The following is a 553652-nucleotide window of genomic DNA, read 5'->3' as shown; positions in this document are numbered from 1 at the left end:
ATGTAATCAACAACAGTGGTTCTCCACCAGCATGTATTAGTCTGTGTTCTCCAGAGAAACAGAATGAACAGTGTGTGTGTGTGTGCAGAGAGGGAGGGAGAGAGAGAGGGTGATTGGTCATAGGGCATTGGCTCACCACAGATATGAGGCTGAGATGTCCCAAGATCTCTAGTAGGCAAGGTGGAGACCTGGGCCAGCTGATAGTGTAATTCCAGTCCAAAAGCCAGCAGCCTCAAGACCCACAAGGGGAGGCAATCTGCTTTATTCAGTCTACTGATTCAAATGTATCTCATCCAAAAACACCTTCACAGACACACCCAGAATAATGTTTGTCCAAATATCAGCTCCTGTGGCCAGTTGAAACTTAAAGTTAACCATACACAGGGTGATTCCCCTTACTATGGGGACATTTTGCAATGTAGAGATGTTTTCTGTTGTCACAACTGGGTGGGGTGGAGGGAATGTTGCTACTGGCATCCAGTGGGTAGAGGTCAGGGATGCTGCTAAACATCTCACAATGCAGGAGACAACCTCCCCCCACCCCAAGGAATTATCCAGCCCAAAATATCAGTAGTGCTAAAGTTGACTAATCCTGGCCGAAAAGCTTAAAATAAGTTTTGTGATGGCTGTCAGGAACTAAAGGAGTACTTACGGAATATGAGATATATTTGTTCAGCATTAAAACTCTATTTGTATTATCTTCTATCCCAATTCTTAAAAAATAAAAAATAGAATTAAAAATCAGCTGTATTAATAAGCAGCAAGGCAGTTTTAAATCTATTCACTTAATGTTTGAATCAAACAACTGTGCCTCTAACAGGGTCTCTTTGAAATTCAAATGTGATTGTAGATTGTAATTTGTGTAAATTTTTAATCTGGCCAAAAGGTGGCACCAATGTATCTTTTAAAAATCTATTTTACATTATGCTCAAATTTGGCATCACTATTCGTTTAATTCACTATTTATTTAGTACTTAGCTGCTCCTGGATCTTGTTTTATTAGTCATAACTAACAAGATTTTTCCTAGGATTCCATAATGTGTTGGGTACTTCTGTTTTGACATCCCTCTGTTTTTTGAAAAAAGGTTTTAAGGCCAGCTCAAGTGGATACTATAGGGTAAGTTGTAATTCAAAAAAAAAAAAAAAAAAGAAAAAAGGTTTTATTTGAGAGAGGGAGAGAGAGAGAGAGAGAGAGAGAGAGAGAGAGCTCGCACAGCCGGGAAGAGCGGCAGAGGGAGAAGGAGAAGCAAACTCCCCACTGAGCAGGGAGCCCTGACATGGGGCTGGATCCCAGGACCCCAAGACCATGACCTGAGTTGACATCCTTCTTTGATCAAGAAGCTTCCAATTACATGTAAATACTATTTTTAAAACATAGCATTTATTGTGGTCGTTACATCAAGCATTTCTGAGGATTCTTGCAAATCTCTAACAGTAAGTCTCTGGAATTTTATTCCCCATCACATTTGCTCTTTTAATCAGACATCAAACAGTTTTTGGTGTCCTCCCTGGTCAAGAGATAAATCCAGGGACATTTGAGTAAATATACCCTTATTTCTTGCCTCCCATTTTTTTTCCCTTCACATTCACATCCCATGAGGTTGACCTCTATATTATTTTCTGGAATTTCTTTTTCAACTGTAGTTCAAAAACTGACTTTCTAAGCTGATGGGTTATTTGTTTTAAGTAATCTCCACACCCAAGGCAGGGCTCAAACTTGTGACACGGAGATGCAGAGTCGCGTGCTCTCCGTCTGAGCAGCCAGGTGCCTCTAAGCTGGTTGTTGATGTTCTTTATACTTTTCTACCCTCACTTCCTTCCAAGTAGTTCCATTTTCTGAGTAAGCTGAGATTTATTTTTTTATTTTTTATTTTTTAATGATAGTCACAGAGAGAGAGAGGCAGAGGGAGAAGCAGGCTCCACGCACCGGGAGCGCGACCCGGTGGGATTCGATCCCGGGTCTCCAGGATCGCGCCCTGGGCCAACCAAAGGCAGGCGCCAAACCGCTGCACCACCCAGGGATCCAGTAAGCTGAGATTTAAATAGAGTTCTTTTGCCTGCAACTCTTCTTGCCTTTCAGTTCTAAGTGAATGTGGTGTGCCTTTCCCCGCCCATCATTTCTGCTTGCAATATTATTACTCTAGAACTTTGTAGCTAATCGCTAAATCTTCTCTTAAATTCATTTTATAGCTGAGTAGCCAATTTAGAGAATGATCCCACCTTCTCTCACATAAATTATCATCCATTGTTTATACAGTGTTAAAACTTTTTTCATTGAAACAACTTGGTGATATTGTATCAAGATAATAGAAATATCTTCCCTTAAACTATTAGAAGACTATGGTGTCCTTTAATGTCAAAATCTGAAGGAATAGTAGTACTCTGAGAAAGGTGATCTGCACAACTGAATTGGTCTTTGCTCTCCTGTGGACTGGGAAAGAGGCTTTGTGGGAAGGAAGCATGAGAAGGAGGCCCTCATCAGCTGTATTTGTTACTGCTTGTTTGGTCTAAATTTCTGGAAGGTCCATGTTAGACTTGTGTGGACTAAATAGGCCCTAGCAGAATGAGGTCTTGTGAATTCAGTTTTGCCACATTTTTCTGTAGTGGGAGCCATATGGTACTTAGTTCAAACCATATGTAGGGAAATATCTAATTAAATTTTTTTTTGGTAACTGGCATTTGTTCTAAGTGCCTTGTAGGGAGGAACATCTAAAGAACCTATGGTGGTTCTTTAGAAGGAGGATGTAACATTTGCAAAGGCAAGAGAAAAGGTTTTAAAATGCAGACCAGAGGGCAACCCCAGTGGCGCAGCAGTTTAGCGCCGCCTGCAGCCCAGGGTGTGATCCTGGAGACCCTGGATCGAGTCCCACGTCAGGCTCTCTGCATGGAGCCTGCTTCTCCCTCTGCCTGTGTCTCTGCCTCTCTTTGTGTCTATAAGTAAATAAAAAAATCTAAAAAAGAAAAATAAATAAAATGCAGACCAGAGGGGCACCTGGGTGGCTCAGTCAGTTGAGTGTCTGTCTGGCTCTTGATTTTGGCTCAGGTCATGACCTCAGCGCCCTGAGATCAAGCTCCATGGTGGCTCTCCGCATAGGGGGAAGTCTTGAGATTCTCTCTCCTTCTTTTTGCCCCTTCCCCCACCCCCAGGCACGTGAGTGCTCTAAAATAAATACATATTTAAGAAAAATAAGATGCAGACCAGAGATTTCAGCAGTCTCCAAGTTGTTTTCTTATTGTTGTTTTTTTTGTTGTTGTTTTTTTACCAGACCAGTTCTCATTTTGCGACATTGCCCTTCTTTCACATATGTGCAAAGTCTGGTGCTATAAAGCTTAGTGGTTCCTGTCTTCTCTTTCCATCACAGTCTTTTAAAGTGTGGGAGGAAAGGCATATAAATGGAAGCCTCCTTTTTTTTATTTTAAACATCTCCTGTTTCACTGTTAACACCACCACAGTTTTGAAGATCCCTCAAACTGGTGGCTATATTCAGAGCGGCCACGGATGGCCATGCAGATTATGCACAGGAAACACTAGGGGGCGCCACTCCCCACATGCTGGCTTCTCCTGCCGTCGGGCTGTGCACTTTGCGCAGATGTGCGAGGCACCCTTGAATATTCTTCCTGGTTTAAATGTTGGGTTTAAGAAGCCCTTATTTTGAATTTCTGCAGCAGGTAGCAGTTCTCACTGATACAGCCAGGAAATTAAAATACACATGTGGTGTAGAGAATTATGAAATCAGAATAAGAAAAAAAAAAATACTCCCTAGATGACACAGCTATATGTGTCTGTCAAAATCTGTAGACCTGTGCACATAACAGGGTGGATTTTACTGTATATAAATGATACCTTAATGAAAAAAAAAAGGTTAAGATCAGCTAGATATAAATACGTTTTAGAGTTTACCGAACCATAATGATTATCATTCACTATTAAACCTCCACAGGTCAGAAAAAACACATCAGCCAGACATTAAGGGTGTAGAAGAAACCCATAAAACTAAAAAGATAATTCTAAGCAGTTCACTGAACTGCTGATAAGGCTGTTTGTGGCACATCCGCATAAAAGATCAGAAAGTCAGCTGGACTTTTTTTCACTTGAATTGAGTGGTGACCAACTGTCTTGGCATTCCGTACATCTCAGCCTTACCCAGAGAACAAGGGCAGTTCTAACTAGTTCTGATCAAGAGGATGGAAATACTCTGGTTTTGGATGATGTATTTAAATGGGGGGCAATATCCCAGGTTTTTAATGCCACAAATAGCTGCTCTACATGGAACCTCTGCACTGTAATTTATGTATGAGGGTATTTGATGGATTGGAGTGTGCTTGTAGCTGCATTAGTGGTGACTTACTGATCATAGATGTGGTCCAGAGACCCACTTGTAGCCAGACTGACTCCACCTTCCTGTGCCCTGAAAGTAGATGTCACAGTAAGGATTTGGGAATAAAAGCTTCGAGTACAAGTATACAAATAATTTCATCTGCTTTTGTGTCACCCTGTGCTCCCCATTTCCAGGAGTGCAGAAGTGGAAGGTCTGGGTTTTATGGCCACCAGTATAGCTGTGAAAGGCTGAATTTCTACCCCATAATTGCACTGTAATAAAAATCGAGGCTGAAAGTCTTGAGTTTAGCTACAAAATGAGTCATAGGAAAAGTGCATCTTGTCTTGCTAATGTACAGAAACTGCTGAATGCTGCTACCACTGCTGTTATGAGTTGGAATTTACAGAGACAGTTTTCAGTTTGGGATTTTTCTAGGCCGGGGCCCACCACACCATCCTCCACTTACCCAGGTTTTCCCTAATTGTTTGTGGCACCTGTGCCCACCTTTGCTGAGGAATTTCTGCGGATGTGTAGTGTTGCCAGGTACAAACACATATAATCTTCCTCCATTTGTGATGGGGTTATGTCCTTATAGACCCATCGTAAATTGAAAATACAAGTTGAAAATGCATTTAATACACTTAACCCACCAAACATCACCACTTAGAGCACAGCTACTTTAAACATAGAACACTTACATTAGCCTATTTGGGGAAAGATCATCTAACACAAATCCTACTTTATGATAAAGTATTGACCATTTCATGTAATTTATTGACTACTGTACTTAAAGTGAAATACAGAACGGTTGTATGGGTTGTAAGTGTATCGGTTACTGACCCTCGTGATCACATGGTTGAGCGTGGGCTGCAGCTGCTGTTGTCCAGCACTATGACAGAGTATTGTGCCACATAGTGTTAGTCTGGGAAATATCAAAATCCAAAATCCCGGGTACAGTTTCTACTGAATGCATATTGCTTTCACATGATCATAAAGCCAAAAAATTATTAGTTGAACATCGTAAGTTGGGGACTGTCTGTTCTCATGCTTTCCAAAGCTCAGAAACTTAACCCCTGGTGTTTTCAAGCTTTTGGAGAAAAAGTAGGCATGCAAAAAGGGGTCAGGGACTCCAGACTTCAGCAGTAATGGTAGATCTAAAGGATTAGCAGAATTGCCTATGAGGACAAGTTTTGCAAAATGTAGTGTTATCTTTCTTCTATATTAGAAAGATGTGATTTAATAAGAACTTTAAAATTCTGCAAAATTTGAAATATTAAATAATCTTATGCACAGGGTTTGTACATTAGGAAGACATTTTGCTTTGGAAGAAGTTTTAGTTTTAGGACACTATCTACTTTATTTTCTTTTTTATCTCCACACCCAACATGGGGCACAAACTCACAACCCTGAGATCAAAAGCCACATGCTCTGCTGACTGAGCCAGCCAGGCACCCCAGACACTATGACACTATCAACTTTAAATTGGTCCCAAGATTTGGAAAGTACATTCTTTTGTATTGCCATTGTGCTGTGCTTAAGGAAAAACAAGGTTGTCAATGTTAGGGGAATAAAATCAGTGTCTTCATAAACATAGAACTTTTGAAACACTCAGCTTTAGCAGGCAACATCTGAATAGTTTTTTAAGATTTTATTTATTTATTCATGAGAGAGAGAGAGAGAGAGAGAAGCTCCATGTAGGGAGCCTGACATCGATCCTGGGTCTCCAAGATCAGGCCCTGGGCTGAAGGCAGCGCTAAACCCCTGAGCCACACGGGCTGCCCAACATCTGAATAATTTAAGCATTTTCACATCAAGATTGTTTAGTTATCTGGAGAGCCAAAAATATTGAAAATAATTCAGGGCCCCGGATTGGCTCTGTCAGTTAAGTATCTGCCTTTGGCTCAGGTCATGATCCAAGGGTCCTGGGATGGAGCCCCAAGTCAGGCTCTGCTCAGTGGGGACCTGCTCTCTCTCTCTGTGTCAAATAAATAAAATCTTAAAAAAAAATTACTAACAATTGATAGGTTAATATAATGTAGAAAAGACAACTAATGAGTATAGCAAGAGATGATGAAAACAAGTACACTTCTGTCAAATTTATAGATGGCATCAAAGTCAGAAATGCCCTGTAGGTGGATAGACATTTCACTGAAATTGAATTCAAGATATTTGTGTTTTTCTTTGCTGGAAGTGCGCTCTTCTAGGCATGTCATTGTAAAGTCTAACACCCAATCAGCAGAGCAGAAATCTTTGGTAGTGCTAACTCAACAGTTTCATCAGTGTGATCTTTATACTTTTAGGAAATATGCCACCTTTCTCTTAAAAGATTTACATAAATAAAATAAACATGAGCCACTACGATATTTATTCTATATTGAGTCATACATATATTAATTCAGTTGAAGCCTTTTTCTACAGAGTATTTCTTAAATATTAGCATCTGATCCAGTCATATAGTACTAACTTTAATGAGAAATTACAAAATGGAATTTTTACTTTCATAATAGCTCATCCACTTAACATTTTTACAGACAAAGAACTACTATAAATATGTAACATTATGCAGGCTTTTTTTCTGCACCTGTTCACAAATCATAATGAACATAACTGCTTAACTATTTAGAAACAATGCTTTCAAATTGCTCTGCATTTGGATGCTTTCAAACTGCCCACCTCCCCACAATGGACAAATTAACCACTCTCTCTTTATTCTCCCCTCTATGGCACTATGATCCTGCACTGCCTATGGCTCTTTGCCTTAATCACTGTCCCAGTTCCTCTGGTTGCTGTTCCCTAGCTTGAGCTCTTGGAGGGCTGGAAGCCTGTCTCCTTTACAAACATTGTTGGGCATATGTTATACTCAACACATGTTGAATCAAACTGAATTTAATCAGGACATCTAAATTTTATGTAGCTTCCTTCTGTTTGATTTTTGTAACTAAATAAGGATTACAAGAATTTTTTTTCAAAACTGTACCACAAAATGTACTATTAAAATTTTGAATTCTGTATAAGAAACCTTATGTTACATGATAAAACATCATAGGAATTTGAACCTAAAGAACCTGAAACCATAAACAACGACTTTTAAAAAATATAGAAATGGCAGGCAGAAAAATCAACCCCTGATGTATTGAGTATCAGATAAAATTAGAAGACTCTATAGATCTGCATCAAGTTGACATTAAAAGGATTTTTCCAAACAATGGGATTCTAAAGCCTAGCAATTATTTTAAAAATTCTGCTGCAAACCACCCCCCTCCCTGCAAATTAACTCTTTAACTATAAAAAATAAGGCAACTTGAAGTTAAACATTTATGAAGTTAACTCTGGATTGCATGCAGAAGCCAGATTTGACTGGTGCCCTCCCATACCCGGTATCTTTAACAACCTTAAGCAGTAAGGCTTTTTACAGACACTGGTGAAATAAGATGATCTCTCAGAAATAAATCAGTTTCTTTGATTCCACTAAATAGTGGACCATTAATTAAGACCATTACAAACTTCGTACTGTCAAATGCATTACCTTGAAAGAAAATTATGCAGGCAGCTTTTCTGAAGAATTCCATTTGTGCCACATGCTTATTATTCTTTGAGGTGGAGGAGGTGGCAGGGAACATGATTTCTGTTTGAAAGTTCTTTTGTTTTCTGCTACCTTTACTTAAATGTTACCCAGTACTATTTTTATATCCTATAAAGTACTTTGAGAAAATGTTAAGTGAATAGTGCTCCATAAAATAGAAGAGGGTTTTCATATTCACTGGGTTGTAAAGCAAAGTGAATAATACTTGACTCTTAAAAGGAAGAAGATAATATGCTGAAAAAATTAACAAGTATCCAATAAAGCAACCCACCTTGTAAATTGAGTTCAAAGGGCAGCATTTATCACAGCAAATTTAAATGAAAATTAATGTGGTATTACTAAATTACCTTTTAAATGATCATTTTAATTATGTCAAATGGGTAGGAACTGAATAGGGACCTATTTATATTCATTTAATGCCTTGCATATAAGGTCCAATTGCTTAAAATAAATATTATCGAAATGAAACGTATTTTATAAGAGGCTTCCAAGTTATCTGATTCCTGCTTATTTCTATAACAAAACAATTTAGATCACCTTAGAGTTCACTTTAATAGGATTTGGCCATGTGGCAGGTATACTCAGATTGAGACCAATTAATTTCTGGATTCCTTTTTGAGACTGGAATCCTATTTATTTAATCCACCAGATATTCTCAATAGAAAAGATTAAGAAGGAACCAGTTAGGAATGAATGCAAGTAGAGTACACATTTTATCACAAAAACAGTCAATTACAATACATTCTAACCAAAAATATATATCAAACCATAGTGGAAAAAAAAGTAGAAACCCAGGACTAGAGAGAGTTGTTTTCTTAACAAAAATAATTAATTACACATATTTATCTCATATCTGTTTTTAAAACTTCCAAATATGCCTAATCCTTCCAAAATATTTTAATCACTGATAAGTGCTATACTTTGTTTTCATTCATGAGAGATTACTAAAAAACTTACAATGCAAGTGTATTGGCTTGAGTCATTCTTGCAATAAATGAAGATAGGATTCCTTAAAACACTGTAAAATGCACCAACTTTGATCAGCTTTTAAAAAATTGTTCACTTTTATATATGATATGATATTTGCTGGTAGCCATCCAAGTCCATTAGCACCACATATAGTGAATTAAGAGTATTTTTAGGGAGAATGACTTAGCAGTCTTTTTTTAATGTTTAAATATTGTACAACTAAAATTCATTTCTTGGGTCATATGTTTTGAAAATCCACTTTTGTGTTGCTAAATTGAAGGATTTTTGTGGGTTTATCCTCCCAAGTTTATAGGCATGAAGGTAGAAAAGTCTGGGGGAATAATTTTGCACTTTAGCAAAGAATCTTGCTAATCATATCCATTATTTGGTTCGGTTCCAAAGTCAGATTAAGTTTTTCTGCCAAAGGTCTCAAGATGCACTTACTCACAGCAAGAAACAAAGAAGGTTCTATAGGACAAATTAGCATATACTTTCTATACATAATCCGTAAAAAATGTAAGAAGTCACCAGATCATTTACAGTCATCTAATGTACACTCTTTTCTCCAAGTATGTACAAATACTCTTTAATAAATATCTTGCAACTCAAGTGGAAAGCTCTATACTTCATATACTGTAAGAGCAGCATTGTCCCTCAGTTTAGACAGTGTGGACTATACGATTTGGATCTTTACCTGTGAGGTAGGGAAGTGTGTTGTAGTATTATGGCCATTTCACACAAGGAAATATTGAAATGGAATTACTTTTTTCAAAAAAAAGGTAACTATTGATGAGATTGATGATTTAAATGACCAGATAAAATGCAAATAAGCCCTTCTCATTGTTATATTAAGTTCATTTTTTTTTTTTTTGGTAAGGGATTAGCTGGATTGAAAATACTGATGAAAAAGTTAATTTTCAAAATACATGTAAAATGTTTGTTACTGGTGTCTCCTGACACATAGGCACAATGAGAGAATACTGACATTAAAATATAATGTGCTTTAGCAATAATGTTTCACTTTTTATGCAACTATGAACTTGGCTCATTCTTTTTAAAAAATGAGTAATATTTGCACTAAGTTATTATGATTTCCTAGGACTTTTACTGCTGGGCTGGCTGTGAATTCCCTCCTTGAGGAGAGGTGGAAAATTTTGGTCTCTAGAGAAGCAATCCTGCAAGATGAATCCTATGTTATCTGTGATAATTTGTTACTCGGGCAGTTTGCTTCTCCTGGATGAGAAACAGTATTTCACTCTTCTTGTTTTTGCTGTTGCTGTTGTTTAGTTTTTTCAGTTTTGTTTTTAACTTTTCAGCAGATGACCCCATGTAGAAATAGATTTAGACAGGTTTGAGGCAGAAGAAAGATGGAGAGAGAAAATGCACTGCCTATTTCCACACCTTTGCACTTGGTAATTATTTGAAATAAATTGTGAATGGCTTTTGTATGGTATTTAAGCAAGACTAGAAAAACTCATGTTTAATTCAAATATGCACATTCTGCTGAAATTAGGAAAAGGCAATTTTTTTTTTGAGGTAAGACTACTGCCTATGAGTGTAACAACTGTAAATCACACATTCACAAAAATAGCTCACCTTATTCACCATTTTAAACATAAAAGTGCACTGTAAAAAAAAAAAAAAAGCTTTGAAAATCGAATGTGATGTTAACCTATATACAGGATTGAACTATCAAAAGAAAACCGGGCTTTTGACATCAGATAATATTAAAGAGTTTCTGGTATATCATAAATGCTCAATAAATACAGCTTCCTTCCCCCAAGCACCCCAACTTCCACATGTCATTTTAGCAACTCCCTGTATGTCACTTCCATCGTAATCTGTATTGACTTCCTCTAATCCAGAAGTGACTGCATTTCAGTAGTAGGAGAGTTTTATAAACTTAATTCTTTAGCATTTTTGGGCTGGAACTGTACCTTTAAGTTCCACAGATGATAAACCTCTCATTTGTAACTGATTAAGAAATGCCACAAATATGTATAATAATTAGCATTAAGCCTTTTTTCTTTTCCTCTCATCATCTGGAAATTAAGTCACTGTAGAAGATTGTTCATTTTATTATCATCAGAGGCCATTTCATTAACCAGCTGTTCTATAGACAATTGGATGGCATTCTTAACAAGAGAAGAAGCTGTTTCTATTAAGAGTGTTTCATACTGTTCTGAAGTTCTACCCTCAAAACCACTATCATTAGCAAAAACCCCTACTTGCTCATTTTCAATAGAAATTAAGAATTGCTTAGGGACATTTTTAGATTTCTTAACATCAAATTCACTGATTTCAGTGTCTGTAATAATAATAGCAATTGGCTCCATTCTTTTGCTTTCTTCTGGTTTGGGTTTCTCTGCAGTGACCTCATTTTCTCTCAGCTCAGATTCCTGGCTCAGTTCAGTATCTTTAGGCTCACTCTCCTCGGCTACAACTTCTCTACTTTCGTGCTCTTCCCAATTTGGTTCACTTTCTAGGATATTGCTTCTAGCTTCTTCCACAATTTGCTGATCTGGGATTGTAGGTGAGGGAAGAACATCGGAAACCACTGGTGGCTGTTCTGTTTCTGAAGTTTCAAGTGCGCTTGCTTGTGGGGGTTGAACACTCTGTTTTTCCTCAATCGTTTCAGTATCTCCTTCAAGGATTAGAGTTCCTGGGTGAACAGCAGAATGCCTGGTATCTAACCCAAGTTCTACTGAAATCACTTTTTCTCCAGGTGTAGTTGTGCTGTTGCTCACCTTTGGTTCACAGATCTCATCACCTCCTTTCCGTGAGACGTCTTTACTTACATCCTGGGGCAACTTGGTCTTTGTTGCCTGGTCATCTGATTGGGCTGCAGCTTTTGTATCCAAATGTTCTGCCTCTCCCTGGACTCTGATGCTGCAGTCTGAGTCTTCTATAATTTTGGAATGATTACTTCTTTTCTCTCCTTTTGAGAATTTTATGCAAGGAATCTTAAGTCCGGATTTTGCCTTTTTCTTAGAAAGATCAGCATCCTCAGCACTGATTTCAGGTTGTACTTTAGCCTCAAAGAGCTTTTGCTGCTTTGAAGATTCTGACCTTTTCCTGCGTGTTACAAGACGTTTGATTGAGGCCCAGGCACCCCCTGGGGGCTGTGGCTGATCGGAAGCTTCTGCTTCTGGTGGACACTTCATTGTTGCCCCAGCAGCTTCAGAGCTAGCCTTGGGCTTCATTGCTTTGGTTGCTTTCTTTCTTCTCTTGAAGCAAAGCACTGATGCTCTTTCCTCTTGCCTCTCATCTTGAGGACTAACTTCTGTTGGTCTCTTCTCATCCTTGCTTTCAACTTGAATTTCAGAAACTGTGGTCTCCATTTTTACATTACACTCGTTCTTTCTCTAGAAAACTATATTCTCTCTTCCTTAGCAGTCTTTACGATGAAAAAATGGGCAGAAAATATCATAGTAAGTAAAAATTCTTTCAGATGTATTCACTCTTTGTGTCTTACTCCATACAGTTATTTTAGGTGGTGGTTTCTCCAGCGTATAATTCCTAGTTTTTCTCTTACTTGTAATTTCTCTCTTTAATTTCTTCATGAAAGCCCTTTACTGGATAGATTTTTTTTTTTTTTAAGGATCAACCTGATGAGAGAAAAGAGAGTGGTATTTTATTTTGCCATCAGCCAACTGTTTTCTATAGAAAGATTTCAGTTGAATATATATGATGCTATCAGGCACGCTTGCCATCTAATAACCTACTGACTACAGAATAAAAAATATCAAAAAGATCTCAATGTGAATCTATTTTGCTTTGTTCTCTTTGTTTAAACTTCAACTTGGATTATTTGCAAATCTGATTATCAGTTCTTTCACTGTGCTATCTTTATGGATGTTTATGACTCAGATTCAAGTTAACAAACGACCATAACAAAACAGAGCAAGGCGGTAAGCAAGCTAGGGTGATTTTTATTACATGCAATAAAGAATTCTGCAGCCACAAAGGATCTTAGAGATCATTCGAGTCCAGCCAGATGAAGCAGCTGAGCTCCAGAGTGGGTAGCTGGAGTGCCTAAAGCCATACAGTTAGATAAGGTCATAGCCAGAGTTAGAACTGAAGACTGACTCTCCAGTGTTCTTTCCATTATACCATAAGGTTTCTGTTCTAAAAATGTGTGTTCCATCAGAGAGGTGCTACTTTTCATACATACGCTGGGAAATTTAACATCACTGTCATTCTCCCCTCTTAAATTTAGTTGTATAATTTTGACATTTTTTTCCGTAAGCATAGACTGTTCAAATATTTTCCATAATGAGCACATAGTTGAAGGTCAGTAAGAGTGAATGATAATAATAGCTGATGTATATTGAGCAACTCCTATGCATTAAGAAATGCGAAGCACTTTTACATACATCTCTAATCTTCCCCACAACACTACAAAATGAGTAGGCGGTGGTATCACTATTTACAGAGGAAGAAACTGAGGCATAGAGATTAAGCAAATTGCCTGAGATTACACAGCTAGTAGGTAACAGAGATCGGATTCAATCAAATTGCCTGTTTCTGAAGCCCATGCTCTGAAAGTGGGCATCAGAGTTTTATCAGAAAAATGAATCGTTCAGAGATACTAATCTGCACTAGATTCACTAGTCAAAAATTTAATTATTAAATATTTAACCATAATGCAGCCCATCAACTCCTAATTGAACCAACATTAGACCGAATTCTTGCTATTTTAAAATCAAGCTTTTGAAATTCTTTATCTTTTGTTCTTGGCTTTGGAACTAATTTGAAAGCCAAATATAATGGATAAGCCAGCAACTGGCAAACTGATTAGATATATATAAACATAAAATTAATCCACAGAACAGTATGACAGCACCAATGAACACAGATGTGAGGCGGTGATCTAACAGAAGCTGTATTAATTTTTGTTGCTGGAGGTCCTACAATAAGCAAGGGGACTCTAACGTTTTTGTGTAAATCCTTCAGCCCTGAAGGTTTCTTTGGGTAGCTCTTGACTGTATGAACCACAGAAGCAACTGGAGCTCTGAAAATCAGTTTACAATCTAAGTAAATATTCCTTTGGGTTGGGAGTTACATACTCTGTGCCCCTGACAGAAGGACAAAGTCCTCCTAGAACAGCGGGGGAGCTCACATAGGAACATTGCACAGCGTCCCGCCTCGTGTAAGGCGTTCATAAGCTCTAGAACCAGAGCTATCACAGCTGGCTCTGGGTCTTCTCCCGCCTCGGAGTTCTCAGCACCTGAGTCCCTGCCAACCAGAGGCTGTACAGCAGAAATACTGAAATCAGATCACGTTTGGGCCGGCACCACCCGAAGTTAACCTGGATCGCCCAAAGACAACAGCCTGAGCAGCTCCCTTCTGAATGTCTATCACGGTAGAAATAAAACAAATAGCCGAACGAACACCTAGCACCCCCCCCCCCCCCCCGTAAAGGGGAAAATACAACCTGCGGACGTAAAGACTCTGCAGGGTGTTGGCGTGTAAAGGGTCCTCCTCACCCGCAGGTGCGGTCATCGCCGCGGTAACCGGGAGGCCCCGCTGTCATTGCGGCCGAAGCGCGGGGGCAGCTCCGGGTCTCCCCCGGCGGAGCGCGGGGCCGAGGACGCAGGGCGGGGAGCCCCGCTTCGGGCCGCGGCGAGCTGCACCACTCCAGCGCCGGGAGCCCCAACCACAGTCCTCAAGGCGGGGAGGAGGAGCCGTACCCGCCCGGTCCTCACCCCCGGCCGGGACTGCGGGCGCCCCGCGGGCATCCCCCGCCCCCCGCCGTCCTCCCTCGCTTACCCGCGGGCGCCGGGGGCCCCGGAGACCCTGCTGCCGAGGGCGGGGGGCGGGGGCCGCTCGCGAGGCCGGGCGCCCAGGGAGCCCGTCGCACCGCAGCGAGCAGCCCTCCGCGGCGGGACCGCAGCCCGCGGCGCCCCCTGCCCAGCGCGCGGGGAGCCACAGCCCGCGGCTCGGAGGCGCGCGGGGCGGGGCGGGGCGCGGGGGGCGGGGGGCGGGGGCGGGAGTGCCCGGGGCGGGGCGCTGCCTGCGAGCGGCCGGCCCCGCGGCGAGGGGGCGCCCCGGGCACTCCCGCCCCCCGCCCCGCCCCGCGCGCGGACCGCCCCACGGGAGCGCTGGCAGCCGGGGCGGGGGGTCCGCATACGGAGACGGAGAATAGCAAAACCTGGCTTTGAATTGTGGGCCCTCTTTCCCTCCAACACGCCCAATATTTAGACACGACACATGCATTTTAAAAGCATGGTTAAAACCTGTGCAGAGTGAAAGCTCGTTCGGGGAGAAAATTGCATATAGAAATGGAAACAGAAACTTTCCCAGGAGTGGCTCTGGATGTCCTTATGGTGCGGGGACAGATACTCTCACAGGGCGCTGCGGCCTGTGCGCGGAGGTCAGAGGGGGCAGGACCGCAGCCCCACCCACCTTCTGCACCTGACGCATTGCCAGTGTCTGCTTAGTCTTCTCCCTCTCCACTAAGCGGGGTGGGGTGGGGTTGGGGGTGGGAAACAGGAGGTGGGCTCTCCTCACAATTCCAGCCCCAACCAGAGCAAAGGGCACAGGCAACATCGATCCTCCGGCCTGCCTGGACGGCTAGGTTGTGTATTTTCATACATTTTCTGAGCTTTATCTAAACAAGCTGCTAGCCACAGTGAAAAGCACCGTAAGCATTTATTTCTACACATAACCCATCGGTTTCATTAACCAAAGTGTGGCTGAGGGCTCAGGTGGCATGCTTCCGGGTCAACATTACATACCAGGGCCTTCCTGGGAGTTCCCGCTCTGAGGTCCCCCGGAGGTTGAGGCTGAGGTTGCACAGTTGGCTCCTCCTTGAGCCCTCCCAGGCACACCATCCGGACGAACAACCTATTAAGGCGGAGCAAAGAATTACTGCAAAGCATTTGTACTTACCTCCTTTCTTTGGTAGGATCATGACCTTTGGGGAAGCAAATCTCAGTTATTTGCTTTTGGATGTTTTTCCAGGAATATATTTTACCTTTGTGAGATTCTGTAGCTCTGAGATTTAAGGAAGAACCATTAGGACACAATAGCAAAGCTGAATCTAAGCTGTCAGGGTCTTAAACATACAGGTAAAGTCAGAGACCAGAGCTGTAAAACGGAAATCCCTAAGCATCTGCCTAAGTTGTAATTAATTCAGTCTATCTTTGTGTGGTCAGCAAACACCACAGTCTGTGAAAATGTCATTTATATGCCCAGATGGTTTGCTCACCCTGCTTACTGACACTTGCGAACTTTAAGTAAGCCAAAAGAAACCCATGCCACTCATGACTAATTGAGATGCTATCACTCACTGAGATCCAGGTTTTTCCAAATCTACTAGATCTTGGAGTTTGCAATAATTTCAGGCAAAAATAAGATGAGCTTATCCAGATGAAGACAGGGGTAGAACAGCTCTCTTAGGCAGGAGTTGGAAATGAGAAAATGAACAGATTAAGATAATAGACTAGTAGATCTTATTCCGCCTTTTTTTTTTAAAAGGACTAATGAAAGGGAACAGAAGGGCGATGAAGAGCTAAAAGGTAAACTGATTTTGGGTTTGAAGGGAAGATTTCTTTAAGGTATATTTCAACTCATTGCCAACCTCCACCACACGCAGCGACACACACTCACTCACAAAGAATATAGTACTATAAATGAAATACTGCACTGTGATTTTTCCTTAGGGTATGACTAGAATTGGATGCCACATCTGAGTTTTAAGAAATGTATCCAGTACTTCATGCATGAAAGAAACCTGTCATCCCTGAACTCACTTAAATGACAGTAAGCTATTACCCATATTATTGTCTGCTACTCCATTAGTAGCTTTTGATTATATAATGAGAAACAGGCTATAAATATATTTCCCCAATCTGATGAGAAATTATCCTACCTACAGCTTATCTTGTTAATATCACCAGACACACTGTGCCAGTAGAATAACTTGCATGTTTAACTAATCTCAACTGATCATGGGATTTCTCCCATTCTGGTCTCATACACCCATGGCCTGGGCCTGTAGCTACCAAAAATGATTTATAACTCCTTAGTAATAATTCTTATATTTTAGAAACCTTCTGGGAATAAGCCCTCCATCCCCTTCTCTGGTACAGCATTAAATGAACTTGTGGCTCGTTTTCTGGTATTTTGATGTTCCTAGGCACCATCAGGATTGTACCAGTGAACACAAACAGTGGTTCTGTTGTAATCTGCTTTACTTGGCAGCACACAAATGCTGCCTCTTCTGAATTAAGAGTATATATATATATCTTCACCGCATGGCAACAGCCTCTGAAGTGCAGAATAGAGAGCTCAATCTGTTTATCAGTAACATTAAAAATAATGGGGAGGGAAAGCATTGGTGGCCCAGAGAAGGGTTAAGAATGGCAATAGGGAGGCCAGTGATCTCTAAGGGCTCCTACCCCCAAGGTAAAGGCACTGGACCTTGCTCGGCAATACATACTAATATGTACCCCAAGCACTACTGTTTCTGTAGGTCTTGAATTCATGTCTTCAGTTAGCCTGCAGTTATTTTTTTAATCCTTCATGCCATCTCTTCATCACACTTTTATTTTTTTTAAGTAATCTCTACTTCCACCATGGGGCTCAAACTCCTAACCCTGAGACCAAGAGTCACATGCTCCACCAACAGAGTCAGCCAGGTGCCTATCACACTTCTTAATCACAGATTGAAGAATCAGTTCCACAAAACCCATGGTATCAATAATCGCTCAGCAGCGTTCCTAACCTCTTTATTTTTTCCCTCTGCTCCTGTCACCTGTTATCATCCCTTCCTTCTGGAGGGAAGTGAAATGGGCAGAGCTTTCCACCTGTCATTAAGGGGAGGTCCATTTCTGTGCCACTTGGCAGGGGCTGGCTTCTAGGAACAGCTCTGACATGCAGAATGTTGGTAAACAGCAAAAGCTTTGGAGTCAAGAGGACTTTAACAAGCTCATCTGGTAGGCAACAGCAGTGCAATTCTGGAATTTGCCTTTCTGTAAAATGGAGATTGAAACCTAATTTACAAATTTGTTTCACTATGATTTATCTCTACCTATTTCTAGCCAAAGGCTACCTCTCATTTTGAAGCTAAAGGTCATTTTTAAGCAATTCCATTCCTAATTTTTTATCCAACAGATGCTTCTACACAAACTGCACTGATATATAAGAGAATATTCAGTGCTCTCTCATTTGTAATAGCAAAAACCATGAAACAATGTTAAGTGCCCATTGACAGAGGATGGTTTAAATACTACACAGCCATAAGAAACAAGGTGAATCTCAAACTGCTCATGTAGTAAGATCTCCAAGATATAATGCCCGATGGAAAAAGCAACTTGTACCATTTGAATTTTTACTGAAGACCTATTTTACTCCTACTTAGGGAAATTCTTGCATTAGTGATAGTCTATTCATTCCAAGCAGTATCTAGTAAAAACAATTTGCATCACTTATTATATGGTTTATAAAACTCCAGTCACCCTCTCCCACCAATTGTATTCACTATTCCTTATCAGTCTTAAAGATGTAAGCCCACATGGCTTTTGGGGATACTAGGAAGCCTGAATGCTTTAAGATGATCTTTAAGTCACCATGTCTGACCATAGACTGCTTTCTTCCCTTATTTATAAAATAAATTCCCTGTAAGTCCCATTCCAGATGAGGTCTTACAGGACATTTACAAAAACATGAGAAACAGTGAACTCTGTGTAGACTGGGCCCGCATGATGCTTTGGAACAGGAACTGACATCATTGTGTACAATGTGCCAGGCACAGCACAAAACATGGTGAAGCTGGGGCTCTGCACTTGGGACTCCTTTGCCATATGCCCCCACAGCACCGCCATCACTTCTTTGGATGGCAAACTGTATTGCAACACTGAGGTGAATCTAGGGAATTAAATATAATAGAACCAAGGACATGGGGAAAAATACTGCTCCACTGATACCAGTAGTGTTTACACTGGCATCAGTGGGGATGCAGCATCTTCTGGAAGGATCCAATGTAGGAAGACAAGGGGGAAGAGGAAACAAAGAATAGGAGAGAAAGAGAGACAGAAGCTAAAGAACAAGAAGAGAAGGGAAAACATTTCAGGGAAAAAAAAACATTCTGGAGGGAGGGGTGGAGCCCAGGCACAGCTCAATAAATATTTGCTGATCCAACAGAGCAGGTAAGGTTTACCTACAGTTAGTGCTTTATGACCATCCTTCCTGAGAACAAAAAATAAATGGAGCTAAAGCTATGACAGAAATGGAATTCCAAGGAAGTTCAGGATAAAAACTTGTATAAGCAATACTTTCTCCGGTTAAAAAAAAAAAAACAAAACAATATAGAAAGGTATATGATAAAAAGGCACATTCTCTATACCCTACTTCCCCCTTCAACCCCATCAGGAGATCCCCTGATGATGTGTCCTCCCAGAAATCTGCAAGCATGTGCCATTTACCCCTTTAAACACAACAGTGTCATAAAGTACATCTTGCAACTTGCTTCTTTGGTCCCGGGCTCTGCCGACAAATGGGCTCACACAGGATAGCAGAGATACTGCAGCAGTCTGTGAATGCTAGAATTTATATTTAAACATCCAGATCGCAAAATCATTTCCTTTTATTCTGTGGCACTTCAATAAAGTAAGTAGACTTGTGCATGATTTATGTTAATTTATACATGATGGTGGGGATTAAGACCAAAGAGAGGCTTCTGGGGGAATTCTTGCTCTTTACTTCCTAAGATCTTCAGGGCAGGGGTTGACTTCTCTCGACTTCCCCACACTTCCTAACCAACAGTCGGCCTGAATGCACATTGGCCAAATGTTTGGAGCAGCATCTTGAAGAGAGGCAATCTAGGAGGAAAAAGAAACGAGAGGTAAATACTCCTCTACGAGCTGAAACATGTATCCTCTCCCCTTCTACACTGCAGCATCCCCCTCTTGTATGGCCAAATCTGTTAACATTTCCAGCCTTTCCACATCAGTCTCTTACAGGGTTGACCCACAGACCTGAAAACAACACATGGCACTTCCATTATGGCTATGTGAATACTGTTCAAGGCCAGGCCAGGCATGAGCCAGAAGGATACTTCCAGCATCACATAAGCCTTCCTGAAGAACAGTGTTCCCGGGCAGCAAGCACACCATCTTTTCTCTGAAAGTGGTTACTTCTATAAGCAATCATCCTTATGGTTGCCTAGAAAAGGACTACAGTTTGATATCTACCTGGACCATTACTTTTTGAAACACTGTGAGAGCTTTAATTTTGCATTATTACCCTTTGATACTCTTGTCTTTTCTAGCACTTTCTAGTGTTTCTCAATTCCTCCCTCCTAGACTTTTAACTCTGGGTCCCTTGCAACTGTCAGGATTCCCCTTCATTACTGCCCAGATCAAGATTGGGTTTTCTGAAAACCATGTCTTCCTTTTTCTTGGTTTAGTCTCCATTTTGCCGGAGGACATTGCTAAATATCTTCCTAGGAAGAGAGGTGGGGTGGCAAACCTGCACGTGTCTGAAAATATCTGGATAGATCTGGTGGGGCGTAAGTGCAGGTGGAGAGTTAGCTTTCTCTGGAAACCTGGAGGGTATTCCTCCTGTGTCAAAAAGCCCCTTACTGCTGATAAGAAGTCAGCTGTTCACTCTAATTCCTATTTTCTCATAGGCCAGGATTTTTTTCTTTTCTGGAGAAGGCTTTTTTAGGCTTCTTAAATGTTTTTGAAGTTTCAGCTGGATGTGTCTAGGGAAGGCTCCTTCATTGTGATGAGTACTTAGGGACCTTTCACTTAAGACCCCAAGTACTCCTGGACTGGTCCTGTTTCTTCCTCTTTTCTACTTTCTGGGACATTTGCTCAACTCCTGCCTGCTGTCTACTCAAAGTAGAAGGACCTTTAGCCTAGCCTCTGTGGCAGTCCCTCCAAAGTTTACTAGACGGTGGCTTTCTTCTCTACACTGCTCCATGATAAGCCATGCTTTTCTACCAAAAATGTGGAATATTTCCTTCATTGGTCACAGCCAACTCTGCCTTCAGTGATGTTTGGAAAAGTTTTGAAAGCATTCAGATTTGCATTTTCAGAGCTTTTGCTGGAGTTCCATAATTCATAAACATACCTCATAAGGAAAAAAAAAAAAGCAAAATTCTTACCAGTAACAACTCACCTGTTTAGAACAACCCATTCACCTGTTCAGTTTCAGGGTCCAAATCAATATCATAGAAACAGGGCCGAGTGGGGAGTCCAGGCATTGTGCTCATCTAGGAGATGTGAAATAGCATAAAAAATAAAGTGATCTTTATTTCCACCTTCCCTTCAGGTAAAAAGCCCAAGGCACAAAGACAGAAAATTATTTCATAGTTGTCAGTAAAGTGGTACTCTTCTTGTTACTCACTGAAAACCAAGTCACTAATCCCGTCATGACCCCAAAGAGAAACCCTAATGTCCTTCCGCAAGCCAAATGCCAGGCTTCACTATCCTCTTCCACACTGACATTTGCAAGTGGCAGGAGGTACTTCCACCTTCAACCTCTAGGGAGGCGGTAGGGGTGGGGTGCTGAGGAGTCACCTCCTTCCCTCTCATAAGACCAAAAAGAGGTACAGGGCTTGTCTGCTTTTTAATTTTGTTTTAATGAGTCTTACGTTGATGCCTGTATTATTTTGCTTCAGCAACACATTAGGAATTAGTATCCTTTGACTTGGGCTAAGACATTTCTGTACAAAACCTAGATAGCTTCACAATCACTATTCTTACTGGTCCAGTTTGGCCTTCTAAAACTGAGCTCTTAATGCCTATGGATTATATTGGTACTTGCAGACTTGGCTTTGACAAATACCTACTTAGCTGCAAATCCATAAGGCTCATAAGTAAAAACTCAGGACACTTTGACCTGTAAAAATGTCTTATATAATGAATACATACAAGTTCCAAATCAGATCCAGATAGGAGAAGAATTTAAGCTGCACTTCTACAACTATAACTTACCAGAATATTCTATAGAGATCTGACACTGGTCTCTGTTCGTAAACTCTGTAAGCAACCGCTGGGTGTGGGAACAAAAAGGGGGAAGGAAGGGATTGTTCCTCAGACCTAGCAGAAAAGCCTGAAGATGATATTAAAGAAAATGGGCGTGTGCTCACTGATGCAGACATACATGAGCATGTTGCTAGAAAACTCTAAAGATGGCCCTCAATACAGTGATTAGGATTTTTAGTATTTTTACTCTTTCTCAAAGAGGATTTTCTCCCCATAAACACTGGTCATATTGATAGTAAAAAAAAAATTTTTTTTTCCTAAAGATTTAATTTATTTATTCATGAGAGACACAGAGAAAGAGAGAGAGACAGAGAGAGAAAGGCAGAGACACAGGCAGAAGGAGAAGCAGGCTCCATGCAGGGAGCCTGATGTGGGACTAGATCCCAGGTCTCCAGGACCACGCCCTGGGCTGAAGGCAGCGCCAAACCACTGAGCCACCCGGGCTGCCCCCCAATTTTTTTTTTAAAGTAGGCTCCACACCCAGAATGGAGCCCAAGTGGGGCTTGAACTCATGACCCTGAGATCAAGACCCGAGCCAAGATCAAGAGTCAGATGTGGGGACGCTCAGCAGTTGAGCATCTATCTGCCTTCCACTCAGGGCGTGATCTCAGTCCAGAGATTGAATCCTGTCCTGTGAGGAGCCTGCTTTTCTCTCTATCTCTACCTCTCTCTGTGTGTCTCTTATGAATAAATAAATAAAATCTTTAAAAAGAAAAAAAAAAAAGAGTCAGATGTTTAACTGACTGAACCACCCAGGCGCCATGGATGATCAAAAAATTTTTAAATGAAAAGCTTATATAGGGATCCCTGGGTGGCGCAGCGGTTTGGCGCCTGCCTTTGGCCCAGGGAACGATCCTGGAGACCCGGGATCGAATCCCACATTGGGCTCCCGGTGCATGGAGCCTGCTTCTCCCACTGCCTATGTCTCTGCCTCTCTCTCTCTCTCTCTCTCTCTCTCTGTGACTATCATAAATAAATAAAAATTAAAAAAAAAAAAAAGAAAAGCTTATATATACATACACATATGAACTTAGATATAAAAATCCTACATGAAGCCACCACTACCTTAAATTGACAAAATACTCAGGCAGCCCAGGTGGCTCAGTGGTTTAGCGCTGCCTTTGGCTCAGGGCCTGATCCTGGAGACCAGGGATCGAGTCCCACGTTGGGCTCCCTGCATGGAGCCTGCTTCTCCCTCTACCTATGTCTCTGGCTCTCTCTCTCTCTCTCTCTCGGTATCTCTCATGAATAAATAAATAAAACCTTAAAAAAAAAATTGACAAAATACTCAAATTCTGAGCCCTATTCAGGCCCCAACAACAGCAATTAGAAGGCATTAAGAATAGTGATTGTTAAGCCCAGAGAATGTGTAGAAATGTCTTCTCAGTTCACAGTGACTTCTAATGCAAGAACTTGTTTTCAGTGAGAAAATACTCAGCTGGGCAGGGTGTATTTGTCTCTGAGCTCCTGGCAACCTCAGGCCTGACTAGGGTCAGTTTGGCCTTCACTTCTATAGGCACTCCTCTGCATGCACATTAACAGGGACAAAGCAGACTGCAGCTCTAGTGGTTTCTTTTTCATTGTGAATTGGCTGTTTAATATGTCAGTCTTGTACTGAGGGTAAGTACAAGCTGCAGATGTTGGACACTGGGCAGATCAAAGGGGAGAAACCAAGGCACAGGCTCAATGTTAACCTGGATGGTCAGCCCAAACTGCCAATATGCCTTTGCACACCCCTTTCCCTCCCTGTTAACAAGGCTCATCTTTCAATATACATAAAGTTCGTAAGATAAAGAAGCATTTGATAACTAATTCATCTTAAAGTGGAAATAAGCAACCTCATTTTTCATATCTACAAGGTTCATTTGCCTTTTAAGGGAGAAATTCTTTACTCTGAAACAAGGAATTCCCTGAGTTTTAGGCATAAGCTCCAGGCCTGTCAAGAGCCCAGAGGTTCAGAGCCTCTGTCCCTACTTCAAAGGACGGTTGGCAGGAGTGAGTTAATCTGTGAAAGGCGCCCAGTGAATGTCAGTTGTGATTATACATTAGCACTATCACAGACTATCGATCAGGCCTGTCCTGGATTTCATCAAGGTCATACTGCCCCTGGGAAACAGAATTGTTATTCATTACAAGCAGTCATGGTTTCATACTTTAACTGACACCAGGATGGTCCAAAGCAAGAGGATTAATCCTAATAGGCCCGATTCCAGCTTGCTCCTCAGCAATGAACTCTGCTCAGCTGGCACTTGCTTGATGGCTTCAGTGACCAATTTCAGACAAGAAGCACAGATGAACAACCCACTCTCTGCCTGTACCACTCACTTACCGTCCCTACCAAGGGGTACAGAAAACCGGCCCCGACGCTGGCACGGATGTCACGAATGGGCAAGACAAAGCCTGTGGGCACACCCTTTTGCTCTGGGTTATGAGACAAGGACAAGTGTGTTTTGGCCATGCAGATAGGCAGGTTCCCAAAGCCCTGGGGAGAGAAGGGAATAAAGCAGGACAAATGAAAAGATGATAATGTAACACAGGACATCTGGGCATTGTGATGATACAGATTTGTCAGCTTGTTTAAAACATCTAATTCCCTTTATACCCACCTGTACTTCAGGGACCCTGGGCTTGGTTACTATAGATCAAAAAGAAGAAGAAGAAGAATCTCTGTTGCATGAGAAAGTAAGTACTCACAATCATATTCCAAAAGTGAGTATTTAATTTTCATCTATGTAGCCAATTAAAAATGAGTTTGGAACAGACATGAGAACACTACTGAAGACAGGTTCTCAATATTTGAGGAAAAAACCCTATTTCTTCTTGGTTTTTCCACACATTCATATACCACCTCTGGATAGATAAAGGACTAGACCACCTAATTCAAACTCAGTATTCAGAAGGAAGAGGGCTACCATCCAGGGAAGTGAGGTGGTGGGCACCTGGGATAACTGGGATAACTCGGGAGCTCTGACTCCCAGACTTCTCTGTAAAGAGTTGAAAGAACAAACCAACCAACCATCTACCTGTTTCGTGTAGACTTCAGCTTTGTGTTGAGCTTCAGGAAGCAATTCTATGTCGTCAGCCCCATAGATTTTCTGTGCGATGATCCTGATTTTATCCTCAACTGGGAGCTAGTAGACAAGAAAGAGAGGAGGATGCCATGACTGGATACACATGATGGCGCTGACCTCGAACAGGGCCTCACTCCAGGCTCAGAGTTCCCAGAAGGGTGAGAAGATGCTTTACATACAGATACGCAAATAGTTTGAGGTATATTTGAGTTAGAAACATTTTCTTTTAATACCAAGCTCCAAAAATATAAATGGAAAATGTCCCATAGAGGTAAAATTACTGTGTGTGTATGTGTGTGTGTGTGTGTGTATACACACACGTGCACGCATGCACATTTAGGATCACCTTAGGTACATCATAAACAATACTACTGACTATCAAAGAATAACTATTACTTCATAAATACAAAGAAATGTTCTAATGCTGGAGATCAGATTCATGTCAAAATAGACCTGGGATACTACTGATGAAACAAGGCAACCAATATCCATCTAATAACCCCCAGTTTGTATAGGAGAGGCAAAGGCTATTTTTAACACAACATATTGATTGTGGATTACTGTTGCTTAGAAATAGTCATAAAAACCAAATCATCTATGTATTAAAATTAGGCAATATATCTGATTCTATGTTCCCTAGCACGTAAGGCCAAGAAGACATATTGGGAAAATGTTGTTTCCTGAAAGGAGCAACAATCTATAGAGATAAAAAGTCCTTTTTAGGCTAAACAGTGATAATTTATGAAGAGGCTTTGGATAATGGATAAAAATAAAATGTCTATTTAATTAGGGTTTTATAAAGATGCGACCAGAGATTGCTTTCATATGTGTCTTATCCCTGGAGCTTCATCAATGCCAAGGCACATTCAGAACTTCTGAAGCACAAGTCCTTTCCCTGAGGTGTGACTGAAGACCAACAGATGCTAAACAAGACAAAAAGTGGCAGCCTCCTGTTTGTTGGAACAGAGAGAAGTTTTAAGTAGAAATGAGAAAAAAAAGTCTTCATCACTGCACTTCTTTGGGGCTTCCTGCTGGCTTTCCAGGACTGGGGTTCTGAACTCAGGCACTGTGGATGGGCCATAGACAGAGCATCTATAAATGCTTTTGTTGCATTTGTTTATGGCATTTCCTAAAAATATGACTTGTTGAACAGATATTCAAACCGGTCTACAAAACTAAAGCTCAATAAGAAAATGTCAGTGTCAATAGGACAATGTTAGGACATTTGTCAGTGTATCTTATCTGCAAAGGGCAAACAGAAACAAGACAATGTTAATTCAAGAATACCGGCGTTTCTTCCTTCTATCTTTTTATGGCTGTTTTTGAAAGTCTGTGATTATCTTTTAGGAACCAAGCCAAGAACTAGCCTGGAAAATACAAGGAGAATTAACTACTATACCCATCCCATGCTCCTAACAAAGTTTCCAGTTGTTGTGGGCATACTTACTTAATGTCCAACCACAGCCTGAAATACATTACATGGACAGAGAACCGAAAACAAAATATAACCCTATAGTAAGAACAACCTTTCTCTAAATGAACTTTTTTTTTTTTTTTTTTTTTAGGATTTTATTTATTTATTTGACAGAGAAAGCGAGCCTGCACACACACAAGCAGGGGGAGCAGCAGGCAGAGGGAAGGGGAGAAGCAGACTCCCTGATGAGCAGGGAGCCCTACGTGGGGCTCAATCTCAGGACCCTGGGGTCATGACCTAAGCTGAAGGCAGACGCTTAATTGGAGCGTCTTAATTGGCTCAACCACTGAGCCACCCAGGCACCCCTGAACTAACTTTATTATATCACAGAATAAGCAGTGCTTCTTATAGTTACTCAGTGATGGAAAGAATGCTGAACCTTGTGGGGGTGCTTTGGCTTTGCACTAAGAGTCTCTCCGAACTTGAGGCAGCCCCAAATCAGGAAGTGAGCTTAGGAACAATGCTTTCCCCTGTTACTGGGAAGTGGTCAGAAAACTCTTCTGAGCTTGATGTAGCCCCTGCCAATCTGCCACAACATAGCTGGTGCCTTGAGTTAAAAGGCTATAGTGAATTACACCATAGGTTCTACATTTAACCCTTTCCTCTGCCAGCAAAGGGAAAGTACTATGAGTCTTTTTAAAAGCTAGGCTGAGGGCGCTTGGGTGGCTCAGTGGTTGAGCGTCTGCCTTTGGCTCAGGTCATGAACCTGGGATCCTGGGATTGAGTCCCGTGTCAGGCTCCTTGTGGGGAGCCTGCTTCTCCCTCTACCTATGTCTCTGGCTCTCTCTCTCTCTCTCGGTGTCTCTCATGAATAAATAAATAAAATCTTAAAAAAAAAAATTTAGGTTGACAGCCAACCTCCCCCTGCAAGAGTGTTCTTGCAGAGACCGCTACTCTATAAGTAAGCAGCAACATGCACTGGTAAGAAAGCTGTCTGGGGTTGACAGCCCAGGCTATGGTGTTGTAACTCACCTACGTGGAAATCAAACCCACAGGGCTGAAGATGCTAAACACAGGCTCTAAAGAGAGGCAGCCACACAGAAACCTCATTGTGCTTTTTTTTTTCATACAGAAAGTAACTCACCTTGAGGTCATAAAGGAGCTGGAAGCTGCTGGGTGCCTGAGCTGCTCTCTGGACAGCCTGAGCTAGGGCTAAGGCACCCATACCCCCTTCTGCCCAGTGCGTGCATTTCACAGCATCAAAAGCCCCATGTTCTTTGGCAAGGCGGCTGACGAGGTCCAGCTCGGCCTCCGTATCTGTCCTGTAAAGGCAGCCACTGGTGTTAAAACACTGATGACAGTCGGCGAGGACAATCTCTGTCTTATGTTTGCCATTAAAATTCTTGTCAGTTAGTCACTGATAAATGGAAACTAATCAAGTAATACTGACTGGCTTTGAATCCTGGCTATACAGTCGACTATCTGGGTAAGTCTTGGCCAGTTGCTTAATCCTCAGGCTTTGGTTTCCACATGGTAAAATGAGAATAACCATAGCACTTATTTCACTGGGATGTCATGAGGTTTAGATGACAAATATAAGCAAAATACTTGAACATTCCAGGCACATCAGGAGTCAATAAATATTAGCTTTTTAAAAATTGTGCCTCCCATTCTGCTGTGGTTGGGCCATTATAAGCAGACCAAACTAGAACTACAATACCCAAACAGCCTACACAAGTTCTCCCTTGCATGAACATTTCTAGCTCAACGTGTTCAATTCTGTCAAGATAACATCCCACTAGACCCACAGAAATAACGGAACTCTGTAGGGTCACAACCTTCTAATAGCATAAAGGCCTCTAGAGAGCAAAAAGAACATTTGACTTCCAGTCTGTGTGTCATCTAGGGGAGAAGGGGACCCGTGGGAGCCAGATCTGACCCTGGACCCTTGATGGGAGAAGTGGCAAGTTTTCTGTGGCATCTGTGGTGCCTCTCACACCACAGGCTCTCACTGATGGCAGCCAGAGCAGAGGCTTAGCAACCAATACCAGTAATTGATGAAGAACAAAATAAAGCTAAAAGCAGTGCTATACAGTTAGCTCCAGGAGATGGTTTCTGACTATTTTTCATAGTCCCCGTTGACTCCTCCTCTTTGTACTCACTTGAATGCATTCACGGCCACGACCACAGGAACTCCAAACATTCTGGCATTTTCAATTTGTTTCTTTAAGTTACTGAAGCCTTTTTCAACCAGCTCCAGGTTCTGTAAAAACAAGAGGGAAAGTTCCACAAGGTCAGTGGCAGGTTCTTCTTACAAGGGAACCTGCCTCCTTGAGCAAGTAGCCACTCACTGTCAGAGAAAGCCAACAGCCCACAGCAGGTCTGCTGATGCATTTCTCACACCACAGTGAGGGGGCGCTATGGGGCCATAAACTGTGCCAGCCTGCAACACTGGAGTGGAACTATGCTTGTTTCCTGGCTGTCTTGAAAGCCTGAGAGCTGGTATAGCTGCTGTCATCGAACCACATCTTAATAGCATATTTGCTGTCTGTAGGGAATTAGTTTCTTAAGTAAATTATATTTACAACCTTGTGTTTATAGCTTTTATGTACCCATATGGTATAAATTGACTCTACTCAGAGTTGCACAGACCCTTCCATCAGAAGACAGCCCCTAGCAGAGTGCCTGGTGTTCATTATACAGCTGCCATAAGTGCTGGGGGAAAACATGAAGTGATCAGTGATGCTTTCAAAGGTTCTAATGAACTTGACCGTGAACCTTCAGTAGGAACAAAAAAAAAAGATAAACACCATCTTTAAGAACCAAATACTATGACATTTAAAGGAAAGTAATCAAGGAAACGTACCTTTAAATATGTTAAATGTTAATGGCAGCATTGCTTGCAGCATTGGAAAACTGCAAACACAAACCTCCTTCAGTGGGGATTGGGCCAGTGAATTATGACATATATACACTCAATAAACATGTATCATGCAGATGTTACAAAAAGTGAAGTAATCTGTATTAACATGGAACCTATCAAAGATGTACTAAAGTGTACCAAAGTTGCAAAACTATCGACAGCTTAATTAACTCCATTTTTGGGCAAATACAAAAAAAAAAAAGTATATATTCATGAAATTTTTTAAATGTTGAAAAATATGTACCAACCTATTCAGGGGGCTCAAATCATGTATTATATCCTTACGTTGTTTAATTTTTTTTTTTTTTTACAAAAAGGATGTTACTATTACAAGCTTAAAATACATTAAGTATTTTTAAGATAAAAACATAATAGTCTTATGTGAAAATAAATACCCTGGATCATGAGCAAACCCCAGCAGACTGGTTTGTGGATTCAATAAAACAGCAGAAAAAGGGGGTAAGATAAAGGTAGAAAACAACTGAGATTATAAACATGACTTAGGCTTTTTTCCCTTTAGTAGCTGAAAACTAAAATTAGGATTTGATATTCTAAAGAGCCCTGCTTTTACCCCTAGTCACATGAAAACCAATTAATATGTAAGGCTGATTGAGAACAGTTTCTAAAAAGTAGAATTTCTTAAATGAAGACACCAGCTGGGCCAGTTAGGGGCAGTCACTCTAATTAGACACAGGAAAGGCTGTGGGGTGGCAGGAAGGCCAGAACTGTGAATTCCCCTCCCACGCGTGAATCAGACAAATGACCATAAAAGGCAAATCATAACTCAGAAGACAGGCAGACTCAAGGCACCAACAATTCCTTTCTAGCTGCTTCTGAAATATTTCATTTAGGCTTGAACAGTGGTACTGTATTGCTTGACAATTTAAGTCTCCCAAAAAGGCAGAAAAATTGAATTAACGGTGGCGGCAGCTGACCTTGCCATTTCATGCAAGAGTGTCTCTCACATAACCAACCAAACAGGCTCTATAGATGTTTGAGAGCAAGTGATATAAATATGAAAAGATTCCAGCTCACAGTTCTGTGAGCTCCTCCCTGATTGCTCTATACCAAATCAGCTTAGAGAAACTTCACCTAGCAAAATAACTAGGATCCTGACCATATATTGGCCTTTTATTGTGGATTTAAATCTACAGAAGAAAGACGTTTCAAAAAAAGTCCCTACTTGCTTCACTCAGGTGGAATTTGGTAATTAAGCAGCCAATTCGAGGAACACAGTGAAATGAACAGTCATTAGTCTAGGGCAGGGTTTCTTAACCTCAGCACTCCTGACAGTTGGGGCCAAATGGTTCTTTGTCCTGGGGGCCATCTTGTGGGTTGTAGGGTGTGTAGCAGCATGCCTGGCCTTTACTCAGAGCCAGCAGTCTTCCCTACCTGAAGTCAAAGTAATCAAAAATGTCTCTAGACAGGGCCAAATGTCTCTTGGGAGCAAAACTGGTCCTGCTTAAGAACCAACTACTGATCTAGAGCAGTGGCTTCACCGGTAGCCTCCATGGGGCAGCTGTTCAATGGAGCATATCTTCCCAACTTTATTCACTGCAATTCTTTAGCACACACTGCAGGCCTTTTAGCACCCTTGCCCCTAGCAGCCATATGCCCACTCATTTCCAAACAGACTGGGTTGAGAAACACTGATTCAGGGTGTGGTGCTCTCTAGGACAAGTGATTAGAAATGAATGAAGTTACCTCCACTATGTAAGCCTCGGGAAGAGGCAGTCCAGCAGTAACCTGGAAGGAAAGGAAGCAAAGTCAGAGGCATTTTCTATTTACAATGCAGTTTTAGCTTAAAATGATGCCTTACCAAGTGTAAAAGCTGCATCCTAGCTGGGGAGGGGTGGTTTATCACAGAATAGGGTTGTTTCCTGCCCAAAGGATTTAGGGTCTTTGACCAACGCTACCGCACACAACAAAAAAATGACTGCTGTGAGCAGAGTGAGAGACCTCTGTGGTCTGAGTGAAGGAGGCAAGAACAGATGTGAAGGCAGTAGGACAAGGGATGTGTCTGTGACGAGCCCTGTGATGGGTTCCTGAGCTGGTCTGTAGAGTCAACCCATGTCTTTGTGGAGCTGAAGTAGGGAGCATGAGCAATGCAAACAAGAGGGATACAACACAGGATTTTCTCCCTCCACCAAAGTATATTTAAGGTGTCAGAACACTTAAGCAGCGAGTTCACTGTTATGGAGGTGCCTGGTGCCAATTCCAAGGACTCCACTGTGAGCAGTGTACAGTGCCTTAGAAGTTTTCAATTTCTCAGCTTGGTCTGTTCCCATTCTGTGGAGATTATGGTACTCCGACTCCAAAAGGGGCTACCGACAGGCAGGGCAGGAAGCAGGGAGCTGAGCCGCCATATTCTAGTCCTACATGTAGCTACAAGAGGGAGTGAGAGCAGCAGGTCTGGCTCCCTGACATAGCTTTATATGTGATGCTAACCTCTCAGTACTGCCCAGGTTAAGTGTCTGGCATTATTTTCCAGACCTTGAGATCAGGAGGAAACAAGGTGCAATGGTGTAAGAGGTATAAGAGGAAAACATGTTGGTTATAACTGGGAAGAAAAAGGGAGTCGATCCTGCTCTCCTAAGCTAGGTGCCTAGCTTTGGGTGCCTTGGGGACAACTGAGAGTAGAGACATGTGCTGGAGTTGTGTTATGGCAGTGGTTCCCACAGAGTGATCTGGGGATTTAATCCTTTCATGGAGTCCATAAGGTTAAGATTATTTCCATAATAATTCTAAGATATCATGGTTCTTTCCACTCTCATTCTCATTGAGGGTACAATGGACTTTCGAAAGAATATGTGACATGTGATCACATGCTGAAGATGAGAGTCCAGTGGTCTTCCACTAGGCCAGATACTGAAGAGGTGGGAACAATATACAATGCTTACATTTTGTTTGGGAAAATATAACAACTTTTCATACAAAACACACATACATAATTTTGGTGGCATCTGGGTGGCTTAGTCAGTTGAGTGTCTGAATTGGGCTCAGCTCATGATCTTGGGGTCCTGAGATTTGAGCCCCGTGTCTGGCTCCATGCTTAATGGGGAGTCAGCTTGTCCCTCTCCCTCTGTCCCTGCCCGGTTTGTGCTCTCACTCTCTCAAATAAAAAAATCTTGGGATGCCTGGGTGGCTCAGCCATTGAGCACCTGCCTTTGGCCCAGGGCGTGATCCTGGGGTTCTGGGACTGAGTCCCACATTGGGCTCCCTGCATGGAGCCTACTTCTTTCTCTGCCTGTGTCTCTGCCTCTGTGTCTCTCATGAATAAATAAATAAATAATTTTTTTAAAATCTTAAAAAATATATACAATTTTTGTTAATGTCAATTAACAAACTCTGGCAATTCTTAATAGAGTAAATATCATAGCTATAACCTATCCAGACAAAGGTTCTTTCAGGTCCTCAATAATTTTAAGAGTATAAAGAAGTTCTGAGACTAAAATGCTTGAGAACTATTGTTATGAAAATCTCTGATCACTACATTACGAAACACTGATTTTAAGTGGAGGAGGTCTTATTTCTCAAGTTGCACGACTGGCCTCTGGAATTTTTTTTTTCTTTTTAAGATTTTATTTATTCATGAGAGACACATACACAGAGAGAGAGGCAGAGACACAGGCAGAGGGAGAAGCAGGAAGCCCGATGTGGGACTTGATCCTGGGACTCCAGGATCACACCCTGGGCTGAAGGCGGCACTAAACCGCTGAGCCACCCAGGCTGCCCTGGCTTTTGGAATTTAATAAGGCTTGGAATTTAATACTTCTTCAAGAAATTTCTGAAAACTATCACCATGTCTTCATGTGCAGGTGCTGGAAAGGAATTAAACTAATAGGATAAAAAGTGCAATTTCTAACTAGTAGGAATTCAGGAAAACAGAAAATTCAGGTTGAAGTTGAAGATAAAAGAGTCATGACCTAGTTTCTATTACCCGGAGGCAGTCCTGGGCATCTCTACCTTCCTTCTCCCTCCCAGGCCAGGCTAGTCTCTCCAACATGTGCCTTTCAGGAAGGGGCTGACCCTCTGTCTCAGAAATGGCTTGGTTGATGGGCTGCCAGTGTCACTATTTAGAGGGAAAACGGGACTTCTTGAGAAAGAACAGTCTGAACATAAAGGAGTTTTTGGTGGGTATAGCCAATCACCCATCCTTGGTTTAGATATTATCAGATGGTTCCCTCAGAAACACTGGCCATGAAGCCAATTTCCATGAGTGGTAAGGTGGCCACCACAAGAGCTATCTAAACATCTCTTGCTTTTGGCACCCTATTAATCATGTGGGTAAGAACAGGTTAAAGAAGAAATAGGCACAAGGCATCCCAAGTTCCTTTTAGCCTTCAGACCATTCCTGAGAATCAGATTCTTCAAACTGTTGATCCTCACCATGGGGCCGCCTCCGTGCATTTTAAGAGCCCTGACAGTGGCAACAAGCACCACTACATGAGGGCGGAGACCAGAATACCGGCATTTGATGTTAAAAAACTTTTCCATTCCAATGTCTGCTCCAAATCCTGCTTCAGTCACTGTAAGTAAGGAGAAAAGCAATGGTAAAAAGGCCATCCCAACTCCCTTGATGTTAAAAGGAAAACACAGTTTATTCACAGATTTTGCAAAAATACTCACCCACGAACCCTTCAGGGCCAACAAGCTTGAGTGCAATCCGGTCTGCAATGATAGAGGAATTCCCATGTGCGATGTTGGCAAATGGTCCAGCATGAACGAAAACTGGAGTGCCCTATGGAAATCAAGACGTCATGAGAAAAGCTGCCAATCCTGCTTCCTTTTTTTTTTTTTTTGAAGATTTTATTTATTCATGAGAGATAGAGAGATAGAGAGAGAGAGGCAGAGACACAGGCAAGGGACTCCAGGATCACACCCTGGGCCAAAGGCAGGTGCTAAACTGCTGAGCCACCCAGGGATCCCAAGCAATCCTGCTTCCAAATGGGATCATGTGGTCAAGAGTATGAATGTTAGTTGGAATCCAAAAGAAAAAGATTTTTCAGAAGGAAAAATACAAAGCCACCTCTTTTATATTTTGGCAACATCCCAATCACAACAGTGAGAAAGAATGGGAAGAAAGAGAGGAGGGAGTAGAGAACTCTTTGACTCCCCCAGAGAAATGTGCTTTATAACCACTGTGGTCTGACACAGAAGACTGATTCAGGAAGGCAGGAGTCACTCTGCTCACCTCTAATGTCTGCATGAGATTAGGCTTGATTGCATCCTTCATAAGCACTGTCAATGCACCACTCACCCCCTACAAAACAAAGGCATGAAGCATTGTTTCCTAACAGCAAAAAACCCCAACCTTTTGAACTAAACTCAACATTCTTATATCTTCCTTTTGTAGCCATTGTGCACCGATCGGTACTTTCACTAGAACCAGACCATCCATTTACTTATTTTTTCTGTATATACTACGAGATTGTCACTTATTTTAAGTAGGAAGAACACACAGAATGAAAATGACATTCACATGTAATTTGTGGAAAAACATGTAACTCTGGAAACAAGCAGCTCAATCAAGCTTTGTTGCTGACTGATGAGGGAATCCATTTTAAACTAGTTTGTAAGCGCAGAAATGCTAGCTCTTACAGAACTGAATTATTTCTAACTTTGATGTTTGGGCAGAAATGGCTGAAAACTAAATTCAGTGTGTGTTTTCCAAAGCTGAAGTTGAAAATGTATCTAGGAGTTCAATACAAACTCTTAAATATCAGGCCCCTCTTTTAAGCCATCCAACCATAGTTGAATGATAAAGCTATGGATCCCACCTATATTCAACTTTGGTGATTTCTAACTTACTGGTTTGGGTGTAAAAATTTAGAACGATTTCCTTTCTTATATACATTGACTCTAAAAACAGGAAATTCATATTTTCTCCCTTTTCTGAATTCAGCTGACAGACTGCTAATCACAGGCCAAATATTTGGGTGTATGTCAACACAAATAGGCTTTCAAAAAATTGTAATATTAATTACAATTAATCTGTAATATTACCTCATTCTAAACCTCATATTACCACATAGATGGTATGGAAATAACTCTGAAGTGAACACCTAGCCTAGGAGGACCATCAGACAAACCAGCTAAAGAGTTGTCCCTAGTGTGGTTATTAGGCAGAGATGGAGTCAACAAGCTTCATGATAAAAGGCCTCTGTGCAGGGAGGCCTGTCATGGGGGGAGGCCAAGATGTGACTCCAACCTATCTGCCAAGGACCTCACTGGGACATTTGACATTCTCTACAAATTGAAGTCATACACCCACTTTTAGAAATACTTACAGGCTGAAGATGTTGCTCAGACCATCTGAAACCTGTGGCCTATTACTGGAGCATACTACCTATTACTCACTATGAGATACTTTTTAGAAATTTCATAATTCTCTTGTAAGTAGCAAAATCAGAGAGAATTGACCAGTAACTGCTGGGATAACCTAAGACAACAGACGCACAGGCATCACCACGCCCCTGTGTACCCACAAGCACCCTCTGAGCACCCAGGTACCCACCAGATCTTCGGTACTGATAGGCTCCCCTTTCTTGCTGGATGCCACCACCATTTTGCTCAGTCTCTCTCTCATGTCTTCTAGTGAACTGGTGAGAGCCAGCACAGCCATGATTTCACTGGCCACAGAGATATCAAACTGGGCCTGTTGGCAAGGAAAAGACACAATAGGCAACACTGCATTAAACCAGAAGCGTGAATTGCAGAAACAATCCTTGTTTGCATCTGAGGCTTATACAAATAGCTTAAAAGGATAGAACGACAGAAATGTACACAAAGAACTTAATGAAAATAATTCTCCAGCAGCAAAAATTTATAATCAATTATTCCAAGACCTTGAGCTGCCAACTTTTAAAAATAAATGTTCCAGCAGGACCAAGAAATCTCTACTGAAGGCAGCTTGTGATCATGCAGTGATGGTTTCCCTAACACACAAGGAAACAACACGGAAGCTCTTACATTGAAGAGACCTATTGTAAATGGCCACCAAAAAAAGAGGCGGTTTTAATCCATTTATGTGCAAGGATATTCACTGGGGGCTTTCCACCTCCAGGAAAAAATGCTGGGGGAAAAACACAGGTGACACATGGGATTTATTGCAGAAGCTGTCAGGAGTGCTCAATGCCACACACCTACTCACTTCCATTTTAAAAGGGAGAAAGCAGAACAACACCTGGCAGTATCAATCGTATGGGAGAGGACGGAGGAGGACAGAAGCAGCAAGGATCTGGCTCACATGAACGAAATTTGCTTAGAAAGGAACAAATAGCTACCGTCCGTGTGTGCCCTTTTTCTGTTGGAGCCTGTCCGATTGTGATCTTCCTTAGGAATCTATCGTTGGTATCCAATACTATGGTAGAAAGACAAGACACAGAACAACTTTCAGTAAAAGGACCATAGAGTTAAGCCAGAAGTCTTAAACAACAAGTCCAACTTAATGACTGTCTATTAATGTTTGATTTCAAAACTGATGGTGAAGCTAGAATACCGGTTCTATTCCATAAATGAATAGGAATTATTTTTAAAGAAGGATTAAGTTTATTTATGTTTATTTACTTAAAAAATAAAAGATTTTATTTTTAAGTAATCTCGACCCCCAATGTAGGGCTCAAACTCATGACCCACAGCCCAAGATCAAAAGTCATATGCTCTACTGACATCAGCCAGCCAGGTGCCTCTAAAGAAGGATATTTTTAAGAAATGCGGGGTGGCTTGGCTTTATTCTGTCTAGAGAATTCAAATTAACTGGAAATCTGGAGTTTATTTTAAAGCCCATTGCATGTGAAAAGAAAAACAAAGCAGGCTAGTTTTTTAAAAGGCCAAAGTTATTGTTCTGTGGGATGACTCACTGGCCTTACACCATCCTGAGATATAAAAGAGCCATCAATGAAGGGCAAGGCAAATGCTTTTGGAAGCATGTGAGGTAACAGATACGTTCCTTCGGCACACTTAGAAGAAATCATTTCCATTCTGATGGCAGAGTACCCAATTATATGCCCTTGGAAAACATGGTAAAGATCAACCAAATAACTAATCTTAATTCCACTTTTCAAGGTCAGCTACTGTTAACATTTTAGTGTATTCCCAATTTTGTTTTTTGTGTGACATGCCAAGCAATAAAAAACACAAAATGAACAACAAAACACCAGTTCACACTCTAAATGGGTCAAAGGGGAGAGCATTTTTAAGGCACTTGATAATATGTGAAATTATTTTCCATAAAGACTGTAATAACTTAAATCCCAAAAGCAGTATCTTGTATAGTGCGTGGGCACTGCATGCTCACACACACACACACACACACACACACACACACACACCCCCCATTTGATAAATGAAGGATATAATGTACTGTTGGAGCCTATTCTTATTTTCAAAACTAGGTCAAGTTCTTTGTATTTAATTTCTCTATATAAAATAGCTAGTCAATAGGTATAATCCATTTTTTCCTTGTCTACTTCAACTTTCCTAGAAAGCATGAATTAGACATAAAGCAAAGGAAAAGTGAACAAGATACTAAATTTTCAAAATGGATCTTTAGCTTATTCCTCATAAAATATACCGTCTGTCTAAAGCTATTGAAGCAAAGGAAGAGAAATATCAATGTGGCTTTAGATATTAAGGGAGTCATCTTTAAAACGCCATTAGTTAGCAATAGTTACTGAGGCAATGAAAATCACAAAAACAGTCAATAAATTTGGCATTAGCTGCATTCTGCATGACTGGATAAAAATTCCTCCTCAGCAGTGACATAGGATAGATAGATGTACTGTTGGTACCAAATAAAATTCTAAGCCATGACAGCTGTACTTAGAGAAGCAACATATGGCAGTGAAGCCAGGCAACTCACTCACTAAACTGCCAACTGTTTAAACCTTGAAGGCTACCTACTTTCTACAAGAGTTTAATAAAGTGAGGTAAAAATGAGCAGGCAAGCTAGAGAGTGACAAGAAAAAGCAAGTCACTTTATGCCAGACAAGAGTTCTGAGGGTAAAGAGCAACATGATTCAAGAAGTGATAAAACGTAATTTCTCTACTTCATGACACCAAAACTTTTTGCATGAAACTTGCAAAATGTTATTTCTGGTGTAGGCATGAACCTCCTTGAAACCACCCTCACTCCAATCAACACTGAAAAGCCAGCAAAATGTCCAAAGAATCTGACAAAAAGACGTTTGATTACAACTCATATGGAGAGAGATTGACAGAGGTGGCTAGAAAAACAAGTAAGTCACCATCTTGGTCACACCTTAACCATGAAAACACCAACACACAAGCTTCTGGACCTCACACTTTAATAATGCACAAGGACAGTGAGGGGTATGCAGTATAACTGAAGCAACTGGGGGATGTAGACTGCACTGGTACCTCTTTGCCAAGTTATGGTTTCTGGATCAATGTCCAATCTTGCAAATCTGTTTATCTCGTCATCAGTCAGTGTGGTAGGGTCAGTTTTTTCAATACCCAGTCTCTAAAGAGGTAGGAAAATTAAAACATATAATAAGGCAAAACAAAAGCATGACAATTTTTAAAAAAGATTTATTTGTTTATTGGAGAGGGAAGGGGGCGGGGAGAGAGTGACGTAGGGGGAGAGGCAGAGGAAGAAGGAGGGAGAGAAACCCAAGCAGACTCTGCACTGAGCACAGAACCTGATGTGGGGCTGGATCTCATGACCCCAAGATCACTACCTGAGCCAAAACCAAGAGTGGGACGCTTAACCAACTGTGCCACCCAGGTGCCCCAAGCATGATAAATTTTTAAAAAATGTATTCTCTATCTCCAGGTGGAGTGCCCTCTAGGAAATATAAACTGTGTTATATTTAGAAGGCAAAACTATAATCCCTCAGGCTAAAGCTTTATTTTCTACTTATACATATACAGAGACATTAACATTTTATCCCTATAACTGAGCTCCAGAGGCACTTCCTTAAACCTAGCCGTAAATAAGCCTAATGACCAGCAAGTGTTGTACCTAATTGACCAAGTCCAAACATATTGAAAGGAAAAGCAAAGTGCAAAGTTTTCTCAATCAGACAATTGAGAAGCCCAATTCAAATGATATATTAGACAGGGCAAAAGTAAGTACCAATTGCTAAAAAATCAATGCAAATCACTTTTCCTTGCTTTTTATATAGTGCTGCATTTTCACTGCCTTCTTACTGTTCCAAAAAGCACAAAAGAGGTTTGTCTCTTCTTCCTCACAGAATTTGGAAATTTTATTTGTTGACAGTGTATATGCAGGTCACATCCTGAAATGGAAAGTGTCTATAAAATGTGTTCTCCATTTTTTCTAAAGTGTGGTAGATCTGAGTAGGCTCCAGCAAGTCCTGTTTCTTCCCACAGTTCTCTTTTTATGCCGTGAGGGCTTTGTCTTAAAATTTCAGATGTTTTCAGAGTTGGCCCTCACTGGCTCATCAAATTGGTCTCACAAGCTTAGTATATGACGTTGTTTACGGAAGTCAGCAAAACTCTCTGTCACTAGGCTGAGAATCTGCCATTGACAGCCCACTCAGAGTGAGCCCATGGGGACAGACTGGGAGAGCACCGTGACCCAGGGGATGCTTGGGGACCCAGGAGAGGTTCTAATTCCAACCTGGTGTGAGGTACTGTGGCCTCAGGCAAGTTCCTAGATTTCAAATCCTAAAGCTTTTAAAAAGATCAGACGGGTTTAAAATCAGATTTAGTACACATCTGACAGAAAGTTCCATCATCAAAGGTAAGATCAGAAGTTGCCTGGAACGCCTGGGTGGCACGGTTGGTTGAGCGTCTGCCTTTGGCCCAGGTAGTGGTCCCGGTGTCCTGAGATAGAGCCCCGTGTCAGGCTTCCGGCTTGGTGGAGAGGCTGCTTCTCCTCCCCCTCCTTGCTTGTTTGTGCTCTCTCTTACTATATCTCTCTCTCAAATAAATAAAATCTTAAAAAAATAAAAGATCAGAAGTTGCCTGCTCTTTCCATGGCACTCTGCTGCCTCTCCAAACATGACTCTTTTATAAAGTAGGATAATAACTAACTTACCTTATGCCCAGCATTTTTGGGGGTGTGAAAACAAAATAAGCTAAGACATAATCATACTGTGTAAAAGTCACTTTTTCGCATGTCAAGAATAAAAAGGCATATAAATAAATGAAACATAACTGTAAAGCAAGTAGAGCAAAATATAAACAATGCATCTCAGTAAAGGGGAGTTTCATGTACTATTCTTACGGCATCAAAATTTAAAGTTGCAAAAAATTAAAAATAAAGTAAGTTTAACTATTGTTGATAATAAGTAGCACAAGCTATTCATTGAATGCTTACATGTCTCAGGCTGTCTAAATAATATATGTCTATATAATTACCAATAATCGCGCCTCGTATAAACCTCACTGGCTACAATACTGCCACTGCGCAAAGCTAAATAATGTATATGTCTATATAATTTCTTTCATATGTAAAAATAACAAATTACTTTTTATTCATTTATTATTATTTATTATTATTTATTTTCAAATTTTATTTATTTTTTTTTTCAAATTTTATTTTAAAAACTCTTCCTGTGCTATCCCTTTCTAGTCACACTCTCCCCAGATCTACAACCTCTGGCACCCACTGATCTATTCTCTATCACTCTAGTTTTGCCTTTTTGAGAATGCCCTATATATGGCGGCATACGGTATGCAGCCTTTGGAGACTGGCTTCTTTCACTCAACATAATGTCTCTGAGATTCATTCAAATCATCGTATCAATAGTTCATCCCTTTTTATTGTATAAATGCAACAGTTTATTTATCCATTCATCCACTGAAGGACATTTGGGTTGTTTTTAAGTTTTAGAGATTATTAACTAGCTGCTAAAAACATTCATGTTTTTGTATGAACACAAGTTCACATTTCTCTTGGATAAATACCTAGGAGTAGGATTTCTGGATCATATGGTACAATGTATATTTGTTTGATGACTATATATTCGTAATGTAAATTCAAATAAAATATGGAAGTAACCACTCTTTCTCAAGATCCCAGTGCTGGGAAGAGCAGGTATTCAAATTCCAGGAGCTGCTATGCTGTCATGCTGGCACCCTGACTCCTACCCATGCTCTAAAGGACATATCGGTCGTCTTCCTAACTGAGAGGCAGGTTGTGGGTACTCTCCTTATTCCAGGACTAAGGACTTATAATTTGTAGATGAATGAGAACCTCTACCACCTATCATTGCTATGCATATAATGACCTTAAGACTATGGTTAAAGGGATCCCTGGGTGGCGCAGCGGTTTGGCGCCTGCCTTTGGCCCAGGGCGCAATCCTGGAGACCCGGGATCGAATCCCACATCGGGCTCCCGGTGCATGGAGCCTGCTTCTCCCTCTGCCTGTGTCTCTGCCTCTCTCTCTCTCTCTGCAACTATCATAAATAAATTAAAAAAAAAAATTAAAAAAAAAAATTAAAAAAAAAAAAAAGACTATGGTTAAGGATGTAACTTGATCCTAAATAGGTTACTCTAAGGAGATTATTTCCTTGTGTCTTTATCAATCACCTAATTTCATACAATACCAAAAATGAAGAAGGAAAAATCTTACCTGTAATCTTCGGATTTGGATATCAGAGAACTTTCTCACTCCATTTACTGATGGTACCAAACGATTAAAGAGAGCCTTAAAGAAAAGGAGCAAAAGGGCTTTTTTTCAATGAGAGGAACTGCCTCGCTACCTACAACATCAGCACTCGAGGAACCAGCATTAATTTGGGTGCTTTAATCCTTTCGAAAGTGTCCATGAGGCCCCAGCAACCTACCTTGTCTGTCTGCGTCAGTTCGTGGAACATCCGGGCATCGATGGCCGCGGCGACAAGGTTATTCGCTGCAGTGATGGCATGGATGTCACCAGTGAGGTGGAGATTAAACTATAACACAGCAGAGGCCACATCAGGCTTTCAACTTCTCTGCATCTTTCCAACCATCAGTATATTGCAACCAAATCAATCCCTATGTTCAAGCTAACAGAAGACTGACAGCAGTACAGTTAGCAAACAAACACCAAGGACAAATAGCTCTTGAAAACATAAATTAGAGAGACTCTCTCCTCAAAAGAAATTGGTGTTTTCCTTAAGTGACATGTCCGGGAACCACAAACAACACACCACCCACTTCAACAGCAATTCTGGACTGCTGAGGACATGCTCATGTCCGTTAAATTGTGAGCAAGGAGGAGTACACGAGAGCAACTCTATGCCTATACAGTGTCCCCATTTCTGCAGTTACCACCCTGACTTCGCCTTGTGTTCGTTCTTCCCACTGTCACACTTCATTTGATCTCTCACTTAAAATTATTATTCCCACCAAAAGCTCAGACCTTGAAGTCTTAGTCATATCAAAAAACTAAGCCATCTCACAAGTCTGCATCTTAAGATGTTTTCCCCTTAAGTGTTATTTCTGATGAGAAACAAATCCACTAAGAGTTCTACAGGAAAAGGTTAATCTCTGGAAGGAAAAGCTATAATAAAGGGTCTGATTCAAACCAAACTGCAGGCACTTTACCTCTTCCATGGGAATGACCTGTGAGTAGCCACCTCCTGCAGCGCCACCTACAGGACAGGTCAAGGGTGAGACTCATGTTAAGTATGCTTTCTCCACCACTTGGAAATCAAATAAAAGCAAATTGATTTTTGTCACTGCTATGCTTATTAACTACTTACTTCTTTCAACCATTTGGATAGCTTTGATCAAGTGTTTTTTAAATTTTCTTTTACCAGGCTAAAACACTTTATCCTGTTCATGTGAAATAGTCTTTAGTTGAAATCTGGGTCTAAATGACAAAACCACGAACACATACATACCCACTCATCTTTAGAAACAGGTTCCCCATGATTCCTAACATCGGTTCAAAGACCCAGCCTACAGTTACATAAAAGCAATCCTGTTCAATTTCCTACTCTCATAAATGCTACTCTGGCATTTTAAAAAAGCAATGTTTAAAATACACATGCCAAACACAAACACAGAGACTGCAATTCTTCCTAATTAGGAGACATATGTTAGAAAGCAGCTTAGCTGTTAGCTTTTGCTGGACCATTTGGATTATTAACAAAAGACCAGATAAAAATGTTCTGGTTATGGGGTTATCAGTGAGATGAATGTCAATTTGAGGCTCAGATTTTGTGCGTTTTTTTGTGAGGCAGAGACCAGGCAACAAACATGAGCAGAATACTGGGTTCAATAAGCAGAACAAGAGAACGGTTCATTCTGAAGCTGAAAGAGGACTGTTATAAGCTCAAAAGGAGAACTAAGTCAGTACATTTATAAAAGATATTAATATACGCAGAAGGAGAAAGGTGTACCCTGCGCAGTAATCACTACAACAAACAGAACATGTGATACTCTCACCAAGCAAATGAGAGAGCTATCTCTAAGAACTTAAAAAATAATTTTAATTAAAAGAGCATACTGACAGTACTACAGCTATGAAAAACTAAAAGTGAAGAATGATTAGTGATGGCGTGTCTTCATGCAATCAGAAGAAACACTGTGCTGACAGTGCTGTTAAAGCTCTTGAAATGGACATGGTGCCCACCTCTGCTACTTAGTAAAAGTGCCTTTAACTAAGTTATCTCATAAGTCCCAGTTGCTGTTACTGGGAAAACAGTGATAACAGTAACTATTTAATATTAAAAATAATATAAAATGCATAAACATGGCACAAAGCATATACTCGGTAAGGGTAGGCTTTTCTTATTCTCAACAGGGTAAAAAACTGTAGGGCTTGTCTTTGTTTCTAGAAAGTCAGTGTGATGATTAGTAGCTATGATCACCTTTATTGTTACTGTGACAGTTGACCATTAGTCACATAAAGTATCCCTAGCCACATATTACCCATCCCAGGGAAGCCCTATGTTGTGTCAAATACTGACAGCAAGAGCAGGGATAATCTGAGAAAAGCCTTCACCAAAAGCACAGTGATGGGGGGTGGAGGGGCCGGCCAGGAGGACATTCTTGGCGCCTAAATGAGGTGAAGGCCCCATAAGCACTCATAGGCAAAGTGGGCCAGGGAGGACTGATGCAGAAGCAGTGCCTTTTGACCACCCAAAGTCTGGTCCTATTAATACCTTTTATTCCAAAGGTCGGGCCCTGAGAAGGCTGTCGTACACATGCAAAGACGTTCTGATGAAGATGGGCGCCAAGGGCCTGCACCAGCCCAATGGTGGTTGTGCTTTTCCCTTCTCCCAGGGGCGTTGGGGTGATTCTTCAAGGTGAAAGCAAAAAAGGGAAAATTAAGTCTATACAAATTAAAGTTATGTGAATCACAAATCAGACCTAACAGATCCTAGAGGATGACTCTTACTCTGAACAGTATAAAGAGCAAAGATTTGAAGAGTCTTTTCAAGAGTCTTAGTTGAAGTTTCTGAAAAACGGTACATTTAAAAAGACTGCTGTACTTGGGCTCTTCTCACTGCTAGGAGAAAATACACTTTATCTTGTAGAGACACTGCTATCACTTTAATATCTCAATTTAATCTCAAAAACTAGCTTTTGTAGCTCAGCCAAACAATAAAAATGAATACTCAAAATGTCTACTGAATTCATAAATTTGGGGTTAAAATGAAAAGGCCAGCTTTTAAAGCACATCTCTTTTACCTACAAGATGGATAACCTTGACAATTTTCTCCTTCCCAAAGGGTTATAATCTACTCTTAATTACCTCACAGGGGTTACTGTAAGGATCAAAGGAGACTAAACATGTGAAAATGCTAAAACCAAATTAAAGAAACCTTCGCATATATATGCTGAGAGCAAATGCAACCTTTGGTAATAATAATCAGGGCTGCAGTTGGATTAGCAAAAGAGTCACAACCCTACCCAGTCACCACCACGTATTTTCCATCAGGCTGGTGCTTCAGGCGTTCCAGTGCTGACAGCAGAACCTTGGCCTTTGTATCACCATATAATTCCACCTCTTCAGAGAGCAGACCAATTTCCCGCGCCAGGCTGCCAATGGGCTTTGGCTTACAAGACCGTGATATATCAATGTCACTTAAAAAAACATACAAAAAAATACAGAAAATATGTATCAATCCTTACTCACTGAGTTTAATTAACCCCATCCTAGGAAAGACTCTCCACGACCCCTGATGGCGCTTCTGGGGATGGGGGCGAGGGTGGGGGGGGCACATATATGTAGTTGCCATGGTATCCGCCAGCTAAAAATAGACAACCCACAAAGTTTAAAACCAGTAAAATTTTATTTTTACCTTGGAACAGGAGTCTTGAGGTTAAGGTTGTTATATTGAATCATCCACTTTCCTGGCTTAAATTTCTCCAGGAAACGCTTCGCACTCTCCACTGTGCTCTAAACACAATGTCACAAATGGAACTTAGAAGAAGTGATTATTTTAACCTCCACCTCAATTCCAAGTCCCAGGTCACTCCAGTTTGACCATAAAATGAACAGCTTTATGATCCTACCTATAATCATGCTTTGATACTAAGCAAGAATCTGAAACAGCTAAGGTGTCCTAGGCCACCTGCCTCACCCCACTGCAGCTGATGTATTACAAAGAGCAAGAAGACAAAGCGCACCTAGCAAAGTTGTGTGTTTGCACGTCCCTTCTTCTGAGCTTCTCATGCTCCAAAGTAAATTCGGATTGTGCCATCCCTACATTCCCCGATTAATATGACTAATTCTTGATGTCTTGTAACAGTCCCTTTTTTTTTTCCCCCTTCAACAGATTCACATCCTTATTTAACTTCTGAGTAAGTTTCTACTTGGGGGAAAAAGCAGTAACTTGAATTCTGTTGGCTTTTTACAATTATTACAGAAACTTTTTTTTTTCCCCAGAAACTTTTTTTTTAATTGAGGTAAAACTGACGTACAATGTTAGTTTCAGGTATACAGCACAATTCCATATCTGTATGTACTGTGAAATGATCACCACAGTGAGTCCAGTTAACCTCCAGGACAGAAACTTTTATTCACACGCACCTGCATTAGCATTGCCACCGTCATGGGCCCCACGCCGCCAGGAACAGGAGTGATGAAGCCCGCCCTCTCCTTGGCCTCATTGTATGCCACATCACCCACCACTTTTCTCCCATTTGGTTTTGTATCATCTGGTCAAGGGGGAGAAAAATTAAAGCAAGTTTTCAGAATTATAATTCTGGTGTTTCTTTCTTTCCTTTTTTTTTTTTAAGATTTTTATTTATTTATTCATGAGAGACACAGAGAGAGAGGCAGAGACACTGGCAGAGGGAGAAGCAGGCTCCATGCAGGGAGCCCAGTGTGGGACTCGATCCCAGGTCTCCAGGATCTCACCCCGGGCTGAAGGCAGACGCTTAACTGCTGAACCACCCAGGGATCCCCAATTCTGGTGTTTATTTCCAAGTTAAGTGGGCAATTATCATAGCTTGTACCAAAACCTAAGTAGAATTCAGGGTGTGCAGTCCCATAAGGCTCAAGCACCTATTTTACGCCAAAGCTATAAGATGACAGGAGTTTTTTATTTTCTAGGTAGAAACTTATTTTACCTGCAGAAATTCCCAAGATGCTTAAGTTGTTTTTCAGAATCGGGAGAATCCTCTTGCAGTCAGGTGGCAAATAAAATATCAAGTGTTTTTTATTCTTAAAACCAACTACCCAGCATATAATGAGCGCCTTTTAAAATGTTAATTAGCCAAGGCCTACAAAGGAATTTTTTGGGCGCACAAAGCTCCAACTATGTCACAGCTGCCAGATACCGTTTCTACAGCAACTGTCAGCATTTTGTAAGCTCCATGCGTGCGCGCTGGAGGAACAATTCAACATCCAATTCCAAAGACAAGCAGCTACTTAAATGTATGCAAAAGGCAAAGAATATAATTACACTTCCCTTAAAAGGATACAAGAACAACTACAAATCTTACCAGCGAAGAATAGCTATTCAAGAGAACAAAACCCAGTGATGCATCACTGCTCACTCACACAAAGTACATCCTACACTTGGCTTCAGTGCACTTCCGGGAGGGGCTGGGGGACAGAGCCAGACCTTGCAGCTCTAAGGCTCCCAAGGCAGGATTGTAGCCATTCCACCACTTCCCTCTAATTAGATTACAACCAAGAGAGCAAACTTTAGGGCGTAGCCAGAATCAGACTTGAGAGCCCCAAGTTCTAGGATCAGCTCTTCTACTTACTGCCAATCCCTAGCCTCTGTGGGCTCCTTACTGATCAGAAGTCCAAAGAGGACACGAAGGATTGACACTACCTATTTCACAAGTTTGCTGAGAATCAAGTGAGAAATTGTGCACATCTGTGAAATTGAAAAATCATTCTCTAAACATAAAAGTTTCTCATCCCATCCTAGATACAGAAGAGATTTTCTATATGTACTATAAGGAGCTGATGAATACAACTCCCTGGGATACTGTCAGGTTTCTAGATTATAAAGCAGCAAGCTATAGCAGAACATTTACTCTCAGAACACCAAGTAGCCATGGTTAAGGGTTTGCACTTTGTACAGGTCTCAACAGTCTAATGCTGACATTAGCTTAAAATACCCTGTACACCTCCTTCTAGTTATTCATGGTGGTGATTTTAGTTTCTCCACAAACAGGGAGACATAGCAGTTACTGCACAACTAACTGCCATACAACATGAGCTCAGTTTTGCTCCTTAAGCAAACACTTATCCATGGTTGACTTGAGTGCCCCCTGGTACAGGTCCAGTGTTTCATGGAACATACGATGTGGTTGATAGAAAAAGCAACCACTCAATCGAAGTGTATGGGTTAGATACACTTCAATAGATAACCAATAAACATTTTGGTTATCTATCCCAGCCCTAGAATTTCTCTTTCACTGGGAATTATAAGTATAAAATCCAATCACTGAGTTAAGGACCAGTGAGTGGACTGGAGGAACTAAAGACTATTCTTTGCAAATGTTCATTTTCAAGGCATCATGTTCCATAACTGGACCACATCTTGACTCATATTTTGATGATTTAAATCATCTGCATGGTCCACTCAGGGATACCATCCTAAGTCATTTGCCAAATTAAGAATGAATTAAGGTATGTACTTTTTTTTTTCCCCAAAGGAAAAAAAAGGAATACTTTTAAGATTCAACTACAGAGCAGAAAGTACTAACTAGAGACACATGAACATGTTCTTCCTATTTGGCTTACTAAAGATAATGTGAGAAGGAAATGATAAAATCCAGCCTTATCAAAACTTATTTTCCTATATATCTCAGATCAATAAAAATACAGCTGACCAGATATTGGTCTTATTCGTATTTCACCATCTATGTGAAGAATAAATGTGAACAGGATGATGAGTTTCCTGTTTAAGTGAACATTTTAAACTTATCCGTAGGGCAGCCCTGGTGGCTCAGCAGGTCAGCACCGCCTTCGGCCCAGGGGCTGATCCTGGAGACCCAGGATCGCGTCCCATGTCGGACTCCCTGAATGGAGCCTGCTTCTCCCTCTGCCTGTGTCTCTGCCTCTCTCTCTCTCTGTGTCTCTCATGAATAAATAAAATCTTTAAAAATAAAAAAACAAAAAATAAACGTACCTGAAGACTCAAAGATTCCCACCCAGGCTTCCATCTCTCTCTCTCTCAAAAAAAAAAAAGCCAAAAGCAGAAATATGATACAGAAGATGCAAGGTTTTAAACAGAATGAGCCTGAATGTCATATCACAAGTACTCAAAGTGAGGAGTTGTAGGAGAGCAATTTCTTTATCACCCATTAGATAATTACACTACAAGAAAATGAGTGATCAATTATGAGCTACTGTCTTAAAAGCATGGTAGGGAGAGTGGGAGGGAGGTTAAAACTGGTGAAGGCTTGACAGTGACTAATGTCCCTGGCAGCTTAGTGTCTATGTTCCTTATTTGAGATGGGAAGGGAGAAAAAACAATCTTCTTGCTCTAACTCCTTTGGCAATTCAACAGGTGTGAGTGCCAGCAGTTAGAAGGTAGAAAGCCTGACATTGCAATGCAGAAACCACCACCCCAAGGTGGCGGACAGCACAGAACACCGTGTACAATAAAAGGGATACCCATGTCTCCAGGAGGGGAAAGTGGGAGAGGATTTTCAAAAAGAGAGATTATCCCATATTGAAGGGAAATCAGACAAGGTTTAGAAAGAAGAATGAGCATTCCAGGAAGAGAGAAGGTGGAGAAGTGGCTAAAACTGAAGATCAAAGTTGAGCTTTATCTGATCATGTAGCCCAAGGCCTGCAGCAGTGCTTAATGCACAGAAACGGTTGTCTGAATAAAGATTGTTATTTTCTTGAATATACAAGGCATGTATACAAGTATTCACTGTATCATGCTGTGAAATTTTATGCTAAACACTTCACAATGAAAGAACAACCTACTGCCCTGAGGATTTGGGTGTAGAAGCTGCCAAGGACAAATAAGGCATGAGCAGAGAAGGGCACGAGGTCTACTTTCCAACCATTTAAGATGGGTATTCACAACATGGCATGAGAAAAAAGGCCACAAAGGCGGCTGAAACTAGTGTGGGGCTCAGCAGTTGGACAAGTAATGTGGGAGGAAGACGCTCCACACCAAGACCCACGAATGCGGCAAGAACATGCAGATGGATGTGAGTAGGAGTCAGCTGGTGGTTGGAGACTAGTAAGCAATTAGCAGCAGTGCATCCTACCTGAGACGGTAGCACTCATAGGTGACACCGAAAACAGAAGAAAGGAAAAGCTTTCTGAGACTTAAAAACGGATCCAGGGGCACCTGGGTGGCTCAGTCATAAGTGTCTGCCTTTGGCTCAGGTCATGGTCCCAGAGTCCTGGGATTAAGCCCTGAATCAGGCTCCCTGCCACACAGGGACCTGCTTTCTCCCTCTCCTCCCTGCTCATGCTCTCTCTCTATATGTATCTCTGTTGCTGTTTTTCTCTCAAATTAAAAAAAAAAAAAAATTAAAAACAGAAATGGATCCGATACAGGAAATAATTGGGAGGCAATGACAAGGGGCTGGCTTTATCCTCACTGCCTAGAAGAGGCTAGGTCAAATGTCTTCTTTGAAAAGCCTTCCTATAAGACTCTTGGCAAAGTGAGCCCCTCTCCTGGAATTACACAGTACTCTGTCAAGATCACACTGTATTTTAAATCCATCCATCCTTTGTTAAAAATAAAGGATGATCTATACGTGAAGGTAGAATGAGATCCCCCTCTCACCCTCTCCTTGGACAAAGTCATTCCAGGAAATGCACAGCACAGTGGCTAAAATCACAGGCTCTGCTCTCCTGCTGGCCATGATGCCACCTACCAACTACATGCACCATAGGCAGGACACTTGCTCTGAATCTTAGCTCTTCAAGCCTGAAATGGGACAAGGAGTTCTCATGTCATTGAATGACACCCTTCTCTGCCCACCCCACTATCAGAAACTACCTTCATTCTCCAGCAGCACTCACCTGGAATATAATTGATCCCGCAGTCGATGACTATTGCCCCAGGTTTGATCCACTCCCCTTTTACCATTTCTGGCTGACCAGTTGCAACCACCAGGATGTCACCTTTATTTACCTAGGGAAAGAAAGAGGGTTTTGACCTCAGAAATTACACAGGAAACATTAAACATTAAACACATATATATGTTTTTATACTATTATAAATATTACTTTAATTATATTATATATTATATATACATATATATGTATGTATAGAAGTGGAACAGACTAAGCTTTTTATGAAACTGTTCATTGACATCAACTATTTCATGCAGGCCACACACCAACTCTGACAGCTCTTTGTATGCTGTGCTCGTTCCTACACATGCCAAAATGCTCCCTATTACTAGACATCTTCCTAAATGGGGAACGTGATGATAACATGCTGAGCAGGGAGGAGCATGGGCTTGGAGCTTCAGGCCTGGCTCTAAATTACATGATATTGGGAGATTATTCCTTCTCCAATGGAGTATGGGGAGCAGCACCTTTCATAGAACACTTCTTGAGGAGGATTAAGAGAGACGGTGTACTACCAATAGGGATAGGTACATGTGAGATTTCTTGGACTCAGGAATCTAATACAGGGTCAAGAAAAAGATGCGACAGATGTCATGGGACCATGGTCCACATGCCCCTCCGGAGCACCTCTATCTCTGAGGCCACCACTGAGTTACACAATCTGGCTGCTGGGGTCCATCCTTGTTTCTATGTTGCTAATCCCTATCCACCATGAGGCAGACCAGTACAGAAAGAATACGATCAGAACAAAAGCTACATAACTTGCACAAGTTTTTAATTGGAATTTGTGTCTTTATCATGTAAAATGAAACAAGAATGAAGAGAATTGCAATAAGGGTTCAATGAAATATTGAATGAGGTAAAGTACATGGCGGTTTCTGGCACTTAAATGTTAGGTGTTCCCACTATGTGAGAACACACACATACACACACACACGCTCAAACTCTTCCACTGCACTCTGGATCCCTTACCTCCTCGCTTAGATTGGCAGTCTTGGAGTGGCAGGTGGTCACTGTGGCATGGTTCCACAGAAGCAGGTCATGCATCGGGGCACCAACTATCTTACTGCGCCCAACTACTACAGCGTGCCTTCCAGCGATCTGTACCCCTGAAAGAACAGCTGGCATGAGTGAGAGTATTAGGAGAAGCTGCCCTCTTCACATGCCACCGAAATGGGAAAATTCAGAACAAGTGCACAAAAACAGGTTCCTAGCATGGAAATCTTCCTCAAAAGATCCCTTCCTTGGCAATAATATTCTCAACTCTAGGATTTCAGCTGCAAGTTGAGCTGAAATCCTAGAGTTGTACTGTGGGAACTTGCAATGGGTTGTACTGTGTACTGTGTCCTTCTTGCAGTGGGTTTTTGGGAGCAGCCAAAGCCAAGATCCATTCATTGAGTCATAGGAGAGTGGGAAGAAAACCTACACTCAAAGAAAAAAGAAGTCCTGACATACAGCTAAACAGCCATATGGAAGAAGACAGTAGATTTGCTTACATGGGAAAAATAGTTATAACAAATAGGGTACATGTGATGGGCTGGAGGGAAGCAAAGGGAATTAGATGATTATCAGTAAGCCTTTCTAACTCTGGTAAGTTTATTTATGTAGTTCCTCATCCACATTTCTCTTTTGGCATAGGGCCTGAGCCATAGGGTTGTTGCAGGGAAGTGATAAAGAACTCTAAATGTAGCAGAAAACTTTCTTTTTGTTTACTCAGCATCCATTCTTCTGGCACTATCCCAATGTCCTTTTCAGGACAGACAGACTCTATTCAATAGAGACGGTTTGGGTGTTCATTTCTGCCCCTGACCAATGAGATCTGTCAGGCACAAGGCTGGAGCTGCTCTGGGCCACCACGTAGAGCCCAAGAAGAAGCTACCACACAGAGGAGAGCAGGGATAAGATCCTGAAGACTCCACCTGAGCCAATCTACCCAGCCCAGCTGAAGTGAACTCTTGCTTAAGGCGGGTTGTGTTTATTTTTATTTTTTCAAAGATTTATATATTCATGTTAGGGAGAGAGTGAAAGAGAGTACACGAGCAGGGGGAGAGGCAGAAGGAGAACATCCCAAGCAGACTCTACGCTGAGCATGGGGCCTGACAGAGGGCTTTGATCCCATGGCCCTGAGATCATGACTCAAGCCAAAACCAAGAGTTGGCTGCTCAACCGACTGAGCTACCCAGATGCCCCAAGGAGGGTTGTGTTTAAATTGTGCTTCTTGTATAACATTAATTTTTCTCAAAAAAGCTAAGCTTCTATATGTTAACAAGATGAACAACTAGAAGTAAAACCCTCAAAGTGTGAAGTGTTTAAAAGGTACTTTACTCTATACTTTTTAGGATTCAGCAAAGGACTTAAAGCTGCATTAGGACAAATAGTTTCACTATTAATAAACAGCTGCTGTGGCTCATGGGATTTGTTTCTAACAAGTTGTAATACAGTTTGCTAAATATGCTGTGGAGTATAAATTAGTTGTAGAACTGAACAGTAATAGCTGTCCCAAGGCTTACAGCTTGACCTTTTCTTCCAACCACAGAAAACTTCCATTTACGTTGGCCAACACTTCCACTTAAAACTTCTGATCCACTTCCTTTAAATAGGACATATTTCCTTGTAAAAAATAACCTCTGCAAAGTGTTCATGATGAAGTTAAAATACCAAGATGTTGACTAGGTAATGGGGTAGGATGGCCAACTGTTCAAGAGATCTGTTTCCAGCCATCTGTCGAGTCTTCAAATTATTATGGAGACTTGACATTTTGGGGGTTGGGACTTCTCCCTTTGTCTGAATTCTTATTATTCTATAAGTTATTTTTTTCATAAAAAATAAATTTCTTTGAACTCAAATAACCCTGAGTTCAAATCCTGACTCTGCTACCTCTTGGACAAGTTATGCACCATTCTGAGACTGTTTTCTCAAGCTGTTGAGGAATAATAGTACTGAGTTCATAAAGATGTTGAAAAAATTGAGAAGTTAGGTAAACCCCCAGCTGACAGGTCCTTGTGCCAATAAAGTCCATTTATTTAGGGCTAATAGGGTACCCTTCTCCTTGCCTCCGTGGGTTGAGACTAGGCCCAAGAAATGGTGCTTTGTTTTCATTCCTTTATTTTTACCTGTCTCTTTGATTAGTTCCAAGCATCCTTTAGGTGTACAAGGGATGAAACAGTCTTTCAGATCACCTCTAGCAAGTTTTCCAGCACTGATGCTAGTCAACCTAAAACAATGACAGCAATGAAGGGGGAAATGAAAGTAATTAGATGCCTTTACTCTTTAGAAGCACATACGGTTTGTTCCCAAAACAAATATAATGGGAATTGTGCAATATGACATAGAGAGTCAAGGCCCACTCACCCATCCACATCCTTTTCGGGTACAATAGCATTGATCACTGCTTCAGTGTTAATGGGGTTCTCTGAATCTAAAGGCAGCTGCACTATGAAACCATGGACAGTGAGGTCTTCATTCAATGATGTAACATACTTTAACACCTACAAGTAATACCGTACACAATTTATATAATACACAGAAACCAAAAAGGCAGTGAAACACTTTTCAGTTGCTCCATTTCCCCCCAGGAATTTAATTGCAGTCCTCCTAGAATGTACCTCCTCTTGAACCCAAGAGCAACTCTAACACCAAATGTAATATTCAGTGCCTGTGAAGAAATTCATCAAAAAGCTAAGAACTTCAATGGTAATACCTATGTTACTTATCCAAATCAAGATTTCTGTGATGACAGAAATGTTCTATAATGTGCACTTTCCCGTATAGTAGTGGCTACTGAATACTTGAAATGTGGCTAGTGCAACCAAGGAACTAAATTTTATATTTCATTTCATTTTAATTAAATGGCCACATGGTGCTAGTAGCTACCCCCCATTGGACAGTGTAGACACAGAACATTATCTACAACCTCAGAAAGTTCTTTTCCTCTCCCACTCCTTCACAGTTACTCCCTCTTCCTTCAGGTGGCTACAGTTCCCGACTTTAACCACTGATCATTTGGCCTACTCTTGAACATCATATAAATGGAATACATATTTGGTTTTTAAAAAGGCAAATAGCTACAGGCCCAGGATCAGTTTTTAATGAACACTGCAGAGGATTTGAAGCACGTGAGGCAGCAATCACACACTGAGTATGAAATGCCCATACCACTGGACAGCACCATTTATTCTGTGGGTGTTTTCTAAGATTTTTATGGAGGCAGAGTTTGTGAAGAAAGAATTTCCTAGAGGTCTTTCACATGGTGAATGTACCAATCCCTAAAATTCCACTAAACCAAAAGCCAGAGAAGAAAGCACATTAGCTGTCCTCTTAACAATCAGTTCATCAGATTCTGTGGCTCACCTCAGATTCTGTGGCTGTTTTTGGTAACTTAATGTGCGTGGCTCTGATCCCAATCTGCAAAAATGAACATTTGAAATAGGTAAAAGGCAAGAGAACATGAGACATGGGCCCATTTCTTTTAACCAATATGACTCAATCAAATGAAGTGGCCTTAGTCACCATTTCACCCTCATTATGTTCTGAAAAATGAGTCTCTCATTTTGACCCATTTGTCCTTTACTCGTTCACCACTGCACTTAAGCAATTTCACATCCATTGCTACTGCTCTTTGGGAAGTCAGCACATCATTCATTAATTAGAAAACATTCAAGTGCAAACCAGAGACTACAGCTTAAGTCCTGCATTTCCGACTTGCAAAACTGATAAATTCAAGCCTGTTGTGGGCAATGTAAGTTTTTACAAAGGGCAAGGGGTAACCGACAAGACCTGGGGTGGAGGTGGGGGTGGGGGATGATGGCATGGCTGTTTCAGGAGTTACCTCTTCAGCAGCCTTCAGCTTCACATTTATATAAAGATTAGAATCATCTCTGTCGCCAACCTAGAATAATAAATACATGCAAATCAGACGATCAAGAAAGGCAAAGTGTACAGAAAAGCTTCTAAAATTTTAGTTTTGATCAAAGGAATGTTTAATCATGAGACTCCTGTTGCAGAGAACTTTAGAGGAGAATAGGAGAATGTTGGGGCAGAATGGAGAGATGAACACAGGGGTATTACCAATCCCTCCCCAAATAAGGCTGACCTGATTCCCACTAAAAAAGCCACAAGAAAAAAAAAAAAAGTAGGGGATATCTGTATCTGCCTTGGAAACTAAGCAAAGGGGCCACAGGCCTGCATGAAACATGTGGAATTTGCCTTTGAGCTGACACACCAGAACAGAGCACGGAGGGCTGAGTTGTCATCAAGCAAGAAAAACACCATAGCTGTGGGAGACCGGAACACCCAAAAAGGCATCTTCTGTACCCTCTCTCCAACCCATAGTGGCAGTGGAAAGTTCTCTCGCCCAACTCCACAGAGAAGAGAAACCAGCTGGGGTGGAACTAAGTCTAGCTTAAACAGAGACACCTATGCAAGGCAAAAGGCAAGGCAAGGGGCAGTCTGCGGCCCTCCAGGCAGAGGAAAGCATGGTGCAGAAGCAAATCCTCTGAACTACCACGCTAGGTCTCACTATGTTCCCTCCATTACTTTAATCATGAACATATAGATATAATTTTTCACCATAGCCACCTATCTGTAAAATATTATTCTACAAATTTATTTTTTCCACATTCCAGGGATTGACATTAAGTTCAGTTTCTCCTAAGACTGCAGAGGGGAAAGACAATAGGCCACTAATACCACAGACAACAGGTGCATGGCTCCTTTAACGGGACAACCACAGAGAAAGAAGTTGGCCTCAGGAGCAGAGTTGGTCATGCTGATGCTGTCACTGGAAGCTGTCCTCAGGGTCACAGAACCTGGCCTTACTCTTAGTTTAACTGTCCTTCATACAGATAGCTCTCAGTTTTGCTTGGGTTCATCTGAATTTCAGGAGTCAGATGAATCCTTTGAGAGCAATTTTCTTTTCTTTTTAAAGATTTTATTTATGAGAGACACAGAGACACAGGCAGAGGGAGAAGCAGGCTCCATGCAGGGAGCCCGACGTGGGACTCCCAGGTCTCCAGGATTAGGCCCTGGGCCGAAGGTGGCGCTAAACCGCTGAGTCACTGGGCTGCGATGGAATTTGCTTTTCTATGGGTTACCTGCATCTCAGTGCCTTCGCTGCTTCCTGTGGGGGAATTGCTAGAGTTTCAGAGCCTCTCTTGTTTCTTCCTAGGTCATTTCTTATATGTGCTCCTTGCTGTTACCACCCAGCCCTCAGGTTATCATATTTAACACATTCTGGGATTCTTAGATCTAAGTAGGAAAGGAGGTGGTTCCAAATACAACAGTATTGTTCTTCACATATTCATTACTATTTCTAACTATGATGTTTTTAAAATTTAACGCGGATATTAAATGGCTTGACTGCTCACGGCCAGTCCTTTTTAAGCCACAACTTCTCTGTTCTATAGTTTATCTTCATACATTCCCCTAGGTAGTTGAAATGTAACTTGAAGTCACTTTCCCAGAAAAAGTATGCGGGCATTTTTCTGAGTCTACGTGCATCTGAAAATATTTTTCTGCTTTTTTTGCACTTGACAGGATTCACTTGGCTGAACTTGGAGTCATGACATTTTCCTTCAGAGATGCTACTTACCTTCAGCATCTAGTGTTACAGAAGAGAAGTTTTAAGTCTTTTGTTGTGGTTCTTTTACAGGCAACTGTTTTCTATCTGCATTTTTCTGAAAGAATTTTTCTAAAACTCCAAAACCAGGGGCACCTGGCTGGCTTGGTTGATGGAGTATGCAACTCGTGATCTTGGGGTTGTAAGTTTGAGCCCCACATTGGGTGTAGAGATTACTTAAAAATAAAATCTTAAAAGAAAACCAAAAACCATAAACTCCAAAACTGCCACCAATTTCAAAAAGAAAGTGTAATAGTTATAAGCATATATCAAAGTTTTATTATAATCCTAATGCAAAGGAAAAGACCTCTTAAAAACCAATCCAAAGACTCTCAGTATATACATTTTATTTTTTCTTATTTCTTTTATTTTTTAAATTTATTTACTTGAGAGAGAGACAGAGAGACCACAGAGACAGAGGGAGAAGTAGGCTCCCCATTGAGCGGAGAACCTGATGTGGATGTGGGGCTCAATCCCAGGACCCCGAGATCATGACCTGAGCCAAAGGCAGATGCTTAACCAACTGAGCCACCCAGGCGCCCCAGTATGGACATTTTACAGAGGAAGATGATTACACAATCATTGATAGACTAGAGACTAGATGCAGAAAGAATGTTTAGCTGAGGAACAGTAGATTCTTGACTGACAGTGAAGTGAGTAGGTGGAAGGCTGGTTTCTGAGAACAAATCTTAATCCCATCAATTTATCAAGAAAAATCACTGAAACATTTTATCAGTAATGCTAATTTCTTCCTTGAAAAAGGTGAATTACATTATTCTAAAAACGTCCTATCCATGAACAAGTTAGGGACTTTTTTTTTTTTTTTAAGATAGTGGGGGAGGGATAGCGAGAGGGAGAGAGAAAATCTCAAGCAGCTCCATGCTCAGGGTGATGCTGGGCTCCATCCCATAACCCTAAGGTCATGATCTGAACCAAAATCAAGAGTTAGACACTTGACTAAGCCACCCAGGCTCCTTTTTTTTTTTTTTTAATACAAGAGTCTGCAAACTATTTCTGTACAGGGTCAAACAGTATATATTTTAGCTTTTTGGGGCCACGTACTCTGTGGCTTCATTCTTAACCCTTTCCAACCTAGGCAGCATTTGGGTATGGACCACAGTTCACTGATCCCTGGATTTTTGTTGTTTTAAGATTTCATTTATTTTATTTTAAGAAAGAGAGAAAGCATGATAGGGAAGAGGGGCATAGAGAGAGGGAGAGAATTTCCAGCTGACTCTGACAAGCACAGAGCCCAACATGGGCTCAATCTTAGAAGCCTGAGATCATGACCTGAGCCAAAACCAAGAGTTGGATCCCAACTGACTGAGCCACCCAGGTGCCCCACTGATCCCTGTTTTATACCATAAAATATCTTGAGTATTGGTTTACTCATCAATTTTTCTTTCTGCTTTAGTAACCTTCTATAGATATTCAGACCAGTTGAATTTATTGATTTCATTATTTTACCGTATGTATTTTGTGAGGACTGAGTGAATTACTATATGTCTAGCATTCTGAATAATTCCTGGTAAGAAGCAAGTGTTAGTTGTTTTATTTCTAATAATGAAAGTATTCTATGTGCTAAATGGATAGAAATAGAACCTCAATTTTAAGTCTTATAGTGAAAAGTCTCAATTTCCTTTAAGTATTTAGTTAGTTGGGAAGTAACCAGTCCATCATTTAAAAAGGAATTCCAACTTTGAGGTGCATACCTGAATCAGATCATGAATATCCTTGAATGCAATGCTAAGTAATTAAGAAAACAAAAAGGGAAAGTAAATAGGTCTTAGAGATAGACAGATCTGGGTTCACATCCCAGACCCAGGTCCTTCCTGACTGGTTTTGGGCAAGCTACCCAAGATCTCTGAGCATTGGTTACTACAGCTATACGGAGACAGCTTGTAGGACTAATACTCAACTCAGAACAACTAGAAATACATACAAATCATTTGGACTATAGCAGACACTGTACAAGCAGTACTGTCATTCCTTCTATTAAGGACAGGGTGGGTGTGGTTGGATGGATTATGACCAGTTCTACAGTTGTAGCTAAAAAAACAGACAGGAAGTGTCCAGATTAGAAGCCTAAAACCTGTAAGTAGGTGACTGAGTAGTGGCCTCAGAGGGTGGGAGCAACAGAAACCGAAAGGAGGAAACAGATCCCAAGAGCTTAGGAGAGGCACAATCAATAACATGATATTCACTAAGGGGATTTATGGGACTGAGGGAGAGAAATCCTAAAGAGAAGAGCTTGGGTTTCTGGTTGAGTGTGTGGGAAGTTGGTGTCAGTCACCAGGAGGGAAAAAAAACAAGAGGTCTGAGGCAGCAGGGATGTGATTACAACACAACGTGTAGGCCTTGCATCATGGAAAGATGTTGACTCTGCTGCTAAAGTGCAAGATTAAAATATTCTACCAGTTTTATTGGCAAGGGCACAGGAGACAAGCTGCAGAACAGTGTTTATACAATGAAAACACTTGCGATCAATAAATTTAAAATATGGGCTTAAAAAAAAAAATAAAATAAAATATGGGTTTAGAAGTCAATCTTAAAAACAGGAAAAAAAAAATCACAATATTGCTAATATTAGAATTTTTTTGAATCCCTTCCGGAACCTTCTGAAAGGTTTACAGAAATAAAGTTCTTGCCTACCACATTTACTCTTTCTGCAACAAGTAATTCACAAGAATAAGTCAGGAAATAACTGGTCTCCCAAATGTACCAAGTGAACACCCACAATATATACCTCATTAATTTGCAAAAAAAAGGAAAAACCACCACAGCAGAGAACACACCAGGCGGAACCATAGGCCTTCTGCGCTTTTCCGCTCAGTGAAAGCCTCTTAGATAATGAACAGCAATGGGGGGGGGAATATTTAAGAACTATTCACTTTGAAATTCTTGATGAACACAGTATAGAAACTTAGCAAGGGATTAAGTGATAACACATAGAGACATACATATATAGAGAGAACTGTCAAATAAGGAAGCAGGCGTCTTGAAGGGCATTTCAAATGAAAGTTATCAGTCTACTGTCACCCAGATCAACCCTTCAAATATGCATCTATTTGTCCATACAACAGACATTTATTGATGCCTCCTACCAATTTACTGACGGTGTCCTACTGGATGAATCAGGGGCTCAGGAACCCTGGAGAGGGGACTAAATCAGGAAAGATTCTCTCAGGCAGCTATACAACTAGGAGAGCTCACTTAAGGAAAGAACGGGTGGAAAAGAATCTTAATGGGCTGGGCCCTGGGGCATTTGAATGGTTTAGGTATCAGGAAAATGAGGAACAGTTAAGCAGAGGAAGGGAAATGAGAGGTGTTCTAGAAACCAAGAATCTGGGATCCCTGGGTGGTGCAGCGGTTTGGCGCCTGCCTTTGGCCCAGGGCGCGATCCTGGAGACCGGTGATCGAGTCCCATATCGGGCTCCTGGTGCATGGAGCCTGCTTCTCCCTCTGCCTATGTCTCTGCGCCTCTCTCTTTCTCTCTCTCTCTCTGTGTGACTATCATAAATAAATAAAAATTAAAAAAAAAAAAAAAGAAACCAAGAATCTAGAATTCAGAAGAAATTCAGATTAGAAGCTACTGACCTTGAACTGGTATTGAGAGCCAGATTAAATTGCCAGATTTGGGGCAATGGTTCCCAAAGCAAGGTTCACACACTCTTGGGGGAACCTTAAGACCCTTTCAGAAGCTCTGTGAGCACCAGACTACCTTATCATGATACTCATGATGTCATCTGCCTTTTTCAACTGTAGGACTGACATCTGTATTGACACTGCACAGGTAATGTTGGGTAAGACTGCTGGTGACTTAGCACAAAACAAGGCAGTAGTACCAAACTATACTAGTCATGGCCACACATGCTCCACAAAACAGATGCCAATTTCACTTAAGTGCTCTTGATGAAGCAGTAAAAACGATTAATTTTATTAATCCTGAGCCCTTGCATACATGTTTTTTAACATCCTGTGTTGAGAACTGGGAAGCATTCGTAAAGCACTTCCATCCCACATAGAGGTGGCTGTCATAAGGGAAAGCCCTTGTGCTTTTTGGCCTTGCAAGCAGAGCTGCCGCATTTTTAAATGGAACACTATCTTTACTTGAAAAAATAACTGACAAACAATGATTATTCACGCTTGAATATTTGGCAAATATTTTCTCAAAATTGAACAAAGTGAGCCTGCTACTTCAAGGAAAACAGCTAACAGTATTTGTTGCCAATGGTAAAATCTGAGCTTTCAAGTGAAAATCAGAATTTTTAAATCCACTCCAGTGAGCCTGACAAACTTCTCAATAATGAAAGACTTTGTCTCATGAATTTGTTGGCAATATAACACTTGTGATTTTCTTTATATTGTATAATGAAATGCATTAACATTTGGAGATCTGCATAATGCAATGAACCATTATTTTCCAAATGAGAAATGAAGAACAAAACAAATCCTGCATGGGTAAATATCCATTCAAACTGCAACATATTACAATGCATTTTCATGTAACCAAGTATGAAAGTTCACTGATACAGTTTCAGATCTCACACTGCAACTAAGCTGTAAAACTTTATAGAGTCTTGTTGTAGTAACAAAGAAAAACATCCACAATTATCTGGGAAGAAGACTGAAAAAACTCTTCCCTTTTACAACTATACATTTATAGGAGACCAGATTTTCTTCATCTATTTCACTCAAGCCAGCATGTCGCAAAAGGCTGAAGGCAAGAGCAGACGGGAATCCAGCTGTCTTCTATTAAGCCAGATAGTAAATAGTTTTTGCAAAATAGTAAAGCGTTATTGCAAAAATGTAAAATAATGTTTCTCCTTACTATATTTTGTTTCTTAAAAGTTATTTTTTCATAAGAATGTTACTTGTGCTAACAGAATAAACTTACTATTGGCATTCTTTATTAAATGCATACAATTTTAAAAATTATTTTAATTTCTTTTTTTTTCTTAAAGATTTTATTTATTTATTCATGAGAGACAGACAGAGAGAGAGAGAGAGAGAGACAGGCAGAGGGAGAAGCAGGCTCCATGCAGGGAGCCAGGTGTGGGACTCGATCCCAGGTCTCCAGGGTCATGCTCTGGGCCGAAGGCAGGTGCTAAACCGCTGAGCCACCCGGGGATCCCCTTAATTTAATTTCTAATGCAGTAAATATCAATGGGTAAATCCATATAAACAAAAGCTCTTTAAGGTCTTAAATTCTGACAAGTGTAAAGCGGTCCTAAGACCAAAGGTCAAAGAAACACTGGACTAGGGAAAAGGCGCCCCACAGAGAATAGCAGAGGGACAGGATACACAAACATTTCCAAGTTGAGCTGAAGACAGGTGGCCTGAAGACAGGTGGCCTCATACCCTGAAAAGGTATGAGGAGGCTTCACAAAAAATAAAGCAAAACAAAACAAAAGAAAACAAGAAAGGGGAGATGAAGCGCTTACTGTTGTAAGTGCTACTGGGAGGTTTGGAAAGGAAGCTATTAGTGGAAATATGTGATCATAATACCTGTAAAATTGCCAGGCCTGGTATAAAACCAGGAACTTGTTCCTTCATCTGAGTGACTTCATTCTTCAGTCTCTCCCTTATTTGCCTAGAGGAAAAAGAAAGGTTGGAATTAACATTGAAAGTTTCAGGCAGAAATAAGCCTTGTGGATGATTACATGTATTTGTCTTTTAAATTCAAAACACCAGGACGCCTGGGTGGCTCATGGTTGAGTGGCTGCCTTTGGCTCAGGGCGTGATTCTGGGGTCCTGGGATCGAGTCCTGCATCAGGCTTCCCACAGGGAGCCTGCTTCTCCCTCTGCCTAGGTCTCTGCCTCTCTCTTTCTCTCATGAATAAGTAAACAAAATCTTTAAAAATAAAAATTAAATAAATTCAAAATACCTTCACTGAATAGACATTAACTGGTATAATATGTACTACAAATTTCTCCCCCATTTCCCAAGACTCAAGTAGACGTGGATCTTTTCTAACTCCTAATGACACTGACTGTCATGCCATGAGGTATGGGGACAGTTTGTTTAAAACATTTTACTTGACAACATTCAAAATTATACAGTGAACAAATGAAAACCTGAACCAATGCTTCTGGAAAGCTACAAATCCTCATCTTTTTCAACATTTCCTCTCCAGATGCTATGTGAAAAAATTCTGCAGGAAAGAACTAGAGCTCACACCTGTTCAACTTTCCCAGGTAAGATGATCACAGGATAGCCACATAAGGCTGAATGATAATCAATGAATCCCACTCCAAAGTCAATATGAACTTATAAATTATATTCTAATTCACGAAAGAATTTTTCTTACAAAAGAATTTAACACAGGATCAAAAGTATAACCCCACATGAAACAACATCTTAATTTAAAAATTGATTGCATCAATTATCTTATACAATAATAAATTCAAAAGAATGAATAGACTTGGATTTTCTTTCACTGAAATTTGACCTGAACAGAGCCCATAGCTCTGTTTTGACACAAGAGAATAAGAAATACTGGAGCCGTCATGTTTTCACTGGCCTACCACTGAAATGCCCCAGCAGTTCTAACCTTGCCTGCTTTCCCTGCATGACTGGATGTAGTGCTGGGCTACTTAAATCTTTCCTGTCTCCTCCCTTCCCTCCAACCATTATATTAACACAAACTCCTAGACACAGGTTCCTGCTGGTTCTCCTTTAACTGTCCTGGCCTAAACAAAATTCAGTGGGGTGGGGGGAAGGGGGGAGCATCTCTAGGCACAGTGTAAGACAATAATAAGAACCAACAGCAATAATAGCTTGATACAGGTATTCCCTGCTTTCTAAAAGTTCAGGTTTCTCCACTTTGCTTTTCAGAAAGATCTATGTTAGTACCTGTTTCCACTAACCCAAAAGAATCCAGAGGATTTTCACTTTTATGGAAAAAGGCAAAAAACAAAAATAGCATTCAGTGTTTGTTTTGCAGCAAGCCCTTACAGAGACACTACCCACCTCCTTCCCAGGGAGCTCAGCATCTCAGTATCAACCCACTACAGCTCTGAACTATGTCTGTGAGCATCTGTGCTTTATCTCGATTTATTCTGTGCATCTATTAGCGAAATGTGTCTTAAGGTATCAGAAAAGTCTTAGCGAGGTTATTTTTTGGGTCTGGAAATGCTCAAAAAATTTTCCATATGAATTAACGGTAACTGCTTCTTCACTTTGTGCCACTTTGGCTTGTGAGCAGTTTCATAAGAACACTGTACTTTCAAATAGTGAGAGAAACCTTTATGAGATTCTCAATCATATGAGGTAACCAAGGGAGGAGAGGCTTTCCTCTTCCCAAAGATGTAGAAACAGGCTCTGAGCAGTTCTGTGGCTTTCTGAGAGCCAATTAGCTGAAAAAACAGCAAGTGCAAAGGCCCTAAGTGGGTAAAAGAGGTCCAAGAGAAGCAGTAACCAGATTAGGTACACTAAGGTAGCCTGTCTTTTATTGTGTATGTGATGGGAAGCCAAGAAAGGACTTGAAACAGGACTGACAGGATAGGACTTAACATTTCTAAAGGATTATTCCTGGTTGCTGACATGACAGGACTTAACACTTCTAAAGGATTACTTCTGGCTGCTGAATTGGGAACAGACTATGGGGGAAAGGTGAGAATCACAGACACAAGCAAGAAGCTATTCAAATTGCAAAAATCCAGGCCAGAGGTGATGGTGGCTTGGACTTGAATCTGTGGTATGCTGGCAAGAAGTGATTGGATTCTAGATGTATCATAATGAAGCACAGAGAAAATCCAGGGCTACAGATGACTCTGAGGTTTGGGGGGTTGTAAAATAGAGTTGGAAAGACTAACAACCACAAATATTTTAAGGCATAGAGCAGATTTCATACTGATACTGTGAATTTATTTACCAAATCTTATAAGGGTTCTAGAATAATGACCACATGAGATCCAAAGAAGGGAGTCTAGGAACAAGTAAAAAATAGTAAGTCTACCCAGTAGCAAGCTATGAGAACCCAGTACTACAAGGCAGTGTAGGTGGAAAGCATTTCAGGTCAATAGGTTAAGAGTAAAGAACAAAATGTTCCATGTTTTCTTTCTTTCTTTCTTTCTTTCTTTCTTTCTTTCTTTCTTTCTTTCTTTCTTTCTCTTTCTTTCTTTCTTTCTTTCTTTCATTTTTTAAAAGATTTATTATTCATTTGAGAGACAGTGTGTGTCTATGAGCAGGGGAGGGGAGGAGGGAGAGGGAGAATTTCCAGCAGACTCCATGCATGGGGCTAGATCCCAAGGCCCTGGGATCATGACCTGTGCCGAAACCAAGAGGAAAACGCTTAATCAACTGAGCCACCCAGGTGCCCCAAAATGTTCAGGTTTCTATGCTATAATTTAAGTGGATCTAAGTATGCAAATTTATTTTCTAAAAAAAGATCATAGATTGAGATCAGTTACACTGATCTCAGAAATCAGAAAGATTTGTTTTAAAAGCTAACATTTAGGCCTCTTTATGAGACATGGTCAGAATAGCAATGAGACATTTAAAAATGCACATAAACCACAATCAGCAAGAATTAGACAGCTCAGAACACTAAAGTAATAGGCAGAAAGTTTCTGCTCTGGCCAAGGAAAAACAAAATCAAGATAGTTGAATTACATCTCCATGGTCCCTTAAAATTTTTTCTCTGCTTGGTTTTCTAATTTGGCTAACTAACTGAAGAACTCTGAAATGAAAAGTTAAAATAACAAAAGCCAAGTGTTAAGCATGCCTGAAGCTAAGAGACTATAAAAGACATACATAGAGACAAAAATTAACACTTCCTCCCTCATCCACCTTTATTTTAGGGTTAGAGAGCTATGATGAGTTAAATGGTAGGAAACTTTAGTTTTTATAGTTCCTTATTTCAAGAAAGTTAAAATGCTAGAATAATTTCTGAAACACTGAAACCTACAAAATCAATAGAAACTTCCTTGAGTTACAGATGCCTTGATTTCTAGCCATGGCCCATGAGTCACACTATCTTGGTAAAGATTCTGGGGCAAAGTGAGGCAGAAATAGGCACTTGGAGAGATGCCCTAGATCCCTGAATAGTAGATCTTCGTAAGCCAGAGTCTCACCATCCTGCATCAACATTTTCTCAAACCTAAGGGAAGATATATCTCAATGTCAATGTAGGAGAAATCAGTACTAGAGTCAGTGAATGTGGTAACGCAAGTAGCAGTAAACCATTAAAGTCTCTGGTCCTGTTGGGACTGATACTAGTAAAATAATCATAGCCAACTAGATAAACAGACACAGATGCAGTTTTAACTAAGTTGCTACTGGCACCTAGTGGATAGAGGCCAGGGACGCAACCAAATAACCTACAATGCACAGGACAGCAATTATCTAGCCCAAATATTAACAGAATGCAAGGCTAAAAAGCACTGCTATTGGCGCCTGGGTGGCCCGGTGGTTGAGCGCCTGCCTCTGGCTCAGGTCGTTATCCCCGGGATCCTGGGATTCGAGTCCCTGCTTCTCCCTCTACCTATGTCTCTGCCTCTTTCTGTGTCTCTCATGAATAAAGTCTTAAAAAAGAAAAAAAAGGAGAAGCACTGCTATTGGCCAATAAAATGCAATGCTTGGGTTTATCTTTTTTTTTCCCCTAAGGAAGAAAATCAAGGTAGAAATCATTTATATTTCAACTTGTCAAAATGTGTTTGAATCTCTACAGACAAGAGTCATGTGCATTATTATTGGTTTTCTCCAAGTCAAATTTTGCCTCATACAGTTGTAAAAGAGCCTAATCAATAAAAGTCAAAGGTCCACATCCCCATAGAATTGTATTAACTCCAGAGTCCTGATAAACCAAAATAGTCACTCAGATCTCTTTTGCCCAAAATCTTGTAAAATTATTCCTGAAAAAGTCCACTACAAATTACAACTCATTCTTTAATATGATGGCTCATTTTCAAATTTTGGACATTTTACAACTGAGAAAAAAAAGCACTGCTAAAATTTAACCCAACAGGAACAATTCAACAGAAGCTATAGGCAGAAAAAGGAGGCAGTAAAGGGTATTTAACCACCTAAATGAACAAAACCCTGTCTCAGTTAACAAAACCCTGAATTGGAGCACAAGCTTAGAGTAATTCTCAAATGATTCTCAAAGGTACACAGAATATGCCGTTAGGAACTGATCAGAGAAAAAGGCAGGGCATTCATTTTCAGTATGTAGGGCTTTTTTAAAGGACACAAATTTGTTTCTCCTTGCAAAGAGTATATTATTGTTGGAAGATTTTAACAGTGTGTGTATAACATAAATGTTTTATTTGCTTTATTTTCATGTTGTTCTTTGTTTCATTTGTCCATAACAACTTTTATACTGCTTAAAAATATTTCAAATAAAAAAAAAAAAAGGCCATGTGGTTCCTTGTAAAAACACTTGTGATTGTGAGGCCACCTAGCGTTCCAAGAAATACATATATTTCAAATTCCTAGTTAAGTCAAATTAAAAGACTAAATTGCCTACTTTTTTTTTTTTTTAAGATTTATTTATTTATTCATGATAGACAGAGAGAAAGAGAGAGAGGCAGAGACACAGGAGGAGGGAGTAGCAGGCACCATGCCCGGAGCCCGACAGGGGACTCGATCCCGGGACCCCAGGATTGCGCCCTGGGCCAAAGGCAGGCGCTAAACTGCTGAGCCACCCAGGGATCCCCAATTGCCTTCTTTCAAAAACTGATTGTCTTCAGGGATACATGACATAATAGTAACAACTACATTATATCAGTATACAGAACAGTCAACTAATATCAGTACTTTGCTTCATTATGGTGAAGAATAAAATATTTAAAATAAGAATTATTATAATTAATCCAAATACACACTAAATTTGACAGGTATCTCAAATATATATTTGAAAGCTCAATATGAATCTCTTTTATGCTCCAATAAAAAGTTCATAATGTAAAATTCTTCATCCAATGCTCTCAAACTCTCTCAAAGAACTAAGGGAAGGTAAATTGCCTGATATTCATGACATGAAAATGGCTAAATGGTATAAGATTTTAATGAATCTTCTAATTCCCAGAGAGTGTACAGGTCATCCATAGACACAATGATAAAACCACCACTTACCTTAAGTTTCTAGATCAGGGTTTACCAATCTCAGCACTATAAACATTTGGGCCAGATATTCTTTGTTGTGCAGGGGCTCTTCTGTGCATTGGAGGATGCTTAGTAGAAGCATCTTCCTGATGCCACAAGCACATAGCCACTCCCCATATGACAACCAAAAATATTTCCAGACACATCCAAATGTGCCCTGGCCCAATGTGCCCTGGGGTGGAGAAAAGGGATAAACTGGCCCCATTTGAGAACCACTGATCTAAAAGGAACAAATGGAGATGGGAAACTGGGTTGAACTGGTCAAGGAAGTCTTCATAAAAGGAAGGAATTTAAAAGTGGATAAAAAACGCATTAGAGAAAGGTCACAAAGTGAAAAGGACTGTCAGAGTCCAAGTGAACAAATTCAGGTGCGGTAGGATTACTCAACAATGCGGTCCCACCTCCCTCCCCCCTCACATGGGTGAAGGGACAGCCTCTACTTTGATCCAAGAAATTGGTGACATGAAGAATAGAGAGCATAGCATTGCTAAACTTTCCATTTCCGTTCAAAAAGTCAGGCATCCAGATTTGGGGGTATAAGTACGCAAATAAATGTGTTGGGAATTAATCCAATTTTTAAAAATAACTCTGTAAGCCCAACAAAACATATAACTGTATTTGGCCTCGAGGCCACCATTTTGTAAGCATTAGTTGGTATCAAGAGTCATAGGACATTATGGGATGGCCCCAAGTCTGAGGATCTATGAGAGCCTTACACCCAGAATTAGTCTATTAACCACAGATCCGGCCATCAGAGATAATTAAGGCCCCATGTCCCAAGGAGACCTCTGGATCATCATCCAAGGGGAATGTGGAAAGAAGGTGGAAGACGGGGATACTCCAGTAGGAGGGAAAGAGCCGGCTAAGAGCTCTTATCTGGAAAAGCCTCTCAATGACCTGAGCCTTCTGCTTTTAGAGAAGGCTAAAGGAAAATCTTGGGTAAAAAGGGCTTACTTAGGTCTAAAAGGGTGCTTACTAAATAAACAGGGACTAGTACTTGGGTACCAAAATGAAAGACCGTTTATCATGTTCAGTCAGTGAAGATAAATTTCTTACAGGCTCTGGCAAAACCTTTTACAGAAATACTCCATATTTCCTGGTCCTCCTCAAGCACCAGCAACTCAAAGCTGCACCTCTCCTGCCCGGGCTCCAGGGAAAGAACTTTTTGTTAAGGGAGAAAAGAAAAGCTTAGCTAACAAAGCAAGAAGGTTTAACTTGTCTTCAACCTTGAAAACAACTTTCTGAAGAGAAGCAGTTTGGAACTCTTCCAAACAGACGAATTAGAATTAGCCCATTTATCTCCTAACAGGAAGAGCCAAATCCAGTAGATACAAGCTTGCAATTCCTTTTATTTATTTTTAAAAATATTTTATTATTTATTTATTCACACAGACACAGAGAGAGGCAGAGACATAGGCAGAAGGAGAAGCAGGCTCCCCGCACGGGTCCCAATGTGGGACTTGATCCCAGGACCCCAGGATCATGCCCTGAGCCAAAGGCAGATGCTCAACCACTGAGCCACCCAGGTGCCCCTTGCAATTCTTTTAGCAAGCACGTGACAAGCCCTTGGTAGGGAAAGAGAATACGCTGTGGAGTCCCTGGCATCAGCCTTGTAACTCTTGGTCAACCAGGAGATGCTTTATGAGAAAGTGTCAAGGGGAGCAAATTGCATGGTGCAGGGGTGCATGGGGGCTTTCTGTACTAGGGATAAGATGTCAGAGAATATAGTCATAACTACAGTAGCACACAGCCTTGTTCCAAGAGCCTTGCATTACACACCCTTTTAATCCTTTCCACAACCTCAGGATATAAAGCATGGCTATCGTCACCCCCACAGTATAGAAGAGGAAAGTGAGGCTGGATAAATGCCCTGGTCACATAAGGCCTGCATTTCTACCCTGCCCAGCCCCTACCAGGGTCAATGGAAGGAGGGGAGCCTTTTCTCTCTGCTCCAGGGAGCCTCCTCCATGTTAGCCCAGCCTGATAATCCTTTTTCCATAAGATTCTTTATGCAAATGGAGAAACATAGGGGACCACACCCCCCTATTCAATGCCCCACTGTCCAAACATCAAGCTGCCTGATGCCAACTTTCCTGACAGATGAGGACAGACACTTATTCTTGGACCACATCCTCAGGATTTTTGCTGGTGCCATGGCCACAGGAGTTAGCTCCAGGCTCTGCCAGGGATAACTATACTCCATAGCTCAGCTGGGTGGACTATTTACAACCTTGCAGAAGGTCCCACCTGCTTTCCTGAAAGGCTCTGAGTCAAGCGAGCTTAGGCATTCAAGGTTCCAGATAACTTCTGAAAGGTCTGCACTTAGGATCTCATTATAGGCAATTTTTTTTAGGCACAAAAGGATCTACAGGACAAAATAAAAACCTTATCAACATTTAGTAGCTCTTCCCTGTGGTGAGCAAATTCTGTTTACAGAAATAGTTCTTCTGGCTCTGGGGCTTAATGTGTAGCCATGGTTCCATTTTTATCTTTGATCCGTAGGACAAATTCTAATTTGAAGGTTCAAGGTTATAAGCCAGCTGCCAAAAATAAAAACATGACTTGTTTATTCAACAGGTACTTCCTAAGCACCAATTCATTAAAACTTACTATGTGCCAGAGACTGCTCTAAATGCTTTATTGGAAAATAAATAAATAAATGCTGTATCGGGAACGATTCATTTAATTTCAACAACCTTATGAATTAGGTGCCATTACTACCCCAACATACAGATGAGGAAACTAAGGCACAAAGCAGTAAACCAAGTTACCCAGGGACCCTGCCCCCCAGAAGGAGCAGTGCTCTATCTAGCTCTGGGGATACCACCCACAGGGAGCTTACAGACTTATTACCCAACTTGCTCTGCTCAATCTACAAAACCTAAGAGTACCTTCTTTCAGTGGCCTGACAAGCAGCAGGCCCCCTGTCTCTTCGTGACTAGTCTTTCTAGAAAGAAGACTTGACATAGAAAAATGCCACCAATGGAGGGAGTGGGCTCCAGTATAGCAAACAAAGAGAAGGGAAGGGCAAACAAATCACACAACATTCAGTAGACCCCACTTTGAAAAAAACACATCGATAAGAAATGTAACTGCTAGCTTAAAAATCAAATCAGGGTAGTTCTTCCAGCTAATTTCCACTGCTCTGAATAATCTCTTAAAGGACACCTCCTTTAAGCCGGAGGGGCTCTCACCACCAATGACACTGTACTCCATTCAGCTCTCTGCTCAGTCCGCTTCTCTGGGGCCATCACTATTGACTCCAAGGCAGTCATTTAATAACCAGTGAAGTCAAAAGTCCATGGTACAGGCTGTGTTTTTAGTCAGGAATTCCCTTCCCCATAACATTGGTAGGCCCAGGACACCACCGCCTTCAAATATTTGCCCCAAAGTCACCTTTACATTAACTATGAGCTTAATTCCCATATTTAAAATTACAATCCCCCCACACTTCAGAAATCTGTTCCTCTTCCTTGCTCTGGTTTTCCCTTGGACACTTCTCACATTTTTGTGCCGATTTTATTGTCTCTCCATATCCATCAGGATACAAATTCCAGAAACAGAGATTTGGGCTATTCTGCTCAATGTCATAGTCTATAGGCTCTGAAGAGTCTTTGCATACAGGAGTCACATAGAAATTTGCTGAAAAAGTGAATAAATACCCCAAAATGACACAAACTTGCCTCTAACCCTCAGGTCTCTCCCAATTGTCAAACTCAGGCTGCAGTCTTAGAACTCCCCTTAAGGGAAAAATGGGTGTTCCTTCTAAAGGGAGATAATTTGGCAAGTATATTTCCCACAGGGTAGAAGAGGCAGAGATGGAATCTGTAATGATGAACTTTGTCTAGTCCTGGTTCTGAGGAAGATATAAAGGAAGAATAATAAAAGTAGACCAAAGTCAAGGATGGTCTTTCTCAGCAGAGTGGGAAGCATGGCAGTGAAAGGAAGGCTGCTGTAAAATAAAGGATGAGTTTATGAAATTCCTTTCAGCAAAGCATTAAGTGCCTGATAGAGCAGAGAACACGATGCACTGGGTGAAGACTTGGTCCCAGGTGAATCCCTGCCATTAAGCAGCCCACTGACCTTTGGCCAAATCACACCACTGTCAGCTACAGAATGGCTGGATTGAGTGGACTGGGTGTTGGAGAAATTCTGACCATGGAACTCATGACCTATCCCTCCAAGTAAGAGATTTTACAGTTCAAACACTACTCTAGGGAAGAGACTGCTCAGGGCTCTTGAAGGCTTGCCATTTTATCCTTAGAGAGAACCAACAGTTGCTGGCAACCAAGAAAGCTGACCTGCAAACTGGGAAAACAAGAGACTACAGGATCCCTAGTTGCCATGTAAGAAGTTCACTTACCTTTCCTCTCAAGAGTGTCCTTGACCTAGTAAAAGAGGACAGGTGGGGACACCCTGCCCAGAGCCTGCAATCAGAGTCCAACCTACTTAAGCTGTAAGAACTACCTTCTTGTTCAGATTCCCCCAGAGCCATATAACCCAAGAGTCGGAAGCCTGTTGCAACCTCAGCAGAGTTGCTGGGGGACTGCGTGACCCCATGAGCTAGGAAGGCTGTCCCCCCTTCCAAAAACTCCATCTCTCTGAGGAACTGTGACTAGTACCAGCTCCTAGAGTTATGCTCTCCATGACAGTCAAGGTGCCAAGGTATGGCAGTCTCTGAGCCATTTTATCAACACATGAAAGATCTTCTGTTAGTACAAAGAGACCTCAGACTTAATGGGTCCTTTTCAGATTGTGTTAGTAGGAACTGATTGCTTTACCACAGGGCAATGTAAAAAGTAAGCCAAGTCAACTCTGAGCAGGCTGGGTAGAGGGACCCTTCCAGTACCTGGAACAGTCTTTTCCAGAAAATGCTTTGAATCTTTATAACCAAATCACTGTCATACTTCAATGATGAGAACTAGATTTATATCTAAGGCTTTAAATAAGTGGTTCTCAACTTTCAAGATACATTAGAATCACAGAAATGAGCTTTTAAAAGATCTAGAGAATATTTGAATCCAGTGGCTTATTGCTAGCAATTCCGGTTAAATCAGTCTGATGTGGGCACCCAACACTGATATGTTTCACAAGTACCCTATGAGACTAAATCGGCAAAACTATCTTGGAAAAAACTGGCAATTTCTACTAAAACTGATCATACATGTTTATCCTACTACTCTACAATTCTACTTTTAGATGTGTAACCAACAGAAATGTGTGTATGTTCCACAAAAGACATGTAAAAGAATGCTCATGGAACTCCTGGGTGGCTTAGTCGGTTAAGCACCTGACTTCAGCCCAGGTTGTGATCTTGGGGTCCTGGGATTGGGCCCCATGACAGGCTCCTGGCTCAGCCAAGGAGTCTGCTTCTCCTTCTCCCTCTGCCCTGATCATGCTCTCTCTCATATAAAGAAAATCTTTTTTAAAAAATGCTCATATTAGTTATAACTCATATCACCAAAAACTAGAAACTAAATGTCTATAGATGAGCGAATAGTGGCAAATTCTTATAGTAGAATACAGCAATGAGAGTAAATGAACTACAACTACATGCAATATGAAATAATCTCAGCAACACAATGTTAATTGAAAGAAGCCAGACACAAAAGTCTTTATACTGTACAATGCCATTTATATAAAGTTCAAAGACAGGCATTATTAATCTACAGTGTTAGAAGTCAGGATAATGATGATTACCTTTGTGAGGGGTGATGACTGGAGGGTATAGCAGGGTATAGGAAGAAGGGCTTCTGGGGTACCAATGCCACTTCTTGATCTGGATGCTAGTTACTCAGGTAAGTTCAGTTGCAAAAAATTCATTGAGTTGTATAATTGTGATAGGCACACTCATTTTATGCATTCATATTTAAATAAAAAGAAATAAAAACAAAAAGCTCCCTAAGTGACATTAATGTGAGTTGAGAACCATTGAAACAGATCTCCAGGCAGCTATCTCTGTTAAAAAGATAACGAATTTGGGACGCCTGGGTAGCTGAGCAGTTGAGCGGCTGCCTCCAGCTCAGGGCGTGATCCTGGGATCCTGGGATAGTCTCTGCATCAGGCTCCCCTCGAGGAGCCTGCTTCTCCCTCTGCCTGTGTTTCTGCCTCTCTCTCTGTGTGTCTCTCATGAATAAGTAAATAAAATCTTAAAAAAAAAAAAAAGATAATGAATCATCCATGTATATGTTAACTAATGACGCTCAACTGCTCAGCCACCCAAGCATCCCACATTAACTAATTTCTAATCGTTGACACAGATAACATGTATTGAGCACTTAATATGTGCCAGAACAATTCTAAATGCTCTTCGGCTAAAAATTAATTCAATTCTCCTAACAACTCAATGCCTAAATATTATTTTATTTTACATCTGAGCAAGTTTTGGTGTAGATAGGTTAACTAATTTGCTTAAAGCCACATAACTACTAAAGAGTGAAAGAAGGGTTCTAGGTGTTTTGGATACAGACATAAACAAGACAATGCATGTATTTGCCTTGTATGGAGCAAACAAACATATTTAACTTGCTCTCCACTCAACAAAAACCATCCATTGAGCACCTATTCTCAGTGGCCTGCCAGGAAGCAAGCCTAAATTCTCTTCTACCAGTCTTCTTAAAAGGAGACTTTATCAGAAAAAGCCACTGGTAAGGAGAGTAGGTTTGACCATAAGCAAACAAAAAGCAAAGTCAGTCAGAAACAATGCAGTTTAGCACAGCACAAGTTGAAAAGCAGTCAGAAGTGTTGTGATCTCTAGTCTAAATGTCTGGAGTTCCTCTTTACCAATATGAAAAACTCACCACTACCATTTACTGTACATCTCACCTTCTTTGTCCACCTTCTCTACCAGGAAAATCATTTTGCCCGAGGGTGGGTTTCACCACCAAGGACTCCCTAACACTCAAAAACCTTTACTCACAGAGCTGGCAAATCCACAGGGCAATTATGATTGCCAACTATAGCAATTACTAAAAACTGGTGAGGTTGAAGGTCTCAAGATCCACCTCCAAGATATATCCGCCCCTCTTCTACTCTACTATTTCTCCACTAGTCACCACCCAGACAAGAAGCAACAGGGTGTACTTCCTGGGAGTAAGCTTGGCAATCATACCCACTAGTTAAGCATTTAGATTTCCTGTTAGAGGTAGCGCAGGCCGAGGTCAGATGCAACAGGGAAAAACCGCAACTCTAGGACCTGGACGGAGACAAGGTTATTAGAAGAGCCCGAAATTGAAAGAAAAGGAAAAGTTTATTGGGTTCCACTTAGCAAATGACTTAGGCGTAGGTAAAAAAGCGATGTCTGGAAGGTGTATCTCTCTCACTAATCAGCCTTATGACCTTATCAAGTTTTGTCATCTCATTAATCTCGGACTCCTCACCTCTGAATTATAGGGCAAAGAGGTAATTTGCATTAATAAGTTCTGACTACGGCACTGCACAGTCCCAACCAAACTCTTCTGGCAGGAAGCCGTCAGCAGCGGCATTTGGGGGGAGCACAGTCGCGCCGGTTAAGAGAACTGGTCCAAAACACAAGAGCCGACGGGCCTAGGCACCAGGCAGCCCTTCTAGAAACTCGGACAGTGCCCAAGGCCCCATTCTTTGCAGGGAACCGATCTTTGGGTGTGACATGTTCAATACTACGTCCTCCCTCCCCACGCGGCCAGCCTCACTCTTGCGCTCCATGAAGCCCTCCAGCAAAAACACGGGAACGTGGGGGCCCTGCACACTCTGCTCAGAGCCCCCGCCTGCAGCCCAACAAGCCCTAACAACGACAGGTGCTTACGCGGAGACCACCTTCCCGTTCAGGATTTCCGCCGGTGCCATGGCCTTTATTAGTCCGCTGCCCACGATGGACACCACCAAAACTGATGATCGACTTAGCTCCACCTGCGCGCGCGACAGCCCAACCCACGTGTTCAGCGAATAGCGCCCCCCACCCGGGCCACCAGAGGTGGTGCGTCTGCGCCTGCGCCCCCTGCCCAGCCCCGCCTCCCGCCTCCCGCCCGCCGCGGTGCGCGTGCGCAGCCCGGAAGGACGTAAGGCCCTCAAGAGGCGATGAGCGGGGGTTTGGGTGGAGGTCGGATGCCCGGGAAAGGACGAACTCGGTGATGAGTGGCTGGCGGAAATGATTGAATGGTGGAAGAAGCCGTTTCAGATTGCGCCTTCGTGTGGGGGCGGGGAGCTCGCCGGAGAGGGGTCGGGTCTCGATCCCAGCCCCTCGTGGGCGGGGCCTGAGGGGCGATCTCGCGGGAATCAGTTGCGCGCGCGCGGGAGGGAGGCGCGTCTCCCGGCTCGCCTGGGCGCTGGCAAAGGTGGCGCCGCGGGCGCCGAGGGCGCGGGTCCTCAGGGGGCTCCTGGCCGGGCCCGGGGAGAGGTGAAGCCCGCCGAGCAGGAGGCGGCCTCCCTTCCGGCGTTCTCGTCCCCCGCGCTGTCCGACTGCGGTCGGAGGGTCCGGGTGGTGCCCGCAGCCGTTTGTTTTTTGTTTTTGAGACTTTTAAGTTCATTCATTCTTGATAGAGAGGCAGGCTCCAGGCCGGGAGCCCGACGTGGGACTCGATCCCGGGACTCCAGGATCGCGCCCTGAGCCACCCCGGGATCCCCCCGCAGCGGTTTTAAACCCTCCGGTGACGCCTGCTCGGCCGGGGTCGGAGCCGGGGCGCTGTTTTCGGCCCCTCCGGGCCGGAGCGCTGCGTGGCTCCCCGTGCCCGGGGTGACCTCGGGTCGGTCCGTGCGGGACGGTGATCAACTCTGCAAGCCTAGATTTTTGTCGCCTCCCTGGGTGCAGATCTGGGTTGGAGAGGCCGCAGCAAGGGCGGACACTCCCTCCCTCCTGCAGGCGTGCGCTCCGGGAAACCAGCTCCTTCCTGTGTTCAGGTCACAATCCTCCCAGGATGGCTCTGAAGTTAAGTTGTGCAGGGCACTTTATTATCTTCCCCGGTGTGATTAAGAGATGATTAACATAAGGTATGCAAGTTTAAGATGTACAGTGTGATGATGTGGAGCGCATATTATGAAATAATTACAGTAAGGTTAGTTCACATCTCCGTTCTCGCACATAATTGCCATAGCTTCGTGTGTGGCGATGACATTTAAGATCTACTCTCTGGGGATCCCTGGTGGCGCAGCGGTTTGGCGCCTGCCTTTGGCCCAGGGCGCGATCCTGGAGACCCGGGATCGAATCCCACGTCGGGCTCCCGGTGCATGGAGCCTGCTTCTCCAACTCTGCCTGTGTCTCTGCCTCTTTCTCTCTCGGTGACTATCATAAATTTAAAAAAGTTAAAAAAAAAAAAAAAGATCTACTCTCTTGTTACTTACAGTCACCATGCTGAATATTAATTAGATCCCCCACAATGTATTCATCTTACAGCTGGAAGTTTATACCCTATAACCAACATCTCCCCTACATACACTGGCAATCGCCACACTATTTTTATGAAGTCACCTTTTTTAGATTCCACATATAAATACAGCATTTATCTTTCTCTTCCTTCACTTAGGGTATGCCCTCAAAGTCTATGTTATCCTAAAAGGCAAGATTTCCTTTTTTTTTTTTTTTTTTTTTTTTAAGATTTTATTTATTCGTGAGAGACAGGCAGAGACACAAGTAGAGGGAGAAGCAGGCTCCCGACGTGGGACTCCACGGGTCTCCAGGATCACACCCTGGGCGGAAGGCGGCGCTAAACCGCTGAGCCACCCTGGGATCCTCAAGATTTCCTTTTTTATAGTTGAATAATCTTTTGGGTGGGTGGGTAGGTGGGTAAGATTGTGTCCATTCTAACTTCCATAGCCCCGGGTTGTTTCCATAAATTGCCTACTGTAAATAATGGTGCAATGATCGTTAGGGTGGAGATGTATCTTTAAGATAGGGATTTTGTTTAGATTGATGAAGTTTTGGAATGTAGGTGAGGCCCGGAGCTGACGACCAAGAAAGAATTCTTGAGATGTCTGTGGTATAAAATGGGGATTTTATTAAAGCCACGGAGACAAGGGCAGCCCTGGTGGCGCAGCGGTTTAGCGCCGCCTGCAGCTGGGGGTGTGATCCTGGAGACCCAGGATCGAGTCCCGCATCGGGCTCCCTGCATGGAGCCTGCTTCTCCCTCTGCCTGTGTCTCTGCCTCTCTCTCGCTCTGACTGAATAAATAAATAAATCTTAAAAAAAAAAAAAAAAAAAAGCCACGGAGACAAGACCTGTGGGCAGGTAGAGCTGCTGCTTCGGCTTGTGAGGAGTGGCTGATGATATACTGGGAGTTGGGAGGGGTTTGGGGATAGTTTAGTCTCTGAGGAATTTTAGAAGCAAGGTTTCCAGGACCTGGAGGCTAGCAATTGTCAGGAAAAGGTCACTTATTACTGTGGGACCCAGGAAATGTAACAAAAATTCCCTACCCCTGGACAAGCAGAGCAGGACTAACTCCATTCTGTGCTACACCCGCCATCTCATGTAAAACCCCCCACACGACCTGCCTATTGTTTAAGGCACTCCCTCACCCTAGTTTAGCTCTTAAGCACACCCTTATCAGAAACCAGCATACTTAGGAATGCGGGACCTCTGACCTTTAACCAGCCAAGGAATGAAAAACACTCTTTTGCCCGCCAAACCTGAGCGCCAATTCTAACCAGAATAATAGGCTAGTTCAAATGGTCACTATAGGGTGAATCGTGATTCAATTGGCCGCCTGCGTGTGGACCAACATGACTGTGCAACTTTCTGCGTATGTTACAATCTCATTGGCCACTGGCCCCTATAACACTGCTGTGCTTCTTAGTCTTGGGGTCCAAGCCCCTACTCTGCTGTATGGAGTATACTTGGACCCAAACTCGAGCTTGCTAATAAACCTTCATGCACTTGCATCAGTGTCAGCTCCTTGGTGGTTTCTCAGATTCGCAATCTTGGGCACAATTACCTTCTAATAAAACCTTAGTCATGAAACCCTTCAGATATATATCGGTGGGCCATATTCTTGGGGGATGATTGCCAACACATATCTTGGTGAGGGGTGGTGGATAGAGACAAAGGAAATTTCTAAAGGAATTTTTGTATGTTAAAGTAGACTTACAGGCGCCTGGGGGTCGGACTAAGTTGCTTTTTACCCTTAGCAAAGTATAAACATCGAGGCAGTTGAGTCCATAGAGGAATGTCCCTCTGCCTGTTTGAAGGACTTGTCAATGTGCTGCCCTGGGCTTGTGCTTTGTCCTCAGCTAGCCCTGTGTTCCCCCATCAAGAGCACCTTTGGGGGGCAGCCCAGGTGGCTCAGCGGTTTAGCGCCACCTTCAGCCCAGGGTGTGATCCTGGAGACCCGGGATCGAGTCCCACGTCCGGCTCCCTGTGTGGAGGCCAAGAAAAATCTAGGCCATTTCACCTCAAGTTTAGCATTAGCACAAGTACAGCCATCTTAGACCCCTGTGAATAAGAGCTGAACTTTATAGGAAAAACTGCAGAATGTCCTCAATGTCCTCGCAGGGAATCCCGTATCAGAAAGACAACAGAGCCCACACTCGTGGTAGAAAGTCCCACATTAGAATGAGAACAGAGCTCAATGCCCTTGAAAGCCCCATATCAAAATGTAAACAGAACTTGAGAAATTCCTCCACCCCTTCTGGAGGTCCCCTAGACCAGCCCCTAAAAACCCAGCTGGAACCCCCCTCAGGATCCAAGTCCCTGCTCCACTGTGTCAGGTATACTTGGACCCAAGCTCGAGCTTGCTAATAAACCCTCGTGCGCTTGCATCAGTGTTGGCTCCTTGGTGGTTTCTCGGATTCGCAATCTTGGGCACAACATTTGGGGGCTCGTCCGGGATCCGAGAGACCTCCAGGACCCTATCTGGAGGGTCCCACGCATGGTGAGTGCACTCAACTTTTTCCACCTTTTGTGCACATATTCTCTGAGAGCTTTAAACTGTTCCAATCTGTATTGGGTCGGCATTGGCTTAGGCGGATGCGCTGGCGGGCCATCGACCGGGGGGTCTTGAGGAGACGTCCTTTGCCCCTGCCTGGAGGACAGAAGTCCTCATCTGTAAGGAGGATGGGGGTCCTCATCTGTAAGGAGGGCCGGCTGCCAGCCCTTCGGATTACTTTCTGTTTTGTCTCTGCAGCCGCTCGGGAATGTTTGTCTGTGTTACTGTGTCCTTGTTAACTGTGCATTTGTGTTACTATGTCCTTGTTAACTGTTTGTGCATTTGTCTGTATTACTGTGTCTTTGTTAACTGTCATAACTGTTTACATAAGGAGAAGGAAATTTCAAACTTACTGCATGTCAGAATGGCCAACCTTTAGCGTGGGATGGCCCCGAGAAGGAACTTTCCACCTACCTACTATCTTACAGGTTAAGGCCGTGATCTTCAGGGACAAACCGGACGGCCACCCTGACCAGGTGCCCAACATCCTGGTCTGGCAGGACATGAGCGAGAATTCCCCTCCTTGGCTAAAACCATTTTTACTCCCCAAAGCGCACAACTTGGCTGAAGGTAAGGAGAGACTCCGGGTCCACCACCAGACTCTAATGGCAGGTCTCCAGGCTGCCGCGTGCAAGCCGACCAATCTGGCCGAGGTATGGTTATGTAAGACAGGGTAAGGACGAGAGTCCAGCAGCCTTCTTAGAGAGAATACTAGGAGAGAAGACTTGCAAGACTTATAGTAGCAGAAAGAGTCTATAATAATAAAGAAAGTCCGGAAGAGCAACAAACCAAACTAAGTGACCGGCAGACCTGAAACCTAGCCAAAATCCTGCTGGCCACAACCATGGACGACCCACAGGAAAGACGGAGGCACCTCAAGAAGCTGGCTTCAGGCACAGGTAAGGAGGATGGCCCTGGTCCCTGGAAGGAGCGCCCTAAGCTGAACAAAAACCAATGTGCTTATTGCAAAGAAGAGGGCCACTGGGTGGTGAAAGACTGCCTTAACAAAAGACCTAAGGCCCCTGCCAGGATCTTGGAGATGGAGGACCTGGACGACTAGGGGAGTCAGTTGGGGTTCGGCACCCCTCCCCGAGCCCAGGGTAACTCTCAGAGTGGAGGGGCAACCTGTTGAATTCCTAGTGGACACTGGGGCACAACATTCGGTTTTATTACAACCCCAAGGGAAATTGGCAAACAAGACTTCATGGGTGCAAGGGGCCACGGGCACCAAACAGTACTCATGGACTACCCGAAGAACTGGGAATCTCAGCATGGGCCAGGTATCCCACTCCTTCATGGTCATCGCTGAGTGTCCCTACCCATTGTTAGGTCAGGATTTGCTCACCAAGATGGGGGCACAAATTCGCTTCCACCCCAAAGGGGTAAAAATCCTAAACAAGGAGGGGCACCCTATTCAGGTGCTTGTCCTGAGTTTAGAAGACGAATATCATCTCCACCAAATGCCCTCAGCCCCAATGACTGACATTGACCATTGGCTGTGGGAATTTCCCCAAGCGTGGGCAGAAACTGGGGAAATTGGGCTGGCCTGGCACTGACCCGCCATATACATAGAACTAAGGCCGGGGGCAGACCCTGTCAGGGTCCGCCAATACCCCATGCCTCTTGTAGCATGAAAGGGAATCACACCCCACATACGGCAACTACTGGACTCGGGCATATTGATGCCTTGCCAATCGGCATGGAACACTCCCTTACTGCCGGTTCGGAAACCGCACTCTAACGATTACAGGCCAGTCCAGGACTCGTCAACCGGCGAGTAGAGGATATGCACCCTACGGTCCCAAACCCATACACCCTCCTCTATTTAAAAGATGCCTTTTTCAGCCTGCCTTTAGCACCCAAGAGACAAGACCTCTTTGCCTTTGAATGGACGGACCCCGAGAAAGGCATCAATGACCAGCTCACCTGGACTCGACTACCACAAGGATTCAAAAATTCACTGACCATCTTCGATGAGGCCTTACATGAAGACTTGGGTGAGTTCTGTTCCGAGCATGCTCATTTGATATTCTGTTGGTGGCGGAGGACCAGGACACATGCCTGCAAAGCACCAGGGACTTGCTTCAAACAATAGCGGCTCTAGGATACCGGGCCTCAGCTAAAAAAACCCAGATCTGCAGAGCAGAGGATTCCACAACTGCAAACTGTCCACCAGGATGGACAGAGGCTTTTCCCACCAAACATGAGACAGCACAGACCATGACCAAGAAACTGCTGGAAGACATCTTACCGAGGTATGGTTTTCTTGTTAAGATTGAATCAGACAATGGCCCAGGATTCATCTCTAGAGTAACACGGGGAGTGGCACTAGTACTTGGGGCAGATTGGAAATTACATTGTGCACATAGGCCCCAAAGCTCAGGACAGGTAGAGGGGATGAACAGAACATTAAAGGAGACCTTAACTAAATTAGCCCTGGAGACCGGCGGGGACTGGGCGACTCTCCTCCCCTTCGCCCTATATAGGGTGAGGAACTCCCCATATAAGATGGGATTGACTCCCTATGAGATCATGTACAGTTTTCCTCCATCTATTATCCCCAATTTAAAACCTGAGGTGCAAAAAATAAAATAAAATAAAATAAAAATAAAAATAAATAAATAAAACCCGAGGTGCTTCCTGAATTTGATCACCAACTCCTTTTCTCCCTCCAAATGCTAAAATGAACCCATGAGCAGATGTGGCCTAAGCTGAGGGCCCTCTATGAGACTGGGCCACCCCCAGGTCCCCATCAATACCAGCCAGGTGACTGGGTGTACATGCAGAGATACCGACACCAGACACTTCAACCTCGCTGGAAGGGACCCTACATCATGATCCTGACCACCACTCTCAAGGTCGACGGGATTACTCCCTGGGTCCACTACACCCACGTCCAGCCAACTGATCCACAAGGACTGTTCTCAAGGACTTTGTTCCAGAATGGAAAGGCCAACCAGACAAGGACAATCCCCTAAAGCTAAGACTGCACCGTTCTCACTTACCCCACTAATGTTGCTTCCCCGTTAGCCATTTAAAAATGTGCACCCAATTCAGCCTTGCTTTTAAAGTCTTTTAAGGGTTAAAAAGATGGGAGCATCTTAACTGTAGAGAGGCTTTTGCAAGCAAGGGGGGCGTTATGTGTTGCCCCAAATGAGGAGTGTTACTTCTTTACTGACCACTCAGGAATAGTCCAGGAATCTATGGCAAAAGTCAGAAAAGGTTTAGCTAGATGTAAACGGGAACGAGAACAGCAACAAGGTTGGTTTGAATCATGATTTAATCATCCCCACTGGTTCACTCTGAGACCAACCTGGACCCATGATTGGGTCCTTCCTTAGGTTCCTCTGAGAGGGGGAAATGTGGAGGCTGAGAAAAATCAAGGCCATTCCACCTCAAATTTTAGCATTAGCAAAGTATAGCCATCTTAGGACCCTGTGAATAAGAGCTGAACTTTATAGGAAAAACTGCAGAATGTCCTCAATGTCATCGCAGGGAATCCCATATCAGAAAGACAACAGAGCCCACACTTGTGGTAGAAAGTCCCACATTAGAATGAGAACAGAGCTCAATGCCCTTGAAAGCCCCATATCAAAATGTAAACAGAACTTGAGAAATTCCTCCATCCCTTCTGAAAATCCCCTAGACCAGCCTATAAAAAACCCAGCTGTAACCCACTTCGGGGTCCAAGTCCCTGCTCCACTGTGTCAGGTATACTTGGACCCAAGCTCGAGCTTGCTAATAAACCCTCATGCACTTGCATCGGTGTTGGCTCCTTGGTTTCTCGGATTCACAATCTTGGGCACAACACCTGCATGGATGGAGCCTGCTTCTCTCTCTGTCTGTGTCTCTGCCCCCCTCTCTCTCTCTCTCTGTGTCTCTCATGAATAAATAAATAAAATCTGTAAAAAACAAAACAAAAAACAAAAACAAAAAACACCCTGGATTTGACCCAATATCTGAGTTTCTTTTATAAACCATTTTTTAGGGTGGCATGTTTCAACTAATGGCAGAGCTCATCTTTTCAACTTTATTCATTGGGGGAGGGGATCTTTTGGTAGATGGCTTTTGCCTTATTCCTAAATCCTGAGAATATTTTACGTAGCTTCATATATGGAGTTAGAAAATCTCTTTCTTGCTTTATTAACAGTCTTATTGAGGTATAATTTGTGTGCCATAAAATTCACCTAATTTAAGTGTACAACTGAATGATTTTTAATATATTTACCAATTTGTACAACCACCAACATAGTAGAATTAAAGAATTTTTGGTAAATTTTTTCCTAATTGCTTTTACTTTATCATTCTTAAAGTTTGCACATGTGGACATATTAGAAACACAACTAAATAATACATTAATACAGTGATATAATAACTTAATATGAGGACCTTTGAACACATACCCTTATATTGTGTTTGACCAGAACAAGTAAAATTAAGAAAATAGAATCAAATATTCCTGGTAAATTACAGGCAATGAAACTTTTGTGGCTTAGAGTACCAAATAGATATTGACTGTTTCAGCTGTCTTGTTTGCTGAGGAAGATGACAAAACCCAGTTTACAGATGGAAAAATAGACCGAAGGATAACTTGCCCAAGCTATATAGCTGTGCCTGGGCTAGGCCACAAACCTTGCTTCATCCCTAAATATATTGCCTTTGCCAGCTCAAGACCAGGTTTTCAATAATAATAATAATATTTGGGATCCCTGGGTGGCGCAGCGGTTTAGCGCCTGCCTTTGGCCCAGGGCGCGATCCTGGAGATCCGGGATCGAATCCCACGTCAGGCTCCCGGTGCATGGAGCCTGCTTCTCCCTCTGCCTATGTCTCTGCCTCTCTCTCTCTCTCTGTGTGACTATCATAAATAAATGAAAAATAAAAAAAAAAATATTTTGTATAATCTGTATCATTCATTCATTGAGCAAATAGTTACTGGCTACTGTGCTAACAACAAAAAATACTGCTCAAGGTGGTAGAGATACTGTAGTGAACCAACAAAGTTCCTGTTGGCAGGTAATATTCTGGTAAGTGAAACAATGATCGATTAAATAAATATATAATTTTAGATATTGAGACATGTCATTTAAAAAAATAGGCAAGCTAAGAGGATGGGTAATGGTGGTAAGAGGCAGGAGAGTACTGTTTTAGAAATGTAAAGATTTCTCTGAGGAATCTGACTTGAGCAGATACCTAAATGAAAAGAATTTGGGATATAAGAGAATGAAAGAAAGGATTTGGTTTGAGCAACTGGAAAAGTAGAGTTGTCATTTATTGAGTTGAAATAATACTGTAGCAGGAGCAGGTTTTGAGTTTTAATTCAGTTTTAGATATTTTCAGATGCCTCTTAGGCATCCAAATGGAAATAGATATTTAAGTATATGAGATTAGGTAAAAGCCTATGAAAGGAATGGATACAGGTAGAGAGAGGACCAAAGACTGATCCCTAGGATACTTAAGTGTTTAAATTTAAGAAAATGAGGAACCAGGAGGGCAGGTAGAAAAGTAGAGTCCAGTGTATTATGATGAAAACCACAAAGGCATACAGCTTTATTTATTTATTTATTTTTAGGCATACAGCTTTAAAAGACAGGTAAAGAAAGTGTTTTATGAGAAAAGGAGTAATTCAGATATATTGTGGATTGGTCAAATCAGGTAAAGATTGAGAATTGATCATTTTACAGAGAATAGAGAAACAAAATACTTTTATTCAAATGATCTTATTGGCACTTGCTTGAAAAAAAAAAGGTGTATCCTTTTTGCAGAAGTTCCATTTTTTACAAACTTTTTGAGGGTAATTTGATAATATCTATCAGAAACTTAAATGTGTGCTCTTTTCTTTTTCTTTTTTTTTTAAGTGGGCTCCACATCCAGCATGGAGCCCAGTGCAGGGCGTGAACTCATGACCCTGAAATCAAGACCTAAGCTGAGATCAAGAGACCTGTAACCAACTGAGCCACCCAGGTGCCTCAAATATATGCTTTCTTTGACCTTGTAATTCCATTTTTAGGAATTTATCCTAAAGTAATAATATTTATACATATACACAAAGATATATGTATCAAAGTGTTCCTCACAGTGTTGATTTCAGTAGTAAAAAAATCCATCAGTTTGGATACAGTTGTTAAAGGAGCAATAGATATGTAATAGATGTGTACAGATGTATAAGGTAGCTTTCACACATTGTTAAATGATAAAAGCAGGTTATCCAATAAAAGGTATAATATAATTTAATTTATGTTAATACACATAAAACAGGCCTTCTTTGACTACATTATCAAAAGGTGCCTGCTTATTTACCTCGTAAATGTCGTATTAGCCTATTTTATTCACAACACTTGTCCCTATGTAAAATTATTTTATTTATACACTTGTTCACTTTTTCCACCAGAATGTAAGCTTTGTTTTTTTTTTTTTTTTTTTTTTAATTTATGATAGTCACAGAGAGAAAGAGAGGCAGAGACACAGGCAGAGGGAGAAGCAGGCTCCATGCACCGGGAGCCTGACGTGGGATTCGATCCCGGGTCTCCAGGATTGCGCCCTGGGCCAAAGGCAGGCGCCAAACCGCTGCGCCACCCAGGGATCCCAGAATGTAAGCTTTGTAATACATCTCCTGTCCTGTTCACATCCATATTCCTACTGCTTAGGGTCGTAATTTTTAAAATCTTGTTTTAGGGGAAAAAAAGAATATTTTCCTAGTTTAATTATTAAGTATTACTCTCATTCCAATGAATATCCCTTCTCGTTTCTTCATTGTTATCATTTACAAATGAAGGCAGTCATTCTCAATCCTAAAGTCACATTAAAATTAAAGAAAAAAATTATGCATGGGCTCTCCAATGTAGACCAATCTCAAGTCAGAACTTGGGATGGAATCAGGGTATTAGTATTTTTTAAAGTTTTCTTTGAGGGATCCCTGGGTGGTGCAGCGGTTTGGCGCCTGCCTATGGCCCAGGGCGCGATCCTGGAGACCCGGGATCGAATCCCATGTTGGGCTCCTGGTGCATAGAGCCTGCTTCTCCCTCTGCCTATGTCTCTGCCTCTCTCTCTCTCTCTCTGTGACTATCATAAAAAAAATAAATAAAGTTTTCTTTGAGATTCTAACGTGAAAGCTGTTGAGAGCCACTAGATTAGATGATATTTAAAGTATAATCCTAAGGATTCTGGTATCAAGGATACGTAAGAGGGACACATTTCTCTAGAGTAAAGGTATTTTCCAAGAATTAGAGTATCAGTGTTTCAGACAAATCATCTTTTGCTTTAGGAATAAGATTGGGGGCAGCCCCGGTGGCTTAGCAGTTTAGTGCTGCCTTCAGTCTGGGGTGTGATCCTGGAGACCGAGGATGGAGTCCCACATGAGGCTCCCTGCATGGAGTCCCACGTCAGGCTCCCTGCATGGAGCCTGCTTCTCTCTCTGCCTCTCTCTCTCTCTCTCTCTCTCTCTCTCTCTGTGTGTGTGTCTGTCATGAATAAATAAAATCTTAAAAAAAAAAAAAAGGAATAACAGATTGAATCAGTCATTTTCTCCTCTCGAAGTACTTCTCCCTTGAAGAGGTGTAGGTATTGGGAGACAAAAATTTGACATATTTCAAGAATTTTACAAAAGAAAGACCTTAAGTTTCACATTTGTTGGAAAATTTACTTTCAGTAGGATCATTTTCTTAAGAGTTCTTAAGTTTACAAATGCTGGATGAAAACTTTCTATTTTCACTCCAGTAGTTAGGGAAATAAAGACCTTACTGCATCACTTCAGGAGGACTTTTTCCCTTCCTTGGACCTTTGTGATGCGTTTACCTAGAAACAGCTTCTTTGATGTGCAAACATTCTACTGGCAAATTATGCAGGGCAGCCACTCATATTGAACAATTCAGGTTTCTTCTGGGAATTGAACTTTGATCCGGAATTTTCTCTTGTGCCTGATATGGTAAAAATTTATGGTTTTTACATTCTAAAGCATAGTGAAATACAGCGTACTATGTCTTTCTAATTTGAGGTATTGATAAATCTTATGAGCATGTGGAAAAAAATAGAATAATCATGTACAAACCTACCATCACAGAATAATTGTGTCATATTGCTGTATTTTATTTACTTTAGTCTCCTCATACATTTTATTATATAAGGTTAATATGGGAAAACAGTACTATTATCCATATAAGTTAACTTTGTATTAAGGAATTTCTCTTCCTATTGGATTCTTTGGTTGTTTAATGTGTATTTTTTGTGCCTACTATGGGATGGTAGAAATAAACCAGAAATAAATTCTGCTGTTAGGTATCTTTAATGTAGTAGGAGAGATAAAATTTTTACCTAATACAATATTGAATGAGATAAGAGTTGGAAAAAAAAAAAAAAAAGAGATAACAGTTGGAAAAAAGTATAGATCATTAAAAGTTAGAGAGACTGCCCCTTACCTTGCCAGAATCAAGGAATGAGATGGTATTTGAACTGATATTGAAAGATTTGTGTTGCTAGAGGTATGGTTTGGTCCACATAGTACAGTAGCCTGTTTTTTAGAGGCAATATGTGTGAAACTCATTAAGTAACTTTGTTTTTTTTTTTTTTTTTTTTTATCTTTTTTTTTTTTAATTTATTTTTTATTGGTGTTCAATTTACTAACATACAGAATAACACCCAGTGCCCGTCACCCATTCACTCCCACCCCCCGCCCTCCTCCCCTTCTACCACCCCTAGTTCGTTTCCCAGAGTTAGCAGTCTTTACATTCTGTCTCCCTTTCTGATATTTCCCACACATTTCTTCTCCCTTCCCTTATATTGAATTGTATCTTTAAGTGTTAAAATGTCTTTATTTTACTTTGACATTTTTTTGCCATTTTGATGTCATTATAACATTCTAGCTTGAAAATCATTTTTTTCAGAATTCTGAAATCATGCACAAGTTGTCTTCTAGTTTCCAGATGTTAATACTGGGAATTTCTGTGCAATGATAATCTCCAGCCTTTTGTAGTTAACCCATTCTATGTGCTGTTGCTCTTGGCTTAGTTTTAGTTTTCTTCCTGAAAGATTTTGCCTTTTTTCCTTTATCCTTTGTGTATTAATATCTTGTGATGGTAGTACGTGGGCTCGGTGGGTCCATTAATGTAATATTTATGCCTCTACTTTCTGGCTAACATGGTATTTGTCTCTCTTAGTGGGTTTTTTTTTTTTTTTTTCCATTTGCACTCCTTTTTTTTTTTTATTTTTTTATTTTTTTATTTTTTATTATTTTTTTTTTATTGGTGTTCAATTTACTAACATACAGAATACCCAGTGCCCGTCACCCATTCACTTCCACCCCCCGCCCTCCTCCCCTTCTACCACCCCTAGTTCGTTTCCCAGAGTTAGCAGTCTTTACGTTCTGTCTCCCTTTCTGATATTTCCCACACATTTCTTCTCCCTTCCCTTATTTTCCCTTTCACTATTATTTATATTCCCCAAATGAATGAGAACATATAATGTTTGTCCTTCTCTGACTGACTTACTTCACTCAGCAGTAACTTTGTTTTTAATAGAGTATAAGATTCATAAAATGGTAAGGAAATAAAAGTAAAAAATAGAATTCTTAAGAAGTCTTTTGTCTCCATTATCACTATCATTCAGGACTGAGGAGCAGTTTATTGTCCCTTTTCATTCACCATAGCTTGTTTTTTGTTTCTCTTCTTCGGTTCTTAGAAAAGGAATTGATGAAAAAAAAAAAAAAGAAAGAAAAGGAATTGATGTAGTAATGATTTTAGGTATCAAATAATGGAAACGAGGAAAAGACTAAAGTCTCATTAGAGATATTTCCACTTCATCTATGTAGCTATCTATTTATTTATAAAGATTTTATTTTGTGGTAATCTCTTCACCCAGTGTGGGGCTCAAATTCACAACCCCGAGATCAAGAGTCACACACTACTAACTGAGCCAGCCAGGCACCTCAGATATTTGTTTTTTAATAATTGCTTTCAATATCAGTAAAATGAAATAATACAGAAATTTCAAAATGGATTTCAAGGTTATTGAGTAAAATCAGGCCTTCCTGCTTTCTGTTCCATGCTATTCAAATCACACCATCTTGGTTTTTCTCTATGAAAATTCCTGTATTCTGGGAAAGTACAATTTTATGGAAGATACCAACCAGCAAAGGAAACATACCCCACTTACATGCAACCCCTCTGGCCTGCAGTTTCTGTATGTGTTTTCTCCTCCTCCTCCCCCATACATCCCCTGATCTTTTTTTTTTTTTTAATTTTTATTTATTTATGATAGTCACACAGAGAGAGAGAGAAGCAGAGACATAGGCAGAGGGAGAAGCAGGCTCCATGCACCAGGAGCCCGACGTGGGATTCGATCCTGGGTCTCCAGGATCACGCCCCGGGCCAAAGGCAGGCGCTAAACCGCTGCGCCACCCAGGGATCCCACATCCCCTGATCTTAAAAAATAAATCTCCCTCTTATTGCCTGATAAACATATGGAAGATGGCTTTCCTCTATTTCTTTTACTTTAGAAAAGAAAGATAATTTATGAAATTGAACTGGGTAGGGAATATGGATTTAAGGCAGTATGGAAGTTCTTGGGAAATTGAATTTGTAAAAATTATAGTTACATTTTACATTCCTCTGGGGGCAGAAAGAACACTATGACCTATCACATGCTACATTATCAACTCATGTTAGACTTTTTATCTTTTGGCTGAATCTCAAGGGATATAGTTAGGGTTCCTGATAGAGAAATTGAAAATGAAGGATATTTGCAAGTAGGGTGTACATAAATATGATTAATAAGTAGCATTTAGGGCGGTGCCAGAAGGAGTTGCAGCGGTAGCTGCTGGAAAGAACCATGGCCAACAGTGAACGCACCTTCATTGCCATCAAGCCTGATGGAGTCCAGCGCAACCTCGTAGGAGAGATCATCAAGCGTTTGGAGCAAAAGGGATTCTGCCTCATTGCTATGAAATTAATCCAGGCTTCTGAAGACCTTCTCAAGGAGCACTATATTGACCTGAAGGACCGTCCATTCTTTGCCGGCCTGGTGAAGTACATGCAGTCAGGGCCTGTGGTTGCCACGGTGTGGGAAGGCCTGAATGCGGTGAAGACAGGCCGAGTGATGCTCGGGGAGACCAACCCGGGGGAATCCAAACCTGGGACCATCCGTGGGGACTTTTGCATCCAAGTTGGCAGGAACGTTATCCATGGCAGCGATTCTGTGGAGAGTGCAGAGAAGGAGATTGGCTTGTGGTTCCAGCCTGAAGAGCTGGTGGATTACAAGAGCTGTGCTCAGAACTGGATTTATGAGTGATGAGGAAGCAGACCTCAGTGCTTTGCCCGTTCCATTCCCTCTCCCTCCCATGAGCAAGGGGCCAGGCTCTTGCAAATCCAGTTATTTTTGAGAACTTCCTTATAACCTGGAGGGGACCTCTTGGAGCTGGGAGTGCTTCCTGTACAGTATTATGGGCCGCCATCAGATTAAAATGTTTCATCCCGGGATCCCTGGGTGGCGCAGCGGTTTGGCGCCTGCCTTTGGCCCAGGGCGCGATCCTGGAGACCCGGGATCGAGTCCCACGTCGGGCTCCCGGTGCATGGAGCCTGCTTCTCCCTCTGCCTGTGTCTCTGCCTCTCTCTCTCTTTCTCTCTCTCTCTGTGACTATTATAAAAAAAAAAAAAAAAAAAGTTAAAAAAAAGTTAAAAAAAATGTTTCATCCCATTGTAAAAAAAAAAAAAAAAGTACCAGCTGTTTCAACCAGTTACAATTTAAACAGTGGTTTGATACTATCTTTAGAATGCCTTGTCTCCAAGCAACAGGTTCAGTGGGCAGCTCCTTCTGAAGTCTGGCTAAGCTGTGAGGATCTGAAGTGGTGTCCTGAAGACATTGCTATTGATGCTGGGCATATCTCAGCATCAATTCCTTACTGCTCTATGCAGACTCTCCTTGGAAGCACCTTGGATCACCATTACTAGGTCTGTTTCATGCTTCTTTTATCTCTAGCATGTCAGGCCCTCTCCAGTTTTTAAAGCACTCAGATCCAGGAAGGCTTGCTACTGGCCAAAGTAAAGGGCTCCACAAGGCTAAGCCATCAAAAGTCGATCATCTATCAGCCCACAGATCTCAGAAAAATAGCCCAGTGGTGAGTTGTACACTGGCATTTATTTTTTATCCCATTCTCAGAAAGTAGAGGTAAAACAATTTCTACATAATTGAGAGCTAAAAGAAAGGACAGTCCAGTTCTGTTTGCCCACTTGCCTATGCTAGCACCCTTTCATGTCTTTGCTAGTGAACAATCCAAGACATGAGGTTAAATGATCTCTTATTTCTTTTGATCCCTGGCTTGACTCTAGAATAAGAAGCAAGGGCACCTGGGTGGCTCAGTTAGTTAAACAGCTGACTCTTGACTTCAGCTCAGGTCATGATCTTGGGGTCATGAGATTGAGCCCTGTGTTGGGCTCCAGGTTCAGCAGGGAATCTGCTTGAGGATTCTCTCTCTCCCTCTCACTCTGCCCCTACTCTCGCTTATGTATTCTCTCTCTCTCTCTCAAATAAATAAATAAATAAATAAATAAATAAATAAATAATTTAAAAAATAGAATAAGGACCAGTGAACCATCTATATCTAATGGAATCTCAAAGTAGATTTTATTTATATTTGCCTTTTTGATGGTTCTCACATTTCACTGAGGACCAACAATCCTAAAACAATGTATAAATAGACTCTGAAGGGCCTCTAAAGTTAATTTGATCCAAACTCATCATTTTCTAAATTAGGAAATAACACTAGACAGGCCACAGTGATTTGAGAGGCAGAGCTGAGTAGTCGGAGTCCCATTACCTACTAGTGCATCAAATTATCCCCTTGGTTTACAGCCTTGTTTTTTTTTTTTTAATTTTTATTTATTTATGATAGTCACACACAGAGAGAGAGGCAGAGACACAGGCAGAGGGAGAGCAGGCTCCATGCACCGGGAGCCCGACGCGGGATTCGATCCCGGGTCTCCAGGATCGCGCCCCGGGCCAAAGGCAGGCGCCAAACCGCTGCGCCACCCAGGGATCCCTACAGCCTTGTTTTATTAGGGCTAGACCCTAATGAGAATCTTTCTGAAAATTAAATGTCCTGTTGGATCAGTTGATGTCCCTTCCAGTAATATTTTTCAGACCATGATAAATATCCACCCAGGCTTTACCACGTAGCTCCTAGGGGATGAAGTCTGAGCTTGGAGTAAAGATGAGTGTTAGAGTAGTTTATTTCCTCCCTCTATTGGCTTTATATGACAATGACAAGCCTATTTTCTCCACTAGGAGAGGAAATGTTTTACAGTAAATCAACGGATGAGTAGATAAGGAAATGTTACATATATTTGTGTGTATATACACATATACCCACTGTACAGATTTCAATTTGACATTTTCCCCCAATTTTGCTTCACTTTTCTCAAAGAGATAAAACTTCTGGGTGCCTGTCTGGCTTAGTTGGTAGAACATGTGACTCTTGATCTCAGAGTTGTGAATTATAGCCCTATGTTGGATGTAGAGATTACTTTAAAATCTTAAGAAAGAGGTAAGACTTCACTGATAACAGTTGAAGACTGTTTTGTGACTTTTGATCTCATCCCCAGTTCTTGGGATGGATAATATAAAAACTTTAACAAGTAGGATCAGACATTAACTAATAAGAATCTTTGCCATTCCTAGCACTGGGGCAGGACCTGGAGTCTCTGCTGTTGAGCATTAGGCATCTTGGTTACTAGACAGAAGAAGGGTGAATGCACACAGGTTCTGGGGTGGTGAGAGATGGAGGTGTTAAGGCAGCTGCTATTACAAGTCTCTGTGAAGTGTTCTTTGATCATCTTGGACCTCTTTTTTTTTTTTTTAATTTATTTTTTATTGGTCTTTTTCCTTTTCATAAGTAACTATTCTGAACTAAGTATATAACCTTTATATTCTTATAAATTTGTGGGTACTTTTGTTTGGGGCATTTAAAAATTACATAAATGATACTCTAGACAGGAGTGCTTAGGTGGCTCAGTCAGGTAAGCGTCTGCCTTCAGCTCAGGTCATGATCCGAGGGTCCTGGGATTGAGTCCTGCACTGGGCTTCCTGCTCAGCAGGAAGTCTGCTTTTTCCCTCTGTCCTACCCTTGCTCGTGATCTCTCTCTCTCTCAAATAAATATTTTTTAGGGATCCCTGGGTGGCGCAGCGGTTTGGCGCCTGCCTTTGGCCCGGGGCGCGATCCTGGAGACCCAGGATCGAATCCCACATCGGGCTCCCGGTGCATGGAGCCTGCTTCTCCCTCTGCCTGTGTCTCTGCCTCTCTCTCTCTCTCTCTCTCTCTCTCTCTGTGACTATCATAAATAAAAAAATAAAAATTAAAAAAATTAAAAAAAATATTTTTTAAAAATGATATTCTAGATGGAACTTTCTGCCATGCTATTTACATTCAGTCTTATGTTTTTGAACGTTGTTCTTTTTGATTCACATAAATTTAGTCTGCACATTAACTGCTGCACAGAATTTCATTACAAAGTAATATATCACAATTTTTATATATAAACAAGCTGCAGTGAGTATTTTTTTTTTTTTTTTAGGTTTTATTTATTTATTCATGAGAGACACAGAGAGAGAGGCAGAGACACAGGCAGAGGGAGAAGCAGGTTCCATGCAGAGAGCCTGACAGGACTGGATCCTGGGTCTCCAGGATCACGTCCTGGGCTCAAGGTGGCACTAAACCGCTGCCTGGTTTAGTGCCACCTCTGGGCTGCCCTGCAGTGAGTATTCTTATCCAGCATGCCTCCTTGTCCATATCTTTTAAACTATGAAATAAAAATTTTTCAAGTTGTATTTGAAAGAGCTAACTACAAAAAATAAATTAGAGGTTGACTATTTCTTATTTTTATAAATTAGAAGCCTATTTGAGTACGATAGTTATTTTTATTTTTATTATTAATGTTTTAAATCATAGTGATATTGCAAAAAATAATGGATATTTTCTGTATATACCTTTCTTAAATACTGCTGAAAACTAGATATACACAAGAGTAAAAAGAAATATTCAGTGCTTAAAAAAATCAGTGAGGGATGCCTGGGTGGCTCAGCAGTTGAGCATCTGCCTTAGGCTCAGAGCACGTTCCTGGGTCCAGAATCGAGTCCTGCATCAGGCTCCCTGCAAGGAGCCTGCTTCTCCTTCTGTCTGTCTCTGCCTCTCATGAGTAAACAAATAAAATCTTTAAAAAAATCAATGATATTGTAATATTGCAATGAACTAAATAAGACACTTAGCATGTTTTAATCAATTTACTCTTGTTTTGGATCTCAGGTACACTATCAAGTTAGTCATGTTAGTTCATGGTACATTATCTGTCTGTGGAACATTGCTCTTGCTTTATTTTTTTTTCCATCATTTCCTTTTCTGTTTCCTCTCAATCTTACATGTTTGTCTTCAAGTATATTTGCATCTTTTAAAAGTATGTATTTTTGTGTATGGGTTTATTTTTTTAAATATGTAATTCTTAGAAAATTATAAAATGTATACACACAGATTAGATAATAAAACAAGTACCTATGAGCCTGATTCCTAGTTTCATAGAACATTGTCAGCACCTTAGATATTTCCTGTGTGCCCTTTCCTAACTGAATCCCTTTGTTTCTACCTAAAATTCAAGATAGTAGATATGTATTTAATTTTTTTTAATTAAAAAAAATTTTAAGTAGGTTCCATGCTGGGCCTGGAGCCCAATCTAGGACTTGAATCACAACTGTTAGATCAAGACCTGAGCTGAGAGCAAGAGTTAGATGCTTAACTGACTGAACCATTCATGTGCCCCCAAATAGTAGATGTTTTGAATTTTGTGTTAATCATTCCTTGTTTCTCTTCCTAGTCTAATCACCCACATATGTATCCTTAATTAATATTATTTTTATCCATTTTGAAAATGTATTTAAATGAAGTTATACTAGTTTTATTCTTTTGTTACTTCTTTTTCTTTTGTAAGATTGGTGTTGATGTAGTGCAGTTATCAATAATTTTTATCATTGTGTAGTATTTTATTGTATGAATATACCACAGGTTATTTATCTACTAAACTCTTATTTGACATATGGGTTTTCCATTTTTTGCTTTTTCAAATAATGTTGATAATCTTTGCTTTTAAATGGAAAGTTTAGTCCATTTACATTTAATTATACTACTATTTGGATATATTTCTATCATCACATTATGCATAATCCATTGTCCCATTATTTTTGCAGTTCCTTTTCCCTCCTCTTATTGTGCCAAAAACTGATTATGTTTTTGCTTTGTTGTTTGTATTTTTTTCATTCCATTTTTCCTTCTCTTCTAGTTTAAAAGTTATATGCTATATGAATACTGTTTTAGTGGTTATATTAACTATTTTATCATATGTAATTAACAAAGTTAAATAACATTTTCATGTTACTCCTGGGAAAGCTGAAGATTTTATAGTGCTTTAAACTATTTTTCAGGACACCTGGGCAGCTCAGAAGTTGAGTGTCTGCCTTTGGCTCAGGGCATGATCCCAGGTCCAGGGATTGAGTCCCACATGGGGCTCCCTGCGAAGGAGCCTGCTTCTCCCTCTGCCTATGTCTCTGCCTCTCTCTATGCGTCTCTTATGAATAAATAAATAAATCTTTAAAAACATACTTTTCTCCTCTCAATATATATACAATTTTTTGTCTTGCTTTTATTCTATTCTTTATTTTCAACCCTATAAATCAGATTTTAAAAATTAACTCTTATTTAAATATACCTACATATTTACAATTATTTTTTGTTCACTTTTCTTGCTCATATTTCAGACTTCATAAGTTAGTTTTCTATGTGAAATCTATCCTTTAGAATTTTCTTAAATGAGGGAATATTAGGAAATTCAGTTTTTCTTTGTCTAAAATCTCTTTATTCTATCCCATTTTATTTATTTTATTTATTTTTTATTTTTTATTTATGATAGGCACACAGTGAGAGAGAGAGAGGCAGAGACACAGGCAGAGGGAGAAGCAGGCTCCATGCACTGGGAGCCCGACATGGGATTCGATCCCGGGTCTCCAGGATCACACCCTGGGCCAAAGGCAGGCGCTAAACCGCTGCACCACCCAGGGATCCCTATCCCATTTTAAAACATAATTTCACTCAGTATAAAATTTCTAGCTGGCAGTTATAATATATCCTTCATTTGAAGAAATACTACCATTTTTTGCACTATTACAAAATTTTAAAATGTTACCAGCTAAACTATTCACAGTATGAAATGGCACCAACTTTAAGATGCACCCCAGTTAGGGTCACCCAGATGACTCAGTTTGTTAAGCATCCGACTCATGATTCAGCTCAGGTCATAATCTCAGGGTTGTGAGATTGAGCCCCATGTTGGGCTTTGTGCTCAGCAGGGAGTCTGGTTGGGATTCTCTCTCTCCCTCTGCCCTTCCCCCAACTCACATTTTCTCTCTCTCTCTCTCTCTCTTTCTCAAATAAATATGTCTTCAAAAAAAGATGCACCCCCATTGCAGAAATGTGAAAAGTTTGTCTCAGAATCAGTGAAGGATGATATATTTTTTTAGTGCATTATAGCTATCATTTTGCTTTTTCTAGCTTTTGAATTGTTGAAATGTCTCTCAGCAGTCCAACAGCTATTTTTTTGTCATTATCTGTCCTTTCTATTATCTGCTTTTTAGATATTTCCTTGATGGTCTGCAATTTCATTTTTTAAAGTCTTTTTTATTTATTCATTTGAGACAAAGATATATATATATATACATATACATATATAGATATAGATATAGATAGATAGATAGAGAGAGATAGAGAGAGAGAGAGAGCATGAGCAAGGGGAGAGGCAGAGGGAGAAGCAGGCTCCCCGCTGAACCAGAAGCCTGATAGGGGGCTCAATCTCAGGGCCTGGAGATCATGACCTGAGCTGAAGACAGATGCTCAACCATCTGAACCATGCAGGTGCCCCTGCAATTTCATTTTCAGTGTGTAGGTAAGGAATTCTTTTTCTTTACTCTTCTTGGGATTTGCTAGACCACTTTGATATCTTTCAACAATTCTGTAAAATTCTTAGACATTATGTCTTTAAATATTGCCTCTTCCCATTCTCTAATTTATAAACTTCTTGGACTCCAAATAGACATATGATAGACCAACTCATATTCTCTGTGTCTTTGAACTCTCTTTTATCTCTACCATTTATTTTTTCATTTATTTTTTCCTATATGCTGTCCTCTTGATAATTCCTTCATATAATTTCACTCATTCTTCACCTAGGTCTCTTGATAATTCCTTCATATAATTTCACTCATTCTTCACCTAGGCTCTTTAATGTGTCCATTCAGTTTTTTTTTTTTTTTTTCCATTCAGTTTTTGAATTAAAGTTATTATACTTTTCATTTTTAGAAAGCTTACCTGGTTGTTTTTCCCAACATGTTTATTCTTTTTTTTTTTTTTAATTTATTCTTGAGAGACAGAAAGAGAGAGAGGCAGAGACACAGGCAGAGGGAGAAGCAGGCTCCATGCAGGGAGACTGACATAGGACTCAATCCTGGCTGAAGGCAGCGCCAAACTGCTGTGCCACCGGGGCTGCCCCCAACATGTTTATTCTTTTTTTTTTTTTTTTTTTTTGTTTATTCTTTAAGGTTTTGTGACTTATATTTTCAAAATTCTCTTTTATTCTTGATTTTTTTATTACACATTTTTAAAATTTATTTTTTTGAGAGGAAGAGAGTGCACAAGCAGGGCAGGTAAAGGGCAGGGAGAAGAGAGAAAGAATCTTAAGTAGGCTTCATGCTCAGCACAGAGTCCAATGGAAGGCTTGATCTTATGACCCTAAGATCATGATCTGAGCTGAAATCAAAAGTTGGATGCTTAATCAACTGAGCCACCCAGGTGCCCCAAAGTTTTTATTTTTGAGTAATCTCTACACCCAATCTGGGACTTGAACTTATAGCACCAAGATCAATACTTGCACACTCCACCAACTGAGCCAGCCAGGTGCCCCTCTTAAAATTTTTTAAATAGTTTAATACAATTATTTTGTATCCTCTTGTGAAGTTCTGTTTCCTAGTATCTTTGTAAGCATAAAATTTTAAAACCTGATAACTTTAGAAAAATACATTTTGTTTCTTTAGTGCATTAAGCACCATGTGATATGTTTATGCACTTTTTAGAGATTTATGTTAATACATTTTTCTTGGTTTTATTTGAATCATATAAACTTTTTTTGTAACAAAATTATACTAATTATAGTTACACTTTGCACACCCCTTTAACTATAGGAAGAAATACTGTACTACGGATAAATATGCTCCAACTTTTACTCTCAATATAGGTGTGGAAGAAAGATGAAATTGATGTTGATTTACTGAAATCAGATTTTAAAAAATTAATTTGTATAATATAATGCATAGGAATTGATTTGTAACCAAAAAATAAAACAAATACTGATAAATCTCTCATCCGTGGCCTTCTAATATTTCAAGTCTCTATAAAGGTTTTTATTAGATGTGAATTAAAATGTCCACAGATACCTTATATGTGTTTTCTTGATTCCTGTACTCTTAGAAATTATATTTATTTAGATGTGGTACATTTAAGATGTTATAAATTGTCAGGTAGCAATTTTTAAAAAGATGTAAAGTCTTTTAGGTGTCAGCATGTTACTCATCATTTTCCTGAGACCTATTGCATTTGTTACCATAGTACCTCAAATGTTTTAAAGTTGTATTCTTCTTAAAGCTACTTATTTGAGTTTCTGTGGGTTAGAACATTGGTTTTGATCAATAGGAAACATGTTTAGCTAATTAATTTGCAATCTCTCTTTGTAGGCTTCTTTTGATCCCCGTGTTGTAGTTCCCACCAAGAACCCAACGATGTACAACAAAAGGGCAGCTGACCCAGTCCGTCCTGACCTTACTGGTTTGCTGGTGAAAAACAAAAATCTTCTAGCTGAGGTATATGGATTATCTGAAAATAAAAAATGCCAAGGGAAATTATATCCTCTGTAAAAGTAGGGAGAAAAACATTCTGATAAGGGGCTCAAAGTGTTATCTTAATTCAGTTTTGCTTTTTTTTCTCAATATTGAACTGTCTTGTCATTGAGGAGCACAAATTTAGACTCAAATTTGTCTTTTGCCAGGTAAATCCTTTTGAAGATCACATGTAGTTAAGTGCTTTTGAGTTGACTGGTAAATATCATAGTGTTAAAATAGTGCTTAGGGGCAGCCCCGGTGGCCCAGCGGTTTGGTGCCGCCTTCAGCCCAGGGCATGATCCTGGAGACCCAGGATCAAATCCCACGTCGGGTTCCCTGCATGGAGCCTGCTTCTCTCCCTCTGCCTGTGTCTCTGCCTCTCTCTCTCTGTCATGAATAAATAAATAAAATCTTAAAAAAAAAAAAATAGTGCTTCAGAACTGCCATGCTCAAAATTTATGTAAAAATAATAATCGATTATATGTTTTAAGCATTTTTTAATAGAAAGGTTGAGTTCCTATTTAAAACATAGCACCAAATATCAAATATCCATTAGTCTTATATAATACTTGATGAAACATCTGAATAACAACAGATGAAAAAGAAAGAAAGCACATTTGTAGGAAATGCCTTGACTTTTCCCTTAACACCTAGTGATGAACTAGAGAGTATTTTGGTTTGGTTTTTTTTAAGCTTATTAATTTGTTTATTTATTAATTGATGTAATCTCAACACCCAATGTGGGTGGCTCAAGCTCATGACTCCAAGATCTTTTTTTTTATATATATATATTTTAATTTTTATTTATTTATGATAGTCACAGAGAGAGAGAGGCAGAGACATAGGCAGAGGGAGAAGCAGGCTCCATGCACCGGGAGCCCGACGTGGGACTCAATCCCGGGTCTCCAGGATCGCGCCCTGGGCCAAAGGCAGGCGCCAAACCGCTGTGCCACCCAGGGATCCCTCATGACTCCAAGATCAAGAGCCACATACTACTCTTCCAACTGAGCCAGCCAGGTGTCCCCGTAGGAATTCTTTAGTTGAGCTCAAATGCCCTCAGGTCATGTGTTACAAGAGATAGTCTTATGGATAACCATGATTGAATCCCAAAGCCCACTATCACTATTAAAGGTATTATGATGTGGCTGTTTATGCCTGCATTGTCTCTATAGTTACTTGTGAGTAAAATGTTCTGAATGCTGATGTTGTGGAACACTAGCCTTTTGTGTAAGTAGCTATCTATGGTGTGTGTATGAGTTTGCTAGGGCTGCTATAACTAAGTACCACAGACTGTGGCTTAAATAATAGAAATTTGGGATCCCTGGGTGGCGCAGTGGTTTAGCGCCTGCCTTTGGCCCAGGGCGCGATCCTGGAGACCTGGGATCGAATCCCACGTCGGGCTCCTGGTGCATGGAGCCTGCTTCTCCCTCTGCCTATGTCTCTGCCTCTCTCTCTCTCTCTCTCTCTCTGTGTGTGTGAGTATCATAAATAAATAAACATTTAAAAAAAGATTAAAAAAAATAATAGAAATTTTTCTCATAGTTCTGCAGGCTAAAAGTCCAAGACAAGGTATCAGCAGGGTTAGTTTCTTCTACTACTGCTTCTCTTTCTCCTCTTCTTCTTTCTCCCAGATTTATTGGATATAATTGACATATAACATTATGTAAGTTTGAGGTGATTTTTTATATATATTTTTTGTTTTGATATATTTTGTAAAATAATGACCACAATAAGGTTAAATAATACTTCCATCACCTCACATGATGATTCTGTGTGTGTGTGTGTGTGTGTGTGTGTGTGTGTGTGTGTGTGTTGAGAAGGTTGGTTTCTTTTGAGGCCTCTTTTCTTGGCTTATAGATGGCCATCTATACTCTGTGTCTTTACATGGTCTTCCCTCTGTAACTATGTCCAAATTTCCTCCTATTATAAGAATATCAGTCATAGGATTATGGCCCACCCTAAAGATCTCATTTTAACTTAATTACCTCTTTAAAGACCCTGCCCTTGGGGTACCTGGGTGGCTCAGTCAGTCAAACAGCTGCCTCTTGATTTTAGCTCAGGTCATGATCTCAGGGTCCTGGGATTGAGCCCTGCATTAGGCTCTGTGCTCCGCAGGGAGTCTGCTTGAGGATTCTATCTCCCTCTCCATCTGCCCCTCCCTGGGCTCATCCACACACATGTTCTCTCTCTCTCTCTCAATAAATCTTCAAAAAAAAAAAAAGTCCTTGTCCTAAAATATAATATTCTGAGTTACTGGGTGTTAGCACTTAAACATGTGAATTTTGAGAGGACAAAACAGCCTACAACAGTGGCCTTATTCCTTGGGGCCTCTTTTCTGCTATCTCATCTATCAATAGCCTGACACCAGGTTTCATTTAAATATATAGATAGATATAGAGGAGTACCTGGCTTACTCAGTTGGTTAAGCATCTGACTCTTGATTTTGGCTCAGGTCATTTCATTATCTTAGGGTCCTGAGATGGAGCCCTGAGTCAGGCTCCACACTAGGCATGGAACCAGCTTAAGATTCTCTTTCTCTCTGTCAACCCACCCCCTCCTTCACATGTGCTTTTTCTCTCAAAATAGAAAAACATATATCTATAGATAAGTAGATAAATACATATTTCTTTTATGTATCTTTTATTTATCCTAATATTTTCCTCCTTTAGCATAGAGAGATGAATAGAGCTTAAATTTAAGTGGAGTTTGTAAAGTACAATCCATTTTCTAATACTGGAGAGATTCTTAATCTTTCCTCCCCTCCCCCCCAGAAAAATTTAATACCAATACCTGAAAACTGAAAGCATTAATTCTTCTTGTCCACAGTATAACTTACTACTAAATTTACTAAGTTTGAGATTTTTGATAATTCAGGTTTGGATTAGATTAAGGTTTATGTCTATGCCTGATTCATAAGCCTTTTAAGCCAAATTGTCAAAAAAGATCACAACCTTTAAACCTTGTCTAAAGAAAATATTTATTTTCAAGAATTTCAAAGTACTTTTTATTTTTTTAAACATTCTCTTTTTAAATATTATTTTTTATTTTTTAAAGATTTTATTTTATTTATTCATAGACACAGAGAGAGAGAGGCAGAGACACAGGCAGAGGGAGAAGCAGGCTCTACTCAGGGAGCCCGATGTGGGACTCAATCCCAGGTCTCCAGGTTCAGACCCTGGGCTGAAGGCAGGCACCAAACCACTGAGTCACCTGGGCTGCCCCAAAGTACTTTTTAAAAGCCATTCTCTGCATGTGCATAAATCATTTGGTAATTATAAATATTTTAATCTATTTATCAAAGCAGATATATGAAATGCTCTACAATGTCTCATTGGATTTGTTGTTATATGGAAAATATATTAATAAAAGAGTCTAGTGATTTCAACAGAATACCTTCAGCATGAGTCATCTTTCTCTTTTCCAGTAACTTTATTTCTTTGTGGGACATAGAAAAAGTGTTCAGTTGGTGATTGTGTTGTCTAGTTTAGGCACTATGATATTGAACTAAAGCTCTTGCATAGTGCTAGATAGGCTGCTGTCAGAATAAATAGGAGTTAAACAACTTGTAAAAAAAAATGTTACTGATATGTATAATAAGGCCTAGTATGTTAAAATAAATTTAAAGTGTTTTGCCAGTATTTTTACTTTGATTTTTTTATGAAATTTTTATTTGTGAGGGCAATAGAATGGCATTGTGAGGGCATGTGTTTATGCAGATAAGATATTTTTCTTCCCTTAGCGTAGTCCTGGCAAATAGTAGAAACCAGGTAGATGGGCAGCCCGGGTAGTTCAGCGGTTTAGCGCCGCCTTCGGCCCCGGTGTAATCCTGGAGTCTCGGGATTGAGTCCCACATAGGGCTCCCTGCGTGCCTGCTTCTCCCTCTGCCTGTGTGTGTCTCTCTCTGTATGTGTCTCTCATGAATAAAAAAATAAATAATTAAAAAAAAAAAAAAGAAAAAGAAAGAAACCGGGTAGATGCAGTCAACAATGGAGGGAGTGAATGGAGGCAATGTCACTTCTGCTGCTAAAGAAAAATTTATCAGAACCAATTATTCTTAATTTTAATTGAAATTTTTATTAAAATAATTGAAGAAGCACTTGGAGTTTTAAGAAATAATTTAGAAAGATCCTTTATAACTTTGCTGAGTTTCTCCCATTGTTCAATTTTGCAAAACTATAATATAATAACCTGAATATTGACATTGATGCAACAAAGTCTACCAATCCACCATTCTTACTCAGATTTCCCCAATGTTACTTGTACACATTTGTGTGTTTGTATAGAGTTCTAAACAGTCAAGATACTGAACAGTTTGAACACTACAAAGATCTTTCCTGTTGCCATTTTATACCCACACCCACTTCCTTCCTACCCTCAACCCCTGGTAACCACTAATCTTCCCTGCATTCTAAAATGTTGTCATTTCAAAAAGTTTTATATGCAAAAAGCTAAACATAGAGTTATCATATGACCTTTAAAAGAAGAGTGATAGTATAGTATCTGATGTTACAACTGAGGACAGAACACATATTCTTTGCTTATATTCTTAGAACATTCTATTCATACCAATATTATTGTACTTGTTAAGGTATACTTTAATTATTTGTTTTATAATTGATCTCCCTGAGCTGGGAAATTTTTTGAGAGTTCTTAATCTTCTGGCACATGCCTGGAACATAGAAGATACTGAAGTCTTGGTAGTTAAATAAAGAATGGCTCAGGGGGATCTCTGGGTGGTTCAGTGATTTAGCCCCAGGGCCTGATCCTGGAGACCTGGGATCGAGTCCCACATAGGGCTCACTGCATGGAGCCTGCTTCTCCCTCTGCCTGTGTCTCTGCCTCTCTCTCTGTGTGTCTCTCATGCATAAAAAAATCTTAAAAAAAAAAAAAGTATTTATTAAAAAAAGAAAAAAAAAAAAAAAAAGAATGGCTCAGAGAGGTGCTAGATGGGAAGTAGAAAGACCAAATAGGAGGTTTATAGCAAACAGTGCATGAGGTGGACAATGTGTCCCTAAAACAAGATAAAGGCAGCAAGCAGCAGGATGGGAAGAGAGGGATACATATGGGAAACATACTAGAGGTAAAATGAGCAGACCTAGTAACTTGAGGGGAGGATTTAAGAAGGAGTTAATAAAAAAAATGACTCTTATCTAATTAACATGTTTTTACAAAAATATAAATGAATTTTGAAATTTTCAATTTTAAACATTTGATCTTATTATTAAAAGGTATTTTCTCTATGGATCTTTCATAGAATACTTAACCCATTATTTTATTTTATTTATTTATTTTTTAGATTTTTTTTTTTTTTTTTTTTTTTTTTTATTTATGATAGGCACACAGTGAGAGAGAGAAAGAGAGGCAGAGACACAGGCAGAGGGAGAAGCAGGCTCCATGCACCGGGAGCCAACGTGGGATTCGATCCCGGGTCTCCAGGATCACGCCCTGGGCCAAAGGCAGGCGCTAAACCGCTGCGCCACCCAGGGATCCCTTAACCCATTATTTTAAATAAATAAATTTATAGTTAAATAAATAGGTCTTAAAAGAGACTCTGATCTGCAATACACAGACGTAGGGATGAGGCAAATCACATATTTTGGGCTTGATCTTTTTTTTTTAAAGATTTTACTTATTTGAGAGAGAGAGCAGGAGCAGGGGAGAGGGGTAGAGGGAGAGGGAGAAACAGATTCTCTGCTGAGCAGGGAGCCCTATTTGGGATTTGATCCCAGGACCCTGGGATCATGATCTGAGCCAAAGACAGGCACTTAACCGACTGAGCCACTCAGATGCCGGCAAATCACATATTTTGAAAACAAGTAGAAACTGACAAATGAACACCCGGGGGAAAGAGTGGACATGCTCAAAAAATACCATAGGGGTGGGCAGCCCTGGTGGCACAGCGGTTCAGCAGGGCCTGCAGCCCAGGGTGTGATCCTGGAGACCTTGGATTGAGTCCTGCTTTGGGCTCCCTGTGGGGAGCCTGCTTCTCCCTCTGCCTGTGTCTCTGCCTCTGTGTGTGTGTGTCTCTCATGAATAAATAAATAGAAATCTTTTAAAAAGTAAAATAAAATAAAATACTGCTCCATTCCCCCAAAATATGCATTATTAAAAGCTGCTCTATGGTCTTAACCTTTAAGCAATTCTCAAAGGATACGACAGCCTTCCTACCATAGAGGAGTATGGTTTATAATATGAAGTTGGGCTTTTGGGACATTCTGGCAAAATTCTGAATAGGAATCAGTTTTGCAGTCTGAAGTAGTGAGGACAGGAATTCCTAAAAAAAATTACAGCATCATTAAACTAAAATTTCTTAGAATAAAATGCAACCATTAGTGAAATAATAAATTTAACAAATTCTCCCTAGAAAAAGGGAGTGATTAGTTAAGAGAACTCACTATCACTGATAATTAAATTGGTTTAAATCTTTCTAACTTGTGCTAAATAAACACTAGAGTCAGATTTTTCCCCCTTCTTACTTTTCACACAAGTAAAACTTTTTGCTCCCATGTTAGCTATTACAAAGGAGCTATTCTTTTATAGCATTTTTTAAAACTAAGCTCCATGCCCAATGTGGGGCTTGAACTCAGGACTCTGAAGTGAAGAGCTGTATATTCTACTGACTGAACCAGCCACAGGCCCCTATGGTTTTTGTTTTGAGGGAGCCCGACCTGGGAGTCGATCCAGGGTCTCCAGGATCAGGCCCTGGACTGAAGGTGGTGCTAAACCGCTGGAGCCACCGGGGCTGCCCCTGGAGCAGTATTTTAAAAAGAAAATTGGTCTGTACTGAAAATGGAATTAAAAAGCAGTCTAAATGATGAAGTCAGTGCGATCCTGGAGATGGGGATGGCCCATCAAGTTTTCATTCAATTCCAGACTTTTCTTTACCCTGGGAAGCTTTACCTCGCCTCCAAAATGTAAGCTGCATTTTAAAAACTCACACACTCATTTACATCTATTGTGGTCATTTAAAGAAAAAACCCCTGCAATATAGGATTTGTTACATCCAGTTTAGCACAGTTTCTTAATGTCAGCACAAGGAATACCTCCATGCAAGAGAAAAAGAACCACCAAAAGAAAACTGGAGAGAAGTAATCAGGGAGGGAGAGAAAAAGAAATTTCATGAATGTCAAGGATCAGTCATGGATTCACTGCAGAAAGCAGAAACCACCCTAAGTATTTCAAGCTGAAAATGATTTAATGCAGAGAATTATGTATACAAAGTGATTGGAAGGTCTGGGTATGGGATTTGGGGCCAGAACTTGATGAATGAGTTTAAGGACACACCACCATGGATAAGATCCTGAGGTCAGGAAGTTGCTGCTACTTCACCTGAGCCTTTTATTTTATTTTATTTATTTATTTATTTATTTATTTATTTATTTATTTATTTATTTATTTATTTAATTCATTTGAGAAAGAGATAAGGACAGAGGATGAGCAGAGGGTGGGGCCAGAGGAGACGGGAACTCTCCACTGAGTGGGGAGCCTGATGCAGGGGGATCCCAGGACCCTGAAATCACAACCCCAGCCAAAGTCAGACACCTTAATCAACTGAGCCATCCAGGCATCACCCGCTGAGTGTTTATTGCACAGACACAGCTGCCTCAACCTCCATAAAGCTGGTAGTTAAGTAATGGGATGTTTTTCTCTGGCCTCTTCCTTGACCTTGCTTATCAGCAGAATTAGCAGTGGGAAAATGGCCTTCTCTCTATTCTAAGTTTCATGGGAATGCATCTCTTTAGTGCAGCTCAATGTACGTATAGCATGGCTCTCAAAGTGTAGTTCCACAGATCAACAACATTAACATCACCTGGGAACTTGGTATAAATACAAATTCTGAGGCCTCATGCCACACTAAAAACTCTGGATTTGGGCTATCAATCTGCTTTTTTTCCCAATCTGCTTTTTAATGACCCTGCAGATGATTCTAATGCACTGCTGAAGTTTGAGAACCATTAGCTTAGAGAATCCCAGACCCCACAAGGACTCTGGAAAAGTTTTATTTCTAGTTCTGCAGAGTAAGACATCATAGTGGTGGGAATGGATACCAAGTGCCAATGACCATATCCAGCAAAAGAGCATGGCCTGGCCAGTGGTGTCAAATGTTTCAGTGACATGTGGAATATGATGACAACTGAAAAATTCTTGAATCTGATAAGAGACCTTTGGTGACTTTCTGATATAAAAATAGAATTATAGTGGATAAAGAATGAGCACAGAGCATTCTTACCATCAGTATGGCTGGGCAATGAGGAAGAGAAATGGGCTTTAGCTTGAGCTCAAATCTTTTTTTTTTTTTTTTTTTAATTTATTCATGAGAGACACAGAAAGAAAGAGAGGCAGAGACACAGGCAGAGGGAGAAGCAGGCTCCATGCAGGGAGCCCAACATGGGACTTGATCCTAGGTCTCCAGGATCACACCCTGGACCCAAGGCGGCACTAAACCACTGAGCCACCTGGGCTGCTCGAGCTTAAATCCTTCACTTCATCTTCATGACCTTGTCTGTGTCCATATCTACCACCTTGTCTCCATTTCTGATAGCTGAGTTGCTTCTGCAGCTAATTAGGGAAGCTTTTCGCATGACATAATTTCAAGTTCCAAGGGAGCACAAACTCCAGTTTAGTGTATACCTGCAATTTAGTTGTATGTTTTCAATTTACTCTATTATATTTTTGTATGTGACAGACACTATTTTAGGTCCTTGGTATATGTTATTTTTATTCCTTACAACTGCAATGTGAGGTGGGTAAAAAAAACTTAACTGACTTCTCTACGGCCACAGTTTCTTGTTCCTCCAAATTTTGTGGTCTTTCTATTCTCCCATACTTACTTTCTCTGGAAACTCCATGACCTCACTGAGGTGTGTTTTTAGACTTGATGTAATGAAAAATACATATAAAGGTATATTTTGAGAACATGTAAGTTTCATTTTATTGTCTTAATTTCACAGAATTTTTAAGAATTAGAACACATTTTATACACATATTGGACTAAAATATTAGTTTGAAATGCTTGGTCTTCCCAATCCCTGTGCTATTAGGAATTATAGCATTTCTCATTAATGAAACTTTTTCAATAACTAATATTCCTGACCTTTTTCTGGTTATAAAGCTAATGATTTTTTATAATGTCAAATCAAATTTGCCCCCTCTCCCCCTCTTTTACAAGTTCATCAGGATCATACACAGCCTATTAGAAATTTGAACAAATTGGCTTAAATTAAAAATTAATTGACCCCTGAATGTTAGCAGTACCTCAATTTTCTTTATCTAGTAAACTTTCTTTGCTTATCAGATAGAAGATTAGAGATTTTAAAAATGCTTCCAAAAGCTAAATAAATCAGCCACCTAACAGCAACCATGCCCCCTGCCTTTCCAATCCTTCTTTGGTCTTTTTTTTTTTTTTTTTTTTTAAGTAGGCTCCACACCCAGCATGGAGCCCCACAAAGGGCTTGAAATCACAACATTGAGATCAAGACCTGAGCCAAGATCAAGAGTCAGATGCTTAACCAACTGAGCCCCCCTGGTGCCCCTGGTCTTTCTCAGTTAGCAGGTTATGGCTCTCTTCTGTTGCTTCTCCTCTCACAGACCATCACTCTTCTCTTCATAAATTTATGATCTTTTCTTTCCTTTATTTGCTTTAAAAATATAGTGAATTTAAGTGTCTTTCTTTCTCCTCAGACTCCTATTCACCCATTTCAAACACAAACAGAGCCAGGAAACAATGGTATAAACATAGGCCATTTAGGAGAGAGGCCTCTGAACACGGTTCCCTTCACAACCAGCAGAAAGCAACAAAGCATTAAGTATTTCTTTTCTGCTAGGGATTATTGAATTCATTATTGGTATAATTTACTCTTATAACATTTTAAACAACTTTAATATTGATGAGAATAAATTCACTTATTCCAAATGCGATGTGTCATTTTGATATGATTTTTAAAAAATTCCACTGCTTCAGTTTTTATTTTCTTAATAAGTTTAAGTAGTCTCTACAATCAAAATGGGGCTCAACCTCATGACCCCGAGATCAAGAGCTGCAAGCTCTCCCAACTGAGCCCCTTGATGCGATTTTTTAAATGTATATAACATTGGAATATATTGTTAGGAGATTTGAGACTCTTCATTTCATCATATAATAACGTATAACTTAGGGCGCCTGGGTGGCTTAGTCAATACGGTGGCCAACTGTTGATTCCAGCTCAGGTCATGATCTCGGGGTCCTGGGATGGAGCCCCATGTCGGCCTCTGCACTCAGTGGGGAATGTGCTTGAGGATTCTCTCTCTCTCTCTCTCTCTCTCTCTCCCTCTGCCCCAAACCCCACTCATTCTCCACTCTCTCTCTAAAATAAATGAATACATCTTTTAAAAAAAATAATGTATAATTTAAATACCCATAATGAATTGAAGTCATGAATTTTCTAAAAAAATTATGATTTTAAGTAACATGTCCCTTTCTTCTTAGCTAAGAAATCTTCAAAACAAGCTCTTCAGAAAAGAAACTTCATTGCAAGAGATGAAGAGTGAGCTAGAAAGTTACAAAGAAAATAATGTGCAACAATCTTTCGAGATTATGTCCCTGAAAGATAGTATCAAGGACCTAGAAGAACTTATTGCTTCTCTAACCAGAATTAAATCTTTGAAAAACACCAATATTCAGAATCTTGAAAGAGGCAACTGGGATCTGACTGAAAGAATTATAGAGCTAGAAAACCGTCTAAGGTAGGAATGGTTTTCCAGTTTGTTTTCAAACATGTCATTTGACATAAACTTACAAATAGTATATAAACTCCAGATACCTGGGCAGCCCGGGTGGCTCAGCAGTTAGCGCCGCCTTCAGCCCAGGGCATGATCCTGGAGACCCGGGATGGAGTCCCACGTCAGGCTCCCTACAATGGAGCCTGCTTCTCCCTCTGCCTGTGTCTCCGCCCCTCTCTCAATCTCTCTCTGTGTGTGTCTCTCATGAGTAAATAAATAAAATCTTAAAAAAAAAAAAAACTCCATATTCCTGATTAAGCACAGAATTTAAACTTAGTAGGATTTCATGTAATACCTAACTCAAAATTATTATGCTTAAAAAGACCTTTTTATTGAGAGATAATTCATGTACCATTAAAATTCACCCTTCTAAAACAATTCGCCTCTTTAAAATATATAATTCAGTAGTTTTTAGAATATTCACAAGGTTGTGCGATCATTCCCAATCATTACCATTCAATTCCAGAACATTTCATCACCCTCCAAAGATACCCTAGGTCCATTTGCAATTACTCCCCGTATCACTCTCTCTGGTCACTGACAACCACTAATCTACATTCTTTCTCTATGGACTTGTCTTTTCTGGATATTTCACATGAATGTAATCATACAAGATATGGTTTCTGTGTCTCACTTATTTCAGTTAGTACTGAAATTATTTTTAAGATTAATCCGTGTTGGAGCATGAATCAGTATACATACTTCACTCCTTTTTTGTGGCTAAATAAAATTCTATTGTATGAATATACCACAGTTTGCTTATCCATTCTTCAGTTCATGGACATTAGGTTGTTTCTCTTTTTTGGAGGAGCCTTATGAATTCTGCTATGATCATTCTTGTATGAGCAGAATTGCTTGGTCATAAAGTAACTCTATGTTTACTTTTGAGGACGTTCCAGACTATTTTCCAAGGCAGCTGCATCATTTTATGTTCCCACCTGCAAGTCTAAGGATTCCAATTACTCCACATCCTAACACTTGTTATTATTCATCTTTTTTATGATAGCTATTATAGTAGATATGAAATCACATCTCATTGTGATTTTAATTTGTATTTCCATAAGACTAAAGATGTTGAACGTCTTTTTGTGTGCTTTTTGGTCGTTTGTATATTCTTTTTGTACAAATACCTGTTCAAATCCTTTGTCCAATTTTAAATTAGGCTGTCTTTTTATTTTTGAGTTACGTTTTCTGTGTGTTCTGTATCCTAAAGCCATATCAGATAAATGTATTATCTCTCATCTGTGGGTTGTCTTTTCACTTTCTTTTTTTAAAACTTTTTAAAAAGTAATCTCTACACCCAATGTGGGGCTCAAACTCATGATCCCAAGATCAAGAATTGCATGCCTCTTGGAATGAGCCAGCCAAGTGCCCTGTCTTTTCACTCTTAAGAGCGTCTTTTGAAGCACAAAGTATTTTAATTTTGATGGAAGTTTTATTTTTTGTCACTTGAGTCTTTGGTGTCATATCTAAGATACCATTGCCTAATCCAGTGTCACAGATTTACACATGCATTTTCTTTTAAGATTCATAGTTTTAGGGACATCTGGGTGGCTCAGCAGTTAAGCATCTGCCTTCGTGTCAGGGCATGATCCCTGGGTCCAGGATTGAGTCCCACATCGGGCTCCTTGCATGGAGCCTGCTTCTCCCTCTTTCTCTATCTCTGCCTCTCTCTCTGTGTGTCTCTCATGAATGAATAAATAAAATCTGTAAAAAAGAAAAAAGATTCATAGTTTTAGTGCTCAAATTTATGTCTCTGGTACATCGTGACTAATTTTTTTGAACACATTTTATTTATTCATTCATGAGAGACGTAGAGAAAGAGGCAGAGACACAGGAAGAGGGAGAAGCAGGCCCCCTGTGGGGAGCCTGATGTGGGACTCCATCCCAGGACCCCGGGATCAAACTCTGAGCTGAAGGCAGATGCTCAACCACTGAGCCACCCAGGTGTCCCACTTGATTAATTTTTGTATATGATGCAAGTTAAGAGTCCACATTCATTCTTTTTTATGTGAAGATCCACTAGTTGTTCCAGCATCACCTGTTGAAAAGATGCTTCTTTCTTCTATTGAGTTGTCTTGGCAATCTTGCAAAAAAAAAATATATATATATATAGGAATTGATCATAAATGCATAGGTTTGTTCTGTACTCTGAATTCTATTTGTCTATATGTCTATCATTACACCAGTACCACATGTCTTGATTAGTGCAGCTTTGTGGTAAGTTTTGAAGTTTGAGTCCTCCAAGTTTATCTTCTTTTTCAAGATTATTTTGGCTATTCTGGGTCTCTTGCTTTTCCTTATAAATATTAAGATCAGCTTGTCAATTTCTGTAAAAAGACAACTGAGATTTTGAATAGGGATTATGTTGAATTTATAGATCAATTTGGGGAGTAATGTCATCTTTTTTAAAAAAAAAATTATTTGGGAATCCCTGGGGGGCTCAGCGATTTGGCACCTGCCTTTGGCCCAGGGCATGATCCTGGAGTCCTGGGATTGAGTCCCACATCGGGCTCCCTGCATGGAGCCTCCTTCTCCCTCTGCCTGTGTCTCTGTCTCTTTCTCTCTGTGTCTCTCACGAATAAATAAATCAAATCTTTAAAAAAATATATTTGGGGGGGGGGCATGGGGCAGGGGAGAGGGAGAGAGGGAATCTCAAGCAGACTCCTCACTGAGTGCAGAGCACAGTTTGGGGCTCAATCTCATGACCCTGAGATCATGACATGAGCTGAAATCAAGAGTTGGACACTCAGCCAACTGAGCCATCCAGGTACCCTGGGGAGTAATATTAAGTCTTCCAATCCATGAACATAGACATCTTTCCACTTAACTAGGCCTTTAATTTCCTTCAACAATATTTTATAGTTTTCAGTATATATGTCTTATATATTTTTGGTTAAATTTATTTCTAAGTATTTTTTTATGCATTGGAAATGGAATTTTTTCCTTAGTTTCATTTTCAGGTTCTTCATTTTTAAGCAGTAGAAATATAATAGATTTTTTTAAACAAGTCTTGCGTCTTACAACTTTGCTAGTGTTTCTTATTAGTTCAAAAAATTGATTTTCTTGTTTGTTTTATTTTGTGGATTCCTTAGGATTTTCTCTATCTAAGACCAGGTCATGAGATTTACTTCTTTCTAATCTGAATGCTTTTAATTTATTTTTCTTGCCTAATTGCCTTGGCTAAAACATCCAGCACAATGTTGAATGGACGCAGTGAGAAACAAATCCTTGTTTTGTTCTTGATTTTAGGTGGAAAGCTTTCAGTTTTCACCATTAAGTATGATGTTAGCTATGGGTTTTTAAAAAATATTTTATTTATCTACTATGAGAGACACACAGAGAGAGAGAGAGAGAGAGAGGCAGAGACACAGGCAGAGGGAGAAGCAGGCTCCATGCAGGGAGCCTGACGCGGGACTGGATCCCGGGTCTCCAGGATCATGCCCTGGACTGAAGGCAGCGCTAAACCGCTGAGCCACCTGGGCTGCCCTCTATGTGATTTTTTTTTTTTAATAGATGCCCTTTACCAGGTTGAGGAAATTTTTTTCTGTTTCTAGTTAAGTGCTTTTATCATGAAAGTCCATTGGGTTTTACTTTTTAAAAAATGGTTTTTCTGCATCCATTGGGATAACCATGTGTTTTTTTTTATATATACATTATTCTTAAACTTGTGGTTACTTAGTTGGTATGCAAAGAAAGGAGATATTTAATCATATGTACTTGGTGGGTAGCAGGAGAAATAAAGTCATTAATTTTCCCTCTTATAGCATTAACAACATATTTAAGGATATACAATATGGAAAGCTGTTGTATTCACTTATGAATCTTGGTGTAGCTGTTTCCATGTTGGTTATTATGTAATGGCTTAACTGATAGGTTGAAGTTTTTTCTGGGTCTTGCATTTCCTAAATACTTTTATTTTTTTTTAAAGATCTTATTTGTTTATTTGAGAGAGTGAACGAGTGAGAGAAAAAGACAAAGAGCACGCAAGCAGGTGAAGGGCAGAAGGAGAAGCATATTCCCTGCTAAGGAGGGAGCCTATTGGTGAGGCTCAAACCCAGGATTCAGGGATCATGACCTGAGAGCTGAAGGTAGACACGTAACCAACTGAGCCACCCAGGTCCCCCCCCAAAATCACTTTTAAAAAGAAAATATAGTGTCAGCTGGCTGGTTCAATTAGAAGAGCATGCAACTCTCAATCTCAGGATCATGAGTTGGAGACCCACACTAGGTGTAGAATTACTTAAAATGAAAAAATAAAAACTTCAAAGAAAAAAGAAATCCCTTAAGGAAATGAAAGGATATCTGAGCTTGAAACTAAGGAAATAAGTCTCTACTCAGATTAAGAAATTAGTTAAAATCAAAGGCCAGCAAGAAAAACTTTTTTCTAGTTTTGCAGTGTCTCAAAAAAAGATTGACAGAGTTCAAATGAAGAACTGATTAAAAGCAATTCATCACCCAAATAAATATTTTCTTAGTGATAAGCCATGACCTGAAATTGGTCTATAGTTTGACCCCTAAGAGCTGAGCAAGCATTGTAAACTCTTTAACAGAATTTTGAATAAGGCTGCCAAATGATTAACTATGGACTTTTTGCTTTGTCAAGTATAATTAACATATGCTGGTATATTAGTTTCAGTTGTACAATATAATGCTTCAACAGTTCTATACATTACTCAGTGCTCATCATAATAAATGTCCTCTTAGTTCTATTCTCTATATTTGAGTCTGTTTTTTTATTTGTCTCTTTTTTCCTTTGTTCATTTATTTTGTTTCTTAAATTCTACACAAGTGAAATCAGACAGTATTTCTCTTTCTCTGTATGATTTCTTTTTTTTTTTTTAAGATTTTATTTATTTATTCATGAGACACACAGAGAGAAAGAGGCAGAGACACAGGCAGAGGGAGAAGCAGGCTCCATGCAGGAAGCCTGACGCAGGACTCCATCCCGGGTTTCCAGGATCATGCCCTGGGCCAAAGGCAGGTGTCAAACAGCTGGCCGCCCAGGGATCCCCTGATTTCTTTTACTTAGCATTATACCCTCTAAATCCATCCATATTGTCACAAATGGAAAGATTTCATTCTTTTTATGGCTGAGTAATATTCCATTATCTATCTATATCTATATCTATATCTATATCTATATCTATATCTATATCTATCTATATCTATATCTATATCTATATCTATATCTATATCTATATCTATATCTATATCTATATCTATATATCTTCTTTATCCAATCTATTGATGGACACTTTGGTTGCTTCCGTATCTTTGCAATTGCAAATAATGCTGCAATAAACATAGGCATGCATTTACCTTTTTAAATTAGTGTTTTCATTTTCTTTGGGTAAATTTACCCAGTAAATTACTGGGTCATGTGATAATTCTATTTTTAATTTTTTGAGGAACTTCCACACTGCATCCCACAGTGGCTGCACCAGTTTGCATTCCCACCAATGGTGCACAAGGGTTCTTTTTTTCTTTACATCCTTGCCAACACTTGTTATTCTTGCCATTTTGATTTTAGCAATTCTGATAGGTGTGAGGTGATATCTCGTTGTTTTTATTTGCACTCCTTTGATGATTAGAGCATCTTTTCATATGTCTGTTGGCCATCTATATGTCTCCTTTGGAAGAATATCTATTCAGGACCTCTGCCTATTTTTAATAGGACTATTTGGAAGGAGTTATTGTTGAGTTGTGTTAAGTTCTTTTGGATATTAACCCCTTATCAGGTCTATTATTTGCAAATATCTTGTCCCATTCAGTAGGCTTTTTGTTTTGTTGATGGTTTTCTTCATTGTGCAAAAGCTTTTTACTTTGGTGGAGTCTCAATAATTTTTCTTTTGTTTTCCTTGTCTGAGAAGACACATCTAGAAAAATGTTCTATGGCCAATGTCAAAGATATTACTGCCTATGTTTTCTTCTTGGAATTTTATTTCAGGCCTCAGTTTTAGGTTTTTTAATCCATTTTGAGTTTAATTTTATGTATGGGATAAGAAAGTGGTCCAGTTTTATTCTTTTGCATTTAGCTGTCCAGTTTTTCTAATACCATTTGTTGAGGAGAGTGGTATTTCCCATTGTATATTCTGGTCTCCTTTGTCATAGATTAATTGGCCATAAAAACATGGGTTTATTTCTGGACTCTATTCTCTTCCACTAATTGTGGATCTATTTGTGTGCCAGTACCATACTGTTTTGATTACTGCAGCTTGTGTAGAATAGTTTGAAATCTCGGATTGTGAATATTTCCAGCTTTGTTCTTTCTCAAGATTGCTTTGTCCGTCTTTTGTGGTTCCATACAAACTTTAGTATTATTTGCTCTAGTTCTTTGAAAAATGCTGTTGATATTTTGATAGGGATTGCATTAAATGTGTACATTGCTTTGGGTATTATAGACATTTTAACACTATTAATTCTTCTAATCTCATGAGTATGGTATATCTTTCCATTTGTATCATCTTCAATTTCTTTTATCAATGTTTTATACGTTTCAGAGTATGGGTGTTTCATCTCCTTGGTTAAGTTTATTCCAAGATATTTTGTTCTTTTTGCTGTAATTATAAATGGATTGTTCTCTTAATTTCTTTATCTGCTACTTTTTGTATAGAAATGCAATCAATTTATATGTATTAATTTTGTAAGCTGCAATTTTACTGAATTCATTTTTTACTTATAATAGTTTTAGGTTTCCTGTATATGTCAGGAATACAAATGTCATCTACAAATAGTGACATTTTAACTTTTTCCTTACTGATTTGGATGCCTTTTTTTTTTTTTTAAGATTTAATTTATTTATTCATGAGAGACGCAGAGAGAGAGTCAGAGACATAGGCAGAGGGAGAAGTAGGCTCCCTGCATGAAGCCTGGTGTGGGACTTGATCCCGGAACCCTGTGATCACTCCCTGAGCCAAAGGCAGATGCTCAACCGCTGAGCCATCCAGGTGTGTCCCACCTTTCATTTCTTTTTCTTGTCTGATTAGTGTTGCTAGAACTTCTAGTACTATATTGAATAAAAATGGTGAGAATCAACGTACTTGTCTTGTTCCTGATCTTATAGGAAAAACTCTCAGTTTTTAAATATTGAGTATGATGTTAGCTGTGGGTTTTCCATATATGGCCCTTATTATGTTGAGGTGTGTTCTCTCTAAATCCACCTTATTGAGAGTTTTTATCATGAAGGAGTACTGAACTTTGTTACATGCTTTTTCTGCATCTATTGAGATGATCATATGATTTTAATCTTTCATTTTGCTAATGTGGTTTAACACATTGATTGATATTGATATGAATTGATGAATTTGAACCATCCTTACATCCCCAGAATAAATCCCACTTGATCATGGTTCATGATCCTTTGAATGTAATTAGCTCCTGTTTTCTTGGGGATTTTTGCATCTGTGTTTGTTAGAGATATTGACCTGTAGTTTTCTTTTTATGGAGTGTCTTTGTCTAATTTTGTTATTAGGGTAATGCTAGCCTTCTAGAATGTATTTGGAAGCTTTCCTTCCTCTTCTGATTTTTTAGAATAATTTGAGGAGAATAGGTATTAACTTTTTAAAAAATGTTTAGTAGGATTCACTTGTGAATCTGTCTAGTCCTGGATTTTGTTTGTTGAGAGGTTTTTAAAAATTATTATTACTGATTCAGTTTTATTACTAGTAATTGGTCTGTTCCGATTTTTTATTTCTTCCTGATTCAGTTTTGGAAGATATGTTTCTAGGAATTTATATATTTCTTCTAGTTTATCCAACTTGTTGGCATGCAATTTCTTGTAGTAGTCTCTTATAATCCTTATTTCCATCGTGTCCATTTTCTCCTCTTTCATTTCTGATTTATGTATTTGTCCTTATGTCCTTTTTTCCTGATGAATCTGGCTAAAGGTTTATCAATTTTGTTTATCTTTTCAAAGAACTGGCTTTGGTTTCATTGATATTTTATTTTATTTTTCTTTATTTCTGTCTTTCTTTCTTTTATTTATTGCATTTATTTCTACTCCAGGCTTTATTATTATTTCCTTCCTTCTTCTAAACTTGGATTTTGTTTGTTCTTCTTTTTCTAGGTCCTTTAGGTGTAGGGTTAGATTGTTTATTTGGGACTTTTGTTTGTTTCTTGACATAGACCTGTATTGCTAAAAATTTCCCTTTTAAAACTTCTTTCATTGTGTCCCCAAAATTCTGGTCCACTGTGTTTTCATTTTCATTTGTCTCCATGTATTTTTTATTTCCTCTTTGATTTTTTTTCACTGACATGTTGACTGTTTAGCAGCATATTTAGTCTCCATTTGTTTTTTGTGGGTTTTTTTCCAGTAATTAATTTTTAGTTTCACACCATTGTGGCCAGAAAAGATATATAATATTATTTCAATCTTCTTAAGTTTATTAAGATTTGTATCATGGCCTAAAGTGTGGTCTATCCTAGAGAATGTTCCATGAACACTTGAAAAGAATATGTATTCTGTTGTTTTGAATGAAATGTTCTCTCTATATCTGTTAAATCCATCTGGTCTAATAGATCATTCAAAGACACTTTTTTCTTATTGATTTTCTGCCTGGATTATCCATCCACTGATGTATGTGGGATGTTAAAGTCCCCTGCTGTTATTGTATTGTCAATTTCTTGCTTTATGTATAATGTTTGTTTTATGTATTTAGATGTTCCAATTTTGAGTGCATAGATATTTACAGTTGTTATATACTTTGTTGAACTGACTCTTTTATAATTATGTAATGCTCTTGTCTCTTGTTACAGTCTTAGTTTTAAAGTCTGTTTTGTCTGTTATAAGTATTGCTATTCTGTTTTTGTTGTTGTTGTTTCATTTTTATTTGCATGGTATCTCTTTATCCTTTCACTTTCAATCTGTATGTCTTTAGGTTTGAAGTGAGTCTCTTGTACGCAGTATATAGATGGCTCTTTTTTTTTTTCTTTTTTAATACATTCTGCCACCCTTTGTCTTTAGATTGGAGCATTTAGAATATTTACATTTAAAGTAATTATTGATAGGTATGTACTTATTTTCATTTTGTTAATTGTTTTCCAATTATTTTTGTAGTTATTGTATCTTCTCCTTACACTCTCTTTGTGATTGATGACTTTTTGCAGTGTTAGGCCTGAATTCTATTATTTGTGTATCTATCATAGCTTTTGGATTTGTGGTTATCTTGAGGTTCATATATAGGACTCTAAATATGTAGCAGTTTATAGTAAGTTGATTTGAGTTTGAACACATTCTAAAAGAACATTTTTTTACTCTCTCCTCTATATCTTATGTATATGCTGTCATATATTTTATATCTTTTGATTCATAATTTTCTTCTACTTATGGCCTAACCTTTTTCACTTATAGAAGTCCCTTTATCATTTCTTATAAGGTTAGTTTGGTGGTGATGAACTCCTTTATCTATTGTTTGTCTCAGAAAATCTTTATTTCTCCCTCAATTCTGATTGATTACCTTGTCAGGTAGACTATTTTGGGTTTTAGGTTTTTTCCTTTCAGCTCTTTGTCACACCTTTCTAGATTACAAAGTTTCTGCTGAAAAATCAGCTGATAGACTCATGAGGTTTCCACTGTATGTAACTGGTTGCTTCTCACAGTTTTAAAATTCTCTATCATTAACCTTTGACATTTAATTATTGCATGTTGGTAATATGGAGCTCCTTGAGTTCATCTTCTTTGGAGCTCTCCATGTTTCCTGAACCTAGATCTATTTCCTTCCCCAGATTAGGGAATATTTCAGATGTTATTTCTTCAAATAAGTTTTCTTCCCTTTTCTCTCTTCTCCTTCTGGGACCCCTATAATGCAAATGTTTGTTTGCCTGATTTTGTTCGAGAAGTCCCTTACCTATCCTCTTTTTATAAAAAAAAATTCTCTATTCTTTTTGCTGTTCAGCTAGGATTCTTTCCATTTCCTTGTCTTCCAGATTGCTACACCTTCTTCTGCATCCTCTAATCTGCTGTTGATTCCCTCTGGTGTATTTTTTATTTCACTTATTGTATTCTTCAATTATGATTGGTTATTTTCTGTACTTTCTCTTTGTTGAAGTTCTCACTGAGTCTAGTCTTCTTTCGAGTCTGATGAGTATCTTTATGATCATTACTTTAAACTCCTTGTCAGACATAGTTCTTATTCCCATTTCATTTAGTTCTTTTTCTGGGGTTTTGTCTTTTTTAAAAAAAGATTTTATTTATTTATTCACAAGAGACACATGGAGAGAGGCAGAGACATAGGCAGAGGGAGAAATAGGTTCCTCACAGGGAACCTAATGTGGGACACAATCCCCAGAACCCAAGATCACTCCCTGAGCCGAAGGCAGATGCTCAACTCCTGAGCCACCCAGGTGTCCCTGGGGTTTTGTCTTGTTCTTTCATTCAGAACATATTCCTCTGTCTCCCCATTTTGCTGGACTGTTTCTATGAGTTAGTCAGCACAGTAACTTCTCCTAAACTTGAAGGAATGGTCTTGTGTAGTGTCTTCTCCTGTGTAGACTGTGTGTGCCTGTTGACTTTGGATGGCTAGCTGGAGCTGTCTGGCATGGGCTGGGAGTCCTAGTGTCCTCCATGCTGAGGCTACACTGGTGGGATTGCTGGAGCTAAAGTGAGTGTGGACTTGGGTGGTCCCAGGACTCGGTGCAGACAGTGCACCAGCAGGACAACTGAGGCTGAAGTGAGTGTAAGCCAATGGGCCCTGGAGCTTTTCATGCAAATTGCCCTGGCAGGACACCTGAAGCTTAAGTGGGCACAAGTTGGGGTGGTCCCTGGGTTATCTGTGCAAAAGGCACCCTGGCAGGGTAGCTGAAATGAAAGTGGGTATACACCAGACATCTTGGGGGGGGGGGGGGTCTGTGCACAGGGTGACCTGAGAGGGTAATTAGAACCAAGGTGGGGCATGGGCCAGGGGGACAAGGGACACTTGATGCAGGAAGTGCCCCAGTGGGATGTCTGGAACTGAGATGAGGCATGTCAAGGGCTTCTGAGGTGCTACACAGGACCACCCTGGGATGACAGCTAAAGCAGAAGTGGGTGAAAGCGAGGGTGTCCTGAGGTATTCAGTACAGATGGTGCCCTGTTGGGGTGATTAGAATGGAGGCTGGCATGGACCAGGTTGTCCAGGATGCTCTGTACAGGAGGCACCATGGTGGGGTGGCTGGAGCTGAGGTGGGGTGTGGGGTTGTGGTTCCAGGGTGCTCCATGCAGGAGATATTCTGGCAGGACAGCTGGAGCTGAGAGGAGCATGGGCTAGGAATTCCCAGGGGATTCTGTGCAGGGGGCACTGTGGCAAGGTGGCTGGAGCCTCCATTAGGTAAGAGGCCCCAGAGTGTTCTGCATCAGGTGTACCCTAATAAGCTGTCTGGAGCTGAAGTGGTGTGAGCTTGGAATTTTCCAGGGTGCTTTGCACCTGTGTCACCTTGGCATGATGCTGGAGCTCTAGTGATTGCTGGACCAGGGGTGTCCCAGTGTGTGTCATGCTGGGGCTGTCTTTGTGAGACAGCTGGGGTTGGTATGGGCTAGAGACCTAGGGCTCACTGAGGTGCCTGGACCTTGTTCCTATCCACACTATCAAGGTGGATGGAGATGTAATTATGGTGCTCACCAGCCCCTTCAGCATGGAAAGAGTTCTAGCAGCTACCCCTGATGTTTTTCAGAGTTCTAGGGCTTGCTCTTTTACATACATTTAGTTCCTCTTTTAAACTGTGGCTTTTCTGTGCCTCAGGGTATCTGGGGCTGGTGTGGACCAGGGGCATGGGGCTTGCTGGTGTGACAGGCTGGCCATGGTGCCTGGACCTTGCTCTCTCTGCACTATCAAGATAGAAGGGGAATATAAATCCTGGTGCTCCCTAGCCCTTCTACCCAGAGAGAGCTCCATCTGTTCCCTCACTGCCCAGCAAGTTTCTAGACCTAGCTCCTTTACACTCTCTTAAACCTTGGTTTTTCCTCCATGCCCCAGAGTATCTGCGTCAGGGACACAGTGCTTGCTGAGGCAGCAGACCAACCACAGCATCTGGAACCCTGCTTCCATCTGCATCACCGAAGTGGAAGGGGAACACAAACTGTGCCACCTACTAGCCTCTCTGACCCAGAGAGAATTCCAGCAGCTCCCTCACCACTGGACAGGAGTCCAGGGCTAGTTCTTCCATGTTCCAGTTGTTTTTCTAACCTTCAGTTATCCCTCCAAGCCCTAGGGCATCTGGAGCTGGCATGCACCAGTGACCCAGAGTTTGTGGAGGTATCGGCTAAGGTGTCTCGGTCTCTCCTGCCTCTTCCTGTGGCTTCTCCACCCTCTGTTGTGCAAAAGCTGTCCAGTCAGCTCTCAACTCCCCCTCAGGCAGAATTGCTCTACAAATAGATGTAGACATGGTGTCTCCATGGAGGAGATGAGCCCAAGGCCTTCCCATGTCACCATCTTAGACTGGAGCCTCTTCTCATGTCTCCAAAATACATTTCTTCTGAGAGTTTTCCCATTTTTCTCTTCTGAAACTTTATTATTTCATTTTCATATTTTGAAGGGTTTTTTTTCTTGACTCTAGAATTCTGTGTTGCCAGTATTTTTTCTTATAACACTCTAAGATGTCACCCAGTTATCTTCTGACTTCTATAGTTTTTATTGAAAAGTCAATCATCAGTCTTACTATCATACCTTTGAAGGGAATAATGTGTGCTTTTTCTTGGTAGTAGTTTGACTATGATGTGTCTTGGTGTAGCTTTCTTTGTATCTATCCTGCTGAGGATTTACATAATTTATGGGATCTATCAATTATGTATTTCATCAGGTTTGGAACCTTGGGCATTATTTTTTCAAATATTATTTTTGTCCCATTGTGTCTCCATTCTCACTCTAGGGTTACAGTTACAGGTGTGTTAGATCTTGTAAGTGTGTCTTGCATGTCTCTAGCCTTTTGAGTTTAAATTTTCTGTTTAGATAATACAGATAATTTCTTTTGAACTGACTCAAAGTCATTAATTCTGTAAGCTGTAATTCTTAGAAGAGAAAAACAAAAATAAAAACAAAAAGATGGATTGAAACTTTAATCTAGATATGGGTACATGGATCCCTGGGTGGCGCAGCGGTTTGGCGCCTGCCTTTGGCCCAGGGCGCGATCCTGGAGATCCAGGATCGAATCCCACGTCGGGCTCCCGGTGCATGGAGCCTGCTTCTCCCTCTGCCTGTGTCTCTGCCTCATTCTCTCTCTCTCTCTGTGACTATCACAAATAAATAAAAATTTTAAAAAAATTAAAAAAAATTAGATATGGGTACAGGATAGAAATATTACAATACCTAGCAATTAATAATCAAAACAAGAACCAAATAATTATTTGTGTATTTGATAAAACAAGTTTTTAAATATGCTATTCTCTATTGCTGTATCATTATTCTAATTCCCTTTTCTCTCATCAAATCCCAGTGGAAGACCCATCAGGTGTTATTAAAATAGGAGTGCTTGTATCCCTGTGGAACTTCCTGATCATCACAATGTTACTAGTGGCAGGCAGATCACATTATTATTAATAGTGGCAGGCAGATATTCATGCTCAAACTTCCTCTTGAAAAGGATGGTTTAAATTGACCTTCCCCAGGGAAAATACTAGAGGACCTAGCACTGGATTATTTTTCTCTCCATTTCTCTGCCGTTTCTAGTCTCTCTCTAGAAATAGTTGGGTAATTACACTGCCCTTTTCATAGGAAGTACCCTTCTACTCGATACATGTATTTAATATATTTTAAATGGGGATTATTTCTTTTAATTATTTTTAATTGAAGTTTGAAAACTAAGTTGGTTTCATGATGTTGTTACCTACCGATATCTTACACAGAGTACATCTGTTTGAAAAAGAAAAGGCAGAACGAAAAGCAAGCCTTTTGAAGAAAAACTTAGCAGGTACTGATGGATGCACCCCTTATATGAATATGAAAGGGCAAGAAGATCCCTTGGATAGTTTCCTGATGAAGGTGAGAATAAATTTTGATTGATTTTTATTACCATAATAATACATCATTTATTTTAATAAAATAAAAAATTATTGTTTATTATATCTAATATATTGCTATATTTATTATAAAATTATTCATATATTTATTATATATCGTATATTTCATATAAATTATACATATAGTATATAATATGAATAATGTATTTATTATAATAAAACAAGATTTTTATTATCTTGTGTTACTCCAAGAGATAATTGGCAAATGTTGAGTAGTTTGTTGATCTGTTTTTTTTAAATATTTTATTTATTTATTCATGAGAGACACACACACACAGAGAGAGAGAGGCAGAGGGAGAAGCAGGCTCCATGCAGGGAGCCCGACGTGGGACTCGATCCCAGGTTTCCAAGATCAGGCCCTGGGCTGAAGGCGGCGCTAAACCGCTGAGCCACCCACGCTGCCCTGTTGATCTGCTTCTTATGGAAGGTCAGAGGAAGCAGTGCAGTATGGTTGCTGGAAAGCCTTTCTGAAGTACAGAGAAAAAGCACAAGGCAGCCCTAAGGTCTCTGTGATACTGAAGGACCATTAGAGGGAACAGAACTGAGAGAGAAGTGGGAGGAGGAGAGATGGTGGTTAAAGAACGAAATATTGGGGTTTTACATTTCTAGCGTGGGTTACTTCCTTCTGCTGACATCTGGGTTTTGGGCTCTGAATATAAGGGTTGAAGAGAGATGTAGGCAAAAGTATTGAAACCAAGGCACAGAAATCACAAAGCTAAATTCGTGGATCATCTACACTGGACCTTGAAATCTAGAATTATGGTGTGAGTTGGGTTTAGAAAGAAGAGATGAGCTTGGTCACTAGTAGATAGCAATTCACAGGATGAGTAGAGACTTCAGAGAAGAATGTTGGAGGAGGTTGGGAACCACTCTATTGCCAAGGAAGTGGCGAAAGTTTATTTTGAAATCCTTAGACTTTAACAGGTTATTATATAATCTGAATGTAAAACAAGGTCCACCAAAATCCAATTAATCTGAGGGTTTCCATTTAAAAAAATTCAGGAGCTACTTTCAAAGTAGTTTTAAGTAATTCCAATTTTGAATGTCCCTCTCAAGTAATTCACAGTAACACTTCCCAGTTTTTTTCACTTCTCTCAGGAATGTCACACTCCTGAAAAACTCTCCCAAACCAGCATCCATGGAACTCTGACCTTTTCTCCCATTGCCTTTTTTATTCTAGCTTCAGTAGTGATGCAAACCCATCATTACTTCAACAGTTCTAGTCTCTATTTCTGTTTAACATGACATAAAGCCCAGAAACTGAACCTATTTACTCAGCTTCCAGAGTTGAAAGTATCAAGAAGGTGGAAAGAAGACTAGAATTTATAAAGGTAGAATGTGTGGGAGTTCAGGGAAGAAGTATAAGCATCATCCTCCCCCTACCAGCTATTTACAAAATGGAAGCAGGATGATTATGGAAGCAAGGGAAAGATTGGGGGGGAAAATGAGACTTCTTTCATTTATACTTTTACTTTATCAAAATTGTTACTAGTAATGTTCTATAATCATAATGAAGTCTTTATGGAAATAACCATTTCCCTCCCAATTTTTCATTTAATTGTCTTAACATTCATTGATGGTCTTTGCCCGATTCAGTTATTTCATTAGGTGTAAAATGCTGATTTTTAAAATTCCTGTTATTCTTTCTACATTTATTAGCTCAAAATTTTCTGTAAAGAGTATAACTTCATAAACTGAGGCTCTTTGATTATCTGCTTTTCCAAGCTGAATTTCCTATGTTTTCAAAACATTTTCTCCATACTGTCATTTTAATATCTCTGATGTTTTAGTTTTCTCTTTTGAGTATGGCCTTGTCTCTCTTATGACTCCACAACTCTTTTATTTCTTTTAAGGGCTTTGCTCCTAAAGTTTTGTATTATGACTATATTTATATTTCAAAAAAAGGAAGTAAATGTCTCCGTATTAAATTCTAAATGGGAAGTTTAACCTGTGTGTTGGCATATTTAGGATAAAAGTGAAGCTATCCTGACCAAGAACTTTGAGAGAGACATTTTCTACTCTGAAGGACCAAAAGATGGGCAGAAAATTTGGGATAAGTGTCATCAAGATTCAACCCATAAGGAAAAACAAAAATATGAGTTGGACAGACCTCCATATTCATTCAGCTGGGAAACTAAAACTACACAATCCCACTACCAGAAATTCATCAGTCAGTTGGCTACTCTTCTGAGCAACAGTATTGTACCCATACCAGCCACGGAGGAAGCTGTGAAAGAGAGGATTCAGGAAATTGGTGCAAATGAGCGGTCTTGGAAGTCTGTAGGTGTATTGACAGAGAAGTCATTCTTTCAAATTTGTTTCTTTTAACATGTCGATTATTTTTAATGCATCGGTTTTGATACTAGCTGATGTAAATTCTGTGGCTCTGAATTTTAACTTTGATTTTATTTTTAATACTACAGTGATAAAAAGGAAAAGGATGTCAATTATTACAGCAGAGGTAGTGTATTATATTTGTTAAGAGCAGATAGCCCAAGTATGAATCCCAGCTCAGCCATGGCCAGCTGTGTGCTCTTGGGCAGATCACTTATCCTCTCTGGGCCTCAATTTCATTTGTAGAATTTGGTGATAGTGGAATGGGGTTGGGGGCTGGAATGGCATAGATAGTTCTTATCTCACAGAGTGGTAAGGATTAAATGGATTAATACATGATAAATGCTTAGTTCACTTCAGTGTAAGCTCTGTGAATCCTGGCTTAAAAATAGTGGTATGGTGAAGATAATATGTCTATCATGCCTAAATACTGGCCAGGTCAGTAAAATACATCATTAGATCAGTTATTTATTTGAATTTAAAAGATTGCACCAGGAAGTTTCAATGGATGTATCTCCTTGTTGTGTCCAAATCATTTTAGTAAAATGTCATGCCTCTTCACCCCCAAATTTAAATAAAGATAGGTATTGCTTAGATTCAATGTGTTAGTCAAATCTGCTACAGTCTATTTATTACAGAGTTCTAATTTTTCTTTCACTTTTTGCTTAAAATTCATTATACAATTTGATTTCTCAGTAATGACTAAATGTCTCATTTTGTATATCAAAACTTTCCATTTCTTTTTCTTTTTAAAAATATATTTTTATTTATTTGACAGAGAGAGAGAAGCAAGGGGATGGCAGGCAGAGTGAGAGGGAGAAGCAGGCTCCCCAATGAGCAAGGTGCCAGATGCAGGGCTCAATCTCAGGACCCCAAGATGGTGACCTGAGTGGAAGGCAGACACTTAACCAACTGAGCTACTCAGATGCCCCTCCATATCTTTTTCTAAAATCAGCTGATACATGTCAAATCTTAAAAGTCTTCCCCCATTTACCTAGTTTTTAATGTAATGTTGCTACAGTGTCAGTGTCAGTAGAACTTGCACATAGCTTTGAAACAAAATAGGAATCATGGGCCATCAGGAGTTGTATCTATCCTTTCTCCCTACAGAGGATGGAAAGCCTGCAGCAGAAAATTCTGAGGCTCACAAAGTGCCTGGAGCAGCTGCAGCATCACTCTGAAGAAGCCGCCGAAGAATCATCCCAAATGCAAGAAAGGTATAGGGAACAAAAAAGACCCTTGAAACGCCTGGAAGGAAAAATTGCTCTTAATGACCTTTTTCAAGGGAGATTAGACTTGGACAGAAATAAAGTAAGAATTTCCCATATAAGACATTTCTTTGACAATGAAAATGATCATATTATCTAATGTTTAAAACTGTTAATACTATTTATAGTTAATATTAGAAAAGAGGAAAATTTGCCACAAACCCTTAAATCTGCCTTTATAAAAAAGCCTCTCCTTGTTCCATATCTCTCATTTCTCTAATACACAATGAATACATGTATTCATTGTAAGAGCATTTGTTAATGTATTTCTTAATGTACTTTAAAAAGTGGATTAGAAGGAAAGAGCTCAAAGGAGTGACTGTATAGCCAGGACATCAGGCACTGTATCAGTTAGATATGAGGAGTATCAGGAAGGGGCCAGTGATGCTATTCCTCAGTCATTACTATGTAGACCAGTACCTTCTCTACTTTCTGCTTCTCTGCATCTGTAAGGAAGAGATGAAACGGTCAATTCTAAGAGTGGTATGGAGACAGGGTACAATATAATTTTTTTTAGGAGATTTTAAAAATTCTATTTCATTATCTCAATAGAATTGCATGTCATATTATATCTATACTATTTCTGTAATTGTTGTGGCTTCAAGCATAATCTCACTCATTCATTCACCACTCACTCATTCAGTCTTCCATTACACTCATTCGTCATATCTGTATCCAGCACTGAGTATAGAAAACTTCCAGACCTTAGTGAAGTGGTATTAACTATGTACTCCACAGAGTCTAAGGATAAATGCAGCTTCTACCTCTGTTCCTGAATATATAATCAATGATTATTCATTTCCCTGAAAAAATTTTAAAACGCTATATTAAAATTTAAGAATATTCAAGTAACACATGCTTTCTACAACTCTTAAAATCAAGTTAAAAGGCTCAAAGAAAACAATAATTTTCCCCAAACTTCTTTCTGCCTATTTTACCTCAGGAACTAGCAGTGTATATATTTTCTACAAATATTGCCATGGTTATGGAAATATACAAATACATATATGTGGGTGGTGGTATTTTTATAAAACTGAGACTATGCTAGTCAAATACTCTTCTTACATAGTAAAAAGTAAGTACTTCATGGTTTTTCCTTAAGTTAAAAGATATAGATTTTCTGGGACGCCTGGGTGGCTCAACGGTTGAACGTCTGCCTTTGGCTCAGGGGTTGATCCTGAGTCCGAGGATCAAGTCCCACATCGGGCTTCCTTGCATGGAGCCTGCTTCTCCCTCTGCTATGTTCTGCCTCTCTCTCTCTCTCTCTCTCTCTCTCTCTGTCTCATGAATAAATAAATTAAATCTTTAAAAAAAATTAAGGTATTCCTTTAAGAGCTGCATTGTATTCCAGAGTGTATAGAAGTTATTTATTTAATCACTTCCCAATTGATGGACTGTCAAATTATTTCCACCTTTTATGCCACTACAAATAATGCAGCAATAAGTAGACTTATACATCTATCTTTTCACATTGGTACTTTTCTTCCCCTATGGGATTGAGTTCTAAATGTGAAATTGTAGAATCACAATGAATATTTAAAATTTTAATAGCCACTGCCAAAATACTACTTCCAAAAGGTAGAAGGAATTCACTTTCTAAATAGAAATATATGAGTGCCTATTTCTTCTTTACAGCCTAGCCAACATTGGATGATGTCTTTAAGGTTGGTTTCTTAGATTCCTTTACCTTTCTACTCCTTGCAGAAGGTTGAGTTAACCAAACTCTGTGGTTCATAACACATTATCTTGAGCCGTAGAAGGGCTTTCTCTTATTTATTCCATTTAAGTCCATTTTTCCGTTCCCTCTTCCAAAGGAGATCAATCTCGAGGGGCTGGGGTGGCTCAACTGGTGAAGTATCCAACTCTTAAATCTCAGCTCAGGCCTTGATCTCAGGGTCATGAGTTCAAGCCCCACACAGTGTGGAGCCTACTTACTGCAACATGTGTGCTTCTGATGATCCTTCCTATCTTATTCTTTTAAGCACTATGAAACATTCTTTTCTTTGTGCTTTATAAAATATTGCCTTAAATTCTCCATTTTCAGAAATTATTGTTCCGAATGCAATGTTTTGTTTCATGTTTATCTGATATATCTTATCCTTTTATTTTTTGCATTTATCTTTGTGATTAAAGACAATATATGGTTGTATTTTAAAAAATCAGATTAGAAGGTATCCAATTGGTAAATTTAACATACTTATCTTTATTACAATTATTATTATATTAGTTTGTGTTTTTGCTAACTTTTTTCAAAATTTCCATACATTTTACTTTCCTTTTGATGGGTAGGAGGTGTTTATTTTCCTGGTTTCTATGAAGATAGATACATTTTTTCCCTCTTTTTTAAAGTTATATGTTCTATTTTTATTCTTATGTTGGTGTTCCTTAATTAAGAACCATATTCTTGGGCGCCTGGGAGGCTCGGTGGTTGAGCGTCTGCCTTCAGCTCAGGGCCTGATCCCAGGGTCCGGATCAAGTCCCATGTCGGGCTCCCCACAGGGAGCCTACTTCTCCCTCTGCCTGTGTCTCTGCCTCTCTCTGTGTGTCTCTCATGAATAAATAAATAAAACCTTAAAAAAAAATACTCTAAATATTTATCAGAATATCGTGCCCCTTTGGTTGTTGACCTCCATCCCCAAATGTGTTGGTATTCTCTAAATTTTTAATTTTTGCAGTGTTTTAACATACTTTCTATGTTTTCTTTTACTTGGTCCTAATTATTTTTAGACAACCACTAAACTTGACCAAGGCATTTGGTACTTTGTAAGATCCTGTTGTGTTATGTAAGGTGTATAGTATTGCATTAGTCATGATGAAAAAATATACAAGAACTGTAAGAGATCAGTTCTTATCACAATATGGAATTTATTGGAGATACCAACTGCTCACACAGATTAGTGTCACAGATAGTCCCAACACTTGAACTCACTGCAATAGCAACAGGAGGTGGCCACAAAATTATTACAGTAGTATAGGATGTAGTATAGTTAATTTTATGCAGTTATGATTTAACATTGCATCTTCATGTTTGTTTATATTTCTCTTGAATGATAATGGTTTCATGAATGATATGTTTGGGTAATTTTTAATACATTTTAACTTTTTACAATAGATTTGTGATATTTTATGATAACAAATGATAAAGCAGACTAGTTTCTATAGATATTTTATGTATTTGTGACATATCTAACTTTTTCTTAACTTTTCTGATATCTCTAGGCTATTTGGTTCATCTGAGGATTTTTTCAAATTCTTGCAAATCTTCACAAGTTTTCCCAATATATTTATTGAAAAAAATATCTGTGTTTAAGTGGACTCCTGCAGTTTCAATCTGTGTTGTTCAAGGTCAACTGTATACACACATACACAAACACACATCCTTGATGGGTACTGTCTTTCTGGAGAACCCTAATACACTTTGCCTTTTTAAATTTTTCGTTTTAATTTTTTAAAAAAAATTTAAGATTTTATTTTTAAGTAATCTCTATACCCAGCATGGGGCTCAAACTTACAACCCCGAGATCAGGAATCACACGCTCTACTGACTGAGCCAACTACATGTCCTTGCTTTTTTCTTTTTCTTTTTTTTAAAGTTTATATCCTGTTGTCCTTTTATCTGCCTTCTTGGAGAGTTTTCAATCTAATCTTTCAACTCAGTTTGTTCCTCAAATCAAGAATTTATTCATCTTATTTATCTCACCTATGATGTTGTTCATGTCAACTCTTACATTTGCCGGATCTGCTATTTCTACTTCGTTGTTTTAGTTTATAATTTCTTCATCAGTTAATGTCATCTCTCCTGAGTACCTACAACTTTTAGTAAAGGTAAAGTTATAATTTTTACATGAAACTGGAAGTGATCAGAGAAAACAAGGCCTTGCCCTAAATTTCATTTAGTGGCAGGTGAAGAATTAGTCCAACAGAATCCATTTTTTTAAAAAAAGATTTTATTTACTTGAGAGGAGAGAGCACGAGCAGAGGGAGGGGTATAGAGAAGGAGGGGCAGAAGGAGAAGCAGACACCCCGCTGAACAGGAGCCTGAAGCTGGTTTGATCCTAGGACCCTGAGATCATGAGACAAAAGCAGATGCTTAACTGACTTAGCCACCCAGGCACCCCCCAACAGAATACATTTAAAGAAACAACAATGGACAAAAATAAAGTAGGTTAATGTTAACACTTTGTTGAGTGTAATTGTTTAATGTAAATTTTATACCTGTCAAAGTGGCAATTTGTACATATAGTTTTAATTTACTCAGTCAGCTTTGTAATATAATTCTTGATAAAAATTCTTTTTAATATCAATATTTCAAAATGTATTTAAAATAAGATTAATATCCTTATATCCTGCTATTTCATATATCTGTAATTTAAACATTTATAATTTAGTAATTTTAGTAATTTATAATTTTAGTAATTGGTAATTTTTGATTATTTGGTTCATATTCTCTTTCACTTTGCAGATTTTATTTTATATACTCTAGTAGGATTTTATACTTTTCTTCATTTAAGTCCTATAAGTCCTTTGTATCAGTCTTTCTTGTAAAATGTATTTCTAGGTCTTTTTTTTTTTTAAAGATTTTATTTATTTATTCCTGAGAGACACACAGAGAGAGAGAGAGGCAGAGACACAGGCAGAGAGAGAAGCAGGCTCCATGCAGGAGCCCGATGCGGGACTCAATCCCAGGACTCCAGGACCATGCCCTGGGCTGAAGGCAGGCACTAAACCACTGAGCCATCCAGTGATCCCCTATTTCTAGGTCTTTTATAGATTTTGTCTATTGTTAATAGCATATTTTCCCCATTTCTATTTGAAGTGGTTATTACAACTATAAATAAATGCATTTTTATGTTTTATTTTTAAAAAAGATTTATTTATCTTGCATATATGTGCAAACTGGAGGGGTGGGGCAGAGGAAGAGGGAGAAAGAGAATCTCAAGCAGACTCCCCGCTGAGCATGTAGCTCAGTGTAGGGCCCTGAGATCATGACCTGAACTGAAATGGAGTCTGAGGCTTAACCAAATGAGCCACCCAGGTGCCCTGCATTTGATATGTTTATATTTTTATGAACTTTCTACCATCTTACTGAATTCACTTATTAAATCCAATAGTTTTCCTTACTATGGTTTTTTGAGCCACCCAGGTGCCCCTCGTTTTCCTCTTTTTTTTTTTTTCGTTTTCCTCTTTAACCAGGCTTTCTTGGAGCATCTATTTTATTTTTCCAAAGAATCAGTGGTTCTTTTTTAATATAAATTTTACTAGCTTTTGATTTATATATAATGAAAATATATGGTATTTTTATTAAATTTGTATACTTTTTTTGCTGGTAAAAACTTCATAAAGTACAGATTATTAGAAAGAATATAATTCAAACCACTAGTAATCCTACCACTGTGAGATAACCAATGTTAACATAGAGGCATAGTTTTTCTTTCTTTTTTAGAGATTTTTTATTTACTCATGAAAGACACACACAGAGAGAAGCAGAGGCATAGGCAGAGGGAGAAGCAGGCCCCATGCAGGGAGCCTAACAGGGAGGGACTCCATCGCGACCTCCAGGATCACGCCCTGGGCTGAACGCAGCGCTAAACCACGGAGACACTGGGGCTGCCTTAGGCATAGTCTTTCTTAATCTGCTTCCTTCTTTTAGCTATATCAGTAGTATTTTCTCTTAGTAATATATTTGAAACTTGACTTTTAGGGAATGTATAATCAATCATATGTCATTTATTTAATTTTTATTTTTTGACATTTGCATTGTTTCTATTTTTCCATGTTGTAAATTATGTAAAGAATATCTCTGTATATTAATCTTTATCTAAATATTTATTTCCTTTTAATACATTGCCAGAAAAGTTGATATAATCTGTTACCATCTGATATTCATAAAACTGTTGGCACTGAGCCATCAATTTTATTTTCAAGATTATTTTAATAATGCATATTTATGGTAGAAAATATTTTACGTATGCAGAAGTATTACTGTCTGCAGTTTATTAGCCTAGAATAGATCTGGTATGCTAGTGTGGACCACCACCTTAAAGCACAACTTCTTTATTTCAATACTTGATCTCTACAAAGGAAAATTCTGGGACTAAGAATTTATGGATAGACGAGCATGGCAAGATATCCAGACAGCTAGAGAAAGACAATGAGCAGCAAACATTATTGGATATTCAGCAGAATTTACAGATTGCTACAACTCAAAGACTAGAGGATAAAATTCAGAAACTTCAGAAACAGCTCAGTGATTTGAAATTGTCAAATAAAAGTATGAAAACTCAACTTACAAGAGTAAATGTCCTTAAGGTAAGCGAAGGAAGTGAGGCTTTCGAAAACTTCTTAAGCTTTAGTCTATTATTTTAGCTGCATGTTTCTCATTGAATTTTTTAAAAAATTAATATTAAAATTATTTTATATAAACACGAGTTTGTATAATATTAAAGGATATTGGATAATAAAATTAGATGCATTGACATCTACCACTTATTTTAAAAACCAGAATATTATCAACCCCACTGAAGCCCTCATATAATCTCTTCCCTACTTGTCAAAGGTAACTGCTTTCTAAATGTTAGGATTCTAGAGTCCTTGCATTTTTTATTTTATTTTGGTCTTTCTTATTGGTGTAATAGTTAAAAATTTTATTTTGGAGGCTCCTCTTTGGATTTTCTTCATATCAAACTTCACTCGTAGTATTTCAAACATACATTTTATGACTTACAGGTGCCCTACTTACAGATCGATGTTATTTTGCCATTTTATCAGCAATATTTATATTTCTGCAAAGTCAGTTATTTTCTCTATTTCTGAATTTAGTTAGCAGAGACTGTAAGACTTTGAGGACATGAATACTCGTTAAACCCCTTTAAATCTCAAGTGCCTGTTTATAAAAGTACGCAGTGATTTATTGATGAGTATGATGGTTGAGAAATGTCTTTTTTTTTTTTTTTTAAAGATTTTATTCATTTATTCATGAGAGAACAGAGAGAGGCAGAGGCAGAAGCAGGCTCCTTGTAGGGAGCCCAATGCAGGACTCTATCCTGAACACTGGGATCATGCTCTGAGTTAAAGGCAGATGCTCAACTTCTGAGCCACCCAGGTGTCCCAAGAAATGTCCTCTTATTTCATATATTGTGAAATTTTCTTTGTTTTCCATATCTAAAGAGAGAGAGAGAGAGAGAGAGAGAGAGAGAAAGAAGAGGAAATGAAACATGAGTTATATCATGGATCTTGTCTGTCTTTTATTTAGAAGAGATCTAATTAGTCACCTCCCTTCCCCCAACCTCATACCCTCACAGGACAAAACAATTGAGAAGCTCAGGCAATCTTTAACACAAGTTGAAGCAATGGAAGGGAAGGCAGTTATGAAAGCAGAGAACTTGAAAACTACATTAGACTCTGCCAAGCAAGAGGCAAGAGGAGACAAAGAGAAAGTCCACCAGATGTTAAATGCTGTCACTCCTGAGCTCTGCACAGCAAAGAACATGCTTGATAAAGTACCAGGACAACAAGAGGTTTGTTTTGTTCGTTATTATATAAAGGGTCTTTAAGTTGAAGTGATCAACACTCATCTCAACTTAGACTCTATCTGAGCCAGACAAAAAGGAGTTTGTTTATGGAGTCAAAGGTGAGTTAAACAACCAGACCTCTGGGGGCGCAGAGCTGCACTTGGGCTGCCGGATCGGCACCTGGAGCCTTCTAAAGTTTTCTCAGCGTCTCTTCTTAGCATCTCTCTGTGTGTGTCAGGTTGTTTTATGTTTAGAGATTCTGTAACAGGAGAGAGAATCCCAGGAAAGGATCTTATAAGCCCAGTTAAGGTCAAATGTCTATTCCTGGTGAATCTACAGCAGCAAGGGATGGCATACATGATTATCTTAGCTTTGGTTTGCATATACATCCACTGATTAACCAATGACAAGAGGAAAAAATGTCAGAGAATGGAAGTTCAAAGGAAACCATGTGTCTGCGGCTAAGTCACTTTCTAGGAAAAGAGGATAGTGCTTCTAAATTTGCCTAGATTTTCACTACATTTATAAGGCAGATGTTTTAAGAGACTTTTAAAAAATATTTGAGACAGAAAGAATGAGTGGGAGGGGCAGGAAGAAGGAGAGAGAAACCCATGCAGACTCCACACTAAGCTCAGAGCCACATATGGAGCTCAATCTCACAACCTGATCACAACCTGAGCCAAACCAGGAGTCAGACACTTTAACCTACTGTGCTACTCAGGTGCCTCTGAGGAGAATTCCTAAAAGGCTGATAATTTGGGGGTACTGTGGAATTATATGCCACATCTCTATTACCGGTTGCTTAAGAAATATGTAACTTTAGCCAATTACCTTAAAAGATTCTTGAGGCAAAGTCATGATATTTTTTCTCGTTAAACTTCCCCATATTTATATTCTTGTTTTTTATTCTTCTCAATATCCCTTACTATATTTTCAGTCAGCTCTCTTCTCCTTTGGGTACTCTGTAGTTGACTCTTTACTTGAGAGGACTTTGTCTTGTTCTTGCCTGAGTTCAACCATCACATCTTCCTTATCTATGAGGCATATTGGATATCTTTTGTTGTCCATTTTTATCTTTTTATTTTTTATTTTTAAAAAGATTTTATTTATTTATTCATAGAGACACACGGGGGTGGGGGGTGGGCAGAGGCACAGGCAGAGGGAGAAGCAGGCTCCATGCAGGGAGCCCGATGTGGGACTTGATCCAGGGTCCCCAGGATCAAACCCCGGGCTGCAGGAGGTGCTAAACCGCTGCGCGCCACCGGGGCTGCCCTTTATCTTCTTTTTAAAAAGATTATTTATTTGAGAAACAAAGATAATGACAGAGAGAGAGCGTGAATGGGGAGGAGACAGAGAAGCTTGCTACTACTGAGTAAGGAGCCTGAGGCAGGACTCAATCCCAGGACCCCCGGGATCATGATGTGAGCCAAAGGCTTAATCAACCGAGCCACCCAGGCACTCCTGTCCATTTGTATTATGAATTACTATATTTCTGATTCAAAGTAAAGGTGTTCCTGCCCTCTACAATGTCTGCAAATCCTTGTTTGAAAATGTTTTTTAAAAAAATTTATTTAGTTGAGAGAGAGTGCGCATATGTGTAAGCAAGGGAGGAGCAGAGGGAGAGGTACAAGCAGACTGTGCTGAGTGTGGAGCCCATGGAGGGGCTCAATCCCATGACCCCAAGACCATGACTTGAGCCAGAAATCAAAAGTCAGATGCTTAACCGACTGAGCCACCCAGGTGCTAAATTTAATCTATATCAGGTATTGTGTCAAACATGTTTCTTTTGCTCTGTGGCAGTTTTGGGGGGAGGGGAAGTATTTTCATCACTTAACTAGCTATTTTCTTCTTTTTTTAAAAAAAATGTTTTATTTATTTATTCGTAAGCCACACACACACACACACACACACACAGAGGCAGAGACACAGAGAGAGAAGCAGGCTCCGGTGCAGGGCACCTGATGTGGTACTTGATCCCGAGACTCCAGGATCATGCCCTGGGGCGAAGGCAGGCGCTAAACTGTTCTGCCACCCAGGAATCCCCTAGCTGTTTTCTTCTTAAAGAAATTTGGAAGGATAGTCTTTGACTTTAAAATCCTTTTAATTGCCCTCCCCTCTCAATTTCAGGTGTTTTCACTTTAGGGTAGTTACAGGGCAGGGTTTACTTACTTGGTTTCTTAACTCAATACTACCCTCTTGTGTTGGCACAGTGAGTGCAGTTTCTGAAGTCTATCGTGTCAAGCCTTTTGTGATGGGGTGGGGGGTTATGTGATGCCTGATTCTGCAATGTTCTTGTTTATAGAAGTACCTCCTTTTCCACAGTTTGCTTTTTTCTTTTCCTTTATCTCCAAACCTCCAAGGAATACCTCACCTTTCTAAGTATCTCCCTCTCTCCTCAGAAACCCTGTCCTTCAGAACTGCCATTTTTGGGAGTGCCTGGGTAGCTAGTTGGTTAAGTGTCTGACTCTTGGTTTCTGCTCAGGTCATGATCTTGGAATCATGGGATGGAGCCCCAAGTTGGGCTCTGCACTGGGCATGGAATCCACTTCAGATTCTCTCTCCCTCTCCCTCCCCTCTCTGCTCATTCTCCAGCTCACTTGTGGGCACTAGCTCTCTAAAAATTATTGGTCTCATTGCTTCAAAGCCCCTTTCTTTTCCTTTGCACTTGCCAGTTTTCTTATCCACCAGGTCTTAGACTTCTTAGTATTTCCCCATTTATGCTTTGTCCTATTTCTGGGATACCACTGGAAACCAGCTGCATCCTCCAGTGTGGGCTCAGGAGATGCCTCTACTGGTTTAGGATATTTATTTTCCCCAAACTGAAGTCTGTGATATTCTCTACTTATGCTTTAGATATGATTTGTGGGTGGTTATAACTGCTTTCCTTAGAAGATCACTACGGTTTTTGGAGGAGAAATGGAAAGAGATGTTTAGGGGACTACTATTACCATACAGCAAATCCAAACTCCAAAAAGGAATTTCCTTAGGGATGAAAAACAAGCAGCAATAAAATTAGGTTTATTCTATAAAGTGTAAAAATAAAATCTTAAAATGAAAAGGACATTTTAAATAAAGAATTCTTGTTATAAAGAGACCATATTTCTAGCTTAAAAATAAAACTTGAATGTAGAATGTTACATTTCATAAAGAAATGTTTAATAAGACTACATTTCGGTTACCAATTTCATTGTACACAATAAATAGGTGACCAAAACGAATGATATATCTTGTGTTTTGGGTGGTTCTTTGCAGCTTTCTGATTTTCGAGAAACTATTATGAAGATGTTGGGATTTAATGTGAGAACAGCTGACAAGAAAATCATCAATCACCTAAGGCTTGTTATACAAGATTATGAAGCATCTAAGAAATCAAAGATTGCTTCTGATTGTAAGACTAGACAGGATAATGAATAAAAAAGTTTGGTCTACATTGCTGCCAGCAAGAACACAGAAGATATAGACATGTCTTCCAACATCTTGAATTGGCTACATTATGAATAAAATGCATTGGGAATTTTTCACTTGAAAAATTCTCTCCTTTGATATTTGGCATTTAACTTTTCTTTGTCATTATCTTATTCTATACATTTATTTATGGTCTAGTCTTGATTGTTACTTATAATATATACAATATCTTTATTACTACTACTTTAAGTAGGATATTAACCAGAACTTGTGTTCTTAGTTGGACAGACTATTTCTAAAATGAACAATTTTGGGATATACATCCTTACAAATCCAGGTAAAGTTGTGTTCTATAATATGAATCTGTCTCACCTATTTGATTAACTGAGAGTGTGAAAGTCAGATATGAAATGTTGAATGGTAGGAAAGTAAGAATTCTTATAAATGTGCAACAGACTGTTTTGTGTTTTTTTACTTTCTTAGTACTTAGTGTTTGACAGTGTATTTCTAACTTAATCTCTAAGTTTAACGAGTTACTTTTTAAATAGTATAATTCTTATTTATTTCATTTAATATTGGATACTGCTCCTCTTCCAAGGTAGTGTTAGACTTATCCAAGATGTCCTCTGTAGGAACAAATCAGAATCTGGAAAGGCCTATTGACACTAAATGCCTGCTGTGGTTATTTGAAAAGATCTCCTGTGGGACTTAGTTTTAGAAGCTGCAAGGTGGGAGGTATCAGGTTTTCCTGGAGCTGACAGAAGTTGCACTTTAGAGAAAATGAATATCCTAAATACTCAGTAAAGGACAAGATGAGAATTGTTCAGTTTCAATGGTCACAACTGTCTTCTCAAGCAGTGTGATAAGTCACTCTGGTGTACTGCAGGGATCCCAGCATGCCACAGAGTATTTCAAATTTTAAGGGAAAACAGGGATACTTGACATTTGTCAGGAAAATAATTGAACTGTCACCAATAGTTTCCATATTGGATCACTCTTCATTCTTTCTGATAACATCCTCTTTGAAGGAAATTGCCCAGGGCTTCTCAGGATTTATAAATCTGTTGCCAAGCAGGAGTCCGTATTTGGTATCAATACCTGAGAAGTTGACTCCAGGCTCCCTGGTTGCAACGTATGCAGCTCACTTACCTTTGCTCTCAAGAGCATCCTCATCCCTGACAAAAGGAGAAAGGTAGGGCAGCCCTGGCCAGAGCTTCCACTTGCTGTGTAACCTGCTGAAGCAGTAAGAAGCACCTTCTGTGTTCAGGATTCCCCTAGGGCCATGGCCCAAGGTCGGTTGCTGCTGCAGCCTCACAGAGCACACACAGCTGGAGGGACAGACTGTACTACATCAGGAACCAGGCAAGCTGTCCTCTGCTTTCTAGAGCTCTTCTTTGAGGAAGTGCAAATACTACCTGTTCCTGGAGTCAAGCTTTCCACAAATATAAAAGTGCCAAGGTGTGGCAGTTTCTGAAAGAGCCACTTTATAAACACATTAAAGAAAAAAATCTGTAAATACCAAGAGGACTTAGTCTTAATAATCCTTCATAAATTGTGTTAATAGGAACTGATTGTCCAACCATGGAGCAGTGTAAAAGGTGAGCTATATTATTTTTTCTTTTCAAACTTACACATACCTTACTTGATTGAAAGCCTTATGGTACATACGATGTTTAAAGTAGTTGAGCTCAGCTTTGTTCACACTAACCTCAGCGAGCTGTATTTGGGCGTTCTATGCTTGAGATGGCTCAACTGCTGCTGTTATCATTGGTTTGTTTTCTTTCAGGATCAAGGTGGGTACTTTCATGTAAAATCTTATTTTTAATTTCTTCTCTGGCAATTCTTTCCTGGATTCTTAGCTTTACATAATTATATACAATAGGATCAGCATCCTAAAGTCATGAAGTTCAATCCTCCTACTCCAACATCACATGATCTTCTAATTCTACTAGTTCACCAAAAATGTCCAAGGCCAGCTACAACATATCCTAATGAACCAGATGATTCCAATCCCATGCACAGGGAATGTTTTTGACATCTAAAATTCTTAGGACCTCAAAGGGCATCCCCTTGGAAGATTCAGTGGGCTCCAGTGCAATAGCCATGGGCTCTAGTGGGCTCTTGTGGCCCCTAGCTATGCTAATTCTTGAGCAGACAAGGAAGAAGGACTCTTCCAGTATGTGGAACAGTCTTTACTAGAACTGCTTTCAATCCTGTCGCCAAATTACTGACACTGTTCTTCAATGATGAAAACTGGGTTTAGATTTAAAACTTTAGAAGAGCAGTTGTCAATTTTCAGATGTATCAGAATCACCTAATGAACTTAATTTTTTTTTTTCTGGGACTATCCTGAGATTCCAATTCAGTTAGCGTGGTGTAGGGATGAGGTATGGATATTTTTTTTCAAAGCATCTTAAGTCTATGAATTGATAAGACTACTTTGGAAAGCAGTTTTGGCAGTGTATTTCCTTTTTTTTTTTTTTTAAAGACTTTATTCATGAGAGACAGAGAAAGAGGCAGAGACACAGAGGGAGAAGCAGGCTCCATGCAGGGAGCCTGACGTGGGATTCAATCCCGGGATTCCAGGATCATGCCCTGGGCCAAAGGCAGGTGCCAAACCGCTGAGCCACCCAGGGGTCCCCAGGCAGTGTATTTCCTGTTGCTGCTGTAACAAATTATCACAAACTTTGTGGCTGGAACAATATTATCCTACATTTCTGGAAGTGTCACCAGGCATTGGCAGGGCTCTATGTTACTTCTGGAGAGGAAAAAATCCATTCCCTTGCCTTTCCCAAACTCTAGAAGATGCCCACACTCTAGGCTCATTGACACCTTCCACCTTCCAAACCAGGGACATCAGGCCCTTCTGGTCTTCCATACATTGCCATTTCTCCAACTCCCTTCCTCCTGCTTCCCTATCCCTGTTTTAAGTACTCTTGTGATTACACTGGGCACAGCTGGACAATCCAGAATAATTATTTTAAAGTCAGTTGATTAGCAACCTTAATTCCCTTTTGCCATGTAGCCTAAAATACAAGTTCCAAGGATCAAGATATAGACTTTTTTGGGAAGTATTATTCTGCTGACCATAATTCACAGCTACGCAAATTGAATACATACATGCCTTATAAACAAGAAATTTTATTCCTATACATATACCCACCTAATAGAAACGTACATATATGGGGCACCTGGGTAGCTCAGTCTGTTAAGTCTCTGACTCTTGGTTTCAGCTCAGGTCAGGATCTCAGGGTCATAGAATTGAACCTCCTGTTGGGCTCCTCACTCGGCAGGGAGTCTGCTTCTCTCCCTATGCCCTCCTTTGTACTCTCTCAAGTCTTTAAAATAAAATAAATGGAAAAAAAGAAATGATATATATATATATTTATATCTATATTTGTATATGTATATGTATATTTATACTAGTGTGTGTGTATATATATATCACAAAAAGACATAAAATTATTCATAACAGCATTGTGCATAATTGCCCCAAACTGGAAACTGCCCAAATGACCAAAGCAAAGTTAATACCGCAATAAGATCTGCTAGTTACGCGGTAAGATCTCCTTCACTTGTGGGACAGGGAGAGGTCAACTGGAATGAATTTTCTTACGGGCCCAACTAGAAAGTGACTCTAGGCCTAAGACTAAGGATTTGGCAAATAGAGAAATGGTAAATTTTAGGGGCTCCATTGAGCATGCAGGAAGGCTGTGAGAACTAAGAACTACTTGTTGCACATCTGCTGTTAACCAACCAGCCTTATAACCCTTGGTCGAGTCCTGGGTTGAACTCAAATATTAAAATAAGCCTCAAAATTAGGAAATGTGTTCTGGATTTCTGACCTGTGACTCTGGGGTTTCAGAAAGCCCCAACTGCCCTAGCACAAACATTTTTCAGGTCAGATTAATGGAGCTTGTTGCCCCAGGCCAGGAGCCATCAGGCACAGCCAGACACTTTCGGTCTGGGGGCCGTTTCCTCAACTGCAAGGTGCCATTTTCAGGCCTGAAAGGCTGAGAGCCACTGCCTCTGTCTTCGCCTGTCTGGTGTGTCCCAGATAGGGAGCATTTCCCTGCTTCCGCAAAAGAGGGGCCATTAGGACCCGTACAAACCTACTCTGAGGCCTCGCCTGCGGCCCAGCACACCCTAGCGACGAGTGCGGCTGCTTTGCCAAGACCACGTGCCTGGGCAGGATTCCTGGTCAAGAGCCTACAACCGACGCCGCCAAACCGCAGGTGCGACCCCGGGCCGCGCGCCACCGCCCACACCGGCCTAAGGGACCCGTCGGCGGGCGAGCGCGCGCCACTGCGCCTGCTACTGCGCCTGCTACTGCGCCTGCGCCCCGTCGAGCCCGCCGCGCTCGGGCGGCTCCGAGGGGCGGGGACGGAAGAGGCTCAGAATTGCGGCGGTTGACGAGCGTCGCTGAACACGGAAGGGGGCGAAAAAGACGCAGGGTACCTTGGTGGTGACTCGCTGGCAGACGTGATTGGCTGGTGGAAGGCCCGTTTCAGATCGCGCCTCCGTGGGGGGCGGGAAGCCGCCGACGAGGGGTGGAACCCAGCGATTCCAGCCCAGCCGAGGGGCGGTCTCGCGGGAAAACAAGTTGCGCGCGCGCGGGAGCGGGAGCGGGAGCGGGGCGCGGCTCCCGGGCTGGGCGGACGCGGGCGGCGTGGGCGTTCTCGCGAGACGCGCAGTGCTGGCCCGGGAGAGTTCTAGCCTGGCCTCCGCCGGGTCAAGCTCTCGGTGGCGCCCGCATCCCGGAGTTGGAGGGCCCAGGTGGCGTCAGGAACCGTCATAAAATCTCGGGTGACGCCCGCTCGGCCACAGTCGGAGCCAGCGCGCTGTTTTTGGCCCTTCTGATCCGGAGCGCCTCGTGGCTCCAAGTACCCGGGGTGACCTCGGCGGGTCCATCAGTGTGGGGAATCAGCTCTGCGAGCCTAGATTTTATCAGCTCCCTGGCGCAGATCAGGGTTTGGAGAGGAGGACAGCAGGCCTTGCGGAAACTGGATGCTAAGTGACCAGCATGGGCGGACACCCCTTCCTGCAGGCGTCCAACTCTGCATAGTGAAACGGGGCTTTTGCTTGGGGAGCAGGACAGGAGGAGGGGTGCAGGTGCGGTGCTTGTGAGGACTGGCACTGCAGGCTTCGGAGTTTGCTGCTTTCTTTCCTGGAGGAGCCTGGCTGGGTTCTTACTGCACTGTTATCCTAATAGAGGACTTTTTTTTTTTTTTTTTTTTTAAGATTTTATTCATTCATTCATGAGAGACACACACAGAGAGGCAGAGACATAGGCAGAGGGAGAAGCAGGCTCCTTGCGGCGCTCTATCTCATCCCGGGACCAAGACCTGAGCCAAAGGCTCAACCACTGAACCACGCACGTGCCCCCAGTAGAGTTCGGAAGCTAGGTTGTTCAGATCACTTTGGACTCGACCAAATACTGGTGTTTCTTTCATAAACCATGTTTTAGGATGACCTAATCCGTTGCAGAGCTTACTTACTGAATTTCATTCATTCTCTACTTAAAGGTTTTTATTAAGTTCTATTGAGATGTAGTTTACAAGGCTTACAATTCACCTGTTTTACGTATAGAATTAATGATTGTTAGCATATTTACCCAGTTGTACAATAATCACCATAATGCAATTAGAGACGCGGTTTTTTTTTTCCTGGTAATTGCCTTTACTATTCTCAAAGTTTGCTCAAGTGGACATTTAAAGATACAGTGTAACAGAAGAGACTCTGAAGATGTACACTCAAATTGTTGTACCTGAGTAGGTGAAATTAAGAATTCAAGCATATTTTTTCCTAGATGTTGCAGGTAGTGGAACTTGTGTATTGCAATCCAAAGAGATACTGTATCAACTATCTCATTTTCTGAGGAATATGGCATAAATACCGTTTTACAGATGAGGAAATTGAAGGATAAATTGCCTAAAGCATCATAGCTATGCCTAGGCTAAGCCCCTATCCTGGATGCTTTATCTCTAAATTTATTGGCTTTGCCACTTCATCAGCCTGATTTTCAGTTATACTTATGTATGACCTATAAAATTCATTCATTTATTAAGCAAATAATTATTGAGTGATCAGTATGTCAACAACTACATAAAACTGCTCTAGGTGCTAGAGATACTGTAGTGAACCAGCTAAATTCCTACCTCAGCTCATATTCTTGTGGAGGACACGATCAATTAAAGAAACACTAATTTCATATATTGAGACATGGCATTTTTTAAAAAGAGGCAAACTAAGAATATAGAGAATGGTGGTGGGAGGCAGGATCTGTCTTGAGCAGAAATCTGAAAGAACAGAGAAAGTTGGGACATAAAGGATTTGGTTTGAGCAACTGTAAAGATGAAGTTGCAATTTACTGGGTTGAATTAAGATTAACACTGTGGAAGAATGAGGTTTTTAGGTTAAGATCATGAATGTAGCTTTAGATGTTTTTAGATGCCTTTTAGACATCCAGTTGGAGATATGGTATTTAAATCCAAAAGATAGCATGTGATTTGACCAAGAGAATGGTCAAATTCAGGAAGATGAGGAGGAACCAAGAGGAAAGATTGACAAAGGGGAGTCCAGTGTGTTATGAGGAAAAGCAAGAGAGGATATAGCGTTGGAAGACAAGTAAAGAAAGTGCTTTGTGGAAGAAGTGATAATTGACAATGTGAAAAGTTAGATTGATCAGGTAAAATGAAGACTGAGAATGGCCATCTGTTAAGAGGATAGAAATACAGTTAAATAACAGGCTTGAACTGCTTGGGTGCATGCAGATTTTTTTAAAAAATCACCTTACAAAATACAATAAAAAATACAATATAGCACTATAAATATATTTTCTCTTTCTTGTGATTTCCTTAATAACATTTTCTTCTCTCTAGCTTACTTTATTGTAAGAATACAGTATATAATACTACTAAATATGTTAAATCAACAACAAATACACATGACTGGGTCGTACCCTGAGTTCTGATTATGTTATCAGTAAGACTTCTGGTCAAAGTAGGCTATTAGTAGTCAGAGTTTTGGGGAGTCAAAAGTTATATGTGGATTTTCAACTATGCAGGAGATTGTTCCCCTTCATCGGCTTCAATGTTCAACTGTACCTGAAGTCTTTTGATACAGATGTTTAGAGTGGCAGTTACTACAGAAACAGTGTTTCTTCCTTTTTGAGGAGGTATACATTTTTACAACCTTTCTGAAGTGTGGTTTGATGTTATCTAAAATTTAAGTGTATGCTTTCTTTGGCCAAGTAATTTCACTTGTAGGAGCTTATCCTACAGAAATATTTATAATATACATAAAGATACATATACATATATAAAGGTATTTATCACAGCATTATTGGCAATTGGAAAAAAAACAAATTTTTATCGAAATGATGTAGTTTTAAAGGAAAGATATTAGCATATAGATATGAAAAATAACTGCTACAGCCTGAAATTTGTCCCCTCAAAATTCAAAGATTGAAGCCCTAACCCTTAATGTAGTGGTATTTGGAAGTGAGACTGTTGAGATGTATTACATTGAGATGGGGTCTCAAGAATGGGACCCCTATGGTGGGATTAGTATTCTTAAGAGAAAGAGAGACCTGAGCTCTCTTTGCCATGTGAGGACACTACAAGCCATGAAGTAGATGCTCATCAGGAACTGAATTGACAGGCACCATGATGATGGACTTCCCAGCCTCCAGATGTGTGAAGAATGTTTGTTGTTTAAGCTATGGTTAAGCTAAGTTAGTCTTGAAGCAGACTCCTTGCTGAGTAGGGAGTCCACATAGGCCAATCCCTTGACCCATGAGATCATAACCTGAGCTGAAACCAAGAGTTGGATGCTCGGCTTATTGAGCCACCCAGGTGCCCCAACCACTAATTCTTTCCTGCTGTTTCCTTCAAAGAGTGGTGGCAAATTTCCCTGCTCTTGGGTGTGGGCTGGATTTAATCACTAGCTTTTAATAAGTAGAATATTGCAGAAGTGGAGGGATGTCAATAGATCGTGACAGCTTCATGACTTCCTCCTTGTTCCCTCTCCTGCATCATTCATTTGGGTAAACCAGCTGCTCTTTCATGAGGACATAGCAAGCAGAGTTTGGGAAAGTCCTCTGTGGCAAGAAACTGAGGCCTGCTCTCAACTTAGGCCTTCTGTGTTTTTTGTTGTTGTTGTTGTTCAGTCCCAGTTAAGCCTTCAGATGATTGCATCTCCAGGTGATTGCTTGACAGCAATGCCACAGGAGATACTGAACAGGATCACTCAAAGAACTCTCAAAATCCTGTTGGATAATACATGTTTGTTGTTTTAAGTCACTATGTTTTGGGGGTAATGTAAGCATCAATAAATAATTCTTTGTAAATGTTACATTCTCTTGCTAATACTTACTAGCTGCATTCCTGAGAAAATCACCTTTTCTTTGCCTCGGTTTTATCATATATAAAAGAAAATATTTGGACAGTCCTTCTCAACTTTGTCTTCACATTAGAATTTTCTTCTAAAATATATACTAGTTCTCACCCTTAAACCAGTTAAGAGAAATCAGAACTCAGGGTTCGACCCAGTCATGTGTATTTCTTAAAGTTCTCTTTGAGATTCTAATATGCAGGCTGGTTTGAAAACTTCTAGACGATCTTTGGGCTTTCTCCTATTCTGTTATGACTAATATGTAATTGGGACACACTTTCAACTTCTATGAAAGCATTTCCCTGGAATTCTTGAGATACATGATCTGCCTTAGGATAGACAATGGGATTCTTATTTATGTTTTCCTGATGAGATAGATACATAAGGATGAAACAAATTTGACCTATTTTAAGAATATCACAGAAGAATTACCCAAAATATGATTTTCACATTTGCTGAAGTCTTTGCTTTTGATGGGATCATTTTCTTAGTGCTTTTCTAGTGTTTGATGAAATCCACATTGTGTTTTCACCTTATTAATCAAGAAAGTAAAGAGCTGTGTCTTATTGGATCATTTTTAAAGCCCCCATGCTCTTCTTTTTGGGACTTTTATGAAATGTTCACCTAGTGAACTGCTCCTGTTCTTTTTTTTTTTTTTTTTTTTTTGCAATAGCTTCTTTAAAGTACAAGCATTCTGCCACTAGTGCAAACATTCATTTTGGAGACATCAAATCTTCTGGGATTTACATTGGATTTGGGTTTTTCTCTTTTACCGGACCTGGTAAAAATTTGTGGATTTTAATTTTCTATGTAGATCAAGCAGTATTATATTCTTCTAATGTGAAGTTTTGATAATCCCTATGAGTGTGTAAACATTAGGAGTAGGAGTGACATACTACCCCAAAATCATAGTAGAATAATTGAGTTACACTACTGTTTTCCCATTTTTATTACAAGGTGCCAAATAACTTTCATTTTTTTAAAAGAAATACCTTATTTTTTTTAAAGATTTTATTTTTCATGAGAGACAAGAGAGAGAGAGGCAGAGACACAGGCAGAGGGAGAAGGAGGCCCCAGCAGGGAGCCGGACGTGGGACTCGATCCCAGGACTCCAGGATCACGCCCTGGGCTGAAGGTGGCGCTAAACCACTGAGCCACCCAGGCTGCCCTCATTTTATTTTTGTAAAGTTTGTTTGAGAGAAAAGTACTATCATCTCTATAAATAACAAGCTGATTGTAAAATTTATATACAAATGTAAAGGACCTAGAATAGCCAAAACATCTTTGAGAAAGAGTAGCAAAGATGAAAGATTAACACTACATGATTTCAAGATTTATTTAAAGTTACAGTAAGATATGCTTTGAAAAAAGTTCCAAGTCTGTCTGGCTCATTTAGTCCCATCTCTAGGAAGCACGCAGGGGATTAAGAGAAACATATGCTCAGGCAGAAATTTTAACTGACATTGTATTCATTGTATGTATCACATAAAGGAAAAAAAATATGTAGTTGAATATTAGATTTGCTGGCTTAGGGACGCCTGGGTGGCTCTGGCGTTGATTGTCTGTGTGTCTCTCATGAATAAGTAAATAAAATCTTAAAAAAAAAATTTGCTGGCTTAACTATGTGTTGAATGTTGTATAAAAGTCACAGACATCTTTATAAATGCCTATTGATGTAATGTAAAAATCATTTATTAAGTAAAAAGAATGTTTCCATTATCTTGATAAAATTTTATGATTCATAAAAAATAAAGCTACAGTAACATAATGTGGTATTGACATAAAAATAAATTAAAAATCAACAGAATATAATAGAAAGTCCAGAAATACACACACACACACACACACACACACAAATATCTGTTTTTGTTTTTTTAATTTGGTTTTTGTTTTTGTTTGTTTTGTAAAGGTAGAAGGGCAATTCAGTGGAGAAAGGGTAGTCTTTTCGACAAATGATCTTGGAACAATTGGACCCATTTGCCTAAAAAAGTGCACTTTGATCTGTATCTTGTACCACACGCAAAATGAACTAAAAATGAATCATAAACCTAGATATAAGAGCTAAAACTATAAAACTTCTAGAAGATATAGGAGAAAAAATTTTTAACCTCGAGTTAAAGATTTAGATATGATACTAAAAGCATGGCCCTTGAAAGAAAAATTTTGATAAATTGAACTTTATCAGATTAAAAACACTTTTTCTTTGAAAGACAATGTTAAGATAATGAAAAGACAAGTCACAGATTGAGAGAAAATATTTGTAAGTCACATCCAATAAAGGACTGATATATAAAACTTGTGAAGGATTAATAGCATGGAAACAACCCAATTAAAAAGTGGACAAAAGATTTGAATTGACATCTTACTTAAGAAGTTACACAAAGAGAAAAAAAAAAGTTACACAAAGAGCAAATAAGCACGTGAAAAGATGCACAACATCATTAGCCATTAGGGAAATATAAATCCAAACCACAATGAGATACCATTACACACTTAGAAGAGTGGCTAAAATTAAAAAGATAGCTTAATAGAGATAGAATTAAAGTCTTGAGTAGGCTTGTTAAGGGCCAGTTACAGCTTTCTATGGTGATAGAGAATTTGTCAGCTTCTCTGTTAGGACTTCATGATCTGAGATGCATCTGAGGCAGCATAATTAATCGAAGGACAAAGAATTAGACAAAATGCATATCCTAGCCCTATTTCTTAAGGAAAAGTCCTGGAAGCTGCCAAATAACATTCCCACCTATATCCCCTTTGCCAGAGATTGGTGGCTGTGTCGCAACAGCAATGCATAATTTTTTTTTCTCAATATTTCATCATTTTAACAGTGTTGGAAAAGGGAGAGGACTGGAAACTGGTCCTGTGGAGGGGACTCTGTACAAAGGATTCTTCTTAGACCATGTCAGGTTTCCAGAAATTTCAGTTGTCCTCTCCTTGCAATGAGGGCTAAGTTGATTGAGATTTTGGGGCTCAGGACTTCCTGCTTATTCTGTAAGTTACTGAGAAAAGTGTGTGTTAAAATCTACACTTGTGGTGATAGATTTTTCTATAAGTTCTGTCAGCATTAACTTTCTAATTGTGAAACAATTGGCACACAAATTTAAGATTTTTATTTTCCTATTGAATCCCAGAGAATTTCATCACTCGTAATTTGCCAGAAGAATATGAGTTGAAATCTACCAAGAAGGGCTGTAAATGATTACTGGACCAAAACTATTGAAAAGAAGTTGGCTAATCTGATAAATGCTGAAGAACGGAGAGATGTATCATTGAAGGACTGTATGAGGCGATTATTTTATAACTTTGATAAAAATTACAAGGACTGGCAGTCTGCTGTTGAGTGCATCGCAGTATCAGATGTCTTACTGTGCCTGGCTAACTATAGTCAAGGGAGTGATGGCCCTATGTGTCATCCAGTAATTTTGTTGCCAGAAGATGGCACTCCTCCCTTCTTAGACCTTAGAGGATCACGTCATCCCTGCATTACGAAGATTTTTTTTGGAGATGACTTTATACCCAATGACATTCTAATAGGCTGTGAGGAAGAGGAGGAGGAAAATGGCAAAGCTTATTGTGTGTTACGGGACCTAACATGGGGGGCAAGTCTACACTCAGGAGACAGGCTGGCCTATTAGCTGTAATGGCCCAGACGGGTTGTTACGTACCTGCTGAAGTGTGCAGGCTCACACCAATTGATAGAGTATTTACTAGACTTGGTGCCTCAGACAGAATAATGTCAGGTGACATCATGTCAGGTGAAAGTACATTTTTTGTTGAAAAATAAAATACTTGCATACAAATACAGCATACTTGCGCATGCAACCGCACATTCTCTGGTGCTTGTGGATGAATTAGGGAGAGGTACTGCAACATTTGATGGAACAGCAATAGCAAATGCAGTTGTTAAAGAACTTGCTGAGAACATAAAGTGTCGTACATAGTTTTCTACCATTTGTTAGTAGAAGATTATTCTCAAAAAGTTGCAGTGCACCTGGGCCACATGGCATGCATGGTAGAAAATGAATGTGAGGATCCTAGCCAGGAGACTATTACCTTCCTCTATAAATTCATTAAGGGAGCTTGTCCTAAAAGCTATGGCTTTAATGCAGCAAGGCTTGCTAATCTTCCAGAGGAGGTTATTCAAAAGGGACATAGAAAAGCAAGAGAATTTGAGAAGATGACTTAATCACTACGATTATTTCGGGAGGTTTGCCTGGCTAGTGAAAGGTCGACTGTAGATGCTGAAGCTGTCCCTAAGTTGCTGACTTTGATTAAGGAATTATAGACTACATTGGAAGCTTTGAGTTGACTTTTGACAAAGGTGGTAAATTCAGATAACATTATGATCTAATAAACTTTATTTTTTAAAAATGAAAAAAAATTTCACTATGAAATTTAATTCTTTATTTCATATAATACTTATCTCATGGTCTACTTTGATATCAACATAGCTAAAATCACATTTCCTTCAGCTGGTGTTTGCATTGCAATTTTTCTCCCTTTTTTTCTTCAACCATTTTGTGTTGTTATATTTAAAGCATATCTATTGTAGGGATGCTTGGGTGGCTCAGGGGTTAAGTGACTGCCTTTGGCTCAGGGTGTGAATCCCGGAGTCCTGGGATCGAGTCCCACATCAGGCTCCCTGCCTTTCTGCCTATATGGGGCCTGCTTCTCCCTCTGCCTATGTCTCTGCCTCTCTCTCTCTCTCAGGAATAAATAAATAAAATTTTTTAAAAAGCATATCTATTATAAACAGTATATAGTTGAGCTTTGTGTTTTTAAACACAAAACTTTGTGTTTTTAAATTCAATCTCATAATCTTTGTTTTTAAATTGGAATGTTTAGGCTATTGATATTTAAAGTAAATTCTGATACAGTTGGATCTAAGTCTACCATATTGCTGTTTATTGTCTATTTTCCCCACCTAATTCTTTCTTCCTATGATGGTTAAATTTTATGGGCCAACTTGATTGGCCCACAATGCCCACATATTTGGTCAGATATTTAGATGTTTCTATAAGGGTAATTTTGAGTGAAATTAACATTTAAAATTGTGGACGTTGAGTGAAGCAAATTGCTTCACTCAACATTGCATCACAACATCAGCTTTTCCATGGGTCTCCAGGCTGCTGCTCCTACCCTGTAGATTTTAGACTTGCCAGGCTCCATAATTACATGAACCAGTTTCTTAAAATCTTTTCCTACATATACACACACATCCTATTTATTCTGTTCTCTGGAGACTCCTAACTAATATGGTTTCTTAATTTCTCCTTTATTACTTATTTTGAATTAAGTATTTTTATTTTATTATTATCTTTTTCTTTTGTATTTTAATAATATACTTTGGTTATCTTAAGTGATTACCCCAGACCTAGAGACTAAACAGTGAGCGTGTGTCACATGTCTTGAATGCAAAATTTTAAAAATTAATTTTTTTCTTTCTGTGCTTCAATTGGGGTATTTTGACTTGACTTTAAGTTCATCAATCCTGGTGGCTGTGCTCCTAAGACAAAAGAGGACAGAAAACATGGAAATAGAACTGAAACTGTAAACTAGCTTTAGAACAAGGAGATATTGCCATTCCCTAGCAATTAGTATTCAAGGCAGCATAGGAGTATAATTAGCTATTTATATATATGATGACAAAGCAAGTTTTTACATATGCCACTTTTTATTGCAAAATATCTATTTTCACTTTTCTCAAATCCAATTAACGAATCTCCTTTGGGAATTGTTGTGGTAGAAGTATCCTAGTCCTTATGCAATGCCCTGACCATCACAATATTATCCTAGTATTTAAGCAGACACTTCTACTCAAAGTTCTCTTGAAAGGATGGTTTCTGAAATGACATTCCTCATGAGAATATTTGTATGACTGAATAACTATTTTCATTAAAAATCCATTGTCTGGGATCCCTGGGTGGTGCAGCGGTTTGGCGCCTGCCTTTGGCCCAGGGCGCGATCCTGGAGACCCGGGATCGAATCCCACATCGGGCTCCCGGTGCATGGAGCCTGCTTCTCCCTCTGCCTGTGTCTCTGCCTCTCTCTCTCTCTCTCTGTAACTATCATAAATAAATAAATAAATAAAAATAAAAAAATAAAATAAAATAAAATAAAAAAATAAAAAAAAATCCATTGTCTCATTCTATGTATATATATATGTGTGATGTATTTCTTTTTATTATTTTAAATGACATTTCAAAGTTATCTGCATTCTTTTAGCCTATTGATACAGGGCACATCTGAAAGAGAAAAGGCAAAGTAAAAAGAAACCATTCTAAATCTGTTGGCAGATGTAAACAGATTCATCCCTGATATGAATATGGAAAGAGAAGAAGATACCATTGCAGCCCGTAGTAGCTGGAAAAGGCAAGAAAATAAATTCTCCTCTAAAACCTCTGGAAGGAATTCATCTCTGTCCACACCTTGATTTTAGTTTGGTAGATTTGTGTAGAACTTCTAACCTACATTACTGTAAGATAACAAATTTATATTGCTTTAAGCCACTGAGTTTGTGGTAATTTGTTACAGCAGTGATAGGAAACCAATACACCAGCCTTCCTCCATTTATCCCTGCAACCACGCATATTTTTAGATTATAAGGACATGTATTTGGATACAATTTCCTGCTGGAAATGTTGACTCAAACCCTCCTGCATGATGTTGCCTGGCTGTTTGATTTATCTTTTTGATAAAAGTAATAATAATAATAATAATAATAATAATAATATAATAGATTTCTTCCTTTCCTTTCCTTTCCTTTCCTTTCCTTTCCTTTCCTTTCCTTTCCTTTCCTTTCCTTTCCTTTCCTTTCCTTTCCTTTCCTTTCCTTTCCTTTCCTTTCCTTTCCTTTCCTTTCCTTTCCTTTCCTTTCCTTTCCTTTCCTTTCCTTTCCTTTCCTTTCCTTTCCTTTCCTTTCCTTTCCTTTCCTTTCCTTTCCTTTTCTTTTCTTTCTTTCTTTCTTTCTTTCTTTCTTTCTTTCTTTCAAGAGAAGAGGTGCACTTGGCTGGTCTCAGTAGAGGAGGTGACTCTTCATCTCCAGGTTGTGAGTTCAAGCCCCACACTGGTCATTAATTAAAAAATTAAAAATAAAAAAATAAGTTACCATGAACATTTTGTGATGAAGGTAAGAACAAGTTTTGATTGCTTTTTGAAAAAATGGGATTTTTATTACCCTATGTTACTCCAGGAGATAATTGATAAATGTTGAGTAGTTTGTTAGTCCTTCTCTTAACAGATGATCAAAGGAAACAGTTCAGTATGTTCAGCTGGAATCCTTTCTACATACATCCTTTGTGATGTATGGAGAGAATATGTGAATAGGGCCTGAAGGTCTGTGTTTTATTGAAGAGAAGGTATAGGGGAATAGGGCTTTGAAAGCTGAGAGTTGAGGGGGTGGTTAGAGAATGAACAATTGAAGTTTTTTATTTCTGGTGTGGGACAGTTCCTGCTGATGACCAAACCCTAGGTTGTGTCTAGATCTGTCTGTGAGAGGTTCAAGCGGGATAGAGACAGTCATTGCTGTTAAACCGGTCCTCAAAAATAAAAAAGTTTCCCTGATTTGTAGCATTTGTTGATTTTTGTTGTGTAAATCCTGCCACCATGGCTAATTTCAAGTTACCAACATGTTACTGAGTGAGGACCTAGAAAGATGCGAACAATCACCTCTTAGGAGCTGGAATGAACTGGCTTCAACACATTGCTGAAAATAGGTGAAGGTCACTGAATTAGATAGGCAAACCAGTCACAAAGCCATGTTAGATGGGCCATGTATTGTGGCTATAGAAATCTAGGATTATGTCTTACATTTGGTATAAAAGAGGAGTGTGAATAAGGTTTCCTAAATCTTCACTGAATGAGTAAGAGTTGGAGAGTGGTCAGTTGGTAAGAATTATAAGAAGAGTAGGTTTTAGGGGGTTTGAGGGGGTGGGGAGGGATATTGTCAAGGAAGCAGTGGAAATGTTATTTAAATGCCTTCAGTTAACTCTAATAGCTGATTTATATAATCTGTATATAAAGCTCTACATGATCCAATTTATATGTGGGGTTCCAGTTATAAAGGAATAATTCAGGAATCAAAAGTAGTTGATAGTAATTCCAACCAAGCAACAAGGAAATCCAATATTCATAATTCACAATAACACCTTCCATATTTTTTTCTCTGTTTATCTGTCACATTGTAAAACTTCTTTCCCTCCTGTTAAAAGAAAAATTTCCACCATTTAATGATCTAGTAGGCTTTTATTCACCAATTCATGAATTGGGCAGCATTCAATCTACCAGAAAGGCTGGCCAAGGAACTGTACAAAATGAAATACATAAGTACAAGGAAGCAGACACAGAGAAATTCTCAGTCAAAGCAGATTAGTTACTGTAAGGTTACTTACTGTCCTCATATGGAGCAAAGGGATGGTTCAGAGCCAGGTCAGGTAACTTGTGTCAAACAAGGAACTGCTGATTAGTTGCCTAGGCCTTCCTTTTCTGGGAGAACCAAGCATAGAAATTTAGTTAAGGGACACCTGGGTGGCTCAGCCCGGTAAGCGTCTGACTCCTGATCCCAGGACCAATGTGCAGGGCTCAATACAAGGATCAATGTGGAGCCTGAACTCACAACCCTGAGACCAAGACCTGAGCTGAGATTAAGAGTCGGACGCTTAACTGACTAAACCACCCAGGCGCCCTATCACAAACTCATTTATTGAAAAGATCTAAATAAAAAAAAGATTATTTTAAACTTCTAAGAAGAAACTTTTACTGTATTATCTAAGAGTTGACAAAGGAGTAATGAATAGATTCAAAATGAAAGGAAAATCTGGGCAGGCATTCTAGGGGAAAGCCATTTTCTAAATTTATTTATTTATTTGATAGAGCAGAGTAGAGCCAGTGAGAGAGAAAGAATATGAGTTGGGGGGAGGCAGGGGGAGAAGGAGATCCCAGCTGAGCAGAGAGCCTGATGCAAGGCTTTATCCCAGAGCCCTGGGATCATGATCCCAGACAACGGCAGACACCCAACGGACTGAGCCACCCAGGCACCCTGGGGAAAGCCATTTTTGTGAGGACATTTGCTTAGCCTAGACAAAAAGACCTTTGATTGCCCTATGGGATAAAGAAATGAGGACCAACAGAAATGAGGACCCAAACTCTTTAAAAGATGGAGTTTTTAAGGATGCCTGGGTAGCTTAGTGGTTGAGCGTCTGCCTTTGGCTCAGGACTTGATCCTGGGGTCCTGGGATCAAGTCCCGCTTTGAGGTCTCTGCAGGGAGCCTGCTTCTCCCTCTGTGTCTCTGCCTCTCTCACGAATAAAAAAAAAAGGGATGGAGTTTTTGCCAACATATCCTCCCCAAATGCAGCTTATCTAGGGATGCAATGGCAGCCTAGCTTTTAATGAAGTGCTAGGGAATCCAGCAGGGTCTCGCAAGGATAGGAGACAGTGGGAGCAAAAGGGGGTGATAGAAGAGTAGACTTTTTGAGATGTTTGCCTTGAGTAGGGTAGGTTTGATCAACATGCTCTCTTTTGGGAAGATTTCTTTCCTGGTCTTGTAGCTACAGAAAGTAGGCTTTTCTTTGAGCCATTTGGTCTCTGCCCATTGGTGTTTTTGGATTGGGACTCCTGGGCCCAGGCCTGGATATACTGACAGCAAACAAAATCCCAGGGAATTCAGTGCTCAAGGTCGCTAGCCAGTTTGTATTTTCTTCAGTTTTCCATCTTCTGTCAGTTGCTTTATGGGTTTTGTCCAGGTTTGTTTGTTTCATAATTAGCAGGAAGAATAGGGTAGCATGTGCTTATCTCATCTTGTCAGGACTGGAAATGATTCAGTAAGCTTTATATTGACTCCATATTCTATATTCCAATTTTGTCAGTTGTCCCAGTAATGTTTTTTTTTTGTAGCATTATTTTGTTTCTCATATAAGATCCAGTCCAGTATCATGAATTAGATTTAGTTTCCATGTCTAGTTACCATTTATAATAATTTCTCAGCCTTCCGTTTGCCTTTATTTTTTTTTTTAAAGATTTCGTTTATTTATTCATGAGAGACACACAGAGAGAGGCAGAGACCTAGGCAGAAGGAGAAGCAGGATCCCTGTGGGGAGCCAACGCAGGACTCGAGCCCAGGACCCAGGGACATGACCTGAGGCAAAGGCAGACACTCAACTGCTGAGCTACCCAGGAGTCCCTCATTTATCTTTAAAGATACTAAAACTTCTGGGGGCGTCTAGGTGGCTCAGTTGGTCAAGCATCTGACTTTGGGTCAGTCATGATCTTGGGGTCCTGAGATTGAGCCTGGTGTCAGGCTCCATGCTCAGCGAGGAGTCTGCTTCTGCCTTTTCCTCTGTCCCTCCCCCTGCTTGTGCTCTCTTGCTCTCTCAAACAAATAAAATCCTTGAAATAAATATAAAGATACTAAACTTCTGAAAAATAAAGGCCAGTTGTTTAGAATGTCTCTGATTTAGGTTTATTTGATATTGTTTCCTCATGATTAGATTCAGGTTATAAATGTTTTGAGTGGAATACAACAGGAATGATGTTTTGTCCTTCTCAGGTTATCCTATTCAGAGGCACATGATATCTGTTTGCCTTATTGATTGATTGATTGATTGTAGGCTCGACACCCATTATGGGGCTTGAACTCACAACCTCAAGACCAAGAGTCACATGCTCTTCCAACTGAGCAACTGAACCAGTCAGGTGCCCATTTGCCCCTTATTTTGATCACTTGCTTAAGGTGTTCTTATTTCCTCCAGTGTATAGTCACTGTTTTTCCTTTTGCAGCTAATGAGTATACTGTGGGGATGCCTGGCTGGCTCATTCAGAAGAGCATGTGACTCTTGATCTTGGGGTCATGAGTTTGAGCTCCATTTTGTGGATAGAAATTACTTAAAATAAATAAACATTTTTAAAAAGTATATTATGAAGAGAACCTTTGATGCTGAGTAAATATTCTGTTTTGTATCAAACTTGGCCCCTACCTCATGCATCCATAGATGATTCTTGCCTGAATCAAATTTTATTATGATGGTTGTAAAAAGAGGATTTCCTAACTCCATCATTACTTCTGGCCATCTACCATTACTGGCCATCTACCACAAGGAAGAGTTTTCCCTTTTTGAAATAAACTTCAGAAATTATCTTTTGACTTTCACCTATGGCAGAAGATTTAGGTTAACTCACATTAGTCCTTCATCTACTTTCCTCCGTCTTCCAAATAAAGTTATATTATTCTTAGTTATATTATTCATTATATTATATTATTAATTTATAGTTATATTCCTATTATATAAAATATTAATACATTATATTATTAGCATATATATTAGTTATGTTATTCTTATTATTGTGACTTAAATTAATATACTGATACTTTTCTTTTTCTCTCAACCATCTATGGTATCTCTTGATTCTTGGGTTAGCAAATGAGAGTCTTGTTGTCCTTGATTTGTCCTTTAGTTCTGAACCTTCCCCTATTCTATTTCCTGACTTCTGTCATGTACACTTTCACATTACTGAGGCTATTATTTACATGCTGTTTTATAACTACTGCTAACTTACTATGAGCTTATCCAGTTTCCAATCAACTTTCCACTTCATGGCTCTCATTCATTGATGATCCTTACCTGAATTAATTATTTCACTAGAAGAGGCAAAATACTGATATTTAAAATTATAGTATTTTTTTTTTGCATTTCCTAGCTGCTAGATTGTTTTTCTAACCATTCGTATTGTTGTAAAGCACAGCTTCAGTGTTTTCACTCAGGCTTCTCATGGCTCCCCCATTGACTCACAAATTAAGTTCTAATGCTTCAGTGGTATATCCAGGCCTTTCTTATTATGTTTCTTATTCACATTTACTTCCCTTGTTCTTCTAGATACTCTATGATCCTGAAAAGAGTGTGTTTCTCAAATTTCCCCCTTACTCCTGCTTTTCCATCTTTGTTCTTGCCCTTCCTTCTATCTAGATTGTTCTCAGTTCTGTGAAAATTTTATCCAAAGTCCTTATGGTGGCCTCACAGTGGCCTACAAGATCTTACACACTAGAGTTCCTATTGCCTGGGACCTCATCTCCAACTACTTTCTCTCATTCTAGTCATGCTATTCTTCAAAGGCACCATTCACACTTCCATTTGCTGTTCCCCCTTCCTATGGCACTTCCTCCAGATAACTGCAAAGTTATCAGCTCTTTCAAGTATTTACTCAAATGACACTTTCTTGGTGAGGCCTTTTGACCACTCTCTTTGAAATTACAGCACCTCCCTCACTCTTCCCTTCCCTTTGTCTCTTCCATTGTCTCCCTTCCCTGTTTTATTTGTCAAATGTAAATTATGTGATTTATTGATTTCACTTATTTTCCATCCCATCCTTACCCATGTGCTAATTCCATAAGGACAGAGATTTTATCTATTTTGTTCACTGCTGAATCCTTACGGCTAGAATGATGTTTGAGATTTAGCAGATGTTCAATAAATATGTTTAAAAAACTGAAATAAATTTGTGGAATGAATGAGTGAATGGTCAAACCTGCACTGTGGTGGATTTATTGGTTGTTGAATGAATGAATCCTCTTTTCAAGAACCATCTCAAATACATACATTTTTACTTTTTGGAAATTTTGGGGGCACAAAGTTTTATGTCTTCCTTTCCAACCTGTATTCATTTTGTTGTCTTGCCTTGCCTTCTTGCACTGGCTTAATCTTTCAGCACTGTGTTGAATAAGAAAACCACAGACATCCTTTTCCCAATTTAGAGGGAAAGCATTCAGTGTTTAATTAACTACTAAATATAACGTTAGATGTAGATATTTGATTTTTTAAATCAAATTGAAGAAATTCCCTTGTATTCCTATTTTTCTAAATTTTCACATGAGTGGATGTTGAATTTTGTCAAGAGTATTTTCTGTGTCTATTGATATGATCATGTGACTCTTCTTTTCTAGCCTGTTTTGTTGTTGTTGTTTGTTTTTTGTTTTTGGTGGAGAACATTTATTTATTTATTTATTTATTCCACGAAACACTCAAAGTTGGGATGCCTGGGTGGCTCAGCAGTTAAGCATCTGCCTTCAGCTTGGGGTGTGATCCTAGAGTCCTAGGATCGAGTCCCACTCGGGCTCCCTGCATGGAGCCTGCTTCTCTCTCTGCCTATGTCTATGCCTCTTTCTCTATCTCTGTGTCTCTCATGAATAAATAAATAAAGTCTTAAAAAAAAACACTCAAAGTTTAGGTCAGTGGGAAATAATTTTAATCAAAGAATTGTACATTTTCTTCCCACATATCTTGCTTTGTATTAGGGAATGACATTGTGATCCATTTTACTAAAATATTACAAAATATTTACAAGAAAATATTAAAATAACTCAAACACAAAAAGCAAGATGGGGTAAAATAAGCTATTTTTTCAGAAATCTCTACTCCAGTGCCCACTGCACACAAGAAGAGAATCAAAACAAATAAGTAACAAAGATTCCCTTGATCACAAGTTTCCAAAGAATTGGAGAAGGGGAACAAATGGGATGAAAACGGTGGTATGAAAGGGAATGGATGTTAGCAGCACTGCTTCAATAACCAATCTATTCTGATGAAACAATCCTCTCCTACATACAAATAAATTCTGAACAAGGCTAAACTTTAGGATATTCCTTGAACTGAAATTGAAAAATACCCTGACAGTGAAAGTTGCTCTTTCACTAAGTTTAGTAAGAGCCTCTTTCCCCACGAACCTCTGCTGTGAAGAGAAACGCTCCGGCATTACGAGCTGTCACAGTAGCCCTTCCATCTCTTTCATGAAAGCTTCATAAACGTCATCCTTGGTCTGAACGGAGACAGGAACAGACAGACCAGATTTGGGAGCTGCTTTGGCAAGAGGCACAGCAGAATCATCCTCTGACTTTCTTTGGGGAGCAGCAGCAGCCCCTTTATTCTTCCAACATACCCTTAATGCTGTGGGCACGAATCCAGTAAGCCCTGCCTTGGGATTAGTGTTCTGTGGCTTGGCACTGATGGTTGCTGTGATTTTCTTCTCAATGGTGGCTGTGCTTGTATCATCCACCTTGGGGCCTGAATCAAGTTGGGTGGAGCACTTAAAACCCCTGGGTTGAGCTGGTGGGAAAAGCCCAGGTGGGGCAGGTCCAAGTGGAGGCACCAAAGGTGGGCACATCAGGCCAGGAGGTGGAGGGATGCTTGGAGGTGCAGCGGGAGGTAGCCTTGGTGGGGGAGTTCCTGAGGGGGAGGGCCAGGAGGCAGACCTGGAGGTGGACCTGGGGGAGGGCCAGTGGGTTGGCCTGGTGGTGGGCCTGGAGGCAAAAGTCGGGGTAAAGGCCTTTGGAGTCCTGGCATTCCAGGGGGCCCTCGGGAATGGAGGAGCTCCTGGAAGTGGTCCAGGAGGAAGGCCAGTAGGTGGTCGTAAAGGTGACAACAATGGTGGTCGTAAAGGTGGAGCAGGTGGTGGTCCAAGAGGAGGTGGTCCTGGCATGGGAGGTGCTTATATCTGAGAAGGAGGAACAGACTGTGGGGGAGCTTGTTGCTGTGAAGAAGCAGTAGATATGCCATCAGAAAGAGATTCCTCTTTATGCTGTTTCTGTGATTGCTCTTCTGCTTCAGAATCATCAGAATCATCTTCGTCATCATCCTCTGAAAATTCTTCTACTTCTCGTCACCTCCTCAGGGATATCCTGACCTGCCATTTGAAGCATTATGGCTTGAAGAGGAGTCAGCTCCTTCATGTTCTTCTTTTTCTTCCTTGATTTTCCAGGCATATCTGCAAATCTTACACTCAGAACTGACTGACTTCTTTTCTTCATTGTTGTCTCTCTCTTTATCATCACGGTGCACAAATTCATCCCCTTCACTTTCTCCATCTGACCTGTCAGTGTCTCTGTCATCAGTACTGTCATCATGCTTATCTTGATCCATGTCCTCAGGATATCCATCATCTTCACTGGTGCTGGAAACATCATCATCATGACCCCGTTGAGCAAGTTCTGAGCTGTATAACATGTCTTTATCCCACCTGCGAGGGGGAAGATCTAGGGCAAAGCCCACTTTACGGCCATACATTTGCAAGACTTGAGGAGGTGGTGGGCCAGGGCGAGGACCAGGAGGTTTTCTACCAGGGGGCAAACGTGGTACACCATGTCCAAGAAGAGGAAGTATATAAACTGCCTGTGTTGGAGGTCCATAGGCTGAGGTCTTTTTAAGGATGGAGGGTGGCTGGGCACCAGGAAGTGGAATGTCCTGGATCAAGATGTTGGAAGGAGCATGTGGCATATCTGGCAAGGGAATACTCTCCACTTCCACATGGTGAGCATTCTTGACAGCATCAAAATATTGGCTAAGTTGAACCCTCTTCTGTTCGTATTCCATTTCTCAATTCTTTGTAAATATCCGGATTCTCTTTTTCATAGAGTCGTAGAATACGTTCAAAGGTTTCACGCAGCTTTTTACCCTTGTCTTTCAGCATCCTCTCATTTAACTGTGGTTGCTGCACTGAGTTAAACTCCATTTCAAAAAACAAAACAAAAACAAAACAAAACAAAACAACCGGACTCCATTTCAGGGCAACCTGGGTGGCTCAGCAGTTTAGCTCTGCCTTTGGCCCAGGGCGTTATCCTGGAGACCTATCCCAGGACAGGCTCCCTCTGCCTGTGTCTCTGCCTCTCTCTCTCTGTCTCTTATGAGTAAATAAATAAAATCTTAAAAAATAAAATAAAATAAAATAAAGTAAACTCCATTTCATACAATTTCTCCATGTCCCAGATAATCTGTTTGGGATTCAAAACTGCAGCTCATACCATCATGCGCTGTTTTTTGTTCTTCTTTAATTCTCTCTTCTGGGCTTCTTTTTGGGCTTGCTCTGTGGGATTAATAAATTTTCCACTCTTGGTGGATGATGTAGATCTCCGTCCCATGTTGACAACTTATATGGTTTACTTGGCTCATTAAAAAAACAAAAAATCACTTCTGCTGGGTTCCTGGGACTGCAAGAAGCGAGAGGAACGATTCTTGGCCTCTTCTACATCGCAAGGGCCTTCACCTCTGCCTGCCGGTCAGCCACGCAGCCACTGACATCTTGAAACCTCACGCCCCTCCCTCTAGCCTGTTAATATGGTAGGTAACACTGATTTTTCAACCTTGCAATCCACTTAGTCATGTATACAATTCTTTTATATATTGCTAAGTTTGATTTGCTAATATTTTGTCAAGGCTTTTTTTTTTTTTTTTAAAGATTTTATTTATTTATTTGACAGAGAGAGAGAGAGCACACAAGCAGGGGGAACAGCAGAGGGAGAGGGAGAAGCAGGCTCTCCACTGAGCAGGGAGCCTGATGTGGGGCTCTATCTCAGAATTTGGGATCATGAGTTGAGCCACAGACAGACACTAACCAACTGAGCCACCCAGACGCCCCTGTCTAGGCTTTTTGCATATATTCATGAGGTAGGTATATTGGTTGTAGTTTGGTTTGGTTTGGCTTTTTGTATTGTCTTTGTCTGTTTTTGATATCTGGGTAATACTAGCTTCATAAAATGAACTGAGTCAGGTCATTATGTTGTGAATCTAAAACAATGGTGTATGTCCACTGTATCTCAAATTTAAGAAAAAAAGATAAAAAATTACTAACAAAAATGAATTGAGAAGTGTTCTCTCATTTTGTTTTTTGAAAGATATTGTGTAGAATTGTTAACTCTTCTTTAAATGTTTGGTAGAATTCTCTGTAAAGTCATCTGGATCTATGGATTTGGGAGGGGGGTTAATTTTAAATTTAATTTCCTTAACAATCATAGGGATATTAAGATTGTCTATTTAACATTAGATAAGTTTTGGTAGTTTCTGTTTTTCAAGGAATTGGAATTGGTCCATTTGTTTTGTTTTTTTTTTTTAATTGGTCCATTTGATCTAAGTTGTCAAGTTTATATGTGTGGAGTTATTTGTAATTACTATTGCTATGGTCTGAATGTTTGCATTCCCCTCAAAGTCATATGTTGAAACCCTAATGTCCAGTGTGATGATATTGAGAGGTGGGGTTTTTGGGAGGTGATCAGATTTTGAGGGAAGAGACTTCATGAATGAGGTTAGTAACCTGGTTAGTAACCTTCTAGAAGAAGCTCTAGAGGTATCCATTGCCCTCTTCCACCATGTGAGGACACAGCCAGGACTTTCCAACCTCCACACCGTACGAAATAAATTTATGTTGTTACCCAGTCTGTGGTATTTTGTAATAGCAACTCAAATGAAGTAAGACAATAATAGTCCCTTAGGATTTTTTTAGATGTTGCATTTCTGGCCAGCTGACTTCTTCTATTTCAAATCTGGGATATTTGAGACATCAAAGAAAACCTAGGCAGCTGACCACCATATTGTTGCTTGGATCCTTGGCTGGTCTTCTTTCTTTTCTCCACCTTTCAGAGTCATCTTATTTTTATTTTTAAGATTTTTATTTATTTATTTGACAGAGAGAGGGAGAGCACAAGTAGGCAGAATGGCAGGCAGAGGGAGAGGGATAAGCAGATTCCCCACTGATCAGGGAGCCTGATACAGGGCTTGATCCCAGAACCCTGAGATCCTGACCTGAACTGAAGGCAGAGACCTAACCGACTGAGCCATCCAGGTGCCCCTTATGTTTGTTTTATATACAGTGTCCAGTGTTTTTAGTTGTACTTAAGTAGGAAGAGGAATAGGGAAAAGTATATCTACTCTATGTTGCCAGAGTACAAGTCTCCATCTTCAGTTTCTGATGTGAATGTACGGCTTATGTCTTTCTAAGGTATTGTAGCTGAATCATTTTTTTTGACAAGATTAAGTCTTCCTATTACTGTAAGATCATTGTTGTCCATTTGGCAAATCTTTTTTTTTAAAGATTTATTTATTTATGATAGACATAGAGAGAGAGAGAGAGAGAGAGAGGCAGAGACACAGGAGGAGGGAGAAGCAGGCTCCATGCCGGGAGCCCGACGTGGGACTCGATCCCGGGACTCCAGGATTGTGCCCTGGGCCAAAGGCAGGCGCTAAACCGCTGAGCCACCCAGGGATCCCCAATTTGGCAAATCTTAATAACATTTAGTGGCCTGAGATGCTTGGTGAATACAACCTCTGAATATGTGAAATATGCTTAAGGATTTTTTAAAAAGATTTTATTTATTTATTCATGAGAGACACACAGAGAGAGGCAGAGACATAGACAGGAGAAATGGCTCCCTGTGGGGAGCCCGATGTGGAACTCGATCCTGGGACCCCGGGATCACGCCCTGAGCCAAAGGCAAGATGCTCAACCACTGAGCCACCCAGGAGTCCCAATATTTTAAATTTTCACTTAGAGCAGACTGCTTTTATTAGAGCTACAGATTTACCCTAATTTCATTCGTCAGTAGATATTTGTACTTAAAAGTTTATTTGATAAACAAAATATGGTAGTTTAATTCTTCGAAGGCAGTTTACAGACAGATCTGCTTTGGGATAATTAGAGATGTTTCAAACCAGCATTTGATTTCACGGACAAATGAATAAGTAGAAGAGAAACACTACTAGCCGGGAGTGTAAATGTACATTCAAATAACTTTAATAATTAAATTATGCCTTCAACCCTTTCTGACAAGAATGTCAAATTCATTTCTCATAGTTAAATTGATTGGCTCAGTAATCTGAAATAGTGTGAGTTTACATTTTAAAATCCTTTCAATTGGGATCCTGGCTTAGCGGTTTAGCGCCTGCCTTCGGCCCAGGGCTTGATCCTGGAGTCCCGGGATGGAGCCCCACATTGGGGTCCCTGCATGGAGCCTGCTTCTCCCTCTGCCTGTGTGTCTGCCTCTGTCTCTGTGTCTCTCATGAATAAATAAATAAAATCTTTAAAAAATAAAAGTAAAAAAAAAATCCTTTCAATGGCTTTTACACATCCTTCTATGGAAAAAAATATGGCTATTCTGCCTAAGAAAAAAAAATCTATGTTCTAATTTTGTTAATAAATTTCCCTCTGTTGTACACATAGCTTTATAGCATAAACAATGCATTGTCCTGCACTAAGGATTAGTATGTTTCACAGCACAGGTGTGAGACTTCTTCACATTTTCAATGTTAATCATTGATTGTATCATCATGCAATGGTGAGTATAGAGAATGTAAGGTTAGGGGAAAAAATGTAGGCTTTTAAATTGTGAAGCAAAATCATTCTGGGATTTTACTGGGAATTACACATTAGGTTTTGAAATGTAAAGGAGGCCAAAGATGAATTTAAGTTAGAGTTTTATAAAGTAATAATGTAAGTTCTCCTCGTAACACATTTTAATATAATTTTCTTTAGTTATCCCTCAACACCCTCTAAGCCAGTAGAGCTTCACAATTATTTAAAAATCAATCCCTAAGTCAATATCCTTTCTCTGTAATTTTAGTATCCTCCAATCTCCTAAGCACAGCTGCAAGTTGAAATGATTTTGGAGAACTGTGAGCAAAAATCTAATAAAAAAATGGCTTCATTTTGCAGGGAAGTGTGTATTAGGTAATTGACGGAGAATGACCAGGAACGTGGCTGTAGTAGTAGGTCAGTCAGATTGAATTGCTTAGTATTTTGAATGCACCGTAAATGAGATTTTGAAATCAATATGCCATTTTTGTTGCATCTAATAAGAACTTCTAAGGATAAAAGCAAGATGGAAAGATGTAGTACTGCTTTGTTTAGCCGCTAAAGCAAACGGAAGTGCTATATGTAAAAATTCCCTAGGGTCTGTAGAAAAAGGCAAACTGCACCCTTATATGATCTGGCTTAAGAAAACATGTTTATAACTGTATATGAAATAGTTGTATGTTATATATTATTGCAATACACATGATGGTATTTTTCATCTTGGAACATCTTCTTGACTTTACTGTTGTTGTTTTAGGGTTGCAGAGGGTTTTCTGTAACAGCTCTTTTTTGTTTTTAAAGTTTATTTTTTAGAGGTAAATGGGTGGCTCAGTTGGTTAGGCCTCTGACTCTTGATTTCCACTTGGGTCATGATCTCAAGGGGATCTCTTGGGGATTGAGCCCCATTGAGGGCTCTGTGTGCTCAGTGTGGAGTCTGCTTCAGATTCTCTCTCCTTCTCCCTCTGCCCCTTCCCACCATCCTCTTGCATGCAATGTGCTCTCTCTCAAGTAAATAAATAAAATCTCTTTAAAATATGTATTTTAATTTCTAGTAATGTCTAAACCCAACATGTGGTTTGAACCTCATAACCCCAAGACTGAGAGTCACATGCTATTCCAACTGAGCCAGCCAACTGTCCCCTGCAACAGGTTTTGGCTGGACTCAAACCTACAGAGTTTTCTCCATCTTTTATTATGCTGAATTTAAATACAGGAATTTGAAGCAGCCCTGACTAGATCTCAAGGAACTGGTATCCTAAGTATAGCAGGTACATTTGATTCCTTACCTAACAGCTACCATCCCCCTTTTTTTCTTGCTGCTAGAGCCCCATGTTTGTTTGGGTTCTGCTCTTTCTTTACAGTCCTATGCTTAGAGAAGAGATAATCCTGGTAGGTACTAGCTAGACAAGGTCCTTTCCCTTAGCCAGTGATTGGTCTAGAGGTGTGACTGTCAACCAGTCTGGCCAAGGACACATGAGAAATATACTGGAGGAACTTCTGGGAAGCTTTTCCTTGCTTTCGAAAAAGACACAGGAAGGAGGTAACCCTCTTTTCTTCCATGAAATAAACTGATTGGTTCTTGTGGCTGAAGGTGACCCTAGACAGCTGTTACAGCTGTCTAGGCTCTAGAAGAAAGTGGGTCACACAAAAGACAGCAGAGCAGAAGATGAAAAGGACCGACTTGATGACAGTATTGAGCTTCTGAAATTGGAATGAAATCTGGAGCTGCCCTATACCCAGACTTGTTGATGAGATGTTATGTGTCCCTCTGTTTAGGCCCCTTGAGTCAAGATTCTTTATTACTTGTAACTGAAAAGGTCCTGTTAAAATAGTATTACATCACAGCACCCTTGGCTTGCATGATATCTTCCACTTAGATAACACTCTTTTAAGCAGCAATGCATATTAATCTTTGCATTCTGTAGGGAGTTTAGAAATGCCAGAGAATTCTACTTTTTTTTTTTACCCATTGTGGTCAAAGAAAAAAAATTGGCAATAATATTATGCTACCATTTACTGAATATCTATTGCATATGAGGCACTGTGCCAAATGCTTTAGGTGTATTATCTCTTAAGTCTCACAAAATATTTAGGTATTATTGCTACCATTTTTTTTTTACAAGTAAAGAAACTGAAGTTCAGGAATATTAAACCACTTGTGCAATATGAACCACTAGAAAGAGGTAGAAAAGAGATTGAACAGAAGTCTCTTTTTGAAAAAACTTATGCTCCTAACTTGGCTGATTCCCTTTTATTAGGCATTATATACTAGTCACTAAGGATTAAAAAAAAGATAAAGTCAAAATTGCTTTGTAGCTTTGGAAAATTATCAGGACTTTCTACCCAGGAGAAAAAAAAGTTAATTCCAAAGGACTATTGAAAGCAGGCTTCTAAGGGTACAGTTGCTGTTGCTTCCAAATGATGTGTGATGGTGAGAGGGAGAGGTGATAGTGATGGAATCACAGAGGGTAATGGCTAAGGACCCCAGACTCTGAACCAGCCTGCCTGGGCTGCATCCCTAAGTGTTTCCACAATGATGGGCTATCAGGTTGGAAAACAGAGGTTCTGCGGAATCATGCTGTTACTGCAAGTGAGCTTTTTAAAAATAAAAAGTGAAAAAAAATAAAAATAAAAAGTGAGAATGGGGCACCTGGCTGGCTCAGTTGGTGGAGCATGTGACTCTTGATCTTGGGGTTGTAGGTTCAAGCCCCACATGGGGTGTAGAGATTACTTTAAAAAAATCTTAAAAGAAAAAAAAAAGTGAGAGGGGAGAATCTTGTAGAGGGAGGGTTCTAAACTGAATTTTCTCCTCAAAATAAAACAAAGGGAATTACAGTTTGGTGGGGGTGGGAGGGGTAAGGGAGACGTTTTTAATTTAACATAGTATTCTGGTTTGGGATGAAACTGAGCCCATAGCACTCTTTATGGCAGCATAGTATAGGCCCCAGAGACAATCTAGCCAAAATTGCCATTCAGAATTATTATTATTTTTTTAAGATTTTATTTATTTATTTGACAGAGAGAGAGAGAGAGAGTGGCAGAGGTTGAGGGAGAAGCAGGCTCCCCACTGAGCAGGGAGCCTGACACAGGGCTCCATCCCAGGACCCTGGGATCATGACCTGAGGGGAAGGCAGGTGCTTAGCCAACTGAGCCACCCAGGTGCCCCTCCATTCAGAATTCTAAGAGAGGAATAAATTCTCTCAGCCCATGAATTCCATGAAATAAACTGATTGATTCTCTCATCAGTGTCTTTCAGGATGGCAATGTCAAACACCCTAGATCCAGTCAAGTTTCTGTTCAAAGTTCTGAAACAAATACTGGACCATGATATTCCAGAAATAGCTCAATATTGATGTATGTTTCTTAATGTGGCCCGTTTCCATCTTTATCTCCACAAAATATACAAGGAATGAAGGTAGACTTGCAGATCCTAGCAATAGTGCCAAAAGGCCAGAAGGATCTGAAATCTCAGAAAGGAGCTAGAAGTAAATGAAGTAAACTGGTCAGAGAGAGAAGTGGGCAAAGCCCCCTATGGTCTTCCCCAGGTAGAGAGGTCAGATGTAGCTTGTTCCCAGAAGATGAAATTCTTCCTATGTATGAGAGTTCCAGTGCTCTTCCTAACTACCTGTCTTGTGGATTTCAGGCTTGCCCAAGCCAATGCTTTGTGATGAATCTCCTTTTTGTTCTGATCCTCTGCTCAAACTCTGATTGATACAGTGATGGAGAGAAACAAGGGAAGCTAGAAAAGAAAAAAATGTTGTGCCCAGAGGAAAAAAGATAAGGATGACCACAGTTTTCTCATTAAAATACACAATTGATTAATAGTTGTATAACATCCTGATAGTAACAGCAACAAAAAATTGTTAACCTAGAAATTACGAATATTATAAAATACAAATATCTGTCAAAAATGAAGGTAAAAACAAATATGTTTCAGACATAAAAAGCTGAAAGAAGTAATCACCAGCAGATCTGCACTATAAAAAAAATCAAGTACGTTTTAAAAATAGGCTTCAATTTTTAGAGTAGTTTTAAGTTTACAGAAAAATTGCACAGGAAATACAGTGTTACCTTATACCTCTTCCCCCTCCACACACACAGTTTCTCCTTATTGACATTTTGCCTCACTGTGGTCCATTCATTATTAGTGATCAACTCTATATTGACACATTTTTTACTAATGTCCATAGTTAGGGTTTACCCTTTGTGTTGTACTATTCTATGGATTTTAACAAATGCATATTCATGTATCTCTGATTACAATATAACACAGAATGGTTTCACTGCCCTAAAAATGCTCTGTGCTCCCACTCCCCTCCCTGAACTCCTGACAAACACTAATCTTTATACTGTCTCCATAGTTTTGCCTTTTCCAGAATGTTGTATGTTTGTAAACACACAGTATATAGACTTTTCAGACTGGTTTCTTTCACTTAGAAATATACATTTAAGATGCTTCCATATCTTTTTTTGTGTGGCTTCATAGCTCATTTCTTTATTTTTTTCTTTTAAATGGTAAGTTTTTAAAAATATTTTATTTTTAAGTAAACTCTACACCCAATATGAGGCTCAAACTCAGAACCCTGAGATCAAGAGTCACATGCTCTACCAACTGAGCTAGCCAGGTACCCTTCATTTCTTTGAAATGTAGGTTTTTTAGGCAGAAGGAAAATGATACCAGATGGAAATCTACATATATGCTAGAACCCATATCTACACCAGAAATGCCAACTACATGAGTAAATATACAGGATGTTTAAATTTAAATCTCTTCAAAAGATAATTGGGCTTTTAAACAAATAAACAAAATGTAGCATGGAGTTTTAACATAAAATTATAAATCCCAAAGAACACAAAAGAAAAGGAAAAAACTCCCAAAGAAGTCACGCAACAAATAGAAAACAAATAGCAACTCATTCTAGGTTGAGAGCATTACTTTGATATTAAAACCTGACAAAGATATTCCAAGAAAAGAAAACCACAGATCAGTTGCCAAGAAAAGTTTAGCAAATTAAATCTATGGTATGTACGGGTATGTGGGTGGCACAGTTGGTTGAGCATTTGACTCCTGGTTTTGGCTCAGGTTGTGATCAAGCGCTGTAGGGCTCCATGCTCAGTGTGGAGTCTGCTTGGGTTTCTCTCTCCTCCCCCCACCTCAAATAAATAAATCTTTTTTTTTTTTTTAGGATTTTATTTATTTATTCATGAGAGACACAGAAAGAGAGAGAGGCACAGACACAGGCAGAGAGAGAAGCAGGCTCCACTCAGGCAGCCCGACGTGGGACTCGATCCCAGGTCTCCAGGATCAGGCCCTGGGCTGAAGGTGACACTAAACCGCTGAGCCACCTGGGCTGCCCTCAAATAAATAAATCTTAAAAAAAAAAAAATCTAACTGTATGTAAAATGGATTAATACATAATGACCAACTGGGCTTTATCCTAGGAATTTAAGAATTCATTTAAAAAAAAAATCAACAAACTCCTGAAACCAATATTGTTCTGTATGTTAACTTAAATTTAAATAAAAATTAAAAACCCTCATGTTCACCATATTAACAAATAAGAAATTAGAACCATTACCTCAACAGATGCTGTTTTAGTCCTTCCTGGCTGTTATAATAAAATTCTATAGACTGGGTACCTTACAAACAACAGACATTTATTTCTCACCATTCTGGAGGCTCGAAGCGCAAGCTCAAATGTTAGTAGATTTGATGTGTTGTCTGGTGAGAACCAACTTTCTGATTCAGAGCTGGTACCTTTTCTCTGTGTCTTCATATGGTGGAAGGGGCAAGGAATATCCCTGGAGCCTCTTTTATAAGGGCACTTATCCCATTCATGATGATTCCCCTCCCTTGTGACTGACCACCTCCCAAAGGTCCCACCTACTAATACCATAATTTTGGGGGGTTAAGATTTCAACATATGATTTATGAAGGAAGCACACAAACATTCAGATCACAGTTGACACAAAAAAGCATTTGACAGAATCCAGTGTCCACTCTTGGTAGAAATTCTAAACAAACGGGGAATAGAATGGTCTTTATTTTTCTTTTGCTAGGTCCTGTGTCCTTGAAATAAAATCTCACTGTGTCAGAATGCCATGAAGTTTTGTGTTGATGCTGGTGGCAGAGATGGACATTACTTTGAAGGCAGGATGGAGTTGAACAGAAGCACTTGGGTAAGAAGAAAAACTAGTTTGGCTAATTCTCCTCAGAGAGCCAAAATGTAATCATCTCTTGCTTAATTATCATTTTCCTGTCGTCCCATTTTCTTGCTTCTCTTCATGTTTTTTTTTTTTTTTTTTTTAAGATTTTATTTATTTTTTCATGAGAGACACAGAGAGAGGCAGAGACAGGCAGAGAGAGAAACAGGCTCCCTGCAAGGGACTCCAGGATCACACCCTAGGCCAAAGGCAGACGTTTAACCGCTGAGCCACCCAGGCATCCCCTCTTCATGTTTTATTTCATGGTTCCAGAGCTATTCAGGAATTTGCACAGTATCTGTAACATCTGTACATAACAGCTGAAGTACATTCTGCACCATTAAACCCTTCACATTAACCTTTAAATTTGTATACAGATAGGTCTAGACATAACATGCATGCTTCTCTCTCTTTTGCTTTTTTTTTTTTTAAGATTTTATTTATGTATTCATGAGAAAGAGAGAGAGAGAGAGAGAGAGGCAGAGACACAGGCAGAGGGAGAAGCAGGCTCCATGCAGGGAGCCCGACGTGGGACTCAATCCCTAGTCTCCAGGATCACACCCTGGGCTGCAGGTGGCGCTAAACCGCTGCACCACCCTGGCTGCCCTCTCACTTTTTAAGTAAACTCTCTGCCCAATGTAGGGTTTGAACTCAATCCCAAGAGCGAGGGTCACATGCTTTACCCCCCTAGACATACCATGCATGCTTCTTTACTTTATCAGCCAGATAGACATTAAATGCTAAAGTTGTGATTAGTTTTATGTTTTTAAAAATGTTTCATGTAATATATTCAATTTTTAAAAGTTAAGCTTTAAATAGTTTTGATTTAAAATCTCAATATTTTAAGACTATGACACATTTTGCCTGTTCATTTTCATAAGCAGTTTGTGACATTTTAGAAGAAAATAGCTCTTTTGAAAGCATTTAAGGGCAATTTTTAAAAGATATGTTATTTTGAGAGTGTGAGCAAGCATAAGCTGGGGGCAGGGGGGTGCAGAGGGAAAAGCATACTCCCTCCTGAGCAAGGAGAGTGACATGGGACTTGATCCCAAAACCCCAGGATCATGACCCAAACCAAAGGCAGATGCTTAACCCACTGAGGCACCCAGGTGCCCCATGTAATTTTAACTTTTCCATTTGAATACTATAAGTTACTTTTTAGGGTAAATATATATTCAGCCTTTGTTCACTTTGGAATTACAATTTGAAAAACAATTACTTTTTTTTACTCTTTAGATAATAGAACATAAATTATATAAAAGTTCAATTAAAATAATTGGTGAATTTCTGAAACAAAGGCAAGAGATGTAACTGCTATGGTCTCATTATTTGTGTGTCCTCAAAATTCATATATTGAAACCTAATGCCCAAGGTGACAGTATTAGGAAGTAGGGCCTTTGGGGGCTTTTGGGAGGAGATTAGGTCATGAGGGTGGAGCCTCATGGAGTTAGTGCCCTTATAATAAAGACCTCAGAGAGATCCCTCCTATCTTCCACTAGCAAGTAGACAGTTTGCAATACAGAAGAGGGCTTTCACCAGAACCAACCATTCTGGCACCCTGGTCTTGGATTCCCAGCTTCCAGAATTGTGAGAATAAATGTCTATCGTTTATAAGTCCACCTAGCCTGTGGTATTTTGTTACAGTGGTCCAAATAGACTAGAACAACAACATTTAGGGTGTAATTGTGAATTATGTATGTTTTCATGTTAGTATTCATTCAAATATTATTATTCATCCAAACAGTGTTGTCCTATCAACAAAAGCCAGACATGCATGATAATGATAAAATTCAGTCATCTTTGATATTTTGCCAACTTTCAGTCCTGGCAAACCACAGTTTTATACACATTTTTCAATTTTTGTCATCTCAAAGGTATATGTGCAAAATTATTTGTACAATAAAATACATTTTGTTTAACAATTTGTTGGCTTGTTGATTATGCTTAAAATTTAAATGTATAACATGGAAGCCTTAATTTATACCCTTTCCCACGGTCCCCAAAATGTTTTAGGGCCTAAAGAAAGGACTTTCTCAGGTCTTGCTCTGGTAGTCTGCTGTGGAAAGTCACCTGAATATGAGCCATCCCTGACTAATTTCCTTTCATCTCTCTTGTTTTTGTTGTGGAAAGCTGGGCACAAGGTGAGAAGAATCTCCTGGAGATCAGTTTACACATTTTCCCTCTCCAATAGAGAATCAAAACTGATAAGGAGTGCTTAGTGTGACAGAAGAAACATCCATGAAAACCATACTGTACCAACGACCTGCAAAAAGACTGGCTGCCTTTCTAGCCCCCACTCATCCTCAGTGCTGGGCGATGCCTAAAATTCCAGCCTTAGAGTTTTATTTTAAGATCTCAATCCTTCTCTGTCTTAATGTGATGATATTTCAGGAGATTTGATTTGGGGAAAGGAGAGAAAACCTACATCTCCAGTGCAACAGAGAAGAAGAACCACAAAGCACAGGGAAGCTGAGATAGGGCTGAGGGGAGTTGGGAAGGAGATGATGAGAGGTGAAAGGAGATTACCAGAGGTGGGAAGGAGATGAGGGGAGGGGAAGAGATGAGGGAGGTAGGAGGGAGATGAGGAGAGTGGAGAGGAGATGAAGGAAGGTGGGGAGGAGATGAGGGGAGATGAGATGGAGATGAGGGGAGAGGGGAGGTGGGAGGAAGATGAGGTGGTGCCAGATGTAGTTGGGAGAGGCAATGAGAAGGAGAAAATCTAACTGCTCTTTCTGCCATTTTGCCTAGGGCTGCTGGAAGGAAGGGGAACTTATTTATTTATTTATTTATTTATTTATTTATTTTTAATTTAAATTCTAGTTAGTTAACATACAGTGCAATATTGGTTCCAGGAGTAGAACTCAGTGATTGATCACTTATCTAAAACATCCTGTGTTCGTCACAGCACCCAATGCTTAATCCCCATTCACACATCTAGCCCATCCCCCACCTACTTCCCTCCATCAACCCTCAGTTCCTTCTCTATCATTAAGAGTCTCTTATGGTTTGCCTCCGTCTCTGTTTTCATCTTATTTTATTTTTTCTTCCCTTCCTCTATGTTCATTTGTTTCTTAAATTCCACATGAGTGAAATCATATGGTGTTTGTCTTTCTCTGACTGACTTATCTCACTTAACATATACACTCTAGTTCCATCCATATTGTTGCAAATAGCAAGACTTCATTCTTTTTCATGAATGAGTAATATTTCATTGTATATGTATATTATATATATACACCAATTCTTCTTGATTGATTCATCAGGTGATGGACATTCTTCTCTACAGAGCAAGAACAAGTAATCTGAATAGATTCCATAAGTTGTCTTTATGAAGTTTTTAAAACTTCAATTAATTAAAAAAATAAGTACAATTAATTAGCATATAATGTATTATTAGTTTCAGATGTAGAGGTCAGTGATTCTACTGATTCATCATTCTTAAATAACACCCAGTGCTCATTACATCATGTGTGCTCCTTAATGTCCATTACCTAGTTACCCTATCCACCACCCCCTCCCCTCCAGCAACCTTCAGTTTTTCTCCTATGATTAAGAGTCTCTTATGGTTTGTCTCCCTCTCTGATTTCATCTTGTTTTATTTTTTCCTCCCTTCCCCATGACCCTCTGTTTTGTTTCTTAAATTCTACATACGAATGATAGCATATGATGATTGTCTTTCTGATTGACTTATTTCACTTAGCATAATATCCTCTAGTTCTATTCATGGTGTTGCAAATGGCAAGATTTCATTTTTTTGATAGCTAAGTAGTATTCCTGTGTACACACACACACACACACACACACACACACACACACACACACACATATAATCACATCCTCTTTATCCATTCATCTTTTGATGGACATCTGGGCTCTTTCCATAATTTGGCTATTGTGGGTATTGCTGTTCCTGAGGACTGCTCATGTCCTCTGCCCGTTTCTTGATTGGATTATTTGTTATTTGGGTGTTGAGTTAGATAAGTTCTTTATACATTTTGGATACTAGCCCTTTATCTGATACGACATTTGCAAATATCTTCTCTCATTCTGTAGGTTATCTTTTGGTTTTGTTGACATTTTCCTTTGCTGTGCAAAAGCTTCTTGTCTTAATGAAGTCCCAGTAGTTCATTTTCCTTTGTTTCCCTTGCCTTTGGAGATGTGTCTAGCAAGAAGTTGATTTGGCCAAGGTCACAGAGCAATGTTGCTGCCTCGGTTCTCCTCTAGGATTTTGATGGATTCCTGCCTCACATTTAGGTCTTTCATCCATTTTGAGTCTGGTTTTGTGGGTGGTGTAAGGAAATGGCCCAGTTTCATTCTTCTGCACGTGACTGTCCCATTCTCCCAACACTATTTGTTGAAGAGGCTTTTTTTCCTCTGGGTATTCTTTCCTGCTTTGTCGAAGGTTAATTGACCGTAGAGTTAAGGGTCCATTTCTGGGTTCTCTATTCTGTTCCATTAATCTGTGTGTCTGTTTCTGTGCCAGTACCATAATGTCTTGATGATTACAGCTTTGTAATAGAGCTTGACGTCTGGAATTGTGGTGCCTGTTGTGCCCAAGATTGCGAATCCGAGAAGCCACCAAGGAGCCGACACCAATGCAAGGGCACGAGGGTTTATTAGCAAGCTCGAGCTTGGGTCCAAGTATACCCGACACAGTGGATCAGGGACTTGGACCCTGAAGTGGGTTACAGCTGGGTTTTTTATAGGCTCATCTAGGGGATTTTAAGAAGGGGTGGAGGAATTCCTCAAGTTCTGTTTACATTCTGATATGGGGCTTTCAAGGGCATTGAGCTCTGTTCTCATTCTAATATGGGACTTTCTACCATGGGCATGGGCTCTGTTGTCTTTCTGATACGGGATTCCCTGCCGAGGACATTGAGGACATTCTGCAGTTTTTCCCGTAAAGTTCAGCTCTTATTCACAGGGGCCTAAGATGGCTGTACTTGTGCTAATGCTAGGTGGGATGGCCTTAATTTTTCTCTGCCTCCACAGTGCCACCAGCTTTGGTTTTCCTTTTCAACATTCCTTTGGCTATTCAGGGTCTTTTCTGGTTCCATACATATTTTAGGATTATTTGTTCCAACTCTATGAAAAATGTTGATCATATTTTGATAAAGATTGAATCTACACTGAATATGTAGATTGCTCTGGGTAATATAGACATTTTCACAATGTTTGCTCTTCCAATCCATGAGCATGGAATGTTTTTCCATTTCTTTATGTCCTCTTCATTTTTTTTCATAAGAAATTCTATAGTTTTGTATCTGTATCTACAGGATACAGATCTTTTACCTTTTTGCTTGGGTTTATTCCTAGTTATCTCTCTTTTTTTTTTTTTTTTTTTACATATAGAGTATCATGTCATCTGCAAAGAGTGAGAGTTTGACTTCTTCTTTGCTGACTTTTATTTCTTTTTGTTGTATGATTGCTGAGGCTAGGACTTCTAGTACTATGTTGAACAGCAGTGGTCCATGTTCCTGATCTTAGGGGAAAAATTCTCAGTTTTTCCCCATTGAGAATGATATTTGCTGTGGGCTTTTCATATATGGCTTTTATGATATTGAGGTATGTTTCCTCTATCCCTACACTGTGAAGAGTTTTAATCAAGAAAAGATATTGTACTTTGTCAAATGCTTTTTGTGCATCTATTGAGCAGATCATATGGTTATTGTCCTTTCTTTTATTTATGTAGTGTATCACAATGACTGGTTTGCAGATGTTGAACCACCCTTGCAGCCCAGGAATAAATCCCATTTGGTCGTAATGAATAATCCTTTCAAATGTACTGTTGGATCCTATTGGCTAGTATCTTGGTGGGAATTTTGACATCTTTGTTCATCAGGGATATTGGTCTATAATTCTCCTTTTTGGTGGGTCTTTGGTTTGAGGACCGAGGTAATACTGGCCTCATAGAAAGAGTTTGGAAGTTTTCCTTCCATTTCTATTTTTTGAAACAGCTTCAGAAGAATAGGTATTAATTCTTCTTTAAATGTTTGGTAGAATTCCCCTGGAAAGCTGTCTGGCCCTGGACTCTTTGTTTGTTAGGAGATCTTTGATTATTGCTTCAATTTCCTTGTTGGTTATGGGTCTGTTCAGGTTTTCTATTTCTTTCTGTATCAGTTTTGGTAGTTTATACATCTCTAGGAATGCATCCATTTCTTCCAGGTTGCCTAATTTGTTGGCATATAGTTGCTCTTATATTGTGTTCTTATAATTGTATTTCTTCTGTGTTGGTTGTGATCTCTCCTCTTTCATTCATGATTTTATTTGGGTCCTTTCTCATTTCTTTTTGATAAGTCTGGCCAGGAGTTTATTAATCTTGTTAATTATTTCAAACAACCAGCTCCTAGTTTTGCTGATCTGTTCTACTGTTCTTTTGGTTTCTATTTCATTAATTCCTGCTCTAATCTTTATTAATCCCCTTACTCTGCTGGGTTTAGGCTTTCTTTGCTGTTCTTTCTACAGCTCCTTTAGGTGTAAGATTAGGTTGTGTATTTGAGGCCTTTCTTATTTCTTGAGAAAGGCTTGTGTTGCTATATACTTCCCTCTTAGTATCGTCTTTGCTGCTCCCAAAAGTTTGAACAGTTGTGTTTTCATTTTCATTTGTTTCTATGAATTTTAAAAAATTCTTCTTTAATTTCCTGGTTGAACTATTCATTCTTTAGTAGGATGCTCTTTAGCCTCCATAAATTTGAGTTCTTTCCAAATTTCCTCTTGTGACTGAGTTCCAGTTTCAAAGCATTGTGGTCTGAAAATATGTAGAGAATGATCCACCAATCTTTTGGTACCATTTGAGACCTGATTTGTAACCAGTATATGATCTATTCTGGAGAACGTTCCATGTGCACTCAAGAAGGATGTGTAGTCTGTTGCTTTAGAATGGCATGCTCTGACTATATCTGTGAAGTCCATGTGGTCCATTGTGTCATTCAAAGCCCTTGTTGCCCTCTTGATCTTCTGCTTAGATGATCTGTCATTGCAGTGAGTGGGGTGTTAAAGTCTCCTACTATTATTGTATTATTATCAATGTGTTTCTTTAATTTTGCTATTGACTTATATAATTGGCTGCTCCCATGTTAGGGGCATAAATATTTACAATTGTTAGATCTTCTTGTTGGATAGACCCTTTAATTATGATATAGTGTCCTTCCTCATTTTTTATTTATTTTTATTTTTATTTTTATTTTTTAATTTTATTTATTTATTTATTTATTTATTTATTTATTTATTTATTTATTTATTTATGATAGTCACACACACACACACACACAGAGAGAGAGAGAGAGGCAGAGACACAGGCAGAGGGAGAAGCAGGCTCCATGCACCGGGAGCCTGACGTGGGATTCGATCCCGGGTATCCAGGACTGCGCCCTGGGCCAAAGGCAGGCGCCAAACCGCTGCGCCACCCAGGGATCCCGGATCCCAATTATTCTAAGGGATTCTAATAATTATGGATTCAGGGATCCATAATTATTCTTTATGGTACCACTTATCTCTCATATTATCTCCTTGTGATCCAGTAACTGTTTATCTTTTTCTGTGACTTCTTTATTCTCTATCATTTAGTCTTCTATATCACTAAATTTCTCTTCTGCCTCATTTATCCTAGCAGTCAGTCTCCATTTTACTGTGTCTCATTAATAGCCTTTTTGATTTTGACTTGATTTAAGTTCTTCTAATTTCTCTAGAAAGGGATTCTCTAGTGTCTTCTATGCTTTTTCCAAGCCTAGCTAGTATCTTTATAATCATTATTCTGAACTCTGGTTCTGACATCTTACTTATGTCCGTACTGATTAGGTCTCTGGCCGTCAGTACTGCCTCTTGTTCTCTTTTTTGTGGTTTTTCTGTTTTGTCATTCTGTACAGAGAAGGATAGATGAATGAGTGAACAAAATACTAAAATGGCAACAATGACCCCAGAGAAACAAGAATATAATCAGACAGGTGAACAGAACAGAATACACTGGATTCTGTGTGTATTTTGGTCCATTTGTTAGAAAACTCGATCCCAAAATTATAAAGAAAAACATATATGTACAAAAAATAAAATTAAATACAATGAAAGGATAGAATGTAACTGTGAAACTGAAAATTAAAAGACTTAGAAAATGAGTTGAGGACACCTGGGTGGCTCAGCAGTTGAGCGTCTGCCTTTGGCTCAGGGCGTGATCCTGGAGACCCAGGATCGAGTCCCATATCGGGCTCCCTGCATGCAGCCTGCTTCTCCCTTTGCCTGTGTGTCTGCGTCTCCCTCTCTGTGTCTCTCATGAATAAATAAAATCTTAAAAAAATGAGTTGATAAAATAAATTGGTTGAAAAAGGAAAGAGAAAAAATTAAAATTGAAAGACTAAAGAATTGTGGGAGAAAAACCATGAATCCTATATGCCATATTCCCCTAGTGCTGGAGTTTTGCAGTTCTCAATAATGGGTAAACTTGGTCTTAGCCCATGTTCTTGTTGATCTTCTGGGGGAGGAGCCTGTTGCCTTGATTCTCCTGTGTCTTTGCCGGGGATGGGATGGAATCGCACTGCTCTTGCCTTGGGGCCGGGCTAACTAATCTGCTCCAGATTGTTCTTTGTGGCTTTTGTTCTCTGAAGGCTTTCTGCCTAGCTTTAGAGGATGAAGGTGAAAATGGCGGCCTCCCAATCTCCAGTCTCAGAGACAAAAGCTCGGGGCCTCACTCCTCAGTGCACCCTCAGGGAAAAGCAGTCAATCCTTCCTGTCTGCCTGGTCTCCCTCCACATTCTGTGCTCACCCAGCCTGGGACCAACCTTTCTGTCTCAGGCATGAGACCGGATTCGAGTCTCCAAATCCTGGAAACTCCTGTGACATGCTCGGGCACTCGCCCCATGGTGCTGCTATTCGTGGTTTATGGTAACTCCTGAGCTGAGACCCCACTCCTGGGCTCGCTGAATGCAGCTGGTTTCCCCGCTCTGATGCCTGGGAACTCTGCTGGACTCAGGCACCCCGGGTCTTCCTGCAACCCTGAGGATCCTGACACTACACTGGCACACCTAGGATTCCACTTCCCCATCATCACCTGAGCACCATTCAGGCAGGGAGTCCCTTACCAGAGTTGACTTCTAAAAGTTCAGATTTTGCGCTCCACCACTCTGTCACTTTCTGGTAGCCAGCTGACAGAGGCTCTCTCCCCCTGAGGTTTATCTTCCCATAGATCACCTTGCATTCACTTCTCCAAGTGGCTTTTCTATTTGTAGAGTTGCAGCTATTCTTTAATCTCCGGTTGAGTTCACAGGTGCTGAGAATGATTTGATAGCTATCTAGTTGAATTCCTGTGACCAGACAAAAGTAAGGTCTCCTACTCCTTCACCATTTTGGGCTCTCCTTTCAGGAATGATCCTTTAAAATGGAATCTACTTGTTCCTTTCCTGTTAAAGTCTTTGAGTGGCTTGTTGCCTACAGAATAAGATGAAAGCTCTTTAGCTTGGCATAGAAGGTCCTCCCTGACCTGACCTCCTAAGGAACTTTCCTGCCTCCAGGTCCTCTCCCCACCCAGTTAGATTAAGTGCTTCTTCCTGTGCTCACTAGCACTCTGCATGCTTCTATACACAGTTATTCTATGTGTATATAAATTTCCTCCCTAGTAACTGAACTCAGGCCCTGCCTCATTCACTTCTGCTTTACTAATTTCCAATGTTTATTTTTGATTAGGAAATACCTTCATATGTGATGTGGGAAACTAAGGCAGAGGAAAAATTATTAAATTTCCTTACTATCTACAGCCCATCGACAAGTCCTTGAAATAGACAGAATGACATTTCTCTAGGAACTCAGCTGCCTGGATGTGAATACTTTGCTAAGGGCAAAAGGCCATCTTGGCTGACCCCCAGGATTCTGTAAGTCTCCTTTAACCTATAAAAATTCCTTTAGGAATTCCTTTATCTCGAGATGCCTAGGTGGCTCAGCTGTTGAGCCCCTGCTTTCAGCCCAGGGCATGATCCAGGAGTCCTGGGATCGAGTCCCACATCAGGCTCCCTGCTTGGAGCCTGCTTCTCTCTCTGCCTATGTCTCTGCCTCTCTCTCTGTGTCTCTCATGAATGAATACATAAAATCTTTAAAAAAAAAGAAACTCCTTTATCTCTACCCCACATGATACATGTTGGGAATCATCCCCCAAGCATATGACCCACCCACTAATATACATCTGAAAGATCTCATGACCCAGGTTTTATTAGACAGTAATAAATAACACTTTCCTAACAATAGCTAGCCCCCTCAAGGTCCTGGAAACTTTGCTTCCAAAATTCCTTAGAGACTTGTGGTCTTCTCTGATCTCCTCTCAACTTGAAAGTATATAATGAGCCACTCCTGGGCAGGAAGTGCAGCTCCTTCTGCCCACAGATCTGTCTCTGTACTTTAATAAAACCTCCTTTTTGCACTAAGGTTATTTCAAGAATTCTTCCTTGGCTGTTGGCTTCGAACCCTAATGTCTTTCCTATATCAACATGGTTCACAATTAAAAATATAAAAAGAGGAGGGCACTTGCTGGGATGAGCACTGGGTATTATACTGTATGTTGGCAAATTGAATTTAAATTAAAAAATAAATTAAAAAATATAAAAGGATTATAGTGAAAACTTTCTCTTACCTCTCTGTTTTGCAGATATTCTTCTCTTTCTAGGAGGAAACCATTTAGCGTTAATAGTTTGTTGTTTTTTTTTTTATTTCTGGAGATATTTTATGTGACTTGTGTATGTGTATTCTTTATCCTTCCTTTTAAACAAATGATATTTTTTAGCATTTTATTTTTAAATTCTTTTATTATTTATTTATTTTTATTTTTAAATTATTTTATTATTTTTTATATTCTTTTAAAAAAGATATAGGGACGCCTGGGTGGCATTGAGCGGTTGAGCATCTGCCTTCGGCCCAGGGTATGACCCTGGAGTCCTGGGATTGAGTCCCATGTCGGGCTCCCTGCATGGAACCTGCTTCTCTCTCTGCCTGTATCTCTGCCTCTCTCTCTGTGTGTCTCTCATGAATAAATAAATAAAATTTTAAAAAATAATAAATAAATAAAGGTATTTATTTATTTGACACATACAGAGTGAGAGCCCAAGCAGGGAGAGTGGGAGGCAGAGAGAAGCAGGCTTCCCACTGAGCAAGGAGCCGGATGCAGAGCTTGATCCCAGGATGCTAGTATCATGACCTGAGCTAAAGGCAGATACTTAATCGACTGAGCCACCTAGGAGATCCTTATTTTATTTTTTTTTAAGACTTATTTATTCCAGAGAGTGATTGAGAGCATGTGGGGGGAGGAGCAGATACAGAAAGAGAGAATACTTGAGCAGACTCCCCACTGAGCTTGGAGCATGACGCAGGGCTCAATCCCAGGACCTTGGGATCATGACCTAAGCCAAAGGCAGACGCTTAACTTCCTGAGTCACCCAGAGACCTCTAACCAATACTATGTATCTCGGCAATCTTTCATATCATGAGTTTTCTCATTCATTTTTTGCCTTTGCATGGTATCCATTCATAGGCTTATACCTCAACATCTGACACATATTTAAGTAAATAATAAATATTGAAAGAATGAAATAGTGAGTAAATGAAAACAAAAGGACATTTTTGTGCTGCCCTTGGAAATTAGCTGAATAAATTACTACATATTGTTTCAACACATGTGACACATGTTATACACAATAGAGATTAATTATACAGTCTTCTGATTCAACAACAGAAATCTTACTTGTCTTACTCTTTACCATCCATTAGAGGGAGACATGACCCTGTTGTGTAAAGCCAATGCTTAGATCCTCTAATTGGAAAATCTGAACCAACCAAAGGTGGTCCTTTGTAGAATTTGAGCCCTTAATAAATCTATCTAGGACTGGAAGTTCTAGAGGTGATAACGGATGTTAATTGCAGGAGGAGAAAATGTCTGGACCCAAGTACCGAGACCAGTAGTAAGGACACAGGTAAACTTGGCTCAGTTACTAACAGCAAGACTTACTACTTTTGCTAGGTGGTATGCTAGTACACCTGTTCTTTAAAGAAAACAAACAAACAAACAAAAAAAACCAGTCCTGTTCTGCATGTAGTACTTACGGATTCCCTATAGAAAAGGACAATATAGTATTTAGAATGAGCCACGAACCAAAAATAGCTGAGAAGTGTTCACATCAATCAATGTCCTGTGCTCTGAAGGAAACAGCACCCTTAAGCTCCTCTCTGGCCAAGGCCAGAGAAATGTGTAGTGTAACTACTTACTGGGACAGATTTCAAGCTATGATTGGTTTAACAATGAATTGCAAATTCCTTGAGTATTTAACAATCAGCTCTCCTGAGCCCATGTGAACAGATTTTGGCACATTACTGAGTTTTGTGGGGTCCTAGTTACCTTTCCTATAACACAGGGGTGATAAATCACCGCTTACACAGATTCTATTATATAGTGGACATCTAAGCAGTTTGAACATTTCACAGCAATGTTTTCCTAATTGCCCTGATGATAAAATCACCCAATGGGTTGTGGAAAATGTGCATTTCAAGGACCTGCCCCAGAGCTCCTAGTTCAGAGTCTGCCTGGGAGGAGAGGCCTGGGAATCTATATTTTAAACAAGTGACTAAGGTGCCTCATGATCCAGGAATGTGGAATAAAACTGCTTTAAATCAGTCTTACAATTGGGTTGTATGTCAGTGGATCTTTTCTGACTCACTTCACAATTGGGCCTACCTGAAGAGATGTATGCAGAGCTCTATGGCTAAGATGAACTTCAGACAGGGCATTTAATTCTGTACTCCTTCCCCCATTCTAGGAGCCCAAACCTCTCTAACCACAAATCCCCCCCCCCCCCCCCCCAGGCCTCCTCCTTTGCCTCCTCCTAGGCCTTCTACACCTGTGAAGCCCATTGTTCCAAGGACTGCTGGATTTTTCTAAAGCCATCCTGTACCAAGAATCTGCCAGGTGTCAGGCAGGTTATATAGCTCATCTTCACAACCATCTCAGGCAGTACATTCTTATGCTCTTCTTATTTTACAGAAGTCCAAAGAGGCCAGAAGAGTGTTCAAGGGTGTACATCTGCTAGGTGGCTGGGTGCTGAAAACCCAGGTCAGACTCCAAGCCTAGGCTCCATCCTGCTGTGGGCTCTTCTGGCCTGACTGCTGTGGTGCAGCACTGCAGCTGCATTTTCTCTGTAGAAGTCCTGAGTAGCTTCTAGGAGCCAGAGGGGAAGAATGATGGATGCCGAGTGGCACACACAAGTATGGGCCTGGGTAACTGCAAAATTCAGAGAGGCCCGCCTGGGAGATGGGTACCTTCCATGTCTGAAATTTAGTCAGCTCAAGAAATGAGTCTGAGGGTTAATTTCTAAGAGGATCCCAAAAGTGCAAGAAATTCTCTGAATGTCCACAAAACTCTCCATCTCTCCCATTCACTTGTCTCTGATCCTTTGTAGCAGGTACTGTAGGTCATTTCTTAGGCATTGGCCTTCCCCCCAAGCTTTCGGGAGGGGGGTTTACAGAGAATGGGTATTGCTGTGAAACAGCTGGTAGGGACCCTCTGCTCGTACTTGTTGGGTGGTATGGGGCAAATTACTTCAGCTTTCTGAGCCTTAGTCTTCTCATGGCTAGGTGAGCACATAAATAGTGCCTCCCTTGTGAGATTGTTTTGAGGACTAAATGCAGATAAAGGATTAAGTGCAGATAAAGTGTTTACAAGCAGTTGCTCATTGAATGTCATCTCCTCCTCTCCTCCTCATCTGAGAAAACACCTTCATGTTCTCCTGTGTCTTAGGTAAGCACTTCAGGCATTACTGTTTTTCAGCATTGAGAGGACATTCTCACAAAGAGATAAATGCAGGAGGGCAAGAAGTAGTTCCAAAGAAGAGTGTTTTATGAAAGAATAAATGTAATATCGAGTGTCAGAATAACTTTAAAGCAAAAATAACTAAAGAAGTTGTCAATGAGGGACGCCTCGGTGGCTCAGTCGTGTAAGCATCTGACTGTTGATTTTGGCTCAGGTCATGATCTCAGGGTCATCAGATCGAGCCCCACACTGAGCATGGAGCCTACTTAGGGTTTTCTCCCCCACCCCTCACATGCACTCTCTCTCCCTCAAAAAAGTTGTCAATGACTTTCTCCCTTGAATTGTATTTCAGATTGAGATAAAATGGGAAGGGCAAGGGGAAGGGGTTGGGTCAAGTGACACAAGCCCAAAGATAGTAGCAGTAGCAACATGGCAGCTGCTCAGAGACCACCCCCCACACCCCCACCCCTCACCCCCAGTGCTAGGAATACAGGAAATGAATTCCTTCAGAGAGGCAGGTATGGATCTACAAAATGCATCAGATGACTAGGATTCCTCTAAGTGTAAATCTAGTGAACTCACTTAAGTTTCCTTATGTGCAAAATGGGGATCAAATCACTATCACAGAGTTGGTGTGAAAACAAAGTATGACATGGCCGTGTGCATGCTGTGTTAATTGTAAAAGCCAATGTCACCCTAGAATAAGAATTCTCTTTGTAACTTGTGGCTGTTGGATGGAAGAAGATGGTGGATGGGAGCAGGTGGAGGAAGCATCTGGCCTGAGGTGGGCAGAACCAGGAAGAAAAGATTAGTGAGCAAACTGCCTGGACAGACAGAAAAAAAAAAAGTAGAGACATAAAAAGAAGACAAAAGAGGGGAGACTGCGGGGATACTAGTACATTGGACAACATTGGCGACCTCTCAGGAGCTATATACACAGCTTGGAGAAGTTTATTTCCTGGCTGTAATTCCCAGCAACAGGGGAGATTGAATCATGGAAAAGACCATTCCTCTCTCTGGTCAGACTCATCAGATCAAGCAATGACATATGTGAAGGAACCACCCTCTCTCTGTTCACAAAAGATGGGGTCTATATTCTTATGAAAGCCATTAATGCAGTGTACATCAATAGAGTGTTATTTGGCAATATGAGGCATTTCTAGTAACTTTCCATGATACGAACAAAGAACTTGAAAATGTCAAATACATTTATGAGAAGTAGAAAAAACTTCAATTTTTTTGAATTTTCAACTCCATGGAAGCAGACAGTCTTATTAGAATCTGTGGCCTCGTAAGCCATTTCTGTCTATATACCCGATTTTCTTTCTGACCTCATATCTGGGACTATTATACTGTCTGACCTGTTATTAATATTATTTTATTCAGTGCCAGAAGAAGTAAAGAAGCTGCATTTCCAGAATTGCATTGGAGTCATTTGTGAAATTGTATATTACAATTTACCACCATTTCTAATAGTTCTTTAACATTTTCTTTCTCAACAGGGTGTTCACATTCCTGCCAGTGACCTCTGGGGGTGAGTTTCTTTGGTAGTCAAGAGAGAATTGCTTCAATCAGAGTTGGAGCTCAGGACAGGAACATATATTCTTTGTGTTGTTTGATTTCAAATGGATAGAAATTAGGAACAAATTATGCGAGAGATTTGTGTGGAATTTAAGTGCCTTCAAGGAGCAGTAGCTAGAACAAAAGCTTATTTACCTGTACGTTTGCAAATGTCAAAGACCAACACTGAGACAGTTGAGCGTGAGTTATAAGGAGTTGTCTATACATGCTAGTTGCCCAACTGGTTCATTTCAACTGCAGGTCAGAGTAACCTTGTTCTGTAGTCTGATACCAGGTTAGGTCTACCTTGCTGCTTATGTCCTTGGCCACCTTACCAAGCGTTCCAGTCAAACCCAGGTCAGTAAAGAATAAAGTTATATAGATGTGCACATGGATGGTCATGCCTGGACAAGAACTTGACAAGATTTCATTCAGCAATATCCAGGCTGTACAGGACAAATACGCCTCAGTTTACACAAGTAAGACAAACATCACAGTTATAACAGAGGAGAAAGGAGGGGATTCACAGATAGGTAGAAAACTGGGCTGGAGCTTTCACTCTGCCACATGCACATGGGTGACCTTGCAAAAGAAACTTCATCTCTCTAAGGCTCTGTTTCCCCATCCATAAAGTAGGGACAGCCAAAGGGAAGTTATGAGGATTACAGTAAATAAGAATGAGCCAGTCTTGGGAAGCCTGCCTCCTGTAATGCCTGTGTTGGAAAGGTACATAAATGTTATGTTCATTTTTATTTCCACAAAAGACATGATCCTAAAAAGCTCTACCCAAATTCAATTTTCAAATACCAAAATTTATCTTAGAAACCCTATTCATGGGCAGCTGAAATAGCCTGGCACATCTCATTAGTAATCCCACCTTCCAATTCATCACCTCCAAATAGAGGTACGGTGGCAGGTGCAACCGATCTTTCTCTTTTCTCTTATTAATTCCGTAAGTTTAGGGTTACATCTCTCAGATCCTCTTAAAACAGAACAATTTATACTTACACATCATGAAGAAAGAGCCTGATCCTATTATCCTCTGGAGCAGTTAAGAGCATCCCAGGACTTAAGTCCTCCCTCTTGGCCTCAGGCTCAGAAGAGAAAGAGCACCAATCCAAAGCCATCCTATCTCCCCTCCTCATCAGTTTTTGCTTTCTTGCCTTCAACAAAGTTTTGTTTTGCCTTTTAGTAGGTTCTTTACCACCAGAAATATTTCCCCTTTCCTTCTGATCTTTCCAAGTTGGAGCCTTCCACAGGTACTTGTTGAATGCCTGGGTGGAACTAGGTGGGTGCTATGGGTGCTATCCTTCAGTGAGGGAAGCTAGAGATACGAGATGTATACCATACACGGTGCAGGGGGTGTGGACAGGCAGGGTAAATGCTGTATGTGGGGTGCAGTGTGCACATGCCACTGGGCTATCTCAGTCTTCACCTAGGCTTTGGGATGGGTAAGACTTCACTAGACAGAAAAGGGGCGGACTGAAAAATTTTTTTTTAATTTTTATTTATTTATGATAGTCACACACACACAGAGAGAGAGAGAGAGAGAGAGAGAGAGGCAGAGACACAGGCAGAGGGAGAAGCGGGCTCCATGCACCGGGAGCCCGACGTGGGATTCGATCCCGGGTCTCCAGGATCGCGCTCTGGGCCAAAGGCAGGCGCCAAACCGCTGCGCCACCCAGGGATCCCCGGACTGAAAAATTGAGGATGGTGCACCCAGATAGAGAGCCTTTCTTTCCTCCTACAGCAGAATGGACCTGTCCTATGCCAACCTCCTTTGCTTTCTTTCCCAGGTGGCACTTAGCTCATCTTGCAAGCTCATTAGTGTAATCATAAATGCTAGTAAATTAATATTACTCATCATATGTAACATGATTGAACTTTAACAATCCAATGCTTCAATCCCAACTGATGACTGAATGGGGAGGACTTTAATCCCTGTTATAGAATATTTGGGAAGAGGAAGACCTTTTGATGTCATACCATGTAGGTGCTTCCTTAGGGAGGTCACGAGTGAGGTGGACATGAGATTGGGATCTTCTAACAGAGGCATGGTCCTTAACACTAGATTTCAGAATGCTTTTCAGTCTATTCATTGGTATTAACTGTCTCAAAAATCCCTTCTTGTTTTGGAATAATCACCTTCCCTACTCATTGCATTAAACCAGGCAAAGTAGGAATGTCTGGGTGAGTCTCACATCAGGCTCCTTGCGAGAAGCCTGCTTCTCCCTCTGCCTATGTCTCTGCCTCTCTCTCTATGTATCCTCTCATGAATAAATAAATAAAATCTTTAATAAAAAGAAACAGGCAAAGCTTCCATCCCTAAGGTCCCATTATCTTTCTCCATCCACAGGATGAGTCAGAAGGAAACGTACTCACTACCATTCATTCTCTTTGTTTAATATTTCCTGCAGTGAGGTTTCCTTGTGTAACAAACCACTTCTGTGGGTGTTTGAGGGTCTTTAAAAAGAGAACATGCTGTTCCCATGAGTGGAACGCCTTCTGAAGGAAGAGTCACAGCGAGCACAGAGCTCTAGTTCTGGGATTTTGAGGCAGGGCTCGTCCTTGGGAGATCTAGTGTCCTGATTCAAGCCATCTTCATTTCCAATTGATTGAAGTCCTGGTATGGAGGAGAACAGAGTCTTGGGCTTCTACCTGGTTTCAAGTCTTAGCCACAGACTGGCCATTTTTTCAATGGTAAAATGGGGATACTTAATAATAGAATTTCCCTCCTAGACCTATTGCATATAAAATGAGATAACATGCAGACAAGTAGGGCATGGCTAAATGCCTAATAAGTGGTAGCTGTCAAAGAAAGCCTTGCTGCTACTGGCTCCTTCCTTACTATGTGTGGCTCTAGGTAGTTGATATAAGCTCTGCGAGCCAGTTTCCTCATCTGAGGAGGGTTAACATTACCAGTTCACAGAGCTCCCATGTCGATTAAATGGGATGTGGTGCAAGCACTTCTTTGCACACTCCCTGGCACAATGTAGATACTTGACATTTGTCAGCTTTCTTCACCCTCACATTATCTTGGCCTGCCTAGTGGCTCAAGACTGAAGTTCCTTCATAATAATTTCTCGTCCAGATGTATCTTGTTAACAAGCAAGTACTTCCAAATAGAACTGATATTTTAAAACCATCGCTTAAAATTTTCTTCGGTACAAAGGAGGAAGGAGCCTGTGGGCACTGGGTACTATTCAGGGACACCCGAGAGAGGGAACAAGGAAAGCCGAGATTGGCAAAGCATCTTGTCTCTATAGTCTTACACAGGTGAAGCTGGTCAGCCGCACACCCTCCTGTTCAAACTAACTTCTCTGCCTCCAGGATCAGGAAACCCTGCCTTACAACCTGAGAGCATCCAGGAGTCCCTGCTTTAATGAAAATTGAGGGCGTGGGGCAGTAGAGATTGTATCTATCCACTGTTTATAAAGTGGGTGGCTCTCCACATTTGGAGCCTGCTTTCACTACCTGTGGACCTCACTCTCCTAAACCCAGAGCACACTAGAGTCGGCTTGGGCCATTTTTGGCTAAACCCCAACACTTGAGGCAGGCATTGTAAGTTTCCCTCCAGATGCCCTCTTGGTCTTCTTTTATCAGAGATCTGGAGTCACAACCAGATCAAGAACCACGTCCCTTATGCCACGTGTATGGATAGTTTGATGATTAATTAGACACAAATGTGGCACTGGGGTCTGAGAATGGCTTATGGGACATATGCAACTTACCATTGGATTTTCGCCACCAGTGGCTGCCCTAACGCCAGGTGCTGCTTAACGACTAGGGAAAGTCCTCAGGCTGTGGGCTGTGCTGCAGGGTGGGCGAGGAGAGCTTGGGGACTCCGCAGACCTGGGGGACTGGAGCTGCCACCAGGGGGCTCAGGCCTGCAGGGAGCTCCACGGAGGCCCTGCGGAGGGAAGAGGGGCGCCGCCAGCGGCAGAGGCAGATGTCCCCCCAGCTGCCTCTTTTGGCAGCGGTGAGTGAGGAGGTTCCTGGGCTCCTTGCTCTAAGGCGAAAGGCCTCCCCAGCCGGCCGCTCAGAACCCGCACCCGCCATCTACCTCCACGGCCTCGTGGCTTGGCCTCTCCAGGGGCACGAACCTGCCCTTGGGCCCCGGACTGAGAAAACCCAAAGCCTCTCTAGTTTCACCACTGGATTCTTAAGAGTCAGATTTCTGGGGGCACCTTCCGTGGTTGAGCCTCTGCCTTCCGCTCAGGGCGTGATCCTGGGGTCCCGGGATCGAGTCCCACGTTGGGTTCCCTGCACGGAGCCTGCTTCTCCCTCTGCCTGTGTCTCTGCCTCTCTCTCTGTGTGTCTCTCATGAGTAAATAAATTCTTAAAAAAAAAAAAAAAAGTCAGACTTCTGTATTTAAATGACCCCGAAGCATCCACTGACAGACCCACGTGGGGCACGGTCTAGGGACGTGAATCTTCAAAGTGTGGCCCCCCCACCGGGCAGCATCCGTTTGGGCTTGGTCCTGCACCGGGTTGGAAATGCGCATTCTCAGGCCCCGCCCCAGACCTCCCAAACCCAGGCCGGCGGGAAGGGCGCCTCGAGTGCTCGCTCCCCGGGGCTTCTCCCTCCGCCCAGGTGAGTGTGGATGGCGAGACACGGGGAGTCCGCGTCCTCCCGAGATTTCTGGGCAGCCGGCTCGGTGGTCACGTGGGCTCTTGGAGGCTTTCTCCGCCGCCCCCGGGTCTTTAAAAGGGAGGAGAGGCTCCTCGTTAAGTCGTTGGTGATCTTTGCAGCGTCTCCGGCTCCTGGACCTGTTGAAACCGGGTTCGCGCCCCTGCAGCCAGGCAGCCCGAAGCGCCGAGGGGGCGGGGACCGCCGGGGAAACTTGCGGTGGGTGGGAGGGGGCGGCGGGAGCGCGGAGGGGGACCGCGGCGGCGGCGGGCGGCGGGCGGCGATCCAGCTGCGCTCGGGCTCCGGCTCCGCTCCGGCTCCGCTCCGGCTCCGCGCCGCGCGGTGGGCGCGCTCTCCGGCCCCGGGACCGCGGGGCCCGCGGCGGGCGGCTGCTCCGGGAGAGGCCGGGCCCGCGTGACAGAGACCCCTGGGCGCCGTGCACCTGCAAGGTAAGGGCCCCCCGGCCGGCTCGAGGTGGGACTGTCTGCTCCTCTGTGTGAAAGCCAAGGATGCGAAAGCAGCAATATTGAGAACAATGACAGACCCCCGCCTCCGCCCGAAACCACTTGTCTTGAAAACTATAGGAAACAGAAATTTCACGCTCTAAGTATTTTCACTCAAGACGCTGGCAAGTTAATTTAATTAGTTTGTGCCTGTAAACTCCGGATTGATACGTGTCTTTTTGAAAGAAAAAAACTCTAGATTTTTTCTTTCTTTCTTTTCTTTCTTTTATTTTTCTTTCTTTCTTTTCCTCTTTTTTTTCTTTCTTTTCGTTCTTTCTTTCTTTCTTTCTTTCTCTCTTTCTTTCTCTCTTTCTTTCTCTCTTTCTCTCTTTCTCTCTTTCTTTCTTTCTTTCTTTCTTCTTTCCTCCTATGGATTTCCCGAAAAAGGGTGAAATGATGAGCGTGGGAAAGTTGAACGAGGACTTCATGCTTGAGTTTTGTGGGCCTGGGAAGGTGTACGTGGATCAAGCAGGTGACCGGTGTTTTAAATGTATTAAGTGCCACTGCTCAGTGATATAAAAAACAGATTTGCTTCTGTCCTGGGTGAACTGAGCAAGATCTAAGATCTGGTCTGTTTTATTTGCTGAAGAGGAAGCCAGCTGCTCTTCTCTTGTCCCTTTGTGTTACCATTCGTGCCTGATTCATTTCGGAAGCCTAAAATTAAGTCAAGGGAATAATATTTTTTTGTAAAAAAAATTTGGGTTTGAGTGAATTTCTATTTAGGAAAACCAGGTTGACTCAATTTTACTAGCTTTTTAAAAAAGCAGCTTTGTGCTTTGGTGTAGTACACAACCCTTTGGAGGTAAGATTTTTGCCTTACTAGACTTTTAGTATTTTCATGGACATGCCATTGGGAATTTTTACTTTTAAGTTTCTGAACTCACAGTGGCTATTATATGTGGAGAAAGGTATTCGTTACTTAAGTGAACATGTGGAAAGAAAGGTTTCTGCCGTTAAGTATTGTAAAAAAGTATGTGTTCTCTGACTATGACACTTCTTCTTTGCCTTTTATTTTTTCTGCAGAAAAATCTATATTTCTGCATATACTCAAGAAGAGGGAGAATGTAAGGTGTTAAAGCATAATCTTAGGATCCATTTTACATTCAATCTTCTTTTTTTCAGTTGAATTACTGAAACATTCTTATTTCAAAAACAGCCAGTCTCCTGTAACTCTTAAGACTTGAAAATCTCTGAAATCTATTAAAAACACAGAATACATTTCATAGTGGTTCTGAGGGACTCAAATGAATCTAATGACCTTTTCTATTCCTCAGTTTACTTATAATATGGAAAAGGTAAAATTTAGTAGTAAATTTAACCCTTCAAAACATAATTAACATCTAATAGATATTGAAATGTTCATTTTTAAGAGTAAAACACTACAGTTTTCTATATATCTATATTCAAGTAATGGTGCAAAATACATCTGATAATTTTAGTTTATGTTTTGAGCCACTTTATATAATACTTGTAAATATGTAATGATTATATAAAACACTGAAGGCTGAACTTGAATCATTTACTGGTAAGTTTTTTCCTAATTACATCTAGAACATTGAGAACTGTATACTTGAATGTTACACTTCATAATTTAGTGGAAATGGACATTATAGCCATTTTAAAAAGGCAGGTTCCTGGCAATATAATTTATATACAGTAAAACCTAGCCTCTTTAGGTTACCCTTTATGAATTCTGACAGTTGCAACATTTATATAATCACTTCTACAGTCAAGACCTAGAAGAGTGCCATCACTCCCAAAAGTCCCCTTTGTGTGTTTGTAATCAGCCCCCCCACCCATCCTCACCCCCTGAAAAATCACTGAACTGTTCCCTAATTTTACTGTTCTGTTCTTCAGTATGTTTTTACCCAGAAATAATTAATCTTCCTATGCTTTTTGCAAAAGAGAATCCCAGTCTCCCTCAACCCCCCTTTTTGTTGGGATGAGTCAGGTTGTGGTATTTTTGTTTTACTCCTTATATACTTTGGAATGAATTGAGGCAAAGAAAAGCTATTTTGCAAATGGGACTGTTAGGTTCCCATTGGGCTAATAGATTTCATTCTTAGCACATTCGGATTCCATTGTGGGCTAAGTCTTTTGTTCTGGTGTGCATCTGGATTATCACCAACTGAATACAGGGTTTTTAAAAAGAAACATTGGTCATTTATGTAATATTAATAGAATGTATTGTATTTATATAACTAGGCATTTAAAAAATACTTTTATTATATTTGAGAGTACAAAAGTTACCTGAAATTACGTACGATTAATTAGTGAGGAGCAGAAAAGTAATTAAAAATGGCAATCTGGAGACATTGAAAATCTAATATAGAGTGATTGTGACTTAAGTTAAAAAATACTGTCCTTATTAAGAGTTGAGGTCTGTGCCCAATTTATGTGTTGATGTCAGAGTTTTTCCATTTCTGTGCTCATGCTTTGAAATCTAGATTTTCTTGCAGGACATATTCTTTACTGTTTAATGCATTATTCAATTTAGAGAATAGCTAGGAGTCTGTTATTGTTAAGCACTCCTAATAAAGATATGTCAGATGATGTCTTTTTCCTTTCTCCTTTGTGCTATGAAAAGAGGAGGCCGTATTTTCTACATGCAGCTTACCTTTCAGAGAACTACAGAGGCAGTAACTAGGATAAGCAGAGTGGCATGCTGAGGAAGCACCAGCAAACTGAGTGGTTGGCATTCCTAGCTGGAGGTTTTATACCTCTTCATAAATTAAGGGCCTTCAGCGGGGATTCTGGGTATGGGTGTACTTAACAGAGAGCAGGAGAGTAAGGGTCACTGTCAAGGCAGCTTACTGGATTTGGTATGTTTCCTCAAAGCAAGACTGCAATGTTTGTGGGTAAATGTTCGTGTTCAACTGAAACCCAGGACCGGAAGAGGAGATGAGTGCATTCACTTTAACTTCTGCGTTGGTCATGACCTCTTCATTCACAACTGTCCCCTCCCTGTCCCAAATGGATATTTGAAAATGGTTCCATTTCCTAAGAGCAGTGCATTTTCTCTGATGATTGGAATTGGGAAGGGGCAGAGACTTGCTGAAGAGAGTAGACTGATGGGCTCTCCCTCCATACCCCGCCTTAGCATGTGAAGACCGTGCAGCTGAGGCTCTGGCGTCTTCACCATCAAGCTTCCAAGTTCTATTTCCTGTTCAGGTCCATAAGGTCCAGGGGGCCACAAGGGGAATTAGAGTTTTCTCATTTTGGAAGATACATGTACGTTTTCTTAAGAGTTGAATGTGAATTATTAGTGATCAGTTCTGTGGTGATTTTAGTGTTTTTTCTTTTTTTAAAAAAGATTTTATTTATTTATTCATGAGAGACATGGAGAGAGGCAGAGACACAGGGAGAGGGAGAAGCAGGTCCCTTTGGGAAGTCTGATGTGGGACTCGATCCCAGGACCTTGGGATCATGACCTGAGCCGAAGGCAGATGCTCAACCACTGAGTCACCCAGGTGTCCCAGAGTGTTTTTTCTTTTTAATGAATATTAAGTTGATCAAGAGCTGTGTTTTGCTGGGGAAGATTTAAGGCCAATGATTGATAGACAGCCACTGGCATACATCAAGGATGCTTGACACTTAAATATTTTTTATCTTTTCCACAAAATTTTTTGCAGTGTCTGCATTGTGAATGTGCATGTGTGACTTCTGTAGGGCACACAAGTGAGCGGTGTTTGAACTGAATGCTTGGGGAGGTGTGGTGGGCAGGCTCAAGAACACAGAGCAAGGAGAATGTGGCATTTTGTGCTACATATGATGCCAGCTGGCTACCAGCAGCCCAGCGATTTGGACTGGTGTAAGGAATTGTCAAGCAGAAGTTCAGAAAGTACAGTGAGGAGGCAAAAATCCAAAATGGTGGTCATAAGGGCATTTTAACCTTTCTAGAAGTTCTGTCCAACACTCTAGGCACATCCAGTAGCATGCTAATAGACAGACTTTGTCTTCCTGGATGTGTAATAATACCTCACAGGATGTTTCCACATACATCATTTTACTTTATCCTCCAAGTGCTGTGAAAAAATGCAGCCCATAAATGCAGCCCATATTAGGTTTTAATTTCTACTGAAGGAGCCATGGAAGCTCAGGAAGTTGATGTGATTTGTACAAGATCACCTGGCTTTTAGGCAGAGCCAAATCTAGGACCCCATGTACTGCTCTGTCCACTGGGCCAGAATATGTGTAATAGCAGGCCTGGTGGCAACTGCCTTTTTATTGTTTATCTAGATTTGATAGATACTTTGATAAAATCATTCTACTCTTCCTGGATTGTCTTTCTACCATTTCTTGGGCCTGTTTTTTCCTTCTCCCAAGGAATCACTGTAAATATTTGGAATTTTACAATCTTTTTTTCTGTTTAAGTTCCACAATATGTTCAGTACGTTAGAACACTATGTGTAGTCCCATGTGTACAAAAGGCTTTCCTGCTGAACACAGATGGGACTTGAAAGGGCTCACTACTGGTGTGTGTGGTGGAGGAGGGGGACAGAGAAGTCTTTGGACAGAAAACAGTTCTGTTCATCATGAAGGATATGGGCCAGCTATTTTAGGCTGTGATGACCAGTTAAAGAAAATTGACATGCAAAGAAATGCTTAATTCTTAGAATCAGGATGTCCGGGTTCATGTTCTTTTGTTGGCCACGTGAAGTCCCATGCCTGCCAGGCCCAACAATTAAGCTGTTAAGAGACTATTTTTCCTTTTGATACCAGATACTGTGCTCACTGAGTCAGTACTTGCTTGTTCAAAGGAATGTGTTGGGAAAATCCTGTCCTACAATGTTGAAGAAATTTGATTTGGGGGGATTCTTTCCTTCAACTGGTTTATCTCCTTGGTTTAGATCAAACTACTCACCATAACCAGCACAGGTTGTTTATTCACTTTCTTAGTCTTTGGGTGGAGACTTTTGCTACTTGTTTGCTCGTCTATAGGGTCTTCTGCTATGATTTCAGTTCCTTGCCCCTTGTGTCTTTGCTTCAGAAGAGGCCACCAACCCTTTGCGTTGGTGGCCAAGTTACTAATGATCCAAGTTTCCTTTGACAAATGGTTGTCACATGAATCTGGATACATCTGAAAGATTTCCAACCAAAAGGCAACGTGGCCTTTTCATCATGGTCTATCTAGCAACCAGTTCCCTCACATGAATTATTACTGTGCTAAGGATGTATGGAAATTCTAAAGAAATTGATTGGTGTGTGTATGTGAAATCCATCTTCCTAAGCAAAGTCCCCGTGGCACCTAATTGATTGCCTGGATGAATCTTGGCGTTTGCCATTTGGCGGTGTGTGTCTGACAGGTCATTTCAGCATTTCTGGGCTGAAAATGAACATTTCAGTTATAGGTGAAAATGAGTAATGGGATTGATTCTCTGCTCCTGAGAGAGATGTCATATTCATTTTAAATTGTATGTTCACTTTCTACCTAGATAATAGGGAGTGTTATTTCAAGTTCATGAATTTCCATGCTGCTATTCATCACTGCATATTGGTAGAAGCTTTCTGTTTTTTTAAGAGGCCTATTGAAAGTGAAAGATAGCAGTGGTTTTCTGATAGGTTGGTGTGTGGACTTTGTTGAGTTACTTATGCTAAAATGCTACATACATTTCCTTGGGGCAATGTAAAGTTGAGACATCATGAAATTCAGTAAAAACTTGAGTGACCAAAATCTTTAGAGAATATTTTCTTTAAACCATTCGACTGATTTTATCATTGAGTATTAACTTGAAGTCTTGTTCAAATTGTTACTCTAAAAATCACTGCTTTCCTGCTTCATAATTTCCTGAATGTAATGTACTCACCACAGTGACCACACTCCCTTTTGGATATACTTTTATTTATTAAATTGGGCAAGCCATCTTATTTCTTATACCATTTTTTCCCTTATTTTTAAGTTCAAGAAACACAAAATGATGACTTCCAAAGATTACATTTTACTATACATAAGTACAGCTTGTTAAGCATGTTACCTTGAGTATTTTCCTCTCAATTTTTACAATGTGTACTGCTTAAGTTGTATTGTTAAAGGGCTTTCAATGTCTTTTGATGAAATATCTGGCCACATAAGATATGTTTAGATCATATAGCAAAAACAATGCACTAAAATGCAATCATCAAAATATGCTATGAAAAACATAAGCACGATGAGCAAGCCTATGTGTAGGTGGATGGAAATAGGAGAGGTGTTTTCAGGACAGATTGAGGGATAGATGCCTCCTCATCATCCTGACGGGTATGGAGTTGCTATCTCAAGGTTACCAGTGACCTAATTACCAACGTCTGTTGTTTCTTCTATATTCAACCACTCACTCTAACCTAGGTCATTTCATGGATCTGCAAATGCTTTCAATCATTTGTGTTGAAAACCCTTTCTTGATTAACAAAATGTGGTACGTAGATACAATGGAATATCATTCAGCCTTAGAAAGGAAGGAAATTCTGACACATGAGACAAAATGGATGAACCTTGAAGACATTGTGCTAAGAAATAAGCTAGATACTGAAGGACAAATACTGCATGATTCCACTTCTATATGGTACTGAGTAGTCAAATCCATAAGAGACAGAAAGTAGAATGGTGGTTGCTGAGGGGCTCGGGGTTGGGGTAGGTTGGGGAGCTGTTGTTTAACGAGTGAGGAGTCTTAGTTTTGCAAGAGGGAAAGAGTTCTATAGATGAGCTGCACAATGATGTGAATGTATTTAACACTACTGAACTGGACATTTAGAAATGATTGGGGTTGCCTGGGTGGCTCAGCGATTGAGCATCTGTCTTTGGCTCAGGATGTGATCCTGGAGTCCGGGGTTGAGTCCTACATTGGGCTCCCTGCCCAGAGCCTGCTTCTTCCTCTGCCTATGTCTCTGCTTCTCTCTGTGTGTCTCTCATGAATAAATAAATAAAATCTTTAACCATTTATTTTTTATTTTTTTATTTTTAATGTCATAAGTTTGATGTGTATTTTACCACCATGTAAAAAAAGTTTGGAAACTGCTAGTTTTGACAATAGTTAGCATTATATGCTTTACTCTGCATATTTTCTATTAGGAATCAGGTATTGCATGTGTTGATTGGGAATCTAAGTAATGGAAATAGAAAATTCTGTTATGATTAATACATGCATATTGATATATCTGAGAAAGGTATAAGAATACATGTAAAAATGTAAAATATATTACATATAGAATACTTTTTTGATGCTGTATTCTTCTCTAGCTACCATTCCCTCTGCTGTCCTTCATGGTCAATCACTGTTGATTATAAGTGGTAGCGTGTTTGTATTCCTTAGCATTTTACCTGGTCTGTCCTGCCTCCTTTACCTGGTACAGTAGCTCTTTGAAGGCAGAGTGCATGCCTTGGGACTCCTTTAGATATCCTGTCTCCACATGGTACCATACCTACTGAACGTGCTGCTCCCATCTTCCACTAACACCCTGGACTGGGTGAAATCTTATAAACACGTTTCCTCATATTCTTTCATTATAACAAATATTTATTGAGTTGTAGTAGGTGAATAAAAATAATGTGTGCCTTCAAGGAGATTAAAATCTAATCCTACTTCTACCATTTACAAGAATGATTCAATGCAGTTCTATTCTAATAAGGAGGATTAAATTTTTAAGTAATTGTAGGAGTGCTAAGAGTAAAAAAAGCACATCACTTCATGATGCACTTTGCATACTCCTTATGGACATGGCAGTTCTGCAGGAAAATAGCAGATTAGAGTAGGATGATGAATTAGGGCAGCAGAATGGAATGCCTTGGATGTTAGAAGAATGTGACATTACACAAGCTGGTGGGAAGCAGAGGGGTATTGAGTTGGGTTTTAAGAATGTTAGTCAGGGAGCACCTGGGTAGTGCAGTTGTTTAAGCTTCTGCCTCTTGATTTTGGCTCAGGTCATGATTCAGGGTTTTGGGATCAAGTCCTGTATTGGGTTCTGTATCAGACTCCACGCACAGTGCAAAGTCAGCTTGGGATTCTCTCTCCCTCTGCCCCCTCACCCCACACTCTCTCCCTCTCTTGCTCTAATGACTAAATCTTAAAAAAAAAAAAAAAAAAGAAAGAAAGAAAGAAAGAGAAAGAAAGAAAGTCAGTCAGTCTGGCAGCTCTATGGAACCAGAGAAGGAGCTCACTGGAGACAAGGAGTGGTAAGTAGCCTACTCCAGATGCACACATAAGAAGTAATGAGAGCTTGCTCAGATGTTGGCAAAAGACCAAAAGGAAAAGGTACTGTGGAGAAAAAAAAGTGTGCCCTCATGATTAAAGATAATTGGTTGCAGTGGAGAAGTCAAAGGTAAGTGTATTGGGCTTTGTCATTAACAAATAGAAAATTAATAATGGTTTTGGGAGGAAAATGATTGATTTTACCTTGGATTTGTATTATCTAGTGCTGTGTAGCAAGTCATCCTAGAATTTAGCAGCTGAAATAACAAACATAATATCTCACACACATTTTCTAAGGGTCAGGAATCCGGGAGCAGTTTAGCTGGAAGGTTCCAGCTTAGCTCCTCTCATGAGGTTGCAGTCAAGATGTTGGCCAGACCTACAGTCATCTGAAGGCTTGACAGGGGGTGGAAGATCAGTTTCCGAAAGCTCTAACTTACAGAGGTGTTGGCTGGAGGCTGGAGTTTCTTGCTAGCTCTGACAGGAGGCCTCCACAAGGCTGCTTGAGTGTCTTCAGAATATGGCAGCTAATTTCCTCTGGAGTGAGTGATCCAAGGGAGCAAGCCTGGAAGAGACTGCAGTACCTTTTATGACTTAGTCATGGAAGCCACATAGCATCCCTTCTGCCATAATTTTTCACTAAAAATGAGTCCTAAATCTAGCACATACTCAAGGGGAGGTTAGACTCCACCTTTTGAAGGGAGGACTATTGAATAATTTGTAGACCTATTTTAAAACTCCCATAGGTATATTGTTTTGAAGACAAACGGAAATGATCATTCAAATGAAGATGTTAGGAGAAAGTAATTAGGAATATTTAGGGAGCCAAGTTACCTGCATGTGGAAGTAGGTGGCAGCTGGCATGAAGATATTGAAAATGGAGAACTTCTCAAGGCAAGCTTCTTTACCTGATGATCTTTCTCAACCAGTCTAGTTATTAATGGTCATTCTTCTCTTTCCCAGATTGTATTATCCAATTATTCTAACCTTTAAGTTTCCATTTGTAATTTCTTGTATTATTTTGTGTCTTTTCTCCAAAGCTTCTTATGAAAAATTTTAAACCCAAAGGAGAGTTGAAAGACTGGTATAATGAATGTCCATAAGTCCACTGTCTAGATTCAGTAATTGTTAATATTTTTACTTGCTCTAGATAAACTATCTAGTTTATCCATCCAAGTTTTTTTTTTTTTTTGAACTATTCATTGGGTGACATTCTTTCATAAAGAAGAGTTTGCCCTCAACGATTGCATAAACTACAGAGTCTCTAAAAAGGCAGGGTCCAGACTTAATTCTTTTTCCTTAATTACTAATTTTCAGAGTGAGGAAACTGATGTAACAGTCATTTGTAATGGGAGCTTTGGACTTAAATCCAAAGGTACCACATGCATAATCTGTATATAATGCCAGATATTCGTGGGGGTTGTGCCATTTTGCACTACTACCAACAGTGTCAAAGAAAGTCTCTGTTTTTCCACAGTCCCACCAAGGAAGTCTGTTGTCAAACATTTGAATTTTTGCCAAACGTGAGAAAATGGTATCTTGTAGTTTTAATTTTTCTGAATGATGTGGAGCATCTTTGTGTTCTAAGAGCCATTTGCTTTCCTTTCTCTGTGTTCTATGTCTTTTGCCTATTTATCTAAAGAGTTTTTGGTCTTGTTTTCGCTTGAGGAGTTTTAAATGCTAGGACATTTAGCCCCTTGTTTTCTTTTTTCTCTTCTCTTCTCTTCTCTTCTCTTCTCTTCTCTTCTCTTCTCTTCTCTTCTCTTCTCTTCTCTTCTCTTCTCTCTCTTCTCTTCTTTCTCTTTTCTAGATTTTATTTATTTATTCATGAGAGACACACAGAGAGGCAGAAACCTAGGCAGAGAGAGAAGCAGGCTCCCTGCAGGGAGCCTGATGTGGGACTCGATCCCAGGACCCTGGGACAACGACCTGAGCAGGCAACCCAATCCCCTTGTTTCTAATAGAAGTTGAGATGCTTTTTCACCAATTTGTCATTAGTCTTCTGACTTTGCTTATGGTGTTTTTATGATGTGCAGAGATTTACTTTTCTGTTCTGAATGTATTGGTCTTTTTATTGTATGTGGATTTTAAGCCATAGTGAGAAGGTTTTTCCCACACCCATGTTATAAAGAAGTTCATCTTTGCTTGCTTCTGGTACTTGTGCAGTCCCCTCTCCCTCCCACTGCTCCCTTTCCCCCTGAGTCTCCTTCAGAGTCCTTCCATTTTTCTTTTTAACATTTGGATCTCTGAACCCTTTGGAGTTTATTCTGGCATATGTTCTTTTTCCAATGGCAGTTCTGTCCAGTGTTTCCTCGGTGATTTGAGCTATCCCCTTTATCAGATGCCAAATTTCCAAAAACTTTTGCGTTCTTGAATTTTCTATTTTGGGATTTTCTGTTTTGTTCTGTAGTAGTCTGGGTCCAATCAGGAGTTAGAAACTACATAATCAGTTCAGGGGAGTTTTGATATAAAGAATAACCATGATGAGAGATTAAGTATAATAATTAAGTATAATAAATATTAAATATTAAGTAAACTATAAATGGAACCTCAGGGCCGAGGGAGAACACTCAAGAAAGGACAGATTTGGAAGGGGTTTGGACCTCCTTGGGAAAGGTGGGTGGGCCACTAATTAGCAGAGATTTTTGCCGGTTTAGCCAAGGCCAGAGCTGGTCTAAGGTGGCTGGGCAGGCAGGAGGACAGCTTCGGGGGTGCTGCCGGGGAGCGGGTGATCAGCAGCTGGCAGCGTGGTAGTGCACTGGGAGTCCAGGTGCTGTGGGTTGAAGGAGGTGGGGGCACAGAAGGCCTTCACAGTGTGCCCGTAGCACCAGGGGAGGAGGTTTGTGCAAGGAACAACTTTTTTATGACTTGTCAGGCCACAGTCTGGACAGGTGACTGTGGAAAGGTTATCGCCACGCCGTCTTTGCAAACTTGCAGAGGGACCTCGTTCTGGACCCGCAGCGATGCCAGACTCCACTGGCTGTTCTCACCCCCCCAAACCCCCACCTCTGCTGGCACCCGAGGTACTACCAGCAGCCTCTTGCTCCTGTGGTGTCCCTGCAGCGCCCTCTACTGAGAGCGCTTAGCAGTGCGCTCACCGGAACCCGGTAAAGCACCTCCAGGGCTTAGCGTAGGCTGTACCCCCAAGGGTGCATTGGAAGCTGAGAAAGCAATAAATGGATAACTGACGAGGGCACGTTGGCCTGTCTGTTCCTTGTGTTTTATTGCTGGCGACTCGTGTACCTGGATATCTGTTAATGCTGTCCGTGCTCACTGACCTGCTCTTTCAAGGTCTTCTTGGTTATGCTTGTTTATTTTTCCATAAGAACTTGAAAACAAACGTATCTAGTTCCAGAAAGGGGGGGGGGGGAGGGAGAGAACTTGGCGTTTTAATATAATCCTGTATTTTTTTGATTTTTTTTAAAAGTATAATAAATTCTTGTGGTTAAAAACAATTCTTGTAGCTAACCACAACAAAAGTAATAAAGGAGTGAATAAAGTAGCAAATGAGAGTTCCATGCCTCCCATTCACACCCCCTGAGGTTAATATTTTGGGGTCTGTCTTTCAGGATGTGTTTCTAAGCACGTGTGTAAGTAATAAATATGTTTGGACATTTTGAATAGTTAGGCCTGTAGCTGTAACTTAGAAATGTCTTTTGTTTTTCTCTACAGCCATCGTACCTGCCCATGAGTCTCTGAGAACATCATAATGTCCCTTTGTGCCTCTTCTCACAAAGAGTTTCCTCAGCTGTTGCCTCTTCAAGACATGGATATCAAAAACTCTCCATCTAGCCTTAACTCTCCTGCTTCCTACAACTGCAGTCAATCTGTCCTACCCCTGGAGCACGGCCCCATATATATACCCTCCTCCTACGTAGAGAGCCGCCATGAATATTCCGCCGTGACCTTCTATAGCCCTGCTGTGATGAATTACAGTATTCCCAGCAGTGCCAATAACTCAGAAGGTGGACCCAGTCGGCAGACCACGAGCCCAAATGTGTTGTGGCCAACTCCTGGACACCTCTCTCCCTTAGCCATCCATTGCCAGTCGTCACTTCTGTATGCAGAACCTCAAAAGAGTCCTTGGTGTGAAGCAAGATCACTAGAACCCACCTTACCTGTAAACAGGTAAATTCAGTCTTCATTCTGAATTGTACTTCGGGGCATTATTCGAATCACTTTATGATGCAGTGAGAAGAAAGATATGCATCATTCAAGGTCTTTATTCATCACATAGATTACTTAGAGCACCTAACACATATGATATTCTGAATTCTAGAATATCTATTCTGATTTTGAATCCTCATTAAAAAGTAAGCTTGTACATCTGGGTTGTGGGGAGAATTCACTCTCATGACTACCATTTTTAGACATTAAAGATTGAACTTAAATCACCTTTTTCTTGATGAAGTGACATGTTTGAAAAAGAAGTTTTTGCTTTACTTTCAAGTTAAATCCCTCTTTAGTGAAATCCAATTTAGTGTTCATGACACACTGTGTCCAGGATAAAGGCAACTGTGGCAGTATTACTACTTAAATGAAATACACTGGACACACAAAGCCTGAAAACAGACAATAATTGGTGTAAGCTTTTTAGCAGTGAACTAAAATAACATTTGATAAAGATTGGTAGGAAACTAAATGTAGACTTTAGTTGAAATTTCTTGAAGCTCAAAAGAGTATTTGTACTCTTCCAAAGCAAGGTAACGTGATGGTTATTTCCATTTAATTTGTAATGTGTTTAATGATAATTACAGCTAAGGAGGGAAGAGGTTGTGCTGGGAGAAAGATGAGGAGGAGATAAATTTCTAAAACAATCAAAGTATTAAGTCACTGCATATTAGATATTGAAATTTGTTACTTTCAAATGCTGTCGTAACACTTCGAGAAAGCCACATCACACAGTACTTTTATTTTTCTTCGTTTTTAAGAACTTTGTTGGTGAAAGAGAATATAAATGTTGTACATGACTTTTTTAAAGTACTGTTTTTCACTCAGCTTTCAAGGGGAGATACTTTGTTTCTGAGGACAAGATCTAATCAGAGTTCTGCTAATATTAGGGAAATCAACCCATAGTATAATTATCCTCATGTATGAATCAATCATATTTCTAACACTTTCTTTCCAAAAGAAACATGGCCTAGCAAAATTAGGAACTAACCACATGTGCTTTTGGTGTCTGCCGGTGCTGCCTTGACCAGCTGTCCTTTCCCATATGGGAGCTCCTGCCCCTCTTCCCAGCCCTGAGCACTTCCTTCCTTCAGAACCTTCTTTAAGGACAGGCACATGTCTACTTTCTTCCCCTCTCTTCTCTTTTCTCTTTCTTTTCTCTCTGGCCTTCCCTGCCCTTCCACGTTCATCTCTACCCTCCCCTACTCTTCCCTCCCCTTTCTCTCTCTTTCTCTAAACCAGAGTATAGTATCACTTCAGTATAACATAAAGTGCATTTGTTACTCCTCTTGAAGTTATTTTTATTCTAGACCTTCATCTTAAATTGCAGAATGAAAGGTTCTCCCCACCCCCCCCCCCATTTGAATGGGAACTCTGAAAGGTAACACTTGAAAATAACTGCTACTTGAAAATGGGTAGGTAAGTTTAGACCCATCTTTACAGCGTTGATGAATTCCAGCAATGGTACTTCCTGCTGTGGTTCAGACCTGTGGGTAACACTTGCTCTGGTCACTTGTTACACTCAGACATGTGCAACCTGATGGCTACAACTGACCATCTGTAGTTACTAGTGCTCATCGGTGCTGCATGGATGGGCATAGACTCCCGTAACCATTTTCAAACAGCAGTCATTCCCAACAGTGTGATTCTTCATAGATCTGATATCAACAACAAAGGTGCTTGATCAGATTTCTTGGAATATATTTATCATGAGCCCTACAGGGCAAAGAGGTAACTTAGGCAGTGTTCATGCTATTTTTTTCCCTAGAAAGTCCATCTTTTCTCTTAATGCTGTCTTACAATGAATGTTTTCTTTTCCCCCAGAGAGACACTGAAAAGGAAAGTTAGTGGAAGCAGTTGTGCCAGCCCCATTACTAGTCCAAGTTCAAAGAGGGATGCCCACTTCTGTGCGGTCTGCAGCGATTACGCATCTGGATATCACTATGGAGTCTGGTCGTGTGAAGGATGTAAGGCCTTTTTTAAAAGAAGCATTCAAGGTACAAGAGTATTGTTAGCTGCTTCTTTAGTTTTCTACTTTTGCTTTCAAATACTTTTGTAGATGACTTGGCAGAAATTTCACCACTGGCCTGTTTGGTATATAAAGTACTTGATGAATGAATGGTTCATAGGATCATGTGTGTTTGGGGATGGGGTGGATGGTGGAGTGGATTGTTTCAAGTGTAGAGCACCTTATCCTTTAATTGTGGATCTTTACTCCAGAGCTTCAGAACTTGAATGGATCTCTTCCCACAATCATCCATCACCACCTCTTACTGGTTTTTGATTTGTGGTTACCATTAGGTTTGTATATAACATCTTATGTGTATATTAATTTATATTAGGCTGGTGATCTCTTAAATTTGAACCCAATCTTTACTCTTCTCTGCTATCTTTCAGATATATGGTGTCATACTTTACAGTCTTTTATTTTGTGACTCCTTTGACTGATTTTTATAGATACATTTAATTTTACTCCTTTTGTGCTTACTCCTGCTTATGGTTTTTCCACTCAGAGTCCCCTTTAACAATTCTTGTAGGACTGGTTTAGTGGCCATGAATTCCTTTTGTTTGTGTGGGAAACTCTTTATCTCTCTTTCTATTCTGAGTGATAGCCTTACTGGATAGAGTATTTTTGGTTATTGTTTTTTTCTTTCAGTACGTTGAGTGTAACATGGCACTCTCTTCTGACCTGCAAAGTTTCTGGTGAAAGATTAGTTGACAGCCTTATGGGGGGGTCCTCTTATGTGTAACTCTTTTCTGCTGCTTTTAAAATTCTCTTTATCACTACTTTTTTTTTTTGCATTTTAACTACTATATGTCTTGGTGTGGACCTCCTTGGATTGATTTTGTTGAGGGCTCTCTGTGCCTCCTGGATCTACATTTCTATTTACTTCTCCACATTTGGGAAGTTTTCATCTATTATTTCTTCAAACAAATTTTCTGCCCCTTTCCCCACTTTTTCTCCTTCTGAGACCACTTTAATGCAAATGTTATTATTATGCTTGATGGTGTTACTGAGTCCCCTAAGTCTTTATTAATTTTTCATTTTTTTCCTCTCTCCTGTTCAGCTTGATTGCTCTCCATTACTCTGTCCTCCAGGTTGCTGATATGTTCTTCTGTTCGTTATAGTGTATTATTTTTATTTTTAGTTGTTGAGTTCTTAGATTTATTTATTTATTTATTTTTTAAAATTTTGTATTTATTTATGATAGTCACACACACAGAGAGAGAGAGAGAGAGAGAGAGAGAGAGAGAGGCAGAGACACAGGCAGAGGGAGAAGCAGGCTCCATGCACCGGGAGCCCGACATGGGACTCGATCCCGGGTCTCCAGGATCGCGCCCTGAGCCAAAGGCAGGTGCTAAAACGCTGCGCCACCCAGGGATCCCCAGTTGTTGAGTTCTTAATCTCTGATTGGTTCTTTATTGTGTTTTCTGTTTCTTTGTTAAGAGTTTCACTGAGGTCCTCCATTCTTTTCTCCAGTCCAGTGAGTTCCTTTATGAGTATTACTTTAAATTCTCTATCAGGCATGTTACTTTTCTCTGTTTATTTAGGTCTCTTGCTGTGATTTTTGTCCTGTTCTTTCATTTGGGTCATGTTCCTCTGTCTCTTCATTTTGTCTAACTCTCTGTGTCTGTTTCTATGTGTTAAGATATATATGTGTTAAGAAAGTCAGCTATGTCTCCTGCTCCTGAAAGTAGTGGTCTTATAAAGAAGAGATCCTGTAGTGCCCTGCAGTGTAATGTTCCCTGTTTATCAGACCTGGTGCTTAAGAGGTGTTGCCTATGTGTGTTGTATGTACCCTACTATAGTGGCCAAGATGCTTCTGCCTTTAGTCCAATTGTCTGCAATGACCCTCTTTGCCTGTTGTGGGCAGGATTTAGTCCCTGCATTGTTAGTTGGCCAGTCTGGAGCTGCCTTAGGCTTGAGTTGGATCAGACCAGGCATTTGCCAGAGATATAATAACACTGAACTGTAAGACACTTTCCCTGAGTTGTGCTCTGAGAAGCTTTTGTTGGTAAGTGAGGCCAGCAGACCAGCTGTCTGCACCCCAGCCCACTGCTGGGGCCACAGTTGGACTGGTGTGTGTGGTTATCTTTCCCTCTCCTTAGGGGAGGAGTCACTTTGGAGTTGGCCCCTGTTGTGGTTGCTTGCATACTGCCAGGCTTGTGGCACCACTTTGGATGGGCTCTGGCCAAGGCTGTATGGGGTGGGGGTGGCAGGCCTGCCTTTAGCAAATTATGTGGAAGATATTGGCACTGTGCTGGTTCTCACAGGTGTTTGTGTGTCTAGGCTGGGATCAGGGGGAGGGAAATGGTGCCCAGCAGCATCTTTGTTCCTATATGATCCGTGCCCCTCGAGCACATACTCTGAGATTATTAAACAAATTTCCCTCCCATATACCGCAGGCATTTTTCAATGCCTGCTGCTTCTGTTTTCTATCTTTATGGGGCTGTTTGTTGTACTATCTCTTTAAGGGCAGAGACTGTTTCCTCTTGCCTTCCCAGCTGTCTCAGAGCCAAGCCTGCTGAGTTTAAAGTTCCACCTACTAAATCCTGCTCATTGTAAGAACTCATAAAATATCCCCCTCTGCTTTTCAAAGCCAAATGTTATGGGAATTCATCTTACCTGTGTGCGTTCCCTGTACTTGGGGTACCTGGTGTGATAGTCTGTTCATCCCCACTCTCCAAGCCTGCAGGTCTCTCCCTCCCATGGACAATCCCATAGGTCTGTCCCCATAGGTATGTTTAGGCCCCAACTGCCTTTCCACCCTTCCTACCCTCTTTGATGTAGCCTCTTCTCTACATTTATCTGTGGAGAGTCTGTCCTGTCAGTCTTTGGATCATTTTCTGGGTTATTTACACTGATGTGGGTGTTATCTAGTTGTATCCATGGGGTGAAGTGAGCTTAGGATCATCCTATTCTGCCATCTTCCCCAGGAGTCCCTCTTTGCAACCCTTGTGAAGATAAAGCTGGAAGCAATGTGCTTGTTAGGAATTACAAAGATCGTTTCTTCCTTTGGCTTATGTTTAATATTTGGCATGTGTAAGAGTCATGGTGGGATGGCTCCTGATAGAATCTAGAAGGTGGTGAAGGGTAGAAAGTTAGTAGTATAGAGTTACATTCCCTTGAAATTCAACCTGTATAGATGACTACTTATTTGTCCTGGATCTTCTACTTAGTAGCTCTAAGACATTACCTCTTAGCCTGTTTCCTCCTCTGTGAAATGGAGATACTTACAGGTTTGTTATCAAATGAAATGGAGGTGCCTGGGTGGCTCAGTTGGTTAAGTGTCTGACTCTTGATTTCAGCTCAGGTCACAATCTCTGGTTTGTGGGATTGAGCCCTGTGTCAGGCTCCATGCTCAGTGGGGAGTCTGCTTGAGACTCTGTTTCTCTCTTTCCCTCTTCTCCCATCTCATGCACACACACACTCTCTCTAAGTAAATGGGTAAGTAAAATATTTTAAAAATATATAAAAATAAAAATGCAATGAAGTTGGTTATATGAAAACATTTGGTCATTTATAAACTTCATGCAAATTTAAGATATTCTAGTTTTCTAACTCTTCTGTATTGAGATATCAACATCTTTTCTTTATTTTTTGTGTTTTTCTTCTAATTCTAATCTTATTTAAACCCACCTTCTCTAAGATCTTCATAGCTGGGTGGATCAGGGCCCTCTGCCAATTAAAAACTTAATTTTATTGAAAGATAAAACATCACAGATAAAGGAAGAATGTGTCATCAAATATTATCAAAACATAAATTGTATCATTTGCTTATTTATAATTGCTTTTACACAACTTTTCATTCTGTATTTAACATATTTAGGTACTTTAATATTTTTACTTATGATAATTCTAGTAGTAAATTATAAGGCCAGGCCTACTTGCTTGCTATTATATAGTAAGAACAATTCAAATTTCTAAAATTCAGAACTGAACTCTTGATATGATATGATGACAATTCTCTATCTTGTTGAGATTCTACAATTTTATTCCTTAAGGAAATCTTGACCCAATACAATTAACTATATCCTTTGAGAAAGGTCCTTTTTATTTGCTGTTGGGAAGAAATCTCTACCTGAAATATATATATATGGAGAAAAGTGAATCCTTATGTACTGATGGTGGGAATTAAATTTGTGCAGTCATTGTGGAAAACAGTATTGGAGGTTCCTCAAAATATTAAAAACAGAATTACCATATGATCTAATAATTCCACTACTGGATATTTATCCAGAGAGAACAAAAACACCAATTTAAAAAGAGATGTGCACCCCTGTGTTTATTGCAGCATTATTTACAATAGCCAAGGTACAGTAACAGTCTAGGTGTATGTCAATAGATGAATGGATAAAGAAGCTACATACATGGTAAAATATTACTCAGCCATAAAGAGGATGAGATCTTGCCATTTGCAACAGCATGGTTGGACCTAGAAGGTATAGTGCTAAGTGAATTAAGTCAGACATAGAAAGACAAAACACCATATGATTTCACTTATATCTAGAATCTAAAAACAATTTCCCCCTAACTTCCCAAGACCTAGTAGCCATTGACCTAGTTTCTTTCCGTATAGTTTTACCTTTTGCTAGAATGTCATATAATTGAATCATTAGGTAACCATCTATGTATTGCTTCTTTCACTTATCATGATGCTTTTAAGTTTTATCCATGTACCTATGGTTCATTCCTTTTTGTTACTGGGCATTATTCCAATATATAGATCTACCACAGTTTATTCATTTGGGGTATTTCCAGTTTTGTGCTATTTTGAATAAAACTTCTATGAGTGTTCATGCTAATCCCTCTATGTAGACCTACATTTTTGTTGGGGAAATATCTAGGAGTGAAATTGCTGGTTGTATGATAAGCATATGTTTAATTTTATGGGCAACTAACAAACTGTTTCCAAGGGGGTTGAACCATGTTGTATTCTCAAAAGTAACATGAGACTTCCAGTTGCTCTACATCCTTATAAAAATCCTTGATATTATTAGCCTTTTTAATTTTAGATATTCTTTGGGTATATAATTGTGTTTCATTGTGGTTTTAATTTGCATTTCCCTGATTACTAATCATTTTGAACATCTTTTTATGTGTTCATTGATTTTTTTTTTGTCTCTCTCTATAAGTTCTTATGTATAGTTTTATCCTGTTCTGTTGACCTAGTTCTTCATTCTTGTAAGTACCACATTATTTTAATTATTATAGTTTTATTTTTTACTTTTACTATTATAATTTTATAATGCATTTAAATACATACCAATATAAATACCTCCTATTTTAAAAGTATTCTGGCTATTTTCTTTATTTATCCATAGGAACATTAGAATATTTTTATTAAGTGACCTCCCATCCTTAATGTTAAGAAAAGTGGAGATTTTGTTAAACCTAAGGATTATTTTGGAAGGAATCTTTGTAATATTCTTCACATTAAGAACATATTCTGTCTCCATTTATTTAGGTCTTTTGTATCTCTTATACAGTTTTGTTATTTTTTAAAAACTATGTATATCTGGTATCCTTCTCAGTGGTATTTCTGTAAATTTCATTCTTTTGGGCTATTTATTTTACATCCAAATGTAACAGTGGCACTATTTTATTCACTTTCATATTGGTGTTCATAACAAACTTTTATCATTGTCCTTTGAAAGTTGAAATCTATTTAAGTGCCACTCACAAATCTTTAAGGCTTTGCTTTTCACAGCTTTAGAGGCTGGGCTTTAAATGGGAAGCTCTGACAGCTGGTAGGTTATGTAGGAAATTCTTACCTTGGAGGCACATATTCCATTACTTGGGACTTATTTGGCCTTGAAGTCATGGAGGATGTCCTGAAGGAACAAATGCTAGGTTGTTGCCTGATGCTGAGGGACAAGCATGCCAGGGAGGGTGCGGGTGATAAATATTGCTCTGTGACAAGCAATATTGTGACAAGTGACAACACCGGGAGGCTGAAATGAGCTGAAACTCAGATATTCTGATCTGAAGTCCAGGGCTGTCTCTCCCCTCTATGAGGTTGGATATAAATGACAATAGGTAATCAGACTTAGTCTATAATTTTGTAGAGAGTACAGAGATAACCTGTTATGTTTAGATGATAAAAAGCACATTTTCCTATAAAGCTTTATATCTTCAAGAATTAGCTACATATTTTGCTTTTAATTTGGCTTTGAACTTTTCTCTGAATTCGGTTAGTATGTGTGCTTTACAGACTGTTGCATGAACAAGAAAACCATTTTATTTTATTTTTTTGGGGGGGTGGGCAGAGAGAGGGAGAGCGAGAGAGAGAGAGAGAGAGAGAATCTCTAAGCAGACTCTGCATTGAGTGCAGAACCTGACATGGGCTCCATCTCACAGCCCTGAGATCATGACATGAACTGAAATCAGGAGTCAGATGCTTAACTGACTGAGCCACCCAGGTGCTCTGAGAAAACCATTTTAATATGTGAGATAGTATACTTTCAAGAGGACTTTTTTCTTTTTTGTCAATTACCTTGACCTTCTTGCATAAGACATTTTCTAGGCCGTTTTTAGTGTGTTTATATTCTTGTGCTTTCTGATTTTTTTTAAGTAAAATTATCTTTTAAAATAAACTCTGAGGGGAAAATAATGAACCTCTAGTCCCTTAAATGCTTATTGTTATAAACCTCTTTATAAAACCAAAAAGGATGACATCATATGTATTGTTCTGTGAATTTTTAGAAGGTCCTTGAAAGATTGCTGCTACCATGGAAAGTACTGTGGGATTACATTTACCTTTTAGCCATAAAGCGTCTGTTCTAGAGGACAATCAAAAGTTTCTGATTGGAAATATATCTTGACTTTTAAAATATAATTTGTTTTTGAATATTATAAGTGAGGATAAAAGCAATAACAAGATAATTATCTGTTCCTTTTAAAAAATGTTGCGCCTTACCTTATATTACCCCATACTCTTGAGTGTGTGTGGAACCTGTAAATATGAGCCACTCCTTTGGTTAGGGTATCTAACATGGAAAGTGGTATTGGGGGAGTCTTGTGATTATGCTGTAATTGTGTAAGACTCCATCATGGCCGAGTGAAGACAGACTGAAAATCAGACAAGTGCCCCTCCTAGCCTGAAGGAAAGCAAGCATCATGCTGTGAACTGCTTTTGGGCAGGGAACTGGTTCCTCTATGAGTTGACAGCAGTGTCCAGCTGGTAACCATGGTAAAAATGGGAGCCTTGGTCCAACAACTGCAAGGAGCTGATTCTGCAAACATCCTATATGAGCTTGGAAGAGGACCCTGAGCTTCAGATGAAACCACAGCCCATCCAACACCTTGATTGCAGCCTTTTGAAACCCTGAGTAGAGTAAGCTGTGCCTGGATTCCTGACTTGTGGAAATCAGATAATAAATTTATTTGGTTTTAAGCTTATAAGTTTGTAGAAATTTATTATGCTGCATGGAAAAGGAAAACCATGACCTTAAGGAGATTACTGAATGTGTTTTCTCTTAAAAAAAAAATGGGGACCATGGCTTTTTATAGGGAAGTTATAGGGTTAAAGGAAATGATAAAGAATCTGGAAATCAGCAGGTAGTCAGAAATGTTGATGTGCCAGCTTTCCTATACGTGGCTGTTATGAGGGTCACTTGACAGTGGTTTTTGCCCCTCGGCTAAACTGTCTTACTATTCCTAGAACTATGCAGTCCATACCCTTGCTGCCACCCTGGCCGGCCCAGGGAATGGTGGTAAAGTACAAACAATTGATTTTCAATTTGTGTTTGATTGAACAAGTGTTATTGAATCTACCTAAAGTGGGAGAGAATTATAAAATTTGATTTTGATCCAATCATAAAACCATGTTTTTTGGTCCATGAGTCAGGTAGGGTGGCTCTACCTCTCGGTTCGGCTCTGAGTTCTGGGTCAAGTTCAGGTCTGCATTGCGTTTCCACAGATTAGTGGCTACCTGAGGCTTTTTTTTTCCTCTTGGGAGCTCAAGAGGCCAAGGCAAACTGTTGGAATATTCCTTCTACTAGCCTACCACTGGCTGATGCAAGTTTCATGGCCAAGCTCAGCATCAGTTGGTAGGCAAACACAACCTATCCACCTTAGTGCCCTGCGAGTCACAGGGCTGAGGGAGGCAGTGGGGACTTGGAACAATAATCACAGCCAGCCTCAAGTGGCAGTTCTTTTGGTTCTTTAGTTCGCTAATTTCTTTATCTTCTTGTTGATTAGTTTCCTTCTCTTATTTGACTATGAATTCCTATAAAAATGTCATGTTAAATTCCAAAGAGGTATATATATAAAAGAATATAAGTATTTGAATTTGGTGACTTGATACACAAGTGCTATTCTTGAGCAGTTCTGTGATTTGCAGCACCAATTTCAGGCAACTGTCTTACTTTCCATGTCCAAAGGAGAATATTTCTAATGAATCTCTTGAGGATTCTACGAACATGCAGAGGATAGCCTATTAGTCAAAGAAAGAATAAGATATGGAAATATTCCTAGGTTATCTTCACTCCCTAACAAGGCACTGATGAGGGCAAACTTCGCCCTTTGTTACCCATATCTGCATTAAGAAGATATCCCCTGGGCACCTGGGTGGTTCAGCAGTTGAGTGTCTGCCTTTGGCTCGGGTCGTGACCCTGGAGTCCTTGGTTTGAATCTCTCATCTGGCTCTCTGCAGGGAGCCTGCTTCTCCCTCTGCCTATGTCTCTGCCTCTCTGTGTCTCATGAATAAATAAAATCTTAAAAAAAAAAAAAAGAAGAAGATATCCCTTGCTTCTCAGCTGGGTAGCATTATCAGTGTTGACTAGAATATTGAATCAAAATACAGTGATAATAGCCTGACCCCCCCTTTTTTTTCTGCTGCAGGACATAATGATTACATATGCCCAGCTACAAATCAGTGTACAATAGATAAGAATCGACGCAAGAGCTGCCAGGCCTGCCGACTTCGGAAGTGCTATGAAGTGGGAATGGTGAAGTGTGGTAAGTTTTTGCTTCTTCTTTCTTTTCTTTCTTTTCTTTTCTTTCTTTCTTTTTTTAAATTTTTATTTATTTCTGATAATCACACACACACAGAGAGAGAGAGAGAGAGAGGCAGAGACATAGGCAGAGGAAGAAGCAGGCTCCATGCACTGGGAGCCCGACGTGGGATTCGAGCCCGGGTCTCCAGGATTGCGCCCTGGGCCAAAGGCAGGCGCTAAAACACTGCGCCACCCAGGGATCCCGCTTCCCCTTTCATCATATATTGGCCATGCTGACAGCATTGTCAGGATAGGTCGAGGGACTAGGGACAGGGCCTGAGGACTTGGTAATTACCTTCAAGTATGCATATGCTGTCACACTGGAGGGGGGCGTTAATTTATCTCCTGTAGCTGTAGAGAACAGAGCTGAGGTGAACAGGAACAAGCTATGGTAGGCACATTTGGGCCCAATATAAGGAAGATCTTTCTATGATTCAAGTGGTCTGACAACATAATAGGCTGCTGCATGAATTAGAGAATTCTAGCCACTGAGGTACTCAACTGGGTTGGATAAACATTTGCCTGAGGCCTTGAGAAGACTGAGGATGAAGTTCTGGTAAATGTTCAGTTAAAGCTGTGACAAGAAAGTAGAATATCTTATGAGTTACTTGGATAGCTGTGGGAAAGACTCATGCCTATCAAGAGAAGATACATATAAGAGTCCGAAATATGATAGAATTATGGAAAGCACGTAGAATATAGGTTCTGTGTTATGGTGGTAAGTATGCATATATATGTGTACATACATATGTGTGTGTATCCGCACGTAGATGCATACATACATGAAAAACAAAGACAAATGGGCACATAACAACTGACAATAATGCCTACATCCCGCTCTCTCTACCTGGCTAATTTTTGATTCATTTGTCTGTACACACATGCTGGGTTATGCACACTCACATCAGCTCTGCCTATACTTCTCCTGTTATTCTGCTAGATGGTATTTTGCCTGTGGTTAGTTGTAATTTCTCTCTTAGTAACTGTTTGAAAAATTTAAAACAAAAGTCTCTTTTCTCTCTGACGTTTCTTAGGAGCTCTGCCTTTTAAACATGCTCTTCCCTTTTTAAAAATGTATATTAGACGAGACATCTCATCCAGCTATATTATAGTGTAGCAGAAGTCTTCTTATTTGATCACACTTCTCTGGCTTCCTAGAATCACTGATGTTTTCTGTTTTCTTTATAAAATACCCTACCCATGCCCATGACCTCCCAGTGTGTATTGGTTACTCTCTAAAACATTCCAGCATTTCTGTCCTCCACTTCAGTTATACCCTTATCAGTAACCAGTGGGCTTCTTCCAAAACCTGTTTCTACTTATTGTAACTGTCAAATTATATCATTTAATTAGAATTTATGCAAGCATATGCAACATGAGTAGGAAAATACAATCGTTTCTGTGAAACTTTGGATAAAACTGTAAAGGAGGGGCACCAGGCTGGCTCAGTTGACTCTTGATCTCAGGGTTGTGAGTTCAAGCTCCATGTTGGATGTACTGCTTACATTAGAAAATACCCCCCAAACTGTAAAGGACTAGTAGCTATTGATTTAGGTATGAGTGAGATTGGGGGAGGGGTCATAAACCTAGAAAAATTCTGAATTTGGATTGCTTTATAAGTGTTTAAGTTCTTGCTGTGTTTTAACAAAGCTGGAATTGAAAATTCAGAGACAGTGTAACACAGATGTGGCTTATGTAGGAAAGTCACTTCTGATTTAATTGGCAGAGGTACTTAAAGAAAAAGCCTTGGCTCTTTGACGAAAGATTGCAAATAAATGTTTCATATTTTAAGTTAATATTTTAAAGTTGAGTATATTTTTTAAGAAGTGATTTATGATTTAGTCTTAGGGTTAGAATGCTTAGGTCTTTGTCTTAGGGTTATTGTACTTCCATCTGTTGGACAGCTCTAGCTGTAGCCCTGGTGGTTCGGGACCAAGGCAGGAGCACAGGCATAATCTGTCTGCAGGAGGTGGTGTATATGGTGGGAATAACAAGAGGACAGGATTCCCAAAAACTGAATCTCATTTTTTTCTCATTACTTCTTGCTGTGACTATGCTCAAACTTAACCTTTCTGACCTTCGGTTTTCTTATCTCTGAAAGGAAGATATCGGTTTCACTAAACTTTGTGAGGAATACCTGTGAAAAAAGGCATAAAGATCTAACACAGTGGTTGGCATTAAATTTTTGTCTTCCTTCCTTTCTCTCTCCCTCTTTGAAAAGCTCTTATAAGTTATGAGGAGTTTTAATGCAATACAGTGTTGCATAGAGTATAGAAATGTAGTTTAAGAAATCTTTCATGACACTCACTCAAAAAGGTATCTGTGCCCCCATGTTCATAGCAGCATTATTTATAATAGCCAAGCATGCGAACAAACCTCAGTGTCCATTGGCAGGTGAATGGATAAAGAAGTTGGGATGTGTGTGTGTGTGTGTGTGTATAAAAATGGAACATTTTCCAGCCATTAAAAAGAATACACAAAGAAATCCTGCCATCTGTGACAACATGGATGGACCTTGAGAGCATTATGCTAAGTGAAGTAGACAAAGACAGATACAGATACTGTATGATCTCACTTACATGTGAATCTAAAACAAACAACCCCAAGCTCATAGAAAAAGATATCAGGTTTGTGATTACCAGAGGCAGGATGTAGGGGGAGAGGGAATTGTAGAGAAGTGGTCAAGGGTACAAACTTCCAGTTACAAGGTATGTAAGTCGTAGCAATGTAACGTACAGCATGATGACTATGATCATCATGATGATATATGAAAGTTATTGAGAGTAAATCCTAAGAATTCTGAAAGAAAAAAAAATAATTTTTTTCTTTCTCTCTTTATGTATCTATACGAGACAGTGGATGCTAACTACACTTACTGTGGTAATCACTTCACAGTATATGTAACCCACACCATGATGCTCTACACCTTAAACTTACACAGCGATATATGCCAATTATTTCTCAGTAAAAATGGAAAAATCCTTTCATGGAAAAGAGAACAAGAGTATAGGTTATTGAATTTGGGCAAAAGAGAAATTGGGTAAGGCTGTCTAAGAAAAAATATTTTATTACCTGTGGAAACTGAAAGGAATGAGATGCATTGATATGCCAACAATTGGGTATTTAGCTCTTTACTGACCACAGAGAAGGACCAGTAGGAGTGAACTTTCTTTACGATACCTCCCTCCTTGCCCAGAATTCTTCTTGGCTGCCTTCTCAATAAACCCTCCATCCATATTCTTCCTTCTCTCCAGTCTTGGAAGAATAGGAACCTACCTGCCTCCTGGATTCTCCTGCACCATTTCACTTCCCCCCTTTGATTCATAAATTACGCCTCTTTGGTTATCACCATTTTCTTTTGCACCAATCTTATGTTTTCTAGGGAGATATTAATATGGTGGCTTAAATGGTGGGATAATACCTGCCCAGACTACCCTGAGGGATAAGGCTTTGTTCTAAGGATATGCTGAAATGTAAGTAGCCAGGAGAACTGTCTGAACAGCTACATGTTTGGTCCATATTCCTGTGTTGGGAGAATAAATTTGCATCTTTCAGGTGCCATCTCTTGATTCATCTGCCATATACACACATGAAAGGGATCTGGTGGGGAGGTAATATAAAGCAGGAAAAGCACCAGCTCTGGATTCAGATAACTGCTTGAGTCTCTATGCTGCTTTCACTATTTCCTAGCTTGCCCGCCCTGGGCAGGTTATTTGAGCTCTCTTGGGCCTGGTTCTTCTTTTGTGTCATGGACATGATAGTAGCATCTGTACTCCGGGGCACTTTTCAGAGTGAAATAACCCGAATATGATACACAGTGTCTGACATGTAGGAGCTTCCAGGAGATGCTAGCTCTCATCGTTATCATTTATGATTATTACCATTGTTGTTGTCATTGTCATCAGCATTATGACATCTTTTCTTGGGGCTGTTTACCACTATCTCATATGGAGCATTCCTGTTTGGTAGAATTCCTCATCAGGCTCACTCAGAAGCATACGAGGGACTCTTAGATTACGGTGGAAAAGCAATGACACTAGAAGTGTCCTTGGTAGCAAACAATGAGTTCCTTGCCAAGGGCTTTATTTTATTGATTCTAGAATCCCTAGGACTCAGTACAGAGCTCAGTATATAGGGCTTTGTCAGTGAAAGTTGGTCAAATGAATTTGAGTGCATGGATTCAAAACCTTTCTCTTTGTATGTAAACCTGTTTTGTAAACTCCTTTTCCTCATATATACTCTACAGATAGAAGATGTGTGGTCAGCAAGGTGCTTTCTTAAACCAAACATTTTGTTCCATTTTACCCCGGGAGGTATAAATGATCTTGACACCTATAGCTCTCTATCTGATTACTAATAAAATAAATTATACTGTAGGCTTTTAATTCTTTTAGTAAACAGTTTGATTCAATCATCCCTAGATAGAGCCCTTCTTTCTACTTTGATTAGCCAAGGATAAGAAGAAATTCAGATAAAATTTCTTGGAAGTAAGTAATTTAAATGTGCTCCTACTTCCTAATATTTCTTTTTAAAAAGGTGGACAACTAAATTTAATGAACAAACATAATGGTGGGAACACAAACTAGAAACTAGGCATTTTGCAGATAATAACTTTTACGTGTATTTTTTTTTTCTTTGTAGGGGGATGCATATAAAAGTTGTACCTGGGAGGCCTGGTGGCTCAGCGGTTGAGCATCTGCCTTCGGCTCAGGTCATGATCCCCGGGTCCTGGGATCAGGTCCCACATCGGGCTCCCTGAAGGGAGCCTGCTTCTCCCTCTGCCCATGTCTCTGCCTCTGTCTCTCATGAATAAATAAAAATTAAAAAAAAAAAAAAAGTTGTACCCATGCTAAAGTCATCCTGACTTATGCCTTTCTTAATTTTCATTTTGTATTTTTGTCTTTAACCAATGGATATTTAGAAATATTTTTGTGCTAAATGTTCTAAAGACTTGGAAGTTATATTTTTATCTTATTTTTTGCAATCAAAGAATATGATCCATATGATGCCAATTTTAGTTAAAATTTTATTCCTAAACTAGTAAGTGATAATTTTTGCACATTCCATGAGTTTTTGTTTTTTATTTTATTTTATTTAAAAAAATATTTTATTTATTTATTTATGAGAGACACAGAGAGAGAGGCAGAGACACAGGCAGAGGGAGAGGCAGGCTCCATGCAGGGAGCCTGACGTAGAACTCGATCCCTGGTCTCCAGGATCACACCCTGGGCTGAAGGTGGCGCTAAACTGCTGAGCCACCGGGCTGCCCCTCCATGAGTTTTTATAGCTCAAGCTTGTGAATTGTACAATTCAAATGTTCTTTATTCTGCCTTTCCCCCCAGTTGTTTGCTCTGTCAGTTGCTGAGAAAGATATATTAAAATATGCATTATGATAATGTATTTGTCAGTTTTTCTTTCAGTCACTTTTTGATGTTATGTTTGTAGGTTTTATTTTGTTTTAATATTTATGTGTAGAATTATTTATCTTCCTTTTATAATCTGATGAGGCCTTAATAATGATTCGTACCTTAAAGTTTATATTGTCTGATATTGATAGAGTAACTGATTTATTTGGTTAATTTTTGCCTGTTATCTGTTTCTAGCCCTTTATTTTCAGCTTTCTATATGTTATATGTATCTCTTATAACCACTATATGTCTAGATAAAAAACTCTTAATTGATAAATTTAATCTATTTATGTTTATTGTAATCCCTGATATTTGAATTCATTTTTGTCATCTTATTTTATGCTTTTAAAAATTTCATCATGGGGCACCTGGGTGGCTCAGTGAATTAAGCATCTGCCTTTGGCACAGGTCATGATATCAGGGTCTTGGGATCAAGCCCTGCGTCAGGCTCCCTGATCAGCCATGAGTCTGCTTCTCCCTTTTCTTCTGTGATCTCTCTTGTTCTTACTCTCTCTCAAAACATAAATAAATAAAATCTTTAAAAAAAAAAAAACCTTTAAACATTTTTTTCATCATGTATTTTCTTTTGTTCCTCTTGGGAATTGATCCCATTTTCTTGTGTTTGTTTGTTTGTTTTTCCCATTTTCTTTTTTCTCTTCTAGTTTGGAAATCATACCTTCTATTTCAATTCTTTAGCAACAATTCTATTTTTAGCATGATTAATTTGAGAGTTCAAGCCACCCTAAGAGAGATTTGTCTTCCCAAATAAAGAATCTTAGGAAGTTCTAACCAAAATTATTCCTCTCTCATCCTAGTTGTTATTATCCAGCATTCAGTTCTACCTTATTTCTATACCTTCAAAAATTATTTTATTCATTCTGTGTTTATTAGGTTTTCTCTCATATTTAATCAATTTATTTTCTTACTATTGCATCTTGAATTTCATTGCTTCTCTTGGGTTCATTTTTCTTCATCCCAAATAGCACAGTAGTTATTTCAAAAGGGCTGTGTGTGATACATCTTTTTAATCTTTGCTTAATTGAAATGTCTTTAGTTTATCCTCACTCTTGAATGATAGTTTAGCTGGGAATGTAACTCTAAAATGAAGATTTCTCCCTTCCCCTGCCCCCCTCCGTCTTAAAGACATTATCCCATTTTGTTTCTGACCCATAAACCTATAGTAACTGAAACCTTTTGATACCAGGACAGGAGTAAATCAAAGTCTTAAATGTGTATATGCCTTGGTTCAGTTACCTGACTTCTTTGAATTTATTTTAGGAAATGAATTGGATGCATGTAGAAAGATACATTTTCATTGTATTATGAATACTACCGAAGAAATTAGTACCAACCTAGATTTCCATCAACAGGAGACACTTTATTTTTTTACTTTGTATTTTTTTTAACAGGAGACACTTTAGATAAAGTGATACTATCTGCATAAAACAGAGTGCTGCATAGATTTTTAAATTGTACAATGATACAGTTTTAATAAAAAGATAAAAAATAGTATATATACTGTGATATAAGTGTTATATATAAAACATAAATAAAAAGCATTGAAAGAAAACTAAAAGAATTTATGCCAAAATTTGTGCTCTTCTATATTTTTCAGACTTAAAAAGATATATTACTTGAACATATTAGTTTGTGTAAATATGTAAAAAGAATACATATATGTACATGTAAGCACATGCACATGCATATAAACATTTTAAGAATGTATTATAAAATATATATTATTTGATAACTGTTTGGAAATATCAATATTCAGTTCCTAACTTTTCCCTATCTTTTGTCTGAAGAAAATTCCTAATTCTGTCGTTTGGAAACTGAGGTATGTCAGCACTCTTTAAAAGAGAAATGGGGGGGATCCCTGGGTGGCTCAGTGGTTTGGCACCTGCATTCGGCCCAGGGCATGATCCTGGAGTCCCAGGAATCAAGTCCTGCATCAGGCTCCCTGTGTGATGCCTGCTTCTCCCTCTTCCTGTGTCTCTTCCTCTCTCTCTCTCTCTCTCTCTCTCTCTGTGTGTGTCTCATGAATGAATAAATAAAATCTTTTTAAAAATAAATAAATAAAAGAGAAATAGGTTTAGTGTCATAGATGATCTTGAAATGGGAGACCTTAAGTTCATCTAAGCTATTGTTCCTAAAAATTCATGTTTTGATTTTGTTAAAATAGTCACAGATGTAATAATCTTTGGTACGTGCCCTGCAGGTTCCAAGAATAAGTCAGGCTTCTGTTCTGAGATACATTGTGAGGATAGACTCAGGTCTTACAGTGAAGTCATTACCTCACTCTTGCCCTCCCAATCCAGGGAACTTGAATATTGGGTTGGGGAAGCCACAGGAAAATACTGTTATCATCTTTCCGGTTTAGGCTCCCGGAGAGAAAGGTGTGGGTACCGTGTTATGCGAAGGCAGAAGAGTTCCGATGAGCAGCTGCACTGCCTGAGCAAAGCCAAGAAAAATGGTGGCCACGTGACCCGAGTGAAGGAGCTGCTGCTGAGCGCCCTGAGCCCGGAGCAGCTGGTGCTCACGCTCCTGGAGGCCGAGCCGCCCCACGTGCTTGTGAGCCGCCCCAGCACGCCCTTCACCGAGGCCTCCATGATGATGTCCCTGACCAAGCTGGCCGACAAGGAACTCGTGCATATGATTGGCTGGGCCAAGAAAATTCCAGGTAGGGCTTTCTGGATCATAGCTTTTCATTTATGGTAGAAAGGCCTGCTGCCCCTGACATCTATAGGGCAAGAGTACAAAATGGATATCCACAAATGATATCTGGGTGTGTAACAGCTTTACATCCTGATTTATAATCTTTAAATGAAATATATTCTTTCTTCCTATCTTGACTTGTATGCCTTCAACATGTACTGGAAGGTCACGCTCCAATTTAGAATTTTTGGACTCCTCTTTTTCCCACGCCAGAACTATCCCACAGTGCCTTGTTCACACCCCATCTTCCGTGTCCACATCTCCTATACACACTAGCCTGTTGGACACCTCTTATGCCGAGATGTGGTCTGAGAGGGTGGACCCAAGAAGAAGCCCACTCAGCTCTGGGAGTGGGCTTGGGACCATTTGGGCAAAAAAATTCTAGGGTCCTGGGACCCGGAACATGGTCTAAAATGATGGAGTCTGGACTCCACATTGAGCTGTCTCTTGGCTGTGGACTCTGCACCTTGAGAGGAGGGGTGTGTGCAGGTGAAGGTGGGGTAGGGTGTCATATGACCAGTATGCAAGTGAGAGATTTGCCACATGTGAAATAGAAATGTATAAAATATCATTTCAATAGAGAAAGAATCAGTATTATGGATATAAATGAATATACATGGGCAAATAGAGTGAGTCAGCAGCTGGGATAGCATGAATCATCCATAAACCCAGAATGCCATTGTGTTAAAAATGCATTTGGTTGTTCAACAACAGTTGTCATTTAGCACCTGCATTTTCCCTTCTATGTCCCTTCCACAGGCCAGTTTGTAATATATGCCTGAGATACTGCGTTGTGCTAAAATTACCATCTAGTTATCATTTGAATTGGTGTTTCTGTGAAAAGGAATCTAGAATTCTAACACAGAATGGCACCAACCCATCCTCCTGAAAGGGCTTCTCCAGGCACATATTTACAATCATCTAAGAAATTAGGTCTCTCTCCAGGTTCTAGGCCACTAGGGACAATCCCCATGGCCTTGGGGCAGCAGCTGCTTTAGACAGGGTATACAGCCTGGGAGCCGCTGGAAAGCTGGATGAGAGCTGTGGATAAAGAGCGGTGGGACCCCAGGCCTGGTAGAATAGTATCTCTTGGGTCATTTGGTGGCTTGAACCTGTTCCTTCTGAGCTTCCTGAGGATCTTCTGGTTTCTAGTTTTGTTTTGATAGTCTGGATCTTCACCTTAGCCAGAATCATGTTATTTTCTCTGCTCTTTTTGTAGGAGACAATACCGACACATTCCTTGAGCTGTTGCTCTAATGTATATGCCAAACACTGTTTTTCAGGACCCCACGTGGTGATGAAATTGATGACTTTGAAAGCCATGCAGCTTCTTTGTGCTATAACCAAACTGAATTCTTGAGCTGCATTAGTCCCTCTTCAAGCCTGGTGTTTTAACATTTTTTTCAGAAAATAGTCTAAAGGTGTGCTTTTTCCCCCCTCTCTCTTAGCGGGTATAATTTAATTTCCCAAATTAAAAAAATAATAAAGTACCACCTATCTTGATCTTGTTAAATATCTGCAAATATAAGAAACCTAATCTCCCATGGGCAGGCTTCTTGTCTGGAACTGCAGGCAAGGTTGGAACGTGTACACATATGAGGCCAAGGGGCAGCTTTGGAAAAGGACTGAGCCATCTTCCCATTCATTACTCCTTTCAGCTTTCCTTTGTACCCTCTGGCATTATATTGTTCTCAGGCTTGAACCACATGTGCTTCCTGTGTCCTGGTCTCCTCATCTGTAAAAATGAGGATCCTGAGAGATGCTACCTGCAGGACATTCCCAGAGGGTAGGCATTGTCACTCTCACTTTTTTTCTGTAAGGAAATCAACTTAAACAGGGATTGAATAATTGGCTAGGAGGCTGAGCCGGGATCCTAACCAGAGTCCAGTGCACTCCTGGGCCACGTGTTTGATTAGTTTTATATTACACTGCCTTCTGTTTTATCATGGTTTGTGGGTAAAGCTCCAGTGATCTCTGCCTTACTTTGCTTTTAAGGTGCTCACCTCCCTAGAGATGACCTGTTTCTTTCCAATTTTTGGACCAATCCATCCAGGCTATCAGACTACTGGGACCTGCTTCGATTGTTAGATTTGCTTTTCAGGATAGAATAGCCTAGAGATAGCGCTCCTATTCAGAAGAATGATTCTAACCCTGAAACTTTAAGCAATCAGAGGTATTTTTCATTTGAAACCTTGACTTTCTGCAGGGGCTGGTGCTGTTCTCTCTGCATGTTCCACCCTCTTCATCCCCCAGCCCATAACACCCTCCATTCCATTCCCCCCACTCCGAGCCCATCCCTCTCTGCCCCCCCCCGCCCCCCAGCCTCTATTGTGGGCCAAACAGGCAGCCTTAAGCTGGCAGCTGATTATTTTTCTCAGCAATTCATAGGAATTTTAAAAATATAACTAAAGATGATCTGTTCCAGCTTTCTGTTCTCCCATAGCATTTGTCTGGGGAGCTATAAGCCCAGGTAACAGTCCTTTATAAATCCTGAATGGAATGTATTAGTCTCTAGGAGGCATCCAAGGCTGGACATTGTGAATTGCATACTTTGAATTTAAAATTTCCATCCTTCATCAGCATTGAACCACATCTTTAAAATGTTGAGTGTTTTCCCTATATCGTTTGTGTTTTCATAGTTTGTTAAAACTTGCTCTTCTGTTTTCACAGAAACGGGGAGTTGAGGAGGAGAGTGGGTATGTCTCATGGCCTCTTGCTTTCCCCAGGCTTTGTGGAGCTCAGCCTCTATGACCAAGTGCGCCTCCTGGAGAGCTGCTGGATGGAGGTGCTAATGGTGGGCCTCATGTGGCGCTCCATTGACCACCCGGGCAAGCTCATCTTTGCTCCAGACCTCGTTCTGGACAGGTGAGAAAAAAATGCATTGTGTTTCTTCTCTGCCTTGTGTGAGTCCTGGCTGCCACAATTAAAATCTCACACCTAAAAGGGCAATTAAGAAGATGATAATGTCATGAGCTCCTTCCCCACATCAAGAACTGAAGGAGGAGAGCGAGAGTTCTTGGATTCAGTGTTGGGTGACTCATTCTTACCTGGGGTGGGGTGGCATTTATAGGCCAGATCATAACAGGGCCTATCTCCTGCAGAATATGTGGCTACTAAATGTGCAAGTCTGCTTAGGCTTTTCTATATTAAAAATTCCATTTTCAGTTTATAATTTTAAATTGTCCTGTTATTCAGTTATTCAAGTTTCCACTTGTAGGGACCATGTTTGTCTGTCTAGACAGGTGATAAAATTCTTAGAAATCTGTGAAGTTTATTTGAATGTGCTTTAACTCTAACTGCATGCACTCTAACATTTTTGACAATAGCAGTCAGTGGAAGGAATGGTTATTAAAACTGAATGAAAGGTAATGGAAATTGGGGAATGATAGTGACAATGCCATCACTCGACTACAATTTGCGTCTTTTAAAGATGGTACAGAAAAGGAGCCAGTTTCCAATGGACTCAGATGAACTCTTCATGGAGGAAAAGTTAGAATATACAACACTCAAAATTTTAGTATGGAAAGTAGAACACTTTCTTGTTCTACATTTGAGCAGTTGAAAATCTTAATGGAAATTGATTTCCACATTCCTTATTTTGAAAAAAGTTCTAAAGTAGAATGTTCAGTCACATTTGACTCTGCACAGAGTAGAAGGATGCCATTGTACGAATGGAGAACATCTGCCCCCAACTCTTGTTATTACCTCTTTGGATCATCAGAAGACCCCCTATGCACATATTACACAGCTAAAAAGTGATTCCCCCAAGGTTTTAGCACCCATTCTGCCTGTTGTCCTGGATGACAACGTTGACAAAGAGCACTGTTCTAAGTAATGGAGGTGTTTTAGTCAAGAATGGAACCTTTGAGAAGAGCTGGAACATGGGTGTGGTTCAAGCAGGAGCAAGCCCAGGTGTTGAACCATAGAAGAAGGTTCTGGAAGCCCAGACCCTTCAGTAGCAATCAAAATAGCCAACATATTGGCTTGTATATGCCAGGCACCATCTGAAGCACTTGATGTGTTAACTAATTTCATCTTCTTAGAGCCCTTTTCAAGTAAGTGCCATTATTATCTCTGTTTTGGAGATATGGGGGATGTTTAGGTAATTTGCCTGCAGTTAGAGTAGTAAGTGGTGGTGCTAGATGTGGGGGCTGGCTGTGAAATCCATGTTTTTAAATATAATGGTAGTTACCTGTATAATAAGACATGCCTCTCAGTGGGATAGAAAACTGGACGGGGAAAGAAGAGACTGAAAGGCTAAGTGACTTTCTACTTTATTCTTTTTTCTTAACGCAACTCTATTCTAGTCTCTTCAGGCTTCAGAAACCTACTCCTCTTGCTTTCCTCTAAGATACCATGTTGAGGGATCCTTGGGTGGCGCAGCGGTTTGGCGCCTGCCTTTGGCCCAGGGCGCGATCCTGGAGATCTGGGATCAAATCCCACGTCAGGCTCCCGGTGCATGGAGCCTGCTTCTCCCTCTGCCTGTGTCTCTGCCTCTCTCTCTCTCACTGTGTGCCTATCATGAATAAATAAAAATTAAAAAAAAAAAAAAAGATACCATGTTGTAAGGCAGGCTGAAAGGCCAAGCACCTGGCCAAGACATCACTGTCATTCATTCATTCATTCATTCATTATGTTCCACTTGGTGTTCAAATTAAGTACCCCCCCCCCCCCCCCCCCCCGCTATATACACCTATAATTTTGGAAGTTAGTGCTAGGAAGAAGTTTCATCCCTTGATGAGTCAATACATTTTGTAGACATTGGGATTAAGTTATTTTACTTCTTGTCTTGATTTCTAAATTGATGCCACATTTAATGTTTATGTTCAGTGACTATTTCATTCCTGGTTTTTGGTAGAATTAACTCTTCTTTTGGGTTCTTTAATTCCTCTAAGTGTAAGTTATTGTAAATGGACATACATCCTAGGCAGATTTTAGGCCTACCTTTTGGTTAAGTAATGGAAGGGGGAAAAACTAATTTTTCTTACAAATTATTTTAATAGACTCACTTTTAAAATATTTTATTTATTTTATTTCATTTTATATATTTATTTGATAGAGCAGGGGGAAGGGTAGAGGGAGAGGGATAAGGAGACTCCATGCTATGCGTGGAGCCTGATGTGGGGCCTGATCCCATGACTCTGAGATCATGACCTGAGCCAAAATCAAGAGTTAGATGCTTAACCGACTGAGCCACCCACGTGCCCATCACATTATTTTTTATATATATTTGAAAGTGTCATGTTGTATGGCATACAAACCTAGTATATCTGAGTATAGGAGAGCTGTCTCTGGAATTGTAAATGCCTTCACACAGAGTGGGCATTTTTTAAAAAAGATTTTATTTATTTATTTATTTATTTATTCATTCATTCATTCATTCATTCATTCATGAGAGACACAGAGAGAGAGGCAGAGACACAGGCAGAGAGAGAAGCAGGCTCCATGCAGGGAGCCTGATGTGGGACTCCATCCCGGGACTCCATCCCGGGACTCCAGGATCACGTCCTGAGTTGAAGGTAGGTGCTCAACCGCTGAGCCACCCAGGTGTCCCACAGGCATTTTTGGTAGTACCTATCATGGTTATTTTTTTGTTGCAATCCTGTATCATCAACACATAAACTTTGTGAAGTCTAGAATTTCAAGTCCAGGATAGTTCAGTTCCTTCATGTGTGTATGATACAGATAAATATTGTTTTATGTAATGAGTGTGTTTCTGGAGGAGTTACCTATTCAAAAATGCTCTAAATGTTCCTTATTCAAAAAGTCAGAGATTACACATCATAAAGAAGTTCTATTATGAGGTTTTGCTGCAACATGAATAAATAATTTGCATCGTGCTTAAAAATCACTGTCTTTTGGCAGATTGTCCTATCAGAGTTCCTTCCAATGGTAGTGTGATCGTAGATGCTGTGAATACAACTAAATTAGCTCACTTGTGCAGACTGAGACAATAATTGCTGTTGCCCTTTATTCTTGTTGAGGCTTCTGTAGTGAGAAAACTTGAACCTACTCGGGATGATAAACCCAGTTATCTCAGCTTATTTCTGACAAGATGGTTCTTCTCTCAGTAATCACTAGAGTCACACATTCATGTGGAGATCTGCCACAGAATCGGAGCTTCTGCTTGCTTAAAAAAATTGTGTATCCTATAATATGTTGTGTCTGTGACATCAACAGGAAACAGTCTAATGTTAAATAGTTGTAAAAAGTCGGAGGCAGTTTGGATTGGAGCTTATGCCCCATTGTGGACATTTACAGGGTTCCATGGAATCACATTGTACATGTACTGAGTTTGCATTCATGTTAGTTTTTTGTGCATTGAATTTCAAGATACCCAAAGAATTTTCACTTTAAAAATTTCATCTCCTTTTTGTATGCAGGTAATTTTCACGTTGGCGTAATATTTAAGTCCTCCCTGTGTGTTAAGCCTGGAGCCCCCACCCAAACGCGCCCCCCTTCCCCGCAACGGAAGTGAACTGGCAGCCATGTGTGTGCTGCCAGCAGATATAGATGTAGGTACAAAAATAGTGCATCCAAAGCAAGATCCACTCATTCAACATTTTGTCCTTGGTACCAACAGAATCTTTTTCTTTTATAAAGGAGTGGTTATCATATAATAAGATGTTCCACATGTACTTTTATTTTTGCTTAGTCCTAGTTTATGGCCCAATGCTTGCAAAAGTAACCTCCATGAGTGGACTGATTTGATTGATAGATTGTTTTGATATCTTAACAATCAAATCCTATGATCTCTCCCTTTAATTCAAATCTTTTTTTCTTTTTAAGATTTTATATATTTATTTGAGAGAGAGAGGGAGACAGAGATAGCAACAGAGAATGCAGGTGGGGAGGAGAGGGAGAAGCAGGCTCTCCATGGAGCAGGGAGCCCAACCCAGGACTTAATCCCAGGACCCCAGGATCATGAGCTGAGCCGAAGACAGATGCTTAGTTTCATTTTGTAGTTATTAAATAAGTATAATAGATGTCATTAATGTATTACTTAAAAACCTTTCCTCTGTATAACTCGTTTTAGGGCAGAACTTGATTAAGGTGTCATTTTTGAGATACTGTGTACCTTATTTCCTATATTTCTCATTTCTTTCCTAAAAAAATGTATTTGGTTTCCCCAGCCTGTGAAGTGAATAAAAGTATTCTAACTGTACCACCTCTTGAATAAAATGGTTGGCTGTTACACTTGGTAGTAAAAGCAGTCAGACTTAGTTCTTTAGAATTGGTTTAGAGATTCACTTTTTCTACGAGGTACACATGTTCTGATTACTGTGAGTTGTAGCATTTCTCAGGGTTTAGGATGCTCTAGAATGTAAACTCTCCCTCCGTTTTTGAAATATGAATTTGCATTTAAAATGGCATGCATTTCAATGAGGAAATGATGCAAACCTTAATATTCAGGGATGTGTTTTTAGGTACAAGTGGCAACCTCTGCAAAATAGAATTGATTTCAGATGAATTCTCTTATACTGTTTGGGGAGTGGCGTGTGTGTGCATGCATGTGTGTACATGTATACCTACATGTTCATGACCACACCTCTGACTGAGTCTCACAGAAAAGTAGAGAGCCAGTCTATTAAACAATCAGTACACGACTTGGTGGGTTTTTTATTTTTGTCCCCAGAGATATTTTATTTTATTCTAAGATTTTATTTTTAAGTGATCTCTATACCTAATGGGAGGCTCAAACTTAGAACCCCAAGATCAAGAGTCACATGCTCTACAGATTGAGCCAGCCAGTCACCCCTCCTACCCGGAGAAATTTTAGAACCAGCTTTTCTTGGTGTCAAATGTCCTCAAGCCCAACAATTAGAATTTTCAATAATTAATTGTTCCCAAGCACAGTGATTCAATTATGTTGGCATGAGGGGCATTCAGCAAACAGGTAGTTCTTGTGAATCTGCTACGTGCAGAGAATGCATTGTCTTTCCTGGGCACTTGCCGCAGGCTGCCTGGGAGAGTCCAGAGCAGAGGAGGTGGGGAAGATGGGACTTAGGGAGGTTTGGAGGTTTCCTACAGATTTTGGCACCCTTTGCTGAGGGCTGATTCTCCAAGGTAGCTTTTCTCTGTGACTTTGAGGAGGCATTAGTGCTTATCACTTAACCCGTGCGTTTTCAGGAAGCCTCAAGTGGTTGCAGAAGTTACCGTGTTTGTTTAGAACTCAGAGTTTGCTTGCTTATAGCTTTGTGTAGGTGAGTCTGGGGGTTTGAATGCTGTGGGATGCAGGATCTTGGCAAGCTGCTATCCTCACATAGAACCCAGCGGGAAAGGCTCCACCAACATTGTTGGTTCCCCTGGTGTCAGTTCATTTGAATTCTACAGAGACGCTTTCCTCAGCCAACACCAACCATCACTGGAAATGTCCTGGCTTGGGTTTGGGGGAAGGAAAAGAAGGAATAGCCAGTTCTCTGAAGATCTCAGATCCCTGTCAGGGTTTGCGGGGGAGACTTAACAAGAAACTCACAGACACCCACTGCTGCCAGGCTCCCCTTCACCATGTGCTGCAGGTGTTGAGAAGCAAATGAAAGTTTCATGGCAAAATCATCTAAGAGCTTGTCAAGGGCTTCCAGTGACTAGGACTGATGACAAAAGAAGTTTTTTTGGGGAGCAGTGAAGCAGAATAATTTATGTCTGGCTGGAGTGAATTGAAGCTGGTATTTTCTAAATACAGTTCAAGTAATTTCCTTCAAAGTATGCATAAAAATTCATTTCTATGAGTGTTCAAAAGAATTTTGATTATATGGTTCAAAGTTTGTCTAAAATTTTTTGCTTAAAAATAATCTTTGGCAAGTCAAAAACGTTCATGTCTCCATTCCTACCTTCCTTTCCTGGTTCTAATCTGTCTTCTCTAATTGTGCTTTCTTTGTGTGTCATACTAGCTTTTTTTTCAAGTTACATTAAACGTCTCTTAGTTGCCCCACCAGTTTCTAAATAACCACCACAGAGTGAAGTAAACCCTAAATGTGAAGGATTGTTTCTTCTTAGGGCATTTGCTTTGGTAACATTCTGTTTTCCTCATTAGCACTTCAGAGTCTTCTGATGGGAACATGGAATGTCTCAGTTTAGCAATATGTGTCATAACTAGGGCTGGCTGGCTGACATGATTTAGATAGAAAATAATCAACAGAAATGGTATTCCATTAAAGAAAACATTTGGTGAGCAGGTAAAAGGAGTGTATTTCCAATGCAGATTTTTTTCCTAAATAGTATTTATTCAAATGTTTGCTTCTGGAATTTATAGAAAGTCCCCTGTCCTCTTTATATGAAGATGATTTTAGTAATTTTGTATCACTGCAGGGACTTTCTTTTACCATTTTGTTAAAGGATGTACTGATGAAATTTGAAATTAACAAGAAAATATTCCTTATTTCTTTTGATCGTTGCCCAGTGCTGTATATTTCTTAAATTTCCCAATGAACTTTTGTAGGGATGAGGGGAAATGCGTAGAAGGAATTCTGGAAATCTTCGACATGCTCTTGGCAACAACTTCAAGGTTTCGTGAGTTAAAACTCCAACACAAAGAGTATCTCTGTGTCAAGGCCATGGTCCTCCTCAACTCCAGTAAGTAGCCACACAGCTGGGCTGTGTTTTAGTGGGGAGAGTTGCTGTTTCTAGAACTGGCATGGAGTGAAGAACAGTATTGAACTTATTTTATCCAAAGAGGGCAAAATGGCTTTCTTTTTTGACTTCTCTGTTTCATTTTATAGGGATTTAAACTTATAGGGTAGTTAACTTTTGGTAACTTGAATATAAAGCATTCACTGGCTGAATTACTGGCAGTAATTTAAAAAGCAGCTCAAGCCACTTTGCTGGAAAAAAAACCCTGAACTTTAAAATACTTACTTTGCAGCCTTTGTTCATTATACAGGCATCTTACATGATTGACCTGCATTTATATTTACTGTTTTGCTTTTACGGATTCATTCATTCATTGATTTCATTTATACATTTGGTGAAGATGTTGAAGATATAGTCCTGCCTTTCAGTAGCTCATAGCATAGGGAGGGAGAGAGAGAAGACAAATCATTAAAATGATCGGTGGTCTAATAGAGTATGTACAGAGTACTGTGGGAAACCAGGAGAGACACTTGTAGTGGTTGCAGAAAGAAAAAAATGTTTGAGTGTGTCTTCAGGGTTGGGCATATTAGCAGGACAGGGAAGGAGTAGGTGTGCAGGGATGAAAAAACCTGGTGGAGGGACGCCTGGGTGGCTCAGCGGTTGAGTGTCTGCCTTTAGCTTAGGGCATGATCCTGGAGTCCTGGGATCAAGTCCCACATTGGGCTCCCTGCATGGAGCCTGCTTCTCCCTCTGTGTCTCTGCCTCTCTCTCTTTCATGAATAAATAAATAAAATCTTAAAACAAACAAACAACCTGGTGGGGCCAGGAGCTGCAGGTTGTGAGGTAGAAGAGTAGAGGGAGATGTGCATAGTCATGAAGGGCAGCGCCAAGCCAGAGATTACACTGCACACCTTGGCCAAGGATTGCCCCTCGAGGTACTGAGCAGCCCTAGAAAAGGTTCAGACAGTGGAGTGGCCTGGACAAGTGTTCCATAAAGATCACTCTGGCTTCCATGTGGAGATTGACTGGAGAGGGGAGAGACAGGCAGGGACCCGAGGGCCCAAGCAGAGTCGTCAGGGACAATGGGAGCCTGAACTGAGTTGGTGTACAGGACCAGGCAGGAAGGGCCTGCATTGTTAACATAGGGGTTAGAGGTGGGAAGTGAGGGAGGTATCAAAGACTAGTGGGTGTTGTAGCATTGCTGCTCTGCTCTTATTATGTAAGCAATACCTGGTTATTGTCAACATTCAAAGAAGAGAAAAACATAAAAGGAAGAAAAAAATCACAGGAATCTCCCCCATGCCTGGGCAAGATAACCATTATAACACTGGCAACTGATCTTTAACAGCTCTCTGTAGATAGACAGATCTTGTTTGATGTAGGTAGATAGATAGAGATGGGTAAGTAGGTAGGTAGACAGATACACACACACATAGAGAGCTAGCCATTTATACACAGGCTTATATGTATAATTTTTCATCAGCATGGCATCTTATGTTAAAAATTTAAAGACTTTGAAAGAGGCTTGCTGTGATCTAATTATTTGCTTGACTCTTCCACCCCAACACCAAATAACTCATCTTGCTGGAAGATAGACTTCATACCTTCTTCTATTCTCTAATAATCTTTTAAAATAATACCTCACCTTCAATATCCACAAAGATGAACTCCCCCCTCCCCATTTAAAAAAAATTGGGACACATATATACGAATACTTTTCTGTGTCCTGCTTTTTTTACTTTTCAAAATGCTGTAAAATTCTTCCAGGTCAACTAGGAGAGATCTAACTCAGTCTTGAATGAGGACATTGTCTAAGGTGTTCAACTGTTTCTTTATTGATGGACCTTTACTTAATTACAGCTTTTTTAAATTAATTAATTAATTAATTAACTTATTTATTTATTTTTGCCATTATAAACATTGCTGCAGTAAAAATGATGGTGCTACTTCGCACACATTTCTAGGTTTCTATGTAGTGTTCATACTGTTCAGTTTACTGACCTGGTATTTGGCCCAGCTGCTATCCCCGGTGTCAATTGCTTTGCTTAGCTATTTACTCTTGTTGGTTTATCTCTTTCCGAAATTATATGTATATGCAAGTTTTAATCCTCAAATGATGACTTACAGCTCACTTCATTTGGGCATCATATGGGGCTTTACTCCCTGGATCTTATCTGACCTTAGAACTTCTATATTTGGAATGATAGGAATCTGTGGGATCGTATTATACTACTTTATTTTAAATCAGCCAAAGCAGCAGATCCTGAAGCCAAAACTCAGTGCAGAACCTGTGGCTATGTTCTGGGGCCAGCTGACCTCTTCTTCAGTAGCCTATGCTTTTCTGTATGTTGAACACCCCTATATACTCTTGGACATTGGCACTGGATTTGGTGAAGGGGAAAGGGAAACATACAGGGCAGTGCTTCTCAAGCTGTCTGTGGTGAGAGATCAGGTTCTTTTTCTTTTTTTAACTTCCATATTTTTACAGACAGTTACTTTTGTAAAATATAATAAAAATAAATTACTAGAAAAAATGGAGTAAAAGTGTAAAATATAGGTCCAATTTTCTTATTATTAGATAAAATTGATTTAAAATTATTGTCAATTGCTACAAGAGTTTCCCCATGCTTACCCTCAATTTCTGCTTATCTCTGTGGGCTGATAACAGACCATACTTTGAAAAGCCCTCATATAGAGCATGGAGATAGATGGGCTGGATCTGGGCTAAGTCTTGAGGGAGGCGGAAAAGGGGAACAAAGAAGGAATCTGAAGGTCATGTGAGGTACAGAGACCCTGTAGACACCCTTTGGGTACTGCCCAGTTGGGTTTTATTCTGGCTCTACCTGCCTGGCGGGATATTTTCTTTGCACCCAATGCACTCTCAGCTGCAGCTCGGGAAAACAATTTGTGACTAGAACAATGGTCAATTGTTGGACAAATGAAAATTGTAGGGAAAGCCAAAGAAGCCTCCTAAATGCTCCGGGGCTTCTGATACCTTCTTCACATTTGTTACCATTCACCTTTTACAACGCATCACGAGGGCCCAGCTTACATCAGCAATTGAGGTGATGTGCATATAGAAAATATCCTGCTGAGATGTCTGAAATTCATCACGGAAGAAAACCAACTTTTCCTGATCTCTTTGAACCTACCTATAGACCTTACCTCACAGGTGTGCTGCCGTTTCTGTCTTTTTAAAGGGAGGATTTGCATGAAAAGTACATTCCCATCTCGGCACAGGAGGATCATCAAACAAGAGATTACGGGGCTTCTCTTACTTCCAGAAATAATTTAGAACTCTTTTCTGTACAGCAAAGGGCTCCTTGGAAAGCCATTTGCTTCTTGTTACAACACTCTGCAGCATAAAGCCTTCTGTTTGGCAAGGCTCCTTACCGTCAGTTTAGCCTCCGAGACATCATATTGTGTTGTTGTGAAAGCTAGAAGCATCATCTGTGCAAATAGAAAACACTAGGCTACGGCATTCCTCCTGCAGCATCTGACAGGACTACCATGTGAGGAGAATTACAGAGGGTGAGTCAGGCATGTGATGTAATTACCACTTGTGGTGGTAATTGGAGTAGAATTTGTTTACAGTAAATCTACATTTAGGAAATCTTCTTTTAACAAAGTTCCTTTCTCACTCAGTAGTCATAACAGTTGTCAAATGGGTTTAGGAAAATGGGATTCTGTTTCTACTGGAAAATTTCCACTGTCAGGAGAGGGGCCTTATCTGTGCTGGATTTTAAGCATTTGAAAGTGTAGGCTTTGTTGTTTTTGTTCTGGATTATTTGTAGTGTTACATTAAAAATAAGGACAGAATCTATGTTCCCACCTTAAATTAAAGAAAAACCCTAGAGAATGTACAGAATAGACATTGGACAACAAACCACACATGACAGTGATCCCCAAGAGAAGGGACATGAACAGAATGAAGCCTTTGATCACCCAGTTTCCTATGTAGAGCCAACTTCCAGGTTCCATAGGGAGAGCAGATCCCGTTGGCCTCCTTGCACTAGGAAGACAGAGTTGTGAATTTGGGGAGGCCATCACAGCTGGGATTTGCAGGGGAGGAGACAGCTGGTGAGGGAAGAACTGGATGCAGAGGCTTGGTGGATCTGTAGCAGACGCCCTTCAAGTCCAGCTGAGCACTAATCTCATGCTTATGAGGATACTTACCCAAGGACAGAGAAAGAGCCATCAGAAAGGAGCAGGCAGGATAATCCCTAGCATTCACTCAGGGCCAAGAATAGTTCATGTTCTCACCAGCCAGAGGAAAAACCTTGTAATATACTGGACATTAGATATAGTGCCCAAAAAGGTATTGCATTAGTAGTGAGGCAAACTTAGCCCTAGACTAAAGGCTGCACTGGTCTTTATAAACATGACTTAAAAGCATGCCTGAAGGATCAAACTCATTGTAAAGTAACTTAACTGCATCGTGGAACAAAGTTCAAGAATATTTAAAAGAATACAAGAATATCCAGTACCCAACCAGGTAAAACTTGCAATGTCTGATAACCCATCAAAAGTTAGCAAGCATGCAGAGAAGCAGAAAACATGACCTTCTAATGAGGAGAAAAACCAATAAATCAGAAAAGACCCCCAAATGATACAGATGATAGAATTAGTAGACAAGGACATTAAAACAATAGTTTAGTAACAATAAGTACTATGACTATTTTCCAGAAGCCTAAGATGTAGAGGAAAGCATGAACAGATTTAGTGGAGACATGGAAAAAATGAAACATGTATAAAAACTTCTGAATGTGAAAATTATGTCTCCATGGGATTTACATCTGTGTTATAAGGTGGAAGAGGGACTGTAAAATATCCTCCAGACTGAGAAAGTACTTTGAGACCAACAAACAGTGCAAACCATACTGTTGTCACAGTTTTATCTAGGGTAATTTACTGATTGAAGAATTGGGCAGATGGACAATCTAGACAGTACACAGCTATTCTCTCCTATTATCCACTAAATCTGGACCTTACTCCCCAGTTTTTTTTTTTAGACTATATTTTTTTTTAATTTTTTTTTTTTAATTTTATGATAGTCACACACAGAGAGAGAGAGGCAGAGACACAGGCAGAGGGAGAAGCAGGCTCCATGCACCGGGAGCCCGACGTGGGATTCGATCCCGGGTCTCCAGGATCGCGCCCTGGGCCAAAGGCAGGCGTCAAACCGCTGCGCCACCCAGGGATTCCAACTCCCCAGTTTTTATAGAGAGATAGGGTGGTAAGGTCACAGGGAGTTTTCTCAAGTGGCACCATCTATGTGCCAGAGGGTGTCTCCTAATTTTCTAAAGTGGTGCCTTCTGTGCTCCACTTTAGGGGCAATCAGAGCCAGCCTTCCTGATACCAGTTAGGACATACATCAGCCTCCATGGGGCCTGGAAAATGTAGCCCCAGGGGGAGGTCATTGTGCAGGCGTGAACAAGATGAAGGGCCAAGGATGGAGTAAGTGTTGTCAAGCACTTGTAGAATCTAATTATACATAGCAGAAGAACAGATTGGTGGATGTGAAGTCATAGCAATAAAACCTATCAGAATGGAAAAAAAAAACTGTTTAAAAAGTGAACAGAGGGATCCCTGGTGGCGCAGCGGTTTAGCACCCGCCTTTGGCCCAGAGCACAATCCTGGAGACCCGGGATTGAATCCCACGTCGGGCTCCCGGTGCATGGAGCCTGCTTCTCCCTCTGCCTATGTCTCTGCCTCTCTCTCTCTCTCTGTGACTATCATAAATAAATAAAAAATTAAAAAAAAAAGTGAACAGAGCACTAGTGAGCAGGGGGACAACTATAGTTGTTAATATACATGAATTTGGAATCTCTAATGGGAGTGGGGTGTAGAAAAATACTTGAAGAAACGATGGTTGCAAATATTCCAAATTTTTTTTTAATTTTTTATTTATTTATGATAGTCACACACAGAGAGAGAGAGAGAGAGAGAGAGGCAGAGACATAGGCAGAAGGAGAAGCAGGCTCCATGCACCGGGAGCCCGACGTGGGATTCGATCCCGGGTCTCCAGGATCGCGCCCTGGGCCAAAGGCAGGCGCCAAACCGCTGCGCCACCCAGGGATCCCAAATATTCCAAATTTAATGAAAACTATAAACACACAGATCCAAGAAGCTTGATAAATCCCAAGCACAAGAAACATGAAGGAACCACATCAAAGCACATCACAATCAAGTTGCTTAAAGCCAATGATAAAGAGAAAAATCTTGGGCAGCCCCCGTGGTGCAGCAGTTTAGCACTGCCTGCAGCCCAGGGTGTGATCCTGGAGACCCTGGATCGAGTCCCACATCAAGCAGAAGATGCCTGCTTCTCCCTCTGCCTGTGTCTCTGCCTCTCTCTCTCTGTCTCTATGAATAAATAAATAAATAAAACGTTTTTTTTTTTATAAAAAAGAAAAATCTTAAAAGCAGCCAGAGAATAAAGATATTATATACAAGGAACAAAGACGAGGATGACAGCAAATTTCTGTTCTGATGGAAGTCAAGGAGACAAGGGAATGGAATCTTTAAAGTACTTTAAGAAAGAACCGTGAGGAATTCTTTACACAATGAAAATGTCTTTCAAAAATGAAGGCAAAATATAAATATTTTCAGATATACAAAAACTGAAAGAATTCACCACTAGCAGACCTATACTGTAAGAAACATTAATGGAAGTTTTTCAAGTAGGAGGAAAATGAGATTGGATGGAGACATGGATCTGCACAAAGGAATAAAGAGGACCTACAAATGGTAACAATGTGGGTAAATATGAATGAATAAAAATGAATTTTTTCTTATTTAAAACTAAAGGGTAATCTAATGTTTAAAGCAAAAATAATATATCGCGGTTTTATGTAGAAGTAAAACATATGACAAGACCACAAAGGCTGGGAGAGGACAAATGGAAGTATTTTATCCTCATTTTGTACCTGAAGTGCTATGTATTACTTGAAGATACACTGCAATAAGTTAAATATGTATATCATAAAGCCAAGTGCATCCAATAAAATAACAGAGTTAAAATACCAAGAAAGAAGATAAAATGGGATCATAAAAAATAATACAAAAGTTAACAAAGAAAAAAGGAAAAATAAAGCAAGGTATAGATAGGACAAATAGAAAATACATAACAAGATGGTACACTTAAACTCAATCCCATCAATAATTATATTAAATGTAAGTGTGGTGAATACCTCAATTAAAAGGAAAAGATTGAATGAACAGGATGCAATTATTTGCTGCTGTCAAGAAACCCAGTTAAATATAAAGATATAAATAAATTAATGGTAAAGGAATAGAAAAAAAGGTATCATGCTAAGACTAATCGAAATAAAGCCAGGGAGGCTATATTATTAGAAAATGTAAATTTAGGGATCCCTGGGTGGCGCAGTGGTTTGGCGCCTGCCTTTGGCCCAGGGCGTGATCTGGAATCCCACGTAGGGCTCCCGGTGCATGGAGCCTGCTTCTCCCTCTGCCTGTATCTCTGCCCCTCTCTCTCTCTCTCTCTCTCTCTCTCTCTGTGACTATCATAAATAAATAAAAATTAAAAAATAAATAAATGACCTTGTCTAAAAAAAAAAAAGTAAATTTAAAAGATATCTAAGTTATTTATTTAGGTAATCTCCACACCCAGTGTGAGGCTTGAACTCAAGACCATGAGATCTAAAGCCGCATGCCCTACCGACTGAGGCAGGTGCCCCAGAAAATGCAAATTTTAGAGCAAAGAGTATTTCTAGGGATTAAAGAAGTTTCTTTCATAAAAATAAGTGGGTAAATTTGTCAAGAAAGCATAAAAATCCTAAAACAAGTCTTAATACATTAAAAAGGATTAGTGTCATACAAAATATTTTCTTTGGGATGCCTGAGTGGCTCAGCAGTTGAGCTTCTGCCTTTGGCTCAGGGCATGATCCAGGATCGAGTCCCACATGGGGCTCCTTACAACGAGCCTGCTTCTCCTTCTGCCTATGTCTCTGCCTCTCTCTCTGTGTCTCTCATAAATAAATACAATCTTTAAAACAACAAAACAAAATATTTTCTTTGATACAGTGGAATTAAATTAGAAACCAATAACAAAAAGACCTTGGAAATTTCCCAAACATTTGGAAACCAGATAATGTACATCTTTATAACCGATGGATCACAGAGAAAAATCAAAAGCAATATTAAAAAAATTTTGAACTAACTTAAAATGGAAGCACATTATAGCAAAATTTGTGACTTATAACTAAAGCAGTAGTTTGAGGGAAATTTATAGTACTCAAGGCCCATATTAAAATAAAAGCAAGGTTTGAAATTAATGACCTTAGCTTACAACCTTAAAAAAAACTAGGAAAGGAAGAGCAAATGAAACTCCAAGTAAGCAGAAGAAGAAAAGAAATGGTGAAGATTCAAGTGGAAATCACTGGAACAGAAAAAAGGAAAACAATAAAAATCAAGGAAACCAAAAGCTGATTTTTTGAGAGCAATAACATTGATAAGCCTCTAGGCAGACTGGTCAGAATAAATGAAAGAAGGCACAAATTACCAATATCAGGAGTGAGGGAGGTTACATTACTATTCTGCATATATTAAAAAGAATAATGAGGTCATATTACGAATGACTATGCCAGTACATTTGAATACTTAGATGAAATGGAAAATTTCCTTAAAAGACACAAATTATTGAAGTTAACTCAAGAAATTTGAAGATCCTGAATAGCCATATATTTATTATGGAAATTGAGTTTGCAGTTAAAAACCTTACCATGAAGAAAACTCCAGGCTCAGAGAATTCCCAGATGGCTTTTCTGGGAGAATGCTACCATTTGATGGGATGGATCATGTTGATCGTTTTGTGAATATCGAACCACCTCGCATCCCGGGAATAAATCCCCTTTGATATTGTGAGTGAGTTTTTAAATATATTATTGGACTCAGTTTGCTGGTATTTTGTTGAGGATTTTTGCATTTATGTTCATCTGAGATATTGGCCTACAGTTCTGTTTTTTTGTAGAGTCTTTACGTGGTTTTGGTATCAGGGTAATGCTTATAGAATGAATTTGGAAGTTTTCTCCCTCTTCTATTTTCTTGGAATAGTTTGAGAAGCATAGATATCAAATCTTTTGGTATTAAATGTTTGGTAAAATTTGGCTGTGAAGCTGTCTGGTCCTCGACTTTTGGGTTTTGGGAGTTTCTGAATTATTCAATTTCATTGCTGATAGTCAGTCTTCAAATTTTCCATTTCTTCTTCAGTTTTGGTAGATCATATGTTTCTAGGAATTGATCCATTTCTTCCAGGTTATCTAATTTGTTGGCATGTAATTTTTCATAATATTCTCTTACAATGTTTGTATTTCTGTGATGTTAGTTATTCTCTTTCATTTGTGATTTTGGTTATTTAAGTCCTCTCTCTCTCTTTTTTTGATGAGTCTGCCTAGAGATTTATCAGTTTTGTTGTTTTTTCAAAGAATCAGCTCCTGGTTTCATTGATTTGATCTATTTGTTTTGTTCTTAGTTTCTATCATTTATTTCTGCTCTAATCTTGATTTCCATCCTGCTGATTTTGGGCTATGTTTGTTGTTTTTTTCCTAGTTCCTTTAGGTGTGAGGTTAGGTTGTTTCTTTGAGTTTTTTCTTGTTTCTTGAGGTATGCCTGTATTGCTATAAATTTTCCATTTAGAATTGTTTTTGCTGCATCCCAAAGATTTTTTTTTAATTTTTATTTATTTATGATAGTCACACACACAGAGAGAGAAGCAGAGACATAGGCAGAGGGAGAAGCAGGCTCCATGCACCGGGAGCCCGACGTGGGATTCGATCCTGGGTCTCCAGGATCACGCCCTGGGCCAAAGGCAGGCGCTAAACCACTGCACCACCCAGGGGTCCCTGCATCCCAAAGATTTTGGATCATTGTGGGTTCATTTTCATGTGTATCCATGTACATTTTTTAAAAAAGATTTTATTTATTTGACAGAGAGATTGAACACAAGCAAGGGGAGTGACAGGCAAAGGGAGAGGGAGAAGCAGGCTCCTCACTGAGCAGGAAGCCTGATGCAGGGCTCTATCCTAGGACCCTGGGAATGTGACCTGAGCTGAAGGCAGGCACTTCATTGACTGAACCACCCAGAGGTGCCTTCTTTGATTTTATGGTTGATGCATTCATTGCTTAGTAGCATATTATTTAACCTCCATGACATTTACATATACTTTTGCAAAAAATCGAGGAGCAGAGAATACCTTCTAATTCATTCTATGAGGCCAGCATTACCCTGATATGAAATCCAGATCAGTATATTGGAAGAAAAGAAGACAACAGACCAATATCTCTCATGCACAAAGATGCTAAATTTTGTAATAGATTTTTTGCATCTCTAAAAAAGTTAGCAAATATAATCCAAAGAATATATTATGAACAAGTGGAATTTTTCCAGGCATAGAAGATTTCTTTAGCATTTTAAAATCACTGCAAAGACACAAATGTAGTGATCTGAAGGGGCACTGCACCCCAATGTTTATGGTAGCAATATCCACATAGCCAAACTATGGAAAGAGCCCAGATGTACAATGATAGATGGGTGGATAAAGAAGATATGAGATATATATATATATTTTTTTTTTTCACATACACACAATGGGCACACACACACACAATGGAATACTACTCAGCCATCAAAAAGAGAGAAATCTTGCCATTTTCAATGACATGGTTGGAATTAGAGGATATTATGCTAAGCTAAATAAGTCAATCAGAGAAAGACAATTATTTGATCTCACTTGTATATGGAATTTAAGAAACAAAACAGAGGATCATAGGGGAAGGGAGGAAAAAAAAATAAGACAAAATCAGAGAGGGAGACAAACCACAAGAGACTCTTAATTATAAGAAATAAACTAAAGATTGCTGGAGGGGAGGAGAATCGGGGGATGGGGTAACTGGGTGATGAACGTTAAGGAGGTCGTGTGACGTAATTAGCACTGTGTGTTATATAAGACTGATGAACCTCTACCTCTGAAACCAATAATACATTATATGTTAATTAATTGAATTTAAATAAAATTGAAAATATATTAAAAAGATAACTCATTTGAAAATCAAGCAACATAATTCATATTAACAGAATAATAATGAAAAAAAAAAACATTTTACCTCAATACATGCCAAGAAAGCATTTGACAAAACCTTACACTCCTTCCTGCCAAGAACTCTAAACAAACTATAAATACAGGGAAACTCCTTCAGCCTAATAAAGGATATTTATTAAAAACCTACAGCAGGGATCCCTGGGTGGCGCAGCGGTTTAGCGCCTGCCTTTGGCCCAGGGCGCGATCCTGGAGACCCGGGATCGAATCCCACATCAGGCTCCTGGTGCATGGAGCCTGCTTCTCCCTCTGCCTATGTCTCTGCCTCTCTTTCTCTGTGTGTGACTATCATAAATAAATAAAAATTAAAAAAAAAATAAATAAAAACCTACAGCAAATACTATACTTAATAAGGAACAAGGCAAGTATATTCATTCTCATTAATTCTATTCAACATTTTACCAGAAGTTCTGCCCTATAAGTTCTGCCAATAAGGCAAGACAAGAGAGAACAGACATCTAGATTAAAAGGTAGAAGTAAAACTCTATTTTAAAACATGCTAATTGATGTAGATAATCCCAAGGAGTCTACAAAAAATGAGTTTAGTAAGGTTGTAGGATAAATGGTCAATGTGTAAAAGTCAATTGTATTCCTATATGGTAGCAATGAGCAAATGATAATTGAAATTAATATCAGTACTATTTACAATAACATTAAAACTTATAAAACTTAAAAAAACTTATAAAACTTAATGATAAATTTGACAAAAGGTGTGAGACTGAAAACTCAAAACATTGCTGAGAGAAATTAAAGAAATTCTAAATAAATGGAGAGATATGTTAATGAGCTAGAAGATTTGGTATTGTTAAGATGTAAGTCCTCCCTCAAAATGACATTCAGATTTAATTTGATCCCACTCATAAAAACTCTCAGGCTTTTTTGAGTAGAAATCGACAAACAGATCCTTAAATTCATAGGAAATATAATGAACCTAGAACAGTCAAAACAACTTTGAAAAAAAACGAAATTGGAGGACTTATACTACTGGACTTCAAGATTTAGTTGAAAACCATAGTAATAAAAAAAAACATGGATTGACATATAGATCACTGAAACAGGATAGAGTCCAGAAATATACAACAAGCAATTTTTAACAAAGTGTCAAGTTAGTGGGGAAAGAATGATCTTTTCAGTCAATGGTGCTTGAGCTAAAATGGCAAATGATTGAATGGATGTATGGACAAAGAAGATATAGGGATGGCAAGTAATTACATGAAATGATGCTAAAATTATTCATCAGAGAAATCTAAATTAAAACACAATGATAAACCACTCCAGTAGATTGGCTAAAATTAAAAAGACTGATCATATTAAGGGTTTAGGAGAATGTGGAATGAGAACACTCATACGCTACTGGGGTGGGGGGCAGAGATATAAAGTGGTACTACTTAATTTTTTTTTTTTTTTTTTGGTGCAACTACTTGGAAAACCTGATTAACATTTTCTTAAAGAGTTAAGCATATACCTACCAGGTGACCCATTAATTCTACTTTTTGGTATTTACTGAAGAGAGATGAAGGCATATGTTCATATAAAAACTTGTACAAAAAAATAAAAAAAATAAAAACTTGTACACAAATATTCATAGTAACTCTATTTGTAATAGCCCCAAACTGGTAACAACCCAAATGATCACCAACCGGTGAGAGGACAAACGAAGTGTGATATATCCATAGAGCAGAATACTGCTTAGCCATAAAAAGCATTGAACTACTGATAGATATGTGTAACATGAATCTTAAAATAATGGTACTGAATGAAAGAAAACAAAAAAGCATACATACTATAAGATCTAATTTATATAAAATTTTGGAAAAAGCAAACTTCTCTAGTAGTAACAGATTTGTAGTTGTCAGGGGATGGGATGGGTTCAGAAGAGATGGAGGGATAGATTACTAAGGGAAATGAGGGAACTTCGGGGTGATGAATGTGTTCATTATCTTGATTGCAGTTATGGTTTTACTGGTGTGTGTGTGTGTGTGTACAAAAATACAAATCAAAATGAATCAAATCATACACATTAAATATGTGCAGATTATTGTAAGTTATACATTGACAAATCTGCAGATAATATAATGAATACAAAATAGAAAAAGAAAGATGAAGAGAACAAGAATTGCAGCATGAGTGGAAAAGACATACTGCCCAGCAGGAACCATACCCAGCACAGGGCGGAGGCTTTAGAGCAGGTTTCTTAAAGTCAAAAGGCTGTGGATGTTCTCTGTCTCATATCATGAGAGTGGAGTCTCTGAGGCTGCTACTTGCTATTAGCTTCTCTAGCTCTGCTAGTCAAGTGTTGGGCTATCAGATGCAGTTCCCGCAGTAGGTTGGCTTCGTTTTCCTGTGTAAGTGATGAGCTCAGGTTGAGATTATGTCATCTTTTAGGTCTGCACTGGTATCAACATGTTAGGTGGCCAGGCCAGGCTTTGTTAGTAGTTATATGTATGTATGTGTGTAGAACTTTTTTTTTTTTTTTTTACAGCCATGACAGTGTTTTTAACAGAACTATGAGGCATAATTAATATACAATAAATTGTTCCTGTTTAAAGCATATAATTTTATGCCTTAGACATATATATTATAAATATATATATAATATATGTATATAAAAGATTTTGTTTTATTCATGAGAGACACAGAGAGAGAGGTAGAGACATAGGCAGAGGGAGAAGCAGGCTCCCTGTGGGGAGAGCCTGATGCAAGACTTGATCCCAGGACCCCGGGATCATGACCCGGAGCCAAAGGCAGACACTCAACCACTGAGCCACCCAGGTGCCCTGCCTTTGGACATTTATATATATTGCCCCTGAAAGCATCACCACAATCCAGATAGTGAACATATCTGTCACACTCAAAAGTTTCCTTGTGCCTCTTTGTAATTTCCACCTTCTTCACTTCCTCCTCGTCCAATCCCGTGCAACCTCCAATATAATTTCTGTCACTGTAAATTAGTTTGCATTTTATAAAATTTTACATAAATGTAATTTAGGGTGACCAACCATTTAGATTTGCTTGGAACTGAAGTGTTTTCTAGGATGCAGAATCCTCATCATTCTAACAGGTGTGTGATGGTATATTGTGGTTTATTGGTGTTTTCCTAATGACTAATGAGGTGCATTTTTTCATATGCTTGTTTGTGATCTGTATATCTTCTTTGGGGAAGTATTTGTTGAAATAGCCCACTTTTAATGGGATATTGTTTTTTTTTTATTGAGGTACAGTTGACCTACAATATTTCAGGTGTACGTAGTTATGTTTTATTTTTTTATTTTATTTTATTTTTTGAAAGATTTTATTTATTTATTCATGATAGACACAGAGAGAGAGAGAGAGGCAGAGACACAGGCAGAGGGAGAAGCAGGCTCCACGCAGGGAGCCCGATGCGGGACTTGATCCCAGGACTCCAGGATCGCGCCCTGGACCAAAGGCAGGCGCCAAACCGCTGAGCCACCCAGGGATCCCCTAGTTATGTTTTAAAGAGCTGCAAACTTCTGGGTTACTTATCTCTTCTAATAGTGCATATAATATGGAATGAATATTCACTTTATTATCCAATTAAATTTCAATTCAGTAAATATTTATTTAGTTTCTGGTACATGCTAGTGACTTCTAAATAGTAAAAGTGTCAAAGTGAACTAGATACATGCTTTTGGTCTAGAGTAGGGATATACACTGAAATAGCCAATCAGGTCTGGTCCTTGCTAGGCTTGAGTAACTGAAGAACATCATCCTTGCTATAGGGAGAGATAGGGAAAAGACATCACCATTTTAATTTCTCTCTCAGGACTTTCTCTCTTCCACCACACATATGGGGGGGTTTTTGGAATTACTTTATTATATTCAGCCTTCAAGGGGGCTCCTAAAACTCAGAGATGACAGAAAACATTGCATTTGACAACCTGTTACAGTGTTTGCTAACGTGTTTTAGAACCCAGAGGTGTTATACAAGCGTTGTAGTTAACAGCATATCCAAATTAAGAGTAGTGGAACCGGCCATCTTGTCACCCAGAAATCTGAAGAAACTGAGTAAGTCGTCCGTTGGATAGAATTAAAGGGTACCAAATCTAGGATATAGAGTGGGGTCAATCTGCAGATAGTCTTTAAAAAATATTTAAAATTAGGAATAGGTCTATTTATCAGAATAATTTTAAGGGTTAAAAAGGATCAAACTTTTCAATGAAACAAATAGAGATGTAGAACCAGGTGATCCTCTTTGATAGTAAGATGATTAACACATCAATTCAAGCCCTGGTTCACTCTGAGTTTTCGGGAGAGTTCTCGTGAAGTGGGTGGGTGGAAGGCAGAGGCACAGAAGGACACACAAGGATACCGAAGAGGCAAGACAGGTCCTTCTTTGTTGATTGAGAACGTGGACACAAAGCATTGTGAATGTCAGCCTGCTGGTTTCATATCATGGGCACTTCTCACACGCCAGCCTGTTCTCTTGGTGCTGGAATAGGTGGTGGTGATAAAGGATGGGTTATTGCTAGATGTCCCTTTCCTTAAAACAAATAAGCAGGGAAGCCTGGGTGGCTCAGTGGTTTAGCACCTGCCTTCAGCCCAGGGTGTGATCCAGGTGTCCTGGGATCGAGTTCCACATCGGGCTCCCTGCCTGGAGCCTGCTTCTCCCTCTGTCTGTGTCTCTGCCTCTCTGCATTTCTCATGAGTCAATAAATAAAATCTTAAAAAACAAATCAAATAAGTGACTACACATATGCCTCCTAAAGCCTGACGTTTTTCCTTTGGTTAGTTAGTATTCTGAGATTTTTGCTAAGCACTTCAGCTTTTCTGATTTACTTCTCTTCAGTATATCTTTATCCTTTGAGCATAGGATGTAGCAGATCTTTGGGGGTTGCCCCCCACCTTGGCCACCTGCTGCTCAGAATGTCATCAGGTGGGTTAGTGAGAGGAACACACAGCTGCTCCTAGGTGATAAAGAGGAGAGGAGAGTATGTCTTTGTTTTTGTTTTACTTTCTTGGTATGCGTGAGGCATGGTGCCAAGATCTTGCCTTTTATGCTCTATTTCTTTAGTGTCATGAAAAGCAATTTAATTTTGTTCTAAAATGAATCCTAACTGATGCTTTTACTTTTGGCCGGTAGAAGAGATTATTTTTTGTTTCCTGTGTGTCCGGGCAGTGAGCATCCTAGAGGCAGGAATTTGTGTCCTGTCGCCTGCCTCTGCCGGAGCCTGCCACTTAGCAATCACTCTGTAAACATGTGTTTGTTGACCTCAAGTGTGTGTGAATGCCCAAAGTGCAGGCATGGCACTGCTGACCAAAGAGGCAGCAAAATGGGTATTTTTCAGCCCGACCCCTTCCTGGGATGATTTTATAGAAGTTAATCTTCTTGCAAATAAAAGCATTTCCCATATCTAAAACTGATAGAGCCCATCTAAAACTTCAGTGATTCCTGTCCCCAAACTCCTTGTTAGTGATTAACAATGATGGTCCTGGGGCAGCCCCGGTGGCCCGGCGGTTTAGCGTCGCCTTCAGCCCAGGGCGTGATTCCGCAGACCTGGGATCGAGTCCCAAGTTGGGCTCCCTGCATGGAGCCTGCTTCTCCCTCTGCCTGTGTCTCTGCCTCTCTCTCTCTCTCTCTCTCTCTCTCTCTCTCTCTCTCTCTCTCTCTCTCCCCGTCTCTCATGAATAAATAAATAAAATCTTAAAAACAAACAAAACAACAATGATGGTCCTGTATGGAGTTGTGCTGTCCCCACAGCCCATATAAGACCCAGGGCTTCTCCGGGGCAATGACTACTCATTTATGAAGAGGAATTCACACACTATATGATTCACCCATTAAATTATACAATTCAGGGCAGCCCAAGTGGCTCAGTGGTTTGGCACCTGCCTTTGGCCCAGGGCGTGATCCTGGAGACTTGGGATCGAGTCCCACATCAGGCTCCATGCATGGAGCCTGCTTCTCCCTCTGCCTGTGTCTCTGCCTCTCTCTCTCTGTGTCTCTCTCATGAATGAATAAATAAAATCTTTAAAAAGAATAAAGTATACAATTCAGTGGATTTTTGTGTATTCATAAACTTATGTACCTATTATCACAACCAATTTTAGAACATTTTCATCATCTCAAAAGAAAGCCTGAACTCATTAGCCATCACTACCTAATTTTTGTCTCACCCTTACTCCTAGGCAGGACTAGTCTACTTTCTATCTCTGTAGATTTGCCTATCCTGGATGGGTGCAATAAATGAATTCATGAAAAATGTGGTCCTTTGTAACTAGCTTCTTTCACTTAGCATCAGGTTTTCAAGGCTCATCCATGTGGTATGAATCAGTATTTTGTTCTTTTTTATGGCGGAGTAATATTCCACTGTATGGCTATACCACATTTTGTTTATCCATTTATTAATGGACATGTGGTTTATTTTTTTATTTTTATTTTTTTGGACATGTGGTTTATTTCCACTTTTAGGCTATCTTGAGTAGTGTTGCTATGAGCATTTGTATATTAGCTGAGAACTTAGTTTTATATTTTCACTTTGTCACTTTGGACTGACACAAGTACTGGTACACAGTTTTAATCCCATTTAGACTCCAAAAACATATTTATGAAGTAGAAATCCATGGGGCACACATGACATAGCAGAATAGACTGAAGAATAGTTAAAGCACTTTTTAATGGAGCTGGGGTCAATTTTAGGGGACGTGCGGGACACCTCGGTGGCTCAGCGATTGAGCGTCTGCCTTTGGCTCAGGTCATGATCCTGGAGTCCCGGGATCGAGTCTCACATCAGGCTTCCTGCATGGAGCCTGCTTCTCCCTCTGCCTATGTCTCTACCTCTGTTTCTCATGAATAAATAATAAATGTCTCTGAGGGTGGGAGGATGGCCATGGGGTGTGTACGAGGAAATCCAGGATGTGGGACAACATGGTGCCATCTGCTGGGAGTGCCCTGGGCACCGTCAGAGCTCCAGAGGAGGACCCAAGGTAGACTTAGGGTGGTATGGTAAATGGTAGGGAAGTCAGGGAAGCTTCCAGAAGGAAGTTTACAACCAGGCTGGGATCTAAAGGAAAAGTGGATGTAGGGATCCCTGGGTGGCGCAGCGGTTTGGCGCCTGCCTTTGGCCCAGGGCGCGATCCTGGAGACCCGGGATCGAATCCCACGTCGGGCTCCCAGTGCATGGAGCCTGCTTCTCCCTCTGCCTATGTCTCTGCTTCTCTCTCTTTCTCTCTCTGTGACTATCATAGATAAATAAAAATTAAAAAAAAAAAAAAAGAAAAAAAAAGTGGATGTAGATAAGCAAGAGAAGAGAGGGTGGAGAGGAGGAAAAGGGGGAAAGAGAGTTCTTAAATGGAAAGTTCAGTATGTTCTGTGCGTCACCTGCTCTGGAGTTAAAAGTAGGGCTCAAGGTGAGGTGTGGTGGGAAATGAGGACGAAAAGAGCAGAGGGAGGCCTGGTACCTTTGAGAGCTGCACCAGATGGTTTGGACTCTGGCCCAAGAGCTGGGAAGGGAGCCATATGAGGAGGTCTGCTTTTCGGAGGGAGGCTAAGAGGGGCACCTTGGGCCAAGGGTGGGGCGTATTTCCCCTGCAGTGGGAGAGCAGGTTACCTGCTATGGGTTTCAGTGGGAGTTTTGAGGATGTAGGAAGACCCAGGAAGAGTCACTGTGGAGAACGAGGTGAGCAGGTGAGTTAGAGAAGCAGCTGTGGGCTATTGTGAGGTGAGTATTTTAAGTCTGCATCATCATTGTGGAAGGACATGCCCCCCAGGGATGTGGTAAAGCATTACACTTGCATAATTGTGGTTCAACATGTCCCTTGCCTCAGCGGAACTGTATTGAACTGAGTTACCTTCATTGAACTTCAGATGCCAATAAAAATAGAGAACAAAATTGCCCAAATTCAGTGGAAGATGGTGTGCTGGTCCTCATGATCATTATAGCCCACAGCTGGCTGCTCCCCTGATGATGTCACATAGGTGCCATTTATTCTTACTTTGAAAGGGAAAGCCTAGTAGAGAAGCTGATTATTTCCCTGCCTCCAGGAATGGAGGAGTCAGGGTTGGTGGTGGGGGCACGAAGATTTACCTGAGCTGTTATCATGCAAATATTGGGAGGCCACAGTATCTCAGATCCTGGAGTCAGAGGGGAATTAGACACAGGGCAGAATAAGGGAAGCAATCTACTTCATGAGATGGTTTGGGGAATCTGGGGAGACATGTGCCTGCAAGCTTTGCTCAATGAGGAGCTGGGCTGGAAGAGCTGGGAAACTGGTCTGGGCTCAGAGCTAGAGGTGGGCTTCCGGCCCTGGCAAGGTGCCGCCAGAGGAGTGATGCCACGGGCCTGGACCGTGGGCCCGCCCTGGCTGTCTGCATGTGGCACACAAGAGGGGTGGCGGGGGGCTGCCTGGCAGTGGTCACTAGTTTAGGGTTGTTAGACTCCCCTTAGATGAGGGGCCCTCCTGGGGGCGAAGAGTAGAATCAATCTCACTTTTCCACCGTGTCTGCCTCTGTATTGGTTGCTGCAGCTGAGAAACACTATGCAATGGTTTCAGGCCCTTAGACAGTCTTCCCGCTGGGAAGGGCCACGGCGGTGGGCCAGGTGGCGTCCTGAGACACCGTCAGCCCCACGTTCAGCCAGGCTGCGCAGGACCCCAGGGGCCGGTGACTGCAGCGCACAGGCGCATCGGGGCGCCCCGGCGAGCCCCGGCCTTCGCTCAGCGCCGCGGGGGGGCTGTCGCCCTGCCCAGGTATGTACCCTCTGGCTGCCGCGGCGCAGGAGGCGGAGAGCAGCCGGAAGCTGAGCCACTTGCTCAACGCGGTGACCGACGCGCTGGTCTGGGTGATCGCCAAGAGCGGGATTCCGTCCCAGCAGCAGCCCGTGCGCCTGGCCAACCTCCTGATGCTCCTCTCGCACGTGAGACACGCCAGGTACGTCCCCGCGGGCCGCTCGGCCGCCTGGGCGCGCGCCCTGCCAAGGCTGAGGAGCGCGGGGAGAGTGTGCGCGCTTGAGAGCGAGAAGGTAGAGCGTTGACCTCTAAGGAGAAGCAGCCCCTCCAGAGGGAGGGCCGCTGGGCCTGGCAGGGGACCTGGGCGTCCCGCACCTGGGTTTTAGTTGCTGGGGTTTGGGCTCGGCTATGGAATTCTAAAGTTTCTCCCCAAATGTGAAATGCCGCCCCTGCTTATACCACCACTCAGGTCATTTTTCATCTTTTCTCTTTTTTTTTTTTTTTGAGAGAGAGAGAGAGAGAGCGAGCGCACACACGTGTGCACACGTGCGTGAGCGGGAGGGCGAGGGAGAGGCAGACTCCCCACTGTGGGGCTCTCCATTCCGGGCCTGATCATGACCTGAGCGGAAGGCAGATGCTTAACCGCCGGAGGCCCCAGGCGCCCCTCTGAGGTCGTTGACTTGAGGAAGCCAAACCCGGCTCCTCGAGATCAACTCCTGAGGTTAGCGATCTGGGGAAGCACACAAAGCCTTCCCTGGGAGTGGTTCTTTTCTTGTCTTAGCATCAGGACATTAAGAATGAGACCTGGAGAACCGGCGAGGCCCGCAGGGTTGGGAGGACAGGACCGTGAGTAGAGTGTATTCAGGGAACATCCATCCTGTGTGCTGAGGAAAGGGGGCCAGTGCACCGTGATGGTTCTGTGTCGGCAGGTGTTTGATGGTTTCTAGGATGAGGGCGGCCCTGCCCTGGGGCTGGCAGAGGGGAGATGGGGATGGAAGGTAATTGCTACCTGAGGAGGAGGAAAGTCTAGAGGCTGTGGGGAAGGACAGTATTCACCTCAAGAATTATAACAAAGGAGGAAATGAAAACAGCCTCTGCCTTGGTTCCTCCTGAATAATTATTGACACATGACCATTTGCAGAACAGATACAGTCCACTCTCATTAGTCACAGATTCTGTATTTGCAAATTTGACCACCTTTAAAAAATTATTTGTAACCCCTGAAGCCACATTCAGTGGCATTTTTGTTGTCCTTCAAGGACATGCTCAGGGTGGCAAAAAATTGGGGTTGCCCACACTTATATTCCCAACTGAGGTCAAACAAGGTGTGTTCTTATTTGAGCTCTCATACTCTAATGCCCTTTGCATGGTCTAGTTAGTGCCATGTTTTTGCTCTTTTTCTTGGCGATTTCACTGTCTATAAATGGCCCCCAAGCATAGTGCTGAAGCACTGTCAGTGTTTCTGAGTGCAAGAAGGCTCTGATGTGCCTTATGGAGAAGATATGCATGTTACATCAGCTTGGTTCATGCATGAGCTGTAGTAGCACAAATGTTAGTTTAACTGTGAGTTAAATGTTAATGAAGCAGCAGTTTACGTTAAAAAAGGTGTCTTTAAACAAAAACACAGGTATGCCAAAGTCATGTATTAATTAGATGATGAAAATGTTGTGCCCAGAGCCTCTCAGGAACCAAACCCTGCATTTCCCCCAGAAGCAGAGTATTTGCTAATTCAGTGTTGGCAGCAACCATACAGAACGTAACTACTGTGCACAATGAGAATTAACTGCAGTTTGTGCCAGGTGCTGTCAGGCCACTATGGGTGGGTGGTGGGACACTAAGGTCCTTGCCCTTAAGTGTAGATGATTGAAAGACATAAGAACACTAGAACAAATGGTGGGGGGAACTTAGGGGGTAGAGGGTGGACTGGCTCTGTTGGGGAGAGTTGGGAAAAAGTTTTGATGGCTACCTCATGGGAAGGAACCTTGGCATCTTTTTGTCTCCACAGTAACAAGGGCATGGAACACCTGCTCAACATGAAGTGCAAAAACGTGGTCCCAGTCTACGACCTGCTGCTGGAGATGCTGAACGCGCACACACTCCGCGGGCACAAGTCCTCAGTCACTGGGTCCGAGTGCAGCCCAGCAGAGGAGAGTGAGAGCAAGGAGGGCTCCCAGAAGACCACATCTCAGTGATGCCCAGTCTGAAGCAAACAGGCCTTAGAGGAGGCCAAAGGCTGACGTGTGAACCACGGTGCGAACCATGAGCTCCGTCCGGAAGTGGGGAGCCTTCGTCATCTTTCCCATGCGTGCTGCCTCATGTGGTTATGGCAGGTGCAGTTGTGTCATGTCCTTCACCTGGCCTCCCCTCTTCTTAGGAGTCAGGGTGAGAAAGCCAGTGTTCTGTGGTAGCAGGGGGCATGTTTGAAGGCAGACTTTACATCTTGCTTGCCTCATAGGATCTCAGTGTGGTCCCTTTTTTACTTTCCATCTCCGTCCCACCGCTCTGGAAAACATCTGAAAGGTTTTGGAATGAATGGTGGAGATCTGATATGGAAGGTCTGTAATGTGGAGAAGGGAGAGGATGGGGCATTTATAGGAAGTGGACTAACCTTTACTGTGTCACCTAGCCTGCCCTTACGTAGACCTTTGTTTGCTCTCTTCACGGCCACTTGATTGTAGGATTGCAGACCATGACAACGAACTGGTTCCACACACCTACCTCACAGGCCTGTGAGGATTAAAGTCATGTATTGCTCTTACTGTTGAAGGCCAGAGGGACTGTGACCTGAGAGCCAGTGGACAGGCTGGGAAGTGAGCCATGTCCTTCCTCCAGACCTTGCTGCCATCTCCATAGAGGTTCATTCCTCTTGATTTGCGTTCATAGAACCTGCTATTTATTTGGGGTGCATTTAGGTTTATGATCACTTTTATGGAGGATTGTGGAGATTTAAATCTCTTTGCCCCTGGAATTGGCGTTCCTTACAACTCTCTTGTTCCAAAGGGCCCAGTGTGTGCTGGAGAAAGACCTAGCATGTGCAGGAATGGGTTTCTCCTGTGGGTTTGGGTCACGACCACATTGCTTCCTTTGGGGTAGCCACAACCACCATCATTAGCCATCCACAGACAGGGACGTGTCAGGCCGTGTGTGCAAAGTTCAGGACCAGACTATGTAGATTGGTGAGCATCTCACTTGAATAAGACCTGGCTTGTGAGCTCTACTTTTAAAAAAAAATATTTAGGGATAATTATTTATAGCAAGAAAGAATTCTTTTACACCCTAGGGCTCTTTTAAACTATTTTCTTAGCAGAACATTTATATGGCGAGCTGGGTGAAATAGAAACTTCACAGAAGACTATTAGTTCCTCTTCCAAGTGGAACATAAATAGGACAAGATGATAAAGCACCTCTGGAATTACAATTTTAACTCAGTTTTTAAAAATTGAAATCTTCAGGAACATAGTGAATGCATAAAATGAGTTACATCCCTACCTTGGCAGTGAGCAGTGAAATAATCATGTTTGATTTTTGTGATGCTGTTTTAAAAAATTACCTTGTGGTAGGAGATTAAACTCATTCTCTTTTTGAAAATGGGTTTACTTTGGGTAGCACATTCTGTATTTACTAAATCCTTAGGAAGATTAAATTCGATGTTATAAAGGTTGGTTTCTGCTAGGGAGTCCTTGAATAAATCTTAATTTGGATAATGGTGCAGTTTTACTAAAAGTTGAGCACAGCTGCTTCTGAAACACTTGGACCAGACCTAGAGAGCACACCATTGTCTGTATTCTGACATGGTTTGAAATTATTCCTTGTGGCTCAGTGCTGTCGTCTAGGTGAGATTCAGGGCGGAACATATGAGTTGTATTTTACAGGAGCCAGTGTCATCCAGAAGGTCAATTTTCTTTCTTTCTGGCCAGCCTAGAATTACCCCCCACTCCCCACTCCCCACCAAACAGAAGATACGAGGTAGGAGAATAGGAAATGGGAGGCAGAGGAGGCAGTCTTAAACAATTATTTGTCGAATTGTTAAGTTCTCTTAATTGTACTTACAAAAGAGACTACCACATTAAAACAAAAACCAAAACAAAACAAAAAACAGAATAAGGTCCAAGCCACTGCCACAGTAGCACATAGTGACATTTTTTTAGGTTGGATTTTGATGCTCAAGGTAGAAACCAGACTGATCTCAGGTGTCGAAGCACCTTTCCATGCCAAATTCTGTGCTTCTCCAGACTGGTGTGTGTGCTTTGAAGTCTCCTAGTGCCCACCGTGCATTTCCTAACTATTCCTGCATGCTTCTTGAGGCTGCTTGCTTCCCTGCATTTGGATCTGGCCCATGAGGGGGCTGTAATACTTTTGGTAATTTCTTCTTTGCTCAGAATACCATAGGGGTGTGCTGGGGATAGAGGTTAGACCAGCTTAGGGGGCCTCCTTGGTGCAAAGTTGTCTCTTAAAATTGGGCCATGTAGGCAGTTGAGATAATGTGGTCTACAGTTGAAAGTTATCCTTTGTATTGTTTTGAATATTCTAGGGCCCTTTCCCCCTTGCAGAAAGGAGTGTTCTTTAAATTGTTTTTAAAAATTTAAATTCAATTTGCCAACATATACTATAACACCCAGTGCTCGTTCCATCAAGTGTCCTCCTTAGTGCCCGTCACCCAGTTATCCCATCCCCCCACCCACCTCCTCCCCTTCTGCAACCCTTTTTGTTTCCCACAGTTAGGTGTCTCTCATGGTTTGTCGCAGATGATAGGAATGTTTTGAATCTCTGTGCCCATCTGTTCCAAACACGTCCACTAAAGCTGACACCAGTGTGTTGTCAGTCTGCTGTCTTTATATCAATATCCATTTTAAAGATGAATCATTTCTCCTTAACAGTGCTTTCTTTTAAATGTCTTTTTTGGGGGTATCCATACCCCATTCAAAATGATCTTTGGACAACCTAAAATTCTGCCCTAGTGAAGCAAGGATTTTGGTTTTTTCAAGATCAGTTTTTTTTAAAAGGAATTAACTAGGGGAAATAGGACTTGACAGCTGTAAACAGGAATTCATTTGAGTATTGGAGGGAAAAAAAAACCCACCCAACTACATTTTATGTATTATGGAAAAGTGATCCTTAGCTTTGCCTCAGACTCCTGTGGCAAGAGTCCTTTCCTTTATTTTGATCTGCAAGTTATTGTTTAATTTTTTTAATTTTTTTTTAAATTTTTTTAATTTATTTATGATAGTCACACAGAGAGAAAGAGAGAGAGGCAGAGACACAGGCAGAGGGAGAAGCAGGCTCCATGCACCGGGAGCCCGATATGGGATTCGATCCCGGGGCTCCAGGATCGCGCCCTGGGCCAAAGGCAGGCGCCAAACCGCTGCGCCACCCAGGATCCCTGCAAGTTATTGTTTAATGTGAGAAACTTATTTGTGAGAGATGCGTGAGATTTGGGCTTATGTCCAAAAACATGAGTGTCTCATATGAGGTCATGTGGACAAATCTTAATGAAATAATTAACGTGAAATATTCTTAACATAGAGAACATTAGAACAGGGTGTTCACTTAGATTCTTGGGAGGAAGCTGACAGTCCCTAAAGAGGACCTGCATGGGTGAGCAAGGGGCTGCAGTGAGTTTTCACACCTTGTCCTGACAGCCCCTCCTCCCCACAGTTCCTCTGTGTGGCCTTAGGCCTGTCACATGCATACTGTCCACTGGGACCAACTTAAGAAGATTCAACCCCAAAAGCATTTTGAAGAGATTTTTCTTAAAAAATTGAGGGGGAACAGAAGAGTAAGTCAGCCTAATAACAAGTCTGGAGGGTCTTAACTGTATTTAAAAAAAAAAAAAAAAGTGCAAAATCTACCCAGGCTCTGCAGTCAGATAGTCTTTACTTGGATTGTTTCATCTGCCAACTTGGTCAGAAGGGTAATTATTCTAGATTTTAGAAAAAAGAGATCAGTTACCAATTCTTGGCAGAGTAACTTATATATTCGTATATATATAAGCTAGGTGGAGCAACTCTAGAATTTTCCAGCATGTGGAAACAGCTTGGTTGTTATTTAAATCTGCTAAGGAGCTTGCCTGTGTAGAGACACCTTTTCAAATTCAAGGTGAAACTTCAGCGTCTAGGTCTATTTTGAAATGAAATTTTTTTATTAAATAAGATTTGACACAGTTCTTTAAGCTGCTAAAAACCTTTTAGAAAACATAATAAAGACTGAGTGAAGGAAATGATAAAAATACATCATTTAGCACCTTAAAATAATATCTGTGGAACACTTACTGTGTGCCAGACACAGTTCTCAATGCCTCATACTTTCACACTTAATAATAATTACCGTGATCCTAAGTTTCTGGTTGTGGAAACTAGAGAGTATAAGCAGATTTGCCCAGGGTCACACAGGGAAGCAAGTGACAGAGCTGAACACAGGCAGAGGTCCAATGCTGAATGTAATCATGCAGTTTAAAACAAAACACTAAGAAAGATATTCATGGGTTGCATTCATCAATTGCAATCTGACATGCATGGCCACTCTGGTTTAAGTGAGGCCCTCCCAATTTGCACAACACTCTGTAGGTAGATACAGGGACAGCTTGCAAACCTGACACAGAAGTTCAATCTCATCTTGTACACATGTGTAAATTACAGCCCAGAGGGCTTGACCTGCTTAAGGTCATAAAACTACTTATGGCCAAACTTGGACATGAATTTAAGTCTTCTGCTGCCTGGCCACCACTGTTCCCGCTGCAGGACTTGCCTCCCTAAGGAGGGGGTACTTAGGGAGGCAAGTCCTGCAGCTTGAGTTGAATCTCCATGCATAACAGATATTAAAGTTCTGGTTGCCTTCTACTGTTCCTGCAGATCTTACCTTTTCAGCTTAGATGGGGGTCTGCATGAAATGTTACAGACAGGTGGAAAAAACAATGAGTTCTTTCGTTCCTGTCCTCCCACCTGGGCTCATAAGCTAGTGAGTGGTACTCCTGTCACCTCCTTCTATCTGCTGTTGCTTTTCCTAAATGCACTGGAGTACGTTCTTTGGAAATTCACCCATGTAAAAGTCTCATGCCTTTTAGGTACTGATGCTTCCCTGTGGAGTTTGGTATACAATAGTGTGAAACACATGCCATTTATTCTTATATAGCTCTCAAAGTTGCTGGAATCTCAGCTCCAGTGGCAGCTCTCAGATGTGATTGTCTCTGCGATATGTAATCTTATAACTTTTCTGTTGTTTTGGAGTCAAGGATCCGCACCCCCCTCCTTGAGTTCTGAGGATCCTATTCACTTGTCAGGTCAGTGGTTGTCAGGTGCTGGAGGGTTTCCTTTATGGGAAGGGGAAAGGTTTGCTAACACTAGCCTGGAGCAGCTCCTAACTGCACAGTCTACACTGCGGTGTTTGCTCTTCTGTTGGGTGTCTAAATGCCACGACTCTTGGTTGTGTAACTTGATTATTGGGTGGTCCCGTGTACCTCAGAGCCTGCTAGTGGCTATACTTTGTTTTTTCAGGTGAATGCTTTGTACTATGAAGCAGGCTTTGACATTTCAGCCTTTTTACAAATAAATATTTGCTGTTGTGTGAAAGCAGATTTTGAGGTCTGCTTTCCATTCCTCCAGGTACTGCTTTTCCTCTGCTATGTCCCCTTAATATTTATGGAACTGTTGTGAAAAGTTTAATGTGACATAAGCTAAATAAAGTGTTTTTGCATAATTTTGGTTTTAAAAATGTATTTGTTGGGAATATAAGAATTTTCAATAATTAGGCTAAGTAGTCAGTGTTCCCATTATATTCTATTGTAGGTATGCAGCACCCTTTAAGAATTTGATGAAAACCATGAACACTCTTCCTGGAAAAAGGTACATAAACACAAATGCTTGCTTGCAAATCAAGAGGGTTAGGAATGTCTGTCTAAGCTATCAGACTTTTTTTACGATTTTATTAGAGAGTGCACAAGTGGCAGGGCGGGGGGAGGCAGAGGGAGAGAGAAAAATCTCAAGCAGACTCCACACTCAGTGTGGAGCTCGATGTGCGGCTTGATCCCAGGACCCCAAGATCATGACTTGAGCCAAAGGCAGATGCTTAACTGACTGAGCCACCCAGGTGACCCAAAGATTTTTTTAAACAGTAGCAATTTAATCTTTGGTCAGCTAATCTCACCCTTGTGATTTATGATCGCAGGTACTATGTGTTCAAACAAAAGGTGGCCCACCCATGTAAAAGTCAATTATTTGGGTAGATTTTCTGTAATTACCCCATCTAAGTCAATTAGTATGATACCCCCATTAGGGATGGGGAGAAAAGTCACTCATTCATACTGAAGTGAAATTAATCCTAATAGTTGTTTGAAAATTTCCAACGTGTGTGGGGAATGGAAGATGCAAAACTTCTTAAAGGTATAAAACACGATCTCATAACACACGTTTGGGAATATGCTGAGCTTTGAGTGAGGAGAGGCTTGCTGGGCAAGGAGGGTAGAGTCTAGAAGCCTGGAGTACAGACTCAAGACTCAAAGACCTTTATCTTGAGAATGGATGTAAACAATTAGGCAGATGCGTTCCTTTTCCTGCAACTCTGACTTGCCCAAGAGTCAAAGGTTTCCAGAACCATCATGTCCCTTAGACTGAAAGGAAGAGAAGGAAGTAGAGATTCAGCCTTTTGCCTCTGGCAGAACTGGAGCAAGGAGCATCTAACCAACTGAGTGGCTTAGAGAAAAAGTTTGGGTAACACTTCTCACTTAAATGTCCCTCTGGGATTTTTGTTCATCCATGAAAAGAAATTATTTTAAAGCATCAAAAGACTTTTTAATTTTATCTATTTATTCTTTTTAAATATTTTTTTAAAGATTTATTTATTTATGATAGACATAGAGAGAGAGAGAGAGGCAGAGACACAGGAGGAGGGAGAAGCAGGTTCCATGCTGGGAGCCCATGCCGGGAGTCCCATCTCGGGACTCCAGGATCACGCCCTGGGCCAAAGGCAGGCGCTAAACCACTGAGCCACCCAGGGATCCCCCAAAAGACTTTTTAATTTTTTTTTTTTTTTATGATAGTCACAGAGAGAGAGAGAGAGAGAGAGAGGCAGAGACACAGGCAGAGGGAGAAGCAGGCTCGATGCCGGGAGCCCGACGTGGGATTCGATCCCGGGTCTCCAGGATCGCGTCCTGGGCCAAAGGCAGGCGCCAAACCGCTGCGCCCCCCAGGGATCCCCCAAAAGACTTTTTAAACTGCAAAGTACCCTTTTCTCCCCATCACTTTCATCAATTTGGTAACGTCAAGACAGATTCTTTTCAACTGGTACCCATTACATGAAGCTGCTTGCAACGTCTGACTCACAGAAGCGGCCACTGGTGCTGGAAGTCTGGTCATCTTCCGCAAGCCTCCTTGGCTTCCCCCAAGGTGTGTACTTGGTAGATAGAGAAGGAGAACTGACTGAGGTGGTGGTTAGGACAGTGGTGTCTCTCAAGTGTCAAGAGATGCAGGTTAGGAGCAGTTAACCCAGGAACTGGTTCAGTTCTAATCACACTCTCTTTGTTTCAGTGGGAAATAGTGGTGATAGAATTCTTTGGAAGGCAGGTGGTTTTGCCTGTAACATTTGTTAAATGTTGTTTGCTTTGGAAAGAGCTGGGAATAGAAAAATCTAGGTGGGGGCACCTGGAGGCTCAGTCAGTTAAGAGTCTGCCTTTGGCTCAGGTCATGATCTCCGGGTTCTGAGATCAAGCCCCATGTTGGGCTCCTCACTCATTGGGGAGTTTGCTTGTCCTTTCTCCCCACTCATGTTCTCTCTCTTACATCTTAAAAAAAAATATCTGGGTGAAATAATCCTTTCTTTTCTACCTCCCTTCCCTGCCATGCTGCCTTCATCCTTCCCTACACACTTGGAGGGTCACACACTGGGTAATGTCCACATCTACAAGTTGTGGGATTTTAGATCTCCTCTAAGTTACTCTGTATAAAGCTAAATAAGCAGAATATAAAATTCAGCTTAGAATTAAAAACCAATAAATCCCAAATATTTTAAAAATAATTTTTGTTCTGTGGAAGATTATGTATAACATTTAATTTGTAATATAATCCAGCACAACAAAAGGATGGATATTTTTTTGTTTGTTTTAATGAGAAACATACATACCACAAATAGCTTCAAGTTTTGGTAACAACCCCCCACCCCATGGCCAAATAGCTAAACAAAACCTGAAGCATCACTTAAAAGGTGAAAAGTCTTATAAAATTAACTTACAAAAACATCCCTAATCAAGTAGTTTGGCATTTACTGTACATTAGTCAAAAGCTCAAGCTAAAATCTGATTTTTTTTAAAAAATCAAAGTTTACATTATTCATACAGATTCAGCATTGTTAAAAAATATGCACAAATAACCACATCCATGCAATATAATTTCTTTAAAAATTTAAAGCAATATAAAAGAGCAGACCTAAGTACAGAACAGAACATTTTGGTTTATAACCTGTAGCTCGAGATTGCTAGCTGATTGGAGTAACATTAATTCTAAATATTTTAAATATGATTGTTTCAATCAATCAGCTAAGGGTGCCTGTGAGTTTCTGAACCATTTCTAAGGTGGAATCCACTTGCTTGTTTCTGTAATATGTGATGAATGCTACTGTTCATGGAGCATATAAGCTACACTTATAGTGTTTTACAGATAAATCAGAATTTCACAGAGTGCTTGGCTCTTTGGGGAAACTGCAGTTTCCACAGATCCCGAGACCAATTGACTAGTTTTGCCAAACCGCCCGAGGTAACTGCTGCCCAGGCTCCCGGCCCCCAGGGAGGAAGAGCAGCTGAAAGCTGCCCTGGGTCCTGAGAGTGAGAGCCCTCTCCGCTGAGCCTGGAGGCCGGGTCCGCAGCAGGTCCCTGGGTCAGGCCAACGCTAAGGGCCCCTCACTGACCGGTCTGGGGCCACGAGTTGGGCACCCATGAGAACGAGCTGGTGGTGCGGTGCTGCAGGCCAGGCAGGGCCTCTAGGTGGGAGGGGGCCCGTTGGTGTACCTCAGCATGGGGTAAAAGGACCTGGCGAAGTTGTTGGCCTGGGTGCAGCTGTAGTCCTCTTCGGAGGAGGGCAGCAGGCAGGCCAGGAGCAGCAGCAGCAGGAGGAGAAGCTGTAGGGGCAGTGCGGCCCGGATCACCCGCGACACGAAGGAGCGCTGTGGCCGGGAGCTGCCGGGGCCAGCAGGGCCGGGCACCCTGCCAACGGACGAGGTGGAGAGCTGAGCAGGAGACTCCAGAGGCAACCCCCCCAACCCCCGCCACACCTCGGGTTACCCGACCCCTCGCTTGTGTCAAGTAAGACATCCAGGACCTGAGATTAAAGTGGTTCAGTCCTGGAAGAGCAGCCCAGCTCTTTCCAGACCAAATAAAAAAAAAAACCCAGTCTCTTTGTTAACAAAGACCTCAAGCGTGGCCTGGGGGAAGATGGGTATGGTGCCTGTGTGGAACAGGGGGACTCACTGCTGTGACTGCGGGGGCCCCCTTACCTGCTGTCCATCTTATTCTGGTCTTTTGTCATTCTCTCTGCTCCACACTGCTAGATAAAAAATAATCCAGTTAGTAATTGAAGACTTAGTCCTGGCCAGGATAAAACATGCCTGCCTTAGGTCGTCTTCCTGCCAAGCTTTTGAGACCAGAGTAATACATTTGAGATTGTACTCCATGAGGTAAGAGATAATTGGGTTTGTTAAACTAATGAGAGTTTCACGGTCCCGTTTGTTGATTGGTGGTTAATGGGGGATATTGGGAAGCCCCCTCCACAATACTAGAAGGGCTCCCGTCTTTCACAACCTTCTTCAGTTCCAGGGAAGAGCAGCTGATAAGACAGCCTTTCAGATGGGTTGGTTGTTAAAGGTGTATTTCAAAATTTTTTTTAATCTTTAGAGTCAGCCTCTCCACTGACCAGCAGGTGGAAGTGGATCTGTGCTACTGTGAAATGAGGGACAGGGCCTTGGGAGTCTCCAGTTCCTGTCACCTCGGTAACTTTGAAAAAACCACCAGCGCAATCCTCATGGCAGAAAGGGGCTCTCACCTGTGCTTGGGGAGCTGGCACGGATGTTCCTGGAGGCTGGTCTCCGGAGTCTACCTCGTCCAAGCTGGGCAGAGATGGATCCAGGTTCTGAAATCCACACCCCAAGGATTCAGTTCAGGGAAACAGAGGGTTCTGAATAGTCTCAAGAGCACAACAATGTGCTTCATGCAGATTCTTCACTGTTTTACTCACCCCCTCCCCCAGCTCAAATCTTTCTGGAAGAAGGAGCTCCTCTTCTCACTCCCCACTTTAACATTTCTTTTTGTCTAGAAAAGTCCCTCTCAGACAAGGCAAGGCCAACCACTAGCATTAAACACCAATAGCACCCACTGGGGGACACTGAGTTTAGCTGCAGCAAGAGGGACAGGATCACTGGACAGTGAGCTTCAGATGTGCTGATGTAATCACATGGCCACCAACACACCAAAGCCTCGGCTGCATGGGCAAAAATGTAACTCCAGAACGGAGAGGGCAGGCCTGCCCTAAGTCTGATGAGGCCATAGCTTGGGTTTGTTCAGACTTGGATCACATTTTAAAGAGAAGATAGAGAACTGGGTGGGGGGGGGGGGGGTCAGGGGACAGTGACCAAGACAGTGAAGAGGGCTCTGTTCAGCATGAAGGCAGGTCAGAGATGATAGAGGGATTAGACTTGTTTTTCATAGGCCAGCCATATGAATATGTAGATACTACATTCTTGTCTTCCCCTTCCAAATGATAGGACAACGTCAAAGAGCTAGTGTAACTTTTTAAGGCCCCACAGCTTTTAGTAAGGGACAGGACTGGAGACTGCTCAGCCCACGTGCTAACGGCCTCCCTCTTGCAGCAAGGCTGCCATACTGCTTTCCTGTTCATATCTAAGCAGACATCTTTCTATTTAAAAGCACAAGTTGGAGGCCTGGGGGACTCAGTTGAGCATCTGCCTTCGGCTCAGGTTATGACCTCAGGGTCCTGGGATCGTCCCCTTTCTCAGCAGGGAGCCTGCTTCTCCCTTTCCCCTCTGCCAGTTGCTCCCCCTGCTTGTGTTCGTTCTCTATCAAATAACAGCACTTAAAAAAAAAAAAAAAGCTGTAAGTGGACGCACCTGGCTTCCCTGCAAGGACATTAAATCTTGGGACACTTGCTCCAGTAACTGGTTGAGTTTCTTCTCAATAACATGTACCTTCTCTTCAGCCTCAATATAGTCTTCTCCATGCCCCTTAGAAAGAAGACTGTCTGAAATCTCTCGTAAAGTGTTTACTGGAGGTTGACGTTCCACGAGCTCCTTTTCCAGTTGCTATAAATAAAATGTATGAAACAGCTGCTTAGTGTGGCCAGAGGAGGGTTTCTTAGTGCTGGGAAAGCTCAGGATGAATGAGGGGCGGGGGTCAACTCCAGAATCTTCTGCTTATGTGTGCCTGTGGGTGTCTTCAAGCCCAGCATCATTTGGGCAGCAAGTATGTTATACTGTTTTCCACTCCTCCTTATTCTGAAGACAATTTAATGCTGGAGGAGTTAGAGGAAAGAAGTAAGTGGAAGATGGGACTTTGGTCCACTGCAGGAGGAAGTCAAGGAAACATCTAAATTGGACAAGTTGAGAAACAGCAGCTCAAGAAATAAAGGCATGTGTCAAATTAGCCTGAATTGTTGATCCCCTTGCTTGCTGTCCGATATGATAGCCACTAGACAACATGGGGCTATTTAAAATGAAAAATTCAGTTTGAGTTACAGTAGCCACATTTCAACTGCTCCACAGCCACCTCCACCTCCAGCTATCATACTGGAGAGCACAGACACAGAACATTTCCTTCATGCAGAAAGTTTGTTGAAGAGTGCTGCTCTTGAGAGTGGGACTTTACAAAGATTTTAGCATAAGAATGTTTATTAAATAATAACCAGTACTTTATAATTGAACCACATACAAATTTATGGATAAGAATGTCACCTGGTTAGTGAAATAAATATATGAAAACATAACTAATCACTGACCTCTACCCCTGAAACCAATAATACATTATATGTTAATTAAATTTAAATTACAACACAACACAACTACCCTTCAAGAAATAAGACTTTTCTATAGTGGATTTAGAAAACTTATACAGCTCATTTGTGTCTATCGAGTAATTGAGCATATTTTCCCCTGAATGAGTCATATTCACAATGGAGAAAAGACTTCTAATCAAATGGCCTTAAGTATCTCAGGATATTGCTAAACACCTATGTCCCCAAGTCCTGGGAGTCTAAGAGACTTCTTACTTTTGGCCATGGCTCGTCCTGCAAGTCATTCTGCTTCAGAACTACTTATAGGTACCAAGCCAGGCAGGAGTGCAGAACGCCACACTGGCATCATTCCCAGGAACACTAGGTGAGGCTACCTAAGGGCTCACCTGATGGAGGTCAGTGACAAGGGAGGTCCCCCTTAGAAGAAACTTACCATCAGTTCTCCCTGACACTCCAGGAGGACCTGTGGGTCGGCCTCTGGGTCAGTGACATGAGCCTTCTGCCTCCGGCTCTCAGCACTTGCTAACCATAGCAACAGATCTTGACTCAACTGATGGAAGTCCTTTAAAAAAAAAAAACAGCACAGACATACACACATCACGGCACTGCCTCTTCTGTAAAGGAAGGTGTGCTGAGAAGCAGCGTCTTGGGCCTTCATAGTATTTACTCTTCTTGTATTTGTGCAGTGAATAAAAGGGCCAGATTTATTTTTATTTTATTTTTTTAAAGATTTTATTTATTTATTCATGAGAGACACACAGAGAGAGGGAGGCAGAGACACAGGCAGAGGGACAAGCAGGCTCCATGCAGGGAGCCTGTGCGGGATTCGATCCCAGGACTCCAGGATCACGCCCTGGGCCGAAGGCAGGCGCTAAACCACTGAGCCACCCAGGGATCCCAAAGGGCCAGATTTAAATGAAATGCCAGGGCCCCAAAACAAGGAAAAGGGAAAGCAGAAGAGAGGATACAGTCCTGGGAGGCATGTGAAATTCTGTCAAGTGAAAAAGGCTAGTAGAAAGGCAGGGTTTCAGAATGCTCCCCACCGTGGCTATTACATAGACAACGCAAATTACTCAGCAAATCTGCTGGATTCAGTGGCAAAGGGAGACACTTCAATAGGGCAGGCTGTGGCCCAGGGACAGGGCTGCGCGGGGTTTTGCCGGTGGGCTTGTGTTCCTAAAGATGGGGTCAGAGCTAACACGGAGTGAGCATTTACCATGTGTTCAGTGTTGGGCTAAGATTATACGAATTTAGTCCTAAAAAGAAGCTCACGAGGTAAAGACTAACATTATTCTCATTTTTTAGATAAGGAAACAGAGGTCTAGCAGGCACAGTGATTTGCCCAGTCACACAGCTACTAAAGCTCTAGAGTTGGGTTGAACCACTCCTTCTCTGGGCCAGGTCTATATGGTCCTGGCAAAAGGACAGAGATGGGGCCATGTGGGGTGGCATTTCTGACCTACTGGAATGCTCTCTGGAACCCTTATGCAAGGAATGGGCCAGGGCAACAGAACAGGAGACACAGAGTAAGTGGCAGGTCTCAGGGACAGCAGCTGGGCCTCTTGGAAACAAATGGTAAAGCACATTTCCCTAACACAAGCCATATTTGTGCCAAAGCAGCCCCATGATAAAAATATCTGCTTCTCCCACCCACGTGGGCCTGGCTGTGCCCAGGACCGGGTCCTAGGTGCCGGCATACCTGGCACTGCATGAGGGACTGCCGTAAGCCCTCTCTCCAGCTCTCCACAGCTCCCTGTGCCGCGTCCCAGCGCAGCCCCAGCTGGCCAACTCTACTCTGGAGCTCGTTGGACTCCGCGCTCTCAGTCTGCAGAAATTCCTGGCTGCTCGTGTTGACGGAGACCACTAGAGCCTTGTAGGTGTCAAAGGCTTTTAAGATCTCCTACCGCAGAGGAAAAGGACTGGGTTAAGCATCCTGAAAATAGTGACGTCGGGTTCATGTGAACCTCAGTGGGGAATGGATCTGCCAAACACTTCTCTAAGCCGTGGCCACAGAAACAAGAGTGACCTTGCCTGTAACTGGCTGAGCAGCATCAGGTGAGGAGCTGTCTTACAAGGTCAGTGACCTTGGCTGGCCAGGCTGAAAGCAGAGGCCAGTCTGCTGGCTGGCCAACTCAACCAGAGGCGTGAAAAGACCCCCTGAGCCCTGGTGGGCTTATTTTTTGACTAGATTAAAAGTCTTCTAGATGAAGGACACATAGTTATCCTGCACATGCTCCTAGATATCAGAGAAGTGTTATTCCTTAGCATGAACAGTAATTCTAGATATTTTAGTGCATAAAATAATAGTACCAATGTGAAAACTGACTGGATACCCCGAACCCCTGCCCTGGGTTATCTTAGGAGCTCAGGCTCATGCTCAGGGGACCCTCCAAGTGCAGGGCTCTAATGGCCTCTTCTCCCGGGCTCCCTGGCCAGTTCTGGTGGGGTAATGGCAGAATATGTGGGTGACAAATCCTGTATAACAGAGTAACCACATCAGGCCACAGAATCCATCAGTAGGTGAGCTGGTCCTTCTCCTCATCCTCAACACTTTACCACCAGAGTGGACAGCACAGTTTGGAAGGGTGTTTTTAAGCTGCCTGGCAGTGGTCATTAGCACCTCCATGAGTCTAGGCGGGTCACAGGGGATCTGAGATGCACCTCCCCAGCGCCTCTTTGGCCTTTGGGATCATATGCAGACACTGTTCTGAATGAAAACAAAAACCTACATCCATGTCCTTGCCAGTTTCAGAAGTGGAATGGGCCAGAATGCTCCCATACCGGTCTGCAGTGTGCCACCTGCACCACTGACAGATGTGCCCTGCTGGCCCTGCCCAGCAAGTGTCCACATGCACGTTCTGAATCCCTCTTCCCTCCATGCCTGCCCCTCACCTTAAGCCGCTTCACTCGGAGCTGCATTTCCCAGATATCAGAGGGAGGCTCTGCCGCCTTTAATGTCTCTAGCTCTGCTTCAGTTTCTTTCAGCCAAGTGGTGATGTCACTGATCTCAGAGTTCAGCTGCTGCAAGTTCTGTTTTATTCGGAGTTGATTGTGAAGTTCTTGTGCTTGAATCAGCTCCCATCTGTCAAAGGCACCTGGAATAAAAAGTCACTGATGAAAAGAAGCAATAGTGCTGACAGATCTCTCTGCCTCCAACTTAGTCCAGGATCAGGGTGACAAAACCTGTAGGGGATGCTCCTTGCTGAGGGCTCAGGTTTAGGAGTCCTCACTTCCCCTGGAAGGATGCAATAGCATGCTTCCCTTGCTTTCTTTCAAGGCTTGTGCCACAACCTTCCCACAAAGGCTAGAATGAGCTGGGGAGCGGGGGGCAGGAGACCCAATGGTATTGCCAACGTGCACTGCGGGCCCACGTTCAGCATTTTAGTTGATGCTGTTTTTAGGGCACTTTGTCTTTTGGTTCATAAAACATCAAGTCAATGCTATTAGTTTGACTTTTGGCTTAGTTGAATAATTACTTTTAAAATCATTGAACCTGTCTTGTGAGGAGACACCTGGCAACCCTTTGGTCATCGTCTACATGTCTGATCTTTACTTATAATTGACATCATTAAAACATGCACTTCACCATAAGAGGCTCATTCTGTTAATATTTGAAGAATAGTTTTGAAAGTAAACAGCTTAGGAATTTGTTCATAAATACAAATCAGCTGGTTCTGTTTCTGCATTTTTAAAAAATTTCTTTTAAAGTAATCACTATGCCCAACATGGGGCTCGAACTTAAAACCCCAAGATCAAGAGCTGCACCCTCTACTGACTAAGCCAGCCAGGTGCCCCATAAGTCAGCTGATTCTAAAGTAACATTGACTGCTATAGGCTGTTTTGGTAGATTATAGTTGTTCTTTTTTTTTTTTTTAAAGGTGGGGAGAGGCAGAGGGAGAGAGAGAATATTAATAAGCAGGCTCTACATTGCATGCAATCCACACACACATGGCTGGATCTTATGACCCTGAGATCATGACCTGAGTTGAAACTAAGAGTTGAATGCTTCACTGAGCAATCCAGGTACTCCTAATTGTTCAATTCTTAATTAATGTTCTGTTGAACAATGACTTAAAGTAAAAGCTCAGCTAACTCAAAATACAGCCTTTGCCTGTCCTAAAAACTGCCTAATTTAACTGTACCTGACTGCTGCCTGGTGAGAGCGGCCAGTCCTTTGTCTTCCTGCCGTGAGCTGCCATTCAAGACTCTGGAGCCTTCTTTACCACCATCAGTGCCTGGGGATAGCAGCAGCTTTACCTAGAATAAGCCAGTTTTTACATTACCATTCATAAAATTTCAACAGCTGTGTGAAGATTAACTTGGTTCATAGTAACAGGTAGGAAATGAAGATACGGGATCTCTTTCCTTTGAAGGGTAACTTGCTATTAATATGGAAGTTTTTAGTGTATTGGGTGCATTTATAAGTAAGCAGAGCTAACAACAGAAATAAAGCCTTGGTAAAGGCCAAGACGGTGGGGAAGCAGGTGAGATGTCAGTGTTGGAAATAAAATGGCCTAATCTGGGGCTTCCTAACACTCCTCAAATGAACCATGCAAAAAAAGTTAAAAACTTTTTAAACTTTTGCCAGGCTGTTACTGTGTGCACTTTCACATTTGTACAGTGTTTTGCAAAATTCAGTACTCCCTCCCAGTTGCTCTCTAGAGCTGGTTGGCAGGTTATCACCAGGAATTGGAAACACATAGAGGACAAATCTGCCTCTTGGGGCCATTCATTACCAAGCATTTATCTTTCACTGCACATATTGACTCTTCTATTAGCACAGAGCTCATTGGGCTATTATTATCTCAGGCCTTTCCAAAAATAAATGTATCCTTTTTAGAAAAGCCAAGCTTTCTTTGGTTTGTGTCCATATGGCCAACTTGTGTGGAATGCAAAAAAAATAAACCTCTTCAGATTTCTGGTGACATGCCTAGTTTCAGACACACACACACACACACACACACACACACACACACAAAATCAGTGGAACTTTTAAAACTGGCCAGGTGAAGAACACAAGCATAATCACTGGGAGAGGCCAAACCAGGTGGCCCTGGATCCAAAGCAAAGGTGAGGTGCTGGGGTCCCTCTCCCTCAGACTGTCAGGTCTTATTCTGTATCCCAAAGGGACAGACTAAAACTGACAACTGCTTGCTAAGCAAGAGGAGGAGCTGCTGAATTGGGCATGGCAGCCCACTATCAAATGACTTGGGTCTGTCTGTATTGCTAGAATCTTCTCCAGTTATCCAGCAATATTCACTCTTAGACACAGAGGGAACTTTGAAGACTAATCCAGTGCTGCTCACACTGCTTCTGGTTTCTCTATAAGATGATTATTAAAAGTGCACACAGACATCCTAATTTCAACTCGCTTGTCACTAATTCCCTGTACTAGGGATGATCTGGAGCCAACATTAAATCCTAGGCTGGCTGCCCCCAACAGCTGCGTAGCCAGAGCATGCCAAAGACTCATGTTGCCTGAGGAAAACATAATGAAGAAGGAACAGTCACTCTTATAAACAACGACAAACCATATATGGTAGTAATAGTAATAATAGTAACAGTGACCACTTGGCAGGGTCTTCTTCATACTTTTGTACAAATCAGTTCCCACAACGATTAGGTACAGTAGGTTTAGCCTCAGGCAAGGAAGGCTTACAGAGGCAAGACAAAGTGCTATGGCCCCAGAGCAGTTTATTGGTAGGGTTAGGAATCAAACCCACGTCTACCATAAAACACGGTCAAATCTTTCTAAATATGAAGGCACAATGTTTTGAATAGGATGCATAGTTGAAAGGTAAACAGAACACAGTTTGGGAGCTCAAGAGCAGCTTGGGAAAGCCAGTGCTTTGCTTCCCCACTACTCACACGGATGACTGGCTCAACAGTAATAATCACTGCCCCATCATGTCAATACACACAAAAACTGTTCTTGGCCAGAAGCCAGTCTTTAATCTGTTCTGCCAGGGTTCTAATGATGTATGGACAGGTCAGCAGAGATACTATCACTATGGGAAAACCAGCTCAAAATCCATGTGGAAAGCAAGCACGTACAGCACACACCAATATCCCTCCCTCTCTTCAAAACTTTAACTATTAATCATGCACTTGAGTTATGTTCTCAGTGCAGCCCAGACTTACATAGGCCGGTTTATAAGGGGTGCTGGAATCTGAGGGGATGGTTTGTACATTCCTATCACCTCCCATTTGTTTGTAGTGATGCTTGGGGCAGGAAGGGCTGTCAGGAACATGCCATGAGTGGTCCTCAGAAATGGATTTACCTGAAACAAAATACAGCAAGTGACAGTCTGTTCTCTCTAAGCAAAGGATTCATATTAAGTTACACAAAAAAGGTCATGGGTAACATGGCATCAGGTTATAGTATAATATGAGTTCTGCAGCTTTCCTTGCAAAGCATGCATGTTTGCAAAAATGTCAGTATGTCCCAGAAGGGAATGAAATGAGAGTCATGCAACTGAGCAGCATTGTACCTTCACTAGATGGGTTCACAATGGAGCACAACAAACATATGATTTTTTGCAGGATGAGTGGCATTTTGGAGCCAGGACATCTAGTGGTGGGGACACTGGCAGCAAAGCTGGAGCTGGGGGCCAAGAGGACTGAAGGCCTCTCAGGAGAGGGGTAGAGTGAGCATCAGGATGGACTTGGGGACCAAAGGGCCACTTGTGGGTCTACCCCACTATTGCACATGGGATGGGACAGGGAACGAAGGTTAGAGCTGCAAGTCAAGGAAAGGAAAGTTTCTTCTCCTGTGGCAAATGCAACAGTACCTTTACCCCCACCCACCCATCTTCTTCCCAGGAAACACCATAAGCAAGGAAGGAAGTAGTTCCAAACCAAGCCACCATGAAGAAAGCTTGGCCTATGCCAAAGAACCTCAGTTAGATGGGGGGAAAATAAACATTTTAAAAGGCACCATGAAAGATTCCCTTCCGCACAGGCCTGAGGGGTAAGAGAGGGGTGGCATGGAGACTGCTTTTTTTTGGCCAGGGTTTTGTCAGGAGCACGCAGGTACGTGTGAGTATGGCAGTGTAAATACACCATGACACAAGGACCAAGGTGCATGGTGTCCACAGAAGGCAAAGGTCAGACATGACATGGGAGCGAGGTTTAGGATGCAGTGTGCGCCACAGGACGCTGCCATGTTGAGACACATGCACGGGCAGGGGCCTACCAGAAGATGCTTTCAAAGTTTTTGTGGTCATTTTAAGATATGCCTCAGGATTTTCAGGGATTTCTACATCTGAAAAAGAATAATGTCATTTTCCTCACTGCAGTCTGTAGATGAATGCCCAAGTATTAAGTTAAAACATAGAAACATTGTCAGCGGGAGAAGAAAAGTAACTACCCTTTATCTGTTTTATTAGAAAACTTGAAAAAACCAAAAGGATTTTTTTTTTCCAGCCAACTCTTGACTGAAGCAGTAGCGGGAGTGGGGAAAGTCCACAGAAAGAACAGACACGATCCACCGAACTCTGAGAAACTAAATTGAAAAGTTCACTGATGAGCCTCCCAAACAGCCAGAGCCATCAGGGAATAGCCTTCCTGTTCCAAGGTGAATTTCATTTCTTTTTCCCTTTCATTCTGCCTGTGATAGGGATGAGCCACTCTCAGGTAAGTCAAAGTGGGCAGGATAGAACACAAGAAGCCACAGAGGTCTGGTCAGCCATGAGCTGGACTCTGGGCCATCCAGAGGTGGCCGTCTTGCTAAGGTGCTAAAAACATAACCAGGTGGGTCACCCTCAAGGGCTCTGGAGACCTGAGGCCATTACCTGACAGCGCGCTGTAGTATGGGCCTTCCTCGTCATCTTCGTGAGAGGAGGAGCCCCCTACGTCCCCTGTGTGATCCCATTCCAGAGGGATGGAGTCCACGCTGACAGGGGTCTCGCAGCCAGACCGCTCAGGCCCCGGCGCCGGGGGCACCAGGTGACAAAGGGACTGGGGAGACGAGGGCTCCTCACTCTCTCTCCTTTTACGCCAGGAGTCGGCCTGGATTTCTCTGGGGTCCTCCATGTCCGTTTCATTCTCTGAGGCCTCTTTTTCTTCTTCCAATCCCTAAAAGCAGGGATGTCTGGTTTTCAGAATGAACCAGATTATAGGCTGCGGTGGGTGTGAGGAGCGCTGGGAGTCTGTCTGTCTGCTTAGCTGTGCCTGAAAATGGCTGCCATTGGCATTTCTGCGGCAGCTTTAGAAAAGAATCAGGTTCCCAGGGCCTATCTGTGTTTATTCTAATTTGGACTCTCTGGCGTGAGGCCTAGAATCTGTATTTTTCCTAGGAAAAATCTGAAGTTTGGTGATCTGAGGTAAGCAACGTTTATACAGAGAATAAGATATGGTGGCCAAAGTTTCATTGGCAGTTAATGGCAGGTTTACACCAACAAGCAGATCATTTAAATTAAAAAAAAAAAAAAAAAAAAAAAGAAAAAGTAAAGACCATTAAGAGGGTTCTTTCTTTCTTATCCTCAATCTTATTGTTCAGGATATAGAACCTTGGTCTCCCTATGCTGTAATGCCTCAGTCTAAGAAAAAGGACTATAAACTGCTATGTTTAGGAATGAGGGAATTATACCCTAATTTTTAAGGCTGGTCTGATGAAGAAATAACTATCAAGTTAGCCAGTTGGGGACCCAGAGGAGGAGAAAGCGGCCAGTTGTGTTGGTCAATAGGGTCATCATTAAAGCTTCTGGCGCACGAAGGCAACGAACGTTGAAGAATAGCCTGAACTCCACCTGAACTTCCTAAAAGGTCCCTCTGTCAAGGGAAACTTTGCAGCTGCCTTGGAAAACTGGTGCTTTTGACCCTTCAAAGGTGAGAACAGAGCACCAGAAAGGCACAAATGTTAAAAGCTTCCAGACACTAGCAGAAAAGTTACTACTATAAGCAAAACGAGAACACATACCACCGTATCCTAAGGATACAGACACGTCGGGAAAGCCCCGTACAGAGAACACATGGATAACAGGTAAGAGGATCAAGGACTTGCGGAAGTGCCATCATTCCACTGGGGGTGGGAGCCTCTAAGTAAGTAGGACTCCATGGGAATAGAGCCAAAATGAAACTAAAAATCCTCCCCTGCCCCCCTTTTAACCATAAAATACATCATAGCTGACTGTTCCATAGATCTCTCATTCTTTACAAATTTGGTCAAGTGTCAAGTCTCAGTAGCCCGGAGGCCCTCGGAGCGCGGGTGGCGCTCCACTTACCGGAGTGTGGGAGGTCAGCCTGCGGTGGAACCGGGAGACCCGGCCAAAGACCTCCTGGCAATACCGGTGCAGCTCCTCCAGCTCGTCCTCGATCAGCACGGCATCCAGGGGCTCGCTCTTCTGTATCAGCTGCTCCCCGAAAACGATGAGCTGATCAATCTTGTTGGTGTTTAATGTAATTTCTTGTTGGAAACCCTATTTAGAACATGAGAAAGAAAGGATTGCAAAGGAGGAAAGTTTCCCCGAGGATCCAGTGTTGGCCTCTTTTAACAGGGCCATAGAGCGAGCATCCAAACGTCACTGCTACCTCGCTCCTGAACCTAGCACTCTAGCTTTGTCAATTTTTAACAAAGTGACAATAAAGATTTCATAATTTAAAATGACTGCTTGTTATTTTTTCCCCTCTCCCTTCTGGGCATGGACTTCTTCAATCAAGATAATTCTAAAAGTGTGGCAGGGATAGGCATTTACTGTTATTGGGTGTGAGGGAGAAAACTTGTCTTATTGATGCTTGGTGGAAACAGAAAATTTCCCATAATAAGCCACCCACAGGCATTTGCTTTTGCTGACACAATAATCATCTCATTGGTGCCATTATATTAGGGAAGGCAAACTTCTATTTTTCAATTGCTTGTAAAAGCCAAGGAGGGAATTATGGTGAAATTAAAGTGAAATACAGATATTTGGGAGAGCAGAAGAGATCTGTTCTTAGCTCCATTTAAAAACATTATTTTTAAATAAATTTATTTATTTGAGAGAAAGAGTGTATGAATGAGAGAAAGAGAGAGGGCATAAGCAGGAAGAGAAGGAGAGGGAGAAGCAGGCTCCCTGGTGAGCAGGGAGCCTGATGAAGGGCTTGATTCCAGGACCCTGTGATTGTGACCTGAGCTGAAGCAGATGCTTAACTAACTGAGCACCCAGGTACCCCACTGGTCCCCCTCTTGATATAGATTTTCTTCCTGTCACATGCTACATGTTGCACTCAGACTCCAAGAGCTGGGGAAAGAGCATCTTATGAAATTGTTTCTGTTTGGAACCTAGAGAGCATTCTTCCCGTGGTTGATTATAAATGAAAAAGAATAAAGAGTCTTGTTCTAAATGACCACTTGACTAAGGAATAGTATCCTCGCTCATGATAACCCCGCAGGACACACGTGGGTAGAGCTGGCTGCTTTTAACAATTCTGGAATCTGCTCTTAGGGTATCAGGTAAAGTTTGTACTTGGCCAGCTCTCCTGGGCAAAGGTGCATTCTTCTGAGAGGAGCCAAAGAAAAAGGCCTTACATTCAGCTGGCGCATCTTGTCATCAGCATCACTCTCTGAGAAGTGCTCCACGTTGGTCAGCTGCAGGTCCATCTCTGTGAGCCACACAAGAATGCTCTCCCTGGTCCCCTCGAATTCTTCCCTTTGGTTGGTGAAATGCTGCGAAAGGGTGGAAAATATGTTTGTTTTGATGGCACAAGACAGTTCAAGTAGACAGCAATGTTATTTCTGAGAGGAAAGGGTACCCCAGGAGGCCCACAGGGCATTGGGCGGTCAGTGTGGGGTCAGGAGCCTGGCTCCTGGTCCTGGCTGTGTGATAACAAACAAGCCACCCCCCCAACTTCTCTGAGTCTTCGTGTCTTCACTGGCAAATCAGGGTGTGGGATGTTGACTATGATGTCACAGGTCCTTTCAGCATTTGAAATTCTATAATTCTCTAAGTCAGTGATTCCCCAACCTGCCCTTTGAGGAACCCCCTCAAAGTCCTGGCCAGGCACCTTGGGGTGTTTTTACCTTGTTAGCCTTCTGTGGAAGCTGTTGCTTGACCAAAATATTTAGTTTCAAGATGGAAAAGTACTGATCTCAGGGTGAAGCCTGGCCTAATGCCCCATTTGCCTTCTGTGAACTAATCCTGAATGTGCTCCCTCCAAGAAAGAAGACCTAGATTTATCGCCTCCAATTAAGGATGTCTCTTGGGTTACCACCTCACAGATGGGCAGCTGATTCTCAGACAAACAGTGTTCAGTGCCAAATGAAGGTCTACCCTGGTCATAGTCTAATCAGCAGGAGATCAAGAAATTAATGCAGCTGTCTTTTCAGTTGTCTGAAAAGTTAGCCCATTTTTTCCCTCAGGGGTAAATAAATAAATAAATAAATAAATAAATAAATTCAGATTCTCATCATCTTAGAAGGATTTCAAGAGTGTTCTGCCCCGAGGACAGAAGCAGGGATTGAAATTACTTCCTGCAGTCACAAACCACCCTGGCCCTGTCAGTTTACACCTAGACCTACAAAGGTTAACATATCATGTCTCCTGCATTACGGAAACCTTAGGTGAATGTCTATATTCAAAAATCAAACCAGCCTTTAAGGTTAAGTCAACGTGCTCTGAAATTTGGAGAATAATCATGCTCTCCAAGCTCCACAATGCAGAGGGCTCTGTCTACATCTCTTACGGCAAGAACCAGCGGAACACACAAAAACAGGCAGATGGGCAAGGTGGGCCTCGTTCCAGGCTCGGAGGCCCCTGTGCCTGACCTGGTGATGGCAGTGGGCTAGACTCTGGACAGTCTGTGAGCCAACGTGCAAACTTTTAGGGTTTACAGAAGTTGGAAAAAGATGTGCTCAGTACCACAGGCCCTGCCTAACAAGCCTATTCTTGGGCAAACGACCTCTTAAAAAACACAAAACAAAGCAAAACAAACCATGAACACTGGCAGCTTTGGCTTAGACCAAAGGGAAGGCCGGCTGGAAGAACGTTAAGATACCTTAGGCCTGAACTGAAATCTACCCATTGCTTCGCTACAAGCCTGGTATCGCCTATCGCTTCTCCCTGACGGCCTACGGGTAAGGCGGGTGACGGAGAGAAGGTTACTCTGAGTCTCCGCAGGACAGCCGTGACCCGCTTCTGGAGGTTGTCCCAGCGCTGGTTGCCCTCGTGCACCATGTGCTTCAGCTTGCTGGCCGTGTCGGTGCGGTTCTCCCGGGCCAGCCGCCGGTACTGCTTGTTGATGAGCTCCAGCTGCGTGAGCCTCTCGTGGATCTGCCGCTGGAAGGCCTGCGGCGCACAGGGGGGCACAGGGGAGCGTCAGGGCCAAGGCCGGCGTGCCCCCTCCCCGGCCGCGGGCGGCCTGCTTCGAGAGGTTGATCCCCGGGCCAAAATGGCAACAGAGCCCACCTCGCCTGCTCTGATGCTAAAGGACAGGCTCTCGAGTTCACTGCATGCCGCTGGGCATGACTCGGTCTTGTCTGGCAAAGCCGTCTGGGCAGCTGCTGGCAGGTGGCGGACTGCGCGTCCCCGGCCAGGGGTGGGGAAAGCCAGCCACCAAGAGGAAGCCATCTGAGCTGCCTTGGAGCCCACCTAGAGGCTTGGTTATCAGGAACACCGGGCTAGCGGGGGCTTTACCTCAAACCTCTTCAGCTCTTCTTTGGCATTTGTATACAACACCTCCGAGGAATTCGGGTAGGCTGCTGTCCTCTCCGCTGACTTGAGCCAGTCCTCAAAACGGGAGTAATCATCTAGAAATTTCTGCCACAGGCGCCACGTCTCCTCAATTCTGACAGGAGGTAAGCATCTCAATATAAGCCATCCATTTCAACTGTGAGCTTTCCTCTTTTTTTCCTCTCTTGACTGGTCCCACTCCCAACAACCCTTGCACTGGCACTGTTTGCTGGGGGTGGGGTGGGGGGGAGGGCCCTGATACCCCTCCTTCTATGAAATAACCAGAATATCCCCTTCTTGATCAGAATACCTTCCTCCTGAAACTGTCCCTCAAAGTTTCTGCTTCATATGGTTAACTGGTGGGAGACAGGGCTTTCCTCTACTGCTTTGTGACTAGGGACACAGAAGCACAGTGGCCGGCCATGGTTATATGTCAAGACACAGAACTGCTGGGGATAGCTGTTACTCCAATTATATTTTTCTTGAATAATTCATTTCATGAGCATGGTCACACCTACTGAGGCTTCTCTGCCCATAGCCTTAAGTGAAGTGAATAGAGCACACAGTTCCTGGTACAGAGATGTGGCTGACCGTGTGTACAACATCTAGGGGCCACTCAATTCTTACTTCATTCGTCGTTCCATTGACATGGCACAGATATTCCTCCAGCGTCGGTCCAAGCTTCTGGTGGTCTGCTGGATGGAGTCGCATTCAGTCTCATTGGCACAGGCATCGGAGTCATGCAGGAGGACATCACAGATGTTAAACACAGACTCCACTCCCGCACTGTGTTGTTCGATGTCTCGCTGCAGGTCCTAAAGTTGTAATAGAGTAAGGAGCACTTTGAGGTAGAGGTGGTGGTGGTGGTGGGGATGTGTGTGGGGGGAATGACTGGCACCGGAGGATCTATCTCCATGCCCCCCACCTTTCTTGTGGTCCAGGGGCATATCCACCTCAGGATCAGCAACAATGACTGTGTCTCTCTTACCTCTGTGCAACCTTGTGCTGTAGCACCTGACACAAAACCTAAACACTGGCAACAACTGGGACTTGTTTGTAGAACTGCCTAGAAGGGGTGGGAAGGCAGGAGCATCCTCTCCTGAGAGCCCACTGCCCCCATACTCTGGGGAGGTGTGGGACCCACTCCATACCACCTGAATGCAAGGGTCTCCCATTCAGACATGGCTTCTGGGAGATTTTCCTTGAGAGTCTCTTCAGCAGGACCTAAAACTTCAGGAAAACTCTTAACCTTTTAAGGGTCACAGAATTCTTAAAGCTACTGATACCTTTGTGCCATCTTCACCTCAAATCATGCATACAACAGCACACTGTCCACGGCCTCTCCATGAACCCATTCTAGGACTCCATGGGCCCAAGGGAAGAGTTTAGGAATAGAGACCCCACTTCCCCAACTGATGGAGTCCAACCAAGGGGGCATGGTCTCTCTGGAGTCTTGTCCTATGATGGTGAGTGACAGTAATGCTTCCAGATTCAGGAAAAAGAGCATTCATGAAGAGACAATGCATGGTTATGGGGAAAACTAAAAACTTGTTTAATAATAAACATGGCATTTTCAGGTATCACTTAGCGCATATTTCTTTTGCACACCACAGGAGGGTCAGAGGAGGGAGAGATGAGGAGCCTCTTTGTTTTGCCACTGTCTGTAGAAAGGCAACATGAAGTTCACTCCAGGTCACTTCAATATTTAATAATTTTGGAAATGACTATTATTAGATAAGACTAACATTTTCTTACTTTTCTTCTGATAAATGTACAATTATGATCATTCTTTGTCCAGGTGAATATGAAAGAATAAAACGTTAATACTCAAATGGCATTTTAAATCAAGCAGCTTTTTTTGGGATGCCTGGGTGGCTCAGTGGTTGAACGTCTGCCTTCCACTCAGGGCATGATCCCGGGGTCCTAGGATCGAGTCCTGCATTAGGCTCCCCACACGGAGACTGGTTCTCCCTCTGCCTATGTCTCTGACTCTTTGTGTCTCTCATGAATAAATTCTTAAAAAAACAAACAAACAAAAAAAAACTCAAGCAGTTTTTAATAGGATCCTAACTGATTACAAACAAGTACCACAAAGTTGTAGTAAGAAAATGTATTTTCTAGAGGTGGCTAGCTTGGAGGAGCATGTGACTATTGGTCTTCAGACTGTGAGTTCATATCCTGTGTTGGGTGTAGAAATTACTAAAAAATAAACTTTTTTTTTAAAAAAGGAAAAAAAAATGTATTTAGTTTGTCACCCTGTGTGTCCTGTGAAGATACATGAATGCGGTGACATTTTTTAAGCTCTGCAGGCCAGGAAAAATGGTAGAAGTCTTCCTGGGGTCTATGCAAACATCAGTTTTATAATTACTAAGGGTTTTTTTTTTTCTTTTTCTTAAAGATTTTACTTACTTACTTGAGAGAGAGTACGAGCAGGGAGAAGCAGACTCCCATGAACAGGGAGCCTGATGTGGGGTTTGATCCCAGGATAATGACCTGAGCTGAAGGCAAGATGCTTAACTGACTGAGCCACCCAGGTGCCCCTATAATTACTAGGTTCAAATGGAATTCAAGCTTTAAGAATTCTTGTTGGCTCATGGAATTGTCATGAACTTTGCTAAAATTTACTGGCATTGATAAATATCTCTTTTGACTTTATTAAAGTAAATAAGGAATCCTAACATTGGTGCTAAATTAATAACAGTGACAATTTTAACTGAAAAATGGTACCTGCTCCTGACCTCACTTGGTTGGGTTGGGTAGGATCTGGTTGAAAGTACTAAAAAGTCTAGTCTAAGGATAAATGTGAATGCTGCAGATTTTAATAGACTCATTACAGTTTCTCTACCTTATTTATTCAGCTTATATTGAACAAAATGGCTGTAGACAACTGATTAATACATAGAGTGAATGGGAACAAGAAATGAGCTCTGTGGGAGCCTGGGTGGCTCAGTCAGTTGAACGTCTGCCTTCAGCTCAGGTCATGATCCTGGAGTTCTGGGATCAAGTCTTGCTTTGGGCTCCCTGCTCAGCTGGAGTCTGCTTCTCCCTCTGCCCTCACCCCACTCATGTTCTCTCTCTCACACTCTGTCTCTCTCAAATAAATAAATAAAATATATTTTTAAAATGAGCTCTATGATAATTTATGAAAGATCATCAACATTTTGGTTCAAAAAAAATTAAAAATTTTCAAAATTTCTAAAACAAACTTTAAAAGTTCTGCAGAATGACCTACTGATTTTGAAGTATGCACTGGTTACTTTGCAAATTATAAAGTAGTGGCCCACATTTAAAAATGCAAACCAAAAAAAAAAAAAAACTAAAAAAAAAAAAAACCTAAAAAAAAATAAAATAAAATAAAAATGCAAACCATTTAAGTGCTAAATGAGTGACATTTTATGAACTGAAACCATCTCACCCCTAGTTCTCATTGAGGCAGGAACACACACAATAATTAGATTTCAAGAACTGTTCAAGTGCAATTTGAAGAATGGGACTTAATAAACAACATAAAACAATGTAAAAGACTTTTACCAATAGTTCTGGAAATGGGCTTCCGTTTGTTTTGTGTTTCTGTTCCTGAGCAGGTGACAAAGAGCTCTGAAGCTGGGAAAGAACTGTGTTCGGGTGTGAGGTGGGGGGGAATGATGATGAGGAGGATCTACAATGGGAGAAGCTGGGGAGAACTCAACCAGGAAAGAGGAGAATACAAAAGGAAGCAGAAAAATAAGATAAAGGGAGAAAAGAAGAAAGCTAGGTTGAGGGGGGCCGGAAATTACATGGGGTGGGCCCAGGGTGGGGAGGGGCAGAAGGTGGCTCCAGATCGGCTCTGGGGGACGGGCTTGGGCTGACCAGCCAGTGGAGCAGAGTGGTCTTGGTTTATGGAGACTGACCTGCTGGGAAGGGGGTTATTGGTAATTACAGGATGAGGGTAACTAAGAGCACTCTTGCCCCACATCACCATATGGCACCCACACAAAGATTGAATGCAAGTGGTTCATGGTTTAAAAGTGTTAAAAGGCTGTTACCATTTCCTTTGCATTTTGAAGATGATATATGCCACAAAAATAACAATATAACCCTTACTACATAAGGAGTTCTACATAAGAGAAACAAAAAGGACTCTGATAAGGTTTGAGTTCTTCCCTCAGGGGCTCCCAGGAACATAATGAGGATCACTTTTGGGGACTGGGGGCTTTTGCAGAAGGCGCTACTAGATGATCCTAGGCTTTTAGGCCTTATTTCTGTAAACAATCATGTAACTTATCATATTTAACTAGTGATAGAAACACAAGTAAGTTGGTTTTGTTTTGTTTTTTAAATGGCCCATACATATTTCTTTTGTGTGACACATTGGTTTTTTGTGGTTTTGATGGAGCCTTTAAGGTCTGGTCCTGGTATAAAAAAAATTTAATACAAAAATACTGAAAGTTTCCTCAGCACATCCGTGGTAGACAGAATATTGGCCACCCAAAGATGTCCATGTCCTTGTCCCCAGAACCTGTGAATACTATGGGGTACATCCCAATAGAGAATTAAAGTTGCCAATCAGCTGATGATTTTAACATCTTGGATTATCCTGGTGGGCCCAGTGTGATCCCAGGGGTCCTTAAAAGTGGTGGGGAGGCACCTGGGTGGCTCAGTCGGTTAAGTGTCTGACTCTTGGTTTTGGCTTAGGTCATGGTCTTGGGGTCCTAGGATCAAGCCCTGAGTTGGGCTCTGCTGAGTCTGCTTGAGATTTTCTCTTCCCCTCTTCCTTTGCCCCTTGCTCTGCTTGCACTCTCTCTCTCTAAAATAAAGTAAAATCTTGGGATGCTTGGGTGGCTTAATGGTTGAGCACCTGCCTTCGGCGCAGGGCGTGATCCCGGAGTGCCGGATCGAGTCCCACATCGGGCTCCCTGCAGGGAGCCTGCTTCTCCCTCTGCCTGTTTCTCTGCCTCTCTCTCCCTCTCTCTCTCTGTGTCTCTCATGAATAAATAAATAAAATCTTTAAAAAAATAAAAAAGTAAAAAAAAAGACTTTTACTTTATTTAAAAAAAATTTAATATTTTTTAAATCTTAAAAAAAAAAAAAAAAAGTGGCAGAGGGGCATAGATGAGTCAAAGGGAGAAGGGACCATGAAAGAAAAGCACAGACAGATGCAATGTTGCTGGCTCTGCTCATGGAGGAAATGGCCATGAGCCAAGCAATATGGGCAGCCTCCTGGCCAAATTTCTGACCTCCAGAACTCCAGTGAGATAATAAATTTGAGTTACATTGCTAAATTTGCAGTAATTTGTTAAAGCAATCATAGAAAACCTAACTTCTTTACAGAAATGATATTCCTGAACGCCAACTCCTTAATTTGCTTTGGATTATGACAAGAATTCCATGGCAGTGATTCTGAGTACTATGAAGAGGGAAGCTTCAAATCAACCAGAGTGAAATTATGGGCCACTTCAATACAGGACCAAAACAAGGCCAAGAGGATGGCAGCTACTCCAAACTGTACCCTTTGGGGAATACACATTCTGCAATTTAATGATGTTTTGGCACACCTCAGTTTTATAAAATGTTAACACACATTATTGGCCTCTACCAAATTTAGGCTAAGTGCCCAAGCCAGTATTTTTACTTCATAGCATCACTAAATCATATTAAGTTGAAAGTCAGAGAATAGGCATCCTTTACAAACTATAATAGTAATAGATTGAATAAAGATCAAAGTCAAGAGGAGTATCAAATACTTGGCCTTATTTTATGGTAGCATGAGATATCACTTACTACCATTAAAAGCATTAACTTGAACTCAGGGGAAGTTGTCATTAATTTATCATTACCTTTTGCCCTTGAATCTGTGAGAAAGTTTCAGCACCCAATTCTTTTTCTATGAGTAGCTGTTACATGTGGGTGAATCTTCTTGGTGTGCTGACAGACAGCAAACACCAAGGGTTTGGAAGTAACGTGAAAACAGAAACAAGTCTGAGAACCTGATGACAACAATACTGCTTATATGGTCAAAACAGAATCTGCTCATAGGTCTAAGAAAAAACCCATGAAGGTGAACAAAAACTACCGAAAGGCTACTATAAACTTAATTTTAAAAATAAAGACAAGTTTCAGGCACTGTATAGGAGAATGAACATGTGAATATAAGCTGATGGGAGGGCAGGAAAGTGGATTTGATTAGTCGGTGACATCAATGAGCACCCACCAGATTAATGTGATAATGACACTGGCAGGACTCCGTGGTTTCACACTGTATAGTTTCCAGGGTCGGCTCAGAAGGTGCCTAAACTGATGAGAGAAATGCACAGAATACTGCAAGAGGGGCTTCCTAAGCTACTGGCCTAAGCATCTTCCTTATTATATCTTGTTTTTTTGGGGGGGGCGGGGGGAGCTCTACCAGATGATCTGTTGTCCAATGAAAACTTTCCTTGGTTAGAAAATTTACTTTTCTTTCAATTCATTGCCTTCTAAAACCATATTAACAAAACAAAACAAAGATCCAAGTTAAAAAAAATAACTAAGCAAAACACCTTATCTACCACTAAGACTAAGAGCTATCTCTCAAACATTATTCAAAGTATTTCACAAAGAGGTGTGTGAATGTGGTGGAAGATGGGCAAACAAGAGATGGAGTCTCACACATACAAGAACACAGACAGGTGGTCAGTTTTCTCTGGAAAAAAAACCAATATAGTGAAATGTGAATATGCTAAAAGACAGAGCCAATGCGGGGAAGGTTTGAGTTCGAAGAGATCATAGGCACCTATAGTCTTATAAAAGCTTCTTTCCTCACCTGCTGCTCAGCAAGCCTCTTCTGGATCTCTTGATCGTCACAGACGTCATAGACGACAGGCTTAGAAAGCTCTGACTCAATTCGAGCCAACCAGGTACGAAGGTTGCTCATGTTTTTGTCTAACTGCTGAATAAAAGCAAAGGTCTCCTTCAGCTTCTTCACCCTAAACATATTTGCAGGAGAAAAAGAGGTAAAAAAAAAAAAAAAAAAGCCCAACGTTCAGTGGTGACAAGAATGTGCTAACAAAGGTGTCATAAAGGTAAAAAGCAACTTACGTTTGTTAATGATTTTATAGCAGGAACAGCTCTCACAACACAGATAGGGAGTTTTCACAGAATATGTGACACTTTACAAAATTGCTGGTCTGGTTGATTTTCAAATGGACTAAGAATTAATCCACTCATGCAAATATGAAGTCCTATCCTTCCCAGAGTGGGATACCCTCAGATCCAGTATATCTTTCTAAGGCTCCAGAGGAAAGAGATGCTATCTCATTCTCTCTAGGTTAAAATAAGCACCCTTGGGACACCTGGGTAGCTCAGTCAGTTAAGTGTCTGACTCTTGATTTTTGGCTCAGGTCATGATCTCAGGGTTGTGGAGCTCAGGGTTGGTCCCGAGCTCCATATTAGGATCTGAGCTGAGTGTGGAACCTGCTTAAGATTTTCTCCCTCTCCCACTTCTTCACCCTCTTGCACCTACACTTCCCTCTAAAAATAATATTAAGGGTGTCTGGGTGGCTCAGTTGATTGGGGGTCCAACTTTTGGTTTTGTCTGAGGTCTTGATCCTGGTTGTGGGACTGAACCTTCTGTCAGGCTCTGCCTTCACTGTGGAGTCTGCTTGAGATTCTCTGCCTCTGCTCCTCTCCCCTGGCTTGTGTGCACACTGTCTAAAATAAATAAAATCTTTAAAAAATATAAGGGGCTCCTGGGTGGCTCACTTGGTTAAGCATCTGCCTTTGGCTCAGGTCATGGTCCCAGGGTCCTGGGATTGAGCTCTGCATTGGGCTCCCTGCTCATGCTTCTCTCTCTCACTTTCTTTCAAGTAAATAAATCAAATCTTAATAAACAAAACAAAACAAAGCAAAACAAAAAAAACATAACCACACTTACTTAATAAACTAACTGGATTTCCGTCCAGTTTCTTTCTTGGCTATACTCGAGATTGCAGCAGCCAGGGACTTTCCCTGATGGTTTAAAGATGTTAACATGCCTGGCTCATTTGGTGTTATCTGGCTTATGCTGCTTCTCATGGGACCTTCCTCATGAGCAAGCACAAAACATGAGCTAAAGCCCACCATGGCCAGTCTAAGGGGTTGAAGGAACCTTACACATACACTCAGCCCATTACAGGGCTGCTGTATCAGCCAAAAGGGGAGCAGGGAGTGTGATGAGAAATAGGGCAAATATAACCTACAAACATAGTCCTAAATCATCTGCCTCCTACTCAGTATGGGGCAGACTTGAATGAACATACACTGCATCAGTATATTTGGTGAGCTCACTGGCGTATCAACATACTGTCAAGGGGAAATGACACAGCTGCTGGGAAAATAATTTTTACGTAGATCCTGAAAAAAAGATCCTTCTATAAACTGCTTTCATGGAAGTCTTAAAGCGAGTGAGGGCTTGTTCTGGTAATCTGTGTGTGTGTGTGTGTGTGTGTGTGTGTGTGTGTTTAAGATTTATTTATTTATTTTAGAGAGAGGGAGTGTGAGAAAATGAGAGAGCATGTGAGTGGGGGGAGGGGCAGAGGGAAAGAATCTTCAAGCAGACTCCCTGCTGAGCATGGAGCCCAACACAGGGCTCTATCTCACGACTCATGAGATCATGACCTGAGCTGAAACCAAGGGTTGGATGCTTAACTGACTGAGCCACCCAGGAGCACTTATCTGTGGGAATCTTTGTGAATCCCAGAGACTTGAAGAAATAGCTACAATGCAAAGTTCCCACCTATGGATACTCATGTTACAAGGTGCTGTCAGAACTCCATCCTGCAGCACTAGAAAGAGAAGGTGAGGCACTGGCTCCAACTTGCCAGAAACACGCTACATTCCCTGCTACCGTCCTCTCTTCCTGGACTGCCTGTGAACACCCCTCGTTGCCACCCCCGACCCAGCCAGCTGTGGTTCTGTGGCCAACATGCATATTCTAGATGTTAAGTCTGATACATTTATGCTCAAATGCTATCATAATTGTCATCCTACCCCAACATACCAGTTAAGCACCTTGACCTTTTCAGGTCATCAATGTTCAGTGGCCTCTCTGCCTCCATCCCGGCACTCTGCAAAGTGGCTCCCCTTCCCGACTCTTGGAGCTTCTACCACTGCTCACCAAAGACACTGGGGGGCCCCTTGTCCACATGCTTCTGCAGTACCTGGGGCCTCCTGCCCTGTGTTGTATCTCACTGCTCATTTGCCGTGCACCCATCATGACCATGTCCGCACTAGTCAGGGTGCACAGGGCTTGCTACCTCTGCGTGCACAGCATGGGCGGAGGTCTTGACAAACATTTTTTGTATGAATAAATGTGTACAAGCACTTCCACTACATGCTATTATTTAAGTAGACCACAGAATTGTGTGTGTTTTAGTTTTTAATCTTTACTTCTTTTTTATTTTTTCCATCCTACAATCAACCAAGTCAACCCCGGAGACTGACTTTTAGCTGCAGCTCTATCAGCAGCTAGTTTTATGATTTAGGGAAAAATCCTTTTACTTCAGCTGTTACTTCCTTTTACTTTACTTTATCCTCAGCTTTAGTTAGGCTTCTGAGATCCCTCAAGCTTCAGGGAGATGGTAATACCTGGGTGAAAATAAGGCTAGAGTTCTGGAGTGAACAGACCTGGCTCTAAGTCCCATTGCACCACTGATGAGCTCTGTACCCCTGCAAGGAGCCTAACTTTCCTGATTTCCAGTTTCCTTGTTACCTGCAAAATTGTCCATCTTACAGGTACTTTTGAGATGGAAACAAAAGGATGTATGTGAAGTCTTTGGTGTCGAGTAAGTACTCAGTATAATACTAGCTCTTATTACTGCCAACTGGAATTCTATGATGCTACAATAAAACCTCATTCATAAGGCATTGAACCTTACCAAAGTCTTTTCATAAATATTTATTCTCAGCTGTGCCATGAGGTGGGTAGGCTGAGGAGGAGGCCATGGAGTCTGGTAGTAAAGAGCACAGTCTTTGCAGTCAGGGCCTAGGTTTGAATTCTGACTTTATTTAAGCTCATTGGAAAAGCAGTAGTTATCCCTTCCTTCCTTGGGTGGCTGAGAGGGTTGAATGAGATATAAACACATGAAATGTATTTGGCATAGTGCCTAACAGAGATAAATGTCCAGAAACCATGATCGAGATGATTTTCACGGTGGTAAGTTTTTCCATATTACAATCTTACTGCAAATACCACAAGGAGTTCCCTTCAAAGCCACAAGATGATTTATCAAAAAGGAAGTAACAGAATCTGGAGCCAGGCCTAGATGCAGTTGAAACCTACATCCTGCCTTTGTTCCTGTGGTTTTACAGGTACACCTTCCTCACTCCAATATCTTGTCACCCTGACTGTCTAGGGACCAGAAAGAACACACTAGACAATGCCACAGGAGCTGGGAACCCCAGGCCCTATGGGACAAGGCATCTTCCATGGAGTTAGCAAGAGGCTGCCCTTCTGGAAGGCTCTGACAGGAGAAGTAGCCCAGCCCTGAGAGCTTCCTAGAAATGGGGAGAGGGGCTCGAGTTCAGTGGCCCCTACATAGCTCTCCACTTCCCCCTCTATCAGGTACCTGACCCTACTCCAACCTAAGAATCCCAGTCTATTTTAAAAAGAAAGGGCCAAAATGCCCCTTAAATTTTTTTAAATGACAGAAGCTAACAAGAGACAACAGAACCTGGGTGCAAACACAGAGATGCAGTGATCATGAATCCTGTTAATCCCAGGGTGTAGTGTACAATAAGCTGAGGGAAGAAGTATGGAGCAGGTGGAGGAATAATTTACTTGGCTTCCCCAGGACTATGCTATTCCGGGCCAGTGGTGTCCAAAATGGAGCGCTTACGACAATCCAGTGGAGTATGGGAATAAAATGTTAGACTTTCTACTGTTATGCCTTTCTTTTTAAATGTCCACATTGGATATGCTTTCTAATTCACAAACTTTATTACTATATGAAACAACTATAGAACATGCTGACATTTACCTGTGCCAGGCCCATGGTGCTTTATATGTTAGCCACTCATTTAATCCTCCCAGCAATGCTATGAGATCAGTACTGTTAGCATCTCCACTTGAGACATGAGGTTAACTGTAGCACAGGGATTAAATAACCTGCCCCAGTCACATGGTCATTAAATGGCAGAGGCAGGATTCCAACCTGGACACTCTGGTTCGGAGCTGCTGTTCTTAAGCCCTGTCTTCATGGCAACTCATCTAAACCTGCACACGCGAATGTGCACACATTAGCACGTTAGCTAATATCAGGAATATCAGGCACAGGACAGTTTTTGTTGCTGTTAGGGAACACGATCAGAAGTCTAGACTTGTGGCTCCAGGATACACTTGGAGGTAGAAGCCCATCCACCAAGTGCTATACTTTGGGGACCCACATTTGCCCCTCCATAATTTCTTTCAATATGCATTTAACATGTGCTTGGTCTTGGATCCTCTACAGATTCCCAAGATTCAAGAGATAACTAAAAAATAGGTCTTATTCCCACAGAGCTCATGATCTAATTTAGATCAAATTTTGACATTATAACGCAATTTAGAGGTGCTCAATAAGCATCTTTTGAATGAGCAAATGATGTTCACTTATATCTTCAAACTTGTCTTTTTTATAAAAGACATGGCTATGTTATATATTAGAGGAAAGAGGTAAAGCCAGAGCCATTTTGTCACAAAACAATCTGCTGCCACATTACAAGCCATATATGCTCCTATATACCTTGGGGTTCCATATAGAGCAAGTGAAATACTGACAAACAAGCACACAAATTACACATACACTTAGGGCAAATTAAAGAGGAAGGGAAGGTAGGAGGAAAAGAAAAGAAAAGGTTGCCAGAAGAAGCTACAGAAGATTCATCTAATTCATCTAATGAATCAGGATTAGATTAAATTAGGTTAAATCAGGATTTAACTAACCTCTAGGTCCCAAACTCTGACAGAAGGCATAATATCCAAAACTGCATGGTGATTTTAAAAATTTTTTTCAGACAACCACAACTTATTCTAGGAACCATCAGATATACTGTGCTGTTTGTATTGTTCTATTCTGTACAAATATTGTAATCTAATTATCACCTTTCCCAGGTCAGGAAGTGTGTGTCATTTGCCAACCCAGGCAACCAACCCCCATGTTAGGCCTTGTTAATATCGCTCCTGGAAAAATTTAAATCTTGAGTTAATGTTGGGAGACAAGGAAACCCATTCAGCATCCAGCCTGCTGGCACATGGAAGCAACCGCAATATTGCATTACATCAACCACCGAGGCAATTTGTTTATGTAGCTCCCCATCTCTGCACTTGCCCATATTTTACCCAGGTGCACTCAGCAACATTGCTCATACATATATTTCAGTAAGTCCTATTTCTCCAGGAAAAAAATAGGTGTGACTTCCTGAGTTGAATTCCAATTCTGAGGATTGGAAAAACAACATTCTTAGGTGCAAAGGGGAAGTTTTTCACCTGTGTGGATCAGTGGAAGACTTGGATAGAACTAAAACATTTTATAGGAAACCAAACAAAAATAAGAATTTTGGCTAAGAATAGCTACGAATTAGAGGATCTTTTGCAGGGATTATGGGTAGAAACACAGAAAATAAGGTGAATAAAGTTTTATTTTAATAGTGATAGATCAGAATCTATCTTATGAATCCCGCTCTACCTCCCAAACAAAATCAAGTCCAGTTAATATCAATCTATGTATCAGATCTAAGTCTTACAATGTGTGATGAATTTGGTATTAAAAGCCTCCATTTCTATGGAATAATTTACATTGCGCTCCTATTCTCTACATGCTAAAGGGTTGACAGTTAGAATATGAGGACCCTAGGTCCCATAAATTTTTAAAAAATCCCATGCCAACGTAGACAGCATAACTTAAAAAAAAAAATACTAGGGAAAACTGAGATGGTCGAAGTATCTGAATTCGTGCTGAAACAAACAGATACTGAAGCCTGTGGGGCAGCTGTCACTTGCTGAAAACATTGTACAGATTCTGTACAACTGCATCTTTCTTAAACGACTGAACAGCTTTATAGTAAGATCATTAATTACTCCAAAATCCTGAAGCCCTGATTTGGAGGCATGGACACTACAAGACATTTGAGCTGATCGCCTCTTTGAAGCACTTCTGTCACAGGAGGACTTCCATTTTCCCTGCACAGCGTCATCCCCCCTCTCCCCTGCTTGTCAAAGGCTGACTGCAGACACCACGGGGAGCTGACACTGGGAGAGAGCACCCATCCCCCGCCCCCATGGCTGAGCACACGCGCGCACACACACATGCACACACGCACACGCACACCCTCCACAGCCACATCTCCTGGGTCACTCCTATTGTAACCAAAACGAGGGAGGCGGAGAGCGAGACACACAGGGCCAGCAGCGGCCCCTCGGCCATATGCTGAGCTGCGGGCTGGAGGGGCACTTACTGTGGAGGAGCATAAACCATTCCTCGGGGTTAGCGGGGTTAGCGGCAGCTCCAGGTTCCGGGCGGCACCTCCACCTCCCGGGCCCGGGCAGCCCCTCCCGCGGCGGCGGGCCGCTCCCCCATCCCCATCCCCATCCCCATCCCCATCCCCATCCCCCGGCGCAGCATCCTCCTCGCGCCCCGCTCGGCCTCCGCTCGGGCACGGAGCAGCGCCCCCAGGAAGGAGCCGACCTGCTCCCCTGCTCCCCGCTCACTGCCTGCTTTAATCTCCGTTTTCTCTCTTCCAATAAACAAATATCTCCAGCTCCTTCCTCTCTCTCTCTCTCTTGCGCACACGCACGCACACACACGCGCGCGCACACACACACACACACACATACAGTCTTTGTTCTGACGCTACAGGATTGCAAAGCTGGGGGAAGAAAGTCACAGTGTTATCTTGGCGATGGTTTATTTATGAAGTGCTGTAAACCGAGGGAAGAAACAGATATGGGGCATAGAAAGGAGGATTTCTGTCCTCTTCAAATCAAATTTGTTTCAGGTTTGAAAAAAAAAAAAATGGTGAAATTGGAAGCAGCCCCCTCCCCTCCTGCGGCTCCCCCTCCAATAAGAATACCTTCCTCAGGTGGGGTTTCTGCCCTTTTTAGCCCCGTGCATCCCCATTTAGGTAAGGAGAGTTCTTCTGAGTCTGTTCCTCTGCTTTTTGCAAAAAAATTTGATCTTATAGTCCAAATGGAGTTCAAGACTTTGCAGAGGAAGAAATTTTGCAATTTTCCTTGTCAGCTCCTCCCAGGGCTTAACATCTCTGAAAATTCCTCCATCTCCCTAACCTCGGTTTCTCTAGGGGATCCCAAGTGGCTGATTACTAGAGCACCCTTGGTTTGAGTCCAGCCCCTTTTAGGCTCACTCTCAGCCTTATTTTAAGACTGGATGATATCAATCATTTCTCATGGGTCCCTAAAGCCCAACACTTAGTAATTATTACATCTTGAAGGACAGTGAGCACATTCTAGACCAGTGAAATCAGGACTGCAGATTTGGAAACCGTTCTCCCTAAATGCAACATCTAACTTGTGTTCACATGCTTAGCTGTCCCTGGAACCTGCTAAATATGATCCCCCAAAGCCCAGTACACTGGACCTGCTGGTGCTGCCGGAAGCCACCAACCCCCTGAACGCACTGATGACTGCAGTCTCCTTGAGGAAACCTCCTAACCCCCAGGAAAGCATTTCTGCAGGGCCTGGGAGCAGCAGCCCCATGCTCCAGAGGTGGAATGATCAAGCTGATGGGAAGGAAAACGGAAGCGGGGAGGCTGACCTTATATCTGGCTCTCCCTGCCCTAAAATCTCTAAATCCTCCTAGTCCTACTGGATCAGGCCACAGCAAGCCAACTCTATGACTAGCACCATTGTTTGGTCTTCCAAAATAACCTTGAGAAAATACAGATAAAAAGAGAGCAATGAAAAACTTTATCAATTTAAAGAGGCACACATCTCCCTGCCCATTCTGCAAGGGATGGAAAAACAATCCCAACACACAGTTGCCATGGTAATAACTGCTGAGTTTAAATGACAACATTTTAATTGCTACAATTATACAACCGATGGGATTTTCACATTGGTAGGTGCAATGTGAAAATTATGCTTAGTTAAAAAGTTTCTTTTCATGGACTCGATCCTTCTGTTAGTGGGAGAACTATCTAGTCTAAACAGAGAGGGATCATATGGGAGCATGTCTGAGCAAGTCCCTCCTTCAAACATGGGCTTAAGGGTGCCAAATCTGTTAATGACGCTACACCATCAAGAGAAATGAAGGAGAAAGGTAAAAACATTGATGACAACCATGTTCCTTTTCCTGTAATGAACACCAGAAAATACAGATAAGCAAAAAGAAAATTAAAATCACTGATGATGCCAACACCAACAGATAACTAATGTAAACGTTCTGGGGTATGTCTTTCCACTTAGCTGTCCCATCTGTTTTAGGCACTGACAGCTTTCACCAGATCATTCATACATACTGCTAGAAAGAATCTTCAAAAAGAGCTTCCTCTCCCTTGGCCCCGTGTCCCCATGTCTCTGAAGAGGCTCTACAACCAGCCAGAGTGACTTACCAAAAACACAGACTGACTTATGGCCACAGGGCTCCTGCTTCATAGGACAAAGCAGAGGCTTTAATGAAATGGGGAGGGAGTTCTGAGAAACAAAAGTAGGTGGATTTTTAAGGGAGTTCAATTATTGGGTTTCTGAAATCTAAGTAAGACAGGGTAAGAAGTGTCAGACTGAGTATTCCTCTGGCATGAGTCCCACCAAGAGCAAGATGCTGGGTGGGAGAGTACCGGGGGGGTGGGGCAGGTAGGTGGCAGGATTCTTTTTTCAGAGCTTTGGTCTGTGCTGGCTGAAGCAAGTCAATGTGCCATCTTTCATCTCTCATTTAACACCCTGTGCCCAAAGTGTTCCCAGTAATAGATAGCCTGGCTGCCTCCAAAATAGGATTGCACATGCTGGTAGTTCCAAAAACTTCTGTAATTTAGTCGTCTCTCCTACATTCACATTTTGCTGGGTCTATTTTCAGAGATATTATCTAAGAAAACATGAGGAAGGAGGAGCTAATAGCTATAATTATTTTAAGCAAAATTTTTTAAAAAAGATTTAAATAAAAGAGATTTTATTTATTTATTTATTTGAGAGAGAGAGAGAGTGTGTGCAGGTGAACACAAGTGAGGGAAGGAGCAGAAGGAGAGGGACAAGCAGAATCCATGATGAACATAGAGCTTGACTATGGGGGGCTCGATCCCACAACCCTGAGATCATGACCTAACTCAAAAACAAGAGTTGGCCACTCCATCAACTAAGCCACCCAGGCATCCCTTTAAAGTTTTTTTTTTTTTCTTAATATTTTATTTACTTATTCATGAGAGACACACACAGAAAGAGAGGCAGAGACACAGGCAGAGGGAGAAGCAGGCTCCATGCAGGGAGCCCGAGGTGGGACTTGATCCCAGGACTCCAGGATCATGCCCTGAGCTGAAGGCAGGCGCTAAACTGCTGAGCCACCCAGGCATCCCCCTTTAAAGATTTTTTAAAGTAATCTCTGCACCCAATGTGGGATGTGAACTTATAACCCCAATATCAAGAGCTACATGCTCTACTCATTGAGCCAGGCCTGATACCCCCAATAGCTACAATTTAAAAAAAAGTTAAATCTTTATTTAATATGTCAAATAAGTATAGTAGTATATAATTAATATTTCTTGTCATCAAATCAGATTGGGTTCTAGAGTAATCACACATTCATCAAAAAATATACAGTGCTTTAAATGGCCTTTCTGGGGGTGCCTGGGTAGCTCAGTCGGTTGGGCATCTGACTCTTGATTTTGGCTCAGGTCATGATCTCAGCGTCATCAGATCCAGCCCTGTGTCAAGCTCCGTGCTCAGCGCAAAGTCCACTTGTCCCTCTCCCTCTGCTCCTCCCTCCACTTGCACTCTTTTTCTTTCTCTACCTCTATCCCTAAAATAAATAAAATCTTAAAAACAAAACCAAAAAACCAAAAGGCCTTTCTGTTGAATGAAGTGAAAAGCATGTTGTATCAGAGTTTAGATGTCACAAATATAAGAAAAGCTGCCCAAGGGCCCACAAGGATTGCTCAAAGCTCTGCAGCCGCCTGAATGGAGAACCAGTTCTGTGAATTCTGAGGTCTACACCAGGGCCTATGCAACCTTATATGAGGAAATTAGCACTGAGACACTTAGGCCTCCCCTGCACCTTCCTCTGATGAGTTGGTTATTTCGGGAGATGTATCCTTCAGGTTCTCCACTTCAGTGATTTTATGGAAGCTGAAGAACACTTCACAAATAGAGAAACAACAGTGGCTTGGGTGTGAGCTTGCTTTCTCCTCCTCTGTGGTCATATGGCCACAGTAACTGTGCCAGCAGTTTGTGGTGCACGGGTATGTACGGACCCACAGCTGTCCTGCTGCTTTCTCATTCATAGTCTAATGCATAGTTTATAAACAAGGAGACTGAGGCTCACAGAGGTCACAGGGCTCTTTCTAGTAGGTGGCAGGTGAGGGTTCCCGACTCGGTGCAGCGTTGTGTCACCGCACCCTGTGCTCACTCTAGCTCTTCGTTCCCTAGACCAGCACCACTGACAATACCCAGGCACTTGTTGGAAATGCTCATTCTTGGCCCCACCCCAGATCTATGGAATCAGAAGCTCTGAGGGTAGGGTCCAGCAACCACATTTTCATGAGGCCTCTAGGAATTCTGATGCACATTTAGGTTTGAGAACCATTGCTCTAGACAGTAAATTCCACATGGGGTTCTACCATTTTAGAAAAATTCCAATAAGCTACCTTTAAAAGCCAGGTCTCAAAGAGGCCAAGTGCTCTTTTGATGCATAGTGCAGCATAGACAGACCCTGGTTTTTATCTCCACCCTTTGGGCCAATTATTAGCCCTCTCTGACCTGTATATGTGCCTCTCAGTAAAATGAAGGATACTGACCTTGCAGGACTGTTGCAAGAATGAAATGATTTACTCAAGGAACCTGGCACTTCCAAAACAAACAACACTCGTTTCCTTCCTCCCCTATCCATCCCATAAGGAAGCCTGCTACTTGAATGGTCAGAAATTTAATGTTTTTAGGTAACCTCATCTCAATGTTTTACCAAGTCTTTTGAAATTTACCTCCATTTTGCTGAGAACATACCCAAAACAACAGGCCTTAAAAAACCATTTGTTTTTTTCAGTGAATTAAACCTGACTTACCAAGGTCATAGACTTTTTTTTTTTTAAGATTTTATTTATTCATTTGTGAGAGACACAGAAAGAGAGGCAGAGATACAGACAGAGGGAGGAGAAGCAGGCTCTATGGAAGGAGCCTGATGTGGGACTCGATCCTGGGAATCTGCGATCAGGCCCTGAGCCAAAGGCAGACGCTCAATCGCTGAGCCACCCAGGAATCCCGAGGTCACTGACTTATAAACACCATTTTAAACTTTGAAGTTAACTGCATATATTTAAAATCTTGAAGTTGTGAGGCTGGGTACCTATGTAGGGTCCCTCTCCAAATCTTACTGATGAAATATTGCCCCTGCTATAGGGCTGAAGCACCAGAATACTGTGAGCAGTATGGAAAAGGTTAAATGGTGCCCAGAATTCTGAGCAAATGAGGCCATTAGTACGTCTTACAGGACTACAGGTTCTGCTTGGCGCTGCTCAAATCTAAATTCTGCAGCCTGTGCCCCCAACCCCCTTCCCCAATGATGCCTTTGTGTGAGACCCAGCACGAAATCAGTGTCAGAGATCAAACAAGGAACTAATTCTATACAAGGCTGATTTATGACAGGTCCCAGCTTGCTGCCTCAACCCACAAATTCACCTGAAGAGCAAACTCAACTTAGGCTCTCAGCCATTTGTCTCACCTGGTCTTTGCTTTAAGATAAGAGAAATTACTCCATTCCCAGTCCTTCAGTTTTGAAGGGATTAGGCTCTCATTATGTTCTACTCATTAAGGGAACACAATTGTGAGTGGAAATCTTGGTTGCCTCACGTGCTGGCTATGTAACTGTGGGCGAGTTACTTCAGTGTCTCAGTCTCCTTACCTATAAACTGAGGTAATGGTATCTACCTTTCAGAAATATAATCGAGATTAAGTAAAATGATACATAAAAACCACATGGTCAAGGAACAGCTGGAAGCCAATATATTTGCTATTATTTCAACTTACTTTGCCAATTGCTCCTTCTAAGAAGACTAATGAAATTTCACTTGCTGTTTTATCTCTTTCTCACCAAGGAATTGGAATGAAGACAGGCAGCCAGAGAGAAGGGAAGAAAGCAAACAGCCTATTAAACTCCAAAGTTATATAACCAAAGCGTGAACGATTAAGAATACTGTCACTCTAGTCTTCAGGAAGAGTAATGTAGACCTTGTTCCTGAATGATCCATAAACAGGTCTGATGTCATCATATCCTCCATTAGTGCCAGGTGCCCAAGAAGACTTAGGACATAAAGTCAATGTCAACAAAGATGTACTAGACACAATTTACCCAACAGAAATGATCACATTCTTAGGCACTGGAATGTTCATTTTCAACAAGTATCTGAGGCACTGTTTTTTTTTTTTTCTTCCCCTTAAGATTTTATTTATTTATTCATGAGAGAGCCAGAGAGAAAGGCACAGACATAAGCAGAGGGAGAAGCAGGCTCCCTGCAGAGAGACTGATGTGGGACTGGATCCCAGGACCCCGGGATCATAACCTGAGCCGAAGGCAGACGCTCAACCACTGAGCCACCCAGGTGCTCCTCTAAACACTGGAAATAAGATAGGAATAGATGCTACTCTCATGGAGGAAAGACTGCTCAGTATTAGACACAATCAAGGGAATCTTCTCCCATTCAGCAAACATGGAACTTTGTCTTAGAGTCTTAATAGGGGAAAACAGTGAGAACAGCCACTCAGTAAATGCTGGCTCCTACGTTCTGGTCCTGTGCTGCATGTGAGACACACACCATTCATCCTCACATCAGCTTCTAATGTAAGCAATGCTGTTAGGTGCTTTTAGCAGATTTGGAAACAAACTTAGAAAGGTTAGGTACTACTTAAGTTTCTACCATAAGTAGGTGGGAGAGTCAGGACATGCTCAAAACCTGCGCTCTTGATCCTTATTTGGCTTACTGTCATGGATTTCTATAGAGTTTTTTCAACTGGTATAAAGTTGAATTCAGCCTTGCTATGCTGCCAGCCAAATCACCCTAATATTTGTCTTTAGCAGGCCTTCAACTGCTAAAGAACCATGAATGATTCAGACTTTATTTATGAGGCCAGACTAAAGGTCTTCTAAGCCTCAGCCCCAACCTACCTCCCTAGCTTCATCTCCTGTATCTGAATCAATGGAGCTTCTTGTCCTTTCCTGAATGACTTCCATGCTGCTCTAGCTCTGTACCTATTTTTTAAAAAATTTTTTACTTATTTGAGAGAGAGAGAGAAAGAGAGAGAGAGAGAGAGCGTGAGTGAGCAGGGCAAGGGGCAGAGTGAGAAGCAGACTCTCCGTAGAGCAGAGAGATCTATCCCAGGACCCTGAGATCATGACCTGAGCCAAAGGCAGATGCTTAACCGACAGAGCCACCTAGGCACCCCATTTCTGTATCTTTTTGTTCACATAAACATACATCTATCTGCCACCAGTAACATTCAAGGATTGCAACCTCTTACTCAGGACCATCTGGTAACACCCCTCTTCCATAAGGCTCCTCCTAATCCCCACCCCAACTCCAGGAAGATGAGCTCTGAGCTCTCAAACCACTTGGCTTTACAGCTGCTCCCATTAACATAACTCACTCATCTTACTTCCTGTCTGTAATTTCTCATAACACTTAGCCTGGTGCCCCTGCTGATTGAATCAGGTTCACTTATGGTTTACAGTAACAAAGAGGTCAAGGAAATAAATGCCAAATTATTAAGACTATCTTATTTTCATTACTCACTAATTCTTCATTCTCCTGACAGGTTCTCTTTATATATTTTGCTTTGTATGTGTGTTCAAAACATCTAAGCACTGTTATGTGACTTCCTTAGCCAGTGTAAATATAAAGCTGCATGAGCGGTCCTGGACCTGAGTGACCATTTTTTTGTAAGACAGGTTGCACGTGAAAAACACTTTGGTCAGGGTCTGTCTTTGGAGAGAGAATCTCAAGACAAAAGACACTTAAAAGTTTGGGTGGCATCATCTTCATTAATTCATAAGGGGAGATAAAATTACCTGTCTTACTTCTGATAAGGTTGCACTAGAGAATTTAGCTTTGATTTGTGGCCACAGACATGCCTCCTAAGTTCACATCTTAGGACCAGATGTCCAGTGGGGCCTGACATGCTGAGCACACACTTGTGGAGGACCCCTGCCTTGAATGTGCCAAACCCCTGCAGTGGGGGCAGCCAGGGACCGGCAGACCAGCATCTAGAAATCAAGCCCGTGTTCCTGACCTACTTGGATTTGCCACATACAAGAAGGAACAGGCAGGCATGATTTTATCTGGGGGATATGCAAATCCTAAAGTAGAGTTAAAATTTCTAAATAATACCTCCTCGAGGATCTCTTCTCAAATTAAACGTCCAGCTCTCATTTTAAACCTAACTTTGTATGAAATTTTAAGCTAAAGAAAAAAAATACTAAAGTGGGATATACTAAAATATAATCTTCCTAAAATGTTAAAATAAGAATTTCTACTCATTTTTACCAAATTTTGCCTTTCTCTCCAAGCTAATAAAACTGCTGCACTGCCTTTGAGGAAGACTGATCTCATTGTCTAGACCTGTGAAGACCTGTCTAGACCTGATTGATTACCTGGGTAATCAGAATAACTAGTAAGCATTTCTCACCTTGATCCAATGACATCAAAAAGATGCTGCCAGCGGTCATTGACTTTGCTCAGCTTGTCCTCGATCTCAGCTGCTCTTGTTTTGTTGCTGGCCTTGATCAACTGGTCACCCATCTGTTTTAATTGTAACTTGTTTTCACTAAACAAGTTTATTTCTTCCATGCAGTCCTGGCAAAGGCACCAAAACATAAAGTCTCAGTTACTTCTGAAAATTCATTTCTTCACCAAGTCACAAGCATACAGCTGCCTCTTGAAATTAAAAAATATATATATCAAAAATTTCTTATACCTGTTAATGCAACTCTTCAGTGAGTAGCTAAAAAGTCAAACAATGCCCACTTGGCACATGTGTAATATGTAAGGCAGTAGTTACCTTTTTTTTTTTTTTTTTTTTAAGTAAGTCCCAATCCTGAGATCAACCAAGACCTGAGCTGAAATTGAGAGTTGGATTCTGGATGCCTGGGTGGCTCTGTGGTTGAGCACCTGCCTTTGGCTCAGGTCATGATCCTGGGGTCTTGGGATTGAGTCCTGCATTGGGCTCCCTGCAGGGAGCCTGCTTCTCCCTCTGCCTATGTATCTGCCTTTCTTATGAATAAATAAATAAAATCTTAAAAAAAAAAAAAAGAGTCGGATTCTTAACTGACTGAGCCACTCAGGTGCCCTTAATTCAGTAGCCCTGGTTTCTCCTCCCAGATTTGTTCTAATCTAACCTACTTGGTCAAGGAGAACAACAGAGTATAATTAAATTGGCCTAATATCACTAAGCACTTTCCCGAGGCAACTGAGTACCGTTTTGGATGACGGCACCAGGAATGAGCTTTCTGCCCTTCCCTGCCGTGCTTGGTAGACATCTCAGCACTATAAGCCTCTGTTGCTGTTGGCATCTCCCCCTTGGCGAGGAGAGCTCCAAACAACCAGTAGAAGCCAAAATTCACTGGGGTTGTGAAGTGATGCTTAAGCTGAGGAGAGTCTCTGTTCTGGCCAGACTTTCAGAGAGAAGGCACAGCAAGTGCCGTGCCCCCCTCGAATGGTCCCACACTTCGCATCACTCTGGAATCCTCACTTACCAGCTTTTCTTGGAGAAGGAATAAAGATAGTGAGAAAGTCCCTTCCTATTTCTGCAATGTTATTAGCAACACACCTATAATATTATGCCACCCTGGACCTGTGAGTGAGGGCGGAGAACTCCATGGTAGTCGTAACTGCAGCCATCAGGGTACTCCTACTTACCTTCTGCAACTTTTCGATCATTTCTTCAATACTAATATCTGCCGTCTGCAGAACTTTGTTTTCCATCTGCACCAGCCATGCGCACAACTCTTTATTTTTTTCATTGAACACAATCCATGAATTGAGTCTGTCTTCAATCTCCTGTTTGCGTATGGCCACCTGGAAATGCAAATACGTTTGGCAGCAGACTATAGGCAGGAAGGAAAGCATTTCCTTTCCCTTCCCCCCATTAAAAAGACTATGAATTTCTTTCATTTTCATCAGTAACCTTACAGACTTAAATTTACTGTTTACCTCACACCTAGAGTTCAACATCAATAGTTACACCTTTGATAGATGCCACAAAAAGCAATAAAGATTGTGTCTGAAGTGCAATTGACCAAAAGAATTCGGTTTTATATAGTGTGTATCTATTATTACCAGGTTATATTAAAAATTAGAAACAGGAAAGTTTCGATACATTCACTGAACACCATCCAAATTTCTTCTGATCCCTGTTCTTTCTACGTACATTTATTGATGGCTTGCTACATGCTCATTTACATTTTTATGACCGAAATCTTTTTACTAGTTTAAAAATGATCAAGTCCTTATTCCTATTTAAGACTAATGTCCTGCCTATTTAACTTAAAAACTACAAAACCTAGATCACAACATAAATCTAACCTTTGTAATGCAAATAGACTGCAAAATTGAAGTTATTTCAATATTTTAGTGGTAGATTTCAAAAATAAAGCAAAAGAAAATAAAAAGCAAATGCATATCACTTATCTAACCTTCCCATTATGCACTATGGCTTTGGATGGAAACTATGGAAATGGAACCAAATACTAGTTTGTAGTTAGCAGGCTGACACTAAACACTCCTACTCCATTATGTATCAGCAAATCGACTTCTACAAAGGCTCTTCCTTTCATAAAGGGTTCAAATGTACAACTTAAACAGAAACTTTAAGAATGCAAAACAGCCTTCCTAAATTACAAAAGTATTCTCAGCTCTTAAAAATCTTTAGAATCTTAGAGTAAAAAGAGTTTTAATAAAGTTTTAACACCCTACATTACAGATGGGAAAAGTAAGATGCAAACTCCCAAGACTTTCCTCCTATGTACAACAAAATCAGTGATCTTTTCAGAGGCAAAAACACCTAACGCTTGTACATCCATTCAGCCAAATGTGTTGAGAAGGCTCAAAGAACGATCCCTAAAAAAACAAGTTTTGTGTTTCCATTTCTGAGGGCATCTATTTATCTTAGCTTTTAAAAGCCTGGCATTTTGCACAGCGTCATTCTGATTGGTTTCCTAATGGTAATGATTAGGAACATCTGGGCCCCAGTCTCTGCTTCCACCTTCCTTTTAGGATACTTTGCACATACTCTAAGTTTTTTTATGTGAAATATGAATAAAAATTCTAAGAGGGCATTTAAAATTACAGTCCGTTATGAATATTAAATACTAAAACCAAGAAGGAAAAATTATTTTACTTAATTAAAATGCACTCAAAAATGTCTGGATTTCAACTTTTAAAAAATTTCAACTTTTAAATCCATTCTTAATTCACAAAAATGAGATTAAGGAGTTTATTTTTCTTAGAATGACACGTTCTTAAAACAAAGATCTATTTGAACCCTTTAGTTCCATCCGTCACAAACAGGTACTGCATCATTCTGTAATCAGGATCTAATTTTTAAAAAGTAGAAGTAATCCACTGAGATGCTAAGTGAAGCTGTTGATAATTTTGAGTTTTGAAAAGCAGCTACTGGAAAGACACCTTGGATGGCACGTGATCGTAGAGTTCTCAGATAAAATACCCCTGTCTGGGGCACTAAGTAAGACTCCGGCTGTTTGCTGGGGTTAGAGAGATACTGCAGAGATACTGCCCTAAGGCCGGGCGAGACCTCCATGCTGAAGTCCTCATTCTAATATCCCGATGAGTACTTGTCATCTACACAAGACAGAGCAGAGTGCTCACAGCTGTTCGGAATCGCCCCCCACCCACTGCTCCCGCCTCCCCCGATTTAAGGTAAGTTTTTAAAAAGCTTATTGAAAATGTACAAAGTACCAGCACTAAGCATGGGAGAAACAAAGGGGCCAATCTGTTAAAGCGTGTTGCTGCCTTCTAAAGGAACAGCAGCCGGCCTGGGCTCCAACTGAAAAGGGCCTCCGGTTCAATGAAATTAAGCCCCTTTCTACTTTGTCTGGCCTTAGGAGACATTTCAATAAACTCCAGAACAGCCGTGCCCTGCAGTTAACTGACTTACTCTTAAGCAGAGGTCCTCCCATTGTCTGTGCAAATGCTCTGTTTGCTCCTCCAAAACCAACACATCCTCCACAAGAATGTGCTGGGTTAAGTGGGTCTTCATAGTGTGAAGTTCTTTCAAGTTCTGAGTCCAGTTGCCCAAAGACTTCTCTAGTTCCTGCATTGAAACACAAGAAGGGAGGGGGGAAAATCATTTCCACTCTAGCTGCTGTTGTTTCCAAACCTGTAGGCTAATCCTTTGATTGGACTCTGGGGGAGGGGAGGCCAGCGAAGGGGGCGGGGCCTCCCAATGAGAAACAGCCTAAGGCAGAGGCTGCTCCTGCGGTTGGGGTTGGCCGGGTTTTCACCACCTTTTTCTCAAAAGAAAACTCTTTTCCACCTTTGTTTTTATTTCCTCAGGTAGTTCAGATTTTTCTAAAGTTAGTTCTGTTTTAAAATCATATAGGCCTTTATCTTTATGGAGAAGAAATTATTTTTGGAGTCTAGTGACAATCACACACACTTTTAACTCTGAAACTACGTTACAGAAATGTTGTCTAAAGTGTGATTTTCCATCTTAAAAAAAGAATTTAGGAAATGCATTGTTGCTACCGTGGCCATCAAAACGGCAGCTTCTGTTCAAAGGGGATTCTTTTGGTTAAGCTTCAAAAAGAATGAATTAAAAATTTAAAAGTAAATAAATTCTTCCCTAGAAACTGGCAGAACTTGGTTAGCAGGAAATCTCTGGTTGTGGAAACAATTATTTTAAAAAATGTGTCAAATTTAAACTTTTTGATTTCTAGGACTTAAGAAAACTGCTTTTACAACCGGGAAGGTAAAAGGAAACAGCCCAAACGAGTACTCAAGAGTCCTGCAGATTTTTTTTGTGCTCACAATTCTTCGTTCTTTGGCATGTTTTAAGGATCTCTGTTCGTACCTGTCTATTGCAACAGAAAGAAGAGAGACTTTCACTTACATCAGAAGTCTGAGGGGTGGCAACAATAAAAGCGTGTTACTTCTGATTGATTTTCAGAGTTCTAAAAGCTACGTTGGCATGATTACATAACTTGCTCACAAATTTACATTTAATAAAATGGCCCAGAGAATTCTTCTTTTAAGGTTACATGGAGATTCAGAAATACCTTTATCAGGATAAATATCATCACTTTAAACTCTTGTTACCTAGTTTCTACTCTCACGATTCTGGTAAAGTGGATGAGAGCGGATCCTGTGTGGAACACTTTCACTAGCTACAGAATAGAAAGGGGATGGCTCACAGGTGGAGGTGTGCCACTCACGGACTTAAAACTAGAGACCGTGGGACGCCTGGGTGGCTCAGTGGTTGAGTGTCTGCCTTTGGCTCAGGGCATGATCCTGGGGTCCTGGGATCAAGTCCTGCATCGGACTCCCCACAGGGAGCCTGCTTCCCCTTCTGCCCTCTGTGTCTCTCATGAATAAATAAATAAAATATTTTAAAACAAACAAACAAACAAACAAACAAACTAGAGATCCAAGGCCATTGAGCTTCATGCAGCACTCCCCAGTCTGGAGGACAGGAAGCTCAGCCTGTCCAAGGCCCTGCTCACAAGCTCAGGATCAGATGCCTGCACAGTAGGGAGGCCTGTTTTTGTTTTCCACAACCAGGTTTAAATTGATTTGGTTTGGATACTTGGTTTCCTCCTACAACTGAAAAGATAATTAACAGGTGGAGAACTTTTGAATATGGACATTTTTATATATTTTTTTAAAAACGATTTTAATTATTTATTTGACAGAAAGAGAGAGAGAGTACAAGCAGGGGGAGTGGCAGGCAGAGGCAGAGGGAAAGGGTTCTTGCTGAGCAAAGAACCCAATGCGGGGCTGGATCCCACAGTCCTGGTCCTGAGATTGTGACCTGAGCTAAAGGCAGATGCTTAACCGACTGAGCCACCCAGGCGCCCCTGGACATTTTTATGATTCTTAATAAATATCGCCAAATTGCATTCTAAGAGGAATAACTATCTTTCACCATAATCTTTTTGGTGTCAAGTTATATATATTTTTTCAGACAATTTTAATATATATATATAATGCTTAGTTATTATTTAAATCTGTATTTCTTTAATTATTTAGTTGAAAAGCTACCCACTCCTCCATCAAATGCTTCCACAAATGTATTTCATTAATTCATACTTACATGTTGAGATCTCAGACACAAAGATAATTCCTTCTCAGAGTTATCAGACAAGTTGGGACCCTTGTTTCATGCTCTCACAGCCCTCTGTCCATTTCCCATCTAACACTCATCATGCTTACAATTATTCACACACACACACATATGCAAAAGTGAGACTCTTTGGTTAATACATGTCTCTCCAGTAGTCTACACTGTTAGCTCCATTACTGGCCAGAGCCACTATAACATTGCTCACCAATGCATTGCTCAGCAGCTGCCATGATGCCTGGTGTACTTAAGTCCTCAGATACAGAAATGTAGGATTGAAAGGAAAGCCAGGTCTGGACATGTCTCAAGAGCTTTAAAATGTTCATAAAGTGAAAAAAGCAAGCAATCAAAGAATATACAGAGCAAGGTCTACTGTGGAAGTATATGAATGCTGATAACTATTTGTATAAACATTTAAAAAATCATGCTTTTGTCTTTAAATTAAAATATTCCAGATTTGCTACCAAATCATAATTACAAAAGAACATGCCAGTCAGATAAGTTACCTCTTCTTAATTTAACCAGATAAACTGTCAATATTGCCTATAAGATTCTCATTGTTCATATAACCCAGGATATAAAACTTAGTTGTTTTGACGACATGAAGTGAAGGTGCAGTCTTTGGACTTGGACACAGCATGGCAGCATTAAAGACTTTGCCTGTGGATTCAACTACCAGGGGGGTTGTCAAGTCCCATTTTTCTACCTTACAATTTGGGTGAAAACAGGGCCAAAAAATGACTGTGTGTGTGTATAAATATATTAAAATATTGGCCTGTATATGCATAGAATATCTTTGGAAGAATACACAATAAATTGGTAACATTGATTGCTTCTGTGGAGAGGAACCAATGGGAGGAAGGATTTGCATGCCTTTTGCACTTTCTGAATTTTGAACCCTGTGACAGTATTACTTACCAAAAATTATTTTAAAGATAAAACTGTCCCCCAACTCAATCATTTGACAAGTCTTATAAACACAGATGCCCCCTATATCAGTTTTCATAATAGTTAAAAGCTAGTATGTAATGAAGTGCTATTCAATATGTCAACTTAGATGTAATGAGAATGTAATCTTCTGAGGAGGAAAGTAAAACTCGGACTGGTCAAGTATTTGGTGTGTCTCTCCCAAGTGATCTGGGCATGATCAACACTCTCCTAAGACAGGCTTTAGGTTACTTGAGTTCTTTGTGGAATATGGTCATGGGATCAATGAACTCAATGCTCTTGGTCTCTCTTCATGATTTTTCCACTGAGAGAAGGCCAAGGCTATCGAGGTTGAAAGGATCCTAGTGGAAACTGAAGAGTGTGATACTTGGGAAATATTATGCCTTTGTAGGAGTTTACAGTTCACATTCTACGTTTGTTTCTAGACTCTTTGGGAGGAAACTCTATGTATCAACTGAGAATATGACTCCAAATTCTCTCATCTGTCCCTGAAATCTCGATCTACACCTAAAGCAATAGAGATCATTAATGTTGAAAATTAGGGATTAGTAGGAATTTTCTTAACCTCATAATTTCATCACAGCAAATACCATAATTAATGGTGAAATGTCAGAATTATTCTCTTTCAAATCAGGAATGACATGAAGGAGACAGCCATTAATTCTACTCGGGTACCTTGGTGGCTCAGTGGTTGAATGTTTGCCTTTGGCTTAGGTTGTGATCCCAGGGTCCTGGGATTGAGACCCGCATCAGGCTCCCCACATGGAGCCTGCTTCTTCCTTTGCCTATGTCTCTGCCTCTCTCTGTGTCTCTCATGAATAAATACATAAATCTTAAAAAAATTTTTTTCTACTCAAAAATGTTCTGGCAGTACTAACTAGTATAGAAAGAACAGAAAAAAAAGTATAGAATAAAAAAGGAAGAAAACAAAGAGTAATTTTTCACAGATGGTGACTTTCTACATAGACACCTAAAAGATTGTATAGAACAAAGTATTGGAATTAACAAGAGAGTTTAGCAAGATTATTGAATTTGAATATATCTACTGAAAATTATCATTTCTAGGCACCAATGATAAATAGAAAATATAATCAGAAAAAGTATTTTCAGTAGTGTCAAAAAGACATCCATACTAATGTGAGAGAACAAGTATGAGTACACATCACACCTGAAATGAAGATTTGTTATAAAAAAGCACAGTCATCAAGATAATTTGATATACAGGTTGAGATAAGCAAACCAACAAAATAAAGCTCCAAGACAAAAATCACATATATATGGAAACCTGATATTTGACACTGGACTATGAGCACTAGGACAATGATCATCCATATGATTAGCCATTATGAGTAAATTACAAATTGGATCTTTACCTTAAAACATATGAAAAATCAATTCTTAAATGAATAAAGATGTAAATGTACAAGGCAAAACTTGAAAACTACAAGAAGAAGAAAACGTAGGAATGTAAGTATGATTTTAGTATGTAATAATGGCACTGCTTATATGAAGTTGAAAAATAAAAGTAATATTGAGAGCTATAGACACACATAGGGCAGCTATAAAGAAATGCACGAGAATGATTAAACACCTTATTCAGGGTTGTGGGTACCTCTGAGGAAGGAAATTACATTGGAGACTATGCAGGGCACCTGAGCTGTATTTGCCATGTTTTATCTTTGCAGCTGGGTGATGGTTTCATGGCAACTTGTCATATTATTTGTTATGTTGGAAGTGTTTTTGCATGTCAGAATATTTTTACAATGAAGAAAAAAGATGCAGGCTGAAGGACACTAATTTCTAGCACAGCTTGAAGTATGAGAATACTCATTTCTTCCTAATTGTTTCAATTTGGTTCCTGAAGTCATTGGAAGAAAAGAGTAAAGATCATTCCATTAGGTTCTGGATGTTTTTTAAACATCAGACCTGTGGATAGGGAAGAGAGGTTGTTCCTGACCTGAGAATTCTACTGGTCCAAATTCCTACCCAATCTTCTGCAAAAATCTTCTGCAAAGTCCTAAATACCCAGGAAAACTTATTACTGTTGTATCAACAAGGCAGAATGTAGTTTGGGAGTTTTCATAAAAATGTTATATTTGAGCAAAAACTCTAACCTACTGGCTTCTAAAAAACGAATTCTATAGTAATACTTGGCTCTCATTTCAAACACAAGATCATTTGTTAAGGGAACAGATTTCAGTGAGATTACTCAAAGGGCACATCTTCTATCACAGAGGAGAGAACTAGAAAGAGGACCTGGAGGAGAACCCCCCCTCCCACTTTCTAAGAAGAATTTCTACAAGTCTTTCTCATATTCACACATGGATCTCAAAGAGCAACAATTCCATTGGCTTTGGGGACCGGCATGTTATTTCAGATAGAAGATAGGCAAAATGTTTTCTGACTGACCATGGCAACAGTTTCAACACAGAACAGAAAGGCAAACAAAACACTTCCATGTCCCTCCATAGCTGTAAGTGATTATCTTGAACACTGCTTCACAGCTTACAATACCTTAATCAGCTCTTTTTCTCTATGGAGGTCCTCATGAAGTTCTGGAAGAGGATCTCTACTTTGTGCCTTTATAACTTGCAGCCTGCTTTTCAACTCCTTGATTTTCTTTTCACACTGGCCCCAAGTCTATTTGAAAACAGTATTAAAATTGGTAAGTACTTTGCTTTTTAAGAATGAATTGTAGAAACAGAATAACTCATTTAATCCACTCCAATAAATGTGTTTTTTGTAGATCTCACTGAAACCCAGTTTCTTTTCCTGAGAGGACTTGTCTAAAACCAGAGTATCTCTGGTATGGCTTCATGTGTGGCTCATTTCAAATTTTTTTTTTTAAGCAAAAAAAGTAAAGTTTAATCCATAGGCAACTGAGCAATACTCAACAACAGTTCGACTCTAATGCCCACGAGCTACCCTTACTATTTTAGGGATGACTTTTTTAAAGCATATTCTAGATTTCATTAAAGGTATGGAAGAAAATGTATTTAACTTTGGGAGGCTTTACTTTCACAATAATGCATACCCTTGGCACTGTAAGACCCTAAAGTTCCATAAATAGCCTTAATAAGGTAAATATTCAGGTTGATTTTATAAGGCTTTCAGACATTAAGTTTGAGAAAGTTAGTGGTTTTCAGAATTTGCATACATGATGACAATGAAAACAGTAAAATAAATCAAATAGTAAGACTTTCTTAACACCTTTAACAATATAGTAAGCTGCAATTTCTAATCAAACATCTATTCCTAGGTTATATTCATTTTGATCTCTTATTTTCCATTTTAATGGAATATAAATGGTATTTTCTTCCGAATATAGGTTACAAATAATCTTTTGTATTAACTCCCAGTTTTAATGCCACAAAGTTACCTGTTTTACCTTGACTGTACTTTTATCATTTAGTGTAGGATACGCTTTTTAAATTAGTTATACTCCAATAACTTTGTGAATGAAAAAATGTTAAGAAAATAAAGAAAAAATAATGGAGTCATTCTTTCACTAATCCTCATCCAATTTCAGGAAAAATCACTTCCCCAAAGCAGCAATTCTGTCTGTAGATCTTTCCATGTCCAAAAAAGAAACTGAAACAAAAGTGAAATTATGGGACACATGATAGTTTACTAGATATTGTATGTTTTTATCTTTTTTATTTTTTTATTTTTTATATTGTATGTTTTTAATAGCTCAACACTGGTAATACTTGCTAATTGAGAGTAAATTAATAGGCTAACATTAAAAATGTATACTTTAATAGGGATCCCTGGGTGGCGCAGCGGTTTAGCGCCTGCCTTTGGCCCAGGGCGTGATCCTGGAGACCCGGGATCGAATCCCACGTCGGGCTCCCGGTGCATGGAGCCTGCTTCTCCCTCTGCCTGTGTCTCTGCCTCTCTCTCTCTCTGTGTGTGTGACTATCATAAATAAAATTAAAAAAAAAAAGATATAAAAAAATGTATACTTTAATAAATATATAAACAATTAGGTAAGCTTGTGAAGAAGCTGACAAAGATACATATATTAGGAGATACAAGTGTCCATCCATCTAAATTTTCTATATTTCTTTTTCTTTTCCTTTTTTTTTTTTTTAATTCAAACTGTTTACTGTATAATTTCTCATGTGCCATTTTGGAAGTCCTTAATTGTAAAGACTATTCTTTTGTCTGATGACAAACAGCAGCCATACTGTCAGTGATTATTCTGGACCTCTAAGTTGAATAAGTTCAATTTCTTCTTGAGACACAAGTTTCCTTCTATATTTCTGAGGTAATGTTTTTATTATTTCTGCAGTGTCTGGTAGACCCTGATGCATTAGCAAATCTGGTAATTTACTTTTCTCAGAATGCTGTGAAATTGAAGAAGAGTGAGATGGTAGTCTTTTGATCTCAAAACTTCTGATATGTTAGGTTTAGGATTGTCTCTTCTGTCAGGGAACCCTATAAATAGAGTATGTGGCCTGACTACCTGAACTACCCTGCTGGCGGACGCCATCTTGCTGCCCATCTGCTCATTTCAACTATTGAGTTGACTGGCTTTTGCTTCAAAATATTTCTTCTTCCCTCCCTATATCCTCAATCTATCTAATCTTACTTGTGTATCAGTTTTGGGAAAGTTCATATTTTTTGGGGAGGAGTTCACATTTAAAAGGTTCTTGTGAAGGATTAATTTTTAACATTTACAGTTGTGGGCACACACTATAATAGCATCACAAAGCAAAAGCACTCAAGCCTTTCGCTTGTCTTCTTTTATAATGTCATCCCTCTCTTCTTTCTTCCGAGACATAGCTTGGCCTTAGTGACCCCTTTCACTGTGAAACTTCACTCGACATTTCTCACCACTGCTCTGATTGCTACCTTCTGCTTAAAAGCCCTTTATAGTTAACAAAGCATTCTCAATTTTATTATCTCATTGTAATTATAATAATCTTAGGAGACACACAGGGTTTCACACTTTAAAATGTGAAAATTGGGGCCCAGAGAAAACTGACTGGCCAAGAACATGTGGTTGGAAGTGCATCAGTCAAGGTTGACCTAAAGGTGCAGTTCAGGCCCCGCTCCCCACCTCTGCAATACCATTCTTTCACACCATCTATCTTCCTTTAACCTTATATTACTGATAAAACAACTGCCTGCATTTTCAAGTTCAGAATGTTTATAATGGGTTCATCAGGATAAGTTTCTACTCCTGAGGTTACTTTTAGTAACCTCAACCTGAGTACAACTGATACCTAAACACACCTAGGGTGGCCCTATTCTACGGTAACACAGAATTCACATAAGGGGAGGTCACTTGTCTAGCAACATCAACTCTCTGGAGCACAAGAAGAAAGTGGAGAGAGAAACAAAATAGTCCTTGTTTCTCCTTCCAAACCATTAACTACATTTACCACATTTTACAAACAGGGCAAAGTGCTCAACCAGTATTTTCCTAGTTAATGAACTTCACAGAGCCCATATACCAAACAAAATTCAGATGCTTCATTCATAGGAGAAATGTTCAGGCCCTAACTCAGCACATATTTATTATGTACTCAAAAATTTTTTCTGTGATAAGCTCAGTTATCTGGTTTTGGTCCACGTACAACAAATTTTAGGAGGGAGAGTGGGCTATAGGAGTAGGTATGCTCAGAGAAACAAAAAATTAAACATAAAGCACTTTAAATAACATTTAAAGAAAATAAAAGAAAAACTGCAAAATTACTCTGAGAGCATAGTTGTGTAGGGCCTTTGGTTGAAAGCAGCTCAAAGTCACGAAGAAAGCATTGGTACATTTTCATATTAACTAAATGATAATTTTTCCCAATAATGACTCAAAATAAAGCATTTGGGTTCTTAAAAATATAATCATAAATTATCTGGGAAATTCCTACACGTGCTTACATGGAAAAGCACATTCTCTGATGACAGAAAAAAAAGGAAGTATGGCTGTGTTTATTTTCATACACTACAGCCATGGGCAGACCACATGTGGAACATTAGCTTTGTAAACAGAACACCATGAGGCTTCCTATGTCGTAAAAGTGAATATAAAAAAAAAAAAAGAAAAAAAAAAAAGTGAATATAAAATAGAACCAAGTATTTCTAGGCTTAACATTGAGCTTTTTCAATGCCCTATTATTCTTTTATATTAAGTAACTAGTGTGATTCATGGATTGGTAGGACTCAAGGTCCCTTGGTAAACTTACAAGACTGTGCTTTCCTAAAATCACTCCCATTTTTGCACTGCAAACTAAAATTCTATGTCCTGTATTTGAAGTCCTGAAGAGTACATAGTGAGTTTACCTCTACATTGCTCTGCAACTGTTGAATCATCTCGCCTACTTGGAGCTTTGTGTTCTCCCAGTCGTCCCGAATTTGACTTATTTTCTTTTCGATCAAGTCTTGAGTTTCCAGGTTAGCTGTGTTCAGTAACTTCTCCCCAGCTTCTAAAGTTAGTTCAAAGGTAGTCTGCTGTCTCTGGAAATGAATTTCTTTGCTCTAAAAAGAAAAAAAGTAAGTTCCTTAAGCCTCTGATATGATCAAAATTTGATTGTGTACATTTGTGAATATTTTCTTCAGAGCCCTTTCTACTAATAAATGTTAAATTAGATATACATTAGGCAAATCTGATTAGAATGTGTGCAACATCCACACGTACATTCACATCTAAGGCTAATGTTTTATACTACTATATGCTATACTAAATAATGTGTTCTTAAATAATTTCCAATGGTTGTTAAGGGATAACATTCTTAGTGTAATGATCAGAAGCATAGAGAAATAAAGAATATACTTCAAAGAATAAGAGCCTATAAGATTAATAGATCCAAGAGCATTAAGAAAATAATTAGAGTATTAGACCTGAAATTAAGAGCAGATACCCATTACTATGGTGTAAGAGTCAGCTTACTCCTAACCCACAAGAGTAGAATATGCACACTATGCTAAACAAATATAAAAGGAGAGAACAAATAAAAAAGGTAAAATACAAAAAATATACACTTAAACTTATTATGGGCCCTTAAACATATGCACCAATATTTGCATTAAAGGGACAGCTTTAAAATAGTCCATTTGACATCATGCAGGCTCTTCTTTAAAGGGACTGAAACTACCTATTTACACTACTTACCATAAGCCTCACTATTTCTGGATAAATAGATGTAAGATCGGGTTTCTGGCACCATGGGGCTGGGGACAAGGCTGGATACGGTCATGGTAACCCTGCCTAGCTGCTCTTCCCCTGCAGAGAGTACACCTGAACCACACCTTAAAACTTGAGGTGAATGAACGTCTTTCAAAGAGTGACCACCCTGCAAGTCCACGCACTACCATTGCGCATGCGCTACCTTCAGCTCCCGGATCAGCCTCCTAGTTTGGTGGAGGCCATAGCAGTCCTGGCTCTTCACGGCAGACAGCAGGTGGCAGGTGTTGGTGAGGAAGCGGAGCAGGTTGTCCACAGAGGTGGTGAAGTACTGCCACTGCCCCACCAGCCCATCGATGTCACTCTTCCTCTGCTGGATGCCCTGGGCAGCACTCTGCCACTGGTCCTTCAGCTTCGTGAACTTTGAAATAAATTCCGGTCTTGGGAAAAACAAATAGTTAGAGAATCCTAATATCTACATGTAGGAAAAAAGAAAAACTACCAACGCATAATAGAAACTCACATTTGCTGTTTATCTGCACAGTTTATGTGGGGAAAAAAACCTTCTTAAAATCTGAGTACATTCGATTTAAATATGTCGGGAAATATGTCAGGGCCGGAGCAGCATGTGGGTGGCAAAGGTGTTTAGCAGGAGATATTTGCACAAGACCTGGTATATTGTGTCAGCATGCACTATTGCATTCCTCAAACAAATTTAAGCTGTTTTAACTTACATTATGCCAAATGCTGTGTGGAAAACAGAATATTGGACCAATGGGAAGTGATGAGCCGATGCTGTATAACATTATCTATTACCTGAAGGTTGTACTTGACAACATTTCAGCAATAAAGAACATGCTTTCCACAACTACTCAACTAGTCTTTTCCAGATAAATAACCCACCACATGATAAATAATGCCTTTTATTTATTATAGGAAAAGTCATGCTTTGCTGCACTGATCAAATCAAAACTAGTTTTTGTCCTAGAACAAGGATCTGGCTTGAATTTGTAACTTCAAAGCTACTAAGAAATGCACTTCATATTTCTTAGTTATGTTCAAAGAAAATTCAGAGGTATGGTGTATTATTGATGGGGAAGAAAAGCAATAGCTATCAGGACACTAAGAGAAGCACTGAAGAGATCAGGCTGCCTGAGGGCTCTGTCTACCAGGTGTACCAGCTGTGCAAGCAGGTTCAGTTGTTGTCACCACGCTGGTGTAAGGGACTCTGGTTAGCCTCACTGGCATTGCCAGTGATGCCAACACTATCTATGTTGCACAGAGAGAGAGAAATCCTTTCTTTGACAAATACGTGACATAGCTATCTGCTAGGAAGAGTAGCACCTTAAGAATTATTTTTTATTTTTTTATTTAAAAAAAAATTTTTTTAAAAATTTATTTATGAGAGTCACACAGAGAGAGAGAGAAAGAGAGAGAGAGGCAGAGACATACGCAGAGGGAGAAGCAGGCTCCATGCACCGGGAGCCCGATGTGGGATTCGATCTTGGGTCTCCAGGATCGCGCCCTGGGCCAAAGACAGGTTCCAAACCGCTGCGCCACCCAGGGATCCCAAGAATTATTTTTTAAATAGCAAAATGTCATGAGGCTGAAGATAGAGAGGAAAAGACTACAGAGGAATCCTTTGGGGTAAAAACTTTCATTAACTATACTTGGTGAGTGGGTATTTGCAAAGCACTCATCTACTGTCCCCTAAGGCCACCCCTCTTACCAGCAAGTCCCCAATCCTAATAGTCAGGAGACTGGCCCCATGATGGTCTATCAACCAACATGGCTGCAAGTCACTGAAGTGGTCAAGATCCATGTGGTGGGAGGTCAGCTCTGGCTGTGTTGTCCTCCACACACATGCAACCATCATAAGCCCCAGACAGCTTACCTCTTCTCTATCTCTGTTGTGTCCAAGAGTTGTAAGCACTGGGTCACATAAGAATCAGCAATTGTCTGGTTTATAGAAACTTCAGCTTCTAACATCTGTATATGGGTAAAAAGAGAAAATAATCAGGTGGAAGATATCTTTTTACCAACCTGAAACTTGTATTTCCTATTAATATCTAAGCTCATAGAGGACAATGAGGGGATTAATTTTCAAATTATTGGGGCCTAATTGCAAAAGATGCTCAATCATTACATCAATATCACCTGTGAATATAATCTCAGAAGCAAAAAGGCCTAATAATAACTACATCTAATGCCCATTGATAGGGCATTTACCACTTGTTAGGCACTGTGTAAAACATGCATATCTCACTTATTCCTCAGCCTGCAGAACTACTATTATCATACCCATTTAAAGATGAGGAAACTAAGCTGTAAAGAGGTTTGGTAATTAAATTCAGGGTGTTTTGGTTCAGTGAACTTCATTTTCATTGGAGGGCATTAATGTAACAATGTAGGCTTAAATCAGTTACATTAAAAATCATAGTGACCTAATCATGCATACTTTCAAACTGCAGTATCTGCTTATAACCACCAAGAGTATTTCCAAATGTCCATCAGCACAAGCATGGGGAAATTCCTCTGTCCAGTCATTAATGCTGCAATGATAACTATATCAGGTACTTCAATATTATAGAGAATTATTCAGTAAAAGTGCAAAGATGAAGTATTTCAGTCTGCTCTTGGTATGTTTGCATTCTATGGAAGCAAAGTTGTGTGAGAAGTTTCCGCCTACTACAGAAAATCTTAGAGTTCTCTCATAAATAAAATAGAGCATTAAAACAAAATGTTGACATTTATGAAATGTGTGAGAATGTTACAAATAATCAATTGACAAATGAATCTGCCTAAAGACATATAATCAGTATTTAGGGATTGATAGATTTTTTGTTTCTTTTTTAACGATTTTATTTTTTTGAGAGAGAGCAAGAGAGTACAGGGAGGGAAAGTGGCAGAGGGAGGAGAAGCAGGCTCCCCACTGAGCAGGGAGCCTGACATGGGGTTAGATCCCAGGATTCTGAGATCACGACCTGAGCTGAAAGCAGATGCTTAACCGACTGATCCACCCAGGCACACCAGAATTGATTTAAATAAAATACAATGAGTATCTATCTTTCCCGGACTCCCACCCCAGGATGAGGGTACAAACTAGTAGAGAGCAAAGATTTACCCCATATGTTTTCTGCTGTTCCAGGAGAGCTGGGAGGCTGTTGCCAATATTCACCTTGAGGGTCTCTTCTATCTTCTCCAAAAGCTGGACCCATTTTTCACAGCAATAAAGAAACTTTTCATTCAGTCCAATTCCCTGAAGCTCACTACAAAGGTTTATAAACAAACAAGACACAGCCATAAAACAGTGATGTTACTGAGCTCAAGCTGATGATTTTAGCCTCACTGAAACAGAATGGTAGAGATGGGATGCTCTGACCTGCAGCGTTCCAGTGCTGTTGCTGTGGCCCGAATCCATTGTCGGTTCATATTTTGTAACGTCTTTACAGCTATGTCACTAAGTGGGAGCTTGAGGCTTACTGCATTCAAATGTTCAACATCAGGTGATTGGGCCGTCAGTGCCAGCACATGTTTCTATTAAAAAAATTACATTTCAGGTTTCTGGAGGTAAGATATCTAGAGGATGAAAAGGCCTCAGTGATGCTGCAGACCATTCTTATCCCAAAAATGAGGGAAAATTGGGGCCTAGGTAGGTATATGATTTGCCCACAGTCAAATAGCCAGTTAGTATGAGAGCCGGATCTGAACTCTGATCTCCCAGTCCTGTGGCTTGTCTAGGACAAGTGCACATGTGGGCAGCACCTGAATGGCCCAGGAAATAGAAAATGAAGTCAGATTTTGTCTTTAAGGCAGATAGAAATGAGTTGTTGTTATTGTTTTTTTTTAAGGACTCATTTAGAACCTTAAGAGTCCCATGCAGTCTGCCAATAACTTGACCTTCAATATATCGTGCAGTTTACCTACAGATCCAATGAAAATTTAATCCTTAATTAAAATAACCCCAGTAAAGCATGGTACTTAAAACATTCATATTTTGATAGAACATGAAATCATGAGAAAGCAAACTCAGCAAAATGTTATTTTTAAAATACTCCAGGGACAGCATCTAGGTCAATGATACGCTAAGCAAATGTCCTTCACAATATCCACATTATCACTACAGAACTTTGCCATAGTAATCTAGGTGAGGGTCAGCAAGTTTTTTCTATAAAGGGCTAGATCATAAATATTTTAGCTTTTATGGGCCATATGATCTTTGTTATAACTACTCAGCTTTGCCCCTGCAACATGAAAACTCCCATAGACAGTTAATAAATGGAAGGGCATGACTGTGTGCCAATAACATTTTATACAAACACGTGGAAGACAGGATTTGGACAGTGTGTCATAGTTAGCTGACTCTTGATCTAGGTTATGAATATTGGTCCTTCGGAGTTTGCAGAATCCAAATTTTGTTGTTACTTATACTAAACTTACTAACTTAATAAAGAAAGAAAAAGAAAAAGAATAGAATTAATTTAATAGGATTTTTACTTTTGATCTTCAGCCAACCAGAAAAATTCAATTAATCACAACAGCCAATTCTTAGATTATTCCAGTTCACTGAAGCTAATTAGTAAAGATGTCAAACATATATTTATTTATTTTTTGATGTCAAACATTTTTAAATCTACTAAATTTACTGTGGCATATTACTAAAATAGATCTCTCTGTTGTCATACTTTTCTAGGCCTTAGGGCAAATAAGGTCAAGAATGAATGGCATATAACTGACTGTGCTGAGTGAAGATACAAATAGACTCTATAACTTGACAGTCATTAGCTTATTTTTTATCCTATGGTTGAGTCTAAGCCCTAAGAAAACACAAACATTGGCAATACCAGGAATAAATCAGGGTTTTCTTCTTTTTCTTGATGGTAAAGTTTATCCAAATTCTCTTCTTCACGCATAATGAGACCTTTTAAAGATTCCAACTGGTCCCCAAAATCCTTGAATTGTGACAGAACAAACTAGAACAAGAGAAATTTTCATTAGAAATTTTCACATGCATATATAACAGAATTAAACATAGTTTTGGAAGCTGATAAAAGCTCAAGATGTTTTCAATGCCTAGCAGCTCATTATTATCTTGACTATCCAGAGATGAATATTCAGAAGACTGTTTGTTTTTACTCTATGCCTCTGGCAAAGCACTGAGCCTTCGGGGATGACTGGATCATCTCCTTGAAGGGGCACAGAGAGGAGGGTTGGTCTCTGCTCTTTCGGCTTGCTAGCTAAATGTTCTCTTCCTGTTGATATTGAGATGTGACATTGCAGTTCTATGGCCTTCTAAGCAGCTTTTTAACAGCTCATGCAGTAAAGGTTTTTCAAAAAGTGAATAAAGAATACAACAGATGTTTAAGCTTTAAGCAGCTACTTCTATGACTTGAGTACCCATTTGGAGATCCAAATAACTGAGATATGAACAGTGAAAGGAATACAATATCTTACTTCTTAAACTAACATGTTCAATGAAGAACAGATGTTTGCCTAAGATCTGCCCATTGCACATGGGATTGAACAGTCATGTCAGGGCATCTTTATGTTCAGGGCATCTTTATTCTGTAGTTTCCCTGAGGAGCAGTCCATAAAGCACTAAAAACTATTACTTCATAGGATATAAGGAATTGAGGGTAGCTTGCAAATGTTCAAGATTATAACTTGAATGGAAAATGAAATGAACCTCAAATTCATTAGCTTTCACAAGTAGCATCTTTTCCAAGTAAGAAGCCCTCTGCAGGGAGTGAAGTTGTGTAGAGAGGGGCACGTGGGTGCTAGACTCTGTGAGTTGTGTAAGTCGATCCAGGAGAGTGGAATTCTGGAGAAAGGCTTCTTTTGTCTTCTGTACATCCTGCTGCAGCTCCTGGAGAAGAAGCAGTGATCAGAAAACTCCTCCTCCTCCTATCATAACAAAAATTCTCATCCCTCCTACTCTATCAACATCCAGAAGAATTAATGCCCTAAAATTGTGGGCGTGGCTTTCTGTTATTGTTTAAAGAGCTGAAAAAGCTAAGCGTTCCTTATATGATGCATATCACTGGTGATCTTCTCAAATAGTTCAGAGCTAAAACTGACAAATGATCAACAGAGTTGGGGCTTCCAGTGTACAGAAACTAGAGATCACCTGGGTAGATTCCGATGTTTTGTGTCTCTAATCACCGAACATTTTAGGAATCTGCTTTAAGGCTAATTTTATGAATCAGTGCAACTCAGTTTTCGGTCTGAGATTTTGTGACATAAATGAATTCATTTGCAGAGACTGTAGAATATTATTAATCAAAATGATTTTAGGGCTACTCTATAAATACAATGTATGTGAAATTTGTTTGTTTCAACAACAAATTAGGTAGAAGTTGATTTGAAATACAGATCACATTTGTTGGATTGTCTAAGTCAATTAATACTTTTTGATTTGACCTATAGTATCAGAAGATACACAATGGATCTGGTGACCCAGTTTAAAACTAGAGAGCATTCACTTTCTGGGCACTCATTAATATAATAGGATAAAATTACAGAGGAAATCACACAACTCTTAAATATAGTCTAAAAATCATTATACCCACAGACAAGCCATATTAATGTGGCATGAGTCCATAATTATTTCTAAAGCAAGAGATTCAACATCTATTATTCTTAAAAGATCATACTCTGTTGAACTACTTTTGCCTTTATCTGAGACCTTGCATGAGACTTTTTTTTGCTTTAGAGATTTACCTGCTAGAATGAAAGGGGAAACTTAAAATGCGGTATTATCAGATGCCGTTGACCCAGCTACCTGCTGCCTAGACCTCGCCTCAGAGCTGCTACCTGGCCCTCCCAACCCTGCACATCCCAGGCTTGTTTATGTCCTACACGGCCTGCTCATGAGCCTCTCCTACCCACTTCTTTGTCCCTGTGGTCCCTCTAGTTCCTGGGTCATGGCCCTATCAATTGGGCTGCTTTGGCCTTGGTTTTCCCAATGGGCTTTGCAACCACCTTTACATCCTGCAGGGCTGAGGTCAGGATCTCTGCCAGGTTGTTTCCAGACATGTTGATGTTTTCAAGCTGTTGGTACTTTGCTTCCTGCTGCTCCAGCCTTGCGGCGGCTTCGGTGTGAGCACTGTTATAGGCCTTCCAGAGCTGTAGCAGACTCTGGGCCTTCTGCAACTGCTCCGCGATGTCTTGGTTTACCTGGGTCCACCTGTCAGAACAACATGAACAACAGGACCTCATATCATCCTTCCCCTCACAGTGAAAGCATAACATGCACACATTATATCAGTAAGTCAATAGCAAATGGGTTGTTAAGAAGACACAAATGCCTTTTAAAATTAATGTATCACCATTATATAAATAGAAGTCCAAATTAGGATATTTAGTTGGCTAAATATCAAACTAATATCAACAAAACCTACCAAATTTGTGATTTGCAAGATCTATTGTATTATGAACGTCTGTTAGGCAAAGACAAAGTACTGAATTGCATGCCTGATGAAACCTTCTCCACATGGGAGGGGTCATTGAATAGGCCTTATTTAAATTACATTTATGCCAAATTTATTATTTTCTAATTACAAAAGCAACGTGTTCCTTATATAACTGCAGGAATAGGGGAAATCACTTTTTACTCTACATATAGACTCTGGTACCTTTCTTTCCCATGTGACTTAAAAATTTCCATGTTATTAATAAAAAACAAATAAGTCTAATTTTAAATGGCTATACATAATAGTCCTTAATGGTCTGGTTTCTGTTTAATTACCAAATTCAATTTTTAGCATGGATACTGATGTACTTTTCAATTTTGCTTTCAAATTGTATGCTTAGATACAACTTTGTTCAAAAGACCTGTTCCTGCATTTCAAGACGTTGGCCTTAAACCAGATTTCTGAGAGAATTACTTAGTCAAAGAATAAAACTATGCAAACATTTTTAAGGTTATGAGTATATATGTGGCCAAACTAGCTTTCTGGAAACATTATAACATTTACACTTTCACCTGCAGCCTATGAAAATGCTTGTTTCAGGATATCCTTAACCCTGCTAAATGGATGGAAAAGGTGAAAAATGGCACAAATGCTTTATTTTTATGGATTTCAATAACCTATTCAGAACAGTGCTTTTTCTTAGCAATATTTTTCCTACTTACCAATATAATATACACTCAATTATAAAATAAAAAGAAAACAAAACCCCACAAAACATGTATGTTTAAATCTATCTATCCCTACATCTGTATCTAGCTTATTGACCTACCTTCCTACCTACCTACTTGCCTACCTAGCTATAAAGAGAAGGTAAAAAAACCTCCTGACATCTCATTAATTTATAGACAACTACCATTAGCATTTTGGTGCTATTTTCTCCAACCTTTTTAACCAGCCTTCTGATATATTCTTGTGCCAACAACTGAACGTGTTTGTGCAGTGGCAACTGAATCCGTTTAATTAGCAAACTGCGCCACCAAGTTTGAAGGGTGGCCCCAATGCTAGAAGTGGCATCAGATACATGTCTATGTTCCTCCTTATTCCCCTTCCTTCCCTTCTCCCAATAAGGACTGGATCAAGAGCTGATGATGCCACTGCAGGGCATATACACTTGATGTCCCTTGTTCAAAGTGGATTTACCAGAGATGCTGAATCTGTCTTTGTCCCTGGAGCAAATTATCTTTAGGCCGAATTTCATGTCCTACGCAACAGAATAAAAGCCTTGCAATTAACTAGGGCCACACTCCTTAGAAGGAGCTTCCTACCATAAGCAGTTCATCCAGGAATTCCTTCCAACCTCACAAATCATCTCCCCAAGAGGAATAATAACAGCTTTTTTCTTCCAGCTTATGTTTCCAGTAAATCAGATTGTTCTTCTGACTACTCTGTAGCCTGTCTCTGCCTGGGATTTTTGTGTCCCTGGGATTGCACTGAGCAGTTAGTCTATGCCCTCTGAAACTGGCTACTCTGGTTACAAGGCAAGAAATAGCCTTCACAAAATCAAATCTTACTTACACTAAATGCTTTGAAGCAGAAGAAACCAAAATAGCATAAAACCAGTTATCTCTGATGACTAAGATGACTTTACAAAGCCTATGTCACTTCATTCACCATATGTTGTTGAGATAAAGATATCTGCTGTTATTCAAACTGTATCTTAAAGCATACCTGGCATGAGTATCTTGGCATTTCTCTTCAATTATTTCAGCAACCGAGGGGCAGTGATCTTTGAGTTTTCCAATCACCTCCTGCAGTTTCTCCCAACTTCCTTCACTGCTCTCAGCTTCATCTTGAAGAGACTGAGAGAAAGAGCAGGTACATTCTTTCAGAATGGCCTGGCCACATCCAAAGGAGGCAGCCACTGATCAACACTTGCTGCTGTATCACAATTCTATGAACACTCAAACCTCAATAGGACTGGGAAAAATTACTAGAAATGTGAAGAAGAAAACTGAGATGACATTCTTTCATTTGAGACAGAACTTTAAAATGTATACTAACACACACATAACCCCCAAAACCCAAAACAGTGAAATAATATGGACATGAACAATGACGAAAAATCCAATGCATCCTGTTACAAAATTTCACTCATCTGGCTCATGTGATTCATTTTGGAATTCCATGTTATACTTTTGATGCTGCTATTTAAAATACTGTTTTGTGCTTCTCTGTGGACAGCACAAAGGCAATTGTGTCAATTTCTGCGCTTGATTCCACTGGAGATTTTCTGCCAACAGTGTACTGGGCCAAGATCTGGTTAATTTACCTGAAGGTTCTGAACCTGGCATCTTAAGGCCTCTAATGATAAAACCACAGGCTTGCTGTGGTCCATGCAGTACCAGAATCGGATTGTCATCATCGTCACTTCCTCATACAGTTTATCATAAACCTTCCACTCCTGTAAAACAGACTGCATGGAGGTCTTGAGTTCATTGACCTATATGAGAAGTGGAAACATATTTAGAAAATCATTAAGAAGAGCCTCTCTCAATCATTTTGTTCCCTTCTAAGGATTCCACTATGGTATCTGATTTAGGCATTTCAGTTTGAGACCACTGGGGGAGTTGCAAACATTTCAATGACAATCTGTGAGCTTTCGATCTTGGGCAAGTTATTTAACCCCTGAGTTGGTTTATTTTTTCTTTTATTGCTTGTGCTTTTGGTGTCATATCTAAGAAACTATTGCCTAATCCCGTCATGGAGATTCAGGCCTAGGTTTTCTTCTAAGAGTTTTGTAGTTGTAGCACTATTTTTGATCCATTTAATTTTTATATATGGTGCGAAGGTAGAGGTTCATCTTCATTCTTTTGAATGTGGATATACAGCTCTTCTAGTACCATTCTTTGGAAAGACTATCCCCCGACCTTGGAACTGTCTTGGCATCCTTATCTAAAATTAGTTGACTATAATGTGAGGGTTTATTTCTGGGCTCTTAATTCTATCCAATTTATCTACATGTCTATCTTCTATGGTAGTACCACCTGCATGTTTTTTTTTTTTTTTACTTTCATTAACTCAAGCTTTTTTACCTCAACATTTTAATTATAATTCATTGTGTTGTGACTATCTGTTCAAGTATATTTCCTCTAGTAGCCTGTGAGTTCTTTGAGGGTAGGGCCCACTTATTTTTTTGTTAATCTTTGTACTATGGGCAGTGAGCATAGTGCCTCATAGAAGATATGTTTAACAAACAACTTACACAAGATACGTGAAGCTCGTCTCTATTTTCCTGCCTAAGTTATGGGGCAGAAATGAGGCTGAGAGTCACCTATGCATTTCACTCATACAGGTTATTCCCAATTCCTTCTTGGAACAAATGGTCAAAAGCAGATTTTAGTAGATAACAAATATATCCATAATAAGGACCTCTACGAAGTATGGACACACCTCTATAATTGGCTATTTATAGTTTATAGTTTTCTATAGTATTTATAGTTTCCCCCTCCGTTTGTGGGGCACTGTCAAAGCTGTAACATCTAGAGATGCCTGTTTTTGGTTTTTTGGTGCTCTACTCCTGGAAGGGCTAAATGCAGACTTTAACGTGTCTTTCATAAAATGACCAGACGTCTTCTACACTCTTTCTCTTTACTTTCTCCTCACCACATGCTATGCTTCTTTACTGCCTCTGGAGTTCTTTATATGCTGACCATGCTTCTAGCTTAATAGAGGCTATAGGAGACAGGATCACTCTCTCCCTGAGTCACCTCCTTGGACGTGCTTTTCCTTAGCTGCTCCTGTGTATCTGGTTAGGAAATGGTACCAGATGCTCTGTTGGGTTGGAGGGTGGAGACATTTCTGTCTGTGAATACATTAGACAAAACAAAGATAACCAAATGGATTTCTAGCCTGCCAATGGTTTTAGAATTGCTGGCTCTACTGCTAATTATCCAGTGCAAACAAAACAAAACAAAATAAAACATGGGATTTGAAATGCTTTTCCTTACTTCAGTATTTCTCTGAGCAATTTCTCAGTTTTCAGCATGGCATGAGTTTCTGTGATTACACAACAACAGAGAAAGATGAAAGAATATATGAAGAGAAATAGTATACTTCAAATGAGTTCTATCTAGTACCTGGTTGATAACACTGCTCCTTTTTTGAAATAATCCATCAATTCTGGATGCTGTGTCTTCTAATAGTGGCATTGTCCCACTCTCCGAAGTCAAGTAACTTTGTCTCAACTCATCCAGGGCTTTGGATTTAATTGCAAGTTGATTTTCTATATCCTGGAAGGGCAAGAGGGAAAGGTTTTCATATGTACAATATTATAGAGCAATAAGATATAAGAGACAGGTTATTGACTTTTTCAAGTAAAAATGCCATTAGAGTACATAATTAAATAACATGACACCTAAAGACATTTTAATGGCAATATATTCAATTCAATTTTTGTAATTATTACAGTATGAGTTCTTACAATAATTTCAATTATTACTTGGATCATCTAGATTTTAGAAGAGTCTAGATATATATATATATTGTGGTATAGTGGAAAGAATCCAGGAGATCTGGTCTCCATTCCATGTCTGCCTGGTACTGGCTGTCTGACCAGACATTAAGTCATTAAACCTCCAAGCCTCCCATTTCCTCATCTGGAAATAGTGATGGCACCGTATGCTGTGGCTAGTTTAGAACTCAAGTGAAACCGGGGTGGTCTGTGGGGGATGGTGCAGCATGGACCCATGAAGTGTAGGCTTCCGGTCAGGAGGTATATTGATTCTGAGGTGGCTGTAAGAATTCTAAATGGAAACGGCTAGTGGGTACTTAGAAACAGGGCAGGATGGCTTGCAAAGATCTCTTATAATGAGTGCTGCTTACACACCATGCCCAGTACTCTTCTTTTTTTTTTTTTTTTTAAATTTTTATTTATTTATGATAGGCACACAGTGAGAGAGAGAGAGGCAGAGACACAGGCAGAGGGAGAAGCAGGCTCCATGCACCGGGAGCCCGACGTGGGTTTCGATCCTGGGTCTCCAGGATCATGCCCTGGGCCAAAGGCAGGCGCCAAACCGCTGCGCCACCCAGGGATCCCCCCAGTACTCTTCTGTAACCTTCTCAGTAGAACTGGGGTGTGAGCTGGCCTTACAGCCCCAATGGGGAGTGCAGCCATGCTCTCATGCAGTAGGTGCAGAAGCAGCCTAACCTGTGCCATGTAGCTATAGGGACAGCTGAAGTGTTTTCAATAGGGAGTGACACAATCAGGGTGGTACTCGAGGAGGATTAATCTACAGTTGGGTGAGGGTATCTCCAAGGCTAAGTGACCTGGCAAATGAAAACTGAACAAAACAAAGGGCATGGCCAATAGTTTTCAGCTCGAATGTGATTTAGGCAGTGGTTGCAAGGGACAAGTGGCCCTTTCAGAACACATCATGTAGTAGGTAACAGAAAATCATTTTCCTCTGAAGAAGCAGAATGAAATACTAATAATGGAAACCTTAGAATAATTTTGTAAATATTGGGTAAGTTCATAAAAAAACACAAAAATCAGAAAACATCAAATCAAAATTTCCTTTGAATGTTTTCTTTCAGGAGTAACAGTCAAGTCTTAAGAACAACAATAACTGAAAAGACCTTGTTCTTCTTGTCATAAAAAAAAGAGCACTTTGTAATTTTGTAGAATCCATGGATGATTATCTACTTTACATAACAAAGTAAGTAACTGGGGGTTTGGAAGAGACCCTCAGAAAGTACAGCTACTTGCCCTACTCCTTGGGGCAGAAGCAGCGACTAAACAACACGGCCATGTAACCAGCCTGACCCTGCGTGGGGACAGGAGCCATGTGCCTACTCACCTGACAATCCAGGAGCATCTTCTGCACTGAGATCACACTTCCAGGTTTTTGTAAAGTTTTCAGTCTTTCCTCCTGCGCCTCCATCCAGTTGTTCAAAATCTGTATTTTGTTTTCATTCTCACTGATACTTTCCAAAAGTTGTTCTAAATGTTGTATCTGTAAGTTATAAATAAGAAAATAAAACTTTATTTTATATATTTTTAAAGGTTTTATTTATTTATTTGACAGAGAGAGCACAAGTACAGAGAGTGGCAGGCAGAGGGAGAGGGAGAAGCAGGCTCCTCACTGAGCAGGGGGCCTGAGGAGGGGCTCCTTCCCAGGACTCTGGGACCATGACCTGAGCCGAAGGCAGACACTTAACCGACTGAGCCACCCAGGTGCCCTTAAACCTTTATTTTAAACCACATGCTTTAAAATGTAAATGTCATGACAGTTACTTTTAAGAAAATAATTTTGTTTCTTCTCAGATTCCTTAATATTTAGCATAAGATTTCCCAATAACTTTTGGAATCAAGATTCATAAATTAGGAAACAGAATTAAAATCCCCTTTAACATATGAAATGAAAGCTAACCTAAGAAAGCTGGCTGTTTTGGAGTTCCATAATACTTATCTGAAATAAAATCCTGTTGCTAACATTCAATATTTTTCCATTGCATTACCTATTGATATACCTATATAGCTCTTTTAAGAAAACTTTCTTTCCTGAGATATTTTCCATTAGAGTGGCTTAGAAATTAAGTCAATATAAAAAATATCACAAATAATCAATTTAATAAAATAATGACTGTTTTTAGTGTCTGTAATTCTTCTCATTTCTATGCTCATGATTTTTATTAGGTTACAATCAGAGTACCTGTAAAGTTTTATGTGCCTTTTCCAATATATCAGTCATAGGCACTTGCTCGGCTGGTTGACATAGGCCTCACATTAATTTAAAAGGCTGCCCAATATTTTATCAAATGGACACAGTATAATTTGATCAATTATTCCTCTATAGTTGGAAATGAAGGCATTTTGTGTTTTATCAGTATAAATAATGTTGAATTGAACACTTTGTGTGAATATTTTTTCATTTTTTGAAGGGCTATCGATTTAAGATAAATGTGTAAGAGGTGGCACGGCTAGGTTAAGAAATAAGGTGATTATTCTAGTTCTTGAAATTTTCTGAATTTTTCTTTCCAAAAAATATGTAAGCCATTATCTACATATGAATGGGATAGCTTTAGTTTTTATCTTTTCTCACTAAATTTTCTAATTTAGTATTTACTAATATTATAAATAATAGTATATTAGAAATATAGTGTTAATAATGTTTATTTTGAATGCCTGATAGTTAAAGTTGGAATCTTTCCATGCTGATTTGCTAATTATAAATTTTCTTTTATAAATTCTCTGTTCATGTTCTTTGTCCATTCATGCACTTGAATCTTAATTGTATAAACCCATTTGTATGCATTCTTTACACATAAAGAAATCAACCAATTGTTACTATTATATATAAGTACTGAATATTTCTCTACGAATAAGTTTTCTTAATATTTTCAGGGTCATGGAATGAAAATCTACCAAAAGGCCACATACATTTTTCTTCCTTTTCATAATCTTTTCAATGCTGTAATAGCTTTGCCACTTTTGAACATTTACTTTCATAGAAAATGTCAAAATCTCCGACCAGTTAGTAGTCTCACATACTTGACAACTTCTTAAATAAAGTTTCTCCTCTTCACTTGCCTAACTCAATTTCCTACTCAGAAATCTCAAAGAAATAAGAATTTCTTCATATTCTCTTATAGGTACCAGTGGAGAATGCCAGAACACATGCTTTATAAAAGGGCTACAAAGGAGAGGATTATTAGGCTAAACTGTAAATTAACCATGTGAATGTCTTCTCAAATTTTTCAGAAAGTGGTATTTTGCAAAGGCCAAATCACACAAAGTGTGACACATGAGCACACCTTTCTATTTAGTGTTCCATGTACCCGGTGCCATTGGCGGTTCATCTCTCCCAGGTGCTCTGCAAACTCTGTTCTCTCATAGCGCTTACTTTCTACATCACAGGTGCTTAACTGAAGTAATGACTGGTTCACAAAGTCAACGATCCATTGTTTATAGTCCATTTCCATTCTGAACTCCTAAAACAAACAAACAAAGTTAAACAACCAAAACCAAAGTGGGTTGACTCAGATTCCCCCTCTGGTTCCTGCTAGGGAACACCAAACTCCCATTCATTCATTAATCAAGGGGCACCTGTCTGGAGTTACTTTCTGCCCTTCCCCCAGCCCCTCTGAATGTCTGCTTTGAGTAGAGTCTCTTGGAGAATTCCACATGCTTAGGAACAGAGACTCGCTGCCTTCAAATAGACTGAAAAGTCAAAGGGGAGATATCATGTATGGTAGCTACATCATCTGAATCAAATTCAGGATGCAGGGATTGACAAAGGGTCCCTGCAAGTGGCTTCCTGAGAGCTACACTGGACTTCAGAGCCACCCTGCAGTCTTGTGGAAATGAGGATGGGGAGTCTCTAGTTAAGACGCTCCCAGAAAACCCAGGACATCAAGGGACTTTGCCTGTTTAGGTCACTTCACTGTTCCTCTAGGAACAATCTAGGCCTTCAGGTTTGGAGAACTTTAAGTTCTAGAGCAATCCTAAAAACACCCCAGGCCAGGCAACCATGTTTCTGTCAAGCCTTGTTGGGCTTATCCTGGGAAGTTCGAATACCTCTCTGGAGGCGTCAGGGAGAAAACCATTTGGTATGTGCTAGGTTACTAGAACTTATAAGAATACATATACTTGGACCCTCCAAAGATTCTACTACTCACTGAAGTGAGGATGTGCTAACATATAGAAATAAAATCCTTGCTAATATGCCTTGACCAAGGTATTCACCCTCTGTCTATCAAGAGGCTCGATCCATCAGAACTGTGAGGTCTTTGAAAACAATGACCAGAGTCTTCATTTATCTCCTGTGTTCCTAGTGGCAAACTTGCCTGGCACATGATAAATGCTTGTGTGTGGCTTGTTCAGTGTTAGTTAAATCTACATGAAATCAAATATCATGGGGAAAGCCACATTCATATCTATTTGTAGAAGGCTATCAACTTTTCCTTACGCATTCCCTTACACAAAGAACATTTACCAAATATCTACTGGATGTCAGGTATTGGGCTAGGTACACACTATTTCGGGCAGGTGAAGGATAGCCCCTGCTCTCAAGAAGCTAAGCCCAGGTGGGAAGATAGGCAAGTAAGCAAATAATTACAGCACCATGGAGATACCTAATCTCAGAGAATAAACTCATCTGGCAGGGAGAGTCGGGAGTAGATTTCTAAATCAGGAGATACTTGAGCAGACTCTTGGAAGATGACAAAGAGCATTTCTACAGCTAGGGGTGGGGCACTAGAATTCCAGACTGAAGGAGCAGTACGCACAAAAGCACGAGTGGTGAGAATACCAGACACAGTTGGTTCATGTGCTTTCGGCACAGTCTAGGGTCTTGGTGGAGATGAAAAGATGAGGCCAATGAGGGGCCAGAGCCACTAAAAGCTTGGATTCTGTCCTATGGTGATTGATGGAAACTACCAAAGGAAACCAGGCAGAAGAAGAACAAGTATACTAACTTCTGCCTAAAATCACCAAACACCCCACTCCTTGCTTCTGGAATTGTTTTTTCTAAATCACATCCTACATGTCTCTTTGTTCTGTATTTCCCTTCCGACCGACTTGTCTTCTTATTTAATGAAAAGGCTTCTGGCTCTATTTGATTACCTTGTACTTCTGAAGAAGACTTTTCACTTGAGATGCAGAACTCAGTGAGCACTCAGAGTCTTCATCTGAAGTTTGATGTTCCACATTGTTCATCCAGCTAATCATTTCCATGATTGCTTTACGAGATGGCAATTTCTCCATCTGAAGCTGCAAGGACAAAATGATTTCCATTTAATTACCTGCCGTTGACAAAATGAATCAGGGCATCCACTAGAGATGATACCTGGTTTGATAAAAGGTCTTGCTACATAATTATGCAGGTGACTCACAAAAACAAACCCAGCATTCAAGCTTAGAATAAGTGACCCCAAAACAATGACAATGACCTTCACATAAACTAACACAGTGATGCAGATAAACTGGGAAATAAAGTAATTAAGCCTGATTTCTCTGTTAAGAAAGATCCTACTAGAGGAGAGTCCAGTAATTAAGACCTATATTCAGTGGTGCCAGAGAAAAATAGGTAGTGTCAATGAAAATTATTGAGTCAGAGAAATAATTTTAAAGGAGTTGTGAGCTAACAAGTGAATGCTAATTCGAATGCTGCATCTTTAAATACCTACCTGGTGAAGTTTTTCTTGAATATCTGGAAGCTGAGTTATGAGCATTGTCCATTTTTGTTCAAACTGTGCTAAAGAAGCTCTCAGCGTGGCCGTATCGGCTTCTTTCAGATGAAGAAGCTGGCTCCCGGTACTTACAACTGCGGTCTTCAAGGAGGACTTGTCATCAAGTTCCTTTGAAAACTCCTAGAGGTAGCAGTTGGATCATTTAGAAATGTTAAAAACTTGAAAACAGCAAAGAATACCAAAGAGTCAGAATTAACTGGTTAGAGTCCAAAACTAAATCACTGAACTCAATGCAAGTCACAAATGTTTGTATGTGTATCTATGTGTGTATGTTCATAAGTACATGTGTGCACACACATGCTCCTGCATACACACACACACACACACACACACACACAGATACCTTTTTTTTACTAAGTGTCAGGCACTGTTCCAGGCAGTAGATAGATGGTGGGGAACAAAAGATAGGATTCCTGTCCCTTAAGTGGCTTAATATTTAAAAAAAAATAAACGAATCATTTCAACTTTAAGAGAAACAGCACACAAAGTTCATGCTAAATAAACTAAATGCAAGTAATTTTTAACTAAAATATTTGAAATCTTTCCTTTGTATTTATAGGTGTTTTCAAGTATATTTTAAAATATTTACATTTTAACACCAAAATGAGTGATCATTGGCATAGAATATGAAATTGTAGAGAAAAGAATATGGGAAGGAATAAATTTATATTACAAAAGTAATTCCTTTTTTTTAAAAGAAAAATCTCAAAACAATAGAACATTTTAGGAGAAATATCAGTTCTGTATGAAAATTTAAAACCATGTATTTATTAACTTTAACATTTATGAGTTAATAATTCTGTTAAGTTTTTTACTGGAGGGGGGGAACAGGGAGTTAATTTCCTGCATTTATAAAGCATACCCCGTGTTAGAGGAAGTTTTAAATTTATGTATATATTGTAGGGTCAATTAAAAACCTGCTTTATCATTATTCTAAATATATAAATGACCAGTATAAACAGATAGCTCTACTATTAGCCCAAGTCTTATCCCTTACCCACAAATGATTATGGGCACTATTACTATTGACCATGGTCATTTCCCCCTGGTATTTCTGACAATAATTATCTGAGTATATTCTATTATAACTCACAAAAAAGTTGTTTATGTTGCTTCTGATTGTATCCAAGTCCTGAGACACATTGAGGGATTGTTCCTTCCAGTAATTCAGAGTTTGCTGAGAAGATTCCAACCATTTGGTTAACTGATCCGAATCTCTGTTATAACTAACAGGAGCAAAGTGAGAGAGAAAGAAAATTAGAAATGTACTCTTTGGAGGATATTCATCATCGGCATATTTTCTTCTCATTTTACTATATGTTTTCCTGTGTTGATCAGCTCTATTATTCAGAAAATCACGATTTTTTTAGGATTATACTCTGTTTTATCCCACTCCAAATCTGATGCTCCTGGTGTCTTCTATGACTCACTTATAACTAATCTAGAACAAAATGGGCATTTTAAAAATCTAAAACATTTTCTCATTACAGTCATGCAAAAAACCCATTGGTAAGGACAGCAATTATTTTTATTCACTAAATATTCTCAACAGATTTGTTTATAGTAAAAATATAACCAGCATTTGTAAAAGTTATATACTAGTAAACTGTTGTTGACTAGATACTAACATATTTATTGGAGGTGAAGGAAAATATGTAAGCAATGCTACTCCTCTTATAACTTTTAAACTTCTTTAGGTTAGAGAGTTCCCTACGAGGTAGGGATGAAGAGATTCAAATGTTCCATGTTCTCTACCTTCCTCAAGGGGTTCAAAATTAGATCCAGTAAACAAAATTCTCTGAAGAGCTCTGAAGTCTTTTTCAAACTATTCTGTTAAAATTAATATTTTTTAATTTAAAAACTTCGAGAATAGAAAAAAGCGCTATCACAGGATACACGTTAACGTGTATAATTTTATAACATAATTCCTAGTTTTCATAGAACTGATTACATATTACCCTGAGTATAGCAAACTAATCTTAGAGACCCGAGATCCCATTTAGCCCAGAAAAGGGACCCAAGTGCTTTAGATTGCTGACGAAAAACCTTACAATAGGGACACCACATGTAAAAACTGGTTGATCACAGGATCCCTCTGAGGTCTTTCTCCACATGGAAATCTGAGCACAATCCATTCCCAAGAAAACATACCTGAGCAGATGCTTGAGAAGTGTTTGTAGTCTGTGTAGTTCATGGTCAATTTTTTTGTTTAGGGCCAGCCACTGCTCTTCTAGCTTTGTAATCTGGCCCTCTAGTTCGGGACAGCTCACAGATGCCACCAGCTGTTTGCCTTCATTCAGAGTTTGGTAAAGCCGGGCATGCTTTTCATCAATGTTTCTTTTTATTTGCTTAAAAAAAAAGTCACAGAATGAGTTATTTAAAATGAACCCCCTCAATGTATTCACAATATTTCATCAAAAGCCTACAGTAGAGGCTACTGAAGAAAGAGTAACACTCTCTTAACCCTCAAGGAGTCTTGGAGTATGGCTGAAGAAACATGATTTTTGTTTTATTGATTATTTTTCATAATGAGAGTGTCCGACTAATGCATTTCTACGGCACATTTCTCCCATTCTATAGACTTATAAACAGAAAACAAAAATTCATGGCTTTAGACTTGATAGTGAATTCATCTACCTGAAAGCAAAAAGTAAGCTGGCAGTCTACAGGGCACATTGAGCTGTGGATAAGTTTTGTGTGACCTGGTGATTATTTTGAAAATCAGGAAATTTTACATAGAAATCAGGATTTCCTGTGACTCTGAGAAAACTGGAAGATCAAGCAACCTGGGTCTGTACTCACATGGCAAGACAGGCTGGAATTGGGCAGCCACGCCTCCTTGAGAAGCGCTTATTCTCTTTGACACTCAGATGGCAGTCCCTACCAGCCCTTTGACTGTAGACCCAGTCAGCGTCCGTATTTCTGTTCTCCTGCCTGGCCCCTGTAAGCACTTTACATTGCAACTAGGTTTGAAGGGGACAAGAAGGGGCACCTAGGTGGCTCAGCGGTTGAGCATCTGCCTTTGGCTTAGGGCAAGATCCTGGAGACCTGGGATGGAGTCCCACGTCGGGCTCCCTGCATGGAGCCTGCTTCTCCCTTTGCCTGTGTCTCTCATGACTAAATAAATAAAATCTTTTAAAAAAATGAGGGGAAAAAGAAGACATTTCTTTATCATCCCTTAGGTCCAGAGTAGGGAAAAATTCATTTCTAGAGTCTTCTCAGTGGAAGGATTCATAAGGGAGAGAGGAAGAGGACTTTAGAAGAGTAAATTAAAACAGTACATCACTAATCTAGCTTCATGAGAAGAAAAGAAAATCTTTAAAACTGCAATACGATGACCCCCTGAAGAGAACTCTGTCTAAAAGGAATTACCCTCTACTGCTAGGTTCAACTAATGACACTTAACCTGACAGCTATTTAAATTTAAGCTGAAAAAATAAATTCTGATCAAAATACAACCTTTCCTATTTTCTAATTACTTAATCCTTTTAAAAAGTATTAAAGAATTTTACTTCTATTGCCCTTTCCACCATTCCTATCTGAACTATCTGAACTTCTCTTTCCACTTGATCTTGTAGGTGCAAATAAAATTTCCCTTTCCACCATTCCTATCTGAACTATCTGAACTTCTCTTTCCACCATTCCTATCTGAACTATCTGAACTTCTCTTTCCACTTGATCTTGTAGGTGCAAATAAAATTTCCCATATGCATTTAAAAAAAGTCCTGGGAACCTGGCTGGCTCAGTCAGAAGAGCACATGACTCCCGATCTTGGGGGCATAAGTTTGAGCCCCACATTGGGTGTAGAGATTACTCAAAAAATAAGATTTTTTTTTTGGTAAGATTTTATATATTTATTTGAGAGAGAGAGACAGATAGTGACAGAGATAGTGAGAGAGAGCACAAGCGGGGAGGAGAGGGAGAAACAGGCTCCCCACTCAGGGCTTGATCCTAGGACTCTGGCTGGGATCATGACCTGAACCGAAGGCACACGCCCAACCAACTGAGCACCCCAGGGATCCCCTCAAAAAATGAAATCTTAAGGGATCCCTGGGTGGCGCAGCGGTTTAGCACCTGCCTTTGGCCCAGGGCGTGATCCTGGAGACCCGGGATCGAATCCCACGTCGGGCTCCCGGTGCATGGAGCCTGCTTCTCCCTCTGCCTATGTCTCTGCCTCTCTCTCTCTCTCTCTCTGTGTGACTATCATAAATAAATAAAAATTAAAAAAAAAAAAACTTAAAAAATGAAATCTTAAAAAAAAAGAGTTCTAATTTTCTAAGCCTTCAGTGTAAGACACTTCATCTTTAGAGTATCTCTGAGAAGTTTTAGTTACACTATTTTATACACAGAAATCAGACTGCAATGGGTACTTAACCTATAATGTGCAGAACCAGCATTTAACAAGGTTTGATCAACCCCAGAGGCCACACAGACACTATGTTCCATGACCTACAGATGTCCACTGATCAAAATACACACAAATCTCTCCATGACACAGAGGACTGAGACTGATCAAATGCACTAAAGAAATCTGTAGGTGAGGTGGGCTTTACAAGATGTCTGCCTTTTAAAGTTGGCAAATTTATTTAAAAGACTTAGAACAATTATTTCATATTTTAAATGTCAAATTTACAGAGTCACAGTTGCACTTTAATGGACATGATCACTTTTGGGGAAATAATCAGGTTTCTAGGAGGTGGGCTAGTACAAACAGCTCCTTAACATAATGAGGTTTAAAATGCAATTTTCCATTGCATTCTCTTAGCTGTTCAGAGCGTACTTCTGCATCCGTAAGCTAACAAAGAATTAAGCAGCAGCTTCCTGCCCCCAGAAGATTCAGATTTATCTTAGAGCTATGCTCAATATAATAAGATGGCAAAGAGATCAATTGTACCGTTCCAGGCATCTAGACAGCATGACTATAGCATCATTGCCCCTGGAAAATGTTCCTTCTAGGAGCTTAAATGCTTCTGAGGAATGGCAGGGTCCTGCCAAGTTATTTCATGCTTTCATTTTCCATGCCAGAGCCTACTCAGGCAACAAATCTGCTTTTGAAGTTTTGAAGTTGACATTTGATAACCACCTCCAGCCGCAGAGCTCTGATGCTGACTACATATTTGAAAGTTGTAACTAAGTATTTTAAGCTTTTTGTTGAGAAGACTTAAAACTAATTTTTATCCTGCTGGTCATGATCTCAATGCCACTTGAAAGCCATTTTAAGGTTCTTTCTTTTCTATAGCATCAAACTTTGAGACTCTGATGATAATACTACCAAATGTTGCAAAGAAAAATTTTGTTTGAGGCCTTTGTATAATGCTGGTGACAGGTAACAGAGTATTACCTGTCTCACAGGCTACATCCAAACAGAGCCTCACTGAAATAAGAAAACCAAACATAGGTTTGGTGGCCCATGGTGTAAAAAAGTTCTTTCTGGGATGCTGAGGTGGCTCAGACGTTAAACACCTACCTTCAGCTCAGGTCATGATCCAGGGTCCTGGGATCGAGTCCCAATGGGGCCCCTTGCTCAGTGGGGAGCCTGCTTCTCTTCTGCCTGCCATTCCCCCTGCTTGTGCTCTCATTTCCATACCCACCAACATCCACCTCCTGAGACAGGGAAACTAGCCTGATTACCGACATTCTACAGGTAAAGAAACAGAGACTGAGAGACAGAAAGGTGACATAAATGACAGATGAGAGCCAGGACTCAAATCCAGGACCTTGACCGCAACATAAGACTTATGGCTACGCAGAGCAGCCCAAAATTCAAACCTGCAGGTTCCCTGAATACACCTAATAGTGAGTTGTGTGATGAACTTCAATTCAAACTATTTACCTTCAAAGATGGGCAATTTAGTCAAAGCAAAGAAAAACAAAGTGCTATGGATGGTGTGTGCCTCTGATGGATTCAACAGGAGCAAAATTACCTGGTAAAATGAAATCCTTTCCACTAATCTTTCCTCTGTCTCTTCCACCAAACTCACGGAGGGCAATGTTGATACCAGAATTTCCAGATCCTTTTCGAGAGATGTATAGTTTTCATCAAATTCTTCCCATTTCTAGAGAATCAAGAACATAAAATCAGTGGGAGCCCTCTTCCAGAATGACAAAATTAATCATAAGACTAAATGAACTCTGAGACCATAGAAAGTTAAAGCACCAATGGAAAGCAATTCCATTGTCATTGTGGAGAGTGTTTTGAACTATCTAGTTGGCAGTAGTGTTTTATGCTTGTCTCATCAAATCGAGTAGGGACTAATATGATTAAGTTAAAGGGATACTCAGCATACACACCTCTGTGGAGAGTTCAGAGCCGGAAGAGAACCATCCTCTTACTCAGAAAAGGGGCTAACTTTTAAAGCCTTTCTCAGTAGAGGCTCCTGTTAGGTTCCTTCTGCCCTCCCTGCTCCAACCCCCAGTCCACTGAACATTACCCAATTGTGCTATAAGTGCATAATTCCCCTGTTGGAGGAATGTGGGTTTTCACTTCATCAAGGAAGTACTATTTCCTTACTAGGAATTCTTTAGCCCGAGTCTTGCCTTGTTCCAGGTCTCTCTGTGTCTATAGAATCCCACCACTAGGGGCACCTGGCTGGCTCAGTGGTTGAGCTTCTGCCTTCAGCTCAGGTCATTATCCTGGGGTCCTGGGATCGAGTCCTGCCTACATCAGGCTCCCCAAGGGGAGCCTGCTTCTCCCTCTGCTTATATATGTCTCTGCCTCTGTGTATCTCATGAATAAACAAAATCTTAAAAAAGAAAATCCCACCACTAGGATCTCAGCACACTACAGAACTGACTTACAGACACTAACAATTATCTGTTGGAAAAATAACCCCCTTATTAATTCTCTTATCTACTGAAGTAGTGGCTATTAGGGGCACTCTTTGGGCTCAGAAGGGCTCTTCTCTTCTTTTAATACCATGAAATATTAATATAAATATCAATTTGACAAGCTAACCAGAAAATTAATTTCATTAAGCATAAAATAAGATCATCACATTATAAAGCTGCATATTTCCTTGCTTTTTGATTATTTCCTTTAAGTGCTAATATCCACTGTGTTTAAGTTAAAAGTGAAAACCTTAAAACTGAGAAGGAACTTTTTGCAAACTGAATTTTTTTTCTTTGAATTGGGATAAGACGATCAGGAGTCCACTTCAGCAACAGAATATCTGGGCCTGTCCTCTTCAGGGAAGTACCGTTTCTGAACCACTGACTATTTCCTGCAAATGACCTCATTGAGGATCTTAAAGTGCCCTCAAGTTTGTTTATTTGCACACAAACCTAGAAGGTGGAAAGATGCTGTGCTGTTCCCTAATTTACGGATGAGAAATCTCAGCAAATATTTCACTCGGGGAGTAGCAGTGAGAGCTAAAACATGCTTCCACATTCCTCAGTGTTGGCTCCCAATCAACAACTGCTAATGATAAAAAGATGCTTCTGGATACCTGGAAGGCAGTGGTCAAAAATCCGGAATTCCAGGCTTAAGTACAAAGTTTATGTAAACCAAATAAATACCTGTAGCAAACTCTGCAGCTTTATTCCACACTGGTGTGACCTTTCCTCCAGTGATTTAATCTCTTTTATTTGTTCTGCCCAGAATGTTTCTTTCTTTTGCAGTAAAGAAGGAAGCATTTTGTTGGAATATGTTTGGATCAACAGCATGTCAGCAACAAGTTTCTGGAAAAAAAGCTGTAAAATGGACAAGGTTTTGATATTTATTTATTTCCATACTGTGAAAACTTATAAACCAAGTTACTTCCACTTTTTATACAGTTATCTTTGCTTTTTAATCCCAACTCCCAGGACAGCCATGTAGTCAAACATAAGAGGAAAGAAAAAGAAAATTGACTGCATTCCTCTTAGTCTTTAACACTACAGGCATTTTAACAAATCATAAAGAAAAATCATCCTAAGAAAACATTTTCCACAGAACAGTCCATGTAAAACGGCAAATATTATCAATTTCAATTTCCAGTGAGATCTTTGTAGATCGGTGACTCTGAGTTTTAAGAAACTTTACAGAAACATAGATACATGGCTGATTTATTTCAAGACCATAAAATGAATGGATAGATGTGTGAGCCTGGAGAAGTCCACACATGGAACAGCTAGAGGTTCCCATAGCCTGGCCTGATTTTCTACTCAGTAAAATGGCTAAATAAAGGGAATTTGTTGACAGGGTCTATTGGGATCCTGGGACATAAAAGCTCTGAGAATAACACTTTTAGAACCTTTACACAGGAAGGCTTTCCTTCACATGTTCATCCTCCATTTATAGTCAGCTGCCCCTTCTAATTGTAGGAACTTGATATAGAAATCCCTTCTCCTATTTCCTTGAAAAGGATACATAGAAGATTTAGAATAACATCCAGCATAGGTCCCGACACACTATAGATATTCATAATATTCTCTCCTTTTCCCCAGGTCTACTCATCACAAGCCTAGACTTCTGCTTGTTATAGGTAGGAACTATCTTACACATTGTTTTACATCAGCACTTAAATTACTCTAGGTCTTTAGTTGGTGATCATGAGGTTTTTGTTTAATAAAATGAATGGAAAATGAAAGATTTATTGTAGCATTACACTAGTTATATATTCATGTATTGAGGTATAGATACTTCTTATGGTCTCAGTTCTCAGGAAAGCCTTTCCTAATCTCCTGAATTCAATTTCCCCTCTTAAATGCTCTGAAAGCATGTATTTCAATTTTAATTTTAAATGTTTGAAGGACTCCTTCATAAATGTGTCTTTTTCAACTGAAAGCTCCATGAATGTTAAGAAACTGTCTGTTTCACTCATAATCATATTCTTATTTTTTTTTTTTTTTAATTTTTATTTATTTATGATAGTCACAGAGAGAGAGAGAGAGAGGCAGAGACACAGGCAGAGGGAGAAGCAGGCTCCATGCACCGGGAGCCTGATGTGGGATTCGATCCTGGGTCTCCAGGATCGCGCCCTGGGCCAAAGGCAGGCGCCAAACCGCTGCGCCACCCAGGGATCCCATAATCATATTCTTAGAGGTTAGCAGGGTTCCTGGTATATTGTGAACCCTCTAATTGATGTTTGTTAAAACAATGAATGAATGAATGAACAATGTATATTTCACCAAGGAAGAAAATGGATATTCTCAGTTTAAGTCAGAAAGACTTAAAGTCTATGAAAACGTAAACTGACCCATGTGTCTTACCTTGTGATTTTGTATTTGAGCCTGTAAGGCAACTTTACTTTTGGCCTGTTGTAAGTGGTCATGAGCAAGCTTTTCCTTTCCAATATCCACTAGTTCCACCATGCCTCTCAACAGAGCATTTTCCTGCCTTTCAGTGATGCAAGGGCTGCTGAGTTCTGTGGACCTGGCTCTCAGGATTCCCCACATACTGTCAAGTACATCCTGAAAAGAAAAAGCATTTTTATCTAATCATGAAAATAATCCAAATAGAGAATGAATCTAAACTCTCTTCATGGAAGAAGAAAGTCTTACTCCTTATAATCAGAGTAATTCTCTGATAGAATGTTTTCTGCTCAAACATACCTCTAACTTGTAAACCTCTTGCAATAAAGCATATGGTAAATGAAGCCTCTCCCCTTCGTCTCTTAGTTTTGCCACTCGGCTCTCAGAGTTCTGCAGCTCCACTGTATATGCATCGGCTTTCTAAAGTAAGAGATGATGCAAAACAGTAAAATCCTTTAATAAATCAGAGAGGTGCGTAGATTCATTTTAAAAGAATTAAACAGTACAGAAAAACATGTAGGGAAAAGTGAAAGTCCCACTTCTCCTCTCTCACTTCCACCTTCTGCCAAAGAGCCGCATTGACAGTCTGGTCCCAACCTGTATGAAGCATGTCCCAGTAGAGGTACACCTGCACATCCTTACACTCACTGCACAAATCAATCTGCCCTGTAGTCTGCATCCTCACCTAGCAGTTTGTTGGCTGCTCTTCTAATCAGTACAAACACCTGACTCCTTTTAATCAGACACATGGTATGCCATCCTAAGGCCACCTACTGTTTTTGTAACAGTCTGCTTTAAATGGTCTTTGGGCTACTTAAGGGTTTTAATTCAAGCAGTGCTACTAGGTCCATTCTTGAATGTTTATATACATATTTATCTCTTTGCACTTGTCTTCCTTAGGATAAGCATTAAGTCCAACCCCTAGAGCAGTGTCTGAATATAGTAGGTCTTCAATGAATACTTGAATAAATGAATGAAGCGAAACTGCTGTGGGTGGAAGAGCATTTACACGTGGAATTCTGATTTATATATAATCAAATGATCCAAAGACTCTGGACAAATCACCAGCCCTTCTGAGAGAAGGAGGGTTTCCTTTCCCAGCACCATCACTGATGCTGCACAGACTTACATTTTTGCCCCATTGATAGGTAACAGTGGTCTTGTGTTGGTTTAATTTACTCTTCATAAAGAAAGAACTACTTACGAATTATTTTTAAAGGTCAACATAAATAGTTTTCACCTTTATTTATTTATAGAGCCTTGCCACTGCTCACAAAGGGAAGTGGTTCAGAAGCACAGCTTCTGCACAAAACTTTTTAGTCCAAGGTTAGATCAGTTTAATCATTTTGATTTGATTACCTGAAGCTGTTCATCAATACTCTGGCCACTAATTTCATTCAAAGACTGTTGTAAAGATGTTTTGTTCTTAATAAGTTGATCGTATAATCGCTTTATTTCATTCTGTATAAGAAGATAAATCCAGGAAACAGTGAGAACGTCATTTAGGTCTTCAATATCTTTTCTTAAAATTTACTTGTCCTTTAATATTTGTGCCAGCAGAAATTTCAAACACATACCAAAATAGAGGCATCTCTATGTCACCATCACCTGGCTTTAACAATTATTGACCTGTGGCCAGACATCTCTGCTCTGTACTCCCCTGAGCTTTCTTGACTATACTTAGTCTACTTCCCCTCAGATTATTTTGAAACAGATCACAGATATATTATCAGTGTAAGTTTCAGTATGTATCTTTAAAAGATAAAGATTCTTCCCTTTAAAAATACTACAGATCAACAATAATTCCTTAGTACTATTAACTGGCAGAATGGGTTCACATTTCTCTAATTGCATATAATTTTTCTTTTTGGTTTGTTTGAATTGGAATCTAAATGAGGTCCAATAGGTTGCAATGGACTAATAGCGGGTTAAGTCTCTTGTAATTGGCAGGTTCCCCAAGCATCTCTCTTTTTTTGTTTCTGGGATTTGGGGTGGGATGGTGGAAAAACAACATCTTTTATTCTACACAGCTTCCCACCATCTGCGTTTGGCTGACTGTCCCCCTGCAGCGCTGCCTAACATGCTCTTCTTCCGTTGAGTCTATTTTGCTTTGACTCTAGAGGTTTTATCAGATTGAGGTTTGCTTTTATGGGCAAGATTCCTTCATAAGTGGTGTTGTATTTTTCTCTTGTTAGGAAACTATAAAATTGTCTGTCTGCTTCAAGTCTCTCCTCCAATCTGCAGTAGACAAGAGCCGGATAAATCTACCTGAAACACAGTTCCTCTTTTGCTCAAAACCTTTAATGGCTCCCTATTACCTAGAAATCCTCCCCTATAACCCTTCACCAATGGCTAAATATAACACAGGAAAGAAACAGTGTGTTAGCTCAACCTAATTAATTCACACAGCAACTTTGGGAAGGACCTCGCTTTCAAAGGGTCTCCAACCATGTGCAGCAGGATTAACCTAAAAAACCCTCACACACAAAAAATAAATAAATTAGTTAAAAAAAAAAAAAAACCCTCACAGAAAGAATGTCTCAAGCCTTTCCTCAGCAATCCTTATTCACAAATGCCACCAAGAACAATGGAATTAGTGGAAATTAACCTAAATCAAAGCTCAAGAAGGCCAAGCACTGAGCCCCCGTACCTGATAACTGCGGTTATAGTCGAGGCCAGCTTTCAGGGACTTGCTTCGAGAGGCAGCTGCGATCTGGGTATGCTCCAGGTAGACTTGGAGGTTATTAAAACACTCAAGAAACAGGCTGGTGTTCCTCTCAGGCCAAGTCATGGCTTTCACAAGATCATCCTTCTTGTCACCCATAGCTAAGTAAAGTTTTTTTAACTCAAGAGCCAGTGTCTGCAAAGAGGAGAGAAAGAAAGATACAATGAAGGGACTCTGGCCTTCAGAGGCTTCAGCTCGGGCTTAAATGGTGGGCTGCTGAGAAATGGCCACCACATGGACTTGCTGGAAACTCCCCACCTCATAGTGTGCCTGCTGAGCACAGACATCCTCTCTGGAGAGCCCAGGTGTCTGCAGCATCTCCTCCACACTGCCAAGGCACTGACTGAGGGTCAGGAATAGCTCAAATAATTTTGTATTCAAATTTATGTATGTGTCTTCTGTCATGTTTTCCTGAGTCAAGAGAAAAAAAGAAAAAAGAAAAAAAAATTAGGATTCCTTGTCTTCCCAAGCCTCAATTTTCCCTGGTTTCTGTTATAGTTTACAATTTATGGTTCACTTCTTTATAACTGGTTGTTTAGAACACTTTATGAACCAAGTAGAAGAATAAATAGATACAATTAAGATGTTAACTCTGAGAAAAAGAAGTTTAAGAAACTCAATGTTAGGCAGTGAGTTGACTATATTGAAATGGAATTAAAAGGTAAACCACTAGATGAAGGACTTCCTTATGGAGCCATCCAGGTGGAAGTGTGGTCCCAAGTAAAGCATATTGTCCCCTTCACACTACTCCCTGCCTCCCACAGTTTAATGTAGGAGAAAGTGGGTTAATGAAATCAAGTAAAGCCTGGAGAAGGAAAAGAAGTCAAGACATTTGAAGGGGTTGATCAGAAAGAGGTTTAGTATCTTAAAGATAGGAATAGTAGGCACAGCATGGTGATTATAGATAATAATACTGTACTGTATATCAGAAAGTTGTTAAGAGAGTAGATCTTAAAAGTTCTCATCACAAGAAAAAAATTTTTATAACTCTATGTGGTGATGGAGTTTGGACTTATTATGGCAATCATTTCACAGTACATGCAAATATCCATTCATTATGGTATACGCTTGAAACTAATACCATGTTATATATCAGTTATAGCTCAATAAAAAAAGATAGGGATGGGCTATGGAGCAAGGGATAGTTAGAAGTGTCAGTTATGAGCTGATTGTGAGAAAGAAGGCCCCCTTAAATGTAGAACTCCAAGTGGAGGGGGGAGCACCTAGGTTCGTACAAATGTGCCCTGGTTAGTTTGGATGCCACAGATTTCTTATGTTTTAGCATAAGCTGTTGAAACCACATCTTTTTCTTTACCTCAAATTCTTGACCAGCTATAAGTAATTTAGAAGCATGCCAAAGCTGTAATTAGCCGAATTTGGGCTCTGATTCCTATTGTCTGCTCTGGTAGACTCCTAACATTACCCACCATACCATCTTGGCATTAAATCTACTTAAGGTTAGAAATCTTGTCAATACTCCCCTCCTTCCTCACCCTTCCAATCACAGGGGACCACTGCAGATAATACTAATCAACAACGATCCTGGGTTGGGGTGCCTGGGTGGCACAGTTGTGAAGCATACACTTGATTTCAGCTCAGGTCATGATCTCCTGGGATCGAGGTCTATGTTGGGCTCCATGCTCAGCATGGAGTCTACTTGTCCCTTTACCTTTGCTCCCCTTCCCCTACCCCTACTCTCTCTAATAAATAAATCTTTAAAAAACAAAACAAAACAAAAAAATAATGATCTTTGTCCCTGCCAACCCTAGATGTGGGTTCAGAAGCCTTTGCACATTGTGCTCTAGGCAGCCACTACAAAATTCACCAGAGTTGGCAAATGAGATAAATTCTATTTGCAATTCTAAGACCTATTCCATTATGTATTCTACTATTTATTCAGTAAAGACAATTATGACTAATTCACAATGTCACATTTCCTTCTTTTTTGATACTGCAATGAGGAAAATTTGTAACGTGTTATTGCTACCTGAGTCTGCAGATTATTTGCATCTTGACGCAGGTCTTCAAGTTGTGTGGTATATGTTTTCAGTTCTTCAGTTGTTGGGTATCTAAAGTTATACATGCTCACATTGGGTAGAACACTCATATTTGTGGCAACCTATATGAAAAAAGGGAAGCCTTATTATAATTTGAGATCCTGGTAATGTTAATGTAAAATAGCAAAAATGCCTTCATGTGTTAATGTGTTACCTTCTTGGTGTTTTTGCTATCGTGTCACTTGTCATAAACATAGTTAAATTTTAAATATTGTAAACAGCTTTGAAGGGTCATGAAAAGCTTTATTTAGACACCTGCAGGTCCCTTTAATATCAAAATGAGGGAAAATAAGCCATAACTTGAAAAATAGAGTAAAATCACTAATCCTTCAATTTAGTAGCAATACCATTTATGTTATGAGGCTAGCTATTTTGCTTCTCATTTATTGGTACGTCCCTGGTATATAACCAAATCTTAGAATAGACACAGTCACCTCCAGGGACAGATTTGCATCTTGCATCTTGATTTGTTACTGGAAAACTAAATAAGTAGTAAAAATTCACTGTGACTTCAGATGAGAGAAAGATTCAGAGTTAATCCCTTTTTCAAATTGTAAAACTAGTAAATATAAAGCAACCAGGTGAGGTGGTATCTGACTCTGCTTGGAGAAAAGAACTCCTGATGGTGTTCTACTGTTGGAAAGAGAACAATATACATGCTACGGTGTGTATGACAAGGAGAAACCAAGACGAAAGCCCTATCAATGAGTTTAATTCAACATTAATAGGTCAAATAAGGTCCTTGGCAGAGTAAAGCTGAAAAGTTTCCACCAGACTGGAGAACTGGGAAAAAGGTGGTAACCCTTGCCCAGGCAGGTTGAGTACAAAGCTGAAGGCAAAAGCTTGACTGTTCTGAGCAATAGTGCTATTCTGCTCATGGGCTCCTTGTTGAGAGAGAAATCCTGCAGTAGCTGGGACAGTATGAGTAAAACCTGTAATGGCAATAATAGAGTGTGTTGGTGGAATACAGGTACCATTGGAACAGGGGCTGGCACACCACAGATTCCTAATAATCTTTTGATGAATGAATGAATGAACACTAATATTGCATTGTATCACTTTTAAACTGTTTTTGTAAACATTTATTATTCATTCCGAATTTATTCATTCAACATATCAAAACTGAGACTTGATAGTGTTTCAGGTACTGTGCCAGGCACTCAAATGTGAACCAGGCAGACATGGTCTTTCTTCCCATATTGCCTAATGGGGAATACAGACAAGTAAACAGGCTCCCAGTATTTTAAGAGCTGTGATTAGGGAAGCCCACGGTGCCACAGAAGCACAAAGGCATGGCACTTACTGCAGATTTCCAGGAGGGCAAAAAAGCGTCAAATGAAAAACCCACTTGGCATCTTCGCTTCCTGAAAATAAACTACTACATAATACAGAACATATATATGTCTTTAATGAATGTTTGTGGCATTTTCAAAGATAAACATGTTTATGTATTATTTACATTGTGTGCAGGCACACACTGACCTGAGGCTGCACCTGCTTGGGTGGTGGTAGCCCGATTTTTGATGAGAGTTCATGATGTAAATATTGCCACTTATCCCCACTTTCGTCCTGGGTTGACAAGACTGAGCCTGGAGCATCGTTTTCAAGGCTGGATGCCCTCATGCTGTTAAGGGAAAAGAAAAAGTGCACAGAATAATCCACATACAAAAATTGTATCACATTCAGACAATGTTTTATGAGTGATTTAAAAAGAAATGCTCTAAATTCTCCCAACCAATAACTGCTGAATGTCCAACTCTAAAAATGTTTTTACCTTTCAGTTGATTTCTGAGTTACATTTTCATCAGGTTGGCAATATGGTGGCCACATTTTCTTGGCATTAAAGTCTATGAATTTGATGAAATCTTTCTGTTCCATTGGTTTTAACTCCAGAACCTATAATTGAGTGAGATTCAAATGGTCCAGTCAAAGTTTTCAACTAGTAGCCAATGGTTGCTTCTGTTAATTTTGAACCACTTTCTAAATTATTATTTACTATTTCCCTTTCCTGCTTGCTTGTTCCTACTAACTTTTATTTCTCAAAAATCTACTTAAAACATTCACACAATGACCAAATATATATACAACATATATCACACATATGGAAAATCCCCCGAAATTTGCCAACACATTTTGAAACAATAGGGAAAGAGGTGTTAAAGAGGTAAGTTCACCGGAAGGTATCTGCTTAGTTTGAAATAAGTTGCAAGTTAATAAAGTAGCAGTTAGATCGTCCTCACCTGCAGAAGAAGAAAGCAAAGCAGCTTCTACAGCAAATGCTCAACACTCAGGGAGCACCTGTCCATCACACTGTCCATCCAGTCCCGTAAAAAAAAATACCCTAATGGCAGTTCGGTACTTGGTTCAAAAGAATATTGCATGTAGAAAGCTTTTTTTTTTTTTTTTTTTTTAAGATTTTATTCATTTATTCATGAGAGACACAGAGAGAGAGGTAGAGACACAGACAGAGGGAGAAGCAGGCTCCCCCTGGGGAGCCCGATGCGGGGCTTGATTCCAGGACTCTGGGATCACACCCTGAGCCAAAGGCAGACACTCAACCACTGAGCCACCCAGGTGCCCCAGAAAGCTTTATAGTTATCCTTATGTCTGTTAAGGGCTGCAATTACCTGTTGCTGCTGGAAATCTTTTTGTTTGCCGAACTGTGGCCTTTCAATTACAATCGATTCGAATTCAGAAAGGTTATCTGCTTGGAGATCATTTGGATGCTCTGAAGGTTTCTTTAGAGTAGTAGAATGCTGCAAAAAAATTTGTAATGGCAGACTCTTAAAAAAATGACCTACTTTAGTTCCATTCTAATAATGAGATTACATAATGGAAAAGTTTTATATAAAGTAAGTGATTGTATTATTTTCTGTAATTATATACTATGATTTCACATACTTATTTCAAAACAATTGAAAAAACCATTACATTTAGTGATGTGGTCATCTTATTTCCTCAGTGTAATTCATCCAATGAATTACTAAAAGCCATATGCATTGCTTTTCTGTTTTAAGAACAAAGTGAAAAAACAAAAAAGCAAAACAAACAAACAAAAAAACCCAAACAAATCAAAAAGAGACACAGTTTTATGCTTATGAATTTAGATTTCCCTTATGCCCAAAACATTTTAAAAAGAGAGAACATATGAGAATGAATAGGGGAACCGCAGAGCCTATGTATCTGCTGCCAATCTTATTTCTGTGAACGTAAGTCCTCTGTGGAGGAACCACCATCTCCCAAGTATAGATGCAAATCTCATACAGTAAGACCCTACTCATAGAGGCGTATTTGTATTTATAAACACAGAACATTTTTAAAAGTCACAAGAACACTTTAACTGTATGGTACTTTGATCAGTATATATATTTGTAAATGTATAAAAAAAAGGACCCTGGAAATAGGTTTTATATTTCTGATGTCAAATTTTAAACTTCTCTAAGAACTTCATTTTCCAGGTAATTGGAATAAACATATCTTTCAGACCTCATTACAAGCAAGAACAATCAATCCAATCAAACTAATCCAAGCCAAACCTACACTGTCACCAACAATAGCCTAGGTAGGAAAAACTGTAAGGCAAAATGGAATCAGTAACAAGAGTCAGTACAACCATCCGTCACAGCTTTAAGAGGCTTCATTCTTTCTTACTTAGTGTAATTCCTCTATAGCTGCTTTACCACCTCTGCCAGAATTCCTTCCTGGTGGCTCTACTGTATCGTCTACCCATACGCATCAATACGTGGCCATGTTTTACCTGGTCTTCACTGTATTTCTCCTGAAGCATGATCTGGACTTTTTCCAAATTGCACTTCACAGTCTTTAGTTTCAAGGAAAGAGCTTCAGCCTCCTGCTGAGTGGCCCCACTGTCTCCTGGCCCTAGATCTTTGCAGCTCTCTAGCAGAGAGGCAACCTTGTGCTCGATGTCTGTTAGCATGGCCTAGGAAACAAAATCATTTAATTACTCATGGTTTTGGTCTTGAACAAATGTTATACTCTAAAATGAGTTAGATTCACTCTATCTACGTATGTGTAACAAGTCTCAGAAACACAGATTGGAAGAGACTTTGGGGGAAAAAAAACAATTCCCACATAATTCCTGAGCTTCTGGACAGGCGTACAATGAAAGCAACCTCACCTTGCAGATGCCACTCTCCAAATAATCTAAAATTCTATATTTTGGAATTCTATATATTTAGTACTCTATAATTACTTTAGAAAATACAGCTGGATGTATCCAGAATAGCATAGTGGTTAAGAACCCAGACACTGGGGCATCTGGTTGGCTCAGCTGGAAGAGCATGTGACTCTTGATCTTAGGGTAGTGAGTTCGAGCCCCATGTTGGGTGTAGAGATTACTTAAATAAATAAATAAACAAACAAACCTAAAGCAAAAAACAAACTAACAAAAAAACCCACAGACACAGGAAGTAGACTATCTGAATTCAGATCTCCTTAGCAGCCAGGTAAACTCAAACACCTTACTTTGTACAAATGTGTCTTCAGTCATCTGTAAAATGGGACAATAACAGAACTTACCTCCTAGGGTTACTCCAAGGAGTTAAGAGTTAAAAGTCCATGCACTTTGGCCAGTGCTTGACACACAGTCTATGGTGACTATCATTCCACCCCCTTCCCCGACCACCTTCCTAACCTTTTCCTGCTGGAATCCAAGGGTTGAGTCTTAATAGGAAAAGAACTTCACAGAACTCCTTGAAAGTTCCTCCCCTTGATCTTTTCCTTCCCTTTTTCAGGTCAAATAAACTTCCAAAATATCAGAAAATGACAGAAGAAATAATTTGGAACCTAAAACACTTAGTCATTGATACAAGTGGCCAACTTACACACGGATCTAAAAATAAATCAGCTAGATGAAGTCAGTTTCCCTGTAAGTCACCGTCATCATATTCCTCCCCAACAGATCAAGGCTGCCCTCTTTTGCGCTCTGGAATCCAAATGCTCCCGTCTGCTGGGCTGGGCACAAAACGCAGCAGCGGCATTCAGATTCCCATTCCAGTACTGGGAGCATTTGTGCTAAAACTTGTGTGACTGAGAACAAGTTACACTCTTTGAGAGAAACCTTAGGAAAAACTATCCCTAAAATAACATTTTCAGGGGTGCCTGGCTGGCTTAGTCGGTAGAGCATGAGACTCTTGATCTCGAGGTTGTGAGTTTGAGCCCCATAGTGAGTGTAGGGATTGCTTAAAGATAAAAAAAAATCTCAAAAAACAAAAACAGATTTTCAAATATCTTCTTATAACTCCTCTATCTAAGCAAACTACTTGTAACCTCCATAGATTCTTCTAAGCTTAAACAATATGTAATCATAGATTTTAGAGTGGTTACAGAGTATACTATAACATTGTGCTCCTTTTTTTCCATTTAGCTATTTTATGTTTAATTTTTCAAGTGTCCACAGATGCATGCTTCCCAATTCCCACTTTACTAGCTACAAGTTGATGTTCCATGATTCATGTAACTTCCTTATTGGTAAGCCTGTAAGCTGGTTTCAGTTCTTCACCTTTGTAATTAACTCTGCCACAAACATTCTTCCCTTTCTGGGTTATTCTCATAGGATACAGTTAAAGTAATGGTGTTATTAGGTCAAATACAACGGATATTTTATATGTTGTCAGCTGACCTCCCAAAACACTGAGGCAATCAGGCAGGACAGTGGATCAAGAGTTCTCCAGGAATATATAATTTTTGCCAGAGTCACATGGGAACAACACAACAGCTGTTTCGATTCATATGTTTTTAATAATGAAGGCTGAACATTTCTTCTCCGATAATAAATTACCAAATAAATTTTCTTCTTGACTGATCTGTTTGCTCCTGTCCTTTGGATATTTTCCCCAGGGGAACATCCATATTTTTTTACAGACTACTGGCAGGCTTTTTATACGTTTCAATATGAAGTTGGATGTACCATGGTGTGATATAAGTGAGCCAAAGATGGCCCTGGTCTCCATGTTGCTTATTTTCTCACGGCAGGCCAGGGCTACTAGCTCAAATCCTACTGGCACCAAACTGAAAGTGAGACCCCACATCTGGTCCCTATGGTTAAGATACAACTCCAAGGCTCTAAAAGACCCTAGCCTCTGTTGCCCTTTGGAGCTCTCTGACATCATCTAGACACACAAGCTCTTCTGGATTCCCTGCTCCCCTGGGAGTTCCTTTGCCTTCCTCCCCTTCCAGGATGTGGCCCCACCTCCATTTCTTGCCACAGCCTCTGGAAGGGCTCTCATAGAGAGGGACTTCCCAAGGCCTTGAGATCCTGCCAAAAAGTTGCCCAACTAAAGCTTGCTGTGTGCTACTGCCACCTTGTGGTTATGTCTTTCCCTTGCCAGCCCCCAAATCCTTGACCTCCCTGGCACTGGCAGAACACGGATTCTGGTGGTGATCAAGGAATCAGCATGAGGTCTGCCCAATCAGTAAGGCAATCAATTGGCCGAATCTATCCTGGAGGGCTTTAAGTGGCTGAGACTCAACATCTCAAACACCTCCGGTTCAATTTAGTACAACTCTGTGATATAGTATGCTACATCTTTTCCAGACTCCCTGTGCCTCATCAGCCGGGTCAAGTGGTAGTGCCAGTATTTAAGTGAACCCGCCCCATCAAAAGCTAACTTTTGGGATCAGAGGTGGGAAGATGCCCAGGGAAGGTCAGGTACCTACCTGGGTACCCCATGAGGCAAGTGCTGGATATTATAAGACTGTGGGCCTGAGTGGAGAAAGCAGATGACTAAGGATGGGCCACCCCCAACCCCATAATGAGCTATAGTGGGAGGAGTTCCCTGTGGCCAGGCCAGTGATATGGTGTCCTCTGAGGGGATGTCATTCCTGCTGTCCGCTACAGCAGAAAAATGAGCCAATCAGGCAGAGACATCAGGTCAAGGTTGGTCTAAGCACCCTTGGGGAAGGCACTTCAATTATACTGCTATGATATCATCATTCTAGCTTCTCCCTGGAGGGATACAGAGATCCCCAACCTTTGGGCTGAGCTAGCAAATGTCACTCAAAGTGACTAAAGGCAAAGAAGTATATATTCCTGGCCCCCCAGTACCCCTCACCCCTCAAGCAAGGGTAGGACCATTCACAGTAAAATGGCAGCAAAGCGGGATGCCTGGGTGGCTCAGTGGTTGAGCAACTGCCTTTGGCTCAGGTCATGATCCCAGAGTCCCGGGATCGAGTCCCACATCAGGCTCCTCATGGGGAAACTGCCCCTCTCTCTGTGTCTCTCATGAATAAATAAATAAATAAAATCTTTTATTTAAAAAATGGCAACAAAGCCCTTTTGTGCTAGGAAAATCAGGATATTCAGTTTCATTTCGATTAATAAAAATTCAAAGAATTTATCATGAATACAATCACAGCACTTTTTATATACTTGATACACCAGACACTGGTTCTTGTACCTTATCTCATTTAACCCTGACAAAGTCCTATGAGATAACTGAGATAACCGACCACAGGAGGAAAATGAGGTGGAAAGCTAACGCCCTCAAGTTCACAGTTAACATGACAGAGCTAGATCAGGACTCTAGATTCTGGGCTCTTACTCATCAGTCTCTCCAAATACTCTGCTTACATAAATCTCCTCCAAGAATTACCCTGAGAACAAAAACTAGAGGCCAAGATAAATACAAGGGTAAGAGTAACAGAAGGAAACATACTGTTGCTTTAAGAGAAATTCACCCAGTCTTGGAAGGTGATTGGTGAAAAGGCTAACCATGAACTCCAACCCGTCGGCCTTACCTGGCACCCTACCAGCTGCTGTTCTACCAACTGCTGCATGTCTGCGTTTAATGTTTCCGGCTCGAATGCCACGTTGGCCTGGCGCAGCCACAGCTCCAGCTCGGCCACCTTGGTCTTGCAGACATGGAGGATTTCCGCAGGCTTGGACCTAGCTTTCTCCACCGTGGTCTCAAAAGCTCCTTGCTCGTTGGAAAAGCCCAGAGCAGCAGCCTTGACAGTAGGTGTGGCACCCTAAGATAAACCCAAAGATAATCCAGTAGTGAAAAGCCATGGAATCCCAAGTTTTCAGATAGGAGCTTGCAAAAACCTGTGAACTTCCAGCATTTCCTCAGTTAAAAGAAAACAAATCAATAGGGGCAGAAGAAGTAATAAAAAAAAAAAACTGCACCTCCACACTCATAGCAACAATCATGTGACCTGGTGCTCCAGGTTTCCAAGCAGCCGATCTGCATGTACACAGGTAGTGTTCCCAGGCACGGAGAAGACAAATGGGCTCGCAGTTCATTAAACAGCAGGTGGGCCCCAGGAGACAGGTGAGTGTGAGTGAGAGGGTGTGCATGTGGGTGTGTGTCTCAAACTTCTCAGCGAATTGGCCAGTGTTTGAATTTGTGTGACACATGATTAAGCAATGCTTACGTTGCTGTGAGCTCTGATCACACAGAAAAAAAGGCACTTTACGCACCAGCTGGGATACAAGGAAATAGGCCACACACTTTACAAGTAGATTATAAGATATTTTGACTTTTTTTTTCTTTCCTAACATACATGCTATTACTCAACTAAATTTCTCCCTCTTAACAGTAGTGTGAGGGGGAGTCTGTTAAACCCCTGCCTTAAGCTCAGTTCATGATCTCAGGGCCCTGGGATTGAGCTCTCTGCTCAGCAGGAAGTCTGCTTCTCTCACTCCCTCTCCCTTTGTGCTCTCCCTTTCTCTCTCTCATATAAATAAATAAAATCTAAAAAAAAAAAAAAAAAAAAAAAAAAAAAGTAGTGTGAGTCAAGTAATGATCTTCAGTGGGGTAATTTCTTTTCCTACTATTCAGAGAGAATCCCTGAAACTGTTTTTCACTATTCAGATGCTCAAATATTATTAAGGACTAGATGCTTATACTATAGTATAAAGAAAGCATGATGAAAGATGTGTTCTTATTGAAACACCTGGGTTGCTTATTGATCCAAAAGAAAAATTTCTTCCAGATACCACATCAAGTATTCTATTAATGACACATTAGATATTTTCAATTTGGAAGTAAAAGATGATTTGATATACAGACATATTTGCTTCCCACATCCTTTTCCAGAATATTGAAAGATTATATTGACCCTTCTAGAGAAATTCCCTCAGGAATAAGGATTTGTGTTTTGCTCTACAAAATTATTGATCTCAATATTTTATTGATTGTGATTATGATGAAATACGATATTTTCTATATAAGACTTTGTTAGCTAGATGTTAGCATCTAATAAGCACAATTTTGGCCAGGTGACAAAATCGCTCGCAAAGGTACAGCCTAACTCAACTCAAATGCACAAAAATTCCCAATTCTACAGAATTTTGTTTAAGCATAGAACTTTCAGTACAACAAAAGTAAACAAAGTAGGCAAGTGATAACAACAACATGCAGGGTGTGAAAATACTCCTTTTTCACACACATGGTGAGTATTAGGAAAGCTAGCTTAGCAGACGTGCCTCTGAATTGCACTTGTTCCCCTTGGCCATCTATTAACTTCACATATGTTTGCTCTTTACTGACAAAACACTATTTCTCCCTAGTTGAGGAAGTCTTCCCATGCCTTGTGTTTTTCTGCACAGTTGGCGCTATCCTTGGGAGTCACCGGTTTCAATTTTCTTTTTTAATCCTGATTTTTTTTTTTTTTTTAAAAGCAACAGTTGTGTGATTTTACTGCCAGACACCAATTGCTAGTCATCTGATTAATGATTTTCTAGTTTTCAGATATTGCTACATCTTAGCGGCAAAGATTGGGGAGTTTCTTTTTTGTCACCTGAGATAACAATTGATATTAATTAGTCTATGATAACAGGTTTACCATGGACCTTGTTTATTTGAAAACATTATTTGAGCACCTATCATACACCACACACATTTTTTAATGGCGATATTGAATTTCTATCCTTTTTCACTAACTCACTGAATTAATGAGAAGACAAGGAAGCCGGATAACTAATCTGGGCTTTATTTGCTAGTTATTTGAAACTGAAAAGAATCCAAAGGTGAACGAAAGAAAAAAAGAATATTTGCAACCATAGAAACCGCAATTGCTAAAGGTGGTCTGGGAACCCTGCCAGTAACCAGTTCACCCACCTCTTTTTATAGTCAAAGAAACCCAAGTTCATTTAACGCTTAAGCAACTCACCTACCTCCCATTTCACCACTTTGCTTCTGGGAAGCTTGGGCCCAGATGTAAGTTACTTGTCTGAGGTCACACAACTCTGCAATCTTTTAATTCAGAGTCTACAGTTTTTTCCACAATCACACCCCTGCTAAACATCTTCTCTAACTTATAGCCCCAAATTCTAAAAGCAGAAATGATTTAAGTGGATGTTTTAGGATTACACATTTTGGGTGGCTAAAAAGTATTTCCACCAGTATTTCTTGTTAAAGAGCATTATATTATCTTCACTGAATAACTATGTTAGTAATACCCAACCCTTTACTGGGCTCTAGGGCCAGGCCACCATGCTAAGTGACACATGGAACCTCTCATTATTTCCCATCACAAGCCCTTATTATTCCCAGTGTACAGATGAGGAAATTGAGGTATAGTTAGGTTATTCAAATCTCCTAGGTCACCCAATGAGTAACAAGAACCAAGATGCAATCCCTGATTTCATTATGCCTTGGGGTCTTTAAGAATGTGAATGTCACCAATGCTCTAGTATCCAAGTTCAGCTCTCACTTCAGTGAATGTCACACTGCTTGGTTTCTGCGTCAACATGCCACCAATCTAAGTAACAGGATTCAGTTAAAATGCAAGCAAATTTTCTGGCAGTGGCCGTATTTCATGCCAAAATACCAACCCTTTAAATTTGCTCCCTAACATTTTAGAGTCAATTCTACAAACATCTTTAAGTCTCCCCTACCTGCAGCACCACCACACACACTTGTTATAAAATGCAGGATCACCTGGCTAAAGTGCAGCGCTCCCTACACCTGCCCAGATAGGAGCCGTGCTGCTGGGGTGGTGCTGGGGAGGCGAGTGATTTTGTGAGGCCAAACCTACCTTGCTTTCACATCTCTCAGCACTAAATGTTCAAATCAGGAAGGCAGATTAAAATATTCTAGGTTTGCTCCTTACTCTTCCACTTACCAGCTGTACTTTCATTCTTTAAATTTGTATTTCCTCATTTGTAAACTCATGGTAGGCATTTATCTACCTTATTTAATCTGAGGATTAAACAGCAAATATCCATGCCTCTTACATGATAGGCAGTTAATCAATATTAGCTCCCCTCCACTGTCAGGACCCTCCTAAGTTATATCTATAGAAGAAAGAAGTAGTTGGTGGAAAGGCTAGTTCACCATAATAAACAGTGAGCAAGTGATAAATCCTTCATTGCTGTGCCGTGCTTCCTTTCTATGTCAACATCTAATGGCAAATCTTCCAGTTCTCCAGCTTAACAGCACATATGAATATGTTAAAGTTCACAAAGAACTCCTGGCTTGATATGCAAAATATTGCAGAAAGCTTTCATCTCTGAGTGTTCGTCTAGGTACCCAAGCAGTTTGCTTATTTACCAACCGGACTTACCTCCTCTGTTTGGTTGGGACTCAGTGAATCTGGTGCAAGAATTTGTGCCATAGGATTATCACATGTGCTTATTTTCTCAACTGCTTCCTGTAAAGAAAAGAACCAGAGGTCCAGAAAACTTCCTGCTCTTGCTGCCATGTAAGCTACTCTTCCTGGACCAGCTCATTTTACACCTCACCTGGTTGCAGAAATGTCCAGAAAATTCAGGTGCATTTAGAGAAAAGTTTGTTCATTAGGAAAAAAAAAAAAAAAATCAACTTCCTCAGGTTTGTCTTAATTTGAAAGACTTAAATTTTCTAAAGCTCTCTAGTTAATGAGGAACATATAAGGAAATCTATAGAATTCTGTATTTAAGTAGATTAATAAGAGAACCAAAAAAATTAAATGAAATTATATGATAAAGGCCACCTTTCAAATAATAGGGGAAAAGATTAATATATTAAATTTGGGAACTACTCAGGTATTTCATGAAAAAATATAACTGAATCCTTATCTTACTCCTAATAATGGATTCTAATTATATCTAATATTTATTTATTTATTTATTTATTTATTTATTTATTTATTTATCTATCTATCTATTTATTTATTTTTAGAGACAGTGAGAGCAGGGTGGGGTGGGGGGTGCTGAGGGGTAGAAGAAGAGAGAGAATCTTAAGCAGGCTCCACACCCAGTGTGGAGTACAACACAGGACTTGATCTCATGACCCTGAGATCATGACCTAAACTGAAATCAAGAGTCAGATGCTTAACTGACTGAGCCGCCCGGATGCCCCTATATCTAATATTTAAATGTAAAAGTTATGCCATAAAAATTCTTAAAAAAAAAAACAGTGAATCTTTTTCTAATCTAGGAGTGGAGAAGGACTTTTAAAGCATGATAAAGGAGAAAGAATGTTAGTATTAGCAACATAAAAAATGGTAATTTTTACTTTATAAAGCATCATAATCTAAGTTAAAAATGAAATAACAGACCAGGATAATAGCTTACAATGTATTACTGTTCTTAATATATATCCTTATAAGTCAGTAAAGAAAATATCAGACCCTGTGTAGAGAAAAATGTCAAATGGCATGAACAAGCAATTCATAAAAGAATACAAAAGTAGGAGCACCTGGGTAGCAGAGTTAGGTGTCTGACTCTTCGTTTCGGCTCAGGTCATGATCTCAGGTTCATGAGATCGAGCTCAACAGGGAAGAGAGAGAGAGAGAGACAGGCAGAGAGAGAAGCAGGCTCCATGCAGGGAACCTGACGTGGGACTTGATTCCAGGACTCCAGGATCATGCCCTGGGCTGAAGGTGGCGCTAAACTGCTGAGCCACCCGGGCTGCCCAGGAAGAACCAGTTTTGAAGGAAGTTGGTCAGATGAGCTGGAGATAAGAAAACACATTCAGGAAGAGAAATCTGTCAGCAAAGAAATGTAAAACAGATTCAAAGAAAGAGTCAAGACTAAAGGCTTGATGTGGGGATCACTGGCATAGAGATACTACCAAACCCATGGGAGAAGACAAAACTGCCCTGAGGGAAATGAAAGAAACACTGGGCAGATGTCTACCAGCAGGTGGATGGGGTGGGAGAAGGTGACAAAGGAGGGGCTGCAGGTAGGTGACAAGAAAACACAGAATTAAGAAAGTCAAAGGATCCCTGTATTTCAGGAAGAGATGTTGACAGTGTCTACTGCTGGAGAAATCAAAAAGGACTAGGACTAATAAAAAGGCACTAAACTGATGTTCCAGAAGTCAATGGCAGTTTAGCCAGGGGCAAAAATTTGATTACCCAAGGGGCCAAAGGTGAGAAGCCCCAAGTGAAGACTTTTAGTCATGAACAAGAGGAAGCCCAGTAATTGACCTGGGAAGCAGGATGGAGAAAGTCAAGGCATTCAAGTACCATGCTGAGCCCAGTACAGGACCTAAACATGTTAAAGTTCTTGCCATTTGCCAAACCGTGTTCGTTTGTGCATAAAAATGTGGTAAATCCTAAGCGGTTCAGAATGCTACGAGGATGAAGGGAAAGTGGAGGTTTCTTGAAGGAGGTGGAAGGTGAGATGGCCCTGGTGGATGAGCAGGATGCCTACAGGCAGGCTGGGAGAGAAAGGCATCGCGGGGATACAAAGCAGTTTCTGAAGACAGTCTGGGATTTGGGGTGCTCAGTTTGTTTGGAAGGGCAGGACCCTGAGGGAGAAAACTTGCTAGAGAGTGGAGAGACCGACTACTTCTCAGAGAGGGAAGGAACACCTCAAGAGGCAGAGTCTGGAGCTGCAGGTACAGCAGAGCCCGGTACCAAGGTTTAACAAAAGGATTGGCAGAGCTCAGCCCCAGACAGGAGACAGGAGCGACAGGCATTCGGATCAGAGTGATGCTGGGATGTTTCAGGAACAAGGGAAAAACATCATTTTCACATTAGCTTATAATGACTTTCTAACGTAAGGGCATTTGCCCTCTAGTTTGAGACGCTGGAGAAGATTTGGAAGGTCGTAAAGAGCAAACATACACATTATATACTACTTTGCTCAAAAAGAGAATTAGGGGGAGACTCCTCCCCCAACTACTCCCAAAAAAGAGAGGTGTGTTAAATGCATAGAAACACTGCAGTGAGCCTTTTAAAGAGGGGCTCCTTTGTTAGTCTGAATTCACACATATGGAGTTCTCAGAAAATACTCTCCTATTATCACTGAGCACATAGTAGAACTGCAAATAATAAGCAGGTACTTGGCTGCTTTTGAATTTGTGCAAAGGTAATGGTGAGAAACAAAAAACTTTCAGCCCCAATAGTTTCCCTCCCCAAGAAATTTTTCAAAAAAGAAATTCTTTTGACTTACTTCCTTTACTATCCCTGCCAGCCTCCAACCACCATGTGTATTATGCTCAGTATTACCTGAATGATGGTTCCAGAGGACGAGGATGCTCTGTCTTCCTCCATGTCCCCATCATGCTTCCAGAGTAAAGACCCAGAAGATGGCTTTGCCTTCTTATCTCCATTCTAACACAATAATCAATTGATTAGCAAAGAAGTCATTTCCTACCACCCTAATAGCATCCTACTCATTGCTCCTGTAAAACTCAGATTACCAGGCAGTATAACTATAGCCCTTAATATCACCACCACCACCCCCCTTCACACACACACACCTATTTTTCATCTCTTTCTTTGGGTAACAAAATTACAGGAGTCCAAATGTGGTTGCTCTTCCTGAAGCCTAAAAGATACTCTGAAAAGTTGGAAGCTCACATCACTCAAAAAAGGATCTTCAAAATGGCAGTTTAGGAATTTAATCTGCTTTCGTAAATGTAACCTCAAATGCTCTCTTTAAATAATGGCCTGATAGGGGTGCCTGGGGGTTCAGTCAGTTAAGTGCCTGCCTTCGGCTCAAGTCATGATCCTAGGGCCCTGGGATCAAGCCCCGCCTTGAGGTTCCTCCTCAACAGAGAGTCTGCTTCTGTTCTCCCTCTCCCTCTGCTCCTCACTTTTTCTTTGCCCAACTCCACTCCCCCAACACCTGCTCTTTCTCTCAAGTAAATAAATAAACCTTAAAACAAACAAACAAACAAAAAACAGCTGATGAACATGTATTTTTGCTGTTGCCAAGGACAAGCAGTGGATATTATAAACATATTAGCTCAGAAGCAAATATAGATCGTATGTTAGAATTACACTGCTGTGCATTCTATTCTCCACCCGGGTACCTTTCTGTTCTCACTATTCCCTATTTTCACTATTCGCAAAGGGGCATAATCAGGTTATGAAGTTGTCTGATGGCCTGAGCATACAGTAAGCCCGTGCTCCCCCTGGTCTAACCAATCAGTTCCGTGGTGTCCTGGTCTAGGGGAGAGCAGGTTGTTCTGTGTGACAGTGGAGCTATTTAACAATCCATAAGATGAGCAGAGAAAGGGTCTAGTGGTTGCATGCGAGACATAAAGACAACAAATTGCTGCAATTTTCTTCCTTCAGGCATAAGACCCACCATAACTTTTAAAGTCTAAAATGGAAATTGATACCAGGAAGGACAACTGTAAGTGTCTCATGCAATCAGTTCTCATGGAGTAGTAAGGAGTAGCAGCAGTAGTTGCTAACATTGACCATGCTGCTTCAGACTAAAAGAGTACTTCAAATCTGAAAAAATCAAGTTCTAAGAAAGCACCCAAGGAGTGCCCACCAAACAACATACTCTCGAAATTCCAGAGAAAGTCCTCAGAAGTTGGATACAACCAAGAACTTCATCTGCTCCCTCATGCTAACAAGTGCGTCTGAATTACATTTATCCCGCTCGGGAATGAAGTGGATTTAGATGCACTTAACACTAATACTGTAAGAGAACGGCTTCAATCACTATTATAAAACATTGGCATTAAAGTTTAAAATGTGTTGCTATTCATTTTAAGATCTTCCCACTGAACTGAACTTCTAACAAGATTTAATGAGAAAATCATGTTCCTTACTTCACTCTTCAGGGAGCTCTCTTCCACCTCTTCCTTGAGTGCCGGGAGGAAAGACATGGAACTTATTTTGTTCAACTGAAAGGCAAGGCATACACACCTGTAGCCGGGTTGCTGTTCAACATCACTGGGATCCTAGCCTGGCTATGCTTTTATGTAGCTTATTTTTTACTCACTTCATTCAAGATATCCACCCACCCAGGTAGCCTCATCCAGCCAAATATCAGGACTCCATCAAATTTTATATCCCTTTCACCTGTGCTGCTTCCTGTGGCCCCTCATCCAACAGTTCAAAATGGTATCCATTGATGTGGACTCGGGGTGGACTTAGAGAAGTGCTGGGTCCATTTTTGAGTTTACGCTGAGCTCAGGGATCAAGCCCCGCCCTGGGCTCCCTCCTCAGCAGAGAGTCTGCTTCTGCTTCTCCCTCTCCCTCTGGACGAAGGACGAAGGCACTTCAGGGGTAGCTCCCACCCACCTGCCTGTGGGATTGCATATACATCTCAAGTAACTTGGGCATAGGAATTCCAGGTTGAGGGGATCCCTGGGTGGCTCAGCGGTTTAGCGCCTGCCTTTGGCCCAGGGCACAATCCTGGAGTCCCGGGATCGAGTCCCGCGTCGGGCTCCCGGCATGGAGCCTGCTTCTCCCTCCTCCTGTGTCTCTGCCTCTCTCTCTCTCTCTATGTCTATCATAAATAAATAAATAAATCTTTAAAAAAAAAAAAAAAAGGAATTCCAGGTTGAGTCCAGAACAGACACACCCCAAGGATTCACATTCCCTATTGAACAATCTCAGAGTATCTCCACTTTTAAAATTCCTTATAGGTCAGCGACGAAATGCCACAGGTTTTACAGGTGAAAAATAACACCAATTTAATACTCCTGTGGGAAGTGGGGTCAACATTAGCCTAAAGTCCTACCCACCTTCCACTCAGAAGCATCCCTCTCAGCCACTCCTTCCTCCTCTGATGCTCCAGTTGATGGCATTTCTTGTTCTGATTCTTGCTGGTCCTGCTGTAAATGCTGGTGAAGGTTTAGTATGGCAGCCTTCAAGTCCACCAGCAGGTCCTCTCTCTTCTGGGTCAAACTCAGAATCTGCTTTTCCATACCTTTGATATTTCCCTGTGCAGAAAGAGTGTTTGCATTGCTGTGGGCTGCCTGAGGCCTCTGCATGCCCCCAGGAGCTTGCATCAATCGGTATGAGGGATGATGAGTTTTCTGTGCTGTTTGGTTTGCAGAGCCAGGAGTGAGTGTCAGGTAGGCTTCCTCCCCATCCTGGTTGCCTTTCTCAATGACCTGGTGAGGGCTTATAAGCTCCCCTTATAGGATGACTTAGCTTCACCTACCACCTGACACTTGGTCCATCAGTTCTCTGGGGGTCAAGCCAAGGCTCAGAGATTTGTAAAAAGTTTTTTTTGTGGGGGGCCTGTGGTGTGCAGCCAGGGCTGGGAGCCACCTCTCTGGTGGCAACAGGACTGACTGCCAGAACCCACAGGGCCCTGGCTCAGGAAATGTCCCAGGCGATTTGTAAGCAGACTTGGGAATGACAGAGTGGAAACAAGGTGAGAAATCTCACACTTCCATTATTGCTTCTGGAGCCATCTTTACTCTTACTTAATTCATTTACTTTTTCCTCACAAATTTTCCTACAAAATGGGAATAAACAAGCAAATAAAGGTAGTGTGAAGTGTAACTTACCATAGGAATGATGGACACATGATCCCAAGCTTTATAACGTTACTTTAAAATTTTGTAATTGATGGGTGGAAATAAAATATCTTATATGTGATAGAAGTACACTTGCCCATTGTCCATCTAAGACAAAACAGAACTATGGAATCCTAGATTTGGAGCAGGTGTCTAATCTAACATCCTCCTCTCTTAACACCCCCGAAAGGCAACATTCCACCTTTGCCTTGGCCTTGCAATCAGTGCATCAGAAGACAACCTGCTCCTTATCAGCAAGCCTTCAAGTATTGGAATTTTTGTTCCTAATATATTCCTCTATTCACTGCTCATTCATTTGTTCCTTCCTTCCTTCCTTCTTTCTTTCTTTCTACTCATTGATCCATCCATCCCACAGATATTCATAAAAATCATTAATTTTTTTTTTTTTTTTTTTTTTTTACAGAGAAGCTTAACATGTCTCTACGAATAAGTGAGAGTTCTGAAGTCCAGGAAGGTGATTTTTTCTAGAGCTGCAGCTAGCCAGTGACAGAGCAGAGACCTGGACTTCCTGACACCCATACCCATGGCTCTTCTGCTGCTACTGCACACATTCTGACCAGTAACTCTATTCTGTCTGAAGTTAAACATCTTGTGATTGCTTTGGGAAATGATAACTGAATGAAATAGGAGTTGTCAGTGCTATGTGTCCATTTCCAATAAACACTAAATTTCAGAGGTATAATGCCTCCCAACAGACATAATACTACAGTCATTAGAAAAACCCTACAAGAAACAGAACAGTCTGTACACCAGCATTATAGAGGCACAGGAGGGCACACAGTGGCCATTCTCAAAAGTGGAATCTGTAGACCCATGGGAGTTCACATTCCACGAGGTCAAGATCATTTTCATTGTAATATGAAAATGTTATTTGCCCTTTTCACTCTGTTGGCATTTTTCACTCTTTGATGATGCAAAAGCAATGGTGGGTAAAACTACTTGCACTTTATATCAATCAAGACAGGGATAGTAACTGTATTAATTTAGATCCTTCGGTATCAAGTGCTCAACTGTTTAAAAAAAAAAGGCAATTTCACTTAAGAATGTCCTTGATAAAGAACATGCATTTCAAATATTCTGTGTGACAAAGTGGAAAGCATGCAGAATGCACTTCTGCTGTGTGCCAAAGTATGATGATGGAGGGAAAAGCTCTGTGTGAGCAGAACTACCCAATTTTGTCATAAAATGCTATTTTTACTTAAAAAAATAGTTGCTAAGCTATACATATATAGAAATACAGATTTTTCTGAAGAGATAAATGTTAATATTAATAAATATGAATTTTTGAATATTAACTACTGAAATGTCGACATATTTGGAAGATCTATGTAACTAGTGAAACAATATTTTCCGAATGATCAAGCATGATGTCCTAAAACCATGCATAGTTAGAAGATCTAAGCACAGACAGAACAAGGGATCTTAATACAAGAGCATGAAAAGTTCATTGACATGCCTTTGGATTCCATTTAACAAACGTATCTATGAGTAACTCTTACTTGTTAGAGTTTAGTGTAATTTCAAAGAATGTCCACAATTATTCAAAAGGTTATTAGAATATTCCTTTCTTTTCCAAGTACATGTTGTTGAGAGGTTGGATTGTTTTTATATACTTCAAACACAGCTACATACCTCAACAGATGGAATGCAGAAACAGAAGGAAATCTAGCTGTCTTCTACCAAGCCAGATTTAAGAAATTTGCAAAAACGTAAAACAAGGTCACTCCTCTCACTACATTTTCTTTTGGAAACTGTAATTTCTTCCATAAAAATATGTTATTTCTACCAATATGTAATGGGGTTATTATTGTTATTTTAAAATAAACTAAATTATTTTTATATTTCTGAGTTTTAATTTCTATATTAGTAGATATGATTCATATAAACTAAAGCTCTCTGGGATCCTCATTTTTTTTTAACATAATGGGAAATTTAATAGATTTACAATATTGAGTCTTCAATGTTGAGTCTATCCTACTGAGTCCACCTCTGAGTCCACCACCTAGTGTGGTATGTCCCCTTAGGCTCCTCTGTAAGTAATTTGCTTTAGACCTCACAGTAGTAAGGGTCACAACCTGGCTTTGAATACCATAGCATTCGCCTACCCAATCATCTTGATAGTAGGATAAAAGCAGCTCTTCACAATGCTTGGCACACAATCATTTGTTGTTGTTGTTGTTGTTGTTGTTATAGAAGTACTAATTTAAAACCAAAGACTAAAAAAAAGAAAACCCTAAGCAGTAGATGGTTAACATGTACACCACTGTAACTGGGTAATTGTAATTAGGATATTGCTAATCATGGTATATGGAAATACTACTTAGTATATGAAACTCTTCATTACAACAGTGTTTAGGGTCTTTACCTATAATGTAAAGCCCAGCCCGCCCATACTGCCCGGCTCCTAATTCAGAAAGCTAGACAGAAAGTCAGGTTGCCCAAATATCCTGTGTTACAGCAGCTTCTTTTTAGCAGAGCCAAATGCACCTATTTTATGAAATAGGAAGAGAAGGTTAATATACAAAGAATATACCTTCACTTGAAAGAAAGGAGAAAACACACTGTACTATCCCAAAGGCTTCTAGACACCAATAGGTTAGTAAACAATGGTTGAATGAACTGTAGGCTAAATAAATTAAAGAGACATACCTGTACTTGCGGCAGGTTGGTAGTTTGGTCTGGTGATATACGCTCATGGGAGAACTCAGTTGAATAATTATTTAAGATCTGCTTCAAATTTTCTATTTCCTCATTGCATTCATCCGTCTGTTTTATGACAATCTATAAAATAATCCCCCCCAAAAGAAGGCTGTCATAATCTAAGGACTAGATTCATGGGTTACTTCCAACATCTATCCCCACCACAAGTTTTAATCAATTATAGCAAACACATACCCATATAGGTTGCAATAGAAAATGGTAGCCTAAATACAGAGAAAAATGTTCACAGGACTAGCACCTGACTTTCTTGCTCTACTACATGCCAGGATACCTTGGGCAGTGCTTGAAATATAAGCATAATAAGACACACCTTTTTTCTTAAGTATTTCCAGTCTACTGGGCTTATGCTGAGAAGCATTTTATGGCATGTTAACATAAAGTTGCCAAGTTTTATGAAATTACTGATATGTTTTTCATGCTATTTTAATGCATGCTCCATGTGATGCTTTCCACATAGAAAGGTGACGTTATTGATTCAGAGGGGAAAGGGCATATGATCTGAGAGATGATGAATTTTCCTGAACCAGCCACATACTCATCCGGTATCCCTTGGGATCAATCAGTGATATAAATTTTATAAGTAACAACTGGAGGGTTCAAGAGCAGCCTGAGTTTGCAAGAGGAATAGGGACCATTAACCAGAATCATACATTGAAATTTAGTGTTAAAGAAGTAGTGAAGCAGGCAGCCCCGGTGGCGCAGCGGTTTAGCGCCACCTGTAGCCCAGGGTATGATCCTGGAGACCCTGGATCGAGTCCCACGTCAGGCTCTCTGTATGATGCCTGCTTCTCCCTCTGCCTGTGTCTCTGCCTCTCTCTCTCTGTCTCTGTGAATAGATAAGTAAAAATCTTAAAAAAAAAAAAAAAAAAAGTAGCGAAGCTTGAACCTATGTGTGTACTAAACTGTATGATCAAAGTATGATGGAAAGATAAAGGAAATATAGATATTTCCTTGTTATGCTATACCATGAAGCAAAACATCTTTTAAAACTGCATAGTTTCTGGGCAACATAGAATTTTTCCTTGTATTTTCTTTAATATTTAATCATAATTTTAGCTGCGGGCTGGAAAGTAAGAACTATGTTTGCTGCACACATCTGTTCGCCCGCCCTCAGTAATGAGCTACATCCTATTATCACCTCCCTCCAAAGTAATTTGTCTTGTTTTCCACAATGAGGGCACTTACTGTAGTAAAACAGAAATTAAAAGAAATATGCCATATTCTAATGATTTTCACTACTACTGGCTTACTTAATTTTGAAATATAGGAGATGACATCTGATTTCCACTAACACAATAAATTGGAAATTTTTAGCAGCACAGTTTGAGACCTAACTTGCACAAAACATAATTTCCTCTCCTATTTCACCTCTTCTCATCCTGTGAAGAAGCCACCTTAAAGCATAGTTACAATTGTTATTTTCTTTTCCTGACCAAGAAACCAATAAAGCACATACAAAAAAAAGGATTAAAAATAATAGATCAAATTTTATATCTTTCTGTTTTTGATATCTTTATCATATGAAAAAACAGTACACAGAATGCCAGATCATTTTTCTCCCTGTGGGTGTTAGGAAATGATATCTGCTGGTCAATAGCCAGGATAGAGAGATTCTATGAGCCCAGACTCAAACCAGAGGTTATACGATATCCTCAAATCTTAGGAGAACACAGAGTAGTCAACTAAATGGGAATGAAATTTAAGAGGAAGAAAGAGATGGCAGCTTTCTCCCTACATTCAGGTAGTGGTAGGGAAGCGGGGAAAATAACCTTTTCTTCTACCCCAACCTATCTAATCAGGAAGAGCAAGTAGGGAGTGGGAGTGGAGTGGGAACTACCAATGAAGTTGAGAAGTCTGTGGAACTGAAGGCTCTTTCAGCAACTTTCTGTTCTTGTGAAAGTGGTTGTTAATCTAGGAATCCAAACCAAAGAAAAATGTAATTTCTATCTAATAATGATTCCTGACTTGGGCCTGGAGATCAATCAAAACATATGAAGTAAAACAAAACAAAACAAAACAAAAACCAAACACCAAAGAGACAAAACCTTCTGTGGAGAGGCTGAAAAATATCATCAGTTAGAAGGAAGAGACCCTGATACGGAGAATGAATGATAACAGGAGTCTAGAAACTCAAATTCTTATCTTATTTGCACACAAATGAATCTGGACACAAGTTAACTCAGTGGTCTTTCAGTAACCTTCTGACTCTAGTCTCCTTATATGTAAAAATAAGGGTGGCAAAGATAGATCTATCTATATTGCATGTTGGAGAATAAAATGAGATGATTAATAGGAAAGTAACTGAGATTATTACGGTGCTGGCTACTCTAAGAGTCTCAGTGAGACTGCAAATGTACTGCTCAGGTTCCAACCTCCCTCCACAGCATTTACCCATGTAGATCTTCAATAATTGTAGGATGGAATCCAACAGATGATATCTAAGCTTTAATGCCTTTGATCGAACAAGAATAAGAACTGAGAAAAAATCATCTTAGCTCCATTTGAACAATAAGCTATTATTTTTGGTCAAATATCATTTCCTGGATAATAATACTGGAAGAGACCTAAAAGAATCAACAAAAGCAGCATCTCGTGGTCATGGGAATCTCACCGACCTACCATTAAAACTGAAAACAACCAGCTTTTGCCAAAAGTTTTTCAGCCAATTAGGTGGCCATCATCATAAACTGCTCACCTTTAATAATTCATTTTGTTCCTGAGTCACATTTTCCAACAGTTTTATATCTTGTAAAAGCTGATTTGTCCGCTGAAACACAGGTAGAGGTTTCATTCCCATCTGGGCCCACCGCAGTTCCACTTGGTAAGACACCAGTTCAGCAATGGCTTTCTTCATGGGACGTATATTTTCAAGTATGACCTTAATTATATCAGATAAGCACAGTACATAAATGAAAAAAAATAACCACTGCTGAATTTATTCAAAATTAAAATACTGTATGATTTAGTCTTTATAGTTTTGATTTTGAAAGCATTTCCTTGGCTCAGACTGAAAAGAACTCTTAGATCACTTGTGACCTGATAGCTAAAGGTCTCAGGAAAGAATGCCTGGGGCAAGACTAACCCATTGCCTGTGTTTGGTTCTGTGTTTGGACCACCCCTGCCTTCCTTCTCCTCTTCCCTCCCTCTCTGTAGAACTGATGATTTGCTTTGTGTCACCAGGCAGTGAGCTGTGCAAGGGCAGGTAGTGTTCTCTTTCATTCACAGCAACTGAACCTAGCATGGGGCTTCCCAAAGGAAGGTCTCAAAAAAATGCTTAGTGAATTGAACTATCCTGCCAAATATCCTAAGTCTCAAAAGTATAATTATATTTTGCTTGAATGACATCTGACTTCTAAAGATCGGGATTTATATAATCAAAAAATGAGAAGAGATTATTCACTTTACTAGTCCTTCATATATATCACTTCATTTAATCATCACAACTACGCTAGGAGGTAGGTATCAGAACTTCCATTTCACAGTAAGGAAATTAGGTGCACAGAAGTTAGAAGATCCAGAGGGGGTCAGACTATAAGAGGCAGGCCTGGTAACAGAAACCAGGCCTGCCTGATTCCTATTCCAAATCATAGGCTCCTAACTGCTAGGCTGAGGGGGAATCAATGTCTGAATGCTGTCTAATATGTCTCCAATCCTGTGCTAGCAGCTCTGTATACACTGTAATTGTCCAGTTTAATCACCACAATACCAACGTGCAGATATGAAAGAATCTAAGAAATGTTAACTAATTGCTCAAAGCCACATAACCCATAAGCAGTGTAGTTGGATCTAGAACCCAGTTCTCTTGAGTAGAGGCTCAAGCTCTTGAACTATTAAGCACTGTGATTTGACAGGAAGGCAAAACTCCCAAAATTTGAAGTTTTCAGAAGAAATTAAATGAAGGAAAAAAAAAACCCAACCTATAAGAAAATTATCTTTTTATAGATAGTACTATATGATTTAAAACATGATATTTATTGTCATTCCCATCTACTTTTCAACTTTATTTTGCTATTACTCTAGCAAGAATAAGTACTTTTTATCACATCATATAATTATATATTTAAAAATAAACATAAGTATTATGAGAAAATTTTTTATAATGATCCATGCTTTCTTACCTCCCCATGCTTAAGATGTTCTTCTGGTGAAAAATCAAATATTTCTTTTGATAAGAGGATAGCTTTGATTTTTGAAACTTTTTTCTCTATTGATTTTATTTCAGTTTCAATAGCAACCACATCCTAGAATTTCAGAAACAGAAAAACCTCTCATGCAGCATATATTTTATGTTAATAATCTATAAAACACAATTTATTGCTGTGTATTCTATTCTCCTATTTAACCAAAAATATTTGCCGCTTATATCTCTTAAAAATTAACTGTATCTTCAACAAATGGTGTTGGGAAAACTGGACAGCTATGTGCAAAAGAATGAAACTGGACCACTTTCTTACACTATACACAAAAATAAATTCAAAATGGATTAAAGATCTAAATTTAAGACCTGAAACCATAAAAATCCTAGAGAAGAACACAGGCAGTGACTTCTTTGACATTGGCCATAACAACATCTCTCTAGATATGTCACCTGAGGCAAAGGAAATAAAAGCAAAAATAAACCATTGGGTCTACATCAAAATAAAAAGCTTCTGCACAGCAAAAGAAACAATCAACAAAACTAAAAGGCATCCTATGGAATGGGAGAAGATATGTACAAATGATATAATCAATAAAAAGGTTGTTCTATAATCAATAAAGGGTCAGTATGCAAAAGATGTAAAGAATGTACACAATTCAACACCAAAACCAAATAATCCAATTAAAAATGGGCAGAAGACACGAAGAGACATTTCACCAAAGACATACAGATGGCCAACAGACACATGAAAAGATGCTCAACATTACTCATCATCAGGGAAATGCAAATCAAAACTACAATGTGTTATAACTTCACACCTGTCAGAATGGCTAAAATAAAAAACACAGGAAACAGCGTTGGCGTGGATGTGGAGAGAAAGGGACTCTTATGTGCTGTTGGCAGGAATGAAAACTGGTGCAGCCACTGTGGAAAACAGTATGGAAGATCCTCAAAAAATTAAAAATAGAATTACCATGGGATCCAGTAATCCCACTACTGATAAAGAATACCAAAACACTAATTCAAAAAGATATAGCACTCCTATGTTTATTGCAGCATTATTTAAAACAGACAAATTATGGAAGCAAATTATGGAAGTGTCCATTGATAGATGAGTGGATAAAAAAGATGTAGGGCATATATATATAATGGAATATAACTCAGTCATGAAAAAGAATGAGATCTTGCCATTTGCAACAAGATGGATGAATCTAGAGAGTATAATAAGTGAACACGTTATTCAGAGAAAGACAAATACTGTATGACTTCACTCATATGTGGAATTTAGGAAACAAAACAAATGAGCAGAAGAAAAAAGAGACAAACCAAAAAACAAACTCTTAACTATAGAGAACAAACTGATGATAGTTATCAGAAGGAAGATGGGTGAGAGGATGGGTGAAATAGGTGAAGGGAATTAAGAGTATACTTATTGTGATGAGCACTAAGTAATGTACAGAATTGCTGAATCACTATATTGTATACCTGAAACTAATATAACACTGTATGTTAACCATACTGGAATTAAAAAAAAAAAAGTGTACATAGATGTTGACTGCTTTTAATAAAAAGGTCGTTCTATTCATAGCATACCACTCTATAAAACACTGCTTAAACTTTGTTGAGTTAAAACTTTTCGTTAAGTCCAATTTTCAATTACTTACACTATAAGAACAAGGTATTATGTATCTGAATCAACTTTTTTAAGTTTATTTTTTTAATAAAGTTTATTAAAACTTTATTAACAAACTTATTTAATTTTATTAACTTAACTTATTAACTTTATTAAGTTTTTTTTTAAATTTATTTATGATAGTCACACACAGAGAGAGAGAGAGAGGCAGAGACACAGACAGAGGGAGAAGCAGGCTCCATGCACCGGGAGCCCGACGTGGGATTCGATCCCGGGTCTCCAGGATCGCGCCCTGGGCCAAAGGCAGGCGCCAAACCGCTGCGCCACCCAGGGATCCCTATTAAGTTTATTAAACTTAAACTTTAAAGTAATCTCTATACCCAACATGGGGCTTGAACTCATGACCCTAAGATCAAGAGTTGTATGCTCTTCCAACTGAGCCAGCCAGGTGCCCCTGAATCAATTTTTAAATAAAGTCACAATATCTACAAAGTCTTTAGATTTATCTTTGGAATGTGTTTAAAATTTTTTTAAATTTTTTTATTTATTTATGATAGTCACACAGAGAGAGAGAGAGAGGCAGAGACATAGGCAGAGGGAGAAGCAGGCTCCATGCACCGGGAGCCCGACGTGGGATTCGATCCCGGGTCTCCAGGATCGCGCCCTGGGCCAAAGACAGGCGCTAAACCGCTGCGCCACCCAGGGTTCCCTGGAATGTGTTTAAATACTTGAATACAAGTGGGTCTAATATTTTTTTAAAATTCTATCACTTTATGTAAAATGATAAAGTTGCCCTTGGAAAAGAAACACAAAAGGAGCTGAAAAAATTGACAGGATTGCCAATCCCCTAAAGAACTATTGTCATACAGAGTCACTAAATTACTTTGTAACATACTCAGATTAACTCAAATAACAGATTATTTGCCTAGTGGTTATTCTCTCATCAATGTCAGCCTCTAGGACTTAGCTAAGAACCTTATGACCATAAATGGATGAATACAGGCTGCAGACCCTACAAATCGAAGTCCACTTGCCGCACTGTAAGAGGGCCTTTATTTATTTATTTTAAGATTTTATTCATTTATTCATGAGAGACACACAGAGAGAGAGGCAGAGACACAGGCAGAGGGAGAAGCAGGCTCCATGCAGGGAGCATGATGTGGGGCTCGATCCCGGAACTCCGGGATCACGCCTTGAGCCAAAGGCAGACGCTCAACCGCTGAGCCACCCAGCTGTCCCTGTAAGAGGCCCTTTAGGCCTGCAGTAAGAGCTCAATGCAGAGACACTGTAGCAAGCAAAAGCAAAGAAGGAGATAGGTAAAACTACATAGAAATAGAGTGAGGATTTCAAACTAAAGCAGTTTGGAGCCATTTAACATCAGATAAATGTAACTTTATTAGCAAATGGAAGAGTGAGTATAGCAACTTTGTAGTAATAACTCCAAGCTATGAAGAAAAGTTAAATTATATTGGAATTATTTTTTGTATCTTATATTGAAAAAGTTATAAGAAAACATACAATATCCCTTAGAGTAATTTCTATCAAAAATCGTAAAAGCATTTAAAAACCTTGGAATAAGCTTCAATAACCCAGAATGTTTACCAATTATTATTCCCTGAAGTTATATAAGCGAGGTATAGAAAATGTAACTGATAAACAAAAAGTAAATGATTAAGACTAATTGTACCTACCCTTGCTATGTGACTTCATCCTTAAATAAATGCCTCACATGTTTCAAGCTAAAATAAATAAAATTAGTTTAAAATCCTGTGGCTGCCATACAGCAGCCCCTCAGTAAATATCTGCTATTGGCAAATAAAGATTTGAGGGGTTATCTGTTTAACTCCCTCTTTGCTAATCTGTGCTTTTATATCAACAATATTGCCTGTCTGACAAAGAGAAAACAATGAGTTTATTTGATCGGGATTTTTTCCTTTGAAGAGATCATTTCTGGACTGAAAATGGGGATATGCACCATGGGTTGCAAATCAAAGTAAAATATAATTCAAGAAATAAGAAAATAAATGAAAAATGTACCAGATCAATATGTCTTCATATAATTAAGAGTTGAATAGCAGTATAACTCTAATTTACTAAATGAAATATAAATTAAAAATAAGAAATCACGTCTTTATTGTGCCAACTTACATCAGCCACCCGCTGAATCTGTGGAAGGCTTTCCATGATTTTTTGTTGTAAAGCTGCTACTTGATGATTTAACTCTTGTACAGACTGTGCTAAATCATCGGTTTCAAAAATTATTGACAAATCTTCTAGATCCGTGAAAATTGAATGCAAAATATTGTGTTTCTGTTCTGAATCTTCCAAAGCCATCTGCACAATGGAAAACAAGGGAGAAAAAAGAGAGAACATTAAGATGCTGAAACACTTGATTAAAATTGAAATCAGAGAAAATTTTGTAACTATATATGGTGATATACTGTGATGATTTCACAGTACATGCAAATATAAAATCATTATGTTGTACACCTGAAACTCATACAACATATGTCAATTTTACCTTAGTAAGAAAAATGTGTATCAGAGAAATTTTAAATTTGTCTCAGTATTTCAACTCCTATTCATATCATTTCATGATAAAACACTAAACACTCCATATTGTCAACAGCACTGAGTGACTTTGACTTTATTTTTAAAAATATTTTCAAAGACTATTTTATTTTTTATTAATTATTATTACTATTTTTTTTTTTTGAGAGAGAGAGCACAACAAGCAGGGGTGGGGGGGTTGGGGGGGGAGAAAGAGAGAGAGAGAAAATCTCCAGCAGGCTCCTCACTGAGGGCAGAGCCTAACTCAGGGCTCAATCTCACAACCATGAAGTCATGACCTGAGCCAAAACCAAGATGCAGAGGTTTAACTGACTGAGAGACCCAGGCACCCCAACAACACTGGATGACTTTAGATCATCTACTCCATATTTGTGGGCTTCTAGCAGCTATTTTATATCATGTAACCCTGCTCTTCCAGCCATCAGTAACAGAACCAGGAACACCCAACCTGTAGTCCATCCCTCTGTAATTTGAAATTAGGGCCAAGAAAGCCATTCAGGCTCTCTCTCATTGGCTGGACTTGCAATTTTGGGAATGTGAATTTGAGAGAAATAGGTAAGTGAAGTGGGGATGGGAAATGAAGTGGGGATGGGAAATGAAGAGGCAATCCTGTGGCTTGCCAGTCCTGGTGTCAATGATCTCCTCAGGCCTTCTCAAATGATGCTACTGACTTCATGAGATGCCCTTACAGCTCAAGTTGACCTGAGTAACTTGGCACCCACGGGGTCTATCTGATAAAATCCAGTAAAAGTGAAAAACATCCATTTTTATAATTTCTTAGACATTCCTCCTTATAATTTCTTTCTTTTTTCTCCTAACAATGATAATGTATTAACTTTCCAACTTAACATTTCAAAATCTCAGCCACCAACTGGAAATGTTCAACCTGCTAATATAGTCTTCAGGTAAGTCATAAAACATAATATGGCATGAGAAAGAACATTTACTAATTCAATTTGAATTCTAGTCACAGGGGATCCCTGGGTGGTGCAGCAGTTTAGCGCCTGCCTTTGGTCCAGGGCGCGATCCGGGAGACCCGGGATCGAATCCCACGTCGGGCTCCCGGTGCATGGAGCCTGCTTCTACCTTTGCCTATGTCTCTGCCTCTCTCTCTCTCTCTCCCTGTGTGCCTATCATAAATAAATTTTAAAAAATTAAAAAAAAATAATTCTAGTCACAAATCGCTAAAATTTATTGGATTATTCAGAACTTTATATTGTCCTTATTTAAAATACCAGAAGGAGAAAATTTTATGGAAAACAAACTTAAAAACAATGCTTTTTAAAAATCAATAATACTATTTATAATAGCATTAAAAAACTTCAAATACTTCAGGATAAATTCAACAATTTATGTGTAGGACCTGTACACTGAAGATTATGAAACACTGCTGAGAAAAATTGAAGAAGACCAAAATAAAGAGATACATCATGTTCCTGGATTGGAATAGTCAATATAGTTAAGATGTAAATTCTTGCCAAATTGATCTACAGATTTAATGCAATCCACTCAAAATTCCAATAGTCCTGTGTATATTGACAAGCTGATTGCAAAACGTACATGGAATTGCGAAAGATACAGATTAGCCAAAACGAATTTGAAAAAGAACAAGTTGTAGAATTTAAGCTACCTGGTTTCAAGACTTCCTATAAAGCTTTAGTAATCCACATCAGTGAAAGAACAGACACACAAATCAGCAGAATAGAAGAGAGAGCCTGAAAATAGACCTACAATTGATTTTCAACAAGGCAGTTGATATTAAATGAGGCACCAAGGTAATTCAATGGTGAGTCTTTCCACAAATGGTGCTGGAACACTCAGACATTCCCAGAGGAAAAAAAAATGAACCTTCATACCATATACAAAAACAAACTTGATATGGATCTCAGAGTTAAGTCTATAGAATTTCTAGAAGAAAAGACAGGCAAAGACCCTTGTGATACTGGGTTAGGTAAAGATTTCTTAGATACAACACGAAAGGCTAACCCGTAAAAAAAAAAGTATTGATAAATTGAACTCCACCAAATTACTAACATTTGCTCTTTGAAAGACAATACTAAGAGAATGAAAGGCAAGCCACAGACTCAGAGAAAGTTTGTAAATCATATATCTGATAAGGGACTGGTTTTTGGAATATTTTATAAATAACACAATTTAATAAAAAAAGACAACCCAATTAAAAAATTCAACAGCCATATCACAGAAGTGCACAAATGACAAACACATAAATAAATGTTCAAAAAAATTAAAAAAAATAAAAAATAAAAAAATAAATGTTCAAATAAATAAATCATTAGTCATAAAGAAGGCCATTTAAACTATACATGAGATACCACCATGTCACTAGAATGGCTAATATTTAAAAGACAGATAATATCAAGTACAGATGAGACTATGGAGCGATTAGAACTCACATGGCCAAAGGGCTGAAAAATGGTTCAGCTATTTAGGAAAACAATTTGTATTTTCTTATTCAGTTAAATACTTACCATAAAAGCCAGCAATCATATTCCTAGGTATTTACCAAATGATATGACATGAAGACATACATCCATGGTATATGACCTGTCTATGAACGTTCACAGCAGCCTGATGGGCAGGTTCTAAGTGGGTCCCGGGATCCCCACCTCCTGATATTTGTGCCCTTATAATCAGCTCCTCTGAATGTAGGCTGGGCTTACTGAATTACTTGCTTATTTACTATTGTCTTTACTGATTTATTTGCTAAGATGTCACTTCCAAGATGAGGTTATAAAAAGACTATTTCTGTCATGGGGGCTCTCCTTTTAGATTATTCATGGTGAGGAAAGTCAGCTACCATGCCATGAGGCAGCCTTGTGGGGGAGGGCCACATGTCTGTATATGGAAGTGGATCTTCTAAGGCCTGCCAATAGCCAAGTAAATGACCTTGGAAGAGCATCCTGTCTTTTCCCTCACCTAAACTGAGGCTTGACTGCCTTCTTCTAAGAGACCTTCAGCCATGCATGAATTCCTGACTCACAGAAACTGTTTGTTGTTTTAAGCTGCTAACCTAGCACAGCCCAAAACTTGAAACAAGCCAAATGCACATTAACTGGTGAAGGGATAAACATATGGCATATTTCCATAAATGGGACACTACTCAACAAACAAAAGAATGAACTATCTATAAAAACATTAACCACCTAAATGAATCCTGAAAATATTATGCCAAGCAAGAGAAGTCAGGCACAAAAGGTATATACTGTATGATTCTATTAATGGAACATTGTGGAACCTATGTTAAAAGACACTATATTAATATATTACAAACTATATTAATTAAAAACAATGAGTGAGTGATTCATAGGGTTAAAGATTGGTGAGAGGAGACTATAGGAGACAGATGAAACTTTTTGGGGTGATGGAGATGTCCTTTACCTTGATAGTGGTGGTGGTTACATAATTGTATACCTTTATCAAAACTCATCTAGTAGTACATTTAAAATAGGTGTATTTTGGCCCACATGGCTGGAAGTTGGTAGTGCATGCAACTCTTGATCTCGGGGTCATGAGTTCAAGCCCCCAAGATGTAGAGTTTACTTTAAAAAAATTATAAACATAGGTACACACACATACACACACACACGGTATATTTTACTACATGTAAATTATACCTCAATGAAATTTGTTTAAAAAAAAGTTGTTTTTCAATATTTACAATGACAGTTTATGTTTCGATGATTCTTTTTTTTTTTTTTTTTTTTTATTCATGATAGACATAGAGAGAGAGAGAAACAGAGACACAGGCAGAGGGAGAAGCAGGCTCCATGCCGGGAGCCGGACGCAGGACTTGATCCTGGGACCCGAGGATCGCACCCTGGGCCAAAGGCAGGCGCTAAACCACTGAGTCACCCAGGGATCCCCTCGATGATTCTTAATTACAACAGTAGTCTTTCTGAAACCATCTCTGGGTTATAAAAACCTATTTTAACAAATACAATCAAGGTAGGTTGTAGTGCAATTAAAACAGAAAGCTTAGTTGGGAGTTTTAAGAAGACATGTAAAAAAAAATCAATGCCTCGTAATGCTAGAAAAATGGAAAGGGGTATCTTAAAAATAGGACAGCTATTTTCAAAGTAGAGAAACATGGTATATTCACATATGACTAGTTGTTTGAGACTTGCTTCCCATTGGAGGATTTATGTGGATGCTTCTTGTGGTAAATCAACCTCCCCTTGGTCTCACTTCCTCTAGCTCATAAACTAGAGTTTCATAAACTAAGGCCAGCAAATTAGGATGTCTTGACCGTACAGATGCATTTGTCTGAATTCACTCGTGAAAAACATTTTTTTGAACTCCTAAGAAGCATCTGAGGAAAGAAGTATTAATTCCTCTCTTCTGTCTTTGCAAACTCCTTGAAAATGGTGAAAAATATAGGCAATTTAAAATAAAAGAGGACGTGCTATGGGGATGTGGAAAGCCAGCCCAAGAGATGGGGGCAGAAATCACAGGCAAGGAGAAGAAAAGAAACAAGTGGGTGAAAGGCAGCTTTACAACTGTTACCACAGGGCAAAGCTGGGCCAACAGACCTGAAACATCAGGGAGGTATGAAACCAGTTGTTCACTTGGGAACACATTGTGCTATTCTAAAGAGATAAAAAGGAGCTGGATCTATGTTGAAGTCTGATTAATTCTAAAAATTGTTATAGAATAAACCTTTTCCTAAGAGATTCTTTCTGGTGTTTGAATAATAGGAGAGAAGGAAATACGCCTTCACAGTAGAATGTAAGCCAATACTACTTGGCATCTGGAAGATCTCTTGCAGTCATGGCCCCAAGTAGGAAAATACTCTCATTTATTTTGTCTTTGTAAGGTAGCATGGAAACACCGGGCACCAAAGAGGACAGGCAGGACATGTTGAATCGATGGCATGCTAGAGCTTAAAGGAACTGTGGATTCATTTTTTAATGCTGTGTAACTAACTAATTACCACAAACTTCGTGGCTTAAAAGAAGACAAATGTATTATCTCATACTTTCCATGGCTCAAGGGTACAGGCGTAGCTTCGGAGGGTACTTTGCTATCAAAGGCTATCACAAGGCGGCTATCAAGGTGCCATTTGGAGGACAGGTTTCTCTTTCACGTTCATTCAGGTTGTTAGGAGAACTCAGTCATAGGGCTGAAATCCCAGTTTTCCTGCTGGCTGCTGACTGGGGGTTGGGGATGGTGGTGTCATTCTCAGCTCCTGAAGGCTGCCTGAGGGTCCTAGCCCCAAGACCCTGCCCTAATATGGCAGCTTTACTTCATGGAGCCAGCTGGAGAACTCTCCAGGGTGCCATCAGAGAGTCTTATAATCATATAACCATGATTAATTATGAATTCATGGGAGTGACTACCCTATTATCTTAGCCATATACTATATATGCTAATTAATAGAGTGGCTCTCTCATCATATATTCTCCTATTCCTTCCCTGCGCTCAATGGGATGGGGTTATACCGGTTGTGTACATCAGGGGATAGCAATATTGGAAGCCATCTTAGAATTCTATTGCCCCAAACCATCAACACCAATCACTGCAATATTCTTGCTTCACAATTGGGGAAAACTGAGGCCCCTAGAGGAAGATAGCAAATTATCCATAAAGTCATGTAGTGTTTATCAGGACAAAGAACTAGACCTCGTCTCCAAATTTCTGTCTGGAATCGACCACTCACCTAAGCTTCCTTCTGCCATCTAGCATGGTTGAAGATAAGGTTGTTTTTTGGGAAAGAAGGGGAAAAAAGCACAAGAGTCACCTAGACCATGAATCATTATGAAGGTTCTAGGACGCTCAGGAAACACTGGAGAAGAACACTTACCTGAAGGGTACTAGCATGCTGACTCAGCGCCTTTGAAGAATCATAGTCAGCAGGATTAGCCAGCAAACGGTTGGTGTTTTCTATCCAAGCCTCAGTACTCTTCAAAAGGTCATGATATTCCTCCATCTTAACCGTGGCCTGTGAAAGAGAGGTAGTAGCAAGGGGTCTGGCACCTTCTACTTGAGTCTAATGAGTCTTGATTGAAGAATTTGTTACACTAATGAGCCTGGAGCTACCTTGCCCAACACCTCCAGGTTTTGACCTTTCTAACATTTTTTTTTTTTTAAGATTTATTTATTCATGATAGAGAGAGAAAGAGAGAGAGAGGCAGAGACACAGGCAGAGGGAGAAGCAGGCTCCATGCCGGGAGCCCAACGCGGGACTTGATCCCAGGACTCCAGGATCACGCCCTGGGCCAAAGGCAGGCGCTAAACCGCTGAGCCACCCAGGGATCCCAATCTTTCTAACTTTTAAGACTAATAACCCTGACCGTAGGTGGAAAGGACTTAAGCAGTTCTACCCTAATGCCAGGGGTGTCAGTAACAGTTCCCAGGTAGCCTGGCAACTCGTCTGGTTCCCATTTTATGCTCCATTCTCCACACTGGATTTGTATTTTGTCCCCCTACAGGGCCTTGTCCTATAATATCCCTCTTCCTCTGGGACTAGGCTCCTGCCTCATACTGTTATGACTCAGGAATTATGGAGGCATTCTTGCTAGATCACATGTACAACTCACCAGCCTGGACCCTTATTTGGAAAGGAGGGAGACAGTGCCTCCCAAATCAGTGTTCCCAAATGATTCTTTCTTGCCACTGGTTCTCTCCAGTGGGCTCTTGAGCTTGCCTGTCGGAAATGCCCATTACCTACTGGGAAACCCACACTCATGTGGAACCCTCCCTGCTGAGGGCCGACTCTCCGTGCCTGTGTCTGCCCATTCAGTCAGATTTCCTGCAGGTGTCAGGGGTTAAATCTGTCCTCCCAGTGCCCACCTGAACCTGTCATGTGGCTCTAGCTTCAGAATCTAAAACTGGCAATTCAAAGGCAACTGGTGGGTAGCCCTGGTGGCGCAGCAGTTTAGCGCCGCCTGCATGGAGCCTGCTTCTCCCTCTGCCTCTCTCTCTCTCTGTGTCTCTATGAATAAATAAATAAAATCTTAAAAAAAAAAATCAAAGGCAACTGGCTGCCTCTGAATCTATCTTTTAGTTTTGTTTTAAAGCCTTCTCAACACTCCTACAAGCTAAGTGTAGTTACCGTGCATTAACTGCCGTACCTTGTTTACCTGGGAGGTTCTAGATTCTGCCCTCTGGGATACTTGCTGATATTGCTGGAAAGGAATCATCAAGTTATCCATCCATTCTTGAGCCTGTCCTGGATTCTGTTCAACAATGTCCTGCACTTCAGAATCCAGCTCATTTAGCTTGGAATGCCAGAGATCTAGCTCGTCCCACATTTTCTGGAGAAGGAAATCATAAGTCACGTTGAATGCAGAGGTCCTAGCTCACTGTGTTAATTCCTAGCTTTTGCATAGTATCTGCACTTGTAAATAAATGCTACCAAAACAACATCATAGGCGTGCTATTTCACTTAAGCCCAGAAACTGCTTGTGACATTTTCTGAGGTCTCTTGGTCTAACTGTATTCATTTCAGGTACAGAATTAGCTGTCAGGGTACAGAAAGGCCTGGACATTTCCAGAGACAAATGACACCAAATAAGATCAATATAACCCTACTCATTCAAGAATGAGGAGTAACATTATGTTATACCCGAACCCTTATAGACCAATATATGTGTATGTGTGTGTGTTTAATCTAGAATACAATTTTTATCAAGTGCCTAGTGGCTCAGTTGGTTTCAGCTCAGGTCTTGATCTCAGGGTCATGAGTTCTGCCCCACATTGGGCTCCACATGGGGCATAGAGCCTACTCAAAAAAAAGAAGAAAAGTGGGATCCCTGGGTGGCGCAGCAGTTTAGCACCTGCCTTTGGCCCAGGGCACGATCCTGGAGACCCGGGATCGAATCCCACATCGGGCTCCCAGTGCATGGAGCCTGCTTCTCCCTCTGCCTATGTCTCTGCCTCTCTCTCTCTCTCTTTCTCTCTGTGACTATCATAATAAAAAAAAAAGTATAAAAATAAAACTAACAAAAAGAAAACATCTGTTTTGCTTTAGGGTTGATGCAATGGCAGAAAATTCTAGTGACTGCATTTGGCTCAAGAAACCAATTGATTGGATTCAAACCTGGACTTGTAAGGTCAGAGGAACTCTCAAAGGTAAAATATTTAATTCCTACTTAATATTTGCTTAAGAACTGAATTTTTAGAAATAGGAAAAATGGACTGGTTAAATTAGGTTCCCCTACTTATTAAGAATCAAGATTTTGTCCAATGGTGAGACATAGTCAGACCTATTTTTAAAAGTCTCCATTCCTATTAGAATACTTCCTTAAAGTGTAGATTAGAATAAGAATGTTTTCCACCTGCAGGAATTTACTGGTGAGTTAATGGTAGAAAACCATGCTCATGTACAGTTTTATCTAACACTTGACTTCCTAAGATATTTTACAAGGGAAATAAATTTGGAATTTCTATTTTCCTTTTTTCCCTGGTAGTCTAAAGAAAAGCTGTTAATTCTATTTAAATTCTACTGGAATATATATTTTTAATCAGATAATTTTCAGAAATGTTCTGTATCTTATTTCACATGTTAATTAGTTAGAAAACAAAGACTGTAAAAATGCTCAGAGAAACATGTTAGCTCTGTTTTTTACATTTAATATTTTTTATGCCAATCTTCCCAGGATAAGATCCTTACTCTCCTTTACTTGTGAAAAAGGCTAGTTCAAGGACACCTAGGTGGCTCAGGGGTCAGCTCAGGGCATGATTCCACATCGGGCTCCCCGCAGGGAGCCTGCTTCTCCCTCAGCCTATGTCTCTGCCTTCTCTCTGTGTCTCTCATAAACAAATAAATAAAATCTTAAAAAAAAAAAAAAAAAGGCTAGTTCACAATCATAGGCTCTCAGGGCTTCAGGTATATTCCCACCATTTTATAGAAAAAAAAACTGAGAATGGTTCTTGGGCAACCTGGGTGGCTCTGCCAATTAAGTGTCCACCTCTTGTTTTCAGCTCAGGTCATTATCTCAGGGTTGTCAGGTTCCATGCCTGGGCATGGAGCCTGCTTGGGGCTCTCTCTCTCTCCTTCTCCCTCTGCCTCTGCCCACCTCCACAAAACAACAACAACTGAGAACAGTTCTTAAATGCAACTTTCTCCACCAAGCCTCTGCAGTGATACTCAGTAAGGGAGGCCCCATGGATCTGAATTAGGATCTCTGTGCTTCACGTTCATCCCTAGAGCATATCCTGATGACAGGAACAGGAGGAATGTCAAATGCTGAGGGAAATTAAAGAAGGATGTTACCTTTTGAATTTCTTGAGCTTTCTCAATATTTTTGCTTTTCTGCTGCAACATCTTTTCAACATCGTGAAGCCCATTGTTAATTTCATCTATTTTTCTACTCATTGTATACGAGGGTGAACTTTTCAAAACTTCATTGCTAATCTGTTACAATGAAAGAAAGACATATTTGGCTTACAGATACCTTCAATACTCTATTCATAGGTGCAGGGGATAAAATGGGTAGTCATACTGGAAGGCAATTTTACTTCCAAAATTCTTCTAAAGGCTAGGGGGAAAATCCCAAAATATACTGGGTTTTTAAACGTTAATGAAAGGGTAGATTAGCAGGCTAGGAAATGGTGGCTATGCTGACTTGACCTTTTAAATCCAATCTAAAAAAAGGAAATCAACTAACAAAAATTTGTTGAATATAATCCACAGCATGTACTACAGATCTGTGCTGAGTTGGGCAAAACTACTGTGTGTACCGTTGTCTGAGACATACCCCAGTGGAGCAAATGATATAAAGAAATTCAAGGGAGATAAATTATTCATTCTACAGTTTCTCACTTTATGAGAAGGACCTCTGCCCAGAACTATTTTCAATAAAACCTGATTTACTCTCAAGCTGACTTAAACAACATGTATTTCCCATCATAGTATTCATTTGGGTGAAATAACATAAAACTTCTTTCTTGAAGATGCACAAAGCCTAGTTTTTCTCTGTGTGAATGTTTCTAGCGTATGTTTTCACAGTAATTAGAAATCTAGCTGCTGAACAGTGTAATTCTTTTTATCTGAATGATTTTCTTAAGAAAATAACTTGGGCTAGGAAAGATAACAGATGAATGTTGAATGTGTCATTTTTCAAATACCTGACTAGTTCTTGTTCTTGGGTTTTTTTTTTTTTGTTTTTTTTTAAGGCTATGTTGATAAGGTTTTCTCCTAGCAGCCACTAAATAACCAAATAATACTTTATGCTTATATATAATCCTTTAACCCTTTTAAAAACCACTATATCTGTAAAACCATTAAGACTAAAACCTTTCAATGCAGATAGCACACAGATGCAGAAACTAAACACAGGCTAATTGTCTTGCTGAAGGTCATATGTCAAGGTAGCAGTTGAACTTGTCCTGAGAAGCTCCCAGTCACCAGACTCTGGAGTCCCAGGCTCTTTTTCACATTTCAAGATGTTCGATATTTTATAAAATGTTTTTATTCCACAGACCATAATTCAGTTGAAATTTTTAGGGAAAAAAATTAATCCTATGTTAGTTTTTAAATTGATGTAATAGCTTTTTATTGCTATGTTACAAATTACTACGAAGTGAAGTTTTCTGATACTTGGGGCAGTTATTCTCTTGGCAGAAACCATATAATTTAGATACATTAGGAGAGACCAATATTTAGGAAAAGTAAGCAACCCCTCGAATTACACCAAATGGTTCTGAGTCTGCTTGGATCCTCCAGACACACCATACAATAAAAATCAGTTGCTATTTGTTACAAATATACAAGTTATAGTTGAAACCTTCAACTCCTATATCTAAGATTGATTTTGAGTATTTACTCTGTTTGGGATTTTCACATGCAAACAAATCTAGTTGCTTTCAAAACATTTAGTATTCTCTTAAGATCAATAGTGAATGATTCTTGAGAAAGTATCTCATAATAGATTTTCTTGTGTGTTAAATCAACAAATTTTGTTATAAATGTATATTTAGGAGTTTATGTGTTTTTTTCATGGGTAAGATTTTCCTGAGAAATCTGTCAAAGAAGTTATCTGAGTCTGAAATACAATTTTTGTGCGTGTGTGTTTGCATTTAATATCTATTTTATTAAGTTAGAGGTACTCCAGATTTCAAAAAGCAATACAAGAATCCTTCTGTGGATGATGGACCAAATAGAATTTTGTTCTGTTGGATCTAAAGCTGCCTTTCTATAATCCAAAAAATTTGTCTTGCTAAACTCCTGTGTCTTCAGTACTATGAAATACTTCCCCTCTTTCTTCCAACCTTCAGATTCATCCAGTCAGGGATAAAGATTTGCTCAGGTGTGTTTTATGAGAACTGTGTTGTCACCATCAAAAAGACTGTGTGCTAAATGCTATTTCTAGTGAGTTGTGAAATTTGTATTCTTATTGTCCTTGGTTGCAATTTCAAAACATTCACAGGGAATAAGTTTCAAAGCAAAGTACTATTCATGTCCAAAAGTTTGAAGCGATTCTCCAGTTTAAAAAAAAAAAAAAAAAAAAAAAAAAAAAAGCCAAGCAAAAGCCAATCTATAATTCTGTTTTTAAATCCAGGAGAAGAAAAACTAAGCACCTTAATAAGTAAAAATAAACACATTATCTTCTAATTCTATTATCTGTCACTAATTTAAAGCAAGTTCATCTCAGCATGCAATACACAGAATTACCACTTATCTAAACTCTATAAAAACAGTCATAGCTGAAATCAGGGCAAATGAAAATGTGACATTACAGGATCTCTTCTTTATATCCATTCAACTCATAAATAATAACACTAGTACAAACGATTATTACCTTCTCATCTATGTCTTCTAAAGCTTTTCTGCATTCTTCCACCTGGGATTCAATCTCTGCAGGGACTAGGGTGTACATTTCAGAATACTTCATGCGCAGTTTTTCCATAATATTCTCAAAAGTTAGCTTCCCTTTCTTAAAAATACTTTGAAGCTCCTAAAATCATCAAGAGAGTTTCAAATACTCACGGAACAGAGAAAAAGTTTAACTCTAAAAGTGAAAGCAGCTTGCCAGCACATCCTTATGATTTAAATGAACACACTTTGCATGACAAAGCCTCACTACTGATACAAGCCGATTAAGCCTGAGAGATACTCAGTTTGGTCAGATGATGCTTTCTAGTTTGTAAGAAATAAACTTGATACCTCTTCATAGTGTCAAACCATTGTCCTAAAAAGACATTACAACATCTCCTGCTTCTAAAGTACCTCTAGGATTTAACTGTATCTCAGTTGCAGTCTTGATCTAAAAAGCTGCAAGTAGCAAAAAAGTTTCAAAGAAGGTTTTTTTTTTTTTTTTGTTATTAACTTGTTGCCATTTCTGCTTCTTCCTACATTATCATCACAATGATTCAAGGCCACTAAAAGCCCTAGGCTTGAAGCACAAGTGTCTGCTTTCATGTAATTAGACAGCCTAGCAGAGCTCCACTCCTTTCAAAAGGGAGGGTTCCAGTTCCCTGCAAAGAATGTGGGTTTCAGGAGATAAAAGAAACCTGAACAAATAGTCTATTGGTTGTGGCCTAGAAATAAAATCTGATCTACGTTCTCCTGAGCTAATTATAAAGGAGAAACTCATTTGTTTGGGAAAGTTTCCCAAAGATCAAGTGGAAAAATACTTCTTGACTTTATTGTGGCTTTTTGGGGTTTGTTTTGTTTATACAGTAGCTGTTCAGTAGCATTATTTGTGTTAATGGATTGAGTCACTGTACTGAAGAATGATTACAATTTGAATGACTCCATGATGTGTCACTGTTTTCTTTTTTTCTTAACCCTCAGCAGAGAACAAATCTGAGACTGAAAAGGTAGAGAACAATGCCATTCAGACAAAGGTGGAGTTTGAAGTATAGTGCCATCCTATTTTATCTTGACCTAGTCAGAGTATAGGTCTTCATTCAGAGCTACCCATAGATGGCTTCCCCATGAAGGAAGAGTGTGAGCTAAAGTTAAGGTCCCTTTATCAACATTGAGCTCTGATTAACAACAGCACGTCATTCTGGAGTTAACTTCCAAATGCCATTTTTGCTTGTTACCACTGTACTGGAATAATTCTTAAAAAAAAAAAAAATAAATAAAGAGGTCCTAAATAACACAAGCCCTTGTGATTGTGATTTAAAAGATATATTTGGTCTTCATCCCCGGTTCCAGAACAGCTTCTAAGACCCTTGGGATTTCCTGGATAGGTGTAAGAGGAGTGTCATGTTATTCATAACGAGCCCTTTTCAACCATACCTGAGTTTATGCTAATGAATGAATGGGGTGTGGGGGGCAAAATATATATTCAGGATGGTGCCTGGTTGCCAGAGGAACCAACTATGTGATTAGAGGGTTGGAACTTTGAGCCCCACTTCCCAACCTCTAGGGTGGGGTAAAGAGCTGAAGGTTAATTATCAATGGCCAATGGTTTAACCAATCATGCGTACATAATGGAACCACCATAAAAACCCTTAATCAATGAGGTATGGAGAATCTGGAGTTGGTCCTGGGAAAGTGGGATACCCAAAGAGGTCCTGGAGGGTCTGAGAGACTTCCCCCTTACCTTGCTCTATGCAAGTGGTCTGGGCTAACTCCCTCTAGTTACGGAGTTATGGTTGAATTGAATAGGAGGATACTTAGTTGGTTTCTAGAGACATGGGAGGAAAAAAACCCCATGCATTTGGTATCAGAAGTGTTATGAGTAAAAATAGTTGCACCACTTTCAGAGATAAATCATACATCCTACTAAAGTCAGTAGTAGATCAATAACGCTCTGGGGCCCCTGTTCACCGAACATACCTGAAAAACAGTTGAAAAAGGGCTGCATGGTCCAGTCTGGCCTCCTCTCTGCTCTCAACTTTACTCTCTGCACTCCAGCCACAGTGATCTCCTATGGTTTGGCCCATATCATGCCACAGGGTCTTTGCATGTGCTTTCCTCCCTCCTCCTACATGCCCTCCATTCTAGTCACAGAATTACCTCTGCCCCAGAGACTTTAGATTCAAGATTGTAGACCTGTGTTAGCCACATTCACTGGCCCCTCACTTCATTCTTCACTTACCTCAAACTGGTCTGCCCTTTCTGGGTGGTCTTGTAATTCCATATTTTGGAAAGAAGCTGCAGTCTGTTGAAATAAATTCTTCAAAGAAATCATTTCTTTTGTGAAAGAATGTCTTTCTTGGATTTCATTCTCCATCAATTCCTTATTTTCTTGAGCTTTCTGAAAAAGCCTAACATATAACATCAAAATAAAATTGTTTCTCTACTCTGCTCTCTTATGAGATAGTTTTATTTCAACAATTAACACAGTGTCTGCATAGCTCACAAAAGATTTTTTCCTGAACATAAAGTACCAGTTTTCAGTGGTTTATATACTACATATATAAACATATGCCAAATTCTATCACACAATCAAAAACCTCTCCAAACTCCCATCTCAAAATATCCTCTTTTCACACATTACATTCCAATTGCTATCTCCATCCTACTTTTCTCCAAGTGATCCTTGAATTCAACTGAATATGATGTAGAGGTAAGAATGGATTCATGGGTGGGCTTTTGGGGATAGATGACTGGATAGACTTTTTTTTTTATCTCAGCTGACCCCATTTGCCGTGACTGTAGCCACCTTATTAGTACAGGAGTTTACAATTTTTCCTGAGAGCTATTTGGTATTCCCAGCCGTAAATATATTATATCCTGTGACCCAATGATTCTAATTCTTGGCATCTTTCTCAAAGAATTAATCACAGATGCAGAAAGAGACTCTAGTATAATTATATTTACTACAATGTTTTTATAAAAGTAAAAAAAATTACGTATAATTTAAAGGTTCTATATTAGGCCTTTGGTTAAAGAAATTATGGCATAGACACATGTGAAATATTACATAATTATGTTTTAAGGAACATTTAATGGCATAGGCAAATTAACATGATATGCTGATAAGTGATTTAGCAGACAACAAAACAGTACAGTATTATGATCAGAATTTGTTTAAAAATACAATCAGTAGAAAAGATTAGGAGTGATTGGCAGTGATTGTTGTTGAATGGTAAAATAAAGGGGGAGATTTATATTAATTTTTTAATTTATATTAATTTTTATAATTTTCCACATTCCCTGAACTTCCTAATATATATTCCTAATATATATTACTAAAATAGAAAAACAGCAGACATTAAGAAAAAAATTCAAAGGATATTCACCCTCAATAATACCAGGATGGAAAACATGTGTTTGCTTTTATTGTTATTAATCTTTTCCATCCCTGCTCCTTTCTGAGCATAGTTGACACACAATATTACATTTGTTTCTGGTGTATAATCTAGTGATTTGACAGGCTTATACGTTATTCTATGCTTGGCACAAGTATAGCTACCATCTGTCCCATTACATCGCTATTGTAATTGACTGTATTCCTTATGATCTGCTTTTTCATTCCCGTGACTAATTCATTCCATAAATAAAGGCCCACTCCCCTTCACCCATTTTGCCCATCCCCTTACCTCCCTCCTCTCCAGTTCTGCTTTTTGTTTGTTAGTTCACTTTTTTAAGATCCAGTTTAGGAGTAGAATCATATGGTATTTGTCTTTCTCAGACTGACTCATTTCACTTAGTAGAATATCCTCTAGGTTCATCTATGTTATCTCAAATGGCATGATCTCATCCTTTTATGGCTATATAATATTCCATTGGATACATATACAATATTTTCCTTATCCTTTTGTCTATTAATGGACACTGGAGTTGCCTCCATGTCTTGGCTATTGTAAATAATACTGCAATAAACATAGAGGTGCATGTGTCTTTCAAGAGAGTGTTTTCATTTTCCCCGGGCAAATACTTAACAGTGGAATTATCAGATCATATGATATCTCTATTTTTAATTTTGTGAGGAACCTCCATACTATATTCCATAGTAGATGTACCATTCCAACCCTTTTTATACTTTTCTGTGTTAAACCAATTCTATCATATCATTGGTCATTATGCTATATTTTTATATTTTCAAAATTCAGTATTTTCTAAATTTTAAGCCTGAGTTGTCAGGCACGTTTTCTTAACAGTTTTTCATAAGTCTTACTTGTTGCATCGTTTCTGCATTGATGTAATCTCTTGAAATGTTGGACTAGTTTCCACAGCTTCTAAGCTTTTGGGAGCATTTTGGATACTTCTCATGCGCTGAAAGAGTAAGGTCAGTAACAACTGCTGCTTCTCCACATTTTCTTGGTAACGGCATAAACAGTCTTGCAGGTCACAGAGCTCCTCCGTGGTGGCTGCTTCTTTTGTTTTTGAAATTTCAGGGAGATCTTCTTGAAGATTATCTAAAATAATTGCTTCTCGTTCAATCTAATTCAATAAACAAAAAAACAGAACTCAAATAACTAAAAGGTACTTCGACCTCTCAGGAGCTGAAACACACCTTAGCAATCATAATTTTTGTATACTGGCTCCTCAAAGGGTTCCTAATGCCATATCTTCGCTCAAAGTAGTATCTGTCTTCTTCTAGCGGGAATATTATTCCTCCCCTATTGGAATCCCAGAATTCCCAGCTACTGATCATGTAGCTATGTGATTAAAATGAAGTGTTGCTGTTGTGAGCAGAAATATTGTTGAATATTTTCATAAATAATTTCTCTCTCCTTCAGATTTCAGTTGCAGAAAGCAGTTATTTCTCTTGAAATATCTATAAGGTCACTAGAATGAGCTCCACCAAATTGCAACTACTATACAAGAGTTTGGGCAACAAGTGGATAATTTTTCTACAAGTGTCTTCTTTCACATCCTATTCCTATATACTCAAAAAAGGAAGTCCAGTACTTCCTTGTTACCCTAACACCTACACCAAAGGGAAAGTAGTCCTAACCAATCAAGTATTTGTCAACATGGAGACATGCAGAACCCAGAAATACATAACATCGCATATTGCAAAATGGAGTTCTATCATTCTTGAACTCAGAATGAAGACAGAGACAATCAGATCCCTCTAATACACCTCTTCAAACCCTATGGCCCTCACATCAGCTGCACCAACATTTGCCACATTCTGCCCTGGCACTGTCAACTCTCGTGCTCTAATGTTCAAACTGAGTCAGGCATCTTGCAATCTTGACATTGAGGAATATCACACCAGTCAGCTACAGTTATTCGATAGTAATCGAAATGGTAAATGAAAATCTGGATTCCAAAGGGTAGAAAATAAAGTCTATGAACATTTAGGAATTCCAGCATAAATTAGGTTTCCAGAAGCTCAATGGTCTAGGGCTTTCCAGAATTCCATAATGTAAAGACCAAGTAATTCAATCCTGTATCTCTACTATTAAGAAAGAGGCCCAGCACTGGATGTGCCCTTTGGGATTCTGGAGGCAGTATATGCTATACTTGAGAACATTCCTCAGATCCACTTATCAGAATGCTGCCAATCTTGAGGGAGGTCTGGAGAAAAAGAGACATTGCAGCAGGGTCAGGCTTTGGTATAAGCTGCCCTGCCACTTGGGCCATATGATCCAGCTGAGTCCCTGGTCACTAGGATAGAGTATAAGTGTAGATGGCCCCTCTCCAAAAGACCTAGTTATGGAACTTATGCTTTCCATTATCTCACACCTAAATTCAGTTGGATTAGAAGTGCTAGTTCTTAGGCAAGCAGCTACAATTCCACCAGGGAATGATATAAAAGGTTTCCACTGGGTTGTTTTGCAACCTCCCTGCCAGAGAACCAGCAAGCAAAGAAAGGAATTGCTGTATTGTCAGAGACAACCATACATCTAGGGTTTCTAATATACATCAAGTTGAAAGCAGTATGTCCATAACTTAATGGAGCATCTCTTGGTGTTTCCAAACCAGTGATAACCATAAAAGAGCAACTAGAGCAACTATGACCCAGTTAGAATAAAACAACTAAAGCTTCTTACCATTCTCGTTCCAGTTCTCCTCATCCCCCACCCATTTCCTGAGATCTCTTTCCAAAATAAACCACCTGCCTGCAAGCCCCATCTGGGTCTCTGCTGCATGATGTAAGGTGGTTAGTGATTAAGGAGGAGAACACAAGGAGGGAGGGGGAAATAATTTTTATTAGGATGATAATTTTACTCAAAAGCCAGACAATACTTCAACTTGCAACAGATAATCAAACTGTCATACATAACATCCAATCCAACATAACTCAGCAATTAAGAGAAATGAACTATTGATACAAGCAGCAATATGCATGCATTTCCCATGCATTAAACTTAGTGATAAGATGTCGAACTCAAAAGGCACAAACTGTTCCAAGTCCATGTATATGACATTCTAGAAATGGCAAGACAGATTAATAGCTGCCAGGAGCTGGAGGTGACAGAAGGGGCGGATTTCAGAGAGGCACAAGGGAACTTTTTGGGGTGATGAAAATGATCTAAATCTTCATTTAGATTCATTGGTGATCATGTGACTGTGTTCATCAAAACTTAGCAAACTTCATGCTAAAAGGGATGAAGACAGTTCTGAAATCAGAAAATATTTACCACCAAAATTATGCATTCACTCTTCCGTCTAGAAAAGGCTCTGCAGCTCCTGAGTGATTTCCTTTAGATACAGAATTCTAATAATATTGGTTATAAAACTTTTAGGTTCATAGTCAATTATAAAGTAGTCTAGAAAGGGAGAAGGAGCCATAGTTGCACCATAAGTAAACAGAGTGAAGGGGACTGAAAAACCTATAACCAGCAGAATTAGGAACTAGTAAAAGTCCTTTGGACTTTTGGTACATGGGGAAGAACCCAGCCTTATACCTCCAATTATCTTTGAATTTTCTCTAGCACATTACAGTCACTGAAACAAAAATGATGACTCTGAATAGGCAGATAAGAGCAATTAAATCAAGCAGATTCTGATTAAGAAAAAAAAACAGGAAGGTAAAATTTTAGAGGGTGAAAAAAGCAAAAATTTCAATTTATATTTTAATTTACAAATTTAAACACAACATCTAAGTTTTTGAAAATCTACTTATACAAAACCTTTATCCCATAAAGATACCAGATTATTATATTACTATCTATGTCTTTAAAAAAGAAATTCATTCTGTCACATACAAAAGCACCAACCATGCTAATTGAATCTTGCATGTACAGGTGTTTAGATGATATAATTTTTAAGTGGATAGACGCTATTTTAAAATCTTACATCAATTTGGTGTGTACATAAATATCATTTAGGTTGATAGCTTTGTCATTAATAACACTGGAGTGGGCGCCTGGGTGGCTCACATGGTTAAGCATCTGCCTTCTGCTCAGGTCATGATCTCCAGGTCCCAAGATCAAGCCCCATGTTGGAAGTCTGCTTCTCTCTCTCTGCCTCTCCCCCTGTGTGCTCTCTCTCTCTCTCTCTCTCTCTCTCTCAGATGAATAAATACATCTTAAAAATACATACATACATACATACATACATATATACATCAGAGTGTAAGTTTAACTCCTCTTAAAAGACTACTCGTGAATTTGGGCAAGTTACTCAATCTCACTGTGTCTCACTTTCCTCACCTACAAAATAAGGATAAAATAAAAGTATCTAGCTCATAGGACTCTGGTGAGGATAAATGATCATACACATAAAATGCTTAGAATTTTGCCCAACACATGCTCCACACCCGCCCACTGTTAAAGTTGTTGTTACTGTTATTACACAAGGGCATGTTTTGTCTATGCTACTCTTTGAAAAACACATTCTGCTAGTAGATATTGTCAAATGAGTCTATGAATAATTACAAAGTTCTAAGTGAATGGCGTCTGAATTAACCAAATATAATTGCAAATGGGTATACAGCAATAGAGAGACAATGTAGTAAAATAGAACAAAAGCTTAGAATTAGCATAGACCTGGGTTTGAAGAAGAGCTGTCCTTGAAGAAATGTTCATTCTGCCCACTAAGCACAAGGGCCCAGTCAGATTCTTTTTTTTTTTTTTAAGATTTTATTTATTTATTTATGTGACACACAGAGAGACAGAGAGCACAAGCAGGGGAAGTGGCAGGCAGAGGGAGAGGGAGAAGCAGGCTTCCCACAGAGCAGGGAGTCCAATGTGGGATTCGGATCCCAAGATCCCCGGGATCATGACCTGAGCCAAATGCAGATGCTTAACCGAGCCACCCAGGTGTCCCCTTCCCCAGTCAGAATCTAAAGTCACAGCAGTGAGCAAAACAGATGCAGCCCCAGTCCACAGTTCCAGCTCAATCACTAGCAGGGAGATCGTGTGCCAACAGAAATCTCTCAGTGCCTCAGTATCCCCATTGATAAAATGGTAATAATATTTAACTCCTGAGGGCAATACAAGGATTTGGTGGCATCATGTGTGAATAGCCTTCTTAGAGACAGCACATAGCCTACTCCAGCAACTCAATGAACTGTGCCAGTATGGAAGGGAAAGAAGTGGACTAACAGCAGTAATTAACAAAGTTTCTTTGAGTTTTAAAGTTTCAAGAGTCTATTTACTAGTCAAACCCTACTAGCACTACCAAAATAATATTTATTTTCAAGAATATCAAGTTACTTGTCTTAATTGAAGTATTTTAATTTTATGTACAAAGAGTTACCATTAAGGTAGGTGTAGGTATCTTGGACATGTGCACTGAGGTAGGGATCTTGGATGACTCATTCAAGGAAGTTCACTTAATCCAACCTAATGAAGCCTGTATCCTCTCAATACTGATGGAAACACCATGGGCACATACTGAGGCCATAATTTGCAGTTCAGATCATGTTGATTTGATCAGACATGGCAAGAATGAGAACCCTGGCCAGATTTTCTCCCATGGCTCCAGGAGAGCTGCTGGTGACCCATCTTGCTCTCTCAGATACAATGGGGCAAAAAGCAAGAACAGCAAGTTTAAAGCAGAAAAAATATGCTTGCTAAACATTTATATTTCAAAACTTGTGACCTACCTCCAATCAAGTATTGATTCACTGTATTTCTCTCTTAAGTAAATTTAGCAGGAATTTTGACTTGAATAAGAGAGAAGGGTTTTCATTAATGTCCCAATTTGTACTTCGTTTATACCTGATCTTTTAGAAAGATTAACAAACACCCTAAGACAATTTTATACTATTTAAAATTTTCTTTTTAAATATATGTGAAGGCCTAAGTCCTGAATCATGCTTAAATTAACATCTCTGATTGATATATACTATGGAGGTTTTCTTTAAGAGAGTCTTCACAAAGAGCATCAAACATATTTTTAAGTCCATAGTTAACAATTAATTGAAGTTAATTTCTATAGTTAACCATTGCAGTTAACTTCGAAATTAGTTTGTTATTATGACTATTACATAATTCTAACCTTTAGTGTTATATAGTCATTTTTAAGAGGGGTTAGCTCAGATGCACAATAAAGAATTTAAAGCTCAAATGAGCAAGTACTTATTTATAAGTATTACCTGATACCAAAAAAAAAAAAAAAAAAGCACTATTAGGAAAGAATTTGAATCATTTCTTGGGGATTATTTTGCTAGGACCTGACCTCTACAAACATTTATGTATTAGGTATATATGATAAAAAAAAATGGTACTACCAGTTGAGGACTTGTTTTACGTAAAAACAAAGCGAAAGTAATAAAACAATTTAAATGACATTCGCTAGGAAACTGGCTTGATCCTTAAAAACAAAGCACTTACTTCTTCACTGACAAATTTCCACTCCTGCTTCAGCTCTTCACACCACAGCTCCCATTCTTTAGCAGCCTCCAACAAACTCAACCATTTGTCCCACAGAGCCAGTGTAGTTCTGAGCAAACACCTGTCATCACTGTCTGTGCACATGGGTCTCAGGTGTCTGAGGACCTGACGTAGTTCCATGAACTCTTCTTTGGTTGATAAAAGATTTGACCCCAAGGCCTTAGGAAAGAAAAGGAAAAGTAAGAATATAATGTCTATTAATTTTTCTGAAACTTATGAACTTCTTAAAATTTGGAACTATTGATGATTTTAAAACATCTATAAGTATTAAATAATCTATATTCTAGACCTTTTGAAAGCCAATTTGAAACAGTTTAGAATTAACTATGTATTATTTTGTTGCACGAGTTTGGAACCATGGTGACAAAAATGACCCATAAACCAATTCTTCCAAGTAAGAACGTATAAACATTCTAAAAGTTCCATTGTTATTTTAAACTTGAATCTCATTATTTTTACTAGTTTATTAATTTGCATAAGGCTTATCAACCACCAATGCATTATTTAGGGGTTTTGTGTTTGTTTGTTTGTTTGTTTGGGGATAGATGTTAGGCACAGATGATTTCGAATGGTTTCATTCAAATTCTAATAACATAATACCATAGATTCCAACAGATGAAAATAAGCCAAAACAAAAATTACAGAGTAAGAATAAGGAGTAGCCAGAGTTTAAACTTATGATAGTTGCTTTAAATTCTCTGTCATTGATCCAGCAACATCCAACAAAATAACATAAAAAGTGACACTTTAGAAATAGCGATCCCTGGGGCAACTGAGTGGCTGAGTTGGTTGAGCATCACACTCTTATTTCCGCCCAGGTCTTGATCTGAGATCTAGCCCCATGGCGGGTGCTCAGTGGGAGTCTGCTTGAGAGTGTCTCTCTCTCTCCCTCTACCTTCCCCACTGCCTGCTCACACACACACTCTCTTTAAAGTAAATAAATCAATCTTAAAAAAAAAAAAAAAAAGAAGAAGAAGAAAAAGAAAAAGAGAAAGAAAGTGATCACTAAGAATAGTGCCGTGAACCCAACTGATGAAATCTCTCAGAACCACTGTTTAATGTTTCCCCTTGGTGTTTGGTTTGGGGTATTTTCTTTAGTGTATAACTCACGTGGAAGATTTCTGTGGTCACAACAGAGCCACATTCCCTGCTGCCACTACCTGCTCTTCCTATCAATATTCTACATAGTCTTACTGAAGATTTGCAAATTACTATTACCTTGCTCTGTTCCAAGCGCTCTAAAGCTTCTTTGTAAGATACTGGCAACGGAAACATGGACTGCCCAAGAACTGTCTCCATTTGGCTTAGGTTAGTGCAAACTTTCTCCTTAATTTTTCTATAGCATTTGTAATTCTCAAGACACCTAGGAAACACAGGGGAAAAAAGTGATATTAAATTTTATTTGGTACAATAAATTTTGGACTTCCCAGAATGAATTCTACATACTTGATAAAAAAAAAGTAGAATGTAATTCTCTTTTTGCTATTCAATGTTTTTCACCCAATTTTTATTGACTATCTCCTCCTCACAGGGACCTGTATAAGGCTTTTAATGCAAACTTAACAGGCAGATAAGACTTCTCAAAACAGCTAAACTGTAAAAACTGCATTCTTTAACACTGCTAATGAAGTATAAATTCTTCATTAAAATTCTGAATGACAATTCTTGTAGAAAACCACTTGGTCTTAAAAATGCTCATTTCTTTTGAACCATTAATTCAACTTCCACAATTTATCTTAAGGAATTAATTCTCACAGTAGAAATTTATCCTAAATTTGGTAAAACCTTCTGCATAATAAAATCTTTTTACTCATTAAACTATTAATTAAATTGGAACATACTTTATATGTAACAAAAGATATGGTTTAGTAAATTACAAAGATCCATTTTATAAAATATTTTATAGCAAATACAATTACTTTTAGGAAGTTTTGCACAATAAGGGAAAGAGAACATGTTATACAGTCACAGGAAAGCAGCAGCATATTTTTATAGACCATAATGTGAGATATTAAAAAACTATTCATTTACTATGAATAAAATTGTATGTATAAAACTGGTAGCCTAAATCCTTCACTGAAAACAATTAAAATTCAGTATCAAATATATATTTTTTAAATTATTAAAATATAATAATAAACTGGAAAGGAATTCAGGTATATTCACAGGTCCAAAACTATATGAAAGTGGAAATAAAAGAGAAATAAGCTGAGACCTAGGGACAGTTTTTCACTTTGATGGCATTTGCTAAGTTTTAGTTTTATTAACCTTTCCCTGGAATGCTGGAGGACAGAAGATAAACCATCAATCCAGGATAGGTATTTAATAGGAAACCCTCTCTGTAAAGATATTTGTAACTTATGTAATAAAAGACTAGCTTCCAATATATAGCATAAATACCTACAAATCAATAAAATAAAAAAAAAGGATGAGCAACCCAATAAAAATTGGGCAATGGCTTGAACAGGCATTTTTCAGAAGATGAAATATGAAAGACCAAGAAATACTCAAAAAAGAGGCTCAAATATATTAATAATAATAGAGATGCAAATTAGAACCACAATGAAATATCACTTCTCAACCATCAGACTGGCAAAAATTAAATCTCTCTCGGGACACCTGAGTGGCTCAGTTGGTTAAGCCTCTGACTTCAACTCAGGTAGTGATCCTAGGGTCCTGGAATGGAGTCTGCTTGTCCTTCTGCCCTTCTCTCAACTCATGCTCTCTTTATCTCTCTCTAATAAATAAAATCTTAAAAAAAAATTAAATCTCCCAACATCAAGTATTGGTGAGGATATGAAATAGTTGGAACTTGGAATGTTATTGGAACAATTGTCTGAATAGAAGTTGGGATGCCTGGGTGGCTCAGTGGTTGAGCGTCTATCTTCAGCTCAGGGCGTGATCCCCACTCTGGGGACTGAGTCCCCCATCGGGCTCCCTGCGAGGAGTCTGCTTCTCCCTCTGCCTATGTCTCTGCTTCTGTCTGTGTGTCTCTCATGCATAAATAAATAATATATTTAAAAAGAATAAATAAATAAGTAAAATCATTTGGAATTTAAAATGTAAGGTGTGCAAACTTTTTCACCCAATAATCATAATCCTTGGTATATAGTCCAGGGAAGCTCTTACATTTAAAAATGTTCCCTTTGGCCCTATTTGGAAGTACAAAGACTAGAAAAACCTAAATGTCTATCAATGGCTGGCTGACTGAATTTTGCTATAGATAAGAACATGAATAAACTTCAGCATCATAATGATGAATTTGAAAAAAAATGAAGTGACAGATGAATACATATACATGAAAATGTGCCACACACACACACACACACACACACACAGTAAAAATGTTTTAAAAAGGAAGAAAATGGTAAATAAAAAATTGGGCATAATGGTTAATTCTGAGAAGAGGAAAGGACCACACAAGAAAATGCAAGTCATGATGTTTACCTTTGAACTTCTGGATACAAAGTTGTTTGTTTTATCATTAGTCTTTTATATCACATGCAGACTTTTATAAACATTCTGTTGTATGGGCTCAATATCAAAAACAAAAAAAAGGTAAAATATACAATAAAACATTCGCTATGGTTTTCTATAGGTAATGATTTTTCAACTTCTCCAGACTTTCGAAATTATTTCTATGTATCAATGTTAATTATAAAGAAAAATAAATCTTAATTTTGTTCTTAAAGCATTACCTTTAGAAAGAAGTACGTACCTTTCTATTTCACTTTTCTTTACTTTGGCTGCCTCCCTCATGGCTGAGTCCTTAGAAACTAATTCCTGTAAAGTATACTGGAGTTGTTGTTTGGCTTCAGGGCTGGATATAGTTCCCAGTTTCTCAGTGAGGTCCTGGATGTCTGCCATTGTGGATTGTATTTCCTCTTGTTTCCAGTAAGACATCTCCAGTGGTTCTTCTGGATTATCAAGGTCTACTTTATGGGATGCAACAATGGCTTCGCAGGCAGTAAAGATCCCCATTGCCCTGGTGATTGCCTCGTTATAGCGTGTCATACTTTCATAAGCATCATTCAAGACATCCTGGTGAATAGAAGAGTAAACGTTGTGACAAAGCTGTCAAACTTTGGGGATTTATATCATTCTTGAATTTTTGTAGTGCATTCATAATATGTCTCAGTCGTAAAAGGGTTAGCATCTCCTACTTTTAGTTTGACAATATTATCCTATATTTAAAGACAAATAACTTTGCACAAAGAAAAATTATTTCCAGATTTGCTAAGAAGTCTACTCTAAATTAAAAAATGCATTTTATGAATCATGTCTGATGAACTCTTCTATTCTACAACTCTTCTGTTACACTATGAATTAAATAAAATAATTGAATATATTTAATGTATATAACTTTAACCAATATTTGTTGGGAGGGAGGAATTAAAAGAAAACACACAAAATCCCCCCAGTTTTCTTGTGGTTTAAAAAAAAAAGTTAATTTATTTTAAATAAGTTCTACACCCAACATGGGACTCAAACTCACAACCCTGAGATCAAGACCTAGCTAAGATCAAGACTGATCTTAACTGACTAAGCCACCTTGGTGGCCCACCCATCTTGTGTTTTTAAATAAATGGTTCTGCCACTAACTTAAGTTTTGAGTGCATTACTTAATGCCTCCAGACCTTAGTCTTCTTACTGAAATAACAAATAGTTGAAATAAATAACTTTATTTTTATTCTTTTTAAGATTTTATTTATGTATTCATAAGAGACACAGAGAGAGAGGCAGAGACACAGGCAGAGGGAGAAGCAGGCTCCATGCAGGGAGCCCAATGCGGGACTCAATCCCATGTCTCCGGGATCACGCCCTGAGCCAAAGGCAGATGCTCAACCACTGAGCAACCTAGGCTTACAATAAATAACTTTAAAGGTCCCTTCCAGTCCAGTTCTAATCCTATTATTTTGGAGATTTATGTCATTGTTTCTGGAAACTATTAAAATCAAGTAGAGAAGTACTGAATTTACTCAATATTTGTTAAGTACCAATTTAAAGAACATACTAGAATTCATAATATGACTACACTTCTATAGCATTTATATATATCAAAATATTTCAGATATAAAAATACTTCAAATATATTATCTAATAAGTTTGAGTTAAAAAAGGGAGTTAATTTTCCCATTCTATAAATTTTATGCAACAAATTCTAAAAACACAGTGAAAGGCATTATATTAAGCACAAGGTTCTAATAATGCCTAAGCTGTCTATCCAATTAGTGCAGAAAAGGAGGGAATATGTTGAGTCATTCTGTAACATAAGTCAGAACACCTCTCCTGTTTAAAGGATCAGACTAAATATTTTAGGCTTTGCATGCCATCTGGGCTATCACAACTACTCAACCCTGCCGATGTAGCAAGAAAGCAGCCATAGACATTCTCTAAAGAAATGAGCATGGCCAAGATCCAATAAAACTTTATTTACAAAATCAGGCACTGTGGGCAGATTTGGCCCATGAGTCTTTATTTAATGTCCTCCACTTAAAATCTGATGATTTTTTTTTTAATTTTTTTTTTTTTTAAATCTGATGATCTTGATGCAAATCCTGGCTGGGGGCACCTGGGTGGCTCAGTGGTTGAGCGTCTGCCTTTGGCTCAGGTTGTGGTTCCAGGGTCCTGGGATGGAGTCCCACATCCGGCTACCCGCAGGAACCCCCTCTGCCTATGTCTCTGCCTTTCTCTCTCTCTGTGTTTTTTATGAATGAATGAATAAATGAATGAATGAATGAATGAATGAATGAATATAAATTTAAAAATAAAAATCCTGGTTCTGTTACTGCTGCAAGAACTGGGAAAACAGTTGATGGTCCTGAACTTAAATTTCTTTATTTTAAAATGGGTCTAATAATAGCATCCACTTCCCAGATTCACTGTGAAGATTAAAAATAAACTACTCAGCACAGTGCCTAGACACTGAAAGTTCTAAATAGATGTGGAGTTATTATCGTATGTTCTTTGCACTACACCATCTTTCTTCCATTATGCCTATTTCTAAAAATTAAACAAAGCTCTATTGAGCTTAGACTACATGGGATATAGAAAAAAAGGTGTCACACTCCTCTTTCCCATCTATAATGCACTGTATTCAGATGTAAAATGAGTTGGGATCATAAGATGGCCTACTGAAAGTTTTTAAAATGGCTCTTCTATGGAAAATGTTCATGTAGAACCTCAAACTTCTTGAGAAGCACACATACTGAGTTAAAACCTCAAACCATGAAATACAAAGAAATGCATTAACCACTTAATTAAGAAAAAAGCCTCTTACTGTGCGTAAATCAATGCTTGTATTAAGCTGCATGTGAAGATCTTCAATGTCATGCAATTTTGTCTCCACTTCACAAGTTTCCAAAGAATTTTCTTCTCTTTGCTTCTCAATAAGGGTCATAGCTTTCAAGCTATCCATTTCCACCTGAACTTGCTCTTGAAATGCTTCACAATTCTCCTTCTCATTTTGAATATGTTCAATGTCCAAATTTATGAGTAAAGGCTGTTCTAACTGAGACTTTATCTGATTCAAAACATGTATGGAACTTTCCAGTTTGTCCTGAAAATTCTTTTCACCCATTTCCTTTGGTTGGGATTCTAGTACTTTGTCTTGGAGAATCTTGTGTAACTTGTCATTTTCTTCCACACACAGCTTTATTTGCAGGATTTCTTTCTCTTTGAATGAGTCATCAAAGGTCTTACTTTGATTTAAATTCTTTATCATCTCTTGACACAAGCACATGGCTTTCTCAATTCTGCGCTGCAAAATTTGAGCACTGAGCAGACTGCTTGCTGGGGAGGCATGGGGCATTTCCAGTAGTGCTTCAGCCCTTGTCTTAATTTGCAAATCCATAGCCCTCAGTTTACTAAGTGATGCTTGATATTTGCCACGTTCTGCCACAAGTGTGTCCAGCTGCTTAATTTTTTCTTCAAGTTCCTTTTCTTTTTCAAATACTTGGGCTTGTAATTGGTCAAGCTGGGAAGAATCCCAGTTTAGTCCTAGAGAGTCAAACACTTCTTTGAGTTTCAGTACCTGTAGGATGCGAGACTGAACACCAGTGATTCGGTCTTTAAGACTATACAGCTCCTCCTTCACATCTTCATGTATTTCTTGATTTAGTGGCAGCTCACTGTGCTGTATATGGTCAACCTCCTTCTGAAGCACAGATGCCTTTTCATGGTATTCTCTGTAAAAATGTATCTTGCGTTCTACTTCATTGCATTTATTTTGTATGACTCTTTGTGTTCTGTTAGCTCTAGTCTTCAGATTTTTCAGTAGGTCACCCAGAAATAATCTTTCAAACACACATAGATCCTTGCAGACGTCTGCCTGTTCCTGAAGGCGAGCTGAGATTACACTCTCTGCTTCTTGCAATGCCTCCTGAGAACTCGTCAAAGTGACATGCTCCTGTTCTAGTTCAGGTTCTGTGGATGCTGTTTTCATCTTGGGAATGATCTGTGCTTCATTTTCTTGAAGTGAAAGTTGAAGCTTCTCTATTACTGCAATAAATCTGTTTCTTTCTTCCAATTTAAATTCTAATTGCTGTGATCTTTCAGTTGACTTTAAAATCAGCATTTGGTATTGATTCTGTAAGTCCTGTAGGAGGTGATTTAAATCATTGCTCTCATCTGCTGTAAGGTTAGGAATATTCTTTTTGACCTCTTCAACCAACGACTCTACAGCCTGCTGCTTATCCAGAATGCCATCGTGTTTAACCTTGCATTTTCTGATCTGGGAAAGAATATCATCCGGGAAAAGGGAAATGGTAGGGGTGACTTCACCTAGCAGATTCTTGACCCACTGGATAATCTCTTTCATCTTGTTCCTTACTTCACACTTTTTGATCTGATTTTCCACCTTTATGTTTAACGGCTCCAAGGCTTCTAATTGCTTCTGCAGATTATTCATTGCATCTTCCAAAGCATTCTTTTCTTTTTCCCCCCAAATCCTCTTCATCTGAAATTCAGCTTTCCCTTTTAAAACAGAAAATTGATGTTTCATATTCTGGAGTTCAGTGGCCAAGGCAATTGTGTTTGGGCCCCCATCCTGTTCTTCCATAGAGTTCAGCCCTAACTGTAGACTCTGCCGCTGCTGCTGTACGGAAATTTCAAGGTCTTGGATCTGATTCATCAGAAGCATAAATTCATCATGTTCCACTACTTGCTGAGAATACTTCTTTTGAGCCAGTTGTTCCACTTGTTCCCAGCTATTTACGAGTTGCTTGATCTGACTTTCCAATAACTTCTTATCCATGTCAGTCAGACAGTTCGATACATTTTCCCATTCAGTTTTCATCCTGCTTAAAGGATCTTTCTCTTTTTCTATTGATGCTAGGAATTGTTTAATTTTGGCCAGATAGGTTGCACTGTCCAGTGGTCCCCTAAAAAATAAGGGAAAAATGGAGCTTCTTTATACTTATTACATATCAACATGAGGTTAGAGATCATTAAAAGAAATTAATTCTTCTGTGAATTCCCAGAAGAGAAGATAAGGTTGTCTATTAAAGCACTCTGTCCTTAAAATAAAAATCAGAATCTGGTTGTGTGGCTTTCAGTTAGTGTATGACGATGTACAAAGCTTATCTATAAAATATGTATCATAAAAATGCAGAACCAGGGTGCCTGGGTGGCTCAGCGGTTGGGCGCATCTGCCTTCAGCTCAGGGCATGATCCTGGAGTACCAGGATGGAGTCCACATTGGGCTTCTTGCATGGAGCCTGCTTCTCCCTCTGCCTATGTGCCTGCTTCTCTCTTTCTGTGTCTCTCATGAATAAATAAATAAAATCTTTTTTTAAAAATGCAGAACCACAGGAAAGGAGTGAAGAGTGAAGGGAACAATGTATGTAAAAGTACTTACTCTGTAACTGTAAAGAACTTGCACAGAGCTGAGTCTGGGACTAAGAAATTACTCCATCTTCCAACCACTTTGTTATCGTTTTGCCAACAATAATGGCTAAGAGAGTATAATCATCAGGCTAATATTTTTAATATAAAACTGTTTCCTCAAAGGGATATCACTGAAAGTAAATCCCATTAAGGCAAAACTATAACATCAATCTTTTTACCTTTTATTTTATTTTTTAATTATTTATTCATGAGAGACAAGAGAAAGAGGCAGAGACATAGGCAAAGGGAGAAGCAGGATCCCCCCTGGGGAGCCCGATGTGGGACTCAATCCCAGGACTCTGGGATCACACCCTGAGCCAAAGGCAGAGGCTCAATTACTGAGCCACCCAGGTGCCCAAAATCAACATTTTTAATAGTAAGAAAGGGTTTACACAATAAGATTATATCTTTATTTTATTTTCCATTATTTTCAAAGCCAAAAGGAATATATGTATGTAAAGAAAAATCATTAGGATAGATACATATTCAGTATTTCCCAACTATTTAACCCAATTATGCTGATACTAAGCAACTGTATACATAGGATATTTCTCTCCACCCCCATAGTTTAGAATAAACTCTTGACACAAAAGAGTGCTGAATTACATAGAATTTAAATCGATTTGGCAGAATTTCACGTGAATTAAGAAATTAATTTGTAAAAAAATATAATTTAATTGTAAAATTAATACAAATAATATAAAATTTATTGCATGAAACCAACAGTTTTCTTCAATGGCCTCCATATGGAATTAATTTCATACCGTAGTATTAAAATCATATCCTGGATCCCTGGGTGGCTCAGCAATTTAGCGCCTGTCTTCGGCCCAGGGCGTGATCCTGGAGTCCCAGGATTGAGTCCCACATCAGGCGTCTGCATGGAGCCTGCTTCTCCCTCTGCCTGTGTCTCTGCCACTCTCTCTCTCTCTCTGTGTGTGTCTGTCTCTCATGAATAAATAAAATCTTAAAAAATAATAATAATAAATAAATAAATAAATAAATAAATAAATAAATAAATAAAATCATATCTTTCATAGTATACATTCTTAAAACCCTGGGCCTGTCCATGGCAGTGAAGCTTATGCTTGAATAAAAAGAATGCAAGTTCTAAATTCTTTTTTTTTATGATTTATTTATTTTAAAGATTTTATTTATTTACCTATTTTAAGTTTTCAGCTCTTCTTCTTTTTTTTAATTTTTATTTATTTATGATAGTCACACAGAGAGAGAGAGAGAGGCAGAGACATAGGCAGAGGGAGAAGCAGGCTCCATGCACAGGGAGCCCGACTTGGGATTTGATCCCAGGTCTCCAGGATTGCGCCCTGGGCCAAAGGCAGGCGCCAAACCACTGCGCCACCCAGGGATCCCTATTTACCTATTTATTTGAGAGACAAAGAGAGAGAGAGCAAGAGTGGGAAGGGCAGAGGGAGATGGAGAATCTCAAGTAGACTCTACGCTCAGCGTGGAGTGCCACGCAGGGCTCAATCCCATGACCATGAGATCACAACCTAGCCTAGACTAAGAGTCAGATGCTCAAATGACTGCACCACCCAGGCACCCCTATTTATTTAAGAGAGAGAGAGAGAAAGAGAGGGCAAGTAAATGGCGGGGCAGGGGGCAGAAAGAGAAAAATCCTGAAGGAGACTCCCTGCTGAGTGCAGAACCTGATGTGGGCTGGATCCAAGGATTCCAAGATCATAACCTGAGCCAAAACCAAGGGCCAGATGCTCAATCAACTGAGCCACCCAGGTGCCTCACAAGTCCTAAATTCTCATACTTACACTTTTAGACTTTCCTTTTCTGTCAGCAAGGCTTTCACTGAGGATTCAACTGCAGCAAGGTGCTCCTGAAAATTGTTAAGGAGTTCATATTGGCTTTCTTTCTTTTTCTTCAAAGTAATAAGTGCCTGAAGCAGACTGTCCAAGTGGTGCACTGAATATCTTGTACTGTGAAGAACCAAGGCACTTGCTTCTGCTTTATTGAGACATTCAGTTTGTTCTAGTGGTTCAGTGGCTATTTTCTTTGCTTCCAATAGGGCATATAATTCCTAAAAACAAGTCAAGGAAATCAATAAATACATAGTCCCTCATTTACTCATTAATTTCTTTCTTTCCAGTAACACATTATATCCCAAGAATAGGTTTTAAATATTTCATTTGCACACAGAGAAACTAAGGTGCTGACATTTAAAAGCTTTTTTTCACTAGAATCATGTTAAAATCTAGATTGAAACTCACAATTAGTCTAGCATTTAATAGCAATTAGATTTCCCTATTATGTTAAAAGGTTCTGCATGTCTAAAGGAAGATTTATTTTTTTCAAGTTGTTCTAGATTTATATACACTCCATTTATATCCATCCGTTATTTATATACATATAAATATATACAAATAAGATATATATATATAATATTTTTATTATTTACATACATCACCCCTCTTTCCTATTTTAAATACATGTTTACAGCCATGCAAACTCAGTTAAAATTGTAGGGGTAATTTTTTAAAAAACATGGCCATGTATCGGACTTTTAGATTATATAGCTATTAAGTACATAAATATATAAACATAGTTATGTAAGCACAGCTGTAAAAACAAAGGAGTATCCCATAATGTCGATAATTAGAAAAAGTAAACTTGTCAGAATATGAAGAATACATCTAAGAAGAGGAACGATAAGTCAGAATTTCCAAATTTTGTTACTAAATAAGTAAGTTTTTAGTAACTTCATGAAAAAGACTAATGTTCATTAAACTCTTCCACTTTTTAAATGGAAAGATTTATACAACTTACTGATTAGTACATAATTATATAGTTACCAAATTGATCATCAGGCAAAGGTTAAATAAGACTTTTCATTCTGTGCAAGCAAGTTACTGGTAATTAAAATATATTGTATTGCACTGGATAAATGATGCAATCATGTTGTCAATGTTTTTCTTGTTTCCATACCTCTATCTCTTTTAATTGTTCATTTCTTAACATAACATCTAATTCTAAAGGTTGATTTTGCAGCTCATTGACTTTATGCTCATCTTCAGTGTTTTTCATGCTTTCTTGAACATTGAGAGAAAGTTGTTTTGACAAAACCACTTCCACAGCTGAATTCTGAAAACATAAAAAGATTAATTGCTGAATAATCTACCTTACCTTACAAATAAATAATATTTCTTTTTCTTGGTGAAAACATTCTAGTTCCTTCTATTTACTCAGATTAAAGACTTTCCAAAAGTATCTTTGGGCACCATCAAAAATTTCCATACACTACTTAATGCTGTTGTCGATATCATATGAAAAAAAGCCTTTTTTGTCAAGATAGTATAGGATCTATGATTATATCATGAGGCGCAGTCTAGTCGTAAGGAAAGAAAACGGATATGGAAAAACAAAAGTTCCAAAGTTTATGCTTAGTATTCACTGTGATGCAGAGGGCAGGGCAAAGAACCAGCATTCAACATTACCTACTGATAGTTTAAAATAGTAAGTGGAGAGATGGCAGGAACACCAAGATTTCATGGTATTAAGAATGAATTATTCCTTAAACCAATTAGTAGTAAGAATTCCAAGCTGGGTAAGGCAGGTTATCTGTATAGGAATGTGATCTTTTCTGAAACCTGCAAGAACTTGAGTTTCTCATAGGGCACACAGAACACCTGCTTCATTCATTCATTCGTTCATTCATTCATTTTTATTTTTTTAAGATTTTATTTGTTTATTCTTGAGAGATGCAGAGAGAGAGGCAGAGACAAGAGAAGCAGGCTCCATGCAGGGAGCCCAATATGGGACTTGATCCCGGGACTCCAGGATCATGCCCTGAGCTGAAGGCAGATGCTCAACCACGAGCCACCCAAGTGTCCCTCATTTGTCCTTTTAACCAATATTTGTTGAGTATGTAAATGTCCCAAGTGCCATGTCCATAATTTTATTTTTTTATTTTATTTTTTTAACAATTTTTCTTTTTTTTTTTTTTTAAATTTTTATTTATTTATGATAGTCACACAGAGAGAGCGAGAGAGGCAGAGACACAGGCAGAGGGAGAAGCAGGCTCCATGCACCGGGAGCCCGACGTGGGATTCGATCCCGGGTCTCCAGGATCGTGCCCTGGGCCAAAGGCAGGCGCTAAACCACTGCGCCACCCAGGGACCCCATGTCCATAATTTTAAAAGATTTCCATTATTTTGGTAAGGTAGTAGTTTTTATCTTCCAGTTACTTTATAAATGAAATACCATTTGATTTTGGCATATCAGTAAGGTCTATATCAAGTCTGTGAATAAGATGTGTCCACATTTCCCAACAAGGTAAAAATTGTTGTCATAAAAAATACCACCTAGATAGCAACATAGAATGTCAATGATAAGGGAAACTGGGTAAGAGATATATGAAAACTCTCTGTATTATCTTTGCAACTTTTTCCATCAATGTAAAACTATTCTAGAGTTAAAAGATTATTTAAATAAGACAGATGTACAGAGTTGTATGTGTCTGGAGCTTTACCAAAACTGTTAAAACTCAGCTGACCAGCATTACTGGTTTTGACATAGCACGTAGCACAAGTCACTTCTTTTAAAAGGCTACAAATGATGAAAATGATTTTGTGAATTTCCTCCGTTCCTAACAATTTAACATGTAAACTATAGTTAAAAATCTACAGGGAAGACAGCATCTTAGGAGGAAAGATCCAGGAAAGCTATGAGAGGAACAGAGAGCTGCTACACCACAGGCTCCATTGGGCTATGGGTGCTCCTTGCCATAAGCCATAATCATGAGGTAGATGCCTGTCTCCCACTTGGTGCTTATTGTTACTTAGAGTCCTCCCACAAATTCACCTGCAGAACAAGAGTGCCTGAGGTGAAGCTTGAGGTATTGGACCTTAAGAAGACTTTACTTACTATTAATCATCTACTAAGGATTCAGAGCCCTTGGTCTATCTTACGTCATAAACCAGTGACTTGAGAACTACCAACATTTTGCCACTTGTAATCTGCCTTTCGTGGTCAGAGAGAGCATTCTGAAAAACCTGAAATCACTCGTAAAACACCACCTGTTTACCAATTCCAAAAGCCATGTTTTTATCTTGGCAGAAAATCCAACAGAATCTCTCAAACGAACATTTCAAATTTAAAAGGTAACATTCCCTTGCTCATGCCAGAAAGGTTGCAACACAGACTCAAGGTCCTGATTGGCTCCTGGAAAGATTCTTTTGTAATCAGTCATCCTTTGCTCATCACCTCTGACTATATTTTATTTTGATTCTGCAGTCTCATTTGAATGATTTTATTTTAAACATGACATTTCAAACACAGAAAAACAAAATATAACTTATAGTCATTAACCATGGTACAGATAAAAGTAATATAATTTTCCATATAACAAATATAATTTAAAACTCTATATTCATCCCTCTTCTCTTCTTCCTCACAAATAACCACTATTCTAAAATATACACATACATTTTTAAAAAATATATTTATTTATTTAAGTAATCTCTACCCTAAGCATGGGGCTCAAGCACACGACCCTGAGATCAAGAGTCACACATCATCTTAAAAAAAAAAAAAAAAAGAGTCACACATCTTCTGACTGACCCAGCCAGGTGCCTTGACACATACATTTTTATACATTTACTACATATATTAGTATTCATACAGTATTTTATGTATTTTAATTTTTATACAGCTGGAATCATGTATTATCATTTTATAATAATTTGTTTTCATATAACAAATAATTTGTTATTTTCCACTCAGCAGTATGTTTTGCGGTTTATTCATGGTGACAGATATAAATCAGGTACAGTCATTTTAGCATAGTATACCATTCTACTGTCTGCATGAACATGACTTACTTGTCTGTCAGGCTACTGTGAACATAATATTGTTTCCAGTTTTTCTTATTAGAGATACTGGTCTGACAAACACCCTTGTGTAGACCTTTTTGCACATTTGTGTGAGTTGCTTTGAGATATTTTCCTAGAATTAAAATTGTTCCTTTTGATTATCAATAGTTGTTACTTTGTTCTCCAAACTGCATTACAGTTTTTATTCCCTCAGCATGGTAAAAGAATTTCCCCTAATCCTCTCTGATGTTTGGTGCTAACAGACTTTCATTTCTGCCAATATAATGGATGTGAATTTAACATCAATATTGTTTTAATGGTATTTCTCTGACTGCTAAGGAGACTGAGCTACTCTCCTAGAAGAAAACATGAGCAGTAAGCCCTTTAACATATGTCTTAGGAAAAAAAAAAAAAAATGTCTTAGCAATATTTGTTTGGACCAGTCTCTTCAGGCAAAACCAACAAAAACTAAAATAAACAGGGGCAACCTGGGTGGCTCAGCAGTTTAGCACCGCCTTCAGCCCAGAGCATAAGCCTGGAGTCCCGGGATCGAGTCCCATATCGGGCTCCCTGTATGGAGCCTGCTTCTCCCTCTGCCTGTGTCTCTGCCTCTCTCTCTCTCTCCCTCTCTCTCTTTCTCTCTCTCTCTCTGTCTCTCATGAATAAATAAATAAAAACTTAAAAAAAAACTAAAATAAGCAAATGGGACTATATCAAACTAAAAAGCTTTTGCACAGCAAAGGAAATTATCAAGACAAAAAGGCAACCTACTGAATGGGAGAAGATATTTGCAAATCATATACCCAATAACAGGTCAACAGCCAAAATATACAAAGAACTTACATAATTTATTTAAAATAACTTGATTTTAGAGCAGCCTGGGTGGCTCAGCGGTTTAGTGCTGCCTTTGGCCCAGGGCATGATCCTGGAGAACTCAGATCAAGTCCCACGTCCGGCTCCCTGCATGGAGCCTGCTTTTCCCTCTGCCTGTGTCTCTGCCTCTCTCTCTCCCTCATCCTTTATTCTCTCATGAATAAATAAATAAAATATTTTAAAAAATAAAATAACCTGATTTTAAAAATGGGCCGAGGACTTGAATACACATTTTTTTCCAAAGAAGACATACGGGTGACCAATAGGCACATGAAAGATGTTCAACATCAATAATCATCAGAGAAATGCATATCAAAATCACAGTGATATTACTCAGCCATCAAAAATATGCAATATTACCACTTGCAATGATGTAGATGAAACTAGAGAGTATAATGCGAAGTGAAATAAGTCAACAGAAGACAATTATTATATGATCTCACTCATATGTGGAATTTAAGAAACAAAACAGGAACATAAGGAAAGGGAGGGAAAAATAAAGTAAGATGAAATCAGAGAGGAAGACAAATCATTAGAGACTCTTAACTACAGGAAACAAACTGAGGGTCGATGGAGGGGAAGTGGGAGGGGAAATGAGGTAACTGGGTGATGGGCATTAAGGAGGGCACGTGATCTAATGAGCTCTGGGTGTGATATGCAACTGATGAATCACTGAAGTCTACCTTTGAAACAATAATATACTATAGGTTAATTAATTGAATTTAAATAAAATAAAATTAAAAAAGAACACAAGATATTACACATGTTAGATTGGCTATTATTACAAAGGCCAAAAAATAACAAATGTTGGTTAAAACGAGGAGAAAAGGGAGCCCGTATACACTATTGATAGGAATGTAAATTGGTTCAGTGACTGGAAAACATCATGAAGGTTTCTCAAAAATTTAAAAGTAAAAATACCATACAATCCATCAATTCCACTTCTGGGCATTTATCTGAAGAAAACAAAAACACCAATTTGAAGAGATACATATCCCTATGCCATTACAGCATTATTTACAACCACTAAGGTATAGAAGCCATAAGTGTCCCTCAATAGATATGGATAAAGAAAATGTAGTCTATATATGCAATGGAATATTGCTCTCTCATAAAATAGAATGAAATCTTATCATTTGTGACAAAATGAATGGACATTGAGGGTATTATGCTAAGTGAAATAAGTCACACAGATAAAGACAAATACTGTATGATTTCACTTATATGTGGAATCTAAAAAACAAAACAGAGGGGTACCTGGCTGGCTCAGTTGGTAGACCATGCAACTCTTGATTTGACATTAATTATTCAAGCCCCACACAAGGCACAGTGCTTACTTAATTTAAAAAAAAAAAAAAAAAAAGCAAAATACAAAAAACAAAACAGGAGTGCCTTTGTCCCGAGTTATGATCACAGGGTCCTAAATCAAGCTCAATAGCGGGCTCCCTGCCCAGTGCTTCTCCCTCTCTGCTCACCTCCCCGACTTGTGGATGTGCTCATGTGTGCACATACTCTCCCTCTCTCCATCTGTTTCTCTCAAGTGGATAGATAAAATCTTAAAAAACAAAACAGAAAGAGACTTGTAGATACTGTTGATTACCAGAGTGAGGAGGGCTTGGAGGGTTGGGTGAAATAGGTAAAGGGGATTACGAAGTACTCATTTCCAGTTATAAAATAAGTACGTCATAGGGATGTAATATACAGCATAATGAATATAGTCAATAATATTGTAACAACTTTGTATGGTGATAGATAACTAGAGTTATCCTGGGAATCATTTAATAATGTATATAAATATCAAATCACAATAATGTATACTTGAAACTAAAAGGATATTATATGTCAATAATACTTAAAAAAACAAAAACTGCTGAGTGAAGTAAGTCAGTCGGAGAAGGACAAACATTATATGTTCTCATTCATTTGGGGAATATAAATAATAGTGAAAGGGAATAGAAGGGAAGGGAGAAGAAATGTGTGGGAAATATCAGAAAGGGAGACAGAACGTAAAGACTGCTAACTCTGGGAAACGAACTAGGGGTGGTAGAAGGGGAGGAGGGCGGGGGGTGGGAGTGAATGGGTGACGGGCACTGGGGGTTATTCTGTATGTTGGTAAATTGAACACAATAAAATAAAACAAACAAACAAAAACAAAAACTGAGCTATTCTCATGCTCATTAGCCATGAGTCTTAATCTTCTATGAATTACTTTTGCATATCTGTTTCCTATTTTTTACTGGGTTGATTTGTGATTTTTGGTGTTTATTTTCATATTCTGTATACTAATCTCTTAACAGTTTTTTTCACTGCAATGATTATCTTTCCAGTAGATCGTCTTTAAACTTTATATGTGAGGTCTTTTGTTGAACAAGAATTTAATGCTTTAATGCAGTCAAATTTAACAGACTTTTCCTGTTTTGGATTCTATTTTCTATTTTCAGGGCCTGTTTAAGAACGTCTTCTATACTCTGAGATCATAAAAATATTCTTTATATTTTCTTACAAAGGTTTTAACATTTTTCTCTTCACATTTAAGTTCTTCTGTAATATGCTTCTGTGTGAGTTTTGTGATAGATGAATTCAGTCTTTGTCAGAAAATTTAAGTATTTTGCCTCACTCCAGAATGATAGTTCAACTGGGTATCAAAGTTGAATAAGGTTAATAACTTTCTCCCAGCCCTTTGCAGATGCTATTACATTGCCTTCTGGCTTTCTGCTGAGAAATATGTTGTCAACATAATTGTTTTTAATATGGTTGCCTTTGAGATACTTCTTTTTGGCTTTATTGATTTATTGTTTAGCCTGTTCAAGGCTCTCTATACTTTGTGAAACTGAGAATTCATACTTTCCCTCAACTCTGAAAATTCCCAGGCTTGTTTTTCCTCCATCCTCTATACTCTCTCCTCCTAGAACTCCTATCAGACTTGTGTTAGAGCATGTCAGTACATCTTCTGGGTCTCTTAGACTTTCTTTCCTATTTTCTATCTCTTTACAGCTCTGTATTGAATTATAGGTAATTTTCTCAGTTATATATTTTAGATAATTAATTACTTTCAATCTGAGTCAAGCTTGCTGCTTAACCTGGCCAGAGCAATCTTAATTTCAATTACTAATTTTTTATTTATTGAATTTCCATATGGTTCTTTTTCAAATCCTACCTTTTTTTCTCATAGTATTTTATCCATCCTTATGATTCAAATCCATCTTTTAGATCACTAATCATTTTATTATTGTATATTATATTTCAGATTGCTGCATTATCTCACTTTCTTAATGTAGTAATTCCTCTCATTTGTAGTAATGAGGCCTCTTCCCTGGTGAACTGCAACTTTATGTTCTTCATTGATTTTTTTTTTTTAAAGATTTTATTTATTTATTCTGGAGAGTCACAGAGGGAAACAGAGACATAGGCAGAGGGAGAAGCAGGCTCCATGCAGGGAGTGATGTGGGACTCAATCCCAGGACTCCAGGATCACACCCTGAGCCAAAGGCAGATACTCAACCACTAAGCCATCCAGGTGTCCCAGAGTTCTTCATTGATTGATTGGTTGATTGATTGATTGATTGATACTAACTCAATATCAGGCTTTTTTTTTTTTTTTTAATTTCACTGTGGGAATTCCTTTGGCATGATTGATAAAATGACCCCTTCATGTGGATTTGTGCTTACTTCTTCCAAGTATACCACGGAGACAGGCAGGTAGGTAGATAGATAGATAGATGATAGACAGATACAGGGACTGATCTTATTAATTTATTTTTTAAAGAAGAGGTCTACTTTTTTAAGATTTTATTTATTTGAGAGAGAGAGGGGTGGGGGAGAGAGCATGAGCTGGGGGAGGGAGTGGGGAACAGAGGGAGAGAAAGAAGCAGGCTCCCTGCTGACCTGGGAGCTCGATGCGGGGCTTGATCCCAGGACCCCAGGATCATGACCTGAGCTAAAGGCAGATGCTTAACTGACCAAGCCACTGAGGTGCCCCGTACAAAGGTTAATTTAATGTTCATTTCTTGATTTGAGCTACTCTAAAATACAAGTAGTATAGATTTGGACTCCAAACCTATTTGAGATATAGGTTTAGTTTAGATTTCTCATGAGAGACCTTTTCTTTCCACCTTTAGTCCTAGTCCTTTCTCTGGGTTAGAGATTTTCTGGTCTACCTTTCTTCTGGGGTACAAACTTTTCAAAGGCTTGTGTCTATTATGGAGTATCCAATTCAAAACATGGCCTCTCATGAGTCCTGATGACCTCTAAGCCCCTGAACATCTTATTCTTTCCTTCCCCACTATTCCTAGAATTTCTCTTAAAACTTTTAAAATTTAATTAGAATAAACTCATAGAAAAGTATAACTTTAATTTTTAAAAGATTTTTATTTATTTATATGTTTGAGAGAGACAGAGAGAACAAGTGGGGAGGACAAAAGGAGAAGAACAAGCAGACTCTCTGCTGAGCCGGGAGCCCAGTGCAGGGCTTAATCCTAGGACCCTGGATCATGACCAGAGCTAAAGGCAGACACTTAACAACTGAGCCACACAGGTGACCCCAAAAGTATAATTTTAAACAGTATAATAAGTGTACATATTGAGTCTCTGAGCATAAATGGAATTCTTAGAGTTGATAATTTTTTTTAAAGATTTATTTATTTATTTATTATAGACAGAGAGAGAGAGAGAGAGAGAGAGAGGCAGAGACACAGGCAGAAGGAGAAGCAGGCTCCATGCCGGGAGCCCGACACGGGACTCGATCCTGGAACTCCAGGATTGCGCCCTGGGCCAAAGGCAGGCGCCAAACCAATGAGACACCCAGGGATTCCCCAAGTTGATAAATTTAAAGTGGATAAATGACCATTGTATCAGAAGACTGGCCGAGTTATATTGCCCACTATGTTTATTTTTAAAGAAATGTTACTTTTTCTTCAACCACATATCTTTCCTTAGAGTTTGGCCTATTTGAAAAAAGAAATAAGAAGTGAGAGAAAGAATATCATCAACTCTCCTTAAGGGCAGGGCCATGATATTCTCATCTAAAGGTGTCTTAATTCACAAAGTAAACCTTTTAGGTCAACATTTAAAACAGTGGGCTTTACATAATGGAGCACTGTATCTGGCTTAGCAAACAAATAAACACAGCCAGCAGAAGTAAGCCTGTCATTAGCTTCACTCTCCCCTTTCCCATTCAGGGGCAGTGGCCCCATGCCTATAGTAATTCTGGAAAGTGAGAAGCCTAAATCTATCACTTGTAACCTGCCAACAGTAGGATAGTATAATACAAGACTAGAGGATATATTCCTTTCTTCTCTAAAGCACTCCAATATGAAGCAGTGAAAAACAATTTAAAGATAAACATACATCTTCACCACTAGAGACAAACTGAAAGGCAGATCAACACAGTCTCAGCGGCTGCCTCTTTGTGTTAACATAATGTCTACAATGTTAACATGACCTGTAGGGCACTTGTGACTCAACCAGCCTTGCCTACTTCTCAGGCCTCCGCCCGGTCCCTCTCCTCTGTCCTCCACCCTTTCTAACTCCTCAGACTGTCTCTCACCACAAGAGGAAATTCTGCTTCCTCTATCAAAAATGCTCCCAACATTCAGCCCTGAGCTCTGTTAATTCCAACCCACCCTTCGGGGCTCAGTTAAAATATTTCCTTAGAGAAGCTCTCCCTGACTACAGCTCAGGTCAGACTTCTTTATTGCAGACTACCACGGAAATGTGTTCCTTCATTTAAGTTCCTGTAATCAGGTTCTTATTAGTTAATTAGTTGATTAATGTATGCCTCCTCCTCTAGATTAGCTCAATGAGAACAGAGACCATGTCTATTTTTGCTCACCATTGAACTCTCATTGTCTGCTCAATACATTTTTACAGAATAGATGTGTAGATTAAGTCATATTAGACAAAAAAAAGAAGAATTTTATTTAGTTTTTGTTTGTTAAGATGAATCATCTGTGGGTTATAGAGTAGAAAGAAATTGAGGATCCGCCTATGTAGCTGTTGTTGAGCAGACATCTGCGAGGAATGACAGCAACAGGCTTTGGTTGGGTTTACTGAGAGTAGAGAAGGTTCAAAATAGGCACAAGAACACAGCAAGAGGTCCACTGAGGTCAGAGTGCACATTAGCATATATAAGGCTTCAATGAACAACCCACATAATACATTCAATAAAAGGGTGGGATAAGCAAACGAGCATCAGGTTGGGTAGAGGACATGGGTTCTAGTCCCAGTGCTGCTGGAATATGAACTTGGCCAATAAATATCTCTGATTTCAATTCCTTCACTTGAAATACAAGGGCTAGCTTAAAAAGTTTCTAAGGTCCCTCAGCTTAAGATTTCAGAACTTCAGAACATATTCCCAAATGCATGCTGCTCATAGATGTCAACACTATGTACACTATGTCAGTCACTTGTCCTGTTAAGGAATAAATCTTGGATTATGAAAAATACTTCTGGAGTAAGAAGTAAGATTTGATTATGGGCCAAAAAGAGCAAAGTAGTGCACACTGAAGACACAGTTGGCATTCGGCCCAACTATGTGTCCTACTAGAATTTTTTTTTACTGAGTTATAAGGATAAACAACACCAAAAATAGACATCATTTACTCCAGAACTGAAATCTCTCTACTCAGTAAGTGGTTTTCCTTCTCATTCCAGTACTGTGTTTTGGTCACTCACCTAGAGCTGGACACCCTGCATATTTTGCCTGTATCTGTGACCATCTACTTTCCAGAATTTCTCTATGGATGCCTTCTTAATCATTGAAATTACAAATGCTCAGAAATTTTTGAAAAGAACAAAAAACAACTCAGACATACTAACAATTACACCTAATGACAAGGAATTCAAAGAAGTAATTATAGACAAAAGGTTTGTTTTTTTTTTTTTTTTAGGAGCAATTATGTCATGTAGGTTGGGAAGGAGGGGGCAAGAGTCTTTAATACCAGTTGATTTGTAATGTTGCTTTGTGAGTTTTCAGAATAATAACAAAGAATGTATTACTTTTCTTTTTTCCTTCTTTATTATTTCCCTTTTGAATACCTTAAAATATGAAGAGATTAGTCAGTCTTCAATTTTTATCATATCCTAATGTGTTATTCACTTCATCTATACAGGAAGGGGAAGTGGGGGATCCCTGGGTGGCGCAGCGGTTTGGCGCCTGCCTTTGGCTCAGGGCTCGATCCTGGAGACCCGGGATCAAATCCCACGTCGGGCTCCCGGTGCATGGAGCCTGCTTCTCTCTCTGCCTGTGTCTCTGCCTCTCTCTCTCTCTCTCTCTATCTGTGTGACTATCGTAAATAAATAAATTTAAAAAAAATGTTATATAAAAAAAAATTAAAAAAAAAAAAGGAAGGGGAAGTGGAAGGCAGTTCTGTCTTTTAATATTTAAAAACTCTTAGAAATTCACTTTTAAGGGCACTTGGGTGGCTCAGTGGTTGAGTGTCTACCTTTGGCTCAGGGTATGATCCCAGGGACTTGAGATCGGGTCCCTGCAGGAAGCCTGCTTATCCCTCTGCCTATGTTTCTGCCTCTTTCAGTGTCTCTTATGAATGGATGGATAAAATCTTTAAAAAAATTTTAAGAAAGAAATTCACTTCTACAAAAATACTATGATACTGGATCACAAGCATCATAACCCTTCAGTCTGCATGTTGTAATTTCTTTTGCCTCCAGGTTTGCCTTAATATTTTGTTATTAAAGAAAAAGTCAGCTGAAGGTCCATATATAAGTTATCCCCTAAATTTCATCTAAAATGAAATTCTTGGTAAGGGATTCAAATACATACATGCTATAATGGCAATTTTTGAAAAATGCAATCATACTTTCAACAAAACTCTAAGATCAAATAAAACTTACTAAAGTAAAAAGTAGAAGAAAATAAAAATGTTTGGGGATCCCTGAGTGGCTCAGCGGTTTGGCGCCTGCCTTCAGCCCAGGGCGTGATCCTGGAGTCCCAGGATCGAGTCCCATATCAGGCTTCCTGCATGGAGTCTGCTTCCTCCTCTGCCTCTGTCTTTGCCTCTCTCTGTGTGTCTCTCATGAATAAATAAATAAAATCTTAAAAAGAAAAAAAAAGAAAATTTTCCTAAAAATTCTTCTGGAGGCGATTTTAAATAATCTGATAAAAGCTCCTCCAGATTCCAAAAAGGCATGTGAAATTAGCATTAATTAAATACCTAATTAGTGTTAAATTTTAAATTGTGATAACTGTATGCCCCTATTCTAGCAGAATGATTAATACAAAAGAGGCATCAATAAACATTTTTAATGAATTAAGTGCTTATTTTCACTATCACAATAGTTTTTGATTAATCAGACTTAGAGTTCAGTACACTATGCTTTTATGTTATTTAGAGACTCCTGTTTAAGCTTCTACACTTGTGTCTTACACATGTTTTGAACACTTTTAGTAGCTGTTCAACATTAAAATTGTTCGTGGTCTACACAGTCTAATGTTATATAAAATAAAGTTAATACAGCCAGTTTTTAGGGCAAGGAAAATAAAAGTACAAATGCTGGGGGAAAAAAAAGTTTCATAACACAAAAGAGTAAAAAGTCATAATAAAATATTGCTAGAAAATTAGAACCACCTTCCTCTATCTCAAACCAGTGACATTTATTTGAAGACTTAAGTACCCCTATCATTTTTTTAGATTTAAAAGTAGCTTATCTCCTCCTTCACAAACACAGGAATCTTCTGACCATTACACAAGACATCACAAATTAAATAAAAATGTATATTACAATATATTTGTTTTACCTAAAAATATTTTAATGAAGTACCATAAATTATAAAGAATTCATCATTCAAGACTAAGTAAAAGCTTAATAAATTATAAAAACTCTTATTGGATTATGATCTTTACTTAATTTTCAATATGCTCTATTAAATTTTGGGAGCTCACAGCCAAAATGGGTCTGAGAAGCTAATTTTAAAAGTTATTTAGCAATTCCCTTTAGCAACATTATGTATTAGGATAGAAAGCACTCAGATATTTTTTCTTTTTTACTTATCTACTGCTATTTAATACTGTTAAAAAAAGTTTCTTTTATTCACATAATTCAAGAGTTACATGCATGGGCCCTTCATTCTTTAAGACATTTTCATTAGCAATATCTAACACTGCTTGTGGGATTTATAAGTCTTTTCTCATGGCCAGACAGGTGCTCCTTTGGCATTTAACCTGGTTTTATTTTACCAACCCTAGAGAATGCTGTTTCCTATAATCTTCCATACATTTCTGTTTTATTTTGGGTTTTTTAAAAGATTTTATTTATTTATCTATTTGAGAGAGAGAGAGAAAGAAAGCACAAGCAGGAGGAGGGAAGAGGGAAAGGGAGAAGTACACTTCCTGCTGAGCAGGAAGCTCAACATGGGGCTCAATCTCAGGACCCTGAGATCATGACCTGAGCCAAAGTTAGACACTTAACTGACTGAGCCACCCAAACATCCCCGTGCATTTCTGTTTTAAAACAACAGAAGTGTACATTCTTTTCATCACTATCGATCACGTACTCCATAAAAAGCTGAGATGAGAACTCACACCTAAATGGTCTATCCTTTGCTACTCTCACACTGGACCCTGGACTCTGAGAGGCTGCCTATCAGGAAGACGCTTTCAAATATGGGTGACTGGATGGTTCTTTGCACCTCTTCCATTCAATCTTTAACCAGTGAGAAAGAACTTTAAGAGCCATAGGAAAATGTACCCATTTGGTTGGTCAGCATGAAACAAAACAGCATTCTTTTTTCTTCTCCCCAGGGGAAAATGAGGAACCTGAATGTTGATGTTCTCACACCAAATGATCTGACAACATTTATAAATGCATTTGCAGGATAGGGTTAACAGGAGAAGAAAACGAAAGGAACCTATCCTTTCAAACACTCTCTGATTTCATTATAAAATCAACCAAAAGAAAAAAAAGTAGGGTTCTTGGGAATTTTTTTCTCAGAAAATGGGTAGAACACACTTTCTTTTCTTTTGCCTTTTCTAATTTGCCTTTGTGCTCTTGACCCAGGAAACTGTACCTGATTACATATCAGAGAGAATAATCAACCTAAATTGATGACTGACATTTTAACAGATTAAACAGTAATATTTCACCACTGAAATCTTGGACAGTTTTCTAAGGGCTCTTTTTACAAGTGGGCATCATAAATAGCCAGCGCATTGAGGGTTTAATTATGAAATCAGAAGGCTTGATTCACCACCCTCTCTTCAGAGCCCAACACCTCTTCATTCTCAGCCACGATGCCTTAGAGATGCAATCACAAGCACTTACCTTGTTTATTTCTCGGTCTTCTTCAAACTTTTCAGGCACAGCTGAGTCCTGAGTGGGCTCCTGCACATCAGAAGTGACCTCCTTCTCTCTGCCTGGCAGAGGAAACTTTTCTTTCTGTTCCGTTGAGCGTTCTGATTTGAGAATGCTATTGAGATAATTTTCTGACTCCTGCTTAGCACATTCAAGCCGGTTTTCCAAATCCTTTTGTTTACACTTAAGTGACTTTATATCATCTTTAATAATCTTCTGTCCTCCTGAAGATGTATTTTGCTTGATGGATTTTGCTAAAGCTAAAATCTTCTTTAATATGCCATCTTGTAAACGGAGTCTATTCTCTAGTTCCTGTAAGTGGAGAAAAGATTGTCACAAAAAGTACCTCCATTCAATGGTCACAAGAGTTAATAGGCTTTTGTAAATCCCAGAGGATTCTCCTCCACTAGTGGAAAGTATAAAAAATTCACCAATTCATATCACAAAGAAGAAACTCTGGGCAAAATTTAAACCAATGTGGCATCCCAGATCAAAATCCCTCACAGATTGTATAAGATACTAGAAGTTTATAAGAAGTAACAGAGAAAATTCTCACAACGCAGTCCTAGAACATAGGAGGCAGTCAACATATATTTGCTAAGCATATATTTTGTTCAAGATACAGCTTGAAAAGAATTTTAAAAAATCATTTAGAATATACCCGCATGAATCTAGTATTAATATTTACCATTCAGAGCAAAGCTTAAATCAATCTAGCTAATGCAATATCTTAAATTTAGCAGGAACTCAATCAATATTTACTCAATGCATGAACAGATCAGGCTGATTTGAGAACTCAAGACTTAAAAGGAAATTAAGGAACTAATGTGTTCAGTGGTTACTGACGTTACTGTTGAAATAGAATAAGCCTTAAAGTTACTAGGTGAACTATACAGTATTTGTTAGTCACTATCCTAATAGACTATACAGTATTCATCCATTCATTCATTCATTCATTCAACTAGCAGCAAATATTATGACAGGTTTTTTTCATCTTTAAAATTTTTCAAGTAATCTCTACACCCAATGTGGGGCTCAAACTCACAACCCCAAGATCAAGAATCATATGCTCCACCAACTGAGCTAGCCATGCACCCTTATTATGATAGGTTTTGAAGATACATAGATGAATAAAATATAGTTGTGTCAGGTTCCTCATAGAAGTAAACAGATAACTCTAAGAGTGAGAGAGACACAGAAATAAACAGACAATTGTAATAGAATGTGAAGAGATCTATGCTAACAAATATGCACAGGTCATTGAAATATATTAAGCTGGAAGAAGGGAGTTAGTTCCAGATCGCATTTTAGAATGGTCGGGGTGCAGCCATGGGGGCACTGCCATGGAGATGGTGGCAGGTTCAGGCAGAGAGCCCATTTGGAAATTAATGCAGGGGTATGTGAGGTGAGAGCCTGATCTAAAGAGGCAATAACAGGGGTCTTAGAGGAGGAATACATTTTATAGATATTCTAGAGATGAAAGAGACAGCACTTAGTCTCTGACTAGATTGAGGAGTCTGGGAAAGGACGGATAGCCAGGTTTCTGAGTGAAGCCTGGAGAGATGGTAGAGATATTCACAGAGTCAGAGGACACAGAAGAAAAAGCAGGCCTATTGGTTAAGGAGGTGAGAGATGGAGAAAGGGAAGTTGATGAGTTGTTTTATGGACATACTAAACTACAGATAAGTGTACAGCATCCAAATAGAGATGTCCAGCGGAATCAGAAGACCTGAGCTGTAGCCCCTACTCTGTTATGTCACCAAGGTGACCTTGTAAGTCCTTCATGTCTCTAGAACCTGGCTTACCAGATATAAAATGAGGCGCCTGAACTTAATGGCCTCTGAGATTCCTTCTACCTATAATAGAGGTTCTATGTTAATTTTTTAGGAGAAGCCTGAGCTGGGCTCATGTCTAACACCCAAACAGTTATCCATGCACCCAAACAGTGCCTTGGACATGATGAGCCCTTAACATCTGTCAAATGATCACTGTTAAAAAGGGAGGTAGCGCTGTCACAATCTCAGGCCATGGAGGAGAAGGTTTGCTTGATTCCCAGGTCCCAAAAAGAAAGAGATGAGGGAGCACTTGGCTGGCTCTGTGGAAGAGTATAAGACTTTTGATCACAGGGTTGTGAGTTTGAGCTCCATGTAGGGTGTAAAGATTACTTAAATAAGTTTAAAAACTGGAAGAAAAAAAAGAGAAAGAGATGAAGAATTCCCACACTTATGCCAGCAATGCTGCTCTGAGACTCACCCCACGGAATCTCCAGTTAAGGAGCTATCAAAGAAGTAGCTGAAAAAATGCTTTACTTTGTTTTCTTCTAGAAGACAGCTCTCAGGCTTGCTTATGTTGGCTAAGCAAAGAGTGAGAATCTAAGGAAGGTTTGTTTTTTTTTTGTTTTGTTTTGTTTTTGTTTTTTTGTTTTTTTTTAAGGAAGGTGTTTTAAGGATGTGGGTAAAAGGCTGTGATCCTCATTTTAAGAGGCTAGGTGCTGTTGGAGTGAGGAAGAAGATTTTGGAAGCTCTAACCTGGAGAGAGCTCTAATTTAGACCATGCATATAAAAATGAGGTAAAAATTATACAACTCCCATCCACCCTTGATAAAGAATGCAAAACTGAAGGATTTCCCCCCTTGGTCTTGTGGCATCAGATATATTTTTTGACTTCCCAGTAGTACCTCCTGGAATCACTGTGCTGTCTTTGAAACAAAGATCTCCAGGAGGTATAGACTGGTCATGGGTAGAGCTGTCTCTGATGGTCTGCAGTGCAGAAAAATGTTCAATTCAAATTATAAATGGACTTGGTCACTAAAGAATAACATTACCATTCTCTACAACTAGTCAGAACCTTAATTATCTTACTCTTCTGAAGAATAACTGGATTTCTGACTAAAGATGCAGATTTGTTCACTGTAAATAATATTGATTTTGTTTTGATGTCCATCATGTCCAGACACTATTTAATACCTGCAGTTTCTGCACTTTTTCCTCAACTGCTATTTGATCCACAGGCTTATCAGAAAAACTGGCAAATTCCTTGGAGATATCGTCCAATGCAGTATTCAGATCTGTGACGCAAACCTGGTATGAGTGGTGCTCTTGAACGTGACCTTCCAATTTTTGCACAGAATCCTAAAAATAAAACCATTGACAATTCACCAATTATGCCTCTGAATTTTCTCACTCAGAAAATAAATTGTTCACAAACACTTGTTTTATGAGTTTTCATCTAGAAACAGGAATAGGGCCATAAGTTGTCCAGAGTTCTTAAGTAAAGTTTTTAGTAGTTAAGGTATTTCAATGAAAAATCAACTCCTCCCCCCAAAAAATGGCTTATTGAAATCACATGTTTATCCCATGATTTTCTGCCTTCATTTCATTCCTGAAGACAATTTATTTCTTAAGAGGTTTACAAAACATAAACGCTTCAAATTATATCATCAAATCACAAATACCCATAATAAAGTGGCTCCCTTAATTATCCTTCTTAGTAAAACCAAATATCCACAGTTGGAAATGAGACTATATGAGATCAGCCTAACCTCACATTCCTTTCCTAAGAATTAAATTCAAACATTGTGTGTTAGGAAAAAGTAATCCTAACTCAAGAGCAAACCCATCTTCAAGTTCTATTCCTGAAATAAGAAAATAGGGTAGCCATATCTGATCAGGAAAGTAATAATTATTAAACTCAACAACTTACAGTCAAGTGAGTATCTCTTTACCTCTGCACATGTCCTAGAATCTGTATTAGCAGGATTTCTTATCCACATAATCCTTACATTTAATCTAACTTCCAGTATGCAAAGAATTATAGACAATTCTCATGAGAATATACTCCCTCATGGCAAGCTGACATTGATCTCTTAACTCTTTCACTGTAGACCACTCAAGAGAGGGAAACTGATGAGGTTTATACCAAATAATGAATGTACAGCTGACCCTGAACAGCGTGGCCTTGAACTGTATGAATCCACTTATGCACAGGTCTTTTGTAGTACAGTACTGTAAATGTATTTCCTCTTATGATCTTTTTAGTAACATTTTCTTTCCTTTACAATAAAGCTTACTTTATTGTAAGAATATAATTTGTAATGCATATAACATGCAAAATATGTGTTAATCGACTGTTTATGTTATCTGTAAGGCTTCCGGTCACCAGAAGGCTATCAGCAGTTAAGTTTTCAGAAAGTCAAAAGTGATACGCAAATTTTCAGTTGTAGGGGGGCTCAACACTCCTAGCCCCCACATTGTTTAAGGATCAGCTGTAAATTATTCCAAAGGATAGATGATGGATACATGGATGTATGGATCACTTTGACAGCATCACTTTCAGACAGATACTTAAAAACATCTGGGTGGCACAGTTGGTTAAAGATCCAACTCTTGGTTTTGGCTTCCATCATGAGATTGACCTCTGCATTGGCTCCCATCTCAGCAAGAAGTCTGCTTGATATTCTATCCCCCTGGCCCACCTCTGATCCCATGCACACATGTACTCTCTCTCTCTCTCTCAAATAAATAAATAAATCTTTTTAAAAATCTTAACCCTTTGACTACTGAAAAGGAGAACTTGGATGAGAAAAAATGTCATCATCAAACAATATGCAATGGATTCCTCTAGCACAAAACTGATGGATTGATTCCTCCATCCTTGAGGATTTAATATTTATATCTAAAAATGATAAATCAAATGTTAAAAGTTCTTGATTTTCCAAGAGAACAAAAAATCATTCCATATACAAATATGACAAAATCATGCATAATTATGACAGTCATTTAAAATTTCAATTTGACCATGTCACCTGTAGCTGTTGGAGGAGACTTTCGTGGAGATGCTTTATTTCCAGCCAAGGCTTTTCACTGAAGTTGGGATTTTTAGTGCACTCTAATAGGTAACTTCCTTGAGACTTTAACTCTTTTAGCAACGATGTCAAATCTTGTGCTTTCTGGAGGAATTTCTTATAAATTTTTAACTGGGCTTTCTTCTCCTGCAAACCATGTTGCAGAGCAAAGCCCGCTTCCTGTTGCTTTTTTAGTTCTGTGAGCATTAACCTCAGGTCCTCTTTGCTTTGCAAATATTTCTCTCCTTCTAGTCGAAGCTTTTCTTGATGGCTACGTTGAACAAACATTTTAGAAATGACGACTCTTAGCAAGTTGGAATGTGTTTCACATACTATAGGACAACATACATTATAATAAAAAACATTAAATAACAATAATGGGACGCCTGAGTGGCTCAGTGGTTGAGCATCTATGGCTCAGGGCATGATCCTGGAATCTCGGGATAGAATCCCACATCAGGCTTCCTGCATGGAGCCTGCTTCTCCCTCTGGCTATGTCTCTGCCTCTTTCTGTTGTGTCTCTCATGAATAAATAAATAAAAATTTAAAAATAAAATAACACTAACATAAATGATTCCCAAAGACTTTTTTGGCATTATGGAATTCTAGGTAGCATTAAGTTAAGCCCAGAAATCAAGACAGACGTTATTTGCAGTATTACTAAAAAAAACTTTTGTTCCATAATTCGACCCAAGAACAAACACTTACTAATTCAGATTCCAAACCATTATACTGATTATACCTAAATGGAATTATATAATCTTATATTTTTCTTTCTCATGTAAGGAAAATAAATAATCATTCAGTATATTGGTTTGTACTTTCTATAACTTAAATTTAGTTTTGATCTGTTTGTCTTCCTAGAAAAAATATAAAATTCCCATTTCCATTAAACAGTAAATGGGGCAGCCCCGGTGGCTCAGCGGTTTAGCACCGCCTTCAGCCCAGGGCCTGATCCTGGAGACCCAGGATCAAGTCCCACATCAGGTTCCCTGTATGGAGCCTGCTTCTCCCTCTGCCTGTGTCTCTGCCTCTCTCTCTCTCTCTCATGAATAAATAAATAATAAAATCTTTTAAAATAAATAAATAAACAGTAAATGTATCATTTGAGATGTCATATGAATTAAGAATTTTCACCAGAATTATGTCCACTGAATTCAGACAACATTTACAAGGTTTACACATTTAAGGATCTCTTAGAATATATTTTTAAAAGCATAATTATTCTACAGTAATACCATGCAGACACTGAAATTGTCTGGGGGAAGGGGTTTTTGGTAAGAAGCAGAGTGTTGAAAGTGGAATCATAGACAATGTTAATTTGTTACCAAGAATTCCATGTTTGATGAACCAGCCAAAGTAAACACTGCCATAGAGCTATGACTGTACTTCCTATCTGATCCAGAGAACTATTCATCTTCATTTCTGCCTCTGACATTGTGGATGCCCCTGACATTACCGACTTTTTCTCTCCAATAGATATTATATACAAATCCAGGAGGCAGACAAAACATACTTGTTATGGCTTCACTGTGCAATGAAAAGTCATGAAAGTAAAGGCATTGCCCTTTACCTTAGATATGTGTTGGCTAAATGGAGTGTGTTGTCCCATTGGTTCTTGATATCAGTAAGGGTCTTTGGAGCCAACGGAGCCTTGCTGCTCTCAGCCTGACTCATGATGGTCTGTATTTTAGCGTCCCCTTCAGGCTTTAGTAAAATGATTTCCTGAGTTAAATAAAAAAGATCGTAGAACCTCATTTGCGTAATATAGGGAAAGTACATATGATATCTTTTTATTTAGATTCTGATTGCAGAAATTTCAAAATTATCTTTTAATATGCCCAAAAGACAATATTTCCTTCACATTTATGGAATTGATTCTCAATAAATATTTTTCAGGTTGATGTCCTTGCATTTCTGCTCTCCTCTTGATTTTCAACTGCCTTCAAATAAGATATATGTCCAAAAGACCCAAACCCTCTTCCTATCCATTCCATTATTTATAGATAGAGGGTCAGGGTAACAACCCAAACACAACATTTTTATATACTCAAGATGAGACTTACAGCTTTCCACAGGAAAATGCAGTGCCCCATGTCAACTCTTATCCCTCCACCACTACATAATTAATTTCCATTCCCTGTTCTCCTTCCCTCCTTTGCTCTAAACAATCAAGTTCCTCCCTTATTGGAAATGCTACTTACTCCAGATTCACTTCCCCTGGAAAACCTTTCACATATAATCCCAATCACTTCAGTTAGCCTCATCAACCCTTATAGCTCACTGTTCATCACCATTTCCTCCTGCAATAATGTTTTGATTAATGTAATTTCAATCCTTCTGGGTTCCTTTTGAGCACATATGCTTCTGTCCCCTGTATTTTTTTTTTTTTGTCCCCTGTATTTTTAACTAGCCATGTCTATTGAATCTCTCCTTAGATAAAAAGTGGGCTGGAAGGAGCTGGAGGTTTCCCCTGCCCTCTGCAATTCCCTCAGCACCTAATAACCTTTATGAACCACATGGCACACTCGATATCTAATAACCTTTATGAACCATACATATTCACTTTGAAGAAGAGTTCCTCTCCAGCTCTGGCCTTGATAATGCTGATGCCTCTCTGTACTGACATATATTCTTTTTATATCCTAGCAAACTCCCACCACCATAGCCCCATAGGCACTGCCCTTACAAAGAGGATATGCCTTCTCTCTTCTGTCTGCTTTAAAATAATTTTAGATACATCACAGCCCTTCTATCTTGTAAGCTCAGTCACCTGAATGCTTCAACCATTCCACAATGATCCTGCTGCTTTCCATTAAGAAACAAATCTTTGCAGTTTTTCCTCTAAATCTTTTAAAAATTAGAGTTCACTCTGTTCACTTTGACCTCTGAAATTTAGTTTCCACAGTTATACCTTTATTTTTTGGATTCTTTCCTCAAGTGGCATTTTGCCTTCAGATGAATTCAAAACCATAAGGGACTCTTTAATCCCTGCTATCCAATGAATGACATCATGTGCAAGATCATTAAAGCTCTGGTCCTCTGTAGGAGGTAACTTATCCTCTTCATCAATTTCACATAATTGTCTCAAAAATGTCTGATATCTATCAATCAAGTGTGTTGATTCCATTATTATTTCTTCTTCTTCAGTGAGCCCATATTCCTTCAAAGAACTGTTCAACTGGGCCATAGATTCAAACTGTTCCCTGTAAATTCCAAACATTATTGAAAGTTTATAGCAGCCACAACATCATGTAAGAAACTGTGTTAGCAGAAAATAAATTCATACAAGATCAGCTATACCTCTTTCCAGCTACAGCTTCGCAAAAAAGCTCAGTTTTCTCTCCTGATTTTTCCATTTCTATCCATTTCTCTTCCTGACTTGTCAGCCACTTGCTCAGATTTCTGTGGTCATCCTGGAGTCTAAAAGGACATTACATATGTTAAAATATAAAATAAGCAAAAAGTGTTCTAAGAAGAGAAGGTTAGCATGAATTTTATAAGCTAATCAGGTTTTTACTACCTTTTTTTATTATTCTTTAGAGAAAAATTAATTTGTAACATTAAAATCTGAACAATACCAGCCTGCATTATAGTGGGATTCTATAAAGCAATGAGCTACACAAATGTATCATAAAAAGTAGGAAACAAACAGAAAACACTGTTGGACTCTCCCCTTAACTATTACCATTTTAGATAATTTAAAGAATTCTCTTGACTTCTATCTTCCTAGAGACAAACTTAGATTTGGAAATATGTATTTTATTTGTGAAATTTCTATGTATTGTATATCCTAATGCTAGCTGTACTGAGGCACTGAACACATAAAGGTACCATTAGAAAACATGTTATTTGAATATCACCTTTATTTCCTACCTCAGTAGCTGCTGCAAGTGGTCATTAAGCTCCTTTGCTTGGGTCTGGCAAATGGAGTCCATCTTTTCCAATTCAATTTCTTGATTTATAATCCAACTGTTAAGCTCCTTAACATGTGCTTTTGGTAGATGCTTCTTCACATGATTCAGTACAGTTCCCACCTGCTGTATTTTACTGCCTCTTCCTTCAAGAGTCAAGAAATCCTTAAGAAAGACAGAAACTCAATGATGCTCTACTGGCAAGTTGAAGCATGGCCTCTATCACTTTTCCAAGTCCGTATGTGGACATGCCACCTTTTAAACATCCACTAGAGGAAGAGCTATGTAAATACGGCTAACTTCAATGGCAAATGATCAAAAGATGATTTCTATTAGTTGTAGAATGTGTGTATACATCTGACTTATTGGAAATAGCATCAAGCAAAATAATGCAGGACCACCATGAAAGTCATTAGGAATAAGATTGGGAAAGCAGCATTTTTCTTTCCTCAGCTTCTAAATACTTACTCCCTTCTGCTAATCAACATGTAAAACTAAATACATGATTCTCTATCTAACTTTGTCCAAATCAGAATTTTATTTCAATGTTTATGTTTCAAGATTTGAGCATCAATTGCTAAGACTCATACAATGGGCAAAATTAAAGGCAAAAAATAAAAAAACTAAAAAAAAAAAAGTTGGAATTTAAACTAAAAAAGAGAGTAGAAAGGCAATTCTATCAATAAAGAACAGTATCATCAAAGCAAGGACTCAAACAGAGAACATTCAGCACTACTCAGAAGCTTGAGAGCATGACTAATCATCAACACTAAAGTACTAGATAATCTAGCCTAAAGTGATCAAGATTTAAGGATGCCATAAGCATTTTAAATGCCCCTATGCACATTACTTTTATTCTGGGCTGCCCTCTACTACACTTCAGCCAGCTGATTTAAAGTTCACTGAGATTTTTTTAAAGGAAATATTACTCAGAAAAAAACAATAAAAAGTCAAGAGACCTCTCTCTCAAGAAAGTAAAGGGATTTCAAAGTCCACATTAGATAAGACCTTTATTTTTTAACAAATATAATTTTAACTTGACTAGATTTACCAGTGAACACTAAGTCAAACAGCATCTTAGAATAGGTGTGAAAATAGACCTTGTTTAAGTCACTCTCACCCTTACCCAGTAAATATGGAGTTTCAAAATATTTGGGGAAAAGTCACTTGTTTGGAAACATTGTAGAGAAATTAGTAAGTCAAAGTAATTCTTTTTATTTATATTTTTTTTAAGAAAGAAAGAGAGAGAGAGCTCAAGTGGGGAGAGGGGAGAGGGAGAGAAAGAGGGAGACGGAGACAGAGAGAGAGAATCCTAAGCAGGCTCCACACCCAGCATGGAGCCCAATGTGGGGCTTAGTCCCACATCCCTGAGGTCATGACCTGAGCCCAAATCAAGCATGAAATGCTTAACCAACTGAGCTACCCAGGTGCCCCCAAAGTAATTATTTCATCTACTTAAATACAGTTCTTTGCCTCTAGTATTTTAGTTTCGATAAATTTTGATTAAGATTTATATATATACATATATATGTATATATATCTTACAGAAAGTTTTTGTAGCTTTTGTTCCACATTTTTTTTTGTTTCTGATGATTCAAAACACTCTTTAAGGTTCATTTTAATGTTGCCAAACCAGTCATTAAAGTTCTTGCACTGATCTGCAGGAAAAAAAAAAAAAAGAAATTGTATTCATTCAAGGGAGACTTGAGATACCTTGTTAAAGTGAGAGACTTTGAAACTTGCTTCCTGTGACATGGCTACTAGTCATTGTATAAAGTGGTAATAAGTTGAAACCCAATTTTGAAGATTCTGAAGAATAACTGTGGTATATTTCCTTCTTCATTTTTTTTTTAGCCTTTTTTTTTTTTTTTTTTTTTAAGGAGGTTCCATGCCCAGGATGGAGTCTAACACGGGGCATTGAACTCATGACCCTGAGATCAAGACCTGAGCTGAAATCAAGAGTCAGACATTTAACTACATCCCACAAGCACCCCAAATTGTAGTATATTTTCTATACCAAACCTCCTTTCCAAGCACATAGGAGATCCAAAGACACTTGCAGGGGCAGCCTGCTCACAGACAAATCCCCAGACTCACTCACCACAGTGAGCAGGTCAAATGTGAGGATGTCGGTGACCTTCTTTCATGAAATAAATATTTGGGGCTTGAAAGATATAGATGTTATTTATGACAGGCATAGATCAGTCAGTGCTTCCCCATGACAGATTTAGCTGAATGAATCCCAAATAAATAAATAAATAAATAAATAAATAAATAAATAAATCTCTTTCCTTAACTAGAATCTCTGCAACCATTTGTAAGTGAAGCTTAGACAAGCCTTCATGTTCACAATACTTATTGATACTTCCAGATTCCCAGAAACAATTAAGAGAAACATTGCACTCACCATTTAATAACTTAGAAAAGTGATCTTGCAAGACACTTTTTTTAGTATTAAATAAATCACTGACACTTTCATATTGCTTTTTTAATTCAGAGAGTTCAGGAGTCAGACAACCTATTTGATTCTCAAGTAACATCATACTGTGCTTTTGTTGTAGGATTTGCTGCTGTATCTCCTAAATACATAAACAAACAACCATTAAGTCTCAAAATGAGCTCAATTTACACAAACCATAATAGATCTCCATTGTTTTTTGTAAAAATCTAAATGATATTCTGTGGGGTGGATTCGCTTTATCTTAGCCAGTAAATGTATAACACAATGCAATTTAATATCAAATAATTACCATCCACAAAGCAATTCAAAGGTGATACTGCTAAATATACACAAATTGTTTTTCTGAGTTTTTCCCCTGACTCTCATTTTTTGGTAACTATTTTTATTAACCTCAAGAGGCCAAAGTCATCAGAGTTAAGTATGAAAATAAATCTGAATCGTAGGAGAGGAGAAACTGGGACATACCTCTAGTTTAGTAAAGATCTCTAAGCTGTCAGAAGGAGACAGCGCTTTTAAGAGGGACTCAGTCATTCCCATCTGGGTCTTGGCTTGGTCAAGATCCTCCCTTAGCTCAGCTGTGCTGCCACTGAGTGCAGAGCAGTTGGATTCTCCTATTAAATGCATTTTTACATTCTCCAGCTTGTTTAAAATGGAAGACTCCATGACCTGAAATCATGAGACATGTGGTAAGTCTGTAGGGGACTTTATTTAACTAGATTTTAAGACAACTGCATTGCTAGAGAGTGAGTTGATACTTTGCTTCATTTCAATGTGAAATTAATTCTTCATTGTTCTACATCACTGATACAATTCAAATCATTTAAAAAAGAATAACATGAGGGATGCCTGGGTGGCTCGGCAGTTGAGCATCTGCCTTCGGCTCAGGGCGTGATCAAGTCCCACATCGGGTTCCCTGCGTGGAGCCTGCTTCTCCCTCTGCCTGTGTCTCTGCCTCTCTCTGTGTGTCTCTCAATGAATAAATAAATAAAACCTTTAAAAATAAATAACTAATTAATTAAAAAAGAATAACATGAAAAACTTTGATTGACATCCTATCTTTTCCCAAAGGACTAATTTGAATCCTTCCCCTTTAAACAAGTTTTATCTAGCATATCAATTGAGGTGCCATCGCATGGCACTCATTTGAAAATATATAGTAAAAATTAAACAGCCAGCATTTACTGTTTATTATGTGCACAGCTTTGTGGTAAGCACTTTAGGTACAAAATACAGGATTTAGAATGTTAAATGATTTGCCCAAGATCACAAAGCTAGTAGGTGGCAAAGCCAAGACCTCACCACAAAGTCTGACTTTAGAGCTCTTCTTCAGCCACTATGCACTCTGATCTAAATAAAATTGTAACAAATCTCTTCACACAATAGAAAATCACAGTTGGGGCAATCTCCCTGCTTCCCCATGCAGCAATTAATAAACACAGAATCACTTGAGCCATATTCTCCTTCCTATGGCCAAAACACACTCCAGAGGAAACCCTTGTTACTTTACATAGAAGCATGGCAACATCTGTACCTCTACACAAGAGTCCTGGAAATAAGTGAAATGGGAATAAAACAATACAAAAATCATACCTATTCTAAACAGATATAATGAACTATGCCAACTATCAAAAATTTAGTTAGACAACATAGGAATTGAATAAAGGTGAACTAAATAATGATTCTAATTTTATTTTATTTTAAAGATTTAGAATTCTGGATTATGAACATTATTTTTTCTAAGATTTATTTATTTATCTGAGAGAGAGAGAGAGAGCATGCACAGGGGGAGAGGCAGAGGGGGAAGGAGAGAGAAACCCAGGCAGACACCCAGCTGAGTGCAAGTCCAACACAGGACTCACGACCCTGAGATGACGAGCTGAACCAAGAGTTGGACACTTAACCAACTGCACCCCCCAGGCATCCCGGAACATTACTTTAGAGGGCTTTAATTGCAACTTTTAAATAAAAATTCTCTTACCTGCAATTCAAGAGGCATTTCACTGCTTTGAAGGAGAAACTGTATTTTAGCCACTCTTTTAGAAAACTCTGAAGATTTTTGTTCATGGACTTGTAACTCTTCCTATAACAAATAATGTTAACAGAAAATATCTTTTTAGTTATACTTTATTTTCTGGGATCTATGATGACTATTACTATATACAGAAACTGAGAGAGCCTTTGAATTTCCCCAAATCACTTGTTTTTCGAAGGAGTCCTGAGAGTTATGAACCCAAGTGACTTTATGAGTCAGCGAAATGTTACAGCTGAGTGAAGCAGCCTAACTGTAAGACGACAGAGGGGGTCAGGCTTGTGCCACACAAGAATGTAATCCCTTCACACTGTATTTCCTAGATCTGTGCATACAAACTGTGCGGCCATATGTGCACACACGCGCACACACACACTGTTGGCAGAATCTGGCCCACAGGCTGGCAGTTTACAATCTTTAACTTCTTCACATTTTTGTTTTTATTTAAAGATGTTATTTATTTATTCATGAGAGACATGGAGAGAAAGGCAGAGAGAGAAGCAGGCTCCCTGCGGGGAGCCCAATGCAGGACTCAATCCCAGGACCTAAGCATCACAAGCTGAGCCAAAGGCAGACGCTCAACCATGAGCCACCCAGGCATCCTTAACTTCAAATTTTTAAACAACCTGCACTTCAAGGCATTAAGACTTATTCATTCACACTTAGCAAATCATAATATCTATCATCATACACAAGGAAATTCAAATCTCTACACATTTTTGAAAACCTTTTCCAAATGTATAAAAATGGATAAGTGAATTTAAAAATGGTTAAAATAATAAAGATTAGAGAAAAAATGAGACTGGAAGCATCAGTCTTGACATACTATAAAGCCTTCATGTACACATACATATTGTTTTCTATTATACTGAGCCAGATATAATTGCCAATATTTGATTATTTTCTGACCTACAAAGATAGAGATTTCATATTTCATATGATATTTTATATGATCCAAGTGAATAATATATAAATAAGCAATTAGAAAGAGCTCTTCCTAGGGTTAAAAGAGATAACTTGAAATCTTTGAAAATCATTAAAAAAATGGCAGGTTATGGTTTTAAAAACTAGTCTTTTTTGAAGCTCTATAAAGATTTTAATACTTGGCCTGGCATTTTTTTCTAATCTTTTGAAAGGAGAGGCTGCTTAATTCAAATTATGAAGATTGTCCATATTCATGATGTAGATCAGGGGTTAACAGTCTAAGGGCTGGCAGTCTTTTTTTATAAAGGAAGTTTTATTGGAACCCAGTTACTTTCAAGCATTTATGAATTGTCTATGACTGAATGCTTTCATGCTACAACAGCAGCATTAACCAGTTGTGACAGTGACCAAATGATCTACAAGCTTAAAATATTTACTATCTGATCTCTTAAGAAAAAGTCTGCCAATCTCTGGGACCTATAGTGACTCCCTGGGAACAATTATACGTTTTGGTAAGGCCTCTTCTAGGAGTTATTAACATTCTTTGTACCATAAATGCCTCTAATAGTCTGGTGAATCCTGTGGATCCTTTGCATAACAATGTTTTAAAAACAAAATAAGATAAATTATCTAGGATTATAACAGAAAACAATTTTACTGAGTTACAGTTATCAAAATATCAAAAATAATTTCTGCTATAGCAATATATATGTTTCTACATTACTATCTTAAATAAGAAGACCTAGAAGTGACGTTACTAAACACCATAATTTCAAACAGTGATAAAGGGTAACAGTTACAACCAGATAATGTTCAAAGATATCTACGATTTTCTTGATAACAAAGTCACATGTAATATTCATCCTACTATGTTTATTGACTGTATTTGTAATTGGAACCAATATTACATTTTGGTTAGACATTCATAAAAATAAAGATGCAATTTTTCCCAAATGAGGTCATTTTATTTACAAACACTTGGGGGTCTGTGAACCCCAAATTACTAACACCAGCTAACATCTTCCTACCTATCACAAAGGAAATAACAGAAAGGTCCCACTCAAGAGATAATGAAAGAAATAAAACATTTCTTTGTGATTTCTCTACTCTGGCTCCAGAAAGCAAGCTCAATATTAAACATCAACTGTGTACAAAAAGAGCATACATTTTATCTCTGTTACAAATTACCTTCAGCTTTTCTCTTTCTTCTTCAGCCACTTGATGTAATTCCATTTTTTGAAGGACCTTTTCAGTCCACTCATCGATGACATTTTTTAAGTTAAAAAGTTTGTCCCATAAAGCTAGGGCTCGACCAAGATTTTCACAATAGTCTTCTGTCTTCTCATTTATCTACCATAATTTAAAAAATAGAAAGAACACACTTAGTGGTAAAAAGTATGAAAACCATTGTTTCAAACACACTCTATTTTAAAATAAAAGTTTAGTTTACCTTTGTTTTTAAAATAATTTGCTTTAACTATCAACAACAACAAAAAAAGGTGCCTTAATGTATCACATAGTTCTTCCTTCCACAAAAAAACTTTGCTGCCACTTATAGGAAACTGAAAGTAATAGTTTTCCTAATTTCTAAACCACAATAAATTAAAGGTGCTTTTAAAACACAGAAGGAAATAGAATACGGACAAATTCTTAATTTGTAATTGGTAAAAATTTAATTATTACTCAACCAAAACCCTATTAAATAAATATATAGTTGGACATAAATATTCTGAATGATTTATATATTAGCTAGTTGAGTGTAAGCTTTTATATCTTAAAGAAGTTGAGTGTAAGCTTTTATATCTCAAAGGTTACAGACCCATTTGTTAGTGGCTTCTAACTCAGGGGGTGAAATTAATTCCTAGGTCATAAATTTTAGATTATTTGAACATTTTACAATGAACACTTTTGAATTTTATAATTAGAGAAAAAATACTAAAGATACAACAGAAAAGATCAATTTCCTATAAAATGAGATTTTTACTGAATTAAACTGTCACTCACATCAAGCCATCTATCCACAATAATATTAGCTTCTTTTTCAAAAGGAGGCTCTTCAAAAATTCTCATTTTATTTAGATGAAATTGTAGATTTCTGCAGATCTGGTTAATCTTGTCTACAACTTCTAAATGTTCATTAAATTCTTCTTTGACAATTTCAATCTGAAAAAAAGGCAACATGTTTTTGAAATATTTACATAGAAAAATTGGAAGAACCAAATTATATTATTGGCTAATCATAACAGAGTATTTCCTTCGTACATTATTCTTTTCTAAAGCAGGCTGTTATTTTCCTACTTTCTCAATAAAAAGTTTTTAGAATCCTAACCATCTGTTCTAACAAAATAATCTTACACTCAAATTTCTTCCCACTTGGCATGATGAAATAATTATAATAATCTAATATCATGTTTCTTGTCTATGTGAAATAACAGTCTACCAAAAAAAAGAAGCATCTTCACTCAATAGTATAAAAAATGGCAGTTCCTAGACTCCTCTAACAGGAATCGTCTTTGGAATGTTGAAGAAACTACATGCTCATCTGAATAAAACAGAACTTTAATACATGTTTAATACGACTTCAATTTTAGTCTCCCGTGATTGTAACTCCACATCATTTCTAACACGGAAGGGTGAAACACTACTTTATCAAAATGATTTTAAACTACAAAATAAAACCTGAATGTTGACTACTGTAATCTTCATGTTTCACTCAGCTTACCAGTCTTACCTGAGCATTTTAAACAATTACAGAAAATTTGAAAATAGATTTCTCCTAAGCAAATATCTAAAAAAATATATATATACATCTTAGAGGACTTCCATTTCTGGAAATAGAGATAGACATAATTTTCCCTATTCCCTATTCCCATTAAGCACAACTAAAAACCCTGGATATCATATACAAAACAAACTTAAAGAATTAAAAGTGGAAAGTTCAAGAGAGGAGAACAGCTGGGGGCATCAGCTCCTCAACACCAGCTTGGTGGTAAGTTCCCTGCATTTTCTTTTTCCCTCAGATATCCCAACACCTAGTAATATCAATGAGCACAGTGGGAAAAAAAACGTGCCAAGGGAAGCTTGCTATCCTCAGCCAGAGAACCAAAAAGAGGACAATCTAGCAAGACAGAAAACTTTTAGAAAATAATTACTCACTAGGGCCAGATATTACAGGAAAAGATATTATATTTATTTTGACTCACCAAAGATGACATACAGATGGCAAACAAGCACAAGGAAAGATTATCAATACCATTAGCAATTAGGAAAATACAAATTAAAACCATAATGTAATAATACTACTACATACCTATCAGAATGGCTTAAAAAAATTTGAGACAATATCTAATGTTGGCAGTGATGCAGAGGAACTGGATCACTCCACATTGCTGGTGGGAATTAGTTTGGCAGTTTCTTTAAAAACTAAATATGTGGGCAGCCCCAGTGGCCAGCAGTTTAGCACCGCCTTTGGCCCAGGCCTGATCCTGAAGACCCAGGTTAGAGTCCTGTGTCAGGCTCCCTGCATGAAGCCTACTTCTCCCTCTGCCTGTGTCTTTGTCTCTCTCTCTCTCTCTCTCTCTGCCTCTCATGAATAAAAAAAAAAAAAAAAAAAAAAAAATTAAATATGTAATTAACATACAAGCCAGCAACTATACTCCTGGGCAGTTAACCCTGAGAAATAAAAACTTCTAGTCACATAAAGACCCCTATATTGGGATGCCTGGCTGGCTCAGTGGTTGACTGCCTGCCTTCGGCCCAGGGTGTGATCTTGGAGAACCAGCACTGAGTCCCTCATCGGGTTCCCTGCATGGAGCCTGCTTCTCTCTCCGCTTGTGTCTCTACTTCTCTCTGTGTGTGTGTCTCTCTGAATAAATATATAAAATCTTTAAAACAAAAAAAGAAAAAAGACCCCTATATGAAGGTTTATATCAGCTTTACTTATAATAGCCAAATTTTTTTAAAAAAATTTTTATTTATTTATGATAGTCACAGAGAGAGAGAGAGAGAGAGAGGCAGAGACATAGGCAGAGGGAGAAGCAGGCTCCATGCACCGGGAGCCCGATGTGGGATTCGATCCCGGGTCTCCAGGATCGCGCCCTAGGCCAAAGGCAGGCGCTAAACCGCTGCGCCACCCAGGGATCCCATAATAGCCAAAATTTATAAACAACCCAGATGTTCTTCAGTGATGAATAATTAAACAAACTGTGGTTACATCCATACCATGGAATACTATGCAGCAAGAAAAGGGAACAAGCTATCAACACATGCAAGAACCTGAATGAATCTCCGGAGAATAATGCAGAGTGAAAACAGCCAATCCCCAAAGGTTACACGCTGTATGATGTATCCACAGGACAGAAACGGATAGGGTTATAAAATGACAACACAAGGGATCCTTGTGGTGTTGGAAGTGTTCTCTATCTTGACTCTATCAATGTGGGTATCCTGATTACAATATTGTACTATGTAATTTTATAAGATTTAACACTGGAGAGACTTACAGGAAAGGGTACACAGGACCTCTATATTTCTAAAAACTGCATGTGAATCTACAATTATCTCAAAAGTTTAACTAAAACAATAACTGAATAAAATTTTTAAAATGAGAATAAAATGATTGGGGAGGTTTTCTGTCTCCTGATTGGAGGCTGACTGATACATCTGTAAAGCTGAGATGCAAACTCCAAGGTTTTTTCTCCTGGAACAGGACTCTTTGTGCATTGGGCATAATAAATTTTCATTCAATTAAATGGAAAAATATATATATATAAAACTTAAATATATAAATGTATATATACATTATATATATGCCCAAATTTATATATATATATATCTCCATCCTAATTTTCATTATAGTCAAAGAACTTTGTTATTACACTGACACAAGCCACCACTGAGTGAAGAAAAAAGAACAGGAGAGGGTACTTTCACCGCTGTCAGGAACAGTGAGTTTTCTTCCACAATAAATGGAAAGGGTAGAATAAAGGAAAGTAGACTCACTCTGCCTTTTCCCAAACCTGAATAGTCCCTTGACATTCTAGCCTTTAGTCTTACTTTTGCACTTCTGTCTTTCATTAAAAGGAGTGGAAATCTGGCCCCATATCCTAGATAAACATCCAGGTTTCTATGGTTTGGACGACAAAAGTTCCCAGTAGTATCATGTTTTGGCCGCTGGTACAAAGCATCATACCACAAATACATAATACAGAAACGGATTGTTTCTGAAGACAGTATCTAATTCATCACAAAATTAACTGAAAACTATATTAACAGTCAGTACTAAGCTTTGGTTTTTTTTTTCAGGCAGTTAAAAAAGCATCTGAAAAAAGAATCAAATATTAGTATACTAAGTGTACTAGAACTTGTATAGTTTCCATACAAAATAATATATTATTTCAGCAAATATATGAAATACTCATACGCTAGATAAGAGATATAAGATTCTCAACATAATAAGAAATGCCTGGACTGTTACACTTTTCTTAAAGGTAATTAGTTATCTTATTAATTTTTAAAATACCTTTGTGAGCAAACCTTTACAGTTGAAAAAGGGGAACAAAGCAAAGTTAATCAATTTTTACTTCTGCCATATACATATTTCAAATGTTTACAGAGAATGCAAAATTACAACGATTGAAACATGATTTTGTAGTCACATAGACCTGGGATTAAATCACAATTATGCCTTTCATCAGCCATATAATCCTGGGAAAGTTACTTAACCCCTGTCCTCACATTTTGCCTTTTTTACAGAGGAAGTCACTAATCTATTCAAATTCCAAGACATAAATTGGACATTACCAGTAAGCAAGATCAGCATGCCTGAAAAATTCAATACATGGATATGGCTCTTTTTTTGCTCAGTGTTGTTTCCTTATCGTTCAACAGGTAATATTCTTGAGACCAGCATTATGAACCTATCTTCACAGCACGTGAAGAACCCAAGTCACTGTATCAATATCTAAGCTACTCTGTGATAAGATTCCAAGATTTGGATTTAGATCTGGAGGAGATGAAGGCATACTAAGCATTTAGGTTGGCCCACCTACTTGAACCATTTTTTCCCCAAGAACTTGCTGGGGTATTGGGCACTTGTGCAGATTATAATAAAACAATACCATTTGGTCTTTTTTTTTTTTTTTAGTATATATCTCCTTTGACAATCCTACAGTAAATAAGGAAAACTGATAGGGCAGGGTTGGGGAATTTATTTCTTCTTTATTCATGACCCATCCTAATAACATTAAAACCCCTCCAATTACTTCTAAAATTCTCTAAGAACAAAACAACAACAACAAACTCTAAACCTTCGTTTTCTCACCAGTATAACAGGGTTAATACTATTTACCTTGCAGGGTTACGTGGAAATGAAATGATACAATAATATGTGAAGAACTTGCCATCTAATGACCATGCCCTCCATGCCAGAAACTATCATTATCATCATCAATACCATTTTTAGTAGTAGTAGTAGTACTTAAAACATCAAGGCCACATGATAGTCTTATTTGCAAATAAAACCAATTTTTCTAGCCTCAGGATTTTCCAGTTTCTGGAACAAATCATTTATTAGAGTGGAGGGAGTATAGTTTGGTCAGTGAAGAAAGAAGGAAATTAGTAAATTTTTAAAGTGCTGCCATTGGTATTAAGAATTTTCCATATTTAATATTATATCCTTAGGCTAGATTCCTAGAAGTGAAATACTTGGTCAAATGGTAGACAGATTTTCATGGGTCTTCAATAATATTGTCAAAGTGTTTTCCAAAAGGGTAACATCAATCCACTCTTTCAATAGCAATATAGAGTACACATCTCGCTATCAAAAGGCAAACAAAGTATTTTTTAGTAATTCTGCTATCTTTTGATTACTTATGAGGTTGAACTATGTCTCTCTCCCTCTCTCCCTCTCTATTTTTTAACAGTTGTCAATTTATTCCCTATGTACAAATATGTTTGGATCTCAGTGGTTTACTCACTAATTTCAATGAGTTCTCTGTATATTATTGCAAACCTTACTCTATCATATTTATGAAAATACTTTTCTACTCTACATCATTTTAAAAAGGATTTTATTTATTTGAGAGAGAGTACAAACAGGAGGGAGAGGCAGAGGGAGAGGGAGAAGCAGGCTCCCCACTGAGCAGGGAGCCAGCCACTGGGCTTGATCCCAGGAAACCCAGGATCATGACCCGAGTTGAAAGCAGACACTTAACTGACTCAGCCACCCAGGCACCCCTACAGCATTATTTAAAGTAATAAAAAATTAAACTTTATCATACTAACTTCCATTTATGAGGGCATATTTAAGTGAACTATATTATAACTATATATTTTGAATAATGAGCTATTATACACAGGAATAATTTATGTAAAGTCCTCATTTTTTGATCTATCCATGGTTAAATTTATTGTTGATCTGTCCCCCTCTCCCTACACCAGCCTGTTTCCAGAACTGTGAGAAATAAATTTGTGGTGTTTATAAGTCACCCAGTCTATGGTATTTTTGTAATAGCAGCCTGAACAGACTAGGACAACAGCCATTGGTGAGCTAATGATGGCAGAGGGGTCAAGATCTGGACCAAAATTCTCATTAGGGAGACTCACCCAAGAGGCAGGCCATCTGCCTCATGGTGATGAAGTAAGTTTTACTAGTCAGATAAATAACTTATCCAGAAAGTACAGTTCACAGTTAATGGGGTTACAGGGTAGAAGAAGGAGTGCTCAAGCACCTGAGAAGAGGTGAGTGCATAGAGCCACACACACGGTGCGTCATCATGACCAACACGCAGTTAGATGCTGATTAAATCCTGGGCACTTCACAGATGCTACTTGAGCTAATCAGAAAAGGAATGGCTTCCTACTGGTGACGGGATCCCATTTAACTGGACAAAGGCAGGATTTCAGGACTGAGGATTAGCACAAACAGAACAGCTACAGGTCAAGAGAGACTACATATCTGGTCAGTATACAAGAGAGGGACTCTGGATCTGTAAAGAAGTCAGAGACTTTGATCCTGAAACAACAGTACAAGGTGGGTAACTGGCATCAGGAGCACAGCAGAAAAGCAGCTATGGAAACTGGGACACAAGGTTGAGGGGATCTTATAAGGCTGATCGTGTAGAACTTGCTGAGAATCAAAAGAACCCAGAGCTCTTCAAATCCACTGGGATAGGGACAGAATCTTCCAGATCCCGAGACCGCCAAACGTAGAAGCTACCTCTGCTGGACAGAAGCCGACAGGTTGCTTCTGAGCAACTCCACGTCACTGTCTGTTCCTGGTCTTGGTGGCCTTCCTCATTTCAGTCTCATAAAAAAAACAGTTAGATAGTCACATATCATACAACTGGTATCCAAACAGGGTCCCTTGTGATTGGTCAGTTCCAAGAAACTGAGTCTGAGAAAGTAGGTCTCAGACACAGGCTATTCTTCACCTATAGCTCTGGCCATATGTCCTCACCCTGAATGTTACTGCAGCTTCAGGGATAAGAGCTCTAGATAAAGACTAAATTGTCTATAAGAATCTGGTTGATTCTCATTCTCTCTCTCTCTCTCTCTCTCTCTCTCTCTCTCTCAGAAACTGGGAAGTTCAATGAAAATGCTTCCTTATAATCAGGTATATCAAGTAGATTATATTTCACACATGCTTTTGACCCTTTAACAGCACTTTAGCATAGGACTCATAAAACCAGTAGGAAATGGTGTACAGTAATACAGTGTAGTCGTAGTATTCTTCAACTATTCCATTCTTCTGCCACTCTGGTTGATAATCACCTAAATCATAGAAAATAATGACACCTAGTGTCCAAAAGTGTCACTCTTCTTAGACTATGTTGTGATTGGTGAGGCTATGAATATAGATGGAGCATCATGGATGTAAACTCACACATCTTTACAGAAAGCAAATAAATAAAAATGTAATTATTCCTTTGTCTGCTAATAACAGAGGGGTTTTCCCACTACCTTCATTCTCTCAAGCCTAAAATGAAGCAGCAGGGGTGACCCCAGACTCCAGCAGAACCATACCACTAGGATCAAAAACCAAACAATATGCAACCCAGCATCCACTTGGGGACTGAATTTTTGCAAGCCCTAGTAATAAATTCAATAAGGTCTTAGATATCTAAGAACACAGAGTCACTGTTCTTTTAAGCCAAGTTTCAAAAATGACTCCATTTATAATATCCTCTTTATTGTCGAGGCCACTGTGTAAAGTTTCCTTTGGAATCTGGACTCACCTCTGCTATCCTTTTCTTCAGGTTCTCTTTTCCCATGTAGGAAGCCTGAAGGGAGATGATACTCTCTTCTTTTTGAATCAAAGCAGTCAAGATACTTTTAAAATTCTGATATTGTTTTAAGAGCTCCAAAACTCTTTCACATTGGTCAAGGCTATAGAAAAAAAAGAAAGTAAAACAGGTAAATCTCTAAAAATAATAAAACTATTCTCTCTCTCTTTGTAAGTATCCTATAACAATGACTAATATGTTATAGAAGGATTTTTCCTCTTGTCAGGGTTTAGCATATTGCTTTACCAATGTAACCGAAGAATGATGGCATATATAGTTATCTGGCACACAGATGGTATAATCGCTGGATTGTGATTTTCACCAGATCAATAGTTTAAAAAAAAATCGCCAGATGTAAGCTCTAGAAAGAAACATTTCCATTTCAGAAATAACCAAATAACCTTGGAAAACAGTGCCTCCCTAGCACTGTTCTTGGAGATTGTCTCAATAACTAATTCAGCAAGTCACAGTTTATGTATATTTAACTCATTCTAGATTTAGTCTATTTATTTATTTATTTATTTAGATTTAGCCTTTTTAAAAAAGTAAAGTAATACAGATAATTTGGCAGTTAGGATACCTGATTTCTACTTACACTTGGGCACTAATCAGTCCTGTGAGCTTACATAAGTTATTTTAGCCTCTTTGGACCTCAATTTCTTTCCTCTATAAAATCTAAGAATAGACTATATCGAATATCACAGACAGGCTTTCTCTTGACTACTATATACTCAGCTTCCAGTAGAAAACAAGAGGTACACTCAGAGTTCTGTGTAAAAGGACCACTGGTGTGAACAGAGTTAAGGAAAACTTCCAGGGAATGGAGGCACTGACACAGAGGAAAAACAGATACACCACTCAGCCTCAGGGGAAAGGAGGAAAGTATCGTGAGCCAGAGAGGAGGGTGCCAGTAGGAGCTACCAGAACCACCTGCTGCAAAGGGAGGGGGTTAAGACCATCCTGACCTCTCTCACTCTGTCCTCAAACCTCCTATTAGTACCTCACACTTCCTATCCCAACTGGACCCCTTGGCCTGGCTGGTGCAGCATGTTAGGGATCAGCCTTCCTGACCACTTCTCTGTCCAGGCAACAGCAAGGGAAAGGAGGCATGGATGGAGAACATTCCACAGAATCACCAACCAGGATTGACAGGTAATGGCTGCCACATAATTAAGAAAAACTCTTGAGCCTGCTCAGCAGAGAAGATAATGGCAACTGACAAGCAACATTGCTATTCAAGTCGGGTGAATAAGGCCCCCACCCCCAAAGATGTCCATATCTTATCCCTGGATCCTGCAACTATCCCCTTACATGGCAAAAGATACTTTGCTGGAGCAACTAAGTTAAGGGTCTTAAAACAGGGACATTACCACGAATTATCTGTGCGGGTGCAATATCATCACAAGGGTCCTTATAAGGCGGAGACAGGAGGGTCAGGGTGACAACAGAAGCAGAGACAGAGAAAGAGAGAAAGCCGAATTAAGATTTGAATATGTCTCATGGTTGGCTTTCAAGATGGAGGAAGGAGACACACACCCAAGGAAAGCGGTGGGAGCTCTCTAGAAGGCAAGGAAACAGGTTCTGTCCTGGAGCCTCCGAGAAAGGAAGGCAGCTTGATTTCAGAATCTCCAACCTCCAGTCTGTCAGATAAATCCGTGTTGTTTTCAGCCATTAAACTTCTGGTAATTAGTTACAGAATAGCAATAGAAAACTAATACAGGGGAGGCATAATAATTATAAACACACTGTGTATTTGTTATCCTCTTGGATAACCTCTTAAACTCACTGGGCTATAATCTAGGATTCTAGATCTTGCTCAGACATTGGCCCAGCGAGCTTCCAGTATGAAACTCTCACATTTGCCCCTTCTGTAGATCTATGGGAATGTGTTTTTGACATATTTTAAAAAACTAATTGTTGTTGGCAAATTGAATTTAAATAAAATATTAAAAAATAAAATAAAATAAAATTGAAAAAGTTAATTGTGCTATAAGCAACTTTTCAGATTTGGGAGGGATCTTTCTCCTTACCATTCAGTGACTGAAGTTTTTGTACTCTCCCACAAATGCACTGTATTTTGGAACTGCTGATTCAGAGATTTTTCTCTGCCATCTTTGAATTGTGGAAGAGAATTAACCATTTCTTGCAAGCATTTCTTCTCTTCTTCATATTCATCTAGATCCTTATCCAATTTCATTAGTGACTTTTTCCTTGATTATGAAAGAAAGAAGTTTGAAAGCCAATGATTAGCCAATCTGACTCAACATAAGTATGGGTAGTTTAGGGGAGCACATTAACTTTAATTTGCCTTCAAATTATTATATCAAAATAACACTCTCCTGATCCTTTTTCATACCTCTTCCTTTCACTAATGACCTTCTCTCCTCCCTGCCTCTCCTCAGACATGCCAGGCCCATTCCCACACCCGGCCTTGGTACCTAACCCTCCTTCACCCTGGAAGGCTCTCCCTCCTGGTCATCACCTGGCTAGCTCTCTCAGCCCATCAAATAATCAAAGATTATTTTCTCAGTAAAACTATCCTGATGACTCTTTTGGAATTACAATCTCCTCCCCCCTCCTTGCTTAATTTTTCTTCATAGCTCACCATCAAACATTGAGTACCTTACTCTTTTATAGATAAGAAGTTCTACCAGGAACAAGAGTTTTTGTCTATTTTGTTAACTGCTATATCTCCAGTACCTAAAATAATACCTGGCGCGCAAAACATATTTATGGTATTAACAACTAAATTAAAAATTAAAGCAATTTATTGTTCATCAAGATACAGATTTTCATGTATAAATTAACATGTAATTTATTCATTTATTATTTATAAATATATAACAAAAATTTATTAAAAATAAATTAATGACTAAGTCATTAGTTCCACACCTCACTAAGAACTAGGCACATTTCAATTGAAGAGGGCACAGAGCAATTTCAGAGGAAGGAGCTTCAAGAGAGCATTGAGTCTCAGGGACTTGGTAGGCAGATGAGACAACAGAGGAATGATTTAGACAGGGGAGGAGAGTGCACAAAAGTAACTTGCTAACATTGCCACTTGTAGGACCTGGAGGCTCACTCTGAACACCAGAATTAAAATCACAGTACTCATACAGAATGCTGCCCACCTCAGTTTATTGCAATTCTGCTCATTCTCTAGAATCAGTACTAACCTTAGCTAACCTCTCAAATTCAATCCTATGCCTTCCCACCAAGTCCTCATCCCAGTCCTACTGGGAGGAGAGGAGGAAACCAGATAATTCAGGAAGAAATAGGGCCAGGGTATGGCATGCATATATCCCACCACTTCCTTCTTTATTATCCAGTGTGTGGAGTATTTTAGGCCTTCCCCCATCACAAGAACCCTGTAATAAGTAACAGCACTAAACGGGACTTTGAAGGAACTCAAGTACTTTACACACATCTTATTTACTCCACCTTGATCTGTGAAATGCACACTTCAAATAGAAAAAAATTATAAAACATTTTGTAAAGGCACACTATCAACAAAAAACAAAGCTTGTTTGAAGTCTACAGAAAAGAATGCTGAACCAGTACTGACTAGAGCAGGATAGAACAGAAGTAGAAAGACACAGGAAGTATTTCTCTCACCTAACAGATATTGAAAATACATTAAAGTATTACCCTGCATCGGGCCTTGGATCGAAATGAGACTCACCGTTGTTTCACAGCTGGAACGGTGGGATCCTTAAGACTGATCTTACTGATTTGATTGTACACATCTTGAATATTTCTCAGGAGTTCATTATTTTTTAAAATACAAGTCTCTAGTAATTTGTTTTCTTCAGTGAGCTCTTCCTGCACACCATAGCCACGTGTCTCAAATAACTTTCTAAACAAAGCATCAAGAAGTTTATCACAGGTGTCATCACCTCGTTCAGCATCTTTAAAGCTTATGCCGAGCATCTTCAAACGTTCATCCAAATGTCTGGCCTGGTCCTTCATCAGATTAATTTCTCCTTTTTTATTTTCTACTGTCAAAGTGTCTTCTGGTACCACCTGTGTATCTGAGGCTGAAAGCTCAAAAGACAGCTCAGCTGTTCTCAGAGAAGCCAGAAACTCCTCCAGAGCTTTGAGGGCATCTTTACTCCTCTGTACCTTGTGGTTTGCTTCTTCCAGTTGTGTTTTGTGTTTCAGCGTAATATTCTGGGTTGCATGTACATCAACTGGGTATAAGTCCTTTAATGCAAAGTCGCCAGACTGTTCCACATTGTTACATATTTCAACTTGTTTGGCAATGGAATCTTGGATATTCTAAAATAAAGTAAGAAATGCTGAAAAAACTGAGGCAAAATAAAAGACTGCTCATCAGAAATGAACCTAAACTTAAAATGACCAGGTGGCATCTAGAAAACTGCTTCTCGGTTTTACCAATGCTGACAGTTTCAATGGAAGGAAACATTTTAGTTACAATGATCAGATGGTCCAGCTATTTCATTATCTGATAACTTTCTTGATGTTTCAATCCCCAAAAGAAAACAGGTATATAAATCTGCTTCAGTGAAAATAGGTATTAAATTGCTGAGACATCTGTTTATAATCTGAGAAATAAAACACATTTTTTTAATTTAAAATGAGACTTGAAGGTGGGGGGATTGAGTTTATTGGGTGATGGGCATTAAGGAGGGCACTTGATGTAAAGAGCAGTGGGTATTATATGCAACTGATGAATTACTAAGTTCTACTACTGAAACTAACAATATAGTAGATGTTAACTAAATTGAATTTAAAAATGTTAAAAATTAAAAACTTTCAAAACAGTGAGATTAGGATTAAGTATACTGTTGAATATACATGAGTCTAGAACAATATTTAGGATTTCAGTCATTGGGGAAGACATTCATAAGCAAACCTTCATTTTGAATTCAAGGAAAATACCTAATTACTTACCCCAACTTTCAAATTTGCGAGGAATTGAGAGTTGAGAAATAAGTCTAAATTATTGAAGACTTTTCTGCCATTGCTCATAGTTCAATTATATACTATTGAGGTATAATTAGAAATCTCTGAAGAACTGAATTATTCTATGAATACACTGGAAGAACTTATATTTACCCTCAAGTTTTGATAAATGCCATCAATATCAATGAGATGAAATTCTTGAATGACTAGTTCATGGAGGAGCAGGTCTGAGCCACAGAGTAGAAGTGATTCCTTCTCCACAGGTAACACAATCTTTAGTGCAGTTTCCAAAGATTCCATTCTGGGCAAAAAATAAACCAACATTATGGAAAAAGACAACATAAAGATATTTCATAGAACATATTAATGCCACGATTTAATTAAGAACAGAAAATAATTACCCAATAATAATACATACAATGATATGTACAGATCATTACACTAAAACCCAAACCTAGCAAAATAAAAACAGAACAAAACAACCTCAAAAAGCAAACCCGGCAATCCAAAATACCAAAGAATAAGTTGTTTGCTATTTCCAAATATGACTTTTATTTTTTTTAAGATTTTATTTATTTATTCATGCGAGACACACAGAGACAGACAGAGACATAGGCAAAGACAGAAGCAGACTCCCTATGGGGAGCCCGATGTGGGACTTCATCCCAGGATCCTGGGATCACAACCTGACCTGAAGGCAGATGCTCAACCACTGAGCCACTCATTCTTAATAGCTTAATATATACCACACTGAATGGAAAATTGTTGTAAAATATACTGAGCCTTACTCTACTTTTTTTCTTAACTTTTTTTTTAAAGATTTACTTTTTTTTAGATAGAGAAAAAGAGAGAAAACAAGTGGGGGAGGGACCGAAGGAGAGAATCCTTCAAGTAGACTCTGTTGAGTGTGAAGTCCAACACAGGGCTTGCTCCCACAACTCATGAGACCATGACCTGAGCCGAAACCAAGAGTCACATGCTCAACCAATTGAGCCACCCAGGCAGCACCCCCCCCCTTACCTTTTGAGATAAATACTGAATGTAATTTAACTTTGCCTTTGATGACAAAGAAATGTTATTACAAATACTAATTATTTTATTAGTGAAAATAGAATTCAAAGAAATAGGCTCTACTGATAATAAATTGAAATACATGACCTTGGACAAATAACACATAGACTGAGCCTCCATTTCCTCGTATGCAAAATGAGGATATCTTGAGGAAACCCATCCTATGTACAGGGAGGGGATAAGAACAGAACTCTTGCTTTGGAAATGGTAAAATCAAGACCCAGAGAAGTTATGTGACATGGCTAAATTCATGCCCAAGGGCAGATGGGGGCAGTGGGGGGCGGGGGTGGGGGGCAGGAAGGGCAGAGTATGGCCTTTGGAGCTCAACAGAGTAAGTTCCACCAAAATCTCTGGCAGTGGGGTGGCTTGGTTATATTGTTTAACCTCTCTGAGTATCAGTTTCCTCATCAGTAACATAGCAATCATGGTAGCTTCTCTCACCAGGGTTGTGACAACTAAATACAATAGCATACTTAGTATAGTACTATCCTGGCTTAAAATACCATTAAAAATTCAATAAATTCATGGTTAATAGATCTCAGAATTATACCTGGTATTAAGAGTCATCTGAAACTCTCTTTCTTTTTCCTTTAATTTGTCTCTCATGTTACTTATAAAAGGCTTCTTTACATCACTGTCAAGCTCTTCTAACTTCAATGAAGTGATTTCGAACTCTTTCCAGCAAGCATCAATTTCATTTTTTAAAACCTAGGTGAAACACATTAATCTATCAACTAGTGGGTTAACAGGCACAATTATTCTGTTCTTACAAAATGAGGCATTTGCCAACTATTTTGCCAACTATTAACAGAGTTTTATATGAAAATATATTAAAATTATTTTTATATCTAATTAAATTAATTGAATTTAATTTTAAATACATTTTTAAAATATCTTCCAACCATCTACAAATGAAATATCCTTCAGGGAACAATGATCTTAACTACTCTCAGAAGTCCCATTCAATGAAGTCAAGGAATCCAAACTCCCTTCCCAAAAGTAGGTACACAGAATACAATTCAGAAAGATACATTTAAGAACAAATATTCTAGTTCTTCTAGATAATAAATCTTTGTTTATCCATAACTGAAAAACAAAACTAGAGTGAACCAAAACGTTTCTATCACATAAGAAGTGAATGGAATTAAATTATGATTTATAATTAAACACCTAAAAATTCAATAATATTCTAGCTCCTTATCTTTTTGATGGTGATTTTTTGTTTTTAAAGGCACTGATCATTATAATGCTGATCATTATAATGTGTTCTTCACCTTTCCCATGGATTATCATAGCTTTTATAACCAATTCATTATTCAGTTACTGGAGTAAGGTCTCAAGACAGTTTCTTAATTGTGATGAAAATGTGCTAAATCCATCACTTGAGCAACACAGATTTTAACATATTAATTCTGCTTACTCAGATGGAAAATAGAGAGGAGTCAGATGGTAGAGTGTGATTCCAGAACTGGCATCATAAAGGAAAGATAACTATAAAATATGGGAGGGCACTATAGGCTCTTCCTTGGCCCTTTTCTCCACCTGATGGATTTTCTATGAGGGTTCATTCTAATGCTCTTCCAAGCATACAACAGTGCTGCACTGCACAGATTGCCTTCAAAATAAGGAAGATATTTATTTGTAGGGCTTACAACTAACACTAGTTAATTTTTTCAGTAGCTCCTGAACCAAATGGCTCTCCACAAGATTATCCATTGCTCAGAATAAAAAATCCCGCCACCGCTGGCCCCTTCCTCATCATCCCAACATTAGATAGACAATATTGACAACTTAGTCAGGATGATGATAAGAAATAAATATTCAGAGTCACTGGTTTTTTCATGTATTATTAATTTTAGAGCAACACAGTTGGACTACTGGTTGAAATTGCCTTTGAACACATTGTTTTGAAAAATTCTTTTGTAGCCCTCATTCTCATCCTAAACATAATCCAAAACTCTGCGAGCCACAGTATCTTGAGCACCAAATCAGAGCATGAGCAATAAATAAGGACCCCAAAACAAAGTCTTTCCCAGGGTTGACACCTGAATGCAAATCATTCTCTGAAACAGAATGACATTAGAAATGCAATCCAACAAAGAGAATTCTTTGGAAACATCTAGCATATGTGACCTCAACAAAAACAGTGAATTCTATACTCATGGTGAGATTATTTTCTAATAATAGATAAAACTTCTCTAACAGTATTTTCAGTAATTACCCGTAGATCTGTCAGTTTATCCTGCAGACAAGCACTACTCCTTTCCTTGTCACTGGAGAAATCAGAAATTATTCTGAATTTGTTCTTTTCTAGGTACAGCTCAAGATTTTCTCTGTGCATATCATGCCTAGAAAAAAATTAAATGCAACGTCACTTATTTTTAACAGTAAGACAAAACATGTTTTTAATTACTATCAATTATACAAGAGGGAATTTCTGCTTAAGTTACTGGACCACGTGCCAAGATTATGACTAATGGGTTATAAATTTATATGAAAGTGTAACATGTTTGCATTAATGGAAGATTTTTGGTGGATTTTCCAGTTACATAAAGGGGTTACCTCTCTTGTAAACTACTGAGAGCTGCATTGTGATCCTTTTCATACTTCTTCATAAAGTTTTCTTCCGGTTGAGGCTTTAACTTGGATTCCAGGCTAAAATTTTTAATCGAATCCATTGCCTAAGTAAATATGCAAAATAGTAAACATAATATCTTCAATATACTTAAGTATCTGGAAAAGATAAATACTTTATAACATAAAGGTATGTCACTAATTCTTTATACCCAAACCAGGAGATAGTACGATTTACCTGAGGCTTCTCAGCTCTAAGAGAGGCCTTCCCCTGGGACAAAGGAGATTTATGACACTGAATCTCACCTTCTAACTGGTATGTCAGCACAGAAAAGGTATTCTCCCAACCCCTAAATACTGTCTCTGCCAGAGACGAAAGCAGACAGAAGCCTAGCATGCAGAAGCAGACCTCTGAAGTCAAAAACACCTTATTCTCTCCCCACAGCCTCTGACTGGCAGTCTAGTCCACAGTCCATGCCCTCTTACTGAAAATTCAAGAATTCAGAAAATTCAATTCCCAAGAGAAGTAAAGGACATTATACTGAGAAAAAGACAAATGATAAATGAACTAGTTCATCTCAATGAAGCTGAGGCATCTGTACAGATTAAACTCCAATCTTGTACCCTCAATAGGAATGTGTACAACGTGTATTCATAATGGCTACAAATGGTCTCTTTCTGAAAGAACTGTTTGTATCCTCAGAGGAAGATAAAGTGACACTCACTATATATATACATCGTTATATTGTAATTATTGGGGGGAAAATCCCATTTTTAAATGGGAATTCTCAGCTGATAAAAAAATATTCAGATAATTAACACCAACAATTAATGAGAAGTGGATTACAGTACACTTGGCCTTTTTTCATTAGGTTTGTTTCTAAAATACATTATCCACATTTAACACCTTTTCAGTTGATGGCTGATTCTCTGATTTTACAGATGGCACCTCACTGTGGGAATCCCTTCCTCCATTCTCAGATGGGTTTGTGGTCTCCCTAAGGAGGAATCAAAATTGCATATTAAAATAGAGGAAGAAAAATAAAGACCAAAAGAGAAAAAATAATACTCCTTTCATTTGATTTTGCAAAAAGCTTTATCTTGTTTTTCCCTAATGTGTAGTTATTCTTACGAAGCACTAACTTGTTTTTTGACGTGCCTCCCATCGTGGGTTGCAGTGTCATATGAATCTCAGAAGCACATTTCCTAAGTCTTTCTATCTTTTGTTCATAATCTTTGAGTGCTCTCCTCACTTCTTGTTGACTCTTCTGTGAAGTCAGCTCTTCACATAACTCCCGCAGGACATCCATGTGGTGATCTAGCTGGTACAGACTGGCTTCCTCAGAAAAGCAGGCCTGATTGAGGAAATAAAGCAGGAAATGTGTTTCAAATGAGTGTACATGATTAGTCCATAAGGATTAGAAACTAACAGAGTGTTTTACTAACACACACATTCTTTTTATAGGCCATCCACACTGTGCCTGGTATAGTAATGGGCACTGGAGAACCAAAAATGAGGAAGTCAGCCCAAAAGGGATTCAGCACAGTCTAGTAATGTGCTCAATGAAACCGGAACATGTCACCCCAAAATATGCCTCTTTTTTTTAAGTGATCTCTCTGCCCAAAGTGGGGCTCAAACTCATGACCTCAAGATCAAGAGTCTCGTGCTCTATGGACTGAACCAATCAGATGGCCCCCCAAATACACCTTTTTGAAAGTGAAAATTATTTTGAGCTAAAGGCAATTAAGAAGCAGTGAAGACAGAAAAAGCTGCCTGCTTTCTGCCTAGTGGTGGGAAATAAAATATTTTTATTAGAGGTAGACTCTCATCGGCCCAAAGATAGTACCAGACAAATCTACAAGCAAATCTTGTTAAACTAACCCTTAACTCTGTCTTGTCAGTTCTTCACAAATGTATGGCCTCTTTGTCTAAAAGGTCTAAAAAATTCTTTGGATCTGCATTCTCTTGTGAAGGCTCCTGTGTGCATGCCACAATTCAATAAAATATGTATGCTTTTCTCCTGTCCATCTGCCTTTGTCAGTTTCATTTCCAGGGACCCTAGTAGGTAGAGAAAACTTTTTCCTCCCTGACAGTAGTCACACATACTGTGCAACAAGTGTCATGACAGAGTCACTGCCTACCTAAAGGAATCAGAAAAAACCTACCTCACATGTGGGAACATGTGATGCAGAAAAGGAGAGAGATGCAGAAAGAACAAGTATGAGTCCTCCAAGTGAAAGGAGAGAGAGGTCATTCCTACCAGCAGGAACAGCCAAGTTTTTTACTCTTGGCTCCAGACATTCTGAAAGAACAGCAATCTAGTGTGGCTGGAGGGCATGGCACAGAAGGAATGCTGAAGGCATGTCCTGCGGCCAGACTGCCAGGACCTGCCTGGCTTCTAAGGAGCCTGGAGATGTTCTGAGAGTGAGGGTTAGCCAGTGACATAGGATTTGCAGTTCAGAAGCATCTCTCTCGTGATGGGTCTGGAAGATGATGCAGCCATCATCACATGGGAGAATAACCCAGGTTGAGGGCATGATAACAGTGGTGGAAAGGAAGGAAATGAAGCAAGTGTTCTGAAGAGTAACCAATGAGGCCTGGCAACCAACTCTGTCACAGATAAGCGGGAAGGAAAGGGCACCGGGAAGAAGTGAGTTTGCAGGCACACTGACCTTCATGACCAACAGACACAAGAGGAAGCAAAGTTTGAGAGGAGATATTATTGGCTGGTTTTGAACATGCTGAATGGGAGGTCTCTGAGGAACACCAATGACATCTACTCAGAACCTAGATCTCAGAGGAAAAACTCAACAGGAGATAGAGATTTAGGCACTATCATTATAGAGAGGGTTTCATCATTAAAACTTCGGGGGGGGGGGTGTGCCTGGGTGGCTCAGTTGGTTAAACTTCTGTCTTTGGCTCAGGTCATGATCCTAGGATCCTGGGACAGAGTCCCACATCAGGCTCCCTCCTCAGCAGGGAGTCTGCTCTTCCCTCTGCCTCTGCCCCTCCCCCTGCTTGTGCACTTGCTCTTTCACTCTCTCACTCAAAAAATTAATAAAATCTTAAAAAAAAAAACACAGAGCATAAAAACCCCTAGAGCAAGCATGAAACCAGCCAAAAATGGAAATTCTCAAAACAAAAACATTAAGATAACACAATGAAAACAGAGAGAAATTTGTAGGGTGCCTGGCTGGCTCAGTCGGTAGAGCATGTGACTCTTGATCTCAGGGTCGTGAGTTTGAGCCCCATGTTGGGTGTAGAGATTACTTGAAAAAATAGAGAAATTTGTGAAGGACACTAAAAAGAAGCTTCTCCCTTCCCCAAAAAAATAATAAAATAAGGAAAATCAAGAGAGATTGATATTGGGAAAGCCACAGCAGTAGAAAGTCTAAAAGAAAGAAGAGGGGTCAGTGCTATCAAATAAACAAAAGCAATCATATAGGGTGGGGGCCAGAGAGAGATCATGAGATGTGCCCCAAGAGCTTATATCCTGATTTGCTATCTTTTCCAAAAGCAGCACTTCTAAGGACATCGTGTCCCCTCAAAATCAAACTGTGGGTGCTTTAGCAACAGGTGCCATGTTTGTAACCAGAGTCTCAAGGACAGGGACCTTGAGATACAGAGCAAGGAAAGTCATGAAATAGTAACTTGATGCTGAATTTTTCTCACTTCTTAAAAAGCAAGCAGCACAGGCTGTATGTAGTGAGAGCTCGAACCCCCTAAGGGATAGTTCCCAGGGGACGAGAGAGGGCTGAAGCAATTTTTAGAGTAAATTTTATCCGAGGCTAAAGACACACACAACCATGTAAAACAAACTCCAAAATAATGACAGCATTTAAATGGAAACAGGTGGTTTACCTCGTGTTCCTTGATGAGACCCTTGGTCCTCCCTCTGCGGATTAGTTTCTTTTCTTTATTTATTTGTTTTTCAAGTTTTGAAATATTGTCATTGAGTTTCTCCTTTTCAATGTCTATTTTCAGTTGTTGAATATACAAAGACATCTCTTGATGAAGAGACTGAAAAGAAAAGAAAAGAAAAGAAAAGAAAAGAAAAGAAAAGATGCCCACAGAGGCACACGGTAACTATGGGCAAAGAATACATTGAAAAGATTTTCATCAAAAACCCAATAAAAATATTTGCAATAACAAAAGATAGAAAGAAAATTTTAATGGCATTTTGGTTTGTCCTTGTGTCTTTGGGGAGGATGTTTTAAAATATACCAGACCCAGAAATGTATATTCTTTTTCTTTCTAACAACTAAAAATGTGTGTTAGCTATGAAAGACATGTTAAGAGAACAGAAAGCCAGCTGCAGACATAGAAAAAATGTATACAAAACACAGAGCTGAGAAATAACACAGAACTGTATTGTGTCTCCAGGACAGGATTCTGAAGTAGGAAAAAAAGACAGTAACTGTGGAAATATGAATAAAGTATAAATGGAAGTAAATAATGTATCAATATTAGTGCATTAATTGTGACAAAGGTAATACATTAACGTAAGATGATGATAATCGGAGAAACTGGGCATGGGGTATACTGGAACTCCCTACATTATCTTTATAATAATTCTGTGAATCTAAAATTGCTCTAAAATTTAAAAGTTTTTTTAAATGTGTTTTAAGAACATCTTTAATAGTAGACATTCAATTATATTACCTTATTTTCTTCCTCCCTCTCTCCAGACACACACACTGAATATGAATCACTCTTTATTAAACACAATCTCTGTGGCAGGGGCCTTAGATAAATCCTTGCAATAATCGTGCCAAGTAGTTGGGGTTATCCCCACTTTATCCGCGAACTTCCTAAAAGTTAAACAATTTACCCAGGGTCTAGCTGGGGGAACCTAGGTCTGTCTGCCACTAAGGCCCACGCCTACTTCACTAGGAAACTCTGTGTGTGTGTTTGTGTGTGTGTGTGTGTGTGTTGATACGTTGTCTCAGTTGGGATCCAACTAGGGACCCAAGAAACACTAAATATTTAACGCAGAGTGAACTAAATGCAGATAACTGATTACGCAAGAGATGAAAATGCAGAGAAGTCAGAGAGGGGACCATAAGGCAATCCAGAGAAGAGCACTGCCATGAGGCTGCTACTACTGCTGGGCTGGAGGCTTCGGAGGAGCCCAGACAGAAGGGTCATCAGAAACTGGAACCATGAAACCCACAGCCAGGGGAGATGCAACTGCCAGAGACACTGTCCCAGAGAAGGACTTTCACTTTGGACTCTCCCTTCTTCCCCCTCCAATCACTCTCTAATCTCTAAACCGTGGTGTCATTGGCTGAACAGAGAAGCCAGCTGGTGCCTGGGAACCGCAGGATCAGTGTCGCTGTGATGCCAAGAACACAGGAGAACTGCCAGCAATGACTAGAGACAAACAACCCCAGGGGCAGATCTAGAAGCAGAACCTCCAATCCACGTGCATGTTCTTACCTCCCACTTGGCACGGGCACTTCTACTCTTTTCTTCCAAAGATAGCTTCACATCCTCGGTTACATTATTTTTCAGTTCTTCAACAGCTTTCAAATACTTGACCAGACTTTTAGAATTAAGAATTATTAGTGCTTCCTAAAAAAGAGAATACAAATGGAAACATGAAAGCCCCATTCTACTGCCACGTCCTCCAAGCTAATTTTGGTAGGTCTTTTACAGGCACAACTAGGAAAGGACTTTTTTTTTTTTAAGATTGTATTTATTTATTCATGAGACACACAGAAAGAGACAGGCAGAGACACAGGCAGAGGGAGGAGCAGGCTCCATGCAGGGAGCCCGATGTGGGACTCGATCCCGGGACCACAGGATCACGACCTGAGCTAAAGGCAGACTCTCAATCACTGAGCCACCCAAGTGTCCTGGAAAGGACTTTTTGAAGACTATGAAGATTTAGGGGAGACTTTTTGTAAAGGAAGGTTGATATTCCTTTTGCAACTCTTTTCAATTATTTTGAAAAGAATTGCAAAATACTTATTATTCAAATGTAGTTAAGCATTTGAGGACCACATAGACTTCCTTAGAATATTGAAAATGACTTTCATTACCCCTCTGATAAATAATTAAAAGGATTATTGTTCAGGGTAATGAGCCACTGGCACTGTTTCCTCTAAAATTCTTAAGTACTGGTGAGCGGAGGACCATACTTCATTAACAATACAATATGAAGAATATGCTAGCAAGTATTAGACATTAGTGTTGCAATGAGACACAATTCATGGTAGGATTAATAGGAAAAGATTTAATCTTGTGCATAAGCATTTTTATGCTGTAACAAGTCACCATTACCTTATAATCAACTTCAAAGTTTTGCCCAGGGCCAACCACACTAGCAGTCCTGCCCCAGAGAGAGAGCAGCAGTGGACAGAGATGTATCTGCTCCTTACCTCACACTTACCTGCTCTTATGGAGTATGACTGGCAATTACCTGCCAGAGACCTAGTTTACTTAACTAGCAAATGACAGAACAAAGAATAGTTGGGGCTTATGAAAGAGGCAAAAAAACCTACAGGAGGCAGAAGACAGTTGTCATTCTAAGGAATAAGGCAATTAAGCAGAGTGGAAATTCGCTTGTGCCCTCCTAACATTAGGGGCCTACTACAGAAAAGGCACGATGCTGAGCCACAGACCCTCTTCAAAAGCCTCTGTGAGGATTGCTAGATTGATGACCTAGGGAGATACTCTTAGCCTATATGCTGGCAGGAGGCTCCTACTATTCCCATGTTCCTGGAGTCCCAGGGGTCTCGGGGCAGGACCTGGAAGGGCAGGGATCTTACTTTGGTTGTGAAAATGGATCTCCTTTACTAAATGCCAGCGATAAAAGGAGGGGGAAGCCCTGCCTCCAACTCTAAAAGTCAGGGGGTCAGGAGGAGGAAAACGGTGCCAGGCTGACACCTCTACCTCCCCTCTCTGGTGGAGAAGGGGCCTGGAGCCTCCATGGTTTCTCTGCCTTCTGCCTCTCCTAAATTGACCATAGCAGCACCCTGACATCCAGCCTATTGATTATTTATGAGAACCATTGACTCTGTAAGGTCAGTTTAGCTCTCTCAGCAACCTGGGAATAGAGTGGTAAAAAAACCACAAAGGTAACTTGTCAAAGGTGGTGACTAGCAACATGCAAACAGCATAGATCAGGCTTGGAGGTCATGGGAAAAGCAGAGTTGAGATGGCTAATAACAGGTACGGTCTGGTTCAGATTCCAGAAAGCTACAAGAGGACTAAGGCCCAGAAAAGTGAAGGAGGCCACAACGAGAATAAAGAGGTTCCTTCTCTAAAGAGTCAGGGCGGTGCCCCCAGATGCCTAACTCATCTTATTTTTTAAGTTTTTAAAAAAGATTTTATTTATTTATTCATGAGAGACACACAGAGAGAGGCAGAGACAGGCAGAGGGAGAAGCAGGCTCCCTGCAGGACTCCATCCCAGGACCCCAGGATCACGACCTGAGCCAAAGGCAGATGCCTGACCACTCAGCCACCCAGGCATCCCACCTAACTCATTTTAAATGTTCAGTAAGTATGGGAAATGTTGAATAAATTAATGAACAAAAGGACACATATCACTCTATCTCTCTGATGTGTCCAGTGGTAGAGACCTTGTCTTATTTTTACTTTATATCCCCCCAAGCACCTCTCATGGTGTTAATTAATAGTGACTCTGGTTTGCACACATCTTCAGCTGCCTATCAAACCAGAAAAAAGCAACCTGAAACTGTCTCCATAGAGAACATCATCATTGGAACTTTATCTGCCCGTAAGCATATATCCACCATGAACTTCAATCAAAGCATTTTAACAATAAAAGTGTTATTTTACATTCAGAGAATTTTACCTATTCCAAGTCCCTTTATTTGTCTTATTTTCATTTAAAGTCTCACAACAAATTTAGCAGCTGGAATTATTATGCCCATTTTACTAATTTAAAAACCAAGAGAAATTAAATTCATGCTCAGTATGTTAGAATCAGTTGTGCTCTTGACACTCTACCACTGAGTCTATTCAGTAGGTCCATGATAAAATTTAAATTGAAAAAATTCTTCATGGGTGGCCTGGGTGACTCAGCAGTTGAGCATCTGCCTTCGGCTCAGGGTGTGATCCTGGAGTCCCAGGATCAAGTCCCACACTGGGTTCCCTGCATGGAGCCTGCTTCTCCCTCTGCCTGTTTCTTTGACTCTTTCTCTCTGTGTCTCTCATGAATAAATAAATAAAATCTTAAAAAAAAAAAAAGAAAAGAAAAAATTCTTCATGCTAATGTATATTTTTAATAATTTCTGGGAACAACATATAAAACTGGGAAAATTTTTAAAGTTACGATAATTTTGTTTATAATTACAGTGATGAAAATATCTTGAACCCCATTGAGATAGGTAGGTAGTAACAAATAGCCTACATTTGACGGTTGAGAGTCCCACCTTGTATTTTGAAATCAGTCCACTCCGGCTTTCTTTTTGTCCAAGTAATTGCTCAGCCCTTGTCATGTATGATTCAAGTTCCTTCTGTGATTCCTCCACCCTCAGCTTGACATCCAAGTTTGGTGAAGCATCAGTTGAGTTTTTTAACACTGCAATTAATTTTACCATGTTGATCTGCAAAGAAAAAAAAAAAAAATTCTCAACACCTGGCCCAGCTTTTTAATAAATATAATAAAATAAAATAATAAAGTCATAAAATAATAAATATGTTCTTTTAGTAGTAACTCTCATTTTCCCGCTAGACATAGAATATCCTATTTATTATATTAATATTTCTAATATACTCTAAATTATTTAAAACACATATGTATAATACAAAAGTAATATTTTACAAAACATTTCCAACCTCCAGGGCAATCCCTCCCCCCACATCCCCCTCCTCCCGCAGACCACTCGGTTTTAAAGACCAATTCACTAATAGGAAATATTAAAAAGAGACCTGAACTTTCTCTTTAGCTTCTTGAATCTTTGTCTGAAGCCCAACTGTGAGAACATGTTGCAAGGACTCCTGGCTCGAAATATTTTGCACATCCATTTGTAAGGTATCTTCGGTTCTAGAGACTAGCTCTTCGTACATAGAGCCTTTGGCAATAAGATGCTATTAAAACAAAATGAGGCCATAACAAATATTCTGAATATATGTTAAACATTACCCTTAATCTCATCAGGAAATCATAAAAAGTTAATTATTCATCCAAAATGAGGTAAACTTGTACTTTCAAAATATTATTTTAAAAATTCATCTTGGAGGTACCTGGGTGCCACAGTCAGTTAAGTGTCTGCCTTCAATTCAGGTCATTATCTCAGTGTCTTGGATCTAGCCCTGCATCGGGCTCCCTGATCAGTGGGGAGTCTGCTCTCCCTCTTCCTCTGCCCCTCCCCCTCACTCATGTTTTCTATCACTCTCATATAAATAAATAAAAATCTTTTTAAAAATAATAAAATAAAAATTCATTTTGAAACTTTATATTAGTACAGATTCTGAGAAACAGTCTTGCACAGATTATTCTTTATACAGTAAGTACTTCAATAAACTAAAGCCTAGAAGTAATTAATACAATGCCAATAGACAGAAAGTAAGTTGAGAGGGTAGCGATAAACCTTAAAATGAAGTTGTTCTAGGTCAAATCAGTTGGAAGGAAATTCAATAAGTGTTACTGGAGAAAATGGCTATTGGAAAAGAAATCTTTTTGAACCATGCTTCTACAACATACTAAAAATAAATTTCAGATGGATCAGAAAGTTACATATAAAGTAGGAAACTGGGATCCCTGGGTGGCGCAGCGGTTTAGTGCCTGCCTTTGACCCAGGGCGCTATCCTGGAGACCCGGGATCGAATCCCACGTCGGGCTCCCAGTGCATCGAGTCTGCTTCTCCCTCTGCCTCATTCTCTCTCTCTCTCTCTCTCTCTCTCTCTCTCTTTCTCTCTCTCTCTCTCTCTCTCTCTCTGTGACTATCATAAAAAAAAAGAAAAGAAAGAAAGAAAAAGTAGGAAACTACAAAACAGAAGAAATTATCCATGAAAACTGATCTACTCTCAGTTTTCATGGGTAGGAAGGGGGCTTTTTAGGGATAAGAGTAGGAACATAAATATAAAAATTTTCTATGTAAAATAAACAACTTAAAAGTCAACAACTTGGTAACAATACTTGCCACATAAATGAAAACGTGTCATGACTCAAAGAGCTTATAAATTCAATAAGAGAAGATCTAAGATCCCACAGAAAATTCAGAAAACACATGAACAGATAATTCACAGAAACAAATGGCTGATTCATACATAAAAAGATAGTTCAACTTTACATGTAATTAAATAACTACAAATTAAAATAATAACAAGGTGCCCCTTTGCAGTTATCAAATCAGCACAAAAATTTTTAATTACAATTTATTGTTGGTATGAGTATAATAAAATAGAAACTACATTGTTTGATATCAACTAAGTAAATGCTGATTTTATTTATCTTAGAGCAGTGGCATCACGGTGATGATGGGTAAGAAGAGAAGCTTTTTCTTTACAGTCTGTACCTTTCCATTCTTGAGTTTTTTATTTGAGCTTTTGTTATTTTTATAATTAAAAAAAGGAAAAATTAAAATTATAAATGAATGTACTAATTGTAGAACATTTAAATGATGCACAGTTTTCTATGGATAAAAAAAGCATAAAGTATAAAAAAGCAACTTTTAATTTATTTTTATTGATGTAAATTCAACTTGCCAACATATAGTACATCATTAGTTTCAGGTGTAGTTTTCAATCATTCATCAGTTGTATCTAACACCCATTGATCATCTCATCATGTGCCCTCCTTAATGTCCATCACCCAGTTACCCCATACGCCCTGCTCCCCCTTCAGCATTCCTCAGTTTGTTCCCCAGAGTTAAGAGTCCCTCATGGTTTGTGTTTTTCTCTGATTTTTCCGCATTCAGTCTCCTCCCCTTACCCTATGGTCCCTTGCACTATTTTTTATACTCCACATATCAGTGAAACCATATGATAATTGTCTTTCTCCAATTGACTTATTTCACTTAGCATAATACCCTTCAGCTCCATCCACATCAATGTAAATGGTAGGTATACATCCTTTTTGATGGCTGAGTAATATTCCAGTGTGTGTGTGTGTGTGTGTGTGTGTGTGTGTGTTTTATCCATTCATCTGTCAAAAGACATCTTAGCTCCTTCCACACTTAGCTTCTAACCACAGTTTGATTATTGTGGACATTGCTACTATCAACATTGGGGTGCAGAAGCCCCTTCATTTCACTTCCTCTGTATCTTTGGGATAAATACCCAGTAGGGCACTTGCTGGGTCATAGAGTAGCTCTATTTTTAACTTCTTGAGGAACCTCCACACTGTTTTCCAGAGTGGCTGCACTAGCTTGCATTCCCACCAACACTGTAAGAGGGTTCCCCTTTCTCCACATCCTCACCAACACTTGTTGTTTCCTGTCTTGTTAATTTTAGCCATTCTAATTGGTGTAAAGTAGTATCTCATTGTGGTTTTGATTTGTATTTCCCTGATGACAGGTGATGTGGAGCATGTTTTCATGTGTCTGTTGGCCATTTGCATGTCTTCTTTGGAGAAATGTCTGTCCATGTCTTCTACCCATTTCTTGACTGGATTGTTTGTTTTTTGGGTATTGAGTTTGATAAGTTATTTATAGATTTTTGGATACTAGCCCTTTATCTGATACGTCACTTGCAAATATTTTCTCCCATTCTGTACATTGCCTTTTGGTCTTGTTGACTGTTTCCTTTACTGTGCAGGTTTTTATCTGGATGAAGTCCCAACAGTTCATTTTTGCTTTTGTTTCCTTTGTCTTTAAAGACACGTCTTTCAAGAAGTTGCTGTGGCCAACGTCAAAAAAAAATTGCTGCCTATGTTCTCCTCTAGGATTTTTGATAGATTCCTATCTCACATTTAGGTCTTTGATCCATTTTGAGTTTATCTTTGGTATGGATTTAAGAGAATGGTCTAGTTTCATTCTTCTGCATGTGGCTGTCCAGTTTTCCCAACACCATTTATTGAAGAGATTGTCTTTTTTCCACTGGATATTCTTTCCTGCTTTGTCGAAGATGAGTTGATCATAAAGTTAAGGGTCCATTTCTAAGTTCTCTATTCTGTTCCATTGATCTATGTGTCTGCTTTGTGCCAGTACCATGATGTCTTGAGATCACAGCTTTCTAATATAGCTTGAAATCAGGCATTATGACACCACTGAGAAATAGCCAGGAATTGTCTGGCTATTTGAGGTCTTTTCTGGTTCCATACAGATCTTAGGATTATTTGTTCTAACTCTGTGAAAAATGTGCATGGTATTTTGATAGGGATTGAGTTGAATGTGTAGATTGCTCTGGGTAGCATAGACATTTTAACAATAGTTCTTCCAATCCATGAGCATGGAATGAATGCTTTTCCATCTCTTTATGTTTTCCCCAGTTTTTCTCATAGGTGTTCTGTAGTTCTTTTTTTTAAAAAAAGGTTTTATTATTTATTCATGAGAGACAGAGAAAGAGAGGCAGAAACACAGGCAGAGGGAGAAGTAGGCTTGCTGCAAGGAGCCCAATGTGGGACTCAATCTCGGATCCTGGGATCATGCCCTGAGCCAAAGGCAGATGCTCAACTGCTGAGCCACCCAGGCATCCCTATGTAGATTTTAGAGTACAGATCCTTTGCCTCTTTGGCAAGGTTTATTCCTAGGTATCTTACAGTTTTTGGTGCAATTGTAAATGGGATCGATTCTTTAATTTCTCTTTCTTCAGTCTCACTGTTACTGTACAGAAATGCAACTGATTTCTGTGTATTGATTTTGTATCCTGTCACATTGCTGAATTGCTATATGAGTTCTACCAACTTTGGGGTAGAGTCTTTTGGGTTTTCCACATACAGTATCATGTAATCAAAAAGCAACCATTTTATGCTCAACATCACTCATTAGCAGGGAAATACAAATCAAAACTGTGATGAAATACCACGTCACAGCTGTCAGAATGGCTAAAATTAACGACATAGAAGACAGCAGGTGTTGGTGAGGTGTGGAGAAAGGGTAACCCTGTTGCACTGTTGGTGGGAATGCAAACTGGTGCAGCCACTCTAGAAAATAGTATGGAAGTTCCACAAAAAGCTGAAAAGAATTTCCCTATGATCCAGCAATTGCACTACTAGGTATTTACCCAAAGGATACAAAACTACACATTTGAAGGAGTACATGCACCCCGATATTTATAGCAGCATTATCAACAATAGTCAAACTATGGGGCGAGCCCAAATGCCCATCAATTGATGAATGGATAGAAAAGATGTGGTGTATATATATGTGCAGATGTAGATATATAATAGAATACTACTCATTCATCAAAAAGAATGAAATCTTGCCATTTGCAACAATGTGGATGGAGCTAGAGTGTATCTGACATATCCTCACTGCCCCTGGAAACAAGAGAATATTTTAATCTCCATTCTGTAGTGGGGAATATAAGTGAAATAAGTCAATCAGAGAAAGACAAATACATGATTATACTCATATGTGGACTTTCAGAAACAAAATGGATGACCATTTCGGAGGGGAAAAAAAGAGAGAGGATGGAAACATATTATGAAGAACTTTACAGAGAACAAACACAACATTGATGGAAGAAGGTGGGTGGAGAATGGGCAAGACGGGTGATGGGTATTAGAGAGAGCACTTGTTACGATGAGCACTGTTGTTATATGTAAATGATGAACCACTAAACTCTACTCCTGAAACCAATATTGAACTGTATGTCAACTAACTAGAATTTAAATTTTTTTAAAAAGCAACTGCTTTAAAAACATTTTTAAAAAATCGTATCACCTGTACTGCTCAGCAATTTGCATTTCTTACTTCACCATATATCTTGCTCTAATAAAGATCTACTTAATTCCTTGTTAATATAAGTATATTCCAGTATGTTTATATTTTCACTGTTTTTTTTTTATTTTCACTGTTTATAAGGGGGATCATTGTTTTTGTTTTGAAATATCTTTAAGATATTGAATTTCTCATTCCTCATTTCTTTCACTAAAATAAATTCCAGATACAGCAAATAAATAAATATAAAAATAAGGTAAAAATAGAAATAAATAAAAGCACTGGCAGATGGCTCAGTTAAGTTTATATAATATTTTCAAAGCAATAAAAATACCATTCTTATATACCATGAGAATGCAAAATACTATATATACACCTTTCAGAAGTTTGGACTTAAAAGAATTACATAAATATTCCTTTATTCCAGGAACTTTCCATCTTGTTGTAATTTATGACATGCTCCATAAATTTTATAGCTGAGCTGGAACTCAGTAAAAACCTCAATTGTAACTTCTTTCCCAGGAGAACTGAATGATATTAAAACAGACTCTTGCTTCATTGCTTTTCAATGAGTCGGACTGCCAAAGAATAAAGACAGAAAGGTTTTAACAACATCCGTCACACTCCCTAAATCAAGGAAGGAAGGAAAAGTAGCTTAATCAATGGGTGAGCTTTCAAAGCATAGATTGTATAATCTCTTATGCCCACATTGCACTGACCTATCTGACATATCCTCACTGCCCCTGGAAACAAGAGAATATTTTAATCTCCATTCTGTAGTGGGGAATATTAGTTCAAGAACTGAGACTCATAAGGTATTATTAATGATCTCCTCATCTATCCTCAGTCTTCAAGCAAAATCTCAGCAAATGATCCAGGGATGACACTTCATGCAATTTTTAAACCTCTAAACAAAGAAAATCAAGCAGTAGTCCTACTACATTTTTTAATGATCTTATTTATTATTTATTTAGAAATAGAGAGAGTGTGCAGGGGGAGGGGCAGAGGGAGGGAGAATCTCAAGCAGACTTCCCACTGAGTGCAGAGCCTGACACGGGGCTCAATCCTAGGACTGAGATCATGATCTGAGACAAAATCAAGAGTCAGACACTCAACAGACTGTGCCACAGGTGCCTCCTATTACTATTTACTTTAAAATCTTATATTTATCTTAATACATAAGTGTACAACTAAGAAATCTGTCCTTTTAATACTTTTACACTCATACCTGCAAAGATTCTTCCACTGAGGCATCTACACCCTCTTGACGTCTCAGAATGTCCAAAAGAGATTTGGTTTCTGCCTCCCAGATTTCCATTTGTCCAATGAGTTTTTCAATCTCTTCAGCCACTTTAAGTTGCCCTGTGAATTCATTTTCTTTTTCACGTTCTTCCCCAGCCTGTTACAACATTCAAAATTATCACTAAGAAGATGGCAACAGTCACAGTATAAAATAAGTTTCAGTTAAAAAAAAAAGTTAAATCTTTTTTTCCTGAATTCAACATAATTCAACATAGTAACTTAAAACCTAGTTTTTGAACAATGATAATAGCACTTTATGATCATATTTATCACCTTAAAAAAGTAAAACATTTGTTCACAGATATTTTCTTAATGAGGGCATCATTCCTATCATTTAGTTACTCTCATCTCCATTTCATAGATAAAAAGATTAAAGGTTAGAAAATTAGGGTAATGACTCTATAGCTATTTCTAAAACTCATATGCAATTTAATTAAATATAACTCTGAGCAACAGCAGTTGCGAAACATCACTAAGAGACTCAGAATCCAGTTTCAACACAATTAAGCCTTTTCCTATTAATAATCCCTCAGTAACCCATAGGTTGTTATGCTACATACTTTACACTTTACACAATAGATACATTCTTAAAGTTGTTGTTAATCAGCTCATATCTTAAATGTATTAAAGGAATATAGTATTCTGCATCATTACATTCTTATATTCTAAAAGCATATTGGACAACTTAAGATCTTTCAAGATTTTTCTCTGATCAGGTCTCCTTATGGTGGGAAACATTGGCACTCCATCACAGCAACTGGCTAAAGCCAGTGAAAAGTTATATAAAGTGAAGTTGGATTCATTATTATTCAGAAGAAGGCACATTTCCCAAATCACAGGCATTATATCTTACATGTGTATGATTTTTTTGGTTCCATAGTCTTCTCTATAATCTAAAGCCATCCTCCAAATTATCCAACAAAACAAGAAATAAAGACTATATTGTCCCCCACTGTAGAGAAAGGAAGCAAGACACAGGCCAGAGGCTAGACCAAAGCTGGACAATCCCTGAGCACAAGTCAAAAGTCATCTGCAGAAAACATCAACTTTGTTTCCACAGCTCAGAAGTCATGACTGCTTCTGCATGTCTGTGAAACTCCTCAGCAAGTGAGAGACACAGACTTGAATCCTGAAGACTCCTTCGTGAAGGCATCCACTAAAGCATTCTAGTGGAAAATGACTATACTTTGAATGTTATCCAATAATTACATTTACCATTATTTCAACAATATGGTTTTATCAAAAGAAAAATAGCCAAGTTGGGGCCCCTAAGTGGTTCAGTTGGTTAAGCATCTGACTCTTGATTTCAGCTCAGGTCTTTTTTTTTTAAGATTTTATTTATTTATTCATGAGAGACAGAGAGAGTGGGGCAGAGATACAGACAGAGGGAGAAGCAGGCTCCATGCAGGGAGCCTCATGTGGGACTTGATCCCAGGACTCCAGAATCACGCCCTGGACTGAAGGCAGGCGTTAAACTGCTGAGCCACCCAGGGATCCCTCAGCTCAGGTCTTGATCTTAGGATCATGAGTTCAAGCCCCTTATTAGGCTCCATGCTGGTTGTGGAATATACTCAAAAAATTTTTTTCAGGGGCATCCAGGTGGCTCAGTCAGTTAAATATCTGCCTTTGGCTCAGGTCATGATCCCAGGGTCCTGTGATGAAGCCCCACATTGGGCTTCCTGCTCATTGGGGAGTCTGCTTCTTCCTCTCCCTTTGCTCCTCCCCTGCTTATGCTCTCTCTCTCTCACTCTATCAAATAAATAAATAAAATCTTTAAAAAAATTTTTAATAGCCCAGCTATTAGTCTATTTTCTATAGACAAATAAAATACATAAAGTATGACTATTTTACCTTTATATTCTCATTATGATTTTCAGGAAGTTCTATGGACATATCTGTTGAAAAATCAACAGTTGGTTTTTCTTCTTTAGATAGCTGAGTATTTTCATAATTGTCAAAATTGGGCTGATCCTGTTTTTTTATAAGTGGCAGGTTCATGTCCTATAAAAAAAGTCAAATATTTAAAGCCCATATTTTTTAATGTAAAGATAATATTATTATCAACAATTGGACATAATATATTCAATATATTTCTGGGATTTATCACTTAGTAACAACATTATAAAGTATGAGCATTTCCCATAAAACACCTCAGTCTCAAATTATTATTAAGAAATAGAAAATTTTAATGAAGTTCAAAAATTATTTATTAAAAGTCTGCTTTTATAAATGTAAAAGCTATATAAAGCTCAGTGTATGTTCTCATGGAGCTTGAAATCTGTAGGCAAAAAATGCTTATGTTGTTCTATAATAGCAAATGAATTTCAACTAGAAATGTCCACACAAAAACTTGTACATAAATGTTCACAGCAGCATTATTCATAAGAGTTAAGAGGGTGGAAAGAAGCCATTGTGCATCAAGTGATCACTGAATAAATAAAATGTTGGTTATCCATACAGTAGATTATTATTTGCCATAAAAAGAAATAAAATACTGAAACCTGCTACAACACAGAAAAACCTTGAAAACATTACCCTAAGTTTAAAAAGACGAGAAATGAAAGACCAGATATTATATGATCCTATCTGCATGAAATATCTAGAATAGGCAAATCTACAGAGACATGAAATAGATTAGTGGCTGCTGGGAAGGCTGGGAGAAAGTGGGAAGTGACTGCTAATGAGTACAGAGATTCTTTAGTAGGTGATAAAAGTGTTCTAAAATTAATGATGGTGATGGCTGCCCAACTCTGAATATACTAAACACCACTGAGTCACATACTTTATATGAGTGAACTGTATGGCATGGGAATTATATCTCAATGAAACTGTTACCAATAAACAAAAATAAAAAAACTTACAAGCTGGGTTTTTGTAATAAATTTTCTCCATCTTTTATTCAGCCTTCTCAGTTCTTTAGAAATAGAGGATCCAACTTCATCATTACTGACTTGAATTAAGAAATTTCCCACTTCATTTAAAGTAGTATGTTCTCTATTCCATTGCGATAGTGTCTCAAAGGGAACCTACACAACATATAAGCAACACGTTTAATGACATAACGTCTTTCCATTACCTACAATAGATCTTTACCAAGGTTGATTCTCAGCAAAAATGAGTATGAGGTTTTTGCAGATATTCTAACCCTTCCCTTTCTTGTTGGACTAGTTCTTCATTCCTAATCACTAATTGGCAGGCATCTGTCATCACTCCTGGTCCTGAACTTTTAGGAAGCATCTGATGTTCTTTCTAAGTGGCTAATGAACTTAGAGCAAAGGTTCTCAAGCATTTATTAGTTCATGGTGCCCTAAATGTCTCAGTAATTTTTTCATAGATTCCTTAGGACAGAAGATTCATCTTATGGGTCTCATTTTCAAGTGGGTCCAAACCACTTGGTAGTTTTTTGCTGCATGATATCCAACAGACTGATACAGTGTCTCCCTCAAAATTTAAATTATCTTGAAAGTCCTCTTTGGCAATTCAGAGTACCTCAGCACAGAGTTTGGGAACTGCAAGGCTTAATGTGTTATTTTTCTCAGTTATGTGAATTTTCATAAAAGATCTTTAATGGAAGGAGCTAAATAATATTATGCTAAGCAAAATAAGTTAGGCAGAGAAAGACAAATACCATATGATTTCACTCATATGTGGAATTTAAGAAACAAATGAGCTAAGGGACAGAAAGAGAGAAACCAAGAAACAAACTCTTAACTATAGAGAACAAATTGATGGTGACCAGAGGGGGAGAGGGCTGGGGGATGGGGGAAATAGGTGAGAGAAGTTAAGGAGGGCACTTGTCTTCATGAGCACTGGATGCTGTATGAAAGTGTTGAATGACTATATTGTACCAATGAAACTAATATTACACAGTATGTTAACCAACTAAAATTTAAATAAAAACTTAAAAAAATATCTTAGAAGAAGTGTTGAAAGTCAAAGATTTGGATTGCTAGTATCACTATAGCTGACAGGAAGAAAGACTCACTAATCCCTCAAGTATGCTTTTTGCATTCCTATACTTAACACATATTTTACTTTCACATAAACAGCCCATTTTCAGCTGAGCACCTTTACCTTCTATTTGGAAAATGTTTAATCTGAGAGGCTGTCTATATCCATATGCAACAGAGGAAAACAAATGAAAGAAAGAAAAGCGACCTCAGAGAATAATCATAAAACCGATTTTTACATGACTAGCAAATGAAAACAATCATGAATTACATTGAAATTTCTTCCATGTCTCTCCACATAGGTCTGAGATATTTTGCATTTTCTTCCTCTAGAAACTCAAGTAGATTTTAGAGCTGAAAGGTATTCACCCAAATGGAAAATAAAACTTTTTAAAATATCAATTTATTTTATTACCTATCTATAAGCTATCAAATACTCCCAGTCTTTTATTTCTTTCCAAAGAATTTAGCAATATATCTTTCAAAAGCTATACTGTGTGTGTGTGTGTGTGTGTGTGTGTGTGTGTGTAAACCTGTGATCAGAAGAAAACTTCCTTTCGGCAATTATATTAGAAAGAAACTAAACTCATTTCAACACCTTGAAGAATTTTGCTATGAATCATGCTTACTGTTCCCTGGCCTCTCATTTTTGGATTGAAAATGAAGATCTCCAAACAAAATGAAAAAAAGAAAGTAAAATTGAGGAGGCACCAGTAGACTGAAAATGAAAATACCTCTTTCATCTGTTCCTTCTTTGTCTCCTCAAAACAAGCCTTGAGTAAGCGAAGATTTTCCACATAAGTAGCCCAACATGTCAGAACTTTTTGTAGAGTGGATTTCACATTATATATATTTTTTCTATACATACAAATGTTATGTTCCACCGCTGTATATTGTTCACTAATATCCTGATGTTGTCCAGCTATAACGGTGACAAAACAAGAAAGTAATCTCAGAAAACAGTTTATTATTAATAAAATACTGTTAAGAAAAAATATTTGCATATTAATTGACAGTGGTAAAATAAATATGTACTCCGACAATATTAAAAGTAAATGCAAGAATTTTCCAAACAAAACACATATGTAAAACCAATTTCTAGAACATTAAGGTATAAAGAAAGTGAAATGGAAAATGCTACTTTTAAGTGATTCCATCAAAAAATAACTGTATGGCTTTACCTAAATTTTTATGGATTTCTTCACATTTTTGAAAGGAAGATTCAAGTTGAGCTAGGAACTCTTTTTCTTCAATAAATTTCTGGGAGGGGAAAGGAAAAAATATATTGACAGTTTTTTACTATTAAAAATGAGCTAAGACATTTATATAAAGACATAAATATTGATGAAGCACTTAGGCACCAAAATTTCTTTAAGGTTTTAATACTATATATTTGGGTAGAAAAGAAGAGCAGTTCATGGAGAAAGACAGTTAAGACCTAGGAGATAGAAATACAAGTATGAATACTATGTAGGTATGAGACCTGACAAAGATTATCTTACTGCAGTGATACGGTTCTACAGTGGTTTTCCTCCTGTGGGAAAAGGCAAGTTAAGTATAGAATTTTCAAAATCTCCTATTTCACACATTTATTAATATTGCATCATTTATATCAGTTTCTCTTACTTCTTATATTATTAATATTGAATAATTTTTATTAGCAATATTAGAGTATGTTGTAAATAGATACCATCCATCACACAAAAACATTTGAGAAACGACCAATAGTCAAATTATGTGTCCTATGCAAGCAAATTCTGCCTTGGAAAAAGAGAGTTAATTAAAAGCTCCTATTTATTTTACACTTATTAGGCACTAATGGTATGATTATTTAAATGGAAAAATGAAAAATCAAAGAAAGAAAGATATTCAAAATCTAGTCTAATTTCAAATGATGCCTTCTATTCATGAATGCACAGTGTTTATTTAAAAAATTTTTTTGTTTAAGAGAGAATCAGAGATAGCAAGAGAGAGCCGAGCAGGGAGCCCAACATGGGACTCCATCATGACCTCATCCAAAGGCAGATGGTTAACTGACTAAGCCACCCACGTGCCCCAGGAATGTAGTGTTTAAATCATTAATTGTGGGATCCCTGGGTGGCGCAGCGATTTAGCGCCTGCCTTTGGCCCAGGGCGCGATCCTGGAGACCCGGGATCGAATCCCACATCGGGCTCCCGGTGCATGGAGCCTGCTTCTCCCTCTGCCTGTGTCTCTGCCTCTCTCTCTCTCTTTGTGTGACTATCATAAATTTAAAAATTTTTTTAAAAATCATTAATTGTAAATAAATCGCTTGCCATCTTGTTTTTCAATTTTTACACCGAAATCTTGGGATTTTTCTTTTTGGTCTCTCATTCCAAAGAGGGAAATAGAAAGAATGATAAGTCCTAACTGTAGAAATGACATTTCTAGGATGCTTTTGTTTTAATTTACAAATGAACATGTTTATATTTAAATCACTGCAACATTTTTTCCCTATAAATTGCAAGAGCTAAACCCTCTCTCCAAAAAAATGCCTCAAGACAAAAGGCACTGTCTTTCCCACTCCTACAACTTGAAAGGCTAAGACCAAATGTTCTAAAAATATATTAATTTTTGAATGAAACTATGAATCTGAGAGGGAAAAAATATTAAACAAGACATCCAGTAAGTGAAAGTTGGAATTGTTAATGAAAATAACATTGAAACTTTTCCTATTATGTTAATTAGCCTGGCTAATTGACTCTCTCCTGCTGAGATAAATAATGCTGTTTTCTCTTTCTTACTCCTCCCAATGTCTGTTATTTGACTACCTGTAATTCTGTTCTCCAGGCAATTTTAAGCTAATGAAAGCTACCAAGAAAACTCATCTCAAAATCTGAAAAGGTGAAGGGAAATTGTGCCAAGGAAGAATGCAAACCCAGCTCCCAGACATGCAGAATACTTTTCTAAGACACAAAATAAAGCAGCTTACATGCCAGTCTTCCAGCAACAATTCCACAGATGCTTTGTTCCCATATTTGATGTTCCAAACATCCAATTTTAATTTCAATTCATCTAGCAAACCAAGAACTGAGCACTTATAGTAATGAAATTCTAGACGTGGAATGAGTTTTTTCCCCGAAATGTTGTTGATTCTGGAAAATATTGCAGGTTTCAGAATTTAACCTAATAGTATTGTCCAAATGCAAGTAATCTGTTTGGCATTTCTAAAATATTGGTTCTTTGGCTTTTTATTTTAAACACATGGAACTCAGATGTATACTCAAATCTTCTTCTGGTTTTGTTTTGTTTTGTTTAAAGTAAGCTCTACAATACCCAATATGGGGGCTTGAACTCATGACCTTGAGATCAGGAGTCACATGCTCTACCAAGTAGGCAGTCAGGTGCCCCAAATCTTTTTTTTTAAACAAAGTAAACAAACATTGTGGCTAAATATAAAATAACTATTTCTGAGATGGAAACATATAATACAACATTTTCTGGAGAAACTATTCTCCTACTGAAAAAAATCCTGCAATAAATGTTAATCTCCAAAATATTTTACTACATTTGTAAACTTTCATATAACTGAATGCAACTATAATTTCAAACATTTACATATTAAAACAGCTTTCATTATTAAGGCTAACACCCTCTTATTATTCTAATAAGTTACTTACAAATGATGAGAAAAGAGAAGATGATGTGGACAACAGCAATTAAATAATCTCTATATTTATAGTATTTTGGAATTTACAAAGTGCTTTCAGATACCTCCTCCCACTTCACCCAGTATCCTTGTGAAACACGAACAGGGTGATTATCATTATCCTATATGTACAAATGAGGATACATGCTCATTTGTAAATGAGTAAGTAACTTCATCAAAATTCAGTACGGAGCTCGGACTCCATGTCCAGAACTTTTTCCCACCATCCATATCCTACCATCCAATAAAAGAGGAAGTATGGTAGCATGTTATAATGTTACTGTTACATAAAATGTGAAGAAGGTACTATTAATCAAGATTTAAAGCATACTTGTCAGAAATTATCTAAAAATCTCTAATTTTCTCATCCCTATAGCTTCATGTTAGTGCTCAAACATGAATGGTATCGACAGTTGTGAAGTGGTAGCATTACAAACCGTCCTTTCATTTCCTCCAATTTCTTAGGTGGTACCAGTGGCAAATGTTCTTCATCTCTATTTTCAAATGTCAGAAGAGTATTCGAATTACAATCAAATTTATCCATCAGATTCTGAAAAGAAATTTAGCATGACATGAACCAGACTTATTGCCAAGCATTGTAATTGGGGGTTTGTTAATCTCATTTGTTCTGGGCATGCACTGCATCTTTTTCAAAAAAAAAAAAAAAAAACATAAAGCCCTTACTTTTTTTACAAAAACTGAAAATAAGTATTCATCAAAAATGCATTAAACTGGCTCATTTTACAGAGAGGCAGACTGTAGTCTCTTTGGTAAAAGCATTATCAAAATCTTTTGTTTTTGGATTTCTTTTCCATTCGTTTGTGGGTTCACATGCTATAAATGTCACATATCAAATTCCTTCATGACATTTTAGTGAGAACCCAATCTCTCACATTGTAAACCATTCTCCTCCCTCTTCTTTGGTTGGGCTTTACAATTGCTTTAGAACTTACTAGATTCTACCTTATTGTTTCCACCTTGAACTGGCACAATGCCCATGAAGAAAGTAAAGGTATCTCTGGCTCCCAAAAATCTCCAAGGGAATCATTCCAAACCATCCTCAAATACCCATTCTATTTCTTTCCTTTCTCCCTAGGGCAAAGTGTTCCTCAAGAACAGTCCCTAACAAAGCATGGATTTTTTTTCCATGTTTCTTTTTTATTTTCCAACCTTGATTAAAGTCATTTTCTCTTGTATTAGAGCCATGGCTTCACAGTAATCCTGGGAAGCTGGCAAATCTTCATCTATAAGCCCCTCTATCTCCTGGAGCCAGGCTTCGATTTGATGCAGTGGTGAGGGCAAGGCATGATTCAGCTCTGTTTTCCACACATTAATCTGAAAAAACAAAAATATGTGCTTCAGTAGACACTCTTCTAAAGTTTACTTACTTCTTCAGGGGCACCTGGGTGGCTCAGTCGGTTGAGCATCTGACTCTTGGTTTTGGCTCAGGTCATCTCAGGGTCATGAGATCGAGCCCAGAGTCAGGCTCCTCACTCAGCAGAGTCTGCTTGGGATTCTCTCCCCCTCCTCCTGCACCCTGCCCCCAATAAATAAATAAAACCTTTCAACCTCTTACTTCCTCAGCCTTCCCACCACTCCCTACAGGCACATGAGTCATACAAATGACAACTACTTATTTCCCCAAACATTGACTGCATTCCCAAGGTGTTCACTCTTGCTGTCCCTTCCACCTGGATTTTTCCCCCCTAAGCACCATTAAAACTCACTCCCACAGTCATTTATTCATTCATTCACTCACTCAGTAAACATTTACTAAAAATCTGTTGTGTTAAGAGCTGATAGAGATATAAAGGCTTCTAGAATGGAGAAGGGACATGCAGTGGTTGCACACCACAGAGGACAGTGGAGCAGTTAGACACAAATTAGATGTATCTACATGTGAACACTGGGGCATTTTAAATATACGTGCTCAAAAATTTAAGAAATAGAAAATATATAACATCAATTTACACAACTTAAAAATATATGAGCATAGAAATATAATATGCATTTTGAAAGAACATACAAAAAAAAAAAAAAAAAGATACGCATTAACCACATCAAGAGATTGGCCAAAGGAGAAAGGGAAATGGAAGGAGGGCATGGGTGTAGAAAGACATAAACACAAATTAAACAAGTGAATAAAAGTTAGAGTAGGGACTTGCCCAGACCCATGTGCCATGAAGGGAAGAGTAAGTTTAACACAACCCTCTACATCTGAGGGTCAATCAGATAAATATAAAGAAAACACAGATCTTGCCTGAACCACCTGGTGGGGGAAGCAAAGTACATGATTACAGTTAAGTGTGGTCAGCAATATAACAGAGCCAGACAGATGGGCTCAGGGAAGACCCTGGAAGAACACTGATTCCACAATGATGCCCAGAATTTTTTTTTTTAATTTTTAATTATTTTTTGTCTTTCAAATTTTTATTTGTATTATTTTATTTGAAATGTTGAAATCCCAGTTAACAGTAACTGTAATATCAGCTTCAGGTGTAGAATTCAGTGATCCATCACATAACACCCAGTGCTTGTCACAAGTAAGTGCCCTCCTTAATCCCCATCACCCATTTAACCCATGCTCCTGCCCACCTCCCCTCCAAGAACCTTGTTTGTTCTCTATCCTTAAGCGTGTGTCCTGGGCACCTGGGTGGCTCGGCCGATTAAGCATCTGCCTTTGACTCAGGTCATGATCCCAGGGTCCTAGGATTGAGTCCTGCATCAGGCTTCCTGCTCAGCAGGGAAGTCTGCTTGTCCTCCCTCTGCCCTTCCCTCCACTTGTGCTCTCTCGCTCTCTCTCTCTCTCTCTCTCTGAAATAAATAAATAAAATCTTATTACTTAAAAAGAGTCTGTTTTCTGGTTTGTTTCTCTCTCCCCTTCCCCTCCTTCCCCCCATGTTTATCTGTTTTGTTTCTTAACTTCCTGAGGCAACGGAAACAAAAGCAAAAATAAGCTAATGGGACTTAATCAAGATAAAAAGCTTCTGCACAGCAAAGGAAACAATCAACAAAACTTAAAGGCAACCTACAGAATGGGAGAAGATATTTGGAAATAACATATCTGATAAAGGGCTAGTATCCAAAATCTGTAAAGACTTATCAAACTCAACACACAAAAAAACCAATAATCCAGTTTAAAAACAGGCAGAAGACACGAATAGACATTTTTCTAAAGAAGACATCCAGATGGTTAACAGACACATGAGAAAATGCTCAACATCACTCATCATTAGGGAAATATAAATCAAAACTACAATGAGATATCACCTCACACCTGTCAGAATGGCTAAAATTAACAACACAGGAAACAACAGGTGTTGGCAAGGAGATGGAGAAAGGGAAATCTTAAACTGTTGGTGGGGATGCAAATTGATGCAGCCACTCTGGAAAACAGTATTAGGGTTCCTCAAAAAGTTAAAAATAGAGAAGTGCCTGGGTAGATCAGTCGGTTAAGCCTCTGACTTTGGATCAGGTCACGATCCCAGACTCTTAGAATCAAGCCTCAAGTTTGGCTCTGCATTCAGTTGGGATTCTGCTTGTCCCTCCAACCCTCTCCTCACTTGTGCGATCTTTCTCTCTCTCAAATAAATTAATAATTTTTTTAAAGTTAAAAATAAAACCACCTTAAGATCCAGTAATTGCATTACTAGGTATTTGCCCAAAGAATATAGAAATGCTGTTTAAAGATACACACACCCCAATGTCTACAGCACCATTATCTACAATAGTCAAATTATGGAAAGAGCCCAAATGTCCATTGACTAATGAATGGATAAATAAGATGTGATATTCTACACAATGGAATATTATTCAGCCATAAAAAGAATGAAATCTTGCCATTTGCAATAATGTGGATGAAGCTAGAGAATATTATACTAAGTAAAATAAGTCAGGGAACAATAAATACTATATGATTTCATTCATATGTGGAATTTAAGAAACAGAACAGATGAACATAGATGCCCAGAATTCTTAAGCATGATAAAAATGCTCTGAGACCACCTCCTTTCATGAGGACCCCATTTAGGAGTGTGCTTTTGTTTGTTTGCTTTTGAGTGTTTTTTTTTTTTTTATCTGAACTCACACAGTTATATTATGGCTTTTGTAGCATTCTCATTCCATCCACCCCCATGAAGATCAAGCACAAATTAGAATTTGTTTCACTCAAATGACTTGCTCTAATGAAAGTATGAGTTTTTTTTAAAAAAGTATGAGTTTTAAATCTGTATTTCTCTTTCCATTATAGTTCTACTAAATGAATTGCCACTATTCTTAAAGTTAAATTAATTTTAAATCGAGGAAAGAAAAAAGCAAGATTACATTTTTAAAAGAATAGGGTTATCTGATTCATCACTAATTGAAAAACATTTATCAGACACCACCATATGTGAGGGAAATATCAAAAAGAAACATATAAAAGCAAATACCCAAGTATAAAGATGTTAAATGAGGAAAAAGCTAGGCTTCTTTAAGGCAGTCAAATGGAACTATTCATAAACTAGAAGCATTAAATATTATACTTTTTACATCTTTTGCTCTTTTTTTAGGTTTATTGAGATATAATTGACATAAGATTTAAAATGTAGAACTCGGTGATTTGATACACATATACATTGCAGAAGGATCCCCTCTATCTAGTTAATTAACACATCCATTACTTCACATATTTATCTTTTTTTTTTTTTTTTTTTTTTTTTTGGTGAGAACATTTAAATTGAACGTTCTTAGCAAATTTCAGTGATAGAATACAGTGTTACCAAGTCTGGCCATCACGTGACCTTACTCAACTCAGCTGAAAGTTTGTACCCTTTTACCAACTTCTATTCCCTCTATGCTCCATCCTTGACAACTAATTTTCTACTCGCTATCTCTATGAATTTGACTTTTTTTTAAAAGATTCCACATGTAAGTAATACCATGTAGTATTTTGTTTTGCTTTGATTGCTTGCAAGTTTCTCTTCTCAAACGGCATATGGCAACAGGCAACACTACAATTTTAAATCACTAAGTATATGCAATTAAGCCTTCACTTGGAAAATAAAGAAAAACAAGTTTTCATTATTATGAATTTTTAATATGTGCTTTTATTATATCCAAATTATTTGTGCATTTGCCAAAATAAAATAAGGCAGAAAGTTGATAAATGAGTAAAAGAGAGGCTAAAAGCAATAGCTCTAATTCAACTGATGATCTTTCTACAACTGAAAGAAAGCTGTATATATTTTGAATGAAACAGAATGTGTGCTTTTTGCCTGAGGACTGTACTTTATGTAATGGTCAGAAGAAGAAAGATAGAAGGTGATATTTAACTTTTATTTCTTTTCTTTCTCATTTACCATAAAAAAAAATGGCTCCATACTTTCTAGTTTGGGAAATTACTTTTGAATTTGGTTGAAAATTTGTATCTGATCTGACCTGATCCTGTCAGGTCAAAATAACATAATACTGCTATTTTACATAACTGGCTCAAAATGAAACCATTTACTGTGATGTTTTGAGGTAACTATATGCTCAAACAACTGAACCAGAAACTGTCTAGATGGTATACACCTGATGACTTTAAAAATAATATGTCTAATTTGCCACACCAAGGCAATGAGCTGTATTACATCTACGAAGGAATGAATTTTCAAGCTATTATCAATTTGCAGCACTTACTCTTGCAAAATAGTTTTTTTAATGGTTTTTCTCATTATTGTGGGTACTTTTTCCAAAGCATATTCAATAAAATTAGGCCAGGTCTTTGTGGCCTGGGAACATCATGAACTCCATACACAATATCTTCTTCCTTTCCTTCCATTTTGTTGAGGATCTGTAACCAAGAGCTCCTACACCTCACAAAGGTCAGTTTCAAAGCTGTGATAAGAATAAGTTGAGGACGTGATGACACCTGCCACTTGGTGCGAAGGTTTCCAGAACTATGCCAGTTCTCCCCAAATTAGGTACTCGGAGAAGGCGGCTCGTTTAAGCTACTAGACTATTTAACACCCTTCATAAATGATGTGAAAAATATATTCTGGAAACAGACTAGCACTCCTGACAGCCAAGAGACTTGAGCAGGGATCAACAAACTTGTCCAGGGCCAGAGTATTTTTGACTTGCGGACCATAAAATCTTTGTTGCAACTTTGTAAATTCACCAAAAATCATTTAATTTATCCATTTCAGTTGAATGAATTGTATGGTATATAAATTATACCTCAATAAAGATGTCAAAAAAAAAAAAAAAAAGAACGAAGGCAGAATGTCTAGGTGGCTCAGTCGGTTAAGCATCTGACTCTTGATTTCAGCTCAGGTCATGATCTCAGGATCATGAGGTAGAGCCCCACATCTGGTTCCACACTTAGCAGGGAGTCCACTTGAGATTCTCTTTATCTCCCTCTGCCCTCGGCCTGCACTCTCTCTCTCTTCCTCTCTCTCTAAAATAAATAAATAAATCTTAAAGATAAAAAAAAGAATATAGGCAAAATAAAGACATTCACAAATCAAAGAAAACTAAGAGAATTTGTTCCCCCAGACCTGCATTATAAGATAAGCTAAAAAAAGTTTTAAGGCTGAAAAAAAATGAGTTCAGATGAAAACTCAAATCTCTAGAAAGGGATGAGGAACATTAAAAATGATAAACATCTAGATAAATATAAAAGCTTTTTTTCACTTAATAGCTTTAAAATGTATGACTATTTTTAGCTAAGATTTATGACACGGTCTTAGGGACTTTAAAACATATGTTTGTGGGGGCAGCCCGGGTGGCTCAGTGGCTTAGTGCCTGCCTTCAGCCTGGGACATGATCCTGGAGTTCTGGGATCAAGTCCCACGTCGGGCTCCCTGCATGGAGCCTGCTTCTCCCTCTGCCTGTGTCTCTGCCTCTCTCTCCCTCTCCCTGTGTCTCTCAATAAATAAATAAAATCTTAAAAAAAAAAAAAGAAGAAGAAAAAAAACATGTTTGTGGCATATATACTTATATATAAAGCAACTATAGCATAAAGTATGACAAATGAATCAATTTAATTGCAAGATTTCTACATAAGAAGTTGTATGATAACTTAAAAATTATATAAGTAGACTGTAAAATTTTTAAAATGTACATTGTAATCTCACTAAAAATCTGCTAGAAAGCAGTAGAGCCAAAAAGCCAATAGATAAATTAAGATGAAATTCTAAAAATATTAACATGATCTAAAGCAAGGCAGGAAAAGAATAGAGATAAAAAGAAAATAGAAGAAATAAACAGAAAAAAAAGAATAAAATGGTATACATACCTCAGTTGAACCATATCAATAATTCCATTAAATATTAACTGACTAAACTCTCCAATTAAAAGGCAGAAATGATCATAATGGATAAGAAAGCAAGATCCAATCATATGCTGCCCATAAGGGATACACTTTATTTATTTATTTTTTTTAAATGTTTATTTATTTATGATAGTCACAGAGAGAGAAAGAGAGAGGGGCAGAGACACAGGCAGAGGGAGAAGCAGGCTCCATGCACCGGAAGCCCGATGTGGGATTCGATCCCGGGTCTCCAGGATCGCGCCCTGGGCCAAAGGCAGGCGCCAAACCCCTGCGCCACCCAGGGATCCCGGGATACACTTTAAATATAAAGACTCAAATAGATTGAAAATAAATGAAGGAAAAAGATGTACCACTAAGTCAGCATAAGACTGGAGTGATAATATTGATAACAGATTAAATATACATTAAGAAAAACAATATTACCAGAGATAAACAGGAATATTTCATAATAATAAAAGTGTCAATTCATCAGGGAGACATAACCATGAATGTACACAACTAATAACAAAATTTTAAAATACATTAAACAAAATTTGACAGAATCAAAGGAAGGATCCTATAGATCTTAACAGCAATTTCTCAGCAATTGATAGAACAACCAAGCAAAATATCAATCAAAACACAGATAATCTGACACTATCAACCACCATATCTTAACTGATATTTATAAAATGCTGTATCAAATTACTATAGAATACATATTCTTTTCAATTGTAAATGACATGTACACCAACATGCACTATGCCCTGGGTCATACCACAAATCTCAATAAATTGCAAACAACTAAAATCATACCAATATATTCAGACACACATACACATTCATCTTCACACATTCTCTCTAGGCTTGTCCCTAACCCCCTTCAGGCATCTATTAATAGTGTCCAAAGTAGAGATGAGGCTGTAAGTTGATCAGAGTATGGATAATCTACTGTGGCAAACCAATCATTGATGGCAAATAGAAAAATTTTGCTAGTTTATAAAAAGTTAGTTTAGTTTATAAAAACTAGGCAGTTTCTCTAAGCAGAATCCCATAAATTCCTACTAAACATCAACCACTACCCAAATGATGCCATGGAGAAAATAAAAGAACACTCTCCCAAGTTTCTGATGCAGCATCTACTCTTACAGAATTCCTCATGAAAGCCTAAAGTAATCATCCAACAAACAAAGCTGCCTCTTGAAAATGTTCTTCTAATCAATATAACACAGTAACCTGGTAGTTGAGGCCATCCCAGGCTTCTCTCAACTGTAACTGATCTTCACTCAGTTCAACCGGATTCCTTTTTATTGGCAGGATATCCAAAAAGGGCTTTTTTTCTTCATTGAATGACTCCAAAAAGGACAGCAGAATCTACAATCAGGATAATATTTTAAAGACAGAAATTTTAGATCAGTTCATTAACTGTAATCCACTATTTTAAGGTCTATAGCTATAGATTATGTTTAAATTTTTACTTAGATGAAGGTAAAATTCCCTGAATTCAAGATCCTCTCACTGATCTGGAAACCTTCTGCAGTGCACCCTGATCATTTGAGTGCCATCAGAGTAACCACAGGTCACAGCTTGTATCTTGTGTCAGTACTGATGGATTTTTACTGGAATAGAGTGGCAACGTCACCCAGCTCGAGAGGACAACTCATGATGCCACACAGAAAATGTGACTTTGTTAGTCCTCTTCAAATATGTATCCACAACAAAATAAGAATGAGTGGAAGTGAGAACTATATGGCAAAAGTTATCACTTGTAAACATGTCCATGATTAACTGCAGTTGAGCCAGTTCTTCTCAAGTCATTTTATACAGACTTTAGAAAATACTTTGTTCCTGCTCTCAAAAATTTAATAAATAAAGCTTTCCTTGGTTCATATTTGTGTGAAATATTAGTATTTAAGAGTCCTCAATTCCATAATATTATCTCAAACATTATTCACAATAATTGGCAGCACTTTAAGTTAAATTTTATTTTTTTAAAGATTTTATTCATTTATTTAAGAGAGAGAGAGAGAGAGAGAAAGCATGCACGGAGGGGGCCAGGCAGAGGGAGAGGGAAAAGCAGACTCCCCGCTGAGCAAGGAGCCAGAGCCAGGGCTGGATCTCAGGACCTGAGATCATGACCTGAGCCAAAGGCAGATGCTTAACTGACTGAGCCACCCAGGTGCCCCTTAAGTTGAGGCATCTGGCTGGCTCAATCAGAAGAGCGTGCAACTCTTGATCTTGGGGTCATGAGTTTAAGCCCCATGTCAGGAATAAAGCTTACTTTAATAAATAAATGAAAAATTTTTTAAAGATTAAGTTTTACAAGCAGACTGAGGAATAATTACTATAATTCTTTCTGATCATTAATAACTTCATGAAGGCTTTTATTTAAGAAACCTGAATCTATGGTACATTAGTAAATCAAATACATGTGTGAGAGCAAAGCACTTCCAGTGGATGCTTATAATCTTGTCAGTAAAAAAAAAAAAAAATCAGGCCAATGGCACCTGGGCAGTTCAGTTGGTTAAGCATTTGACTTCAGCTCAGGTCATGATCGCAGGGTCCTGAGATTGAGCCCCAAGTCGGTCTCCCCAAATCAGGCTCCACACTTAGTGGAGACTCTGCTTATTCCTCTCCCTCCCTCTGTCCTTCCCCCTGTTCATCCTTGCATGCTCTCCCTGCACCCCCGAAATAAATAAAATCTTAGAAACAAAACAAAACTAAACTAAAAAACCCCATATCAGGGGATCCGTGGGTGGCTCAATGGTTTGGCGCCTGCCTTCGACTCAAGGCATGATCCTGGAGTCCCAGGATCGAGTCCCACATCGGGCTCCCTGAATGGAGCATGCTTCTCCCTCTGCCTGTGTCTCTGCCCCTCTCTCTCTCTCTCTCTGTGTCTCTCATTAATAAATAAAATAAAATCTTTGAAAAAAACAAAAACAAATCAGGCCAGAACAAAGATAGAAGAAGCAAAAAAGCCAATGCAGTTCAGATGGAAGGAAGATGAGAATGTCCTATCTCTCTCCTGATGCCTCTAAACCAAAAAGAATGCTGTTGCCAGCAAAGTCACACGATCCTCTGAATGGTAGTGTCAGAAAGGCTGGATTCATCCAACTCCCTTAGATAGGGAAGGAAACCGAGCGTGGAGGTGCTGAGTGTTGTGCAGGCACAGGACAGTATGTCTCCTTTACTCAGGACAGAAGACTGGTGGGGAGCAGAGCTGCAGAGACAGTGGGTTCTACGAAACAGGGCTGATGAATGCTCACCTTGGCTCCTGTTAGTCTCTTTCAAAATAGTACAGGGGATAACTTCCTAACCCGGCGAAGTGCCAGGACATAAAGAGAGCTAAGGCTTCAAAGCTAGACTTCACTCAATTCCCATCTCTAACCTCTCAGTAGTTAAGTGACCTCAGACAAGTCACTTAGTGCCTCTAAGTCTTGTCTTCATCTGTAAAACTGGAATAACAATCCCACACTCAGTAAGATGCTGTGACACATAAAATGCTTGTCAGCCAGGCACTTGGTACAAAGCGAAGGTTCAAACATGATGACAATAACAGTTGCCATTTTTCTTCAAAGCACACCTTGATCGAGATCCTTACTGTTATATTTTGGGGTTGGTTTCATTTCTGATTTCCTGATCTTTTTTCCTTTCAATATTCAATCTGCTCTAGAGTGGAGACTAGAGAAGTTTTACTATAAGAGGCAAGATAGTAAATGTTCTAGGCTTGAGGGCCATATGGTCTCCATTGCCACTACTTAATTCTGGTGTTGTAGTGCAAAAGCAGCCACAGACAATACCGTAATGGACATGGCTCTACACCAATAACACTGTATTTACAAAAACTGGTGATGGGACTCACAGACCAGCTTGCCACAGCCCACTTAGAGTGGCTTACTATTCCAAGTACCATGAGGACCAAGCATCAGCATCACCTGGAAATGCAGAATCTCAGGTCCCACCCCAGAATTACCAAATTAGAATCTGCATTTTTTAATTTTTCAGAAGATTTTATTTATTTATTTATTTATTTATTTATTTGAGAGAGGGAGAGGGAGAGCGCACAAGAGAGCACAAGTGGTGGAAAGGGAGAAGCAGGCTGCCCATCAGGCAAGAAGCCTGATGTGGAGCTTGGCCCCAGGACCCTGGGATCATGACCTGAGCAGAAGGCAAGGGCTTAACTGAGCCACCCAGGGGCCCCAGAATCTGCATTTTAATAAAATTCCCCAGGTAATTCACATGCAAATTAAAATTTGAGAAGCACTATCCTAGAACTTGATGCTAAAACTTAGTTTAGCATTTATTAAATAATTACTCTGAAAGATTTTTTCCAAAAACATTCTACTCTTACCTAACAGTAAGCTACAAATAAATAATTGCTATTTAAAGTCATACTTACTTCATACTTTTTAGAGTAGGTCTCATTTTCTGAATCCTTTAGCACTTTCTGTAGTTTTTTCTCTTGTAGAGTTAACCAGGCCACAGCATCTTTCATCTTGCCCTGTAATTCACACACACACATTTAAAACTCTACCCTAAATAGACCTGGAAGTTTTTTTTTTAACAATAAAATTAACAACTTCAAACATCAGTGAAATATGCAATCATTACACACCAAGGACTCATGGCACCAAAGAAAAATTCTGCTTGTTCACATAACACCTTAAATTTTAAAATGGATTGAGACTAGCACCTGAACATAATGTGCTAAAGAGGTAGGGCAAGCAAGCCCCTATTTTTTTTTGGGTGGGGGGGCTTACCCATTTCCATTATTCCTCAATTTCAGAGAATATTATTCTAAATGACTCATTTATAGCAGGCATATCTGAATACTGCTTTCCAATACATCTAAATATGGGTTAACTCACGGCTATTTACACCCAAATACACTGACATCAAAAAATATCATGAGCATTTGAAAGACCCTAAAAACGCCACTAAAGGTTTTGGTTCTGCTACCCTGTGGACATGAGCAACAATTCTCTTTTTCTTAGATTCTTGATGGCTTACATCTGAGAGCAAAATTTACTGCCAGAGAATAGAGCCAAAAATTTTACATCTTATTTCCATTCTCCTTTAACCTTCATTTATTCTTCTCTTTCTATTAAAACAGGAGTGAAAAAAAAATAAAACAGGAGTGTTTTCTATATATTTTTGCATCTGATTTCATGGACAGTTGAATTTTTCATTTTATTTTTTAATAAGAAAATTAATTAGAAAAGAGTAGCTCCTCAGCAGGTCAGAAATAACTGAACTGAATTAGAAGGCTGAGTCCCAGCTTGAGTCTCTGTCCCAGAGTCAGCAACAATCTGGCATAAGGCCTCAAAATGTTAACAGTTGGAAAAACATCAGCCTAAATTTGACACATAAAATGCGACAATATGACCGCATGTAAACACATCTAAGGAGGTAGCTTAAAGAAATATTATTTTAACATTAAAAAACAGTGTACTAAATTCACAGCACTCATTTATCTTCACAGCAGCAGAATAAGTGTTTATTTGCAGCTCAGTGATTTTTATGAAATTCACACCTACAGTATTTGTACCTGACTGAAAGTCAAAGGAAAAAACTGAATAATCAAATGACAGTCTCATAGTGATTCAAGAGTACCTCAGCAAACAATGATGAAGAGTAGAACACACTGCCCCCATTTTTATAAATTATACAATTCCAGTTATGTGTAGCTAAAGAACAGGTAAAATGGAAATATGCTAAAATTAAGATTGCGGTGATGGCTGCACAACTATATAAACACGCTGAAAACCATTGAATTGTAAACTTTAAATGGTTTAATTTTATGGTATGTAAATTACATTTCAAAAAAGCTGTTAAAATAGACAAAAAATTAGAAAGCTCTAGAATTTTTCAAAAGCCTGCTAAATTTAATTTGTCTTAATATACTGCCTATGTAAAAGTTATTTTAGATAACTCAGCAAAGTTTAATTACCACTTTTAACTTAAAAATATTTTTAAAAAGGCAAAACTAATCTATAGTGAAAGAAATTGGAATATTGGCTGCTGAGGGTAGGGAGTACAGATAGTAAAGAGGCACAGTAAGTAGTACATTCCAGGTGATAGAAATGTGTTACATCATGATTGCTGCATGGTTTACATGGTTGTATGCATTTGTCAAAACTCATAGAACTGCACATTAAAGTTCTATATGCAAATTATACCTCAATTTTTAAAATTAAGCATTAGTAGGGTACAACAAAAATGTGCTTGAGTCATACTTATAAGGACATACCTGAGTTTTATCTCCAGTCTCAGCTGCATCCTTCGAATACCGTAGAAATTGTGCCACATAGGTCATGATTGACTTTTCGTCGGGATTAGCAACATCCACATCTGCAAGATATGCCACACTATCAATTGGCTATAAATGTGATTTACTGTAATTACTACATAAGAACAGGCTATGCCATAAGACAGCCTTGAAATGAACCAAAGTAGTTAGCCAGCCATGCAATCTCTGGTCAGTTGCTCTTTTCCATGTCTGCGCAGTGGCTAAGAGCTTAGATCCAGATTCAAACAGAGCTGAATTGAATCCTGGCAGTAGTACATGTACAGCCTCAATTTCCACTATGCATGTTGTCTGTATAAGGGCATAAGTACTCCAGGACGGTGGAAAAGAGAAAATATAGCCTTTTCCCTTCCAGAGACATGGTATGGAAACTCCTCTAGGAGTGGAGAGTATAGGAACATATAGCAACTGGAATCCATTCCTGTCAAATGGTCTCAGCAAGTGTGCAGTAAAGTATTTCCAAAAGCATATGTAGTACAGAAGACTTATTCAAGACATCTACAAGATTTTATTTGTTCATTTGTGGAACAAATATATTTACTGAGAGACTTCTGTGGGCCAATCCTTGTGTTGCAGTAACAAAGACCATGATGAAACAAATTTGGAAAATGCTGAATTAAACAAAGTAAAATTATCATACATTCCTTGAGTGCAGAACTTCTCCAGACATAAAATAAATTAGATAGATCACAAAAATCACAAAGAAGGGATCACAATATGCTACAGAAAATGAACACATAATTTTGGGTTGTCTTTTGGTATGTTGCCAAAATAACCAGGAAGATACTGAAAAGGAAAATCTTTTGTGTTTATTTATTAATTCAGTTAGAATAAATTCATCAAATATTTATAGAGAGCCAACAAATGTAGGTCACAAGCAAGGTATGTAAGGCTGAGTTCTTGCCCATAGGGGCTATATGTTTCATCACTTTATTCATTCAACAAGTAGATGCTAGACACCTGAGTAGATGCTAGATGCCTTAAGACATTATCTGCCCCTCAAGGAGTTCAGTGTTAGGAGAAAAACAAACAACAAACAAATATAACACACCATGCATGCTTTAGCAAATGTGTTTCCTGGGCCCAACGACTCTTCAAAGCGGGCTGAGGAAAAAACATGAATCTAATCCATATCCAAATAATAAAATACATACAATAAACATATAAAAGGTATCAATAAAAAGGTAGGGGTGGAGTTTCAATAAAGGAAGCATCCCTAAGAGCTGAGTTATTCTTTCACTGAGAAAAGTATAACTAAAAAAGTAAAAGTATATTCAGAGATACATAAAATAATTATACTGGCTTAACTAGATGTTTCTTTTTAAAAATTGTATTATATATGAAGCTATGCATTGTGATTGTTTTAATAAAATTGTCGAAAGATAATTCTCTTATTCAAATATGACACACTATCACTTCGTTTGCATAAATAATCATGATATATTTCACATTTTAAGCTATTATTTAAGCCATTTAAAATGAATTATGGGCAATCTTTTCTACAGTGGAAATTTGCCTTTTTTATACTATCCTGACATTATTTGCCTAATTATTTTTACATACTGAACTAGGAAAAATATTTTATACCAATAAAGATTTAGATAATCACAATGAGAAAAAACTGTTAAAAAAAAAAAAACAGAAAACCGACCCAGCAATCAGAAAAGATAGAACAAAACATGAGGAAAAACAAAGAAAAGAAAAAAAAGATAATGAAAAAAAAAAAAAAAAGATAATGAAAAGCCAAAAGGAAAAGAGAAAAGACAAAGAAAGGAAGAAGAGGAAAGAAAGAAAAAACAAGGAGAGGAAAGTTAACAAGAATAATAAGCCACCTGACACTAAAGTAACGACAAATCTAATATATAAAAATATGGAATTATTAGGCTAACTTTTAATTTAGAAATATCATCTGATTCAACTGAGGTCCAAGAAGGCTAAGAACCAATAGCAACAAGCACAGTTAGCACCCAGAGCTTAGCCTTGAATGTCAGTTTCCAAAGGAAGGAGCCAGTGCTCCTTGGAGAGAAGGTTGATCCCAGGATTGGGGGAGGAAATGTATAAAATGACCCTGGTCTATCTTACAGGGCCAGAAGATAAGTATGTGTTCTAAAACAAATGAGGGAACACCACTAATGGGGATATGTCAAAGAAGATCAGGAGCTAGCTGAAAGAGCTCCCAAGGGCTAAAACTCTGGGCTTAAAAAATCTTTTTCAATTTGAGCAATAAAACAATGTAGTATTAGATCACAACCCAAAGTATAAAATAAAATGTCCATAGCCCATACTGATATAAACAACTGGTTGGATAAGTGAATAGATGCAGGAGAGAACAGACATAGCTCCTGCAAAAGAATTGCAAATAATTTATGTAGATAACCTGCCCTCAAGGAGAGTGCACATAACTTTCCTATGTGTGAGCTATGCAGAATCACTTCCCTCCAAAGAGTGCAATACAGGAAGATGGAAACAAAAAAATAGCTTCACAAGAGAGACACCTGACAAATACTACCTCAGCCAGGTGGTCAAGGTTAACATCACCAGATATAATATGGACAGCATGTTCCCCTGATATGATATAAGAATGGCACTTTACCTCTGTGGTCTTTCTCCCAAGAACACATAACCCCAATCTAATGTGAGAAAAGACATAATGCAAATTCCAGCAAAGGGGTACTCTATAATATATATGACCAGTAATCCTCAAAACTGTCAGGTCATCAAAACAAAAAGGTATAAGAAACTGTCAGTTAGGAGTAGCCAAAAAAGACATGAAAACTGAATGTAATGTAGAATTCTGGATGGAATCCTGAAAAGAAAAAGAGCATGAGGGGAAAACTAAAGAAGTGTGAATAAAGTACAAATATATATATCAATATTAGTTCATTAATTATAACAAATGTACTAATATGTCAACAGTAGGGAAAATTTTGTGGAACTTACTAGATATTCCCAATTTTTCTGTAAACCTTATGTTCTAAAATGTAAGGCCTACTAAAAACAAAAAGAATGAAGTACTGACAAATATTGCCACACAGATAAGCTTTGAAAGGATTATGCTAAGATAAAGAAGCCAGCTACAAAAGACTACATTTATGTGAAATGTCCAGAATTGGCAAATCTATAGGAAGAGAAAGAATTAGTGGTTGCAAGGGCTGGCGGGGGGGCGGATAGGGAGAGATTGCTAATGGGATTCTTTTCAGAATGATGAAAAGGTTCTAAAATTGATTATGATGATGGCTGGAAATTTTCACTAATAAACTGAAAAAGTATTGAATTGTACACTTAAATGGGTAAATTGTTATGGTATGTGAATTACATCTCAATAAAGCTATTTAAAATCCCAAAAGTTAAGTGACAAAGCCACAATCACTTAGTGCTACGCTGGAGCCAGATGGCTCAGCTTCAGAGAGCTGATTATTAGATTTTCAGCACTTTTATGAGCTGGTTGTTAAACACAGCATTAAAAATTAGATTATATGAATGCATAATCAAAAAATATATTAAAACAAAGGTAATAGATACTCAAAACTCACCACTTCCCAACAATTTTACTACATTTTACTATTATTCTCTTGAGGTTATTTACCTCTATTGTACCTGTATGATAGAAAAACATAATACATAATGCTATGTTAGAGTTGCACATATTTTCCCTACTCTGTGTTCAGTGACTTCACACTGGAATTGGCTGAAGCGGTACTGTTCAAACCACAAACACACACACACACACACACACGAATCAGCAAATGAGGGCTTTATTTCTTGTTTTGTTGATTATGAAGAAAAGGATAGAGAAAATGTTAATAATGCAGGTTAAGCTTAAAAGTATGCCCTGCTTAGAGCTGTTAAATTGCACATAGCACAAAAAAATGAGGAAATATTCTTCTATATTAGATTCAGCAAAAAATCCTTTATGTTGTTGAAGTACAAATGAAGCTGTGACAAACTTCTTTGCTGTCATACTTCCTTGTGAATGTAAAGGAAATTATCCACCAACATTCATGTCAGAACTATACATGTCCAGCAACTGCGGCCATACATTGGCTGCAGATAGATATGAGTTTGCCAGAGAAACACCTGGGTGACTCCTTCAGTTAGGCATCTACCTTCAGCTCAGGTCATGATTTCAGGGTCCCGGGATTGAGCCCCACTTTGGGTTCCCTGCTCAGCGGGAAGCCTGCTTCTCCCTCTCCCTCTTCCTCTGCCCCTCCCCCCAACTTGGGCTCTCTCTTGCTCTCTCAAATAAATAAAAAATGTCTTTTAAAAATAAAAAGAGTTTGGCAAAAATCAACAAAAGTATTTGAAGGCTATATGGAATTTATAATAAAGTGTATCATATATTGTATTATTATTTGTAAACTATGTGCTATATGTGCTTTATATTAGTAATATTTGTAATAGACCTATATAAGTATATACACACACTCACACACACACAGATTGTTTTGGAGAGCCAGTCACACATTAACCTAACCACCCAGGGTTATGGAGCTGAGACTAGAATTTGTATCTCTTAATCTGTTAGTTCATTATAATCTCCACTAATCCTACATACCTCTTTTACGGACCTTACTAGGATTTTTTTTTCTTACTAGGATTTTTAATAAACTTTGGTACATTAAGAAACAATTCAATCCAAAGTAAAGTGATTTTCCAAAGAAATAAATCACCTTAATCTTAATTTTATGAAGTTAACATAATTACCTCTTGGAATATAACCAGTATTTCAGATTTTGCTGTCGTCATTGTTAACAAAACAACACAATATATTGAGCACAGCCATGGCAAAGCTGAGCCAGCCATAGAGGCAGAAACAGAAAAAGCAGTTTCTGGACTCATGGAAGTTCAGCATTATTGAGGGGGAGGAGGTAGGGGAAATACTTAATTCAAAGGACGGGTTTACTAGAGACATTTTAGAACAGAGTAACAGAATCAAGGGAACGTGATATAGAACACAACAAAAGAAACTTAAGACGAAAACTCAAATTATTTCCAATAACAGTACTGTTTGCTTTCAGCTCTCATATCATCCCTGTAATTACTGAAGTTAACAAATTGGTAGGAATTCTTAATTTCATGAAATTTAGTAAAGAGTTTAAGTTTAACCCTTCAGGACTAAATATATAATACCATTTTATTTATATATAGTTCCCATTTTTTAAAAGATTTTTATTTATTTATTCATGAGAGACACAGAGAGAAAGGCAGAGACATAGGCAGATGGAGAAGCAGGCTCCTTGTGGAAGCCTGATGTGGGACTTGATCCCAGGACCCTTGGGATCACGACCTGAGCCAAAGGCAGATGCTCAACCACTGAGCCACCCAGGTGCCACTATAGATGCCATTTTTAAACCAATTTCACACTGGACATTGTTTCAAAAAGAAAAAAGATTCTTTACCTTCTGGCTCAAGCAATTTGGGGATTTTAAATTCTCGTTCTGCAATTCCAAAGGCCTCTTTCAGATTGTCTTTGTTGGATCTATGCTTCACACTCTTCATGTCAATTAGGTCTGGTCGTAAGGCATGAATGACCGCCAAAAAAGCCATCCCATTTCTCCAGCTTGACTTAAAATCTGTCACATTGACAGACTCATACCTATCACAAGAGGACAAAAACATGATAAATACTATTTTAAAAATTTATCAAAGCACATCCACTATATTCAATAGTAATTAAAACAAATTTCAGTGAATAATATAAATCATCCGAGGAAAATATTTTCTTTCAATCTTGTGGTCAGATTGAAGTCAAATGCTATGTCTGATACTATAGAACACTGGTTCTCAAAGTGTGGCCCTGGGACCAGCATCACTGGCATCACCTGGGCTGCAAGTGCTAGAGATATAAATTCTCAGTCGGATCCAACCCCAAACGTACCCCCATTAAATTCTGGAGGTAGATCTGAAATCTATGTCTTTAAAAGCTCTCCAAATGACAATATGCACTCAAGTTTAATGCTCTCCATTCAACAATCTGTTGGCTTACAACTGACTTTAGATCCCCACATGTAGTTAATTTCCTTTCTCCAGAGGAAACAATAATCTTTCTCATTATAACAACTTAAATGATACACTATGCCACGTCAATGGCCAGTAGCTCATTGGATATAGACCTTGCCACTCCCCTGCTTAAAACTAGTCATCACAGATGAACAGATAAACAAAATGCAGTGTCCATACAATGGAATATTACTCAGCCCTAAATAGGAAGGACATTCTAACACATCTTGCAACATGGATGAACCTAGAAGATGTTAATGCAGAGTGAAAGAGGTTAGTCACAAAAGGGCAAATCCTATATGATTCCACTCATTTAAGGTACGTACAGTAGTGAAATTCATAGACAAAGAAAGTAGACCACTGGCTGCCAGGGGCTGGGGAAGGGGAGGGTGGGGAGTAGTTTTAGTTTTACTAGATGAAAAAAGTTCTGAAGATGGATGGTGGTGCTGGTTACATTACAATGTGAATGCACTTAACACCATTGAATTGTACACTTAAAAATGGTTAAAATGATAAATTTCATGTTATTTTATTACAATAAAAAAATTATTTAAAAAAAACCACCCTTGTCATCACTTGTCAGAATAGTATCTCTCACTCTGGCCCCTGCCTCCCACTCCTACTCTTACATCTCCTCTCTTACAATGTGGCAGCTATGCTGGATTTGTTCCTGTTTCTCAACACCGTGCTCTTTTTAATCCTTCTGCTTGGATGCTCTTTCTCCTAGATCTTCATACACCTGAAGCCTTCTCCTTCAGGCCTCAGCTCAAAGGTCTCCTCCTCAGAAAGACACTCCATGACCACCTCAGATAAAGGCCATCCTCCTACTCTCAGCATTCTCAATCATCATCATAAGGTCCCTGAGCTTATTGCCAACCGTAGTTATCATATTGATCCATCTGCTACAGGCACAAGGCCCTGGAGAGCAAGGGCCTTATATTTCTTGACTATCACAGTAGACTCATCTCCAAACAGTGTCTGGCATATAAAAGTGCTTAATATACATATTTCAAATCACTCCATCAATCACTAATCTGTATTTGACAAGGGAGCAGTGAGGATATTATAAGAGTATAGCTAGCTGCATACAAAATGTGGGGAATATTCCAGAACAAAATGTGGGAAATATTCCAGAACAACTATAGGTGCATACAAAATGTGGGAAATATTCCAAAACAATATTCCAGAACAATTTAATATCTCACAAAAAACACAAGGAAATTCAATGGACTAATTTAAAGTATGAATCAAATGGTAAAAACTTTTGGAGAAAATCAGCTTCTGACGACATGGCCTTTCCTGAATCCCTTAGGAAAAAATGTCTCAACTATGACTGTGATAAACTAAAATAGTATTCTATTCAGTGACTTTTGTCTTGTTTAACAAATACTTACATGGTCCATGCTGTGTCCAGAAACTGTTTTAAATACTCTATTTTTTTTTTAAGATTTTATTTATGTATTCATGAGAGACACCCAGAGAGAGGCAGAGACATAGGCAGAAGGAGAAGCAGGTTCCCTGCAGGGAGCCTGATGCAGGACTCAACCCCAGAACCCGGGGATCCCAAGCTGAGCCAAAGGCAGCCACTCAACCACTGGGCCAGCCAGGTGTCCCTGTTCTAAATGCTCTTTAAAAAGTAATTCTTATAATACACATAATAACCCTAAGAAGTGTTAGTACTGTCCACATTTTTACGATTGAGGAAATTCAAAAATATTAAATATCAGAAGTCACCAGTTAGAAAGTGCAGGGAACTAGGATTCAAATCCAGGATTCTAGCCTCAGGAAGTGTGCTTAGATGCTAAGCAAAACTAGCTAAAGGGATGAAGGCCACCGCCCTCATTTGAGGGCAGGGCAAAGTGGGGGTCAGAAATAGCTAAGTGCTGACACTGCCTTCAGTAAAGCACCAGACTGTGAGGTCAGCTCTATATGGACCTGCACCGGCTGCCAGGTGTTATGGAGGGCAGGTTAGGGCTCCAAAGTGATTGGCAGGATCTAAGCTCATTTAGAAGTTGCAAACAAGGGCCTCAATTCATCTCCTTCAGAAATAAGAGAATATATTTCTTACAACATAGTCTAACTATACTCTGGAACTCAGATGAGTTCCAGAGTATCGTAGAATACTGAAATAAAAGTTACCTAATAATATCACCAATGATGGCCAAAACAAAAATAAACTCCTGATGAATTACTTAAGAATGATTTACTACATCTTGGTAAGTTTAGCAGAGCTCATAGTTGAAAAGCAAGGAAAGACATGGAGAAAAAGATCATATTTGAACTTTGAACTGGTTTGAAACTTATTTACCAGGATGTCTGAGTGGCTCAGCGGTTAAGCATCTGCCTTTGGCTCAGGGCGTGATCCCAGGGTCCGGGATCAAGTCCCACATTGGGCTCCCTGTGAGGAGCCTGCTTCTTCCTCTGCCTGTGTCTCTGTCTCTCTCTGTGTCTCTCATGAATAAATAAATAAAATGTTTTGGTTTTTTTTTTAAAGAAACTTACTTACCGGTAAATGAAACAAGTCTGAATATGATTTGATAATGCTTTCACGCATGGTAGAAAACTGAAGTAAAATTGTCTCTCGAAGATTGAAGAAAAAGTTCATTTGATATACTTGAAACCTCATAAGATAGGGTACCTGGGTGGTTCAGTCGGTTAAGTGGCTGCCTTCAGCTCAGATACTGATTCTAGGGTCCCTGGGATAGAGCCTCACATCGGGCTCCCTGCTCAGTGGGGAGCCTGCTTCTCCCTCTCCCTCTGCCACTTCCCTGCTTGTGTTCATGCTCTTCTCTCTCTAATAAATAAACTCTTAAAAAAAAAAAAAAAAATCTCGGGATCCCTGGGTGGCGCAGCGGTTTAGCGCCTGCCTTTGGCCCAGGGTACGATCCTGGAGACCCGGGATCGAATCCCATGTCGGGCTCCCGGTGCATGGAGCCTGCTTCTCCCTCTGCCTATGTTTCTGCCTCTCTCTCTCTCTCTCTCTCTCTCTCTGTGACTATCATAAATAAATTTAGAAAAAAAAACCTCATAAGATACATGGTTTTTTTGTTCCTCATGAAATGCAAAGGATGAATGACAAAGAAAGGTAAGGCTGAAGGCAGAAATTAGCATCTTAGCCTTTCATTGGGAAGATGTTACTCAGAAGCCTGCTATTTAAGAGGCCTTAGTGACATATTTATGCCTCTATTTATCCAGACAATGCTATGATATGACAAGGAATGCCTTTTGAACTCCACAGCTCATTTCGTGGTGAGTTCCCCTGCATCCTAACTCCTTATTTTTCCTAAATCCTATCCCAGCAAGTGCTTATAACGACAGAGTAAATGCCTCGCAAGAACAAAAAAAAAAAAACCTTTTTCTTTGTAAAATAGAATTTCTGAGCAGTAACTTCCTTTCATCATCCCTACTCTTTAAAACAAATCCTATTCTCTGGCTTCTGTTCTCTAATTGAGCTACAAATGTCTAAACAATGGGTACTATGGTCTTTTAATGTAATCAGATACAGCTCCAAAAGATAATTTTATGTGTTGATTACTTATTCCTTCATTTGCTCATTCACTCCTTCAATATACATTTTATGGAGCACCTACTATGAACTCACATTATGCTAGGTTCTGAGGATTCACAGTCAATAAAGATGTAGTCCTGACTTTTAAAGAGTTCCTAGTGTGGTAAAATGTTTGGGATTTGAATCCATCTCCTGGTTGCATAGGGGAATTATGCCTAAAGAAAAGGATACTTGAAGACCGCTTTATTTTTACACAGTAACAGTCCACCTAAACACGGGTGGAGGCGAGGGAAGTTACCCAGTAGCATCATCTGCTGCCTTTGAAACCAAAAATGGCTGAGTTCATGAACCTCTATATTGTACAATTCACTCCGAGAAGGAGGTTGGTAAACATTTACCTTTTAGGAGTAGAAAGTGTTTAGATGGGTGTTACACCTAGTCAGCCTGATTTTCAGACCTGGAGTCAGTAGGGCTGTGTAGTGGATAAAGCTGCCCTGTGTGTCTCCTGTGGTCATAGCAAACTACTTACGAGGCACACTGCTCTTGAGCCCACAAGAGAAGAGCCTTCTTTGCAGACATCTGCCATCTTTCTTGGGCTCTGGAGCATTTCTTAGCTGGAGGACTTGAGGTAGGAGATGAGTCTGCCACACTCACACTATCCAGGGAAGGTTGATTGTAATTGCATGAAAGAGTCCGGGCAAGCTCCTCAATCTAAGGAAGACATAATAGTCAACACATACAAATCATAAATTAGTAGCACTGAGGCAAAACCTTTGCCAAAACAAGAACTAAAAAAAAGTATCCTATAACAGTGAGGGGCTACTCATGGTGAAATAAGCAATAGACAAATCTTTGAATAACAGCATTTGTCACCTTTTGTGCACTTAGGCTTCTTTCCATGGACTTGGGTAACTCCTTGCCCTTATTCAGGTATTGCATTCCACCTTGAGGGCAAGCTCTCTTGGACTATTCATCCCTCTAAGATGCTTACAGAGCACTTCGCTGGTGCTCAACACCTGTCACTCTAAACTGAATTGAACTAATTTGAGATTCTAGTCTAGAAAGTCTTCCGAGAGACTGGCTTAGTTAAAATGAATCCTTGATTATAAACCATTAAGAAACAAATATACATACAGAAAGAACAGTCAAATACATAAGAGAGAAGTTCCAAGAAAGAAAAAAAACTGCCATTAAGTATGTGGAAAATAAACTCATAGTCATTTAAGAAAGCCAAATGTATACAACAAGAGGACAGTTTCTTCATTTATAACACGGGCAAAAATTTTAAAAGTTAATATCAAGTGATGGCATCCTCTAGTAAAAGTATGAGAAAGTGGATTTTTACATATTGCTGGTAAGCACATAAGTTGGTTCAGATTTTTTGGAGGGCAGTAAGATAATACCTATGGAAAACTTTAAAAGATAAATCTACAAACACAGTAGCAAGTATTGTTGAAAGAAGTACACGTCTTAATAATTAATAGATCCACCAGATACCAGTAATAGTAGATGTGACCAACACAGTTAACAAAGTGGATCTGATTGGCGTATCCCATTGTACCTAAAATGGCAGAATCAACATTCTTTTCAAACCCATATAAAATATTTACTGAAATTGACGATGCTAAGTCATAAAGCAAGCTTCAGCAATTTTGAAGAACTGAGATCATTCAGATAATATTATCTGACCACACTGAAATTAAGCTAGAAATCAGTAATAAAGATATAATAAACGAAATCCCCAAATATTTGAATATTAAGCAAAGAATGTTATAAAACCCAGAGGTCAAATAAGAAATCATAATGAAAATAAACTATTTTGGGACCCCTGGATGGCTCAGCGGTTGAGTGTCTGCCTTCGGCCCAGGGCGTGATCCTGGAGACCTGGGATCGAGTCCCACATCAGGCTCCCTATGTGGGGCCTGTTTCTCCCTCTGCCTGTGTCTCTGCCTCTCTCTCTGTCTCTGTGTCTCTCATGAATAAATAAATAAATAAATCTTAAAAAAAAAAAAAGAAACTATTTTGAACAGAGCAGTAACAAAAATATTGTATTCATGGATTAAACAATGTAATATTTTAAAGATGTCAATTTTTTCCAAATTATACACTTAATGCAATCCTCATTAAAATCCCAACAGATCGTATGCATGTAAATTGACAAGTTATTTATAAAATTTATGCGAATATCAAATCAACATGTTGTATACCTTAAACTTACACAATGGTATATGTCAATTACATCTCAATTTTAAAAATTATATGAGAATGCAAAGAGTAAGCAATAAACAAAATAATTCTAAAGAACAGTTGGACACGATCAGATATCGAGACTTTCTATATAGCTATAGACATTGATATAGTATAGTACTTGCAAGGATAAATAGTGGAACAGAACTGACAATCTGACGATTGGGAGCCACACATATATGGTTACTTGATTTTTTTAATTTATTGGCCCTATAGTACACTAGGAAAATGATGGTCTTTTCAATACATGGTAGTGGGTCAACTCGATAGCCATATGGAAAAAAATAATTTTGATTGCTTTAATATAACATACTCAAAAAAATTCATTCTCAAAAGATTGTAGGTCTAAATGTAAAATGTGAAACTATTAAGCTTTTAGAACTGCACTGTGCAATATAATAGTCACTAACCACATGTGACTGTTTAATTTAAATCAATTAAATTAAATGTAAACATTTAATTCCTCAGTCATACTAGTCACATTTCAAGTGTTTAACAACCACAAGCAACTAGTGGCTACTGTCTTGTACAGTGAATACAGGACATTTCTATCATTGAAGAAAGTCCAATTTGGACAGAATTATTCAAGAAAATAGCATAAGAGACTATCTCCATGCTGCTGACAAAAGGAAAGATTTCTTTAGAGGACATATAAAGTACTAGCCACCAAAAAAGGAAGTTGATAAATTTGAACTACATTAAAATCATGCATGTCTATTCACTCACTAAAAGATTGAAAAGGCAGCCACAGAATCAGAGAAGATATTTGCAATTTATAGATATTCGACAAAGGACTTGTATCCAGAATATTTTTTAAAACTTCTATAAATCATTATACACAATAGCATAGCTAAAATTTAAAAATTTTAATGTCAAGTATCAGCGAGGATTGGAGCAAGGAATTCACAAATTCCAATAACAGTGTCAAGTTGAAACTCATAGATTATGTAAAGTGAAATAAATCTGACACAAGAGTATACAGTGTATGTAAACCAATTCAGTTATAATTCCTTTATAGGGAAATAAAGATGCTAAGCTAAACAATGATAAGAGATCAAAGTGATGGTTTTCTTTAGGGAATGGGGCAAGGACTGGAAGAAACACCTAGGAACTCTGGAATGCGGGCAATGTTCTCTATTTTTATCTTGGGTGGTAGTTACATGGATGTAATTTATAAGACTACATCAAGCTCTACACCACTTAAAATGTGTGCATTTTTCTCTATGTATGTTATACTTCAACAAAAGTTTATTTACATTAGCAATACGAAGACAAAAAAAAAGCAAGACTTATGGCCAATTTCACTTCTAGGAAACTAGGTCATGGAAATAATTATGATTGTATGGAAACATTTTATGAACGGTAGTCTTTTTAGAATTGCTTACAATCGTAAAACTGTGAACATTCTGACTGTTAATTAATTAAATATAGTTCTTTGCAATAGAGCACTAGGCCTCCATTAACAAATATGTATGAATTCAGAAAGATGTTCATTAGAAGAGACTGAAAACAGTTTGGATAGCATGACCATTCCATGTGATAGATAGATAGATAGATAGATAGATAGATAGATAGATAGATGAATATATAAATTCCTTCCTGCTGCACATATCATGAAATCTATATACCAAATTATTTAGTGCTTATCAGTGATTGGTAGAATTATTGGTGACTCTACTTGGTTTTCATTATCTATATTGAAATTTTTAATTATATTTTAAATACCCTGGAAAGTACGGAGAAAAAATATAATAAATGCCTATTATTGTCAAATTTTAACATTTTACCACATTCGGTTCATATTTTTTTAAAGAGATGAAACACTGACACAGTTTAAGCCTTCTGTCTTTCCCTCTGCAATTCCATTTCCTTCCTTTTCCAGAGGGAAAAAAACACAATTCTAAATTTGGTTTTCATCATCCTCATGCATTTTATTCTACTGCAACTTCAAATGTGGGTATCCAGAAAACATATATAATCTTATTTTTAGATGTTTTAATTTTTATACAAATTAGTTATTTTCTAATTTTTATAAAATAAGCATTTATTTCCTACATAATTTTTAAAGTTATTTTCTTTTTTTTTATTAAAGATTTTATTTATTCATTCATGAAAGACACAGAGAGAGAGAGGCAGAGACACAGGCAGAGGAAGAAGCAGGCTTCATGCAGGGAGCCCAATGTGGGACTTGATCCTGGGACTCCAGGATCATGCCCTGGGCCGAAGGCAGACACTCAACTGCTGAGCCACCCAGGGATCCCTTAATGTTATTTTCAAGGTAATTATAGAGATATAGAACATGCAACTTTTAGGTTGCAGCAGAAAATCTCCACTAACTCAGAATCACAGGTCTGGAGAATATATTTATCAGTCATAAGTATCATAAAGTCTGGACTATAACTGTCTTTGCTGTTTTCTTGGTTTCATAGCACAAAAACTAGCACACAGTAGGTGTTCAAATATATTTATGGCATGAAATTAACCCATGAATCAGTCTTGAATAGGACTAGGTGTTGTGGTATTATTAGATTGAACAAAACTGGGAGATTCTACAAATTTAGTGGGTTAGTTTTCAAAAAAATCCACTCCAAAAGCATCCTACTATCTCTTGCCAGAGTAAGTAAACAATAGGCAAAATTTTATCATGGCAGGTTCTATTCAGACTGGTGCTGATACTATGGATAATGTAAGATATCATAATTCAGCATTCAATTTTCAAATGCAAAATAACATAAATGGCCAAAGATCTACCTGTCAAGATTTCCAGAGTGTCTTGTTTCCAGAAGAAACTCCGGACTGAATTTTATTGCATTACACTTATTTCATACTGCAGTAATTAGAACAGAAATAGCTTTCACATCATCAAACTACTTACATGAAAGTGCAGAATAATTGTCCAAATTAAGCCAAGAATAATGGATGGGTTTCCATCTATAATATCAGTAACATGAATATTTATTAGCTTGATCTGGAAAAGAAGAAACATGGGTTAAAAGGAGAAAACATTTTATAGCATTAATTTCTCCTGTGAATCTTCAGATGAAATTCATACTCACTGATCGGTTTTTTAGGAATGTCAGGGCATGTTCTATATTGATTCTACACTGGAATGTATTAGATCCTTTGTCTCGAGGCTACAAAATTCAAGCAAAATATATTACTTAGAAATATGAAAAACAATTTTTTAATCAACAAAAGGTTTTTTAATGTCATTTAAAAAGCTTACCAACTGTTGTCCTGAGAGTACTTCTAGCAGGTCCAGGAGGACATGCCCCTTTTTAATGTCTGCAAATAGGTCTGATACAACCGAGGGAGGAATGTGCTACAAGAGGTTACAAGAAAAATACTCATTCAAACATTGCTCCAAAAACATAATACCTTTAAGGATCCCATAAATGTGCTGTGTGACTTCACAAAAGCATTAATTCAGTAGTGATTTTTAATTAACGGGATGATAGAGAACACACAATGTTCTTTATCAAAGCATGGTAAGAGAAGTAGCGAACTTAATTTATCTCATGGCAAATTTCCAGTAACACAGCACTCTTGTAGCTTTCACTGAAAGCTTAAAACCTGTGCATGGAGGCAGCATTAATGGCATTTCAAATCAGCCAGTAGTGACCTATTTGGGGAGTAGATTACACTCCCAGAGTAATCTGTTTATGAATTTACCCTTCTAGAACTGCATTGGGCAGAGATAGATAGCCTGTGAGGAGAGACTCAGTCATTTTGTATCTAGATTATTCCAGGCACATGGTGTCCCTGAGAGACAGGATGGACAGTGATTAAGATCAAGGCCTCTGGATCCAAACTGCCTGGGTTTGTATTCCACCACTATCACTTACAAGCGGTGCGGCCTTGGGCAAGTCACATTAACGTCTTTGTACCTGAGTTTCCGTGTTCTTTTTTTTTTTTTTTAAGATTTTATTTATTTATTCATGAGAGACACACAGAGAGAGAGAGAGGCAGAGACACAGGGAGAAGGAGAAGCAGGCTCCATGCAGGGAGCCCGACATGGGACTTGATCCCGGGTCTCCAGGATCAGGCCCTGGGCCAAAGGCTGTGCTAAACCGCTGAGCTACCCGGGCTGCCCTCTTGTTCTTTAAACAGGAATAATACTATCTCATGGGGATGTTGTCAAGTCTCATAAATGCAATGCAAATTCATTTCACTTAAAAAGCTTTGAACAGTGTCTAACATATAACACTCCTTACATATGAGTGTTATACATATAACACTCCATTGTTATTCTATTATTATTATATTTGATTTTAAAAAGATGCTGCTGCCTTAAATATTTTTAGAGCACTATCTCCCATACCCTTAGCAAAAGTCTCTTTTTTGTGTTGGGAAAGAATAAGAAACATCTAAACAAGGTCAAGGTGACTTCACCACATTCTTTCAACCTTTTACATGTCACCAATGCCATTTTGGGGCCCAAAGGAAGGGAAGGAGGAATAACTAAAATATGTTTATAGCTTTATTTGCTCTATTTTTTTCCTCACCTTTGCCAACTGTGAGTTGATCCAGCAGGTGAAGGTTTTCTTCTGAGTATCTTCCTGTTCAGCTATTGAAAAAAGACAACAACAACAACAAAAAAAAAGACAACAGCAGTTATAAAATAAGCCTCAGAAGCCTTTCAAATATAACAAACCTTCAAAGGTCTATCACTCTGGAGATGTGCACACATTCCAGAACTTTTCCAGCCTTTTAGGACTTGGTCTGAATTTCAGACGTTTGTTCAAGAAGTGCTTTGGCAATAGCATGTTGATATGAGATATTTTTTATCGCTGCAGGTTAGCTGACAAGAGACGATTTTTTAAAAGATTCTTATTTATTTAATTGACAGAGAGAAAGAGCACAAACAAGGGTAATGGCAGAGGAAGAGAGAGAAGCAGGCTGCCCACTGAGCAGGGAGCCCAATGTAGAACTCGATCCCAGGACCCTGAAATCATGACCTGAGCCAAAGGCAGACGTATAACCGACTAAGCCACCCAGGCACTCTGAGACCATGATTTTTAACACTTTTACCAACAAAAGAACTAAGTTCCCATATGGCCTTGACAGTGCAATATGAGGAACTGTGAAGAGAGAGAAGACTTCACAACCCCAAAGCACTTGCAGTCAAAGCAAAAGCCATATATATTTAAAAACAAACCCAGAACACCTGAAGACATTTTAAAAGGCTCATAAAGTCATGGACAGTTTAGTCTTGATATTTACAGTATTTATCACGGAGGACATATTGCCACTGCACTAACAGTAAATGAGCTGCAATCAGAGTCGAGTCCGAGCCACCAGGCTCGAATCCTGCCCCTGTACCAAGTAGCTGTGCAACATCAGTTTCCTCAAGGAATCAGGTAATAAGCACTCGCCTCCAGAGACTGTTAATGATTCACTTGAGAAGTGCCCGCATTTACTCTTATTAACAGGACAGGAGTCAAGGGGAAGATCTGAACACGCAGGGTATGTCTACCCCTCCTCGCCGGGGCAGGAGCAGGCCCTACACCAACACCACGCTCCCCACCAGCCCTCTGCCCTCCCCAGCTTCAGCAGGCATGTCAACCCTGCACACCAGAACTGAGTTTCCATCTCCCCAGATGTCCTCACCTGGCTGGCCACCCAGGAAGGGACAGATACCCTCTCCTCCCTGGGCCCAAGGCTCACAGCCTTGGCACCACCATCTACCTAGAGGTCACCAGGTCTCATACCAGCACACACGCACATACACACATGCACGCACATGTGCTGCACACACGCCCTGGACTCTCAGGTTCCCCTCTGTTCTCTCACTCAATTTCCATAAGATTCTGCACACGCCTCCATTTTTCTCATCTCCCACCTCTCCTTAACTCCTGAAACCGTTCCACTGATCGTGAACCCAGAGTACACCTTCAGCAAAATCCCCCATGTGTCCAAACCCTCTCTGGCAGGCGTTGCCTCTCTGCTCTTGGTGAAAACTGGCCCACTCAAGTGCTGGCTCTGCTTCCTCTTACTCCCCTTGTACCACAGGGTCCTTGCCCCTCGCTACTGCTTCCAGATCATTCTCCACTCTGTCCCCGAAGTACTCCAGCTTTCACTCTCAAGTCATCAGACTGTGCCCACTGTCATCTACTGGCCTCTGTTCACTCCTCACCATTTCTCAAAGATTTCAGTTCCTTCCCCACTGTCCTCTCTCCAATACAACTCCTACGTCTTGACAATTTCAACATACATACTGATGAAGCGCCCAACTTCCTGGCCTCTCCGTTGTATTCTTCTTTTCCAATAAACTTGTCTTCTCCTCAGCTTCAACCACTGACCACCATGGTCATACCCCTCACCTTAGCAATACTAGTAACTGCAACTCCTTGCAGTCTTGATTTTGTGCATCTCTGAACAACAGCCCTAAGCTTTTCAGTTCCTCCCCTCCAGCGCCCCAACTCCAACCACCCTTGACACCCATCAGCGACTCGAAGCCATTGAATTCTGCTTGCTTTGCACTGTCCTTGCCCTCACTGATACCCTTCCTCCCATCCTTTTCCAGCTGCTCCCTCATCAAGGTCACCATGAATCCAGGTCACCAAGGACCCTCCCCCGCCTCCGACTAGAGCCAGTGGTTGATTGTCAGCCTTCACCTTACTGGACACTGCACTCTCAGTTTTTCTTCTACATCACAAGCTGGCTTCTCCCTTTCTCTCACACTCCATATCCAAAGCCTTGGGAAATCCTCTCTGGTGCTCCTTCAGAATATGACCACTTCCCACCACCTCCCAACCTGGATTACTGCACTAGATCTCTAACAGGTCTCCCTCCTTCCAGTCTTGCCCTCAAAATACTATTCTCAATGCAGCAGCCAGCGTGATGTTGCTAAAACGTTAACTCAGACTAGGAAACTCTTTTGCTTACAATCCTTTGAGGGATCCTCACTTCACTCCTTAAGACAGCTGCAAGGCTGACACTCACCCCCTCAGCTCATCCCCCAGGCTCATTCTACTCCAGCCACTCTGGCCTCCCTATTTTTCTCAAACTCCCTAGAAACATTCCCACCTTAGTGCTTTGCCCTAACTGTCCTTTCTCCCAGGTGTGCTCTTCTACAGATATCCCCATAAGCCTTTCATCCTATTTAAAGCTGTAACCCTTCCACTCCTGCTTCCCTTTATTAGCTCTATTTTTTTCTAGCACTTACCACCTTTTAACATCTTACGTAAGTTATATATGTTTATTATGTCTTGCTCTTCTCCCAACAGAATATAAACACCACATAGACAAAGATGTTTTGTCTGTGATCTATTCTGGGTACCTAGAGGAATCTGGCCAAGAAGAGACTCTAAAGAAACTTTTGCTAAAAGAATAATAATACTTTAATTAGGGATCCCTGGGTGGCGCAGCGGTTTAGCGCCTGCCTTTGGCCCAGGGCGCGATCCTGGAGACCTGGGATCGAATCCCACGTCAGGCTCCCAGTGCATGGAGCCTGCTTCTCCCTCTGCCTATGTCTCTGCCCCTCTCTCTCTCTCTCTGTGACTATCATAAGTAAATAATTTTTTAAAAATACTTTAATTAATCATATTAAATTGATTGTATTAATAATAAAACTAAATTATAATTAAATTAAAATTAATAAAGGATAATTTTACTGATTATTATAGTTATACTTTCCTTACTATACTGAGACAGTCAAATCTACCTTTATGTGTCTATATTCCTTTTTTTAAAAATTGTCTGATCTACCTTCTAATGTTTTTCTTTGATCCCTTCCACTCTCCTTTATGAACCTCTAGCTACCACAGTTGTAACGACTGAAATTGTTGGCATGACATCTAACTAGAGCTCTTAAAATTTTTTTAATCTGATGTGAGTTCAGGTTGAGGAACTGAAGAGAATCTGAGTAAATGTGTTTTCGGGTGTTTACAATCCTGGCTGATTAGAGATTAACGATGCACTTAGCCTTGTTGGATTTTTTTTTCCTTTTTTAATCCATTTCATTTTTTTGCATTACCAGCTTAAATTAGTTATAGCCCAGTGATTTACACAGTACATGATACTCAATAATTATTAGTTGAACTGAATTGAGTTCTGGCAAGCCAACTGGATAGTTTAGGCTTTCAAAAGTTATTTGTGGGACGCCTGGGTGGCTCAGAGGCTGAGCATCTGCCTTCAGCTCAGGGCGTGATCCTGGTCCCAGGATTGAGTCCCACATCGGGCCTGCTTCTCCCTCTGCCTGTGTCTCTTCCTCTCCCTCTGTGTTTCTCATGAATAAATAAATAAAATCTTTTTTTAAAAAGTTACTTGTTTTATATAAACAAAAGAATTACAAAGAACCACAATTTTGTCCTACTTCAAAATGTTACAACATCTTCTACAATCTTTGGGATGTATTTTCATTGCTTTTTCTCTTAGTATCAGTAGATGATACAACAGTATTTTTAAACATATAGTTAAACATTACAGATTTAAACAAAAAATTGTATTGAAGGCTAATTTTGCTCAAGAGAAAAAAAAAAGAGAGATAACAAGTTTTTATGACTCCAGGAGCAAATTACCTGCCCATAATGTACATTAATCAAGGCCATGGAAAAAAGCAGGGATTTTTCCAAGAGAGATTTTTCCTCCCAGGAGATATATGAAAAAGAAACTAATCAGGAATGCTGCTAGGTCTAGGAGATAAGAGTCTGCACTTACTTTAGGAAAGTTACATGGGGGAGAGGGGAGATATGAAGGTGGGTAAAATCATCTTGGAAAGAGGAAAACGGGGGATCCCTGGGTGGCTCAGCAGTTTAGCACCTGCCTTTGGCCCAGGGCATGATGCTGGAGTCCCGGGATCTAATCCCACATCGGGCTCCCTGCATGGAGCCTGCTTCTCCTTCTGCCTGATGTCTCTGTCTCTCATCTCTCATGAATAAATAAAATAAAATCTTTAAAAAAAAAAAGAAAAAAAAAAAGAAAAAGAAAGAGGAAAATGCTAGCACAACACTGAGTGCTCTAACTAGATTGTTCCAATTGGGGGCATCTGACCTAATCTGAGGTTGGACTGACATGTATCCCGACAAGGATAGAAACTACAACTGAAAATAATCAAAACTTGCCCAATGAAAACCCTAAATTATTCTTGTCTTAATTTGATAAAATCTAATAGAAACTGGGGAAGGGTGAGAGACAAAAAGAGAAGCAGTCAGAACAAATCCCCACCAGTAATCTCCAGTTAACAAAGGAAACAGCACGAATGAAATCTTCAGAAAAGGATTTAGAAAAGAAACTTGATGGCTTTTATTTAACTAACTCATTGTCCAAATTTAGAGAACAACTTGTTAACCTGGAAATTAGAACCCTTCAAATGCAACAAGGACTCTTTGCTTAATGGCAAACAAAGATGGCCCAAGTACAATTAAACACTTTTGCAACAGCTGAATTAAATGGTTTCATATGTGCCATTTTATTTATCCCTTGACACACTTTTCTCACATTTTTATACTGTCTTATCCCTGAAAAGCAGTATTAATTCAACAGGAACCAGAGCCAAAGAGATCACCCTATGGCAGGATAAGTAACCATTTGTTCTTTTCAAAGACTGACCCATTAGGAAAAAAATAATTGAGAACCGATTCCTTTAAAGCAACTTAATTTGAGTGGGTGAGATTTTTTTTAACTGTCAGATTTTATTTTGTAATTTCTGAGGTAAGTTTCTAATAAAATAATAAAACTCTTCTCAAAATGGCACGTAGAGAATAGAATCAGCAGATGTTAGGGATAAAAAGTGAAAGAGTTAAAGAGAATAATAAAATGTTATAATGGTATATTTCTCCATAAAATGCCAAAGAATGGAGAATGAGAAATTCTCTATCCTGATATTTAAGGCAAACAAGAAATATGCATAATGTAGAAAAACATAGTGAAGTTTATGTAGGTATTTCTGACTCTCATTCTTGGAAAATATCTGACTGAATTTGAGAAGCAAGACATTCTAGGCAAAGGTTTTCTCTAGATGTCATTACCATAAAAATACATTTAATCCCTGAGTTTGTCCTTATTCAATCTGCCTTTTGTGAGCTGGCAACACATACCCTTAGCTGGAAGACACCTTACATGAAAACAAATTGAGTTAAGCCCAATTAAGGAGTATGGATTTTAAATTCATTATAAAGTTCCCAGAAAAACTACCAGGGCTACTAGGGAGCAGTAAGACCCAGATGCACAAGAGTTCATCTACAGTGTTGACACCTCCCTCCAAATCAATTAATTAATTAATCAAAATGTTGACTCCAGCAATCCTCCCCGGTAGAAAGGTAGTAAAGAATTCAAAAGCAGTTACCTCAGACATGAGAATCGTTACGTTTTCATTTAAACACAGAACAATGCATTATTACAATGTGGCTTCTCCAGGAATGTCCTCTCCTGAATGAATTCACTGAGAAAGCTCTACAATCTCCTTCTATGTAGGAATTTCTTCTTCCCTATTATTGGTTTATTGCTAACAGGTTTACTGCACTTGGCTCCAGATTCACTCTTTTGATCTGTCACTCTCCTCATTAAAATCTTTTGATCATTCCTTAATTCCTTAGCGAGTAAATTCTAAATTCTTAGCCTAACATTCTAGGTCATTCATAGTTTGGCTCCAATCTAATTTTTTGACTCATCTCCCATGACTTCTCTACTCCTATCCTACTTTTCTAGCAGACTATAAATCCACAACTCCCCAGTTAAGTTTCACTCTTTTCTGCATTTCATGCCATTGCCATGCTATGTATCCTCTGGAATGGCCAATCCTCCCATGGCCCTCTGCATTCATAAAAACTCAACACAACATACACGGTGGGCATTCAATTGACATCTGTTAAAATAAGACATAGTCTGTTCAAATGCCTCCCTCTCTAAAGGGAAATAGATATAATCTCTTCTGGTTCTAGTCTCCCACAACACTTTACTGGACTTTTTTCTTATTGTTATTAGAAAGTAATATACAATACTCATAAAACATTTTTCCAAGTAGTACTCAAAATTAAAGGTTAATCTTAACTTCCTTCAAAAATCCCATTTTCCTTCCCCAGAGACAACATTAATTAACAGTTTCCTGTGCATCTTTCTAGATAGATTAAATATAAAGCACATATATTCTAAAAAAGCAAGGATTTGTTTGGGTTGATCACTGAGTCACAAGCTTCTAGAATATCTCACTAGTAGAAGGCACTCAGTATTTGTTGAATGAATGTATGTATATGTAAATTAAATGATTATACATGACATAGCTTCATTTTTTAAGTTGGTAATTCAAAAAGCAGAGACTTAGGTATACTACTTAAAGTTAAAACGCATCTGCTAAGCTATAAGAAATATTTTAAAAGGAGATCATACCCTTCCAAATTTTTTGCTTACCAGAAAGTAAGCAAAAAATATCTGGCCAAAAAAAAGAACAAAGTAGATACGTATGTGCTGGTTTGGATATATTCTTAATTGAAAAAAAGTAAGTTGTAAAATAGTATGTTTACTCTTATTCTACCTGCAGCTTTTAGATTTTATTTTTAAGTAATTTCTATATCCAATATGGGGCTCAAACTCACCACCCCAAGATAAAGAGTTGCCTGTTCTACCGATTAAGCCAGACAGGCACCTCTCTATCTGTATTTTTATTAAAGGATGCCAATATGTATCATCCAACAGCTTACTTCTACCTTATGATAATTACTACTTGCTGCTCATATCAGCCTTGTGTCACCAGAGTCACGTAAGGGTGTGTGGTTTCTCTCCCACTCAATGTATAACCTTGAAGTTAAATATTTATGCTTGTGTGGTTTTGCTTCACCTTAGCACAGTACCTTGTGGATAAGAAGTACTCAATAAATATTTGCTGATTGAAAAACTCAGTAAGTATCAAGAGTATGGAAAATCAAACCGTCTTACTGTATGGAGAAGAATTTACTGACAACATTTCCTAGGCCTATGCTTTATCCCAGTCCTTGTTTTAAGAACTCCTGGACAATTTCTTTCTTCCATGAATAAAATGCCTTGAACAAAAGGGCAGGTACTATAATGAGATGCTGTTGCCATTCCTTAAAACAACACTGCCAACTCACTGTTGGCTGGGACAGAAATGGTAGGGATAACTAAATTTGGAAAATAATGCAACACATTTTAGCCATGTGTCCCAACAGCCATATCAAATAATCTTAATCAAGCTGTTACTGAATAGAAAGGGAACTAAAAATAATAAGCCCACCTCTTTTATTCTTTCTCATGGAGATGATAAACAAATAAATGAAGAAACAAATTAAGAGAATAAAAGCACACAGGCACGCAAAATCAAAATAAGAAAAGCCTAAAATATTTGAAGAATAAACAGGAAAAGGTGTGTTACTGAACTATAAAAGAGGAAACTATTAACTAACAGAAAAAGGAGGGTGGCAATTTACTACACATTTTCTTGCAACCAACCAGAAGTAAACTAAACAAGTCAGCAAAAAAGAAAAATAAATAGTTCCAAGACTGAGATCTCACTTACTGAACGAGAAGAGCTGAGTTTGGAAGGTAACTCCTGATTAAAAACTCGCAAGCACAGCATGCAACCATCTCTCAACCTCAACACTCTTTTTTTTTTTTTTTTTTTTTTTTACGATTTATTTATTTGAGAAAGAGAGAGAAGGAGAGTGCATATAGGGGGAAGGGTAGAGGGTGAGAATCTCAAGCAGACTCCCAGCTGAGTGTGGAGCCCGATGCAGGGACCCATGAAATCCCACGACCCATAAAATCATGACCTAAGATAAAACCAAGAGCAGAAGCTTAACTGACTGCGTCATCTGGGTACCGCCTCAACACTTTTATGTCAATATTCCTCTCCTGGAGAATCTGTGTTGGCACTAAGGAAAAAACAGCACTCACCAATCAGATTCAGCATCCCAGGACCAAAATCAAACCCCTTCTCCCTCCCTCTCTCCACACCTATCCTCACCAGTGTTTCCACCTCACAGATTTAACACCATGATCCTTCATCATCCCCAAGTACAGACTCCCATAAATCAGGCCAAATTTGCTCCTGTGTAGCTCTGGTATCCTCTTCCTTCCTACACCACTAAGTTCCCCCAGCCCTCCTGGCCCATCTGCCATCAGCCATGGCCTGCTCTTCCCATGACCAACCAGGTCTGCTCTACTTTCTTCAATCCATTCTCTGCTTCAGCCAGTAGAACTTACCTTATTCTCCTTTCCACTTTGATGGTTTCTCTCTGCTCTAGGGATAAGGAGCAATGTCAGTAACAGCTGAGGAGGTGCTACATGGTCCATCCCAGGGTACTTCTCCAGGTTTAGCACACTGCACTCCTCCTCTCCCCTCTACACAGTGTTCCAGCCACTCCATCTTCTTCCGAGGCCTTTATGAGCTATGTTCCCTCCTGCTCAGCCCTTTATACCACCACCCCTCCCTTCATCTAGTCAACTTCCACTTTCACTCAGGTCTTAGTCAGTGGTTCATCCTGAAGGAAACCTAAGTAAATTTCCCTTTTGTTGTTTGTTTTCATAGAGCCATACTCACACCCCTGCCCCATTTAGCACTTTCCTCAACTTGTAATCACTGACAAGGTTAAGAGCACTGGCTCTAAAGCCAGACTACCTGGGTTCCCATATCTGCCACTTATTAGCCGTGTGCCTTAGTCTTCCCAAACTTAAAATGGGGATATTAGTACCTACCCCTTGGGCTGTTAGTAGGATTAAGTACTTATACCAATATAAATCAGAGGTCAACAAATAAACTATAATCTGAAGGCCAAATCTGATCCATCACCTGTTTTTGTAAATAAAGTATTATTGGAGCACAGATATAATCATTTGTTTTCATATTGCCTGTAGCTACTTCCATGTTAAAATGTAGTTGTGACCGGGACCATATGGACTTCGAAGACTAAAATTTTTGCTACCTGGTCCTTTATGGAAAATGTTTGCCAATCCCACACAGACTATGACTAGTCGAACACAAATAGATATTAGCTACAATATGGAAGAAAGAGGAAATTAGTATGCTAAGTGAAAGAAGACAGTCACAAAAGACCACATACTATATGAAATATCCTGACTAAGGAAATCTATAGAAGTGGAAAGCAGACTAGTGGCTGCCCAGGTCTGAGGGAAGGAGGATGAAAGGTTTAGGAATGACAACTAAAGGGTATGGCATTTCTTTTTAGAGTGATGAAAATGTTCTAATGAGTTGTCTGGTATATAACTCACATCTCACATTACATCTCATAAAGCTGTTCCCCCAAAATATTAGCTAATATCTGTGAGATTATTTAATTAATATGCACCTTCTCATTAGCCTACTGGTTCCTTAAGAGTATGGGTCTGACTTTGCTCCTCATTTTGTCTGCAGCACCTACCCCATGTTGTAGGAATTCAGAAAATGTTTGTTAAATGAGTAAATGGCTGGGGAGAAGTGAGTGGGGTTTTGTGGCTATTTTTCCCCAAGGTAAAAATTTAAATACTGAATTTATTCGGGAAATATATGACATACAACAAATGATTTCTACTTTGGGCCTTAGCGCGTGGAATCCAGACACTTCATGTTGCCACATGAGCAAACCACACCCTGTGCAACACCTGAGATTTTCACACTGAGGCTTTTGTTTCCAGCCTCCCTGGAACATAGCTCCTGGCCCTCTGCGTAAGCAAATCTTGTATTTCTAGCACATGCAAATAAACCCATAACACAGATAAAATGCCTAGAATTTGGGGTGCTATTTGCTCTCCTCTTTCTCATCCTCTTCTGACTCATCTGAGTTGCTCAATAAATATCTGTGGAATGAACAAATCAAAGAAATGACTCCATTTCTTCTAACACATATTTCTTTTTTTTTATTTTTTTTAATTTTTATTTATTTATGATAGTCACAGAGAGAGAGCGAGAGAGGCAGAGATATAGGCAGAGGGAGAAGCAGGCTCCATGCACCGGGAGCCCGATGTGGGATTTGATCCCGCGTCTCCAGGATCGCGCCCTGGGCCAAAGGCAGGCGCCAAAGCGCTGCGCCACCCAGGGATCCCCTAACACATATTTCTTATTCCACAGTATCTTTCATCTACTTTATAAAACTGAGTGCTTTTCTCTGGAAAATCTAGACGTGTGAGCCTGAGCCCTAACTCCGGAGCACAAAAGAAGTGACCTGTGCTATGATTACAAATCTAGGATGCTTACACTCTTGAATGCCAGCAAATTACTCAGTGTCATTGTTTAAGTTCAGAGTTCTATGTCCCAACTCCCAAGGTTTCTGATTCAAGGGATTCACACAGACTTTTTGAGAAACATCTCTGTAACTGGACTGATTTATACGTGTGACTTATTTTTGAGACAACAAAGGGAACAGGAAAGGCTTAGCAAAAATAGTGATGAAAAATAAACTCTGAGATACTGATGTAACGTAATTCGATATAAGTCTATAATAACTTGTAAGTATCCTAAGACACCCTTAACGGGGCTCAGAAGGCTTGCTGAAACAACTTGTGTCCAGGAATAAATAGGAATTCAGGGTAAGCACCAGTGACATCATTTTATTAAAGCCTTCCAATGAAGTAGTCAAGTAGGCATTTTGTGAATGAAAAAATTGTAGCTCCCAGAAGATGAAAGATTTTTAATCATTCAATAAACATGTATTGAAAGTCCACTATGTCCTCGATACTGTGCCCTAGATCTCACATCTGGTAGAAAAGATTCAAATCCAAATGTGTCTGATACCAAAATCCATGTTATTTTCATCATAATTAAAAATCAGCTGAAATGTCAGATCCATGGCCCCTTCAGCTTATCACCCTCTCTCCCCAACATTAAACCCATACTTATTGAAAGTATTGTCTACATTGGCAACTTACTAGAAAGCTAGCTTCTACCCCAACCACTCCATCTAATTGTAAGTAAGCAAGGCTACCTGTAATATTCCCATTGCTTAACCCCATAGGTACTTCTCAGAACATACTAGATATCTTGAAAATTCTGATGCTGTTTATTACCTCTCCTTGAAACATTCTCCTTCTTTGGTTTCCATGGTATCACACTCACTTCGTTTTCTTCCTACTTCTAGTGACATCCCTTCTCGACTCTGTTATAAGCCTGTTTTGCTTTTTTCTATCTCTGTAATGTTCTCTTTTTCCAGATATTTCCATCTACTCCATAGGAACAAATTACTGTTTATATACTAATGACTTCCAATCTTTATCTTCAGCCCAAGTGTCTGCTTCTTTTGAGCTTCACGTCTATATATCCCATTATCTTCTGGGTATCGCCACTTAGTTATTGCATAGACACTTCAAACTCAACATTGCCAGAAGGCTGTCATCATCTCTAACTGGCTCCCTTCCCCCACCAAAGGTGTTCTCCTGCATTTTTTTTCAGTGAATGTTTCCATTATCCACTCTTCTGCTGAGGAATAAACCTGAGTCATCTTTAATACTTCCCTCTCCTCACTCTCCCATACCTAGTCAATCAAAAAGGCCTAATGACTACCTCAGTAAAGCTAAAGATAAGATAAAATTTAAGAATTTAAAGCCTTGAAAAGTATACCAATTAGATATCTCTTGATATCTATTTCTATCCATCCTCTCACGGGCACCTCCTCTAGAACAGGACACCACTATCTCTCAGCTGACTGTTGCAGTCTTTAGCTGGTCTCTCTGTCTCCGCATTCATTCCCACAAGACTACACCCCATACTGCAGCCCAAGTGATTTTTTTTTTAAGATTGTACTTATTTATTTGAAAGACAGCAAGCATGAATGGGGGGAGGGGCACAGGCAGAGGGAGAAGCAGACTCCCCATTGAGCAGGGAGCCTGATGCAGGACTGGATCCTAGGACCCCAGAATCATGACCTGAGCCAAAGGCAGACACTTAGTCTACTGAGCCACCCAGGCACCCAGCCCAGGTGATTTCTAAAACCAGTTCTGAATATGTCTCCACTCACAATCCTTCAATTGCTTCTCCTTGGTCTTCGAAGCAATTCAAACCCCCATATATTTACATGAACTTGTACAGCTTCATCTCTTCACAGCCTCCTTCAAACTGTAATCCTCAGTCTCACTGAACATCCATTTCCTTGAATGTGCCACATTCAGCCCCATATTCTGGCTTTAATATGCTGCTACCACTGTCTGGGGCACTCTTCTCATCTCCATCCTGTTCACATACTAACATACTTTAGGTCTAAACTCAGAAATCACTTCCTCTGGGAAGCCTTCCCTGACCCCCAAGGCTGGTAGGTGCCCTACTCTGTACTTCCAGAATACTACGTCTTCTCTCTCTTACAACACACCCATACCATCCTGTAATAGTCTATGTACTTGGCTATCTCCGTGTAATCAGAACATACATCTTAGGACAGCACATTCTATATGTCATCCCATGTGTTTGGTACAGTGTCTTGTACACCACAGGCATTCAAAAGCACTTGTCGAAAATGAGTGAACAAATAAATGAATTGGGATCGAAGGATAAATTAACCTATACTTAGAAAAAGCATAACAAAAAATGGAGTAGTAGTATTTTTAAAAGTCCTATATTTCTCTACAACAACTACCTGATATCTCTGTTCCCCTTCACAGTAAAATTTCTTCAAAGTGTTGATTAAGTCACTATATCTCTTTCCTCACCCCCAATCTCTCCTTGACCCACTCCAGCCAGGCTTCTATCTCTACCACTTGAGTTTGGCTAACTCTGTTAGAGTTACCAATCTGGTGGCCATTTCTCTTCAATACGATTGACTTTATTCTCTTCTTTTAAAATTTTTGGGCAGCCCCAGTGGCGCAGTGGTTTAGCGCCGCCTGCAGCCCGGGGTGTGATCCTGGAGACCCGGGATCGAGTCCCACATCGGGCTCCCTGCATGGAGCCTGCTCCTCCCTCTGCCTGTGATTCTGCCTCTCAATCTCTCTCTCTCTCTCTCTCTCTCTCTCTCTCTTTCTCTCTCTCTCTCTGAATAAATAAAAAATAAAATCTTTAAAAAAATTTTTTTTTATTTTTTATTTTTCCGAGAGAGAGATCGAGTGAGCAAGAGTAGGGAAGAGGGGCAAAGGTAGAGGGAGAAGCAGACTCCCTGATGAGCAAGGAGCCCAACACAGGGCTCAATCTCAGGACCCTGGGATCATGACCTCAGCTGAAGGTAACCAAATGAGCCACCCAGATGCCCGTCCCTCCTTGAAATATCTCCATCTAGGGGCTTCCATGCCATCACACTCACCTGGTTCTCCTTCTCTGGCCTTGGCTACTTCTTCTCAGTGTCCCTTGCTTTCTCTAAACACTGAAAGATCCAAAAGTTCTGCTCTAGCTATGCATTCCACAGGTGATCTCTTCCAGGCCATGGTTTTAATTGTAAATATACCAGTCACATACTGATGGCTCCCAAATCTATATCTCTCCTGAGAACTCTGGATCCTTACATCTAACTGCCTTCTGGACATGTCCATTTGGGTATCAAATAAGCATCTCATAACCATCAGAGCAAAGATAAACTCTTAATCTCCTCATAACTTGTCTATCAGGTTTCCTCATCACAATAAATTACATAACCAACTGCTCAATTGCTCAAAGCAAAAATTTAGGAGTTATCCTTGATCTCTCTTACTACTTACTCCATACATCCCAACATTCACAAGTATCCTTTAAAAAAAAATCCATGATTCTTTAGCTTATTCCTATCACCCTACTACTATCCAGACTACTCTGATATTTTATCTGGACTACAACAAAAGCATCCCAACTGGCTTTCCTGCTTCCTCTCCCACCTCTCAAATAAGCCCCTCGCCACACAGCAGCCAGAGTGATATTTTGGAAAATGTAAATCAGATCATGTTACTCCCCTAACTAAAACCATCCAATGGTTTCCCATTCACACATCTTACCTTGGAGCTGATAAATCCCTGCCTCATCCAGCTCTGCCTTGCTTTGCTCTCCAATACCATCTCATGCCCATCACATTCCAGCCACCCCAGGCTCCATGAAGTCACCAAGCTTGTTTAGGAAAGATCTTAAATGTTATTCAAATTTGATAAAGGCTGTTTGTGTTCTGATTTGAGCCAGGTGCCTTTCATCTCATAACATTTAGTTGTGGATGCAATTGGTAGACCCTGTGCAGTAAAGATGGAAAAGACCAAAGCATGACCAGTGAGCACTGCTCCACCCCGGAGGCAGAGAGCAAGCATCCGCAGCCATTCTTCTGCCCTTTCCTTTCTATGCTCATTCAACATGCATCACCACACAGGCTGTCAATGACTAGGAGAGATTATCCACCCCGAATCTCACATCTCTCCTCCAAAAATACACATATTTAGAGTTTTGAACACTTCATTTCTCTGATAAATCTTCATTCCTATCCTTTTATGTACTATTTTTAAATGATTCTAAAAATACCTGGTGGTAGTAACCTTCAGTTCTCATGAATATTGAGAATAACAAATGCAGTTACCTTTTACCAAAATTTCCCTGTATGTTTTGGAAAAACACAGCCATCAGAGAAACTGTAGTCACCAACGCTGAAATTAGAAGAGGGAAGTAATCTCTTGAAGAGGCACACTTAGAATAACCTCTAATTTTTAGAGTGTAAAATCACCCACTAACCCCGCCAAATGGTTATAGATTAATCTCTTATATTGACGTCTTACTTTCCTATTTTCAAGGAGAAATTATTTCGAGTTTTATTTTTCCTAATATACTACCTCAAGCTCTGAATAATTACACTCCCTCCCGAAATGCACGCAAACACAAAAGCTCAGAAAAATCTTGTATCTCCCATGGGGCTAATTAAAAAGGATTCTGATTTCTATAAGGAATGAATGAGATCTTTGTTAACCTACTTTAACAGGACTCTAAATGACCCTGGATTTATCTTGCCCTGGTTTTCAAAATGTAACTGACCCAGAATAAAGTAAGCTTATCCCCAAACTCCTGGTGAAAACAAAACCAAAGTTCCCAGAAGCCAAAACTGTATATATACAACCGCCCCCCCCCAAAAAAAATCATTTTTCCTCTCTCAAAGAGACTATACAGCACAAATACTACTGCTTGCAGAGCTATTTTATTCTTCAGTTAATTGGAATATTTTAAGATTTTAAAGCTTTACATTATCAAGGCAAATAACCTTCCAAGAAAACACAGCAAAGGATATCATCAGCTACTATGAAATCAGGAACTTTCTGGAAGCTTTCGTGTTGGGACAGTGCAGCACTGAGTGTCAGTGAAGAACCATAATTTGATTATTTTCCCTGGGTATAACAATCACCTAATCCCTAAAAAAGACTCCAGAGATGATTTGCTTTTATTCTTAATAACTGAGCAGTCTGAACTGGTTAGGGAAGCAAAAATACTGCCTGAGAGTGCATATCCCTTCCTTACTCTTCATTCATCATGTCCATCAAAATTCCGCATTGGGGACCTGGTTGTAAAAAGGTAGAAATTCCACTCAGAAGTCTTTATTAATCCCATTCCTCTTTCTCGGACTTTACATGGTTTCATTCATTTGCCTTCATAAAGCAAACAGAATTTCTCTTAGAAACACAATACTAAAACACTACTGAGCCTGCAGACCCATAAACGACACCCACACTGCCTCATGTCTGAAAAGACCCATGTTCCCATCCTTTCTCATTGAACACTGAACAATTCTTCTAATTCAGGGTACTTTATTATTTTATATATATATTGGAAAAGACCACTCATTTATTCACTACACAGTTGTTTACTGAAATCCTGAAATATGTCAGAAACATCACTGGCAGTAAAGATGCAGGAGCATCCTACGGAAGGCTCCTAATACTTACTTGGCGGAACTCAGAAGGCTTATTAAAGCAAGCAATGCCCAAGAATGAGAGGAAACTCAAAGATTAAAAACACACACACACACACACATACACACAATTACAAGAGGTTCAGCAAGAAGACAACTCATCCCAGGCAAGTTCTTACCAAAAGGCTTGATTTTCACAATGAGAGGGACAGATAATTCACCTCTCAAAAAAAATTATACAGAATCCACTTTCATTCTTCACCTCCCTACAGTTGAAGTGTGAAAAGATACTCCAGACAGCATATTGAGTCAAATTTTGGTTGGGTTTTATGTTGGATCCAAAATTAGGGGTAAGCCCCGTATAGTCAAGGATTTCACGTTGTTACATAAGAATGATTAAATCCATGTGCCAGCTCATGCTCTTTCACCTGATAGCAACAAGCAGAAGTATCACTGGACCACATGCTTCTTGAAGGTACACAATCTATTCACATCTCTGTCCCCTTAACAACAAGCCCACAGCACATGGTCGGGACTCAGTATTTACTGAGCAACTGAGTAAAATTCAACATTACATCACATTATTGTGCTTATCATCTAGCCCACCAAACATGAACCATGTCTAAAAACATCACATTGGGTGCCTGGGTGGCTCAGTGGTTGCATGTCTGCCTTTAACTAGGTTGTGATCCTAGGGTCCTGGGATCGAGTCCCGCATCGGGCTCCTCGCAGGGAGCCTGCTTCACATTCTCCCTTGTCTCTGCCTCTGTGTGTCTCTCGTGAATAAATAAATAAAATATAAATAAATAAATAAATAAATAAATAAATAAATAAATAAATAAATAAAATATGACATAAATCAAAAGCCTCCCTTAGATGGATACTGGATAAATAATAAATAGATTTCAATGGAGCAATAACTTAACTACAGGGACCCAGGTTTCACTATCAAGCGCTACTGAGTAATGTCCATCCAGAAGGCATAAAGGGTTTTTTAATATTTTAAAATATATCATCTGGAAGACAACACTAAATAAAACATATGAGCATTGTTTGAAGGGACACAGTAACTGGGCCGAACACAGTTTTATACAGATTCATGCAGACGGTTAACCATTTTGGCAGGACTGCATGGAAGTTAACTCCTCGTGCAGTGTCAAAGGTAAGAGAACACACACTCCTTCCTACTTCTTTGTTTCATTAATGATAACATTCTGTATTCAAATGCTATTTTTCTAAAGCATTGGCCTACCTCATTGTTGAAAGCAATTTGCTCTTGTTACAAAAGTTTATCATACCCTTTTATGGCTAACAAATTATTCTATTATTTTATTATTCTAGAATGTGTAATTCTAACAAAATGCCTGAAATCTGAAATATATAGTGTCCAAGACAGTTTAAGAATGCCAAAGCTGCTGTTTAAAATATCACAGAGTGAGGCAGCCTCATCTGGCAATTTCAGTCATTAGTAATATGACTTTTAAATGGGTCCTCTACCTGTGTTGTGCTTTTAATCCTTCCATGATGTGAAGTTCTCAAGAAAGAGTTTCTTTGTGAGCAGTATAGTTTATCTACAACAATTTACAATAAGCACATCAATATAAAATAATATCCCATGGCCTTCTTATTTGATGCTGTAAAATACTTAGTGAAAACACAGTAAATAGAAAGAGAGTTAATAATGTGGACATTATAACTGCTGCTGCTTGCTATGACTCCAAGCAGCTCTAGACCTTGGAGCCTCTCTATTAGTATCCATATTCAGTAGTGTCAGAATCCTGCTGAGTCTTCCACCCTGATGGTTTTCACATCTGTTCTGTACTTTCATAGTCACTGCTTACTTCTAATGTAGGCAAACACTACCCAACACCCAGATGTTTGCAAACCTTTCCAACTGGTTTCTCTAACTCCACTCTCTGGTTCCCTTCAAGTCTTCCTACATCCCAAAGCTAGACTGATCTCCTAAAGTACAACTTTGACCTCCAACCAAATACTCTCACTCTCAAGACCTGACAGCTACTCCCTGCCTCAAGGCAAAATCCTGAGCCTTGAATTCAGCTCCCTTAGGGATCTTAATTTCAGAAATACTACTTTAGTCTCAAATTAAATTAAATGGCAAAGAAAGTCCCTTCCAACTTAAAAATCCTGTGATATTCATCCAACTTTACCTCTTACTGCTTCCACAATCATATTTAGCCAGTACTCCAAAGAACTGTTCCCTTTCCCATCTGGAGAGCTCAACACAGGTGTTTCATACAAAATATGTGTTTACTATTTTCTTAGGATAAAAAGAAAGGAAGCACCTGTTATTTTGCCAGATAACAAATCCAATGGAAATATTTACAGAAATTCTATAATGGACACTTTGATAAAGCAAATTTTTAAAGAGATCTATTATTTTCATAGCCTGATCTTTCATATATCATTTCATTTAAAATGTGGGCCATCTCTAGTAGTACAAAATGTGCTAAAGAAAGAGAAGTTCCATTTTTACATTAATCTGCTCAAATTCACAAATGCCATTTCTTTGTTCTTCCCAAGAATCCAATCATTTCAATGTTATGCTCCTTAATAGACTGAGAACATAAAATATCTCCCTACAATATGGACCTTCAAAAATCCCTTCATAAGGGCATTTTCTCAAAGATCACACAAAAGATGAACAAAAAGAAACATGAAGTTGCTTGTTTGTTGTCCTGCTCCCTGAATCTCAGCAAAGCACTGCCCGATTTCCTTGGCCTGATTTATTGTAGGCCCTACACACATGGAAATCTGTTTTCATAGCATATCAACGATGAGTCACTACATTTCAATGCAGACATCTTAATTTTTTCTTGAGCATATTATTCTAAGTTAGGGTATGGCATAATTGTCTCAGATATGTTCGGCTAAAATAAAGTAGGTATTATAAGTTAAATAGTTCTCTGTCTCTAAAAAAGTTCTGAAATTAGAAAAGAAAAACTTCCTTATGAGCAGTGAACCTGCTCCTCTCATATCACATAAAATCTCTTTTCTCATATTACTCCAAGGATTATTAAGCACATGTGAATTTTGTGAAATACAAGTCTGTAACACAGTGTGCAAAGCCAAATACTTTTAAGACTATTGCAAACAACTTGCTGCTTAGGAGTAGCTAAGGTTCATAATATCATCTAGCAATTTTTTGTTCAAATAGCTAATAATCCTGCTACAAAACCAATGTTACCTTTAGAAATACATATAAGTTCCCCTTCCTTCCCTCCCTCTCTTCCTTCCTTTACTATTTCTCTTTCTTTCCGTCTTTCTCTTTCTTTTCCTTTCTTTAACTGAGGCTGAAAGAATTCTAAATCTGCTAATAATAATATATAACTTAGGGACATCTGGGTGGCTCAGTAGGTTAAGTGTCTGCCTTCAGCTCAGGTCATGATCCCAGGGTCCTGGGATTGAGCCCCTCATTGGGTTCCCTGCTCAGTGGGGAATCTGCTTCTCCCTCTCCCCTCCCTCTGCCCCTCACCTGTTCTCTCTCTCTCTCTCTCTCACTCTCCCTCTCTCTCTCAGATAAATAAATAAAATAAAAATCATATAGAACTTAACCTTGAGAGATCTATTCATTTCATAGTTAAGCCATCATTCGATAGTCACGGGAACCTCTTGGTTGATATCCTTGAGTGTACCCGGCTAACGTGACCAGTCTTTGTCTGGTGTAAATCTGACTACATTACAGTATTAGTTTTCCACCTCTCCCCCTATAGAGCAATGCATCCAACACCGCATTCCGCTAAATGGATTGTAAAGAAAAATCATTCACACTGGTAGTGCATGTTTATTACATTCCCATTGCCAAAGAGCTCATATTTATTTCTTACTGTAAAGCATATTGTATAATTCAAAACACGCTATAAGAAACTATTCATTTCTCAGTAACTTGTTCATTATCTTGAGCTACTTGCGAACCTTAGATCATTCATGTTATTTGAAGTTGACCATCCATATTCTGGATATAAAAGTTTGCTATCGATTAACTAGAATAAGGCTAAGATTTAAGTAGATTTTCCAAACAGAGTGTTAGGGAAATTCCTTTTTCAAATTGTTCTTCAAATGTATCTACGTGTGTTGACATGTGAAGAGGTATGGTGCCGTGGAAAGAAAACCATCCTCCAGGTCAAACCCCAGCTCTGTTGCTCGCTCACTAGCTGTGTGACTCTGGGAAAGTAATTCCATCTTCCTGAGCCACAGCTTCCTTCTCTGTACCTTGAAGATAAAAATATCTACCTTACAGTGTGGTTGTGAGGACTGAATGAGATCATATTTGTAAGAGTGCTGTGGAAGCTAGAGCCGTGACATAGAGGTCTTGGAGTGCCCTGCAGTGGGGAAGAAAACATTATGAAATATAAAAATGATAACACTGTAAGTGGCAAAATAAGGACTACGGGAGAAGAGAGGGAAGTATGACGCTCAGCCAAAAAGATGGCAGGGCTCAGGAAGAGGCTGAGACTGGCTGACTCTGGGATGGATAAAGGATAGATGAGGGATAGGCAAGCTGGATTTCTTCAAGTGGGAGGAAGAAGCAAGGAGACTCTAAGGGACAGCCTGGACAAAAGCACACGGGCAGGGGGAGTGTGGGCCTTTGGGAAGCCATATAGCTGGAGTACAGAGTGCTTATGGGAGTGAGGTGGGAGATGAGGGCAATGAGAAAGGAGCACCAGACTAGAAGAGCCTGTGAACCACACCAAGAAGTCTAGACTATCTTACATATGATGAGAAGCCATTGAATAGGAATGCCAAAACAACAACAACAAAACAGTAAAAACCAGACTCTGGTTTATAATTTTTTTCTATACACTAAGTTGTTTCTACTCAAGCTGTGTACTCCTAGATAAGAAACCTTTTGGGACACAGATTTTGACTTTAAATATGTAAAAAGAAGTTAAAATGCATTTATTAAACTTCTGTTCTGTGTCAGGTACTAAGTGAGATCCCTTTCATGCATTATGCATTATTGTTCATCTTTAAAACACAGGTGCAACATAGGCATACCATCCATATTTCAAATAACAGGAACCTAAGACTCAAAACAGATAAAGCCTTTTGTCCAAAGAACTAGTAAGAGCCACAGCTAGCAATAGAAATTAGATTTACCTTACTATTTATTGATGCACTATCTTCCTGATATGTTTTAGGTTACATGAATTATTACTCACATGCAACCAAAACTTCAGAGAAAAACAAGAACAAAAGGTTTTTTCTTTCAGTTAAATGAAAAATTTCTCAATGTAATTTAAGTTAATTTTAAGTTCCAGTATAGTTAACATACAGTATTATATTAGTTTCAGGTGTATAATACAGTGACTCAACACTTCCATACATCACCCAGTCCCTCACTACAAGTACCCTCCTTAATCCCCATCACCTATCTTACTCATTCCCTACCCGATTAAATGAAAATTTAATTCCAATTACTTGTGGATACTATATAACACTATAAAAAATTTACTTATTGAAAAGCTTTAAAATTCTTACCTCAAGTACTACTTCAACACATTACATGTTTTTAGTCTATATAAACTACATGATATTTGTTTTTATTTTTATTTTTTTTATTTTTTTATTTTTTTTATTTTTTTTAATCCTCCTTTTCTCCTTTTTTTTTTTTTTTATTTTTATTTATGATAGTCACAGAGAGAGAGAGAGGCAGAGACACAGGTAGAGGGAGAAGCAGGCTCCATGCACCGGGAGCCCGATGTAGGATTCGATCCCGGGTCTCCAGGGTCGCGCCCTGAGCCAAAGGCAGGCGCTAAACTGCTGCGCCACCCAGGAATCCCCGATATTTGTTTTTAAAAGACTGATACTTGTAGGTATAGCCTATTAGAATAGCTCTTGATCCCAAAGTCAAGAAGCTAATCATTCAAAACATATTTTTAATTAAAAAGAAAATATCAGGGATGCCTAGGTGTCTCAGTCAGTTAAGTATCTGCCTTTGGCTCGGGTCATGATCCCAGGGTCTTGTGATGAAGCCTGGTGTCCAGCTCCCTGCCTGGCAGGGAGTCTGCTTTTCCTTCTCCCTCTGCCATCCCATCTCCCTACCCCACTTGTACTCTCTGGCTGTAACTCTCTGTCAAATAAAAGTCTTTTAAAAAAAGAAAATATCAGAAAAGGAAGTCATTTGTGATCTCTGTCATGAGTGACTCAAATACAAGTTATGTACAGCATGGTAACTGTAGCTAGTAATACTGCATAGTATATTTGAAAATTGCTAAGAGCGCAAATATAAAAAGGTCTCATCATAAGGAAAAAAATCTATAATTATATATGGTAATGGATATTAACCAGACTTACTGTGGTGATCATTTCACAGTATATACAAATATCAAATTATTATGTTGTATACCTGAAACGAATTAAGATGTTGCATGTCTTTATATCTCAATAGAAAATAAAGTACAAAATAAAATAAAAATAAATGACTCAAAATCTGTGGCTTCTAAGTAACATTCTAAGAATATCGTATAAAAGTATACATAATCTTGGGGCATCTGAGTGACTCAGTTGTTTAGTGTCTGACTCTTGATTTCAGCACAGGGCATGATGTCGGGGTCCTAGGATGGAGCCCCACATTAGGCTTTGTACTCAGCATGAAGTCCGTTTATCCTTCTTCCTCTGCTCCCCTCCCCGCACTCTCTTTCTCTGTCTCTCTCTCTCAAACAAATAAATAATAAGTAAAAAAAACCTGTACATAATTTTAAAGATTATTTTAAAATACATAGTCTCATAAATATTTTCAAAGACTTAGCATCGCCTTATTTCTTCTACACTAGCTAACTTTACTCAGCTCCAAGATTTACTTTATCAACAATGGTGAAAAGACTAATGAATTTTTAACGTACAAAACAAATATTGCCAAGCTCCACAAGAAGCATTAAAACAATATATATGTACATAAAGACAGTGCTGAGTCTGCATAAATGCATAATATGATTAACAGGATTAAAAGGTTATTCACTCATGATCATACCACTAATCTTTTCTTTTTAGGCAAGATAAGGATGTACATTTAAAAGTTAGGCTATGCAAAAAGATGTAAAATAAGTGCAAACAATTCCAAGCAAACTATCGTTATCTATTTTCACTACAAGTAGAATGCAGTCAGTGAGAAACCGTGATACCAAATTCCTTCCAATTATTTCTTACTTTCTTAGAGAGCCGAGGTAGCAATAAAGACATTTACATACACTGAAAGGTTCTGCCACTGGAAAAATATCTAAGAGAGACAGAATGCAGTAGATGGAAAGGTGAGGGTAAGGTTTCCACAGTTACTACGGGTGCCCCCCCCCCCATCTTAATTACCTTGCAGTGAAATATGCCGATCATCGATGCCCAAGGAAACCTGTTCATCCTCGGTGGGAGGCACAGGACTAGATGCCATCCTTTGACTCAACGGAGATTATATCATGTCCATCCCAGTTAAAGAAGCGAACTAAAAGTAAAGGATAAATGCTCATTAGTGACTCTGCAACTCTGTGTTTCTAGTAAACACGCGCTGCCAGAAGGCAGCAGCAAATGAAACGTGCCCTTCCAAGAGAAGCAGTTTTCTAGTGAGTGTTTCTGTAGTTCATGAGGCAAAGTGACTACGCCTTCTTTTCTTGAATCATAATCAAGATTTTGCCCTGTGACCTATTCGAGCTGCTGGCAGGACTCCCGACCAGCTAGCACTGTGGATTCTACACCAGGGGCGAAGGGGGAAGCCACCCAATGAGATTCCATAACTTGCTTGGGGGAAGTAACGTTGACACAAAGTGACGGCTTAGCTGTTTGGATGTATTTTATCTTTCACTTCAATCTGCAAGGATTTTCCTTATAACTTTTCATTTAACGTAGTTCCTTTCTGCTCCATAAATGTTGCCATTTACTGGAAACAATAACTGAGCTTGCATAGCTTGCAAAGTGAAACTGAAAAAAAAGTATATCAAGAAGGATGTTTTGATAAAGTTATCTGTTATATTGAATTATTTTCCCAAGCACTCACTTTTCCACACATTTTTTTCCTCTACCCCCACTTTGACTCTTAAAGAATCCTTCCAGTAAGAGTTAATTTTTTATTACTTCATGCATGTGTACACCAGTAATAGTACCCTGGGGGCTGAAAAACTCGACTTTTCCTACATAGATGATGACTTTCTTATCGAAATAAACCTAACCAAAAATATAAAATGTATTAGGGAATGAATAGAAAAATGATGTACAGACACCTGATCAAACAAATACAGCAAAACATTAGTGGTAAAATCTATATGTTCAATGTGTTCTGGGTATTCGCTGTAAAAGTGTTTACCTTTCCTGCATGTTGGAAATTCATTATAATAAAGTAGTGGGAGGGAGACAACGATAAATAAACCTGAGGCCAACAGCTAGATACAATCAATCAGACCATTTTATCCAAAGAATAAAAATCATCCAACAGTTTAATGCTAGAGCCAGACTTCAAAGATCCATCAGTCCTTGAGCAAGAAGGTTGTGGTATTGGTGGATTCCAGGCATTTCCAGCTCCAAACAGGATAATCAAGGTTGTTTGTAATGACAAGCTAGGGAAGAAGGTCCTCATTAAGTAAAACACTGATGAAATCATGGGAGATCTTAAGAGCTTGATTGCAGCCCCAAAATGGCACCTGTTGGAAAAATATCGTCCTGAAGAAGTGGCACATGATTTTTCAAGACAACATGCCTTTAGGGGGACTATGAACTCCAGGATGGGATGGATCTGGAGCTTTATTACCAGTAGAGGAGAATTCTTAACCCCTGTCCTGCCCTGCCCTGCCCTCTTCTCCCATCCTCGCCCCCACACTGGTATGGATGCTTACTTTTAAAAATTCAAGTTAATAAAATCTTAGAAGTTACCAAACAAAAGTCTTTCAAAATTCTGTTTTCCCCACTCTGTTTATCATCCAAAACCCCTTTATTATCTCTCCCACGGACTGCTGTTGTTAAAGATTTTACCAAAATAAACTATGTTTGTTAATTAATAATTAATTTGTTTTACCCTTGGAATTAAGATGAAGCAGAGCCTGCCTGCCTTAACAGTGTTACTATACTGAGTTGATAGGCTTCTAACCAAAATGAAAAGCTGTTTGTTAGTTCAAGTGAGCCTGTGCAGCTTGATGCTTGATAAAGGTACAAATGTTTTCAGCTTTTAATGTATTGAGGATCTCTACTACCTCTTGCCATACTCAAGGACTCCTGAACCCAAAGTGAAGACAAAGTACTTCTTCATGATGATGGGAGAAAAACTGAATTCCAGAATGAATTTCCTAAAGGCATCCACTATTCCATGCCAGGACTATTTTCTTAAAGGGGGTATAAGAGCAATAGTAGCAAACACTTGTATAGCATTTACTATATAAAGGCACCGTTCTGAGCACTTTGCATATATAACCTCAATTAATCTTTAAAACAACTATACGAATTGGGTACTCTAATTATCCTCATATTTGAAAGACCAAAACGAAATGTCACATACAGTTGTCTACGGACATATAGCTAATAAATGATGGAACTAAGATTTGAAGACAGGTGGCTTTGGCTTCAGAGTCTATGCTCCTAACCAATATATGTTGGTACCTCATAGAGCTAGCTAAAATTGCCATGTTTTATTTATTCTTTCTTTCATTCATTTATTCAACAAGTAGTTAAACATCCTAGCTCCTGCTCTCAAAGCATTCAATTTTTTTTTCCTTTTTTTTTTTTTTTAAGAGAGAGAGGGAGAACACGTACATGAGCAGGGCCAGGAGTGGGGATGTGCAAAGGGAAAGAGAATCTGCAGCAGGCTCCATGCTTAGGGCAGAGCCCAACACGGGGCTTATTCTCACAACCCTGAGATCACGAACCCGGCTGAAATCAAGACGTGGTAGCCCAACAGAGCCACCCAAGTGCTCCAAGGAATTCAACCTTCTGAGAATGACAAATGAACATAATACCGAGTGAAATCCTCTAAGAAATGTATGTAGAAAGTGCTGTGGAAGCAAAGAAGAAGGCATGTCCCACACCTGAAGCTGGAGAGAGATGTGACTGTCAGGAGTACACTAACTATAAAACAGCATTTCACTCCAAATGATATCATTCGCATTATTCAAATACCTTGAATTTAATAAGAATGTCTCTGAGAATCACTCATCACCATGCACTATTAATCAAATATAAGGTATTAAATGTAAAAGAAAAAATTTAAAATAAAAACAGAACAATAGAGAACAAAGTGATAATCAGAAAATCAAATATTCCTGCTCTAGAAGGGTAGGTGAAATCCACTACATTGTATATTAAAGTTGAAGAAAAAGAATGTATTAGTGAAAAGAAGTCTAGACCTTAAAATAACTATAGTTGACCCTTGAACATGGGCTCGAACTGCACAGGTCCACTTGTACAAAGATATTTTACAGTAGTGAAAATACATTTTCTCTTATGATTTTCTTGACATTTTCTTTTCTCTAGCTTATTGATAGTAAGAATACAGTAAGTAATATATATATTATATGTATATTATGTATTATATATATATATACATGCACACAAAATATGTGTTAATCGATTGTTATCTTTATCTTGTTGTCAGCAAGGCTTCCACAGTAGGCTATCAGTAGTTAAGTTTGAGGAGAGTCAAAAGTTATACGTGGATTTGCAACTGTGTGGGTGGGGAGGAGGGTCAGCGCCCCTCACTCCCACATTGTTCATGGGTTAACTAACTGTATCTGCTCGAGAGGTTTCTGGGTGTTTTTTGTTATTGTTTTTTTATTTTTTTTAAGATTTTATTTATTTACTCATAAGAGACACACAGAGAGAAACAGAGACATAGCAGAGGGAGAAGCAGGCTCCCCGTGGGAAGCTGATGCATGACTGGATCTGGGACTCCAGGATCACCACCTGAGCCAAAGGCAGACAGACGCTCAACCACTGAACCACCCAGGTGCCCTAAGGTTTCTGTTTTTAATGGGGAAAACTTATTAGCAATCAAGTCAATAAAATATAATAATTTTTTATTTACTGAAGAATTTCTTAGAGCTTCTAAAATATGTCCATCAAAAGTAAAATTAGGGCAGCCCAGTGGCTCAGCGGTTTAGCGCCGCCTTTGGCTCAGGGCGTGATCCTGAAGACCAGGGATCGAGTCCCACGCCAGGCTCCCTGCATGGAGCCTGCTTCTCCCTCTGCCTGTGTCTCTGCCTCTCTCTCTCTGTTATCTCTCATGAATAAATGAATAAAATCTTTAAAAAAAAAAAAAGTAAAATTAAACTTTAAAGACTGAATCAGTTCAAAGTGTTAGATGATTAACCCAAAAACTGTCTTAGTACAATTATTTCTCAGACTGTGCTACAGAGGTCATAAGGACCTGACTAAAGATAATTTATGATGACATTTCCAACACAACTGTTTTTGGTGAGAAACTTTTGATATCTCCAGGGTGGAAGTTATTTGTTAAACAGGGCCCATGAAAAACTGGAACAAAGTAGAAAAGAAAACCTTTGAGAGATTTCTCAGGATCTGAATTACGAAGCTAGAAACATTATGAAAAAGGAAGGTAGAAAGAGGAACAAGGGCGTGGCCACAGGCTCACAGGAGTCACGAGGGTCTATCAGAAAAAAAACCCCAAGGCCATCATCTCATTTATGTTCCAGCTTCCCTGTGCAAATAGATTTGGCAGGGAAGAGCCCTTCCGGGGGTTCCTCATAGCTTGATTTTTCCTTTTCAAATAAAAGTTACACACAATTATGTGACAAATCCAGGTATGAGAATGAAAATAACGGACCATCTGCAGGCCCATAACCAAGAACTCATTAAAGAATTAACATAGTGGCATTTAAAGATTCTAAAATCAAGTGGAATGGTGTGGAATTGTGCTTTTAAAATTCATATAAATTGGGCAGCCCCGGTGGCTCAGTGGTTTAGCGCTGCCTTTGGCCCAGGGCCTGATCCTGGAGACCCGGGATCGAGTCCCACGTCAGGCTCCCTGCATGGAGCCTGCTTCTCCCTCTGCCTGTGTCTCTGCCTCTCTCTCTCTGTGTGTCTCTCATGAATAAATGGATACAATATTTTTTAAAATATAAAAATAAAATAAAATTCATATAAATTAATAGGCACACTTTTATAAATGGCATAGCAATTTTGAAGTCGCTGCGGTTTGCTTAGGCAATACATCTTAATATCCTTTTGGTGTCTCTAAAACCTCAAACACAAGAATTTCCATTTTTGAAAGAAACTTTGGCATTTACTTTGGATTATTATAATTCGAATTTTTTCAACTCAAAAATTAAATTTGAATAGAGATTATCTCTCGTGAACAGAATTATGGGTGATTTTTATTTCCTTCCTTTTGCTTATTTACATTTTTAAAATTTCAAATGGTGAATGCATATTTCTGCTGTAATAAGAGAAACATTTGTGCTTTTATTTTAATCAAATGATGACAAAATAAAGAACAAGGTATTACTTAGTTCAGGATCAGTTCTCTAATCGATGTGCTATGGAACATGTAGATCTTCATAATGAGGAAAATACACTTGACATAAATTAAATATTAGAAAACGTTTCTTTTTCAGAAATTTCCAGAAAAGATTCCTAACATTCTTTTTTGTAGCTTAACAGTTCTCTTATTTCTGAACACTGGAAAAACTCAGTGTCAGCAAGAGGAAAGGGACATCTGTCTCATGTTCAGAGGCTGATCAGACAAGACAATGTGGGTACACTCAGGTAATTCTTTAGTGCTTTAAAGGTCATCACTTTTTCCCATCACTTTTTCCTAGTCTTTATCTGCACCATATTATTTATGATCCACCTAGCAATTCTGAAGGATGTCCCTTTATTGGTTGAGTTATAGAGCTATTCCTAGCAACTGACAGTCATTAGCTTTTATCTGCTTACAAGCTCACATAAGATAGTTGGTGGCACATATGCAGTAAGTTTCTTCACCTTTTTTCCTATCAACTTTTCCTAATTCTGTTATCACCTGTCCTTTCATCATCCCTGGACCAGAAGCTCTTGGTACAAATTCGCAGATTGGGTGACTTTTTTGATTGATGTACAGTTGACACACCAGGGTACATTAACTTCAGATGTACAACACAGTGATTATGCTGTGCTCACCACAAGTGTAGCTGCCCCTTCACTATACAACTTATTATAACACTATTGACTATATTCCCTCTGCTGTACCTTTTATCCCCATGACTTATTCTTTCCAAAGCCGGAAGCCTGTATCTCCATTGCCCTTTATCATTTTGTGCCTTCTCCTACATCTTTCCCCTCAGGCAACCATCAGTTTGTTTTCTGTATTTATGGGTCTGTTTCTGCTTTTTGTTTGTTTATTTAGATTCCACCTAGTGAAATACAGTATTTGTCTTTCTCTGTCTGACTTATTTCACCTAGCATAATATCCTATAGGTCCGTCCATGTTGTCTCACATTGCAAGATTTCATCTTTTTTTAATCAGTGTATAACATTCCATTGTATACATACACCACATCATCTTTATCCATTCATCTATTGATGGACACTTGGGTTGCTTCCATATCTTGGCTATTGTAAATAATGCTGCAATAAACATAGAAGTGCATGTATTTTTTTGAATTCGTGTTTTTGTCTTCTCTGGGTAAATACCCAGTAGTGGAATTATTGAATCAAATGGTACTTCTATTTTTAATGTTTTAAGGAACCTCCAGACTGTTTTTCACAGTGGCTGCACCAGTTTACATTCATACCAACAGTGTATGAGGATTCCTTTTTCTCCACATCTTCACCAATATTTGTTATTTCTTGTTGTTGTTGTTGTTGTTATTGTTGTTTTATTATAGCCATTCTGACTAGGTAAAAGGTGATGTCTCATTGTGGTTTTGATTTGTATTTCCCTGATGAGGAGTGATGTTGAGCATCTTTTTATGTGTCTCTTGGCCATCTGGATGTCTTTGGAAAAATCAGACCAGATAACTTTTAAGCTCCACTCTACTCCACTATTTCTTTTCAGGCACTTTATTTTTCTAAGGACAGCCACAAAATGCCGGAACAATCAATTTTAACCATTCACTACACTTTTGGAAAAAAAATATGTAGCAGTTCTCTGGATATAAGACTACTGCACTTGTTAGCTCACAACAAAGCAGTGCCATTCACCAGCCAATACCAACTGTGCTGCTAAACCACCCTCTCCATGATAATAACGTTCTGGGTGAATGTAGCCACTTCCGTAAAAGAGCCCTGTGTTGGCCTTGACCAAGTCCCAAATGCTCAGAACAGCAGTGGCCACTGCTAGAGAATGGGAATGATAGTATGTATACTACAGAGTGGCTGGTGGAATTCAATAAAAAAAAACACATGAAACTTAAAAACACCTAACATTTATTGAGTGCTTACTACAGTAGATGCACGACAGTATATAAATGGTATTTATTATAATTTATGAAATGAATTTATCAAGATTCTCTCCCTTTTTAACCATCAGTAAAAATTAAAACCTTGTCACAATACTAAAATGAAGGGTAAAAGAACTTAAGGATGAAAACTTCCCAAATTATGAACGCTGATGTGCTAAATTAGCACAGACCTAGAAAGCCTGCATTTGGGAAGTAATTATTTTTAATTTCCATTGGTACAATTTTTAAAGAATTTTATTTATTTATTCATGAGAGACAGAGAGAGAGAGAGAGAGAGAGGCAGAGGAAGAAGCAGGCTCCACACAGGGAGCCCAACGCGGGACCTGATCCTGGGACTCCAGGATCACGCCCTGGACCAAAGGCAGGCTCCAAACCGCTGAGGGATCCCAGGGATCCCCACATTGGTACATTTTAACCTTGGAATTCTGCCCTTCTATCACACACTGAAATTTTCTAAAGATCATGATTCTTCCAGCAAAAGTTTCCTGCCTTTGTTACCACCAGGTCACCAATCTCCCCAAAGCCCTGGATATGTCTTTAAGTTTTAAGTATTGATAACGGTTTGGGTTGCTTCTTTTCCATATGTATTTCTTCATTTCTTTAGTCATCACCTCTGCCCGTGACCTCATTATTTTGTCCCTAAATTGCTACCAAAAATTCCTGGCTTTCCTATTAACTCCAGCTTCCCTATCCCTATCCTTGAAGAATCCCTAAAAGGAGTAGAACATGGGGCAGAAGATATAGCAGGAGTTGAGGATGACACAAAGACACAAAAATAAACAAAACAGTATGTTGGTGATAAGGGCTGATAGCAAGATTTTAGGCAAGTCTCCACAGCAACAGTAAGACTCTTAGCCCTCATCCACCCTCTTCTTCCAAAAGCATCAGCAGCGAGACCTACTCACTAGATATCCAGCTCTACCCATAGGTGGGATTCCAGAGGATTCTCTCCTGGAGAAAGTAAAAGCCCCTAGAGAGGACTACCAGATCCTGATATTTGGGGTTCCTATATGGAAAGGTCAGTTCTCTGCCAAATCACCTTATTGTGAAATTCCATTAATTGACTTCTTCATTCCCCACTCTTAAGTATGAACAGACAGCCAAATATTAGCAGTCACTGAAGGTAAGCCCCCAAGAATGAAAGGAGGGATCAAAACAAAAAGAGGAATCTAGAGGCAAATGTAGGAAAGAAAAGAAAACTTCAGGGAGAAATAAAAACTGAAATTGATCATAATTGACTTTTTTTTTAAAAGACACCATAAAATTAATTTTAAAACTCATAAAAGGCTTCACAGTATCAGTTACAAATATAATCAGCATTTCTTCCATTTTACACCCTCACGTGACAATGTACATACAACGAAAGATACATCACTAGCTTTTTCTTTACTCACTGGATTTTTAATAATACCCAAGCAGTAATCTCTCCTCTGCTGTCCTGCCTGCTATTCCCTTGCAGTGTACTCAACAAACTTCTATTTCCTTAAAAAAAAAAAAAGAAAAGAAAAGAAAAAGTCCATGTAAAAGTCATATTCTATTAGACAGAATTACTTTGGAAAGCCCTTTGGAGATCAGACTTAGTCTTGTTTACAAACATCTATCTATACCCACACACATGCTGAAATGAAGACCAAAATATAAGAAAACTACCTTGGCAGGAACAAATGTTTAAAGATTTTAATCACAGCCCTCTTGAATAGCAGTAGAGTTTCTTTCATTTCCTCCAAAGACAAAAGTCAATTTCACTCTCAGTGATGCAAATGCACAGAAGCTCAATATGAATTCACAATTCCACTGGAATCTGTAAGTTACCAAGACAATCTTCCCTTTTGGGATCATAGCAACTACAGAGTTAGTAGTAGTGAAATGGGTAGCGCTTTCAGAGTTTTGACCAGAAGGGAGACATGATTTGACTTAGGTTTCAAAATTATCACCTAGCTTGATGTATTGGGAATAAAACATGGGACAAGGAACGAAGTTAAAAGGTTATTACAGAATGGATGGACAGAGGGATGGGTGGATGATAATAAAGAGGAAGTAAAGGTGGTAAAATGTTAAGGGTGGAACCTAGGGCTGAAATATGAGTATGTGGACAAAATTCAACTTGGTTGTATATTGAGAATTTCCATAATAAAATGTTAGGAGAAAATGCTATTACAGAAATCCAGATGCTAGCTGGGACCTCAGGAGTAGTAGTGATCAGTGGTGAGATTCTAAACATATTTTGAAGATGGCACCAACAAGATTTTTTAATGGATTTGAGGTCAAGTGTGAGAGAAAGAGAAAAATAAAAAATGACCAAAACTTTTGGCTTAAGCATCAGGAAGGATGGAGAAGCCATAAATTGAGGCAGAGAAGGATGCAGGTGGAACAAGTTTGGAGACAATGTAGGAATTCAGTTTTGAAATTTCAGCTGTAAAAAATAAAGAAATTTCAGCTGTACATCAGACACCACGGCTTCAGTTCCAAAGGCCAGATTTCTATTCTATTTGGAATTCAGGTAACTTGGGCACATTCCTTTTTTTTTTTTTTTTTCCAAAGTAAGTGCTTCAAGCCCAATGGAAATTAAGCCAAGAACACCAAGTCAGGACCAAGAAGATGGACCTGGGCAAGGCAGTAAGACAGGAACAGGGTATTATGATAAAAAAATAAAAAATTATATTCTATTTTAAAAGATCAATGAAAGAGAACATAAAACAAGGACATCTTCCACAAACAAAAAAGAGAAAAAATTTTAAAATATACATAAAACATAAAGGACAAATCCAGTGGGTCTAACATCCAAGTGAGAACACGGAGAAAGAAATAATCAAAGAAGTAATACAAGACTTTCCAGAACTGAAGGACAAGTATTTCCATCTTATAAGAGCATAAGTGTCCCCAAAAATATTTTTTAAAAGGCTCTCAGCAAATTACGTTATTGCAAAATTTCAGAATAGCTGGGATAAAGAATCTCCCAGAGAGAAAAAAAAAAAATAGACCACACATCAAGAAACAAGAATCAGAACATCAGACTTTTTATATAACAACACTGGACAATGGACAGAGAGGAATACATTAAAAGTTCTGAGAAAACCTAAACATAAAATCTAAAACCTAAAAGCTAAAACTATACAACTCTTAGAAAAAAAACACAGAGCAAAAGCTTCATGACACTGGATTTGGAAATGATTTCTTTCATGATTCCAAAAGCACAGGCAAAAAAAAATAGACTACATTAAGACTAAAAATTTCTGAGCATTAGGGCACCTGGTTGGCTCAGTGGGTTAAATGTTCAACTCTTGATTTTGGCTCACGTCATGATCTCAGGGTCTTGAGATGGAGCCCCAACTCAGGCTCTGCCCTCAGTGGGAAGTCTGCTTGAGATTCACTCTCTCTCTCTGCCCCTGACCCCTCTCTCTCTCCCTCAAATAAATAAGTCTTTAAAAATAAACAAATTAATCTGTGCATCAAAGGATACTATCAACAGAGTAAAAAGGCAGCTCATAGAATGGGAGAAAATATTTGCAAATCATATATCTGGTAAGAAATTAATATTCAGAATATAAAGAACTCCCATACCTCAAAAACAAAAAAACCCAATCAAAAATAGGCAAAGAAAAAATAAATGGGCAAGGGACTTGAGGTCAACATCGTTAATCGTAAGGAAAATGTAAATCAAAACCACAATGAGATATCACCTCAAGTGCATTAGGATGACTACTATTTAAAATGAAAAAAAAAAAAAAACAGAATACAGTAAGTGTTGTTAAGGATGTGGAGAAATTAGAACATTTATGTTCTGTTTGTAGGAATGCAAAATGGGGCAGCCACTATGGAAAACAGTGTGGAGTTTCCTTTTAAAAATGAAAAATAAATTAGACCCAGAAATTCCACTTTTGGGTTTATGCACAAAAAAACAAAGCAGAGTTTTAAAGAGATATTTATGCACTCATATTCATAGCAGCATTATCCACAGTAGCCAAAGGTTAAAGCAGTCCAAGTGTTCATCTATGGATGAATGGATAAACAAAATGTGGCATGTGCACACAATGGAATATTACTCAGCCTTAAGTAAGAAGGAAATTCTGACATATGCTACAATGTGGCCACAACAGAAGGACACTATGCTAAGTGAAATAAGCCAGTCACAAAAGACAAATACTGTATGATTCCACTTATATGAGGTACCGAGAGTAGTCAAATTCAGACACAGAAAGTAGAATGGTGGTTGCCAGGTGGTGTGGGGTAAGAGGAATGAGGAATTAATTGTTTTAATTAATTTTCAATTAACTTTTAATTATTTAATGGGTATAGAATTTCAGTTTTGCAAGAAATAGAGATCTGGAGATGGATGGTGGTGACAATTACACAGCTAGGTCAATGTACTTAATACCATTGAGCTATACACTTAAAAATGGTTAAAAAGGAATTTTATGTCATATGTATTATTGTACCACAATTTTTAAAAATCAGATTATTTTCAACCTGTAATCTCTATCCAGTGGAAGTATTAATCAAGTGTCAGGACATAGAAAAGTCCTTTCCTGATATGCAAGGCTCCAAAAAATTCATGTCCTAGGCACTCACTCTTAGCTACTGGAAGACTTGCTCCAGCAAAATAAGAAAGTAAAACAAGAAAGAGGAAAGAAAGTATTCCCACAAAATAGAAAACTAAAAATGAGAAAAACAAATAGTAGATCTCAAACACAGGAGAAAAGGAAAGTTCCCAGATGACACCAGGCAGGTCAGTGCAGGAAAGAGCAGGGCTCTAAAGGGGAGGTCTAAGGTGGGAGTTGGCAGGAGCAGGACATGGAAAGAGAGGATATGCAGACAGGAAGGGGCCAACAGGCAGAATGAAGAAACATCCAGACCCACATCTCTGTGCAGCTAAAGAACCATGACAGTGAGGGCGCTTTTGCAGTTAAGCCAGAAGAGTGGACGCTATGGTCAGAAGGTATCTGAATTAGTGATTCTGAAGATGGTGCAGCACCTGGTAAGACAAAAGTCCCTTTTAGGTTTGAGAAGTTAAAAAAAAAAAATTATACCTCCATTTGTTCCATAAAGAATTTACGGTTTACAAAGACATGTTCACCATCCTTATAGGTGGAAATGCTGAGAAATTTGGGAGAGAGGGATTTAGGAAGCTCTCATCAGATGACCTCATTCTTCTCAGGAAAATAAGAAGCGAAGTCACCTCTGGGAAGCAGCAGGAGCAAGGGTGGGGTAGGGTCCTTGAGAAGTAACTGGTGCTTAGAACAGGCCACAATCAAGAACCAGAACAAACCAACTAGAGATGTACAAGGAGCTGGAGGGCAAGAAAGGCTCACTGAGCCTGGAAGAGCAATGGCTGAAATGGACCCAAACAGCATTTGGGGGGATGCAAGGTTTTCCCAGGAGGACTCAGCATCTGACCGCTGCTCAAGTAGGAGCAGCAACTATTGGTGGCTGAAATTTCTGCCAACTAAAAAAAATGCTCTAAAATTGCACAGAAAGGCACCTGCTGGCTCAGTTGGTGAAGTCTGAGACTCTTAACCTTGGAGTTGTGAGTTCGATCCCCACATTGTATGTAGAGATTACTTAAAAATAAAATCTTAAAAAAAATTGTACACAAAGAGACGTATTCAAGAATGTTCGTGGTGGAATCATTGATAACAGAAAAAAAGTGGAAATAATTGAATCCCATCAGTAGAAGAATGTATAAACTGTCGTTGATTCATGCAAGGAAGACTATGCCACAGCTAAAATGAACACCCGACCAGTATCAGCAAGGTTATATATCAAAACGATAATGGGGGTGGGGAGGGAAGCAAGTGCAAAAGGACTGGGACACTATGAAGTCATTTATATACCTTATATGAATTTTGAACACACACACACATATACATGATGAAAAAAACAGAGTCAGGAATGCTACCCACTAACTGCAGAGTGAGGACAAAGGAAGTTGGGGGGACAGGGGGGCAGGTCAGAACTTCAGCTCTGCAGCTAATGTCTTCTTTTAGCCAAAAATTTAACATCTAAGTAGGAAGTATATTATGGTTGTTTAAAATATTCGTTCTTAACATTTCAAAATTCTAATAGAATTCTACTTAAACTAGACAAGAGAGATGAAATGCTTGAAAGAGCCCTCGATTTAGAGTCAGAAGAATCTGGCTTTGGTCCCGGCTCTGCCACTGACCACACAGCCTTGGCTAATCATCAGCTTCTCCCAGGTCCCATTTCTTCATCTGTGAAATGAGGATAATGATTTTGTCTGAGCCAACTCAGAGCCTCTCGGGTTCTTGCCAAAGAATCTAACCCGAGTTCTCAGCTACACATTTAAAAACAGTGGGTTACAAGAAATAACAGTCACGGAGGAATGCCCAAAAGGCCAAGAGTCCACCCATTCCTGGATGTTGCCTTTGGATCCTGTCCAGCCTCAGAGAACTGTGAACCTGAACTACATTGTTATATGTCCTCAGAGAACTATTATAACGTATTCTGGTACAATCCCGTAAGCCTTACGGAGCCGGATATTATAGGGAGCAGTCAGGAGGAACCCACTATTGCACTTCTCACACACAAGTTAGTACCGTGCGCAAGACACACGGTGTTCTTTTACGAGAACACGATGTGGAACATTCTCTCAGGTCCCAGGACCAAGAAAAACTGTGATCCTGGGCACTTATTCTTTTCATCTAATGACCATGTTATTTTTATAAACAAAGTTTCCCTCTCTGTTTTGGCTGGTATAGCCCAGCTCTAGCAATTACAAATGACTTTATGGAAACAAGTTGTTTTCCCACTGGCTTTATTCAACTCCCCTTATTTTTCCTTCACCGCAAGGTCCTCCTCTATTATTTATTTATTTATTTATTTATTTATTTATTTATTTATTTATTTATTTTTAGTTCTGTTTAATTCTACATCTTTCTACAGGTTACTTCCAACTGTCCCTGGGACACTAGAGGGTACGATCAAGTGAGTTAAATTAACTCAGACTTTCTATGTGGACAAGAGATAGCATGTTGAAAGTTACAAAATGAGGTACAAATGCAAACTTTTCCTTATCGGTGAAAAAGAAAAATCCGCTGTGGAAAATGAAACTGTACGTGCTTTCAGTAAATGAGATTTTTAAAAAATAGTTCTCAATGCCAAGTCACTTGAAGACATCTGTATTCCAGTTCTAAGCTATACGAAGTTCACATCACCTGTAGCTTCAATGCCCAGGAGCCCCCGAACCGATGGAAATTCTCGACTAGAAGCAAGGGATTCACAATACTTCCAGTGGGGTATGGAACAGTGAGGGAAAGGGAAAAAAAGGTACTGAGGGGCATAATAAATTGGCTTATTATTATTCAAAAGAAAAATATTTTCCTGAGAATTCTTGGCCCTCAAGAATACATATTTTTGATGAGTGTACTTGTCATGAATATATTCTTACTCTGCCTCTCTGCTAAGTGCCCATTCACTGTCCCTCCACCCTCTCTCTCTCTTCTAGATCAGCAGTCCAGGCTCTGCAGGGTGTTCTCATCTCTCAGCCCCAGTCCCCTCTCATTACAAGGCAAACACAGACTGAAGACTCCATAAAATGCCAGCATACTAATATGACCTTAAAGACCACACACATCCTCAAAAAGCTGTTAAAATCATTGCATCTTGTAAGAATTACTTAAACTTTCCTAGTGAAAAGCAACAAGTCCTTAGGTTCATTTGCCATTCAGTAAATTAGCTTCAGGTGAGTTGGCTTTCCTCCCCCTCCCCAAAGAAGGAGCTGTGTCACTAATACATCACTTCTCTCTGGTCCCCACTCTAGAAATAACCTCAGCCTTACTAGACCCCCATCATTTAGTTCTTGTTTAGCCCCCTTCTGGCATCTCATGCTGAAGTATACTGCAAACATCCTGGCATTGATTTAGAGGTTGTGGGTCCTGAATGTCAATTTGAAATGCCAACTAACTGGAGAAACCCTGCCCTTTGAAGGATCTACCGGGGAGCCCACCTGTCCCTTCGGAGTGGTTCCCTCAACCCTGCATGTCCTGCAGATTCTAGACAATGAGGCCAGAGAAGGGACTATGTCTTGCTTACTGCTTATCTCTATCATCTAGCACTGTGTGTGGCATACAGCGGCCACATAATAAATGAGGAAAGATTCAAACAGTGAACAAATGAAGGAAAAAAACTTGAGAGAAGCTGTTAGCTCTCAACCCCACTCAGAATTTAGCACTAAGAAACAGGGGTTCCTGGGTGGCTCAGTTGGTTAAGTGTCTGCCTTGGGGTCCAGTCATATCATGGGATCCTGGATTTGTGCCCCATGTCTGACTCACGCTTAGCACGGAGTCCACTTTTCCCTCTCCTTCTGCTCTGCCCCACTCATATGCTCTCTCTCTCTCTCTTTCTCTAATAAATAAACAAAATCTTTAAAAACAAAGAATTTAGTACTCAGAAATACTCCACTTCCTTGGAGGAACAAGTTGGGGTTTTGTTGTTATTTTGTGCTATTTTTGTTGTTGTCTTCTTTCCTAAAAATAAGAGCCATATAATTCATGTTCTCTTTTCATTTGGTGTCCAAAAACACAAAGCTCACTATGAAGTCAAACTGCAGTAATTATGTGGGTACTCACTCCTATGCCTGTTTTTCCCTGGACTTTGTCTTGTTTTTTTGTTTTTACCTTTTATGGACATACCTTATGTCATATGATACCTTATTTTACACAAATCCTTCATGAATAAGGTAGAGAATGAACAAATTAAAAAACTAAATGTACAAATAAGTAGGCAAACGAAAACTCAAAAAAATACTTTATACGAATTTTTCTAGATGCACTTAAATAAAAGTAAAAATTATTTTGAAATTCAGGTCTTCCCAAGTCACAGGATTTTTTTTTTTTTAAGTTCCAACTTCCTCCTTCAATATCTCCACTTAAATTTACTCTCTGTTTCATTTTTGACAAGATTTTTTTCTCTCACCAAATGGTCAGAATTCTTAGCCATAGAAAACTAAATTGTCTTCCTGGATGTATTTTAAGGTAAAATACCTATTTCTACTGGTAATGATTTTTTTCTTGGATTTTCAAGGTTTCAGAGGAACTGTAGAATCAAATTCTTCTGGAGAGAAAAGGGGGTTCAGGAACTAGAGGAATTCTGTTAAGTTTCCAAAGCTGAACTAGTCTTTCTGAACTGGAGTCCAATGGCTGCATGTACACTGGTAAAATTCTCAGAGCAGAAATGACTAAAATGTTTGGGAAAATATGTGCAGGATCTCACTGTGACTATACAAGCATTTTTGTCAAGTGGTTCAAGTAACAAAACTGTACATTCATTTTTATACCTGTTTCTATTGGGTAGCATTTCCCCAGTATTGAAGGATGTGCTGTCTTGAAAATTCCAAACACTAATCTTTCCAAGATATTTAAAAGAAATATTTCTAAATTTGAAATGTTTGCCAGCAAATACAACAGCCAAAAATATGTTGGCTGTTAAAATGAGAAGTTTGTTTCTGAAATGTACTATTTCTTTAGAAAAATATTTGTCAATTTTAGTGGCAGCTGCAAGTTGCTTTCACACTCAAAATTAATTTTCTATTACAAATGGGCAAAGGCAGAGTGATTTGATTTTTCCTTTTGGCCTGTGCACTGCTGCAACCAACCGGAATTACATACGCCTTTATCAACAGATGTACCAGCTGCTGCTTGGCCAGGTACCCATTCTTTCTCTTTACAGTGTTCACTTATAAAGGCAACCAACAAAATCAATCTTTCTCAGATAATGGTCCAAATTGTCTTATAAGGGCCCAGTCCCACTAGAGCCCTCAATCATATATATATATATGGTTGCTAAGTTTTTAAATTAACTTAGAAGCTTTCAGTTCCAATTTTCTTCTAGCACTCAGGCTTAAGATAAATATTATAAAAACATGAACCAGAGTCTTGGAAAATTGAGACTTCCAGATGGGACTGTATTCATTCATTCATTTAACAATTACCAGTTGAGTGCTTACTACCTGCCAGGCACTGTATCAGGCACTGGGGATGCAAAGATGAGTAAGTGTAAAAGGTTTTGCAGAGACAGGAAGAGTGTTTTTGAGGAGCATAAACAACAGCAGGAACTAACTGCCTGGGGAATCCAAAAAAAGCAAGGCATGTCAAACAGGCTTAAAAAGAAAAGGATCAATTTCTAGCATCTTACCCTTAAAATTTCCCAGCTAGGTAGGACCTAGCAAATGTAGAGTGGTGGATGAGAAGCCTAGCCAGGACAAGTGAATCTATTCACATTATAAATCAGTATAAGTGCAAAACTAAGTTTATTCCTCCAGTCCAACACAACAGAGCCAGGGATTGAGAAATGGATCTGAAGTTTTAGACTATGAAAAAAAAAATACGTTTAAATCTATATTTTGTATACCATAAGGATGAAAAGTCAAACTACAGTTCACATTTATTTTCTACAGAATGAGCTATACATTTTTACTTTTAATAGGATTTTTTTGTACTATGTAAGTACTATGTGTTTATTATAGTGATTTTTTAATAACACAGAAAACAAAAAAAAAGAATGAAACCTATCCATAATTTTTTAGATTATTTTTGTCTTCAACATGGGTTTTCCATTTTTTTACAAAGTTGTAATTATACCACATATTTGTTTTATTCTGCTAAATATTAAGCATTCGCATTTCTATGTTACTAGCCTCCATAAGTCATTATAATGCTCACATTGCACCTTGAGAGTATATAAAACTTGAATTGGAAAAGAGCAAGGGCTAGTTCTCCTAAACTTCTCAAGAAAACACAAGAAAAGAAAGAAAGCAAAAGAAGTTCTGTTACCTTTTGGCCTCTGTTCATTTATTATTAGTCAACAAATCACCCAAAAAGTATTCATGTACAGCTTGCATGTTTCAGGCACTATAGTAGGTGGTTAGCAAGATAATCAATCGTTAAGAAAATGGACTCCAAGAGGAAACATTCCTTCACTTTACTTGATTCCTGGCTGTTGTTACCACTGTGCTTCAGCTCTGTTCTGTGCAGATTCAAATAGTTACGTGAGTTATACCACCGTGAGACTAATGTCCAGTAGGGCAGGAATGGTGAATGGCCAGCAGGGATAAGGATCCAGACTCATCTGAGCTAGAGCATAACCAAGTCTGGCCTCAATATCCTTACCCAGGGTAAGAGAAGCAAGGACCAGCACACATCAGGGGCTGGTTGGCTGGCTATCGAGTGAAGGACGGTGCTTCCCACGTAGGCCCAGGACACCAGAGCCACATCAAGTCTAGTCTGAGAAGCTGAATGGTCTTGTGAGAAGGCAGTACCATGTCACAGTATTCCTGGACTAGTGGTTTAGCAGATGTGTGTTTTAGTCCTTGTTTTGGCCCAAGCCTAGAGAATGCATTTAATATATCTGAACCCAAATTTTCTCATTCATAACATAAAAGTGGACGCAGACATTCTCTAAGTAGCCCTTCCAGCTAGATAAATCTGTGATTTCATGATGTTACAAAAAGCAGGACTCACAGTACCAAACCCAACCATCTTACCACTTCTCAACATTATTTCAAACACCAGGAATGAAGAAAAACCAGTTCCTTGCTGCTCTAGAAGTTAGATAACTTCCAATTCAGTTACTGAGTTATTCCAAATAGCGATCAATCTCCTGTCTGGCTGGCAATGCCAACGAGGCTGGCAGGGTGGGGGTGGGGCAGGACTGAGCCTCTGGATACTCCTCAAGGACAATCACTGTGTTCTCTTCTATGGCACAAGCTGACCACCTATCCCATGGACCCACAGAGAGTAAAGAGGGTCTGATCATTTCAAATCTGCCTCTTTTTTTTAGATTTTATTTATTTACTTGACACAGACAGAGAGAGCACAAGCAGGGGGTGCTACAGGCAGAGGGAAGCAGGCTCCCTGCTCAGCAAGGAGCCAGATGCAGGGCTTGATCTCAGGACCCTGAGATCATGACCCAAGCCAAAGGCAGATATTTAACTGACAGAACCACCCAAGCGTCCTTCAAATCTGCCTTTCTAATAGAGATGCACAAAGTATCACTTTAAATGACTGACAGTCATTACATAGTCTCATTATAGGACATTCTTTGAAATATGAAAACAGAGGATAAATTCTGTTATTATTAAGAATTACTTTTATTTTTTTTCTCAAAATTATTATTTCCATGCTGTTAAGGTTTTCTTTATAATTTCTTTAATAAAGAATAGTCCATGCTATTTAAAAACAAAATTGGGACGCCTGGGTGGCTCAGAGGTTGAGCATCTGCCTTTGGCCCAGAGCGTGATCCCGGGATCCAAGATCGAGTCCCACATCAGGCTCCCTGCATGGAGCCTGCTTCTCCCCCAGCCTATGTCTCTACCTCTCTCTCTTGTTGTGTCTCTCATGAATAAATAAATAAAAATCTTTAAAAAAAGATTTTAAAAAAAAGATAAAAAATAAAAAAATTATTAAGACTACTACTCCAATAAGTACAAAATATTTTTCTTAAAGATTTGTTTATTTAAATAATCTCTACACCCAGTATGGGGCTTGAACTCACAAGTCAAATCAAGACTCAGAGATCAAGAGTCTCATGCTCTTCTGAGCCAGTCAGGTGTCCCAGTACAAAATATTCTATCAAACAATTTAGACATCTATTTATAAGATATAAAATTGATATACATCCAGTGGGTAAATAAATTTGGCTCTCGGTAATTGACTTTGCACCTAATAATCACACAGCATATTTAAAATTACCTCTCTTCTGCCTACCTCTAGAAATCAAACCCTATGATTTAAAAAGAAGATGGAAAGAAAAAAAAAAGAAAATGATTACATTCCATATAATAAACAAGTGCACAATAGAGCCTGAAGTCTATCCTGTGTCGTAGGAATCATAGTCAATTATTCTTACACAAAAAATCATTACGTATCAGAAGATGATAAAGCCAAAAAGAAAACAAAGGTACCATCAATTCTCAATTACCCAAGTGGACATATTCCTTCTTGTGAATTATCAGAGTCCTATCCCTTGGCCAGTGACATTAAACAGAGGTGATAAAGTTTGTGTGTCTGCCAGTATGCATGCTTTTGTAGGCAGTAAGCCCACCTAGTAGTGCATTTGGAATTTTGTTCACAACAGGGGTAGTGGGAATGTTAAAGCCACCTTCATCCTGTGAAATGGCACCATTATCTCTCTGTGCTAGTACAACACAAGTGTTTGACTATAGGGCCCAGTCACCCAACTGTAAAGTGATAGGATCTCATATTGGCACAGGGAGGGGGAGGGGCAGGTACAATTAAGAAAATCAGCATCCATTCAACTTTCTTATTCTTGGAACATCATCCCTCAGCTTCAATTGAGTGTTCGATAAATGTAAACTGAATACCTTAAATAAACACAGAGCTAACTGCCTACCAAACAGCTCTACCTCAAAGGCCCACAGTTCATCATATTCAAAACAGAACATATGACTTCACTGATGGCCATCATTTACAGGGTCCAGAATCAACTTTCTACTGGAAATTTTTTTTTAATATAGGAACAATTATTTTGAGACTGCCACAAGCAAAGCAAGAGTATCATCCTTCTGAAAAAGGAAACAGGGAGCCTGGGTGGCTCAGCGGTTTAAGCGCCTGCCTTCGACCCAGGGCCTGATCCTGGGGTCCCAGGATCGAGTCCCATGTCAGGCTCCCTGCATGGAGCCTGCTTCTCCGTCTGCCTGTGTCTCTGCCTCTCTCTCTCTCTCTCTCTCTGTCTCATGAATAAATAAAATCTTAAAAAAAAAAAAAAAAAAAG

At 39.4% G+C, this 553652-nt stretch overlaps 6 protein-coding genes, 2 long non-coding RNA genes and 6 pseudogenes across 22 annotated transcripts; 6 read left to right on the top strand and 8 right to left on the bottom strand.

Moving 5' to 3' along the window:
- Positions 1–6661: 6661 nt before the first annotated feature.
- AKAP5 (A-kinase anchoring protein 5) lies at positions 6662–19437 on the bottom strand. Of its 4 annotated transcripts, XM_038544929.1 has the most exons (3): positions 19302–19437; positions 15612–15720; positions 6664–12479 (listed from the first exon to the last, which is right to left on the bottom strand). In XM_038544929.1, exon 3 carries the CDS (start codon positions 12210–12212, stop codon positions 10926–10928), a length of 1287 nt encoding a protein of 428 aa, XP_038400857.1. In that variant the 5' UTR covers positions 12213–12479; positions 15612–15720; positions 19302–19437; the 3' UTR covers positions 6664–10925. The 4 variants fall into 4 exon arrangements, with proteins under 4 accessions (XP_038400859.1, XP_038400858.1, XP_038400860.1 ...); XM_038544931.1 differs by lacking the exons at positions 15612–15720; positions 19302–19437 and adding an exon at positions 14644–14754 and having other exon boundaries at positions 6662–12479; XM_038544930.1 differs by lacking the exons at positions 15612–15720; positions 19302–19437 and adding an exon at positions 14309–14556 and having other exon boundaries at positions 6662–12479.
- Positions 19438–19440: 3 nt separating this feature from the next.
- Positions 19441–76596, bottom strand: MTHFD1 (methylenetetrahydrofolate dehydrogenase, cyclohydrolase and formyltetrahydrofolate synthetase 1). 2 transcript variants are annotated; one of them, XM_038544919.1, is made up of 28 exons: positions 76230–76596; positions 62845–62929; positions 55549–55608; positions 55071–55124; positions 54072–54208; positions 53834–53934; positions 51693–51829; positions 50667–50778; positions 46239–46366; positions 45508–45605; positions 45116–45289; positions 44365–44501; positions 42800–42846; positions 42058–42165; positions 41844–41918; positions 38659–38761; positions 36564–36640; positions 35795–35935; positions 34472–34540; positions 33907–34018; positions 33667–33806; positions 30982–31023; positions 28517–28617; positions 27499–27676; positions 24893–25000; positions 24199–24351; positions 21001–21094; positions 19441–19697 (listed from the first exon to the last, which is right to left on the bottom strand). In XM_038544919.1, exons 1-27 carry the CDS (start codon positions 76268–76270, stop codon positions 21005–21007), a joined length of 2808 nt encoding a protein of 935 aa, XP_038400847.1. In that variant the 5' UTR covers positions 76271–76596; the 3' UTR covers positions 19441–19697; positions 21001–21004. The 2 variants fall into 2 exon arrangements, with proteins under 2 accessions (XP_038400847.1, XP_038400848.1); XM_038544920.1 differs by lacking the exon at positions 21001–21094 and having other exon boundaries at positions 76230–76410.
- Positions 40497–40683, bottom strand: LOC119873157 (annotated as a pseudogene).
- Positions 76597–86279: 9683 nt separating the features above from the next.
- Positions 86280–139688, top strand: LOC480351 (coiled-coil domain-containing protein 170-like). 3 transcript variants are annotated; one of them, XM_038544916.1, is made up of 9 exons: positions 86280–86298; positions 100141–100266; positions 110750–111006; positions 124859–124994; positions 127001–127312; positions 128477–128677; positions 134716–134943; positions 135936–136151; positions 139398–139688. In XM_038544916.1, exons 2-9 carry the CDS (start codon positions 100186–100188, stop codon positions 139557–139559), a joined length of 1593 nt encoding a protein of 530 aa, XP_038400844.1. In that variant the 5' UTR covers positions 86280–86298; positions 100141–100185; the 3' UTR covers positions 139560–139688. The 3 variants fall into 3 exon arrangements, with proteins under 3 accessions (XP_038400844.1, XP_038400842.1, XP_038400843.1); XM_038544914.1 differs by lacking the exon at positions 86280–86298 and adding an exon at positions 88119–88258; XM_038544915.1 differs by lacking the exon at positions 86280–86298 and adding an exon at positions 91215–91352.
- On the top strand, positions 90852–91798 carry LOC102155863 (nucleoside diphosphate kinase A-like). The gene has a single exon (XM_038544918.1). It carries the CDS (start codon positions 91156–91158, stop codon positions 91612–91614), a length of 459 nt encoding a protein of 152 aa, XP_038400846.1. The 5' UTR covers positions 90852–91155; the 3' UTR covers positions 91615–91798.
- LOC111097074 lies at positions 124257–144219 on the bottom strand. Of its 5 annotated transcripts, none has more exons than XR_005363400.1 (4): positions 143663–143832; positions 142714–142888; positions 136284–136404; positions 124257–129080 (listed from the first exon to the last, which is right to left on the bottom strand). It is a non-coding gene; the product is annotated as an uncharacterized LOC111097074 (long non-coding RNA). The 5 variants fall into 5 exon arrangements; XR_005363397.1 differs by lacking the exon at positions 124257–129080 and adding an exon at positions 133644–135795; XR_005363399.1 differs by lacking the exon at positions 124257–129080 and adding an exon at positions 133644–135795 and having other exon boundaries at positions 142729–142888.
- Positions 144220–151071: 6852 nt separating this feature from the next.
- LOC102155663 lies at positions 151072–152522 on the top strand (annotated as a pseudogene).
- Positions 152523–161694: 9172 nt separating this feature from the next.
- Positions 161695–163843, bottom strand: LOC100685320 (annotated as a pseudogene).
- Positions 163844–193550: 29707 nt separating this feature from the next.
- ESR2 (estrogen receptor 2) lies at positions 193551–262234 on the top strand. Its single transcript, XM_038544913.1, has 9 exons — positions 193551–193660; positions 205552–206007; positions 207874–208046; positions 216896–217012; positions 224839–225138; positions 227900–228038; positions 234613–234746; positions 254564–254744; positions 256548–262234. The coding sequence occupies exons 2-9, from the start codon at positions 205589–205591 to the stop codon at positions 256732–256734; spliced, it is 1650 nt and encodes a 549-aa protein (XP_038400841.1). The 5' UTR covers positions 193551–193660; positions 205552–205588; the 3' UTR covers positions 256735–262234.
- A 2380-nt stretch (positions 262235–264614) lies between these two features.
- On the bottom strand, positions 264615–533057 carry SYNE2 (spectrin repeat containing nuclear envelope protein 2). Of its 5 annotated transcripts, none has more exons than XM_038544908.1 (115): positions 532843–533057; positions 509314–509375; positions 508035–508130; positions 507865–507942; positions 507684–507776; positions 503091–503272; positions 498453–498649; positions 492997–493097; positions 491146–491247; positions 487983–488120; positions 480641–480805; positions 479908–480020; positions 478754–478916; positions 476984–477062; positions 476537–476724; positions 474714–474878; positions 473704–473853; positions 471779–471949; positions 465656–465814; positions 465157–465330; positions 462192–462326; positions 460614–460772; positions 457895–458106; positions 457659–457749; positions 456740–456858; positions 456399–456525; positions 454728–454885; positions 453260–453407; positions 451863–452458; positions 450211–450390; positions 448133–448283; positions 440901–441059; positions 440085–440246; positions 437922–438023; positions 436409–436609; positions 435890–436061; positions 435028–435140; positions 433445–433647; positions 432872–432991; positions 432483–432774; positions 431142–431293; positions 429530–429839; positions 427692–427856; positions 424696–425037; positions 410660–410815; positions 409489–409754; positions 405102–407202; positions 402540–402862; positions 400040–400184; positions 398762–398980; positions 393202–393467; positions 391177–391345; positions 388924–389079; positions 386397–386537; positions 384253–384435; positions 382983–383120; positions 376739–376924; positions 372938–373060; positions 371515–371697; positions 368748–368879; positions 365295–365492; positions 364374–364448; positions 362812–362916; positions 359938–360024; positions 356167–356397; positions 352166–352348; positions 351036–351164; positions 350183–350304; positions 349891–350032; positions 348339–348470; positions 346610–346762; positions 346277–346486; positions 344986–345087; positions 343927–344046; positions 343585–343785; positions 341911–342084; positions 340320–340451; positions 336547–336743; positions 335489–335621; positions 334333–334515; positions 333770–333916; positions 331960–332136; positions 330003–330158; positions 328284–328436; positions 326477–326647; positions 325876–326006; positions 323717–323921; positions 322422–322601; positions 321580–321708; positions 320118–320272; positions 319860–320004; positions 318630–318724; positions 316941–317175; positions 315895–316089; positions 312124–312249; positions 306481–306636; positions 304224–304382; positions 302995–303161; positions 287968–288130; positions 281817–282004; positions 281154–281304; positions 280623–280805; positions 279050–279187; positions 277767–277961; positions 276336–276618; positions 275738–275806; positions 274684–274823; positions 272685–272799; positions 271435–271637; positions 270242–270442; positions 268976–269104; positions 267644–267835; positions 266563–266649; positions 266018–266067; positions 264615–265727 (listed from the first exon to the last, which is right to left on the bottom strand). In XM_038544908.1, the coding sequence occupies exons 1-115, from the start codon at positions 532919–532921 to the stop codon at positions 265505–265507; spliced, it is 20712 nt and encodes a 6903-aa protein (XP_038400836.1). In that variant the 5' UTR covers positions 532922–533057; the 3' UTR covers positions 264615–265504. The 5 variants fall into 5 exon arrangements, with proteins under 5 accessions (XP_038400836.1, XP_038400837.1, XP_038400838.1 ...); XM_038544909.1 differs by having other exon boundaries at positions 266018–266064; XM_038544910.1 differs by lacking the exon at positions 275738–275806 and having other exon boundaries at positions 265505–265727.
- On the bottom strand, positions 313658–315259 carry LOC100685085 (annotated as a pseudogene).
- Positions 356210–367939, top strand: LOC119876495. The gene is made up of 2 exons (XR_005363395.1): positions 356210–356699; positions 366502–367939. It is a non-coding gene; the product is annotated as an uncharacterized LOC119876495 (long non-coding RNA).
- Positions 397241–398735, bottom strand: LOC100685163 (annotated as a pseudogene).
- A 903-nt stretch (positions 533058–533960) lies between the features above and the next one.
- LOC100688312 lies at positions 533961–534274 on the top strand (annotated as a pseudogene).
- The last annotated feature ends 19378 nt before the right edge of the window (positions 534275–553652 follow it).

The sequence above is a fragment of the Canis lupus genome, chromosome 8, assembly GCF_011100685.1.
Source record: "Canis lupus familiaris isolate Mischka breed German Shepherd chromosome 8, alternate assembly UU_Cfam_GSD_1.0, whole genome shotgun sequence".
Taxonomy (NCBI): Eukaryota; Metazoa; Chordata; class Mammalia; order Carnivora; family Canidae; genus Canis; species Canis lupus.
Note: the sequence above shows the minus strand (reverse complement) of the source record. Positions and strands in the feature narration are given on the sequence as shown.

Excerpts from the sequence above, each read along its gene's own strand:
- MTHFD1 (XM_038544920.1), bottom strand. The coding sequence starts at position 76,270 with ATGGCACCGGCGGAAATCCTGAACGGGAAGGTGGTCTCCGC. Across the intron at positions 55,609-62,844 it reads CAGGCCTGGCAATTTTACAG|GTTGGCGACAGAGATGATTC; the intron begins GTATTATGATCA and ends TTATTATTCTAG. Across the intron at positions 44,502-45,115 it reads AAATACGTGGTGGTGACTGG|AATCACCCCAACGCCCCTGG; the intron begins GTAGGGTTGTGA and ends TTCACCTTGAAG.
- LOC102155863 (XM_038544918.1), top strand. The coding sequence starts at position 91,156 with ATGGCCAACAGTGAACGCACCTTCATTGCCATCAAGCCTGATGGAGTC.
- LOC480351 (XM_038544914.1), top strand. Across the intron at positions 124,995-127,000 it reads TGGATAGTTTCCTGATGAAG|GATAAAAGTGAAGCTATCCT; the intron begins GTGAGAATAAAT and ends TGGCATATTTAG. Across the intron at positions 134,944-135,935 it reads CAAGAGTAAATGTCCTTAAG|GACAAAACAATTGAGAAGCT; the intron begins GTAAGCGAAGGA and ends ATACCCTCACAG.
- ESR2 (XM_038544913.1), top strand. The coding sequence starts at position 205,589 with ATGTCCCTTTGTGCCTCTTCTCACAAAGAGTTTCCTCAGCTGTTGCCT. Across the intron at positions 225,139-227,899 it reads CTGGGCCAAGAAAATTCCAG|GCTTTGTGGAGCTCAGCCTC; the intron begins GTAGGGCTTTCT and ends TGCTTTCCCCAG. Across the intron at positions 254,745-256,547 it reads TCGCACGTGAGACACGCCAG|TAACAAGGGCATGGAACACC; the intron begins GTACGTCCCCGC and ends TTGTCTCCACAG.
- AKAP5 (XM_038544929.1), bottom strand. The coding sequence starts at position 12,212 with ATGGAGACCACAGTTTCTGAAATTCAAGTTGAAAGCAAGGATGAGAAG.
- SYNE2 (XM_038544908.1), bottom strand. The coding sequence starts at position 532,921 with ATGGCATCTAGTCCTGTGCCTCCCACCGAGGATGAACAGGTTTCCTTG. Across the intron at positions 465,815-471,778 it reads CAGTGGAAGAATCTTTGCAG|CATCTTATTGCCAAAGGCTC; the intron begins GTATGAGTGTAA and ends TTGTTTTAATAG. Across the intron at positions 409,755-410,659 it reads AACAATTAAAAGAGATAGAG|GAATTATATGCCCTATTGGA; the intron begins GTATGGAAACAA and ends ACTTGTTTTTAG.